Here is a 487,587-nt window from a genome sequence, read left to right as displayed (position 1 = left end):
ATTGAACAAAAAAATCATTTTAAAAATTGTAAAATTAAGTTGGATCTCTTGTTATGCTGCCAGAGAATCGCTCATAATTAAGTCAGGCACCCCTTTTGTTGCTTAGGGCTGTAGGCTGTTTTAACAGTTTATATGTATGGCTTATGCGTGTGCGTAGAAGAGCTTTCTTTTGCTTTTTTTTTTTTTTTTTTTCTTTTCACTTTAAGCGTCTGGCTCTCCTCATTTCATTATTAAAGAGGCAGAGTTTTGGTGTGTTATTGCACAGTAGGGTGATTGTAGATAGCAATTATGTGCTGAGTATTTTAAAAGCTGGACGAAATTATTCTGAATGTTTTCATCATAAAGAACTGATAAATGAGGAGATAAATGTTCAACATGATTTAAACATTACTCGATGTGTGCGTGTATCGAACATTACATGTACCTCATAAATATGTACAACTTTTATGTTTTTATATATCTGAAAAAGCAATTTAAAAAATTGTTAAAGGAAAAGAAAAAAGAGGCAGAGCCCATCAGAGAACTTGATCGCCTGCCAGGCCCGGTTTTTTCTCTTCTTGTCCTTTGTCAGGTCTTTGTTCCGCCCCTGGCTACACTCTCACAGAACCACTTAGTGGTGATTAAAAGGAGGGGACTGGGCGGCGGGGCGGGGCCTCGGGGCGCGGAGCGCGGGCAGCCGCGCGCTGCGCTCGGGTCCAGCTTGGGGACTGCGCTGTCTTAAGTGGCAGCCGGCGGCGGTGGCACGCCCGAGGGCGGAGGACCGGCCAGCGGAATCAACGCCGCCCAGGACGTCAGCGGCTGAGGCTTGGCACCGACTCTAGCTGGGCGGCTGCGGACCACGGACAGACCCACGGACGGACTCACGGACAGCGTTGGTGACCGAAGGACCGAGGGAGGCGCGCGCGGCGGGAGGGGACAGACTTCCGCAGACCTGCGGCCTCCCGCCGACAGCGCCATGGACGGTGCGGACAACGCGACCCTGCTCTTCGCCCCGTCCTCTCTGCTGCCGGACAACTACACTCTGTCGCCTAATGCCAGCAGCCCGAGCCCCGGCACGGACTTCCCCCTCGCACCCACCACCAGCCCTGGCGCCAGCCCCGGCTTCAGTCTGGGGCCAAGTCCGAGCGTTAGCTTCAGCCCGGGCCTTACCCCGACCCCAGAGCCCACGACCAGCAGCTTCGCAGGCGGCGCAGAAAGCCAGGGTCCTTCCCCGTTCCCCCGGCCCTGGGTCCCCCACGAGCCCCCGTTCTGGGACACGCCGCTGAGCCACGGACTGAACGTGTTCGTGGGCGCCGCCCTGTGCATCACCATGCTCGGCCTGGGCTGCACCGTGGACGTGAACCACTTCGGGGCGCATGTCCGCCGGCCGGTGGGCGCGCTGCTGGCCGCGCTCTGCCAGTTCGGCTTCCTGCCGTTGCTGGCCTTCCTGCTGGCCCTCGCCTTCAAGCTGGACGAGGTGGCCGCCGTGGCGGTCCTCCTGTGTGGCTGCTGTCCCGGCGGAAATCTCTCCAATCTCATGTCCCTGCTGGTTGACGGCGACATGAACCTCAGGTAGGGCTCTATTCCTTAAGCATCTTCCTCATCCCGGCCAGCCGCGTTCACAGCCACGGGTTCAAAACGAAGGAGAGAAGAAGTGGAGGGGGTTGGAAAGAGGCATGAAAGGGGAGAAGATGTGGACCCTTGGGCTTTAGAAGTCAGGGTGGGCGCGAAGCCGTTAATGTGGCAGTGGGGACGATCTAGACCCGGACTGCGCTACGGGAAGGTCCTGGGATTTCACCTTTCACCTACAGCGCAGGCCCGTCAGCACTCTGACCACCCTCCCTGAGGGTCGGGCTGCCAGCCCGGGTCTTCAGCCGCTGGAAGACAAAGAGAAGGGGAAGTCTGAAGCTAGGACTCGCCGGAAATGTAAAAGCAAATTAGGGCTATTGGCCCAATAAAGAAAGTAATCTCATATACAGTGCAACGTAATTGAGTTTAATCCAACAAGTAGCATCCAGCAGCTTTACCATGGCTAACATTGCAGGATACTTGGGAGGATTAAAAGGAAAAAAAATGTTCCTTGTCCTCAGAAGCATTCATACGCAACTGGCTTTATAAAGCCCAGCACAACACTCCTGACTTTTCGTTACGGTTTCTACCTCGTGTTCATGTTTCCATTGGACTTAGACATGCCACATTCTCTTGGTACTATTCTCCCCTGAAATAGGTGCTCCCTAGACCTCAACCCAAGAACTTGCAGTCTTTCCTTTCATGCAAGAAACTGACTCTGTTGGGTTTTGGTTTTTGTTTGTTTTTGACTCTAAGCCAATTCTGACTTCTGTTCATTGCCTTTTCTGCAGCATCATTATGACCATCTCCTCTACACTTCTGGCCCTGGTCTTGATGCCCCTCTGCCTGTGGATCTACAGCCGGGCTTGGATCAACACTCCTCTGGTGCAATTACTACCCCTCGGGGCGGTGACCCTCACTCTTTGCAGCACCCTCATTCCTATCGGGCTAGGAGTCTTCATTCGCTACAAATACAACCGTGTGGCTGACTATATTGTGAAGGTAAGGTGCCTCTTCCCTTCTGTACTCACGTGAAGAGTTCTTGGTCTTGATGGGTGACTGAAACTATAGGAAGTTTGGGAAAGAAGGGAAAGGAAGAAAAGGATTTGGCAGGATTTGCATGGATAAGCTTTTAAACAAAGTTAATGTCCAAAAATAACCTCCACCTTTTGGAATTCCTGGAATGATATAGCTCAAATTAAGACATAAAAAATAGTACAAGAGATCTATCAGCACTCATGGGGAGGAAAGAAGTCAGGACAGGGGAGATGATAGTGTAATTAAGTAGCAACATTTCCCACCAACCATACACTACTAAAAATCAAAGCAGATTAAATAAAATTACTTGGATAGAATTTGTGCAGTATTTTTCAAAATTGCTATATTTTCAAAAGTGGAACTTTAATTCTGAGAAACCCTGTAGTAGGCTGCTTTAAAATGTTAAGTCAAAAATAAGTTGACACTAATAAAACTAAAAGTAATTGAAAACTTATATCATGGCAATATAATACAATACATAAAACACTGACTTTAAAGCACAAAATAAAATTGGGTCCTGGGTTATGTAGACTATGTTGCCATTACTAAATTTGTGTGTTTCTTGTTCCCCATTCCATTATATTATATTGTTTCTAAAGCTAGTGAAATGATGGGGAATTTCTATTATTTTGTCCAATAGTGCCAAAGATGCTTTGTTTTTAAAGAACATGTTTTTTTCAAAGTCGAGATTTTCTGATCATTGAATGGAGAAAAATTAAATATTTGTAAATTAAACTTTTTTTGAAAACTCAAAAATAGTAAAGAAAGGAATAAACCATGAACAGGATGTTCATTGTTGGAAGTTAGTAAGATAAAATGTATAATTACAGAGACAAATTCCTTCAAATGAAAAGAGCCATTTCAATGTTTTGATTATATACATTTAAAAAGATATGATTTTTTTTATTGTACACATTATTTTCCATGGATTATAGAGTCCAACTTTTTATTAATATGAAAAATAGAGGGTTCTTTTCTGTATGTAAATCTAGCCTTAAGTAAAAGAAATCCTTCTCCATAATAAACATGTATACATGAATGCAATACATATATGTGAACTTATAAACATGCATATATTTATACATATTTGATATTACACAGCCATAGGTAATCTTGAGATGCATTAAGAACTTAAGTTTAATCATTAAACTAATGCTATTAATACAGTGGCATTTACTATAAAACTTTAGGAATTCTGCCTGGTGCAGTGGTACACTCCTGAAATCCTGGCTACTCAGGAGGCTGAAGCAGGAGAATCACCTGATCGAGGAGGCTATCCTGGGCAACTTAGAGAGGCCCTGTCTTAAAATAAGGAATAAAAAAGGGATGGAGATGTAGTTCAGGGGAAAAGCACTCCTGCAGTTAAAAAGCAAAAACACAAAAAACCAAAACCAACCAAACAAACAAAAACAACTTTAGGAGTTCTAAAATAAAGTACTAATGAACCATTTACACATTAAAAACAGGAGAAATATATTTAAATAATAAATAATCCAGTAAGATTGGCTACCTTTCCATTTAAGGTGAGCCTATCTCTATTAGCACACTAGTAAGACATGTTTTATATAATTCATATATTTTTGCAAACACTTTAAAATGAGCATGGGATTTCAATCTCAATGCGTACCCAAATGATTTAAAATAGTTTAAAGGAATTTGGGGCCAATATTTTCAAAATGAAGAATCAGATTTCCTGTGACACAGTTTGAAACAATACAAGTTTTGATTTGTGAAGTTTGGTTTCTGCTAATTGTACATATGTTGTATGCATACCTTGTATACTAATTATTTCAGCCTTCTATAGAATTCTAGGGTAGAATTTTTAACCAATCTAGATAAAATTTAAATAAAAAATTAAAGAACATGAAGTATATGGCAATCCTAAAGCTTCCAAAAGAGCTTGCTTCTAGATATACAGAGAGCAGAGTCAGACAGTTCCTGGATGGTTATTTCTGCCTCCATTATAGAAAACAAGTTAACTCGAGTCTGAAGGGCAACTAGGAGAGGAATTTTTAGGTTTCTACCATACTAATTACACTGCCTGTTCACTTGAATGAGAGTGTGAAATATACAGTCAGAACATCAGGATGACATATTTTATACAGTCAGTAGTACTATTTCTAAAACATGTCTATTACAATAATTATAAGCATATAATAATTATAAGGATCATTAGACTTACAGATGGGAGGTTTCTTTTCTTTTTTTTTTTTTGCGGTGCTGGGGATTGAACCCAGGGCCTTGTGCTTATGAGGCAAGCACTCTACCAACTGAGCTATATCTCCAGCCCCAAGATGGGAGGTTTCTTATGAACAAATGAGAGGAAGTTACAAAATTGCAAGGAATTCCTGCATCTTATATTTATATTTTTTCTTACATAATCTAATAGTTGATCATTGTTTCAACATTGTTAACAATCTTCTGATATATTTTAAAGGTTTAAAATATCACAAAGTGAATTTTTGTTAATATTAATAGCCTTTTATCTCATGTATAAATGAGAATTAATTTCATTTGGAAAACACGGAATTATGTTCAGGGAAAGTAAACATCACTTGTCCACTGTATACCCCATCTCACTGGGGTATAAGCCTCAATGTTAACCTCTGTTTTCAAGAGCCACATTCATAAATGCACACTCAGAACCAAAACAAAGTTATGTGATGGAGGCTGGGGAGCTGGTAGAAGAGTTAGCTGTCCCTAATAACTGGTTTTAAAACTTCTGAGGCACTATTTTTGAGACCAAGTAGACTGGTCTTAGGTTGCTCCTGAGGGCCTGTCCAAGGCAATGACCAGAGGGTACAGAAGGCAAATTGTCACGCAACATGACAGGCCTCCAATTAGAGCTGTCCAACATGGATCTGATGCCAATGGAAGAGGTGATATACCCATCTTCAGAAAATACTGTTAAAGATCTTATTTTGTGGGGGAGGTCAGACTAGTTGCATATATTTTTCTAAGAACTTAGGATTCTCTGGCCTGAATCCCTCTTCAACAATCTTATTGCTGATGGCTTGTCTGTCCATTCTCTATTACTAGGTTTCGCTGTGGTCTCTGCTAGTGACTCTGGTGGTTCTTTTCATAATGACTGGCACTATGTTAGGACCTGAACTGCTGGCAAGTATCCCTGCAGCTGTTTACGTGGTAGCCATTTTTATGCCTTTGGCAGGCTACGCCTCAGGCTACGGCTTAGCTACTCTCTTCCATCTTCCACCCAACTGCAAGAGGACTGTGTGTCTGGAAACAGGCAGTCAGAATGTGCAGCTCTGTACTGCCATTCTAAAACTGGCCTTTCCACCACGTTTCATAGGAAGCATGTACATGTTTCCCTTGCTTTATGCCCTCTTCCAGTCTGCAGAAGCAGGGATATTTGTTTTAATATATAAAATGTATGGAAGTGAAATACTGCACAAGCGAGATCCTCTAGATGAAGATGAAGACACAGATATTTCTTATAAGAAACTGAAAGAAGAGGAAATGGCAGACACCTCCTATGGCACAGTGAAAGCTGATAATTTAATAATGATGGAACCCGCCCAGACTTCTCTCTAAACATGGACATAAACAGGAGCTTCAGTCTTGCTGAAATATTACTTCATGTTTATGGCCTGTAGTAGTACGTACATATGGTTTACATAAAGGATAACAATTGGTTCACACTGTATGTAACAGTTTTGATCTTCCCGTTGTAAAGTTGCATTGGTGTATTAACCAAGTGTTTTCGTAAATTACAAATCAGTGTTGTAATATAACTTGCACCTGGTCAGCTAAAGTGACATCTTACTTGGTTAATCGTGCTTTTTGGTTTTCACCATCACCAATTTCTATGACTGCTTCACAGAAAACAGGGTCTGGAAATGTAGAATTCTGGTGCACTATTTTACATGAGTAAAAACAAGCTATCTGTAAAGTATAATTGAGTTTAATGTAACTATAAAACAAAAAAAGTGTGTTTTTGACTGTACTCAGAAAAATTCAAAACAGGTTCATGAAACAGTGAAATATAGTATTTTATTGTCAAACCAGTATCAACTCAGAGAAAACTACATTCATGCATTTAATTACTTGATCTGATGTCTATTGGTAATGAAGCACCAACAATTTTATAGTGGATAAGACATTTTCTTTCCAATTGGTCTTCTGCATTTATGTAAACACATTCCAGATCAATTACCTTTGGAGGAATGGTTTTGTTAGGAAATTTTGTAGAGCTACTATCCACCCTGGAGAAGAGCAAACAGGTACCTCCTGGTGACCATGGATGGGGTGGGGATGGGGAACACGTGCTCCAGGGGAGAAAACAATTAGCCTAGATATAGATGCCCTAGGGGGCTTCCTTGTACGTTTACTCAAAGGACTAAGGGTAGAACTCTCCTGGAAACTCTGAAAATTAAACTATAATCCGAGATAATAGACCTAAAGCAGTTTTCAAACCTAGGCATTTTGCTCACTAGTCATAGGGGCACCCCTTGGCCTCGTGTTCCCCGGCGGCACCGACACCTAAGCAATCAGGGTATGAGGAGCACCTGGTTCAGCTAATCCCGGTGATCACTGTCTCATGTTGGAATTCTCGCCTTGGCGCGTTCACTTACAAATCAGTACTTCCATCGGAAAGAAAGCCCTCTTTCGGAATCATCCAAGGGTGTAGACCTCGGCCTGAGGGAAATTTCGTTTGCAGCAGGTCGGGGAGGGGCCCCTTCGGCGGGGACGCAGGGACTAGAGACTGCGGCTGGAAGAGCACAGAGGGCGGCGCAGCGCAGCGCGGCGAGCGGCTGAGGGCCTCTCCGCCTCCTCCCGGCCGCCCCGGCGAGCCGCCTATTTAGGGCGCGGCTGCCGGCTGGAGCTGCTGGGGCCGCGTTTATGGCTGCCTTGGGGGACGAGGTGCTGGATGCTTACATGTACCCGGCGTGCGCCCCCTACTCGTACGCCTACTCCTACCCCTACCCGCCGGCTTCCAAGGGCAAGGGCGCCGCGGGCGGGGATGGCTGGCGGCTCCGTGGCGGAGGCTGTCCTCCCGCCGCCGCTGCCTCGTCATCTTTCCCAGGAGGGTCGGCCTCGTCGCCCTTTCCGGGCCACGGGCAGCTGACGGCCGCCGAGTATTTCGACAGCTACCAGCGGGCGCAGCTCATGGCCCTCCTGTCACAGGTGAGCCAGGGCTTGCGCCAGCGCAGACCCGCCAACCGCGACGTGGCGGTGCAGGTGAATCCGCGCCGCGACGCCTCGGTACAGTGCTCGCTGGGGCGGCGCACGCTGCAGCGCAGGACCCGGGACCCCGGCACTCCTGCCAGCCCCGGCTCCGAGGGCGCGGCGGGAAGCGACCCGTCCTCCCCTCAGCCTACCCGCCGGGGCCCGGAGCAGGGTAGCCCCCGCAGCGGTGCCTTGCGGCCCGTGCGCTTTCCGCGCACCGTCGCCGTGTACTCGCCGGTGGTCTCCCGCCGCCTCACTGCTTTCCTGGAGGGGGCTGAAGCCGTGGCGGACGAGGAGAGCCCCGGGGCAACGAAAGCAGAGCCAGACCCATCACCCGCGAAGCCCCCAGGCCGGGAGGAGGGAGAGGTGTCGGCGAGGAAGGCGTCCCAACGGCGGCGATCCGAGGAGAAGGACGACGATGATGAGGCCCAAGCCCTGGTGGGGGCGACCTGGGATCAGCTCATCGACGGGCCCAGGCTGCCGCCGCGGGAGGCCGGTGACCGCAAGGCGGCCCCGCAGCCCTCGCCAAAGAGTCCAGAGCAGACCCGGGCGGGGAAGACTCCGGACGGCAGGGAGACCACCGCTGCATGCGAGAGGTCGTCACTGCGGAGCGTTGAGCCTGGCAAGGAGCGCCTGCGCTTCCAGGTGAGGCCTGAGGTGGGGGTGGGCCGGCAAAGCCGGCGAGGGCCGAGGGGAGTCTTAAGGGGGAGTCTCAAGGGTGGGGCGGGGCGTCTTTTCTCAGTACCTGGCCAGGGCTGCTCGGGACACGTGGAGACGCCACACTTCCTTAAGCACGGGGCCACGTCAGTGTGCAATTTAGCAGCCTGTGAGGTGTGTTCTTCCCCAACAAGAGAATCAAATCGAGTGTAGCTGATTTATTCCGCGGCGACTGTAAGACACGGGCCCCGCCAAGTTGGCCAGGGAGACGCCTTCCTAACATTCTTACTCTGATCACATTTGCGCTAAAAAGATCTGATGGAGGGCACGTAGTGCACTCTGCACCACGTCTCCGGATGACCGAAGATAGGTACATAAACTGAGAAATCCAAAGGCGAACTTGCTGTGCAAGATTTCCTACGATCCTTCTGTTTCCCCACTACATGTGGCAAAACACTTAACAGTCCACTACTGGGGTCCTAACCCCCAGTCTCCGGATTCTTTTCTCCATTTCCCAAACTAATAGTCTACTGGAAAATGGGGTTTCTGAAATGCTCTTGTAGGAACTTGTCTTGCTTTCATATTCGTTTGGTATTGGGGATTGAACTCGGGGGCACTTTACCACTGAGCTATGTCCCCAGCCCTTTTAAATTTTTACTGAAACAAGTCCTTGTTAAATTGCTTAGGACCTGCTAAATTGCTGAGATTGGCCTTGAACTTGCAGTTTCTACCACCTCAGCCTCCCCAGTCACTGGAATTAGACTGCTGCCAAGTCAGGCTCTTGCCTTTATTTGAAACAAACAAAAACAAAACAACAAAAAAACCCCACCCTATTCGTGGGTGGGGGGTGTATCCTCAAATGATAGATTACTTAAGGCCATGGGTTCAAACCCCATGTGTGCCCTGCCCCCCCCCCAAAAAAAAAAAAAAAAAAAAAAAAAAACCCAAACTCCATCCCTTTCAGAAATCCAGCGATGCCAGGACCTTTTGAACTGTCCCTTGTTGCTGCCTGAGAGATTCTCAACCTGAGCCCTAAAGGGCTGGGTACATGGAGTGCATTTATAACCCAGGGGACCTAAGGAGTTCTTTGGCCTTTTCCATAGTCAATCCAGGACTGTGGGTTTTGGGGGGTGTGGGGTACCTGGAGGAGAGAATCATGCCGGTTGTGAGTCCTAGCTTGGCCATTGCCCACAAGCTGGGTGCAATTTGTGTGTGCTCACCTGTGAAACAGCATTAAGTACTCTCAAGTTGCTCACCTGTGAAACAGCATTAAGTACTCTCCAAAGTTGCTACTAGTTCTAAAGTCCCTTGAAACAGTTACAACTGGGTTCTCACTGGGAGGGAAGAAAGCAAGATTAAGAACAGGGCAATACAAAGTGAACTGTGCTTACAGAGGTATAGCACTGCTCTGTGAAGAAAGTAAATAGCAGTGCAGAGAACTTCCTCTGGGGTGAACACATATTCTTAATCTTTTTCCTTTTAAAAACTTTCAAAACATTTTTTTTATACTGGGAATTGGACCTAGGGTCATTTTACCTCTGAACTACATACTCGGCCCTTTTTAAAAACTTAGTCTCATTAGGTTTGTTTAGGGCTTCTGAATTGCTGAGGCTGAGCTTGAACTTTCGAAGTTGCAATCCTCTATCAGTCTCCTTGAGTCTCTGGGAATACAGGTGTGTGCCATCACATCTGACTTAACCGTACGTGTTCTAAGATCAGACTTTACAGAAGAAAAGCCTATTTAAAGAATTGCAAGCTTCAGACAACTGACTTTTCCCTTGCCCGTTGGAAAGAAAACACCTTAGTTTGGTTCACAAGGTTGGTAAACAAATAATCTGGTATATAAGCCATTCGGGGGCTGTTACTCACTCACTGTATTGTGGAGGCTTATCCAAACCCCACTCTACTTTCCTCTGATTTGGAATGATATTACCAGTTTTTAGTACCAAATAAATCCTTCCCATGTTCTGAAATCGGGTAATTCAGGTGTCATGTTGGTTAAACTTTGGTATTCTGTTTAGTTCTTAGAACAGAAATATGGCTATTATCATTGCAAGGACTGCAACATCCGGTGGGAGAGTGCATATGTGTGGTGTGTACAGGGCACGAACAAGGTAAGAGACACTGCAGGTGGCACCTTCTGCTGGAAGTGTCAAGGGGTTTTTCCTTCAGGTTTATATTCTCTCATCACAGGTTTACTTCAAACAGTTTTGCAGAACTTGTCAGAAGTCTTACAACCCTTACCGAGTGGAGGATATTGCCTGCCAAGTAAGTGGTTTGCACTGTCTGAACTTGGTGGTGGTAGAGACTTATTAACATACATTACATGTATTTCCTAAACAAGGCTAGGTTCCAGCAACTTTAGCTTTTGCTTGCTTTTTGCTTAGGAATTGTAGAGATCATCCTTTATGGGAAGCAGGGCCTGGACTTTAGCTTTCTTCTGCCCCTGCAAAACAGTCATGGTAGCCTCTTTTGTATCTTACTTGCAGTATGGAAGAATGCTTGCCTTATAGCCTACTTGGTCTGATGTAAGAAAAATAGAACAACTTTCTACCAGAGGTGGTAAATGTTACCACCTCTTACCCATGATGCTTCTGAGTAAATGTTACTCATCTTACCCAGATGCTTCTGAGTAAGCACATATTCAAGCCAAAGTATTTAGTATAAGCACAGGAGTTCAGTTTCACTCTTACCTGAGAGCTTAAATGGGGAGTTTAAGAGCATTCTTAGTTGTCCAGATTTGTAGGTTTAACTCACAACACATGGCTTGCTTACTGTTAAGTGCTGCCAAGCTTTTGCTTCCTATTAACATTGTGCTAAGGGACTTTGTCTTTAAAAGAAGTGACTAAACTTGCCTGTTTTTGTGCAGCTAACAGAGCCTTAACTGCCATTATGGCCTAATCAAATGCACTTGTCAAGTTGGATATTGAAGCAGTAACAGCAGTAACACCCTAGGGGTGTAGGTAGGGTGGGTGGAGAGAAACCACGTATGGAAAACCATTTAGAATTAGGGCAGGCATCCTTTCTAAAATAAGGTTCCTTACCCACTCCATTCTTGGTGTTCATTGACAAATTTATCTCCTGCTTATTCTCCACCCTTCAAGTGCAGGAAAAGAGTTTAGTCGTCTCATGAGAAACTTCATGATTGAGAACTGAATTTGATGAACCATGGCACCACTATAGCATCCTAACCCCATACTTGCTGGGGCAGTGGGGTTAGACTGAGACAAAATCAGAGAAAATTAGCAGAGGACCTTGCTTAGAGTGTGGTCAGGAAGAATTTGGACGAGAAAACTCAAGTCCTGGGAACTCGCCAAGGGCTTATCTTCTCTGTGTGCTTCTCACTCTGGTTTCTTAGAGTTGTAAGAGAACTAGATGTTCCTGCCCAGTAAGACTTCGCCACGTGGACCCCAAACGCCCCCACCGTCAAGACTTGTGTGGGAGATGCAAAGGCAAACGTCTGTCCTGCGATAGCACTTTCAGCTTCAAATATATCATTTAGTGAATTAAAAAAAGTTCTGCCGAATGTGTGCAAATGGAACCGGGAAGTGAGCTTTTTCCAGGCCCCTTTCCACCTCTCCCTCCTCAAAATACTTGGTGAAAGGCAGTGTATTTTGATGAAGCCTTCAAATAAAGGTATTGCAAAATGATTTAAAAATTGCATAAAATCTGTCTCAAAATAAAAGTTGAAGAGCTTGCCTTGTGCTACCAGTCTGGGCCTGTCACCTTAACTTTGTATAATGTGTGGATGGCCTATAGTGGGCCAGGCAGAGGTTCCAGCACTCACTGTGGAGGGGTTCGTAGATGTGAGGTCTGCTTAGGTGTGGAGGACTGAAGTTTGTAAGGAAGTTAACTGCAGAAGCAAAGCCTGCCAACCGGTAAAATAAGCATTCTTCCAGGGCAGGTGGAGGCAGAACCACTCTGAGGCAGCTATGAGAGGGAGGTAGCTCAAAGTGAGAACTGTAACTCGGGGGTAGGTGGGAGCTTCAGTGTGGACAAGTGATCTTAGTTTAGGAGGTGAACGGAGGAAACTGAGCAGAGTTTCACGAATTTGAAGCTTGGAACAGGGCAGCTTTGGGAAGCTTCTATAAGAAGGTGAATAATAAATTCGAGTGGCCTTCAGATGGTAAAGCTCTTCAAGTAGTCCTCTTAAAAATTTAGACATAAGCGTTAGCTGTTTTTGAATTTCTTCTAGTTAGAATGGGGATCTAAACACCTAACTGCACCTGATAGCTTCCTTAAAGGATTTCCACAAGAAGACGGTAGGCCCCACTGGCAGATCTCTTCTAGTTGTACACGGCACCGAGTTTAGAGCCGGATGGTGCCTCTAATGAAACTGAAGCTGGGGGCTGTTGGCCTAGTGATTATGGAAACTTCACAGTTGGAACTAGGTGCTTCATTATGTCTCCTTCCAATGTGCTAAACGGCCCGCTTACATTAGCCCTTCTTACCTGAGAAGGGTCATGGAAGTCAATCTAATATCTTGGACACTAGTGTATAACCAAAGGAAATTGAAAGCCTAAAGTGGGTTCGAGGTCACTCTAGAATCCTTTTATCAAGGGGAAAGGCCCACCTTCATCTCTATAAATGTTTAACTGGAGTCCTGGGCCCATTCCCACTGAATTACTACTTGGGTGAAGTGCCCATCGAGCCCCCTAGGTGTTGCTGATGGAATTGAAGCACACATCACTGGTTCAGCCAGCCTTGTGCTGAGTACTGAAAGCCAGGTGGAACGTACATCCTCATGGAATATACCATATGGGGGCATATTTTTAATATAAATGCAAAATGGAGGTTTTGACATGTGACAGCTTCAGTGAAGTGCCTGTAATTAGGGATCTGATGTAGGTGAAGGAAGGCTTGCATAAAGAATCGCTGCTTCAGTTGAAGTTGGTAAGTTGATCAGCGGAGGAGACACCTTTCATGCTAGGGCAGCATGTGCAAAGGCCATGTGGTACAGAAAACCAAAAAGGCCACAGTGGCAGAATATTCTAGGGAATGTGATAGGTTAAACTATCAGGACCAGACTGGGAAGACTTTTTAGGCTCTGCTTAAAAGGACTGTCCTTATCAGGGAGAATCCAATATAAAACTTTAAAGGTATAATAGGAATAGTGGGAACCAATGACAGATTCACTAAAAAAGTCACTCAAGATATATAGGAGATACCTGTCAACAAGGAAACTTGAACCAGAGAGTGACAGCGAAGTTGAGATGTGATAACCGCTCTCTAGGTGTGGGTTAGGCAGTGTTTTTATTCTGTTACTGTTGATCTGGTTGAGAGTAGGTACAGGGTCAGGAAATTCACTTGACTCTTGTGCATGCAAGAGATACAGAATAGGTGCTCAAAAAAACCTTTGCCGAATCAATGAGTGAACTATAGAAATTTACCTACAACAAGTTCTAAGACAAAATCGCTAATCAAGGGGGGGAGTAATCAAATCATTCTTCACATTTAATTCTGTCACTAATTTTCTTATCAGGGCAACAACCTTATTTTACAGTTGAGGAAAGCAAGATTGGTCTGTTTTACTTAGGGTTACTGGGCATTTGCAAAACGAACAAAATGACAAAACTTCCGTTGCAATGACAACACCTAGCAATGAGGAAGCACTGCCAACAGCTTATGCACACGACCCCCAACTTACCAGATGTGAATAGGTTTTAAGCCAGATTGAAAGGCTAGTGGGAAATACTCAAGATGTTATCTCTGTCAGGAGACATGATTACATTTTTTGTTTTTCCTACATTTTCTGGGTAACCATGGATTACTTTGAAAATTAGAAAAAAAAAAAAGCCATAAAAAAAAAAAAAACTGTTGGTTCCAGTACTTACTTTTCTTTCATTTAGGTCCTGCTGGTGTGGTATAGGAGCAACCATCATTCATAGACCTAAACGAAGGGATCTTACGTGGCCCTATGAGTCTTTTCCAAGAGACCATGCAATGATTTTCTCGATTCAGGATAGGTTGTGGATAGTAACCACACCCTCTATTTTACATTACTGAAAGAAAATATTTTCTAAACTGTAAAAAGTCCTTGGCTTTCTATCTTAGAAAGCGCATGAAGAAACTGCCAGATCTCTTTTTGCTGTTATTCACAAACTATTTGAAAATGATAAACTTAATGGACAAAGGGTTGTATGTAGCAAAAACCAGGCTCTAAGTGGAAAAAAGTAGTTAAAAATATTACATACTCGATATATTGTCAGTAGATGCAAACTCCAGGTTCTGAGGATGAGGAACAAGGAAGCGTAGGTTTGAGGAAAATCCAATTCAAAAAGATAATGAATTTGTTTGCATCTTGATTTCTGCATATGTATTTGCTTTTATTAATTATTACTAGATTAGTTACATAGAAAAAAATTTGAAAAGCAAACTTAAGAGGTTCAATTTTTTTTTTTTTTTTTGTGGTATTGGGGATTGAACCCAGGGCCTTGTGCTTGCAAGGCAAGCACTCTACTGACTGAGCTATCTCCCCAGCCTGAGGTTCAAAACTTTTGATCTGGGCAGTTAATTTACTTTTTTTCCCCCTTCTTTTTAAAGGAAAATTATACTTGAGAATTATGCAGATAACATTTGGAAAGTTTTAAAATGACGCACACTATAGTCATTCATGCTTTTTCAAAATACCACACAAACCAACAGCTACAATGCTTTTTATTTTTAACAAAAAGGATGTAAAGAGGGTGAGAAAAATAGGGGAGAGTTAAGATAGGATGTAAAGTGTGATGTGTCTCCAGACACTATCCATCTCTGCCTGCCCCACACCCAAAAGTTATTAAATAATTTAAAGGACACCACTTACAGTACCAGAACAGCATTAAAATAATTGTTTTTATCAGGGTCCAAAAATACAGTGATTATGAATGTGCCGTGACCAGTTACGGAATTTTACAGGCAACAACTAGAGTCAGCAGTCCAACGGCGTGCACAGTGCCTTCAATTAATGCACTTGAGCATAATTACATTTCTGGCAGGGTCCACACCCCCAAGAAAAGGCAAAGCTAAGCATTTCATTTCTACATTCCAAACTCTGGAATCAGAGCCCAGTTTAAAAGAATAGTCACAGTGGATAAGAGATGCATATAAAAAATACAAGGTGTTCCTTTCAAATCAGAGGGGTTGTGGGACTACATTCATCTCTTTTACAAAATGCTATTTAAAAAAGGACAGAGAATCCAGTTCGTGTTATGCTACAGACTTAGGAAGTATATTGCGTGTTTTGGTAGTCTTCAGGCTGCCTTTCATCTCCCCACGTAGCCCCAGGTTCCTTTAGCATGACACGTGAGTCCTGATTAAACATAAAAATGCGCTTGCATCTCTTGGCAGACTTCAGAGCCTGCAGACCATATATTCTTCCATCAATGACCACAGTTTTTCCTCTAGCTTTGTACACCTATTCTTGTATAACAGTGCATGGCACGAATGTACAAGAAAATACTGGTTTTAGTCTATACAGTTTCTATAATTATGGAGTAAAATAAGTTAACTTTTCTAATGAGAATAGCTGACGGGCAGCATACATCTTTATTTTACAGTTTAAAGTCTCTGCAGGCATCTACTTTGGTTAGTTATCAACAATCGTAACATAAGCACTGATCAGAGAACTGAGCAGCATTCCAATAACGTTAACAGATATATTATTTCTTTTCGAAATACTGGGAGGGCCCAGTTTTAAAATATTATTAAAATGTTCTAACATTTACACACTATGAAGAGTTAGATCTAATAAAATAAAATTTCTTCAAAAATAATCTTGCAGTGCTCTTTTAGGCATGCTCTGAGACATTATCACCAGACATCCACACCTTGAAAATATGACTATCACATATCCATACATCCCAACTCACACACACATAATTCCTTACACAGACCATAGAAACAAAACACCCCAAACCCTTATCCCATAAATTGAGGGGAAAAAAAAATCCCAAAAAACAAAAAACAATGGTTTTTGCAAATAAGTCTGTATATCGGTCTGGATGTTCATGTAGGATGATTAAGCATCAACTGTAGGTGATGTCGATGGCTGCTAGAAATCCAAGTAGCTTTGCAGGTCTTCGGCTAAAATGAACCAGCCTTGATTTCAGCCTCATTTCACCTGCTTTCTGATGTCTCAGTATTAGAGGCCATTATTGCAAACATTCTTGGAATTCTTTTCTTTCTCCAGAAAGCAATGTATTTGTATGCATCACTTTTAGCCCTTTTCTTTTCACATAGGTTAAATAATTTAAAAAATTCCTTCTTCATACAGTTATTGTGGGAGGTATTGGCAGCTGTTAGATTTTCTTGTCCTTCAGATACAGTTTGACATTAGTTACATTACAACTGTAGATGCTGCCAGGAAAGTTATCAGTGAATCACAAGGGTTCATAAAAGGTGCTTGGTTAATATTCTTAATCATCAATTTAGTTTCTCTCCAAAATGCTTGAAGTTTCTCAGAATCCAGTGCTCACCATATTTCCAATGGGTTTGGCCTGTGCTAGAAGTTGGTATGACTGCACCATGCGTAGAGACTCTCTTATCTCCAGATTAAGCTCCATCAATTTGTAGTTGGCTTCTGACATGTCCAGGTTGGAGCCTATAACTGCAAAGCTGCCCGTCTGACCAAGGGTCTGGTGATGGAAATAGATGTGTAATAGTGTCTGCACAGGGTCATCCTCACAGCTGCCAAAGATGTCATTGGGCCAGAGAGATCTGAAAATACACATTGGTTTTTTAAGTTCTGAGATGTAAGCAATTGTTAGTTAAGATTAACTACATTTTAAGTTAATACTGACATATCACCACAAAATTCCCTGGTGAATAACCTGTGTCCATAGTACTGGGGACTGAATTCAGGGACACTCTACCACTAAGCCACATCGTCACCCCCTTTAAACTTTTTATTGAGGCAGGGTTTCCCTAAATTGCTGAGGCTGGCTTTGAACTTGCAATCCTCCTTCCTCAGCCTCCTGAGTTGCTGAGATTACAGGTGTGCACTACCATGCCCAATGCCTGGTCCAATGAACTGTTTTAATGTTTGAGCAAATATATTACTCAAAGTATCACCTGAGGGTGAGAGAAATCTGAAATTGGTATCATTTCAGTGATAACTACTGAAAATAAAGGTGTAGTTTCTTTCACGAAGACATGCTATTGAAATATCAAACCGAGAACCAAAACAAACTTGGTAAATTTTTCAGTCCAGTTACACAAAGGCAACTTAAGTTCTTTCACATTTTACCTGAAAGCTTTGACTTGTGCTACAGCTGATATAAATTCCTTATTTTTCAAAGTTTCAATTAGAGAATGAATGGCAGTTTCTATAGTGGTTTGTGCAGCTTTGGAAATGTCAATTTCTTCATTTTCAGAAGCAGCCTCAGCTTCTTTGAGGATACTTTCCAGTTGAGCAAGTTCCTCTGACATGTTGATGACCTAAAACAAATGCACCTTTAGGGATTCATTCCCATAGTAACACAAAGCATTTAACTGGTTGTGAGGAGACACCTGATGATGGAAGCGTTTTTTTCTCATTTGTTAAACTTGGAAGTAAGTTTCAAGTTGTCTGTTCAGTAGGAATAAATAATCTCTGCTACAGAATAGCCTTTAAAAATTATTGACAAAGCAGCAAGGAGCTGTAACTGACAGAATGATTTTAACATGTGATTACATATTACATTTTGGGTAGTAGAAAACATTTATGGGGGAAGATCATGAAAAATTTGACAGTGAAGTTTTTATAAAGTACCCTGGTTAAACTTTTAAAGCATGAACATATATATGTACACACATTTTCAGGGATTTAACAATTAAAAAAAATCATTTCCCCAATAAGAGTTTTTGTATTAGCAGGTAAGGGAAAAAGAGAAGTCACTACCCATGAACCTATACATTAAAAATTTTCAACATTCCAGGTGTTTTTAACATGTTTTTTGTTGTATTCCCAGAACTAGAGAAACATTATATGGACAGGATGTTAGGGTAGTAGTTTCATCATACAATTTGATATTCACTGAAGTCATGTGCTTTACTTGACTTTTGATTACACACAATCTGTTTATACTTCAGAAACCTGTAAGGTCCTGAACCTCTGAAAACCAGTACCTGCTGTCTGATTCACTAATGTGTCCTGATGTAGTACATCATTAAAAAAAAAAATTCCTCAACTGAAGAAAATGATTCAAGGTAAGTGACTTTTTTAATGTTCACTAGCCTAACAAGTGTTATATATAATTTAGTGTTTTCTGGAATCAGTTATTAATGCTTAGGACAACTTAATATTTACCTCTGCTTCATTTTTTATTGTATTTACTTGATTGATAAGTTTACAGTAGGCTTGGAACAGAAGCAGCAATTGAAAATGCAATTTGTATAACCTTCGGCAGAGCTCCAGTTCCTAGAAATAGATAACAGTACATTAAATTTAGGTGGTATTTTTCATGTTTGACTATATAGCATATTTCCAATAAGAAAATTATAAATCATTATGTTAAAATTGTCTTGGCATTTATTTTTCTGCAGTAAGCAAGTTAATATGGTGTAAAGCTGATGACAGATGCTTTGAGGATGGGCATTAAAATAAAAACAAGAATCATTACTGGTTACTAATTCACTTTTCATATAAAGCACATTTTCACATTGGACAAATAGAATGTCAGAAGGAAATATATAGGATGGCTTAAAAAGGATTCACTATAATTTAAAGCTTTACATTCATAATGAAAGAATTTATAAATGCCTAGATTTTTGCCCCCATTGAGATGCAGATCTCAACTGGAGATGTAGATCTCATTACATTTATCCACAAGAGCTTGATAAAGCAAAGTGAAACTGGGTAACTTCTTACTTAGAAGAGTCTGTCTTTAAAATGAAGTCATGTTTTTAAAGAAAACCACTTGGTAATCTCATTGAGAGGAGACTATGAAATTAACATGTGCACTCTGATTTTTTAAATTAAAAAAAATTTAAAGGGAGATATGTTAGTTATAGATGAAGAAAAAGGCAACTGCTAGTTGTACATATCATAAAATCTCATTTTATCAAATCAACATTTCATGGATTAAGGCTATCAAAATTGAAACACACACTACTTTTAAAGTAGTCCATGACAAAACATTGCTAGGTCACAAAAGGACAATGGCAGATGAAAACCAGTTTGTCTGGACAAGGGTAAGTAGTCTATAAATCAAGACAGGTCACTTACTGCTAGAATTTCCATTTGCTAAGCAAGAAGGTGATCGGGTCACAAAAAATACAAAGAAAGAAAAAGACCAAGAATTAGTGTAAGAATCATTTTAATTAGGGTCACAGATGTCCCAGGCAAACCGAAGAACATATTCACACCCCAAAGAAAATTGTTATTTCCAGAATAGAACTTTCTAGACATTTATCACAACAATCCAGGGTGCTTATTTAAAATTCTTTGCCAACTAACTGAAAAATTTAGGCAATGGTTTATTTCTGTGTAGAAAATATAAAGAATCAAATAGAACTAATGTGTTGTTGAGAAACTTGACTACTAGATTCTAGGTTTTTATAGCCTTTCCAAAAAACCCCAAACAAAAACCAACTGTAATAAAACTTCCATTAGTAAAGTGAAAAACGTAGTTAGAAAATAAGCAAATGAATTATTTTTTCAGGAGTGAACTGGCTTATAATCTCACATAATAATCTTACTTAATAAATACTCACCCATGAGGAGATGATCTCTGGAGAGGCTCATTCTAGGCTTCCTACTGTTTAATGTCTAATTAGGTCCTAGGTTCCCTCTATTGGTGCTGAGCCACAGGGCAGAATATCAAAAGCAGATGTGTTTTACATTGCATTCCAAATGTAATTTAGAAAGTTTCAGAAATTGGACCTAACTAGGTTTGAATCAAAGGAGATAATGTATGTAAAACACATAGTGAAAAGTTTTAATTTATGATCTTAAAAATTATTACATTAAAATATCGATAGCAACTTGGAAGTATTCTCATTAAGAATGACTTCTCATTAAAATAGCAGTTATCATTGTGTAAATGTAGCTTCTAAAAGTCATTCTTTAAGCCTGCTTTTATAAATAGTTCCCGCTGAAGGATTGTTTATATAACATTTATTCCTCATGATTTAGAGAGGATTCACTAAGCAAAGGTGAACTTTAGCTCCATTCTGCTTACCATAAATTATTTGGCTAGTCACATTCTGTAAACATTAGCTGAGTACAATCCAATGTCAGGCACTTCAGCTGGAGGTTATATTTGAGGTTTTATTTCATATAATTTATATTAAAATACAAGAGAACTGGCTCAACATGTACATATCTGTAGCCTCTACTTTGAGATATAATGGAAAACAAATCAGAGCCTGTGACCACAATGATAAGAAATAGCATGAATGTCATTCCACAGCTCTGAATTATCAAACATTAGTCTATGCTAAAAGGATGACCCTATATATTTATGGTTAAATTGCTGCTTTTAAATACATTGAAATTTGCATGTACATTCTCTTCATTAAGTAATTCAATAAATATTGATCACTTATTTTGCAAAAGATAGCACTGGCACACAGAGAGCAGATTAAGTTGTATAAAAAGGGTCTTGCATCCATAAGGACTTCAAATTAGAGAAAATCATTATTTATCCAGGCAGAAATTCACCCTTAGAAAGGCTAATATGGATGTTTATCATGTTACTTTTAGGTTTGCTTTCCTGACCAGAAAATTTATTTGCAGAATACTAATGCAGAACAATTTTTTATTTTTTTCTTAAAGGCAGATGCAACTAAAAGCCAACCTGGACTGTCCAGATAGCCATCAGGCTTATCTAGGGAATGTTATTAAGCTTCAGTCATAAGCTGGCCGTTCAGTTTTATTAAAGTGAATTTTTCATTACTAAGTCAATATTTCACCGAACATAGCTTTAACAAAGATTGTTCTGATATCCAAAATGAAAAGGTCTACAAATATTCTGTATTTTTAGGAGTAGTGAGGACATTTGATCACACATTGTTTTACCTGATACAGAAATGCAGCAAAAACAAGGGTAAGAGACTGACCTGTGCATCTGTGTTTATCCTATAAGTGTCGTCTTTGGCACCAAATGTCCTCTTACAATTGTCTAACCACTAAAGAAACAAAAAACAGTAAATTTTATTACTGTAAATGCATAATCCGCAGCAGAACTGGTAACATGACAACCTGTCCAAATAAAACAACACATCTGAAGGTAACTCAAGGTTCTAGGCTTGGTGGTGAACGCAGACTTTCATCTCCATTGGAGGCTAATCATTTATATGGGACAAACAAAAGCAGGATACTTTTAACAAGATGGGTGCACCTGTGAGTTTTTTAGTGAAAGCCCAATGAACAGCCTTTTATTCTAGGAACCGACTCTGCTCCCTTTCAGTAAAGAAGATTCTTCATTTTGTAGTTTTATTGGAAATCTTCAAAACCTGTACCTGACCTTTGTCTAATACAAGCTGGGAAATGAAAGGTTTGTTTTCCCTCTGGTCCGTTTAATAAAGGCAACTTAGAATTAACCAAGTCTGCTTACCAGAAGTGTAATTCTCTGAAAGCTGGTGTCAGTTCTAATCAGTGAAACAGAAACCAAAATCCATTTAAATCTTGTTTTTATTTCTTTTTCTTTTCTGTCTTTTTGGATAGTAATGAATAACAAACGTTCTTTCCAAAGAATATTGGATGTAGAAGCCATATGTTTTTCTTTACCTAGGGGCTCTTCTTAAAGTTGATAATAATTTAAAGTACATCTTCTTCGTCAAATAAAAATAACAGCATTGTGGTAGAGCAGAAAAGAATACTGGAGCCATAGAATTTCCAAAGTGAAGTGAAAGCTAAGAGCTTTCAAGTTTAGCTCCTAGGTTTTGAAAATCTGATACTGTCAGCTCTTTGGATGTCCTAGTTTGTGTGTGTGTGTGTGTGTGTGTGTGTGTGTGTGTGTGTGTGTGTGTGATATTAAGCATAATAAAACTAATATATGTAAGATATCATTAGGGCTTTGAAGAAAAACTGGCTACATTAAGTAGACACGGAAAACATTTTAGTATTAGACATTTAAGATTCTCAATTGTCACTTAATGTGCTACCTATAAAAAATTAAAAATAGACATGTCAGTTATTTCAAAGACAATCTCTTTGACCTTATGTTCCTTTTTTCCAGTCATTCAGACTCCACTGGCCCTAAGGCTCTCTGCTTGACAGCATAGCTGAAGAAAAACATGTTAAGCTTTTCTGGTGAGAGATGGCCAGTGACAGTCATCAAAAGCTATCAACAGATTTCTTTATCAGCAAAATTCAGCTACCATCTATCATGGAATTTGTGTATTAATCTTGGTTCGTATAAAATGTTGAAAGGGTCATACACTGAATTATCACTACTGTGGCCCGGTTTGTCCAAGTATACAAATACATTGGAAAAAAATAATCAGTTGAAAATTTAATGATTTATCCTATTTTTATAAATGATTCATACTTATTGCTATAGCATTTTGGGGCATACTATTCACTGTAGTTATTTGATTTTCAACGTGTTAAAAGATAAGCACCAACAATATAGCCCCGGGCTGCACATGGCCCACACGGCACAGGCACACATACAAACGTAGAGTGTGTGAATAGAGAACACACTCCAGTGACCATCTGACTGGTGTTCCTGTCATGTTATTTTCTTACTCAAGGCTTAAATGAAGGTTAAAATTTATAGCAACTGGTAAGGAGGTTCCCTTTCTGGGGGTGTGGAGCTGGAGAGGCATGAGTCGGGGAAGTCATAATTTTGAGATTCTACCATGATTTCCAGAGTAGTCAATGATTTGTGAAGACATTAAAGGCATAACCATATAGGAAAAATTAAAATTTCTGGTCATCAAAAGAGCTCAGTGCAAGTACTAGCCACAGAAGAAGAAAAAAAAAAATCTGCAATGCATTTATCAAAAAACAAAAACAAAAAACCACAAAACTTATGTTCTGAATAAAGAGCTCCTACAAATAACCAGGAAAAGCATAGTTTGCAAAATATATAAATGAAGATATCTACATGAAAGCGTTTAACTTTAGTCATCAGGAAATGCAAGAAAATGAGATATTACCACACCACCACCAGAATGACTAAACATTTTAAAAATTGACAATACCTAGTGATGGCAAAGGTATGAAGCAATGGAAATTCTGTACATACTTCTGATGGGACTGTAAATTGATACAATAACCTCTTTTGGAAAACTGCCTGGTAGAATCTACTAAGGTCAAACACATGTATGACCTAGCAATTCCACTTTTAGCAGATAGGTGAACATTCATATGCAAAAGATCTGTGTAAGAAAGTACACAGCAGTACTATTTGTAATATGATCAGATCTTGCCTGATAATTTCCTGATGCTGAAAGCCCTTGCCTTTTCTCCTGTCATTATTCTTTCTAAATATAAGATGGCTTTCCCCTTACAAAAAGAGCCTCAATATAAGTATTTGCTTTCCCTGAAATAATCCCCCATTCCAAAATTTAATTGTCCAAAGTCCAAGGTCATGTCCCCATTCTACAAAGTTTTTCTGTTGGCCCAAAATAACCTTTCTTTGAAAATCATAGTGTATAATAGTTTTCTTTAGACCTATCTGTCCTTAGGAAGACTTTCATTAACAACATTTTTATTTGTAGCCATAACTTACGTGACAGACACTTTCCTTACTAATTATGGCTTATCTGAAAAACTTGGTACCAGAAGTGTGTTGGATTTTGGAATAGTTGCAATACAATGAGACATTTGGGAATGTGACTCAAGCGTAAATGTCAAATTCATTTCTGTTTCATATGTAGCTTATGCACACAGCCTAAAGGTAATTTTGTATAATACTTTTCATAATTTTCTGCATGAAACAAAGTTTGCGTATGCTGAACTATCAGAAAGCAAGGGTGTTATTCTCAGCCACCACACAGAGAACCTGTGGTGGTTTGGTATCAACAGACTCTCAACTTATATGCTTCTGATAATCACTTACAATGTTTTGACTGTGACCCGTCACAGGTCTGGTGTGCAATTTTCCATTGTGGCAACATGTTTTAGTGCTCAAAAACTTTCAGATTTTGAAGCATTTTGAATTTCAGACTTTTGGATTAGGGGTGCTCAACCTATATTAATGTATAGTATGTGTGCTTTATGTTCCTATCTAGACAATCTAAAACAATAACCAAGTTTTATACTTCATTTTTCATAGGTCTTTACACATGACATGCATTTAACACTTACTGATGAAAGAACTGTCTATTTTAGAAAAAAGTCTCTACTGTGTACAGTTTGTCTGAAAAAGACATTTTTTTCTTCTTTTCTGCATTTGCCAGTAGAAAATATACTGGGTTTACTCTCAGGCGACTGAGCTACTCTGTTTTTCAATGCCAGACTGGAAGTGAAGTAGTACCATTTCTTAGCGGGTGTTATCTGTAATCCACGACATGCTTGTTTCCCCCTTTGTTGGCCCAGGGACACACATACATCATGGGAAAAGATCACAGTTTTGTCAGAGGTTGCAGATTTCCTGGATCACAAGACCATAACACTGAGAAATAGTTTCTATTTCCCCACCTGTAATGTTGACAGCAGCTGTGTGGTTTCCACGCAGCTTTTTAGAAACCTATTGGGTTTTCAATGTGCAGGCTCTTAGAGGGTCAGTTTTCAAAAGCCCAAATCAGGAATTCACTGTGCAGAGAGGAGAGCGTTCACAGGAGCACCTCCCATTCCCAGCACTGACAGGCCCATACTAAGAGGTCGTCTTTCCTGTCTGGGCAAATCCTGTCAGGTGAACACTTCCAGTAGCACAAGCAAATGGATTTTTTTTTTTTTTTTTTTTTTTTTTTGACATGTTAAAAGGAGACTGACCTGCTCAGCTGCTTCTCTTTTGGCATTGTATGTATCCAGGTGTTCTTGCAACTCCAGAACACTGAACTTGAGTGTCTCTAGCAAACCACATGACATTAGCTGTCAAATCAGAAACACAGCAAACCAGGTTATCATTCCCAATCAGTCACAAGACTGTCAACTTTTGGGTCATGGACTATCGGGTGGGTGTTAGATACTCCCTTACTACACTGTCTCTGTCTAAGGGACACTGAAACAGGAGTGCAGTGGGACTGGAGGGCTGGCAAGAAATGGCATGACAGACCAGTACACATCTCAAAGGCGCCAACCTTGAAGGACTTTAACCCTTATTCCTTTACCTGTGTTGTTATATAATCATAAGTGGGCTTGGCAACAGGTCAGGGCAAGACCAGGGGGCTCTGGATATTCCACTTGGGAAGGTCTGGCCGCTTACTACCTGTTTCTATTCCAGAATCCAGAGAGCACACATCTCTAGGGTGGGACACTCTTCAGCTTATTTTTTTGTAGTGCTGGGAATTGAACCCAGGGCTCAGCACATGCTAGGCAAGTGCTCAGCCACTGAGAGGCACCCCCAGCCCTGGGGCAGGACTCTCCAGCGCTCCCATGAGGACTCTGGGGAGAGGCGAAGGTAGACAGGGGTGGGAACCAGGGACTCGCAGAGCACTGCATCTAATACACTGGAACCGTGCATTGCCAGATATTTATAATTGTTGAAAATATGAACTTTGACACTTTAAAATTTCAAATTACATTTGAAAAAGAATGATAACTCAATGAGACTATTTAAATAGGCTACATAATAAGCCTGCATATAAAAACTTACAGTTTCAGCATCCACAAAGACTGTCGGGCATTCTGAACACATCATCATCACTTCCAGAGAACTTTTAAATTTGGTACCAATGCGCTGCAGACTCTCACCAAGAAAGCCGACTGCGTCATTAGTTAGTTCTCCAAATTTTCTTTGAATTGTCTATGGCAAAAAGCACAAGAAAAAAGTTTAATATTTTTGTTAAGAGGCCTTTTTTCACTTTAAAGCAGTATAATTTATAATTAGGGCAAACTTCTATTTTAAAATGATTGTAGTGATGTATAGAATTCTAGTACTGATTTACAAATCCATGTTTTATATATTTTTTAAATTGTAAACAAATGAGGTCCATCTTGTTTCTCTGTACATGAAGTAGAGGCATACCATTTGTGTAATCATACATTTACATAGGGTAATGGCGTTTGATTCATTCTGTTATTTTTTCCTCCCCCCCACCCCTCTTTTCCATCTATACAGTCCCTCCTTCCTCTATTCTTGTGTTTTATATATTTCTTCAGGAAATATATTAACTTCTAAAAATGATCAAAGACTTACAAAGTGGAATAACTGAAAATTAATGACACATGCTATCCATTCCCCTGTTCCTGAGACAGCTACATTCTAAGGACAATCCTAAGCCTTCACATGTCTGAGGAATTAGCTCTTCTAAAGTCAAGTTCTACCTCAAAGAAACTTTTGGTAAATGTAGCTTATGAGCCTTGGCTTTGGGCTGCCATATCACTTAACTTTAATTAAAGTTATAAAATGCATTAAGGGTAGTATCTTTTTAGAAGTCAAGAATATTTATTCACGTAAAACAACCCAAGAATTACCCAAGGTAATGAATTAAGACTGTATTAAGAGTTGTATAGTTATCATGCAGATAGTTAATGTGTACTATTGGGTGGCATTAGGATTTAAAAAAAAAAAAGTAAGATGCAGTTTTAGGCATTGGGAAATAATGCCACTGTTAAGGAAATAATATATATAGAAAACCAAGCAGCAAAGCAGTGAGTACATAATTAAATAGATGCTCCTGTTAATGGGCACTTAAGAACATCTGGATGGGGAAGCTGGAGTGGCTGGGAAAACTTCAGAGATGGGGCTGGGGATGTGGCTCAGTGGTAGAGCATCTGCCTGGCATGCATGAGGCCCTGGATTTGATGCCCAGCCCTGGGGCAGGGTGAGTAAGAAAACTGCAGGGATGCGGTCCTTCCAAGGGTCTTCCAAGATGAGCCAAGTTTGTGGAGATAGTGAGGGCAGATGGTAGATAGTTCAGAGGACAATGACAACTAGTGGCATTTCTCTCTGCCTTACTTTCCCTCTCACAGAAAGCTAAAAATCTATACACGTTCCATAGTGGTGGTGTACGTATTCTTAGGAAAAGCCTTTTAGCAGAGTGCCCTGCATGCAGTGAGTCTGCAATAAATGAAGGCAACCTTAATAGCTAAAATTGGCAAGCTCCCCACGGTGATGAAAGTTACAATTCATTTAACATTGATCAGATGCTTTGTGATACTGACTGCAAGCTCCTTGAAGGCAGGGGCTATGCTTTCATTTCTCTGGTGTCTGTGATGGCACACGGCATACTGCAGAAACTGCTCAGATGCTGTGTTGAAGTTTTTTTTTTTTTTTTGACTGCCTAAGGGGACATATCTATACTAATAATTATGTAATATACCAGCAGTACTATAATATCACCCTACCAGTCTAACTAATAACCACTAGCTTACAAAAAAAAATTTTTTAAAGTCAAAGACAGTGGAAGAAATCTGACCTAACTTTCCTACGTATATACATGAATATGCCACAGTGAATCTCACCATCATGTACTTCCACAAGACACGACTTACAAAAGACCCCCAAAACTATAAATAAATAGAGAGATCAGTAGAGGAGAGGGAAGGAAACGGGGGGGGGGGGGGGAGGAAGGAAGGGCAAGGGGAAGGAAGGGGGAATGAATGAGAACAAAGTATACTCCTTGTTTTTATAATCATGTCAAAATGAATCCTATTTGTATAACTAGAAAAGAACCAATTAAAAAAACAAGTCCAGCAGGAACATTAAAATTTGAGAAATTGATTTTAGAAAAAACTGTATCAGGTAAGTACAATTCTGAAACAAACCTCACTCACCTGAAACAATCTAGAAAACACATGAAAAGTAAACACTGCACAGGACCCATCCATGTCAGAGAGCATCTGATTGACATGGCAGCGCCAGGCTTCTTCTTCGTCATCATATGCCACTGGCTGAAAAGCTGCTATTATGGCAGAAAGAAAGGGTGATGGTAGAGGTGATGTCTGAGCTTCTGGAAAACCATCTTGCTCTTCTTCATCCTGACTGCTGACACAAATATCATGGTGGTCAAAAACTGCCTTGGAAAATACAACCATCCAAACTTTATAAGAAAGCATAAATAAATTCAAGTTTTTCTCTGCTTAGCATTTTTGGAATTAAAACTCTTAATTATAAGTGGTTACTGTAAAATAACAAGTTTTATAAATGCTTCTGCTATGGATTAATATCAGTAACTTCTATGAATAATACATATAAGAATGATTTCATTTGGGAACTTTTGATTTGAGTAGCCCCAAATGATGATGATCAATCTTCATAACAACTTCATTACTATTATCTTTATTTTACTAATGAGGAAATGGTCCCGTGAGGTTACTGGATAGGAAATGACAGAGCCAGAATTTGAATCCAGGACCACTGGTTCAAAGCCAGTACCATTAGTCACAGCACATACTGCTAAGCTCAGTGATTCCATGAACACATGCTATGTGCCTATCAGTGTGACAGATGAGAGATTTGAAAGAAACAAGACCTGGCCATTTCCTTTGAGGAATTTATAATCCCACAGTCAGATCATATTTACAAAAATAGAATGATGAAAAAAGATGAAGTGTTTTGAGTTAGACATTCCATAAAGTAACTTGGGATATAAAATTACATGATTCATTATGAGATAGATTGATCCATAAGCTTTTACAGAAATATAGAGCAATTCATATAAAAGACAAAGATCTGAGTCTCTGGAGAAAAATGCCAAAGTAAAGCAGACAACTGTTTTTATACCTCAAAAAAGGCTAATTTTACAAATGCCACAGAGGTGAGTGATTTTAACAAAAGGTACCCCCATAAGCTAGAGTAGATACACCTCTGCTAGGTGGGGGTGCACCATTCTGTTTCGGTGTAGTTCTTGGCCAAAGTAACTGACTGGTTTGGCCTTTTAAAAGCCTGAAAGTGTTTGAGTATTTACCTTAATATCATTTCAGTTGTCTCTGACCTTGTACTTGATTGTGTAGTTGCATGGACTACTGCTCTATCCTACTCAGTAGTATGAAGAAGGCGTCACCAAGATTTATTATATATCATATATTTATAACTCAATTATTTATTATTTTATTTATTTGTTATTAATACCTGGATATATACTTTCAAATACAGGTAAGCATTCTAGATATGTTGAGAATAAAAACAAAAACAAAACAACTTCCCATGTTTTATATGTTAAAACCCTATTATCATAGGAGGTATCAAAGTATGATGATAAAAGTATAATAATAAAACTGAAGCCTCTGATGATTATTAAATACTAATTTTGTGTAACAATAACTACCAAGGAGATTCAAATTGTTGAAAGAGAAACAAATGCACTGATAGAAGGCATGACGTTAGATACCTTTAGAGGTATTTTGAGTGATAAATATTCATAAAATTGAAATAGTAGATATTAGACTATATCACAATTGCTAATCATCATAGAATTTTTTGGTATAAAACCTTCATAATAGCCACCAGAGTTTCCTTTAAAAACCATTGGTAACTGAGGAGGCTAATTCAGGAGAATTCCAAGTTTGAGGTCAGTCAGAGAAACTTCAGTGAGACCCTGTCTCCAAAAAAAGGAGCTGGGAATGTGTCTTGGTAGTAGGGCATCCTGGGTTTAAGCTCTAGTACTGTCAACAAAACCAAACCAAACAAAATACACGACCTCTATAGGTAAGGTAATAGTTGATTACTTGGCCCATGAGTGAAGAAAACAGTCCTATTTGGGAATTCTTCATACTTTCTGATAATAAATTTTGAATACAGGGAAGATCAACATTTAAAAAGGACAATTTAGCATCTTATAGTACTAAGAAATTATCATTTCTGCTTATTATAGGATACCAAACTTTACACTTTTACCACCAATAAAGAGAATATGGAATAACTTTTTGGATATATTTATTTTGGCATCACTGGAGTTCATTCCAGTATTGATTTTAACACTTGGCCACTTGGCATTCTGCCAAAATAGGTATTTGGTGTGCTTCCCTAAATGCACAATGCCACTTACTATGTTTTGGGAATGGCCTACTTGTTTTTCTTTATGTGAATGTCAACAGAAAAAAACAAAACAAAACACAAGTAAGCCATTTTATCTTTAAAAATGAAAATAGTATGATACAGGCAAAAACTACAGAGAAATCAAAGTAAATAAACACTAATGGAGAGGCATTTCGGGGAGGAGATGGAGAAGATGCCACTTTATCACAGTGTCTGTGATTCTGTCCTCTCACCTGGACAGTCCAGAGAAATCTGCTTCCTCTTCTTCACATCTTTCATCCAGCTCTTTCAAGGCCAAGGTAACGTCCTCTTCGCAGATGGACTCCGGGCAGCTTTCGGGAGCCAGAGGCTCTGGCATTTCAGATTCTTCTAAATCAAGAATTCCTTGACATACAAGAGAGTCCTGTTGTATAATATATGACCCTTCATCTTCAAAGGCTGTAACATGTTCCTCCTTTAATACTGAGCTTGTATCCTGTAAAATGGTCACATTTTTAGTGGACTTAACAACGTTAAAAAAAAGAACTTTATGAACATAATAAATGACTATTGCCATTCAAGTACATTTTATCAAGTAGTCTTTGTTATATGGTCTAATTTTGAGAGGTTTTGTATTGCCATTCAAGTACATTTTATCAAGTAGTCTTTGTTATATGGTCTAATTTTGAGAGGTTTTGAATTCTGATTATATAAAATTGTTTTTTTAAAAAATGGTCCTAGGCCAGGTGTGATGGTGCAGCAGGAGGATCACAAGTTCAAGGTCAGCCTCAATAATTTAAATGGTCTAGGTTTTCTCTTTTTTTTTGAGCCCAGGCTTTGTGATTGTTAGGCAAGTACTCTATCACTGAGTTATAACCACAGCTCTAAAATTTTTTGAAATTATGTTATATAGCTTATTGCCTTAAAAAAACATAAAGGAGTCCCCTCGACCTCCCCTACTTTCTTTTCTTATGTATAGCATTTGGGTGTTTACTTGGAAAATATCCTTTGGTGAAATGTCTTCTCTTACTCTCTTTCTTTTGGGGGGAGGGGCGGTACCAGGGACTGAACTCGGAGATACTCCACACCTAAGCCACATCCCCAGCCTTATTTTGTATTTTATTTAGAGACAGGGTCTCACTGAGTTGCTTGGTGCCTTGCTTTTGCTGAGGCTGGTCTTGAACTCATGATCCTCCTGCCTTAGCTTCCTGAGGCGATGGGATTATAGGCGTGTGCTACTGTGCCCGGCAACTTATTCTAATTCTATGCAAGTAAAATCTTTTATTATTACAGTAAACTCTCTCTTATTTGAACTACTATTCCTTTAATTATATGAACACAGTGAATTCTGACTATCGGCAGGGGAAATGATTAAAGAGAGATAACCCACTGGTCCTGTGGGGACTGCCCATTCAGGACCAGGCATTGACCAATCAGAAGAATGCTGAACCTAACAACTATGGTGGCCTTCCTGGGAGAAATGAGCTGAATACTTGTAACGGGGGGAGGAGGGGAAGCTATTTGCAGGATACACAATAACACTCAGTTCCACTCTGAGTACTTGTAAAACTTCATCATCAAGTTAGACTCTAGAAAAGATTAGGAAGTTTTAAATTGCTGTACTTTCAAACTTCAATTAATTGCAAACTCATTTATCAATAAAAATGATGGAATTCTTCTAACCCTATGTAAATAATAACATTAGTAAATATATGTTATAAAGTATACTATAAGTTTTCTCTTTGTAATATTACTGAAACAATGTTGCTGTGACTGGCATGAGGTAGAATCTTAACAGACATTCGTTGCATAAATGAACTATCACCACTAAAAAAAAAGTAAAATACTTCCAAAGTATATATATCACATGGTACCAACACCATTTTTTTTTTTAAATTTTTTCTTAGTTGTAGATGGACACAGTACCTTTGTTTTATTTATTTATTTTTATGTGGTGATGAGGATTGAACCCAGTGCTTCACATGTGCTAGGCAAGTGTGCTCCCACTGAGCTACAACCCCAACCTCTCAACACGTTTTTAATTTGCATGAATCAGTTGAATCAGTTTGAATGTAAGTAGTAATAGTCTCCCAGTTTTAGTAAGAAAGATTAGCTTCTTTTAGTTTTGGACTTAAGTTGCTTTAGCTGTATACTAATAATTTATCTTTTTTTCATAGATAAAAAATTTAGAATTTTCCTTTCAAAATATGAAAAGCAAGTAAAAGTCAGAGACCCTGACTCCAGACTAGCCTGGCCTTAGTTTTTTCACCTGCAGAATTCATCTATAAAATGAAAGATTTCTACCAGATTCTGGGCAACTGCTCTGGTATAAATTAATTCCTGACCACAAGTAATTTATGATCTAATGAGCATCAGCTAATTCACAAATAACAACAGCATATATTAGCATGTAGTAAATGTATGGTGAATACCATTAGCAACATACAAATGACAACTGGGACTCAAAACATGGTGGACTAGGGAACACGGGTTTGGATGTAGCCATGCATGGGCAAAGTCTTTACAGAACAACACTTAAAGTAACAGTAAAATCTTAATCATCTCAATAGTTATATTCAATATACTCTGTAGTTTCCATTTGAAAAATTTTTAAAAAAGATTTGGCCACTGAAGGCATTAGTTGTTGGGAAAGATAATTTATGAGACAGTATTAGAGATACTTCTACACCTCCAACTTTTATTGATACTAATCTTTCTTCTCTTTTTTTTTTTTTTTTTGTACTGGGGAAGTCTAACACTGAGCTATACCCCAGTCCTTTTTTAATTAATTAACTAATTTATTTTTATTATTTTGAGACAGGGTCTCAGTAAGTTGATGAGGCTGGCCTAGAACTTGTAATCTTCCTGCCTAAGCCAGAGTTGCAAGGTTTATATCCCCATACCCAGCCTTCTTTCATTAATTTGAACATATATTATTGCAAACCAAATGATGCCCAAAGCCCTTACTATTCATTAATTCACACCTGTATTTGGTTAGCATTTGTTCTCAAATTGTAATTTCAAGACAATATTTTATCAATAATTACTATAATATAAATAGAAACATTCTAATAACACCTAGGTTTTATGAAGAAAGTGCTTTTGGGCTAATGGGAATGGATTTCATTTTATTTATGAAGATTATGAGAATCAAATTTCCTTGGTCTTCACCTTACTAGACAATGACATACACATATGCTTTGTAACAGTCAAAGATTCATTTCCTATGAGGAATTATTTCTGTGTACATGAATTGGATTCTAATCTGTTATAACCCTCTAAGCTTTTTCATGAAGAACTCAATGCCTTCCAGAGATCAGAGTGTAATTTGTATATATTTCTGAGAAGGGACAAATAACTCTGAAGTAGGAATATTCTCTTAACTCATAAAGTATTTCACCTATTGAAATTTATATATTTATATATTTTAATAAGTTGCTTTAAAAATAATTATAATTTTAATATCTTTATATTAATATATTTGATATACTTTTTTTTTAACAAGAGACAATTTTGGGTCATTGGACACTATTAGGCCATGAAGGAAAATCAAATTAGACCAATACAGCCAACAAATGCAATGTAATGTTGTATTACTTCCTGTGGGTGATAATTTTAACATCAGAACAATTTCTCAATGAAATAGTGTGGTCTTAGAATAATACTCCCTTCATTCTTACTGTCACAAAGTGTGTAGTGATAATGAACTTGCCACCATTAAAGGAAATAAACAACAGGAGCAATACCACACCACCACCCAGTAAAAGAAACAATGGTCCCAGGAACTTTATAGTGCTTAGCAAGTAGGTCCACTAAGATGGATGGATAGATGAATGCTGGATTTGAAAGAACATAATGGTTGCAATAAATATGAAGTATTTCTAGGAGGTAATTTCTTTACTATGACAGTAACTGTTTCATAACCCAGAATAAAAGATTTTCCCCTTTTTCAAATGAAATTAAAATACCTAGCCACTGACCATACTGCTTTGGTTGAAAAGGTGTTTCTAATACCAATCCTTTTTCACTGTTTCTAATGAGCAAATCTGTCGACCTTTTAACATGCAATGATCCAATCTAGATGCAATAGGTTAGATTAATAACTAATTGTACTGCTCACCAAACAAACCTCCGGACAGTGGGAGGAAAGTCCTCTGAAGTGCACCTCTCACCCTGTCAGTCTCTCCTGCAAGTATTTTTTCATGTTCATGCGCTGTCTCAGTTCGGGCCCTCCTCCAGCTCATGCTCTTCCAGCCTACCTTCTTAACTTTTTCTAATCTGCCCTCCACACCTCTATCATAGAGACTTCACAAGGACACAATGAAGACTACAACTCTCCCCTGATGACAGGGGCCTAACTGCAAGCTCCATGTGACAGGTGTATAACCTACATTCCATTTTCCAAGGTGGGGTGGTGGGGGTTGGGGAGCCAAGATTAAAGAGTAGGCAGTCAGATCGTGTCCTGCTTAGACACCTCTCCTGGTTACCACCCGTGGTCTGCTGCTCACCCTGGACTCCTGCTCCCCTGCCCCGTTACTGCATTCCAGCCCCACTAGACAGCTCTTTGTTCTCTACATGTCCCAGAGTCTTTTAAACTGCTGCTTCCTCTGCCTGGAACATTCTTCCTCCAAATCTTCATAGACTGGCTCCTTATTATTTAGCCTTCACCTCAAATGCTTCCTCCCTCACCTCAAACCACATTACTATTATATTTTCATAGTACAATTAATAGGATGGACACTTTCTGATATTTTCTTTTACCTATTTATTACCTGCCATTCCTATGACTAAGCTCCATAACTCACTCCAGTACCTGTTGTCTGTTTTACACATTGTGCCTGGAACAGGGTCTGACTTGAGGTAGGGACTCAGTGGATGCTGGTTAGATCAAGGAAGAAAAGCTCATATATGCTCTATACCTCCATCAATGTACCTGGCACAGTGCTTGTCATATACCATATTGTATAGCTCGGATTCGGAATGTTCCCCAACAGCCACGTGGTAAAGGCTTGCTCCCAGGGGGGCAAAATATTGGGAAGTAGTGGGACCTCTGAGGTGGGGCCTCATGGGAGGTCTCAAGTCACTGGGGATATGTCCTGAGGAGATACTGGGACCCTGGTTGCCTCCCCCTTCCTCTTCCTTTCCAATTTGTTCCAGGCCATGAGGTGAACAGCTTTGCTCTGCCACATGCTTCTGCTAAATGTGCCCCTGCAGGCCCAAAGCAACAGGACCAATTGGTCATGGAATGAAACCTCTAAAACTGAGCCAAAATAAACCTTTCTTCTTTTTAAGTTGATTATCTCAGGCAGTCATAACACAGATATTTCTTTAAAGAAATGAAAATTCACACAATTTCCTATTATCTCAAAATAAAGTCTAAGTCTTTTGAATGACCCATGGGACCCAGCATGTCTTAGACTCGATCCTCCTCTTCCATTTTATTCTCGGCACTTACTGAGCTTCTTGCAGTTACATAAGCACACACCATGCTATCTCACACTGCCATGTCTTCCACATGGTGTCCCTCTGCCTGAAAGTCCTAGTTGCCCTGAAGTCTGTCCTTTACCACTAATATTCCCAAGGTTCAGCTGATCACTTTCCTGAGTTTTCACGTAGGCTTGGACCTGAATTACTTGAATGATTGTTTCTCATGTGGAAATGTAATTAACAAAATACAAAAACCAAAAACTTTGTCTCCCTTAACACAGATAGACAGCAAACTCCCTGAGAACAATTCTTGCTTTTTATAGCTCCTAGCTAACTACTAGGCATGTAGTGAAATTAATAAATATTCTATTAACTGAATTAACTAAACCTTAGCCATAGTAGTATAAGTGTTTTGAAGACTGCTAGTAAGGAAGCCAAAATGCCTTTATTCCAAAATACATCTGCTTACTATTAAGGAGAATTCAAATATGTAAAATAAATAGTCTACTAAGAACATGAGACTTCACCTTACTTAAATAATAAGATCTAGTAGCTAGATTAGTCTAGATCCAGTAACTACATTAAAGTAGTTAACACTGACAAAAATATAGCAGTTTTTAATACCTACCAAGGCATCAAAGCACATACCACAGAGCTATAGCAATTACATTTTAAAAAGCAATCTATAATAGTCTTTAAAAATAAAAACACTCAGAAAACTAATACTTACTTATTTTTGGTCAGTCAATAGCTTGGAATCTGGCTTACTTCTCACAGGCCTTTCCAAAAAACATAATACTAGTGGCTCCAAAGTCTTTTTAAGAGATTTCCTTTAACCAACTGCGAACACAGCTGGCCTGAGGTCCTGATCCCAATCACAGCACCAATCATATGAACCCAACACAAAGCAAAAAGGGAAGGAAAAGCAAAAGCCGTCCTTCAAAGAAAACGCAGTGCCACAAATGATGCCGGCCACTCCCCGAGAGGTGCCTGCCCAGGAACCGAGTCACACACGGCAACACAAAACGCTCATTGAAACACTGGAGATTATTTTTAACCTGTGGGTTATTTCCATTACCTCTTGACTTTTTAAAAAAAATCGGATTTGACCATTTTGTTTAAAACAACCCAACAGGTTAGAAATACTGGGAATGAATCAAATAATTAGCACATCAGATGAAGACTCTTTGGAAAGAAAAGCAAGGGATGGAACAGTGCTGGGAGAACCTAGATCGGCCATGCGCCAGCCCCCACCTCAGGCAGCTGGCTACTAGCATTATCTAGACAAGTCTCCAAGCTGGGGGTCTCGTCTCGGATCTGAAGTACTTCTTCCGTGGTGTTGCTGCCAGTGGAATCCTGAGACTGAAGGAGTGAGTCGGGATGGTCCGGCACCGTTTCCTCGACGGCAGAGTCATTGTTTAACTGTCAGGAGAGAAAGGGAAATGAGGGATCCATGTATGAGACCGAGACAGCTGTGAAAGCCACGGGAAGCATTCTACATCACAATATTTTAGAGGCTAAGTTACAAAGGGCTTCTGGAGCTTCCTAGTTATCTTTTTTCCATCTAATCTGTACAAGAATGGCTATTAATGCAAGCAGCTGATTCCCCAGCAGAAAACCAGGTATGTGTTACTATGTCTTGCTAAACAAAATGGAAGAGCTCTATGAAACTATGTTAGCCTTGAGATGAAATTCATGTTTTCATGGTCATGTTTTCTATTTTAGTTGGTTTGAGGATTTGTGAAGGCGAGAGCTCTTGGATCTCCCTGTGGCTCCAGTGCTAGGCACAAAGGAGTTCTCAAGAAGCAGTCTTGAAGAAGGGGCAGAGACCCATGTCTGAACTTGCTCTTATATAAGCAAAAATCAATACCACACAATTTCAATAAGATGGGGAAAAAAAACTGGGAAAAAATGCAAAGTTGTTATTATGGCAAGCCATATTTAGTGGTTTAATTTTTTGAAAAACAATAATTACTAATTTAAAAAAGAAGATATGCATGCTTTTTCCTTTAAGCTGGGTAATGGTTTTCTTAGGGTCAATGTTCAACATAAGAAACATCAAGTTTATGATACAGAGTACACAGAGTAGTACCTATATATGAGTGAAAATTAATATTTTTTTCTATGAGGAGGAAGCATCTTTTTAATTTTTTTTTGTGGGGTCGGGGGTAGTACTAGGGATTGAACCCAGGGTACTTTACCACTGAGCTACACCCCCAGCCCTTTTTATTTTGAGGCAAGTTCTCACTAAGTTGTCCAGGCTGGCCTCAAATTTGTAATCCTCTTGCCTCAGCCCCCCAGTTACTGGGATTACTGGCATGTGACATTCTGTCTGGCTGAGAGCTTTTATTAAGCACTTACTATATGCCAGGAGACTTTCCTCTTCATAAATACCTGCGAGGCAGATACTATTAGGGGTTCCATTTTAAAGGCATTGTTAGGCAACCTAAACAGAGTCACATGGTATTTTAGTACAGCCACCCCCTACCCCAAGCCTATAGTTTCAGTCACACAGAGGCAAAGCCACAGTTTATGTAATTTAAGCCACAATTACACAAAGGCAAAGCCAACCTTCGAGTCTCTGGGTTACCTCATTCAGTCAGTCCTGAGGTCAGGAACACTCCTTTAAATGAAAAAAAACAGTCCTTGGAAGACCAAGTCTCAGGAGCCATGGCTAAGTGCATGGGCACTAGAGACAAACTGGCTGGTTCAAATCCACTCACTAGCTTCATCCTTGGGCAAGTCACTTAATCTGCAGTTCTGCAATAGCCTGCTTTCCTCACGTGGCTGAGGTGAGCTATGGAGACTAGTGCTTGTGAGACACCTTGCACAGAACTGGCTGTCACCCAGCAAGTGATAGCTCTTGCTGTTGCTGTTGGCAACAGTTGTTTATCATTTAACCCTTAAATGGGGGTGGTAGTAAAAGACATTGGGGCAAGAGTGAGGTGTCAAAACAGGAAGCTGATCACAAACTGACAACTTTACATTTAGTCTAAATCCAGCCACATGCAACATTACTGCAGGGCTGTGACCAGACAGGGTGGAGCAAATGAGTCTCCATTAAAGGGAGGTGTAGTTTGTTTTAGCATGGAAAAGTCCTTCACATAAAAATTGGATAACCACCGCTGACACTGGGCTCCTGTGGTTGCTTCCTATCACACACACCATGGTGGCTAATCCTCTACTGCCATCTTCAATTTCTGACCCTACTTGGGGTCAGAAGAGCAAATTTAGCTCTTCTTGCACCCCCACATTTCTGAATAAACAGATGACTCTTGCATCTTTTATTTTCCCATTTTTCACTCTCTAAATCTGTCATCTGACCCTTGGGATATGAATGAGAAGTTCCACATAAATGACTTAATCTTGAAAGTATCTTAAGTTGTGCTCCGTTTTGCACACTACTCTAGGAAAGAAGAGCAGGTGTGGTGTTTACACTGATACCAGAAATAGGTATTGTTTAAGAGGAGAGCCCCTACAAGTACCAGAGCAACTCATGACCAGGAAAGAAAGCAAGGTGAGGTATGTTCATTGCTCACACGTGTGCGCTGAAAGTTTAGTTCTGTCATGAGGAATACTCTTTCAACGCTAACATTTTGCATTTTCATTTCAGTGTGTGCATTTTGCCCATAATGACATGAAAATTGGAGACCAGAAAACAATAATTTCCAAGCTGGAAGTTGAGTCAAACAAGACCATTTTCACTGCAAGGAAAGTTAACTGTATACCATCTGTGTGCGTGAGAGAATCTGGCTCGCCGTGAGAGCTGCCTCCTCTTCTGAGGACTCATCTGTGTCCTCCTGGTTTGTCAGGTTCAGGCTGGGAGTGCTGCTGGAACACTGGTACTCCTGGAGGGATGGTGTGTCCCCTTTGTCAATACTGTCCAGCGAGCGCCGACGCACTCCCCAATTGAAATTGTCCATGCTTTCACCCTGGAAAAGGAAGACATGATTGCTAAGACCTCAAACATAGGTTTCTAAATGCCGTAAATGTAAGACACCAGGAAAACATGTACCAAGATGAAGAATACTGAATGCATCACCCAAAGCAGAGTTTCAATCAGCCCTTCAATTTCTTTTAACTTAAACACATCATGAAATCTAAAATCATTTCATTGATAACCTGTTGTCACTAAATAATTTTATTGATGCTCTATCTCATATTCCTGGGGGATCCAACTAAATCTACTTTCTAGGCCATTTCTATTCTAATACACAAACATGAATGAGACCACAGGAAGGACAAGTATATCACAGATGACAACGAAGAAACAGTCCACCACACCAGGCTGCCACTTACCTGCAGCTCCTGGTTAGCAAAAAGGAAAACACACAGAATTAGAAAGAACGAAGACAAACATTTAAATATACGCTACACTTTTGGGGAAAACTCTTGCACTTTCACAAACCCAAAGACTGATTCAAGCTCTGGATTAAGCTTTTTGCAGGAAGCCATAATGTGATTCAAACTATTTTTTAAATGCAAAATATATTGTGAAAAAGTCAGAGACAGACACAACAACATTTCTATGATACACTTTGGCAACACAAACTTTAAGGAAATCTTCAAGATTTACAGATTTAATACTTGGCACAATGCAAAAACTGACTTAAAATACCCACATTCAGTTGACAACATACAGGGTCACAATTATTTTAATCTGTAGGACAGTTCTCGTTAAATGCAATGGACATTTTTTACTATAAAATTTTTTAAATCAAGAATCATAGCCATCAAAACGTAACCACTGCTAATTTCAAAAGGTCAAGAGGAAATATGACATATTTCAATTTCATCCCATATATAGATTGACATAAACTATGCTTCTGTTATCTAGGCTGGTCCTCCTTTCCATAAGGATATAATTCTTGCAATCTTCCTTGGGCCCTGATATGACAAATTATACTGAGTTGATCAGGAATATATGATTTATTTGTTTCCCTTTACATGGGAGGGAACGTCTAGTATAGAGGGTTTCAAAAATTTTTTTTTTTTAATAAAGCAGAGAAATTTTAGATGGAAACCAATTGTGCAAAACTGATAGAGAAAACCTGAGCTGATCAGGTTGCAGGTATCCAGGAGCTCTGCCCATTTAGCCCTTGGATCCTTCCTGGCTGTTTCTTAAGTTATCTTAGAACCCTAGGCCTCTGCAGGGCAGAGTTTGAAAACTACCTTTCTAAAATATATCATTTCATATGATATTATATAGCAAATCACATAACAATGGCAACAGTCCTTAAAATACATCTGGTGATGAATTGATGAATGAGCATGCACTGTGACTTTCAAAGTTGAAGGGTATGTTAGAAGTTGCATTCATAATGAGACTTCTTATTTCCTATTACCATGTTTTTAAGCAAGACTATAGTTGTGTTTTAGAAAATATGTATTTGATTTGGCTTAATTGTGAGGTGTGAATCAGCACCCCCACATCTTCCCCCAGATTCCTGGGATTTGAATTAAAGACAAAATGACAATAAGCATCTTCGATCCATTCTGAGTAAGGTTCTACTAAAAGCCACATTCATTACTACTGACATTTTAGAGCACTGGATGAACTTGAAAGCATTTACAGTGCTCTTTAAAGAAAAAAGGCAAACAAAAAAATAATAACCTTACCATTACAAAAATGTCAAGAGCCTGCCTTTAGAAATTTAAATTCTGAACTGGGGGAGGGGGAGCTGCAGAAGAATTTAGAAGCCAGACAGGGCCCTGGGGAAGGGCAGCAGGCCTATTGATCCCACCCCACTTTCTTTTCTGGCTGTGTAAGCCTATTCTCTTTCCTACAATATGTTTTAAAAATGAGTATAAAATCACTTTAGGGTGTGACCTGCCCCCCCCCCCCTTTTTTCCAGAGGAGTGGGGAACAGGAAGGAACAAAAGGGCACAGAATAGAAAACATAGGCGCAAGAAATAGAAAGAATAGAAAGAAAGAAATAGAAAGAATAGAAAACAGAGAGCAAGAATGTATATCCTTGAAACTTTTATTTTAAAAGTGTATCTATGTATATACTTTGATATAATGTAAAATACATGAACTGTGCATTAATATAAAAAAACATTAAAGTCACTGCCCTACCAAGTGCTCAATGTCCTTGGGGTCCTCTGGACCCGCCTGGCTGTGTCAGTGGGAATAGGCAAATGGGGAAACATTATTGCACAGGAGCTCCCCACCTGCTGTGAAGGCATTTGTATGACTCCCAGGCACTGTGGTCATGTCCTCATATCTGCAGGGCTGGCTGCAGCATACTGAGGATGGGAACCCCATCTCCCTAAATGGGCCCATCAACAACTGACAATGTGACACAGCACAGGCCAATACATTTCCTTCTTCCACGTCACCTATTAGAACCACGGGAAACATCTTCTCATGAGAGTTGATAACACAAACCAGCTATCTGAGTGAATTTCAATTTTTAGGAAAAAATATCCAAACATGGTGTAGACACTTGCTATTAAGGCTTACTCATCTTCTTGCATTATAGATACTTGGGACAATTTTAGAATATACAGTTTTTTGACATAAACTTTGGGTTTTTTTCTAAGAGACTATGGTTTCGGGAACTGACTATAGGGTTTAATAGCCTAAGACAACTGGGCAATCCTACCGTATCTGCCATAGTGATCATTTCAGAAATTGGCATGTGTCTCAACTTGGGTCAATTGCATTGGCAATATGACAAGTTTGCATGTAGTAAAGCAACCTTTTCACTATTCTGAGGCCATTTTGGGAAGCAATCCTTACTTCCTCTGACACTGTTGTATGGAGATATAAGGTCACAGACAGCAATAAAAACCATCTTGCTACTGTCAGAGGTCAAGCTGACCTGTACAAAGGGCAGAGTGCAGAGATGCAGCTGGAGACCTTATGGAGTCATACTAAATTCAAGCTGTAACTACAGAGTAGCTCAGTTGTGTGGGCTGATAAATCTACTTTTTTGTCTTTGATTTTCCACTTAGAAAACATCAAAATGGACATAGCTATCAATACAACTGGATGCAATCAATTTAGGGGAGAAAGCCCTTTGGGTATCAAATGAAAAGAGATGTGGGGAAGAGTTACCTAAGTCATCAAGAAGAAAGAGGTTAGGAATGCCATGGGGCGAATCTGTTATTTGCCATGGAGAAGAGTTCTCAAAAACCAAACCTTCCTGATGTCAGTTTCATGGCAAATGCCACCCTCTTTAAAATTATGTTTGATCAATTTTAATTTTTAACTATTTCCCTGCAAATTAATTTGTATATCTTATGCAAAACATTTAAGCCTGAGCATGTCCTAAAATAATTTTGCAGAAATTCATGTTTCTAGTTTGCATGTTTAAAGATGAAAAATTGAACGTTCCATGTTTATTTCAGACTTATTCTGCTACTGACTAGTTGAAGTAACCACATTTAGTTCCTAATTTAGATTTTTGACCTTTGTGACCTTACACTGAGATAAGGAAAGATGCCATGGCCCAATCCTGATACAATCGTAACTATTCTATAAATGTCATAGACAGCCCGCATTCTTACCTCTGCATCTTCCAATTCAACATCTAAAAAGTCAAAATCCTTAAAAACACCAAACTGTTGTTCACTGCTGTTATCTTCAACAGCTACTTCTTCCTCTTGAATTATGTCTTCTGTTGTAGAAATAAGGCTAGTCTGTTGGTCACCGACTTCCAAGTCCTCATTAGAAGAAAATATAACCTGAGGCCCAGAGAGAAAAAAAAAAAAGGAAAGAAAAAAAAGTCCATCCATCAGTTTTATCACTCTGCATATGAGATATCAGTTCCCAGAGCCACTGCAGAATTCAGTCTAAGTTGATCTTTGTGGCTAACTAGTTGAAAACCTAGTTAGCATAGCTGCCAGGTATCACGAGAGGTGAGAATTATTTTCTTTCTTAGTTAATGCTATAACTAAGGAAAGGCAAGCAAGGAGACAGAACCATTTCCATGGAAACAGCACGACTTTGACAACCTTCACTCATGCATTCATGACTACTCACGGATGGATTCTTTGGGAGGCCAGATTCTGGGCCACAGAGCGAAAGCACGTTCATTAGCTTCTCTCGTGTTCTTCGCTAAAGAGAAGAAATTTAAATGTTAGTATTGCCGAAGGAAGAAGACAAACTCTCAGGTTTTCAAACATGTAACAAGATTGGTTCTTGTAACCTATGAATCTCCAGTCCAGATGTCCCTGATGTACCTGAGATAACTGTGGTCTTTTCCAACTGACAGGAACCAAGGCATTAGAATTGGAACCGGAGGAGGTGGAGGAGGTACTTCTGGTGACAGCGATCACTTTTGGTTTCCCATTCCTTCCGGCTGCACTGTGCTGATCACCATACTTATTTCCAATGATTGGTGTCTACACAGAAACAAAATGCCGGTTGACACAAATACTTCAACATTAAAGAAACACGCAAGAGTTAATAGTGTACCTATGATGACATTTTCTACAAGTGTCCAAAGAACAACATAAGGAGAAAGTTACCTAGTGGGAGGTAGATGTTGGGAAAATCAAAGACCGTAATATTGTCTTTACATTTTTGAAAATTATAAATTCATATCTGAGATTACAGAGAGCTTTTTGCTATTTTAAATATAATCTGCTTTAACAACTACTACCTCCCATTGTTTCTTTCCCCTTTGGTAATAAAATATATCCTTCCTGCACAAAAAAAAAAAAAAAAAAAAAAAATATATATATATATATATAGTTAATTATATTTCAATAATGTTCTTTTTTTTTGGAGGAGGGTACTGGGGATTGAACCCTGAGGTTCTTCACCACTAAGCTATATCCCCAGCCCTTTTTATTTTTTGAGACAGGGTCTTGCTAAGTAGCTGAGGGCCTTTCTAAATTGCTAAGGCTGGCCTTGAACTTGCAATCTTCCTGCTTCAGCCTCTTGAGTTGCGGGGATTCCAGGGGTGCATCATTGTGCTGAGGTCTCCTGCAACACTTGATCAATAATTCCTTTCTTGACAAATTCCTTTCTGGCTTCCAAAAGACCATTGCAATGGCATCAAGGCCACAAGTGGGCTCAGGAGGGGAAATGGGGCCAGGGGGCGGGGCATTTCCAACAAAGCTCAAAATTGAGACTTGTATTAATATAACAAAGTCAGACTCCAGGTTTCCCTCTGAACTGGGGCCCTGCTTCTGTCCAGCCTTAACACATTTGGCTTCTCAGGTTTCTTTCTATTTCAGCCCTGTTTTCTTTTTTAGTTTTCCTTCCATGGTTTCAGCTGTCCACTTACACAACACTGAAAATCCTTAAATTGTTACTTCCACCCAAGTTTTCCTCTAAAACTTTAGATCCCAAAATCTAGTTATCCACTAGGCACTTCATTAGTATGTTTTTTAGTCATTTCAGAGTCAACATGTCTAAAACCAAACTCATTATTCTCTCCTTCTCTGCTAGAATCTGTTCTTATGTTACCATTCTCTCTCTCAATGGTACCAATATTCATTCAGCTGTTAGGGTTGCTCACCAAATCCTGATACCTTTTCCTCACCTAGCTAGCATCTTCTCCCTTCTCTTCAAATTCTATCAGATACGTCTTTGGTCTTTTTAAAATTTTTGTTTCCTTTTATTTATTTATTTTTTTTAACAGTACTGTGTATTGAACCCAGGGCTTAGCAATGCTAGGCAAGCACTCTGCCAATAAGATACATCCCCAGCCCTCTGTGGTGTTTTTGTAAACCACTCTTTCCTTCTTATGCTGTTGCTCTGGGACAGTCCCATCCCATATTTTATTTTGCCTGAATTATCCTAACAGATTCCTTACCAATTTTCCTCCCTTCCTCCCATGTCTATTTTCCATCCTGTTGCTCACGCAAGTAATCTTCCTGAAATGCAAATACTAATATTTCCTAGACCAGTTCAAAATCCTTTCAGAGTCTTGCTGCTGTGCTATGGCAAGCACACTTCCTGTGAAGTCCCTGTGCCCCCAGATGATCTTTCAGCACACTCTCCCTCAATTCTCGCCCAAGCTAGCTTGTACTAGTGGGAAGCTTCTGCAGCACAATGCTTTCTCAAATTTATAAGCATCCATTCACACAGGTTCCTTTTTCTTGGATTTAACTTCCTCTCCCTGAACTGCCACAGAGGACTGTCCAGGCTTACATATCTTTTGGAACTCAGCTCAGACTCCTCCCTGAAACCACCCTCTCAGGTGCACACTATATGTTCTTGTAGCACTGTCAATTTCCATTCAGGTGAGCACTTATCAGTGTTTTTGTCTGTTTCCTCAACACTATAAGCTTCTAGGCCTTCTCCCCACTCTGTTTTTCACAGCAACTAGCAGAGGACCCAACACTGAGGATGAGCTCAATGTTTGGGAATGAGAGACCGAATAAAGGAACAAATGAAAATCCCTAACCAGAGCACCTTAATTTCTGAGCATCTTACCTCAGAGATATCAAAATGAAAATCTAAGGTCTTCCCAGGCAACTCCTTGGAGACATTATTAAAAATTTTGGTGAAGGATATTTCAGGAGAGCCTATATCTCCTACATATGTCTTGGGGATGTCGTTGGGTACCACAAGACTTGCAGAGCGTGACACTACCAGCTTTAATATGTTGAGTGCTTCCTTCCAATAAGGACTCTGGTTTAAAAAAGTTAACATATAAAAGTTACACATGCATGTTTAACCAAGAACAAAAATTAGTATATACTGTAGACTATGAACGTATTCTTTCCACCAAACCACCTGTAAAAATGACTCATTTTTCCTATGAGATTCTTAGCAGAAGGGCTGGGTTACAAAAAGAAAGAAAACACAACTTATTATTGGTTCTGTCAGGCTCAGCAGACATCAAACACCTAATCAGGCTACCAAATTGGAATATCCTTCTTCCAATAATGCTTTATAGACATGAATTTGGAAAGTAATCTGGCATTAGGGGTAAACAAAGGGATAGGATATATGTGAATTTTCTAGATGAGTGAAGTTAATGGTTTTTAAACTAAACATTTTGTGTTTGGTAGTTAAGTATTTCCTTTTTACAATTCTGCTGTAGTGAATGCAAATGCAATGCAGAATAAATATAAAATATGCATCTGTGAAGGCTTTTTTTTTTTGTGGTGCTGGGGATTGAACCAAGGGCCTTTTTCTGTGAAGACTCTTAAAACACTTGTTCGCTTGATGAGTTGTATTCAGAATACTGATCTGCTCAAAATGGATTTCTTTACAGACAATTCAAGGGTAAAAATCAGGGCCTATCAGGTTGACTTGTCACCATTTACATTTAAACCAAATGTGATTTTCTGCTTTCTACATATCTGGTACTTTTGAATCAGACAAAAAAAAAAAAAAAAAAGCCATTCTAAAATATGACTCTAAAAGAGGACTTCTGTTTCTACAAGTTATATTTGTTCATTATGTAGAATTTGGTTAACAAATGGAAGGGTAACAAAGAAATAGCTATGAGTCACGATTCTAAAGGTCACAGCTTCCGTTTGTGTATGTACATTTCTTCCTGTCATGACTGGAATGTAGACCCCTACAAGTGATGGTTAAAATCAAAAGGTAGGAGTCATGCCAGTCCTACCTCTCACATTCTGCTTTTTATCATGAGAACATTTTCCATACAGTAAATATTCCTAAAAACATGATATATATTCCCTACTTCTGGACATTCAGGGCATTTCTGAGTGTTTATGATTGTAAGTGGTTTTGAGTTGAACAATACCACAGATAAGTTTTGTGGTCACTCACCTGTACATATTTGCCAATAATCTTTATGATCTCCAGATTGAACTGCTTGGCTGGGGCTGCAGACAGGTCAATATGACTCAATAGACTATAGATAATCTGTAGTAATGATTGTTGCATACTGGACAATCCTTTCTCTAACAGCTACAAATAATATTGAAAAATAGACTTTAATCAGTTTGAACAAAAACTCAGTTTTTACATTTATAATGCTGGAAAACGCAGTAGATCTAACCCATGAGTTTATGGTTAGATTATCGGAAACTCAGAGACTAGTAAAGTAAAAGGTAAGTCTTATTTATTTCCCCTTGCTTCAAAAAGGAGAACTTGATAATTATTTTTCATCTTAATAATAGTATCTTATTTCCTTAACTAATTTGGCTAAGTATCATTTATTTTAGGTGAGGAAAAAAAACCACTACACCACCATCATCAAAGATAATGGAATACTCACAAACCACTCACACAGCCATCTATTAGCTACGTGATCTTGCACAGGATTATTATACCTCTGAGCTGTGATTTTTTTAAAGTGTAAAATACCAATAGTACATACTTCATAGGGTTTGTAGAGCTGAGTAAATTAAAGATACATTATTTTAAATACATGTAATAGTTTTAGTACTGTTCTTGGTAATAATGATCATTAATAAATAACACAAGGATAACTTCCATGAATAACAGTAATATTTGGTGCAAAAGAATTCTCTTCATGGAGTGGAAGAATATCCATATGTGATGCCCTGTGTAAGTTCCAGACATTGGAATCCCAAGGAGGACTTTCCAGAAGCTCTGGTACTACCTTAATGGTGAGCTTCATGGTGGAACAAATGGAAGCTAGTATGAGGCACTTAAAATTCAAAGCTGATGAAGGTGGTCAGGCCTGGTTGTGTTGACTTTCATCCTAAAGGTCCAGATAAAAGATAGATCTAGGGACATGCATTCCATGAGGCTGACAGCTCCCATTGTTAGCTTACTTAGATATAAAGCTGATGGTAACAAACCAATCGAAACTAACATTTAAAAAATTCATATCAGTCCTGATATATTTTATGATACTCATTATCAGTGACTTAGGTCAAACAGTGTTATGAGCAATAGTCATAATTCATAATATGAATAATTTCTTCCTGGTTTCTTTTATGCCTAATTTCATGAGGCCCAAAATGGAGGACTTACTTTATTATAAGCTGACAAATATTCTTTAGCAATTATGAATTTCTTCCATTTGTTGTTCTCTTTGTGGCTATTTATATAGTAAGATACTTTTTGGGGCATAAATTATTATTTCAGATGCATCAAAAAATAAAGGATAACTTTCTATGTAGTTCTAGGGCTACTTTTTAATAATTCTATTTTTTATTCGTCATATTCCTATTGATAAGAAAATGTATCATGAAAATAAAAACTTACCTAGCAGAAATACTTTTGCATGTTATCCTAGAAAGGATGTCAAAGTCAAGAACTAATTTTGTAGAAACAAAAATCATAACCATTTTCTAGGCTCAAGATCAGTAAAAACCTATTTTCTATTTTAAAAGGAGACTTTCAATTTAGAGTTTTAAGGACATTGAATAAAGAAATAGACATTGAAAATGAAAAAAATAAAAGCCTTCATTTATATTTGAAAGTAACTATTTTCTCCTTAAAAAAAAAGAAGATATATATATTTACTCGTGACGACACTCTGAAGATTAGTACCACAGTATTGCTTCTAGAAATAAATCCATTTGAAATTTTGCCACAGAGCAGTTGAACAGTTTAAAATTTGTAAATTTACCTCTGCAAGATAAGTCACAAGATTAAACGTAGTATCTGAAAAGGAGTCATGCAGGTATCTGCATACTACATTGATCCAGTTAGAACAATCTCTGGAATATGTATGTGTACTATACAAGCTCATCATGTGGGCCAGGTTGACCAGTGTAGGGCATTTTTCTTCTGCACAAACCTGGAAAACAAATATAATTATTTCATTCACCTAAAATAAGATTACAAATTTATACTTGATTTTATGCCAAGGTATTTACTTAATGAAATAATTTAGATGTGCATTTTAAAGTTTTAATGCATTGTATTTCTATGCATAGAAGAGGAAAAAAGAACAAGGCATTCTTAAGAGAATAACAACTGATAAAATGGAAAGAAGATTAATACATCACAGACAATTCTATAGGTACTACATAGTATAGCTTTCTTCTGTTTGATGCTTTGTAAAACAGTCTTTGGTAAAAAACAATCCACAAGGTGGAACACCTTATACATGGTTCATAACTGTTTTGACAAACCCATATGCAGTTCTGGGACTAAACAGGCAGACGCAACATGGGGATTCTCAGGGATTCACAGTTGTTGTGTCAGACAGGAGACACTTTAGTCTCCACTATGTACAAGGCATCTCCGTAGAGAGGCCAATTGCAGAAAGCCTCAGAACATGTGTAGTCAAAGGATTTCAATGCAGTGCTGATATAACTGAATCCTTCATTTCCACTGCATAACAGTCTGTAGGCTGGACCTCAATTTGCTCCTCAGGAAATCACCTAAGCCCTAAGAACCTTGGCCAACCTTTTAGAGGCCACTCCATAATGTCCTGACTTCTCAGAGTTGGCTTGACCCAATACCATGGTGTCTGAATCAACAAATGTCTGGGGGATCTTTTGGACCTTAGTCTGTTTGTTCTTTGGGTTATTGGTGAGGGTGATCCTTAGCCACTTATGGTGCACACCTAAATAATCTAGTATTGGAAAAGGAACTCACTAGACTTACGTCCCTAACTATCATAAAAATCTAGCCTCATTGTAATGCCTGCTTTTCATTTTCCTCTTTTCACTTTTCTCATGAATCTTTTCATCTTAATAATATTTTCAAAATTGCCTAGAACATTTAGTGAGCAAATTATAGCATTACCTTTTAAAAATACATATATTTATCTTTCAAATGAATAGAACTGACTTTTACTTTGATAATTTAGAAGACATTTACTAGACTCGGAGGGCCTCATGTTCATTATACAGATATCACTGGACAGACCTGAGATAAAAACATGTAAGATTGTGCAAGCACTATTAACACAGTACCATGGCAGTTATTTTATAAAACCATTAAAGCAGCTGATCTCACGCATTAATTAGTCTTTTACCCATAAAACCAAGAAGAGGAAGATAAAAGAAAAAATTTTGTTGATGTTTCTTATTTGTGTTTCAACATATTATTTTTTAAAAAATCATGTAATTTTATAACTTTAAGAATTTGCTTGGGCTGGGGATATAGCTCAGTTGGTAGAGTGTTTGCCTCGCAAGCAAGCACAAGGCCCTGGGTTCAATCCCCAGTACTGCAAAAAAAAAAAAAAAAAAGAATTTGCTTAAATTCTTTAAAATGCAAAAAAGGCTTCCCAAAGAAAAAAAATTCATACTGAATATTTGTATTCTTAAAGAATATCATTTCTAAAGGATTGTTTTTAAAAACATTTTTGAAAAAAATGACAATTCTTGGAACATATGCTATACAATTTTGTTTGCTGTGCAAATGACTTAAGATTTTGAAATTTTTGAATCACCAGGTTAAAATAAGATCCTAGGAGAATGCTTTATAACAAACTTTTTTAGCACACTACCTTTACCATAATAAAAGGAACAAATATTTGTCTTAAGTGCTGCCTCATTTTGAAATTCTGGGCTCTCCACAGGCACAAACAGTAGAAAGATTGATATTTGCATAATGAGGAAGCACATAATGGCAGAAAATTACTCTCAACAGTTATAAGTGAGAGAATAATTAAGGAATCAATTTAATTCACATCCTGCAGGTTGCTAAAAGCACACAGAGAGGGAATCTGCATGCTGCCCAACAGGAAGAAAGCAGACTTAAAAATAGAGGGCCATATTTGATTTCTTACGAACAAAAAGATAGTTGAGGATTTCCTTGATGTGGTCACACCATCTGCAGCTTAAAGCTCAAAGGGCTGTGCCATTCTTCAGGCTGGCTCCTTGGTGAACCAGCATTCAGCAGGTAGCTATTCAACACATCCTAGCAGCTGCTCTTAAATATGTTTACTTATCTACTATGGTATTTGTGCCTTTTATTTTCTTGAAATATCAGGTTAAGTCAATATACTTTTTTTTTAAATACATTTTCTTTGTAAGTACTCATATAGGGAAAAAATCCTGGTTTACAACATTTTTCTAATGATGTACATAAGAACATCAAAATAAGTTATAAGACATTTTATATTTTGTATTACTTTTCAACTTTATTGGCACAAATACTACACATGTAATTGGTGTCTTTTAGGCAAATAATCATTTTCAAAGGGCAATATTTTATTTCATCATAGTTCTTCACTTAATGATGTTCTATTGGATTTTTTTTTTTTTATTAGGTAAAATCAAGAACAGGGGACAATTTTTAGCTTATTTCTTCCCATTACCATTTTTACTTATGAAACTAAGATATGTTTCCATTAACTAAAATAATGGCTCTTCTTTTTAACTACAAGTGCTTATGCAAGAATTTCTCCATACCTAATTTATCTAGAAACTTAATTAGGGATGAACTCAACAGCATATTTTATGAAATATTTTCTTGTCACTTATTAAGTATTATCTAGCAACATAGTACAAAGAGTCTACTCCAGTTGCTGCTAATGGATTTTCTCAGCACCTTGGCACTCAGGGATAAATTTATTTCAATCAGGGCCATGGAAAGGTGTTTTATTCGGCTCTCTGTGACTTTGTTCTTTCCATTTAGTGGGCTACTTGTTAATTGAATCTCAGCTTTTAAAAATATTGCTTGTATAAAATCTCTTCCTGGAAATTTTATTTGCTGGTTTCCTTCTGTTCAAAACTGTTTCCGCCCCCCACCCCAACCCCCAACCCAGTGCTTTGGAGAGTTTTATTTAGGTTGTTATTCACCTACCAATTTTCAATCCCAGTGCATCTAATTTTCTGTTGTTATATATACTTCTCATAAACTTATCTAATTCCTTGGAGCTGTTTATATTTTTAGTGGGAAAGGTCTTTCCCTGCCCAAGACTCAGTGAATGACAAAAAAAAAAAAAAAAAAAAAAATGTATGTAAGAAGAAGGCCAGCTACAAGCTATTTGAGAGTTCCTTATTGTTCTTAATGGAGGAAATTATTAAAAATATAAAATGTCAATATCATAAGCTTCTAAAATTAAGAGTATGTTACTTTAAAACATGAGTTAACATATATTTTAAAAAATAGCAACACTACTGTTTTCAGAACTTAGACAATGGAAGGAAAGAGCCAAACATGCAAGAAAAAAAGAGTGAATGGCACAGAGAGGGAAGATGAATAGAAAGAGTGTTCACAGGAAAATAGCCAAACAGAAAAGGAGAGAGAGCTTTCAGAATCTCAAACTACATTATGTTCTCTTTTTCCCTGGGGCTTCTGCACATGATAGAATTTCTTCTGCCTAGAGAACTTAAACCCTTGGCCTCACTCCTGGCCTCACATCTGGGGTCTTTTTTCATTCCTCCTTTTCAGCCTTCGATGTGAGCTCATCTAGGACTTCCTCTAGGAAGGCGTACGCTGTATGTTCTGCTGGAATGTTCTGCCCTCCCATTGACTGGATACTTACTGGACTCTGGGGACCGCCTACTTCTTGACTGCATATCTCACTCTCCACAAGACCAGTGTTCAAACACTGTGCTCATGATGTATGACCAGCACCTAACCCAGCTCTCAGTCAATATTTGGTAGTGAATGAATGAGTGAGCGAGTGAGAAACTGACAGAGAGGTAAAGGAGAAGGTAGGGAAAAGGAGCAGAAAAAGACTCAGACTCAGAGGAGTGTTACTCTAATTAAATAGTTTTATTCACTGTTATTTGAGCAATTGCAACTTATATTACTATGTAACTCTTTTATATGCACAGACAGAATAAACATTTAGATGCAGAATTCACACAGGCAGTAACAGTAAGAGGACGTTTAAGAGATTCCCCTCTTAAGATAAACTAGATAGCAATGTCCCTACAGTGTTGTCTTTTGGCATAACATTTGCTTACCTTTGCTATTCGACTAGCTGTTTCTTTGCAAAACTGAGTTGGGCTGTCAAAATGCTGGATTAAGTGAGGCAATAAGCAAAGGATGTTAAGAGGAAAGCCTATCAAAACAAAACAAAAAAGCAAACAATAACCAATTTTATTGCACATTATTTTAAAAGTTAAAGGTATCTTTAAAATGGTTTTAGAAACCATTTTCTTTTCATTTTCTGATATACTCAATCTTCTAATTTTTTTCTTTTACCAAATAGTTTATAATCTAACATATTAAAAAAAACTATCACTGTTTGCAGAAAAGCAGAAATTAGTAGACTTCAAAAACAAATGATTAGTTTACATTTCAACCACATTAAAATGCAATTATACTAACATTGGTGCAGTTATATTTAACATCACCTGACAATTGGGAGGGATCCACCAATGTGTGTTTGGAGACAGAAATGAGTTTACTGAGGAGGTGCACGGTCATTTCTTGGGTAGAAACTGAGGTAAAACCCTTAAGGAAGAGCTGCTGAAGGCCTGGGAAATTGTTCCACTTCAATTTGCTTTGTACATTTTCGATCTTGTCTCGACTCTCCGATTTATCCAAAGGCAAATGGATAAGCAGTTTGTTGAGAAGCCTGAGAGCCAGGAGGTATTCATATTCATAATCTGATTCTAATAAAGATGCTGCTATCCAAAAAATGGTGGCCATCAAGTTGGCAGGCTCAGTAGTGGACTGCACATCATACATTCCTTTCTCTCGTAGAGAGGAAAGGCTTCTAGTCCTTGCTAAGCTACTGCTATGGTTTATTCGTCCATCCATTATATCCAGTGTGTTACTCCGCCGCCGGTCACCTCTTCGGTCACCAATTAAACTTAATCTCAAAGAGTTACTTCTTGCATTACTGTTATATCCCAAATAACTGCTACTATTGATGGGACTTGTGCTTAAATTGAGTTGTCCAGTGCTTTTCCTGTTAGCTGCATACTTGTTTCCCATTATAGGATCATGGTATGAGGTTCTTAACAGAGAGAGAGAAGAAAAAAGAAAGAAAAAAGTGAATTCATCTGCAGTCACTTTTGCTACATTAATTTCACTCTTGAAAACCGAAAAGCAGTGTTACCAGAAAATCATGTTTTGGTGTATCTGACTTTAATCAAATTTCAGTTTTGCTTCCACATTAAAATAAAATGTACAACAGTGCCTTTTCTATGGTGGCTATTTCCTCTCAGAGGGAATGAGGCTGGATTTTCTGAGAAGATTCTGCCTTAGTAATCACTGAGAACCCTCAGCTCTGGGATTTAGTTATGTATTATATCCAAAGTAGACCGAATTTGTCTTACCCTCAAACCTGACGGTCTTGATGTCCCTATTCCTTTGAATGGCATTTTTTTTTTTCTTTTTTAAGAGAACTAAACTCAAAAATTCATTTATGACTTCTCCTGCTTCCTCCTATCCAATTGTTATTAATTAAAATAATCTTTTCTGAATGCCTTTGACATGTGCCAGCAGCATGCAAAAGGTTAGGAATATTTTTAAAAACCCTATTGTGGGGAATAGATACGTAAATCGACAAAGTTATACTCAGTCAATTGCTATTATTAAAATATTAAAATATAAAGATAGCACTGTGAGAATCCAAAGGATAAAATACCTAGCACTGCTCTAGGGGAGTTAGAAAAACTTAGCTAGGTGATACTTGGGATGAGACTAAAGGATTAATTTGGGGTTTGCATGGCAGAGAAATGGGAGGATGGGTTATTCCTGGGAGCACATCTGGGTGTCCCTAAGGGTCACTCAGGGAGCAATAGGACCCTAAGTGTGGCAGGAATGGGGCCTGTCAAGGGAGCCTGACTGACACAGCAGCAAGAGATGTGACCAGGACATGAGAAGAAAAGAATTGACCGAATTAGCTCTGGCACTTTTCAGAAGTCCTCACTGTCTGAGGCCCGTTTTCCCACTGGTAACCTGTCTGATTTGGAGGGGGCAGGGATTATTTTCACTTTCAATATTAGAATAATATAAGGTAAAGATGATGAGAATTTAGTGATTGGAATTCTGTATTCAATAGGTTTCCTGGTTTAAATTCTTACTGAGAAAGGGCAGAAAGAAGATCATAATGCTTCATGGTTTCAGCCAAAGTATCAATTGCAGACTCCAAGGTGAGAAGAAGCTCAATGACAAATCCCTAGGGGAAAAGGGCAGATTTTAATTAATTATGCTCTGGAAAGAAGAAATTGCAATAGATTTCCCAATGAAATCTAAACATAGAACAAACTGCATTAATATTACAAAATCATTACATTCCTAAGCAACACAATCTTGCTGCCTGATGAAAGCTCATCAAACTAATGGTATTAATTGATTATAATGGCAGTACAATTTACACAGAATTGCTCAGGTCAGAAGTCTAGGGGTTATCTTTGTTTCTTTCTTCCAAATCTAAATATCTAAATTGAATCCATCAGCAAGTCTTGAAAACATCACTTTTAAAACAGATCTCAGTCTAACTGCTTTTCTCTACCTCCAAAGCTTCCCTTAATCTAACCTACTGCCACTTCAGCCTGGACTCCCCCGGTAACTGTCTTCTCCTGTTTCCATTCTCGTCCTCCCCAAGGACTCCACCCAGATGCCCAAGTGAGTTTTTTCAAAAGCAAATCACATCCAGTGTCTTACTTCTCTTAAAACCTTTTGAATGTTTTCCCATCAATTCAGAGTGAAGCCAAATCTCTCACTAAGGCTTACTAGGCCTAATGAGATCTGGACCTGCCTATCTCATCACTAGCCTGTCACCCCCTCAATATATATCAGCCTCACTGGTCTTCATGATGGTCCTAAAAAAAAAAAACCCAGAAAACCCAAAACCCCAACCACCCTCTTTCCTCTGCCTCAGTGTCTTTGTACATGCTAATCCTATCTTCCTCTGCCTGAAGTGTTCTTTCCTCAGATCATCCCTAGATCCAGTACATACCAGTATATATTTGATACTCACCTCTCAGATTATTATATATAAAACAACTCCCTCTAAACCATGGCACTTTAACCCTTTACCTTATTATTTTCACAGCATTTATCACTAAGTAAAATTGTGTTATATGTTATTGGCTGATTAAAGGCTTGTGTCCCCCAAGAGAATATGAGCTCCAGAATGCTGGGAACTTTGTTTTGTTCAGCACTATATCTCCAATGGATAGAAAAGTGCTAATAAAATCAGCAGTTGGAACAAATTTAAGTTTCTCTAGTGTAAAATTTTGCTGACATCATTAAAAATGAAATTTGATGTTTCATTTTATATTTAAATTTAACTTCCTCTTTTATCTTATGGTCATCCTGAGATAATAATATCCAGGTATGTGTGTGTATGTGTGTAGTGTGCAAAACTTTCTGAGAGGCACTAGACTCTATGATCTAAATAGTAGGTTATTAAATACTACTTACAAACTTAAGTTTGCTTACTTCTTCACCTGCTTGTTAATGGGATGTTAATAATTATGATCACTGTCTAGCTCTAGCTGTTGTGATCTATATTTGGCAGCGAGTCCTTGACCCCAGTTGCTCCTCACTAACTGCAGGGAAAATGTAATGAAATACCTGTGCATCTTCTCCTGGATCCCCTACAGTTTCTACAAGTCTGGAGAGAACATCAGAAAGTGTAGTTGCAGACAGTGGCTGCTTCAGGGCCCTGAAAATTTGAAAGGATCTCCCAGCATAGTGTCGAGAAGAACAAGAAAGCGCTGTTTGCAGAGCAACTTCACTAAGGTGATGTTCCAGATGAATTCCTTCTGCAAAGAATAAGGACAAGGGTGGGTGGCTCTTATTTTACAGAATACAGGGAGTTGTAACCAGAGAGTGTCCACATTAAAGCCAGAACCCCGCACGCTCCCAGACCAGTCTCACAGGCAGCTACATCGTGTAAGTCAATGTATACTCTTTGATAAACCTCCACTTGCGTTTTGGTGGCCCCTCAGTCAGATCTCCAGGGGAGCAATTCTTGGGACCAGGGTTTCTCAAACTCAGTCACAACTGAAATTTTGGGCCAACTAACTGACTTTTTTTTAAAAAATTTTTTTTAAAGTTGTGTATGGACATATGTCTTTATTTTGTTTATGTGGTGCTGAGGATCGAACCCAGTGTCCCATGCGTGTAAGGGAAGTGCTCTGCCAATGAGCTATAACCCCAGCCCCAACTAACTGACTTTTGAAAGAGCTTTTCTGGGCACTGTATGATGTTTAGCAATGTCTCTGGCCTTAACCCACCAGACATTGATAGCAGACCCGTGGCCCCACCCCGCAATCAAGACAATATCTTCAGACATTGTCATATGTTCTGACAAGCAAACCCCTAGGTGACAATCACTGCTACAGACACATATACTTTTATTATGATTGTCAAATGTGTTAAATCTGAGATTGTAGAAGTCTCACCAGTACCACGAGGAATTTTTAAGTTTATGACCTTTATGATTCACAACTGAATCATGATTTTGTGACACCATCACACACAAAACTAAGCCCCAAATTTCAGAGACATAGTTCTTTTTTCCTTTTTGGGGGGGTGCTGGGGATCGAACCCAGGGTCTTATGCTTACAAGGCAAGCACTCTACCGACTGAGCTATCTCCCTCTTTTTTTCTTTTTAAGTAGTGAATTAATTTTTCTTCAACTCAAGCAGATCTGTTAACATTCACTAGTTAAAAAAAAAATCTTTCTAAAATTTTTAAAATTTTTAAACTATTAATTTGGAATTAAGTATTATCAAAATTTCAACATCATATCAAAATATCTCATTAAAACTGAATTATCATGTAAAATATTTATTAAAAAATACCTGCGCTTGATTGCTTGAAAACAGAAACCACGTGTTTCAAAAATGTAGTTAACTGTTCAGCACTCTTTATGCTAGGATTCTTGGCAGAAACATCCTCATGGTTCCACAGGGGCCCTCTTTTTCTGAAAACAGAACAGATTAATTCGGTTGTTTTTAACTTATATCAACAGATTGATACTTGCTTAAACTGTATCTTTTCAATTAGAAAGGATAGTAGTAAACAAATCAAATAGCAGGTGACAGCCTATCCATTATACATGTACGTGGACATGGAATGTTCTACATCAAGTAGGGAAAGAGCTAATTTCAATGTCTACCATCACTACACTCAAATTCTCTGAGAGGTAGTAGCAAGAGATAACAAATTTCACCTATTGAGAAGAGAGTACTGGTTACTGTCTATGTGTTATAGCTCAAGACATAATTTATGAAGCTGAGACTGTACCTAGATTATAATATAAAGAAAATAATTTACAGGTTAAATGCAGTAAAAATAACTGTGCTAGTAAAACTACAGAGGAAGCTTAAGTCAGAATATTGTCCTGTTGGTTCTTTCTTTAAAAAGAAAGTTCATTTCTTTAAAATGTTCTTTGTAGGTGGAAAGTTTGAGGCCAGCCTCAGCAACTTAGCAAGATCCTATCCCCTGCGCCCCCTCCCCCAAAAAAAAAGGATGAATGTAGCCCTGCTCCTGGATAGAATCCCCAGTATCTCAAAAATAAATTAATAAAAACATCTTTGCTATTACATAAGTTAAGTTCCTTATAAGACTAGGGCCCAAAGTGCCTTGAAAACCTTTCATGTGGGCACACTGAGTCCAGTCCCTTCTGTCTCTTTATTCTGTTCACTGATAAGGGACTGATTTTACCCACATATTTATTAAATTATTCCTTTCATTCCCCCAACTTAGCTTAATGATGTGAGCATGTATGAGTGTGTGTGTGTGTGTGTGTGTGGGGGGGGGGGTCTTTGGGAACTGAACCCAGGGCCTTGCACACACCATACAAGCCCTCTACCACTGAGTCACCTCCAGTCCTAGTTCAGTGATTTTAAATGTAATCTATAACCACAGGCCTGGATTTCATGACCTTCCAGTTTGAATGCACCCAAGCTTTCTAGCATTGTTTAGAAACTTTATTTTCTCAGATTACAGTCAGAATGGATTATTTGTCATTTCTAAACATACTTTGTTTCTCATGCTCCTTTGATCTGGCTCTCACTGTGGGACATCATGACCTTTTTCTATTAACCTTCTCAGAGAGCCTTGCATAGAGAAGAAAATAAACAAATATTTGATGACTGGCTAATGATAATGTACCTAATGAAAGTAGGATATTATATACACAAATAATATGGTACTCTTTGGGCAATTAGTAAGGCGGCATGACTCAGTTATCTTGGGTATAACTGCAGGTATGCAGAAGACCAATCTTTAGATGCATCACAATTTTCAAAATACTGTGCAATACAAACCTGTGTTTTTCGAATCATGGCATTTCAGAAAATAAAAATGCAGCTTATGGTGGCCGACAAAAGACTGACTCAACACAAACACTGCTGGGATGGAAAGAGCTGCAGGTTACCTTGAGGTAATGAACTCCATGAGGGTTTTGACCTTTCCGTCCTGCTCCACTGAGATGTCCACCTCGTTGAGGAGCGTGGTGTGCAGGTGTGAAACGGCAGCGCTGCTATTTCCTAAGCTGACACTAGAAGAGGTAGAACTTGAGCTAAGCCCTGAGTCGGTCATGGGGGAGGGCTGGTAATCAGGTACAAAATCGCTAATGCCTGCTGGAAGAGAAAGCGCAACATGAGGACCCCAAGAGAATACCCACCCAGGAAAGAGGCTGCAAACACTTCCGGGATGGACCATCGGGTGTCACTACAGGAGACTCTACAGGACACAGGAGGAAACCATCAGTGCTGACTGACATCACCCAGCACTCCTCAGAAGCACCAAGCTGCACCCTGTCAGCTTGGAGGTAAACAAACACTTTTCACAGCTTGTTACTAAAATTCAGCAATCTGGATTTACTGTGTGGCCCTCTGCTGCCATCTGCTGAAAAAAGTTGAAGGTGGCAATGTCCTAATATGTTGGTACACTGTTTTCAATGTTTTTATTAAACCAGTCACATTTCCATAGGGTGAACTGATTTTTAATTTCTTATGGAAGGATTCTATATTTTCTGCTTCACTTTACCTTTAAAAAGCTACATTAAGGACGATGTGTAAAATTTATATTTAGTCAATCATTAAAATCAATAGTGGCAAAAATTATTTACTAATGCTTTATTTTTTAAAATGGCAAAAGGAGTCTTAAATACAAAGAGCAGAAGTTGGATGCAGTGGCATACACCTGTAAACCCAGTGACCGGAGAGGTTGGGGCAGGAGGATCACAAGTTCAAGGCCAGCCTCAGCAACTTAGTAAGACCCTTAGCAATTTAGGGAGACTCTGTCTTAAAAATAAAAAAGGCTGGGGACGTAGCTCAGTGGTTAAGTGTGCCAGTACCAAAATAAGTAAATAAATAAAATAAATTAAAAACCCAAATAACAAACTATGTAATTTTGTATAAAGGTGCTTTAGCATAAATAAGAGAAGCTTTATTCCATTTTTCTTTCAACCATAATCTTAAAAAGCTCATGTTTCCTAATAATCATTTTGCTATGAACTATATGATTTTAAGTAAATAAATAAAGGTTTTAACTGAGTATCTTTAAAATTTATTAACCCTATATTTGACACCTGATGAGACAGAAAAGAGATGGTAATTTCTATTTCTGAAAGTAAATACTTTCAGGCTGAGCCTGCAGCTCAGTGATATAGCACTGACTTAGAATGTGTGAAGCCCTGAGTTCAATCCCCAGCACTGCACACACACAAAAATCTAGATCATGTTACTCGTCTGGTGATACTGATGGGTGGAAGAAGTAAGTTGGGACTATTAGGAAGGAAGATAGCATAACTTTTAAAGTAAAACAAATGTGGATAGTGAAATAAGTTTGATATTAAAGTCTCCTTAATTTGGACCTCACTAACTTTGTCAGTGTCCAGATCTTGTAAGAAGGGAATCTCATGTAACATCATCTTTTTCATGGCTAGTATTCAATGAATTCAGCACTCTTCAACTTACATATCCGAAACTTAACATTTGTGTGATAAAGATTCTTAAGAGCAATACAGATCAAATATTTTAATATATTCTTCAGATGATGAGCAAAGAATGTAAAATGATAACTTCAAATAATATAACCATGTTTTAAAAGTTTACTCTAGTATTTCAACTTTTATTTAGTTGACTTTCTCTATCATGAGAGTCCGAACTAATTAAACATATTTCTCCATTAAAGGTGTAGGTTTAAGGTAAATACCTGTGAAAGTATAATCTAAGTGTGCAATTTGTTTGACTGTAAGCACCCTGGGCTCATTAAACTCCTTGTTCCTGAGAAGGACAGAAGCAACAGTTCGGATGTTGCTGTTGGGTCCCATCACTATTAATAAGTGCAGAAGCAGGCGTTTACAATGTTCATACACCTCAGGGTGGCAGTGGTCAAACCCTGGAAGAGAGGAGAAAATCATCAATTAGGAGGAATAATGAGGGTGCTTGCTCCTAAACTCTGAAGAAATGCAGAAATTACAGTCATCCCTGGCTCCACTACTTCTTTCCGTCTGACTGTCCGGGGAGGGACTCGAACCCTGGTCCTTGTGGATGCTAGGCGAGCGCGCTCCAAGAGGAGCCATCTCTTCAGCTTCTCCACTACTTCTTGAATACCAAAATCTATAGATGCTCAAGTACCTCGTATAAAACAGCACCCTTCTACTATATATGCTAAATCATCCCTAGGTTACATATAATACCTAAAACAATGTAAATGCTATGTAAGTTGTTGTTACATTGTATTGATTAGGAATAACAAGAAAAAAATTTGTGCATGTTCAATACAGATATAGATTTTTTTTATCAAGATATTTTCAAACCACCATTGGTTGAATCCACAGATTTGGAAACTATGAACACCAGGTGCCCACTGTATATAAAAGATTTCATGGAATATGATGTATTACATAGTTTAAAAAAAAATTGGTCTAGAGTTATATGCCTGTTTTTATAAGAGTCTACTGTCAGGGGAATGAGGGGAGGGGTGGGGTGGTGGGGATGGGAAGGATGGTAGATTGAGACAGACATCATTACCCTATATACATGTATGGAAAAAAAAAAAAGAATGTAATGTCTCTAAACACCAGTCTAGGTAACCAAAGTATTACAAAAACTTATAACTATGTAATAAGTCAGTTTACTTTTATATTCTGTTAATATTAAACCAAATATATAATAAATAGTAATAACTAAAAACATATTGTTTCTTTTATTGGAATAAAGAAGCACCATATTAGATTATTTAAAAAAATTTTTTTAGTTGTAGGTGGACACCTTTATTTTTATTTATTTTTATGTGGTGCTGAGGATTGAATCCAGTGCCTCACACATGCTAGGCAAGAACTCTTATCACTAAGCCGTAACCCCAGCCCCCATATTAGATTTTATATTACTTTTTTTGTGCAAGACAGGAACTCTATTGAAGACCTTTTAGGAAAATGAGTAACCAAATTGACACTCTAACCAAATTCACTTGAACTAGGAATTGGCCTAGAGTCCTGTATAGTCTTGCAGTTAAGCTACTGAGGGTTTTCTGTATGTGGACACTGTGCTAGACTTTAGAAACCTGTACTGATTTGTCCCTCCTCCTCATAACCACGATCACTACTACCACTACTAACCGGCTAATGCTATTAAACAGACGTTCACCCTGAATGACACAACTTTAGTGAAATGTAACAATTTACAAAACACCATATTATGATTCCATTTCTGTAAAGTGATATCTGACCTTTATGTTTTAAAAGTCTGAACTAAAATATTGATAATGGTTATCTTGGGAGATGGGATTATATATTAATTTGTTTTGTGGTGTCTGCTTTCCTATATTTTTCAAATGTCACAACGAACCCTGACTTCTTAAAATAAAAATGCTATTTTATTAAAAAAAAAAAAAACAAAAAACAAAGACCAAAAAACAAAATAAAGTTGAATTATGTACATCATTTTTGTATGAATCCTTACATAAAATAATATGGAATCTGAGAAGTTCCCACTTAGAACTAATCTATATTGTTAGAAGGGGAATGTGACCCTTCATAATGGAGGTAGTGTTTAAAGGGGGGCAGAGCAATGAGAGGCTTTTGGGTATTAGAGATCTTGAATGTCTTGGTCTTTATGTCCTTCAGATTATGAAAATTTTATGGACACTTTTCTGGTTGTTCTGCACAGTGTATTCCAATAAAATCTTTGAAATGTCAAAAAAAAAAAAAAAAAGAGCCTACTGTCCTATAGCACTAGGGAGACACATTTTTAAATGCTTCATGTCTAAAATTTAGTGATCTCTTACTGTTACACAATACTATATATAAGTGAAATTTTTAAAAAGACAGGCATTTTGGTGGGAACACGCAGAACATTAATAGAAAGTAAATGTCTGAACACCAAAGAATGATTATATTACTAAGTGTTCTTCAAGGTGTAAGAAGACAGCCACCTGACTTGCTCCAGGAAGCCAATCCTGTAAGCCCACAAAGGGCACGTGGAGTTTCAGGGTGTAACAATCAGATTGCCTACCAGTTCAATTCTATTGGGAAATACTTAAGGGTCTATTTCCATATTCCATCTACTCTGAAAGTTTTTAATCCCAGGGGTAAATTAATTCTGCTGTTTGATAGCCACAGAAACTTCCCTGGTGGGTTGTATGTGTGTGTGTGTGTGTGTGTGGAGTACAAAAGGCCATAAGAGGAAAAAGAAGAGGGACCGGGTGGGCTTGCATTCTGGCCCAGAGGCAGAGCACTTGCCTAGCATGCATGAGTCCCTGCTCCATCCCAACATCGCAAGAAAGCAAAACCAAGAATAGCAACAGTAGACACGTTTGTGGTTAGAAATCGGGCTATTGGTAACTCCCCACTGGATCCAGAGAATCACAGTGAAGAGAGTCCCATAAAAAATATGCTAAAAACAAAAACGAGAGACAACTAAGCACTTTCTTAAAAATAGCCTGTACATAATCACAAAAACATACACTGAAGGAATCAGACATGAGGCTTTATTACCTATAAAAATCGCATGAAGAAGAAGATGGAGGTAGCTTCCCCATTCCACCTTCACACTGTGGTCGATGATCAGATCCGTCAGAAGGATCACCGCTATGTTACACCTGAGGCAGATGAGAGTGCGATTAGCCTTTGCCCGGATCTGAGGAAACCTAGGGAAAATTCTGTACAAATGACTCAAAGACTTTGATATTGGCTTTCATGGAAAAATACAACTTCTCAAGGAAAAAAGAAGAAAAACCAATGCAGCTGAAGAAACAATAAGCAAGAGCTTTAGATCAAAACCTAAGGGCTCAGGCTCCTTGAAGTCAAGGGTCACACTCCCCTTGTCCCTCAGCCTCGAGACCTAGCACATCACTTGCCACAGAGTAGGTGTTCAATACGTGTTTGGTGCATTCACGAATTCTCAAAGAAGGCAGCAATTGACTGCAATTTTACTCAGTAGAATTCAGTCTAATTCAATTCAAAATAAGAGTGCCCACTACAAGAAAGTCACTTTTTTTGTCAGATGTAGTAACTGGGTCCCAGAAAGGTCAAGTAACTATGCCAGACACCCAGAAAAGCAGCAGCAGAATGAGATCGAATATTAATTTTATAGAGTGAAAAGACTGAGGTTTTTGGCTATGTCTTAAAATCTAAACACGGTGGTCTAATTTGTTGCAGCATCTCAGTTAAGAAGACTGCTTCCATCCATTGTGTCATGAGACAGCATAAAGAAGGCTCAAAGTGTTCAGCAGCAACGTGGCTCATAGGAAGTAGGAATGAGCTCTAGTCCACCTGTGAAGAGGTAATCCAGGTGACGACGTTTCAGGCACGTAATCCACCAGTGGTGACCAGCAGCCTCCAGCTGGTGGGAAGGGCAGTGGCTCTCCTTGGTTATGCTCCATCACCTTCAGTCGCCAATTAGAATAAAGTGGCATTGAATCACCTATCAAGATAAAATCGTCTCATTTTCTACACCATCTAATTCCTGGCAATATAAGCAAACTCTAGCAAGACACCAACTATTTATAGCATCAGCGTGTGATAAAAAATAATTTCCCACTATTTTCACATAGGTATGTTAGGAAGACCTGGGCACAAATATTGGAGTAGGCAAATCGGAGCGAGAGGGAGAGACAGAGAGATAGCTAAGAAATATCAATCAGGTTCCATCCTTTATATTAAAGCAAAATGACATTAACACTTCCTTACGATTCCCTAATTGATAGCCAAACCAGGAGATAACCTTATAGGTGAAACTGCCTTCTAACATGGGCCTTTTGGAAAGTTATTCAGGTCTCAATTTCCTGAGACAGGACCAACACAAACCCATCTCTTAAAACTCTGCTCCACGATGGTGGGGCTGCAGGCTCAGTAAAAAATGACGTCAGGGAACGTGAATTCTGTGTGACGTGGGTAAGTCACTTAACCTCTCTGGACCTCAGTTCCATCGTGCACAAAATAAGGAGATTGGATCAGATCATCTCCAAGGTCCCTTCCTCCCTTGAAAGTTTGTGCTTCTGTTCTAATGTTACCGTGAGATTTGGGCAGATTATTTACATACAAGTGCAAAGGGATAACCTCTGTAGTAAAATGCAAATTCACACAGGGAAAAGCAAACACCTGTTAAAAAACCAGGCTGTGCCCAGTGTTTGTTCTATGATGCTTCTTGAGAACCAATTCATGTTCCTTTTGAATCATCTATAGGGAACCTGTGTTTCTTGTTTTTAATTTCCCCCACTTAATGTTGCTTATTTAAAATTATTCCTCAAAATCAAGAAGACATTTCAGATTACGTTGGAACACCACTAGTGGCAGTTAAATATTCTTTTAAAATAATTTATTGGAAAACTATATTAATATAATATAGTAATAGACCTCATCATTATAGTTATATAAGGAACATTTGGAATGGATTACTTTTTTCTTCTTCATAAGATCCTCCAGAGCTGCTACTGTATCGAGACTCTAGTCTGTGGTGCTGACGGTTTAAATGGCTGTTCAGTCCACTGTAGATGTCCAGGTGCACGTAGCTATGGGAACAATCAGGGAAGTTAGTTGCCGCTCATGAAAAAGTGGTATTCGTACTTCAATGTTTTACTGCTTATGTTTAAACACACAACACACACACATTATGCAAAATACCACCAAGAGTTTACTAAGATATATATTAATTTCCACCTTATAATTCAAAAGCTTAAACTTTTAGTCAATTATTCCTACCTAAACATCCAGAATAGATATTCTGATGAAACTGATTTATATAAAAAAGAGTAAATAGTCATTTAGAAAAGTCTCAAAATGTAAGGGACACAAAAGGTGACTTACTGGATTCCACCTTTTCATCCATTACAGCATATCAAAAATCTTAGCCTGTCAGCATCTTTAACATGAAGACAGACAGTCAATGTGAAATTCTTCCAATATAGAAACATATTTCTTAGTTAGAAGTTTTGTTTTTTTCCCCCTCTGCAGTGTTGGGGATCAAACCCAGGGCCTCATGCATGCTAGGTAAGCCACATCCCCAGCCCTCTTCATTAGAATTTTAAAACAACAAAATACATATTCCAGGAGGGCACAGTGGCACATGCCTATAATCTCAGTGATTGGGAGGCTGAGGCAGGAGGATCACTAGTTTGAGGCCAGCCTCAGCAACTCAGTGAGGCCCTAGGTAACTTATCGAGTACCTGTGTCAAAAAAATAAAAAGGGCTAGGGATGTAGCTCAGTGGCAAAGCACTACCAAAAAACAAAACAGAACAAAACAAAAGCCCCACATATTCCAATGGAGATTTTCATTTATTCTAATGACAATCAGTATCTGTCAAACTGAAAGGCTAATGAAGAACAGAGAGGTACTCACCTCTCTTCTAGGTTCTCCTTTATGGGCTTATTATCAGGGTTGCCATCTGTGGGAGCTACCATTGTATTGCTACTGGAAGTAGTTCCTATTAATAAAAAATAAAATAGTACCTGTCAATTTAAGAGAACAAAAAAGGACAAAAGATTTCAGTCAAAACTCCACTGAAGTGAAAGCAAAGGGATTTTAAAAAAGGAATGCACTTATAATGATCAAGAGGGAAAGGAGGTAATAGCAACAATTTTAGGGATGCTGGAAAACAAAAGCACAGAAGTAATTAAGAACTATGAAGGTGGCAGGGTGTGGACTAAGAAGTTTTTACACTGTTGTATCTCCAAGAGGCTCAGGAATGAGTAGCACTGAGCAGCTGGAAATCGGGGTTCAAAGCAGTGCTAAAAATAGAAAAATGGTTGAAAACCTACTTTAGAACTAGACTCCTAAATCTATCTCTCTGTCTCTTGCAGTTGGGTGGCTGTCTCTACCCACTTCTGGAAGAAGTCTCTTCTGGTGAGAGGAAGTCAGATTTCTGAACTAGGGTACCCCTTGCATCGAGGAAGGAGGAAGCACCTTACTGAGAATAGGGGATGAATTGAAAATCCACATACTAAAATCTGAGATTGCGTCTCCTGCTCTGCATCCTTCCTCAGGCTCAAGGCCTCTGTAAATATGTGTATATATAAATATATAAAATCCATCCATCACATACACACCCTCTCCTGTAGGCAAGGGAGTAATTCAAGAGAAAAGGCCTACATTGAGATTACCGAAATCATCACTTAAAAGGGACGCAGTCAACTAGTCCCACATAAACATACAGAACTTGACAATTTTTAAAATACTTTCCTTATAAAAAGACAGATCTGGAACTGGCAGGTTTTAAGCAAAGCTTTTATGAAGACAAAACAAATAGCAATATAAGAACTTCTACTGGGTGAAGAAATCTTATAACTTTATCAGGCTCAGAAAAAGTACCATCATGAAATTTGAATAGGATACTGCTAAAAAAAGAAATCCTAACTAAAAAAAAAAAATACTCTTTGGAATTAAAATCACATTAGCAGATATGAAAAATTCAATGGAAGTGTTATTAGAAATCAATTAGATTGCAGAAAAAAGGCTAAGAAATAAAAAGATGAAAAATAAATTCTGAAGATGTAATTTTGAATATTTCTAATTATACACTCTTACTGACAAAGTGAAAGCATTCAATATAAACTGCAGAAGACTTTCACAAAGAAATTTTACTTACAATAGCCTAGAGAGCATATTGATTTTCACTGAAAGTTATTCTCTCAGGATATGTAGTTTCTTCAACTCAAAATAATGTAATCTGGTCAGCAGTTAAGGTGGCAGGTATGTTAATCAGCTTGATTTAATTATCCCACTTTGTATTCATAAATCCTAACATAATTTTCTACTCCCTATATATAACTTGTCAATTTACAACAAAAATTTACCAACTCTCACCACATTATGATATATGATTCACATTTGCTTTTGCTTTCTCAATAACGTTGTTTAAAGACACAGATGCTTGCTAAAACTAACCATTAGGTAAAGCAACTCTTCCTGACACAAAGCAATCAGTTTTAAGTGCAGCCTCACCTGAGGTGACAGAAGGGATTTTGTAGCTGGAAGTGATGCGGTAGTAGGGGGGGTTATCCATGTGGGTGACACCTGAGCTGACCGGGTCTGTCAGCTGAAGTTCGCTCACCAGCTCCTCTAGTAGCTGCATCGTTTTGTCCCTACCTAAATAAACGATGACTTTCTTCACCTGTCACAAAAGAAATGGTTCAGAAAAGAGAACACAAAATATTTATCTCATAAATTTGTCTTGAGACAAATTTTATCAGAATAAGTTCGACTTTAAGTGGAAGGTAAACAAGCACAATCAAAATGTGCCTGGCGGCTGATTGGTAATGAGACACGGATTAGCTTTATCAGCAACGGTTCTCAGCATCAGATCAAATTGAGATGAACGAAAACATATATATATATTTTTTAAATTTATTTTTATTGTAAACAAATGGGATACATGTTGTGTCTGTTTGTACATGGAGTAACAGCATACCATTTGCATATTCATACATTTACATAGAGTAATGATGTTTGATTCATTTCGCTATTTTTTTCCTCCCCCCCACCCCTCCCACCTCTCTTTTCCCTCTATACAGTCCCTCCTTCCTCCATACGAAAACATATTGTTTTGACAGTTTCCACAACATTACATAGTCCCTTTACTTGTTTCTTCTTTTTAAAATAAAAATAATTAATTAATTAATTTATTAATGCTTTTCTATAAGTTTCTTTTTAAGAGAAAAAGCTTTTGGTTAACATCAGTCTCCAAACCTAGGATTTACCTTTTATTCTGTGTTATTTTTATGCCTTTCTTGTTCTCTATGTGGAAATTAGCAATAAAGAATAGTCTTTAAGAGCAAGAGCAAGGAACGATGACGAGAACCCAGGCTAAGCTATCCTAAATGGAGTGTGGATCCACCACTTGCTAGCTGTCACCTGGAAAGTTACTCTGTTTTCTCATTTGCAAAATGGGGATAGTTACAGCAACTACCTCATAAAGCTGTTAGGATTAAATGAGTTAAGATTTGTAAAGCACTTTAAAATGGCTAGCACATGAGTGTAGTAAGTGGAAAAAACAAACTTTTTCAGTACTATTATATATTTTAATAATATGTATTACTAAAACAGCTTGTAAGATCAACCTATTCTTCCTATTTTAATCCTTTCTATTCAAAATGTGGTCCCGACAGCATAGGTATCATCAGCTGGAACTTGCTAGAAATGAAGACTCTCAGGTCCCACCCCCACCTTCAGAACCAAGATCCACAGGTGATTTATATACACTCACACATGTGCAGAGCCATGTTTTAGACAACCCCTGGTCAAATCTTAAAATACACTTTATAGCCTGCTGCAGTGGTGCATGCCTGTAATCCCAACAGCTTGGGAGGCGAAAGCAGGAGGATTGAGAGTTCAAAGCCAGCCTCAGCAAAAGTGAGGCACTAAGTAACCCAGTGAGACCCTGTCTCTAAATAAATACAAAATGGGGCTGGAGATGTGGCTCAGTGGTCAAGTGACCCTGAGTTCAATCCCTGGTACCCTACCACCCCCACTAAAAAAAATACGATATTACATCATAACAAAAATCTGGAGTTTTGGGGATGGGGTTACTGGAGAGCAAACCCAGGGATGCTTTACCTTGCACCACATCTCCAGTTCTTTTTATTTTGAGACAGGGTCTCACTGAGCGGCCGTGGGTCTAAATTGTTGAGGCTGGCCTCTAACGTGTGATCTCCTGTCTCAGGTTCTGCAGTTGCTGGGATTATAGGACTGAGCCTCTGTGTGTGGCCACGCTGAAAATACTACAATGGTTACCCAGTGATAACTGACCTCACAGAGAGCTCTTTAACCATCCAACTGACTGCGAATTCTTCTGTTCTTAGGTTCAGTCTCCTCTGACCATGGTTTGTGCATTCCTGTCCCTATGCCTTGTTTCTCCTGTCTGAAGATCTGAGCTGGCACTCGTACCCTGATCCTATCAAGTCAAGTCCCATCCCCACTGCTCCCCTCTCTTCTGCACAAAGCTCCCCCTGTATATCTAAAAGCATTGTTTCCAAGGCATGTCACAGGCTAATGTTCTCTGAGAAGCACTGAGACAGGTAGGTGTATGTGCCCCACAGTGCCTCTCTGACCACATCTCCCACAGACCTCCCACATGCTGCTGGCTCTTATGCCATGCTGACCCTTTGCTGCCTGTTCCCTCACTAGGCTTTCCCACCACAGTTGTGATTTGGAACACCAGCTCTACTAAATGTCACAGCTAGATGACTACGTGGCTTTGAGGAAATGACAGTTCTCTCTGCCTTTTAAAATTCCTTTGTAAAACTGCAATCATCAATTTATTCTGAGAAGTGAATGAAATAATGTAGATGAAGTGCATTTACCATGTCTGGCCCATAAGAGTGCTTAAGAAATAGTATTAAGAAACTATTACTATTAGCATTAAAAATGACTCCTTTTAAATTCCTGGTAAATGGCTGGTCCCTAAATTTCATCTCATGTTTTTTACTTCTAGTCCCAAATCACTCACTCACTCACTCATTCATCCGATTACTGAGAACCCGCTCTGTGCCAAGCACCATTCGAAGCACTAGGAATACAGCAATGATCCAAACACAGATCGACGCTCAATCTGTTTGGCTGAAGCAAATGGGTAAAATATATCATTTGTGTGGTCATGGCTAAGTATCAGGAAGATCAACGAAGCGGGATAAAGAAAAAGAGTGTGTGTGTGTGAGGACCATCGGTAGTTTAAAAGAGGATGGGCAAAGGTCTCAGGAACACTGGCACCCTAGGGAAGACCAGGAGGAGGTACAGGAAGGAGAAGGAAAGTGACTGCCAAGGCTCCGAGGTGGGAATGCCTGGTGCGGGCGCAGGCGGCAATGGGGTACAGAGTGGGGAACGCGAGGGAGAACTACAGATGTGGTCAAAGATAGGTTGTGCCTGGAGAGCAATGTTTTCAAGCATGGTCGGAAAATGCTGGCTGAAGCCAGGTCACCAAATGGTTTGTTTGAAGCAGGATCTGGGAGAACCCAGGGAGCAGCCTCCTGCAGATCACACTCGTGGGAGATGTCACCGCACGGCTGATGTGCAGTGCATACAACAGGAAAGTATGCAAGCGTGCAAGCTCCATTCACCCTCACTGAGAGTTTCACAGTGCCCTGGGGCAGATTTAAGTGTTGCTTTCCCCACAGAGGCAAATACTTGATATCCTTCATGTTACCCACTCTTCCTTTTCTCCCTACTCCCAGGCTTCCAGCAGCGGATGGCACTGAGCTCCATCTCTCACCTGCTCTAACAGCACAATGCCAGCTGCTGCCTAACAGAAATACCAACCTCCCCAATCTGCTGGTCTCCACTGCAATATCACTTTCTTTCAAGTATCGTCTCTTGTCCAGACAGCTGTGTTTCCTTATTATTCACTCTTGGTACTCTGCAATTTTCCTTTGTAGCCCTTATCACAACCATACCTTAACTTACTGATATATTAACTAAATAAATTAGGTGTAGCTTCAAAGAATAAAATCTGTATCACCCATCAGGTTGGAATGCCCAGTACCTAGAAGAGTGCTTGCCTGTACTTATACTAGATAATATCGGTTGAACAAATCAATGAATAAGGCCATCTGTGAGTCTCTGTTGGCTCTTGCCTGCCTCTGTGGGGTGACTGCTATCCATATTCTAGCATAATCACATCAGATAGATACGTACCTAAAAAGCTAAAGGAACTTGAATACTTACGTAAGGCAAGAGGCTTGGTTCACTGTTCACCCCACAGATGCTGATCAAAAAGTGCAAAATTATTTTTAGGTTCTTCGGCCAGCCGTCTGCAAGCGTGGTCCACACGTTCTCCACCTCTGACCAGGCCAGCTCATCGCCATACTAGGGGGCAGCACACACAAGAGATACTTTAGAAACAACCATTTAGTAAAAACCAAACTGGTCACACCATGAAACATGAGCAAATAGCATTTTCACAGACAGCTCTGATCCTTTTCACACTGTAGAGAACGATTACCTTTTTCAATGTCTAACCATCGTTAGTACTAATAAATATAGAAATTAAAGAAGTCTAATGAGAAGTTTTTTATAGAGGAGGATTCACAATGCACTCTGGTGTGGTTATCAGGTGGTCTTGTCTCTGCATCTGTTTCTAATTGTGCTTCCTCTCCCCAGCGGTCGCCTGAGCAGCAACTGAAGACACAAAACCCACCTTACCTTTGCTGTCATGTACATGAGGTTGTTGAGAACCATCGCAGTGGCTTGTGGGGATCCCCAGCCTTCTCCCCGTAACCAGCGCCTGCTGGTCACCATAAGTTCTCGGTCTTTTAATGAATCATCTTCATCGTCATCGTGTCGCCTTGCTGTGGGCAGAGGTTTTAAATCCACCAACTCGATGTTGTTCACCCAGGGTAAGAGATAGTGCAACATCACCTGCCGCCCAGCAGGGTGAGCTGTCTGAATCCTCTGGCTTATCTCTAATGAAAAGCAAACCAAAGGAGAGAACTGATGTAATTTCAGTTTCCTTTCACCTATAATTAGTTTTAACAGCTACTTAAAGACTAGGGAGCCAGATTTTATTTTTTGAGTAATTCTCCTTTTAATAAATTTCACTTCAGGGATGTCATAAAACTGACAGCTGACAATAAATCAGATACTTGCTTTGTATATAAAATACTTTTGGCAGTTAAATGAAATGTCTGCACACTGTTGGTGGGATTGCAAAATGGTGCATTCTGTATGGAAAGCAGGATGGAGAAATCTTAAAAAATTGATACCACCCAGCAATCCTACTTCCAAGCACATATCCAAAAGAACTGAAAGCAGAGACTCAAATAGATATTTGTACAGCCACGTTCATAGAAATCTACTCATAACAGACAAGAGGGGGAAGCAAACCAAGAGCCAACTGACAGGTGAATGAATGGATAAGCAATGTGATGAACACAAAGTGGAATACTATGCAGCCTTAAAAGAAGAAAGTTCTATCACATGCTACCATGTGGTGGAACCCTGAAAAAATGGTAAGTGAAATAAGCCATTCACAAACATAAAAATATTGTATGCTTCTACCTATATCATATATCTAAAGTAGTTAAAATTCATAAAAATGTTAAGTAGCATGGATGACTCCTAGGGGTTGAGAGGAAAGGAAAAGGGGGGATTGCTGTCTAGTGGCTCTAGAGAATACTGTTTCTTCAAGATGAAAGTTCTAGAGATGTGCTTCACACAAAATGTACGTGGACTTAACACTTCTGGGCTGTATATTTAACATGATTAAGATGACATTAAAAAAACAAACCAAATGAATAAAGGTAAATGCCAGAATAAAAAGTCTATATATATACATGGATTACTTCAAAAGAACTCATTAAGAAAAAAAAAAAAAAAAAAAAAAAAAAAAAAAAAAAAAAAGAACTCATTAAGAATCTACTGGGGAGGCTCCTATGATGCATTACTCTTACATCCCTTTCCTCTAACACTCAAAACAAAACTGTGATGGGCAGAGACTCATGAACTTGGCAGTCAGACCATTATCTAGTGGCAGAGAGTCAAACACAGATCGATTCCAAAGCCCACTAGCCTTGATTTGCTATTTAATTTCCACAGATGACTGTAAATAAAAATCTTTCTCTTCTACCCCTTTCCCCACTTGGCCTTATATTTATTTACTCATCAGGAGGAGTGAATATGGAAGCGGAGTGGGTTAGAACTTGACTCTGGATGGCATGACCCAGGGTTTGAATTTCCCAGTTGCACCACACATATCACTTGACCTAGGATCATCCCTAGCTTGGATGTTAATCTGTGGAGTTTTCCTAATAATATATTACTCACTTCAGTCTGAGGATCTTGCTAGAGGTGATGGGAATAATTCTACAAATTTCCAGAAAAACATCACGGAGACAAAACACATGTTGAAACCCTGTGATGTTAACCTCACTACAGGAGAATGTTTTTATTATGTTAAAAATCAAACACTGCATTTACTGGCACAGCCAGAACCTGTTGGGGCACAGAAATTTATGTATAACAATGTTTCCCCAAGTTCTAAGCACAAAGCACCTCCCACAGTAGCTACTAGATATGGACTAGCTTATTTTATCTATGGCAAGCCCTGGTACCCCCCTAAAGGCAAGCCCTTAGAGAAGGTAGATATAGATCTCCCCCTGTCTCCTACAGGGTGGTTTAATCCAGATGATGGTGTTGTTTATGTGTGGTGGGGTAAAAGAATAAGGTTTCACAACATTCCTTCCTTCCTACAAAGAATATGTCACCCCTATAATAAACGTTGGTACATAATAACCATTGGGACCGCTGCCCTTCTGTAGCCCTTAACTCAGCAATTTAGATATTAACCAGAAGGACCTAGTAGAGATGGTCACATGACATTATTTGTCTATCGCTTTACCGCAAAAGTAATAAGAATAATCTTAGGTCACATAGAGTTTAGATATTAAGGAAATAAACATTGTATTAGCTCATTTACATAGTTAGATATTCTTAAAATAATTGTGATTAAGTAAGGATAATCTGTAAGGTTACTGTTTTCTCATAATCTTTCGGTAAAAACAATTTCTGCCTATGCTTTCGAAACTTCTTTGATTTTATTAGTCACAAGCCTGTTATCAAAGCCTGAAGAAAAATGTATATAAACCCAGCCTTCCCCAGAATAAAGTGAGATTGATTGCACCAGAACTAGAGTCTGTGTCTTTCATTCTCCATCCATCGCCGACGCTGTCTCCCCGCGCCCCGTTTACCAGTGTGGAAGCCATGGACTCCTGCTAGGGCTGGACCCCGGCAGCTGAGCACGTGGGAATGGCAGATATGAATAGTCAAGGCCAGGCACAGTGTGTGGGAGGGGAGAGGAGTGGTGTGAAGGTGAGAGAGGACGCAAAGAGCTGGGAGCTGATGATATTTAAAGTATACTGCGCTGGTCCTGGAGACAGGAAGGAGGAGGACCTACACACTTTAAAGTGGGTACAGTTTATGTTGATATCTGTATCTCTTCAGAAAAATCCCTAATGAATGCTGCTTTCATCTTGCCTTGGGAACAAGTAAAAATCATACCAAGTAGGGATCAGTTAGCCATGGAATTCATTCAGGCTTAGGAAAAAGAAATTTTAAGCAAAGGAGTTAAAATTAGCAGACGTCAAGGTCAAGAGCATCTGCAGGAAGAACTGAGGGAGACACTCAGTGATGAGGAGACTAAACTGGGGCATGATCTACACCCGGGCCAATGGACATCTACCCTGCTCATGAGCTCTCAAGAGACCCAGCGAGATGACTGTTCTCTGTGCAGGAGCCTCCCTTAGAGGACCAGCAGCAGCAGCAGCAGAAATGGCATTGTGGAGACCACTCATTGATGGCCATTTACATCCGTCTTGGAAGTGCTGACAGGGGTGTGGAGGTTTTGAGAAAGGAGGGGGCATGATTGCTGCCACCTACCGGTGCAAACCAACAGGTAGGCTGCTTTTCGGAACCGAATGTGAGTTGGTGTTTCCCCACTCAGGTGGATTGGGAATGGGAGACAGACTAGACCTGCTGAGGAGCTGAGTGCTGTGGGAAGATGCCAATGCCTGTTCTGATCTGATGTCAAATGTGATCTACTTAAAAGTTTGGAACAACAGCTTTCAAGAAATGACAGCAAGAATAAATAACCAGTTCACCAATCATACCTGAGAATATGGCCAGAGTGAGCTCAGGATACGCCCTTGCTAATTCCTCAGACAACTGATAATATGAAACAGAATAGAGATGTGGCAGGGGAGACAGCTGGCTGAGCACTCCATCTGTTCTCTGAACCTCCAATTTGTGAGCATAGCGAAACATCTTGGGTTCCAGAATCTACAGGAATATAAATCCATCAGCTGAAGTTAATATTTTAAGGGTCCTCTAAAGTTCAGCTACACTTAAAAAGAAAATATCCCAAGAAATATTTCAGTTTAAAAATGACATGGTTATATATATGATAAAGTATGTTCATTTCTAATGCCAGGATGTGTGCGAAAGACAAAAACTGTTCAAAGGGATTTACATTCCTTGGGTTTAATTCTAATGATGTAGGTTAGTAGCCTAGTCAGAAAATAAATTCAGCAACTTAATGGACAATTACCACTTTTCCAGTCCAAAATATAATCGTACAAACTATGTGTAAATGGAAACACACGCTTTAAACAGATCTTGGTTAATCACAGATTAAATATGACATATAAAACTCCTTTTGACATTATACTACATGAAGAGCTGTCCTGTTAATTTTCCTCTTAATTAATTAAGGCATTAGGGTATAATTCCTAAGATGGTCCTACCAGCATCAGTACTACATGAAAGCATTAGGGGGAAAAAAATCAGCATCTACTCAATCCTATTTTCAGTCTATGGTTAAGATCAAAGAACCTTGCCCTACGATCAGTTAGTTAAATACCCAATAGTAATGATATATATTCAATTGAATAAAGGAAGGTTATATGAGGATATCACAAGAGCTAATTGTTCACATTTATTCTTGTCCACTAAATAGAAATTGTTTCAGTCACATGCTAGGGTTGTAGCTCAGTGGTAGAGCACTGGCTTGCCTAACACATGTGAGGCACTGGGTTGATCCTCAGCACCACATAAAAAAATAAATAAAGGTAATGTGTCCTTCTACACCTAAAAACAAAAACAAAAACAAAACCTGAAAAAAAAAGTTTCAGTCAACATTTGTATCTTCAGACACACTTAGGCTAATATAAACTTCTGAATAGTTTGTATTATTTATAGATTTAAATACCTATATGATCTCTGTCTTCTACTTGTCATCAGAATTTGTTATCACACTTCACTATTGAAAATAAAGCTATAAAGCTAAATATTAGTATGCTTTAAAGGCAAGAATAAATGATTAGGCTTCATTAAATCCTGAGGAAAAAAAATTTTAATTAACGAACTGTTTACAAACCTGTAACAGTTGCATAGCAACTTCATAGATACTTCTAGAAGAATCAGCTGCTTTAAACAGTATCAGATTTAGGAGCATCACTGTGTCACACTGATAATCCCTAGGGATAAATTTCACATGTTAGGTAAATAACAAGGTTTGAAGTCTTTCACCCCCGTGAATAAAAAGGACATACAAAAGGCAAAAGCTGCATGATCTTCTAAGCTAGGGGGTGGGGGTGGGGGGGTTGTAAGGGAATAGGTAAAACAGATTCATGGTACCCCATTATTCTTATTGGTTAAGTTCACTAGGATTTAAAGAAAGAAAATACAGATTTCTTAGTATTTCTGAATACAAAGGGAAATATTTTCTTAAAGAACAAAACAAAACAAAAAACTAAAGCATGAGACAGTGTCTAAAATACCTGTTCTGGAAGACATTAGCGATGGCTTTAAAGCAGCCAGCTGCCACCCTCTTGGAACCTGTGTAGCAACGATCCACAGCCCAGTACATCAGGTTGCTCTGATCAGGGTTCAGCTCCAGCAACAATGTGACTGCTTCACAGCCCAACTGATGAACCTGAAATAAGTTCACAAAATTGTCAGGGAGGGAGAAAGTTATTTATATTTAATTTCCTATTTCTCCACCTTTAAAAACAAATTTATTTTGGTACTTTAGAGTTGAACCCAGAGGTACTTTACCACCAAGTTACATCTCCAGCCTTCCCAGCCCTTCTTATTTTTTAATTTTGAGACAGGATCTTGCCAAGTTGCTTAGGACCTCACTAAGTTGCTGAAGCTGGCCTCAAAATGTGATCCTCTTGCCTCAGCCTCCTGGGTCGCTGGGATTACAGGTTGTGCCACTGTGCCTGGCTCTTTCTCTCTACATTTTTACTAAACTATTTATAGTGCATACATTTATTACATTTAATCACAAAACTCCGTCTCCTTTTGTTCAATTCCTTCTCAGTTTACTCAGCCAAAATGGATGATGACATGAATTACACTTGGCCTCAGATTCTCTTATGTAAGATTCTTAGTATGATTCTCTCTTTTCACAGCCCCAAAGGCAGTTGATGGACATGAATGATGATAAATGTTTTCAGAAAAATGAGTTGTTAACCTCTTTCATTATTTTTATCAAGCTTTATTTTATTTGTGATAATTCAATAGAAAAAATTATTCTGAGGGGAAAAACACAAGTCCTATTTTAAATTCTGCAGTCTGTCAACACAGCAGCAATCATCAGTTTATATTAGAGTAGCCCTCACAATAAATAAATACAGCTACCACAGAATATATTATAAAGTTATGTTGCTAATTTTACTTTGAAATATGAAATATTGTAAGCTTTATGTAAAAAGTGGTAACACCTTAATACAAACAAAATACAAATAACAGCCTTTATATGGTTGTAAGATTTAGCTTATAAATTATTCAAATTGAAGTGAAACAATTACTAGGTCATTGTTAATGACTCAGTCTGTTAAGAATATGGGTTTCTGTAAAGGAAAAGCACCTGCAGATATTTAATCAATATGAGATATATACCTATTTTGCAGAAACAAAATGCTGCTTAGAGATTCTCTCAAACATTTTTTTTGTTTTTGTGCTCAAATGTATTTTCTGTTGATTTATGGAATGTTCTGTATAAAGTTTATCATTGCACTGTTGGGTTAGGTACATTTTTTAAAAAATATGGACTTACTGAAGTATATGCGACTATGCTAAAAATAGTACCTTTGTTATTAGAACTTTGATTGCAAAAAAAACATCTAGTCTGTTTGTGTACAATATGAGACAAAGGGGACAAGGAGTGTGAAGGGCAAGAAAGTGATTAACAGGAGACCGGGAAAGGGCAAAAAAGAAAATTAATCATTGCAAATAATCTCTTTCTTTCATGGAGCTCAATGCATTCTAGATTAGCACTTTATAGACTCGAAACCCTACGAAAGATATACACACTGCTATGTTAATCCTATAATATGAAAGTGAAATGAAAGTTATTCTAATGAGAAATAAATATGAATTGGAACTTTCTGAGATTATGACAACCTATTTAATTTTACATATGCTTTTTGCCTCTAATTCCATTCTATCTTATTAAAAGATGACTGATTTTCAGTGGGCCATACCTTAATTCTGAAAGACAATTTATTATGAAATTTTAAGGGAATTGTCACAATTACCTTTTTGTCCAGAGAGTCCAAAATGTTATCCAGCCATTTGTACAAATAGCCATCTGATGAAAGTCCTACATTATCTGCAACAGGGCCACAACATAGTACAGCAGACATAGCCTTCAAACAATAATATCAGAATTACACTTAAAGATTTTAAGAGGGTCAGTGTTGGCTGCTTAATGAGAAGAGGCAAGATACTTTTACTCATGTTTATCTAGCTACACTATCTTTTTTTCTTTGCAAAGAAAAGTATAATAATATTTTTAAAAACTAAGAAGTTAATTATGAGTAAATATCATCATACTGAATTAGACTGGAGGGGAAGATGAAAAGATCAAGGAAAGTACTTAAGCACTTGGAGGCAGTATTCAGTTTTTTAAGACAATGTTGAATAAGTTTGATAGACTCTGAAACGTTTTTGCATTGTATTTTATGTACTTATATAAAGGTACAGTTTAAGTGTTTCAATATGGCAGACAAACAACGTTATCGCAATATTCTCAACATTCTTAACCCATTTACAAAATGGGGTATGGAAAGACATAAAAATATTAAACTCTGCTCTTAAAAAAGAAATTGGGGTTCTAAGTAAATACCTTTAATGCACAGTATTGATGTCTATTAATTTGCATATTCCTATCACTGTATCTGTCCAAGGGTGTAAACATGATGCTAAAAGGACCTGCCCAGTGACTGAACAGCATAAACAGACTGTGACGAAGGCTCTGTTGAGGAAAAATACTTCTTCTCTGGTGCACTGTAAATAAAAACACAGATGGAAAAATTCTTTTTACTTTAACATACACGGCAAGTCCCTATTGAGTATGTAAGGCTATAAAACAGAAAACAAGTTTTCACTGAAACTTGCCTTAAAGTGCCACAGTAACAGAGGTCAGTTACATAAATGCAACCACAGACACTGTCGTGGCAGGCAGAATGGCACGGGGTGCTGGCATGAAGCGGGCAGTCAGGACCTGCTCCTCCGTCAACACAAACACACCTTGGGATCCTGGTTAACTAGGAGGGCTTTTGATTAGTTATTTTAAACTTTCTTTATTTTTTAATAAATCTTTTAGTTGTAGGTGAAAACAATACCTTTATTTTTATGTGGTGATGAGGACTGAACCCAGGGCTTCACGCATGCTAGGAAAGCGCGCCACCACTGAGCCATGACCCCAGCCCTATTTTAGACTTTCTATTTGTTTTTCTTCGAAGCTGAAAAGCCGTCTTTAAAAAGGAAACTTATAGGGAGCTGGGGATATAGCTCAGTTGATAGAGGCAAGCCCAAGGCCCTGGGTTCATCCTCAGCACCATAAAAAAAAAAAAAAAAAAAAAAAAAAATGGAACCTTAACGTACAAAACAGGTAACAGGGGAGCTAATCTGTTTGAAGTAAGGTGTGAGGCCCAGCATCCAAATCCCTGCTGCCTTCTGCTGATGGCAGCCAGAGAGCCACAGGCATCACTTGAAAGTGAATGGGTTAGATATCTTTTCCACTTTGAGGTCCTATCCTCGAGTTCTCTGCATCAATCCTGTTGAAGAACTTCAACAGTACCTCCATAAACCAAGGTGGACATTGTAGAAAAGTGCAGAGTAACAGACTAAATCATACCTTTATATCAGTGAGTTTCAGGAGGGAAAATTTGAAGAAAAATACTCTTTTCCATTCAAAAACATTATTTTCCTTCCAAAGATCAAAATAGGGCTCCTTCACTTGAAATTAATATACCTAACTATGTGCTTGTGACCCTGTTATAAAATATAGCCCATGCTCTTTAAAAGCCAGCTATTTAAAATCAACTATTGAAATAACAAAATAACCTTAATTTTTGAGAGACAAAAGGTCTATTTATGCTGTATTCAGAAGAATTATAGTCACATTTTTTATGTCTTATACTTGTGAAGACTTTATGACTTTTAAAAATGCAATTGTGTATATCAAACTCCAGAGCACGTCTCGGCGCCTGCTCAGTAACAGACACACATTAAATGCATCCAGCATTGCTGAATCCTTGCTATACTTCCCATCGATTATCCTTTCTCCTATTATTCAAAACTGTCTTGTTAAATTTATTTAAAATTATCATTTGGAGCATTATGCTCTTTGTTCACTGCATCTAGAACAAATTTGTCCATGGAGCTTATTCTAATTGATTTCTTCAGAATTTTGTTTCTGTGTCTTGACCATGAAAATCTATGCTGGATTGCTTTTTTAATTTCCAATCACTGGTACTAATTTAGAGATAAAACAATTTCTTGACATCCATGTTATGTTGTCATTTTTCCAGTATTTTTACAAGTTGCTTTTCAACTTGATTATAAAACCTCAAGGGAGGAGAATAAATAATGGTCTCTTAATACTCAATAATGCTTTAAGAAACTAAAAACAATACCTGGAACATTCTGAATGATATTCGCCACTAAGGCACTAAAATGGCATCGTATATCCTTCAGTGTGTCAGAGTCTTTTTCATTTTCTGCTTCCAGGAGTTGTCTGGTTAAATCTACATACTCTAATAGAGTGTTGTTGAGGAAATGTGTTTCATTATCAAGGCCACCACTTGCACTGAAAATATTGAAGAAAAAAAATGATGATCAAAATGTGACTCTATTACGTAACTTAAAACAAAATCCCTAGTAATCAAAATTAGAAAAATACATATTAAACTTTGCATGGTCATGGCAAGTACAAAAATTAAATGAACATTAACTTATATATAAAAAACAGATGGTGCTTTGTAATCAAAGAACTGCTATTTCAATTTGTATTATTCAATTCCATATGTAACTTTAATCGACTATTATGAGTGCTAAATGCTACCTGTATCTATTAAAATATACAGTTTTTTTTTTGTTGTTGTTTGTTTTTTTGCGGTACTGGGGATCGAACTCAGGGCCTTGTGCTTTTAAGGCAAGCACTCTACCAGCTGAGCTATCTCCCCAGCCCCAATAAACAGTTTTTGATAGGGAGATAAGGAGGCTTATGGGAGGGAAAGGATGAGTGTAGAAAAAGCAGAAAGAAGAAAGACTAGTTCTATGTATTTGCATAATATCCATGCATATTCATATTATGCCTTGGACGTAGTCAAATATCTATTAGGTACTTACTCCCTGCAACCTTCTAGGATAGGTTATTACAGAGGATGCAAAAATCTGAAGAGAATTCAAATAAGACTCTGGTAGAGTGCTGAGTTTCAAACCTTTTTAGATCTATGGAGTTGCCTCAAGAATCTCTGCAATGAGATTCTCTTTGAGTCAAGGGATTCGTGCCTAGAAACTGTGGTCTGGTTTGAGGGACAACTGGTTAAAGTCGTTAAAGTCAAGTCTTAAACTCCTGCCTGGGGATATGGCTCAGTTGGTAGAGTGCTTGCCTAGCATGCACAAAGCCCTGGGTTCAATTTCCAGCACCAAAACAAACAAACAAACAAAAAAAAACTCCTGCCTTTTTCTATCAGTCATCAGACATGTATATAACATCTATTCCAGAGTGTTTTATTACTATATATGAAATGACCTAGTAAATGATAAGCACTATATAAACTAATAGCTCTTACATTTATGTTTATTAAGGTCAGCTTTCCATGCTTTACTTGAAAAGTACTTCTAATACAAATTATTCAATCATTTATTCATTTATTCATTTATGGTGGTACTAGGTACTGAACCCAGGTACCTCTGAGCTACCTCCTCAGACTTTATTTTTTATTTTAAGATAGTGTCTCCTTGGGGCTGGGGTTGTGGCTCAGTGGTAGAGCACTTGCCTAACGTGTGAGGCACGGGTTAGATCTCCAGCACCACATATAAATAAATAAAATAAAGGCCCCAAAACAAAAGAGAGTGTCTCCCTAAGTTGCTGAGGTGGCTTTGAATTTGCAGTCCTCCAGCCTGAGCCTTCTGAGTTACTAGGATTACAGGCATGAGTCACTATAACAGCTTATTTATTTCTATAATACATATTATTTTAAAAGCAAAAATTATTATTATTATTATTATTTTGCTTTTGCTAGTTGTGAGTAGCATAATACAAACATCTTGAACCCATGAGAACAAGAATAAGGACTTGCAATGTTACTGCAGTATTTTTAAAGTATCAGTTTACAATAATAAATAATCATACAAATTCATGACCAAATTTTTCTCCTCTATAAAATGGATGTTCTTTAAATTCTGGGACATGATGTAAATGATGGAAAACATAGTTACTAGTGGATGGGAAAGCACTTTAGTAGACTACAACCTGCACCAAGACAAAACATTCACTCATTTAACAAATATTCACTGCCACTGTAAGCACCAGGCACAGGGGATCCACTGGGTAAACTAAGATCCCAAAACTCTGACTCTCAGAATTCAACTTTTCCTTATCCAATAAATAAAATCTACAACAGTGATGTCTTCTATTAATTTCCTTATTTAAACAAAATAACCGAAATATACAATAGTGCTCAAAAAGTAGGTGTTCAAATAGCTTTTGCAGTTCCAAAATACCAAAATTTTGCAGTTCTTCAAAACAGAATCATGATTTGCTATCACCATTAAAGAAAGCTTTAATGGAAAGTTTCTTAATTTACTCATGTTACATAAAAAGGAACCCAAAAAGAAAAGATTCAGATACATATTAGGTTTTTCTTTTTGCCTCAAGCCCACAAATTTCAATTTTACTTTTCCTAACTTCTATTGTTTTTTTTTTATTTATTTATTTTTACCTCTTCATTTGCTTTTCATGTATTAAGAATGAAAACTAAAGCACAGGTTTAAAATTTCTTTCATTAAAGTCCTATTTTGAAAGCAATCACCAGAAATATTTGATACTAAATATGAAAGGCATTAATGTACAGAAAGAAATAATTAGGAGGAACACTAATGTAACAATTCTACACTCAGTTACTACCTGTGTTCAATTATAAACACATTTCTTCAATTTCTTTTCAGTTACCATTTTGTAGGCATAGAAAGATCCATTATTTTCTCCTTCAATGGTCAGGAAGCACGAGTGCCCTCCAAAGGAATGTTATTTTTTAAGACACTTTTGAGGGAATTTTCCTCAAGGGACTGTTCTTGGTGTCAAGAAGCCTTTAATCTAGCAATAACTCCAGGTTTTATGGTTTTATATAAATGATGGAAAACATAGTTATAAATTATTTTTTAGATTTCATTTTTCCCAGCAGAATAGATACAAAATAACTGGAATAAATTTGCAAACCTTATGATATTTAGCCTTTGAACATATGGTTTTTTTCAAGCCCAGAAGAAATAAATCTTCAAGATAAGGTAAGAAAATAGGGAAGCCTGTCAATATTGCTGCCCCCTTGCTTAGAAAACAAGGTTCCAATAAATATCAAAATCATGGAAACATTATCACCAATTTTTGGCCAGTGATTCAGTTATGTTTTTAGATTTTCCAATATATTTTTTGACCACTGATGAATGTACGAGATGCCTCTTTGTTAATTAATGTGATGCAGAAAGGTTTTGTTACTGTTTTTCTGTTTTTATACATTTCATGAGAAATAATCATTCCAAAGTTTTGAAAATCAAAATCCAATACTGACCTGTGACTAATGACACCAGCATCTGCCAGCAGTTCAAATATTCGTACCAGCTGTACTCGTAAAATGTCTCGACGCCTGCGCCGTTTCATATTCTATTCCACAGACACAAAGGTATTAATTAGAAAAACCTTCAGGGAAGGGCACAGAAAACCCTGGTGTGAGTTGGAAAGAATAATGCAAATGCCAGAGATAGATTCTGGGCTCATCAAAATTATTTTGCTTGTGCAGTATAGATTGTGAACATCAAAGAGGTATGTGAAGCTGGGGAAAATAAAATTCTCCAACTACTTTTAGGTGATTTGTTGATCTGACAATTACATAAGAATTGCAGGGATTAGTAAACTGTTGTCACTGAATCATAAAGACACTCCAAAAAGATGACAGCAGGGCAGGGAAAACTTAATCCTAAAGGGGACTCATAAAATCCACAGATTTTATGTATTCTAAAGTTGTCCATTCATTAATTTTGATACAAAAAGTAAATACAAACAAAAACAAAAGAAAAACTTCTTTGTTCATTATGAAATGAATAAATACATTTGTATTACTAGAGCCAAGAACTAATGGTTAGAATAATAGCAGTAACATGTCTACTGGATTCTGCTTCTAACAGGAATTAACAGAGTAGTGAGATATAGACCTTCTGTATCAGTTTCTACTCTAGCTCATTATCTCCCTCAAGATGTAATTTCCATAATACAGAGCAATTAAAAACATATTAGTCTTTCACTTTCATGTTCATGGTACTCTTTTATGCCTTCCATAGCAGGTCAATTTGCTGATGACCTATTCATTACCTTTATTGTTTCTATGGGGTCTTCCTAAAGTTTACAGCAATTCATTTTAAGTGGGATGTTTTCTTAACAGTCCTGCAGGAATTCTACAAAGTTTCAATTGGCCTGTTTTCATTTTGTCTCTGTAGAGATACTGAAGCTCAGACTCAAACCATAACTCATGTTCAAGGAACACCACTGTACTTATCTAATGACTTATCTAATGACTTGGTATTAGGACTCTTCCCCCTAAACTCAGAAGTGTTCCAATTCCACTTCCATCAAATAAATCATCACACATTGTAACCAAAATTATCACTCTGATACAAAAACCTTACCAATGACAAAATGGGGATACTATCCATATTCTACAGGATGTAAGTAAAGGTGGGAGTGAGGAATTACCAATGATGTTTCAAAATCTCTAATAGAACAGCTGTTGTCACCTGTTTTAATTCCTCAGGGGACCTCCAACATTAACAGCAGTGATTTTTAACATCACACACATCTACGGTGCTTTACGAAAATAGATTTCTGGGCCCTACTCCAAGAATCTTATCCAATAGGCCCAGGGGTCTAATTTTGAGCAAGCTCTCCAGGTAATTCTCAGATGCCACTGGCACATAGGAACTACCAGTCTACTGGATACAGCTAGAAGCAGGAGACTTTCATGAGAGAGTCCCTATTTTACCATCCAATCTAATGACCACTTTTACCTTTAATCTAATCATACAGAAAAATGCAAAAGTTCCAAATTTGTATGTAAAATATGCAAATTCTATTTTTCTGCCCAGAATGCCTTTCCCTTGCTTGTCAACTGGGGAACATGCTTCAAAATTCACTCCAATATCAGCACTTCCTCTCTAATACCTTCCCTTACAGAGTCCAAGGCTCTCTTCTCTGTAGTCTTAAAACCCCTTACCTATGACTTCATCAGCATATGTAACAAAGTGTTGTAATTATGGTTTACTGTGCCACTAGACCTCTAATTTCTGAAAGCCATACAATTTGATGCAGATCTGAATGTTTGGGATTCCAGAACCAGGATTTTCAAACTAGGACTCAGGGGCCAAATCAGGCCCATGGCTGCCTGTTACTGTAAATAAAGTTTTATTGGGAGATAGCCACACCTAGCTACTATTGACAGTCCATGAATGTTTAAAATTACAAAGTAGCTGACATGAGACAGCGTAGCCAGCAAAGCTGAAAACATTCACTATCTGCTCATTTAAAGAAAAAGTTCAACTCCAGTCAATACCCTACTTCCTGCTTAATCTATAGCAATTCTCGTCTGTTTTACACAGGGGGGAACAGTTTGTATCTGAAAAAAAAAAAAAAAAATTAAAAATACATGAGACAGCTGGAGTTGGGCGTGATGACACACACCTGTAACCCCAGCAACTTGGGAGGCTGAAGAAGGAGGATACTAAGTTCATGACCAGCCTAAGCAACTTAGTGAGGCCCTGACTCAAAATAAAAAATAAAAAGGACTTGTGGTGTAACTTAGTGGTAGAGTACACTAAGTTCAATCCCTAGCATCACAAAAAATAAAATAAAACAAAAATACTAAACAATCTTTTACTTCTTCATTTCTAACCTTTGGTATAATATATAGGATATAGCAGAAAAATAAGTGTTTGCCAAAAAAATATTTAATGATAGAAAACTATGTAACATAGCTTACCTCTGGCCTTCTTTCGAGTGCCTCTTTAATTATTGGGTGTAATTCCTCTATTAGTTCCCTAGGAAAAAAATTATTTGCAGTCTATTAATAGTTAAGCAGAATCTGACAAAGCAAATATGTAAATATTAATGTGATGTAAACAAGTGTTAACCCTTATCCCACTGTTTCTACACTTTTATTTTTTAAATTTTGATTATAAAGTAACCCATTATTTTATAGAACATTTGGAAACTACAAAAAATGGTACAGGACATTTGTTTTACCTTACAGGGGGTATTTACCACCAATATTTTTGTTCATTTACTTTGCATCCCTTATTTTTGAAACACTGTTACATATAAAAGAGCATCTTTTTTTCCTTAACACTGGTAGTTACTTTCACATGCCATAATTAATTCATAATATTCTATCGTATATGGGGTGGGATACCATAATTTTCCTTACCATTGTCACTGATTACTGAATCATTTGTCTTTCTGTTATCACAAATACTGGCTCAGTGACCAATGTCAATATGAATCATTGTTTTCATTTCTGGTTATTTCTTTATGACTAATCTTATACATTAAACCAATGGGTATGAGGATATGAACTTCATGAAAATGATAATTTCATCATTTATATAAAGAAAACTGTTGATATTCCGAGTATTTGTCTTAAAATTGTTTCTATCTATAGGAATTTGATAATCTTTAAAATTGAGAGAACTTTTATGTTCCATTTATTTTCAGTTAGCACAACAGTATATTTATTTTCCTAACAATCTTCTAAAACTTCATTTATGATGAATGCTATCCCACTATACATACGTTACAATTTATTAACCTATTTTCTTGTACATGTTATCTTGAAGAGGAAAAAAAAAAAAATCTTTTATCAATCCAGATTCTGAAAAGAATACTTAGGGCTCCACAGGAAACAAAAAAGCAGAATGTCAGAAGAACATGAAGAATTTGCTTTATTAATATCAAAAATATAAAAAATGATGTATAATACACATGTAAATATTTCTTTGAAAGATTCCATTCTTTTGAATAACATGAGGAAAACTGGGGTTTTAACCAGTAGATCAAGATTATTCATTAACAGAATTACTAGATAAATAAACTGAGTAGGAAAATATTAAAGATTTACATGGCATTTTAGCACTTTTAGAATATATTAAGTGAGAGGGTTGTTGTTTAGTGGTAGAGTGCTTGCCTAGAATGTGTTCAATCCCTAGTACTCAAAAAAAAAAAAAAATTATACATAGATATGCTTTATTTCCATATAATCCTGTGAGATGGGTGTAGCTCAGGGGCAGAACATGCACAAGACCCTGGATTCAACCTCCAGCACCAGGAGGAAAAAGGAGGAAGAATTCTGTGAAGAAAATAGGTTTACCTTAATTTGCTCGATAAAAATAAGGAAATACTCAATTAACTGAATAATTGTTAATTGGCTAGTTAACTGGTAAACGTCAGGGTTGCTATGCAACTATCCTTGAGTACTCTGCTTAACTCTACCACACCTCTTATAAGTAGCCTGAGTCTTACTTGACCACATAGAGAAACAAGAAGATCATTACCTGAAAGCTCCTGGGTTGGTCCTGCCAAGACCTAGAACAAGGGATTCTGTGATTTCCATGCTCTCAGAGCGCATCATCGGAACTATGTGCTTAAACAAGGATGAAGGGGATGGGATGCCAATAATCTGGGGAAAAAACATTATAGTTATAGCAGCCATAAATGATTCCATGTCCAACTAAATAATTTGACATTTCAAATTCAAAATTAGGTCGAGTACATAAGACAGATAATACTTCTACATGAATGTTGCTTCAAAATTCACCTGTGTTATATGCAACCTAAAAGCATTACATGACTTGACCAGGGGCTTACTGTAGGTTACTTACTTAGAACTTGTTTGTTGGACTCTTAATTTCTTAGAGATTCACCAACATATAATCATATAATAGGGTGACTCCTTCCATCAGATCTTTTGATCCATGAATAGGAGTAAGTAAAATGATGTCTAAAATAGTCATCAGTGTTAAAGTCAGACATCCAGACTTAAGTTTTCTTCAAGTACACCACATTTTGTGTCATACAATAAAAACTGTACAATTGCTCTTTACTGAATATTCATTGTATCACTACATGATTTAAGAAAATTTTAGAAAGGCATTAAATTATTTAAATTACTTTTTTGAGCACTGAGAAATGTGAGAACTCTAGGAACTAGAAGAAAGGAAAACAGGTATTATGTCATCCTTAAAAACATTATGATGAATTTAATGAGGACAGGCCCTTCTCCTCAATGAAAAACTATCTGTATTATTGATTCCTACAAGAAAACCACAAAAATAGTAATGGGTTTCCTTGAAGTATTTTCATTTTCAATATTCCTTCCATAATACCATTCAGAGTCCATGGTGGATCTGAAAAACTTACTTTGGAATCAATTCCATAGCCACTATCAGGGGTGGACGCCAGCGTCTCGGGAGGAGAACATCTCACAGAGCCTGCAGATGCTGAAGAGGACGCGGATGTTGCTGCACTGCAGCAAAGAATCAGATAGTTTCTCCACAGGCCAATGTACGAGTCACTGCTTGTGGTAGTATTTACTTTCTTAGCATTGATGGGGCTACTAAGGAAAACGACAAAAAACAGGTAGATATAAATCAGTCAACATGTTTTTAAATGTTTTAAAGTTTTTTCAAGTTTTTTTTTTTTTTAAACTAAAGTTAAATCTCTATCGAGTTAAGGGGACAGTCTGCATCAAGTTTTTGATTACCAGTACTGAATTTTTGTGAAATAAGATATATACGAATAAATGTGTGACATATATTATGTATCAAGCTCAGTACTATTAAAAAAAACAAATAATTTGGTGAATCTGGATCCACAAAAAGGAGGAAGGAGTTAAAGGATATACCCTTCACAACTTTCTTCTCTCTAAGTTATCAATATAGCATATATATACGAACAAAAGAGAGAGAGAGATCAATACAGCATGGCCACTTTACTTAAGGGACTTCCAATTTGTACAACTTTCAAAATGCATTATGAAAGCTGACAGCTGATACATTTTAAAATTTATACTAGAAAAACAACTTACTTTATATCCACCTGGGGGGACAACAACTGCAACCTTGTATATGCAAACATCCAAGCATAGCTCACAGCTGTTGAGCAGTGTTTAGGAAGGTTTTCTTGCTTTAAAAAACTGGAGAGACTTATAATCCATGGGTCTTGGCCTTGGGTCACATGTGCAAATATCCATATGTGCGATGGACTAATCACATCAAACTGGTGGCTAATAGGAGAAGAGTTCCACTCTGCTAATGTTTGTAAATCTATTGAGCTAGGGCAATACAGCAAAGTAGTCTACGGAGGGGAAAAAAAAATTGGTTATTGCACATTTCAAAACTTTCAAAGTTTTGCCATGTGAATTGCTTTAAGTGGCCTATTGATGGTTGCTAGAATAGAGGACAATAAATATAAATTCTGGGGTGGGTTTAAGGCAGTGGTGAATTCCTAGAACTGGATATGCATACATTAGTTTTTCTGGAGAGAGATTCTATAGCTTTCATTATTCTCCAATAGGTCTATATACTAAAAAGGTTATGAACCACTACTTAAGTAATTCAAATATGCATAACCAACTTTGGGGGGCATACTAAAGCTGCTAGAACTAAAAAATGAGCCATTAACTTTGATGTTGACGTGCCCTGTCTATGCATGAGTAGAACAGACCAGAACATGGGCTTTTCCCCAGAGGTGCATGTTCTTAAATACTTGTTCAATGAAAAGATTTAAGATTTACCTTCAGAGCATTATGCTCAGTAAGCTCTGCTTTGGGCACTAGAAGCAAGTCACCTATTACTGTTTGTTAGCATAATTCATGGTTAATAATCTAAAATGAAAAATTTTAGATTGTATTTTTAATCTTCTCTTCCTTAGGCTTATAAAACGTTATTATTAGCTCTCTTGGTTGTTTACAATTCATGACTTACTAGAGTCAGTTGTTACACAGAAAGCATACAAAAGACAGGACGAAAAGAATATAGAGTCTGAAAGTTATTCCTATGTCAACGCTGGAATCTTGATAAACGACCATTGCATATGTTTTCTTTGTAATGTGTTTGCTGACAAAAGTGCTTTTTTCCATTCTAAGAAACCAAATTACATATGACATTGGCATAGATTATACTATGTATTTAATCCAGTACACATAAACTCACATAATAAAGCCAACAAAAAATATTCACTGAAGAAGAAAAGTACAAGTTTTTGCTTTGAATTTCAACATTTTTTTCATATGATTTTAACCATGATGTCTATGTCTAGAATATCATATGCTATAATAAGTAGCAAATAGCAGTCCACAGTAACACTAAATTTAAGGGAAACTTTAGATTGGAAATATTAGAACTTTACCAAGATAAAATTAGTTTAATCTCTACAGGGATAAGAACTAACCATAGGATAAACAGGTGTCAGGGTTTTCTTTTGTTTTGTTTTTTTTGCGGTGCTGGGGATTTGAACCCAGGGCCTTGTGCTTGCAAGGCAAGCACTCTACTAACTGAGCTATATCCCCAGTCCTAAATAGGTGTCAGTTTAAAAAATATTTTGTCTTTTAAAGCACTTTACATGCTTTAAAAACTTTCTAATGCATTACATTTATTTATTTATTTTTGTTTGTTTAAATTTTTAGCACCAGGAATTGAACCCAGGGGCATGTAACCACTGAGTCACATCCCAGTCGATTTATTTTTCATTTTGAGACAGGGACTCACTAAGTTGCTTAGGATCTCACTAAATTGTTGACGTTGGCTGTGAACTTACAATCCTCCTGCCTTCGCCTCCCAATTCACTGGGATTATAGGCGTGCACCACTGTATCTAGCTTGCATTACATTTACTAAGGAAATTCATTTACGTATGTATGTACACATTTAAGTATATGTGTATGTCCCAAAATAATACTGAGAAGTGTGAAATCATCACTTACCTGATCAGCCCCAGTGAGATGAATGAAGCTCTCTAGAATGGATGGGCTCAGCCTGTCCATCACATCTATGGCTAATTCATCATCACCCTATAAAAAAAGGACACCGTAATGTCTAAAAACAATTAGGAGTATTTAAGAGAAATAGCCAAAGCTAAATAAGTACTGAAAAATTCACTTCAGCGCTCTTTATTATGAAAGAAATTGAGGTTAGGTGGGTTAGTTTAGAACCTCTCCTAAAAGACTTTCTTATAAGGCGACACACCTATATCATAGTAACAGAAATGAGATAAAAATGACAACAGGATCATTTTAAGTACATGAATCAGATAACTAAATGAAATACCTACATCTTACCTTAGGTATTTCCAAAAGTGCAAACAAAGCCCGTATTTCTCTAAGGACACTGACGGCTAATCTCCTAGTGGCAGGTCGACTGCTACACAGGATAACGAGTGCAAAACCTTCAACCACATGGAACACGGTGGAATATGGGGTCCTTTCCGGAGGAGGGGGATGAGAGGCTCCATTAGCTACACCATGCTTGAAAAACAAACACAAGTTAAAAGTAAGGTAAAAAAGGTCTATGTTCAGACACTCCAAAAGCACAATAAATAAAAAGTAAAGCAAGACATTGAAATTAGGTCTATAGGTCTGCCTCAGCTCAAGCAATTTAAAATCGTACTTCATTTATAAAACTGTAATAGTGTGCAATGAGAAGAAAGTATCTTCATATGAATTATGTACCTAGCTTCTATCACTCGTTGACTAACCTGTAACCTTGGAACAAACACTTAACTACTCTCAGTCTAATGTCCCCATGTGTAAAACTGAGAAGAGTCTACATCTTTCCTACTACAAGGTGGACGAGCAGCACAGCATCACTTGGAGCCTGTTAGAAACAGAGATTCTTAGGCTCCCGGTGAGTCCTATGCTTATTAAAAGTTGGGAAGCTGGGTTGGCTTAGATGGTGCCGCTCTAAAATTCCAAGGTCCCATGATTTACACATTATCAGAAACCAACAATTTAAGCATCGTTTATCGTTAAGGAACACAGACACTAAATGTGAAGCAGAGATTGGTGTCTGATAAATTAGTCAAATGATCCAAATGGAAGAGAACGAAAATTTTTTATTGTGTATGTTTAGAAAATATTGGGAACAATCTAAATGACAGCTAGAATGAGTTCTACTTTCTATGCTTACTAAAACCTAATTGTTATCAAAGGGAGAAGGGGAAAAAAGGTGAGAAACACAAACACTTTATATTTAACACATTCACTACTGGAAAGTTCAGGGCAAGAGATAATGAACACATGAACAGTGGGTAAAACTCATAAATTTTTGTGCTCGAGAATGTAAACCTATATTGGTCATTTGGTCATTTTGGTCATTATTGGTCATTTACTACTGATCACCTAACAAAGGGACAGTACAAGAGAATCTGGTACCTGTGAGTCCTGGTTTTTGTTGTGCATTTGGGCTGCTTGTTTCCACTGATTTATTAATTGTACCAACATCTTTACAGCATTATCAAGAAGCGTGGGGTGAACATCAGTCACTTCACGAACAATAAAATAAACAAATCCTGAAAGAACATCCTCCCTCCAATCTGGAAAATCAAGCATTAGCGCCTGCAGAGTATTGAAAGCCAGAGCACGGAGTTCTTCATCCATGTGAATTGTGAGCCTACCAAGAACAAATTCCATTAGCAAACTCAAAACCTATCATACAGTCTTATCATCTAAACTCAAAGCTAAGACACTAAAACACATGTCCTCCTTCTTGGTTTGTAAGAAGTGCTAAGACAGAAGCCAATGTTCACTTTTTGTGTGATACTCCTCCTTATGCTAACCTATATTCACTTATTTAAATTCATGTATGAGTCTATTCACATCAGTTGGTATTTTCAGTATAATTCAAAATGACATCTCTGATCCTAATTCAAATGCTGTACTTAAAAAAAGAATACAGATGACATGTCAGAAATGCATTTAAAATTTCATCAAATACCTTCTTATGTTATTTTTTCAAAATACCATGTTATGGTATAATCAATAAAAAATTATATCCAGTCACATAATATCTTAGCATTATCTCACATTTATTTAGTCCTTTAACATCAAGGGAAAGGACATGACTTATCTCAATCATTTCTTACATGCAGTTGAGGTTACTTTGCTATATAAGGTAGCTGATTATGAAAAAGAAAATACAAAAATCAAGATGGAATCAATTTAATAGCAATAATTGTTGAAGGTGAGAATGAGAGTTGCATTATAAATGGTAACTGCCTAGAAGAAAAAACAAACAAACAAACAAACAAACAGGTTGACTCCATACCTAGGACCCTAAAGAGAGTTTAAATCTAAATAAATTAGAGAAGAAACTATATTAAATTACTTTTTAAAAAAATCAAGATAATACAGGGCCTTAAATATAATTTCAGTTATAGGATTTTAACCAAACATTAAAAAAGAGAATGATAAATAAGAAAACCATCAAAAGAAGCTGCCATAGTGAAGATAACCAATGTCTATTACCAGATGAACAGGAGTTTCAAATTTGGGGCTGCAGAGAATTATTTTGGTGACTGACAATTAAAGACAAATGTATTAGGTAGAAATAGCCTAAAAGAATATGACAAAAAGTGATATTAAGTTGGAGTGATGGAACACGCCTGTAATCCCAGTGCCTCTGGCAGATGAGGCAGGAGGATTGCAAATTCGAGGCCAGACTCAGCAACTTAGCAAGACCCTGTTTCGAAATAAAAAATAAAAATGGCTGGGGATGTGGCTCAGTGGCTAAGCACCTCTGGGTTAAATCCCCAGTACCAAAGCAAAGTTAATATTAAAAATACACCCCAGTGCCAGGTGTAATGGCACACACCTATAATCCCAGCAGCTCAGGAGGCTGAGGCAGGAGGATCGTGACTTCAAAGACAGCCTCAGCAATTTAGAAAGACCCTGTCTCTAAATAAAATAGAAAAAGGGCTGGAGAATGTGGTTCAGTGGTTAAGCACAGCATCCCTGGGTTTTTTCACTATTAAAACAAACAAACAAACAAGAACAACAACAAAAAGATACCACAACTATAAATGTATAGGAAACTGAGAAGAGGGGGGGTCATGCACAATGACAGGAGGGAAGCTGTGTGGTTTAGAAGAAAGGAAAGCCTACAGTCTTTACCCTGCTGAACTCAGTTCTGGTCTTCACCAAGCTAACCTTCTGCTGAGGAGGAGGCTGAAGAGAAAAGGTATTCCAGCCTCACAGATCTGGGCAAGAGGCAGGAAGCAGCAGTGGCAGTTAAGTCAGCACATCACAAGGAAACGGTCAGAACAAGGCTCTCTAGCCCAGTGTGCTACTTCCAGGAGTGGCTGGCCAAGAGAGACACTGTCTAGGGGAGAGTGACAGTGCCCCGTGCTACTGACTTAATGGTTATTTCAACATCCCTCAAATCCATGAATATGTTACTGTCGATCCATCACACACCTATCTGTGTGACTCAGGACACAGATTCATGAGTTAACTACTCCTGGTGTAAAGCAGATAACAATGAGACCCGGCTAATTAAAGGTAGGGACACTAATTAACTTTATCTCCTTTATTTTAAGTCAAGATTTGCTTAACATTCCAATTCCAAATGATAGGGGTAGAGTACAAAAAAGAACGGACCCTAGGGTCCTCCTTTCCACTGAGCCAATTAATTAGGAAACTAATCATCAAGAAAAAAAGCAAACAGCAAAGCAAACTGTCAGTCACTGTCCGGATGCTGGTTTCTTTCCTGGGCTCCCCATCACTGCCCCTTACAGGTAGTTTCATTCTGGTGGAGGATACGGGAAGTCCGTTGTGGTGATCATCCTTCACAAAGACTCAAGTGAATTAAGCAGAGGTGGGAGGAGTTAAGAGCAGAATTGAACAGGAGCGGTTCACTGCTCTTCCAAGGAAGAAGGTAATAAATAATATCTCTAATTTCTAATGTTGGCATGAAGTTATAACTCTGTAACATAATTCACACCAAAAATTAAGAGGCAGAGCAGGAAAAGGAAATTAGGGAAAGGTGCCAAGTTTCTCTACTCACCAGAGACAAAGACCATTCTATCTGTGACCCCAACCTTCAACAGCTGACAGGGTGGTGCGTGACTGTGTGAAACACCAGGTATTCCCAAGAAGGGGGCAATCTATTCACTGTTTATTTGTTGTAGATTTAATCTGAGTCTCAGTGGTGAGTGCCCAGCAACCAGTACGTATCTTTCAACACAGTTGAGCATCCCAGCTCTATTACAGCCAGTGTACTTGACTTTGCATAGAGGGCAGGGGCTGGCAAACAATGGCTCAAGGGCCAAATCCAGACAGACAGATGCCCATTCCCACAGTCATGCCCACCCCTTTAGAGATCATCATTGGCTGCTGTTGTTCTACAATGGTAGAGATGAGCATCTGTGACAGAGACCGTATGATCTGCAAACCCTAAGATGTTTATTATCTGGTCTGTCACAGAAAAAATGTACCCACCCCTTATCTAGGGAGTCCCTAAGGGCACCAACAAGGAAGTTTTTGAATAGGCCACCACTGCAACTCAGAATTAGTTTTGGGAACTAATATTTAAGTTTGGTCGTCATGACATTTCCTCATTTTGTAGAGCCATGTCATGGCCAAAAGAAAGAAAAGAAATAAAAACTTAAATGCTATAGGCTCTGTCACAGGAGAAGACAAGGGAGAAAGGAAAAGCCTGATCACCACCCAGGACACTAAGAAATGACTGTGGGAGTAAACACAGTAATTAATCCCTAACTGGGTGTCATAACATACTGATAGTGCCCACATGTTAGGGGATAATTGTCATATAAATCCAAGGAATTGTTATCAGATAGAAAGGCTGAGAAATGGGATCTGTATGGAAATCCAGAACTTTAGAATTAAAACTGAATGGGGAGAATGTGTTTAAAAAATAATAAAAGACACAATGGGAATTTAGAAAGTAAATCAAATAAAGGACTAAAAATGTCTTCATTGCTGGTTTGCAGTGTTAAAAACAGAAGTGTACCACAAATTTAAAGGGATAGTAAAGACATAAAAATCAGCAAAGCAGATAATAATTCTCATTTACCTTGCTAACAATTCAATGAGGTCAGTTCTGCTCATACCGTCAGGAATCAACCTTGGAATTGCAGCGATGCAAGTTCTAAACAAATCAATTTTAGGTTTTCTTTCCCCCCTGAAAAACATATCACAAAGGATATGAATAAGAAGTACATCATATATGCTAGACAATGAAATCAAATTTGCAAAAATTATTACAGTAGGTGGGAGCCCACCCCCAAGCTTAATGTACTTAGTATGAAAAGGATGTGTACAAATCCAGTGGCAGACAAAAGAATACAGAGGTAATTCCAGAAAAAAACAGCTAAGCAAAAAAGTTTTCATTAATTACAAAAGAAGCACAGCAACTTTATTAAATAATAAATATGTAAACAAATTATAATATTTTAAGTAAGATTCAAATCATTTATTAATTTAGCCTTCTAATAAACATTTATTGAATAATAATAATTAATATTTTAATTAGTAGTATTGATATTATTGAATATCTATTATTTGGGGCCTATAAAATTACCAATAAAATTTTTTTCATTTAATATTACATACCAATGAGGGTTTCAGAATCAGACATTCTTATATATCTCTATTGGTATTATTTGTTTTTGTCCTTTTGTGATACACAAATATACATGTTTAATTTTTAAATGTGCCTCTTTTTTTTTTTTTTGGTACTGGGGATTGAATCCAAGGGTGCTTTATCACTGAGCTATGTCACAAGCCCCGCCAGCCCCCTTTTTTTTGAGACACAGTCTTGCTATGTTGTTGAGGCTGGCCTCAAACTTGCGATCCTCCTGTCAGTCTTTCACTGCTGGGATTATAGGCATATATCACTACGCCTGACTAAAATGTGCCAACTTTTGAAACTTCTGGTCTCTCCAGAGCAGAGGTTTAACACAGTTTAATTCTGTATTTTCTTTCTTCCTATCCTTTCTTTTCATGGAGTGCTGGGGACTGAATCTAGGTCCTGGGCATTCTAAGCAAACACTCTCCCACTAAGCTACAACCCCAATCCTTCCACATCATCCTCTTACAGTTATTTGAGGGTTTTAGTTATTAATTTTAAATATCTAACCTCATTTTTAAAATTTTAGCCTATATTTCAAGGTAATGTTTTTAATATATTTTATCAAAACTGTCCTCCATTTGGCCTAACAAAATAATTCTTATGAAGAAAAGAATTAGGATATTTGAAGTGTTTTGGGTCAGTATTTGTTACAGTGGCAATGGATTCAATGGATTCAATGTAAGTTCTAGAGATGTTTACATGTTTGGTCCATTCTTTGCATGGTTCCAAAATGCATGAATTTCAGTTATCATAATTTAGTTAAATAACACACATGATTTAAATTTCAGCTGCTCTACATTAACTAATGGCACAAAATTTGCTATTGGCTTGTTAGTCCATAAGGCACTGTGTAAATGGCAGATGCACACCATGATCAGTGACTGACCACACTACTCATTGAAGGCTGTTGGCACCTGGTCAGGGTGCACCTGCCATCCAGTGCATACGCCATCAGCCACACGTGCAGTGGTGTTGCTTGCTTGTTTCCCAGTGATAAAGCCATGTGATGATATTTTACAAAAATGGAGAATCACAGGAGAAAACTGGCCAACAAAGATGAAGATGCAGCAAAGAAAGGAAGAAATATCATTGTGTAGTTTAATTATAATTTTTCATTGTCTTGGCATTTGTTTTTAAATACAAGTTTAACTTTCTCATTCAAGGTGCAGGGCTCAGTTACCCTTGACCCAGTTTCTAATTCTACACACAGCCCTCATTCCCTACCAGTTATTTGATGTGACAGATCCAAGTATCTGCCACTTCCCCATGGGACGACTAAATACAACCTGGCTGACTGGCTCTACTGACACCAGCACCCAGTGCAGACTGTGCAGATACACCACTGTGGCCATTTCTCAGTCACAGCATCACCTCTTGGATCTTGTGACTGCTTGCTTTAAACACCTGTTAAAACACCTTGTAGGAAACCTGTTTGTGTAACATTCTGGACCCACAGGTCCCTTTCCCTTTCTCTCTCCCTACATACTCCCTGACCTGTGTGTGCATGGCCTCCAGGCGTGCTGTGTACATACTCCCCTCCCCACTCCCTACAGGACCTGTAAGTAATAAAATCTTTATTTCCATCTTGTGTCTCTCCTCATCACTGAAAGACCCTAAATTAAAATGCACTAGAAGTGAAATTCAAATTGAATGTTAATGGAATTACAGAAGAAATAGCTTATAAGGGAATATTGATACTGCACCACTTCAGATACTAAAAGAAAGTCAGAGGAATGGAATAAAAGCAAACTTACTGACGTACATGAGGAAAATGATTCTGATGATAAGAAGGAAGATGTCTCAGAGAAAGTAATACAGACAAAAACCTGACATTAAGGAAGCTCAGAGAAATTAAAATACAGCAGCATAAAATAACTGTATATCAAATAGAAAGTTCAAATACCCAACTTTATTGCAACTATAATGCATGTTACATAAAATTTAAATATGTATATTTGGATCACAAAAGCACAATTATAGTTATATCCAACTGTAATGCAAATAATATACATAAAATTTCCCTTATAGAGAATATGCAAATGCTTTCTAGAAAACAAAAGAAGTTGCTGCCATAAAACATGGCCTCCTGAAGAGGAAGTCCCTAACAATAAGGAAGAAAGTCACTGGGATGACAAATAATTACAAGTATGGGAATGGGGTAGAATAAGAGTTTCTAAAAGAAACTACTCAGACACTATTTCCCTCTGTGCCTTTTCTCAGTCACAGCATCACCTCTTGGATCTCGTGACTGCTTGCTTTAAACACTTGCTAAGACACCTTGTAGGAAACCTGTTTGTCTCCTGTTCGGTCTGGGAGACAAAAACATCCAAGTTCCAATTCTCAGATTTCTTTCTTTCTTTCTTTTTTAAAATCAGGACTCTGGAAGTAAGAGCATTTGTTTCTGACTTAATAAACTAATCATGCCCACACACATTTGGGATAACTAGAACTTATTATCTTCCACTGAATAAATGTAAGGCCTTGTCGTTGATAACTGAACTGGGACCCAGAGTACCTTCTGTTATCTGTACTAGTTTAACATTAAGTTAAAGAATAAAACTGAGCACGTGGAAGAAGTTACTGTGTTTAAAAGTGCAGCAGATGGCAATTGGGAAGAACTCTAAAGAGAAAGTAAGGAAATAGGTAAGCAACAATGAACCATCTGTACTCTTTTATGCAAAGTGAAACAGCAATGAAAGTAAATCATTTACTACATACGTAATCATATCTTCAGGCTCCTTATTAGACATCTGCACACTAGTCATACACATTGGTCTCCCAACTTCTTTGTCCAAGTGTCGGAGAATGCTATCTAATGCTTTTCTTACTTGAGGATAGTAAACTGACATTCCTAGGGGAGAAAACCTCATGGTTACAATACATGAAAAATTACAAAAACACTTCTTAGTTACTTTGGGTAATAAAAACCCATTGATCTTAAGTCTTTTTTTCTTTTTTTGTGGTACTGGGCATTGAACCCAGGGCCTCACATATGTTAGGCCAGCATTCTACCACTGAGTCACATCCCCAGTCTTTTTATAATTATTATTATTATTTGATCCTTTGTTCACAAATGGGGTACAACTTTCATTTCTCTGGTTGTAAAAGTAAAGTCACACTGTTTGTGTAGTCATACATGTGGAAGGAGACAAACATCATTACCCTAACCCCAGTCCTTTCTACAATTTCACTTTGAGTCAGGGTCTCACCAACTTGAGCAGGCTGGCTTCAAACTTGCAATCCTCTATCCTGTTTCTGGAGTCACTGGAATTACAGGCATGTACCACCAAGCCTGACCCTATCAATCTTTAAATGACATTAGCTTACTGTTATCACAAAGAAGGAGTTTACTAAGAGAAATGCAAATCAAAACCACCCTAAGATTCCATCTCACCCCAATTAGAATGGCGATTATCAAGAATACAAGCAACAACAGGTGTTGGCGAGGATGTGGGGAGAAAGGTACCCTCATACATTGCTGGTGGGGCTGCAAATTAGTGCAGCCACTCTGGAAAGCAGTGTGGAGATTCCTTAGAAAACTTGGAATGGAACCACCATTTGACCCAGCTATCCCACTCCTTGGCCTATACCCAAAGGACTTAAAATCAGCATACTATAGAGATACAGTCACATCAATGTTCATAGCTGCTCAATTCACAATAGCCAGATTGTGGAACCAACCTAGATGCCCTTCAATTGATGAATGGATAAAGAAACTGTGGTATATATATATACAACGGAATATTACTCAGCCATAAAGAATGATAAAATTATGGCATTTGCAGGCAAATGGATGAAATTGGAGAATATCATGCTAAGTGAGATAAGCCAATCTCAAAAAACCAAAGGACGAATGATATCGCTAATAAAGTGGATGATGACACATAATGGGGGGAGGGAGAGGTTAGTGTTAGGGTTAGAGTTAGGGTTAGGGAGGGGGACAAGAATGGAGGAAGGAAGGACTGTATAGAGGGAAAAGAGGGGTGGGAGGGGTGGGGGGAAGGGAAAAAATAACAGAATGAATCAAACAACATTACCCTATGTAAATTTATGATTACACAAATGGTATGCCTTTACGCCATGTACAAACAGAGAAACAACATGTATCCCATTTGTTTACAATTAAAAAAAGAAGGAGTTTAAATTGTGAAATATTCTTCTCCCTGATCAGCTTTAGTATTTTGGAATAAGTGGAGAAACTATATAAAAATTATAGAGAGAATACAAATTACTTAGAGGAAAGGATAAAATTGAGTGAACAGCATCCTGTGAGAAATTAGATTTAATAGGAAGACTCTTGACATGAAGACATACAAACATTATCAAAAATGTATTCATTTGATACTACTGTCTATACTAAAATAACCTTATTTGGCAAGTATATACTTTAGATTTGATCAGAGAATTTTAGAAAGAATATTAAACAATATTACAAAGTGATTTATTTATTCCAGTTGACACTAACCTATGACTTTTGCCTCTTCATCTGTCAGAGTTTTATTGAGAAAAATTTTCTTCACACGAAGAGTATTTCCTGAGGGAAGAATAACCCCTGTTGTGGGCATTGGGGGTTCACCATCTTTCTGCTGCAAACTGTCAGCAATTACAAGGAAGACTCTGAGGCCTATGTTCATTCTCTTCAGGGGAAAAAAGTTTCAAAAGGAAGAAATTAGTGCCATATATTAACTTCTTTCATGTCAGAAATACCTTATCAAATAACACTGGGGGAGATGGGAAGAAGACGACAGAAGGGAAACTAACCTGTCCAACTTCTTAAACCAATCTAGGCAACAGAGTTTTGTTTTAGTATCAAATTCCCAAATCCCATCCATTCACTTCTGTGTTCAAGTGTCTCTCCTGTTCTCTAAGCTTATTCCAAACCTCTTCCTTTTTCCTCAGTTCACCTTCATTTCTTCACTCCATCATCTCTCCATTCTAAGCAAATGACTTTTCTTTTAATTCGCAGGGGAAAAACAACTTTTCTCAACCTCTCTGTACAACTTATCTACTCAGAATTGTACCTCTTCTTCCTTTCCTTTGCTCTTGTTAAGTGAAGGGGATGATGGCCTTCCTAGTGTTTTAAATCCTATTTGCTTTTTGCATTTTCTGGAACATTCTTCCATCAATGATCTCTTTTCATTTGTTGCATCTTCATCACTTTCCTTTCAACCGAACATGCCCGTCTAACTCTATCCAATTATCTTCATGCAACTGATATTCCCCACACTGCTTCTCTGAAGCAGTGCTCACTCATCAGGGATACGCTCCCATCTGTCACACTCCCTTCCTTTGCTCTTTTGTGCCACAGTTGGTGGTGGCATCACTACCTGCATGTCAGACTCCTAAGCTGCCCCCTCCCATCATTATGTATTTTCTCCCAAAGAATGTTCATGTTCTTAACACAGATTCAAATACCACCCATCCCAGACCACCAACAAATCTCATGTTTCTCTCTGAACTCAAACCCTCAGACCCATGTGAGCTCTCTTCTCACATGTCCAAAAGATGCCCCAGATTAGAACTGATATTCCCCCCAAACTCGATTGCTTTTCAATATTGCATTTTTCAGTGAATGGCCTGCATGGCCTCTGTCTATGTCCCTACCACCTCAGCCCAAGACATGCACCAGTGCTCTCTAAAGCAGAGTACGTGCCTCGTAGTGACTGGGCTAGGTAGTTCATTAGAATACAGGAAGAAAACAAAACTACTATATATATATTTTTAGTCGTCTAAATAAAATGAAGATATTAAGTTTCACTCATCATTAGACATGGCAGGGCGATGATGCCTTCCCTTAGTCTACATATCAGATAGTCAAGCTTCACTTGGTTACCGGAGAGCTGTGGAGGAAGCAGGAAGCTCTGCAGTGCAGCAAGGGGGCAGTGGTCACCTCACCTGTACATTCTTTGAGCATATCGCAATTCATATGTATTTGAATAAATGAGTTAAGGGATAATTTTATGTGATTTTTAACTAAGCCAGCTTTCACAAGCTTAGAAAGATTCCAGAAAAGGAAATAAGAGGTTGAAGATAATCCTAATAAAGTAATCCAGAATGATAACAATAATCCATAAAATAAACCAACAGAATTAAAACTTTTCCTAGTCCTAGTAAGAACTTTGGTGAGGAAAAGATTTTACTTTCAGAAATCAACTTCAATCAAGAGAATATTTTTTTAAATGAATGTTCAAGAAAATGTCCTCTGTTCTATGATTTTTGTTGCTGGAAGCCATGTCAAATATGTTATCTACAAAAACACTCCTGTCTACCCACTTTAAATATTAGCTTATTTAAAAACCCTACAAGTGAAAAGCTTCAATAACTTTCAAACCCACTTGTTACCACATAGACATATGTCTTAGAAGTCAATCATGAGGACCAACAGTAATTTAAAATAAATAAGACCAAAGGTAACACATATTTTGCCTTTTTATGTTTTCAAATGTCATTAGCCTTATATAGGAAATTAGGTTATAAATATTTTGAAACAATATGAAAATTTAATGCCTTAGGTATAAAATTAGCAGAGGTAGAATATAATATTTATTATATTTTATTACTATTTTTTTATTGTAAGCTCCCTCTGGGTAAAAGGATTCTTGTCTTTCTATAACACCTGGAACAGTGCCTGGCACATTTTAGGTCCTCAATAAATGCTGAATGGCTGACATTTATTAATGAGCACCTTGAATAGAAATCATTCAAAGTGAAAAAAAAAAAGAAAAAAAAAAAAAAAAAAAAAACCCTAAGTTCATGTGAGAACTGCTCAAAGCCACATGAGCTGCATATCTTGGAGAATTTACTCCTTCTGTTATTTCCTACTATGCTTAGCATGACCATTAAATCATTCAGCAGGGCTCAGAAAGATGAAATAACTTGTCCTGAATCATATCTGCAGTTAGAAGTAGAGTTTCAATTTAAACCTAAAAGCTTTGATTCCAGAAACTTTGCTCAAACAAAATAAGTAAATAGTACAGGGTAGTATATTACTAATATATATATATATATATATATATTACCTCTGGATTAATGGTGAAAGTTTTAGTAGATTTTCCAACACTGAGAAGATCAAATATTATTTCTTTCATTGCAAAATCCAAACGTTCCTATTAAAACACACACATACACACAAATCAATTCGTAAGTCCTTGTAACTTGCTAATATATATTAAGTCCCATCTAAAAATCATACATATAATGGCAATGATACAGGTTTGTGCCCTTAAAAAGTCCATACATCTAAGTGAACAGAAGAAAAATACATATGAATTAAGGTTAAAATATGACTTATCACTTATAATCGAAGTGAAAGAATTGGTAGAATGACGATGAAAGGAAGCCCTAGACAACAGGTGTGCAGCAGTCTTGAGGAGGTAATCTTACCTGTTTCTCCAGGGCTGAGGTTCTCAAAAAGAATAAGACAAAAATATTTGATTGTCTCACTCAACACACATTTAATCCTTATCTAATAAACCTCCTTTTATCGCAGCAGCTACAAAGCTAAAATTATATTTCCCAGGATGCCTCACAAAAACAGGCTTCAGTATGTGACATAAACCTGTCAGGTGGTATACTAATGTGAGTCTGGGGTCATGAGGAAGAAAAAGTGGTTGGGGGTGGAAAGAAAGGAGAATCTATTTGACCAGTGGAGACCATGGCATGATACTTATCCTATGTGGCAACTTCTTTTTTTTTTTTTTGGTATCAGTGATTGAATCCAGGGGTGCTTAACCACTGAGTCACATCCCCAGCCCATTTTATTCTTTATTTTGAGACAGGGTCTCACTAAGTTGCTCAGAAGCTTGATAAGTTGCTGAGGCTGGCTTTGAACTTGTGATTCCCCCCTGCCTCAGCCTCCTGACTTGATGGGATTACATGACCTCACCCGGTGTGACTTCCATATTTAACAGTTTTTTGATTCTGATAGGGGCAGCAACTTCTGATAGTCCAATTCTATAGCTTCAAGTCATTCAGAAGAAAATTTGTTGCTTGAGTCCTGCTAGTGATTCTGTAAGCTATGTGTCTTCCTTAAAAGATTCCGTGGGTTTAACTAGCTATAGTAGATTCTGTATCTGTACTGGAGAACCTGGGTTAAAACAGATTATGGAAATAATTTTTGGAGAAATCTTTCAGGATACTCAGGAATATTTAGTGAATGGATCAACTTATTAGACACTTTCTAGACCTTTCCTAAATTAAAAGTGCTTAAATTTGTGCTTCTTCCTGTCCTTCTCCACGTGTGTAGACTAATGATTTCAACCTATTTTGTCACCACCCCTCGAAAAACTTAACATTTATTTTACTATTCAATAAGTAATCTTATGTTTCATCATCAATATTAATCAATGTTTTGATGGCATGTTTTTAGAAGTATAAAAAAAATTTTGAACTCCAACTTATGACAAGAGATTACTCACCTGAGCAATGAACTGAATAATCTTTACAAATATGTTGAGAGGTGTGTCACGAGGAACCACACTTCGGGAGCCTTTCGGAAAAAGTGCTGACACTATGCTCATGAGACGACTATGGGAAGAGAAGATTTCAACATTAATTAATTTCAACAAGACCATGATGTTAGCAGCATATTAGCAAAAAGTTCTTCTACTCTTTCTGTCAACTTATATTCCTCCCCCAAATATTTAACTAAAATTCCGTTGGTGTGGTTCTTTTTTAAATAAGACTTTCTTTTATTAATTCATTTATTTTGGTGCTGGGGATTAATGTGAGGGCCTGGTACATGCTAAGCACGAGTTGCTTGGCCAAGCCATGTGCCCCAGTCCCAACACTTCATCTTAAATGAATTTTAAGACAAAGGTACTCACCTTTGAGTTACAGTGTTGCTTTCACATTTTATTCTAATTACATAAACCCACAACAATCTATACAAGGATTCCAGTGCAACTCGAGACATTTTAGGATCTTTATTCTGTTTAAAAACAAGAGAGAATAAGAATACACTTATCAAAACATTTGCAATAATTAAGATCATTTCTCTGCCAACAATTAAAAGCCTCCAACTCCCATGATTAAACTCAGTCTAAAAGAGGTTTAAATATTTAGTATGTGATAAGTACAGATGGCTCAAAACTAACCATAAATAAGGCAATGGTAAACCCTTCTTTATACTATCAAAATAAGATACCAAAATAAAGAATTCTCTCACTATATCTAAGACTCCAAAGTTATACACAAATTACTTAATAGTTCATACTACAAAACCAACATGACAGAAAAATTATTCCTATTTAGAGTAATTCATTTGCAGCCCATATGTATTTAAAGTTTAAAAAACAAATGGTATTATAGTCATTTGCATATATGAAATAATGCCAATATTAATGAGTCCATATTCTTATAAGAGAAACTATGGACCAGCGAGTTAAGAGCAAGATTCTGAAATTAAAAACACCTGGAATCAAATCCAATCCCATCCCTAGACACTGTTAAGTTGCCCTATATCACAATTCCTTCATCTCTGAAATGAAGAAAATATCACATCTACCTCACGGATTAAGAAAGTTAGTATCTATAAGTCACCTGGAACAGTACCTGTTAGATGTTCATTAAGCAATAGGTGTTATACCTCCAACTTTATTTGAAATCAGAACATTATTATTTAAATTATTATTATTATTATTTGGAATCACAAAATTATTCCATTTCAGCCACAATTTGATGGGCAAACTTTCTTTCTAGATGTTGATAAAAAAGTAAAATTCTCAAATGACCACAGTCACATAATGAGATTTAGTTGTGAATTTTGAAAATATAGCTAATCATCTTCATTAAGAGAAACTCTTTAAACAACTGTTAATTGTTTGTAGAATTCATTCATCAAGATGCTGCAAATCTACATTTTTATACATTTGGTTGAGGTTTTCTTATTGTTAAACAATTATTTTATATATGGCAACTAAGAAAGGGTTTTTAAAATAACTTAAGGCATTCTCCTTGATTTTCTTGATATAGTTCAATAAGCATCTACACCATATGATTAAAAGCAATGTGAAAAGGTAACTGGGAGTGTTTTGATAAAAGACTCCCTAGAAAACATAATTGCTTGCACCTCTATCTACATGAAGATTGACAAAATTAGAAATGGAAATCGATTACTCTTCTGGTCAACATTAACCCCCCTCTCCTTTGCCAGATCAATAATGATCCCAAATTTCAAGTACACTCCCTGAAGTAGTTTTCTAGTTGTTACTAAAGTAAGTGCATATAATATACACATGTTACTAATAAACAACCAAGCTTTTTATAGTAATGTCTTTAACAGAACATAACTTTCTTTTTTATCACTTAAATCCCAGATATCAAATATCAAAATATGAGTTCAGCAAGGAGTTAAGAAGGTAGGGAAAGATGAGTAGGCAGAGTACAGAAGATATTTTGGGCAGTGAATAAACTGTGTTTAATATTCTCATGGTGGATACATGTCATACATTTGTCAAAACCCACAGAACAACCTAGACCAACAGTGAACCCTAATGTAAAACTACCATCTTTGGGTGATAAGATATACTGGTGTAGGTTCATCAGTGGTAACATTTGTACTACTCTGGTGGGGGATGTTGATAATGGGGGAGGTATACAGGTGTAGGATAGAGAGACTATGGGAAATCTCTGTACCCTCCTTTTGATCTTGCTGTGAACCTAAAATACTCTAAAAATATCAAATTTTTTTTTAAAAAACTAGTTCAGCTAGTTTTTATGTACATGCCAAGTTAAACTTACATTAAATTATATTTTCAAAATGTCAATGAAAATTATACATTAAACATATTTGTCCTAATTCATATAATAACTGTGCTCATATAAAAGATAAATATAAAAATATTTGGACTATTTGAAGTGATGAGATATCTGGCATAAAAAACTCAAGTTTCAAACTTTCAAGATGGACTATCAAGCTAGCACCAGTACAACATGAAAAAAGCAAGATGAAAAGTGATTAAAAAAAAACAATTACTGATGACTTTTCAGTTGCCACAATGCTGCTGTATATGTTCAAATTTAAAAAAAGATCCTAAATTGATCTGAGCCTTAGAGGAAGCTATGTAATTTCCTAGTCACAATTTTGGTCTAACTTTAATAATCAGATTATCACATAAATAAAAATCAAATAACATTAATATATAAAAAAGTTTTGATAAGTCAGTTAAGTATGATCTTTGTGGCAATCATTTAATGTTTCTTCCCTTTTTTCTACTCTGGGCTTAAAAATAAAAAAAAAATAATAATAATTTGTTGAAAACTCAAACCCACAGGATATAAGTTTTTTTAAAAAAATCATTTTACTGTCTCCTTAATTGCAATGGAAAATGGTATCTAATACTTACTTTCACTTATAATAGCTATATAATATGAATTAAACAATATTTTTAAATGGTAAAGTTTGGTGCAAGATCAGCATTCAGTATCATTTCTTTCTCTTAAATCCAACTTCCTGGGGTTACATTAATCATAAACTTTCTGAAGAATGCTCTGCTGTGGGCTACTCTTTCTTTACCAGTAACAGAAGCAGGTTTGAACAAATAAATTAGACATGCAATGCAACAATGGGTCAAGGAGAAACAAATGCCACACTTAAAGAAAATAAAGCAATATTTTACTTTGTAACGTCAACACAACTCACCTGGAGTGTTTCTATTTGTTTTCTGATACTGTTGTTAGATGGCATCTAAATAAAGCAATGTGAGACAGCAAACATAAACATGAGATGCAGCACATGCATGTTAGATGAAAATAAGCACAAAACAAGACGGCTCTTCACCAAGGTCTCTATTTAGAAGAAATTTGAAACTTCCAAGATGGTGGCCAGAAACAAAGGGAAAACACTCCACCATTTGGGCACCATGGGATACACCTACAACACTCAAACTAAGAGCAAATATTTAAATTTTTAACTGCCTAATTTTTCCCTCTTAAAACACTACATGTGAGCTCAAACAACTTCAAAAAAATTTTTTTAAGAAAATAAGAATAGATTATTTTTATCTGTGATCTACACTTATTATCCCTTTATCTCCCTACTAAATTCTTCAGAAACTTGAAAATCACTTTTCACTTAAGCACCTAAACTGATAAAATAGAATATGGGAATGGGAAACTACCAAATACTCTTTAGGACATAAATGAGAAATTTAACTCTTTAATGAAAATAAAATGACACTCTTACATGTTATTTCTGGGCATATAGGAATCAAGCCCATTTTTCATGGTCACCAACTAAAAAAATTGGTATAGCAATATCTTAAAAGTGCCTTGAAAATTCACCATATTTATTTTGTGACCCTAGAGATAATGTTTTTTGAAAATCCCAGAATTATAGTCAAAACATTTTCTTAAAATATTCAGTATGGCAACATTCTTCCTAGTACATTTGCAGATAATATGGTGGAACAGAGAGAGCAAAAGTTATGTAATGATAGACAAATCTGGATGCAAAGCTCTTTCACTGGCTTCCTAAACATGGATTACTTATATTCTATTCAGTAAAAATTAAATGAGATAATGAGTCTAGCATCCAGTAAAAATTAACAAAAATTAGTCCTAAGAAGTGGGTCTAGGCAATGGAAAACTGTTGTAGATGTTTTCTAAATCAAGAGATTATTTGAATCAAATAAAAGTAATTGATCACCTTTATCAATTTAGGTAAGGCCTTTATCTAGGAACAATTTTCCAATATATAAGCAAAATAAATGATAACTGTTACAACCAATAACCACCATAATTTTTCCTGAAATGCTCAAAACTCCTTACCTCAACTATGCAAACAGCCACAGTATCTAAAACTTAATGTCGTAAAATTTCTGCTGAATAGAGCCTTAATGTAAGCTAAGGGTTAATGGCCAAGACAATTATATTCCAAATATTCATGCTAAGTGGCTCTTATCTCCTTTAGTCTGGCAGATTAATATTGCACCATTAATGAAAATGGACAATATGCCAGAAATATTTAACAGGAGGTAAGGGTTTAAAGAAAACAGAGCAATTCAAACGAAAGCCTTAAGACAAAAAAAGTTAAGGTACTGCGAAAGTATTGCAAATATGTTAGGTGGAAACGTATATATATTAAAAAAAATTCCAACAAGCAACAGAAAAGTATGAATTGTCATGAAACAAAGCAACCTTCCAGAAACAAATTAAATGCATGTCTTAAAAATATTTTTTAAGTATGAAAACTCATACTACCCAGAAAATTATCCATTCCCTTAAATACCTATATCTATATGAATTATCAAAATAAGGACAGAAACAAAAGTGATGCAATTAATTAAATAAAATTTCTTTCCTGGTTGAAAGACATAAAGAGTTAAATCAGCTAGACTGATTCAGTCCTGATAATTTTCATAAGTAAAGCAAAGAAAGAATACCAATTTTTATCCAAATATGAATAATAGCAAATAACACCTAGGAGGAGACAAAAGTGTTCTTCAAAGACACATATTCAGTATGCCTTGCTAAGAAATCAAAGCAGTTCTGAAAATGATACATACAAGTATGAAAACAATATACAGAATTATAACCAGTGAGTCTTTCCAGAAGTATGAAAGCAGTAGTCTAGTTCTCACAATACCACCATGGGCTGCAAGGACAGAGATAGGTCATTTAATATACCTGTGCCTCAGTTTCACTATCATTAAAGTTTAAGGTTTTTAGTCTCAAGTCTAACTTGAGGAATAACAAGAAAAGGACATGTCATGTCTGCAATGCTGCTGTAACTTTTCAGCAAATATTCATAGTCTCATCTATCAAAAGAGTATCCACATTGAGCATTCACATGACACGAGGTGAGTAATCCCTCCTCTCTGTCAGATATTAGCTATGTTCCTATCCAAAGAAGAAAAGAGGGTCCTGCTAGCAGAGCAGGGAAGAAGAAAATCCTATCTCTTACAGATATTATCAATACTACGAGAGACTGAACCTGGATATTCCAAATAGTGTTGGCAGTAAGTATTCCTTCATTAAAATAACAATTGTTTTAGGAACTTTTACATTCATGTGAACCCAAGACTACACTTTTAAATTTGACCAGTTATACTTAATGCATTTTTGGTGATATTTTATTATCAAAGCTCTTTTCATATTACTCAGACTTGAGCCAACATTACTGCAATTTTCTCAAAAGACAAGCGGGGGCGGTGGAGGGGCGGAAGACAAATCAGGTAGAGTGAAGCACACCTGTAATTCCAGCTTTGAAGGCTCGGGCAGGAGGACTGCATGTTCGAATTCAGCCTCAGCAACTTAGCAAGGCCCTAAGCAACTTAAGGAGACCCTAACTAAAAATTAAAAAATAAAAAGGGTTGCGGATGTAGCTCTGTGGATAAAGTACCTCTGGGTTCAATCCCCAGTACTAAATAAATAAATGAATAAACAAACAAAAGACAAAATAAATACATGGAAGGTTTTGTGATATTAAGTAACACTTTCATAAATTTTTCCCCCATACTAGTGCTAAAACCAAACCCATGGACACTCAACCATTGAGTTATATTCTTATCCTTTTTATTTTTGATTTTGAAACAGGGTCTGGCTAAGTTGCACTGAGGTTACAGGTGTGTATCATCTCACCTGGCAATACCTTGTAATTCTTAAGAAATTTATTTATTAACCAATATTGCTAGATCTAAGATAGTATAAACAATGATCCATGAAACTATACAATTTTGCCTAAGACAAACTAAATTTTCCATCAAAAATTCTTGCATTTCTATATGTGATTCCCAAAAGGAGAAATAAAGTACACAAGAATGGAATGTGGCAAAGTATTACTCAAATGGATCAACAAAAATGAAGGTTTTGTCCATCTACAACTAAAAAACATTTTTTTAAATGAAGGTTTTGTTATATACTGTTTAATGTATGTCTGAAAATGGATACATTTTAGTCCCCCTATTCACAGGTCAGAAATGTAATTACATCTTACCTTTAAATGTGACAAACAGTTCTGTAGGAAAATATGCCAGTTATTTAAAAAAAACTGTTTCTGACTGACACATAAAAGGCAGGTAATTAGTGGATATAAAGCCTACAGGAGATAGGAAAAGAGCAAATTAACATTTTTCATGAAAACAGTCATTGGACTTGTAAATGATTATTTCATTTATTCTGACAAACAAACAAGTAAACTAAAATAACTTATGAGGTCTTCCCATTTGTAATAAGAAATATAATCTCATAGAATAATCTCGCAAAGAATGATAAAGGATACATTTTCTATAAGAACAATTTTTTTGTTTAGAGTTTTCATTAGTGCATTATAGTTATGCATAATAGTGGGAAGAACATTTCTTGAACTACCATCTCGCAGAGTTTGAACATGCTCATATTTCTCCCTGTCCACTGTCCAGTATAGTGGTTATGAACACAGGCCCTAGGATCAAAGGAGAGACTGGCATTCAAGTCCTGGCTTTCTCTTTACCAACCTCTGGCTACATTAAGCACTAAACATGTAAAGTGGGAGATGATAAGCACAAATATTCTACACTGCCATGAGGCTTTAAGGAAGACAAAGAATGCAAGGGACTCAGCTCAAGGCCTGGCACAATCAATGCTTATTATTGCTAGATCTCTAGTTTACCTAGTCAAATATGTACCCAGTTTTCCACACTTTTTCCAAGCTATAGAAAAGTAACATGAAGTAGAAGGTTAAATGGAAAAAATGTTTTTAATCTAAGAAAAGAAGAGATGTAGTTAGACAGAGAATGGCTCCTTAAAAAAAAAAAAAAAAAAAATCTGACCTTTGGAATACAATCTATGATAATGTAAAATAAAGGAATTTATGGTTAAATATAAGATTACATTTGATTTCTCCCATAATGTAATACAAAATTTATAAGACTTGTCAAGATATGTAAATATCTAGGAGAAAGTTTGAATAACCTACAAGATGTAGAGGTAATAAGATAAAATTAAGAATAGAAAATACATATGTAACATTTTCCCTAGTGTTGCACTTCAGGAATTTTATAATTTCAGATTTTATAATTCTCTTTAATCTTTCCTGTATTCATAAATCAACTGCCAAAACTCCCAATTAAACATGTAAAGCTTTGCAATATTTCTAAATACCAATGAATGCTTCTTCCTGGAGCTCAGTTCAAAAGTAGTCTGATAAAGCATCTCCACAAAATTTTTCAAACAGGGAACATTCACTTCATTTTTAACAGCCTAGGTGGAGAGAGGTAATGCAAACAGAAAAGAAAGTAGTTAGAAACATTAAACTATGCAAGGATTACAAGAACTTTCTGTAAAGTTTGAAAGTAGTTAATAATTCACCAAGATCTGCACTGAGGAAATATAATATGCCAGATGACCAAGTGTTAAGTAAATAAGATAAACCCAGGCCCTGCCCTGTGTGAACAAGCATAGAATACAAACAAGCAAATAGGCAGAGAGCACGTGGCCTAAAGTCCCCAGGAGAGCAAGATGGCTAGGCACTGGAGCACTAAGGGGGCCACTAGACAAACCCCACATGGAAGCAGCCTCTAAGCTGAGACCAGAAAGTCTTCCCTACCACACTGCATCAGCCTCCTACGTGACACCCCTGGCCTCACCTCCCACTGCTCTGCCCCTGTGCACTGGGACCAGCTGCACTAGCTTCCATGTGTCCCTGGAACTCCTCAAAGTGTGATCTTGCCTTAGGACACCCACGCTTGTTCCTTCTGTCTGAGATGCTCTTCCCTCAGATAGAGTGAGTCTTCCTCATTCCTTTAGTTTTGCCTCAACCTTCACCACCTCTTTCAAAGGTGATGGTCTTTCCTAATCATGATCCTTAAAATTTCAACTCCCCTAAGCCTTTGGCAATCTTCCCCCTGCAGTCCCATGCAGTTTACTGTTCTTCCTAGTCCTTGCCATAGTCTGTAAACTACGCGTTTTACATCCCACTTTACTTTGTTTCCTGTGCTGAGACTAAGCTCCGCAATAGGAGAGAGTTTTTCCTATCTTGTTCTTTGTTGTGCTCCCTGGATATAGAGGAGGGTCCTGACACCAAAAAACATTCAATATATAATGCATGAATAAAGGGAGGCCAGCCAGGGAGAGAATTTAGCATTACTAGAGAGGCAAAATGTCTAGCAGAAGAAACTGCTGTGCAGAGGCCTGGCATTATGGACTCAAACGTATCTCTGCAAAATTCCTCTGTGGAAGCCCTTACCTCACATACCTCAGAAGGTACCCTTATTTGGAAAAAGGTCACTGCAGATCTGATTAGTTAAATTAGGATTAGGGTGGCCCTAATCCAACATGACTACAGAGTCCTTTACAAAAGGGAACATAAGGACTCAGACATGCCCGCAAGAAAAAAAAATCATGTGGAAATGAAAGCAGAGATAGGGGTGTTGCCCCTACAAGCTCAGGAACACCAAGGATATTCAGCAAACCACAAGAAACAAGGCAAGAGGCTGGGAACAAATTCTTCCACACAGTCCTGGGAAGAAACCGAGCTGTTGACACTCTCAGATCTCAGACTTCTAGCCTCCACTGCTGCAAAACAACTGTTGGGTAGCTTCACTGTTAGGCCACCCAGCCTGTGGTATGTAATCACGGCAGCCCTAGTGAACTGATGAACCTGGCACGTGGCATAAGGAATCAGGCAGCACAGTGAGAGTGGACCGCTGCCCAGATGTTGTCTCCCCACAACCTGCTCCTTTAGGTGAAATTACCTTAAAAACTAAAACCTAACTTCACTTAGAGTCCTAGAAAAAAAGAATACTTAAACAAAGGGGGATGTGCAAACAAAAATCTGGGTTGGATACATGGTAATTCAAACCATCTCTAGGAAACAAAAAAAAGTACATTTGCTAATGATCATAGAGGGAGAACTGACAGGGCTTCATAAACAGTAGCCCATTTTCTTTTTAATAAATGGGCCTAATGTATCTAAAAACTGGGATGAGAGGATGAGGGGACTGACTCAAACTACTTGCAAACCTCTAAACAAACCTTCAGGACTTCTGTTATTCTCCATTTTAAAAAAAGAAAACTAAATATTTAATTACAAGTAAATACTCAAGACAGGTTAAAAAAAAAACCGTGCCAACCACTTTGTCCTTAATATTTTAAATTCTTGACTTTTCTTACAATTCTCTGTTCACCTTTTCTAAATATGGCTCCAAAGGCAGTACATAAATACTGCAAACCAGTTCACACAAACATATAGGTCACAAGTCAGTAAACCTGTGTTGAAAAATCAAAGTCAACACAGTTCAGTTTCTCAACATGAAAATGTTTCTTCATTTAAAAAAAAAAATTAGAATAAAATCTGAATAAAAGAGAGTATTTAAACCCTATTTCCAGCCAACATAGACTAAGAGGGGCTGAATTCACTCTACCATCTGAAACCACAAAAAAAAAAAAAAAAAAAAAAAACACAAATAAAACATATGGAAGGATACACAAAACATGGACACCAACCAACAAAATAGAGTGTCCTAAGGAACAACTGAGAAATGAGAGGAGTCCTCTGACAGCTCCTACTTACTACCTTGCAAGAGTCTGCAGGGAGGAAATGAAGTACAGGGTTGTACGGTTCTCACAGGACATATGAAAGCCATAAAAAATAAAACTACTTACAGCAGCTACAGGGATAAGAATCTCCACAAATAAACCAGCAAGTGCATGTTTTATATCTTTGTCTTTTACTTCTAAGAAATACTGAGCACATTCCTTGAAGGGAAAAAAGGTATATTTAGATTAGCAAAAGAGGTTAATGAATTTGTAATATCACAATTTTGTGAGACACTCTCCTATTATACCAAGAAACTAAGGTTAAAAAAAGAAAGTTAATCCACACTTGTGAGAATTTAGCTCTTGGAATAAGAAGTAATGGTGCCTTAATTTAGGTATATTTTGTTTCTTCAGGAGAGTCATGAAGAACAAGAACCACCACAGTCAGGCTAATTCTAATTACTACCACTAAGAAGGTATATCACCTGCATAAACTGAAATGATGCTTCAAAATCTTCTACAGGATACATTTTCACCCGGAAAAATTTCATTCCCATTATTAAGCTGATGACACTTTGTACCACATGTGGGCTTTGCTCCTTCTGTCGCAGTTCTTTCAATTCTGTCACGAACTTCTTCCTGACTGCCTGAAACCTTTAATATACATGGAGACATAATTTGATGTGAATTAAAAACACTAATTTTCCACATGGTATTTAAGGGTGAAATCCAAAGTTGTGTTGCTCAAATACCACCTCCTTTCTCTGCCCTCATCAAAAGCACACAGAGGAAAAGGAAACTGTTACATTATACTTGCTGTTGGTTTATTTTTAAAACTAGGAGTTCTTGAAGGGTAAAGATAGGATTTCTTTATTCCTATGATGTCATCAGTACAGCACCATTACCATCAATTAATAATGAAATAAGACCAAACAACCAGTCCGTAAAACATTGCTATATAAATATGAGGTTATCTCCAATTTTTAAGGCTCTTTTATAGGTTTATGATGATGGTTACAAAGACAGCAGATTGGGAACTACAAATCTATTTGAAAGACATAAACCAACACAATTTTAAAATATTAATTATCATTTAAAATTAATATCTTACTACACCACAGAAAAACTGAAGAGGAGAGAGAGGGCACGGGTCTCCTAATATGAGTAAGCTACAAAATCAAAAGGGTTTTGAAATGTGAGCACAATCCTGGATTCAAATCACAATTATTAAAACTAGAAACTAATTCTTTAAAAAGACACTTAATAGTTTATTAATCAATAATACTTTATTATCCTGCTCTATATATTATGAATCAACGAAAGATTTTACTGTTAATATTACTCATTTCTGACAGTTAAAATAATTAAAATAAGTCATGCTTTCTTGTGATAACAGTGAGGGAAAAAGAAAATCATGGATTAACAAAATATGGACATGTTAGGAAGTGTAACATCTATTTTGATTTGAATCTTGGAGAATATCATTTTACAAGAAAATTTCTAGCATTAAGAAAATATAAAGTAGATAAAATTATTCCATTAAAATAATATTAGAACCCATTTATTTTACTAAATTTATCAAAATATTATTAATCACCACAATCCAAGAAAACTGGGATAAGATTCAAATATACCTCAAGCATTTTTCTGTCTCCCCTCCCTTTCCTATTCCCACTTCATCCACCAGCTGTGAGCCTTAAGCACAACATGGATATGTCCACATTTTGTCCCATGCTCACTGTATGCCCAAGAAGCCACCTAAACATGGCTCTAAAGTGATGATTCTCTTATATTAGCCTAGTAAGGCTGATATCATTTTATAATTTTACTGGTCATTTAGACTTATTATCCAAGCTATAATGCACTGTTCTCCTTGATTGAAACTTGCTAATGTATTGTTTAGAACTTCTGATCTATATTCCTGAGATGGAAATTCATCTTTGATTTTAAAAAAATCATGATTACTATGCCTTAAAGAGAAATATAACATGGCTCACATCCATGATTTGTGTCCATATTCCTGAATTAGGGGTTCATTACTGAGTAAACATATATGACATAGTAAGGTGTTATTGTCTATGTCTTAAATCATTTAAAATATTCAAACTACATTCTAAGCTCTAAAGCATGGGTCATATAAGGGCCCTTAGTGTAAAAAATATACCAAATAAGGCATTACTTTAAAAATATTTTTAAAAAAGAAAAGTATATTACTTAAAATTAAAATGCTATTAAATATGCTATTAATTAACTATTCCCACATTAAAATAATTGCGCTTGCCTTCTTGGAATTTAGAAAGATTGTTATTTGGTGATTTTAGGGCCAAAAAGTCTTTCAAAAGCCTTCAAGAAAATATGAACCGATACTTCCTTACAAATTTCTCTTAGCAACAAAAGGAAATCCAAAATCTTCCGGAAATTCAGAGCAACCACAAGGTGCTAAAGATACTTTACTGCTTATTAAAATGGGGTTTCATTACAACTCAATGAATGTAACTCCAACTGAATAACACTTTCAATGGTGTAATCCAATCACTTTTTTTTTTTTTTTTTTTTGAGGGTGGTGGTGAGGGATGGCAGAGGGTATTTTCTATCTAATCAAAACTCTGGTTACCATTTTTTTTCCCCTTTTTGTGGTGCTGGGGGTAAACCCAGGGCCTTGTGCATGCTAAGCAAGCATTCTATTATAGAGCTCCATCCCCAGGCCCCCTGTTCAATATTAACACAAATAAGATAATTAGAAGATATTGTATTGTGATCTCAGAAATAAAAGCACTCAACTGGAAAGTATTAAGTAATTATTAGCTCTGTAAAGTTTTAAAACAAAGATTTCAAAAAACACTTCTCATAAAAATTATTAAAAATACGGAATAAGGTAAATGTCCTGACTATTCTTGGCAGTTTCTGACTTACTTGATTCAGACATTTATGGAAACCCCCAAATAAAGTAAAACAAGTAGTGAAATGAGGAAAGGGTGCTACTCAAAGGAGCCTGTAGGGAAGAGAGAAGAGTAATAAAAGGATAAAAAGTGGAGAGGGCTTCTTGATAATTTGATGGCAAAAATGGTGGGTCTCTAACTATCAGTCTATTGTATCAGTTAGGAATGAAACATTCTGAAGTGCAAAGCAAGTTGAAATCAATGATTTATAAAACTTACTTTGATTGGGCAAGAACCCCTATCACCTCTGCGTATAAATCTGCAATGATGTGCACATTCCCAGTGTTGGTTCCTGAATATCTGAAATAGCAATAAAACAAACAATATTTCATTAAATGTTTCTAAACTTTATCTTAACAAATTTTAAAATTCCTTATCAGAGTATTATATTTTTTTGAATATTCATTCATAGTATGATAGCACACAAATTTTCTTGTCTAGGTTTTAATTTGCCATGAAATCTAAACTTCTGATTCTTATAAATCTAATCTACAGTGTTAAGAATTATTTTTACAAAATCTGTCCTATAAGCCTTTTGTGTCAATTCAAAAGAAATGAGAAAAGTATTGCTTTAAACTCTAAAATAAGAATTCATATTATCTTCAAAGAGTCCCAACTTGGACTTTGGAGAAAAGCAACAATTCCAAGTTGCTATTTTACTTACCCTTCCTTATGTTTAAAGTGCTTAAAAGCCAAGTTTAGAACTTCATGAACTAAGGGATCAGGTACAGGATGAACAGGAATCTAGAATTAAAAAAAAAAAAAAAAAATCATGTAAGGAAAAGTTACCTTATGAATGAGACTTTTGTGATTATTCCCATCACTTAAATTAAATCAACCACTTTATTCCTACAACAATAAACATATGAAGAAATGCTTAATTTCGTCAGTAATAAAGAGAATGAAAGCACATAAGCATATCATTTTATACCTATTCAATGGAGAAAAAACAAGTCTGACAAGACCAAATAGTAGAGATAATGCAAATTATCTCTAAAGATAAATTGGTTTTTATCTTTTTAAAAATTGTCTAAAAAAAAATTATTTCCTGGGACTCAAGTTGTGGCTCAGTGGTAGAGCGCTTGCCTAGCATGTATGAGGCACTGGGTTCGATTCTCACACCACATGTAAACGAACAAACAAACAAAAAGAAATTTATTTCCTAAAGACCGCATATGAATTTTCCTTTCTGAAGGTGTTTACTCTGAAGCAGGTATGAAGTCTCCTCCTGGTTCAATTGCCACTGGAGATAGGAAGTGAGCATGAAGATGTAACTGTCCCAACAAGCCTTAGTAAATAATCCATACCTTCCTCTGACTTCCCCCATGTACTTACCTTCCCATAATTCACTGCTTCTAGAAGCTCAAACCTTTTCTGTCTTTCCTTCCCCACCTACACAAGCCCTTGGGTTTTCTTCAGGGTCTTCATTTCTTTTCTATGAGGGCCTCCACACATATATGTAATAAACCTTTTTACCTGTAATCTGTCTTCTATCAAATTAATCTGTAAGGCACCAATCATTAAAACCTAAGAGGGTAGAGCAAAAACTATCTTTTCCCTTTCTTCTATACTAGCAAATTACATGCATGCCTAAGAAAAACAATGATATACAGCTACAGTTCGAGGATTAAATTAATAATGTACTTTTGAGTGAAAAAATAAGTATTCAATGAAAATAAACAGTATGATACCATTTTTTAGAAAGTTCAGAAACAAAGAAAATTCATATATTATTTAAACATATATAAAACATTTTTTAAAGTTAAGGGGATAATTAACACAAAAAATCAGTCAAATAGTAAGGGATAAGAAAAGGGAGTGAACTAGGAAAAACTCATATAATTAGGCTTAAATTGTGGTAAAATTCTAGGTCTCAGGCAGTAGGCGCATAGGTAGGTAACCATCACATGTAAAACACACACACACAGGCCACAATAAAGAGACCAAAGACAATGGAGTGTCTTAAAGCAGAATCATGATTTATCTAATTCTGCAGACCTGGGGTCCAATGTAAGAAAATACAGCAGTTTCATTTTCTTAAAAACTCTGACAGTATAGATGGTAGAATTCTATCAATATGATGAAATTATAATACAGACAGCAAATAAAAACAAGAAAGCTATAAACTAGACCAGGAGAGAACAGCAGAGAACTGTAATTACTCAGAGATGGCCAAAATGTTTCCTAAGGGCCTAAGGAAGGATTTAAAATGGTAATTTATTTCTCACTAAGGCAACTTGGGAGTTTATCAAGAGGCAGCTGAATTTAGTCCTGAATAATGATCAGGAACCAGCAAAATGTGATTGTGAGAGAGACACTAGATAAGAGTAACCATGATTAAATTATCATAAGGGCAAGAAATTCAAGAAATAACTATTCATTTACGTTTATTATCTCAACGAGAAGGTGACCAACTTGATACATCACTGAGGGGAACACGGGCGCCACTTCTACATCACTGTCAAGTAAGGGAGCAGCAGCTGATGTGATTTTACTCCATGAGCAAAGAGTATGCCCTTGTCTTGGCTAAATGGCTCAGTATTTATTGCTGACCAGAAGGGGATCAGAAAGAGCATTCGTCTCACATTTCCTGGAAACTGAGACTGTCCCGAAGGCCTAGACCTGGAATACAATGTGAAGAAAATGCACTCTGAGGTACGTCCCTAACCACCGATCAGAGGGCTGAGTGAGGAAGCAGCTATAGCACAGACCCCACCTTCCTGGTCTCAGAAAACCTTTGTAAAGTATCCTGATGACTCAGGAAAGAAAGGAGGTGTGTTCATCAATAAGTAGAAGGTGAGTGTTTAAAATCTCATGGTAATAATGGGTCAAAATCTGAATTTATTCTACACAGTCAATTGTGGAGACTCTGGAAAAATCATTTAATTTTTGTATCACATTGGTAAGCTAAACTAATCCCAGAATTTCCCTAGCAATTAGGGTTATTTAATGAGGACTTTTATGACTGATCTCAAAATTACAAGAAGTTTTTGAATCTTTTATAGGCAGATGCATCCCATCATTATAAAGTATTACAATCATATCTTAGTGATGTAGAAATTTCAGAATGCCAGCTGGTCAATGAAGCAAAGACATGAAAATCTTTTAGTTGTTACCTGGTACCTCTTTTAGATCACATGATATAGCTCATATTAAGAGCAAACTTAAAAGCATCCCCAAAGAGTTCCCTTACAGTCACACCAAGTTATCCACTTTATTGTAAATAAACTACGATGAAACTTTATAGAATAAACAAAAACACATTTTCTTCATTCTAATGATAGTAGTGGAGAAAGACAATGATTTTGGAATTAGTAAAACCACAGTTTTTCTTTTTACTAGCTATATAACCTGAGAAAGTTTCTACCTCCTCTAAAATGTAGACAGTAGCTTAAATCCCCATACTTAATGGCCCTGGAAGAATGCAAATTCTGGTGCATTACAATAGGACATTACTCCTTGTCCTGTTATCCCTTTCCAACTTTCTCTAAAAGTGACCAGGCCAAAATTCTTACCCTTTGGAAATTTAGATAGGTGAAGGGAATGAGGGAAGGAAACACTGAAGGCCAGGCCAGGTGGGAGGATGGTAGGAATCAAAACCCATGGAGGCAGGAAGGCAGATGGTATAAGGCTTATATTCGCCTAGCCTGATTTTCTTGGATTGGACAAACAAAATAAGATCCAGGGTAACAAGAGAGTACTAGAATCACTGGTCCTCTCAGTTTCGGTCAGCCATGCCATTACTCCACCACTTCACCTAGTGGCAAAGTCAAACTTGAGCCAGGAAGAGAATGCATTTGAAGGAGCAGCCTAAGCCCAGGATGGTGGTGCTGGCCTGTTATCCCAGTGACTCAGGAGGCTGAGGAAAGAGGTTTGTGAGTTTGAGTCCAGACTCAGCTACTTAGTAAGACCCTGTCTCAAAAAATGAAGTGCTGAGGAAGTCATTGCCTGTCCCTATTTGTTACAGTTCAGACCCTATGATTTCTTCTAGTAGCTACAAATCAATATTAAAAAGATAATCTAGCTGGGGTTGTGGCTCAGTGGTGGAGCACTTGCCTAGCATGTATGAGGCACTGGGTTTGATTCTCAGCACCACACATAAATAAATGACTAAAATAAAGGTTGATCAACGCCTAAAAATACGTATAAAAAAAAAAAAAAAAAAAAAAAAAAAAAAAAAAAAAGACAAGGTAGGGGGCTAGTGAACCGAGATCTAGCAACTGGAGCAGTATGGCCAAGCCTTGTGGGGTGCACCTGAGTGGGAAGGCCTGAAAACAGATGGATGTCTTCAGACAAAATCTTTTCCAGGAGGCTGAGGAATTCCTCTACAGATTCTTACCACAGAAAATCATATACCTGAGTCGGCTTTTCCACGAGGACTCCCTCAATGTGGCTGACCTGACCTCCCTCTGGGCACCCCAGGACATCCCCATCCCAGACCCCCCACCCAAGGATGATGAATGGAAACAGATAAGCAGGAGAAGAAAGAGTCCCCAAGTGTGGCTTTCTCCCTGGGAATGAGATGGTCCTGGACCTGCTTGCTCTAGTTAAGCCAGAAGTTTGGACTCTCAAAGAGAAATGTATTCTGGTGATCACTTGGATCCAGCACCTGATCCCAAAGATTGAAGATGGAAATGATTTTGGGGTGGCAATCCAGGAAAAGGTGCTGCTCATTCCACTATCCTCCTACCCCCATGCCCTCCCCTCCCTTTACTCACCAAGATTGTCGTTTTTTTGCTTTTGTTTTTATAGAAAACTGTTGTAGAAGGAAAATAAATGACCTAAACTGTGTGATTTAAAAAATAAAAACAAGATGAGTCTGACATTATGCCCCTATGTACATATATGACTACATGACCGGTGTGATTCTACATCATGTAAAACCAGAGCATTGAGAAATCATACTCCATTTTTGTATGATGTGTCAAAGCACATTCTACTATCATGTATAAGTAATTAGAACAAATAAAAAGACAGTCTAAATAAAAACTGAACAAAGATTTAAGAAAAAGAAAGAAAAGAAAAGAAAAGAAAAGAAAAGAAAAGAAAAGAAATGAGCGAGCAGCCTGACTCCTAGGATTTATTCTGAAATTCATGTTAAGTTAGCCTTAGACATTTTAGTGACCTTAAAATAAGGCAACATGAAATCTACATTTCATGTGATTTACTTTTTTGTACCTCATTTACTGTGCTGTGGTTTACCATATTAATTCCCTCATAGGGATGTTTTGGTATGCTCTTAGGACACACCAAGGTAACTTAAATGTATGACTTCTTCCCAAGTACATACGTGTACATGTACACACACACATTTTTCCCTCCCTCCCTCCCTCCTTCTTTCCTACCTTCCTTCCTTCTTCCCTCCCTCCCACCCTCTCTCCCTCCCTCCCTCCCTCCTTCTTTCCTACCTTCCTTCCTTCTTCCCTCCCTCCCACCCTCTCTCCCTACCTCCCTCCCCTCCTTTTTTTTTTTTTTTTTTGTGGTGCTGGGGATCACTGAGCTACACCTGAAGTCTAACAGTGACAGCCAGGAACAACATTTGGTCATGCAGTGTGCTCTTTATTATGACCCTACTATTACCACCATCAGCATTTTTCACATGGCTGTGTGTCAGAAACTTCACCTTTTTATATACATTATTTATATCACAACAGCCTTAAAGGTAGATATTTGCCCTCTATGGATGTGGGAAATGAATTTCTGAGGTTGTTATTTCTCTAGAATACTCTGTACACCCCAATTTTTGACATAGAAAAACACAGTTTAAAAAATAAAACAAAAGAGCAAAGAAAATTTTTTATCTTAAATTGTTACTAGAAAAGAATGGCAGAGAAACAGAAATGAAAGAAGAACTATATCTATATTTTTGGAAGAAAAAATGCACAACCTCTGAAACTTTACTCACAGAATGGACATTATCAGTTGGCATAGATATTCCTGAAGTCTCTATTTCTCCCCTTATTTTCAATAGTGATAAAAAACATTTCATACTGAATTAAAAAAAAAAAAAAAAACAGGAAAGAATCTCATTTCAGTTCAGAAAGAAAAAATTATGACTTCTTGGACTAGTATTTCCACCTTTAGCATCAAGACTTTTTCACATCTTGTGAATGGTGTGATTTCAGAAGCAGCAGCTTCAATTCTCCTTGAATTATCAGGGAGGGTGTATTTAGTGGACATTAGAGAATACTCAAGGTTTGTTCTGAGGCTATTTCTGCTATACTTCCCAAAATTTAATACTCTTGTCATGACAGGAAAGTAAAACACAACAAAATCAGGTTAAGACAGGGATGCTGGGAGTCAGCAAGACTCATTCATTAGCCAAATGTCCAGGTCTCAACAAAAAGGACACTGAATGAATTCACATCTCAGTAGAATGACAAATCACACCCTGTCCTGGGCCTGCAGGGCAGCTCACCAATATCTTAAACACTCTTGTTAAATCTGCAAAAGGTAAGGATCTACTCCAAAGACATAGAAGACATCATTACCTTCTGATCTGTAACAATGGTACTGGTTAAACATAGCCAAGACCTCAAAGTGGCTCAAAAGCTAGGTTTCCCAACCTTTTTGTTTATTTCAAAGAATACATTTATCATTAAAATTCAACATAAGAAGAAAATAGCCTTGAACTTTCAAAATGCTATATTTCTGTTTAAACATGCTTTAATCATATTCTAAAGCCTGAAATTGTGGTCAGCCATTACCCTAAAATTATTCTTTTATGAAACAATAAATTTTCTATCATTTTAAGTGAATTTTGTTCCTGTGATGAATCACAATATTAAAATTCATTGTACTTAAATAAACTATTCTTTTATCTAACTTACAATTAACACTTTAATTTTAAAAGATACTGCCTATTGTGATCTAATTTCATATCACTAATTTTACTAATAAGACTTTTTAAATTTGTATTAATAAAGAGAAAATAATAGGAGTAAAAAAATGAACTATTTTATGATCTTTAGAAAATCACTACAACTAAAAACATTTCTTCATCTGTAAAATGCAAATAAGATATAATATTTATTGGGCACTTTCCATGTATCAGGGTTATCATATTAAGTTCTTATAATTCTATAAAAATGATACCATGATCATTCTTTTTTATAGAGGAGGAAGGAGTAAGTGGATAATAACTTGGCTAAAGGTTCACAGCAAGGAAGAGAGACTGTTGGCATCTTAATTCTTACCATAGTCTGCTCCCAGCATTCAAAATAATGATCAGTTGGCATTACAGATATAGAGCACATTTTGCACAATTAAGTTCTGAACATATGGGCATTACTGAAGACATAACAGGTTATCCAAGGAATGGATTACTTAGACTCTATCAGATCAAGAACTACCTACAAGAAAGAAATACAATACTGAAACCATCATTTATCAATACTTCAATACCCTGGGAACTATCTGCCTTATCAAAATAAAACAAAGTCACATTTTCATATGGGTATACTATGCAGAAGAAAAGTAATTAAGAGTCCGAGCTGGCACTGTAGCTCACTGGTAGAGTACCTGCCTAGTGTACAGGAGGCCTTGGGTTTAATCACCAGCAACACATAAAAAAATACAAACCTTATTAAGTTTAAGATAGAGTACATTGTAAGTTGATCTAGTAAACCCTACAGCATTTTGACAGAAGAAAACTGGGTTAGTTTGCCATGATATTTTAGAAAGTTCTATTGATTTTTACTTCATTTTCTAGTTTTATTAATTTTGGAAAAAGGAAAAGGACTTGCCTTTTACTAGGGTGAGGGAGTCTTTATATATGATTTTTGAGAAATAAATTCTACCTATGTTTTCAGTGATACCTTTTTTTCTTTGAGAGGTACATTTGAATCAAGGTATGAAGATAGTGGAAAAGAGAGGAAAGGGTAACTGGAAAGGGTACTGCTGGTTTGAACAATATGGTGACAGAGCCAAAGACGAAGATTGCTATCAGAGTTGCTGTATTTGTGTTTCATGCTTTGAGTCCATGGAAACCATCATTCAGAAGTGATTTTGTGCAGTTCGCTTGAAAAAACTAGCCTGCTGAAACAAAATGTTCTTAAGACCCTGATATTTTTTCCTATTAGAAAAGTTATCTGGGGAAAAAAAAAAAAGAAAAGTTATCTGGGGGCTGGGACTGTGACTCAGTGGTAGAGCGCTTGCCTGGCTTGTGTGAGGCACTGAGTTCAATTCTCAGCATCACATATAAATAAATGAATAAAATAAAGGTCTATCAGCATCTAATAAAAAAGAAAAAGAAAAGCTTTCTGGCTTATTCTAGAAGAGGATGAGGATTACAAAGGGCATAGTGAGGGGAGTGGACAAGGAGGAGGAAAGGGAAAGAAGAAAACACCTCTACATGTTGCCTGTGATTTGAAGCTCAGAAGCCACTGTAATTAGGCACAAGTTCCTGATGAGAAGAGAGACTGACTGCTAGGAGAATGTCATGAGAAATCAAATAGAAAAGCACTGTGGAGCTGGAACTCAGAGGGCCTGATGTCTGGGTCGGGAGTCTGCAATTTCTCAGACTGGAAGGAGAACCCTATACTATTTAACTAAGCAAAAAATTGTATGTGGCTGCTACCCAAACATTCACATGACCTACATTTAGCTCACAAGAGATGCTAGGGATCGACCACAAGGAGCAGCAGTCAAATCCTCTCCTGGTCACCAGTCCTCCCACCCTAGTTATTTCAGTCTCAGGGTCTTAGCACCCCAGCTACACTGAAAGATCACTGAAATCAAATCTAACTTCTCATCACAAGGAACAGAGGAAATTCGTTTCCTACATCTACTAAAACACCTTTATAGAAGGTACAAATTAAAGAGATTTTTACCTTGGATTAATTCGTGTATCTCTTTTTTATACTTAAGATATTATTATTTTCAGATTTCAAAGTACCAAATACCTGTCTTTTCACATACATTGTAAAAACAAAATCAAAGTAGAAATGATTATATGATCTGATTAGCATATTGACTATATAAAAAACAGACTATCAATTAGCTTTTATATTTGACATTTGCTATATTGTCCAATATTCCATTTTACATAATAATAAAATCTCCTTATCTGAACATATTGTATGCAAAATATGAGTTTTGTTTTTTTAGTTATCTAACTTTTTTCTAAACCATACAATGTTCAGGGCTGGAAATACACGGATCATTCTTGAATGATACATAACTCTTTTAGAGACTGTAAACTTTAAAACAAAACTCAAAATCAGTACACATATTTACAAGTAAACTTGTACTGATTTTGAATAGGAAATATAAAATGATACCTGACATCATGTATTTATATCTTCACTATCTCATTCAGAAGTAAGTTCACAGGTTCGATCCTAAAACAATGTTGGTGCACACAGGTATTCTAATGTTCACTGAATGAACTTTACTCTGAGGTATTCTTGTCTGAAACCACATGCACTTGACAATTCAGTCTTACTTTATGAAGTCACCCCCTTTTCTGAACTATAATTGCTCAATTATTCCAGGTTGGAATGCAAGTGAGAGGGTTCAGGAAGAGAAATCAAGTGGAAATAAAAAGGACCTGTAGTAACTTAACAACAAGTAGACTACAGTTACAGCTAAAGCCCATATTTAACATAATTTCCACTCAGCTCCATCTTGCTAACAAAATTTCATGTCCTGGATGGTATACGAAGGTAAAAAGGACAGAAAGTAGAGATAGGTACGGGGCCGAAAGCCCCAGGGAATTCAAAGACATATAATTAAGCTAAAGGGATTTGGTTTATGTGGGCCAGAACGTTAGACATAACATCCTAAATAAGGAAACAAACACAAAGACGTGGTAAGAATGAGAAATACGGACTTTGCAGACACAGAGGAGCTCACCTGCTTTAGAACTTCAACTAAAACTAAACAAAAAATGAAATCTACTGCTAAGTCCCGCCTTTCCAGAAGGTAATCTCTTTCACGTTGCTGTTCATCCCTGAAACAAGAACCCAAAATTAGTACTACATTAAGACACTGAGTGTTAAAATAGCTCTTGGCCAATAGTTCATGTTGCTTACTGTGTTCCCACTATGTGCAGTGTGGTACAGTAATTGCTAGTAGAAGTATTTTTTTTAATAACATAATCTGTGCATGATATGTTCTTTCTTTTTATGCATTGGGTGTTGAAACATATCACTATTATATCTATCAAAAATCAAACAATCTTGAAGTATTAGTAAGAGAAAGAAAAGTCCTTTAAACTTCATTTAGAAAACCTGCTACCATTGTGCCATATTTGATGGTGATTTTTTTTATTAAGAAGTGAAACAAAAGTAACAGATTTTCTAGATGAAAATATGTTAAAGTAACCTCACAAATCTAACCTGAAAACTTCCAAGTTCAATGCCCTAAACCATGGACAATCACCTGAGCACAGCAGATGTTATATGTAACCCAAGATCTCAGTGGGAGATCTGAAGGTGGAGAAGACAAGTTCTAGCACCTAAGCAACAAGAGAGTCTTGGTGTGATAAGTCAGTTTCTGATTCTTTGTGTATCACAATTGTTTCCCTTCCAAAACCAATGGACCTTCTCTGAATGGTTTCTTAACTTTTATGATGATTAAGATTCCTTACTCAACTACTGGCATGGCACTCCTTACTCCAATGATGGGACCTGCTCTTACTTTGCAATTGAAGCAAGAACCCTCCTTTCTCCTTCCTACCACCTTCATAACAAAAATAATTCGTGCTCTTTGCTTAGAAACCAAACAATAACAATCTTATAACAACCCTATACTTTTCTTCGTTGAAAGTGTTTTGGTACCAGGCAAAACAGTGGAAAATTCACCACTTACCCCTTAGATTTTGTGCTAGATCGAGGCCTATACTCATAAGACTCATCTTCAGTTCCATTCTGGCGTCTATACCAGTCAAACAAGGTGCGAAGTAAGGAAGGGAGACAGTGCTCTGCTACTGAGCTCATAGAGCTTATCAACTGAAACACAAAACATAATTGGATTCAGCATTGAGCAAATCACACTCCTAAATCTATTAGCAATTATTTCTGTTCTAAAAAAAAAAAAAAAAAAAAGAGTCCACTAAGTTTCACCCACTATTAAACTTTATTCAGTTGGCACAGTGACTTTCAACCTTTCCTGCCACCATCTGCCACACACCCATGTAAAAACAAGCCCATCGGTAACATCCCTGATTATATACACAGATAAGTCTAGGAGAAATGTTAGGAACAAGGTGAAGAGACCCTACTATTTCTTTCTGCCCTGGCAAATTCCCTTGTGTTTATGTGAACAAGACTCTAAAAGGTTGCCACTACATGCACGCAGACATGCTGGAACAAGAGGACTGCACTGTTACCACTGAGGAGAAGACTCCTATTTTCTATGTATTACTTTGAAACAGAAGAGAGAATTAGAATCACTCTGATATCCCCAAGTCCACATGTTAGAAGCCTGTTGGAAACAAGCTTACAAAGCTGATAACATATAAGTGGTCAGCATAAAGGTAAGTGCCCTAGGTGGAGGGGTGCCGCACAGAGGCAGAGTGCTTGCCTAGCATGCAGGAGGCATGGGTTCAAGTCCCACAAAAAGAAAAAGAAAGAAAAAATGGTAAGTGTAGTGTGATGAACAACTGTTACTGAATTGCAGGTAGCCTTGAAAATGCCTGAGCTCTAGGTGAACATCATAAATTCCTTTCATTAATAAACCCAACCTGACCCAACCTGCCTGGACCAGTCACTCATTGTCTTGATCACCCCAAGCAAAACTTTCTCTCTTCATAAGAATTTCTGCATCTGATTCAACTCACTGCTCATATAATTATTATTTTAAAATCAGCAGGCAGTCAAACGTGCTTCACTTTGCTGACTCATTTGAAAAATAAAAATATGGGCTGCAGAAATGTTCAAGGTCTCTTTCAGATCTGTGATTATAGGAAGAGCCCATTAATGAAGATGTCTCTATATGTTAAACATTTCATTATTCGGCATACAATGCCAAAATATACTCCATGGGGAAAACAGAAAAGAAGGCAGTATGTTATCTGATTCTATAGGATATTCTTTTTTATTATTTCCATCCTGTCTTCTATCATCTTTTATTATAAATTAACCATAATTTGACAGGTAAATAGTTTCTAATATAGGTAATTGAAGAAAAAAAGATTCCATTTAGCCATGTTTTAAAATCTTTTACATTTTATTAAAGATAAATAGTATGGCTCAAAGGAAATATGTTTTAATATCTAAGGAAGGGACAATATAACATTATTTGATTCTATAACTATATACTAAAAATACATCACACATAGGATTTTACTATGAGGAATAAAGACAAGCTATGAGACATGATCATTCCATTTTTAAATATCATACAACAAATTTAAAATTTCCTTAAACTGATATTTAATGGGATTACAAATTAAGTATACATTGATTAATGAGGTAGATTCAGGGTGTGAATAATCTAAATAACTTCTACAGTAGTATAAGATTTGAAAAACACTGCCTTAGTCGATCTTATTTTAACAAAGGACTTATCTCCCTATTAATGGTTTCTTTGTCCATCAGTGTCTTCTTATTAAGTGTATGCCTCAGAGAGCTGACCCCTACAGAGCCCCTACAAATACAGGTGCAGTATTGTAAATACAGCACTCTTGGTGATTCTGATTCAGCACAACTGGAGTGAGATCCAAGAACACAGTATTTTAGTAACTCTCTACCAAAAAACCCTAACCAGTCTAATATGGACATTGACTTCTATTTCTTAGATATATTATTTTGAGTAAAGTGGTCCAGGAATACTAAATGGCAACAGATAGCTAATCCAGATTATTTTGGTTATTCCAAGTAATCAACATGTAATAAACTAATTATAATAAAACAGCACTTAAGGAACATTTAATCTCAAGAAGAAGAATTAACAGTAGAGCAATATCACATGAGTTTTTAAATGCTGGTAACCTACATACAGGTTCTGAACACTCCAGAACGGTTACAATGTAAAATATTATTATGTAAAAAACACAGAATTGGCACCTAAGAGTGAGGAGTGTAATCAGAAACTTTCTGAGAAAAAATTTCAAAGGGAACATTAAAGAGATTAACAATGAAAAGTAAAAAGTTTAATGCTAAGTGAAGTGAAACCAATAAAGTTCATGACTTATTCTGTGTTAAATAACAATAAATCTACCAATTCCAGAAGAATCTAATGTATAAGGAGATACAGGGTCACTAAAATAATAAAGGAACTTCTTATTCAGACCAGACCACTAGGAAAGATGTCTTCCTTCCAGGAAAGAGTATCCTCTAAAATCGACACACCTGGTCAAACTGCAGGTCTTCACCCCTCTGAAGAGATCTGGACAACAGCTTCTCCTACAATTAAAAAAATAAATTAAAAAGTATAAATGAAAAATACCAGAAATCTTCCATGTGATAGACACTTCAGATGAGCAACCTGGTTCTGTTTTATTTCATTTGTAATCAGGCTATTTTAGAGGAAGGGGAGCCTCACCCGCCTCTGATCACAGGACGAAGAATCAGACACTCCCATGAAGGTGGCTCGCAGTCACACTAGAGAGAGTGGCTGTTGTCACATGATTACTTTTTGTGACAAATTCAAGTTCAGCAATTCTTAGATGATAAGCTGAAGTTCAACATAGGTCCTTCCAAGTTCAAAAGCCTCAGCAGGTGTTCATCAATTCATTCACCATATTCACCGAGCAGCAGCCTTCACCACCAAGGGGGTGAAAGGTCTTAGGGTCTCTGTGCCTCAGCTTTCTCATCTGAAAAGGCCAGTGACTATCTAATGCTGTTATCAGCAATACACCAGTTTTAAGGGGGGAAAATGGGGCAGGGGTTCCATGTTTTTCTATTCATTATAATAATTTAAGGAAAAATGGAATGAACCACTCCTAGAAACTATGAAAAACTAGCTGGTAGACTACCTGGAACCACACTTTAGAAAAGTAGTTTGCTTCCTTGAAATTTCCCCTCATTATTATATTATTTAGATGTACACCTGCTGCCAAGATGATTCTTAATTTATAACTTCCTGGTTTCAGTGACAATCAGGAACACCATAAGCCTTGAATCTTTACAATTTTTTGGAACAATGAAAGTAAACTAAGACCAGTCTGTCATGTACCAAGTACGGACTCTGTGCTGTACACATGCCTTTTACAGTTGGTTTTGTACTTTTTCTGCAGTGCTGGGGATGGAATCCAGGGCCTTTCACATGCTAGGTAAGCACTGTACCTCTGAGGCTACTTGCCCAGCTTCTTCATCATTCCTAATTTGATATTAGATATGTGATATAACTGTTATATCAATTTCAAAAATAACCTTATCTTGAATTTATTTGCCAATATTCCTACTGCTTTTCTAGTTCATTAAATGAGACTTTTTAAAAAAAATTAATTTTCACTTTTGCTTTTTTGAACTTCATGATTGGTCTTTTTCTAACTCAGTAATTTTCTAATTAGTCTACAAAGACTAAAATAAATCTGTTAAGATGCCATAACTGTTTTTGTTAATGTATATGAATTTCCAATGTTAATTTTACATATTTAGAATCATGTCATTGGTACATAAAAACTTGACTTTGCTAGTTCAATATTTTTAAAAAATTTGACAACCTAAAATGTAAGGTAAAAGGTGTATTTTAGAAGTTTGTTAACCAGTTAATTAATAAAAATGCTATATGATATTTCTCTCCTGGGTGGGGGTTGTGACAGCTGTGTCTACATTTTGTGAATTATATGCTTTAACACACAAAGAACTGTGATTTTCTCTTCCATTCTGTCTTGCTTCATTTCTACTGTGTACAATATTTATATGATATGCCCTGATTTTTAAGAACTAAGCATTTCTACATGTTGGGGATATAATGGTAAGCAAAGCAACAGAGTCGGCCTGCCATTAGCTTTAGAAGGAAAGACGGCGTCCAGGAACATGGCTGGGTGGTAGAGTACACACCTAGCATGTGTGAGGTCCTGGGACCCATCCCCAGCACCACAAAAAACAGATAAATAAAGACAGACATTAACTGAATAACCATACCAATATATAAAAACAAACTAGGGAAGTGATGTCAATAAAAAAAAATTAGCATGCTCTGAGATTACCATCTGATGATATATCTACCTGAGATGGTTAGTTTTTAGGTGTCAACTAGGCTGGACGAACAGATCTCCAGAGCTCTTAGAACATTATTTCTAGGTCTGCCTGTGAGGCTGCTCCCAGAGGAGACCTGCACTTTAATCAGTAGAATTGAGGAAGGAAGAATAGCCTTTACCTAACATGGAAGGATACCATCCAATCAGCAGAGGGCCAACTGAATTTAGAAATATATAAATTTATGAAGTTTCCCTAAGTAGTAGTATTCAAATCGCCTCATTTTTGACCATCGTTTATTTTTTTTTAAATCACAAATGTATTTGTCACTGAAATATAAAAATTCCCAATCTGTCAGAGAATCAGGTTTCTACCTAATTTAAATGGGGTCAGAAAAACACCAGAATCCATGGCACTTTAATTTGCCAGTCTGGGTGACACAGCAAGACTCCATTTCAAACAAAAAAGCAAATAAAAATGTCTAAAGGTTTGAAAAATAATGAGTTTTTAAAGGAACTTTAATATCATAATGTGTGCTGGATACCCAAGAAGGGGCTGGGAGACACAGGAAGGGGTTTCTCTCCAACCTAGTTGATGTATCAATTATCACAGTGAAAGGGGATCGAATCGAAAAAACATTAGTGGCCAAACAGAAGAATAAAAGAGAATGATAATCTTTTTAGAAACACACAGTTGCCTTATATTTAACATTTTTTAAATTTCTCAACAAACCCACAATTCCTCAAAGCTTTCTGAAGAGTTGACATCCAACTAAAGCAGTTGAACTGTTTTTACCATAATTAATAAGTCAGAAATGATTTTTGAATATAAAAGGACACTCACATTATCAATACAAAAGCATGAAATAAATGTACTGCATTAAATATAAATTACTAACCAAGGACTTTGCTCAGACAGATAAACAATAATCCCCTCTTATCTGTGAGGGATGAGTTCCAAGACCCCAGGTGGATGCCTTTAACCATGGAGAGTACCAACCACTAAATATGCTATATTTATACATATACACATGTACTATGTATAGACTAAGTTTATACTATAGTATATACACTATATTTTTTCCTATTACAAAGATTAATGTATATATTTGGCACAGTAGAAGACTAATAATAAAAAGAGAACAATTATAACAATATATCATAATAACAGCTACATAAAATTTATGAATTATTTCTTAAATTTTCCATTTAATCTCTTTGGATCACAGTTGACCTTCAGTAACTGAAATCACAGGGTGGACCATTGTACTGTCTTTCAATATGTGAGTATTTTAAAAAGATAAGCCTTTCAAAAATGTTTATAGCCTAAGCAATCCACTATCACAAATAGCTAAAAATTAAATGAATTAGTATCTATATTCATACATATGTAAATGTCAATACTTTGTACAAAATTGTTAATGGTAGCAATTTTTTCATAATAGCCCCAAATTGGGGTACTTCCAGAACTTCTAGTTAGTCAATAGACTGGCTAAATTAAAAAAAAAAAAAAAAAAAAAAAAAGTCATGGTACTTTCACTTATTGAAATATTCAACTGTTGGAAAGAATGAGACAGGGCTGAGCATGTAGCTCAGTGGCACAGTATTTGCCTAGCATGGGTGAGGCTCTGGGTTCAATCCCCAGTATTATGAAACAACAAAGAGAGAGGGGGAGGGAGGGAGGGAGGAAAGGAAGGAAAAGAAAAGTTAAAAGCAAAAATGAGACAAATTTATATGGCTAATATAGAATCACCACCAATATAAGGAAAAAACATTTAGGTATAGAAAAAAATATATATATATATATATCACCCATACATTTGTGTGTGTTTCTTTTAAAGGTGGCAGGTGCTACAGAGATGGATAAATAATAGACATGAACAAACTGCAGACTAAAAACTGTTGACAGTGTTCAGCTTGATTCATAGCAGAAGAGACATTTTTATTACATAACCTTTAAAACTATTTCTACTTTTCATAATATAAAAATTAATAATGATTCTAAGATCCATAATTCTTTATGCTCTAATTTGATTCTACAACTTCTATATATGTGCAGATTACTAACAGCACCAAGACCCTCCTGAGGAAAGATGGAGAATTTACTGAAAAGATTTTGATGGCATGATAACAGTAAACCCGAAATATGTCAAAAATTTCCAATTAAAGATGAGAGACTGAACACACACACAGCCAACATTCTCTCCTAAATCTCTGCTAAGACGATAACAAAATCACTCTCACAGGAGTTAAAAGGACAAAGAGAATGGGAGATGAGGTAAAAAGCCACAGGACAGTGGGGATTCTTGAGTAGGCACGAGGGAAGGTCAGAGGCCTGCTCATGCAGGTAGCAGTCACTCACCCAAATTATTGACTGAGTGCGTGTACAGTATGCCAGGCACTGTTCAGTTCTGAAGATCCAGCCCTGCGCAAGATGGAAAACTCCCTGCCCTTGTGGGGCTGAGAGTCCAATGCGAGAGCAAAGGGAATATATGCTATCTTAGACAGACTTAGGATGGGAAGGTGGAATGGGGACTAAGACTTGAGATGACCAAGAAGAAAATGATACTGGAACACCACCACAGGGAAGCAAGCCTTCCACGCCCTTCAGGGAGTGAAGAGAACACAGCCCAGGGGATGCTTTGTGACTCCCAGGAAGCTCAGGAATTAGAAAACCTGGGTACTCTGAAAGGACAGCTAAAGTAAAGATAAAAATAAGAGAGTTCATTAAAAGACTGTTTTTAAAAGATTGTATAAGAAAGATTAAGACTCTTCCTTCTTTCCCTTCTACCTGCTTAGCAAGGTAACCAACTCTTCCCTTGCCCACAGAGGAACGGCCTTTCTTTGGAAAGGGCAAGATAGAGACATGCTGACTAGGGGATGTGACAGATGAAGGCGAGGTATCATACCAAAGATGGAGGTCAAGTAAAATTTTGTATAACAAATATCAAAACCCCACTAATCTTCTGCTTCTGGTTCCCCATTTACACTAGCAGCCAAAGGCAATCTCTCCCAGTCAGGGTCCTGCAAGAACCTCTGGAGCACCCTGATTAGACCCAAGAAAAAGATCTGACATTGATAGTCCAGATGATTACATATCAAAGACCACAGACAAAAGGCTCTTCCACGTACAATGGGTTTTCAATCAACTGTTTAGTGCCCCATTCTTAAAACATAACATGTTAAAATAAACATGTAAAATAAACACGAGAGGGGGAAACAAAACTAATAATAAAATGTAGTTTGGAGCAAAAAAGATCAGACAGAAAAAAAAACACTTTTAAATATATATATTACACACATATATACATATTTATACATATATATGCAATATTATTCAATATTCTTCAAAAAACAATGGAAACTGCAGAGTTTTTAAAGTGCTGGGCTTAAACCACATACATAAGGTCCAAATCAGGGGATGTATGGTTAAAACTTTTTTTTCTATCTTCTAGTCACTGGCAATCTAAAAGATAAACATGTGCGCTTGGTTATGCCTGGCTCATTACCCAAGACTGATCCATCTCCTTTCAAAAAGGAAGAAAGAAACCTAACGTACTGGATTGCACAGTTTGCAAGCTACATTTTCAGTCAATGATTGCCCTTCCTGACTCTTCCTCCTAAAATGAAAATGAAATCATGACTAAAAATCAAGCTCAGCTAATCTTCAACTCTTCTAGCCTCCTTAACCTCCTTTTTTTAAATTACGGTTTCTAACTTGGGAATGAAAAAAATGATAGTGGCAGATTAAGTTCTTTCAACAAAAGCCACTGACATTTGTGCTTCCAGATGATTCCATAACCTACTGTCCCAACAGACCATGACTCTTGCCAGCATCCTTATGCTGTTTTCTTTAAAGTGACTCTGTAAAGTTTGAGAACTCAGTCATGCACAGTTATTTATTGCCTCAGAGTAGAAAATACATTTTAAAATAAATGAAATCACAAAAGCATTTGAAGCTATAATATAAACTGTTGCAATATTACATTAAATGTATCTTCATTATCTTGATGCTCTGGATTGCCAACCTACCCAGACCTGGAGATAAACGAAAACAGAGCTGGCAGAGCTCTAACCTAGATGAGAAGGAATGACTTACACCTAAGTGTAATGGGTAAGGTTCTGTAAGACAGGATGAGGATCTGGGGAGTTTCCTGGTATGTCAGCAAGAGTAAGCAAGGATGACTCTTCTATGGGAGGCGAGCGGGTAGAAACGCTGATGCTCTGTGGAATCTGCACCACTATTCACCACCAGTTTATAATATCATCTTAAGAGTACATAGCTGGTATCTCTGAAATTATGTTTAATGAATAAATAAAATATAATCTGCATTGGACTATTCTGAAGGAAGTTTAAGAAGCTCTGTTAGAATAATGCATCCTGTTTAATTAGAAGAACAAGGGGCACATATCAGAGCAATATTACTTAATGCTAAATTCAACTTAAAACACAAACCCCTACCAAACAACTTTTCCAAGACCCTACCACCATGGGTAGTGTTATAGATACAGATAGGCCACCTGGTTCCTGACATCAGGCAACTCATATCAAAGGAGACAGACAGGTGCTATGATTTAGATAAGAGGCACCCCCCAAAAGCTCATGTGTGAGATAATGCAAGAACATTCCTTCAAAGGTGAAATGATTAGATTACAAGAGGTATAACCTAATCAACAGCTTAATCCACTAATATGGATTAACTAGATGGTAACTATAGGCAGATAGGGTGTGGCTGGAGGAAGTGGGTCACTGGAGACATGTCTTCCAGGTTTATAGTTTGCCCCTGGTGAGCACAGCTCCCTCTGCTTCCTAGTGGCCATGTCCTGAGCTGCTTTCCTCCACTATACCCTTGGGCTGTTCTGCTTCATCTAGGGCCCAGAGCTATGGAGTCAGCCATCTATGAACTGAGACCACTAAAACGGTGAACCAAATAATCTTTTCCTCCTCTAAAATTGTTCTTGTCAGGTCTTTGGTCACAGTGGTTTAAAAAAGTTGACTAGAACACAAGGTAAGCAATTAACCATAAGACCCCACAGTCAAGATCTGTATGAACACACAAAGACATAGTAAGTTCAAATTGCTATTTGGTAATTACAGATGCATAATATTTATACTTTACAGATGTAATAGGTAAAACAGATTTATTTGGTTTGAGGTAGGAGAACTGTGTTGGAGGGAACAAATGGGAAGTTTGGAAGGATGAGTAGAGTTTTAAAAAACAGGAGTTAAAAACATTTTTGATTGGGAAAATAATAAAAACAGACACCAGGACAAAAGAACATATAGAAGATATTTTAAGTATCATAGCATGTCAAGACAGAAGACTCATCACCCTGACTCAGACAAGACATTGGAGCACCTGAGATGACCTAAGGATGCTAGAACCTATTCCACAGCAATGACAAGTGAGTCACCAGAAGTGGAAAGCGGTGTTTGTGTTGTAGACAAAGAAAAGCCCAGTGAGTGAAAAAGAAACCGACACAGTGACAGACTACTTCATGACTGGCTAGAAGCCCCTGCACGCAGTGCCCTCACCTGGCAGAGCCCCAGCCTGAACCAGACCCTGACAGGGCACTGGAAGGGAAAGAAAGGGCTTTAAATTGCCATTTTATAGACACTGTCACATTGGGTAAGCTCAGCCATATTTTCCTTTAATACTTTCATGCTCAAGACCTTTACATTTGGAAATTAAAAATTCCTTTAGGAATATATAATATTTGAGAACTCTTAGGACCATGCCACATGGCACTGCTATCAAATATTTTATAAAATTGGCAGTGATTTTAAAATGCACTGTGCAAGTTGAAAATTGCTAAAGCAGGGTGATGGGTATTGGGCATTTCTTAGGCTATAAATCTCTACTTTTATGTATTGTTGAAATTTCCCATTAGTTTTTAATGTATTTTTCAAAAAAGTGGTTCCTTTCTCATTGTTTAAATAAAGTAGTGTAGCAATTTATCACAATTCAGAGACAATTGAAAGAGAAAATCAACATTTTGTAGATTAAGCACATATGTAATTAAAACTTATCATCATGAATTCATGTCTGCAAGCTTTTGTAATCCTAATTTCTAAACCAGAACTTTATACTATGCACAAACCGTAAAAATACATAGATTGGTATAAAGATAATCATTAATTTGTTATGCAGAAAGCAATCATGGGATGATTTAAATTGAATATGATGTCCACAGTTTTGAAATATACATTTGGCTGATGATTTTTTAACCTATTATTATGTATTAAATCTCAGAACACATTACTTCATAAATGCTTTCTTCAGAGTAGTTTCTTCTACTTAAGTCTCAGAAAGAAACACAATCAGTAATTTTAAGTCCTTCTACACTAAGAATATTAAGAGCATTTAAAAACACTTCTTTCACCTTCCCTCTCTCCTTAGGTCATCGCCTCTCCTCTATTCCTTCCTCTGAGGAAGCACACAGCTTGTATTAGTACACCTAACTTCCACTTGGCCACTTAATGGCTTTGGACTTCAGACAGCAACAAGCCCTCCACTTGTGTGACGAATAACACAGTTTCAGCTCGTATGTCCTCCATCTTTACCTCCATTACCATGAACCCGCTTCTAGCCTGTACTGTGATGCTGGCACACCATATACCCACTCCCTTTAAACCCAGAGTAACCTAAACTACCACCTGTATTTTCAAAGTTCCATGAGCAAAGGTGTATCCTTAAGTTCAGCCTGTTCTCTTAGTGATCAGACTACTTTACTTCCAAATCCAATTGCCTCTTTCATTGCACTAGGCCACCCTGTAATATTTGGCTGATATTTCTATTCTATAGTCTATTTCCCTTGATATCAGCACCCACTCTTTTGGCTTTGATAGAGATAATGATGAAATCTGTAATTTCTAGTCTCTACCTCTGTGAGTTCTGAAGAAGAATTTCCAACCACCAATCAACTAATTTCACATTGTTAGAGCTCCAGTGAATCAAGTTCAATGCATCTAATTGAAAGGTTACCTTACTCCTCTTTTCAAACCTAAGAATATTCCCATGTGCTTTACCCAAGGAAATGCATTCCATCTTTACTAATAACTGCAAAGCATCTTTAACTGTCAAATTTCACTTAAAATGTCACTCTTATTTAATTACTTGTCAACTCCTATTTGATTACTTGTCAAGTTCTATTGATTCTACTTGTCATTTCTCTCATTTTCTTCTGTAACTACTTCTGTTTATGCCTTAGTTCAAAAATCTTTTCATTCCAAACTGAATTGTATACACTAGCTAGTCTGCCCTCACTCTCTGCTCTTATTTTCTAACCATATGTCACCTATCATAGTAGTACTGTTCAGAATCTGAACAAAATATTTCCTTCCTCCTTACCATAGACCATTATCACAGAGTCCCTCACATTCCCTAGGTATGCCTTGTGTACTGTAAGCATAAAAATATGATGACTGGTTTATTATAAGTTTGGCTTAGTCACATTCTTAGTCACAAGAACTTGTAGAATATCCTAGAGTTCCTTTATTTGCTGTTATGTTTTTATCTGGCTTCATAATTCCCACTCGTCATTTTTGTTTCTTTGAGATTTGTGGTAATTTATCAAAATGGATTCTAAAATCATTGGAGCTTTCTGGATCGCCACTCCATTACTTAAACATTTTTTTCCAGTATATTATTTGCTTCAGAAATTTTGTATTATAATGGTTAATGCAAAAGTCAAGAAAAATTTTCAGATTTATAGGTCAGCTCTACTCACCAAGGGTTCAGCCATTACAACTTCAATTTTCTTTTCAGCTTGAACAGCAAATTCTGCAAATAGGCTCTTGATGACATATTCACCAGGCTTGACATCCGGGTCAATTGTAATGTTTGACATGATGAGATTCTTTCTTCCCCAAGTGGAATGAAAGTTGGAAGAAGCACAGTACTTATTCACTTTGCTGACTGGTGCTGAAGCTACAAGTAAAAGAAACCAAAGAACCCTACATTAATCATCAGCTCAATGAGGCCTTCCACAACCACATTACTTAATATGCATCCTGTTCCTCACCCCTCCAGATCCCCAATCTCCATTAGCATGCTCCATTTTTCTCTATCACACTTGCTACCTTCTAACAGATTGCCTAAGGTATCTTCAACGTAGTAATGTATCATGTTTACTATGTACTGTTTCTCTTTCCACGTTAATGTGAGTACCAATAAAAGTAGGGATTCTCTTTTGAGTTTTTGTCCATGGATGAATCCCAGGTACCTACAACAATGCCTGGCATATACTAAGTGCATAATAAATAGTTACTGAATGAATGGATGGATTCTCATCAGGTAATCAAGTATAACAAAGGAAATAAAATAGATATGAGTAATTGAAATATGAATGGTATTAGGGAATAACTTTGGAAAGCATGCTCTAGAAGGCCTCACTGAAGAAGCTACATGTGAACGTAGGCCCAAAGATGGAAAAGAGGCACTTAGCCAAAGCACCAGAAACACAAGTACAAGACTGGATATGCTTGCTTGAGAGGCAAAAAGATACGAGAGGAAGCAGGGTGGAGGGGGATGTGAGAGGAGGTCAGAATCATTAGTCAGGATGCTAGTCAGAGGACCCTGCAGGGCTCTGTAAAGGAATTAGATCTTGCCAAGCACAGGAGCACACGCCTGTAATCTCAGTGACTCTAGAGTCTGAGGCAGGAGGATTCCAAGTTCAAAGCCACCCTCAGCAACTTAGCGAGGCCCTGTCTCAAAATAAAAACTAAAAGAGGGCTGGGGATGTGGCTCAGTGGTTAAGTGTACCTGAGTTCAATTCCCAGTACAAAAAAAAAGTGTGTGTGCGTGTGTGTGTGTGTGTGTGTGTATAAGATTTTATTTTTAAATGAACTTAAAATTCAGTGGGAAAGTGTAAAACATTAACATGGAGAGGGACAGGATATGACTTCTATAAAGATCTCCCTGGTACCTGTGGAGGATAGTTTGAAGAGGGCAAACACACATTTGGGGGTGCCATATAAAAATCCAAGAGAGATGATCATGGCTTGGCCTAATAAGATGGTGATGGCCTAGGACAGAATGAAAAGAATCTCAGACTTGTCATGTGTTAGTGCATTAAAGATGGAAGTGAGGGAAAAGAGTTAATGACTCGAAGGATCCTTATTTTACTTGCTCAAAGGGTGGTGGTGCTGTGTACTCAGATGGGGATTGATGTGGTGTCTGGAAAACAGGAAGTAGCACCAGGGCTAGTGGACTAAGAGCACACATTGCTGATGGCTTCGCCTTTCTATTTTCTTGACTGCTGGGGTAGCCTACCAGTCTATAATTTATCCAATCACTTCCCTCCTCCAGCCTGGTATACTGACTCCTCCATCTTCTTGCTTTAGCTTATATGACCCCTTTGGATTAAGCACACCTATGTTCATGGAAATTCATGTTTGTACTTCTCTACTTCAACCTGATCTTCAGTGACTGTTTTTTTCCACTTAAGTATGCCCTATAAGTAACCCCATCCTTGAAAAGGGAGCAGAACACAATCACCACCAAACATAATATGTGAAAATACAAAGACCTGTAGAAAGTCTAAAAATTACTGCCAACTGTTAATATTGTAGCTAAAAATAAGTATCTTTGTATCAGACCAAGTTAAAATACATTATGTATTGTATTCTAGAATGAAAATTGTATAATAAAAACAATGCAAAACAAGAATTCACAGTCATTCAAACACAGTGCACATTATTTCAAACAATGACCTGTTTGTCTATTCTGTGTCATGGTCCAACATTGTGTATTATTAAAGAGGGAATCTGTTAACAAATGTCATTGTGGAAAAAAAAGCGGCCCTTAAAATTTTTTTAAAAAATTATTTTGGGTCATTAAGAATATTAAAAATGACATCCCCAAACCTCTCCTTTATTGTCTTCTACTTCCTTAAAAATTATACATAAGCAAATACTCCTAGGTATTAACTGTATACTTTAAGAAATTTGACAAACAGAACCAAAAGTTTTAGGAAAAACTTTGTGTAACCTTCCCAGACAAAAATATTTCAAATTTGAAAACCCAAAATTTTATGAAAAACAAATGTGCTAATCAAATAAGATAAAGTGATCTAATTCAATTATATTTCTTGGTGGGTGTTTAATAAATGTTTACTTGTAATATTTATTACTATAAGAAAGTAACAATGAACAGATTAGTTGATTAAAATTTCAGGTCATAAAACAATCTAATCTCAGGAACACAGGACTATAATTATTTTTATAACCTAATTAACAGAACATTCTGTAAACATCTGAAGTGATGGTTCAAAAAAAATACTGAATAGCATGGGAAAGTGTTCAAAGTACAGTGTTAACCGAAAAAGACAATGAGGATGCATACAAAACCAAAATAAAATTAGAAGGCAGGAAAACATTTGCAGAATATAATAAACACAGTTAACCACGTTTACCTCCAACCACAAAGCTCTAATGAAAAAGGCCAATACCCTTCAACGGAAAACACGATAAAAATTATGAACAAACAAGCTACAAAAAAATAATTAATTAGTTACTTAATTAATTAAAAATAAAAATAATGGAGGCCAACAAACACAAAAGCCTTTAAGTTCACTAATTTTCTAAAATCAAATAAGAATTAGATGATGTCCTTCTTCTACCAAAGTTTTTCCCTCCAATTTGCATCTCATTATATCATTCATCTTGGGTAAGTATATGTGAATTTTCTTCACATTCTGCTAATATTCAGGATGCCCACTCTAAGCAGGAAGGAGAAAGCAAGTTTCCACATAACAACATCAACTTGATGACACTCAACTGCTTGAATTGAATATTTATAATGTTAAATAGTAGTATTTCTCTGCATGTTATTATATAATTCTGAAAATTCTGTCAGCTTATGAGGGAATAAGACATAAATATGAAAATATGGTTCTTAAGAACACAATTCAGGCTTTAAATTACAAATAGTAAAAACCTAACATTATAATCAAGCTTCTTAGAATATAAATCTATTAACTCTAACTACTAATAATAGGAATAAAGTGAGACCTAAAGGTTTAAAATTTCAAAATTTCTATTTGTCTTACATCAAGTGTAACTAAAAATTAACTATTAATATTTTTAGATGGCTTACTCTCTATATATAGCACTGTGCTTATTTGACATTTAATAAAACAATTATCTCATGTTCATAGAAATCCTGTGTTTTTACAATATAAAATTTAAATTTGGTCAAGAAGAGACAAGTAAGAAGCAACATAATCCTTAAAATGATATGCTTGGGGTCATTATCGCAATGGATTTCAGGTTTTTTTCCCTTCTTTCTGCCTCTATTACGTTATTACGCACAACATTCCAAACAGTAACATCCTTCAAAATGCATGAGATTCTCAACAAGTAGGGTGTTTTAGGATCTCTACAAGCTGATATGATTTTTAAAAACCTTGGTGGAGTCTGTGAAAGCTGCCTCTCGCTCCCTTACTCCCAAGAAGAGGTTTTGAGGGATAAAAACCAGCACATAGTAGTCACAAGAAACACACACACGTGTGTGTGTATACACATATTATATGCAAATATTTATGCATAAATTTATACAATCAATACAGAAATGCAATAAAGTGCCATACAAATTGCTTGTTATAACAATTATTACTTGCATGGCCTAACAATACAAATTTCGATGACACGTATAAAAAAAAAGGTGTAAGGTAAACGGCCTTAGAATAAGAACAAAAGCCAAAAATGTTTATATGGAAAGGAAAATGACCCAGAATAGCCAACACAATATTGATGGAGGAGAATAAAGTCATAGGACTCACGCCGCCTGACTTTAAGACTAATTATAAAGCCACAGTAATTAAGACATTGTACTGTTGGCAAAAGAAGAGACAAACAGATCAATGGAACAGAACAGACAGCCCATAAAATAAACCCACACAAATAGAGTCAACTGATCTTTGACAAAGGAGCAAAGGCAGTTCAACGAAGAATGACTTTTCAACAGATGGTACTGAAACAACTAGACTTCCACACACATAGAAAACAAAATCAAATAAAAGAATCTAGACATACAACTTTCACCTTCCACAAAAATTCACTGAAAATAGATCATATATTCAAACGTAAAATGCAAAAACTATAAAACTCATAGAAGGTAGGAAAAAATCTAGGTGATTCTGAATTTGGTGGTAAACTTTTTACATAAACAACAAAACCCAAGGGCCATGAAAGAAAAAAATGAGTAAGTTGGAATTTACTAAAATAAAACCTTCAGCTCTGCAAAAGACAATTTTAAGAGATGAAAAGACAAGGCACATACTAGAACAAAACTTTTACAAAAGACTTATCTAAGAACTGCTATCTAAACTGCAGGGCTGGGGCTATAACTCAGTGGTAGAGTGCTTGTCTAGCATGTGTGAGGCACTGGGTTTGATCCTCAGCACACATAAAAATAAATAAAGGTATTGTGTCCATCTACAACAAAAAATATTTTTTAAAAAATACATGAAGAACTCTTAACACTCAACAATAAGAAAAACTCAATTTAAAAATGGGCACATGTTGGGCTGGGGGGCTCAGTGGCAGAGAACTTGCCTGGCATGTGTGACGTCTTGGGTTCGATTCTCAGCACCGCATATAAATAAGTAAAATAAAGATCCATTGTCAACTAAAAAAAATATTTTTAAAAAATGGGCACATGCTCTGAGCAGGCATAGAAGACATACAGATTAAAAGATATATATATTAAAAAGAAAAAACCCTCAACCTCAAATGTATTCATGGAATTGCAAATAATGAAAATCACTATAAGAGCTGGGGATATAGCTCAGGTGGTAGAGTGCTTGCCTTGCAAGCACAAGGCCTTGGGTTCAATCCCCAGCACCGCAAAAAAAGAAAAAAAAAAAAAAAAAAGAAAAAGAAAATCACTACATACCTATTAAAATGGCTAAATACCAAAACACTTACACTAAATCCTGGTAAAGATGTAAAGTAACAGGAACTCTTATTCACTGATGGTGGGAATACAAAATGGTACAGTCACTTTGTAGACAGTTCAGTGATTTCTTATAAAATTACATATACTCTTACCAAATGATCCAGCAATCCTACTCTTTGGTCTTTACGTAAAGAAAGTGAAAACTTAGGTCCACATAAAATCCTACTCACGGATGTTTTTAGCAACTTTACTCATAATTGCCAAAACAAGGAAGCAATCATAGGGTCTTCAGAAGGTGGGTGGATACATCCAGACAAGGGAGTATCATTCAGCACTAAAAAGAAATTAGCTCTCAAGCCATGAAAAGATGGAGGAGCCAGACACAGTAACCTCTAATCCCAGTGACTTGGAAGGCTGAGCCAGGAGAATCGCAAGTTCAAGACTAGTCTGGGCAACTTAGCATCTGTCTCAACATTAAAAAGTACAAAAGGCTGAGGATGTAGTTCAGTGATAGAGCATCCCTGAGAAGGAAAGAAGGATGAAAAGAAGGCAGGCAGGCATCAATCTAGAATGCATGTCACTAAATGAAAGAAGGCAATGTGACAGTCTACTTACTATATGAGTTCAACAATCACGGTTTAGATATAAGGTGCCCCCCAAAAGCCTATGCATGAAACAATGCAAGGTTTAGAGAGAAATGATTGGGTTTTGAGAGCCTTAACCCAATCAGTGAATTAATCCCCTGAAAGGGATTAACTGAGTGATGACTGTAGGCAGATAGGATGTGGCTGGAAAAGAGGGGTCAATGGGAGCATGTCTTTGGGGTATATATTTTGAAAACTGAACTTAGTTTCTCTGTTTCCTGGTGCCATGTTCCCAGTTGCTTCCCTTCCTCTGCCATATTCTTCTGCCATGATGTTCTGCCTCACCTTGGGCCCCAAAGAATGGCCATCTATCAACTTAGACCTCTGAAACTGGGAGCGCCCAAATAAACTTTTCCTTCTCTAACTGTTCTTGTTAGGTCTTTCAGTGACAGCAGCAGAACAGCTGACCAAAACACCAACTATATGAAAAAACTACAAAAAACTATGGAGACAATAAAAAATCTGTGGTTGCCAACTTGTGGGGAGGAAGAGATGAACAGAAGGAACACAGTATTTGTAGGGCAGTGAAAAACCACATTGTTTGATACTATGATTGTCATTACTCATCTGTCAAAATCTATAAAATGTGTAACACAAAGAGTAAATCCTAATGTAAACTATGGACTACGTATATTAACAGTATTTCATCAGTGGTAACAAATATACCCCAATATAACAGGGAAAGTTAGGAGGAGGAGTATATAGGAACTTTTGTACTTTCTACTCAACTTTTCTGTAAGCCTAAAACTGCCCGAAAAGTCCATTAATTTAAAAAACAAAAAGAAAGAAAAGAATAGCAAGCCTATCTATCCCTGTCAACCAGAACTAAAAGTTCCTGGGTAGAGTCAAAGCAACAAAATCCTCAAGCTACAGCTTAAACAAGAATACCTGGTACAAGCTCAAAGACAAGAAAAAGTTTATAAGTCAATTAAAAATATAATTTTTAAAAAATATATAATTTCAGTCACACGTCTGTAATCCCAATGACTCGGGAGGCTGAGGCAGGAGGATTGCAAGTTCTAGGCCAGTCTTGGCAACTTAGTGAGATCCCTTCTCGAAATAAATAAATACATAAAAAGGGAAATGTGGCTCTGTGGTAGAGTGCCCCTGGGTTCAAGCCCCAGCATTGGGGGGAAGGGGAGTCAAAAGTGCCCATCAGTTTATATGGTAGACAGATTAAAAGAGAGACAAAGAAAGCAAAATCAGTATGTCAGATGAGGTCAGTTGGATTGGTATATTTTTCAACAAACTATCCAGAGGAAAACTGTACTTTGGAAAGCACTTGCATGTAAAGAGGAAAAGACAATGTGTGTGCTGTGTGCATTGAGTGGCACAATATGAAAACATCACCTGACTTCAAGTGCACAAACAGCTCATTGACAGCAGAAAATGGGCTGTAAGGTAAGGTATACTTCAAAATTCCTTCAGGTTAGTAAGAAGCAAAACAAGCAGTGTTTATTCCTGATGGAAACAAAAGATCATTTAATATACAAAACACTTTAATCAAGTATGATCTCATTTCATCCCAATAAATCTTATTTACCTCTGTTGGTAAGTGGCTGTTTAAAAAGCGTCCCAATTTGTAACATTTGCCAATTTCCACCATGTACCTATTCCTGCCACAGCTGATTTGAAGTCACAGTGGTTGAACAACCAGTGGATAAAAGTCTTGGTAGAAAATAGATCAAAAAGAGCACTTTATCAGGGCTGGGGTTATAGCTCAGTGGTAGAGTACGTGCCTTGCACGTGTGAGGTACTGGGTTCGATCCTCAGCACCACATAAAAATAAATAGATATTGTGTACATAAACAACTAAAAAATATTTTTTAAAAAAAGAACACTCATAGTAATTATCCATATATGATGAGGAAACTAACTGCATGTTAATATCACTGTCACCTTGGAGTAGAGGGGCAGAAATATGAACTCAGGTACTGTTGTTTGTTTTGTTTTGCTTTGCTTTGTTTTGGTTGGTTTTGCTTTGCTTTGTTTTCATTGAGGAGTTTTGAGGATTGGACCCAGGGGCGCTTTACCACTAAGTTAAGTCCTCAGTCCTTTTTACTTTGAGGCAGGGTCTAAGTTGCTTAGGCTGGCCTCAATCTTGTGATCCTCCTGCCTCAGCCTCCTGAATCATTGGATTACAGGCCTATGCCACCATACCAGCTCAGATACTGGTTTCTAGAAACTTGCACTCAGCAACTGATTTCCTCCAGAACTGCCAAATTCCAATGAATGTTTTTCTCCTTTCAAGGTTCAGTTTCTTAATATACTATTTCCTTAGAGTAAATACTCGCAAAGTCAAATATTTTGGTGGTAACTTCTAACTTATTTGCATTAAAACAGACGAAACAGAAACTGCTTCCATACTTTGATTAGACAAATATTTACCTGTATTTCTTTTAACTCTTGTTAGTTTTTACTTATTCAATTTAAATCTGTTATCAAACTGGAGTTTATTTGAGCTAGTGATATAAAGATTTTATTTATTTTCCCCAATATTTAACCAATTCCTTTGGGTTGATTTACTGAAATTTTATCACTGATTTTACTATCATGAACTAAATCCATACTCAAATATACTTTCTGGGCTTTCTATTCGCCTCATTAACAGTCTGTTTCTGCATTAGTACCACATTTGCTATTTTTTAATAGGTTTTATCACCTATTGACACAAAATAATAGTCCTGTTTATGGAATATCTTTGGCTACTGTCATTCACTTATTTTTCCAAGTTCATGCATACCTCCACATATTAATCTAAACAAAACTGCATCTAATGTTAAGACTCCTTGGGTAGAAGCTGGCACACACTCTGCTGACCCATCTTTTGGGTACCAAAAGAAAAATGTGTCCTTTCCTTCACAGAACATCTATCTAAATCTTAGTAATTCTTTCCCAAGTACTTTGCTTCTGCTTTGTGTGAATGAAATCATTTCCCCTCACTATTCAGTTCAATGTTTTTGCTTCTGGTTCGATTGAAATGGATAGAAAAATTTAAACTTTTGTTTGTTCTTTGAACAGTTGTTTCTAAAATATTTATTTATCCCAATCTAAACTCCTCCAACTGAAAGTGATTTCTAAACACAGGAGTCCTATGACATCTTTGGCACATGTGCAATACTTTTTACTTGATGCACACTACAGAAATATCACTATAAAGCTAAAAAAAAAAAAAAAACAAAAAGGACCTATCTTCTAAATAATCTATTATTCACTCAGTCAGAGAATCCCTGAGATCATTATTTTCTTAAATATTTCTGTTAATCTTTGGAAGCTCAGCTTAAAAACCATTCTAAATACCCAGAGATGATGTGGCATTTTTAAAATGTGCATGGACCTGCGAGTCAGAAGACAAGGATCCTAGACTTGGCTACTTATTATCCTTATAATCTTGCTGAAGTTATTTCACCCCTTTTGTTTCTAAGTAGCAAATGAACACAGCTGAATTACATGTCAGTGACAGGTATGTATCAGAAACAAGAAAGTTGTTTTCATTGCTGTTCTCTATTCTTTCCCCCATAAAAAGATTCTCTGCCAGTGGAAAAAAGCAATGTGAGAGACTTCTCTCCTGCAGCTGGAGCACAGGATAGCCCTGGGGTGAGAATCTGCATACCAGAATCCAAGAAAACCTCAGCCAGCAAACACAACTGGGTCCAGGGTCTAGGGAAGGTTCGTAATCACAAATGGATCTGCATCCATTTTCTCTGACTCCCAAAAAGCTTTTTAGCAGAGTCTAAAAAGCTGGCCTGGGTCCCCCTGAGGCTGTGGCGATGGGAGGATATCTCAACAGGCCGCTAGGCCACAGAGGCTGAGACTGATTTCCCTTCCATCCTTCTTTGGGTTACTGCTTATACTGTATCAGTGTGACCCACAATTACCTGGTAAACAAAGAAATAGAACTGCACACCTAATGGTATCTAGCAGTCACAGACGAGGAAAACAAATGCAACGTTTAGTTAAAATCAGCAGCAAATATCAGGAGAGGTGCTATGGTTTGGAGGTTGAACATTCCCAAAAGGTCCAAGTGTTAAAGTCTTGGTCCCCATGGTGGTGCTGCTGAAAGGTGCTGTGGACATTTAGGAAGAGGGGCCTTATGTCCTTAGGTCACTGGGGAAGTAACCCAAAAAGGACCATTTCTCGTTTTTTGGATCCCTGCCATTGCCAACACTCCCACCAAACACCTAAAAGCAATGGGTCTGCCCAATCATGAACTAGAACCTCTAAAGCCACAGGCCAAAATAAACCTTTTCTCTCTATAAGTTGATTAGCTCAGACATTTTGTAATGGTGACAGAAAGCTGAACACAAAAAACTGGTACTGGGAATAGAGTGGTCTGTGCCATTACTATATACCTAATGATACAGAAAAGCCACTGAAATTGGTTTATGGGAAAAATAAAAGAGTTTAGAGGAGGAAGCCAGAAAAAATCCTCACATGTTGAATGGAACTTAACAGGCAATTCTGATGGGGAGGGCTCAGAAGCCCAAAATGCTGATAGAAATACAAATGGTAAATGTTGCACTTATGATTTCAGATGAAACTGAGGACTCTGAGAAATGAACTAGTGGCTCTCCTTGTCACAACATGGTAAGGAATTTGTCTGCATTTTGTCCATACCCTGATACTTGTGGCAGATTGAGCTTACAAGTGATGAACTCATTTACCTGCCAGCATAGCATTCAGGTTATCACACAGGTATTACTGGCTGCTTTTAGTCAGTTTTGCAGAGAGAATCAGAAGCAAAACGGAACAAAAAAGATTTGGAAAACTTATAGGTTGGTCAGAAATGTAGCATGTGTAAAGGTGTGGCCAAGAAGGGTACAGTTACTAATGCCAAGATAAAGAAGCCAGTGCTTTGCACCAGGGCAGTAAGAAAGATGCATCCCCAAAATAAGCAAGTTGATTGCCATCAGAGGCACAGAGATGCAGAAATGCAAATTTGTTCCAGAGACTTTCCTGGGCAGAATCGTTACACAATACACCTCCACATCCCCCTGTGCACTCTTGTTTAGCTGGCAAGATGTTTCAAGGCTCCTGCAGCCACGGTTCAAGTAGGCCCAGGAACAGCCTGTGCAGGCAGCAGAGCTGGGCATCAGTCACGTGTCACTGGTTCTGTAGGTGTGCAGAATGCAAGAGTTGCAGGGTCATGGCAGCTTCACAGAGATTTCAAAGGAAAGACTTTGAAGTCACATAGTGTGCTACAGGGCTGAGGTCCTCTGGCAGGGTGAGGCCTGAAGTTGCAAAGAAGGCCCCCAAAAGATAGAGGTGTCGTGTCAGCAAAGGAAGAGGCAGCAGCTTGCAAACCTGCCTGAAATAGGTCACAAAGGCCCCATGGTGGGGGGGGGGGGGGCTGTCCAAGCCCCTGGAAGCCTACCTCTGCCACCTCTGCCTCTATGTACTCCAGATTCTGCACACGAGGCTTTAGCATTTAATGTGTGCTCTGGTGGAATTCAGACTTGCTTTGGGCTGATCCAACCTTATTATTTTCCCATTTCTCCTGTTTGAAATAGGAATGTTTACCTGTACCATTCTCACCACCGAATCTTGGGAGTGTATAAATTCCCTTTATATTTTTCACAGGAGGTTGGTTATGGTTACATTTGACTTGAGTTTCAGAGGTAACTTTGGACTTAAACTTTTCAGCAAAGCTGGAACAATCCGGAGACACGCAGATGGACTGAACACATTTTACACTGTAACAAGGATATAAATTTTGGGGTCTAGAACGCCATAGTTCAGATGTTAAATGTTTTATAAGGTCCAGGTGTTAAAGGTTTGGTCTCCATTGTGGCACTGAAAAGTACTGAGACTTTTTAGGAGTTGTCATCTTGTAGAGGTCTTTAGGTCATCGGGGTTTGTTAGACTCCAATCTCTTCCTCTTTTGCTTCCTGTTTATGAGGTAAGCACTTGGGGTCTGCCACATGTTTCCTGCAATTGCCACCTAGTACCCCCATCAGTGGCCTAAAACAAAAATTATGGGTCTACTCAGTCATGGACTAGAATCTCTAAAATCATCAGCCAAAATAAGACTTTTCTCTTCATAAGCTGATTATGTCAGGTCTTTTGTTATAGTGATAAAAAGCTAAAATAGACTTCAAAAACACAAATCTATTTAAATTAAAATGGAAACTAAACAAAGATCCTCATTCTTATTATTTCACATGATAGAGGATATGAGAATGTAAGTAAATGCAATAATATATGAAATTTAAATCGTTAGAGATATTAAAAAGAGATTTACCATACCAACTACTAATTATCACCTAGAAATGAAGACGGATAATGGGCTTCCATTCAAATACAAAATATGTTGGGATAAATTCATTAAGAAAAGCATAGGACTTACATGGAGGAAACTACAAGGATTTCTTAAAAGACAAAGAAGATCTGAATACATGGAAAGACATTTGTAGATGGGAAGACTTACAAGTGTCAATTCTCACAAAATTAATGTTAATTAGCATGATTCAAATTAAAATTTTGATACAGTATTGTTTAGGCTGCACAAAAATATATTAGAGTATACCTAAAGAGATAAACGACAAAGAAATGCCACAAAAATTATATTTTAAAAACACAAAGAATAACTTTCTAAATCAGAGGGAGTTGTAAACTATAATCAGAAAAAAGCTGTAATCAAAATATCATGTATATACTGTATTCAAAATTAAAAGTCCAGAAGGACATATAGTTGCAAATTAATTTTTAAAAGTCTTATGCAAAAAAAAAAAAAATAGGAGCTTTCATATAATCCAGGGGAGAAGAAAAAACCTTTCGGTCAAGATAGAAAACTCAAAATTATTTTTTAAATTTTTTATTTGTTCTTTTTAGTTTTACATGATGGTAGAATGTATTCAAAATTCTTTTAATAAAATGAATGCATTTAACTAAATCAAAAGTCATAAACACTTAGGGTGACACCATAAATGAGAAAAGGTAAAACTGGGCAAGTATTTATAATGTAATGATGGAATATATAAAACATTCAATGAGTTCTTGCAAAAGTAACATGAAAAAGATATAAATATGCAATTCACATAAAAATATAAAAAGACAACATATGAAGAAATGCTCAAACATACTAGCACTCAGAAAATGCAAACTAATCTAGTGTTATGACTTAAATATGAGGTGTCCCCAAAATCTCATGTTTGAGGCAATGCAAGAACTTTCATTTGAAATGATAAGATGATGAGAAGAAACACATAATCAGCTGATTAATCCACTGATGGATTAACTGGGCTGTTAAGGGTACACAAATAAGGTATAGCTGGAGGAAGTAGGTGACTGGGGTGTGGCTTTGGGGTTGATGTTTTGTCCCTGGTGAGTAGGACTCGCTTTGCTTCCTGGTACAATGTCTTGAGCTGCTTTTCTTCACCACACCCTTCGCCATGATGTTCTGCCTCACGTCCAGCTCAGAACTATGGAGTTGGTCATCTATGGACTAAGACCTCTGAAACCATGAGCCAATCTCTTCCTCCTTTATATTGTTTCTGCCAGGTCTTTTAGTCGCAGCAATGCAAAGTTCACTACAGCACTTAGAAATGGGAGTTCATATCTATCATACTGGTGAATATTAAAGAGAATAGTTATATATTCCTTAAGTAAATTCAGGGAAATGAAACAACAAATTGCTGATGGAAATGTAATGCCCACCCAAATAGATTCCAGTAGAGAAGTGTTCTGAACAAAAGCTTGAGTATTCTGGCCCCTACTGCAGGGAATAAATTTTTTTGATGTTCAGGCTCTCCATGCAACCTTTCTGATTAGAATTTAGCTTTGGATGAGCTTATGCTAAAAGGACAGCAAAAAATTGTGGGCCAGCTATAGCATTAACGTCCACTTGGCGAATTTCTTATTGTAAATTAGTAAATTGGCAAACCTCTAAAAACCTATCTGTCATATTGTTTATGATGATTCCACTCTCTAAAAAGAATTCATATTACTCTCAGCATTCTGGCAAAGCCAAGCTTTCTGACTTGATCCTAAATTTTGCTGGCCATCCCTGGCAATACCTTAAATCACAAAATCTCTGGAGTGGGGCCCCAGTATCTGCACACTCCTAGAAACTCCCAAAAGTGGTTCTAATGAGGACCACTGCCTCACACTACTCTCTTAAAGTAGAACAGGGGCTGGGGTTGTGGCTCAGTGGTAGAGTGCTTGCCTAGTACATGTGAGGCACTGGGTTCGAGTCTCAGCACCACATATAAATAAAATAAAAGTCCATCAGCAACTAAAATATATGTGTGTGTGTGTGTGTGTGTGTGTGTGTGTGTACATATGTTTAAGAAAAAGCAGAACAGTTGGCACAATTTAATCATTTTATTTAAAATTAATTTTGAGCATTAAAAGTTTCAAAAGTTCTATAGATAAGGAAACCTATTTATATAATACCACAAATACCCATTGAACAGTTCAGGGAAATTTTTAAAAGTCAAATATGATTCTCTCAACTCATACTAGAAACTTTGAAGGACTATTTTTTCTCTCAGGGCTTCAATCACTTTGCTTCACTCACCATCCATGCCTCAAATCCCTTATCTTGGTGCCATATCAATCCTGGCTTTCATTATCCATGATTTCAAAGAGTGAGATTTCAACAATATAAACTTTAAAGCCATTATTAATTCCTCCCTCTGACTTTTATCCTACATCTAGTCTGGTTATTAAATCCCATTGCTACTTTAAGTAATCCGTAACTCTTTTTTTCTGTCTAGCTGAATTTTAAGTTCAGCACCTATGAAGACTCGATGTCCTCTCCTAAAAAAATGTTCCTTTACAGTTCTCCCTCCATCTTAGCAGATGAAATAACTTCACGTAGCAGGCACCAACTACTCTCCATTCCAAACACAGTAGGTCTCATACATCCAACCTGGCACTCCTGCATAAAAACACACCAATAACTTTAGCTGCAAAATATTACTAAAGCTGTTTTATTGAAAGTATCCTTTTCTTTTCTCCATAGGCCTCCAATAATAAAAATGACTTACATTCTTCCAAAATTGGTGTAAAACATTTTTTAAAAAAAAGTATTCACTTAATGTATCTCATGTTAAGTCTGTATGTTGTAACACTGTTACTATACCACATGTGAATGGATAGTAACATATCACTGTCCTGAGGCATCACAGCCAAGACTTGGAAGAATAATCAAAAAGGCCCACCTATCCTGCAAAAGAACAGCAAACTGATCAATATGCTAAAGGGATTGCAAATACAGTTACTTCCAGAAAAGAAGCATGAGTTTGACCAGCAGTGAACTGGTCCAGAACCCACTGATTTAATAACTAGGACCTAGCCACTGGCTGTGCCTAGAAAAGGAACAATATCTGTCAGAAATCACACTGACTATACTAATCAGTATGGAGGGAAAATCAGAAGAGCCGCTGGCTGTAAATGCCAGGGCAGCCATAAAAATGTGTAATGGCTGAGTAACGGTACAGTCAGAAGTCAAGAGAGTAATGGCAGAATTTGGCATCTTTAGTGTAAGGGCAACAGGTTTCCAGCAAAGAGTGACAGAATGGGATTTTTTTCTTGTTGTTTTAATTTTAATTTTTAAAAAGCACCTCATTTTCTTCAAGATGAAAGCAGGCTTCATATTTGGAAGAAATGAAATACCAAAGAGTTTGGTAAGGCAAAGGTCATGAAGGAAGGAATATCAGTAAATAGAAGCTCTCCCACAAGCATGGTGCCTAAAGACTAGAAATCAAGAACAAAGTCTAATCCAAATCTGTAGTGAGTCTGGGCTGATGCCAAGTTGCCTAGACTAGTAAACGGGGTTCTCCCAAACTCTCCACCTCAGCATCAGTCAGGACCCAGGGCCTGATTAAGACTGAGTCTGTGTACACAACACAGTACAATTCAGAAAAGGCCACGACCTCAGGTTTATGAATGGATGCTAGAAACTTAACATAGGTATTATTCTAAATTCTCAGTACCCTGTGAACTTGTGACTGTTCACAATTTTTTCATCCTTGTTTTGAATCTCATTCTTAAACTACATGCTTGTATTTAAATATTTATCAGTTGAAAATGTTTAAGCAAATCATGAAACCAAATACTTAGTGAGCTAGATATCAGCTACACTTCTCATAACACATAATGCTTAGTGTTGAAGATGAAATGTATTCTTCGTCAAATGAGGTAAATCTAGGATGAATTTTATAGTACGTGAATTATAATGAAGCCAGTTTTAAAAACAACAATAATAATAGTTTTCATCAGATTATCATGATGATTACATGAGATTTAATGAATGTTTATGTGCATATAATGTGAGTTTAACACTCACATATAGTACCACAAAACTAGGCCCACAAGTCCTTCCATAATGATAAGATATTATTTCAATCAAATAACACACAAATTTTTACTGAAATTTAGATGAAAGTATAATGTATTAGGAAGGGGGTAGGTTCACTATTTACAACTCGGGGAAAATCACTTGAGTATTAAAAACTACTTAGAACTTTTCTCATTGTGCAAAAATCCAAGTAATCTATATAAATTTAGTTCTTCCATATTATTTTAATTTATAAAACTGGTTTACATAAGTCAACTTTTCTATTATATGTCTGTGGTAAAAACAATCCTTTGAAATATTAGCTGTCATAAAATTATGTAAGAAGATAAATTCTAGAAATTACTAGGGTTTACAAGAGGCATTTGGTAGATAGAGAGTGCATGTTTCTGGGGCCTTCGTTAACACTGCAGATAATAATTGGACAGACCTCAGTACTAGATCTTGCTTTGTCTTATCAATTTTAGGGAACTAAGCCAATCTTTTAAATGATAACATCCTCAATACACAGCTGGTTTAACAGAATGTTCCTGATTCCGTTTTTAAAAGAAGTAATGCCCAAAACTGTTGGCACAAAGACAAAATCCTGAATTTAGGCCATATGAATGTCACTTCATTGTTGTTACTGAAAGAAATAAGCTCAACTATAATCAAACTTCAGCAGCACAGCATCAACATTCTGCCAGCTAAGCAGGCCCTGAAACCAGAGGGCCTCTGGCGAGAAATATAAAAAGTGCCATTTAACATTAATGCAAACCATGCAAATGTATACTATAAATAAGAAACATAAAAATTAATGATAAACAATTATAATTAATATACACTGCTGCTGAGGTATGTTCAACAACAAAAAACCCTAGATTTTTTCTTTCTTTTTCCTTTTTTTCTTCAAGAAGGTTAGGGGCAACATTTGAAATATGTAATTTAATGAAGAAATTATTTTCTATTTCTTTTTTTATAAATGCTGTTAACAAAACAGGCCTTTCTCTTCCCTAGAAAGTCACTAAAATAAATGTTATTATTATTATTTTTTAATCACTAAGGTATCATTTTGTGCATTCCTGCTTCAGGAATTACTCCCCGAGAGACATAACTACTCTAATATTAATAATCAAACAGTTGAAGAGAGATCATCTATTTAGCCTCCCACTTTCTTTCCTTTTATTAATTCTTTCCAACAAAAATGACTACATCCCTACCTGATCTCTAAGTTGCCCACACACTTCCCAGAGCTTAAGTGAGAATTAAGTAAAGGAAGAAGAACAAAGACAATCATTCCATACCCTGGAGTAGCAGAGAAAGACATGCACAGGGTGGTCAGGACAATGACACAATGGTGTTCAAAGTGAAGCACAGAAGAGAGGAAGCATCAACCATCTGGCTGGCTCCAAGGACAGGTCCTGAGCCATGCATAAGAATTCCTTGTAAAGCAGTCGGGGGTCGGGGTACATTCCAGGCAAGGGGAGCAAAGTTGGCACAGCGTGTTCTCAGAATAGGGTCAGCATGCTAGATGAGGAAAGGCTTCATTCTGCAGGGATAGAATGACTGTGAAGTAAGCAGGGACAGCACGGGGGCAGGTATCTAACGGAACTCAGCAGTGACGGGAAGACACAAACAGGACATGAAAGGATGTGATGGCAGGAGTCCAGGTGACCCTGAAGACACAGGCCTTAAGTAAGGCAGTGGCTGTGGCAACAGAAATCAGGAAATGACAAAGGAAACTTCAGAAGGTAGAATGGCAAGTCCTGGGTGAAGGCTGAAAGGGGCAGCGTGAAAGACGAGTAGGATGGACCCCTGGTTTCTGGCTCAGGGAGACCGGATATCAGCACTCTCTACCAGCGTGGGAAACATCCTATCACTCAGAACCAAACATGAAAAACTCCCTTCCCCTCCAAGTCTCCTCTGACACGGGTACTTAATGATTCCTTCTGTCTCTCTACTCCCTCTTTTCATGTGTGACAGTTGTCCGTTATGTCATAATGCAAGGGCATCATCTCCCACTGAACTTCCTTACTGTATCTTTTCTCTCTGAACAAGTTCACAGAGAGCAAAAATCCATCTTAGACTTCTTTCTATCTGCCACAGCACAGACCAAAAAAACGATTCAGAAGTCTTGGTGTTGTGAAAGCATCCCTGGAAAGACAGCTAACTACTCCCCCTTCTGTGGTTTCATGGTTTAATTGCACCCTTCCCCTAATTCAGTAGGGCTAAGTGAAGATAAAATAGACATTCACAGATGCTGATGAAATATTCTATTTTCCAGGGCCATGGCAGACATGGCTTGGGCCTTACTGGACACTGACACTAACAATTTATTTTCAATATTAACATTGCTTTAGAACCATAAAAACACCTTCAAGAGATATGTACTATGAATGCCCAAGGGCAATGGGTTGGATACCCATAAACTGAATCATCATACCATTAACAGCTAAAAGCAAAGGTTTTTTACAAACATCTGGTTTTGGTTCACTCTCGAATATAGGGAGTATGCTTACTGAGATTTTGCTATGACTGATTACAGGGTTCAGGCAATGACACACAGAAATATTTAAATGGTCACAAAATAGTAACTACAGAGTACACAAATACCTAAGCAAACTAAGTTTTTATGAGACAAGCTGCTGTGATATACTGTTCTATAAGAATCTGTTAATTATAGCTTCATTCTCACCATACACCATCTTACTATTAAAAAAAAAAAACATCAACAGTAAATGGTGAAGATGGGGGAAGGAGGGAGAAGCAGCAGACGGGGGCATAGAAAGATTAGTAACTACAGTTTAGTTCATCTTAGAAAAAAATCTATGTTACTAGTTTCTTTTAAATTAGTAAAAGTATTTCACTTAGTCAATAGTCATTATGCTTTCAATATTTTAACTATAATACTCACTTAGAAACTTTCCTAAAACTAATATAATTTTCTGCCATCTGGTATGACAATATCTTCACATGAAGGAATTACTTAAAGATCAAAAATGAAAGAAACACAGATTATAGATGCAGTATTTTGGGCACAATGAAAATCTTCTCCAATTGTATCAAGTCTTTATCTTCAGAGGGTTTTCTTGATGTTGGTATTTGGTCTTTTATATTATGTGCTTATAAAACAAAACTACACTAAATAAATATTTTCATAAGCAGTTAAACTGGGAAAATTTAAATTCAATCTCTCATGTTTTATTCATTAGTTTGCACTGTCCCAGCAGCACAGTTGGGAGTAAGAACAACTGGGTTCTACTTCTAGTTCTATGCTACCACATGACCTTGGAAAAGTCATAGTTTTTCTATGAATTTTCTTTGGGCAAAACAAATAGGGTAACAGAATCTGAATCTGCTTAATTAATTAGTTTGATATCATATTACTATGTTAATTTTGGCATATTATAATGATGATAATTTTGTGGTAATAAATAATTTTTATAAGTGTTTTGAGATCCTCAGAGAGAAAAAGTACCATTGGAAATCTTGAACAAAAATCAATATTTCTGCCAAACCTACATACAAAAAAGGGAGTAGGGCAGGATAAGAGCTCAATGGCATTAGTTTTACTGACTTAACTAAACTTTGAAATATATCAACCTGAATGTTCTTTATAAGAAAATTAACTACATGTGAAAATTACTAATTATAACTTCAAATGTAAGAATAAAGGAAAGTTATTACCATTATATCAAGTTGCCTGATGCCTTAAGATAGCTGATGTTGCTTCCAACATTCATTTTGTGCTACCAGAACTGTGGAATAGTACTGGCATCTGATAACCCTGCAGAAATTCAAGTCTATTTGTCATCTTCTTTTCCCCTCATTTTTGACCAATTATGAGAAACTTTCAAGAATAACACAAATCCAACGAAATCCAAAGCTGGCAAAATTTTTTTTTGAAGAAAATTTAACTACCATGTTGCAACTGCCCAAAGTGTGCATGTCTGGATTTTCTTTTCATCTGTCTTGCTGATGGCCTTTCAAGAACATACTCTTCATGCTATTTTCAACAGCTTTTATCCTATGTGGATAAGTCTAGAGAGCATGCAAGGAATGGCAATGGTAATCATACCTCAGCAGTCCTCCCATTTGGGAATATATACTTACAACTGCTGCTCCAGGACTTTAACAAGGACTTTATGCTTATTTCAAAAAACACAGAATCCTGTAGACTCAACATTGTGTCTCAACCGGCTGCAATAGCAGCAGCAGTAGCAGCAGCAGCAGCAGCACAAGCAGGAGCGGCAGCAGCAGCAGCAGCAGCGGCGGCGGCAGCGGCGGCAGCAACGGTTGTGTTGATCTCTCTCTCCAAGCTGCTGTCCCCTCTCTTCTCACAGGCAGCAGAGTTTTGGCCCACAGTGCCTTGGCTTCATTACCATGCAGTCTCGCAGTGACGCACAACTATAGTGGAAGCGCTGCTGAATGCAGATGAACTATCCAGTTGAATAAAAGCTTCTGAGTTTATTATAAGTGCCCTGAAGGACGCCCTCACCTTTCTTTATGCAGACCTACACACGGCCAAAATGATCTCCTCTGTTCCTGTTCCTGATATCAGTTCTGAGGAGCAGTGCCTCTGGCTGCTCTGTGTCATCACCAGTGCTAGTGGACAGGCAAGCAGGGAAGCTCTGCCCTTGGATGCCAACTTTTCTCATTAGCTAAGGGCCTTAGAAATAAAATTTCAAAACTAAATAAGGATCTAGCACAAGATTTTTAAATCTTTTCCTTGAATTACTGGCACCTCCCCCAACCCCAATCACCCCCCCCAAAAAAAAAAAAAAAAACAGTGGTATTTCTCCCACTCCAATGTCAGTTTCCTCTAGGTGATGTTAGTAGTAAGTTCTCTCCACTCCTCTCCACACCAGGCAGTAAGCAGCGGTTTTCACAGCATGCTCATGATGATACACAATCCACTGTCTCATTCACCCCAACGGAGATAACACTGGCTAATGCAATGAAAAGATGATGTCACTGACACTGGCTGAGCCTCCAACAGCCTCTAAAACTGCTCAGCTCAGGACAAAGTTTTTTTCTGCCGTATGCAACTTATTCAAGAGAGATAACTCTATTATAATGATGGGATTGTTTGAAAACATAGGGTCTTCTATTCTTAATATTATTAACACCTAATTCCCCTGAAAACCTTATGGTCAAATTGTCAGTGAACTGTAAAAAATCCTCTGGGTCAAATAAAAGGCAAATCTGTAAGACTTTATTCCACAGAAACTGCTTTAAACTGAAAACAGGCACTTTTAAAAGCCTAAGTGCTTTTAGAAACAGAAAAATTTCACAACCAAAACAAATAGTAGTTTTTGTCAAAATCCAAAGAAAAATGTTTTGCCCTATTAGTTTACTGTCACTTTGGAGGTCCGTGGGGCATTTGTTTTAGAGTTGTTGTTTTCCCCAAGTGTGATAATGCATTTGTATTAATCCAGGGGTACTACTGTATTCTTCACATAACACCAAAAGTAAGTAAATGCAATGATCAAAGTCATAAATGAATAAATTTATTCATAGTCAAATGGGTAGGCACTACATGGAGAAGCTAAACTAACATTCTTCTAAAAACAATAAGGAGAAAAAGATAGTCACATTCATGAAGACAGATTCAGTGGCAGTGGTATGGGAAAGCTGTTTTGTTTTGTTTTGTTTTTCAGAGGAGTCCAAAAAATCTGGTATAAGACTGACCATTCCTGAACAGACCTAAGTACATTCAAACCCCAATGCCACAACACTGTTGTGTGGGGTATGCCTTCTTCATCAGAGGCCTTCAGGACCTGTTTAGACTGGGGTTTCTCCTAGGATAAGGGAACACAAATGCCTTTAGACACTGAACAAATAAAGGGCATCCCAAAGCCTGAACACATTACCTATTATATTCCATTTTGTACATTAACCATGTACGCCAACATGCAAAAAGCTCCAAGCTTTCCAGAAACTAGTTTACTTTGTCTTTGTCTCTCTCTCTCTCTCTCTCTCTCTCTCTCTCTCTCTCATGATGGGGGATTGAACCCAGGACCTTGTGCTTGCAAGGCAAGCACTCAACCAACTGAGCTCTCCACCCCACCCCCACCCCGCCTCTTTACTTTATCTTTCTAATTAATATATTCCCCAAAGTGATTTGACAACACAACCCTCTTTTCATCAATGTATTATCAGATTCAGGGAACAAGGTGATCCAGGCCCAACACACGATGACATTAAACTGAACCATGTCAGCAAATAAGACAAGTGAGCAGGCAGATGCCCAGACACTTACCCATCCTCCTCACAGCCCTATTTGGCTAAGCCTGTCTTACAGAAGTCTTAAACGCTACAATGTCCCACAAAAGCAACTACGGTTCATTCCTAGTAAACCGTTATAAACTATAACAAGTCTATTTGCCAAACAAGCCAGAGTATGGTAATATTGGGGCCAGGGTGTTAAATAATGGGTGATTTTCTCACAACTTTTGTGGTTGGTTTGTTTGTTTGTTTGTTTGTTTTTTGAGCCAGACCATGTGTGAGTGTCTGCCCCGTGGCAGGGGTCGGGTTAGCTTGGGTTGGGCCAGGGCAGAGGGCACTAGGGAAGCAGCATGGCAGGTCATGTGTCCAGGGCCAGCCATCTTCCCACCTGGACCTCATAACCTGGGACTTCTCTCCCATACCATCCTTCTCCTGGGGAAGGGACACAGGGCCACTTGGAATGGGTCTCAAGCTGGCACTGGGAAGTGGGTTGGGGCTCCCAGAGAGGGCCTGCAGCAGGACCCACGGCCTGCCCAGTGCTCACGGCTCATCCTGGGGAAAGCGTCTAATGGGGCAACTGCGGGCCCTTTCCTCCCACCCCGCCCCAGGTTGATTGTTCAGCAAGTGCTTCAAGAACTTTGCCAGTATCATGGGTAAGTGGGTCAGGTGCGAGGGAAGAGGTGTGGGGTAGGGGTGGACAGGTACAGGGGACCGATGTAGAGACAGGTTAGGGAGAAGCGTGAGGAGCACACGTTCAGGGGAATGGGTGTGAGAGGACAGGTGGGGCAACAGGTACAGAAGTGGGCAGGTGTGGGGGACAGGTGCAGGACAGTTTCTTTGGATAACAAATACATAATAAAAATTAATTTCAGGGTTTATTTTGGAAGTTTTACTTGACCTAAGAAGTTCAGTAAACAGTGCAGGTGGGAAGGGCATTTTCCAACTACATGTAGACTAATTCAATAGGCTCATATGGACAGAGGCTGGTTTCTCTGAACTTTATTCTGAAATGTAAAGAACAAAATAAATAGTATTGTTGCAACTACTAGTTACAAACATCAAAGCAAAGGTTAATGGAATAGGTATTTCCTTTGTAACTCTTCTCGACTTCTATTATCCAAATCGCTAAAGTATTAACTGGAAAAACCACACACACATCCAATAATCCTTTTTGAAGACCATGGAAGAGTCCCATTGTGTTCTAATTTCTTTCTCAATCCCTCGATTATTAATCCTGCCCTAAAATTAAATAATGATAAAGCCGTTATTCTTCAAATGACTATTCTGTCCTTAAAGTGTCAATTAATCACAGAAATCAAGACACAGCCTACAGCTTATTGCAAATTTATCAAAAGACCAGAGATGCCAACTTCCATTTTATTCTTTCTAAAAATTCAGCATTCTCTGAATTGTATGTGCATATACATTTTTGGTGTTATCATGAAAAGAAAGCCACAGAAATTGTTTCTTGATGGCAGATCCTTGGCAGAAAAATCTAATTTGGATAATATCCTTCAACTATACTCTTCCTTGCCTACTAGATTCTAATATATTAAAGAAGACTGTTTAAATGATGCTTTAGAATATTATTAACAAAGTCATAATTTCAGTATTAGCAGTCCTTTTATTGAGGTCCTTTTGGCATGGGCTAGATACCATAGGGAAGATTGGGTACAAGTAAGGACCATGACAATTCTCATGATCTTCATGGGTTAGAAAGTAGATTTCTCTCTTTCTTTTAATCAATTTTTATTTAATTCTATGCCCTTCTGGCATTTTGAGGATTCATGAAATTAGTCACTTGCTTTACTTTTTTGGGGGGTACCAGGGATTGAACTCAGGGGCACTCAACCACTGAGGCACATCCCCAGTCCTATTTTGTATTTTATTTAGAGACAGGGTCTCATTCAGTTGCTTAGTGCCTCACAGTTGGTGAGGCTGGCTTTGAACTTCCTCCTGCCTCAGCCTCCTAAGCTGCTGGGATTACAGGCTTATGCCAACACACCTGGCTTGCTTTACATTTTTAAGTAGAAGGTATACAGAGGTATATTTCCATGCACCAAAACAATGGTATATGGGAATTTTCAACATACCTTCTGGGATCTGAGGAAAAGGTTCCTTAATATATAATATAATTTGCTTTTAACTGAAAACATCAGACAATTCATTAGAATTTAGTGTCTGGTTACTCAAAATAAAATTAGATTACTAGTTCATTCTTAGGAAAAGAATACAAATATATGAATGATTCCTCATATTAAGAAGTTTTAAAATATCTCAAAAATTATTAAACTGATGTCCAAAAAAGCATATATGGAAACAAATTAATTTGGTAAGTTTCTTTGTACAAAATGTCAAAAACTCCATCAATTCTAGAGCTTTCTACAGCATCTATGGATTTTATCTATTTAAAAAGGCCTCATTTTTTCTGGACTTCGGGAAAGAAGTTGAAACCAAAATAAATAAATAAAGCAAAAGGAAAGAGGTTGAAAGGCTTTAGGTAGAAGAAAAGATGATCTTGAGTCTGCTACATGATCACCACCACACACAAAATGCAAATAAGAAAAAAAGTTGCAAAAAAAAAAAAATCACTTCAACAGTTTTCTTTGACATTTCATTAAATAACACAACACAGTGTTTCATGGTAACTACTGTACCATTAGCTAACATCTACTTCTTAGTGTACTTTTATTTACTTGCTTTTTTCTATATTGCCCAATTTTCTTCCTTACTAAAAGGAAACAGGGCTCCTTGGAGAATCAGCTGACTCTATGGCTGGAGCAGAAAATACACAAAATGAGCCTAGAATATCTTAGAATAGCAGAAAGAAGGGAGGACTCGAGAAGCAAAACAATGTGATATGTCAGAGAGACACAGGGGTCAACTCAAAGAGCTCTCAATGGCCAAAGCTGCAAAAATTTGAGCAACCAAATAAACAAGACAGTTTTGGAATGTAACCCTAGGCATAAAATAAATATTCATAAATCAAAATTCATTATTATGAGTTGACTGTCCTCACCAAATCTCATACTGAAATTTAATTGCCACTGTAAGATATTCAGATGGAAGAATTTTAATCTGACTGGGATATTTGGAGGCAGGACATTCGGGAGGTAATAAGATCAAATGAAGCTGTAAGAGATAGGTTCTCATCCAGTGGGGCTGGGGCCTCATGAAAGAAGAGAGACCTAAGCTAGGAGTCTATATGATGCCTATAACTACCCTGGGAGTCTGCAGAATCTATGCCACATGCCAAGGCCCCATCCTCAGAACTGTGAGCCAAATCAACCTTCATTCTTCATGAAGTCTATGATATTCAGTGATAATATGCAACGAACTAAGACACAAATATAAATAAATGACTGGATAAATAAATAGGGGGAAAGAGAATAGTCTAACATTATATAGAAAAGAACCCAGAAGACCCGACTGCTATCATCTGAAAGGCTGCCTTACCAGGTTGGACTTTGGCTGACATCTGAGAACTCAGGTTCTGAGAGGGTCCCACCACCCCCAGGCCTAATAAAAGCAGCTCACTAGGCCTCAGTTGTTTGTACATGTAATATGGTTTAGGCTGAACACCTGCTTTCCTGCTGGGAATCTAAAATTTGGATAAATGCCAGGCAGGGGATGCCTACATGATCAGGCAGATAAAAACCCTGGGCACCGAGTCTCTAATGAACTTCCTGAGTTGGCAATACTCCACCTGTGGTGTTACAGCTTGGTGACAGTGAAACAGAAAGCAGGGGAGAAACGGATAATTTTATCATGGGGAAATCCATCATGACCTCAGCCAGAATATCAAGGGTAATACCGCCAGTGATAGTATTTAACAATACGCAGTCTTGATATAATGGGATGACAATGGCACTTTACCAGCATTTTTCCTCCCCAAAACCTATAAGCCCAGTCTAACCATGAGAACATCTAAATTAAAGGACAGTCTACAAAATACCCACTCAAAATTCCTCAACACTATCAAAATCATTAACAACAATGAAATTCTAAGAAACTTACTATTTAACGAACCTAAGGAGACACAGCAAGTAAACATAAAGTGAAATCTTGGATTAGATCTTGGAACAGAAAAAGAATAAAAGATAAAAACCAAGGAAATCCAACCAAAGCATGAGTTCTTATCACTATAAATGTATCAATAATTGTTCATTACCTGGGAATAATGTAACACAATAATGTAAAATGGTAATGATGCCAGAAAGCGAGTGTGGTATATAAATTTTGTGTACTATCCTTATAATTTTTCTATAAGTCACAAAGTATTCAAAAAACATGTTTACACATAAGACACACTTTATATAAAATATATAAAATTTCATTCTAGAGTTCTGTTTCTGGTCTGAGGGAGTAACTGGAATAGGACTCACTCTCCTACTATAATTACAACACTATACAACATACACAATCAAGGTTTTTAGACACAGACAACAGATAGAGGGCCACATAATCCCTGAGGGATGGGAAACAAACAAGAACACAGCAAACATCTCAACGTTCAGCCCAGAGGCACTTCAGGACCACAATGCTGGGAGAGGATCCTATGAAAATCCATAAACCACAGAAGTTCCCACTGAATAGTCACAGCACTCTGTAGATATTCCAGAAGGGTTCTGTCTTAAAATAGGGTTAAAGACTACTTCAACACTCCTTAAAGAAGGTCCAAAACAATTCTCTAAAACAACCTTCAAAGAATCGAACTGATTTGCAAATACTGCCTTCCAGAAAAAAAGGACAACGTTCTTTAAGAGAATATAACAAAATCCACCAGTCAACAATGTCATATTCACAATGTCCAACATGTAATTTAAAATATTTGATGTGTCAAGAAGTAGGAGAATGTGATCCATAAAATTAGTCAGTAGATCTAGAAATGACAGAGATGATAGAATTAGACAAATTCTTTAAAAGACAATTATAAACAGGTTTAAGGATTTAGAGGAAAAAACAAATACGATGAGAAAAACAAGCCTTTAAAAAAAGATCAAATAGAACTTTCAGAGAAAACAAATTAGGACAGTCCCTCCCTTATTCACATTAATGTGTTCTAAGACCCCTAACTGAATGCCTGATACTACAGATAGCACCAAACTCCATATACACTACAGATTTTCCTATACAAACATATCTATAATAAAGCTTAATTTGTATTTATATTAGGTTCAGTAAGATTAACAATTATAATATGCCGTAAAAATTTATGTAAATGTGGTCTCTCACTCAAAATATATTATTGTACTCACGTTTCTTCTTGTGATGATGTGAGATGATATGATGTGAACATGATGAGATGAATGACATGGGCATTATAACATAGCATTAGGCTATGTCAGGTTGTCTATCTACAGGTTATCTGAATATAAGCACTGTAAATAGCACAACAGATAATCTGAAAACTGAGGTGGCTTCTAACAACTAATAGGTGGGTAGCATATACAGCATGGATACGCTGAACAAAGGAAGGGTTCACATTCTGGGCAGGATGGCTTAGGACATAGCCAGATTTCAACATGCCACTCAGAATGGCATGTAATTGCAAATTTATGAAGTTTTTAATTCTGGAATTTTCCACTTCATATTTTCAGACCATAATTGACTGTGGGTAACTGAAACTGCAGAAAGTGAAACCATGGACAAGGGGAAACTAATGTATCTAACACATGAATTCACTGGGTGGGACCAACAGAAGATTAGACTCTACCAAAAAAAATCGGTAAACTTGAAGAAATGGATACAGAAACTCTTCAAAGTGAACTGCAGATAGCAAAACATAATAGTGTTACAATTATAAATAGCAAGATGAACAGCATCTCAGTGACTCATAGAATAATATAAACATGTCTAACACATATGGAACTGAAATCTTAGAAGGAATGAACAGAAAATATTACTAGAAAAAATAAGCACAATTTTTCTAAAATTGATTGACTATAAACCCACAGATCCAAAAATCTCAAGCAAAAATACATGCATATGCATTCACACACAGACACACACACACACACACACACACACACACACACACACGTACAACACATGACAAGGCACATAATAAACTGTAGAAGCTACTAACAAAGAAAAAATCTTTAAAAGTCATCAAAGAAAATGATTAATTATGTATAGGGGAACAAAAAAATGAACAAAGACATCTTGTCTGAAACTATATGAAGCAGAAGTTGGAGCAACATCACTGAAAAGCTTAAAACATAAAACTACTGACCTACAATTCTATATCCACTGAAAATATCTTTCAAAAATAACAAGCAAAATGAAAACTTTTATGAGACAGACAATATCTGAAAAAATTTGTCAAGACAATAGACTTGCACTACAAAAAATGTTAAAGAAGCTCTCGAAGTGGAAAGAAAATCATAAAAGATCAATCCACAGAATCAAGTGAAGAGGGCCAGAAATGGTAAATACGTGGGTAGAGAGAAAGCTTTTCATTTCTCATTTTACATGTTGAGTTAACTGGTGGGCGGGGGATGGAGCTCAGAGGTTGAGCACTTCCCTAACATGTGCAAGGCCCTCAGGTGCAATCCCCAGCACACACACACACAAAGTTTACTATTTAAAGTAAAAGTGGTCAACAACATACTGTTGAGTTTTATAATATATGTACTAATAAAACACCTGGCTGCAACAGCACAAAGGATGGAGGGGATGCAGGTTCTTACATGTAAAATGTTGTACAATAATTGCAAAGTAGGCTGCGATGAGTTGCAATTCATTTTGTGAACTCCAAAGCAACTGATTTTGAAAGAGCGAGATAATAACCCAATAGTAGAATGAATTAGAATATTAGAAAATACACAATCCAAAAGAAGGGGGGAAAGGGAGTGGCTAACAACAGATGGAACAAACAGGAAACACAGAAAGACAGACTGAAACCAACCATGTCAATAATTAAATATAGATGGTCTAAACACTAACAGACAGATAGTGAATACAACAAATCCTTATGCCCTTGACAAGGTTAGAATTTAATGGTAGAGATAAAAAGTGTGTATGTGTGAGTGCATGTGCATGCACATGCATATGTATATGAAAGAGAGATTCCACATACAAATGTGCAAGTATAAAATTGCAAAACTGTAAGTGCTATGAAGGCAACGAAGGGAATATTACTGACAGAGAATAAGATGGGGTGGTCAGGAGGGAAGGTCAGTTGGGGAACAGTATCAAATCTAGATCTGTTCAACAGCAGATTGTCTGAGGAATGAACCTTTATACTTATCCCCCCACCCCCACAAAAAAAGCTCTGGCTGGCCAGAGCACCAGAGTCTTACCCATTTGGCTCTTCTCAGTGCCTAAAGAGATTCCCAAAGAAACCCTGAAACATCTAAGGACTCCAAGAACCACAGAAGTAGACAATAGGAAGCCAGACAATATTTTGAGTAGGAAAGAAGTCAGAAAGACCACCCGATTGGTTAGGTGGAGAAAAGATTAAAGAACACAAGAGAAGTGGATGGGCTATTTAAATTGCTGAGATGAGTGACAATGACTAAAGTAACTAAAAATACAGTATACTGCTAACAATAAGGAAAAGGACAAAAAGGGGGGTGGATAAGGACACATCCAATTTTCCCCACTAGATCTTCCCTGGTGTATTTTGTATTTGATACCTAATAGGATCAGAAAAATAAGTAAAGTTGAAGTTTTCAAAAGTGATCCTCAGGCTTAGGAGGGTGGAAAGTTGGTAATGCTGAACGTGGATTAGCCAAGTGTAGGTCACAGCAAGGAGAGTTGGGGCTATGTAAATCTAAAGTACTAAGGGACACCAGGACTAGAGGTAGGAGGACAGAGACAGCAGGGAGCAGGTACACACCAATCCCTCAGGGCTCGGGAAAAGTGAATTAATTATCTTCAAGTACTTGTTAGCCAACAATAACTACAAATTCATGGATTCAGCTGAACTGAAGGAAAATAAAATAAAAAAAACAAAGAGATAATTTAAATTCAGCTCTATGAAAGGCAAACAAAGTAAACTACTGAGTTATGAAGGGAATCTGTTATAAAACAACTGGAGTAGAATTCTGAATAGAAAGGTTTCAGGTCATGTCCAAAATTAACTACTTATATTAGAAGGATAAATTAAGTTCCTAATCATAGCTGAGTGACTTTCTTTGTGTGTATGGGGTGGGGGCAGTGTACTGAGGACTGAACCTAGGGGCACTTTACCACTGAGCTACAACCTCAGCCCTTTTTACTTTTTGTTTTTTATTTTCACTAAGTTGTTAAAGTTGGCTTCAAACTTTGAATTCTCCTGCCTTGGCTTCCTGAATCAGTGGGATTACAGGTGTGGGACCCCATGCCTGGATATGAATGGAGTTCTAATAAAGATAAGTTTGATACAAATACCACAGGTTATATCAGTGCTCACAAGTTAGCAAACTAAAACCACTAGAAAAGTATTTTCAACTATCTCTATCATTTTGGGAGCAGATACCTATACAGCAGCAATTATATGACCTGTGTATTGCCTGTGGAAGGCACAATTACCCTTATGCTCCTGACACTGGTATTTATTAACAGCCCAATGTGTTCCCAGCTTTGGTTTTAGTTCTTTTTTTTTTTTTAATCTTTAACACATTAAAACAAAAATTGCTTCCTGTAGTATGAATGAAACAGTCCCGACCCTATAATCATACTTTCTTCTTTGCCTTCACAACCTATACCAATTTTCTCTCATTTGACGCAAGGCTAAGACATTTCTTGAACGAATTTTTTTAAACATATTTAAAATTCATTCTCAAGGTCCTAAAAACTCTAGGCAAAAACTTTCAATTGCCTGAAACAGTTGGAGATAATTTTAAGATTTGTATTTTAGAAAATCTCCTAGTTACTTGATTTGTATTTTTATAACACACAATGCACATATTTACTGCCCCCAAAGAAACTAGATTAATACTCACATACATTCACTGTCAATATAATTTACGCAGATGTTTTGGGCAGTAAAGGGATCCACATTGCAATTGACCGATTCTACTGAGAAAGAACAAATAAAATTCTATGAACCATGAAGGTGAACACAGAATTTACTATCCACAGTAGGACTGTTCTGAGAACAAAGAGGGCATGTTAGCAACTGTGCCAGACAGAGCAGAGCCCTGTAAAGACCTAAGGCCCTTGGAGACCCAAGGCAGCCTTATCCAGAAGGTGCTCCTCGCAAAGCCAGGGCTCCACACCCCAGCAGCACTGGCCTTCCTCAACTGTCTGTAGCAAGCTCCATTTTCAACCAACTGGAGGCCTTCATCACCAGAGCTACTTTTGATATCATTCTTGATTCAAAACAACCAGTTAAATCAAGAAGATTGTAATAAAACATAAAAGAGTCTAAACTGAGAGCGGAAGAGCCACCAAACTGCAGAGGCAATCCACTAAAGAGACAAAAGCTAAACTTAGGAAGTAGAGTATTAAAGGGTTAGAAAGAAAAGATGAAGCGACTGCTCAGTACCACTAAATGGGCAAGCCCAAGACAGAAAAATATGTTCATCCATGGCCAGCTTTAACTACAATTTACACTATTAAAAGTAATTTGGAGGGGCTGGGGCTGTAGCTCAGTGGTAGAGCGCTTGCATAGCATGTGTGAGGCACTGGGTTCGATCCTCAGCACCACATAAACAAATAAAATAAAGGTATTGTGTCCATCTACAAAAATTTTTTTAAATTTAAAAAAAATTTTTTTTAAGTAATTTGAAGAGCTTAACTTCATTAGGCTTAATGCTCTTCATTGTCCCACTCCTAAACCTTGCACATCAAGAATCCACTTTTTTTTTTGCTGGGCATGGTAGCATACATCTGCAATCCCAGCAGCTTGGGAGGCTGAGACAGATTATGAATTCAAGGCCAGTCTCAGCAATTTAGTGATGCCTGAAGCAACTCAGTGAGACCATGTCTCAAAATAAAATATAAAAAAGGGCTGGCAATGTAGCTCAGTGGTTAAGCAACCCTGGGTTCAATCCCTGGTCTCTCCCGCCCACAAAAAAAAAGAATCCATTTCCTCATAGGATCCCCCAGGTGATTCTTAAGCACATTGTTTAAGAAGAAATATTTCAAAATATACTAATACAGAAATAACATTATCTTGCTTACCTCATCTTTGGTGCATCTGAATGCACTTAAAAATAGAGAATGGAAAAATTCAGAAGCCTAAGAAATAAAGAGAATTTTTTTGTATTCCTTACAAAAAACTTTCCAGAGTTTTTTTAAAAAGTTTCTTCATCAAGTAAACTAAAAATACATAACATTTCTTATACTTTCTCTTGAGAACAGTGTAAGAGGTCTTCAGAGGACTTAGCCTAAACTTAAATCACTCTTTAGAAACAAACATCCATCAAAAGTCTAAGAAGAATTTAGATAAGGCATCTATAATTTACATTTATAATATTTAAAACTCTTGAACTACTGTTTATCTTTAATAGTTTAAATAAATCAGTGATGGATAAATATTAATAGACAAATGAACTGATCCTCATCTTGACCACCAACTGTCTACAAAGGACCACCTAAAATTGTTTAGGTCACCTCATAAATTAGCTAACTCTTTTAAACAAAGAAATGACTAGGCTCATAAATTTTATGATTGAAAAATGATAAAGTATACATTTTAAACAAAGAAATGACTAGGTTCAATAAATTTTATGATTAAAAAATGACAAAGTATGTATTCTAGTCACATATATGGTAGATGGATGCAAGGCAAGCTATAGCTTAGTGGACAATGAGTTCCATTGTGGAAAGAGCCATAAAACAAAATGATTAATAAAAGCCACCAACCACTTCAGAACTCCACTCCAGGAGACCGAGGTTATAAAGGAAATGTGGTAAGCCAACTGTTGTTATCATTAAAGAATAAACCATCTGGCCTTCCAAAAACAGTCACAGTAGCACAGAGGGAAAACATTTTTTTTAACTGGAGGGATGTTACCATCACTTTTTACCTTCTAAATTTTATGAGACAACTGAAGGCTGGGAAGATAAACGACACAGTTGGATCCCATTTCAAATTAATATTTATCAAATACTACAGGTAAAACACTTTTCTAACGGATAGAGGAAAAAAAATAAATACTGGACCTTTTCTTCAATGCTTCTATTCTCTATCCCCCAGGTAAGTTTCTTATATGTAGCTCTCTAATGTAAGCAGCATTCTTTTCTAAATTCCATCTTAGGTCTTTGAAAACTTTGTCCTCCAGGCCAAACTCGGCCCATGGCCTGTATTTGTAAAGCAAGTCATATTTGGAAACAGTCAAGCACATTCTTTCATCAATCATCTATGGTTGCTTTTGCTCTCCAAAGCTAGAGTCAAGTATTGTGATAGAGACTTGTGGCCCCAGAGACTAAAATACTTACCATTCAGTCCTTCATAGAAAAAGTTTACTGACCTGTTCCAGGTCCTCATTTGCTCAAGTTGTGAGGCCTTTCTATTTCTTCTCCTTTTTTTCTTTTGAAACTAAGAGAAGGCTGTAGTGTCCCAGGAACCACTGCCTACTGAGCCATGTGCTGATGGTTTTGAAGGCAAAGTCAGCGGGTTAAACATGGCAGCCGATAGCAGCTCTTACTAACAAGTAAAAACTTGCTCTTGTCACATAAAGGACAAGAACCATAGGACACAATTTTTCTTCAATAAACATTTACTAACTACTTATTAACTGTCTATAACTAGACTAAGTTCTGGGACTACCCACATACTTCAGACCAACTCAGTCCTCAAAGAACTCACAAGTTGGTTAAAAACCAAAACAAAACAAAACAAAAAAACTCCTTTGTGTTTCATAGAATGACTGACATTAGAGGGCAATGAGTTTGAATCCTGACAGAGAAAATCAACTGGGGTGAAAGGGTGAGAGGGAAACTATTATCCCCAAGGGCAGTCATACAAGAGATTTTTCCCCTGCTGAATTCCAGTTTCAGGAAGTCACCAGAATTGGAAGCTATAACTATCTACAGCTGCCTCAACCCAAAGACCATTATTTGTACCTGGGTGGAGTTAACCCTTGGACTTTATATTGCTTCCTGAATTCTCTTTATAGCAATCTTTATTTTTATTTAACCTTTCTAGTATATTCTTTTAGTCACATTTTAAACTTAATTTTATTCATCTTAAACTACTTCACTATTCTTTTAGCCATATCTTTAGCACCTGATTTTTTCCTTTTGAGAAGGGGTCTCACCGTTGGCCCATGTTAGCCAGGTCTCAAGCAATCCTGCTGCCTAAGCTTCCCAAGCAGGACTACAGGCATGCGCCCCCACACCTGGCAATAGCTTCTGACATGAATATTTTTATTGTCTTGTTCCTCTTCATATACTTTTACTGTATATTTTCCCAAATGTTTTAACTAATATTGGTTTATTTATTTTATAGTTATATATTTTTCATTCCTGTTTAAAATCATTTTACCTTAAATTCACTATTTCCTTCTTTTTGTTTCTTAGGTACGGAAGAAGCAAGGGTGACCATCAAAACAGTCATCCACCAGGAAGGTGTGGTAACTAAGTCTCAGAGTGGAGCTGGGTCCTACCTAGCATATGCCCCACCCCAGAGGGTCCTGAGTAAAAGCAGAAGGACTGAAGCATCAGGGAGGAGACCTGGCGCAGAGGCTAAAGATCAACTGACGTGAGGAACTGTAACACAGCCGTGCATTGCTTAACCACAGGGACACATTCTGAGAAACACTATTAGGCGATTTTGTCCTTGGGCAAACATCACAGAGTGTACTTACACAAACCAAGACGGCTGCGACATCATTAGTTGATATGATCTCATGGGACCACCACCATTTGTGCAGTCAGCCATTAACTACAACATTGTCAAGTGGTGCATGACGATATTTTAACAGCCAGTGTCACCATGCCAGTACACACTGGTTAAATGCCAGATCTGGGACTCAGAAATGACAAAGTAAATGGGACAGAGAACCTATACCCTGTCCCTTCAAACAGGAGACAACTGCGTCCTTACTTCCATTAAGTTCTTTCTAAAAGCCAAAGAAATAAAGACCCTGTTCCTGACTCCAACCATAGCTAAGTGACTCAATTTTTAAAAAATATATATCCATGTAACCTGAGGAGACAGTCTAAAAAGAATATTTTTTGTAAAGTGTAGGCTAACTACAAAACAGCCAAGAGAAACTACTAAAGTAATACTGCTGCACTAACTTCTGAAAACTTTTCTACCTGAATCATACGATCATTTGGCATAGCTATTCTGAAGGGAATACATGGTGGACAGAGAAGGAAGCACAAGGAAGGAAGGGCCCTGCTACTCAAGCCCCAGGAACTCTCACGTGAGCTGCATAATAAAACTTTGGAATTAGGCACAGGAATAAGACCTAGATTCAAATTCATAGAATATTGTCTATGATGGAATGCTCCAAGGATTTTTTTTTTTTTTTTTTTTTTTTTGAGGTGGGGAGATACTGGAGATTGGACCCAAGGACACTTCGTCACTGAGCTACATCTCCAGTCCCTTTTGTTTTTAACTTGGAGACACAATCTCACTAAGTTGCTTAGGACCTCACTAAATTGCTGAGATTGGCCTTGAACTTATGATCCTCCTGTCTCAACCTCCCAAATCCCTGGGTTTATAGGTACGTGCCAGGTCTAGGATAAATTTTTAAAGTAATTCCTCTGCCTCCAAATCAAAAACCCAAATGTTTTCTAGTAATTTCAGCCCCCATTTATTAAACAATTGTGTCCATTTTGTTAACATTTTTTTCTAACCTTAAAAACAATGTTAGAAAGAAGATATTACTGATAGGTGATGTTAACCAGCCTAGAGAGACTGAGCAGCCTGTTCCAGGAATACAGCAGCCAATCACAGGCAGAGCTCAGCTTGTCCTGAACTAAAGCCCCACTCTGCTCCATTTCCTAGCACTTCACTGTCATTCTCCCATCACACCTGTAGGTCGTCCCAAAATCCTTCCTTTATCATGAGAATTCTCACCAGATCCAAAGAATAGATGTATACAACCACCCAGCAAGTGACTTAATCCACTAGTGACTTATGGCCTGAGAAGTACTCCAGAACTCCTCTTTTAAGGGAACCTGTTTTACGTCATGACTCTGAAAGCCCAACACATCCCAAGTTCCTTTTCTATGGGAAAGAAGAACTCCTTACTTACACAGGGAGGATATGGTACCATCTGGGTTGGGCTAAAAGTTCCAGAGCAGACTGGTCATTATTTGGAACTCAGATTCTTCTTTCTTCATTGACATTGCCCTGACCAACAATGTTTCTACCACATCAGAATTCAAATGATTCTCCATCTCCTTTATTTTGCCAACACATTGGACATCTCAAGTGTCAGAAGGAGCCCTCACCTCAATTTTCTCCTAGGCCCTCTCTACATCCCTATTAATGGTCTGGTCTTCAATGAACACTTAAGTCACTCATCCATCTGATCATCTTCTAACAAGAAAATAGCCTGCCATGCTCTTCCTGTACCCAATGCTAGGGGTATCAAACAAAAAACTTGTTATTCTGGATCTAGGCAACTTAACCACTGAAAGCAATGGTTCTGCAGAAACAAAACTAAAAAGACCACTTATTAAGAAAATCCAGTTAGTAACTGAGTATTTCCCTTTCATTAATAGTCAACCATAGATAGCAGCTTTTAAAATATAAAAAAGCATTTGGAAATTTCAAATAAGTGCTACATTTTGGTTCCTCCCTGGAATTAAGATTACACCTAAAGATTCAAAAGTAACAAATAACATTGCAATGAGCTAGAACAGGAAAAAACTCAAATAATTTCCTTAAGCTTCCATGAATTTCTAAAATCTTAAATAACAATTTGTGTCACAGGGTTGCCTAAGAAGATTTAGGTGGGCAATATTCACATTTACCCAGTATTTTTGAGTAACTATTATGTCCCAAGCCCTGGAATACATGGAGCAAAGCAATTCTATGCTTACTTACATTCTAATTTGGCAAGGGAAAGGGCACAGATATGCACTAAATAGGTAGACAAATGAAATCATTTTACTTACTGTTAAAAAAAAAAAAAAGGTAACAATATCTAGACTATAGAAGTGTTCCGGTTTCTTCCATTTCAAATGTTGTATATACTTTACTCATTTCAATGTATCACTAGCTCTGTTCTTGGTGGGTTATAAGAGTCGGTGTTATATTTTTGTCACATTGATGCTTACACTTGACTCCAATGAATAAAAACAAAATTAAGATTGATTCTATCAGAATAAAAATAACCCTATTCTGGAGATACAAGGATTCTGCAGCTGTCACAACAGAAGTCTGCTGAAACACAGACTGCCTGATTTTTAGGCTCTGACTCAACCTATCATTCACTGTTCTTCAGTCGTCAGAAAACACTGAAACACGTTCTGAAATCAGTAAAGGGAATTTTCTTCCCACCAAGTTTTAAGTTTGAAAATAAATATTATATGTTCCAATTCTACTAATACTTATCAATGAAATTGCGTTTTTTGTTGTCCTGTGGTGTTGTACATCAAACCCAGGGCCCCATGCACGCTAGGCAAGTGGCTCTATCACTGAATTACACCTCCAGCCCCTGAAATCATGCTTTGATCGCACAATTAGCACTCCACACAAAAACTGTAAGTTTATTTAAGCCTCTCACAAATAAGATAAGGTTATAGGACATGCTATGTGGTCATTCTGATACCTTTTTCTTATTAAGGAAGTAGGTAAGGCAGATAAATGATTTACTTCTTTAACAATATTGCAATATTATACACTATATACAGTAGACTGCCTTTAGTCCAAAGTCCAACTGTTAGCTAATCATTTATTTAATTTTTTATTTTTAGTTGTAGATATACAAAATACCTTTATTTTATTTATTTATTTATTTATTTATTTATTTATTTTGCGGTGCTGGGGATTGAACCCAGGGCCTTGTGCTTGTATATACTTATTTTTAATGTGGTGCTGAGGACCAAACCGTACCTCACACATGCTAGGCAAGTGCTCTACCACTGAGCCACAGCCCCTTCTAATTTAAAAGATCCACTCAAGTAGAAACCAGAAGAGAAAGATCAAGAGGTCCATTAAGGTTTTATTTTAACATCAAATGTAAAATTCATGTTTAATTTATAGCCTTGGATAGAATACCTGGCATCGTCCTTTAAGGTGGATTTGCTAATTACACCATTGTCTCTCTTGCCTAAAACAAAACCCATATACATCAACTATGATTTCAAGATGCAAAAGGTATCCAAGGGCAAAATCCTTCCAAACTTGCACACTTCACTGGCCTACAATTAATTCAAACACAAATTTATTTTAGTTCTTTATAGAGTCTGACCAAAGCACACAACTTTGTTTACACTAAAACAAGCCTCTCTTTTTAATCTCATATTTTACCAAATTATATAATATGTAATTAAGTTACATAATCACAATAGCAAGTATAATTGGCATAAACAGGTTAGATTAAAAATACAACCAACTCTCAGAAAGCCCACAAGTTGGCCTGTTGGGAGCAGAAATGGTAGCAAGGGAATTCAACAGTCTCCTGCAAGCATTTGCTAGTCTGTTTTTACAGAGAAAACAAATGATATTGATAAACCAGTGAAGTGCTTGAGAATGTTTATAAAAATGTTTGAATATTAGGCTACTTGACATTTAAAGCAACTTCAAAAATGAAAACATTTATCAAAAGCAAAGAAAAAAAATTCTTCAGAATATTGACCCACTGCTAATACATCAATTCTATACATATTTTTGTTAAAGAACTCATGATCAACCATAAGTGATTCTACAGTTAAACGCACATGGTAGGTTTGTTTTCTAAACTGGACTTGTTCTCAAATGATCCTCTTACAGAAGTATAATTGTCTGTCTATAGTACAATCTTAACTAATATCCCTTAGAAAAATCTTTTAAAATATTGAACAATTAAAGAAATTAGAAATAAACAGATTCCAGTACAAAGGTATGAGATTACAAGCCAGTTTTTCTCTAAAATAGCCTCCTTTTTTTTTTCTTTTGCATTGTTTACCTGAAATCCCTCCATACCTTTAATTTCTCCTTTTATTAAATGAACAAAACTAGAACACTCCTTAGGTGAACTAAACCAGTCATATTTTCATGACTTCTTGCTAAACTACTGCATATATCTATCCCAGAACCACCAGTACATATAGGTTCCTGCTTCTCTGTATAAAAGAACCTTCTTGGTTACTGGGGGGCTCATGTGACTTCTACTCTATACAATACGTATGTATTATCAAATGTTGAGATTTGACAGAAGGACTTTCATCAGTAAACTGAAATGTAAGGATCATACTCTTTTTTTTTTTTTTGAGGTAGGGGCGAGTACCAGAGATGGAACTCGGGGGCACTTGGCCACTGAGTCACATCCCCAGCCCTATTTTGTATTTTATTTAGCAACAAGGTCTCACTGAGTTGCTTAGTGCCTCACTTTTGCTGAGGCTGGCTTTGAACTTGTGATCCTCCTGAGCCACTGGGATTATCGGCATGTGCCACCATGCCCGGTTTGGACTAGGCGTTTTAAAACCAAACCTCTGTACATAAATTACCTAAGAAATTCTTTAACTTTCAGAGTCATTCCCAAATTTGAATTTGACTTTTGAAGAGAAAAATTGGGTAAGGGTACTCCACAAAGAACCTGCAGCCTCAGAAATTTCAACAGACATCAGATTCTTCAGTATTCCTGTTATTTTGCTTAGTTTTGACCTTGATTTGTAAAAAGACATGTTATAAAAAAAAAAACCTAATCATCAAATTAAACCCTTATTTGCAAATTAATATAAATTACAAAGTCTCATTATATTTTGTAACATGTATCCCAAAGAGTGTAAGATAGTTTTAAAAAATAGTAGACTGATAAAAAATATAAAAGTAAGGAGCCACATAAATGGCATATTCATTTAAACAAAGTCCAGTCATATAGACTATGTTACAATAGCAGCAACCACAACAAAAGCTGAATGATTCACGCCTGAAAGTGAAAGAAAAAGTAACTATTTAGTAACTTCGTAACTGTACATATTAATACATTCATAGTTTTGCTTACACGTGTACACACAGCTGAACACAAAACTATGCTTACTGATCCACAGACTTTAATTGAAATTTAAGGGGTACCAACCCATCAATGGCTTCACCCTCATTTCACCCACCCAGATGAGTGGAGAGTATAAAAACAGATGACATCTAATAGCAGCACATTGTAGAAAGCAATATATATTTCTTTGTAAAACTTAAAAGCTCCTTTATTCTTTTACATAATTGACATTTTCAAAGCAGAAATTGAGGTTTGTATTAAAGACAACTCTGCCACAAAACAGTGTTAGGGAGAATGTAAAGTAATAGGGACTCTCATATCTAGCCCTGAGGAGCTTAAATTTTGAGAAATGGTTTTTGGTTTTTGTTTTGTTTTGTTTTTAATATTTTTTAGTAGTAGGTGGACACAATACTTTTATTTATTTATTTTTTTAATGTGGTGCTGAGGATTGAACCCAGTGCCTCACACATGCTAGACAAACACTCTACCACTGAGACGTGACTTCAGCCCATGAGAAATGTTTTAAAGGTAACATGGCATCTTCTATCCAAATTAAACATTCATAGAAATTTATACTAAGAGCAATCATCTAAAGGTATAAAATGATATATAATTGAATAATAGTTATAATTATTTTTAATAGCTAAAAATTAGTCATTCTAAATGCTCATAAATGAAAGATCAGTTGGACAAATCATTGTGTCATACAATGAAATACACTTCAAATAAGACAGAAAGATGTTTATGATGTACTAAATGAAAAAAGCATGTATCAGAACCATTGGGACAATAAATCTCATTTAGATTCTACTAGTAAAAATGTGTATATGCATGTTTAAAAATATATGCATGTTAAAATATGCACATGTTTAAACTGCATTTTTAAATATGCACAGAAAACAGCTATAACATATATCAAACTTGCAGATGGTTTACAAAACCCTCTTCTACTAAATATTACATTAATTTATATAAATAGCTATTTACTCCCTAACATATAAAAACTCACAAGAATATTTTAATACAAACTGTTTTAATCAGAAATTTTAAAACAAAATAATTTTTTTCCATTTGTTAGTTAACTATGCCCAGAATTGATTTTTGTAACAAAAGTACTACAACACAAAATAATCATCTTACATTCAAAGACGTTTCCCCCCTAAGGCTAGGGATGGAATCCAGGTCCTTGTGCAAGTTAGGCAAGTGCTCTACCACTGAGTCACACCCTTTGCCCCTCAACAATTTTTTAATACTCAACCCAAATAGTCACTATCCTTAGAACTAAACAGTAGGAACTACCTTTTAAACAAAATTAAATTTTTTCTATGATGATAGTTAAAACTCAGTATCTTAGTTTTTACTTACATATCCTAAAGGTTTTAATAATATTTTTAGTAATATTTCATCATCGAAATATTTTCTAAAGATCAAAACTATCAACTTTATTAATGGTTTTATCTTAATTTATAGCATAAAAATTTCTCTCTCTAAACTCAAAGCAAAAATTTTAATATTGAAAAATTCAGGCCAACCATATAGCTACTTTATTAAACATTTTTAATGTTTAAACATGATTTTTTAATTTTTTTTTTTTTTTTTTTTTTTTTATTTGTAGATGGACACAATACCTTTTATTTATTTATTTTTATGTGGTGCTGAGGATGGAACCCAGTGCCTCACACTTGCTAGGCAAGTGCTCCACCACTGAGCTACAACCCCAGCCCCTAAATATGATTTTTAAAATAAAGATTCAGGCTCACTAGAATTCACCCTTGTAAAATAATTTTACTTTCCTAAAATCCTGAGAGGACAGAAAGCAGTGCATTTTTATCTTACCTAGTTGCTGATGTTGGCATCTGTCATAATGACTGTGACAGAAACTGCGTCCATCTTGCTCCTGTATTTTCTTCTCTGATGAAAGCGAACTGAGACGTCTCATCTTTAGTAATTTTGGGGAACTTTCCTGAACCCCATCTCTAGTATCCAAAACTATGTCTCCAGAAAGAATGGGAGGAACAACTCTCTTTAAAAAATCCATTTTAAGATTCTTCTACATTACTAGACCCTGTCACAGGCACACAGAAAGGTGCCTGTATTAACTTCCTTGATGAGAAGTTCAGTGACACAATTTGTGTCAAAGAGCAAAGAAATGTCATGTGAATTTAGGCGGTGCTAAAACTCAGCAGGTCAAGTGCCAGCTGTTGGGAAGCTGATTTTTAGGACATTGACTGTTCATGCTGATAACAAACCAAACAGACTATGAAACTGCACTTCCTATACACACACACACACACTTGTATGATGGGTGTTAACATCAATACTGAGACCACAAAGTCTTTCTCATCCATTCACTTTAACATTTAGACTTTGAAAACCTTCATTGTGATAATGTAAAAACAAATTTACTGTAGTCTGAGGTGTATCTTCTAAATAATCTTTCAGTTGAAGTATAAAACAGTTACTTGTATCGAAAACATAATTCTTATCATGTGAAAATCCATGCCTAGAGCTTGGGTACAACTTTTACAATACATGAAAAAGAATCACCGACAACTTTACAGGGTACTTTTAAATGCACACTCAAAAACAACTCTCCTCATTAAGATCAAACAGACTTATCAGTAGTAGTAGTAGTAGAAATCCTGGCATGAATTACCAAAAAATAACTGATAATTTCAAACAGATGGCTCCAAGAACATAAATTTGAATAATTTAAAGTCTAAATATTTAAATCCAATAAACAAAGTAACCAATAACATATACTTTCAAAATAATTGAGTTATTCTAAATATTTTAAAATAGCATGCTGATTCTACTGCCTTAGTGGAATCCAGAACTATGACAAAACAGATCAGTAACAGGGTGCCTGTAAAAGACTTTGAAAACCTGAAGTCAATATCTATATCTATCCCTTCCTTTGCCTGCCCTCTGGTGGGGGTGCCAAGAGAACAAGAAGGAAATAAAGAAACAAAGGGAACAGAGACAGAGGGAACGCCCTAAGTAATCATAACTTCCAAAGACAAACATTTTAATAATAACTTGAAAAATCATATTCACTTAGTGAAACCACATTCACAATCTCATTCTTCCAATATTTAACATGAAGTAAAGTATTTACCTCATATTTCTAAAGACGAAGCAAAAATGGGGTAAAGGAAAAAAAAACAGTTGTAATAGAAAAACAAGTCAATGTCTGGTTCTGAATTAGTCTTTCATCCTATTCTTCCACCACATTACTTATGAGGTTGACCATTCCTTACTTTATTCACTTAAAAGATGTTATCTGAAGTTCCTTTACAATAAATCATCAAAACAGCAGGAAGTCTCAGACAATATTTAAAAGATTCAAGCAAATTCTGCACTGGTAAGAAGAGGTAAAAAACAAGGCAGCAGTCAATTAAAAGAAACTTCTCGCCCTAAAGCAGGACTCTTAACAGGAAAAAAACACGAACTTTTTAAAAATGCTTCTCAGAAGCACATTCTCCCTTAACCTTTGAGCCTAAAAGGATCACAATTAATATACAATCAACACATTTTCCACAAAATGGGGGGAAAAAAAAAAAAAAAACTGGTGGGAACCACAAACTAAGCCTCAGTGTGCCTGAAAGTTATCACTGTGTTTTCCAAACGCACTCCCTTGCTCCATCTTTCTCTCTGAACAGGACTTCATGTTCCATACAGCCTAGGTTTGTTGTTTGCCTCAGGTTCCCATGCAGGTCTTATCTATGGAGCCCAGAAACACAGTGGTATACAACACATGCTAACGTCAGAGAGAAAGCCACCTTCGTGTTGTTCATGATACACAGCACAACCAGCTCTGTGGCTGTCAACCTCAGTGTTCTCAACTGCACTTTCAACTGCTGAAAGGAAGGGGTTGAGGTACAGGGGGAAGCATTAGGTATCATACAGCAGACCACAAGACTTTTCTCTTACTTCCTTCCTTCAACAGATATTTGCTGAGCAGCTCTTTTGATGATCTGTGCAAGATAACCAAGGCACTGAGACGCGTGTCCATCTCCAGGAAGGAAAATCAAGTCTCACACCTATAATACGGCCTGTGGGCTGACCCAAACTTTGTTGGGCCTTCACTGTAGTTCTGTCTTCTCTGTCCTATATCACCCTCCTCTCCACAGGTGTTGAACCCTAACATCCTGGAAGCTGCGCTCTTTTTCAGTACCAGCTTCCTGAGAACCCAACCTGAGACACAGAGCCAGGGGTAAAGCAGGGCATTCCACAGACAAAACTGCACCCACTGCTAGCTGAATCTCTGAGTAGGAAATGACAAAATCTTGTTTACAGTTGTTATTTCTAAGTATTTTAGGTAATTATCATACCTTTGAACTTACTATAGTTCTGATGTTGAATGACCCCCAAAGATCAATGTGTTAAAGGACTGACCCCAACTTAGGCACTGTTGGGAAATAGAAGAACATTTGACAAGTGGGGCCTCATGGAAGGAAATTAAGTCATTGGGGGTTTCTTCTTGAAGACAATTGTAGGACTCCAGTCCCTCCTCTCTTCTGCTTCCTCACCATGAAGTGAGTGGTTTGACTCCACCACACACTCCCACCATAATATGTTGCCTCACCACAGGCCCAAAACAAGGAGCCAATCATTTATGGATACAACTCCCCAACCTATGAGCCAAAACAAACCTTTTTCTCTTACTAATGTAATTATCTCAGGTATTTCATTACAGTGATGAAACCTGACTAACACAGGTTTCAAGAGGATTTAGGAATTATAATTGAAACTGGAAGTTATAATACAACATTCAAAAATCTTTTCAGACCCTAGTCACTATTTGACTTTTAGAATACTTAGTAAAATCTTACCGTGTCACTGAAGACAATAATTTCTTGGTGGTAACGTGGATCATCTAATTCTGACTGTGTGACTTGAGCAGTTTTGAGAATAAAGTATTTAGATGTGAATCATCCAAGACTCAAATGAATGGCTTCAGCTCTAAAGAAAAAGAAAATACAATATTTACACATCAGCTATGTTTGAAATAAGTGCATATTTGTGTTACTCACACACATTCTTATGTATTAGTTACCTGGAGCTGCAGGCATTCTCTTTCAATAACATGGCATTATATTTTTTCTCACTTTTTACTATGGAAAATTCCAAACTAGTGCAACATTATTGAGAATGGTGTCATGAACCCTTCCCCCATTATTCCAAGCTTCAACAATTAACTCAGAAAATCATGTTTCATTTATATCTTTATTCATATCTTCATACACCCCACTGAATTGTCCTGAAGCAAATTTCAAACACATGTAGATAATTCAGTATATATCAAAGATGAAGATTTACTTTTCCAACATAAGCCAATCCCATTATAATATCTATAATATATTAATAATTATTATTTTATAACATCAACTACCAGTCAGTGGTTAAATTTCCCCAGTGTCTTTCCCTCATCCCCAGCTGCCCACACTGGGGATTGAACCAGGGATGCTCTACCACTGAGCAACATCCTCAGCCCCTTAGCGGGATCTTGCTCGGTGGCCCAGGTCGATCTCAAACTTGGTGATCGTCTTGCTCAGCCTGAGTCACACCAGGATTATAAATGTCTTTTTAACAGCTTCTCGTCCAAACCTAAAGGAAACCCATACAGACAACTGTAACTGTGTCCCTTCAATCTCTTCTAATCTATAGTTTTCTTCCTCCCTTTTTTCTTTGTAATAAGCATTGCTTACTAGCTAATGACTGAATTCGTACACCAATACCTGAACTCAATAATATGTTTAATATGTTATTGTTCTATTGACTAAAATAAATATATATTTGCAAAAAAAAAAACCTGTTGTTGCTTTTTGTTTGTTTGTTTGCAAGACTACTATTTATCTCTCTTACAATGTTTGGGATGTCCCTTTTTTAAAATCTATATTTATAATAACTCTGAGGGGATCATGGACTGTGAACTCCTATAAAGACCTGCAACTATTCTGATGGCTGGTAAAAATAAAATCAATAACAGGAATTGTTCTTTACAATTTATAACAATGCATATGTATTCATACACATTCACGTTTTACTACCATTACAGGTCTTGACATTTTTCAATAGTTACATAGGTCAATTTTAAATCTAGCAATGAAACTCAAATTAGTCCATCCTTCTTTCCTTCTCTCTTTTCTTCCTTCCTTCTGTACTGAGGACTGAACTCAGGGACACTCTACCACTGAACTATCCCCGGAAAGCCCTTTTTATTTTAAGACAGAGACTCCCTATGTTGAGGCTGCCCTTGAACTTGTGATCCTCCTGCCTCAGCCTCTGTGTTGCTGGAATTACAGGAAGATGCTACCATGCCTGGCTGAAGATTGATTTTCTTTTCTTTTTTTTTTTCTTTTCAGTAATGGGTATGGAATCCATGGTTTCTCACATGGTAGGCAAGTGCTTGTCCAGCCCTCGAAGAACCCTCATTTAAATCATAACCAGTTCCTTTTTTTTTTTTTTTTGGTAACAGAAAAGGTTAGGTCTCTGAAGTATTAACTTTGTACTTAAAAATCTTAATCTCAAATTCCTTCAGTCCAGTTATAAAATGTAATAGTCCATGTAAACAGAGGAATGGTCAACCAAATCATGACTAAGGTCAAACTTTCACAGTCAAAAATCTGGTAAATAGAGCAAACAACAAATTCATTTGTCTTGTTCATAATCCATATCATTCAGACTTACTGGAATCTTCTGCTGCCCCACCAAATATTTCTGAATCTATTAACAGTATGCTGTCTACAATCATGCCCTAATTCTTGATAGTTGTCTTCGGTTCATGGACCATTTTTCCCCTTTGAGTCAAATAAAGCTCGTGTTTTGCAGGAACAGTCAAGTACTGGACAACATTTAATGAGATTTAAACTATTTTTCTCTCTTTGGGGACAAGTCAGAAAACCTGTCACTGCTAGAGTAGCAAACAGTTTTAGGAATGCTGCAATAATTCCAACTGGGGAGGACTTGTACCACCATGTTCAACTTCTTCATTTTACTTCACTTTTGAATAACCTTCTGCTCAGACAATGCCACAATTCCAATGCCACACTTTTTGCGTGTTTACTGGTCCTGTAACCACACTTCCATGTAATTGTATCAGTGTAAGAAATTCCCAGTATTTGGTCAGAATTTTGTTTCTTTTATTTTTTTTTTTTAATTGGTGCATTACAATTATACATAATTGTGGGTTCATTGTTACATATTTCTATATGCATACAATATAACAATATAATTTGTCCAATATCATTCCCCAGCACTTTCTCCTTCTCTCCCTCTTCCCACCTCCTAGTCCCTTTCCTCTATTCTACTGATCTCCCTTGGATTTTCTTTTCCTTTTTCCTGACTTCCACATATGAGAGAAAACATAGATCCTTGACTTTCTAAGTCTGGCTTATTTCACTTAACATAATGGTCTCTGGTTCTATCTGTTTTCTTACAAATGATAATTTCATTTTTCCTTATGGCTGAATAAAACTTCATTGTGTATATATGCCATGTATTTTCTGTATCCATTTATCTGTTGATGGACAACACCTAGGCTGGTTCCATAGTTTGCTATTGTGAATGGTGTGGCTACAAACACAAGTATGATGACTTTAATTCTTTAGGATAAATATCAAGGAGTGGTATAGCTGGGTCATATGGTAGTTCCATGACTAGTCTTTTGAGAACCTCCATACTGATTTCCATAGTGGTCGTACCAATTTACAGTTAACACCACCAAGTGTTCCTTTTTCTCTGCATTCTCTCAGAAGTTTTCACTACTTCTTCAGTAGACATGCAATCTTCTTATTTACAGCTTCTGAAAAAATAAATGTCTTTCGGGTACATGAAAAATATTTATTACTTCTCTGGCTCTATAGTTTATGGTAATTTCTAGCAGGGCTAGGTTTTTAAGAGTTTTTATTTGTTTTAAGGGCTGTTTTTGTTTGTTTGGTTGGTTCTGGTCAGCTTTCTTGCATACCACTTTTTCATCTTGTCTACATACACATTATTTAACAAGGAATTTTCATTTTCATTTCACTTGACTGATTTGGAGAACATTTTATCTATAAGAAGAGTAATTGTTACCATCATTTTTATAATACTACTTTTGAGATAGTGAAGGCCAGAGAGGTGAGGTTAGGTTAGGTTAGGTTAGGTTAACTGTATATGGTCTGCTGTACACATGACCAATGCTGTGATTTCTAATTTAAGAAGAGTAAGGTCAAATAAACAAGGAGGTCAGTTGGTATTTGACAATACTAAAAAGAAGACTGTAAACAGCCAAATAACAGATGATTTGAAGGGCAAGACTTTTCACCTGCAGTGGGAATAACAATCTAGACACTTCCATGTGTAATAAATATAAAGAACAGCAGCTCAGCTCTGGTGCCTGGGAGAACCTAAGGGCAAATGAGGCCCTCCAGGGACAGCCTTGCTTCTTTAGTTCAAAAAGTAAAAGAGAAAGTTGAATGGATGTTCAGATAACACATTAACCTCATTTCCTTTTTGAAAAGAATTTTTTAAACAAACAGTAATGCCACAAATTTAATTATCTTTATTTTTCTAAGACATCTGGTGCATGTACCTCTGATATAACAGAATGAATAATAAATATCTAAAGAGGCAGCAAAAGTTAAGAGTGAATGAATCTCAGTGGTGTTCATTAAAGTGTTCTTGATGCCAGTCTGTATGCTTGGAATACATAATCTGAAGAGGAGAGCAAGGAAGTTATGATGCCTAGCACAAGGTAGGTTGAGCTTAGCAATAAAGCATGACTCAATTATATTGTACTTAATACACAGTTTCTTAAAGGGCTGGGGTCCCTGCTCAGAGTTTTTAGGCAAAGGCTGTCAGAAATGCTACCATTCCTGTAGCATGTTATAGAAAGGACTACCCCACTGGGTAAAGAGATGGGGGAAAGTTACATCAAAGATTCCAGCTCAAAGTTCTAAATTTGACTTCAAATGTATTTTATATTATACTTTCAATACCAGAATATGTGGTGACCTAAAAATTCATCATATTCTCAACCAAAGAGAGAAACTACATTGCAAGATATCCATAAAGGCCAATTCCTGCTCTTCTATTAAATTAATGTGGGACTCTTAGGAAGTTGCTTAAAATGATGCAGAAAATTAAAATTATGTAAATATTCTGACAGACTTTGAGAATAAGGATGCTATGGTTTTCACATGTATTTAAAATAATCGGAGCTCCTGTATGTGATAACAAAATAATATTGGAAAACAGAAAAGGTAGTAATTTTTTAATCCACTGAAGATTATATAAAACCTGAAGAGGGCTGGGGAGATAGCTCAGTCGGTAGAGTGCTTGCCTTGCAAGCACAGGCCCTGGGTTCAATCCCCAGCACCACAAAAAAAAAAAAAAAAACCTAAAGAATCCACTCATGAGTAATCAAGCATCAATACCAAGCCATTATTTAAATATCTTTTAACTATGACTGGCAAAAATCATTAAATCCATGATCATTCCTATAATTACCAAAGAACAACATGATTTTTATAATTTTTTTAAGTTTTATAATTTTTAAATGGATTTATATTTTTAAGCTTCTCTCAGTCATTCTTTTTAACTAGTATGGAAACAATAATGTAATCACAGATTACATGACCTGCTAAAAATGCTGTATAATGATATTGAGATAGAATAATTGGGCTTCACTGCAAAAATCCAAATCTTTTGCTGATAAAGCAATGTTCTCTGCAGGTAAATTTGTCAACATTTTGTTGATTTCACACTTTCAGTCAGAACAGCAGTTACTGTCATACAACTTGATCTAGGGGAAATGATCAGCAAATTTTCCATTCACAATTTTAAGGGAAAGTTTTCCATAAAGATTTCATTACTGAATTAAATGAAAATAACACCAGAGTACAAATTTTCCTACACACTAGTGAATGAATATGTATCATTAAAATAATTTCTTATTACATTTTTATGCTGGCACAGGGGGAAAAAAATGGAATTTGACCAAAAATGATCATATACATGTTCTCCACTCTACATACTCATCTAGACTTAAACACCAAAAGGAAATTTCTGGAGAAATGTAGAAGTAGCCCAGTAAAACATCAATGTGGAATGCACCACTAGTCCATGCATTTGGAATATACCTGTATCCCTAACTTCTAAAAATTCATTACTCTAACTATTCCTCACATAAATTTATAGAAATCATACATTCAACCAATATTTATTGGACAGAACTATCTCCCAAGAACCAGCAACAAAAGAGTGAATAAAACAAAAATCCCTAGCCTTGGAGTTTACATTCTAGTGGGAGTTCAAGCATTTTGTGGCTATTTCTTTGCAAATCTAAAAAAAATGAAGACTTGTCCTTCCAAAATGCACACTGACCTAATTTTATAGTTATGAGCCTTTGTAATCTAACTATAAGTTATGGATTAGAAGTCCCTGATTAAAATCTTCCTTTACTTCCTAATTCTGTTTACAGGAGAAAGTTTCATAATTTTACTATTCATCATGAAGAGCAGTACTTCTTTTTTGCTCTTTTAAGTACTTGAAGCCCTCAAATTCAATTTGAATTCTTATTTATTCCATTTGTACCTCTCATGAATTTCCAGAGTATCAGATCACCTTTTATCAGATTATCCTTTATCAATCTTAGGCTTTCCAGAATAATTGATCCTAACCTCTTCTGTAGCTTCACATAAGTGACTTTCTGATTTCATTTATTCTCTGGACCCCCTTAAGTTAAAATACCCCTCTCCCCACCCAAACCTACAGTTTAGTCTTTGCAAAAGTCTTCCCCAGAGTCTCTGCAAGAAGATATGCTCAAGAAAAACACACAATAAAAGCTTAACCATTTATCAGAAACAATCAATTAACCAAAAATTTTCAGTTCTTGCTTTTCACAAAGAGAACATGTAACCCATTAAAAAAAAAATCTTTTCTTTAAAAATGCAACATCAGGACTGGGGCTGTAGCTCAGTGGTAGAGTGCTTGTCTCACACGTGCAAGTCACTGTGTTCGATCCTCAGCACCACATAAAAATGAATAAATAAAGATATTGTGTCCATCGACAACTAAAAAAATTTTTAAAAATAAAATAAAATAAAAATGCGACATCAAAAACACTTTCAAGCATCATTATCATCTCTAATCAATCTATTATGCCTTTTATATCTATAGTTTAAAAAATTATATAATGGAAATTGCTCTACCTAGTTATGGTTCTGTTTCATCAAGATAAAAAACAAAATTCTTGCAAATTTGATAGGCACATTTTATGTTTTTATAGAACTTGCAATAAAAGGGTTATCAGGTTCATAAAATTTTTAAGTTAGAGAAGCAGGGGAAATAGCTGCTCAAGATCCTGAGGTAGGTACAGACCACAGGTTAGTCTCCCACGTTTGTCTTTCCTCTTTTCGTCTGTTTACTGCATTCAGCAAGCTCAGAGACTTGTAGAGACTTCTGCAAGAGAAACTATGAATGCATTCATTCCCACTGATGGTTTAGATGCCCTATTTCTCCCAAATTTATTGCTCCAAAACAACTTCTCTAAACTTAAGGATGATGATTTGTCATCTGCACTATTACAATGTGTATTAAAAGACCTCAAAATGTTTGATTTTTTTACTCCATAATGCCACTTCCAAAGCCATTTCTAGAAAGATAATCAAAAATGCCCATACAAACTTATTTGCAAAGATTTGTTTACTGTACTATTATTCCTATGAACAGAATATTGCAGCATAAGGCGAAGAATAAAAACAAAGAACCAGTTGGAAGAAAAATCATAATATATTTTAAGATGGAATGTTATCGATTTAGAAAAAGCTATCCTGGTGCAGTGGCACAAGCCTGTAATTCCAGCAATTCAGGAGGCTGAGACAGGATTCCAAGTTCAAGGCCAGGATCAGAAACTCACCGAGGCCCTAAGCAACTCAGTGAGATCCTGTCTCAAAGAAAATAAAATTAAATTAAAAATTTAAAAATTTACACTTTTTTTTAGTAGTAGATTGACACAATACCTTTATTTATTTATTTTTTTATGCAGTGCTGAGATCAAACCCAGTACCTCATAAGTGCTAGGAAAGCTCTCTACCACTGATCTATGACTCCAACCCCTCAAAATAAAAAAAATTTATAAAGAGCTGGGGATGTGGCTCAGTGGTTAAGCACTGCTGGATTCAATCCCTTGTACAAAAAATTAATTGACTAATTGGGGGGAGGGTTTGCAGGGGTTGAACCTGGGGGCAGTTTACCACTGAGCCAAATCCCCATCCCTTTTTATTTATCTTTTGAAACTGGTCTCACTAAGTCTCTGAGGCTGGCTTCAAACTCACAGTCTTCTGATCCTCCTACCTCAGCCTCCCAAGTTGTTGGGATTATAGGTGTAGGTCACCACTCAGCTAAAAATAAATTTAAGAAGATAATTCTTGACAAATATACCATAATATTCTTGACTAGTGTTGACTAATATTTTTAAAATGGGCAAATAGTGTTTTTTGACACAATACCTTTATTTTAAATTAAAAAAGAATATCTTTCTTTTATTTATTTTTATGTGGTGCTGAGGATCAAACCCAGTGCCTCACATGTGTTGGACAAAAGCTCTACCACAACTCAGTCCTACTATGAGATAATATTCACCATACACTTTTAAGAAGAGCAAAAGTAAAACAATATATATAGTGTCTTCCCAACTGTTAAGAGATAAAATTACATTTCAAAGCAAAGAACAGCCTGTAACCTAGTGGCTTAGGAGGCTGAGGCAGGAGAATTGCCAAAGCCAGCCTCAACTTAGTGAGACCCTGCCTCAAATAATTCTTTTTTTTTTTTTTTTTTTTAAAGCGGGGCTGGGGATGTGGCTCAGTGGTTAAATGCCTCTGGATTTAATCCCTGGTACAAAAAAAAAAAAAAAAAAATACCAAAAAAGAGCAAAGAATAAATCCTGAAGCAGAGACTCACATTGTCAAGGTACTCAATCTCTCTCCACCTCCATTTCCTCATCTATGCAATAAAGATAAAAGAATCTCTTAGGGCTATGGCAAGAATTAAGTGTAAAAGATAAAAAGTACTTAAACAGTATTTAAAATAGAGCAGGCACACTCAATGATATCATTTATTAACGTATCACATATGCTGATGGGCAAAACTTGCAATGATTTCCCAAGAAAGTAATAAAAATTCTAATACCTAAAGACTGCCACTAATTGTTCAAATTAATATCTGGGTTAATTTTTTTAGGTCTTTTAATACACATTAAACATCTTATACAATTGGAATTATATTGAATAATTTCTAGTGGTTAACATTTTTTGTCAAGGCATCTTCATTTAATCATTCCACTAACACTGAGCATTGGGTTCAGTTCTTCACTGCTGTACAATGAAGATATTGCAGCAAGTATCTTGATGGGCAGTCTTTGTACACACTTTGATTTTTTTCCCCCCTCAAGAAAAAGTATTGAAACAGAACTGCTATCTTAAGTGATAGGAAATGCACTTGGCTTTTCCCCACTACTGACCTGTATGGAATGCAGATACACAGCAGCAGTTCCAAAATGTGAGTTTCTACCTAGTGGATACTCTAAAAGCTATTAATTGCCTTTTTCTCCATGCCTGTTGTCTTGTTTTTTGGTACAACAACTTGCTTCCAATTTAAAGGATCTCATTTTTCCTATATATCCCTATATATTGCCCTAAGAGCCCATATACAATTTTAGTGTTCCACTTCAGTACATTCTTCAAAAAGGTTCTTGAAGATTCTACTTTATCTGTCTCAAAATGGGATTCCTTGTCTGTTAGAAATATGTGCTGAAATATTTACAGATGAAATGTTATAACAGAGGAAATGCATCAAAATAACTGGAAGCTATGGAAAAGGAGTAGGTATGAAGGTAATGAGAACTTGATTTGGCAGGGAGGGGTACTAGGGATTGAACCCAGGGACTCTTTACCCTGAGTCACATCCCCAGTCCTTTTTATTTTTTATCTTGAAACAAGATCTTGCTAAGTTGTTGAGGCTGGACTGAGAACTTTCGATTCTCCTGCCTCAGCCTCCAGAGTCACTGAGATTATGGGTATGTGCCACCATACCTATCATAAATATTTTTAAACTAGTCTGAGTGTGCGGAAATAGTTTTTAAAATATATCTTCAAAAGTAGATCTAATGATTAAAAGAACTTTTATAAAGCAATTATGGTTTACTTCTACCATAGATATTACAAGAATAATAATTTAGTCATTATAAAAAAAAAAACAAGACCTAAAATATTTAAGCCAAAATCAAAAGTGAAGTAAACAACTATAATATTTAGAATCTTGATTATACTTGCCAGTAATTCCCACAGATAAAAACATACTACAATGCATTTTTCTAAACCATGGCTTCAGCATACCATGCTGATTCTCCAAAACAATATTAGTATTTATATTGTGCTTTACAAGAATACAATTATGCCTCTGTATGTGCCCACATGAATATTTGATAAGTAGTTTTATTATGTACAAGTATTAAATAATCCAAATTCTCTTGGTCCCTAAATCTCATCTTGGTACCAGTTAGGCACACCATAAACTATATTTACAGATTAACAGAGCCACCAAACTGTTTTATTTGTACCCAGAGGCATGTGAGCCAGACTGGTCTAGCAAAATATAATAATAATAATAATAACAAAACCAACAATAAACCTACCTCTCTGCACATCTTTTCTTTAGATGTACTATGGGAAGCTATCACTGATTTCTGTATAGAAAACACTTTAACTGGAAGGCAGGCTGTCATAGCAAGAGGTTAAACAGCATTTCTGGGGGGCGAAGGAGCAATGTCCTCTGGTTACCTTGCCCGTAAATGGTAATCACTATTCACTGTAATAATATTCTAAAATTCAAGCTAAATTATTGGCTTTTGGTTTCAACAGTACTATTTTTTTCCTGTCTAATTAATGATATCATTATTAATGAGCAAAACATAGTCCCAGAACAAAACAAAAATAACAGTGAGAGGACAAACAACCGGAAACTGTCACAACCCAACCATGGACCTAGCTGGCATGGTCTCCTCTGCTGTAGTCTTAATAGTTTCCTCCAGAAAGCTTTTTTTCTTTCTTTTTTTTTACGATGACATCACAGCTTTTCCCTATATACATTAACTTGCAATTAACCATTATAGTTTAATTGAAGTAGGGAAAGAATTAAAAAGAAGTCTACTTAAAATTCCTATTTTCCATCACAATAAAACCTTTCATGAGAATAACAATAAGGTATGAGAAGGACAATAGGGTCAGTTCCTATATTTTTTATATAACATAAGAATAACCAATGATACAATAAAAGATAAGTTTTTCCTAACAACCTGAAAATTATAACTTTCACTTCCTTTCCATAAGTTTGACCTAAGACTTCCAATATTTCAAGTTTCTAAATTAAAATTATTTGGAAAATAATTTAGAATTTCACCAAAATTAATATAATTTCTGATTTTTAAACGTAGACAATGTTTATAAACATTCGTGGTACTTCAAAAAATAATGCATTTTAACAGGAGACAATCCTAAAATTTGAGTTCTAGGTTACATTTCTTACCTTCCCTTGAATTTCGAAATGTTCATTACTACTAACCAAGATGAAACATACTTCTAAAAAGCTTCATGGAGAAGAAGTTAAAAGAAAAAAAAGGGTAAGACTGCACTGGCAGAGAAGAAAAGCAGCAAGAAAGGGAATGATGGGGTGGTATGGGATGGTAAGTCTCTCCAGAGGTTTTTCATTGAATTGTTAAATTCAAAACATCTTTGAACCAGTTAATGATGGGGCATTTCCACAGGGGGAGGGGACGGCAGGGGAGGGGGAACGTGAGCTTAACATTCACAGTGAGAGTCAATTGAGCACCTGGAATCTGCATTAAATGACACTTAGATACATTCACCCTGGAGGCGTTTGCAGGCAATCTGGAAGAGAAATCCGTGCAATAGGTTTCAGGTACTTGAATTAAACCCATTTCAACCACAGCCAGGTGTCAAGGAGACATTCATCAGTGAGAGTGAAAGAAGGGACAGGAAAGATACCACTGGAGAAGTGGTTACCAAAGACTAACTGGAGCCACAATCTATAACTGCACAAACGGCTTCTTTCCTCTCTTTGAGGAGCCAGCTAGCTGTTCTTTTTTAAAATGCCCTTTAAGTAACATATTCAGGTTTAATAAACGAGGCTGTTTCACTGTGAGCCTCTAGTCCTAACTCCCAAAGTGACAGGCTCCAGAGCTGGTGCTACCATGTACCCTGTGAGTTATACAACAGCTCCTGGCTCCGCCCCAAAAAGTGCTTATCTTGCTATTGCCTCCTCCCCTCTTTATGAAAGAAAGTGTTGTGCTGGGCAGGATTTACACAGATTGACAGTTCCTCTCGCTCTAGAAATCTGTAAAGGATAATAAGCAATTTATTCAAATCCACATTCTCTGTACAGAAAACAAGACATTTCAAAGTCAGTAACAAAACAACATTCCAAATCAGTTTGGTCACGATGGATGACCATATAGAACATGCCACAAAGCTTAATCCTCATACCAGCACACATCCAACAACTCTGAAGGAATTGCATACAAAAGTCAGTAAGTCTTCTCCCACCCCACACCACCTCACAAATAGGCTTTATTCTTCACAGTGGTTAATTCAGCCTAAGAAAGTTACAAACACAGGAGGGTAAAATTCAGAATTGGTTTGCTGCTGCCCTAGGGATCCAAATTAACTAAGTACTCAATAATAACAAAACAACCACTAATTACTGAGAGCCTACTATGTGTGACCAACAAAGTTAGGTGCTTTACATATATTACTTCATTTTAACCCAAACAAATCCATGAATTTTGCAAATGTTCAGTTTTACAGATATGGAAACTGACAAAATTAGGAAATGAACTGAGAAATACTGCACATCAGGATTTATTTATGTAGTTTATTTATGTATTTGATATAGGGGATTTAACCCAGAGGCACTCTACCACTTAGCTTTTTTTTTTTTTTTTTTTAAATTTTGAGACAGGGTCTCACTAAATTGCTTGGGCCTCACTAAATTGCTTGGGCCTCACTAAGCTATTGAAGCTGGCCTCAAACCTGTGATCTTCCTGCCTCAGCCTCTAGAGTTGCTTGGATTACAGGTGTGGGCCATGGTGTGGCACTCGGTGTGAATTATTTTTTGTTTTAAAAGAATAAGCTCTTATATGGGAGGTATATGAGGTTAAATAATCAAAATGCAATTATAATTTCAATGTTCTTACATCAATTGTGAACCTCAGAACAAAAGATAAAGATCTCTCAAAATAATTAAACAACATGATTTTTAAAAACTATTTCATGAGAAGTAAAGCATAAATTTACCTTATTTAAGTAAAGATAGGAGGAAAAGAGAAATACTATGACCAACAAATCAGAGATTATTTTAAAATTAATTCAATCCTTTTCTAGTAATGTCTACTGAAAGTTTAATGAACAACTTTATAAAGGAAAGTGACAGTCCCCTGTTTCAGCCAAGATTCTTAAAATAATCTTCAGGCTAAAACAAGTGCTTCCCAAAGACCAACGCTAACAGTTTAAACACTGTGATAATTCAATCAGCTGTAAAATTCCATGTCAGCAGTTGCTACATTATATATTATAAGGAAGACCTGACAAGAAGATACAAGAAATCAACTGAAAATGAAGATTCTCTCCTTTCCAATCACCCCTTTTCTTCCAAGTCCCTACATGCCCCTTTCACTTTGTTCCTGCTCTACATTGAGAGAATATTTGGTCCCTGGCTCAGTTTAATGGAGTTCAAGGTCATCAGAATAAACCTTCCAAAAGTTGACTCTGGACCAATATTGCAATCCTGGTTATGCTCCTCTTCTCATTAAGAGCTTTAATACACATTTAAAGCACATTAAGGCTAGATGCAAATGTTACCTGGAAGATTCATCAGAGGAAAGCAAAAACTAGATTTTGAAAGCTTCGTAGAAACCTGATGCCAAATACAGAATAATAGATGAGGAGAGCCCAGCTGTACTCCAGGCACTGCTCTAGACAGTGAGGCCCACAGCTACGGAGAGGACACAACCCACAACCTTGAGGAATGCGTGGTGTGTTGTGACTCACCCGCTCCAACACCAGCCCTCCTAAACTGTCCTAGAACAAGGAGGTAGAAAGTTCCAATATGGCACAAATATAGCTATCACAAAAAAACAAAAGCTTAGCTTTTAATATATCCAGCTTCTGAATTAATGCCATGATTATACTTGAAGCTTTAATTCTTATGTGGGACTTAAAATGGAGAGGAAACAAGACTTGCAGAGGGCAAGTGAGGAACTGAGTCATTTCTCCCACCTCCCCAGGTTTTTCACCATCACTACTGGTTACATAAATCCTATGTGGAATGCAGTATTTCACTTATGACATCTTTATCTCTTAAGCCTTTCATAAAGCTGTCAAACCAAGAGCTACATGGAATATTTTTGGTTTTATAGACTCTCCATTTTAAAAATAAAAACCCTCATCACTCCAAACTAAATATATTATGATTGACGATCACAGTACCAAAAATTCGATTCTTACCTATAAACACCCAGTTAATGTTTCAAAAAGAAACTAAGATCCAGTGTCCTAATTTAAACAAGCTCGTTTAAAAATTCTATTAGGATTATATTTCAAAATAATACAATCAGAATACTTCTTACTAGTTAATGTAGTTGAAACATTGAAAATGTGAAATGTACCTTTAGGAAATTAAGGATGTAGTCTGTACTATACTTCAGATGACAAAAATCCCATTCAGTATGGCACCAAAATTATTACAATCACTCAACCCTTATATTATATCCATAGGGATTAAGAGACAAAGGCAGTCATTTACTTCAAGAGGTGATCCAAAGAAACAAGGTGAGATTAACAACTGAAAATTCATATGTAAAATAAATCTGTAAAAGAATCCATTATAATTTCAGAGAAATGACCTTGCATGGAGGCAACACAATGTATATTATATAGTGATATAGCGCTAAGACATTATAAGTTGGAGAATGTGAACTAAATTCATTTATAGGAAGAAAGGGAGACAGGAAAAGAGTTAAGGAAAGGAGGAATGGAAAAAGAGGGAAACCTATGAAGACTTAAAAAAAAAAAAATGAGTACCTGAAATCATTTTTCAAGCTATGGGACAGTGAATAACAGTGCTCTTTTCTTCACAAAAGAAACCCGTTGACTGGCCCTGATGTACAAACAAAATCGGACTCTTACACTGACCTAGTAAGATACACAAGAAGTAATCCAAGTGGACCATAAGATGTTTCAGATAAAAGCAGAAGTACATTTAAATATGCTACATATTCATGACTTCATTGGCCATTCTCTGCTACCATGGAAATCAAATATTTAATGTTCTACATATGCCATTACTCCCATTAAGTCATAAGAACTCTGATACTGCCATAGAAACATACTTTCATCAAACCAGTATAGAGAATATAAATATTATGTGATGTGCACTGAACTATGAAGATTGCTTCAAAGGGCAAGTAAGATTTTTCTATCTCTGAATGAGGTCACTCTCTAAAGGTTCTATTCATGATATCTATAAAACTGTGCTTAAGACTTACCTTTCTTATAAGAGATTTCCATGACTGATCTCCCTAATCTCATACAACTCAACAAATTTCTATTGAGTCCCTATCCATTATGAAAAGAAAAATATACAATTCTTTAAGCTCCAAATAAATATGTGAGTTTCTATATAATAAAAACTATGATGAATCAAAGAATTGACATATCAATAAAGGAAAATAGGATATGTGGGTTAAAAAAAATCAATCTGAGAGAAGGGATCTAAAAGGGATTAAGGGAACAGTCAGGAGCTATGCAGAGTCTTTAGGAGACAACAAAAAAACAGGGAGGAGGTAGAGGGTTCTAGCAACATGAAGCTGGGAGACTGCAGATGAGCTAAGAAAAGAGGTAGGAAATTACCAGTCTCGTTGGCTTGCTAAAGGGAAGTAGTCTCAGGAGAGCAGACCTTGAAGCCTAAAGAAAATGATACCTCTTCAGTTCCAGGTGGGACCTCACTCTTCCCCAATGAAGGAGCCACCAAGAGTTTGAAATAGGAAGCCTTATATGAACAGACCCATCATTTCTAAAAGTTTTCTCATGAAGCAGTTTGGATGAGGAACAGGGACCAGAACAAAGTGGGACCAGATTTTTTAAATGTCAGTAGTCCAGAGATATCTTTCTGAAGTAAGGCAGTGGACACTGAAAACACAATGGGAACAAGCATGGCCCCAAAGTAGGACCAAAAGAAAAAATAGAACTGAACAAATACACAGTCACCTTTCACAGTTGCTACCTGACCCACAGCTCCTGACCAACTTCTGCACACAAGTGCACACATACACACATACACACACCCCACACCCCGCCCCCAGCAGACTCCACCTCCCATGGTCAGAGAAATCAGATGACATTTCACACCCCTCCACCCCTTCTCCCTAAAAGCCCACCAAACCAGTCTTCACTTCTCGGAAGTTCAACTCCTTTCCTGCCTTAGCACCCTTCCTCACTGCTTCCTCTGTCTGGAAAATGGCATCCTGGTATTTTTTAGCAGGTTAACCCTTACTGTCCTTGAAACTTCAGTTCAAATATCGTTTAAACTGTCATAAAGGCAATCTATAACCTTTCCAATCTAAAAAGGTGTCTCAATCCTTAAATCTCTTGAAATATTTGATCACATATGGAGACCTGAGTTTTTTAATAGGGACGCCCCAGTTAGAACATTCCCTGAGAGCTAAGACTATGGCTATTGGTTACCTAGTGCTTAGCCCAGTATGTGAAATCTGGTAAATATTCAACAAATACTTGTTTGAATTTATAATAAACAAAGCACAAAAGGTCACTTCAACTTCTCAATTAGGAAAATGGTCATGCCATTATGTGATAAATGGAAGACAGGAACATCAGACTGTGAACAAAGTCAACTTCTATCGCCTGAAGTACTAGCAAGATGGGTCCAAGCTATGTACATGAACTCATCAAATACCGAATGGTCACTTAGCTGAAGGATAAATATAGCATTAATAGAAAAGAATGAGAAAACAATAAAGCAAGCTGAAAGGATTGGAAAACACATCTATTTAACTGTCAGGAAGAAGAAAACAGAAAAGGTTGATATTTGAAATGTATGTAGGGCTTACAAAATAGAAAACTCCAACAAACCTAGAGAAATGGGGCTAAAGAAATGGACAGCTTCCGGGCACCAGTGGCAAACACCTGTAATCCCAGAGCTCAGGAGGCAGAGGCAGTAGAATCTCAAGTTCAAAGCGAGCTTCAGCAATTTAGCAAGGTCCTCTGCAACTTAGCAAGACCCTGTCTCAAAATTTAAAAACATATATATAAAGGTCTGGGGATAGGGCTTAGTGGTTTAAGTGTCTCTGGGTTCAAATCCTGGTTAAAAAAAAAAAAAAAAAAAAAAGAAGAAAGAAAGGAAGGAAGGAAGGGAGGAAGGAAGGAAGGAAGGAAGGAAGGAAGGAAGGAAGGAAAGAAGGAAAGAAAAAAGAAATGGACATCTGACAGAAAAGAAATGCAAATGCCTCTTGACCATATAAAAAGACATTCAATTTCACATGATGACAGATGGAAATTAGCCTACGATGAAATCATTTGACAAAACACTCAAAAGTTTGACAACATATTTTCCTGACAAAGTTAAATATAAACAAATAGGCACCCACATTACTGATGAGAACACAAAGAGGGACAATTCTTAAGATGAATATAGCAATATCTAGTACAATTGCAAAATCATTTACCCTTTGACCCTGCTCTGAACTAACAATCAGCTACCCATGTTGGCTACCCTACAGAGAGGCCCAAGGAATTTTGGGCAACAGCCAGAAAGGACCTGAAACCTGCCAAAAATCACATGAATGAGTTGGAAAGTGGCCCAGAATGCTCCTTGGGTCCCCTCCAATTGAGCCTTAGGATAAAGATGGCCCCAGAAACACCTCAATTGCAGCTTTATGAGCAACTCTGGGTTAGAGGCACTCGACTAAGCTGTGCCCCAAGAAATGGACCAACAACAGCACCTTTGGATTATAATACTTACTGTGTCAAGCCATTATTCGGTAATTTGTTAGACAGCAATAGATTACTAAGACATGCACAGTACTTTGACTAAACATTCCTAGGGGAATAAGCCCTATGTCTAAAAATATATATATATATATATTATTTTTTTTTTGCAAATTCGATTCCTAAGTAAATATCCAAGAAGAAAAATAAGTGTATTATGTCCACCAAAAGTTATAAACAAAAGTTTTTGTGCTAACTTGATTCATTATAGCTCTCAAACTGGAAGCATCTCCAATATCTATCTACTGCAGAATGGTGCAGATCAATGGTAATATTTTCACAATGGAATAATGTACATCAATGAAAAAAACCTACTGTTTCAGACAACAGGGTAGAATCTCACAGACACAATATTAAGCAAAAAAATGTCAGACAGACAACTTTTGTCAGTACCACCAGGCGAGACTAACAAATGACTAATTATTAATGTTCTAATTACATTATTCCTTATGTCATTAGAACCAGGATTCTTAGCCTGTCATAATCCCAGGGACTCAGAAGGCTGAGGAAGGAGAATGGCAAGATAGAGGTCAGCCTGGATCACTTAGTGAGACCCTCCCTGTCTCAAAATAAAGAAATATGAAGAGCTGGAGATATAGCTCGTGGTACAGCAGCCCTGGGTTCAATCCACAGTACCATACATACACACACACACAAATTTAAAACTCTACTTCACAAAGCCTAGTGATTTAGAAGCACTAAAGCAAGGGTCTGCCACTTAGTTTCTTAAATAAAGTACTATTAGAATTCCACTACACCTGCTCATTTATATTTTGTCTATGACTGATAACCCATTACATCGGCAGTTGAGTAGTTTAACAGAGGACAGTATTTGGCCCACAAAGTCTAAAATACATACTAACTATTCCCTTACAGAAAAAAAATTGCCAAACCCTGACCTAATTGCCATTGGTGCTCAATACAAGGAGAGAGAAGATAACTGAATGTTGTGGGCACCAGATAAGACTCCTGCTGAGACACACACAGACTGGCAAAAGAAATTGGACCTGAACATGATCAGGTCCAGCTACTGTACCAATTACTAGGAGATAGAAAGACAGATGAGTATATTAAATTACTTCACAGGAACGTAATCAGGAACATCCCTTTAAACGAAAGGGGGAGGGGGAGAGAGGAGGAAGAAACTTGAGAAAAATCAACCAACTACAATGGAAGGGAGGGGCTTATACATACCCTGACCCAATCAAACCAACTGTTTTTAAAATATACAAGGAGAATCAATCAATATTAAGTGGACATTTGTAACACTGGAATTCACTCTTTTTTAATACTGATAATGGTATTATGGTTATATTTTCTAAAAGAGTCAAGGAAATATATGAAATACAAATAAATTATATGATATCTAGGATTTACTTTAAAATAATACAGACACGAAAAGAAAGTTGGTGGGATATATGGGCAATTTGGCTATGGCTGAACCTGGGTGATGAGCACATAGGGATTCCTTACATTAGTCTGTGTTTTCGTTGTCATTGTTAAATCTTTGGTATTTTGTGCAATATTGGGGATTGAAACCAGAGGTTGTTCTAGCACTGACCTACCTCCACTGCTTTTTGCTTTTTTATTTGAGACAAAAGTCTTTCTAAATTGCTGAGGCTGATCTAGAACTTTCGATTTTCCTGCTCAGCCTCCCGAACTGCATGTGCCACTGCACCGGGCTATTAGCTTATTTTTGCACGTTTTAAATTTAAATTTAAAATAATAAGGCAAAATTTTTTTCAGACATTAAAAAAAAAATCCTGAAGTAAAAAGAAGACCCTCTTTTCAATACCTTAGGAATGAACCTGTTCCGAGTAATAATTAGGTCAGAGGTAGTAAATGCTGAGGAGTGAGGGGTACACGGAACATGGGGGCTTGCAGTCCTGGAGAACCAGTGGCAATCTACCCATTGATTTCAGTCCCTGCAAAAAATTCTCCTAACCTTCTTTCAGAAGGTATCTGTATTTTTTTAAAAGGATCTGTTTTAGTTAGCTTTTCCATCACCATGACTAAAATACCCAACAAGAACAACTGAGAGAAGGGAAATTGTATTTGGGCTTATGGTTTAGGTTTCAATCCACGGATGGCCAGCTCCGCTGCTCAAGGTGGCCAGAGGTGAGGCAGCACATCATGACAGCAGAACCCAAAAGAAAAAAAGCTGCTCAGCTCATGCCAGGTCATGAAGTGGTGGGGCAGAGGGAACAGGGAAGATGCACTGGGCTCGCCCCCAGTGACCAACATCCTCCAGCCACACCCCACCTACCTCCCACCTGTCTGGCTACCACCCAGTCAGTCCGTTCAAACTAGGATGGACTTACCAGGTTACAACTCTCACAATCTAATCATTTACCTCTGAATATTCCTGCATTAACAGGAGCTTTTGGGAGATACCTCATATCCAAACTCTAACAGGATCCCGGCACCAGAACCACTGATCTAAGATGCAGTAACCCTGAACCATTACTAAAGTGGAAATAATGAACACCAGACAGAAAAGGAAGCAAGATGAGAACCACTAATATAGTATAATACAAGTATGAACTGAAAGACTACTGGGTTCGATTCTCAGCACCACATATAAATAAATGATAAAGGTCCATCAACAACTAAAAACATATTAAAAAAAAAAAAAAAGACATCAACTTCAAAACAGAAGGGGTAAGTGAAAACATTTTAATAGTGGGATCTTATTCTTTTCCCATAATTTAATGAAAATAGAACAAAGTGTCTCTATCAGGAGACAGAAGAACACGTATCCTAAAAAAAAAAAAAAAAAAAAAATTTGTTCATTAACTTCATAAAGTGTTAAGTGTAGGAAAGCACCAAAACACTTACAAATAATTTAGTCTAATTCATTCATTTCATAGATGAGAAAACTGAGGTCTGGTAAGGCTAATTCATTTGTACTCAAGAACACTCTATGGTTAATGATGAGAACTAGAGTTAAAATGTACTCCATTCTTCACTCTACCTACCCACCTTTCATCCTCATCTAACGCCACAGTTCTCATCTGGTGACTTCTTTACTATACTAAATGTCACTATGTATTTTCATTCACACATAGCAGGCACTTGGCAAATATGCATTGATTGGCTCAAACTTCAATCGTTTGATTTTAAGGTCTTCCATTTCAGCTCAGTTTTCCTCCCCTACCATCAAACCCCTAAATGTGTGTTCTGAGCAAACCTCAGAGATGCCCAGAAAATGGGTTAGCTATCATTTATGCTTCCAGAAAAACGTTAAAATATGAAAAGGCTCAGATAATGCCACGCAACAAAAAGAGCTGGCATTATGCACCTCTCTTATTTTCTCCATAAATACGGATGTAATTTGCAATCACCAGGAGGTAAGAGGATCTTCTTGATTCAATGGGCTCAAAATATAAATAGATAGGAAAAGACAGTAATAGGATATACTTCTTCAGCCTTACAATAAGGGATTACAGAGAACATATAAAGTACATAAAGTACACAAAGTACACACGCATAAAGCTGTTCACATATTTTATATTTATTCTTTATAAATATTACATTATATTGTACCCAGAATGTAATGTGTTAAGAATCTTTTGAAGCCTCCAAAAACCTAATGCTACTACTATTTTTAGATGTGATTTAGAAAAACTTAACAAAAAGAAAAAAAGTGTTAAGTATTAGCTTGTATGTAAAGAGAAGGCCCAGAAAAGGAAGGAAGCAGTCCAAACAATTGGTTTATAAATTTCCACTATTCTTTAAAAAAAAAAAAAAAGTACATATACTTACCACTTAGAAATGGCTATTGAGGCACAGATTTTGTATAAAAGACACAAAATTTGGAAAGGATCCATCTAGAAGCTTCTTCAATCTGTAGCTTGTACTTTACAGGCACTCAAGTGGGCACCTGGGGCAAAGCAGCAGTGATCCTCCATGTATGAAGCGGAATATGGAATGTTGAAGGCTGGAAGACCTAAAACAGAAGGAGGAAATACGATTGGTTATTAGTAATAGTCATGCCTGAAACCAAAGTTAACTTTTTAGCAGTTGCCATATAACATATCACTAATGAAATTAATATTATGTAATTGAGAATTTAGTCAAGAAAAACTTACAAAAAATATTCAAGAACAAGAAACTTTTTTTTTTTTTTTTTTTTTAATATCTCAGGGCTAGGGCCATAGGTCAGTGGTAGAGCACATGCCTAGCATACATGAGGCCCTGGGTTCAATCACCAGCAAAAAGTAAAATTAAAATATCTGAACTCCACAGATAAACTATCTGAAGAAAAGAGAAGACACTGAGAATTCATCTTTCAAGAGTTTTAAATGTTTTTCACCACCTATCTTTTTGAGCAGATTACAAACTCCCTCACTATCTTAAAGAAAATGTGAGTCAGAATTACCTGCTTCTTGATGACACAAAGGTCATGATAGTGCCTACACAGCCTGTCTCTGAAAGGGTCCCCCGGAGACAGGCACTCTCCATTGCTGGTGGCTGTTATCAATGTCATCAACAAGGTGACTAATACATTGACTCTTTGACCCAGAAATCCTCTTCCTGGGAAACCATCTTACAAATAAAACTGGATACTTGCAGAATGACAGTTGTACAGCAAGATTATTATGATATTACTTGAAAAGCGAAATTTAGAAAACCACCCAAGAGGATTGGTAAAAATCACCTATTTGTAAAAGGAGATTCCATGCAGCTGTAAAATGAGTGAGGAATATTATCACACTATATTAAATAAGCAACATATGAATAACATGCTGTATTCTGTTTTAAAAAAGTTATTGTCTGCATTTAAGAAAAGGGGAAGAGAAAGAAAGAAGTACACAAAAGCACTATAATGATAACATAAGAAATTGGTCAAATGGTTCCCTAGAAAGTACAATAAGGAAAGCCAGGCACAGGGGCACACACCTGTAATCCCAGCACCTTGGGAGGCTGAAGAAGGAGGATGGTGAGTTCAAAGTCAGCCTCAGCAAAAAGCAAGGCACTAAACAACTCAGTCAGACCCTCTCTCTATACAAAATAGAGCTGGGTATTTGGCTCAGTAGTCAAGTGCCCCTGAGTTCAATCCCCGGTACTCCCCCCAAAAAGTAGACAATAAGAAAACAGGGATGAGAGTTAGGATATGTCTTTTGACTTCTGAAACGTGAATGTTCAAACAAAATTAAATTGTTCTATAATTCCCAAAATTAATTTATTCTTTCATCCCTCTTTCATAAAAATATGAGTTCAGATATATAAATAGACATAGGTATATAGATTACACTGATTTATATCAGTAGAATGAGGTCACTTTCCTGAAAAATCAAATGAAAGTTATTTCCTTAGTCTTCAAAAGGACCCTGTTCTCTGCCACTGGTAGCAATCCAACATACACTGACTGAAGCTGATGGCTATAATCAAAAAGACAGATAACAAATGTTAGCAAGTATGTGGGTGGAGCCTCAGACTCTGCTGGTGGGGATGTAAAATGGTACAGCTGCTTCGAGGAAGTCTGGCCATTCCTCAAAGGTTAACATGACACAGCAATTCCACTCCCAGGTATATGCCAAAGAGAAATGAGCATACATCCACACAAAAATATGTAAATAAATGTTCAGAGTAGAATTAGTTCCAATAGTCAAATGATAGAAACAACCTAACCATCATCAGTCAATGAATGGATAAATAAAATGTGGCATATCCACCCAATGGAATATTTTCTGCTACAAAAAGAAATAAAGTACTGATATATGTTACAATATGGATGCTTTTAAAAACATTATGTTATTGGTGAATGAACCCATTCACAGAAGCCCATATTTTACAAGACTGCATTTATATATAATGCCCAGAATAGACAAATCTATAGAGTGAAAATAGATTACTGGTCACGTAGAGCCAAAAGAGAAAAATGGGGAATGACTACTAATTAGTATAGGGTTTCTTTTAGGATGAAAACATTCTAAAAGTCAATTGGGGTGATAGTATACAACTCTGTGAATACATAACCACCTCCAATTCTATACTTTAAATTGGTTATTTGGCTGGGTACAGTGGTACCTGCTTATAATCCCAGAGATTCAGGAGGCTGAGGCAGGAGGACTGCAAATTCAAGGTCAATCTCAGCAACTTAACCAGATCCTGTCTCAAAACTAAAAATAAAAAGGACCAGGAAAGCAGTTCAGTGGTAAAGCACTCCTGGGTTTAAAAAAAAAAAATTTTTTTTTAATTAGTAGTGGTATAAAAAGTATATCAATAAAACTACTTCTTTTTAAAAAAAAACTATTGTCTATAACTTCTTCACTACTAACCAATATTTGACATATTATTCCTTATTATCTTGCAACTCTGGGAAAAGCATTGGAAAAGCATATATTTTTAAAAATAAAAATATATTCTTGCTAAACCATAAACAAGTCACAACTTCTGAATTTCAATTTCTTTGGGGAAGTAGGAGTGAGTTCTCTCTGACACACCATCACGTTTTTCTCCCAACAGAGAAGCATGTCTGCACAGGGAGTAAATTGTGTTTGTTCCAAAATCTGTTTATGTCAGTTGAATTTACTATAATTATGCAATTTAGTTACATATGCATCAAAAATGAGTATAACAAGATATACTTTATAAAAATTTAATCTTATGATCTAATAGACAAGTCCTTCTAAAAACCTTCTACAGAAACAAACTTGACTATACAGATTGGTGAACTATCAACATTTATACAGTTAATCATAAAATATTTAAGGTATGTATCTTTCCTCTTCTTTTTAAACAAAATTTCTGTTTAAACAACCCAAATGCCAGTATATTATACAATCAATATTTTGTAAAAGAGCTTTTACTCTCTCTATGTAAATTATTTGTATGAAAGACAAACAAAATTATATTACATTATTCTACACACACTCAGTGATGATGGATCTCCTCAGTTTCCTCTTACAGAGGCTGAAATTTTTCTACTCAAATTCTGGGTCCCATAATCTCCTCAGATGCCCTCATCTCCTAAACAGGAAGAGGTGGCCCCATGTTGACCCTTCAAATTCAATGAAAGGTCACTGAAGTCCCTTCTTCCTGTGCACTTACGCTCCATATGTGAAGACAATTTTCAACACAGATCTCTAAAAAATCCTCCCTTTTCAAACCTAAACCTATATATTTAGTTGTCCATTACATTATGAAAAAAAAAAAAAAAACACGACAGGAAAAAGTCTCTCGCTTACACTCATGTTCCTCCATAGAAGCTCCATTTCCTCTCGTGACCACATCTGTGCCTCTTCTTCCTAACTTAACTGAGTCCTCAAATACCAGTCATTGCACTCTGACTCCAGCTACTGTATGAAAATACCCTTCTTAATGATCCCAAGAAAACTGTTAGGGTCACGCTAACTGGTGTCTGACCTCTCTTCTCTCAGTACTCTGATGCATCTCAGATTTTGATTTCCAGTGCACAACGATGATCGCAACAGTTCCTGGTGTGGCAAATTCATGCTCTTGATGTCTACAGACTAAAGTCCAAAAACTCACTGTCCTGGGAGTCAAGATTCTGAAGGAAGAGATTAAACCATTTAGCCCATCTCCCAAACATTACCTGGCCTGCAGGCTGAGCTCTTTGCTCTGTGCAAATCATCCCTTCACCCAGATCCATAGCCCACTTTCTGCCACCTGGATTGCCCTCGCTCCAAGTCTGTGCAATGGAATTCCTCTGAACTCATTTTCAAAGTAGAAAATCACTTACCTACTCAAGGGCCTCAGGTTTTCAACAGTATAATGAGAATACCTTTGAGGCTGTTTTATGAAGATTATAAAGTGTTATAAATACCACGAGTACTGTTAAGTGTAAACTTAGAACAATAGCTGGCAGATATCACTCAGCAAATGCTATTACTGTTGTTCATTCAACACAATGAGTGCCCAATAAATATTTTTTAATTGACAAAACAATAGAAAATGTCTTTTCCAGCCACACAGTGCTCTCTGCTCTACAAGCAACCATTCTGAAACATCAAAGCTAAGACAATGTAAATTTCTGATCAAGTTTTCATCTTATGAGAGCTCTCACGTAGATTCATGATACAAGAACAGCAACCCACTTGTTTTAGTCAGCTTTTCCTTCTGCTGCTATGACCAAAAGACCTGACGAGAACCATTTTAGAGGAGGAAAGGTTTATCTGGTGCTCACAGTTTCAGAGGTCTCAGTCCAAAGACTGCCAACTCCATTGCTCTGGGTCCAAGTGAGGCAGAACATCATGGCAGAAGGGGATGGAGAAAGAAAGCAGCCAGGTCATGGCAATCAGAAAACAGAGCTCTGCTCGCCAGGGACAAAATATATACCCCAAAGGTATGCCCCCAGTGACTTACCTTCTCCAGCCACACTCTACCTGCCTACAATTACCACCCAGTTAATCCATTCAAGTGCATTAATGCACTGATTAGGTTAAGACTCTCATAACCCAATCATTCCACCTATAAATTTTCTTGCACTGTCTCACATATGAGCTTTTGGGGGACACCTCATATAAAAACCACAACACCACTATTTCATGATTCATATTAGTTTATTGATTCACTAACCCAAAAAGGGGGTAGGGGATCTTACCAAAACAATAGTTTTACCACTTACTTTTTTTTTAACTGTTTATTTTTTTTAAAATATGTTATACATGTAACATATAATTTGCCATCCTAACCATTTTTAAGTGCAAAGTAAGTACACTCAAATTGTCATACAACCATTACCATCAGCCACTCTGGAACTCTTCATCTTGCAAAACTGAACCTCTGTATCCATTATGCAGTAACTCCCCTCTCCTACCCCGGCCTCTGCAACCCTTCTGCTTTCTCCAGGGTAACTACTGGAGGTATCTCATTAAATTGGAATCCACATTTGTCCTTCTGTGACTGACTTATTTTACTAAGCTAAAGTTCTCAAGGTTCATCTGTTGTTCTGCTTTTTCAATCATACCTTCAAAAGCACACAAAGACAAGATTTAAACATCCTCCAGCCGAGATGTATTATATGACACTATACTGGAGATGCAGGTGACTCAAGTTACAAAAGGAAAAGGAAAAGGAAAAGGAGTAAGATGCATTTATTATCAGGTATTCCTGCTAGGTGTATTTCACATACCACTTAAGTCCACATCTTCTAACAAGCTAGATTATTAAGACTCCCAATTGACAAAAGAGAAAATGGAGGTTCAGAAGAGAACTACTATCAAGTAGGCCACACATCACTACCCTATTTCCATTTTTTTTTCACCACAAAGCTTATGGCTACCTCACATATGCTCATTTGTATTTATCTATTTAGCTCCTTATTGCCTCTCTTCTTAGCTAGAATGTAAGCATTCAAGGTCACTGACCTCTGACCAGCCCAGCCATCAACAGGTAGACAGTGGAGGGGCAGGGTGCACACGGCTTATACCCAAGCTTCATCTAAGCTCTGGCTGTTGGGAGACTCATCCATGTGCATGTTTCTTAGATGCTCAGAAAGTGGAAGGCTTTGTTACTACAATAACAAAACAAAACAAAACAAAAAACACAGGTTGGTTTTTTTTTGCTTTTTGCAGTGGGGAGTCAGGGGCAGTGGAGGACAAGGGTGGAGGATAAAATTCCAACTGAGAAGTCCAGTGGTTCAAGAAGTCTGGTCTCTAGGAAGCCCAAATCTATTACTAAATCTTCATCCTCTATAAATTTTTGTTGTTTTTAATCAAATTTTACCTGCGGAATTCTTTACTAAACATGAATTTGTAATGGGAGAAGAAACACAAGGTTGTAAAACATGATTTATTTACACATTAAATATATTCTCCCAGTAATATTAGTTATACTTACAGAAATACATATTTCTTCCCTCTGCTTCAGATTGAGAATAAATATTCCCACCACTATATAGTGATCATTTTCTCTCTTAAAATTAGCTAAAATTCTGTTACATTTCAAGAAATTATTAAAAACTAAATATATTTAATTTCTCAAGCTATATTTTTCATAATGGAAATGACAGTCACTACCTACACAATTAGAAGAATTTAAAATATGATGAAGAGAAGAAATGAGGCTTTTTCTAAGGTTTTCACTCCCTTTAAGTCCCCACTCGCAGCAAAAGTCTACATTCCCCATTAACTTATTGTTTTCATAAAATAATTTCTTCAGATCACAGTATGAAAAATGTCAGTCATAAAAGAAGTTCTGTGTTCACAAAATAATTTTATCTTCACTGATGTAACAAGAAGTCAGTGGTTTCCTTTTGGTGGTAAACAATGGGCCTTGGGAAACACATTCCCCGTTAAATGTCTTTTGCATTTTTCAGACACAATTGGTTCAACTTCCTAATAATCACCATTTACCAGAAATGTGAAAGATAAACATCTATCATGATACACAATAAGACTAAGCAAGCCAAAAGGAGAAAAATAAGTGAAATCTACCAAGGCTCCCTGAGGCAGGGGGGCACACAAAACTTCCAACTCCACCCCAGCCATCTCCAAACTACTTTTTAAAGTGGAGAACAGCAGCGTCAAGGTGACCAAACACTCACCTTTTTCTCCCTTCCTAAACCACACACACATCAGCAAACAGGCTAGATCATACTTTTCTACCTTAAGGAAGGAACCGCCCCCCACCTTGGTCCCAAACCGCCCCTTGCCAATGCTGCATTCTCTGCTTCCTGATATGAACCCTCCAGATGACAGACTCTAGCATTTCACTCACTGCCTGCTTCTCAGTCTTTCTTCTATCCAAGGTTTTCTACCTCTACAGTCCCGAGGACCGCTAGTCAATACTTCCACGCCTCATGACATCTAACGGCCCATGTTCAGTTCTCATCTTCCTCCACTCAAAAGCAGCATGCCTGTCCCATGTTTTGAAATACCTTCCTCAATTAGATTACAAAATGCCTCGTGTTCTGGTTTTCTTCCTCTTCCTCATGAGCTGCTCTTCCTCTCTGTCTTTCCAAGCTTAATGTTAGGGAACCCAGTGTCAGTTCCCAACCTCCTGTCCACTGAGATTTACCCTTAGGTGGTCTTATCCCGTCCCAAGGGATCAAGTTCAAACTTGAGTTTTATCAGCAGATGATAGTATCTCCATCCCAGAGGTCAGGGCTCTCTGTAGTCAGCTGTCCAGAAGACATCGAAAAGGTCTCAAACGCAACTCTGTGTGTGTGTGTGTGTGTGTGTGTTTCTAAAGAAAACCTTTTTTAATGGACAAACTGGGCACAAATTGAAATGTTTCTGGTCCATCTTGAGATCTGAATATAAATGAATACAACTTTTCTAGAGGGCAGCTTGTGGAAAAATACCCTGCAGGTTGATATTCCTTATCCAAAATGCTTAGGACCACAGGTATTTCAGATATTTGAATTTTTTGGATTCTGGAATATTTTCATAGACCTTACAAGTTGAGCGATACTAATCTGAACATCTAAAACTTTTTTATTAAAATCTTTTTTATTTTTACAGACTGCATTTTGATTCATTGTACACAAATTGGGGTACAACTTTTCATTTCTATGGTTGTACACAATGTAGATTCATACCATTCATGTAATCATACATACACATAGGGTAGTACTGTCTGTTTCATTCTACTATCTTTCTGTCCCCTACCCCCTCCCACCCCTTTTTCCTCTATACCATCCAAAGTTCCTTCATTCTTCTCCCCACCCCCCGCCCACCGCAACTCCCCATTATATATAGTCATGCACTCATCAGATAAAACATTCGGCCTTTGGTTTTTTGGACTTGGCCTATTTCACTTAGCATGATATTTTCCAACTTCATCCATTTACCAGCAAATGCCATAATTTCATCCTTCTTTATGGCTGAATAATATTCCATTGTGTATATATACCACAGTTTCTTTATCCATTCATCAATTGAAGGGCATCTAGGTTGGTTCCACAATCTAGCTATTTCAAACTCAACTCTTGATGTACTAAACTCTTTGCCTACCCCCACCAATGCACCTGAGTAAATAACGCCAGCGTTCTTCTAATTGCTAAGGCCAAATATCTGGTGAGCACACTTATTTTCTTGTACCCCAAAAACCAATCCATCAGCAAGTTCTGTCAACCTTGTCTTTAAAATACTGTAAGTCTCAAATCTGACCACTTTTCTCCATATCCTCATCTGCCACTGCAGTCAGAGCCATCTTTGTCTACGGCTCAAAGCTGGTTCTTAAACGATGGCCCTGTATCCACTACATCCTCCATTCTCCACATAGTAACCAGGGCAATCTTTTTAGAATATCAATGCAGTCACTCCATCCATGCTAAAAATTCTCTACTCATTTTATACTGTAAATACGGGAGCAACAAAAAAATCCATGATCTCTCTGCCCTTTCCTTTCCCCCATTTTGTTCACACCAGCTTTCCTGTTGGTCACAATAAACATTTTTTGATTAAATAAATGCTGCCCATGATAATAAACAAGCACTAAAAAAAACTGGCAAAGTCTTGCAAACATTTTATTCAATAAATAGTAACAATATCATAAAATTTCCATTTTACTGCCTCTTGAGGGGTTTGGAGTGGTACAGAAAGAAAGGAAGGGAGGTGACCTTGCCTGCTGCCTTCAACACATAAATCCAAAGCATTTTTGTATCTTTTCTTATATCCATGTTGACACGTAACCTAATATCTCCAGAAAATAACAGAATTTAAATTGCTTGCTTTCTTCCTATGAAATACCTGGATCAACCTATATGTAAACCAGCTTAAACGGAGGTACAATACTCAGCTAATAACCTAAGATGACTTTGCTCTAATATCCCTAGATGACTTAAATCAATAAAAGAGAATTTGAGCATCATTAGAAATTTCGAATTTCCACAAAAACATTTTAAGGTAGGCACAAGAGAAAAGAGAAGGAACCTGCCTGCAACAGTCTGAGAACCTCCTGCCGGTCCAGGCCATGAAAGTGAGCCCCAAGAGAAAATGGTCCATGCGCAACCCGTCCGCCCATCAAATTCATTAACGTTAAATCAACTGAGCAGAGTCCTCTGTCCTTTGAGAGAAAGGAAAGAGGAAATATAAGCTCTATCACAGCCAAACCATGAAAGAGCTGCTGCTATTTATCTGCACTAAATAATGCGCTTAGAATTAAAAAAAAAAAAGAAAAGAAAATCACCAATCTTGTGCAGAGAATTGGCAGATTATAAGGAACAGGTGAATTTTTCTGAATTCCAATAATAATAACTTTAGCAAACTTTCCAACAAAGGCATGAAAGGCAAAAAATCTGTTGCTTTTCTAAAATAGTTGCTCATTTTTTGAAGTGATGGAGGGGTGGTCAGGCTTACCAAGGAGTGTTTACAAATCAGGGTTAAAGACACTAAACTCTCTCTCAAAAAAACACAAATTAATAGTATTATCCACTTTCCCTCTCTTCCTCAGCATTACGGAGGATTGTACTTTTCCCGCCTGAAATTAGGCATAGTTAGGTGACTTGTGTCAACTAAAGAAATATGAGTAGAACTGATTTATAAACTTCCAGCAGAAGAAGGGTTTAACTGTTGGTCTCTGCAATCAGTGTGGCAGGCGTCTGTGCTGAGGTGTAATGCTAAGCTTCCGTGGAAAGGCAAATTGCCTGACAGACATGGACTTAATAAGAAAAGTAAATCTTTTGTGTTTTAAGTTGCTGAGAGTTAGGGAATTGTTTTCGTTGCAGCACATGCAAACCTAGCTTGACTAGCATGTTGGTTACAGATGCTTCATTAACTATGACAGGGTTACATCCTGAGAAATTCCATGGTAAGTTGAAAATATCATAAGTCAAAAATGCATTTAGTACACCTAACTTATCAAACATCCGAGCATTATGTACCTTAAACACGTTCAAAATGCTCACACGAGCCTACAGTTGGATAAAATCTTCTAACACCAAGCCCGTTTTATAATAAAATATTGAATATCTCACGTAATTTATTTAACCTATATGCAACAAACATCAGCATCATAGTACACTGTAGCATATCAACTATTTGCCCTCATGATTGTGTGACTGACTGGAAGCTGCAGCTCAATGCCACTGCCTAGCATCATAAACGTATCATATCCCTAGCCATGGAAAAGACCAAAATTTCTAAGGTGAAGTATGGTTTCTAAAGAGCACACATCACTTTCACACCATCATAAAGTTGAAATATGGTAAATCAAAGCATTATGAGTCAGGGATCATTTGTACCAGGAATAATAAGTGGAATCTGACATTAAAATATAGCATTATTTACACTAGCAACCCCCCAAAATGAAAATACTTAGGTATAAGTTTAATAAAATACCTATAATTAAATATTTACTTAGAAATTTAACAAAATATGTATTGAAGAAGACTACAGAACTCTGATGAAACAACCTAGGAAGAACTATATAGGTATTCTACTTTCATGGATAGAAAAACTCCACATTGTCAGGATGTCAGTTCTTCCCAACTTGATCTCTATATTCAGTGTAAACCCAATCAAGATTCTAGCAAGTGCTGGGCATAGTGGTACACGCCTGTAATCCCAGTGGCTCAGGAGGCTGAGGCAAGAGTACGATGAGTTCAAAGTCAGCCTCAGCAATTTAGCAAGGCCCTAAGCAACTCAGCAAGACTGCCTCTCTAAATAAAAGATGAAAAGGGATGGGGATGTGGCTCAGTGGTTAAGTACCCCTGAGTTCAATCCCTGGTACCAAGAAAACAAAAACAAAAAAAGATTCCAGCAAGTTAGTTTGTGGATTTTGACAAACTGATCCTGAACTTTAGAGTCAAAAGACCCAGAATTAGCCTTCATGATATTGATGGGGAAGAACAAAGTTGGAATACTGATGCTACCCAGGCCAATGTTTACTGTAAAGCTATTGTAATCAAGGTAGAGTGTGGCATTGGCAAAGGCATAAATAGGTAAACAGTACACAACAGCCCAGAAATGTGCCCACTTTAATATGGTTAAGTGATCTAAAAGAGGCAAAGCAATACAATGGAGAAAAGATAAACTTTTCAACAAATGATCCTAAAATAATTGGACATTCATGTGCAAAAAAATAAATTTAGACACAGAACTTACATCCTCAACAAAAATTAACTCAGGGTACTGGGGTTATAACTCGGTGGTAGAGTGCTTGCCTAGCATGTGCGAGGCACTGGATTTGAGTCTCAGCACCACATAGGAATAATGAGTAAAATAAAGGTCTATCAACATCTAAAAAAAATTTTTTTAAAAATTAAAAAGGTTCAAAGATCTGAGCAGTCATGTCATCACAGATGATATAAGGATGGCTAATATACTTATGGAAAAAAAGTTCCATGACATATGGCATCAGGGAAATTTAAGTTAAAATGATGATCAGACACCACTGCATACCTATTATAACTAAAACCTCTACACACACACCCTTGGTTCAGCTTCTCTGGAGAATCTTCACCAATACAAGCTGGGTTAGTATCTAAAAGAAGTGTTGCAGTTATTGAGTCAATAAGTGTATTTACTAAGAATGCTTTAAAAAAGTTTGTGAACAAATCTATAGAAATAGAATGTAAATTAGTGGGGGAGAGGATGACTACTAATGGGTAAGGAATTGCTTTGGGGGTGATAAAAATGTTCTAAAATTAGTGGTGAGATGGTTGTACAATTCTGTGAATAGGCTAAAATCCATTAGATGGAAAACTTCAAAAGGGGGAATTTTATGGTACATGTGAATTATGCTTCAATAAAATTGTTATATGAGAAAGAAAGAAAAGGAAAAAAAGCAAGCCTGCCAGTCTGAGGAAACCAAGGAGAATCGTAAATGACAAGGGAAAAATGCCAATTCATAAGTTAATTAACCTTTAATTGTTCAAAGTCATTAAGTTATAGAGAGAACTTCAAAGAATCTTTGAGAATGGAATAACAAAGAAAGTCAACAAATTAGTTGCATATGCCTGCTTCAAAAAGAAATCCAAGGCTACAAAGCAGCTAAGTAGAAACTGTGACATCTGAGAGGACTACTCTAAGCTACATTAAAGAGAAAGGTCTCACTTAACAGTGACATGTGAAACCAGACCACAGGACTAAAATCTTTTACTTGAGAAAACAAATTGTTTTAAAAATCCTATACTTAGTCTAATCATAGGAATCATTACAAACAAGGAAAGGTTTTACTATATTAACCACAATTGCACTATTTGCAAAAGATTAAAAAGCTTATTATAAAATTCTCAACATCTTCCACTCCATTATATAGTATGAAATCATGTGATTTACACTCAATATAAGAAAATAGTTTTTTAAAAGAGCTCATTACGAATAGTGCTTCTCTCTCTCTTTCTCCATAAAGGAGGAATAAGGTGGGGGGGGGGGGGGGGCGGGCAGAGGCAAAGAGTAAAAGATCCAGGAAGTTAGAAGCACAGTGAGAAATTCGGTGTGGCTACAGAAAAATGTGCATTTGCGGGGAATGGCAAGAGAAAAGGTCTGATTTTGCTGGAAACAAATCAGAAAAGTAAGGGGTTCACACACACTAAACAGCAGCATCATTGCAGAGTTTTAGAAAAATGCACCCAAATAGCAGGCACCTGGAAGAAGGAATGGAGAGGGCAGAAGGGACCTAGGTTAGAGACCACAAAGGCCTGTCCTAAGGCAGTGATGATGAGAGTCAGGGAGGAAAACCGGTTGAGAGGCATTTAGACCATCAAAATCAAGTACCCAGTGTGAAGCAGGTACTCAGTGTTTGGGAGCAGATTAAACACCATGTTGGTTAAAAAGAGAGATGACTCAAGGATTTCTACAAGTCTTGAGCCAAGTACAATGTCAAAAATAAAACCTGGATCTACTGAAAAGACATAAGTTCATTAAAAATTGTGGAGGAGACAGCTAGTAGAGAAGATGTGGAATGTTCCCTACACAAAGAGAGGTGATGGATGTGCCGATTACCTTGATCTGATCACTGCACATTTATACAGATACTGAAATGCCACACGCACCCCATAAATATGTACAATTACTATGTAACAATTAAAAACTTATTTTTAAAAACCTGTGGAGGAATGTTTCAAATAAAGTAAGGACACCAGGATGTGCCAGCAAAGGCGGACACTTGTGTTTCCCCATGATGGCCCCTGTGGTTAGGAGGCACAGCCCTCTTCCCTAACAAGGGTCTGCACTGCCCTGGTACTCACTGGTCTAATTCTAACAGATGACAGTGGAAGACTCAAGAAGTGGTTTCAAAACAGGTCTGCAAATTCTTCGAGAGGCCTCCTGCCAAGGAGTGGACCTATGACCCCTCCCCATGCCCTGCAAGCCTTAGAGATGCCTTCATAAACAGAAAGCTGCACAGGGGAGGTCCAGTTCTGAGCCGTGCCAGGGAAGACCCTCTGGGGACTGAGGGCCACCTCAGGAGTCCCACTACCCCAGGCCACCCTGTGGAAACCACATGATGAGCACACTTAAAGAGAGAAGTCCCCTGCGGCTTGATTATTCCCAGGCCAGGGCCAGATCCGTGAGAGAAGACCTCCCTCCCAAGCCACTGTCCTGCGTGTAGCTTCCAGAGAGAAGCCATGTGAGAAACGCCTGGCTGAGCCTGGGCCACCCCCGTGTGTATGAACAAAGTGAGTGATTGTTTTTGTTTAAAGCCACTGTTTTGAGTGGCTTTTCACACGGCAATATTGATATCAAGGACAGCCCAACTACTTCTTCTGAAAAAAGCAGAACTCTCCCCTGATCCTACAATGGGGTGGGAGACTGGGGAGAGGAGATGAGTTAAGGGGAGGGGGAGAAAGAAAAACAGACACAGAAAAGGAAGGCCAGAAGAGATGGTGGGAATACGAGGCAGGAAGAGAGGGAGGGAGACTGATGTCAATATATTCACCCCCAAAAAAGTTCCAGGGCAAGAGCTGGATAATAATATCCTTGCATTTGTAACTCACATGTGAGGACTTAAAAGCAAACTAATTAAATCTCACAAGGCAGTATTTGTTGGAGATAATTTTTAAGTGGATGATTTAAAAACATTCGTTTCTTAAAGCCTATTTTGGGGAAAATCTTAAAAAGAACTCTCACTCTTGATATATCTTTCTCACCTAAAACAAAACTTTGTACTACAATAAACAGAATTGCCAGTGTGAAGAGGGTAGACAAGGTAGAATACTGCTTTAAAACTTATTTTATTCAAATCTGCAATATTCTGTCCAGATTAAAAACAATTCAGAATCATTAGCAATGTGGATTTTACCAAAGATCATCTCACTGACTTGAGTTAAAGAAAATGAAACGAGACGATTCAATTCACAGAAGTCTTGAAGAATCCTGAGAGCGTTTTGATAAGACTGCCTCAGCTGGCTCTAACCCAAGGTATCTTCACACACCAAATTTTAAGCCTGGTTGCCATCAAAACAAAAGGAGGACATTGTTGAAAAAGAACAATAATATGTGTATTGCTATTTCAAAGACAATGCCACAATCTCAACTTAAATCAGTCTTCCCATTAAAATTTACTTCTAAATTCTACACTACCAAAAATGGACAACAAAGGACCTATTGTAACAAGGTTTCATGGTGAAAAAAAAATGCATATATTTTAAAACAGCACAGAGGAAGCCCACTACAAGTGAATGTGAATTAGCAAGCATAATTTTATGACCTGATATCCATTCTCCCTCCTTTAGTAACAGAACCCACAAGTTTTAGCTATGGTCATGGCTACCCATTCAAAAATTACATTTCCCAGCTTTCCTTGTAATTGGCTGTAGCACTGCAGTCAAAGTTCTGGCCAAGGAAACATGAGAAGTGAAGTTGGCCACTCTAGGGGCTGGGAATGTAGCTCAGTGGTAAAGCACTTGTCTAGCACATGTGAAGGACTGGGTTCAATCCTCAGCACCACGTAAAAATAAATAAATAAAAATAAATGTATTATGTCCATCTACAACAACAACAACAATTTTTTTTTAAAAAAAGTTGGCCATCCTGGGAAGGGGTATATGTGTGCATAGATCTGTTTCCTCCTGACTGAACACTAGAACTGCCCAAGACACTGAAGACACATGTTGACTACATCAGAGGCAGCCCACCAGTCCAGGCCCACTCACCTACCCAGTACATATGGGAAACAGATGCATGTCTTGCATAAGCCACACACGTACATAAAAAATATGAACATCAGCTATGTTTCAGGCTCTGTTCCTAGGCAGCTGAGATTCGTCAATGCACATAACAGATAAAGAATCCTGCCGTCATGAAGCCAGCATGCTAACAGCAGGTAACAGTAAATGACAGATACAATAAGTAAATTATGGAGTACAGAAAGGTGAGAGACACTATGAAAAGCTAGAAAAGAAGCAGGTGGGCAAGTGTCAGGGACAGTAGGAACTGTGACAGATCTTTTTGAAAAGCGGGTATTTTGGCAGAGCATGGTGGTACATACCTGTAATCCCAGCACTTGGAAGGCTCAGGCAGGAGGATTACAAGTTCAAAGCCAGTCTCAGCAATTTAGCAAGGCCCTCAGCAACTTAGTGAGTCCCTGTCTCAAAATGACTATCTCCAAATCAACAGGTGAATTACAACTCCAACAGAAAGTATGTGGAACATAGCCTTTGAATCACCTCTTTAATCACCTGTTTCTGCTAATGGGCAGAATCACAGCCACTGGGACAGGAGTCCCCTGTGTTTTTCCCTTACTAGCAAAATAATAAACCTTCTTTTTCCTTTTTCTCAAAAAAAAAAAAAAAAAAAAAGAAAGAAAGAAAGAAAGAAGAAGGGGGTGGTATGGCTCAATGGTTAAGTACCCCTGGGTTCAAACCCTAGTACCCCCAAAAAAAACAGGGTGGGGATGGAGCAGAAGGTATTTTAGGAAGGGTAATAACATTCCAACTATGGGAAAGAGCCAATGAAGGTGCTGAGTGAGAACACACCTGGTGACAACTAAACAGTTTTAACAGATGAGCAAGGAAATGATAGGAAAAAAGGTCAGAGAGGTTGTAAGGATCAGCTCAGGTAGGGCCTCCAGACATACTGCATGAAGGGGAAAGCCTCCACCAGCTTTGCTGAAGGGTAACATGACCTGCCATCCATTTTAAAGGGCCACTTTGGCTACTGTGCTGAGAACTGAGTGGGAAGGGTAGAAGCAGAGGCAAGGAGACCTTTACTTAGAAGGCTATTTGTAACTGAAGTGTTACCAAAACTCTTGTCTTTCAGCATGAGAAATAGCTCTTGGATTCAGTTAACTTAGCTCTGTTAGCTCTGTTCCCAGGAAACTATACAGGCAGAACATCAGCTGTGTTACTAGGCAACACTGCTTAGGGTAAAAATGACCCATTGGTAAATTGCAAAGAGGCTAAGAGGAAGTCTGAACACCTGGTAAGCAGCCATAACTTTAGGCCTGCCCTACTGTAAAGATGCCCGTGATTGAGCTTGTAGCCAGTAGGGATCCTGGAAGCTATGCTCAGGGGCTGTCATATGATAATGGCTTCTGATACAACCAGAGGAACAGGGACTCCTAAGCCATCCATGCGGCTGTTCTTGAGGACTGCTTTGTGTGTCTACTACAAAGAACCTTGTGAGAGAGGGGACCAAGAGTGCCCCAGCAGGGAAGCCATTTCCTGTCCCAGATCCTCCCAAGTCACTCTCATGTCAAGTGTGGACTATGGCAATCCAGAAGCCTGGTCGGCTGAGCCCTCAAGAAGCTCCCTAGGTAAGCAGTGCTCTATGGCAGTAACACAGGCAAGCAATGAGAGTGGCTCGGATAAGGATGCAAGCAGAGGAAAGTAAAAAGATTATAGAATTTCAAGGAGGAGGCTACAGGAGTTTCTTAATGAACAGAATGTGAGATGTGAGAGAATGATTGGGAAAACAGCAAATTTTTGGCCTGAGCAACAAAAAAAGATGAACAAAAAAAATTGTGGGGAGGCAGAGTTAAGAGCTATAAGTGTTCAATTTTTGACAATTTTTAGTTGAGGGTCATTCATCATTTTGCTTTCTCCTCTTGACCAAAGATGGCTTCAGCAGCTACAAGGAGCATGAGCTAACAAGACAACATCCAAAAGGAGCATACCTCCATAAATTCAAGAACACCAGATTCCAAGAAGGCTTCTCTTATGTGTCACCATGCCTAAGCCTAATAACTTGAGGCTGAGCAACAGTAACAGTAGCCTCTTGGGGCTGAGGAAGAGCCCAGGAAGCACGTGAGCAGTCAATACCTGAGCAAAGTTCAGCTTCATTAGCAAGGAAAGAGGAATGACTAATAGGTGCAGCATCTGTCAAAGAGGCCAAGGGTGTCAAAGAGATGTTCAGATCATCTACAATAAAAGAAATAAGATCAGCAATAAAGTAGAGGTACAAAATAAGATAGGGAATCAGGTAATAAATGAGTAAGTGGAATGGCATACCCTCTGTTCCATGGGAAAAAGAGACAAATTCTGTGAAATTCCACAGCAACCAAGAAAAGATCATTTTTAAATAATGTGTGAGGAAAAAAACAAGAATCAGAAATTGGATTTAAAAAAAAAAAAAAAAATCACAAGCTCTCCATCGTGGAAGACCGGTCAGTGTCTCAAGAATCTCCAAAGTGAAGTAATTTTGGCCTCGACTTTTATGTACAAATGACCAAACAAGCAACAAGGCAGAACACGACATTTATTTGAAGGTGTCCTTTAGCAAAACTAGGATGCAGACCAATAAAGTTTGACATGAGGTACACAAGAAGCAGTGGAAAGGATCCAAGAGTGGAATGAAAAAGAAATCCCAGGATGGCAGCTGGGAAGCAGGAATAGACAATAATTCATCCTATTAAATCAGAAAACTGGTGAACTCCATGAAAGGAAGAAAGGAACCAATGCTGTTCAAAAGCCAGAATAATTAAGAAGCTGGCTTAATGACAAAAATGCAGTTTCTTTTCTCAATTAAAAAAAAAAAAAGATAAGCAACAGAATACTCCAACAGAATGCTGGAGTCTGTCCCCAGTCTTTCTTCCCTTACTCCTTGTTAAGGAACTCATTTTTTTGTTTTTGTTTTTGTTTTGTTTGTTTGTTGCTTTGTTTTGTTTAGGTCCCATGCACATTCAAAAGACTCACTGCTAGGTGTAAGGATTGAAGTTAACTGAGACCTTCCAGTCATTACTTCATTCAAGTTGGCTCAAGACAGAGTCACACTAGTCTCTGGACAGCCCCAGGTCACAGCTGAGAAAGGCAGAGATTGAGGTCAAGCAATTGCTGCCTACCATGGAAGTTCTCTAATGGACCATCCTGAGTCCAGGTATGCCCCTGGTACCAGCAGACTGAGTATAATCACAGGCTGACAGCCTCACCTGTCTGATCCTGCTCCCTCCTTCACGTTTATACAGCTGTAATTCTGTCTGGACACCTGCTTCCCAGAGAATGCAACCTGCAACTATTAATACTGTGAGAAGGGCTGGGGATGTAGGTCAGTGGCAAAGTGCTTGACTGGCATGCACAAGGTCCTGGATTCAATCACCAGTACTGCAAAGGCAAACAAACTATGTGAAACTTCCTCAACCAAATCATTGTTCCATGATTGCCTTTGCTTTGGTGATATGTGGAGAAGTATTTCAGGGCAGAGAGTCAGGCTATCTGCAACTTTATCCCAAAAAATTTACCAAAGTAAAAGCAACTCTAGAGCTACAACTAGACATAGAGACCTAGATGTAGAGATGAGACACAGAAAGGAATAGGCCAATACAGCAAAATGGTTCTAACTGATGAACTTAGGTAAAACTTAGACAAGAGTTCATGTTACCATTTTCACAACCTTTTTGTAAATTCTAAAGTTCTCAAAAACATGTTGAAGATCCAGACACAGCAGCACCTACTCGGTCCTTACTTTCTGCCTTTTAGAACAAAAGCAAGAAAAAGATGCTTGGAGTCACAGCAGCCAGCAGCAGCGAAAGAAAGGTCAGGAAAATCAGATGTCACTTACAGTTCAATATTCTGTTAAATGCACAAAAAATAACCAAAATGACACAGAAGGGGGCCCTGGGCTCAATCCCTAGCACCGCAAACAAACAAACAAACAAAAAACACAACTGATGGATTGCAGGAAGAGATTCCATTTGACCTTGAACATCTTCCTTTTATGGCATGGGGTCAGGACACTGGACAAGTTGGAAAGGAAATGCAACTATAGCGCTCCCTGCAGTGACTATTTATAAGATAATGAAAAGACTTCAGATCAACCTTAAATTAAAGCATGGGAGACTTAATTAAAGCTACAGAACAGGGTGAATGTTTATAACCTTGTGGGTATAAAAGATAGGGCTGTGAAAAGTTGGGGGATGATAGACAAAGATTTCAATTTTGAATCTCATCATAAGACTAGAAATCTTTGAGCATATTCCATTTGACTCACTGATAGCAGTAATAAGTTCACATTACTATTATTCTCACAACTTTTCTGTAAGTTTTGAAGTTTTTCAAATCCATGTTGAAAAAAGAGGAAGATCCAGAAGCAGCAGCATCCACCCTATCCCCTACATCTTGCCTTTTAGCACCTAAGCAAGAAAAAGATGCTTGAAGCCACAGCAGCCAGGAGGAATAAAAGGAAGGTCAGGAAAATCAGTTCAATCACCCACAGTTCAATATTCCATTTGACTCATTCTTAACAGCCTTCTCTGAGATATAATTTGTATAACATAAAACTCACCAAATTATTCATCATTTTAAATTGGATTATCTGTTATTGAGTAGTGAGAGTCATTTACATAGTCTAGATCTGAGTCCCTTATTAGATATGATTTGCAGAGAGTTTCACACATTTTTGTGGAATGTCTTTCACTATCTTGACAGTGCCCTTTGAAGCACCAATGTTTTTAATGTTGTCAAATCCCATTTACTTGTTTAATGTGTTGTTGATTGTGCTTTTGGTCTTATTCAGGAAGGTTTTGACTGACTCAAGGTCATTGAGATTTACTTAGTCTTCTAAAATTTTTGTAATTTAAATTTAGGTCTATCATCCATTTTGGGCTAACTTTTGTGTATGATATGAGGAAGGGGTTCATATTTACTCTTTCAACATAGAAATCCAGTTGTCTCAGCACTATTTGTTCAAAAGACTACTCTTTCCCTCAATAAAATATCTGGGCACCCTTATCAAGAGAGGGAAAAAAAATTTAGGGGCCATAAATGCAAAGACTATTTCTATTATTCTATTATTTTTAGACTTTAAATAATTATTATTTAATTGTTCTACATTTACTGACACTTTTCTTTTTTTCCCCTTATTCAGATTCATTCATCCCTCAATGGACACCCAGGTGATCCGAGACAACAGAATGTAGATGTCTCTTTGAAAAACTGATTTTGTTTTCTCTGGAAATATATACATACCCTCGCAATGGAATTGTGGATCACACAGAAGGTAGCTCTATTCTTTTAGATTTCCAAGGAACCTCTATGTTTTCCACAATGGCTGCCCTACTTTACATTCCCCCAACAGTGTATAAGAGTTTCCTTTCTCTGCATTTGATATTGTCTTTTTGATAAGTCACTCTAATCAGATCTCTCCTTTCTAACTGTGTTTTGGCATTCCCATTATTCAAAGTATTTGCTTGAATACCTGCTGTCATTTCTTTGAAATATAGACCTAAGAGTAGAATATCTGGGATGTGTGGTAAGTCCATGTTTGAGTGTCTGAGGAACCAAACTGTTCCCCACAGCAGCCGACCATTCCGCATTCCCACAGCAATGCATGAGGGCTTCAATTTCTCCATATCCTCACTGACACGTTATTTTCTGTTTTCTGACTCATTTTTGAAATGTTACCTCCAGAACAGAACAGTACACTCAATTGCAAATAGCACTGTACCATATCAATAGCAGAGGCCTAACATCCGCCCTCTTCTGAGCCTCCTCCTCTTGTTCGTCCAGACTGACTGTGTGAAGCTTTCTGGTCATCACATTATATTCTATGTCCATGCTGAGTTTATTACAGTAATTAAAATACCAAAGTTGTTTGTATTCAACCACATCTCCTTCACCCCTGTAACTGTGCAGCTGGTTTCTGAACCCATGTATAGGACTTCACATCAAGTCCTATTAAAATATCATGTTAGCCTTGGCCCATCATTTCAGTAAGAACTGTTATTTTAAACAAGTTAACTCTAAAAGAATCCATATCATCCAAAAATTTGATACACATAGCATGACTGTTTTGCGATATTTATTTATATCATCACAAAAAATGAAAAATGAAGTTCAACGTGCCACTAGAAATTTCTCTCCAGTTGTTACCAATTCATTACCTATTAATTTTTGGAGGCATTACTCAACTAATCACATTTTCACCTTATTGTATGGTCCATCATCCAGCCAACATGTCAACACAGAAAACCTGACTGAAATCCAGTTATACTGTATCTTCTATGTTCTTTTGACTCATAGCCTAATAATTTTTCTTAAAAGAAAGTAAGGCTAGCCTCTAACATTGGTTGTCTTTATTTGGCCCATGAAATACTTTCATTTAAAAACATAATCATATTAATGTTTTTAAGCACATAAACATGACTGATTAGATGATAGTAGGTTTCAAAACATATACTGAGATTTTTACACTAACATTAAAATGCAACAATAAAAAAGCAATATGTATTACTCAAGGCAACCAGGAAATCAAGATATTTCACCGTGCCCTACTTGAGACAAATATGTCATTAATTTACTATAAAAATTCATAACTTTTTAAATTCTGAAAGTCTTTACTTATCCATAAAAAGTTCAATGGGAAAAGGAATGTTTCCCCATATGTTTACAAAAATTAATATATAACTGGTAAAACTTTGTGTTTCTCAAAATATGAATTATTTTATTGAAGCCAATTTCCCTAGCTCCTTTAAGAGCATTTTCCTAGCTTAATTATCCCTTTTACAAAGTCTTCAGAGACTATTTAGTCTAAAAAGATCTGTCTACTTCACCGTTCATGATACCTACTATTGTCTCTGCCACTCACCCCAACACTCAGTCATCTGGGGCTAACTATTCCTTGCTTGTTAAAGGCTTGATAATTTACTAATTTTTTTTTTTTTTTTTTGAATTCTTGGTGCACTTTCTCGGTGCAATTATTTTATTTTATTTTTTTAAATTTATTTTTATTGTAAACAAATGGGATACATGTTGTTTCTGTTTGTACATGGAGTAACAGCATACCATTTGTGTAATCATACATTTACATAGGATAATGATGTTTGATTCATTCTATTATTTTTTTCCTTTCCCCCTACCCCTTCCACCCCTATTTTCCCTCTATAAAGTCCCTCCTTCCTCCATTCTTGACCCCCCTCCAACCCCACATTATGTGTCATCATCCGCTTATCAGTGAGATCATTCATCTTTTGGATTTTTGAGATTGGCTTATCTCACTTAGCATGATATTCTCCAGTTTCATCCATTTGCCTGCAAATGCCATATACAACGGGAAATTCTTCCCATTCTTTTCTAAGTTTCTCACATCTATCACATTGCTTATGAAAGGGTATCACTCAAATACTTACAGTAATTCATATCACACCTATAAAGAATTAGAATTAAGGTGAAAATTGTCAGAAAACTTTGGCAGACACATAAGGCTGTCTGGTTCATCTGGGTGATGAGTGGAAGGCAGGATCAAGCAGAAGTGTCCCCAAATAAGACAACACTGCATATTTCAACAGAGCAAGAAAGACAGAAAAGAAATGAAGATGTGGGAGGTGAAAGAAAATGTGTAAGGGTATGAGACTCTGGGGCTAAAGTGAAGAAAAGATGAAGGACATCTTTTTTTTCTGAAAAGAGAAAAGTGGGAGTGTTGAAGTAAACAAGGGTTAAATTGATCAGGTTAAGAGAGAAAGAAAATGCTTATTTATCTCCTAATATGTACTAAGTAAGCACTAAATCACATTTCCATAGCTTCTATAACAAATTACCATCAACCTAGTAGCTTAAAACAATACAAATTTATCGTACAGTTCTAGAGGTCAGAAGTTCAAAATGGATCTCATGGGGCTATCAATCAAGGTGTTGGCAAAGCTGAATTCTTTACTGGAAGCTCCAAGGAGAATCCATTCTCCTGCCTGTGCCAGTATATACTGGCTACTCCAATTCCTGGGCTTACGAGCCCCTTACATTTTCAAAGTCATCAATGGCCTGTTCATTCCTTCTCATGACACACTTTCACTGGTTCTGACTCCTTTGCCTCCAGCTCCCATTTTTAAGGACCCTACTGACATTCCACAATAAACAACCTATTTTGAGGTCAGACGATAAGCAACTTAAATTCTACCTGATACCATATACCATATTTCTTTTTTGCCAGGTAATGTAACACTCAGAGAAGTCCCAGGGATTAGGATGTGGACATCTTGGAGAGCTAGTATTCTGTTATGTGCTTCATTTACAATGGGGGGGGGGGGGGGGTTGCGGGATTTGCAATGATTTCTACATGTCTCACATTTAGTTTTGCATCAAAATTTGCTACACCCAGGAATAAAATCCAAAGTACGCAATGAAAGAAAACAAACTTTAATTATTTTCAAATAGATACCAAAGTTCTGACAACTCTGACTACATCACCTCTGGCATAAAAACACAGTTCTTAAAGAAAATCCACCTTTTACACTATTCTCCAGGGAGAGCTGGTGTTAAGCAACAACAAGACTCAGGTCTTGTTAATTAAGGAAAGAATTATGTTGACTGAATTTAATGAGTGTTTCCAGAATGATAGCAGCTATACCTGTATTTTTTTTTAAAGGAGCAATATGATTTCAGAAATTGGGAGTTTTAAGACAATTTAAATACACAGAAGAAAACATCATACCACACCTATATTTCTACTACTTAATCATCAAAATGTATTAAATTCAAAGGGGAACGTATGTACCCCTCAAAGATAGGGTGATTAAGCCACTGGAGTAAAAATGAAATTTCATAACTTCATATGTATTTGTTATCTTAGATTTAAAATTTGAACTTCACTAAAATTGTAGACCCACAGCTACCATCCAACTCAACAGTGAAAAGCTGGAAGTTTTCCTCAAAGATCAGGAACATTTACCACTTCTAGTCAACAACTAGAAGTCCTCGCCAGGGCAATCAGGCAAGAAAAAGAAATAAAGGTATCTGAATCAGAATAGCAGAAATAAAACTGTCTCAGTTTGTAGATAACATGATCTTATATTCTCACACAGAGAAAACCCTAAAGATTCCACCAAAAATAGTTGAAGTAATGATGAATGAATTCAATGGAATCATGGGATACAAAGTCAATATACAAAAATCAGTTGTGCATCTATACACTAACAATGAACTATCTGAAAAAGAAATTAAGAAAACAATCCCAATTATAATAAGATAAAAAAGCATAAAATACTTAGGAACAAATTTAACCAAGGTAAAAGACCTCCTTTAGCATACAAACTACACTGATGGAAAAAATTCAAAATAGCACAAATAAATGGAAAACTAGTTCACATTCATAGATCAGAAGAACTAACATTGCTAAAATACCCACACTACCTAAAGTAATATATAGAATCAATACAATCCCTATCAAAATCCCAATGGCATTCTGCAGATAGAGAAAAAAACAACTCTAAAATTCATATGGAACCACTAAGACACCAAATAGTCAAAAGAATTCTGAGAAAAAATTAAATTGGAAGCATCACTTAAAATTATATTACAAAGCTACCATAATTGAAACAGTATCATAAAATTGCAAAACAGACACATAGTCCAGTGGTACAGAATAGAGATCCCTGAAATAAATCCAAACATATATGGTCAACTCATTTCTGAAGAGGATGCCAAAAGACACAATGAGTTAAGGACAGTCTCTTCAATAAATGTGCTGGGAAAACTGGATTTGTACATGCAGAATAATGAAACTGGATCTTATCTTACAGCATACACAAAAGTCAACTTAACAGTAGAAAAAAAAGACCCAATCATAAGACTCCTAGAAGAAAACATAAGGGGAAAGCTCCTTGACATTGATATTAGCAATAATTTCTTGGACATTACACCAAAAGCTCACACTACAAAAGCAAAAATAAATGACACTACATCAGACTAAAACCTTCTGCAGGGCAAAGGAACAGCTGACAACATAAAAAGGCAACCCTCAAATTTGGAAAAAATATCTGCAAATCACATATCAGATAAGGAAGGGGTTCATATCCAAAATATAGATACAAGAGCTGAGATACAAGATATGAGATAGAAGATATAGATACATAACCTGGTTTTAAAATGGGCAAATGATTTTAACAGACATTTCTCCAAAGATGATGTAAAAATGGCCAACAGATATACAGAAAGGTGTTCAACATTACTGCTGACCAGGGAAATGCAAATTAAAACCACAATGAGACACTGTGCACACCTGTTAGGACAGCTATTATCAGAAAGACAAGAGCAGAAGTGTTGATGAGGGTGTGGAGAGAAGGGAACACTTGCACACTGATGGTGCACAAGTAATGTAGATTAGTACATGCATTCCAGAAAACAGTACAGAGACTCCTAAAGAAATTAAAAATAGAACCACCATATGACCCAGCAATCCCTCTTCTGGGCATATACCCAAAGAAAATGAAATCATCACCTCATAAAGATATCTGGATTCCCATGTTCACTGCAGTATTTTTCCCAATAGCCAAGACATAAAAACAACTTAGGTGTCCATCAATGGACAACTGGATAAAGAAACTGTGGGGTAGGTATGTATATGATAGAACAGTATTCAGTTTTTAAGAGGGAGATCTTGCCAATTGCCATAGCAAGGATGGATCTGGTAAATGAAATATACCAGAAACAGTCGGGAAAATACTAAATGATTTCACTTACACATAGAATCTTTTGTAAAAAGATCAAATAAGACTGGGGTGTAACTCAGTGGTGGAGCACATTCCTTGCACATATGTGGCACCGGGTTCAATCCTAAGCACCACACTAAAAAATTTATAAAATTAAAGGCATCGTGTCCATCTACAACTAAAAACATTAAAAAAAGAAAGATCAAATATAAAATATCATTTAGGGGGATAAACAAAAGTAGTCAAAGCAGCAAATATGTAGGTGAACAAGTGCAAAGAGCTAATGAACAACATGAAAATAATAATTAATAATAGTATACTCTATTCAATATTTTTGCTAAATGAGTAAATTATAGGTGCTTTTGCCACAGGGGAAGAAAATGGTTAGGTGAGAAGATGAATATGTTACTTTGTTCATAAATTTGGTAACCATTTTACCATATATATGGTATGTATCTTAAAATATCATGTTGTATATATGAATACTCCACCAGTGTAACTCCTCATCATATACAACCACAAGAATGGGAAGCTATATTCCATGTATGTATTATATGTCAAAATACATTCTACTGTCATGTATAATTAAAAAGAACAAATTAAAAAAGAAAATATGTTGTATATACATAATAGAAACACAATGAGACACACATATACATACTAAAGTTTATTTTAAACAAAGTTTCTTCACAAAAATATAAATAAAAATATTATAAGTTCTACAATAGGAAAAAATTTAACAACAATAAAAGGAATGTATGATTAAAATTCTAAACAATATTTATTGAAAATATACTAAAGGTTTGGTATGCCAGGAATATTAACTATAAGACGTGGTCTAAGTTATACCAACACAAATATAGAAAATAGCATCTACAGAGATAATTCTACCTCAAATGAAACAGATGACCATAGACATAGTTTATATATTCATAAAATACCCACAGGTACATGTGGCTATTTTACATGCAACCTCATCATTCTTTAAAGCCTTTAATTTCTGCTCATTGAATTATATTAGTTTCTGTAATTGAACAAACAAAATACCAATGCATACAAGAGTACATGCACAGGGTTTCTAATGGTTCTTACAAGAATTAGTGTATTAAGTCATCCAAAAGGGGGCTGGGGATACTGCTCAGTGGTAGAGCAGGTGCTTGGCATGCACAAGGCTCTGGCTTCCATCCCCAGCAGACACACACACACACACACACACACACACACACACACACAGAGAAAGAGAGAAAGAAAAAGAACTAAAGAAGGAAGAAAAACAGGTATTCTCTGTCACTTAAATTAGTTAAAAGGACAGAATTTTATGAGGTTCATTATTCAGGGAAAGTTAAACATCCACAAGGTAATTATACCATTGTGACACACCATCCTCTGCTATACAAAAGCATCATTTACTTGTAAGAGTCCAGACCTAGAAACAACTGAGCACTCTAAGCAATAAAAACCTATATAGCAAGGTTCTAATAGTACAATTTCATGCATATCCCAGATAGACCCCACAATGAGCTATCATTTTTATCCACTATTCAGCAAGTATGGTTACATGCTCTATTCTCATAGCACACCAAAAGCATCAAATTAGAAAGAGAATGACCACCCTGAATGTGCTGATCTCATCTGATTTTGAAAGCTAAGCAGGCTCAGACATGGTTAGTACTTGGATGGGAGACAGGAGACTAATACAGGCAGGTGTAATGAGAACAAAGTCACAACAGCTACCAGTAAAGTAATATGTGAATCAACTCTAAAACACAAATGTAACTTAGAAAGGAATGGTTTCCCCCAAGAAACAAAATATGAGGCACGGTGGTGTACACCTGAAATCCCAGCAACTCAGGAGGCTAAGGCAGGAGGATCAGAAGTTCAAGGCCAGCCTCAGCAACTTAGGGAGGCCCTAAGCAACTTAGCAAGACCCTGTCTCAAAATAAAAAGGGCTGGGAATGTAGCTCAGTGATTAAGCATCCCCGAATTCAGTTCCTGGGACCAAAAATAAATAAATAAAAGAAACAAAAGATGGTGTTTTCTATATTGCTGTCTGAGAACTTGAATGGCTGAAGTTTCTTCTCCTAATAAACTGTTGTAAGTTCACTGACATTCTAGATACACAGATGGAACCTTAAACTAATTTTTTTACCAGTATAATGACAGCATGATCCATATTAAGTTTTAAAATGGAAAATGAAACCATAAACTAAACTTGTCTTTTCAGCATTCTTTGGTATTGACCTAAATTAGTTCGCCTACAAAGACTACAATGAAATAAGGAAGCATACCAAAAAGCAATATAAGGGCTGGGGCTGGGGCTCAGAGGTAGAGTGCTTGCCTTGCACACATGAGGCACTGGGTTCAATCCTCAGCACTAAATAAAAAACAAAGATATTGTGTCCATCTACAACTAAAAATTTTTTTTTAAAAAAATGCAATATAGAATAAAACAAAATTACTCCTGAGAAGTTAAAATATCATGTTGAAATCTATTCACACAACAAAGAATACATGTGAATATACTTTTAAACTCCCCCCACAAAAAAAAAAAAAAAAAAAAAAAAAAAACACTTTAACCTCTCTGCAGTATGGATGCTCTGAAATAGAGATGCACCTTGCAATTGCTGTCATTCAACAACAGGATGCAGTTGGTGAAAATCTTCTGTTGATACCTCCTAGAAAGATCAAGAAAGCACCAGCATCAAAGAGTTTTAGGTTTGATCAAAAATGGTCACTCAAAATAATCTTAAAAAGACAAATACATGCCCAAAAAGCTAAGACTACAATCAATGGAAAAAATTAAAGATTCTCAAAAAATAAACTGCTGCCTGCTACCTTAAAAGAGAGTACATAAAGTATTTATCACCTTACTTATTAAGTAGTCAATAAATTTATTATTATTATGCAATGGAAAATAAGGACTAGAAAAGATGATGGAAATGTATAATCATAGAGATCAGGCAATCAATAACCACTTATTAAGTGCCTATCAGGTCACCTTCAAGGTACACAAGTGATACAAATTCATCATGATCAACCTATGAAGCACTATTTTGATCAAATAAATACAAGGATATGACCCAATAAGATGCAAAAATCACATTACATTAACCAATGATTAGGACTTACTTTTAATTTTTTTATGAATTACTGCCCTTTCCAGGGATGGTGGCACATACTTATAATCCCAGAGACTCAGGAGGCCGTGACAGGATTGCAAGTTCAAGAGCAGCCTCAGCAATTTAACAAGACTCTGTCTCAAAATAAGAAATAAAAAATAAAGGGCTGGAAATGTAGCTTAGTGATATAGTGCCCCTGGGTTAAATCCTCAGGATGAAAAAGTGAAATAAATTTACTGCCCATTAAGTTGAGCCTGCAGAATGTGAAACATAAATTGTTTACTTGAAGAGAGTTGCCAAATGATTAAATAAGCATAAAGAAGTGTCACGATAAGTCTAATGATTTTCCCTGAGTAAAAAGTCTCTTTTCCCATTATTCTTCAGGCTTGGGTAAAATGAGGATTTAGATGAATTTCCTCTTAAAGAAAATCCTTGAGTTAGCAGTGTAACTCAGTGGTGAACACTTGCTTAGCCTGCACAAGACCCTAGGATCCATCTCCAGTACTGAAAAGAAAATCTTTCTAGACTTGGAGCTATACACATGAAAGCACCCACTTGGATTTGTTTCTAGGAGTTACACACATGGAGAGGGACCAAATTACACAGGGATGTACATTTATCAACATGTTAGTTTTCTTCCATGTAAAATGTCCAGAATAGGCAAATATACAAAGATAGAATGTAGATCAATGGTTACCTGGGTCTGGAGAGAGAAGCAGTAATGGAATTATGAAAAAGTTATAAAACTGACTGTGGGAATGCAGCATAACTCTGGAATATACTAAAACCACTAAACTGTACATTTCGAATAGGTGAATTGTATGGTGTGTGAACTATATTTCCATGAAGCTGTTATTTAAAAAATGTTAACTCTTTACAAAACTTGGCAAATTGAAATCGCTGTATTACAGTCAAACTCCATATGATGAACTCTGCAGGTATTTTTCCTGGCCTGTATGACCCCATTACTCACAATCCCACGTATTCCCTTTCACAATTCATTTATTTCCCCTACTAGATCAAGTTGGGGGAGGAAGGAAAGGGGGTTCACTATGTATAAGTTAAAAATACTTCAAGCTACATTTTTAAGAAAAATGACTTTTCAAAATAATGATTTTCATAATAAAAAACCTCCTGGTAAAGGAATCTACTGCAGCATTTATACTTAACCTATTTAGTCCCAAGTTATCAATTCTGTATTTCAAAAATGAAACAGATATATTAAATAGGTTGAAAATCATAATCTAGAGCTCATATTTCCTTTATATGTATATACATGTACTTTACATGTATGATACTTTTTTCAACTGTTTTAATCTATTATTTTCTCAAAAGAATAGATTTTGAAAAACATTATTATCATTATTTCTAAGTGGCGATAGGCAATACATTTTTTGCTCAATTTAAATTTTCATAGGTGTTCCATATCTGAGATGATGGAACAAAATGGGTTTAACAAATGTGTTACCCTGCAAAATATGAATTATATGCTGGGATACAACAGTGTTCTTTGAAGTGAATAAATTCTATAAAGAATAAGGAAAGATATATCTGCTTTCATTATTTCAGAAATATTTTGCCCCACTGAACAGCAATCAACAATAAATATCAGTGCTCCCAGGTTTAATTCAACAGGTTCTGTGGACCTTAATGCACCTCCTGTGGAAGATCAGGTCAGTCTGTTAAGATATCTTGGAAAAGGCTAGGAGAGCAGTAAATAAACGGGTGAATAATAGACTTAATCCTCAAGCCTACTTTGGTATACACAGTAGGCACAATTCTCAAAAATTTGCTAATGAATAGAGATTTTCCATCTGATCAGGCCACCTGGCAGCTTGCAGCTGGGTTTTCTAATTAGGAACCTTTAGAAAACCTTTTTCTCCACTCAGCTTAAGGAAGCACCTAGAACAATAGACTCTTCTCACCTACATCACTAGCCTCAACTGTAATTCCCTTATTATAAGAAGGAACCCAAAATTAAAAGTAAAACCTCCTTCTGTGATTTGGTCATGAATAAACGTGTATTTCTCCTTGAGAGTGTGATGGCAGTCTCAAAGTAATGTTCTCTCTAGAAGTGAGAATAAAGAAATAAGGAGACATTATACTAAGCATCTACACCAAAACTCTTGGGGTAAAGGCAGGTAACATGTTCTGGCTCACTGGTGTTGATCAATTTTGAAAAGTCTGAAGTCTATGTTTTGAGCATAAACATGCTGGTGACGGCCTTGTATCCTAACAAACCGTTAAAGAAACCAGAATTACAGAACATAGGGAAATTAATATAAAATAAGTGTATAAAAATGATTAGCTTTCTCTATTCCCAATAAACACAACTTACTAATTATAATTTTAACTAACAAATAGTTTAAGACAGTCCTAAAGATAAAGGGACAAAAACTGCAAGAATAAACAGCAACATTAGCAATAGTTACAATGTGACACGAACAGTGTTATGTGACACTTTTAATTTCTATATCATATATTTTCAATGTGTGACACTAAAGTGATAAGGAAATTTTTTTTAAACACACATACCTACTGTCCCCCAAATAAAACTAAATATTTGAACTTCTTTGTAGTTCATTGTTTATAGAATATTGGTGGGCTAATAAAACTGTTCAAGTACTTTAGGTTACAGTAATAAAATGACAGCTCCAACTTCTGTTAATGATTTTTACCAAACTGCATAACCTCATGAAGGAAATAAACATGTAACATACTATAACCAGCTGACAGACCATGGCATGGACTATAAGAGGATTTTACAGGAGTAAAAGGAAAGAGCAATTACTTCTGATTAGGAGAACAGAGGAAGACTTGCAAAGGTGACATTTGCACTGGGCCAGCTGGATGAGCCAGGTAACAATAGTTGACATTGAGAACATACGCTCTGTTCCCCCACTCCCAAATATCTTAGCGATAAAATTAGTTGAAGTAGGGGCAGAGGAGATACCTCAGCTGTTGGGCCTGGGTTAGATCCCCAGGGGGACAAAAAGAAAAAGAAAAATTCATGATAAAATACTAGTTCCAGTAGAGTACATACAACCAGTCCACCCTCAAAAATACTGCACAAAACTTTTTAAATATATTATAAAATCTGCTGAAGTCACGTCACCTGGGTTTCTTCTATCATTCAAGTGTTCCTTCATTTGGGCATGAATCCAGTATCTCTTTTCAACTTGTGTGTGTGTGTCACGTTTAACCATGAGACACTCCCCAGGCCTTTTTATTTATTTATTTTGAGACAGTCTCATCAAGTTGCTTAGGGCCTCACTAAATTACTGAGGCTGGCCTGGAACTTGCAAGCCTCCTGCCTCAGCCTCACAGGCTGCTGGATTACAGGTGCGCACCACCATGCCTGGCCTGTATCACTCTTACTCTGCACCTGTTAGTGCCCTGAGATGCTCACTTTTTCCTATGGATAGTAATTTTGGTTCTTCCCGTGAAACTCTATACATTTGGAGAAAGACTGCCATCTATTTCTACTTTATCTCCCCATCATACTCCTTAAAGACAAGGCTACTTAACAGATGTTGTGAGATTCAACCTAGTTTTAATAACTGTGATCACAAATGATCACCATCACAAAAGATGTCCATACAACACATATTGTAAAATTAAATCACAATCGCACACACAAAATACAGAGCAACTAGATTTATTTTCCATTGACACTGAGCAAACCGCTGTTCTTTTGTTGTAACTTGTCAGAAATGTAATTTTTAAAAAAATTTTATCAACAGTCTTCATGGGACATTATCTTTTTCTATGACAATGTCCTAGGACAACAGATTTATTGGGCACTAGAAAAGTACAGTGATGCAGTGGATCTGCACAGAAATGGTGGACAGTCCCACCTCCCAAGAATCTCAAAGCACAGTCCATAATGTATATAAATGAAACAGTGTGCTTAAAACAATATAAGCACACTGGAAAAAAAAAAAAAATGTTGTCCAGCAACTGCAGCCTACCTATTCAAAGATATTCTTTTTAAACATTTTCTTTTTATGTGCACTTTTAAAGGTTCAGAAACTCTCTCCTCTACTGTTTAAATAAGTTGGTAAATAAACACAGATGGAAGTTTTCAAACTTGTTTGAACTACCTACATTCTATAATGAGATGGAAAGGAAGATTATGCCTAAAAGCTCACCTGATACCTCTCCCAGAAGAGAATAGATTAAAAAAAAAAAAAAAAAAAAGAGGAGGAAGAGTAAGATGTAATAATGCCAGGCACCATCAAGATAACTATAAAAATGGTTTTTGCATCTTATTTCCTAACTTATGTGTAAAGAATAATCTTTCAAACATTTTTATCTGAAATTGGCCTTTAGTTTCCCAAATATAGTTTCTAGGTTTTGTGTTGTTACTGCTGAGCCTGGGAACTTATAATGTTCTTCACCACTCAGAAGTTACTAGACAGTCAGTTAATCAACACACACTTTTAAAAGTCAGTACTGCTTTAAAACAACAAGAGGAGGCCAGGTGATCCATCAAAAATCCATCCTTCCTAAAGAAGTAATTTTTCAAAATACTGTAACAAGCAGTGGGAAAAAAAGAATGGAATGTTATATTTGATAATGAGTAGCAAAAAAAAAAGAAAAAGAAAAAGAAAAACACAAGACCATCACAGAATAACACACCCAATGCTACTTTGTTTATATGGCTGTAACTTTCACATGCAGGTACTCTACAAAGCACTACACAAGAAACTGTCAAAAAAGAAATGCTTATAAAAAACATTCTTTTCTAAATAAAGACTTAGACAAGGGATGTGCTGTTTCTATTACTTCTTTAGCAAGTATTGACAGGTATAGCACAGTGATAATGCTCAAAATGAAAAGGTCTCTTAGACTTTGCCTGTAGTAAAAGTTGCTCCTGCTCCATATAATACCTACAAGTTCAGTAGTAGAAATCAATTTTACAGATGCTATCGTCTAGGTAGAACGGCATTTTATAAAACCAACTTTATTGCCATCGAAAGTATTTTTTCTTAATCCTGTAGACCCTGACAACCTATTTCTGGAAGGGATGGTGGGGGTCCTTTCCCCTATCCTTCCAAAACAGCCTCAGCCAGGCAGGTCAATAAATAATTTGCACAGTTTAAAAGGTAAGTCAAATTTAGCTCTACCTTGAGTTCTTACCCCTCAAAACAGCACATCCCAAGCCCGTGTTTTTTTCTTCTAGCCCGGGAGAGGTTAATGGTCCCATATAATTGCAAATTCACATGAAATGCGATGTTGGGTGGCGAGAAACGAAACTAGGATGGTAGTAAAGACCGTCAGCAGCCAAGAACCATTTCCCCCTAGAAATCAGCCTCTCAAGGATACTGAAAGGAGTCTATGCCCAAAGAACCTGCCGCCCGGAAGCAACAACTTCCATCAAACGGCAAAGAAAAGTTGTACGGACGAGCTCAGCGCCCGAACAGCCTGAGCTGGTAATGAGACTAAGAGTAGCAAAGATACTCAGCAGGCCCGGCCCGCCTGCGGGCGGTGGCTGCCGCTGAGTGCATGGGGCCGACCCCAGCTCCGACTGGCTCCAGGTCTGGGGGTGCGCCGTCGGCCTCGGACCGCTTGGGCACAGAGCCCGCGTCCGCACCCCTCCCCACAACCGCGGGTAGTGGGCGAAAAGACCAAAGCAAAGGAACAGGCGGACAATGCCCGGCCAGGCTGGCGACCTCCGCGCGCTCCACTGGTCCCCGCCGCCCCTTTCCTCCCGGAGCCGCCAGTCGCTGTGTTAAGTTTGCTCCCAAGCCCTCCCTTTACAGCCTGGGCGGCGGAGCCCAGGCTGCCGACCTCCCTGCACCTCCCAGCCGCCGCCTTCCTCCCAGCCGGGCGGTTCCCTTGAGTCCGCGAGGAGGCGGTGTGCGAGCAGAGCAGGGCGCGCAATAAGGAGGCGCGCGAGGGAAGCAGGCGCGCCAGGGGCGCAGGGCGCGCGGCGCGCGAGGGCAAGGGGGCGCGCGGGAGAGCCGGGAGCGCGAGGGGTAGCCGGGCGCGCGAGAAACCAGGCGCGCGAGGCGGCGGCGGTGGCGCGCGCCGAGTGGAGCGGGCGCGCGGGTGGAGTCGGGCACTGGAAGAGGAGGCGCGCGGGAGAGCCCGGCGCACGGCGCTCCCCAAGGACCCGCCGTAGCTCCGACGGGTTTTCGGTTGATTCCGGGGCTGCGCCGCGGCACAGTGTCGGTTAGGAGTCTCCGCCCGGGCGCGAAGCTTGCCAGCCATCCTGGCCCGCCTCCCCTCGGCTCCCACCAGGAAGGGCAGCCGGGAGAGGGCCGGCGACCTCATCTCCCGCCTGGGCTGTAGTCGCCGGTCGGCGAGCATCCCGGCGCCTGCCCCCGGGCTAGAAGAGAAAGTGAAATGAAGCGCCTTTACCCAGGCAACACCTACCCGTCCCCAGTCCAAGTGCAGCTGCCTCGCTCCTCAGGCGCCGCCGGTCCCCGCCCTCGGACCCCAGGCTCCGTTCCCTTGACAATGGCGCGTCCCCTTTAAGGAATAATCCGATCGGAACCGATCTGTGGTTAAACCTCCCTCCGACTCTGATTTTAACCGGATTTCTCTCTCCCAGAGCCCGACGGGCGCCCGGCGGTGCTGCGAGCTCTACCCACCCCTTCCCTACCCCGCCCACCTCCTCGTCTTCCTGATTGGCGAGAAACACTACAACAGGAACAGCAGTCCTCACCTTCCACTGGCCAGTCCAGCCGCCGCTCAGGATTACCCCCACCTCCACCCCGCCCCCTTTCCCCGGTTGGCCCTACCTCTAATCACTCTCTGTCCTCTCCTCTAACGTTGCTTTGGAGAACTGGCAGTCAAGGCTCACCTTCCCGCCTCCGGAAAGCGAACTTTATTTTTATTGGTAAAAGGACATCTTCCTGTGCACCTGATTGGGCAAGTAAGGGGCTAGTCTGCACGCCCCTTACCCATTATCGCTCTCCCTTTACGGATTTGAGAAAGACAGTCGCAAAGTCTTTCCTACTTTGCCTTTTTCTAAGCGCCTTTGCCTTTAAATGTTGGTAGGGGTCGAGGACAAACAGCCTGTATTGAGGGAAACGGGAAAGGGAGAAGAGAAAAATTCAAAACCTTCAGAAGAGTAACACATCAGAGCTGGGATCCTAAGGAACCTAACGCTGTGTTCTAGTGAATGGAGTGGTTGCACTGAGTTAGATATACCTGAAATTCTAGTGCTAACTCCTGAAGTTTTCACTGACTATCCACTCTACCTTTGATTCCTCCGGCATTTTGCCACCCGGAAGAGCTTTAATAAAGGTATCTGCAGCAAATCTGGAGGTTTCCTTGTTTGTCTAGCAGTCGTTCATTTAGAAAAGTATTTTAAGTCCTTTCCATTGGAAGTTCTGTTTAAGTCACGTCCTTTGTGTCATTGTGGTTTACGCGAGAGCTAAATTACTTTTTAGGAAAGATTAAACAGATTGTGCTCTTTGTGCCAACCTCAAAGTGTAGGACCTTGTTCCTCTTGCTAGAACTGCAGGAAGGACACCCCAGGTTGAAACCAAGCGGGCACACCAGAAGGACTAAGCACCTCTCAAGAGAAAAACCTCTCTCCCAGGTGAAGAGGGAGTTTGGCACTAGAAGCTTGGCCCTGCAGAAGAACCTCACACATTGAAAAGAGGAGAGATTATGTGGCAGTAGTGGGGTCTGCATTAGGAGAGCCCCAGTTTCCCACCCAAGCTGTAAGAACCGGAAGAATTGTTTCCACGAAAATTGAGTAGAATTATGACTTTGGTGCCCATCTCAGAATGTTAAAGGAAAACAGTTGCGCCTTCCTTCTTTGCCACTGGACTTTGAAAGACTTCTGACCTCAGGGGCATTAGTCTTTTTGCCGTGATAACCCAGTGCCAAGAAAGCGGCCCTCCTCAGCAGTATCCTAGAAGTGGGTCCAGTTCCAGAGAAGGGGAAATAAATATAGGTAGTTGATAGAACTTTTCCATGAACTCACGTGAAAAAGTTTGTGGACATATATATAAATAAATAAGAGTAGGATAGAAAACGGATGTTGTCCAGTAATTTAGATGTCACTGGTGGGGGCAAGAGACAAGGAACTTGCTGGCTTACAATTGATATGAACTTTATATATGTGTCTATTTTATTTATATATATATATACACATATATATATAAATATAAATACATATTTTTTCAGCCTATTCCTATTACATATACAGTGAGTTGTCCCTCCCCTCCATTTCCTCAAGGAAATTAGTTCTCCCAAGCATTCCCAAATCCTTGGTGTTTAAAATCCCTTATACAAAATCGCATAGTAATTGCATATAACCTAGCACGCATCCTCTCACACACTTTGAATAATCTCTAGGTTACTTATTATATCTAAAATGCAAATATTATGCAAATAATTGTTGTACTGTATTAGTGAATAATTACAAGGGATAGGGGTGTATATACATATTCAGAACATATAAAACCATAGAAAGACTAACTACATAGCATAGCTCAGCAACATTTCAACTTCACCCACCCCCACATACATCAAAACATTCAGTCCAAGGCTGGTTGACCACCAGAAAATGAAACTTGCAGGTTTCACATCTGGAGGGTTGACTGCACGTATGTGTGTTATGTATATTATACATATTTGAAATTCTAGTCTTATTTACTGCACTCAAGGGGTTTTTGTTTTGTTTTTGAATTTTTGGATTTTCGTTTATTTTTTGGTTTTTGTGGTACCAGGGGTTGAACGCATGGTTTGGGACATGCTTAAGCATGTGCTCTACCCCTGAGCCACACCCATGACCCTTATTCTTACCTCTCAAGCTTTGAGACTGCTTCTAGGTTCTAATCTAAAATCTGCATTAGAATATAGTAAGAATAAGAATATTATAATAGTATGATCTTCCAAAAATAAAGACATCCAGTATTACAGGTATACACACACCTGCTGCTTTTGTTTAGATCTAGGTGATGTTTTCAAGTTTTTTTCTAAAACACCTGCTTTATGACGTCCAGCTTGTTGTTACTCTGTTTTGTACTAGCACACTAGGCTTATAATTCCAGAAAGCAGTTAAAAGTGACTTCTAGACTCTCTTATACTTAACAAGCTATGCAGAGATCATTACCTATAAATAAATATAATTTATGTTATTCTCTAGGTATTTTGCACTTGTCCACAATACACTTATTTATCATGTTTTAGTTCACACACCCAGCCACCTGGTACTAATACTACAGTAGTATTCCACAGTGGGGAAAATTTTAGAAAATCTGCAAACCTGAAATTTACAATGTTGCAAGTCATTCTTAAGAATGTTCAGGATTAGTGGACACAACCTCAATTCCAACCCTGTGGACTTTACAATCTGCACTTTTCCCATTCAAAGGGACTTTATCTCCCCACTTTAGACTCCCATTTCTAAACCAGATCCCCATGCTTTAAATAGAATTATTCCTCCAATGTGCCAATGTGATTAAAGCTTTTTAAATCTTTGTATAGAGATCTCTGTTAAAGTCTTTTAAAGGGCAAAATATGTTAAGATCATTATATGTATTTGTATGTATCACTATGTATATACATACTTGTCCCTCAAGTAACTCCATAGTTTAGCCAATAATTATTTTTCCTCAGAGTAATTGTTACCATTTCTATTGCAAATTCTTTTCTGTTCACCATACATTTATATAGTAACTATTATGTGCTGAGTTAAGAATATGCAAAGTGATGAATATGTTTCCATTCTCCAGAGTATAATCAATCTCCACCCAGAAGCCGTGAAATTTTACTTTTTTTTTTCCTTCAAAACTCATGATTGAGGCTGGGGTGTAGCTCAGTGGTAAAGTGCTCTCCTGGCATGCATGAAGCCCTGGGTTCGAGCCCCAGTTCTAAAAAGGAAGAGACAAAGACAAAAAACAAAACAAAAAACCCTCATGGTTGAATATCATCTGTTAACCAGAGATTTTCTACCATAAAATTAAGAAAAATCCAGTTAAAAACTAACAACCAAAATCACTCCTCCTGGTCCCTTCCTTACTAATCTTATCAAGAATGCGTCAAAATATGAGAAAATAGCTGGCCACAGTGGCACACACCTGTACTCCCAACAGCTCCAGAGGCTGAGGCAGGAGGATTGCGAATTTAAAGTTGCAACTTAGAGAGGCCCTAAGCAACTTAATGAGACCCTGTCTTTAAATAAAATATATTTTTAAAAAGGGCTGGGGATGTGGCTCAGTGGTTCAGTGCCCCTGTGTCCGATCCCTTTGTACAAAAAAAAAAAAAAAAAAAAAATATATATATATATATAATATATATATGTATACACACACACACACACACATATATATACACACATATATACTTAGGCTTATGAATTTATTTTCTCATATACACACATGTATATAATTTGATTATATAAAGAAACTTCAGAAGGTTGTGAAGGAGGAAGAGAGGGAGGGAGGAAAAGAAGATTAATGGGTAGGAATGCAGTTGGATAGGAGGAATAACTTCAACATTCTATAGAGTAATACAATAACTATGGTTGACAATAAATTTAATATTTCCAAATTGCTAGAAGAGAGGATTTTGAGTGTTCCCAAGACAAAGAAATGATAGATGTCTCAGATGATAGGTATAGCCTGATCATTACACATTGTGTACAAGTATTGAAATGTCACACTATACCTTGTAAGTATGTGCAGTTTCTGTTTGTAAATTAAAAATAAAATTATATTAAAGAAAAAAAGAAGCATCAGGAAAAACGTCCTTGGTTTTCAACAAGAGACCCAAGTTTTCCACATCCTACATTTAAATGTGTTTCTTTATAAGGCATGGTGGTACACCTCGGTAATCCCAACTACTCCAGAGGTAGGAAGATAACAAATTCCAGGCCAGCCTGGGCAACTTTGAGACCCTGTCTCAAAATAAAATAAAAAGGACTGGGGAAGAAGCTCAATGATAGAGTGCTTGCCTAGCTTTGAGTTGAATGCCCAGTAAAGCAAAAAACAAACAGAAGAGTTTCTTTGTAAAATAATAACTGATATTCATTGAGAATATTGCCGAAATAGCTTCAATCATCGTTAAAAAAAAAAAAATGTGTTCAGTATATTTCACTTACTGAAGCAGAAAGAAGATATTAATACAGTTTTAGAAAAATTTCCAATTCTCTTCTGCTTAAAATAGTTAAGGAATCTCTCTAGGCACATACTGAATATACTATCAACACCTCTCCAAAATATACAAGTCTCTTTATAATCTTTATAATATGATTCCAGTTTACGTCTGAAATTTATTCTCTGATCACTTCCTCTTTTGACACTTAAAAATGTCTTTTTTAGTCAGCTTAAATTACTATGACCAAAAGACCCAACAAGAACAACTTAGAGGAAGAAAAGGTCATTTTGGGCTCACAGTTTCAGAGGCTCAGTCCAGGGTCAGCCTACTCCATAGCTCCAGGTCTGAGATGAGGCAGAACATCTTGGTGGAAGGGTGCAGTAGAGGAAGGCATCTCAGTTCATGACAGTCATGAAGCAAAGAGAGCTCCACTCACCAGGGACAAAATACAAACCCCAAAGACATGCCCTCAGTGACCTACTTCCTCTAGCCACACCCTACCTGCCTATAGTTACCACCCAGTTAATCTACTTGAGTAGATTAATTCACTGATCGAGTTACAGCTCTTATAATCTAATTATTCCACCTCTGAACATTCTTGTATTTTGTTTCACAAATGAACTTTTGGGGGACATCACATATTCAAATCACATCATATCTGTTCTATCACATCAACTATTGTGTTCTTCTAAGTCTCAATTCCTTTAGACATGTGGTGCCCTTTATGTGGAATAGTCGTCTGTTCTTGGCTCATCCAAAGGATTCCTATCGTTCCATCAAATGGATGAATGGATGGACAAATAAAAGTGTTTTTCTTTATGAGATCCCCCCGACTGCTCTCCTTTCCTTGACTTAAGTTATTCTTTGTGGTACTTCACTCTCACATACATACTGTTCTGATTATAGGTAGCACATTGAAGACAAAACTTAAATATTTTTGCCTCTTGAACTAACCTGATTTGGTCTGAAAGAGCAAAGGCCATGCTTATGCATCTTTGCATGTACATCACTTAGTATGATGACTGACATAACTGAAGGCTGTCAGTGAATGCATGCTGAACTGAGGTTAAGAGCAAAATGCAAACAAAAGCATTAACCTACAGGAGAGGATCACAGGTTCAACACCAGTATCAGTGATTTAGCAAGACTCTGCCTCAAAATAAAAAACAAAAAGGACTGAGGATGTAGCTTAGTGGTAAAGCATCCCTGGGTTCAATTCCTAGTACCAAAAAAAAGTTAGCCTACAATGTGAAAATCTAATTACCAGAATAGATTCTGGCAAGAGCATTCTAATAGCTTAGTATTGCTTAATATTTTATTTTAAATCTTTATTTATTTATTTATTTTTTTTTTTTTTGAGACTAGGTGTGTGCTATGTTGCCCAGGCTCTTCCCCAAACTCCTGAGCTCAAGCGATCCTCTTACCTGAGTTTCCTGAGTAGCTGGGACTACAGGTACAGGCCAGGTACAGGCCACCATGCCCAACTTGCAAATATGCCTTCTCAATTAATCTAGTTCACTGGTTCCCAGACCTTTTTATTTCATGGACTGGTAAAATTTCCAGGAATTTTTGGAAGCAGACATAAATTTATCAGCATTTTGTTTTGCAGAGTAGAAGTATGAAAATAAATATAAATATAAATAAACCTTCTATCCATTCCTCTCACTATTTTACAGAATAAGAATGGAGGGGTACTGGGGATTGAACTCAGCCACCTCCCAGCCCTAATTTGTATTTTATTTAGAGACAGGGTCTCACTGAGTTGCTTAGCACCTTGCCTTTGCTGAGGCTGGCTTTGAACTCGTGATCCTCGTGCCTCAGCCTCTGAAGCTGCTGGGATTACAGGTGTGAGTCACCATGCCCGACCCAGATTAAGAATATTTTAAAACCAAAAATTGGGAAGGTTAAAACTCCAGAATGAAAGACCTTTGAATTGAATAAATATTACATTGTAAAGGGTTTAACAGCCCTCCAACTGAGTCTAGAATACTCTGTACTTCACATTTCTTGTTCAAATGCTTCTTTACGCCTATTTAGAAATTAGAATATTTCTAACATTTCTTCCGTGATATCAATGGAAAGAAAAAAACTCCAAGTTTTTGTGAATTTTCACTCCTCCCAAGATCAAATACTCACAGGTCATCACTAATTTTCTTGCTAGCTTCCTGCTAGAATGTATGTAGAGAAACCAATATTGCTTCTGGAGGCTCTTGCAAAATGCCTCTTGAACTTCTTTATGTATCCACAAGTCTTCATAAGATATCTCCTCTCCTTTTGGGACATGTACTGCTTCTAGTCCTTAGGAGTTTCCACCATTGTTTATCAAAGAGGCAAATAATTAAAATTTCAGTTCTCTTCAAAAAAAATTTATCCATATAGTACATATATACAATTACATAGGTGAAGTTCTGCTATCTACCAATAACTACCACAGTGTTTATCCTATGTCACAGTTATGCTAATGATAATTTAAGCCACATTAAAACATATGGAGGAATGTTTGTTATATAAATGCAAAGCATGTTTGTAATAATGCAAAATAGTCAGATATAAGTTCTTTATGATGAGATAGTTCATAACGGCTAAGTATCCTATAGAAGAGATTTTCTGAGGTCATGGTAAAAGTCTAGATGCATTCTATCTCTTTCTAAACTGTATTAAATAACTGATTTCTTATTCCATGGGATATATGAATAATGTATATGAGAACACTTCCATTAATAAAATATTACATTTATTTTGAACTACTTCAATTTCTATACCTATTTAGGTTGTTTACATATTGTATATTTTATTATCTTTTGTAGTAATTGAGATACCTTTATCAATAAAATCTTAACTTTATCCAAAGTATTTTATTGCTGGCATGTTAGTATTTTAACATTTTTCTTTCTTTTCGTTATCACAGGGGAACTTTCATTCTAAAGAAATCCACTCTGTGAAAATGTTTATTTAAAGAAGAAATTAATTAAGGGTTAAATTTTAAACTATTATTTCACTTAGATATTTTCACTCACAATTTTTCAGAAGTAAAATGAAATATATAAAGAAAGACACCTATAGTCAGCTTAATTCCTTTTGTCTGTGCTGTCCCTAAAAGTACCTTTGAATTCAGCATCTAAAAACATATACAGTGTTACTTTTCAGACATGAGTTTAAATGAAATTATTTAAAAGAATAAATAGTTTGCCACTGCTTTGATGGTTATCTAGTATTATGGTAAAATCACTTTAAAACTATCTTGAGGTAGACTGAGACAGACATTATTACCCTATATACATGTGTGATTACACTACTGGTGTAATTCAGCACCATGTATAGCCAGAGAATTGAGAAGTTAGGCTCCATTTGTGTACAATGTATCAAAATGCATTCTACTGTCACATAAAACCAATTAGAACAAATGACAAAAATGTTTTAAAAAACTATTTTGAAATCTTACTAGATTATAATGTGTATGAATTTGTTACTAGAAAGGGGTATGTTTGTTTTAAAAGAAGACAGCTGTTTTCAGTCTGCTCCCAGTTTATGAGTGGAAGGAAAGTAAAAGGAAAAAAGTAGGCACTCTATTTAATTTATTGCTACCACCTATCAACTCATTGTCTCTTTTGGAAAGGAATTTGTGAATTATTCAAAGAACCAGGAAATCTGATTGGGGGAAAACAGTTTCATGATCATAACCTGACTGATCTCCTTTAGGGGACTTCTGTCTGTTGGTAGAGAAGAAAAACAAAGGACAAAGAAATTCCGTTTTAATTAATCCTACCAACTAAGCAAAACAAATAGACTGCTTGTTTCAGCAACTGAAGCAAAACAGTTGACAATTGAGAAAAGCCACCTGCAGGTGCTTTTGAACACAAACTGTCCCAGAGTTCAGAAATACGATTGTCTAACACATAGGTCGGAAAACTTTTTCTGCACAAGACCAAAAAGTAAATGTTTTTGACTTTGCAGGCTACATGGTCTTTGTTGCAACCACTTAACTCCGCGGCTATAGCACAAAAATGATCAAAAATGATATATAAACTAACATGTAGGGTTAGAGTATAATAAAACTTTATTTGTAGACACGGAAGTTGAATTTCATTTCATTTGCACCTGTCAAGATGTATTATTCCTTTGATTTTTTTTCAACCATTTAAAAAACATAAAAACCATTCTTAGTTTACCAGTCATACAAAAACAGGACCAGATTTGGCCCATGAACTGTAGTATGCTGCCCCTAATTTGACACAAATATAATTCATTACAAAAAAAAAAAAAAAAACCAAAAAACAAAAAGCTGGTAGAGGTAAAAAGCAACAACAAAAACAACAACAACAACAACAACAAAAACTACGTGTTAAATACTGTACTAGAACTGGAAGTATGATGGCTAACAAGATGGACATGATCCCTGTCCTCATGGAGCTTATGGTATAGCGATCACACAAATAACGGATTAGAAACTATAATAAATGGCAATGCAAGAGAAGTACAGGTGTTGAGACTATGAATTGAAATCTAGACCAGGGGGTCAGGGAAGATGTTCCTGAGGAAGGATTCTTTAACAAGGACTTAAAAATGTGTACCAATGGACATGGCGCAGTGGAGGATGTCAAGCATGACATCTAACATGTTCGGTCCCTTGATGGTACCCACAGGCCTGCTTGCCTGGGAGGTACAAAGAGGAGAGGAGAGTAGCAAACAAAGGAGATGGAGGAACAGGTAAAAGCAAAAGCATTCAGGGCCTAATGTCTTTTTCATCAAAGTAGTAAGTAGAAAGCCACTGGAAACTTGAAATCAAGGCCAACACATGGTCAGATTTGCATTTTCAAAAGATCACTAGCTACAGTATAGAGAATGAATTAGTGAGGGACCGGAGTGGTGACTACAATGGTCAAAGGTTTCTAGGCCCTAGACCCCAGACCCTGGACTTTGGGTCAGACGTTTCTATTTTATCCATGTCACCTACTGTTCCTAATGCTTTACATGTACCAATGCACCAAAATTTCATAACAATCCCATAGGTAGCCATTAGTATCCACCCGTTACAGAGGAGGAAACGAAATAACACACTGCCTCTCAACTTCTTCCCTCTGTACAGTCCTGGTTGGCTCTAGTCTTCAGAATTAGGGGCAATAATTGCAGGAGAAAGGTAAGAGTGAGGTGGAAAGGGGGTCAGAAAGAAATGAAAGTATATTTCTGTGTTAGTCAATTTTTTTTTTTTTAATCTCTGTAACAAAAATACCTGAAAAGAACAACTTAGAGGAGGAACGTTTGTTTGGGGCTCACAATTTCAGAGATTCAGTTCATGGTCAGCCAACTCCATTACTCTTCCATATCATAATGGAAGGACTTGTAGAGGAAATCTACTTAGCTTATGGCAGCCAGGAAGCAGAGAGAGACACTGGAGGAACCAGTGGGAACATAATCCCAAAGGACATTTCCCCAGTGACTCACCTTCTCCTGTCACCCTCCTCCAGTGCTACAATTACCACCCAATAGTTCATTCAAGTTACTAATCCATGATATAGTATAATCCATGGATGAGGCTACAAGTCTCATAACCTAATCAATTCACTTCTGGACATTCCTACATTGCCTAATGCATGAGCTTTTAAAGGGCCATCTCGTATCCAAACTACAACAATTCTATCCATAGACTTGATTCAGACCCTGGTAAGAGATTATATTGTTTACTGGAAATAAGGAACTAATTTAATGAGGTATAAGCAGAAGCCCTTGTTAAGAGCACTCATTGCTACAAAAATATACCCAATGCAATATTTAGGACATCTTTATCCTAAAAGGTACCCTCTGTTTATCTGAAATTCAACTTTAACTGGGTATCTTGTATTTTATCTGACAACCATAAGAAAACAAACACATTCCCTCCCATAAATCCCTAGATGCCAGCAGGAGATACTTGGTCTCTTAAGATAAGAAAATCATCATGATTTTCTAAAATGTCTCTGGAGGATTTTGGTAAACCACCAGGGGATGGAAGATTTTATTTTCACCTTTGCCTCCAGGCTCATTCTTTGTCCCTCAAGAATCACATCTGAGACACTTTCACAATAGAGAAAACCAGCAAATGTAGAGAGACATTGTGAGTGTGGTAGATTGTCTGGAGAACCAAGGGTCAGGAAGTTGTCCCACTAGGCACAGTTTCCAAAATAGCTCAGTATTTGTCATACAGTCAGTTCTCCAGCTCTGTGAGTTCCACATTCAAGGAGTCAACCAACGGTGGACCTAAAACATTTTTTTTAAATTGTACCTTAATGAACATGTTCAGTTTTTTTTTTATTATTATTCGCTAAATAATACAGTCTAACAACTATTTACATAGCATTTACATTGTAGATTGTATTATAATGATAACCTACAAATGATTTAAAGTACAGGGGAATATGTGTGTCGGGTTACCATGCTATTTAATTCATTTAATTAATTCAGTGCCAGGAATGAAACCCAGGGCCTCTGGCATGCTAGGCATGCACTCTACCACTGAGCTATACCCCCAGTTAACGACACTATTTTATGTAAGGGACTTGAACATACCCAGATTTTGGCACCCTCAGGGGGTCCTGGAACCAATTCCTCTGGGAGACCAAGGTATGACTATACCTTATATACTCTTTCTTCTAGAGTCCTTTCAGTCACCTATGACCAATAGTTTCTCATGGCCCTCTGCCATGACCTCTGGGTCATGCTCACTCGCTGTTGACCTGCCCTTTCCCCTCCTTTGTCTTCTTCTCAACATTCTCTCAGTAGCCAAGAATTTCTCTTCTCCAACAGAGTAAATTCCCAAACTAAGCAGTTTTGACTCCCTCTCAAAAGGTTGGTCACCAGCTGACATCAAAGACCTCAATCACTTACTGAGGCATTCTTCCAAACAAAAATAATTTGAAACCCTTCCTAAGAAGAATTCTAATGCCAACAATTAAAACAGAAATAATTTTTAGACAGAAGTAATTTTTATTAAATTGATGCGATGGCATCAATTTTTGCTGGCATGCCAGCCACAAAAGGGTAGCTCTTGCTGGTAGACCCTGGGCCCATTTTTACTAGATAAATCATCATACACTTAAGGGAATGTTAGATTTGCTTTTTGCCTTATACACAGGGACATTATCAGAAAAAATCTTAATGTATAGCATTTTGAATTTTATTACTGATTCAAGAAAGACCTACTTGTCTATTTTTCTGCTTTTAAGCCTAAGCCAACATTAAAGCTTATTCTTTTTACAAGGTAAAGAAACAGGTTTTAGTAAACATGCCATAGTTCATTACAGCTAAAAACAATACTGGTTATTTATTTATTTTGGTACTAAGGATTGAACCCAGGGGCATTCTATCACTGAGCTACATCTCCAGCCCTTTTTTCTTTTCTTTCTTTTTTGAAATAGGGCCTTTTTAAGTTGTTGAGGGCTGAGATTGGCCTTGAACTTGTGATCCTCCTGCCTCAGCCTCCAAGTCGCTAGGATTACAGGTCTGCACTACTGTGCCCGGCACATTAACTGATCTTAAAAAAAAAATAAAAATAAAAAATAAAAACAAGGAGAAATGAAAGAGCAGAAGATAAGAAAAAGTTGGGCTCTGTGGGACCAGAGCCTTGGCTCAGACCCTAATCCATTGTCTTTTCCAAAGTTTATCTTATACATTTAGCTTTACTCATATTTCCAGGTAACTCTTAGATACTGTGAAAACCTCAAAAAGATACACATATAATCTTGCTAGCCAAAAGGATAATCATAATAATACAACCAAGATTTTTGAATAAATATTTCTGTGAGGTTATCAGTAGTAAAGTGAAAAAGAGAATTTGGTCAATAATTTTTATTCACATACTCTTTTGGGGGGGTGGGGGGGTGGGTACTGGGAATTAAACCCAATAGTGCTTTACCAGTGAGCTACATCCCCAGCCCTTTTCACTTTTTCTTTTGAGGCAGGGTCACTAAATTTCTTAAGGCCTTGCTAATTTGCTGAGGCTGGTCTCAAACTTGCAATCCTCCTGCCTCAGCCTCCTAAGTCACTGGGATTATAGGTGTGTGCCACCACACCTGGCTCAGATACTCTTATAAACAGCTTTGTCATAATTATCTCAAAACTATTAATAATAGATTCATCTGTTGAATAGTGCTTCTTTTTTCTTTGAACTACTCAAATAAGAACCTTAAGTTTTTAGGCCCTTTCTGCAAGTGTAAATCTGTCCTGAATTTTAGTGGTGGATAATTGACATTGGGACACTATGTTCATGTGTGTATTTATGAATATCCCCTATGTTAATTATGTAAATGATAAGCAGATTTATAATCTAGTAGCCATCCTAGTAATATTATAATGGAGATGAAAAGACTCAGGTTCAAGTGGAAAAACGTGTAATTGATTTATCACTTTTTCCATATGTTTACCTCATCAGAAATTGTTTTATCTTCCAACATAGTAAATATTTTATAAAACAAATGAAAACATAAGATCTTCTTTTAGTAAACTATCCCTTAACATAGGGGTAAAAGACATAATGACTGATCAATCTTCTAAATTGTCCTTCAAAGAGATACCTTGCCTATAGGGAGCTATATTTTCAATCAATTGGTGAAGCAATGTAAATCTTTATCTGTAAGGGTTTTTCCCCCCTCTAAGAATCCTCAGCTTTGCATGCCCAGGTATGTTGGCAGGTCATATTTTCCACAGATGCATTTCACAAACCATATGTAGATATCTGATGGCTCTTGTGAAGTCCCACTCAACACAATTTAGTATTTTGGATCTATTTATAGAAGTCCTGCTAATGTGAACATTTTTAGCCTGTACGATGTCAGCGTGGTAATTTCCATGCAAGTAAGAAAACAATTTGTTCTAGCCTCCAAAATGGTACTGATATCAAAAGTGTCCTTCACTTGTGACTCAATAACTTCTAGCAAAAGCAGTGAAGATGGTGGCAATAGCAATAAATGCCACTAAAGTGGCAATGCCGAAGGAAAAGCGTTGACTCTGGCCACCGTAACGGAGGCAGAAATCGATACTGACTGCAAGGGAAAAGGTATCCGGACTTCTGCTAATCTCTTCCTCCTGACGTGGAGATACCGCCAGCCTCAGAGAACCTGGGTTGGTGTGGTTGTTTATTGTTGTCATTGTTATTTAGTGGCAATCACATTGCAGACCCCAATCTATTTTTCTAGTATCATCTCCTACTGTTTTCTGGTAATTTAATCAAATCCGTTATCTGCTCTTCCTCAAGTTTTTTCAAGGCCCTTACCTGCATCAGAGAAAAATTCTCAAAAGAGTGGGGCCTGAGAAAGTTAACAGAGAATTCAAGAGAGTAATATTGAATTGTGATGTGCTGAGAGCAGCTGGGGAGAGCGAAGTCTGGCTGTAGCCCGCATGCTTGGCCCTAAGAAATCTATAAATGGATGTAAGGAAGGTGAGAATAAGACATATAACAGAGTCCTCTCAGCTTATTCGGTACCACAGATGGAAAGGCTAAGTGGGGGCATAAACTCTCGTCCATGTGTGGGGACTATGTACAGTGTCCTTAAGGAATGCGGAAATAACAGAAGTCTCAAGAGCTCTGGACACTCACCGTAAAGCCAACACCTAATGAACCCTAGGAGAAATCCAAAGTCACCATAATGGGGCAGAATGGCTCCCAACACTATAAGACACGTCTGAAAGGGATAGAATGTGCCATTGTATCTAAGAGGATGAGAATATCCATCAGAATGGGGATGATTACCTGCCTAGGCAGAGAAATAGGAAAGTCACAGAATACTGCTAGAGGCCTTCCTCCAAGCCCTTGGGGAGAAAGGATGCCTTGACTCAAGTATCAGTCTGTTAATTTCAGCAACAGAAATACTATTATTGCATGTGTTCTTATCTGTGCTAACGTACAACTTCTTTAAAATACCATGTAGTGCTGCATTGGTTGAGGTTTTTTTTTGCAAATGGCAGAAGCCAAGCCTGACTAACTTATACAAGAAGTAGAACTTCTTAACCCAGAACACAGAGAAACATTTCAAGAAAGGGCAAAACTGCTGAGCCTCTGCAGGACCTGGAACAGTGGGGTGGCTGCCCCAGCCTCTCTCTGTAGTACAATGGTTCCAGTCTCTGGATAAGTCTGTTTCATTGACCTCAACCTTTCTCTGCCTACCTAGCCTCAGATAACTGTGGCAGAACATGGGCAGGCATCATTACTCCACTTGGGGACCAAGTTCACATCATTCTCTTCATGTAAACAGACCAGATCAGATTGAATCCTAGGCCTAAATTGCAAATGATGGACTCAGGGTACAACTCAATGGTAGAGTGTTTACCTGGCATGGATAAAGTAAATTCCCAGCACTGCAAAAAAACATTTTTTTAAATTAATTTGATTTAAGTAAACAAATAAATAAATAGTGAATTTCTGTGAAAGAAACTGATTGGCCCCACTTAAATAAGGAGTTCAGTGCTCATTTATTTCCCTGTGGGCTGGGGTGCAATGTCACAATAGAAAAACAGGGATCTAGGCTGGGCATGGTGGCACATGCCTGTAATCCCAGCAGCTCTGGAGCCTGAGGCAGGAAGATCGAGAATTCAAAGCCAGTCTCAGCAATAGCGAGGTGCTAAGCAACTCAGTGACCCTGTCTCTAAATAAAATACAAAAAAATAAGGCTGGGTGTGGCTCGGTGGTTGAGTGCACCTGAGTTCAATCCCTGGTACTTCCTAACCCTGCAAAAAAAAAAAAAAGAAAAAATAGAAAAACAGGGATGCCACAAGCTACAGTTATAGGAGGAAGGAAAGAGAGACCTAAAGAAAGCCGTTATTCCTAGAGGAAATAAACCCACATTCATCCCCAAAGCTATCTACAAGCATGGACTATTATTATCCCCATTTTACAGATGAGGAAATTAAAGGATTCAGAGCTTAAGTAACTTGCTCAAGGTTACAGAGCTATTCCATGGCAGACTTAAGATCTGAAGTCAAGTCTGTCTGAGTCTTAATCACTGTGCTGTGGTATATCTCCAATCCCTACTTACCAAGCACACTTATTATTTGATATGACTTCTTATAAGGTCTGCCTACACGAATGCACTAATTATACAGACTTTATGTATTCCAATTCCCATGTTGAGTATAGTTCCTCTGGTAAACTAATAAGTTGGCTTTCTGGCTCATATACTATTATTACATGTTCCAGTAAAGTCAGCTTGGTCCTAAGAAGTGGGTCTGTTGTTCATGTGCTGACAAAATTGGATTCCAGACCCGATAAGGTTAAGACAGAGACACACAATGATGCTCAAGATGATTGTTTATTCCACCATTCAAGTGATGCTCACTCCTAGGAAGTTCTATAAAAGATGGTTGCTGAACTTTCTAACATGACAATCCTCTTGAAATCAAAATGAAACATGTTCATTTTCATTTCAACATGAAACATCTTGATTTCTACAAGGATTGGGTCTTTTTCTCTATTAGGTCCTAAAAAAAAATTTTTTTTTTTTAAGCTAGGTTTATGTTTGTAAGCTTGGGAGTTTTTATTTTCCATCCATACACTGATTCTTGGTAGTTACTGTGAATGTAGTTAACAACAGAGGAATGAGATCTTTGCCCCTAGAGTGTTTTTGTTGTTGTTTTTTGTTTGTTTGTTCCTGGGGATTAAACCCAGGGGCACTTTACCACTGCACCACATTCCCAGTCCTTTTTTATTTTTTATTTTGAGACAGAATCTTGCTAAGTTGCTTAGGACCTTGCTAAGTTGCTGAGGCTTGCTTTGAACATGTGAACCTCTTGGCTTAGCCTCCAGAATAACTGGGAGCAACCCGGCCACCAGGTTATTTAGTGTCAAAACTGGCTTAGAATTTAAGGCAAATAGAATTCTCCTAACAAGTTTTGGGATAAGAATTCAAATAAAGGGGAAAGAAAAGAGCATGGTGAAGAGATCTGTGGACTCCCCCACTATACACACACACACACACACACACACACACATACATATACACACAGAGACAAGGAAAGAGGTAATAGAGGAGTAGAATCCTGGGTTGTTTAAAAAAATAACTCAGAGATAAACCAGGCATTGTGGCACATGCCTATAATCCCAGCCACTAGGAAGGCTGAGGCAGGAAGCTCACAAGTTCAAGGTCAGCCTGGGCAATTTAAGAAGATCCTGTCTCAGAATAAAAAAATAAAAAGGGCTAGGGATTTCAATGGTAGAAAGTCCCTGGGTTCAATCCCCAGGACTTTAAAAAAAAAGAGAAGGAGAGAGAGAGAGAGAGAGAGAGAGAGAGAACCCCATAGATTTCATGAATGCTTATTAATACATTAATCATGAGAGCAATATCTTCATCTCACATCCCACTGGAAAAAAGAAGTACATTGTGACATAAATAACCCAAGTCAAAGCAGAATAAAGAATAACTAGAATCAGCAACAACCTAAGTATTATATGATTATGAACTTTCTGACATATCAGTGGAGTTTACTGTCTCATTTTAATCAATTTAATCAATCCACAAATATATACATGCACACATACATACCTTATTCTTCTTCATTTTTTTTTTCATACTGCGCATTGAATCCAGGGTGCTTTAACACTGAGCTACATCTCCAATTGCCCACCTCCACTTTTTAATTTTTAAATGTTGAGACAGTTTTGTTAAGTTGCTTAGGGCCTCACTAGGTTGCCCAGACTGGCCTTGAACTTGCAGTCCTCCTGCCTCCATCTCCCGTGTCATTGGGATTACAGGCATGTACCACCACTCCTGGTAAGAGGAGAAGGAAACATGTGGATGCAGGGACTAAAGGTGGATTGAAATAGTCGATGGGCTAAACAGACAGGATCTAATGCACATGTGGAAAGGTTGACTTGGACGGGAGCACCGATGGTGGATGCAGGGTAACAGGGGAAAGTCAGTCGTGTGACTGCCGGTGCTAGCAGACTGATAGATTTAGTGAAGGGAAAATGAGGTGGCTTTCTTCCAATTGCTTCCATTTTCTCCTTGAAGAAGGGAAGTCATTATTTAAAAGTGAGAGGTATGGTAGCGATGCTTAAAGTTGAAGAAAGATGAGAACCTATGAAATAATTATTGTAGAGAGTGGAAAAGACCAGGGACTGTAACAAGATTGTTAAACAAGTAAGGATGGATTTGAAATTTATGTTTAAAACATTTTTGAAGTAAGATCAGTCAGCAGGGCTAGGGATATGGCTCAGCAGTAAGAGCACTTGCCTAATAGGCCTGAGGCTCTGAGTTCAATTCCTAACACTGCAAAAAATAAAAATAAAAACAAGATTGATCAGCATAGTTGCATATTGTTCTCTAGCAATGTTCAACTGCTCAGTGCTGATATGAAACACATGATGAATTATATTCAACCCAGAATTAGGCTAGGTTTTTCTAATGAGTAAGATGGAAAGTGAGAAGCACAGACAGTTAAGGGTGTGTGTGAGTAATGATTGATTACAATAAACCATGTAAGGAAAAAAGACAGCATGAGTGGAAAGATGGACAGTGAAGAAGTGATGGGTCACTAGATTGGCTGCCCCAAAGAGGTTGGCTGGGACCTGGTGCAATGGCACATGCCTATAATCCATAATCTCAATCCCAGTGGCTATGGAGCCTGAGGCAGGAGGATAGCCGAGTTTGAGGCCAGCCTCAAAGGTTTAGCCATTCCCTAAGCAACTTAGTGAGACCCTATCTCAAAATAAAGAGGGGGCTGGGGATATAGCTCAGCTGGTAGAGTGTTTGCCTTGCAAGCACAAGGCACTGAGCTCAATCCCCAGTGCCGCCAAAGAAAAAAAAGAAAGAAAGAAAGAAAGAAGCCTGGGGATGTAGCTCAGTGGTAAAGTGCCTCTGGGTACAATCCCCAGTACCAAAGGGGTTGGTTGGGGGTGATGATGATGGTAGAGCTAGAAAGAGATGATTGGATAGAAAAGAATGGAATTCTAGAACTCAATGTTTTTGAAGGTGATAATGATAAAATCCTCTAAGGAATATGATTATGATAGTGTTTTACTGAAATGGAGTGAAAGAAAATAATGTTAGAAATAAGATTAGCTGGGTGTAGTGGCACTCATCTGTAATGCCAGCAACTCAGGAATCTAAGACAGGAGAATTGCAAGTTCAAGGTCAGCCTTAGCAACTTAGCTCAGTGGTAAAGTGCTCCTGGGTTCAATCTCCAGTACTGCCCCCACCCCCAAGAAAGAAAGATAGATTAGGGGACTGAGAGGCTAGGGTCTTTACAAGGATAATTTTTGTGGATGCTGAAGTCACCAAACATAGGAACACGGGGTAGTGGTGGAGAGAGAAGACTAGATGCTAAAATCTTTGTTGAGTAGGAAAACATTAACAAGAGAATGGTCAATGACTCAATAAAGAGAGGTAGGGGTCTGAGTGGAAGGAAGTGATAGTGTGCTTCAGAGAAGCTGAGAGTTTTTTTGTTTGTTTATTCCTTTGTGTGTTTTTTTTATTTGTTTGTTTTTAGGGAGAAAGAACAATAAAAATATTCAAAAGCAGCAATGGAGAAACAAAGACATCCCTGTAGGTGCTGTGTAAGTGAGGTATGGGGGACACTTGGCTACTGCTTGGGAGAGTGGAGAGAATGAGGACCCACAGATTCTGTAGCACACAGTGGAGAGTCTTTGGTCAGGGAGGAATGGAAAGTGATTCAGACCAATTGATATTCTTAACTCTGTGAATGATAATGACTGAGGGGGCTTGGACTTGTGTTTGCTGTAAGTATATAAGACAGTTGGCCTAAAGGGATTAATTATGTGGTCACTTAGGGGAAAGTGGGCTTCACTCCTCCTTATAGCCTCTGCTTTGTGCCTGATATCTTCTCACTTCATGGGAGAGAGGCAGGTGGTATAGTGCCCATCGCTAGCCATGTGGCCCTCCCTTCAGGAGGTGGTATGACAGAAGGCAAAGGCCTGATTTTACCTGTGCCAATGGGGTTCTCAAGGATTTTTTAAAATCCTTTCAAGTCTTTCTACACATAGTTCCATTTAACCACCAAGAATACATTTGTGGCTGGGTGTGGTGGCGCACGCCTGTAATCCCAGCAGCTAGGGAGGCTGAGGCAGGAGGATCACAAGCTCAAAGCCAGCCTCAGCAATGGCAAGGTGCTAAGCAACTCAGTAGGACCCTGTCTCTAAATAAAATACAAAATAGGTCTGGGGATGTGGCTCAGTGTTCAACTGCCCCTGAGTTCAATTCCCACTACCAAAAAAAAAAAAAAAAGAATACATTTGCTTGGAAAATTCTTGCCTTCAGTGTGCAAAGGCATATGCTGTAACTCCCTGGCACATCTGCCAGTGGTTTAATTAACTCTACCTGTTTACCCTAAGAATCCCTCAGTTGACATAAAATAAGTGTCAACCTAGAGCTGGCATCGGCCTTTTCTGGAGTATTCCAATGAAAATTGATGTGCTATAATGACTCTGTCCCTAAGGACCTAAGTCATCAAAAAAAGGAAAGTCTGGTAATTGATGTTCCTTAAATTCCTTAAATTCCATGATTTAAAAAAATAACAGGTATGAAAACAATAACTGCTTAGTATAGGATTTTCTTTTTGACAGTTGTGATTATAATTCCCATGCATTAACATTCACATTTAGTCTTGATATAGTTTTAAAATATAAAGCAGCTCAGTACAAATGAAATTAGCGGCAGTTTCAAAATAGAAAACAAAAAGGAGAGAAAACTTACAGGCTACTAAGTGTTTATCCAACAATGAGCTGTGCTGGATAAACAGTGGGAGGACTACAGTTCAAAGAATTGAAACTCATGTCCCAACAAGCTCAACGCTATTGAAAGAGCCTGAGTAAGAGCCTTTTACCCCTGCCCCCGCGTCCTAACATAAATTCATGACACAGAATGATGCTCGAGACAATGGCTGTTTTATTTTAGCATTTCAAGCCCAAGGTGTTAATGCTTATTACTGGAGTTTGGAATGCCCACATGGTTGCACTTGAAAACTGATCAGACATGTCTGGGTCCTGTCAGGACACAGCATAAGGTTAATGCAGGTGGTGGAAACAGACAGTCAGTTTCAAAATACACAATTATTACCATGATTTTGAGTAAGTCCTAAGGAAAGCTGAATTCGAAGTATAGTGGGAAGACAGCTGAAAAATAAGAGTGGATTAAAAGGACTCGAACTAGAAAAGTTCGTTTAAACTTTACTTGTAAAGTTTAAAACGGACGACTCCGGCTTGCCCAGTCTCTCCCATTTTGTAACCCCACCTCCACTCCACCTATGTGGGTCGCACAGACATGACTCCCCTGGAGAAAAGTCTTCTCTCCATGTTTTTTTCCTCCTCAAGTCCTTTCCCAAAACTGCTGCCAAAATCAACTTCCTCTGTTGCCATTCTAACAATGTCACTCCCTTCCTAAAATTCCCTTTAATGGCCTCTGCTGGTCTTTGTGAGAGAGGCAGGCTTCTTGCCCTGCCTTAAGGACAAACAGGATTCCTGCTCAGATTTATTTAAAGTTGCTGCCTATTTTTCTAAATCAACATGTCATTTCCCTCTCTAGGTAGACCAATTACGTTTCTGCTTATTTTCTTTATGCTCATTAACGTTTAGGTTGTAAATATTTTATTCAGTTTTGGTCAATAAGAGCTTCTCATTTTACCTCTATCCTCCCCTCTCATTCTTACCCCAGAATAATACTAAAAATCTCTGGAGCTATTTGCCTTATTCAAATTTCTCCTGAAATCTGATTATTTTTGAAGAACTACAAAAGTAATCATTATATTGAATATTTCTAATAAAAATTAAACATCAAGAAAAAAATACTCCTAAAGGATAAAAATAATACTGTGGAATTTCCCTAAGGAGTGAAATGACTTTTCAGAATGAGTCACAGGAAAAAATATATCATGGGCATCTTCTAGGGAAAGGTTCTATAGATTCTGAAGCAGCTGCAATGCTTTATTTTTCTTCTGTTTGTTCTTTCTTTTCTTTCTTTCTTTCTTTCTTTCTTTCTTTCTTTCTTCTTCTTTTTTTTTAAGCCTAGAATTGAATTCAAATTTCAGCTTAGTTATTCGCAGATTCTGAAAATATTTTTGCAGTCTAATCTCTTCCAGTATCATCTTCTTGCTTGTAAAGAGGTAATAACAAGATCTATATGAGCTCTCTGACAATTCAACACCATTTGTAAAGTAAGTACAATACAAATTTAAGAGATTATGATTACTTACTTTAAATGTTCCCTTTGAGCATATCCCAGATTTCCTCCTTTCCTATGCATTTTGATCTGGAGGCAAATCTGGTAGTGTAGTTACAGACTTAGCATCTAAATGGGAAAATGTGCTAACTTTCTCAGGGATATTGAATATTATTGCTGATAATTTCTTCTATCAGTAGGGTCATTCCTTGGTAATCTGCAGGGGATTGGTTCCAGGACCCCCAATGGAAACCAGAACCCATGAATACGCAAGTCCCTTATATAAAATAGCACAGTATTCATTATACACATCTTCCTGAATACTTTAAATCAACTCTAGATTACTTATAGTGCTTAGTGAAATGTAAATGCTATGTAAATATTTTCTGTACTGAATTACTTAGGAAAAATGATGAAAAAAGCAAATATGTATTCAGTACAAATGTGATTTTTTAAAATATATTTTCTATCTGCATTTGGTTGAATCCTCAAATGTAGAACCTGCACATATAGAGGGTCAACTCTATTCTTCCAGGATTGTTTTCTTACTTTCGCTTATTTTTTTGACCAAAAAATGGAATCATCCTGTATGTGTTCGATATCTCACTTTTTTGTCTTTGTAGTATTTCATTGACATCTTTCTGAATCAATCCATGTGGTAATTGTGACTCTTTCTGTGGCAAGAATTTGGCACCAATTCAAACCATATTCATTTAAAAATGGATTTCTTTTTCACTCATATAACTGCAAGGTCCAGAAGTGAATCTACCCCAGTGCTGCTGGATGCAAGTACTCCAAAGACAGTTTTAAGAAAACTTTGTCTCTCTCTTCCAGTCTCTGCTCTCCTCTGCAGTGGCTTCCTTCCCAGCAGGTACCAGCAGCTGAGCAACCCTGGGGGAAGAAGCGAATCTCTTTTCCTGATATACCACCAACCCAGAATAGAGAGTCATCAGCCCAGCTTGAGTTGTGGGCCCATAGCTAGAACTGGGTGATAGAAATCAACCTCAACCTCACCACATGGAAAGTGAGCAACACTTGTTTCACAAAGGAAAATCAGGGTATTGCCACTAAAAGAAGGAAGAAAGAAGGCTGGATAGATGCAACAATAAATGTTTGCTATGGTACATATAGATCTGCTCATGGTGTGTGATAGTTGTTTATTTTTTTAAATTTGGCAGTTTATTTTCTGCTCAAGTTGTCTGATTTTTTTTATTGTAAGCACTTTCAGTGTTCAACTGATTCAGTGTGTAACACAATATATCACAGTATCATTATATTATTTCTAATCTTTTATGACTTCTTATTAATTTGGTAGTGCTTCACGTGGAAGTAAATGTACTGTTTGTGATGGGTTGAACTGTACGCCTCAAAAAACGCATATTGAAATTCTAACCCCTACAACCCAGAGTGTGACCTTATTTGTAAATAGTGTCATTACAGAATTAATTGCGTTAAAATTAGGCAATTAGGGTGGGCCCTAATCTAATATGCCTAGTGTCCTAAAAGAAAGAGAAGAAAGAGCAGGAGGAAGAGGCTGAGGAGAAGGAGGAAGAGAAGGAATTTAGATAAGAAATAGAATCTATGAGTACAGAGAAAGACAATGTGAAGACATCCAGGAAGAAGGTGGCCAAGTGACTACGGCAAAGCATGTACAAGCCAAGGAACACAAGCATTGCTGGCAAACATCAGATGTGACTCAAGGAGGAGTTCTCTCCTTGAGTCAGGAGAGAGATGGTGGCCCTGCTGACATCTTGATTTTGGACTTTCAGCCTCCAGAACTGCGAGACAATAAATTTCTGTTGTTTTAAGTCATCCAACATTTGGTACTTTGTTTTCATCCCTAGGACACAAATAAACTGTGCTTTCCTCTCCTAGAGGACCATACTTCCAGTGGCAGTGAAATGCAGACAAAAACAACGAGACCATTACTGCATATTGAAAAGATTGGCAAAAATCAGAAAGCTGTATGAATTCCAAGAGTTGCTGGGCTTGTGGGGACATACATAGGAAGCCTCATGCACTGTTGGTGGAAGCACGGCCTGGTGCAGTCATCCTGATCAATATAGCAGTGCTTTGTCCAGTTAAGGATACACAGAGCCATACTCCTTCTGGTAGAAGTCCCAAAGACTTCTCTCATCGAGTATGTTCAAGGATGTTGGTTGTATTGCAAACTGTGGTAAGATGTTCTAAGTAGACTGTGTATTCATGCCTGGGTGGGCTCAAAGGTAAAATGTGGAGGATACACAGCACAGAGCACATACAGCTGTGCAAAACAACAGATTGTATACGTACAACATGCATGGCTTCTGAGAACACAGTCCCGAATTAAGAGAAAGAAAGAACTTCCGTGGATTTGAAACACCAGCACGAATGAGCAGCTGTCTTTGAGGAATATCATATTCCACAAATATTCAGATTCCCCAAACATGAAGATATAACAACAGAAAACTAGAAAATAATACTGTGTTAGAAGACAAAAGGACAGGTTCATATAGGAAGTGATTGTCACTGTCAATTGTTGCAGAGATATAAAAGTATGTTGCGAAAATTATCCATTTAATTTAGCAACTAGGTCACAAGTGACCTTCAGGGAAGAAGCTCAGAGAAGAGGTGAACTAAAAGATAATAGTCTGGACAGGGGCTCTAGCTCACTGGTAGAGTGGTTGTCTAGTAGGTGTGAGGTTTTGAGTTTGATCCTAACCACCAGACACATGCGCATATGCACACACATGCACACACACACACACACACACACACAGAGACAACAATTTGAAGAGTAAATGGATAAATGGGAAGTGAGACATTGGAGGTATGGAAGATAGACTGCATTTTCTGGAAAAACATAATCATTTGTTTGACAGACTACCCTGATATCAAGTTATAGTTCTACATGTCAGAGACTCTAGTGGGTTTAAAATGTGTCTACGAGGCCTTTGATATATTTCCCTTCAAGAAGTGGAACTTCATTCCTCTGCCCTTGAGTGTGGAGTGGACTTAGTGACTTGCTTCTGACAAATAAATACGGAGGAAGTGACAGTGTGTGACCTTCAATACTAGGTCATAAAGGGCCCTACAACTTCCTCCTCTGTCTCTTGGATCTTTCATACCAGAGCAGCCCTGTGGAGAAGGATTTAGGCCCTGCCAGCAACCCTGGAAATAAGCTGCCTTGGCAGTGGGTTCTCCAGGCTCAGGTGAAGTCTTCAGATGAATGTGACAGACTACATTTTGACACACCTCATAAGAGACCCCAAGCCAAAACCCCAGAGCTAACCCACTTCAAAATTCCCAACCCTAAAAAATTGTGAGATAATAAATACATGTCATTTTAAGCTGCTACATGTTGGGATAATTTATTATATGGCTATAGATTATTAATACAGGAACTATCCACATAGTGAACAATTCGAATTCTTATATGGCTAATACTACGATTTTGGATATGTTGGGAAAAGGTATATAAGATTTATCAAAAATCTCTCATGTCTCTTTATCTAAGTTTGCCTGTAATCTAAGTCTGAGAAGTTTACAGGTGTTTAGAAGAAAATGATATTTGAATGTAGGTGGTGAGCAGTTTTACTTTTTTTTTTCACATGGTTGTATGGAATATGCTGTTATATGATGACTTTATAAAGTAATGATCTCTAGGAAAGGTAAAGTCCCTTCTCTGTCTTCTAAACTTAAAACTATTCAAGTTTTATTGATTTACAGTTTCATGTTCAGCATTTGTCATTTAAATTTGGGGAAACATTTGAAAGAAAATACCCTTCCCACTCCATCAAAATTTTCTCCCCCCATTATTCTCTATATCAGTTGACGGTTCCATCATCCAATACTGTTACCTAACCCGGAAGTCATTCTTTTTCTTAGCCATCCTACTTAGTTGGTAATTATGTCCTTTTGATTATGTATTTTTATTATTTCTTAAATCTGTTTGCCTGTCTTCAACACTTTAACCACTTTAGTTCAGACCTTTTTCCCTCTTTGGATTACAAAAACAGCCCTATTAAGGGAGCTTGCTTCCTTCCCTTTAATTTAATCTGTTACCTACACGGAGGTTAGTGCTTTTTCTAAAATTTAAATCTGATCTTATTTACCTCGTTTAAATCCACCTATTGCCTTTAAGATAAAATATAAAATCCTTGTAATGACATAGGAAGTCTTTCATGGGATGACCTCTGTGTACTGTGTAGCTCTTGTCACTTGCTCTCTACCACTTTATTCTGTATCTATAACAGTGACATTATTTTTAGGATGACTGAAGCACCCACTCTCTCACCTGTTGGTGCACATGCTGCACTTTTTCAGGCCCTCGAAATAGCTTCTCCCAGAAAGCCTGTCCTGTCATGTTTTCCTATAATGACTTAGTCTCCCCCAATCACATTATTGGTTAAACATCCCCAAGCCCAAATTCTGAAATCTCAAATGTTCCAAAATCCAAGACTTCAGTTCCAAACTTCATTATGGATTTTGGATTGAAGATTAGGGATGCTCAACATTTATTACATTATAAATTATACACTTAAGTAGTTAAGCTTATGGGTTCCAAAGCCAGGTGGTATAGATTTGAATGCCGGTATCACTGGTTACTAGCTATATGACATTGATTGTGTTTCTGAACTTCTGTGCTTTGATCCCCTTGTTTGTACAGATATTTTAACAGTATCTACTTCTTATTTTGAGAACTAAATGAAACAACATATATAAAATTCTTAGTCCTTGGCACAAAGTAAGTGCTTGACACATATTAGATATTATCTCCACCAAAGAACTTAGCTTTTTATAGGCAGAGTGTATTAGTTTTGGAGGAGCTCTGTGTGTGTGTGTGTGTCAGTTTTTGCTGCATTTTAGTTTTTAACCTCTTCGCTTCTTATTCAGTTCCTGGCATTTGGTATATACTCATTAATGGCTATGATTCATTTATTCATTTAATCTTTTAACAAATATTAGTTGAGCACCTGTCCAGCATTAAGGATCTGTCAGTGAAAAAATACTATCCTGCCCTCACAATGCTCACCCAGAGATATAAAAGGAGTAAGTAAAGCAATAAATTGGGTGGTGGTGCTATGGAAGAAGAACAGGAAATGCTAGTGATGAATAGTAGTTGAGGATGGGAGAAAAGGAAGAAAGAAGTTGCAATTTTTTTTTTTCTTGTTGTTGTTGCAGCAGTACTGGGGATGGAACCCAGGGCCTTAGTGAGAAGTCGAAATTTTTTTTTTTTTTTTTTTATTTCTAACAAATGGGATTCATGTTGTTTCTGTTTGTACATAGAGTAACAGCATACCATTTGTGTAATCATACATTTACATAAGGTAATAGTTTATGTCTCATTCTGTTATTTTTTTCCCTTCCCGCCACCCCTCCCACCCCTCTTTTCCCTCTATACAGTCCCTCCTTCCTCCATTCTTGCCCCCCCACCCCACAAGAATTCAGGGTGGTATTGGTTACTTTTGATGACCTTCATGGTGGATTGTACTGGCCCCATTTCTTCCACTTGTATCTGTACCTTTTGTGAAATTTAGCACTTCCTTCCCTCAGTGAACAGGGCATAGTAACACATCTTTTTTTTTTTTTTCCTTTCCTGTGTGGTGCTGGGGATTGAACCCAGGGACTTGTGCCTGAGGCAAGCACTCTACCAACTAAGCTATATCCCCAGCCCTGTACCTTATCTTCTTCTTCTTTTTTTTCCCCTCATCCCTCCCACCCCTCTTATCCTTCTATACAGTCCCTCCTTCCTCCATTCTTGCCCCCCACCCCCCATTATGTGTCATCATCCGCTTATCAGCGAGATCATTCGTCCTTTGGTTTTCTGAGATTGGCTTATCTCACTTAGCATGATATTCTCCAATTTCATCCATTTGCCTGCAAATGCCATAATTTTATTATTCTTTGTTGGGGGCTGTGTTATGTTGGCGGCGCCGGGATGGCGCCTGATTACATCGGCAGCGAGGAGGTTAATTGACATAAGCACACTCAGGTGATTTTCTCGTCCACGCACACAATGTATGTGCCTGTGTTCTCGAGCACTAATTGCCTGCTCGGAGCGTCTGGCCTAATCTTTGCGTAAGAGGCGTGGCCCTGCTCTCCGCCTCCTGGAGGTGATATAAGCGTAGGCGGAGCGAGACAGAGACACAGCAGCCATTAGCAGGAAAACAGCAGAAGAAGACACACGCGGCAGCAGCGAGTAGGGGCAGCGGCGGAAAGCAGATCGCGGAACGGAGAACTGAGACGCATCACTAGGGCACCTTGGGTGGGCGTACCCTTAGTTCACAGGATGCAGGACTTTAAGGTGTAGCAAGTCTCTTCCTCTAAGCTCTAAGCAAAGCTTGTCTTTCTAAGTTTCTCTCTTAAGCAAAGTTTCTTTCTCTCTGATAAGCGGGGTCTCTCTCTCTCTCCTCTCAAAGCAAGTAACAAGCAAGAAACAAAGTCTCTCTCTCTCTCTCTCCTCTCAAAGCAAGTAAACCTCATTTCCTCTATCCTCTATAAACAAGCAAGAAAGCAGTGCACTAAAGAGAAAGATAGAAGTGCCTCAGTTTCCACTCCACCACCCATAAGACCCGTGCAAGTTGTTGCTGCAAGCGGTGACAAATATCCATGGATTTTGGAACCGCAAAGAGCCAGCGACAATTCTTTATAGCTGAGTAATATTGCATTGTATATATATACCACAGTTTCTTTATCCATTCATCAATTGAAGGACATCTAGGTTGGTTCCACAATCTGGCTATTGTGAATTGAGCAGCTGTGAACATTGATGTGACTGTATCTCTGTAGTATGCTGTAGTAGTCCTTTGGGTATAGGCCGAGGAGTGGGATAGCTGGGTCAAATGGTGGGTCCATTCCAAGTTTTCTAAGGAATCTCCACACTGCTTTCCAGAGTGGCTGCACTAATTTGCAGCCCCACCAGCGATGTATGAGTGTACCTTTTTCCCCACTTCCTCTCCAACACCTATTGTTGCTTGTATTCTTGATAATTGCCATTCTAATTGGGGTGAGATGGAATCTTAGTGTAGTTTTGATTTGCATTTCTCTTATTACTAAAGATGGTGAACATTTTTTCATATGTTTGTTGATTGCTTGTAGATTTTGAGAAGTCGAAATTTTTAAACGGGATGATCAAAAAAGGTTTATTGGGAAGATGAACTTTCATTAAAAGTGGAACGAGATGAGAGATCGTATCATACAGATATTTGAGGGCACTTAGATATCCTACCCAGAGGAAAAAATAATTACATGAGACCTAGGATGGGTGCCTGCTTGGCATGTTGGAAAATATAAGAGCAGGTGGGCACAGTGGAGCATGCCTGTAACGACAGCTACTTGGGAGATGAAGACTGGAGGATCACAAGCTGAAGGCCAGTCTGGGCAACTTATCAAGACCCTGTCTCAAAATAAAAAGTGAAAAAGGTGGGGAATGTAGCTCAGTGGTAAAACATCCCTAGTTCAATTCCCAGTAACCCCTCCCCCTGCCTAAAAAATAAAAAATGAAAAAGTTAGGAGCCTTCTGTCATAATCATCTCTTTAGACAAGAGAAGATTATGGTGATGAGGACCACGGTGGTGACAGCAGATCTAATAAGAAGGAATCAGATTATGGATATGCTTTTTCGTTAGTGCTGGGGATTGAACCCAGAGTCTCGTGCATGCCAGGCAAAGATTCTACCACATTCCAACCGGTGGATATACTTTGAAAATGGAGCCAAAGTTTTCCAAGACAGTTTATGTAGAGCATGAGAGAAAGAAAAGGGGCAAGGATACCTCCAAGGATTTTTGTTTAATAAACTGGAAAGAGGAATTGCCTTCAAATGGATAGAGAGGACTGAAAAAAAGAGGTTCATTTTTTTCTCTTGTGGGATTGGAGACCAGGAATTTGGTTTGGGGAATATAAAGTTTGAGATGCAAATTAGGCCTGTCTATGAATCTGGAGTACCAGAGAAAGGTCTGGAATGGAAAACTAAATTTGAGAATTATCAGATGGTACTCAAAACCATGAAACTGTATGAGATTACTAAGAAAATGACTACAGAGATGTTCATGGTCTGAGTCAAAGGGTACCCCAATATTTCAAACTCAAAGAAATGAGGAGGAACCAGCAAGAGTCAGAGTGGTCAGTAAGACAGAAAAAAAAAAGTGAAAAATTGGGATTTTTTTGGAACCAAGTGAAGAAAATGTTTAAGGAAGAAGTGAAAACTGTGCCAAATGCTTTAGAATAAGCCAAATAATACAAGGATTGAGAATTTAAGAATTGATTTAGCAACATAGAGCTCATGGATTCTTTTACAAGGCATTTGCTGTAGAAGGCTGAAGATAAAAGCATGTTTGGAGTAGGCCCAAGAGAGACCAGGAGAAGAGGACTTGGACACAGGAAGGGTAGACAATTTAATCAAGGACTTTTTTTTTTTTTTCTTCGTACCAGGGATTGAACCCAGGGGCACTTAGCCACTGAGCTACATACTCAGTCCTTTTTTTGTATTTTATTTAAAGACAGGGTCTCTCTGAGTTGCTTAGGGCCTTGCTAAATTGTTGCTGGCTTTGAACTCATGATTCTTCTGTTCAGCCTCCTGAGCTGCTGGGATTACAGGCATGTGTCATCACACCTGGTCTTCTTCATGTACTTTTAAAATAGAAGTAAGTATATGGGAATGTGGGGGTCAAGAGAAGTTTGGAAGTTGTTATTATTAAGGGTGAGAGAATTGTAGCACATTTGTAAGATGCCGGGAATTTTCCAACAGTGAAGAGAAATCAAGGATAGGGGAGAAAGTAGATAGAACCTTGAGTAGGCGGGAGAGGATGGAATCTACCTCACAGGCTGATCTTGGATAGGAGCACACACAGAAGAGCCATGATAACAAGAGGGACAGAACACATGGACACAGATGCAGGTAAATGAAGGTGAACAGGTAGATATGGATATCTACGGAAGGCCCTTTCACAAAATAACACAAGACTTCATCAGTTACACACCATGACTTGTCATGTAACTAAATATCTTGTTAAAGAGCTTGATAAGATGTTACTATTGATGTAAACAAGGGGGAAAGTCTCTTTACTTGCAAGAATCAGGTAAACAAATAATTATGTTGTAATGTTATCATAAAGCCATATGAAAATACTAGACAAATTAATACTGAGTAAAAAACAAAATTTTCAGAATACTGGCCAAGACTAGTTTCCTATAGTTAATATTCTAGGGAAGTGGGTTTTCAAAATTCTGAGAAAAGATTATAAGAATGTGAAAATCCTCATTTCCCTCAAAGACAAAGAAGTCAATACTATATTTGTCTTTTGGTCAATTTGAGGCTGATGTAGAGAAACTGGCCTCAAGCTATTAATATTTTTCTAGGCTGAATCTTTACATCTAGCCTCTTTATGGCAGACATCAAACTTGCTTCCCTATCAGAAAGTACTTGGCTGGTGAGTCAGTTTTATAAACACTTCTTTTTTTTCAGGTAATATTTTTTCTTAAGGGGAACTCATGAAAAATTATTTAAATATTTATAGTTGTCTTGAATTTTTAAACACTTGGTGGGTATTGTTAAATTATATACATATTTTTTTAAACTTTCAGAGAACAAAAATTTAGGACCCACTCTCTTAGAAGTTATTATTATGAAATGAATTATTCACTTTGTGGTTCTAATCTCATAAAAAAAAATAGTTTCAAAACTGAGATTGACGAGTAGAACCCAGCTGCAAAAATTCAAAATCAGCCCATGCAGCTGCACGCTGGTTCCTGTAATTCATCTAACAGCTTTTAGTGGGTTCTATAAGTGACATTAGAAAAGACACAGCAGATGTGCATGATGGCTCCTGAAATCTAAAGTGGGACAGATGGTTCTCTGGTTGATTGACAGCTTGAGGAACATTGCAGCTAGGGTCACCTCCTGTGGAGTGTTTTTTTTTTTTTTCTTCCCTGCTTCTGCCTAAAAATGAAACTGTCATACAAGAAAGAAAAGCAGAGGATGGCTATTCAGAGTCTTTCTTTTCAAATATTCATTGTAGAGAAAAGATTCTCCTCAATAGAGAGTCATCTAGATGTGGAAGAAATTCTCCTCTAACATTTGACAAAGAGTTGACTGTATAATTATAACAAAGTAGACAGATTCATGTTTGACTACAATACTCAGGGTACTAGAGATAGAACTGGGATAAAAGAAAAAAAAGAAACATTGTAATTCACTGAATAGTATTGATTAGAACAGGAATATTTCATCATTGGAAGCCTTATGTGTCCTTTAAAATAAATTTCTTGTTTTAAATTTTAATTAGAGAGCTGGACAAACTATTTGCAGTTTTCAACAGGAGTAGTTCGAAATTAACAGCCTGGATTACATCACTTGTGTGTTTCCTTTTCTCTCTCTCTCTCTCTCTATATATATATTTTTTCAAATTCCTTTCTAGTATTTCAAATCTTCAGCAAAAATAAAAAGTAACTCATTTACTGCATACAAACTAATGCTGGATCCTGTGCTTGGTATTTTTTTTCAACTTTATATGATTTGCAAACTTAGAGATTAGATTTTTTTATTCTTGGATTCATTTTAATATTGATAAATGAACCCCATAATTTTCTTGATGTTTTTCTTCATCTCTTTTACTGAAGAAAGGAAATCAAGCACAAAATCTCCAGGAAGAGAATATGTCCCAGCATAAATTCTAATGTATTCTAGGATTCCGGGATTTTTTTTTTTTTTTTCCCTTGAGTGTAAGAGTAGGATTTATTCAAGTATGAACAGAAACAGAACTTTCACAAGGTGACAGTGGACCCAACAGGGGTTGCAGCTTGAGTGTGCTAGTCTAGGGGTTTATACAGCACTTGGGTCAATGCTATTGGTCCAAATTTATGCTAATCAGGGTTTGAAAAAAAGTACTACCACTATTATTTAGTCTTTGAGTCTGAACTTCCATTCAGGTTTGCCCCACTTCCATTTTCTCACTGCTGCCTGTAATCCCAGCTTCCTAGCAGGTTGAGGTTGGTGGATCATGGGGTTTGGGGGTTTGGGGCAGCCACACTGTGAATGGCTCCAGGGTTTTTGAAGCTCCCTTACATCACATTTAGGAGAAACTCACAGCGGCAGAGGCAGGATTTCTCTATAGAAAGGACTCACGAATGGCAATGTGCTTGCAAGGAAGAGCTGGGGTAATTGTCTAGAAAGATAATTTGTATAAAACAATGCTTATTTGGAATGAACCACAAAGCCTATCAGGGAATTTACGTCCCTTGGGAAGCCTGCCTTTTGGAGGATCTTTAAGAAGTGCTCCATTTTGATTAAACTGAAAACTATCGTGGGTCTTACATGGAATAAATTTAGACTTCTTCCAATGTGGACATCAATATCCCAGTTGTTTATCTCCTTCCATTATCAACCAGAGTGACTTCAGCTCTTGTAAAATCTTGAAATTCTCACTCCAATAGTTGGGGAATAATCAAACTGTAGAACTAGAACTAATCAGCCGCTCAGAACCCCAGGAACCCAACATTGTTAACTTCCCTTTTACTTCCTTCTGTTTTAATGATGACAAAGTCTTTTGTGGCCATGGGGTAAACCCATTGAATATGTAATATTTACAACCCACCATCTAGTAAACATCATATCCTTCCAATTCTCCCACATACATAGCCCCACGAACACCGTTCTTTGACATCTCTGTGACTGCCAGGTCTTTGATACCCTTACCTTTATCTGTAATTATTATCACTTCTTCCCTCCCAACATTCATTCCATCACCCATAATTACAATCATTCTTTTGCACATGTCCCTAGCTGCCTTGTCTTTCCCAGATGTATGAACTGGACTGCATTCTCTACCTTTCTTTAGCTTCTTCCTCTTTGTTCCTCAATGGTCAGCCCTTCTCCTAGTTATGCTGATCTGTTCGCCTATGCACTATTCCATCCCTCTCTCTGCTCAGAAATTCTAGGTTAGGTATGCCCCAGCCTTTTTAATATCATGGCACACACAGAAAAATGCCAATATCTGTTTAGTTCACTAGAAAAAATTGAATAAGGTTGAGGTATCTATACAGGCCTTGGTAAATAAATCACCAAATAAATACATAGCAACTAAAAATTTAAAATACAAGAGAAAATATAATAAATGCTGACTTTTCTTGAAAAAATATTGAATTGCATAAAACTTCCAAGCAATATATTTTAAAATATGGGCTTGCTTCTCAATATATTACTTTTTAATATTAGGTTTAAATCTGAAATAGCTATAAAACTTTCCTAACCAAGACTTTTTAATGATGATCTTTTTGAATTCTCAGTAGTCCCCATCAAGAGAAATTTTGAATGCAATAATCACCTAATATTTACAATTATAATTGACAAGCGGTTATAAACTCTAATAGTTTTTAAATTTTTTCTCATTGCAAAAATATAACAAAAATATCATGTTAATCCAGGTGAGTTTTGAATCAAATTGAACTATTTTATTTCAAGAGTGTCAAAATAATGATGGAGAGGTCTGGGGGTATAGCTCAGTTGGTAAAGTGCTTGCCTTACATGCACAAAACCCTGGGTTCACTCCCCGGCTCCACAAAAAAAAAAAAAAAAAAAAAAAAAAAAAAGATGGAGTTATAATACTCATTGTTACAGCTGACCTGGGACACATGAAGGACAGACACATCAAGGAACAAGATGTGTGTAAACAGTGTGAAGACTGACATTTGAGGTTGCTCCCTGGGCTACTCCCTGTAGCTGCACTTACTGGGAGGCCCTGTCCTGACTTCTCACATTCCCCACACCAGGATACTTTAGGATCAGGCTGTGTGTCCAGGGCATCTAGAACATGAACATCAGCAGCTGCTTCATAGGCTTCTTTCTCACAAACAGCAGCAATGTGCTCTTAGTCTGAATTTTCTGAGATTTAGGATGGAGAAGGAAGAGCTAAATGTTGCCCATCATTCTTATGACTTGTAGAGAGTACAGGGGCATGCCATTATATTTGTTCTCTTCTAGCTACCCTCAGAAGAGTCCAAAGAAGTTGTTCAAGATGCAGGCATAGAAGATCTTCCTACAGTCCACCCCAAAGGTGATCAGTGAATGACTCAATACCTGTGACATACCCATATTCATGGGAATTCCAGTTGAGAAATCTGCTTTATGCTCTTAATCATCGCCTATCTCTCCCACATTTCCAGACCTTCTCATTACTGGTTTGTAACATTTACCAATTGTAATTAAGCCTCTACGAAATTATAAAACAAAAACTAACCTTCACCTATTTCTTATTTTCCCCTCCAGATACCACTCTAAGTCTGCTTTCTCTAAAGAGCTAAACTTCTGGAAGAGATTATTCTACTTATTCTACACTTTTCTCCACATCATCCCCATCACTCTTTTTAACTCATTGTAATCTAGATTTTTAATGAACTACACTTGCAAAGGTTGTAAATAACTCCTTATTGCTGTATCTAGTAGATAGTTCACAGTTCTTATGAGCATGTGATGTGATTGATCATATCTCCTTGTTGGAACATTCTCTCCATTGATGTGTATGCCATTCATTTTAAACACTAAATATATATTGGAAACTGAGTAGTTTATGGTGAACTAATAAGGCATAATCTCTACCCTAGTGGAACATGGGTGGAAATACATTGAATAATAATTGTGATTATAGAAGTTCAAGTTCATTTGGAAAAAAAGTCACTTTTTTTCTTGATACTGAAATCAAGAAGGCATTTATTATTTTGTTTTGATTTATATGAACTAAAGAGTACTCTAAATTATTCTTTTATAGTTCCTTTTAAAAAAGTAATGTTGAACAAGTGGAACTATCTTGTGATGCCCTTTTTATTTTCTCTTTTGAGGCAGGGTCTCTCTAAGTTGTTCAGAGCCTTGCTAAGTTGCTAAGGCTGGCCTGGAACTTGTGATCCTCCTGCCCATATCCCAAGATTACAGTGTACACTGCCACACTCAGCAGAAGAGTGTTAACTTAATCCCAAAAGATTGATTTCTGGTGATCTCTTGGTTCAAGATTAGAGCACTAAGGGTCTGAATTGATGAATAAATCCCACATTTTCTTTTTCTATCAAATATGAATCAACTTCCAGGAAGACTTTGGATCTTACCAAATTCATAGCAAAATTCTTTGTCATATTGCCCAAATTATCAAAGAACTCAAAAACATTTAAATGCCAGCACAAATGCAAAATGACAGTTCATCTCAAATTATAATTTTATTTTGAAAAATGACAAAATGACAGTATATCCTGAATGCTTTAATTTGTTCCCCCAGAAAGACCTCCATACCCATTTAACACCAGAAACTCAATTTATTGATTGACTAATTACTGAGAAATTTATGACTAATAGGAAATATATTCATTAATTTACAATGTACCATGCATTACACCTGACTCTGCAAACATACAGAATAGGATAAATCTGGATTCTGGAATCTTATAATCTTGTCAGAAAGCAAAGAAAAAGCAGAATTTGCATTAGCAAAACAGCTTTCCCAGAAAGTCTTCTAATTTTTTCTTTATTTACAGGAAAAAGAACATGCAAATTTTATTACATGCCTAAGACATGGGAGTACTAAACTCCTGCCTTTTAGTTTTCTTATAGTTATTTCCTCTCTTATAAACTATATATTTAATTAATTAATTTAAGAAATATTTGTCAATTTCATACCATATGACAATCACTTTGATGCCACACAAATATGGTCCTGCTCTCAAGGACCTTTATGTTAGTGAGGTGTGAGGTAAGGAGGGAGGGAGAGCAAGAGGGGGAGGGAAAGAGGGAGAGGGGGAGGGAAAGAGGGAGAGGGGGAGGGAAAGAAGGAGAGAGAGAGAGAGAGAGAGAGAGAGAGAGAGAGAGAGAGAAAGAGAAAATACAATTATTTTAGGTCATGATTAATGCTATGAAAACAATGAATAAGGGAACATGGAGAGTGACCTGGGTACCACTTTAACTGGGTGATCAAGGAAGGCCTCTCTGATGTGGTTACATCAACTGAAAACTGAGACAAGAACCAGTGCAAACACCTGAAGAACAGCTTTCTAGAAGAGGAAATAGAATTTAGCACATTCTAGAAACAATGAATATTAATTACTAATATTGATTATCTTGGGGAGATAATTGGGAGAATAAAGACTCACAAAGTCCCTGTCCCAAAAATGTTATGTAACAGAGACAGAAGTAAGAAAAAGGGTGACAATAGAACTCAGAAGTGCAGTGACAGAAGTATGTACAAGGTAAAACTGAGGAAGGGTGATTAATTCTCTGGAGTGTGTTTCAGGGAAGACGTCACAAAAAAGGGACGATAAAGCAGGATTCTGAAACACCAAAGCAACTCACAAGGCAGGTTTGTATAGGCAATGTACAGGGAACAGTGGATTTGTAGAAAGCAGACTGTTGAGACTCCAGAGGCACAAGGGCAAGCCATGATTCTATGCATCACGGGAGCTATCAAAAGGCTCTCAAGAAGGAAACACTGAGTTGGATTTGTGTTTTAGATGACTGAGTCTTTTAAATATGTCTGCAGGATCATAAATCTGGGGCACATCTAGAATGAAAAAGATGAAATGAGGATGGGGCAAAGGGACTCTGAAATGAAATGAGAAATCTGACAAGAGTTGATGAACTGAATAGAACTGGAAGTGTTCACTGGTGCATCAGCAATAATTTTTAGTACATGGTTCAGAGTAAGCACTCAATAAACATTTGTGGAATGAATGAAAGAAAATGAATGGGGGTGGCTGGGCGAGCTGTCTGATGAACAGATGTCACAAGCCCCACATTCGAACGTTGTCTCCCATTAATAGAGACTGAGCTCCAACGACTTTTCGGATGTTGTTTTCATCCTAACAGTCGTATGTAGTAGGTACTATTTCGATTCAGAAGAGCAAAATCTGAGGCTCAGCGAGGTAATATATCCTGTCTGAGGTTCTACAAGTCAGAAACTAGACTCAAGAGGGTCTGACAGATGACCCTCTGCGTGCGCTTAAAACTTACTTTATACTTCCTAGCCTGGAGGCTTAAAGAGTGAAATAGATTATGTAAAGCCTAAAAGCAGGGAAATTTAAGATGGTAACTCGCAACGAGGGCGCAAACGGGGGTTCTAGAAAGTCAGTCTGTAAAGGTAGATGAGAGAGTGGCGTCACAAGGACACAAGACTAGCGCCAAGATCCAGCTAGTCCGCGGCTCGCGGCTCCTGGCCCGCACCGTCCCCAGCGCAGCCGCAATGCAGCTCGCTAGCGCCGCGGCCCGTGAGTAAGAAGACCAGTGACGAGCAGAGAGGGCGGGGCCAACAGACGCAGGCGTCTATTCACAGGCTGGTCGGCGACGACCTCAGGGAGGTCTTGCGTCATTTCCTCTCGTAGGTAAACAGTGCTTCCGGGTCGCGGTATCTGGGTGACTTCTAGGCGGTCGCGTCGCAGTCCGCCCCCTCCCCCAGCTGCGGTCCCGCGCTCTTATCTCTCTCCCTGCCCCCTCTAGGGTCCTCTCCGGGCCTCGGCCCCCTGATCGCTTGGGCTCTTCGCGCCGTCGCCTGCCGCTGCCTTCGGGAGGTGGGTGAGGTGTTGCATAAAGTCCCATTTTTGCTCCCGCATCCTCCCACTCACCACTTTCGCGCGGCCATCCGCTACTTTGCACCTTCCGCCATTTTCCTGCTTCTGAGGCTGAACTGATTGCGTTTTGGGTCCTGCGCTCCTGAGTGCTGGTGACCGCGGGAGGCGAGGAACTGTTCCTGGGGGTGGGGAACGTCGTAGGGAAGGGTGTGTGTTGGAGCTCTGCTCTGTCAGCGGTGGCAAGTGGGAGCGGGGTGGATGGAGTGCGGGCATCCGCCGGTGAGGCTCCAGTTCAGCTCTTTGTTTGGAATTAACGAGCTTAAAATGGTTTTGTCTGGCGTCTTCGTCAGCCCTGACCCTCTGTAGGAAGGATGCTGTTGGGGAAAACGAGAGGATATAATTTCTTGTACGGTTTTAGAATACACGTAGTTTATTCAGAAAGCTTCTGCCATCCAGAATCTCAGTGTATTCTTTTTTTCCTTGTCCCTGTCTAAGCGGTTGGCATGTAGTAGGCCTTCGGTGGCGAGTTATTAATTAAATGAGTCATCGAAGGATCCAGTTGTAATCAGTGTGTGCCTTTTCTTGTTTTTATGTGAAATGTTTTAAAAATGAGACTAATCATGATCGTCTGTTAATATTTTGTAAAACATACAGTTATCTGATCTTCTGGTCTTTTATATCCCGAGGTATGGGTTAAAAAGAGGCCCCAAACAAAAATATAAAAACGTATGTTCTTGGAATGTTGTGTATTTTTTAAATCTCATGTATTCGTCTAAGTTATCTGAAGAATTTTTGAAGGGGAGCAAAGATTGGAGGACATGGAATTTGCATTAGGATGTGACGTCTTATTTTTTTGGGGGGAGGGGCATACTTCTTTCATGTTTCCTCATGATTATTTCATTTTTAAAATGAAATCCCAGAAATAATTTGAGATTTTTCTTTTATGTGGGGAATTTGGCTAATAATTGGGTATAGATTTCTGAAAGGACCAAAATATCGACTAATATGAAATAAGCTAACTTCAGGAGGAGAAGCATCTGTTGTATTCTTTTTATATTTTTCAGCTGATAAATACTTAGAAAGCATTTGTTTTTCAACTAAGGGACCAAACTTGAATCCATATTAATTAGTAGATTTATGATTTCTTTGTTTAACTATTTTTGTTATGTCAGGAACTTAGGATGTAGTAATGCTTAGTAAATAGTTGTTGTTTGATTACCATATAGACCAGTAATTTTACTGTATCATACATTATATGTATTTATTTTGATCTATGTGGCAGTTTCTAATATTTAACATTAATGTCTTTGATACAGGAAAGATGAATGGGAGAGCTGATTTTCAAGAGCCGAATGCAGAAGTTCCAAGACCAATTCCCCGTAACTATCATATTAAGTATTTATAATTAGAAGCACTTTCTATGTAAAGAATATCTCCATTGCCTGATTAACGGTAGCAGCTGGGCTGACTTCATGGGCCTTTTACCTGTGTCACACAGGGCACCATGCTTGATTTAATGCTGTAGTTGCCATCTTGAAATTCTTAATTTGAACAGGAGTCCCACATTATCATTTTGCACTGATTCCCCCACGTTATGAAGCCAATCCTGACTAGTAGATAGTAGTGCTTACTTTTTTGAAGTTAAAGTTTGTTTTAAAAGTTTACAGGCCACCTGTTTTCATTACTTCACTTAAGAAAAATACTAGGTGCCATTAATATTCAGACTAAGCTAATTTTTCAGACTTAGTTTTATTATGGGTATTTTATTATTTTTCCAATTTTCCTTGGTAAAAAAGATATAGGGGCCGATTACATTCCAACAGAGGAAGAAAGAAGAGTCTTTGCAGAATGCAACGATGAAAGCTTCTGGTTCAGATGTAAGTTCAATTTTCTAATCAACATAATATTTTTTGTGTGCTGGGAATTGAATTCAGGCCTTACACATGCTAGACAACACTCTACCACTGAGCTATATCCCCAGACCTCAACATGGCTTGGTCCAAAATTCCCATCTGCAATTTTGAACTGAATTTGTGTTTGAAATTTAATACTTTCGTGTAGAACAGAAAGACATAGTGTTGTTTCTAAAACCAGTTGATAAGGAAATAAAAGAAATGTGCACATTTTAAAGTAAGTAAAATTTTTTTCAAAATCATGAGGTAATTTCGTTAATAGTAATAGCATTTATTGAGTGTGTTTAGATTATATAAAAGCAATTTAATAGGATTGATAACTATAAACCCTCACAGAGAAGGAATTGAGGTTTAGAGATGTTAAATAAGTTAGCTAATGTTACCTAACTGGTGAACTTGGAAGTCAGGTCTGTCTGAATCAGAAGCTCATGATTTTAACTCTTATACTTTAGCCATCACATGATAAAAACTGGTTAGTTTCACTTTTTTTTTTTTTTTTTACTATGAAATATTACTACCAACTTTTGATTTCTGACAAGAGACCTTATATATCAAGATTTTCATTTTTAAATACAGAGAATATTGTAAGTGATGCATAAAATACAGTCTTACTTTTGAACAAAACCCTGGGTTTCTTGCTTTATCTGGAGACTAGTTCTTAGCAATTACTATTCTAACAAAAAGGCAGAATGGATTATAAGGGGAATGGAAGGGACAACTTAAGCAATCAAGGATATACCTTTTCAGCCTGATATGTATGCTTATAATATACAGGGTACTTGATTAGAAGTTTTATGAACATAGTCTTTTTCCTGTTTTATGATGTAGTTGAGACCAAAGTTAACACATGAAACACATAAAGTTATGTGTATAACTGGACTAGGGACTTTTAAGTAGAGATAAATTTTATTATAATGAGCCAAGGCAGAGTCTGCGATAACTTTATCTCTGTTAGAGCTATTGAGAATAGAAAATAAAATAACAATGAGGAGTTGAAAGGTTTGATTCATTATACATTTTAGGTTCTTAGGCACAGAGAGAATGATATTGTTTTTTTAAGAAACCTTAGCAGTGTATTGGATGGGTTAGAAGGATAAGTTTGTCTTGGTGAAATCTTTTATGAACTTTTGTAGTAACATAGGCATATAGTCATTGAAGAGTTATGGTTGAGTACATTTTTGTTCAGCCTGGAGAAAATGGGCAGGCAATAAATTCTTTTAAAGAATGCATAACAGGAATTTTAAAAAGATTGACTACAGGAGAAAGAAGGAAAAGAGTCAGTAACTTCAAGATAACCAGCTTAGGAAACTTAATATTGATGATATTACGAATTAAAAGGTATAGTTGGACCAAATTTCCATGTTTGTGGGAGAAAATAAGTTTATGGACATTTTAAGTTTTCAGTTCAACAGGTTATTTTCAAGTCTTGATGACTCAGGATTTAAGAAGATGACAAGTCTGATAGTGTTTGAGGTTATTGTAGAGTAGCCAAAAAGTTGCCATGTAGCAATTGACTTTTTTTTTTTTTGTTCCGCTATTAAACTCAGGGATGCTTCACCACTAGACCACATCCACAGCCCTTTTATTTTTTCTTTTGAGACAATCTTCACTAAGTTGCTGTCTGTCTTTGAACTTATGATCCTTCTGCTTCAGTCTCCTGAGTTTCTGGAATTACAGGCGTGTGCCATTTTGCCTGGCACAGTTGACTCTTAGATAACCTAGGTGTACACCAAACGTTGAATATATATAAAATTTTGGATGTAGCCAGATGGTGTGAAATTCAACATGTAATTATTAAGCGGAATTGATATTTGCATATTAGGAAATTTTGTACTTAGTGTTCATATTTTCAAATAAGTTATTCTCTGCATTCTAATCATATTTTCATAAATGAGCAATGGATTTCCTGATACTTTGGAGAGAGTGGATTAGAAAAAAAGTGAAAAAAGTGTATTGGAATATGTAGAAAAATACTGATAATTTTTATACCTTTTTGAGATCTTTCATATATTTGTCCTGGTTTGATCTAGGGACTGTTGTCTTTAAGGTAACTTTGTTTCTTCTCTGATCTATTTTCTGTTAATCTCAAAAGTGTAACTGAAGGTGTATTTCTTGTTACTTAAAAATTGTGGCTCTTTGCATTTTTGTCCCTCTGACCATAAAACAGTGTCTCTGAGTCCAAAACACATGTAGTAACACAATCTGTACATAAAAAGTCAGTTTATTGCATATTACATTACAGTAGTTCTTACCTTTGGAAGGCCTATGAATTCCTATTTGTATTAGTTACAGATTGTGTGAATAATATTTCATACATGTATATAACTGGTTTTCAAATAAGGCAGTATAATTAGTGAAAGGGTAGACTCTGGGACCCACCTGTCTGAATTAAAATCTAGTTCCACACATAGTTAATTGAACTTGGCAAGTTCCTGTCTATCTCCCTGTTTCCTTATCTGTAAAATAGGGATGATAACTGCCTATCTCATATAATTGTGGAGATTAATTCATTTACTTAATTCAATTTAATTTTAAAATTGTGACTATCTTTACTAAATGGCTGTTGATGACTAATGAAACAAAAGTTTATATTGAAAATAGGTGTGAATCCCAGCAACCTGGGAGGCTGAGACAGGAAGATCTTAAGTTCGAGGACAGCTGGGGCAACAGAGTGAGACCTTGTCTCAAGAAGAAAACAATGCTGAATTTACAATATCATTTTGCTTTTGTGAGAGAAGAGTTCAGAGAATTTTAGGAATTCTTGTATTGGAGATGGGGCTGTGGTCATAATGTACAGTTAAGTTTTGGTCAGGAGTGTTATTGATTTATCTAAAGAAACATTATTTAACAGACTCTGAAATAGGAGTCACTCGTACAATGGAAAAAAAAACCTCTGACCTGGGAGCCCAAAGACTTGGATTCTGAATTCAGCTGTACCATAAACTACCCATCTTTGTAACTTAGAGCGTATAACTTGTTCTTTCTGGTCTCAGTCTACTAGGATTAGAATGAAGACTAGATAACCTCTATCTTACCTTTCAGGTTTATCTTTTTTGTAAATGTAAAATAGAATACATGAGTTCAGAAGAGCTCTTAGGCCTAATTCATTATCCTTTTATAGCATGAGAAGAAGTTAAGAAATGTATGCAGACATGGTAATGGAAAGATAGTACTAGAATCTCAACTTGACTGTTATTCTGTGCATTAAATGGGGAAATCATTGTCCATTGTAGAGATGGCTAACTAACTCATCACCTTTTATTCTTACATAATTCTTTAGTGCTACGTGTTGCAATCCTTGAACCAAGCTGAACTGATGCTGTAATTAAAGGGATTTGTCCTTTGAAAAACTTTAAATGATAATACATGAAGGCATTCTAACCAGCCAACATTAAAGAAACCATTTTTCCAGCAAAGGTAAAATCTTTTAGTAAGTAGAATAGTAAGGAGTCAAACCATAGGGTTTCTGCAAACTGTCTAATGACAAAAACTAATGCCTTATTCCAAAGTTGTGGGTTTTAAATCATAAAATTTCTCTTAATAATTCAAGTATAGTAATTTGAAAGTAAATAATTAATTACTTTAGTTCTTAAATTGTCCATATAGTTTAGAAAAGAGTTGGGGAAACTTCAGCCCATGGACCAAATCTGGTTTTGCACACAATGAGCTAAAAATTGTTTTTACATTTTTAAATGTTTGAGGAAAAAGGAAAGGAAGAAAACTATTTTATTACATACGCAAATTACATGAAATTGATATTTTCGTATCCATAAAGTTTTATTGGAACACAGCTGTATGTTCATTTATGTATTGTCTCTGGGTGCTCTTGCCTTAAAACAGCTGTTGAGGAGATGGGACAAAGACGGAGTGACCCACAAAACCCAAAACATTTATTATCTGGCTCTTTATAGAGCACATTTGCTTATCCTTGGTCTGGACTAGGAGTGTCCACCGTGGCACCTGTCAGCCATATGTAACTATTTTAAATTTAGCATATAGTTTACAGTGAAAGGAATGAGAGCAGAATCAGGAAAAGGAGCCTGGAGTGAAGTCCAGAGGAAGCTAGGTTCAAGCTTCTAAGATCTTTACCTAGTGGGGTTACACACTAAGCATGTGCTTAATTTCTCCACCAGCTAGTAATACATGTTAAATGTTGTCTATTAGGGACACTCATTAGACTCAAAGCTAGGGTGTTTTGGGGGTGCTGATGGCATAGGCATCTGCACCCTAGCAGGTACCAAAGTTCCAAATGTCTAGACAAAGTGATACTCAACATGAACAAACAGGTTAGGTACAGTGAGCCATTTATCTGTTTAGGTAAATTAGGTAAAGTTTATATCAATGTAGGGAACTCTTGCATTCAAGTTCCCAAAGTTGCTTTGCCAGGTTGGTCAGCCAAGGATCAACTCCAGCTGCCATTGAGAAAATTCTGTTATTGGTTGTGTAGAGAACAGTGATTCATAGCTGGGGTTTTTGTTTTGTTTTGTATAGTGCTAGGGATTGAACCCTGAGCCTGGCACATGCAAGGCAAGCACTACCACTGAACTACATCCCAAGCCTGGGAGGTTTTTTTTTTTTTTTTTTTGTGGTGCTGGGGATTGAACCCAGGGCCTTTTGCATGCCAGGCAAGCACTCTGCCAACTGAGCTATATATCCCCAGCCCTGCTGTTTTTAAAAGTTATGAGTTTCTTTGAAATTATAATGAACACTTAGGATTTCACTGTCAATCAGTTGTCATATTATAGACAGAATATTTCCATATGGCAAAACTACATTTAAGGTTTTTTTTTTTTAAAGGCATATTTAAAATGTATACTTGCTTATTCTTGCCCCAGCCTCTATGTGATTATGATCAAATATATTTGTATTTTGGTTCACAACAATGTAATACAGAGTTTAAAAGCTTGAGATCTGGTTCAGACAGATTCATTAGAATCTGAGACCTGTCATTGAACTAGCTGTATGGCTTGGTGCAAGTGTCTTAACATCTCTAAGCTTCATTTTTCCTTATCTTTAAAAGAGTGATATTACCTACCTTATAAACATAAGATAAAAAGTAAATGAAATAATGTATGTAAGGCACTTAACATGCTGCATGGAATTTTGTCAGTCCTCAGTAGTGACTTTTCTTTGTAATTGATTTCTAGCCTATTGTCCTTTTTGTGCCCCCAACCCCAACTTCAGATGGAATTCTTCAGAAGGAATACTACTTTTGTCTTAGTTGGTTATATTAGTGAATTCCTAGCTATTTAGAATCTGTATCTAAATGGTTCTTGAATTAATATTTAAATGTTTTGTAATGCTCTTAAACTTAAAATGCTTCTTTAATGTTTTCACCAAAGATGAAATAATCTCTTTTAAAGATCTTAATGTGCAGTCTGCTTCCTATGATTTTACCGATACTCATCCTCTAATGAATTCAAGATACAATTTTCTTTGGTTGATATTGACAGTTTTTTTTTTCTCCTATAGCTGTGCCTTTGGCTGCAACAAGTATGTTGATTACTCAAGGATTGATTAGTAAAGGTAAGTACTTAGACTTTGGATTTATTTAGCATTTTGGATATCATGTTTGTTTTGTGTTATTTTCCTGATTTTAAATAAGATGATAATATATGTTAGTTATTATCATTGATGAATTTCTTCAGTTTCAGAAGGGTTTTGTCTCCATGGACCTGCTGACTTGATTATTTTGATTTGGTGTTAAGCATGTAGCTTAACAACTTGTAAGAAGAAGAAGGTAACTAAAAACTTGTGGATGGTTTGCAGGTAGAGCAGCATATTTGGTCAGGTGGCTCAGCAGTATCATTCTTATTTTTCAGCAGTATCATTCTTACTTAAGAGATTGATAGAAATGCAAATTCACGGGCCCCGTTTACTGAGTCAGAATCTGTGAAGTGGGTTCCTTGAATCTATGTTTTAAGAAACTCAGGGTGATTGTTATGTACCAGTTTAACATACAAGGAAACCAAATTGTTTTGGCTTAAATATTACAGCATATTCCTGTGGAACTGAATTTTAGATTAGCATTAAATGTTTCAGTCTCTGCATCTTAAAATTTAGTGGTGCAAGCATTAGCGTTGTTCATGACTTTTTTATTTTGTGACCTATCAGCCTGGTGTACCCTGTATCTGGGAAAGTATCCCAGAAAATAGTCATGACTTTGGGATGGCCTCCATATATTCTACAGATCTGTTCTTTTAAATTAACTAGCTCCTTTAAAAATGTGACTTTGATAAGACATTTTAGCCTTTTCACAATAGCAGAATAAAGTGTGTAGATAGTCTTGACTCCAAAATAATACTTTTGAAGGGAAGTGGGAGGATTTTGGGAGGAAAATTTTATTTAAAGAACTTCCAAGGAATCTCATTATAATGTGCTGTAAGACAGGAATCTTGAGCTTGGAAACAACTCCAAAACAAACTAAATTATTTCATAGATGAGGTTGGATCTATATTGTGAAAAAATAAAACAAAAACATTAATCACATTACTTTGAAGGGAAAACTGGCATAAGGAGAAACAATTAACAATGGAGAAATTATATTGTCTGTTATTGTCCTGCCTGTTTTGTAGTAATCCAGTGTCATTTGGTAATGATTGAAGCTAGACGTGAGGGACTTATACACAATAAATATAAGAGCTGCCAGTAGTTCATTTGAAGAAAGAAATATGTTATTATACACTAAAACAATTAGAATAAAATTTAAATATTAAGATACTAAATTGTGAGATTCAGAAGGATGTTCAATCTCTGTAGGGCTGCTATAATCAAGAACACTTTCTGAAAGAAGTGAATTTCAGAGGATGAGTAGGAGTTAGATTAAAAGAGAAGGAATATTATATTAGGAAGAAGGGAACTGATGATTAGAACAATAAGCTTGACTTGGAGCTGTCAAGAGACTGACATGGATAGAGGCAGAATCGTGCAGGAAGGAGTGAAAACTCCATTGAATGACTAAGAACCAAGAAAAGTTACAGTTTGGATTAGGACATGAAAAAGGAAAGGTTCAGAGGTTTGGTGTTCACATGGAGTTAAAGACTTTGGACAACTGGAAAATAAGATAGAAATGGTAAAATTTAGAAAAAGAATTCAGACTCTCAAGGCATTTTGTGTTTTATCCAGATGTTTGGCATTTTGTATATGCTTTTGTCCATGGTGTGTCATACTTCTCGTGTTCTTGGCTGCACCCTAATTGTGATCTATTATAAAAGAAAGAACATTAAAAAAGTAAAATCTCTCCTACACATTTCTGACTTTTCCCAACTGCCTTGAATTTGAAGTACTATAAATGAGGGCTTCACTGTTTACTTCTTTTGACCCATTCGTCTGTATCATTGATTATTCATATATGTTGTTATGTTTTGTCTTATTTGTGGTGTTAGGGATTGAACCCAGTAGCATTCTACCTTTGAGCTATTCCCCAACCATTCTAATTTCAGTTTTGAGACAAGATCTTCCAGACTGACTTGAACTTGCAGTCTTATGCTTCAGCCTTCTGAGTAGCTGGGATTATGGATGTGTGCCACCATGCTCAGCTAACACAACCTCCTTATTCCTTAAATTTGATGGGCAGTTTTTGTTCTTATCCTATTTCATACAACTTTCACCAGTTCTTAAAACGTTCTTTTCAACTCACTACCATGATAGTGCACATTAATGCTTTTTCTTCTATCTAAGGCAACTCCTCAACTTTTTCATATGAATTTTGAGTGTCTAATAGGAATTACACACTATTTATTGTATATAGCACTACAACAAAAAATTAATACCTTTTGGTGCTTGTATTTTCTTATATAGGTTTCTCTTCCTTGTCTTAAAAATGTTGGTGTTCTTTCGAGTTCTACTTTGACTTTTAGTTATTGGTCTATGAACTTTTTTTGATGGGGTGGGTGCTAGAAATTGAACCCAGGACCTCATGCATATGTAGCTCTTAATTTATCACTGAACTATATTCCCATCCCAAGTCTATACTTACACCTCACAAAATATGAGCTTCAATGACCATTTCTTGCATCTAAAACCCCATGATTATTTCTAGCCTTTGTATCTGTTACATTATGTTCTAGTTATCTTCTTGGATGACCCTTTTAAATGGCCCTCAAACTGAATTTGTTTTTCTCAAAACCAGTTCCTCCCCACAACCACATGTCTGAATGGCATCACTGACATCCAGGAGTCCAGGACATTATTCTTAACTTCTGTCTCTTAACTGCCTTGTCCTATTAATGTCTTGTATTCCAACTAATTCATTTCTCTGTCAACTGTGTAGTTCCATCTGTACCACCACTATAATTAATGCAGCCGTATGTTGCAAAGACTATTGTGTACCTTGAACAAGTCTGTTTGCCTCTGTCCTTGCTACTTCCCCTTAGGAAAATGGGCTGCCTTTAGCACCTGTCAGAGGGCTAGATAATGTACATAATAGATAACTCAAATATTCGATTGGATAAGTAGCAAGCCTCATGCTGTATTGTTTGTCTAAATTTCCTCTCTAGACTGTAAGCTCCTTAAGTGCAAAGAAAGTGTCTTATTTACTGTTACATCTTTTCTTCCTAGTACACTGTTCCTGTTTATAATAGTCTGTGGTCTGTAACTAGTTGGGGACAAAATGAGGGATAACTTATAAATGTATAAATGCAGATACTCTTAACGATTCTGCTTTTTCTCCTCTTTATGATCCTGGTGGTATAAATGAAGGAACCCAGGCTAACATTATGGATTAGTTATGTTTTTGTACTTTATAATTACACAAAATCTTGTATTTTATACATTGTTGGTTCTTAAAACATTAATTGTTAGATTTATCAGTGGTATGCTGAGACTGCTTTGTACTGGTTCCTGAAAACTGAAACTTGCAAGCCAAAGACCTTTTTATAGAAATTAATAGACATTAAGATCTGGGCTTTTTATATGGAGAACTGGTTTACCAGTATAACACTGGATTCTTCTATATTGTTGGATGTTACAGATTTATTATTCTCATTGCTATATAGTTTTCTGCGTGTGAATGTACCATAGTTTATCCATTCTCCTCCACATTGGCAATTAGGTAGTTTTCAATTTTGACTACAATAAGTTCTGCCGTGAATGAAGTAGCTTGGTAGTCATTTTGGTGGGTCATAGATTATGAATATATTTATTTAGCTTTAGTAGATACTGTGAAACTATTTGACACAGTTTATATTTCTGCCTTTTCACCAACACTAGCTGTTTTTGTGTCTCCTGTATTTCAGCCATTATGATGAGCAGTGATAACTGATTGCAGTGTGATTTTAATTTGCATCTCCTTCTAAAGAAGTCTTGAGGACCTTTTCTCACTTTATTGAAACTCTATTGAGTTTGTCCTTTGATAAGTGCTTTTTGTGGCCTTTGTAAGATATTTATCTATTCCAAGGACAAAAAGATGTTTTCTTATGCAAGATTTTTTTTTATCTTTCATTTTAATTTTCAAGCCATCCATAATTGTTTTTGAATATAGTATGAGGTAGGATCCAGGTACATTTCCCCCTATACAGATATGTAATTGATACTGTACTATGTTTTGAAGGGATGGTTTTTTGTTTATTACAGTCTTGCCTTTATCATAAATCATGTGACTATGTGTGGGTCCATTTCTGGTGTCTAATAGTGTCGGTCAGTTTACTTATTCATTGTACTTAACCAGACTGTTTGAATTACTATAGCTTTATCACAGGTTTTTATATCTGGTGATAGCGGTTCTCAAGTTTCTTCACTTTCTATACTATCACCTTGGCCCTTAGCATTTGCACATGGTGTCTTTTAAAATATGGTTGTTTCTGTGGGTTCATAGAAGCGTTTTATTTATCGTATCAAGTGATCTTTATATTCTCCTAATAAATTTGAGTCTTTCTGGATTTTTTCATAGTTCTGTTGTTTCTGAATTCACTTGATTCTCTTAAATAGTGTAGAGTTCTTTAGGTACATAAAAATGCTAATGTTGGCAGCTAAAATTTAAAGGCATTCTGAACTGGTTTTTTTTCCTTCTTCAACAATGTTTCTCAAAAATACTTTACTCCTTATTCTTTAGGAATCCTTTCAAGTCATCCCAAATATGGTTCCATCCCTAAACTTATATGTAAGTATGATCAACACTATTTTTTGTAGTTTTTTTACCTATATAAAATCATTAATTTTTATCAAATGTTTTGACTTACTCATTATTTATGAGATTATGTGCTGTGACAACTCAGTGTGTTTAAGCTTTTCATGAATGAGCTACTTTGATATTTTGTTAACATAAAAAAAATCATAAATTACTTGAAATGCTTTTTATAAAGTATTACAACTATTAATTCAAAATTACTTTGTAAATATACAATATTTAAAAAACAAATTATTCATCTGCCCATGGGGAAAGTTGTACAGATACTCTGATCACATATTTAGAATTAAACTTATTTTAAAAAATCTTAATTTGCATTTTGCAATATGGCTAATAAGAAGCTAAATTGCTTTTTAAAAAACATATCTGAGGCATTTCATAAATCTTTTCAGATTACCCTCTCTTTTATATTGGAAATAGCTACATGATGTAGTGTTTGCCACATTTAGGTTATACTTTAGAATGCATTATTTTAAGGGATTTGTTGCATGTAATTTTATTTTTAAAGCCATCTTGTGAAATTGGCCAGGCAAATAATATGATATCCATTTTATAGGAAAATAAATGAACTCTGCTGTTTGATTCCTTATCCATTCCTCTTTCCAACATACTTTTACCACATTTCCTACTTATATTTAATAATTATAGTATGTTAGAGTTGATTTATAACAACTTTATTTTGGCTTATTTTTTTTAGGGAAAGTGAATTACATCTGTAGGATCTGTGAACTTTTGAGTATAATTTAATCCAGTCCTTTTACCATTATTTCAGGAGGTTTCAGACTTTCTAAACCAAAGACATATATTTAGAACCATGCTTTTTTTAGAAAAGATTTTTTTTTTTTTGCCAAAAAAAAGATTTATTCAGTCACATATTTTGTTTGATGTTGCAATTAAGTTGCTTGCATCATGGGATACTTTGCTGGAAAGCTCTCTTATGTGAAAACTTGCCAAGAGAAATTCAAGAATCTGGAAAATTCCCCTCTTGGAGAAGCTTTACGGTCAGGACAAGCACGACGATCTTTACCATCTGGGTAGGCCAGATTCTTATTTTCACTTAAGGTTTTAATTGTTAAGGAAAAAAATAACTTGACAGTATTATAATTCAGTGCATGAAGCTTTACCTAACTGAAGGACCGTTGTAAACTTGCCATTTGCTATAGACTAAAGGTAATTTGCTTTAAAAGAGATGGAGCCATTATTTTAGAGTTTAATTATATTGGGCGTACATGTCCCAGAATAAAGGATTTTATTTTGGTTCAGTTTGTCACTTACCTTCGCTTCATCGTACTGTGAATTTTTCTTTTGAATTTCCAAATTTTATCAATCTCATCTCTTAACATTTCATCTTTTCTTTTTAATACATCTGTTGTTTAAAACAGTGGTAAAGTGACTAATTTTCTCTGAGATATATAATATGATGTTTGTTTTGATAGTGTGGCATCATACTGAATCAGTTAATTCTTGATTAAATAATTTCAAAAGTGATTTTGATTATTTAATCAAAAGATTAAGTAATTTGATAGTGTGGCATCATACTAAGAATCATAGTTAATTCTTGATTAAATAATTTCAAAAGTGAACTGAATAGATTTCTGATGTAAATCAGTACAAGTATTTTAGAGAGCATATGTTGGATTTCATAACATTTGGAATCCTTTGAGTTTTTTTTAACCAAATTCTGTAAATTGGGCCAAAATGAAAAATAAAAAATAAATAAAAATTGTAGGCACAAAGTTGTTTACAATTTTAAATAGAGAAAAACTGGAGTTGACTTAGTTCCCAGTGAAGGAGAATGGTTTAAGTTATATCTTTAATGGGCTTTGTGAAGGTACTTAAAACTATGAAGTCTGTGAAGCTTTGTGATGAAATGCTTTTGATAAACTGAAATGGTAAAGTGTTATACTGTGTGTAGTTCAAATAGTCTTTTTATTTATTTATTTATTTTTTGGTATTACTGGAAATTGAACCCAGGGCTCCATGCATGCTAAGCAAGCACTCTTCCTCTGAACTATATCACCAGCCCTTTTTATTTTGAGACAGGGTCTCATTAGGTTGCCCTGGTTGGCCTTGAACTTTGAATCTTCCTACTTTGCACCCCCCTCCCCAATAGCGGGATTTAGAGGTGTATATAACCCCACCTGGCTATAAAATTCTCTCTTTAAAGAGACATATGTACTTGTAAAAACATTAGAAGTAGGTAGTAATAATGGTTGTGGTATATAATTGTTTTTCCTTTTCATTCTGAACTTGCTGTAATTTGTTCATATTACTTGTAATTAAAATACAAGTAAACAATTTTACAAAACTCAAGTGTTAAAAATTTCAAACTTTTAAATCTAGTCAAGTGATATTTAACCTGCTACTGGTTTTCTTCAGACTATGGTTTAGTTTTTGTATGGTGTAATATGGATAAATTAATTTGTCTGGATATGTTGATAAATAAGTAATAAAGTAATTAAGTAGATTGATGGGTGAATTTTCATATCATACATGGCAGGCATTGTAAATCTCTTGATACAGTGTGTTACCTGTGTTACCTATATCTGCTTTAGCAAATTAGTGTTTCTATGGATTCCTAATTGTGGAAGTAACTTCCCAGTTAATGTGAGAAGTGGACATGTTAATTGAAATTAGAACTGAGGTACTTTTTATTTCTAAGAATTTTAAAACATTAAAATAATCTATAAAACTTGATATTTAGGAAATCAGATATGTTTTCTGTTTTCCTTGTGGTAATTTTTAAGTTAAGTGGATTAAGACTCTTTAATGCTTTTTTGTGTGTATGTGTGACAAAAACAAACATTTCCTTTTTGCGTGTGTGGTGCTGGGTATTGAACTGAGGGCCTTGTGCATGCCAAACATTTCCTTTTGCTACTTATAAATACCTTTGTTTAGCCAGGCATGGTGGTACACTCTTGTAATTCCAGCAACATGGGAGGCTGAAATAGGAGGATCACAAATTTGAGGCCAGCCTTAGTGACAAAGTGAGGACTTGAACAACTTAGTGAGAACCTGTCTCAAAATTTAAAAAAGGCGGGGTCTGGGGATATAGCTCAGTTGGTGAAGTGCTTATTTTGCATGCATAAGGTCCTGGGTTCAGTTCCCAGTACCACCCAAAAAAAAAAAAAAAAAAAAATTAAGAAAAGGCAATGGCTAGGGAATGTAGCTCAGTGGTAAAGCACGTGAGTTCATTCTCCAATACCATAAGTAAGTTAAAATTATGATTATTTTAGAAATTTGAAGTTTTTTCAAACCTTTATGCTTCAGGTATAGGTAAATAACTTATTTTTCTTATATAATGTGATATTCTTTTACAGGCATTATTCTCAAAAGTCAAAATATGACTCAAATGTGAGTGGTCAGTCCTCTTTTGTGACATCCCCAGCAGCAGACAACATTGAAAAAGAGATGTTGCCTCATTATGAGCCAATTCCGTTCAGTGCTTCTATGAATGAATCCTCTCCCACTGGTATTACTGATCATATTGCCCAAGGTAGAAACTTCTCTTGAAATGAATTTCAGCATTTTATGGTCCAACGTATGTATAAACTTTATTTGATGACCTTTTCTGCTGGATATCACCTGTACATTCCACCATCAGCCATCAACCTAAACTCATCCATCAGTCTAATTCAGCATGTTTGTTCCTTTTGTTCATTTGTTTTTTCATTCATTCAACATTCCTGGAGGACCAGTAGGTATCAGGGCTTCTTGCTAGGTACGGAAGACATAAAGATAAAACTTGGTTCTTGTTCTTAAGAAACTCTCAAGTCTGTTAGAAGATAGAAATATAAGGATAAATTACTAATGGGCTCCAGTAATATTCATACAAGTTTAGTACCATAGCGAAAGAGTGATAAATTGTGCATCAGGAAGTAGAGGCTTCATGAAGGCTAAGGTTGTATTTGATGGGATAATCTTAAAGGCTTTCAGCTTTCTTTAAGAAAAATAATACCTGCATTATAGAGCTGTTGTCAAGTGAGAAGACTCACGAGAACATGCATTGTGAAGTTTTTGTAAATACTAGTTTTGAGGATCACACATGTAAGTAAAAGTGGATTAAGGCCTGGATTTGAATTATTATTGACGTTTGCAAGCTATGTGACGTCATTAGTCATAAGAAGTAACTAATTTATAATCCCTTGAGTTTCTTGATCTTTTGAACAGTCAGATAAGGCCTCTCTCAACTATTGAAATTAGATGAAATAATCAGAGGCAGTGCCTTGAAGGTAATAATATATTTAGTTCCTTCTTTCAATCATGTCTGCAGTGTAAGGTGGGGGTAAATTAGGAGGCATAGGTCTGTAATTCCTTGCCTAAAATCTAAAAAGTTTTGAAAACCAAGCCCCCCCATCCCCCAAATAAAATCTGTCCTGAGGGTCAGGGATATAACTCAGTGTTAGAGCAATTGCATAGCACTTGTGAAAACCTGGGCTTGATCCCCAGTACCACAAAAAATAAAATCTGACTTGAACTCATTTGGTGGCAAACCCTGACCTAAACTGACATAAGAAATATAAATAGAACCTTTACTTATTTACCTAAAATGAATTTTTCTATATTTTATTGTAGAACCAGTAATGGTTTTGCTTATTATTCATTTCTGTCCCATAATTCTGAAGGGGTGGATTTTAAGTGATATAGAATATATACTATGGTATTTTCAAAAAAATCTGGGAAACTGAATTGCAAAACCTGTCTAACTCCAAGGGTTTGGATAAGGGATTGTAGACCTCTGTTCAGTACACTTTAAAGGCAACTTTGAAGTGAATTTAGTTAAGTCAACAACTGGGGAGCAAATAAAGCTAAAGAAGCAATTGGGGAATTTTTTGTTTGCTTGTTTAAGATAGGAGAGATTTGAATCTATATGTAGGTTAAAGGGAGGAAAGGGATGTAGAAGAAAGAAGTTGATTGTATATTAGGGAAGGTTTGAGAAGATGCAGAATGTGATTTAGGAAAGTGAATATAAAGTATCTACTAAACATGTGTCACTGTGTAATTAAAATTAAATTTAAAATTCAGTTTCTCAGTAGTTTTGATAGATTTCAGTTGATCAGTGTTAGTATATCCCATATTGGAAAGTGCCATTGTAGAACATTCTCACTGAAGGAAGTTTTATTATTTTGTTAGTACTACCTTAGAATCAGACAGGGGAAGAAGACTGATTATTAATATCTCGTAGAAATGAAAGAACAGGAGAGATCGGAAGTTTGAATGATCAAAGAGACTCAAGTTTGTATGAGTTATTGAATCTCTTAATTTTCATCTTTTCCTCTGTCCCTCTCCTGAATGGTTTCAAGCAAAGACATCATCAAATTAGAATGGGAAAGGAGATGAGCAGATTTAGAGAATGGTTAAAGTGACCCACCATCTTATCTCCAAAGGCAGCTATCTTTGTCCCTCACTGTAAATCATTTTTCCAATCTCAAATTCATTTTCTTGTCATGCACCAGCTCTTCTCTTGTAATGATTTACATCCTTCCTACTGTTTGCATTAGAAAATTCCATATTACATAATTTGTTTTTCACATAAAACATAAAAATCCTTTTGCTATCAATCCACAGATGATAGCAAGACTCATGTTTTAATATTATTTTATGCCTTTATGGCAGCCATCCATCTATCCATTGCTCTGCTTTCTGTCTCCTTTTTCTAGATCATACTTGCCACTTTTTCAAAAACTGCTCTCCACATGGACCCTTGTTTGCTTCCTTTGCTTTATTCCAAATGTTATCCTCCCTTACCAGGCTAGGGTACCCTCTCCTTTTGTTTAAGTCCTATTTATTCCCTTAGTTCTGCTTCCTTTTACCAGGAGTTCCTGGTAAAAAGAGCTATTAATCCCTTCAAAGCAGAAATCACTCTATCATAGCTATTAGACAATTATCATAGGTAATTTATTATAGTTATATTTAAAGCAGTGCTGTTTTACGATTTATTATTCCTTCCAGCTCTTCATAACCTTCCCAAATTAGTAAATCATGTTCTCTGTACAATGTAGGGTTATTTTCATTTGGCTTTATAAGTGGGGAAATTTTTTCCTAATCTGATTATGTTTGATTTGTCACAGAATTTTAGAACAATAAAATATTGTTCATTTGGATAAGAAAAAATATTAGACCTGGAAGGAACTCTAGAAAGCATCTAGTTAATTGCCTTATTTCACAGTTGGAAAAACCAAGATACAGAGAAGCTTAGTGATTTGCCCAAGGACATTGACTGATTGTCAGCAGAGTGAGGATTAGAACCCAGGGTTCCTGAAATACATAGCTCCTTCAGAACTTAAAAAATAATTTTGGTAAAAGGAAATTAGTTCAATGATTATCACTAATACAATGCAAAGTGTTTTAAAAACCCAATGAAAGAGTATAATGTTTTTCTTTACATTCTTTTCATCCAGAAAATTCTCAGTTTTCTACCATGGTATATTAGAACTAATTAGAAAAGCTTAAATCCTCTGCTCTGGATCACTACAGTATACATTTATCAAAAAATTAGGGTTGAAAACAATATTTAACATATAATTATATTACTTGGAAAATTCTGATTATTTGCTTGGACCTTATTGAGTTCTAAATAAGTACTGTCTATAAAAATTGAATTTAAAAATCTGTTTAACTAATATGTTGTTAAAATGATATGCCCAATCTGTATGTCTCATTGAAAAATACTCCTTCTGCTGTAGTTTGTAAGACTTTGTAAGTAGTTTTTCACTGAAAGTTAATGGTAGCATCAGTAAATTTCTTAGAAAATGTTTATATGGCCTTGCTATTTATACATTTTATAAATTGTTTAGTGTTTGGTCTTGTCAATCAGTATTAAAGGGGAATACTTCATTATTTTCCATCAATATTTGACTCTTTAATAATATATACTGTTCACACTTTGACTTCATTTGGGAGAGATAAAGAATGAATGCAGATTTCCAGGCTGAATAGTTGGCACTTCTCCCACCTCAGTAGAACAGAGGGAAAACTGTGCCCACTCTTAAACTATTTCTTATACTTTTTAGTAGTTATTTTCAAGTACTTTTGTTTAAGTACATAAAGATGGTAAATTAATTTTTTAAAATTGGAGTTGTTTGTACATAGACTCTGGTTTTTAGAATATTATGGAAATGTTAAAAAAACTACACTGTGTCAAGTATTGTTCAGTTGTCACCAGTAGAATATTTAAAAATTCTATATACAATATGAATGACTTTTCAGTTTAAAATACTGACATTTTAACCAGTTTGTACTATTACTCATTCTTTTTCCAGTCTTGATTTAGATTTTAAAACTTTTGATGTTGATTTAAATTTTAGAAATGAAAGCTTAAATGCAGAAGGGGGTAGATTTTAGTTTTGTGACTACCTTGGGGAAAGTACAGTACCTTTGGAATGGTGGTAATAATTTGATTGTTTATTTTATTCTATTTTGATTGTAGATAAGAAGCATTTGTAAAAAATTAGTTGCTTTGGGTTTATCCAAATTCTTTTATCACTGTTTATTAACTGTTTGTTGTTTTAGGACCTGAACCCAACATTGAAGAAAGTCCCAAAAGAAAAAATGTTACATATGAGGAATTAAGGAATAAAAACAGAGAGTCATATGAAGTAACTTTAGCACAAAAGACTGACCCCTCAGTCAGGCCTATGCAGGAAAGAATGCCAAAAAAAGAAGGTATGATAGTTTAGTCTGAACCACGTACCTTTTTAGGATTGGAAAATGAAGTATTAGTTTAAAACATTAATTATATTCATATGCAATTTAATTCTTCTAGCAGTTAACTGAAATAAATTTTTTGGGGGGTACCGGGGATCCCCATTTTTATTTTGTATTTTATTTAGAGACAGGTTCTCACTGAGTTGCTTAGTGCCTCACTGTTGCTGAGGCTGGCTTTGAACTCAGGATCCTCCTGCTTTAGCCTCCTGAGCTGCTGGGATTATAGGCATGTGCCATTTCACATGGCCTCTAAAGTAAATTTTTGTATAGTTATTTCACAGTTATCAGTTCTTCCATTTTTAAGGTTTTTCAAACTGCTATTTTGTGTTAGGAAATAATGAAGTCCAAACAGTAAGATTTGAGACAAACTAGTTTTATGATAACCATGTAGAAATTATACAACCATTTTACTTTGCCCTCTTACGATGTCATCTTGGAAATGGTTATCTTTTTCCTAATGATGCATTTCTTGCATAACCAGATTTGGTCACCTGAGGTTGATGATTGGACTGTAATGCTACTTTTGGCAGAACCACAGAATCATGACTGAGTAATGAGATTACTTTTCTTGTATGTTTTATCTTTATAATAGTCAATTTTTAAATCAAAATTTCTGTCATTTTGAAACAACCATATAGTACCCAAAGTAAATTTTCTGACACAGCTGTTTACCTCTAAAGGAAAAGGGAATTATGAATAGGTTTTATAGGCATTTCTGAATAGAATTTTATGATTTCTCTTTAGGAATTTCAGAGAATGAGTTATTGTTCCAAGATTTTCTATTTACTATTTTAAAAATGAAGGGGTCGCTGGGGATGTAGCTGAATGGTAGAGCATTTGCCTGACATGCACAAGACCCTGGGTTTAATCCCCAGCACTGATGCCTTCTGGAGAGCCATATGCCATAAAGCATTCAAAATTACGTAAAAATCCTTTGTATGGGGTTACTAGGGCTCTAAACCAGGGCCACATGCATTAGGCAAGCACTCTGCCCCTGGGTTATATCCCTAGTCTCAAGATAATTTTCTCATTTCTCATTGTTAATGGTTACTTCATTTAGAATTGCTTTTGTAACAATCATGTTGAATAATAATCAAATGATAATTTTGATGTAAAAATATTAGTTTTGTAATAGGTTTGTAATCTATAATGCTTATGATGTTTGTCATTAAGGAATGTTTAGCAAAAACTATGCATCTAGTGAGCTTTTCTCTGTACTACGTGAAGACGTATTGGTACTTTGTTCTGTTAATTTGAGGATTTAGACTGTAAGCTCCTTGAGGGTAGGAAGTAGTATTTTTCTCATTTTTGTAATCTTTTATTTGCATAGCATAGAACCTTGCACTCATGTATCAGTAATGAAGTATTTTGGTTGGGCATTATGTACTAATAGAGGTTAAGAAAAGAAAAATGTTGGATCTTTAGCAATTGCTGACTTTTAACATTTGTGGTTTTAACTGAACAGTCTTAAACTTATTTCACGTGACACAGTAATGTAAAACTATGAACTTTTTTCTTTATAAGTGAAAATCTTTTGTGCTTTATGTAATTCAAAGACCTATTATGAAACCTATTAGTTTTTATGATTTTTCTGTATTAATCTTGAATCTAGATAGAAAATTTAACAGTAGTACCATGTAAATTCACAGGGTCTTGGAAGTATCACGAAAAGTTTTTGGCTTCAGTTTATATGGATTATATTTATTGGTACTTAAATAATTAGAAATTAAGACAAATTTTAAGAATACAGGCACATATTCTATAAGCTGTCAGAGAAACATTACCACACATCATGTAGCTTCTAGAAAACTCCACCATGTACTCACGAGGATTGAGAGCAAGAAAAAAGGCAAAATGTGAGGAAAGGGGGATATAATATCTTAGTATAAAAATGAAAATGTTTTGACGTGTATTTCCTTGAAGGGTTCACATTATGATAATTGCTTTACATTGTTATGATTACTTGGGCTCTCTGAACAATTCACAGATGGAGCCTATGTAGAAAAGAAGCTTAAAAATAGAAAACACAGGAGCATGTTTCACATTTTAACTTTATGTAAACTTCAGGAATATTGGAAACAGTTTCCTTCTTGTAGTGTGGTAGCTCATGTGAGAGAAGAATAACCATAACTTGAAGACTTGACCATTTGTTTATATTTTTTTGAAAAATAAAATTCAAGTTTATTATTTTTATTTCTTGTAACTTTTGTTTGTATATGCTATAATATATGTCACCTTTACTAAGGTGTGGTAAAGTTGTAAAGGCACCCAGGCTTTTAACTTAAACTGTCCTACTTCAGATTTTTATTCTACCTGTTAAGGTGTGTACCTTGGGCAAGTTACTAATCTGTTTTCTTGGCCTTAAAGTGGCAATTGTGTTTACTTTGTAAGATTGTTATAAGGATCAAGTATTTATATAAAGTTCTTGATACAATGCATTTGTAGCTATGAACAACCACCCCTAGTTCACAGAAGTCTAGCTAGCCCCTTTTATAAAGACTCTCATATGCTTTTATTCAAATGAGGGCAAAACAATTTTCAAAACAATAATAACGACAAACAAGAGAGTGTCCTTTATTTATTACTGTGTGGAATCATCAATTATTTGTGCTTTTTTCCTAGTCAAAGTAAACAAATATGGAGATACTTGGGATGAGTGAAAAATTACATCATTGGACCTACTGAAGGAGTTTCAATATCCAGCTTCATCTAGGTGGTCATGAATACCTGCATGCTTTTGAGCTCAGCAGCAGTCTTCATAAACATATTTAAAACTAAATCCTGGGTTTTTGTGGTTGACTTATGATATTTTGTAAAACACGGATTCTGGTGTTAATATTGTGTAAATGTAATCACGATCGGGAATGCTATGAATGATGGTTATTATACCATGCTTGTATACAGTTTGTGAAATTGCTTATAAGTTACAGAGCAAAGATACTCCAAACTGTCAAGAGACTGATGCTCAAGAATCATCGTATATAAAGATTAGTGATAATATGCATGTTGGATTGGGGTGGGTGGGGGGAGCAAGCATTTTATGTGTTCAGCTTTACATCATCAAATTATTAAAAAGCCTTTCTCTAGTATTTGCTCTATTAATGTTTATGGTAAATAAAATATAAAGAAACATGCAACATCTCTCCATTTTATGGTTTTATTTGCAGTTAATTTCTCTTCTAAGTACAATTATAAGGGTTTTTTTGTAGGAATACAAAATAATGTATGAATATTTAATAAGATGAATTTCATCCATGTAGATAAAATCAGTATGTAGTAAATAGATAAATGCCTTTAAAAAGGCAAGACCTGTAGCTTTCCATCATTAACAAAATACCTGAAATAATCAGAGAGAGCTTATTTTGGCTCATAGTTTAGGAGGCTCCAGTTCATAGTTTATTGAACTTGTGGTTTGGGTCTGTGGTGAGGCAGTACATCCTGGCAGAGCAAAACGACTTACATTGAAAGTAAGGGAGCAAAGAGAAAAGAAGAGGCCATTATCTCACAAGGCCCTTCAAGCCCACACCCCCAGTGAACTTAGAACTTCCCACAAGGCCTCACTTCCCAAAGGTTTTGCACCACTTTGGTGATCAAGCACTTAACACAAGGCCCTTATGGAACATTAAAGATCCATACTATAGTAATCATGTTCTCAAAGTTTGTAAATACCATAGGAATAAACATTAAGTATGATTTTATAATCGAACCAATGTTTGTTTCTGGTTCAGGTGAATTGAAATTGTCATGCCAGAAACATGTTCCACCTACCATGCTACAGATCATCCCAGGATTTGGTATCTTAAGAGTTATAAATACCTTAGGTTTTGGGGGTTGAGGGACGTCAGGAATTAAGAATACAGCAGAGTACTGTCTCTGGGTCTCAAATTTGCAGTCATATGCTAGATGGAGCTGAAACTGAACTACCAGAGCAGCTGGTCCTTTATTTAGCATCTAGTTTTGAGATTTTTCCATGACTGGATTAGCTTGGGCTTACTCATAGCATGGTTTACTTGGCATCGTGGTCATTATGCTAGGTCAAGAGCATCTAGGAAATTTGTCCAAAGCTGTATTGTCTTTTGTGCAGTCTATCCTCCAAAGTCATGTAGTAGCATCATTTCATTACAATCCTGTCAAAGGATGGGCATACAGATTCCCCACTTCATCACATTTTAAAATGAACATATGGGTTAGATTTGCAATAAATCTTTTCAATGTATCATTTGGCCTTAGTAATTCACATCTCTCATGGGCAAAATAAACTCGTGCCTTTCCCCAAGACCTCCAATTTGTATCCCATTATACCAGCCTGAAGTTGGGCAGCTCATCTAATCAGGTTCAGGTTGTGGATGTAGTTGTTTGGGTAAAGCTGCTTCCAATTCTCAGTCTGAAGACTTTTTGACTTAAGTGATAGGTTATCTGCTTTGTTCACCCCAAATACAGTTAACATGATAGGCCATAACATCACTATTCTAGACATTGCCACTGAACCAGGGTAAAATGGAATTCATGTACCAGTCTCTTGTCCATAGCAATCTGAAGTCCAGTTACCATTCTTCTATGCTCCCCAGGGTTATTCTGGGTTCTTGATCCTGTCCTCTGAATCTATTTTCCATAAAGTTTGCTCATGTTTGCAGTAGTGTGCTCAGCCTACTCCCTGTTCAGAAGTCTGAGGATTCAAAGGCCTCATACCATCTGTGCAAGCTGGTACAATCCCTTTTTTCAACCTGTGAACTTATGTGTCTGTGATTGATTCCATTATGCAAAATCATGAATAGCATCTGTTAGAAACAGTCCTTTCCTATGTTGGCCTCTTTGTGACATTGATGAACAACATCTTAAGATTATAAAAAGTCTTGGACAGGATATACAAGGCATGCCTTTAAGACAGAGGGTCATTTGTGTGTCTGAAATGTCTTAATAGGCACCGTCATCTTTCTAAGATGTTGAACGAAAGAATCTTCATGCTTCTCTTTGTGTTTGGTCTTTGCCTGAAGCCATTTCTGAGTATGGTGTTTGACAGAAAGAATGGTTCTGAGGTTTGTATTCTCTCCAATTCCATTTGGAAATTGAATTATTTGTTCTTTATATCGTTTCTCTTCTCATTTTAATTTAGACAGCTGGAAAAAGCCCATGACACCTGGCCGAATGCTGCCTGGAAATCTTCATTAGCTCATCAAATTCACTAGACATGTTTTCTGTTTTCCCATGATATCACAGGTAACCATTTTTGCTAACTACTGATTTTCTCTTTAACCTTCCAACTGCCCCCCACCCCCCCCCCCCCCTCGGTGCTGGGGATTAAACCCAAGGCCCTATGCGTATGAGGCAAACACTCTACCAACTGAGCTATAGCCCCAGCCCTTTCCTTCTCTTTAATTCTTCATTGACAACCCCCTAACACCTTTCCTGAAGTCCTTTAGGGAGTTATTACCATCTCTTCAATATCCATCTTCCACTTGATCCTCAAATGAATGCCAGATGTTTAAAGTTTTTGTTACATTAGACCAAGTTTTAGAATAAGATTTGATATAAAAGCAGAACTGCTGTGAGTGAGTGAGAGTGGGAATTTATTGTAGGAATTAGACCTGAGGCCAGTGTGAGGCTGATGGAGCAATCTGTATCTAGTACTGAGTGGTCTTACTGTCATCATGAGACAAAAATGGAAACACAGGCCTCTTTATACCTAAACCTTTTTTTTTTTTTTTTCTTCTCAGTGCTAGGGATTGAACCTAGGGCCTTGTGCATGCAAGGCAAGCACTAAACCAACTGAGCTATATCCCCAGCCCTATACCTGAATTTCTAATAGGCATACCTTCATTTTAGCTTTAGATGCAGTGAATCATGCTGACAAGTCAGAGATCAAGAATATAGGTACAGGAGTTAGGTCGCCTGCACTGTGGAGGTAGCAGGCGGGCACCCAACCTGCCTGCCTTGCGGAGCAAGGCAGCCAGCAGCCAGCCCGCCAAACACCAGGCCAAGCACAGACGCTATCACTGAGCGACCCCGCCTGACCACCACACCGAGGTCTGTTGCCATTGCCGAGCAAACTGGCAGACCAGCCAGCCTGCCTGCATCGTGAAGCTAGCCAGAGGCTTCTTTACAGGCTGGTGCAGGCATTTTGAATTATTCCTGAGGGCGTGGCCGTCATCATTGGAAGGACAGCTCTCTTCCTGAGACACCTACAGGAGGCTAGAGGACCTTTGACAAGACCCAGGAGCCAAGAAGAGGAGGTTTTGAGAGATTTGGGACTAACTCCGAGCAACTGGGTGAGTCTCTCACACTGGTCAGGTTCCCCAGATGGGGCAGTAGTCCCCAAACACAGGGAACTTCGTGGAGTAGGGTGGCCCAGTGAGACCCCCCTGCTGGAGCCGAGTACCCAGTCAACCGGGAGCATTGCAGAGGAGGGCCACACAGCGAGAGCTTCAACACAGAGTGAGGGTCCAAGGCCCAGGCAGTAGCTCCGGTCCCCTGGGAACATAGCAGAGGAGGGCTGCTCAGAGAGGGAGTCCCTCACAGGGACAGGCTCCCCAGCCCAGGCAGTAGATCAAGACCCCTGGGAATATCCGAGAGGAGGGCTTCCCAGTCCAGGTGGTAGTTCTGGACCGAAGAGAACTGCTCCGAGGAGAGCTGCCCAGGGAAACTTCCCACCAAGAGAGTCTTCCCCACTGGGTGAGGCTTTCCCACCAGGGCAGAAGAACCAGAGACACAGGCCCAGATTAGACATGCCCCAATCTGCAGTCTCATCCCCCTTTGGCTGACCATCAGTCAACAAGTGGAGGTGCGTTTGCCCACTGACAGGGAATATACCCCACCTGAAGGCCACCACCCATAGAGGGGCAACTTCCTAGTGGAGCACCGCATTATCAAGTTCCTCCAAGACTTCAGACTACTGAAGGCTAAGAGGTGAGTCATTGGAAATCTGCAGAGACAATATTAGTCAATGGAGGAAATCTACAATATTCCAGAGTTTCTCTACTAGAGGGGTAGATAGCTGAGCAAAATGAGAAAACAAGGGAAGAAAATGTCCCAAACAAACGTAGATGGTATAGCAGTAAAATCCAATGACAGTATGGCAGAAGAAATGTCAGAAAGGGAGTTCAGAATGTACATAATTAAAGTGATCAGGGAAGCAAACGATGAGATGAAAGAGCAAATGCAGGCATTGAATGATGAGATGAAAGAGCAAATGCAGGCATCGAATGATCACACCAATCGACAGTTAAAAGAGCAATTATAGGAAGCAAAAGATCATTTCAATAAAGAGTTAGAGATATTGAAAAAAAAAAACAAACAAATCCTTGAAATGAAGGAAACAATAAACCAAATTAAAAACTCCATAGAAAGTACAACCAATAGGATAGAACATCTGGAAGACAGAACCTCAGATATTGAAGACAAAATATTTAATCTTGAATACAAAGTTGACCAAACAGAGAAGATGGTAAGAAATCATGAACAGAATCTGCAAGAATTATGGGATATCATGAAAAGGTCAAATTAAGAATTATTGGGATTGAGGAAGGCTTAGAGAAACAAACCAAAGGAATGAACAATCTATTCAATGAAATATTATCAGAAAATTCCCCAAATCTGAAGAATGAAATGGAAAATCAAGTACAAGAGGCTTATAAGACTCCAAATACACAAAATTACAACAGACCCACACCAACGCACATTATAATGAAAATATCTAACATACAAAATAAAGACAGAATTTTAAAGGCTGTGAGAGAAAAGAATCAAATTACATTCAGGGGGAAACCAATACGGATATCAGCAGATTTTTCAATCCAGACCCTAAAAGCTAGAAGGGCCTGGAACAACATTTTTCAAGCTCTGAAAACAAAGGCCAACCAAGAATCTTATACCCAATAAAACTTACCTTCAGATTTGATGATGAAATAAAATCCTTCCATGATAAACAAAAGCTAAAGGAATTTACAAAAAGAAAGCCGGCATTACGGAACATTCTCAGTAAAATATTTCATGAGGAAGAGATGAAAAACAACGATGCAAATCAGCAAAGGGAGGAACTACCCTAAAGGAACAGCCAAATAAAGGAGAAATCAAGTCTTGTCAAAATAATAATAATAATAATAAGCCAAATGATTGGGAATACAAATCATATCTCAATAATAACCCTGAATGTTAATGGCCTGAACTCATCAATCAAAAGACATAGACTGGCAGATTGGATTAAAAAGAAAGATCCAACAATTTGCTGCCTACAAGAGACTCATCTCATAGAAAGAGATTTCCACACATACCATGCACATGGACACAGCAAAAAAGCCAGAGTATCCATCCTCATATCAGATACTGTGGACTTCAAGCCAAAGTTAGTCAGAAGGGATAAAGAAGGACATTACATACTGCTTAAGGGAAGCATAAATGAGCAAGACATAAGAATCATAAATATCTATGCCCCAAACAGTGGCTCATCCATGTACATCGAACAAATCCTTCTTAATTCCAGAAATCAAATAGACTACAACACAATAATACTAGGTGATTTTAACACATCTCTCTCACCACTGGACAGATCCTCCAAACAAAAATTGAACAAAGAAACCATAGATCTCAATAACACAATCAATAATTTAGGCTTAACGGACATTTATAGAATATACCATCCAATGAAGAGCCAATACGCTTTCTTCTCAGCAGCACATGGATCCTTCTCTAAAATAGACCATATTCTATGCCACAAAGCTAATGTTAGCAAGTACAAGAAGATAGAGATACTACCTTGTATTCTATCAGATCATAAAGGATTGAAATTAGAAATAAATGACAGTAAAAACCAGAAACTACTCCAACATCTGGAGATTAAATAATACGCTATTGTATGATGAATGGATAACAGAAGACATCAGGAAGGAAATTAAAAAATTCTTAGTGGTAAATGAGAACAAAGAAACATCATATCAAAATCTCTGGGACACTATGAAAGCAGTACTTAGAGGAAAATTTATTTCATGGACTGCATTCAATCAAAGAAGAAAAAATCAGCAAATTAATGACCTAACACTACAGCTCAAAGTCCTAGAAAAAAAGAACGGAGCAACACCAAAAGTAGAAGAAGACAGGAAATGGTTAAAATCAGAGCTGAAACCAATGAAATTGAAATAAACAGTAGGAAAAAATTGAAAAAATAAACAGTTGGTTCTTTGAAAAAAATAAAATTAATAAACCCTTAGCCACACTAACAAAGAGGAGAGAGAAAATCCAAATTACTAGAATTCAGAATGAACGAGGAAATATCACAACAGACAGGATTGAAATACAAAACATAATTAGAAGCTATTTTGAAAATCTATACTCCAACAAAATAGAATATCTTGAAGACATCAACAGGTTTCTAGAGACATATGAATTACCTAAACTGAATGAGGAGGACACACACAATTTAAATAGATCAATTTCAAGCGATGAAATAGAAGAAGTCATCAAAAGCCTACCAACAAAGAAAAGTCCGGGACCAGATGGGTTCTCAGCCGAGTTCTGCAAAACCTTTAAAGAAGAGCTCATTCCAATATTTCTCAAAGTATTTCATGAAATAGAAGAGGAGGGAACCATCCCAAACTTATTTCTATGAAGCTAATATCAGCCTGTTACCTAAACCAGACAGAGACACATTGAGGAAAAAAATTTCAGACCAATATCCTTAATGAACATTAATGCAAAAATTCTCAACAAAATCTTAGCAAACCACATACAAAAATATATTAAAAAGATAGTGTACCACGATCAAGTGGGTTTTATCCCAGGGATGCAAGGTTGGTTCAACATTTGGAAATCAATAAATGTAATTCACCATATCAACAGACTTAGAGTCAAAAACACATGATTATTTCGATAGATGCAGAAAAAGCATTTGATAAAATACAGCATCCCTTCATGCTCAAAACACTAGAAAAAATAGGGATAGTGGGAACATTCCTTAACATTGTAAAAGCCATCTATGCAAAGCCCATGGCCAGTATCATTCTAAATGGTGAAAAACTGAAAGCACTCCCCCTAAAAACTGGAAGAAGGCAGGGATGCCCTCTTTCGTCACTTCTATTCAACATTGTCCTCAAAACTCTAGCCAGAGCAATTAGATAGACCAAGGAAATTAAAGGGATACGAATAGGAAAAGAACTCAAACTACCCCTATTTGCTGATGATATGATTATATATTTAGAGAAACCAGGAAATTCCACCAGAAAACTTTTAGAACTCATAAGTGAATTCAGTAAAGTAGCAGGATATAAGATCAATGCTCACAAATCCAAATGCATTTTTATACATAAGTGATGAATCTTCAGAAAGAGAAGTTAGGAAAACTACCCCATACACAATAGTCTCGAAAAAAATAAAATACTTGTGAATCAATCTAACAAAAGAGGTGAAAGACCTCTACAATGAGAACTACAGAATACTAAAGAAAGAAATTTTTAAAAACCTTAGAAGTTGGAAATATCTCCCATGTTCTTGGATAGGCCAAACTAATATTGTCAAAATGGCCATACTACCAAAAATGCTATACAGATTCAATGCAATTCCAATTAAAATCCCAATGACATATCTCACAGAAATAGAGCAAGGAATCATGAAATTCATTTGGAAGAATAAGAAACCTAGCATAGCTAAAGCAATCCTTAGGAGGAAGAGTGAAGCAGAGGGTATCACAATACCAGACCTTCAACTATACCACAAAGCAATAGTAAGAAAAACAGCATAGTATTGGCACCAAAATAGACAGGTAGATCAATGGTACACAGAGTAGAGGACTCAGACACAAACCCAAATAAATACAATTTTCTCATACTAGACAAAGGTGCCAAAAATATGCAATGGAGAAAAGATAGCCTCTTCAACAAATGGTGCTGAGAAAACTGGAAATCCATATGCAACAGAATGAAACTAAACCCCTATCTCTCACCCTGCACAAAACTCAACTCAAAATGGATCAAGGACCTTGGAATCAGACCAGAGACCCTGCATTTTATAGAAGAAAAAGTAGGTCCAAATCTTCAACATGTCGGCTTAGGATCAGACTTCCTTACCAGGACACTCCCATTGCACAAGAAATAAAAGCAAGAATCAATAAATGGGATAGATTCAAACTAAAAAGCTTTCTCTCAGCAAAGGAAACTATCAGCAATGGGAAGAGAGAGCCTACAGAGTGGGAGAAAATCTTTGCCACTCATACTTCAGATAGACCACTAATTTCCAGAATCTATAAAGAACTCAAAAACTGTACACAAAGAATACAAATAACCCAATCAACAAATGGGCTAAGGATATGAACAGACACTTCACAGAAGAAGATCTACAAGCAATCAATAAACATATGAAAAAATGTTCACCATCTTTAGTAATAAGAGAAATGCAAATCAAAACTACCTTAAGATTCCATCTCACCCCAATTAGAATGGCGATTATCAAGAATACAAGCAACAATAGGTGTTGGATAGCATGTGGGGGAAAAGGTACACTCATACATTGTTGGTGGGGCTGCAAATTAGTGCAGCCACTCTGGAAAGCAGTGTAGAGGTTCCTTAGAAAACTTGGAATGGACCTACTGTTTGACCCACCTATCCCACTGCTCGGCCTATACCCAAACGACTTAAAATCAGCATACTACAGAGATATAGTCACATCAATGTTCACAGCTGCTCAATTCACAATAGCCAGACTGTGGAACCAACCTAGATGTCCTTCAATTGATGAATGGATAAAGAAACTGTGGTATATATGTACAATGGAATATTACTCAGCCATAAAGAATGATAAAATTATGGCATTTGCAGGCAAATGGATGAAATTGGAGAATATCATGCTAAGTGAGATAAGCCAATCTCAGAAAACCAAAGGACGAATGATCTCGCTGATAAGCGGATGATGACACATAATGGGGGGTGGGGGGCAAGAATGGAGGAAGGAGGGACTGTATAGAAGGATAAGAGGGGTGGGAGGGATGAGGGGAAAAAAAAGAAGAAGAAGATAAGGTGCAGGGCTGGGGATATAGCTTAGTTGGTAGAGTGCTTGCCTCAGGCACAAGTCCCTGGGTTCAATCCCCAGCACCACACAGGAAAGGGGAAAAAAAAAAAAAAAAAAAAAAAAAAGATGTGTTACTATGCCCTGTTCACTGAGGGAAGGAAGTGCTAAATTTCACAAAAGGTACAGATACAAGTGGAAGAAATGGGGCCAGTACAATCCACCATGAAGGTCATCAAAAGTAACCAATACCACCCTGAATTCTTGTGGCATTAATTTTATCTTATCTCACACAGATTGCATTGCACTTTTTATTTGCACATCTTCTTTTCTCTTCTTCTTCAATGTCAGGGGATATCTTACATATCAATGAATCCCTATGTCTTTTAGCATGTTGCTTTGCATATGTAGTTACTTAAAAATATTTGTTGAATTAATAACGTCAGTTCTGGGTTTCTAAATCTTTATTAATTTTTCCATATTTTTATTGGTGCATTAGATTTGTACATAATGGTGGAATTTGTTGTTACATATTTAAATGTACACTTAATGTAACAATATAATTTGGCCAATATTGTTCCCTACTATTTCTCCTTCCCCTTCTCTCTTCCCTTCTCCTGGTCTACTACTCCCTTTCAATTTTCATGAGCTCTGTCCCTCTACCTTTTTTTGAGGGTGGGTACCAGGGATTGAACTGAAGGACACTCAACCACTGAGTCACACCCCTAGCCCTATTTTGTATTTTATTTAGAGACAGGGTCTCACTGAGTTGCTTAGCACCTTGCTTTTGCTAAGTCTGGCTTTGAGCTCTTGATCCTCCTGCCTCAGCCTCCTGAGCTGCTGGGATTACAGGTGTGTGCACCACTGTGCCTGGCTTCCTCTACCTTTCTTGGCCTTTTTCCTCTCTAGCTTCCATACGTGACAAAATATACAACCCTTGACTTTCTGAGTTTGGCTTACTTCACTTAACAGTGTTCTCAAGGTCCATTCATTTTCTTACAAATGACTTAATTTCATTCTTTATGGCTGAATATAACTCCATTGTGTGTGTGTGTGTGTGTGTGTGTATCACATTTTATTTATCCATTTATCCATTGATGGACACGTAGGCACTTAGGCTGGTTCCATAGTTTGGCTATTGTGAATTGTGAATTATAAACATGGGAATGCATATATCACTATAGTATGATGATTTTAATTCTTTAGGGTAAATACTGAGAAGTAGTTTTGAAGCAGACCCAGGCACCTCCACCCAAAAGACCCTTGCCATAATTAAGCTTCTCATCTTGTCAGATCAGTGAGATGCCTATAGAGGCTTTTATGGTTAGTAGTTTCCTCTTTCTTGTAAATGCCAGGTTTGTACACGAAAGGTATGACAGTCTGCAAGTTTGTTGTACAAAAATATATTATCTCTGTTTTCTTGGTAAAAATGTGTGAAACCTGTGTCTGGTCTAGAGGATGGAACAGAAAGCACTTGTCATGTGAACCTCCAAGTCCCCCCACCCACTACACTGTGTATAAAGTTCAAAGAATTTCTAAATCTTTGTTCAGAGGAAGAATTCTTAGGTGAGAGTCACCTCTGAACCCTGCAGTCAATAAAAGTACTTCTGGAAAATTCCTCAGCTTGTCCAGCATCTTTTGTCCCACTTCAGTATAGTTGGATCATATGGTGGTTCCATTCCTAGTCTTTTTAAAGTAACGTCCATACTGATTTCCATAGTGGTTGTATAAATTTACAATCCCACCAACAGTGTAAAAGTGCTCTTTTTCTCCACATTCTTTCCAGCATTTATTATTGTTTATGCTTTTGATGGCTGCCATTCTGACTGGAGTGAGATGATATCTCAGTGTAGTTTTGATTTACATTTCCCTAATTGCTAACAATGTTGTATATTTTTCATATATTTGTTGGCCATTTGCATTTGTTGTTTAGAGAAATGATAAATTTATTTACCCATTCATTAATTGGGTTGTTTTTTAGTGCTAAGTTTTTTGAGTTCTTCGCATATTCTAGATCATCTTTTGTCAGAAAAGTAGCTAGCAACAATTTTTTCCCATTCTGTAGGATTCTTCCTTCACATTCTTAGTTGTTTACTTTGCTGTGCAGAAGCTTTTAAATTTGATGCCATCCCATTTATTAACACTTGGCATTATTACCTGACCTTTAGATTTCTACTGAGAAAGTCGTTGCCTGTGCCTATATGTTGGGATTGTTGACCCTATGTTTTCTTCTAGGAGTTGCATAGTTTCTGGTCTAATTCCTAGAGGTTTGATCCATTTTGAGTTGACTTTGGTGCAGAGTGAGAGGTAAGGATGTAGTCTCATTCTACATGGATATCCAGTTTTCCTAGCATTATTTATGAAAAAGGCTGCACCTCTGGCATCTTTGTCAAGATGTCTGTAGATGTGTGGGCTTGTCTCTGTGTCTTCTATTCTGTAGTCTTAGTCAATGTGTCTGTTTATATACCAGTACTATGCAGTTTTTGTTACGATAGCTTTGTAGTACAATTTGAAGTCAGATATTGTGATGCCTTTAACATTGCTTTTTTTGCTTAGAGTTGCTTTTTCTATTCTGGGTCTTTTTTTTTTTTCTTTCTTCCAAATGAACTTTAGGACTGTTTTTCTAGTTCTGTGAAGAATGTCACTGATATTTTAATGGTGATTTCCTTGAATCTTTATATTGTTTTTGATAGTATGACCTTTTTAACAATATTAATTCTGCCTATCTATGAACATGAGAGGTTTTTCCATTCTTGTATCTTCTTCAATTTCTTTCCTCAATATTTTATAGTTTTCATTGTAGAGGTCTTTTACCTCCTTGGTTAGATTTATTCCTATGCATTTAATTTAATTTAATTTTTGAGGCTATTGTGAGTGAGATTGTTTTCCTCATTTTTTTCTCAGCATAGTCATTATTGGTATAGATATTTGTATGTTGATTTTGTAACATGCCACTTAGCTCTAGCAGTCTTTGGATCTTCTAAGTTTATGATCATATTACTGCAAACACTGATAATTTGACCTTTCTTTCCTATTTTTATTCCTTTTATTTCCTTCTCTTGCTTAATTAGTCTTGCTAGAATAGAATTGGTGAGAGTAGATATCCTTAACTTGTTCCAGATTTTAAAGAAAATGTTTCAGTTTTTCCCCATTAATTATAAAGTTGGCTTTGGGTTTGTCATATATAATCTTTATAATGTTGAAGAAGGTTTCTTCTATCCCTAGTTTCTTCAGTGTTTTTATCATGAATAGGTGCTGAATTTTATCAAAGGCTTTCTCTGTATCTATTGAGATGACTGTGATTTTTGTCCTTAATTCTATTTATGTGATGAATTACACTTACTGATTTGCATGTCAAATGATTCTTACATCCCTGAGATGAAACCAACTTGGTCATGATATAAAATCTTCCTAATATGTTTCTGAATGCAATTTGCTAATATTAAAGATTTTTACATCTAAATTCATCAGAGATATTGGTCTATAGTTTTCTTTCCTTCCTTAATGTGCTCTTATCTGCTTTGGTATAAGTGTGATATTGGTTTCATAGAATAAACTTGGAAGCATTCCATTTCTTTTTATTCCCATGGAATATTTTGAGGAGCATTAGTATTAGTTCTTTGAAGGTCTGGTAGAATTCAGATAAGAATTCATCTGATCCTGAACTTTTCTTTCTTGAAAGTCTTTTTATTGCTGCTTTTATCTCATTGCTAGTTATTGGTCTGTTTAGATTTTTGGTGTCCTTTTGATGCAATTTTGGCAGGTTGTATGTGTTTAGAAATGTATCCATTTCTTCTAGGTTTTCCAACTTATTGTAGTATAAGTTTTTTTAAAATCGTCCCTAATACTCCTCTGTGATGCCTGTGGTGATTTTTCCTTTTTCATCTCTAATTTTATTAATTTGGGTCTTCTCTTGTTCCCTTTTGGTTAGTTTGGCTAAGGGCCTATTAATTTTTCTTATCTTTTCAAAGAACCAATTCTTCATTGTTGATCTTTTGTAATGTTTTCATTCTCAATTTTGTTGATTTCATCTCTAATCTTAATTATTTCCTTCCATTACTGTTTTTGGTTTTGGTTTGTTCTTGATTTTTGAGGGCCTTGAGATGCATTGTTAGGTTGTTTATTTGGGATCTTTCTGACTTCCTTATGTAGGTAGGCACTCATAGCTATAAACTTTCCCCTTAGGTATTGTGTAGATGGACACAATACCTTTATTTTATTTATTTATTTTGATGTGGTACTGAGAATCGAACCCAGTGCCTCATGAATGCTAGGCAAGTGCTGTACCACTGAGCTACAATCCCAGTCCACTATTCTATTTTTTTTTTTTTTTTTTTTTTGGTACTGGAGATTGAACCCAGGGGCACTCAACCACTGAATCACATCCCCAGTTCTTTTTATATTTTATTTAGAGATAGGGTCTCACCAAGTTGCCTAATTAGGGCTTTGCTAAGTTGCTGAGGCTGACTTTGAACTCGATATCCTCCTGCCTCAGCCTCCTGAGCTGCTGAGATTATAGGCATTTGTCACTACATCCAGCTCCCAGCCCACTATTCTTGTTTGATTCTAAGAATTTAAAAATTTCTCCCCTGATTTTTTCTATCACACATTCATTATTTGAAAGCATGTTGTTCAATATCCATGTGTTTATATAGTTTCTGCAGGGTTTTTTTTTTTCTGTTAATTTCTAATTTCATTCAAATATGATCTGATAAGATACTAGAAATTACATCAATTTTTCTTTTTTGGTATTTGCTTAGAGTTGCTTTCTGGCCTAAAATATGGTTTATTTTGGAGAAAATTCCATGAGCTGCTGAGTAAAAAGTGAATTCAGCTGTTGTTGGATGAAATATTCTATAGATGTCTGTTAAGTCATTTGATTTGTAATATTTTTCAGATCCAAAGGGTCTTTACTGAATTTATGTCTGGATGACCTATCTATTGGTGAGAGATGGGTTGAAGTCACTCATATTACTGTGTTGGGGTCTATCTCGTCTTTAATTTGATTAGTGTCTGTTTTATATAATTAGGTACACCAATTTTGGGGGCATAAATATATTCTATTGTTGTAACTTCTTGTTGAATTGTTACCTTTATCAGTATGAAGAGACCTTTTGTTTCTTCGGATTAATTTTGGCTTGAAGTCTGCTTTGTTAGTTATGAGGGTATCTATTCCTGCTTATTTTGGGGCTCCATTTGCATGGTTTATCAATTTCCATTCTTTCGCTCTCAGTCTCTGGCCGTCTTAGCCTGTAAGGTAAGCCCCTTGTAAACAACATATAGTTGGGTCTTTTTTTTTTTTTTTTAATTAATTCTGCCAGGCTATGTCTTTTAATTAGAGAGTTATTGACCATTATGTTCAGTGTTATTATAGAGAAATTTATTAATTCCTGTCATTTTGATTTATTTATATAATGTTTAATGTGGTTCTATTTCTGATTTGTTTAGCTACTCTTTAAATGAGATTTGTTCGCCTGTGAGATCTGAGGTTGGGTTTGTTTTGTTTTTTGGTACTAGGGATTAAACCTAGGGGCACTTAACCACTAAGCTACATCCCCAGACTTTTTTACTGTTTATTTTCAACAGGGTCTTGTTAAGTTGCTTATGGCCTAAGTTGCTGAGGCTGTTCTTGAACTTGTACCCCTCCGTCCTCAGGCTCTTGAGTTGCTGGGATTACAGGTGTGCACCACCACACCAGCTGTGGTTGGTTTTGCATTTCTTCTGTGTAAAGTATTTCTTTAGATATTTTCTGTAGTGTCAGCTTAGTAGTCACGAATTCTTTTAGTTTCTGTTATCTTTGAAGGTTTTTATTTCTTGTTTAATTCTGAAATGTAGCTTTGCTGGATATAGCAATTTTGGTTGACGGTCATTTTCTTTCAGGACTTGGAACGCATCATTCCAAATCCTCCTGCCTTTTGTGCTGAGTAATTTGAAGTAATTCTAATTGGCTTGTCTCTGAATGTGACCTGATGTTTTTCTCTTGAGGCTTTTAAAATTCTATCCTTGTTCTGTTTGGTATTTAATTATAATGTGTTGATCTTGTCTATTTAGGGTCCTGAATGCCTCTTGTATCTGGATGTCCATCTCATTCTCACAGTTTGGAAATTTTTCTATTGTTATTTCCCTGAAGAGGTTATCTATTCCATTAGCCTACATCTCATAACCCTCTTCAATCACAATGATTCTTATTGGTTTCTTAATGTTGTCCCAGAGTTCTTGTATATTTTGGTATATATTTAGTTCTTTTCTTTAAGAAATTGAATTTAATGTTCAAGGCTGCCACTTTGTCTTCCAGTTCTGAGAGTCTCTTTTCAGCATGGTCTACTTTACTAGAGAGACTTTCATTTCAACATTTTGTTTGATTTATTGTGTCTTTCATTTCCAAGATTTCTGTTTGGTTCTTTTTCAATATCTTCTTATTGAATTTCTCATTCATAACCTATACTGACTTCCATAATTTGTTCACTTGTTTCTCTGTGCTCTCTTGGAATACATTAATCATTTTTATAATCATTATTTTAAACTGTTATCTGATATTTCATTAATTTCAATATCTTTGGAGTCAGTTGCTAGTGAATTAAACTTTAGGAGGTGTTATGTACCTTGTTTCTTTATATTTCTTATATTGGGTTTTATGCATTTGTTGGGATGTATTTCTCTTCCACTTTTATAGGTGGCCCATTTTAGAGCACAGCCTTCTCTTACTAACATGTCCTAGAGTGATCTGGATTATGACCCCTCATAGGTGTAGTATCCACAAGCTTTGTGTTAATTTCTCTGTTTTTGCTGTAGGGATTGTCCATGAGTGGAACTTAGGGACTTGTTATTAGTTTGGGTGTTTTTTTTCCCCCTCTTCTATTCTTTGTGTTAAAGTATAACTGAAGTTTGAGTGTGGTTAATCTGTGTGTGGAGCAAGGTGCCCTGACCTTTGGTTGGGTTTAGGTTAGCAGCAATCTCTATCCTGTGCATCTGTAGTGTCTGTATAGATTGCTAGCACCTCACAGAAAAGCGGAAACAATAGCAACAACTGATGCAACAATATATAGCATTATAATAAATACCTGTTGCCTACTATGACATCTTCAACAATTATTACCACAAAAACAGGAATGGTGGGGTCAGCATTTGCTAACAATGAAAACAATAAATAATCATGAACTGGACAGTAAAAGACAGGTGGCAGTAATATCATTAACGGTACTAATGACTATAACAACTGAATAGTGGGGGCAGGAGTTATATAAACTAAAGCTCTAAAAGATGGTAAAAACAAAGTTCATTAAGAGAAAAGAAAATGTAATAGAATGGTAGAAAAAAGTTTAGACTGTCAAAATGTGAACAGAGAGAAAGAAGAAGGGATGTAGCAAGTGATGGCTATAAAAAAGGAAGAGAAAGAAAACAAAGCAAAGAGAGAGAGAAAGAGGGAACAAGAGAATTTGGCTGTTAGTTGGAGAAGAAAGGAGAGAAAGAAAACAAAAATAAACCAACAACTCTAATCCTCAAATGATAAGGAAAGAATAACTATAATAAAAAAATGTTTAAAATGAGAAAAATTGTCAAAATACACTCTACTTGTCATGTATATCTAAGAAAGAACAAATAGAAAATGAGAAAGAAGAAACAAATATATATTTTTAAAAAGGAAAAAATGATTTTTAATGAAAAATGAAAGAATTGTCATTGAGGGGGTTAAAACAGTTAATAAAATTATATGATTACTGCCTTACTGTCCTTTCTGTTCCTTCTTGGACCATCTATCTGTATCTTTCTCTCTCTCTCTCTCTCTCTCTCTCTCTCTCTGAGAGAGAAAGAGAGTGGGGGGGAAGAGAGGGAGGACTGGGGGTTGTTAATCCCTTCCTCTTTTTATGGTACTCACTGAGCTGCCAGCTGGAGTGGCCTACAACTAAAGCTGGTTGAAATATCTTTCGACTTCTCTTCCCACCAATATAAGGTAGGATGAAATGGGAAGTATTGTCAATTGGAGTTTTGTCCAGATTGATGTACTTCCAGGTTGGGGTTGCTGCAGACATTTAAGGGGGACGTTTCAGTGGCTGGGGTTTTGGTGTAATCAGGCTGGGGTTTTGTTTGGTGGTATCTGCTCTGGGGAGATTAGCTCAACACACCCCTAGGACTAGGCAGATGCTAATCTCTGCTGGGGGTCTGCATCTCAGGAGTCCCCTAAGAGTTCTACATTTGGGACAGAAGGAGCCAAATTCACCACACACTCTGCTGCCCATGAATATGGCCTTCCCAGGCTTAGTCATGAGTGTGTTCACGGCTGTCTGTTCAGTTTCCTGACCCTCTTTGGCTGGTTATATGACCTATCAGACTCAAGGGGAAAGTGAGTTACATTCCCCTCTGTTTTTCTGACTTGAATTCCTCTGGGTACAATCTTCTCTGTGCCTATTTCAATCACATTCTGCTAGAAACACCCTCGGCTGCATGATAGGTACTTGCTGGGGCAGAATGGCAATGTTTCTGTCAACTCCTGGGCTTCTACAGCACAGAGCTACAGCATGGCCTCCTCAAGATGGCCCTGCCTCATCTTTCCGCATGCCACTTGAGAAATACAGAGCACTTTTCAAACACCAGTTCTCTGTGCAGACTCTGGATCAGCTAAGTTCAGTCTGCTTTTCTGATCTACAGGTTTTTCCATGCCAAATTTGTTATCTTTCTCTGTGTTATCCCTCCCCTCTGTAATTAACCAGTATGGCTGCTGCTAAAATCAGCTTGGCTCCAATGTACTCTTTCTTGTTCTTTGTTTAATGCACCCAAATTTCTGAGTGACTAAGAGATTTTGATTGTCCAATATTGAATTTCAGTGAATTTCCTTTTTTACCCACCTTGCTGAGAAGCAGTGCGAATGCTGCCTGAATGCAGTCTTCCTCTAATCCACCATTTTATATCTTTCCTTGGGCTTCTAAATCTTAAGGAATGTGGTGAGGCCCTGATTTCAAAGCCTTATTCAGGGAGATTCTGTTTTTATATTTATTTTGATAATTGATTTTCTTTATCATTACTGATATTTTCTGGGTTCTTCTTATTCCTAACCCCATTTAACCCCATTCTTTCCCCATTGTTTATGTGTTTGTTTGTACCACGGATTGAACACAGGAATGCTATAACCACTAAGCCACATCCCCAGCCCCAAAACCGTTGTTTGAGGCTTGTATCTTATAATACAAAATTCTCTCCTACATGACATTTGTTCAGTCAACAAAAATTGTTGAGCACTTAACATGAACATCATACATTCAGAAACCAAAAGGGGAAATAATGTTTTCTGATGTAGATGAGACAATACTTATCTGTTGAATCAGGGACTTTGGACTGAAAAGAACAGATATTTGGGCTGAAAACAGCACTATGAAATTGAAAAGAGGTTAAGTATATTATGTGGTATGCTGAAGTAAGCAGTTGCATACGCATGAAATGGGGAGACAACTTAACAGAAGCTGTCATGTATAAAAGCCTGGCTTGAGCCACAATTATGACAATGACATATTCTTAGACTGCATTCCTACTACTAATAGTAGTAGTAACAGCTAACATCCATTCAGTGGTTACTCTGAGCCATACACTGTTCTAAGCATTTTAGGAGTATCAGCTCATTTAATTCTCACAAATAACCTGTCAAGTAAGTCTAATGTTATTTCCATTTCAAGTGAGGAAACTGAGGCCCAGAGCAGATACATAATAACCCAAGGTCAAGTAGTAAGTAACTATGTGGAGCCTGGATTTGAAGCTTATGCTAATCCTGCTCTCCTGGACTGATGACTTCATTTCTGGAGCCTTCATGTATGAGGACATCACAGACCAAAGGTCTCCTGAGCCCAGGTGGTAGCTGAGGTAGAAATCCACTCTGATGGTTGGACAAACTGGGGGCCTTTAGAAGAGTTTAAGAGAGAAACATGCTTTCCAAGTATCTAAAAACTACTATGTGAAAGAGAAATGAGAATTATATTTTGTAGCCACAGGGAAATTACAGGTTTAGGCTTACAAACATTTACCAAATGCCTATATCTGCAAGAACTCTGGGAATTCAGAGATAAGGAAAAACAAAACAAAAACAGAAACCACTTCTTGGAGAAGTTTTCAGTCTAGAAGTGGTGAGAGGCAAAGCTGCCTTTCCATAAGACTTTTCGAAGACTCCAGCGACTAGATGCCAACTCTAAATATCTATAAAATCAAATTTTATAGTTGAAATTTGGAGATATTTTCTGTTGATTAATAGGTTGTATTATGTGGATATCAAGAAAATCACTTGATATTTGTGTTACACTTTGTTATAGTTTGGATCTGGAGAGTCCCCCAAAGGCTTATATGCTGACAGCTTGGTCCTTCATGCAGCAATGTTCAGAGGTGGAGCTCTTGGGAAGTGATTGGATCATGAAGACTGACCTCATCAGTGGACTAATCCATAGCTGATGACATTATTAGGAAGTGGTGATAACTTTTGGAGGTGGGGTCTTGTTGGAAGAAGTAGGTCACTGGGGGCACACTTTGAAGGGTATATCTTGTCCCTGGTGCTTCCCCTGCCTGCTCACTCTCTGCTGGTGGGCTCATATGAGGTAAACAGCTCTGTTCTGCCACATTCTCCCCAAAATGACATTCTGCCTCACCACAGGCTCATAGCAATGGGACAAAGCAACCATGGACTGAAACCTCTGAAAAAGCTAACCAAAGTAAACCTTTCCTCCTTTATTTTCTCAGGTATTTTGTCACAGAGATAGAAAACTAACTAGCAGACTTAATCAAGCCAGCAAGATAAATTTTATTACTTTCAAAATGTTAACAGGAAATAGACAAATCATCAATTTGAAAGCAAGGGAAGAGAATGTCTTTGTTTAAGTGAGAGTTTAAAAAATATATAAGCATTATATGCAGTACATAATATTTTTATATATCTATAATATATAAATCTTCCTGGAAATTCTGATTATTTTCATAAGAGAAACAGACACAAAAGGATTATTCCATTACTTTAATTGTGAAATAATACACTTTTTATAGAATATAGTTTAATTCCAACAATAACTTTTGAACTCCAGGATCACACAAACTGAAGCAAGATTTAGAAACAGATTATCACCTTAGCGAAGAGTGGGTGGAATGTTTGACCAGTGCCTCGAAATTTAAAAGTATCACTGAAAGTTTCCTTTGAAGTAATCCACTTGTAAATCAAGACAAAAATGCACTTCTAAGATTGGAGAGCCACAAGGATGCAATAGATTAAGTCATTTTGATATTTTCTGGTTACATATGGATCCTTCCTATTTGTGTCATTCTCCTCTGTTAGGAACGTTTCACTGTGTTTTCTAGACAAACTACAAATGTGTGAGACAGGCTTGTTGATTTCAGATATCAAATTTGTCTCTTCTTATGGTTACATACAAGAAGAAAAGCAGATTGTTACATTGTAAATTTCATTAATCAAAGTCAAAACACAGATAGTTCCCAAGAACAATAGGCTTTTCAACTACAAGGGGGTAAAAGAGTACAGCCATCCTGTTTTTCATGTGCAGGGCAGTATTCAATAAACTATATGAGACAGTCAACATTTTATATAAAATAGACTTTGTGCTAGATGGTTTTGCCTAACTATAGGCTGATCTAAGTGTTCTAAGCAGTTAGGCTAGGCTAAGCTGTAATGCTTGGTAGGTTAGGTATATAAAGTACATTTTGACTGATGAAACTTTCACCTTAATGATAGGTTTACCAGGATATAATTCCATTGTAAAGTTGAGTATCATCTCCAATGGAATATTTTCCATTTTACTCACTCTAGAATATCAGACCATATCATCATAGGGAAAATCTGCTAATAAAGTTGGTTAAATATCCAACTGTGACTATGTAGTCTTGTATTTTTTTTCTTTCATGCAAGTTTATTTATAATTTTCTTCTGCTATTCTTTGCCAAGTTTTTTTTTTCCATCATGAAAGTTCTACTTTCATATGCTTATGATCAGCTTGGTGATGTGTTGGTGAAACACAAGCAGCAGATATATCCCCCAAGTCACTTGCTTTCTGCAATGAATAGAGGTATGAATGGAACAATCGACACTTCTTGGATGACCTTCCAGTTTTCTCCATATTGATTTTCCTTCACACAAGATAGATCACTATGGTAAACTGCTTCAATGAATTCCTTATCTACTTTAGGAAAAGCAGAAAGTCCAAGCAATAAACCCAATTTGAGAACTATGAAGATGTCAACAGTAAATAATAATGAATTCTTTCTCAGTACAGCAAGACTGATTTTTTTTTTTTTTTTCCGCATGGTACTACTGGGGATTGAACCCAGGGCCTCCCATGTGCTAGGCATGTCCTCTACCACTGTGCCAAACCCCCGCACCCACCGCCAAGACTGAGTTTAAAAAATGACTTGCTGTGCTTAGCAATATGAAAAGGTTCTGATTCCTTGGAAATAATGTTCTGGGATACAGAAAATAACTGGGCCTAATTCTGGATTTTTTTCCAATAGCAGATATAACAAAGAGTCACTAATTGCTAGTTGTGAGAACCAAAAATTAAACTGCATTCAAAAACCTCGAATGGGGCTAAGGTGTTGCTCAGTGGTACAGCATTTGCCTAGTATGTCTGAAGCCCTGGGCAATGGGGGGTGCAGGGGAATGCCAGGATATTGGCTCTGCATTCTGATTCATAGAAATAGAATTTTATTGCCTGAGAAACAGAATATGTAAATTAAAGAGAAAGCTCAGTCAAGTCATTCCATTCCATATAGTTAATGTTCACATTAGAATAAAAAAATTCCACATATATTTTACTTTTCAAATAAAATATTTTACAAATATTAACTTCTGATGAGGTTTCCCTTTTTACTTCCATGCTATAGGCTTTAAGATATCTTAAGTGAAACACAAGTGTGTACACACACACACACACACCATATATATATATGTATATATATGATGTCAGTACATATCTAGAGCATTTTCCTGAGTAAGTGCAAAGATCCAGGAGAAATTTTTGTATGGGGCTTAGCCAACATGACCTTTTTTTTTTTTTTTAATGCAACAAACCTGATTGGAGAATAGAAATCCAACTCCTGGAGTTACATTGACTCTGAACTCCCTAAAATTCAAAGAGTTCATCATTCTATGAGTTAATCCCTCCAGTTTTTCTCCCTATGAACGAGCTGCTTGGGAGAAGGAGAATGGTTCGGGAAGATGAGCTTATTCTTTCAGGCCACTAGTAGTCCATAAAAGAACCCTGTTAATGAGTGATCACAAATGAGTACCCATTAGCAAAGCAGATAACCTAAAGATGATAGGTGTTTTTAAAACCCAATGGCACTGATGAGCCACCAGTTACTTCCATCATAGTTGATTCATATTGTGACCCTTTTGAATGAAATCTTAGCTCTATGTCTTGGGAAGCATTTTTTTTTTTTTTTTTTTTTTGTACCAGGGATTGAACTCAGGGGCACTTAACCACTGAGCTGTATCCCTAGCACTTTTTTGTATTTTATTTAGAGATAGGGTCTCACTGAGTTGATGAGGCTGGTTTTGAACTTGCAATCCCTCCTGCCTCAGTCTCCTGAGCCAGTGGGATTACAGGCAGGCGTTTGCTACTGCTCCCGGCATTGGGAAGTACTTCTAGTGCTTATAAAAGACAGTCTAGCCAGGTGTGGTGGTGCACACCTGTAATCCCAGCGGCTCAGGAGGCTGAAGCAGGAGGATCATGAGTTCAAAGCCAGCCTCAGCAAAAGCAAGGCACTAAGCAACTCAGTGAGACCCTGTCTCTAAATAAAATACCAAATAGGGCTGGGGATGTGGCTCAGTGGTCCCCCTGAATTTCATCCCTGGTTACACCCGTCCCCGACCCCACCCCCCAAAAGACACAATCTTTCTCATTCTGTACTTCTATCTCCATATACGTGAATTTTCTTTGGGTCATGACTCTCCAACTTACTCCTCATTCAATCCTATCCTCTACTAGAGAACTTAAAACATTGAATAAAAGCAGAGTGAAAGAAGCAATGGAGGCTAATCAGAGAAGTCTCTCAATTCCTTTACTTAGCTGTAAGCCAGGCAGAGTGTAATATCACTGCTGCTGCTGTTGTATGTTTGTCTGGTATGTGAGGGCTCCCAACATGTTCTTAGCAGAAAAATATGTCATGCTCAATTCAGTTGAGAGCCTTCCACAGAAAGCATTTCAAAAGAGTAAGAGAATCACAAGGTTTCTATTCCACTAGAAGTATATTATTTTAAAGTACTCTTTAAATTTTAAATGTGTATAAATTCAGAGGTTTAGAAAACTCAAAAGCCATAGATAGTTTAGGAAGCCGAAGGCTGTGAACCTCCCTTTTCACTTAATCCATGCCTTATTTTGCATTCCTCACAGGTAAGCAGGCAATGCCTAGAAGAGAAGCAAAACAGGTAGTGGTTTGTAATTTGACAACAGAAGCTCTAGTCTTAACACAATGTTGTTCAGAGAAATCGTGTGTTCTAAAATTCACTAGCCCAATTTCTTTAGGAATAACACTCGTTTCTTAGTTTAAGATTCCCCATATTTTATTCAAATAAAGCCAAGAACAAACTTTATGTTGAAACAGATGGTTGTTTTTGTGGTTAGAGTCACACAGAGAGAGGTTGAACAGCTTGACTCTTTGAACTTGAGTAATTTCTACCAATAACATTAAATAATCATAAAGTAAGCCAGACACCGTGGCACATATCTATAGTTCCAGCACTGAGGAGGCTCAGGTGGGAGAAACATGTGAGTCCAGGAGTTTGAGGTCAGTCTGAGCAACACAGTAAGACCTCATCTAAATTTAAAAAAAAAAAAAAAAATCATAAAATACATGATGCATCTATGTAGGATTTAATATAAACCTATGGAGTTAGGTTTGGACACACATGCACACACATAATTTTCTTAAATTAAAAAATTGCAATGATGTTTCCAGAATTCCTTGTTTATAATTTGCCTGATTTGAATCAGTTTTCTTAGTACCTAACACAATACCAAGGAAAATGCACGGCTTTGTTCTAGAAAAATACCCACACTTGAGGAATAGATGTCCTTGAGGCCCTTCCCAGTGTTAGTTTTGAAATCTTCCAAATTCAATTCTATCAACATTTACTGAACACCGACTACCATGAGGAATTTGCGACAGGAAGACCATTTAAGCAGAACAGGATGAGGTGATTTCTACCTGATAGAAAGATCAACCTGGCCTAGTGGGAAGGGTCACTCAGAAGGCAGCAACACCCTAAGGTGCTATTGCAAGTCCCCAGAGGGATGAATGACGACCTCCACCCTCCTCCCTTTATCACTTATTTCACCCCATTGCTTTGAGAATTAAGTAGAAATCCTTACTGTGGCTTAAAATCCTTCAGGGAGTGACCCTTACTTGTTTTACCCTGCAGTTTGTCTTCTACCATTTCCCAATAGTTCTTTATACTTCAGGATGTATTCATGGATTTATTAAAGAGTTAATCAATCAGGTTTCCTCCTTTGAGCAGACCATTCCTGGTCTTGCATTTTCCTTTTCTTTTTTTCAATTTTTTTTTTTAGTTGTAGATGGACATAATACCTTTATTTTATTTACTTATATGTAGTGCTGAGGATCAAACCCAGTGCCTCACACATGCGAGGTGAGCACTGTACCGCTGAGCCACAACCCTAGCCTAGAATTTCCTTTTTCAAACTTGCTAATACTCCTACTGGTCTAAGATTCAAGTCAAGCATCATCATCTCCTTTAAGAAGGGCCCTTTCCTTAAACTTCTCAACCTTATCTTAGGTAGGGGCTCTGCTCTCCTTCTCCCTTACTGGAAAATCAAGTAGCTTTGTGAATTATTGCTTCTAGATGTCCTGATAATGGCCCATCACAAGGGGCTTAGCAATTGGTTGCCAGCCACTAATGCAAGCCCAGAGTGTAGCTGCTGTGACTTCAAGAGGGCAGGCAAAATGGAGCTATAGAACAAAGAGCTTAAAGCAACCCTGGAGACCATTTACTCCAACCACCTTCTTCTAAAATGCAGAATGATGGAGATTGGAAAATGTAGATTTCAATCTTGTGTTTATAATTATTATGGAACCTAAAGTTGGGTAATAGCAAAAGAAAATCCTGAAATTGAAGAGGAGGAGGGAACAGTCAACGAAACTTTCTCCTTTGCATGTATTGATTTTATAAAACTTTTCCGAAAGAAGCCAGAATCCTGTGGTCAATTGCTCTTCAGAAAGCTGACCCTAAAACTTAAATTTGCAAGGATAGACTGAAGTTGGAGTTGTCTGTAAATATAAAGTTAATGTCTCTCAGGCAACTTTGCTGCTAAAATGGAAAAAGTAAGAGTTTGAAAACAAATGGGATGAGCCTAGAGTCCCACCCTTGCCTACGTCTAACTAGGTCACGTCAGAAAATCTCTGCATCCCTTCGTTGTATGTCCGTGCACCTCTCTGGGTTGCATGTGGCTCATTAGGAAGAGACAGTGTTTAAGGTACCAGTATAGAACTAGGGAAGGTGGCTTTCCAAAGTAGTGCAAATGGAAAAAGAACTTGGGTGCCCTGATTTCTAGTCCAATGTTGTTTTCACTGTATCATGCAGCCTCTCAAATATAGAATCCACTGTGATGAGTGAGGAGTCTTCAGAGAAATGTGTCCTTAACACTAATCCTATAACACTATAATAGAATAGCACTTGAGTCATGAATAACCATTTATATTTCTTACAACATCCCATGGAAATGATTCTGATCATCATTTTATACAGATGAGGAAACTAAAGATTAGAGAGTTTAAAAAGTGTATTCAATGTCATATGGCTTAGGATGTGGTAGAAGTGGTTTTCAACTCAAGATCTCCAACAGCAGAGGTCATACTATGAACTCCACTGTCAAACTGCTTATATCCTCCAGGGAAGACCACAGTATGTATTACATACCTAATAACATGTTAAAAGCTCTCAGAAGCCCTTTGGTAAGAAAGACCATTTAAATTTTGTGTAACCCTGTGATGGTAGAAGCCATTCTGCTCATCAAGGTATTCTTCAGAGACTTGCACAATGTCCTGGACTTAATAGGTACTCATTAAATATTGTTAAGCAAATGAAGTAGGTAGCTAATTAAATGATTATCAGAGTTGAGTAGTAACAACTCAAAACTTGAAGGTTAAAGAGGTTTCATAAATGAAGGGATTTAAGAAATGTTTAATGTTATAAATAGTGAGTGACCTTTCATTTAATTACTTATAATCATCTTCATTATAGTCTCTTAATCAAGCAGATTACAAACCTGTTATGCTCTGGACCAAAACCAGCCCCACGCAGCTGATCTTCAAAGGAATGGAATTTACTCTGGCATATTCCTATGTATGAGGCCTTTCCAAGGCCAAATCCCAAGATGCCAGCAACTGTAAAAGCAAAAACATAGATAACTGAAAAGTTCAGAATCTTTTCCATTAATTATCTTTTTGAAATTTAAAAAATTAAATCTAGTCTTTTTTTTTTTTTTAAAGTACTGATGTTGAACCCAGGGGTGCTTCACCCCTGAGCTACATCCCAGCCCAGCCCTTTTCATTTTTTGTTTTGAGACAGGGTCTCACTAAGTTGCTTAGGGCTTCACTAAGATTCTCCCATCTAAGCCTCCAAAATCACTGGGATTACAGGTGTGTGCTACCTCACCCAATGTTAAGACTAGTCATTTTTATTTAAAAGTACAATGAAAAACCAAAACCTCTGAGAATGAAGCCCCTATCAAAGAGCAGGACTGGGAACTGGAGACTTTCTGATCTCTTCTTTGAACAGAATGACCAGGATAGAGCCAGTGAAGATATTATCTCAGAGATGGGCAGTGAAGAGGGTGGCAGCTGTCAAACAGATGGCTAAGGCCACCAAGAAGGTGGGGTCTGCACTGTGGCTATTGGGAGTCTTTAGGTCACAGGTAGGAAAGCTTTACTTTCTTTAAGGTCTTGGAATAGTTGGGTGCAACCTCTAGAAGGGACATCATGAGGGAGGGAAACCTTCTATGAAGGAAATTGTTGGGAGCAGTGATTTGAATCACTATCTCTGATTGTCCTACCGCAAGAACTGTGCCTGAGCTGGGAGCTTCCTGTGCAAAGGTGCAGGTCAAGACTGCCCAGTTGCCATGGTGATGCCCTGCTTAAAGGAGGCTCTGTGCTAGGCATGGGACTATCAGTCTTCACCCTAAGTTCAGACACCAGCCGCCAGGGATAGAGAATTATGAGCACAAGTTGATAGTTATAATTGGTCACATAGTACTTTGACCTTCAATCCTGCATGCATTGAAAAAACTTTCTCATAGAAAATCTTTTTGACAATAAAACCTATTTAATAAACATGCTGAGCTAGCTCTGGGTCATTCATCCTCCATCAGAGGGTGATGTCCCACCTAACTCCAGCTTTTTCTGTATGTCTTTGTCTGTCTTTTCTCAATCCCCCATTGCCCCTCGCCAGTTTCTGAATTAATGGCCATGCTGGTCACAGCAGGAAATCTTGAACCCGTCCTTCTGGCAGAGAATGAGATTCAAGACTGTAAACTGATGGCACCCTCTCTGTACATAGAAGGTCCATGTGTGGAAGAAGAGACCCCAAGTGTGTGGCAAATTTATTTATCAAATCCCTGACTTATTACTCATTTTTAAAATGTTCATTATAGATTAAAAGATTAGCCAGCCCAAAGGAAGAAAATAAAAACCCCAGTGGACTTATCATCCAGATACTCTGCTGTTGATAATTTTGTTAAAGTTGGTCCTCCATATCCGGGTCACACATCCTCAATCAACCACAACAAATCAAAATACTTGAAAGTTTGCATCTGTACCGAACAACTACAAACTTTCTTCTTTCAGTATTCCCTAAGTCACACAGTATAACAACTATTTACATAGTATTTACATTGTACTAGGAATTTTTCAAATCATCTGTAGATGATTTAAAGAATACAGGAGGCTGTGCACAGGTGATATGCAAATATTATGCCATTTTTATAAGGCAGTTGAGCATCCCTGGATTTTGGTATCCTGGAGGGGTCCATCTCCATCAGATCTCAAGGAACAACTGTATATATCTTGCCAGTCCCTCTTACGTTCATGCTTTAAAGAGGACTATCTGGGGAGAAGTCCCTACTTCTAAACTGTATATCAGAAAATGTTGAATAAACTACAAATGCAAAGCAGTAGAAAATACAGACTGATTGTTCAGAGAGTCAATGCAGGAAAGTTGGTTAAGATGGACATTCCTTTTTCCAGTTGTTACAAAAATCACCTTTTTTTCTCAAATGAATCTGTTTTTACTTTAATGACTTACGTGCAACTTTAGGCAATGATCCAAGTCTTGGATTAGCTGCTAAATAACCTAAGGAGTAATATATAAATAAATCAATATTTTATTTCACAACTTCCTTAAATTTGTAAAGAAAACTTCAAAATTTAAGATACAAATTTTCTTAAATGTATACATATTCTTAATTTAAAGAAAGAATTTTAGAATAATTATGATTCATCACTTGACTGAATTTAACTCTCAGATAGCCATTTTAGGCAAATAGCAAATATTAGCTTTAACATATAAAAAAGGAATATGAAACAAAGACTGATTTTTAAACTGAGTTCAAAAAATGACTCATTACCCTTTTCTCTCTTAAAGTAACTCAATATAGGAAGTTTCAGTTTAGAGATTCACTCTGTATGTGTGTGTGTATGTGTGTGTGTGTGTGTGTGTGTGTGTGTGTGTATGTGCATGTGTATTTATTTATGTAAATTTTTTTCTTTAATTGACATGGGGCATTCTACCACTGAATTGCATCCCCAGTCCTTTTTATTTTTTTAATTTTTGAGACAGGGTCTTCCTAAGTTGCTCAGGTTGGCCTTGAATTTGTGATCCTCCTGCCTCAGCCTCCCAAGTACTGGGATTATAGGCATGTGCTACTGTGCCCTGCTATATCACTATTTTTGAATGAAAATATTATAATTCATGGTGGGAAGGATAGTAAACCCCTAAAGATGTTCACTCCATAATCTTTAGAAACTATAAATATGTTATATTGCATAAAAATTTAGGTAGAAAATCAAATTAAGTTTGCTAATCAGATAACTTTAAAATAGGGAGATGGTTCTGGATGATCCAGGTAACTTCAACATAATCACAACAATCCTTGAATGTGGAAGAGGACATTGGAGAGAACCAGAGATGGCAGTGAGAGAAAATCTTGGCTCATTGTTGCTGACTTTGTTGAAGTCATAGGAGGGGGCTATGAGCAAAAGAATGAGGAAAGGGAAAGGAAGGCTGGAAATTTCCAGAAGAAATACAAGTGGACCAATGTCGTGATTTTAATCCAGTGAGACCCATTTTGGACTTCTGGCCTCCAGAACTGTAAGTTTATAAACTTATTGTTTTTAAGTCATGGTGTCTGTGGTAATTTGTTACAATAACTATAGAAAACTAATATATAATTCTGAAAAAATATATTTGCACAGATGCAAGAGATGACAGATCTGGGTAATTTAATATTTGTAAAACATCATTCTATAGATGTCCTGGCTGCATTTTTTTCTGTATCTGAAATAGCCTGATGAAGGCTTGTGACTGATTGATGAATACTTTCCTACAAAAAGACTATCTTCAAGTTATAAAAATGAAATCATATTTAATACACGACTTTTATGGCAAGAAAGATACCAATTAAAGTGGAGTTCTCTTGGATACATGACACAGGTGATCTCTGAGATCCACAAAAGAACCAGGACATCTTCCTTCATATTTATCATAAAGAAATATTCCTTTTTAAATCTTGGTAATCAGAGGCATCCAATAAATTGGACTTCAATAAGGTCAGAGGCCTTGTTACCTGGGGACTAAGCAATGTGTAAGAATTCTCTGTCCAGGTGGAGACAAAGAAGAGAATGAGGAAAGAGGAATGGAGAGGAAAACTTGCAGAGACAAGCAGAGAGAGGTTGCTGCGGGGAGAGACAAGGTGGCTTCCAGTCCTCTTGGTCTCTTGTATGAATCAGATAGGGTACCCTCCTTCGTTGATTTAGTCTCTTGCTGGGACAAATGGCTTAGTGGACAGAACTTCGGTGGATTTCCACTCCACTCACCTCCTCCCTGGAGCACCTGTCTGTAGTGAACCGTCTACCTAGTCACAGACAGAGGTCCTGGGAGGCACAGGGACTCTGGTATAGCAAAAGGCACTGTTTTAGCTTCCTATGACTGCTATGACAAATTACCACAAATGCAGTAGCTTAAAGCAAGTTTATTAGCATTCTTGAGGTGAGAAGTCTCAAATTGGTCTCACTCGGTAAAAGATAAAGTTGGAGGGGCACTCTTTAAATGGGCTGCTTTCTTGCTGAGGATTCTAGGGTTTCTGGCATTTCCAGATCCTACAGACTTCCCACATTCCTTAGCTCATGGCCCCTTCCTCGATGGTCAAAGCCTTGTAATGTTGATTCCTTATGCTGCCCTCTCTTTGGATCTGTCTTCTTATCCCCTTTGTCATTTTAAAAGAACTTTAAATTTTTTAATTTTTTTTTTCTTTTGGTAATGGGGATCAAACTCAGAGTTTTACACATGCTAGGCAAGCACCTCACCACTGAGCTATGTTCAGCCCTTTGCATTTTGAGATAGGATTTCGCTAAGTTGCCAGGCTGGCCTTGAACTTGTGATCCTCCTGTGTCAGCCTTCTGAGTAGCTGGGATTATAGTTGTGTGCCATTGTGCCTGGTTTAAAGATCCCTTTGGTCACATTGGACCCCCTGGGTTATCTAGGATAATCTCCCTATTTTAACAGCTCTTCAACAACCTTAATTATACCTGCCACTTTAATTTTCCTTTGCCAGGTAATCTAACATATTCACTCATTCCAGAGTTGAGGACCTCTTCTGTAGGGACAGGGACGTAAGCTAAAAAGAGGCAAAGGCATGCATTAAAAAATCCTGCACCAAAAAAATACATGCCCAGTGCTGAAGAGCTGCCAGAAGGATCACAGAAAACTTGACTCTCTGAAGTCAAGCAATTAAACAAATATTGAATCTTACCTTGGTGGACTAGTCCCTGGGTGACAAGCATGCTTACAAGAGAGAAAGGCAGAGCTGTAAAACAAAAATGCCCTTCAATATTGGTATCTTAAAACATGGCACCTTACCTAGAGTTCAGGGGGAATTGCTCAGAGCTTTTTCTTTTACCTTCGTTGACTGTAAGTTTTATTTATTTTTTTGGTTATTTTACTTATTCAACAAATATTTATTAATTATTACATGGACACTTCTCTTGGGGTCTTACCTGATCATTCAACCTGTTTTATGCCATTAGTTTGACTAAATATAAAACCCATTTTACTCCACCGCTCATGTTATAGTCCTAATCTGAAGTGTCCACCAAAGGCTCATGTGTCGAAGGTGTGATCCTCAGCTGGTGGGCATGTTGAGAATTGTTGGAGACTTTAGGAAGCAGTGTTTAGTTCAAGGAAGCATCATTGGGAATGTATCCTTGAGAATGTATGTTGTCCTTGACCCCTTTCCTTCTCTATCTTTGCCTTGCAGCTGCTGTGAATTAAGCAACCATGTTCTGCCATGCCCTATTTACCATGATGCTCTGGCTCACCACAGGCCCAGAAACAAAGGAATCAAGTGGCTAGAGGCTGATACCATGAGCCAAAATAAATATTTCCTCCTTTAAGTTGATTTATCTCAGGTATTTTGCCACAGTGATTAAAAACCAATGAATACATCTCACATCCATATTTACTGAATGCTCAACATGTACAAGATTTTGATCATTACATTTGACATGGGCATCTTAGTGTGTAGGTACACTTAGTTCTTGAACTGGGGAATTGGATATATATATATGTATACACACACACACAATATACATATGTATTTTCAATCCTACATAAATGTTAGAAAGCAGTATATAATAAACTGCATAACTTTCATCTATATTCATTATTATTATTATTATTTTACCAAATTTGCTTTATCTCTATTTTTCCTTCTTTCTAAATCACTTGAAATTTGTAAACATCATGACTTCATCACTGAATATTTTAGAAGATATCTTCTAAGAACAAGAATATTTCCCTACAGTCACAATACCATTAGTGTACTCCAGAGTAGTTAATATACAATCTACATTCAAATATCTCCAAATGGTCCAATAATGTCTTTCATATCTGCTAGCTTTTTCCAATACAGAAAATCAAGGATCTTATTTTGTTCTCTAATCTGCTTCAATCTTTCATTGAGGACAGTTCCTTGTCTTTTTTTAGCCTTAATGACATTTTTGTCCCCCAATTTGGAGGTTTGCCTTAAGATCAAAATGGAAGATCACAAGATGACTCCATTTATGTTAAACATGTACAATGTTCAGCTATACTTTTTTGAACAGGCAATTAGTTTGGCAAAGGCAGTTTCTAGTTCAGTCAAAATGTTCCAAATGACTTCTCTCAAATGCAGAAAGCAGTGATAAACATTCAGCTCTTCCTGGCAACCATGGAAATTCAAACAGTAACCAATTTTTCCATCCATAACTAGTTGCCTGGTGGTAGGCAAATGGGTCATACTGAAGTGTTAATCTACTAGGGCTCAATTAAGTGATTTACTCACAGGTTGTCAGAAAAGACATGAATTTTTAGAAGCACAATCAGTAATCATGGCAATGCATAATGAATATCAACTCCTGCGGAGTGTTAGCTCCAAAACTGGTGATGCTGAATTTGAATGATTTATGAAATCAAAATGAACATTGTGAAGTAAAAATTATCCCTGTGTCAGCAATGTTGCACCACACTGATGCTCTGTCTATAAGCTCTATTATGCCACTCTCAAACAACAAATCATGAATTTTTTAAATTGGAAGAAACTTTAATGCACAGCCTGAATTCACACCCTTATCTTATGTAAGGCAAGCCCCGAAAGAGGAAGCAACTCAGCAGAAAAGGCTATTCAGGGACAATATAAGAGGAGTATCATGGAACATTGCCACTTTTCTTTCACTTGACAAATATTTAGGAGAAATTTTCTATATGAGAAGCATTGTGCTAGGCTCTGGGATGAAGTCCCAGATGAACCTGATATTATTTCTGATTCTGTGAAGCTTGGACTCTAGTGGAGGTTAGGAAGGTCTACTCTTTGGTCATCAAGACATTCTAAACAATAATCTTGGTATGTGTTCTTGCTCACATGAAGGAAGTTAGATGAGCAGCAGGTTTTGCTAAGTGAGGCAAAGTGCTCCATAATCTGATATTATCTCTGTCCTAAAAATGTTTTCCAGATGGATCTAACCCCAAATATCCCTGAATATCCAAGTTCTTTAGGGATTTATGTAAACATTGCTCAAAAATAAATCATTACTGCAGTTTAATAGGATATGGAGGCAGATGACTGCAGCAAATACAATGTTAATAAAGATTGAGAGGGGGGCAATTACCTCTCTTCCAGAAACTTTCTTCTTGACATTCTCGAATAATCTTGGCAATCTCTCCTCTGTGGATGTGCAGTTTTGATTTTGGACAAAACAACAGGCTCTGTAAGGAAAGTTATATAGTGAGTTAACTGAGATCATCAGAAAAACATCTACTTGGTTTTCTCTGGAAGAGGTGGTTTCTTCTCTTGTTACTCGGCTTGTGTTCTGTGTTCGGCTGGCTGCACCTGTATAGAGCAATGTCCAATTTCCATAAGCTTCCCAGCTGGACCCTCTGGATGAACTCAGGCAAAGAAAGAATCCCAGTTGGAGAGACGGGGTGATTCACTGACTTGAGTACATGAAGTGGCTATCTGGTCAAGCTGAATTACTGCCAAGGCCACGTGTCCTCTCAACTACATGCTTCTGCCCTTAGGCTTGACTATACCTAAAGTGCTACTCCCTCTCTCTCTTCACCTACCTGGTCTTAAGACACCGCTCAGTGTTGCTTCCTCAGTGAAGAGATGGATTTGCTGATTTTGCCACTATTCTCTTTTAGGCTCTTTGTAGTAGGTATCAATGTGGATGATGATCACCATTTCTTGAGTACTTGCTCATGGGCCAGGCACATGACCTGCGAGATGCCATATTAACAGAGTGGAGGAACCCTGTGGCATCTATGCTTTCAGAGAGCTACAAGCAGTGCAAGCTGGCATCCTCCCTCTTCTTTCTCTACAACTCTCCTTGGCATAGTACAATTGTATGAATCACAACAACCAGTATCCATGGTAATGCACAATGGGAGAAGCAATTGTGAATCATCAGTCTTTACTTACCTGCATTTCTTAGCACACATGCTCCTCAGCAAGCACTCCTCTTTTCCCAGTGTAAATCAGATGGTCCCTGATGGCACGGCAGTGATATACATTCAGTAGAAGACATACTTTGAATTTTGATCTTGTCCTTGTATTGCTAGCAATACACAATACAATGTTTTCGTGTGATGCTGGGCAGCAGCATGTAGCTGTGGCCACCTTTTCCCTGGGTGATAGTGAGGATGAAAATCTCATGCTTTACTCTGTGTCGTGTCCCTAAGTTAGGATGCTCAGTGGGATAGATGTTTACCAATGCATTTCTGACTTCAGATATTTTCAACTTATGACAAGATTATTGAGATGTAATCCATCGTAAGTCAAGGAATATCCCACTGTTCTTGTCCTGGCTATGACTGCAGCAGAAAGAAGAAAAATGTTCTCCCAAAATGCACATAAACACACACACCAATCGAAGTTGTTCTGAGTCCTGCAGTCAAGACTAGAGTTCATGCTGAGTCTCCTGGAGGGAACTCTGGTGATGCCTTCCTGCACAGTCATAAATGTTTTATGGCTCTCTGTTTCACAGAGGCAGTTCAGGTGTCCAACTTCTGCTTGTGACTTGTTATCATTAGTCTGTCTGCCTCTCCTATACTTCTTCTTCTTCGTTTTTTTTTTTAATTAGAGCATGATAGTTACACATAGTAGTTGGGCTCATTTTGACAAAATCATACGTGAAAGGAATTTGATTTCAATCCCCATTTTCTTCTCCATAAACAATTTTAGCTTGAAATGTTGACCCTGGAGAACATGAACTCTATTTACCCATCAAATACTTGCTCGTTTTCTTTTCTTTCTTTTTAAAACTTAAAATTTTGATTGATTGATTGATTGATTGATTGTGGTATTTTGGGGATTGGACCCAGGGGCACTTCACCACTGAGCTTCATTCCCATCCCTTTTTAGTTTTTATTTTTAAATTACTTTTTATTATTAATTTACTTTTTATTTTTAAATTTTGCTAAATTGCCCAGGCTGGCCTTGAACTTGCAATCCTCCTGTCTTAGTCTGCTGAGTAGCTGGATTACAGGTGTATACATTGGCACCAGCACATTTTTTTTGAGTCAGGGTCTCACTGCATCTTTCAGGCTATTCTTGAACTCCTAGGCTCAAGTATCTCTGGTTCATTTATTTGATTCTGAAACACATAACATCCATTCTTAACAAGTTGGAAAGAGCATGCTCATGTTAACATTTGGGTTCTCAATCTGATGGCTAATTAGTAATTAAGAATTCTGCTATCCTAAAAGCAACATCTGTCAGCAACATATGATTATCCTTAGTAAGAAAAATATGAAAATAAGCAAAATGTACCCTCTGTTAGAGACAATCAAGAGTTTTGCTCTGCTACAGGAAAACTTGTCAGTCACTAACAGCCTCCATTAAGAGTTAGTTAAGATGGATCCTAAATAGAAAAGAGTAAAGAAAGGCTTTTGTAAGTACAACTTCTAAAGGCTTCTTCTCAAGGCTGCCAAAACCCACACATTCCTTCTGTGTTCCCTGTACCCATCCAACAAGGAGTCAGACTGAAAAGAACAAGATGACAGGTCAAGGGTGAGGTTTAGCAAAAGTTCTGAATGATATTCTTCTTCAGATGGCAGACCCCCCCCCCCAAAAAAAAAATTTAAAAACATACTTGCTTGCTCAGTGGTGGCAAGTGGGGACCTTTTTCTTGGCTCCCATGAGTGGACACTGAAGCCATAGTGACTTTGTCTTTGCCTCTCTTCTTGTTGAGTCCTTTGCTCACTCCTTGACCAAATGGCTAAGGAAAGTAGAAAAGAATCACTGTGTTTTGATGGAACGTTTGTATATATCAAACTTACACCCCTGATCTAATGGCACTTATTTGGAAAAATTATTTTCATTTTGTCACTAGTCTTAACTATCTGCAAACTCAATTTCTAATGTCAACCCCTCGCACTACGCATACCCACCTAACTCACTAATGGTGACAGATCAGATTTACAGTGAAATGTCACACTGCATGTGAAGTGTTTTCCTACTTATAAACTGTGTCCCAAAACACAGTCTCAGTCCACTACAAGGTCATTAACTGCACAAACACTTACCAAGTGTCTATTATGCACCAAGTCTGAGGATACAAAGTATAAGATAAAAAAACTGCTGAAGGAATCACAGTCTAAAGGGGAAGGCAGATAAGTGGATAGCTGCACCACATGAGAAGCGCTCCTTCTCCTAGAGGCAGGGTGCTAAGGAAGGAGAGTGAGAAAAGCATATTCTATCTGCTAGGCCTAAAGGCACTAGTGAGACTGACTTGTGAGAATTCAAGAGGATGTCTAGTGGGTGGATGGACTCTAGGGGCAGGAGGACCAGTTTGGAAGGTAACGCAATAATCCAGGCAAGGAACTGCAGAGACCAGAAATAAGACCCCAATAGGAAGAATAGGGATGATAAATTGGGGTTGGGAAATGTTGGATTGGGTGACTGTGGGGGCTAACAGTGGGATTAATTCATAGGGATTAAAATATTTGAGGACTGGAGTTTGGAGTTCCAGATGATGCATAGGCTTGAGAGATAAATTTGGGAACTGCCATTACAGAGATGAGAGTTAAAGCAAGGACCCTGAATAAATTTGACTAAAAAAAATACTGGAGAATGTGAACATTGCGCCCAAGGGAGTATCGACAAGGAAAAAACAAACAAGAGCAGGTCAAGGAAATGACTAAGAAGGAAAAACTGATGCAGAGGGCAGAAAATTTCTGAAGTAGGGAATGAAATGATCAAGTGATTACATAGCTCAGGAGATTAGATTTTGGGTTTGGCAAAGATGGACACACTCCAGGTATGTCATAAGTCTCCTCCCCGTCCCCTCAGAGGCCACTGCATTCTGCAACCCTGGCCTCCAAGACTACCACTGACTTCCCTGCAAAATGATCATCTTATCATACACAGTTCTGATTCCTGCATTAATTACTAAACCACAAGGTGTCTGAACAAAGGGGCCCCTACTTGCCCCAAATTTCACTTTAGGTGCCCAGTGTTACCGTACAGCACAGTGTCCTGTAGTGTTAAGTCCTGGAGTCAGACCTGAATTCTAATCCTGACTCTACCCTCTGCTAGCCCTGTACTTTGAGGCAAGTCAGTGTATCTATGCCTCAGCTTTGTCACCTGTTAGTGGATATAATGGGCACAGCAGTCTTGAGGGGCTGTTGCAAAAATGAAGGTCAAGGAATGAAGCGTATAAAGCCCCAGCTCAAGACTCAGCACACAGTGGGTGTGTGAGCAGCTGTGGCCCTGGGCATCTTATGTCTTGAGGACCCCTAGGAATTCTTTACTGATCTTAGATTGTTTTTGCTCAGTCGGGTATTAGGTGTGCAAAACTAGCACACCTCCAGCTTTGGAGGTTAGGTCCCCCTTGAGCCCAGTTTCCCATGGGTCCACATCTAAGTACGGCTTCTGAGGGATTGCCTTCCAGGTGCAGCTCCCAACACCCACACCCAGGTCCCACCTGCTTCTTCAGTGGTAGGGAAGGGGACAAGGATGCTGACAGGTGGTCATAGGCAACGGGGGTGGGGTGGTAGGATGGAAGAGGGGGGTGCCACCCAGAAGTGACATATTTTGGAATCTGCCGCTTGCTCCAGCGGGAGACCACCGGCACAACCCCAAGTCCCCTATTCCCGCCCAGGGCCGTGCGCCCCTCCACCCTGAGGGTAAGTGGCGCAGGGACCAGAGGCAGGAGGGGAGAGGTTGGAAAGCGGCCAAAGCCAGCCATGCAATCTTCAAAGGGCTGCCGCGTCCATGCTCCGGTCCCGAAGACCCCAGGAGGAAAGCGGGCATACTTCCGGTGGTCACCTCCTCCCCGGGTGGGGGCTCACCTGTGGGGGTGGGGTCGCCTCCCAGGCCGCATCCCCGGCTCAGATCGCCTCCCGGGGCGGCTGCGGCCCCCGCCTGGCCCCCTCCTCACCTCCCTACCCGCCCGCCACCCCGCTGAGCCCGAGGTCCCCTCTCCCTGGCGCCGCGGCCCTCACCTTTCTTGCTCAGCTCCCTCTCCTTCCTTCCTTCCTTCCTTCCTTCCTTCCTTCTTGCTTCTCTTGCTCCGCCCCCTCACCTCGCAGCTTATCACTCGCTTGAGTCACCGCGACAAGTGCATCCCCACCCCCACTTGCAGCCTTTCAATGGAGAGAGGCTGAACCCCAGCTTTTGCTACGACTCCCGACACCCCACCCCACGCCGCCACGCTCCCAAGCCCTGTTCCCACACCTAGCAGATTCCACGTCCTTAATGTCTATCAGATGCGTCTCTTCTCTCCAATAACAGCAGCGACCATTGCCCCGACACCCTCCCTGGGCCAGGCGCAAAGCCATTCACCTGCATCATTTCTACAGCCCTTGTGGGTGAGCACCATTATCCTCACTCTACGGACTAGTCAGTTAGGCTGTGCAAGGCCACACAGGAGGCTGGAGTTACACCCAGGCCAGCTTGGTCCCTAGCCTTTTCTGTCCATGGACTTGTCCCTCCTCTGCCACCTGCTACTCCCAACTTTTGACCTGTCCCAGGAAGCCACCTCCTGGGCGAATGTCTTTACGACTGTTCCCTGGGTTGAGGAACTGGGACTCTGGGAGATGTTGTGTTGGAGAGAGATTGTGAATGAAGGCCCTCATCATTTCTCACCTTTACTTCCTGTCCTAATTGGTCTTCATGCCTCCAGCCTCAGCCCTGGCCCAGAGCTTACCTCCCTTTTATACGTCTCACCCACCCACCACCCAGGGCTCCTTCCTGTTCTTCATGTTCTCTCAGCTCTTTTCCACCCAAGCCCTGGCGTGGAGGCCTCTCCCTGCCTGGATCCTTTCCCTATGGGGCCTGCCCTTTCCTACTCATGATTCCTGTTGTTCTTTAGCAAAACCTTCCTCGACACCCAGCCCTACCAAAATCAAACTCCTTCTTCTCTTTGATAGCACAGGGTGCTATTGTTTTCTTTTATAGCACATTTCACAGTCATTATTATATATTTATTATGTGTACTGTTGTATAAAGCCTTCCTTCTTCCTTCAAGAAGAGCAGAACAGGGGCTGGGGAGATAGCGCATTTGGTAAAGTGCTTGCCTTGCAAGCATAAGGCCCTGGGTTTGATCCCCAGCACCGCAAAAAAAAAAAAAAAAAAAAAGCAGAACAAGATGGACTCTCTTTTGTTCACCATTGAGTCCTTAGCATCTCAGATATAGGGAGGACTCAATAAATACTTGCTGGATAAATGATCTGGGTTCATAGATTGTGAAGATCCTGCTATTTTAGAAGATTTGTGTCCCTCCAGTAGATTTCCTCAGACCACATCCTTCCATGTGATTCAGTGAGTTCTTTCTCTCAGTAGTGTGCTTTCTGTTCTCTTCATTCCTTTTCCTCTCAAGTCAAAGGGTGTATAATTCTGCTAATTTTATATTGTGTAACCAGAAGTCAGAAATATCACTCGCTTGAGTCACCGCGACAAGTGACATTAGGTGTACAAAGCTAGCATACCCTTCAGCTTTGGAAGTTAGGTCCCCTTTGAGCCCAGTTTTCCATGGGTCCACATCTAAGTAAGGCTTCTGAGGGATTACCTTCCATGTACAGCTCCCAACACCCACACCCAGGTCTCACCAGCTTCTTCAGTGGTGGGAAAGGGGACAAGAATGCTCACAAGTGGTCATAGGCAGCAGGATGGGTGCAGGGTGGTAGGATGAAGAGGAGGGGATGCTACCCAGCCCTACCAAAATCAAACTCCTTTCTTAAATGACTTGGCCATTTTCTGGTCTGAGGGATCAGCTTTGTAATTGGTTTTATGGTATATGAACAGTCCTCCGTGACATTGAAGTCTACCTTGAAATAAATACTTGAAGAGGCATTTGTCCTTCAAATTCTTCCTGTAGTACAATTCATGCTGCACCCCCCTCTACTTTCTGCCAGAATGTTCTCCTAGATTACCTTAAATAACTAGAAGTTAACATATGCAATGTGCATGGATTATGAGTTCCTCCGTTGGTACATGTTGGGCAAATCTGATGTGTCCATGTATTGTTTTAGGCATGTTCAGAGATAAAAAAGAAAAGACATGGTTCCTTCCTACAAAGGATTTATTGCTTTCCAAAGAAAAGAAAATAATATAGACTTGGTCCTAGAAATTTGTTACACTGAATAGAGACTTTGTTAGTTTTTGCTTCAACACCCTACAGGACTTTAGGATCATGACTGCAAAGCTGTTTATTACCAATTAATGATATAAACCCGTGAATAGTTTAGAAAGTGCCAAACTGATTATGGCAGGCTGTGGCTTCAACTCTGTTTCCTTACATTGCCCTCAGGCAACATCCAAATTTATTAGCAGGGCTCTGTGTGATTAAGCTCTTGCCTGCCTCTTCAACACATATATCTTAGTCCCTCCCAAGGGCCTTATTGAGTGACTGCTTTTCTCCCCTTTCATGCTTTTGCATGAACTGTGACTCAGCCTGAATCAGCCTTCCTGTTTCTCCATTCCTCTGTCATTCGCTCTTGAAGACTGGACCATGGCGTGACCTTCTCTTGGAAACCCTGTCAGACCCAAGTTTAATTCCCACCTTCTGCATTCCCATTGTACTTTGCAATGGGTACCTGGTCTGTCTGAATATATGTCTCTATATGCATCTACATGTATACAATGTAAGAATCATAACATGTATTAAACACTATGTGCCAAGCACTTATATTGGTCTATTTTATGTTGTTTTAACAGAATACCTGGTAATGGATAATATATAAAGAAGAGAGCCTTATTTATCTCATAGTTTTGAAGGCACAGAATAAAATACATGGTCCTTTATTTTATGATGTTTATAGTCTCCATTAGGCATTCCTCCTTTTTTTCCTTCCTCTCTTCCCTCCTTCTTTCCTTAACAAAATAGTTTCAGAGCCTTTTTGTTGTTGTTGTGCTGGGAATCAAACCCAGGGCCTTGCACATGCCAGGCAAGCACTCTATGAGCTAATTCCGATCCCCAGTTGCAGGGTCTTGTAAATAATACTAAAAATGCAAACTATTATCCCAACTTCACAAATTAGAAAAAGGGGCATGGAAAAGTTAAGTGTTATGGTTTGGATGTGAGGTGTGCCCCGAAAGCTCACCTGTGAAACAATGCCAGAAGGTTCAGAGGAGAAATGATTGGGTTGTAAGAGTCTTAACCCAATCAGTGATTTAATCCCCTGATAGGGATTAACTGAGTGGTAATAGAAGTGGTAAGGTGTGGCTGGAGGAGATTGGAATTGAGGTGTGACTTTGGGGTACATATTTTGTATCTGGAGAGTGGAGACTCTCTCTCTCAGCTTCCTGAGCTGCTTCCCTCTGGCACACTCCTCTGCCATGATGTTCAGCCTCACCTTGAACCCTGAGGAATGGAGCCAACTATCTATGGATTGAGACCTCTGAAACCATGAGCCCTCAAATAAAATATTCTCCTACAATTGTGTTGGTCAGATCCTTTTAGTTACAGCAGCAGAAAAGCTGACTAAAACATTAAGTTACAAGGTCAAGGTCACAGCTAGGAAGTGGCAGTTCCAGGTTCTGACACAGTGGCCTGGTTCTCTACAATATATAGTGTGTCCAGCCTCCTCGTTGGGCAGAGGAGGAACATAGACTGATACATAACAAGAGACGGGTATAGGTGCCTGGGTAGCAGGGGAGGCAGAGGGGCCCAGTTAAGCAGCTTGGGGACAGGAGATGCTGCTGTACATAGTGGCCCACTGAATTGCAAGGCCCAGTGGGGGAGGGGTGGGGTGAACTGAAACAAAACACATCTGGGAATCTACCCAGCCTCACCCACAACCGCCTCTTTCCTGCTTGGTAAAAGGGTCTCTGGCGAGTTTCCTGTAGGGGTGTTTTCAGGGTGTGTCTGTGCAGAAGGAGCATCGTGGACATCCATGGAGTGGCAAGAGCCACCTTGTCCCCCTGCCATCCTTTTTCCTTCCTGGCTCTCCACTTGCCATCTGCCTAGTTCTGCCAGAGGCTCTGTGAATCACAGGATCTCGTGAGTCACTCGTTCCCTCTCTGAGGAATAAATAACGTTAAATTTCACAAAAGCAGTGCAGTCGGGTTTCAATGAGGTGTCACACAAAGATGGAGCACAGTTCTGCTTCCCCTGATGAATTGGCACTGCCGTCAGGAGAGGCACATTGCCAGTGCTGAACTTGTAGTTTTGGACCATCAACCTGGAGCTCTGGTTGCTGGAGTTTCATCTGGATTTGATGTGCAGATGGCCAGACTCTGCGAGAGGCACAGCAGGCCCCAAAGATCATAACTGGGGCCCAAGTGGGGAAAGTCTGAAATATGAAATGAGTGTACATTGATTTGCTGTGTCTCCAGTCTTCCTTGAGACAGGCCTATCCTTTATTTCACTCACAATTTCTGAAAATAGACATCCTGAAAGTAAATTTACTACTTTAATATTCCAGAACTGCTTTCCATAGCTTCTGACATGCAAAACCTTTGAATGCAAAAACCAGAATGTTCCTGGTGTAGCGGAGAGGATATGTGGTCAAGCAGATGCTAATAATATCTTGTGGCAGGTTTTTTACCACATCCCAAGTGTACATTGTCATCATGTCCTTGTGTCTGTCCCAAGCCTCACTCTAGAGCAACTTCCCCCCACCTAGCCAGGGTGATGGTAGAAGAAAAGCAATTTGATTTTTCTGGTGAAAATAAGTCATAGATTTAGCTCCTTGCAGACATAATTTCATCTTAGAAGAGAAGCTTATTAATCAAGATCTAATTGATTGAAGATTAGGGTGAGACTTGCTTTTAAAGAAAAATTTTCTTGAATTTCTTTGTCTGATTCACTTTCCTTGGCTTTAAGAGGATGTTCTTCAGTATCCTGCAGCTCATGTGGGAAGGGTTGCTGGGGTTTTAGTTGTAAGTGCTCCAAGAAGTTTGACACTAAATTTCCTCTTCGGAGTACCTCCCTTCACACTGTCCTTCAGGCACCTACACTCTGTCCTGGCAAGGTCACACTTACTCTGCAGGTCTCACTGAAAGCAATCATCGAGCCTAGGATTTAAGGCATGGGCTCTGGAGAGACCGCATTGGCTCCAGTTGCCCTGCTCTCTGCCAAATATGAATAACTGCTTGGGACAGTGCTTGTTGCCTGGGCAGGGAGAGCTCTTAAGTTACTCCAGGGAAACCCACCCTCCTTCTGAAGCCCTTGGGTCAGAGGTCCTTCCTGTGTCTGTGTTTTAGTGCCCTCTTTATTTGCCCCCACCCTAGGATATGGAATGCATGGAGGAAAGCAGGGACTGTCCTTGTCAAATTCACATTTGTGACTGAAAATCCACATCAATGTGTTCATATAAATTTTTTATACTCTTGTGGTAGCCTCAGGCAACAATAGGTATTCTCCCTTCTCTATTCCAAGGGTGTGCTTACCTCCAGGGTGGTTAATGACTTTGGCACTGCAGGAGTCAACAGAGTTCAGCAATGAAGTATGAAATGGGCATCTGGAACAGCACCCCTATGTAACCTCTTATTGAAAAGGGCCCCAATGGGAGAAGAAGAAGGGGTCCCACCTGGAGGGAAGATTCTGAAAGCTTTTGGAGAGACTGGGAAGTGGGTAGAGGTGTGCAGGTCCTGGAGTAGTGGAAACCAACCCTTTCCTCCCTTCCACAGATGGTCTGTGTTAGGACCTCATGTCGGAAAACTGCATGGTGCCCAGAGAGAGCAAGGGCATTAAGCCTTTGCTTCCCAGCCTTTGAAAGACCTAAGGCTGGGGGCTTGCTTTCAAGAGACCATGCAGATTTTGACAATGAACATATCAACAATGTCCAGAAGGAATCAGAGGGCCTTCTAGAATGTTCTAGACTGTGTCAGATTCCCTAGATTCTCTCCCCCCTTCCCTAGGGAGAAGGGTTACTGTCTCTTTGCTGCCCCCACAAAATTCTTGAGATAGAATTTTCTGAGTGGATGGGGACTCTGAACAAATGTCATTTAATTCAGACTCATAGAAGGACATGACCTTTCTTAAATAGTAATAAAGTGAGTGAAAATTCATAGCTGCAACATGTCCATGCTCGTACCTAAGGTAGGTGCATAGAATATTTGGTGAGTTGAAATTTATCCAGTCTATTTCAATAATGCCACAGAAACATTTTTTTTATTTATCTACCTTGAACAAAGGCTTTTCAAGGCTATTTCCTGAGCATTTAAAACACATTCAAATGAGTTGTCTTGGAACAAAGATTCAAAAGACTTTGATGACTGTAAGTTAGCAGGAACATTGTGTTTATGACTCACCAGTCTTATATTGTTGGTTGCTGGGGCAACTAAGCCTTGCTGTTGGATGCTTTGACTGTGGATAGATTGGGGTCTCCAACCAGAATTTGGATCAGAAAGCCCCACCTAATGTGATAAAGCTGTGAAGATAAAAACATCAAATTCTTACTTTTCATATTGATGTTCATTTTTCACAAAGCTGCCTGTTTCTACATGGAATGAAAATTGTTTAGGCTGTTATTTGTCTAGACTCAATTACTTATGATTATTCATACAGCAATTGCTCACATGAATTAAATCCAGAGATAATTGAAAAATGTTTGTCATCAGTTTCTGCTCATCCCTGGTCTTTTAGAGACTATTTTTGCTTCTGTTTCAGTTGAGGTCCCACCATGTGGCCCATCCTGTCTCAGCATCTCGAGTAGCTGGGATTACAGGTGCATGTCACTCCCTGTCCCTGACTCCTCACAGACTTCTTTCTAGGCTGCTATCCCAGTCTACAGATTTGCCTAATTTCCCCCACCAAAACTCCCAAGAATTAATCCTTGACTTCTTTTAGTGTTCTTTTATTTAGATGATGATTTTGCTCTTCATAGACTTTATTTTTAGAACAGTTTTAGGTACACAGAAAAAAATGAGCACAGCCTCCCTCACCACCAGCATGCCTCACCAGAGCAGTGCACTTGTAAAACTGATGAACCCACACCGACAGATCATTATCACCCAGAGACCATTGTTGACATTAGAATTCACTCTTGGTATCACCCCTTCTGTGGGTTTTGACAAATGTATAAAAACATGCATCTACCATTATGGTATCACACAGAAGAGTTTCGCTGCCCTGAAAGTCCTCTGTGCTCTTATTTATCCCATCCTGTCTCTCCCCACTTGGCAACAATTGATCTTTTCACTGTAACCATGGTTGTCTTTTTTTTTTTAGAATGTCACAGTTGCAAACTTACCGTATAGAATGATTTCTTTTGCTTAATAATATGCATTGAAGTTTCTTGTGTGTGTGTGTGTGTATGTGTGTGTGTGTGTGTGTGTGTGTGTGAGAGAGAGAGAGAGAGAGAGAGAGAGAGAGGAGAGAGCTGAATAATCCCTTGTTTCGTGTTTTGCTGGACCACAGTTACTTATTCTTTCTCCTACTGAAAAACACCTTGTTTGCTTCTACTTTTTTTCCCCCACAATTATAAGTAAAGTTGCTATAAATATCTGTGTGCAGTTTTTGTGTGGATATAAGATTTCAATTCCTCTGGGTAAAGACCAAGGAGCTGGATTGCATGGTAAGAGTGTGTTTAATTTCGTAAAAAAAATCACCAAACTGTCTTCCAAAGTGGTTGCGCCATTTTGCATTTCCACCAGCTGTGAATGAGAGTTCCTGTTCCTTCGTGTTCTCACCAGAATTTGATGTTGTCAGTGTTCTGGATTTTGTCCATTCTAATGGTGTAATAGTATCTCATTGTTTCTATGTGTAATTCCCTGATTATGTATGTGGTTGAGCATCTTTTCATGTGATTATTTGCCATTTGTATGTCTTCTTTGGAGACGTGACTCTTAGGGTCTGTGGTCCATTTCAGGCAGATGGTGCTGGAGATTGAACCCTGGGCTTTATGCTTGCGAGGCATGCACTTTACCATCTAACTACACCCAATCCCCTTTGGTCTATTTTTAATTGGGTTGTTTTATTGTTGAGTTTTTAAAGTTTTTGTATTTTTTCACAGTTCTTTATCAGATATGTGTTTTGTAAATATTTTCTTCCAAACTATGGCTTGTTCTTTCATTCCCTTGATAGTATCTTTTACAGGGAAGATATTTTAAATTTTACTGATGTTCAGCTTATGATTTCTTTCATGGATTTTTTCCTTTGGTAGTTGTAAATATACTTTCTTTTTCTTCTAAGTATGAGTATCTAAAAGATAGGTAGTAAGTGGAAGAAGTAGAGACAAGCTGAACCATGACAGGCACATCTGAAGGGGAGACATACTGTTGGATGACTTACCTGGACTTGCAAATCAGGATTATAAAAACTGACTTATAAGAGTAAAAGTGATTGAAATGACCCAACCATCAGATGCAACATACTGTCCTAGATGAAATCTTAGTTTGAATGGGTTTAAATAGCTACAAAACCTATTTGGGGAACAATTATGGAAGCTAGAATATGTCTTGAGTCATAGATGATATTAAAGCACAGTAAGATTATTATTATGGCTCCTTAGGCATGGTAGTGAAACCAGTTTCTCCACTTCTGATGGCAAGTGGGGTCTGCATAAGCTGCAGGCCTCTGCAGCTGAGAATGCCCATTTTAGTGTTAGCAGCTAGTCAAGGCAGGGGATGCCTGCCAGTGTCAGCTCTGCGGGTCACAGAAAGCAAAGCCAGATTCTTCGCTACGTGGAGTGGCATGCTGCAGCTCTTTTTGGCAGGCTGTGCTCTCTAGAGTTGCACCAGAGCCCCGCAGCTCACTGTCACTTTCTTTCTGAATTCTTGTCTCACAAATTTGAAGAATGAAATCGATGAACAACAACGTAGGGCGAGAGTGAAAGCAGTAGGATTTATTCAGGTGTGAGAAAAAGGAACAGAACTCTCACAGGGCGAGACGGAGCCCCATAGCAGGTTGCTGCTTGATCATGTTAGTCTAGGAGTTTATATAGCTCTTGAATCAATGCTATTGGTCCATCTTTATGCTAATTAGGTCTTGAAAAATATCAATGCTATTGATTAGCCTTGCAGTCTGAACTTTCATGCAATCTCCATGGGGGTCTGACCCCACTTCCATTTTCTCCCCACTCATTGACCTGGCCAAGGTGAGGTGACTGGTCAATGGACCCTGGCTCTCTTCAGTCCTGACTTACTGTGCCTCAGGCCTGCACTGGTTTGGTGACTGTGCTCACCTCCTATACTCCAGTCCACCCATGCTTCCTCTCTGAAGCTCCACTGCCACTTTTTTTGTGGGTAGGGAGGATTAGTGGGCTGGCTACACAGCTCAGTGACTGGAAGAGCCATATTGACCAAGACAAGGGCTTTTTAGGCTGCTCTTATTGTTTTGAGTTGCATGCTGAAGAGTTTAGGGGTGGGACATCATTATGTCTGTGATTTACTTTAAATACTTCAGGATAAAAAAACAAAGTGAATGTAGAATAAAATCTGGAAGAACAGAATTACATCTCATGTTGGATCCTTACTGGTTGACCCACTTAACCCAAAAGTCTGCTTTCTTCTAGTGCATGGGTAAAGAGACAATAAGCACATGAAATCTGAATTATGCTTGTCCATTTACTAACTGTGTGATCTTGGGTATGGTACTTTTGTTATGACTCAGTTTCCTTAACTGTGTAAGGTAGGTATAATATTACTAAATCTACCACATGGGATAATTGTGAGGATAAATAAGTCAATATGCATAAAACCACTGAAACAGTTTCCAATATGTAGTAATGTAAGTGCCAGCTATAATTGTTATTGTTTTTGTTAAGGTGCATGATCCTAGGAAGTGTGGGATAAAATCAGTGTAGCTTCTTGGATTTTCTGGAATGTTGATAGTAACCATGATAGTGTCCTTAGGACCCATTTTTAAGTTCTTCCTTATGCTGTCCTGAGAACTGTTCCAACTCCCATTTTAGGGACTGGTAAGCAGCAGTAAAATTAAACACACACAAAAACACACACACAACAACAACTTTCTCTGAATGGATACAATGTGGTTTTGTGGTTTTGGGTTAAAAATTAAAAATCCAGTTTAGCTGGGTACCTTTTATCTCAGATAATTGGGAGAATGAGGCAGGAGGTTTCCAAGTATGAGGCCAGTCCAGGCAATTTAGCAAGAACTTGTCTCAAAATAAAAAACAAAAAGGACTGGGGTATAGTTCAGTGGTAGAGTTCCCATGGGTTCAGTAAACAGTGCTGCAGAATAGAATAGAACAGAACAGAATAGAATATCCAAAGTGTTAAGTGGAATCAAGCAATAGATACTCGAGGGTAATCCCCGGCCTAGAATCTTCTGGTGGGAAGATTTAACTTCATTATTAGGAATACTGGACTAGAATTAATCGTCTTCTTAAAAATTAACAAATAATATGTATTTATAAATATATCTCTTGAAACAAACAGATACATGATGATTTAGTCACAGTTTCTTTGTCACTAACAATATAGAAAGAGAAAGTATGATTTTGTAGCTATGTCTCATGTTTTCAGTTGAAGAAGTGCTATACTTCAATTAACATTTCAAATGGCTTTATTTCTTAAAGTCTTAAGTCATTTTTCAATTTTGGCTCTTTGGTTCAGATTAATAACATATTTCTCTCTTTTAATGATAACATAGGGATTTTTGATCTTTAGTAACTATGAGAATTTTCTGACCTGTTACAACAGTATTTTTTTTATTGTAGATTGATTCTTAAAAAACCCAAAATCTTTCAGGTAAGAAGGTGTGATCAGGTGCCATGGCACACGATTGCAATCCCAATGACTCAGGAGGCTGAGGCAGAAGGACCTTGTTTGAGGCCAACCTCTGCAACTTAGTAAGATCCTACTTCAAAATAAAAACTGAAAAGGACTGGGAATGTAGCTCACTGGTAAAGCACGTCTGAGTTTAATCCCTGGTACCACTCCCCTTCCCCTCCAAAAACGATTAAATGGGTGTGTATCGGAATAAAAACTAAATATTAAAAGTTAAAGTTTATAGTCCTAAAAGATTATGAAAATCATTCTTCTTGTCAGGTCTGCAGTATCAAAATAATAGCTTCAGAAATTAGAACATATTTGTTATGATGCTTTCACATAATTTCATAAAGGCAAAACATTATTTAAAATACACATAAATAATTTTTAAAAACCTGACATTGAGTGCTAAGTACTATGCTATGTGCTTTACATGAAATATTCACTTACCTCTCACAAGCAGCCAGGAGTCTGCTCATGTCTGAGTTTCCTGTGAAGGAACCAAAACATACACAGGTCAAAAGACTTGACCAAGATCACACTGGTAGCTTGGATAAAGGTGAGACTGATATTTACCAAGCACTTACTGGGTTTCAGGCTCAGTTCTGAGTGTGGGGGTGGGGATCCATATCAATATCCATATCAATGAAACATCAAAACCCTGCTGTGAATATTATGAAATTCAGACACAGCTGAGTTTCATGTCAGAATCAAACACTCCTTCTTCCATGATTAGGCAACATTCTAGCCTGTCTACCTAGACATTTAGCCCTATAGACAGGTTTGGTTTTCTCCAAACTGATCATCAGTCCCCGAAGAGTGGAAGTTTGACTCTAAATCCATACTCTTCCAGGAGAAAAAGCAGTCTTTTTGAAGCAGCAGTTAACTTAAAATAAACAAAACAGACAAACAGAAAGATAGACAGACAGACACACACGAACACACAATTTTCTGCATATCTTTTCAAAGCATTGTTCATTTTAGGCAAACTTTATACGCAAGAGGTCATAGCTTTTATAATTCAGGACTGCCAGACAAACAGGACTATTACTTTGTTGCTGTTGTAGATATTTACAATGATTTCCATACATTCCAATTAAAAAAGTACACTATGGTGCATTTCCATGATAAAATGACCTGAATTTGTGAGTGGGGCCTGTAGCTTATTAGGTATGACTTTTGCTTCCTTAGCAACCACATTGCCATCTTGCCTGTGTGTCTTCGTCTCTGTAATGGCCCGTCCTCCCTGGGGAGCCCAAGGCGAACACACAGTAGCATCTGGCTCCACTCATTGTCATCACGTGCACATCCAACCCGCTGGTCATGGCGCAGAGTTGCTACTTGTTCAGTTACTCAGGCAAGTAGTTCTCAATAAGGAAAATTTTAACAGTCTGTTTTTTCCCATAGGCAGTGTCTGTACCTATCAAAATTTTCCACAGTTTAAAACACAGCACTAGCTTTTCATAATTGAAAAATATCATGATACACAAGTAAATGGAATATCTTCAGCAGTAACCATAGATACATGACATCAAAGTCATTATAATTATTATACTATATATTTTTTGCGGAAACATTCCTTATTTTAATATTCAAACCCCGTGGTTCTGGATATTCATATGTGTGCTCCATTTTAAAGCCTTTATGCATAATTGCATTATAGGAAGTGAAAGGATCTTGAAATAAAAGTTCTGGCTTCTCTGAGATTCTGAGGTAATACTCATTTCTTCTATCATTCATTGAGAAAAAGATGCAATATGATTCATAGTAATGCAGGATTGCTCTTAAAAAACAGAAACCAGGAGGTTTATACCAGGAGGTATAAATAATTCAACACAGCTATGTGGAAAATTACCTAGTACTCTTGAATTTCATGAGAATAAAAAGCTAATTCTCCTTAAACAGAGAGACTTAGGCAGTGTAGAACCTGGATTTAGATTGCTGGGAAATTTCTTTGGGAGGTATAAAATCATGAAAGTTACAGTGAAAATTGATAAAGCCTTCATTTTACATCCTTTACAGAAATCATTTCTGTCTCCCTGAACACCTCGTTTTCTTACCTCCACCCTGTCATCTTGGCTGTGAAGTAGACATGTATATTGTTTTTGATTCTTATCAGTGGAGGGTTTCTTTTCTGCTGTATCTTATCACAACAGTCAATTTGTCCGCTAGCTAAAAACAGACCATTGGATGGATGAAGCTTTGGACTGAGAAAACACAGAGATTCCAGTTCTGGTTTTGGGTGATCTGTTTAGATTCTTGTTATGGAACACAATGTATAATCCTTCTGGATCTCAATTTCATCATCTGTGAAAAAGGAGAGCAGCTGAACAGAATATCATGAAGTTTTACTTCTGGAGCAAACTTCTATCTTATCCATTTTTACTCTGGTAACTATGAAGTAAAGTCGTAGCTGGAAGAGGCTATTAACATCAAATTCATAAAACAAAATTGTAACTTAAGTTCCTTGAAGAGTAGTCCAGTTGCTCATTGGGCAACACTGTTGCAAGTGGAGAGAGAGTGTCACTCCTGAGGTTTCCTTTCATTTGAAGGAACAGCTGGGGCTCTGACACTCCTGGCATCTCTCTGCAATTTTACTCCTTTTTGGGGATACAATGACTTTTCTAATTGGTGAATTTAAGAGGAACCTGGTAGTGTGGCTGACCCTTCCCTGTTGGATCCTCTTGGATTGGGATATGAGGTGTTCCTAAAAGTTCCTGTGTTAATGAAGGAAGTGAAATTATTAGATTATGGGGTTTGATAGGTTAATGATTTGAAATAATTACTGGGTGGTAACTGTAGGTTGGAGGAAGTAGGTCACTGGGGGCATGACTTTGGGGTTTATACTTTGTCCCAGGTGCCTCTGTCACTTTCTGCTTCCTGGCTGCCATGAACTGAGTAGCTTTCTTCTGCTGCATCCTTCTGCCATGATGTTCTGCCTCACCTTGGACCCAGAACAATGGAGGTGGCTGACCATAAACTGAACCTCTGAAATCTTGAACTCAACCTTTTCTTTTATGTTGTTCTGATTTGGTATTTTGTCCACAGCAATGAAAACCTAACTGATATACATGAAGAGATCTTGTGTCCCCCTCCTCTATTTTTCCATGTTGTAGATTTATAGAGTCAGGGTCTCTGTCATCTTCCTTGGATAAATTTGTCTGGTTCTGTGTTTTAATTTTAGGAAATTCAGTTGGCTCTTAAATCTAAGCCACATTCTGCAATATTAGCTTTCTTAGAAGTAAACATGATATTCCAATGTCCATGTGCCTACATTTTTGGTCTATTACTCACCTGGTTCAGAATTCAAATGAGGTACTATTTTTTTTTTGGGTTCCCCAAAGTCTCAATGAAACGTACTAAATTATTTGAATAAATGACTTTGACCATGAACTTTCTACTGGAATTCATACAGGTTTTCTGTGAGTCTCTGTTGTCTCTAATAAGGTCTTGAAAACATCACTGCAAATTTTGGCATTCAAAATGCCAAAGATCATTATCTTGGTCTATGGTTATTTGGCTGCATAGCATTCGTGGTGATAAAATGGAAGGCAAATATTTAAGCAGTCACTGAATACCTTAAATGTTGTATCTATTTTACTACAGCGCTAAATCAAGATGGGAAAAAAGAAGTCCTTATTCCCTCAATCTGGATGTTGACTTAAATTAGATTATCTAGTCCACCTCATTATAATTCATTTTCTCTCTTGAATCTTGAAAGAAGTCCTTGAGAAGTCACGAAAACTATATAACTTAATAAATATTGGAGAATGATATTAGTTCATTTTCTGCTGTTATAATGAAATATTTGAGGCTTGAATACCTTATACAGAAAATAACTACCTATTTTTGTGTTTTGAGACAGGGTCTGGCTATGTTGCTCAGGTTAGACCTTGAGTCCTAACACAAGCAATCCTTCTGCTTCAGTCTCCTGAGTAATTGGTACTACAGGTGTGAGCCACTGCACATGGCTGAAGAGAGCTTTGTTTAGTTCATAGTTTTGGAGACTGAAAGTTCAAGCTCAGGCAGGCCAAATCTGATCTCTTGCTTGGGTCTCCTGGGCTATACCACAACGTGACTGATGGCATCATGGCTAGAGTGCATGTGAGACAGGAGACCAGAGAGCAATTCAGGGGTCAAACTCACTGTTCCATAAAACTCACTCTTGTGGGACTAAGCGAGGTTCCATGATAAGAACTTAAATCTCTTCTGAAAGCAGTACCTGCAAAGACCTCACCACCTCCCACTCAGCCCCACCTCCTAAATGGTGTACACTGAGGACCAAGATTCCAATACATGAGCCCTGGGGGGAAGAAACCACATCGAAGTCATAGCTAGTGTCTAGTAAATATGGTACCTGGACTTCTCTGGGTACTGGGAAACGAGCAGACAGAATCCATTTCTTCAAGGAGTTTTTAGTATTCTTGTGGGAGGAGATGCACAATGACCAAACAGATGATCAAATAAACAAATAAATGAATAAAGTAAGTAAAAGTAAATAAATAAGTGTGATGATGAGGTGTAGTGGCACAGTATCTGGAGCCAGGCAGCCTGGAGTCAAAGCTTGGCTCCATAATTTGCAACATGTGTGGGCCTTGGGAAAGTTCTTAACCTCTCCATGCCTCAGTTTCCTCACCACTAAATGGGTTAATAAAAGTGTTGAGGCTTGTCATAAAGATGAATATTAAATATCCTGTAGAACAGTGTTTGATACAAAGTAAGACCAACAGAAGAAAGAGAGAAAAGAAGTATTGGGTGGTATGTTAGTCAGCTTTCTGTCATTGTGACAAAATACCTAAGAAAATCAACCTAAAGGAGGAAAGATTTATCTTGGCTCACAGTTTTTTGTTTTGTTTTTTTTAAATTTTTTTTTAGTTGTCCTGGATTTTTTATTTTATTTACTTATATGTGGTGCTGAGTATTGAACCCAAGGCCTCACACATGCCAGGCAAGTGCGCTACCACTGAGCCACAGCTCCAGCCCTTGGCTCACAGTTTTAGAGGTTTCAGTCCCATGGTCGCTGGGCACCATTGTTTCTGGGCCATGGCGAAGAACATGAGGGAGGAGAGTGTTGGTAAAGCAAAGCTGCCCATGGCAGCCAGGAAACAAACAGAAAGAATGGGCCAGGACAAGATGTACCCTTCGAGGACATTTCCCCAGTAACCCACCTCTTCCACCTAACAAAGTTTCTATCACCTCCCAAGAGTGCCACTGCTGGTGACCAATCCATTAGCACTTGGCCTCTGGGGGATATTTTAGATCCAAACCATAACAAGTGAGCTTGTGATTGTTGGTGCAAGAGAAGATGTTGATGGAAAAGTGACATTTGAGTAAAGACCTAATGGAACTGAGGGAGTCAGTCACTCAATTTGCTCAGGGAAAGAGTTCCAGGCAGGGGACTCCAGATTGCTTTCATCTTCCCCTACTCAATGTCTAGTTCTTCTTCTCCACTGTCCAGCTATGGCCCAGACCACCATGAGATATTTTATCTGTGAGCTCACAGAAGTGGAAACCACAAAGAGGTGACCTCCTTCCATGGCCTTTGTCACAGACCACTGTTGTGGCTACTCCCTACCTAATGTCCAGCTTGCTTTGACTTACTTGCACCAGGCTGGTCAGTGGCTTTTCATAACTTTTATTTCTCTGCCCTCCCTTGATTGTGTAAAGCCTAACTTCATAATAAATTACTCCATAATGCTCATAGTGCTCTTACTTCCCTGACTGAACTCTACGGGTGCAGAAGGGAAATATAATTATGTCCATCTTATTATATTTCCAGAGACATTTTGTCATTCCTTACAGATTGCACACCAGACACCTTCCTGGCTGGCTGTCCTTGAATATAATCAATATATATCAATATAATCATATAGCACTGAATATAATGTCCTTGATTTTTCCGGTAGGGAAAGCACAAAAGAACTCTTATTGGAAAAACCTTAATGAATCAATCTAAAACTCCCTTTCAGTGAGACATACAGCTAGAGCTACAGAGGAAAGGCCAACATTCCCCTCTCATATTTTGCAGAGAACTAAAAATCCTCTTCCATCCCTCAGGCCTGGATGAGGGATGTCATCCTCCTGGCTTCTTCCTGTTCTTGGTTTGAGCCTTTCCCCTTCATCACATAGCACGAAGCTGGAGGGGACCAGGAGGACTAAATTCAGTCATGACATTGCCAAGTTCACTCATTCGTAGTATCATGATACCATGGAAATCATAATGGCCTGAGAATCAGTATCTGCTTTCTGATTCTCGTGGTCAAGAATCTTCTGTGGGACGTGGGGGAAAATCATTAGCTTCCCTGGGCTTCAGTTTCTTTGTAATTTGTTTTATAATAGCAATGTTATTAGAATAGGTTATAGGTCTTCTGCCTATATTCATTGCTTTTGTAAAGGTCTTTCAAGGATTCTGGGAGGTATTTCAGTGGTAGAGTACATGCTTAGTATGTATGGGGTCTAGGGTTCGAATCCTCAGCACAGCAAAAGCAAAACCAAAAAACACTTCTTTTTCAAATCTGCATTTCATTCTTTTCAATTGGATTTGAATTTTACAGAGTATGGTACATCCATCCCAGAGGCTTTTGAAGGTCATGTGGCTTTGTGTGGTGTTTCATCACATATGGAGGCACCCCGAGAAAACAGCCAGCATTCTAGAACTCAGAAGGGTTGATGGTTGCTTCCTTTCTCTTTTCTTTGCTTTCAGCACACAGCGACCTCTTCCAGTTTATTGCACCCTCATATATTATCATAACTTATTTCTGGAAATATTCTCTCATTTTAGTTAGATTAACTCTCATAAAACAAATTGACTTTAAAAAGTTTCCTGCATAAAAACCGTGAAAACAACACATGCACACCTCTGGCACACATTGCAACAATAAAAATAACAGCAGACAGTTTTACTCCGAGGACCAGCTGTCCACATCCAAGGGGAAAAATAGTAAGACTCAAATCAGATCTGGTGAAAAGTCTGACAAAAACATTCAAAATTATGAAGAAGATGGTTTATAATTTGCACTTACTTCTACTATCATTAATGAGGAACCTCACCTTCAGAGCCTTGAAATATTAACTAATGAATTATCATGCCATTGCAATTGGCAAGGCATTTAAAAATAGTATTAATCTTAAAGTTGATTTAAAGTTGATTTTAGAGAGATGGAGGGTTGTCCCTAAAGGCTAGGAAGGGAAGGGGGAGGAGAAATGGGGAGGTTGGGTACCAAAATACAGTTAGTTGGAGGAATAAGTTTTAATGTCATAATTTGTAACAATTTATTATAAAGAACTAGGAGAAAGGCTACTGTAGTTTGGATCTGAAATGTCCCCCAAAGGTTTGTGCATTGAATGCTTGGTCCCCAGTTGTTGGTACCCATTGGGAGGTGTTGGAGACTTCAGGAGGTGGGTCTAGAGGAAGTAGGTCACTGAAGCTGTGACTCTGAAGGGTATATCTTATCCCTGGATTCTTTCTCTTTCTGCTTCTGAATACCATGAGGTGAGCAGTTTTATTCCACCACATCCTTCCACCATGATGTTCTGCCTCACCACAAGCCCAGAATCAACAGAGTCAAGTAACCATGGACTGAAACCTTGAAACCGTGAGCCAAAATTAATCTCTATTCTGTTAAGCATTTTTCTTACGTATTTGTCACAGCAACACATAGCTGACTAATACACATTGCTGAAATAGAGAATCTGAAGATTTATTCAGATTCAGGGAAGAATTTTGTTAAGGTATTGAATATATGAAGTTTTATTTTTCAGTCTATACATCTGAATTTATTTTTGTTCAGAAACAAAAACACTCCTTGCTTTGCTCATTGATTGATTGTTTATAGTATACTATTTTAAAATGTACTTTGTGCAAAAATAGTCATATTTAATGCTTTAAGTTATTTTAAAATATTGAAAAAGAGAGACAGAAGGAATAGAATGTAAATGTGGGCCAAACTGTACTGCAGTAATGGTCCCCTAAACTACATTGACTTAGTTTAGTTTTTACTCACACTGCACATTTAATGCTTGGCAGATAGGACTCTGCTCATTGAAAATTTTCAGGGATGGTATTAAAGTAATGCCCCCCGTATCTCAATCCTGGGAGTCTGTGAATATTGCTATTTTACATGGCAAAAGTTCCTTACTGGTGTGATTAAGTTAAGGATCTTGTGATGGGGAGACTGCCTTGGATTACCCAGGTAGGCCAATGTCATCACAAAGATTAATATAAGAGGGAAGCAAGGCAAGGGCAATGGAAGAAGTGGCCACAGAAGGAAGATTTGGGATTGACGTGAGGAAGAGGCCACAAGCCAAGCCAGTCTCTAGGAACTAAAAAACACAGGAAATAAATTCTTCCCTGAAGCCTCTAGAAGGAACGAGCCTTGTTGTCACCTTGACTTTAGTTCAGGGAGAAGGATTTTGAACTCCTGACCTCCAGAACCATAAGACCATCAATTTGTGGTGTTTTGTTGAGGCATGTGATAGGAAAGAATACAGAAAACTGCTTTTCATCTTAACAAAACTTTGCTGATCCCTAAGGCAGAAAAAGGGGGATGGTAAATTACATGAGGGCTCTTTGAGCTTCCTTCAACTAGAAGCCACATATACTGCTCAAATTTCATTGGTCAAAGAAAATCTGGTGGTTGCATGGGACTTCAAAGGAGGCAAGGCGTACAGTGCTACCATGTGTCTCCAAGGACGGGGAGCTAGAGTGTTGGTCAGTTTACCTAGGAGACTGATGTAGAGTGAGGGCACAATGACAAAGAATAGTAATAGGAAAACCAAGGAAAACTCAGCAGGTGACTAGGGGCACACAGTCAAGATAAAAAAATTTTGAAATTTCTCACAAGTAGATTTGAGCAGGTACAGGTGAATGAGGCTGTGGTTATCAACATTTCATTCCATCCCAAGTATAGGAAGATTCCACCTCTCCTAGGCTCCATGGAGCAAGAAGAGACCACCCAACCTTGACACAGGAGAAGTGACCCTGAAGATCAGGACTGTGAATTCTGCTTTTGACTGGCTGCTGTTCCTAGCATCTCTTGTTGACTGGTTTCCTTCTGGGTTTGGCTATGGAAGGCACTGGGAGAAAACTGGTTGGTGGGAAGAACCAGGACAGGAACTATATCTCCTCTTGATTCTTGCTCCTGCTAGGTCAGCATGTTTTTAAATTCCATGTTCTCTAGATGACCCTGACTCCCGAGCTCCAGTACCTCCCCTTCTTTCTTTGTCCCACCAGTGTAGAGATGGGAATAATTTTGTGCTTTTGCTAAGACATGATTTGCTTTCCTGACTGGTTTTTAAGCCTCTTCCATCCACTATGTTAAAATTCCAATTGTTTTCTGGTTTCCTGGTCAGACTCTGACTGAAACACTGAGTAACAGAATCTGACAGGCACATAACCCACAAAGGCAACTCTGGACAAGGCAATGTCCTTGTGGTTTTAAGTAGTAGGTGGGAAAGAATTCTAGTGAAACTCCACAAGTCAGCAGGACTCAAGGCATCGCGAATAGAGCAAGGGGATTGCCATATAAAAGAAGGGATGTCTCATGGAATATGTGTACTCTATAATTCTTTGTTTGGGGGGCTTTCTTGTGCATTATAGGATGTTTAGCAGTATTGGAAGCATTCATAAAGATATTGTTTATCTAAAATTCAAGTTTAACTGGGTGTCTTGCATTTTTATTGGTTGAATCTGGCAAACTTCATAGAGAATGAGCTCATGTTGAAAGCTGGCTTCAATGCTACATTGTAAAGAATAAATATGGGAGCAAGCAGAGCCAGAAATTGGGAAATTGGGCATTGGAATCAGTTCTGCTTGGCATTGTTATAATAGGCTATAGTTATTGATTGTAATTATGAAATATGGATCAGTCCAGTCAGAGGAGCTGTGGGAATGAAGACTCATAAATCTGCTTGTGTATGAGTGAGTGTGTATGTGCATAAATGTGAGTTACTCAAACTTACCTGAAATAATGACCTAAATCCAGCAGTTGCTAGACAAGTGTTCTTAATTATTTGGGATTGTAAATATGGCAAACTACCTGTGGTTTTTAAGGACAACAGTGAAAGACAAAAGTAGTTTCTAACAATCAAAAGTCCAAACTTGGTGATCTGTCTAAACTAGAGGTTTTCACCTGGAGGCAACTGTGTCTCTCAGAGAGTATTTTGCAAGGTCTAGAGACATTTTTGATCATCACAAATGAAGGAAGGTGCTACTAGCATTTCATGAGTGGAGATTACCTACACCATAAAGTTCCAAGTTTTCAATTCTGAAAATATTTTGATAAAATTGATACAGGTGCATTAAAATAGGTTGAAATCACAATATAGAATTCATATATCTTTTATATATATATATATATATATATACACTTTCATATAGATAAGGAAATATCTATTTTTTTCAAACACTCTAATTATTCATTGATTAATTTTCTCAAAATAATAGAACTCTAAAAACATAATAGTTTATATTCGTTGCTCAATTTGAGTTTTTATAGGTGTCCCACATCTGGGATGGTGGGACTTAAAGTGTTTTAAATGTTCTACAGTGCACAGAACAGTCCCCTAAACAAAAATTTTTCCAGTACACAACATGGGTAGTGCTGTTCTTGAGAAACCCTGGTGTAAACACATCTGGAAAGGGAGTAGTCAGTGCATGTCCTGTACAAGCAAGAGCAAAATGTGTCATTTGGAGAGAAACAAGATAATTCCATGAGGACAGATCCAAACTGAAATGGAAGCAACTGGTACCACACAGATTTCCTGTTTGTTATCCCATATCTGGGATTTAACCACCTACGCAGGTCGGCAGTCAGTTGTCACTGTGTGTGGTGCATGCATGGTATCTCATATCCCTGTGTAGATTTAATCACTATTCCTAAATATTGTAACTAGAACATTATCTCTTCAGAGAGACTTATTTCTTCATGAATCAAGAGATGGATATATGGATGGCAAATGACTCAAGTTCAAGGAGTTCACTGTGTGAAGCTGTAAGCTAAAACAAGCAAGGAGTTACCAAAGACAAGGTTGAAACCCAAGGAAGTTTTCAGTCCCCAGCAAAGATAATCAAAGCTCTGTCCATTCCAGGGCACAGAAAACCAACTGAGACTTAAAACCAAAAGGTTTGAAAACAAAGAGGCTATGTTGGCTCATATGATCAAGACTGTTCCAGGCAGCTCACAGGACTAGAGAAAGAGAGGCTCCAAGGCCCATTTCCATTGACCAAGAACCCCCAGAGCTTGCTGTTCTAGTCATGCATTTCTCATTTCTGGTTTCATTTTGCTGACAGATTTTCTCCACCTAGGCATGGCAGCTGGTAGCCTAAATGACACATCCTCCCAACTTAGAGCTTCTCTTTTCCATTATCCATACATCAGATTGCAGAATGATCTGTTTGGCTGCACTTGACTCATTACTCATGGGCCACTCACTGTGTCCAGGGAAAAGGGTTCTATGTTTGGTGGGGCCTGCGTTGTGGGCCTACTCTTGTAATCAGGGGTGAGTTACATGTTCAAATAATAGAAGGGGAAATGAGAATCACCTTCTTGGGACCGCATCCCTTGGATTGCTGTAGTTCTGACACTTTGTGAATGCCACAACTGGCCCCTGAGTACTAGAAGGAGTCAGATTTCTGAAGACTTTCATCCCTGGTTTTGCCAGGCTACCTTGTAGAAACCACTCAGAATTGTTTGGCTAAGGCACTGACCCTCTTCAGGTGGAAAAACTGAAATAGAGAACCACAGAAATTGGAAATTGAATCACATGGCAGGAACTCAATGATTTCTGTTGAGTGCTTAATGACACTTCAGATCATGTATGTGGGTAGTGGACTAAACAGACTTTCTCTGCAGGCTCCCATTGGTTGATGGCCTCCCCATCATTTCACAGTTTCTGGGGTCCAAGAGACTGAATCCCATGCTAGCAGTATCGATTCTTAGCTGAATGGTCCACTGAACAGAATTCTGAAAGTCCCACCTTCCTTATTGGTAGTGAGTCAATGATCCCAATCTCTCAGGGAGTCTAGGAAGATTAAATGAGACTATGGACTGGTCTACATATAGCAGGTGCTCCAAAATGCAAATTCCCTTCTTTTCTCCTCACAGTTTTTTTCTGCTTTCAGCAAAAACTAAGCATACTGGATTTCTTTAGGTTTGGCAACATACAGCCGCACTTGTGGGAAAATTTTTGCACATCAAAAACAGTTAACATATTTGTAAATGTCTAATAAACTGAACTTTAAGACACCACAAATAATAATATGGTAAGTCAGTTAAGCTAATTATAGCTCAGTTTTTCTGCTCCTGAACAAAATGACTTTAAATCTGAAAGGAAACTTAAAATAAATATTAGCTATATTGGATATATTTACATTAACCTCACCCACCCTTCCAAGGTCAACTCTATTTTTTTCCTCCGATGTTTCAAATATCTATAAGACAACTTTCTTTGGTAGTTGAACTACTGGTGGGGTATAAATGCTTTGCCAAATGCTAACTCACAGGACTACCTGACAAGGTTGTTAAGAAGAAAGAACCTAGAATTTCACTAGAGCTATGGCATTGGAATAAATATTCTGGGAAAAACATTTTGAGGACTGACTGTAATCCTAAAGATTTCTTAGTAATGATAATTTCTATCAGCACAAGCAAGAATGAAGATTTGCACTTCAGAGTAAATGGATAATGTGTCCTAGAAACCCAGAATTTTGAGCTTTTTAAAGTCTTCCTTGCATTTGGCACATCTCAGGGGCAAAACACAAACAGCCCTTAATGAAGAGTTCATGTGTAAGATGTGAGAGACAAGGGCTTTAATTTTCTATTGCAGCTGAGTAAATCTTTGTCCAGTGTGTTGGTTGGCAGACACAAAATGAATCTGTACAATTGAATTATGGCTTGACAGGTTTTATCTTCCTATGGAAGATAAAACATTAATTCACATTGTTGATTTTTGTTATTGTCTCAATTACTTTACACATAGCACATACTGTGTTTATGGAAGTAGTTGAATTTATGAAATCTATTTCTTCTTTTATTTATCTCCCTACTTCAAAAGTTGCCCCAATAAAAATACAATAATTTGCATAATAACTGTTGTGAAAGGACACTGATTTGAATCTAACCAACATTGCTTAAGAGTATCACCCAAGATGAAAGAAAATATTCAAAAGAATGCATAAATGAGCTTAATTATTTATCTGGATAAGTGTCATAGGAGAAATGATGCTATACTGGGATTGGAAATCAGGGACACTTTACCCCTAAGCTCTATCCCCAGTCCTTTTCTTTTTTGTACTGGGGATCGAACCCAGGCATGCTTAACCACTGAGCCACATCCTCAGCCCCAGCCCTTTTATATTCTGAGACAGGGTTTTGATAAATTGCTTGGGGACCTTGCCCAGGTTGACCTCAAACGTGTGGCCCTCCTGCCTCAGCCTCCTGAGTCACGGGAATCACAGGAGTGTGCCACTATGTCTATGCATAATTCTTTGTCACCTTATTTTCAGCCATGGTTGATTCTTCTTCCCGAGGAAAGATTTCCATTCTTTCTGAACCAAAAACTGTTATGAAGATCAAACAAGATACATGTTGGCACAGAGCAAGTGTTCAATATATGTTGCTGCTTTCGGCCCCCTCAGTAACGACGATCATCATTCCTGATGCCAGAGTGAGCAGTCCTCCAAGTTCTCAAATTTCAGAGCCTACCTGAACCACTGGGGGCCTTGTGAAATATACCACTGCCTGGTACCTGGTCCCTCCTTCGGAACTATAGAATCAGAATCACCAGCATGCGGCCTGGGGCATCTGTATGCCTAAGGGGCTTGAGTGGACACCAAGCATCAAAACAGCTGATCCTGACACCAGAGTCATTGAGTCAGAACCTAAACAACTTCTAGGTTGGTTTCTTTGGTCCCCAAGTGTTGAATAAACTCTGCATTCATTCTAAAGAGAAATTTGAAGTTGGAAAGAAACAGTTTTTGTTCTGAACTCCAGAGCAATGAGTGACTTGCTGGGGACCACCTGACCATGATTGTGCAGTGTTTGTTACTGGGCCTGTGTGCCTCCAGGGCTGGCTTTGAGCATTAAGTCCTCCTTGACTTCATGTAGTAGAGGTATTTGCTTTGGAATTGGATTTTCATCCCCTCACTGCTTATACACGTCATGATGGCTCTGGCCTGAATATGTCACACTGATCCTGTAGTTTGAGACTGTACTTTGTACCAAAATAGCTTTCCAAGGCTAATGACTGGCTATTTCTCACTTTTATTACCTGATATAATTATCCTTTGCCCAGTATTCTGTGTGGATATATGATTCATGCCTCTGTTATTCACAGCTGGCCTGAATGCGCTTTGAAGGGAGTATTATGAGCAAAGATCGTTGATCAAGTACCGTACAATCCCATTTAACTATTTTAGTATCTCAGGAGCATGAGAGGGTTAGGGACATGCCTGTCGAAGGGACTGTCTATTTATAGCTTTCAGTCACATTGTTTTTTTCAGGGGTATAAAGTTGTCCCATATTTCAATTATAGGGACAGAATTTTTAAATGCCCACCCACTTATTTTAGAATTGCATTATGTAAGCCTTGGATGAAAGGTGATCATGTGTGATTAACAGTGATGTTTTTGAAGTTGAATTCCTAAAATTAACTGGGTATCTTAAGATTAGATGTAACCAATATGTCTCTTTTCAATGACCTGAATTAATGAATCCCAACTGCTATGGTCTGAATGTGGCTTGTCTCCCAAGAGCTCACAGTTGATCCTCACACCAGTGGTGTTCTAAGAGATGGGGCCAGGTGGGAGGTGGTTAGGTCCCTGGGGGACCTGCCCTCAACAGAGATTAAGGTAGTGGTCCTGGGACATTGGTTAGGTTCCGTAAGAGTAAGCTGCTATGAAAGAATGAACCTGACTCCTGAGCTGCTCTCTGGCTTCCTGTCTGTCCATGTGATCTCTCCCTCTCTCCTTTACCTACACTCCAGCGATGATGCCATTCACCTTGAGGCCCTCACCAGAAGTTGAACGAATGGGGTTGCATGATATTGAACTGTTAACCTCCAAAACTCTGAGCAGAATAAACTTGTTTCCTTTATATACTACCCAACCTTAGGTAATTTGTTACAGCAATGGAAAATGGACTCATACATAACCTGTAATGGAAATTTTTGTTACTGAAAATTAGTCCTTCTCAAGCTGTCTGAGATTTCTGAATGATTCTCAGAATGTACATCATATGTCTTCTTATCTTGCCCTCTTGCTGGGGTCTTGTCATTGACTGACCTTCAAGGGATTCTTTCCTATTGTGTGAAGCCGTCCTCTATTACTAACTGGTCACCACTGTGCATAGGTGAAGGGGACACAGCTTATACTCCTGTCCCTTAATTTCTTATACCTCTAAGGTTTTATTTGCTGGTTTTTTTTTTTTTTTTTTTTTTTTTTTTTTTTTGGCACTGGGGATTGAACCCAGGGGCTCTTTACCACTTTGCCCCAGTCCTTTTTATTTTTAATTTCTAGACATAGTCTTGCTAATTTGCCGAGGGCTTCACAAAATTGCTGAAGCTGGACTCAAACTTGCAATTCTCCTGCCTCAGCCTTCCAAATTGCTGGGATTATAGGCATGTACCACCATACCTGGACTTCTATACCTCTAAGTTTTAAGGGTGGTTTCTAGAAAATTTGAGAATGACAAAAAGGATGCAAAACAAAGAGAAAGACCAGACCAGTACTCAATTTCTTTACCAAGTCCAAGTCCCTGCTTAGCATCTTTTCCAGGTTGTAACTTGCTTCCTCCTGGAAGGTTCTAATGCTCAGGGTTTGGTCTTTTGCCTACTTACCTTAGACAACCTCTCTCCTGAGTAATTGGGAGTTAAATATGTTTATTTCTTCAGGGAAAATAATGCATGAGAGAATGACCTGGCCCCAGGACCTCAGCAAGATAATAATACAATGATTGTCTTGTCATGTTAGCACATTTCCCAAAAGGTAAAAGTTATTCAGACTCAAGTAAAACTTTATATGAAACATCAGGTTGAGTTGTTCCAAGCTCAATCTAGATAATTCCATCTCTTTTCATCAGGAATTCCTACATGGGTAGGGTCTGGTCTTCCCTGAAGCCATCCTGTTATAGAGAAACATTCATAATGCTTTTCTGAGTGTGAATATAAAAATGCTCTCCCTGTAAAGCCACAACCCAGAGGTCCCTTTGTGGCATGTTGATATGTGAGTGTCCTCTCCTTGTTCCCTCCTTATGCATTCTTTCCAAGGCTGCAGATCTGGTTGGACAAGGGAGTCCCAGAGGGCAGTCCCTAGGGGTCAGCCTCTTGGAACATAGAACAGAACAGAAAAGGACTTGGAGATGTTGGGACAAATGGAGACAAGCCACTACAAGTACTTGGGGTGAGAGTGTTTAGGGAGATTCTGATTCCCTCTGGGAACTCTCGAGCACTGTCACTCAACCAAGACCTTGATTTTCCTAAAGACTGTACTCATGACTGCAACCTGGCTCTGTGTGTGTGGCGGGGGGTGTCTCTGAAATTGGGGACATGGCCTGGGGAGGAAGGGAAGGAGGACCTTCTGGGGCTGAGGAATTAGAACTCACGTGATGATTCTGAGTGCTCAAGGCCATGAATTTTCAAACCTGTCCTGCTTGAGCATCTCAGGGACTCACTGGTAATTGGGAAAGGGGTCTTGAAGTCTGGATGATCATCATTTTGATTATGTAAGGGCAGTTTTGGTGTGACATATAGAATGCGTAGGATCATTCTTCCTAGAGGAAACATCAGGCCAGGACTGCCCCTAATTTGGGGGAGGCCAGACATAAGTACAAACAAAAGACCATTTGGACGTGTCTGAGTATTCAGAAGTTAGAAATCAAGCTACACCCATAGGCTGGCCCTCATTTCCAACATGACTACTGGGCTCTCTAGCAGATTTTCCTGGGAACCTGGAAGCTGAGGAGATCACACTCTCCCACTTAGACCCCGCCAGCTGGCAGCCGGAGTGTTAGCACAACTCTGTTGTGAAAGGCAGGACAGATGGGGGTCTGGGCTCAGGCTCCTGTGAGTGAATTCACCTGCCTTTGACCTGAGATAGGGGCTGACCTGGGCCCATCTCCCCAGGGAGTTCTCAGTTCTCATCAAAGCAGAAGAATTCTACTGTTACATTGCTTTGGAAAACCCCACAGATAAGTTCCTTTACCCCTACCCCTGGGGGAGTCACTGTTTATATGACAGAATACAGTAAAGGGTCTGACAGACAATAAGAAAACCTGCTTACCTTTGTTTAACTCAACAGTTTTCAAATGGGGCCCTTGGTTAGGGAACCTTCCCTTTATCCCCATAAGACTTAGAACTATCACTGGGCACCAGAGTTCTCCAGCTCACCTAAGGAATTGCTCCTTCTGGAAGAGTTTTGAACCTCAGATGCAGAGAGCTGAATGAGTAATACTCCTCAGTTCATAGCACATAACTATCACTGGTTCATCAAAGTACCTTTCTCATACCTTCATTTATTTAGAGATTATTTACCCTTTAGGCACACTTTAAGGCTCCCAATACTTTCAGGGTCCCATGAAAATGATTCAGTTCTTTTAAATTGAAAGTAAAATATACTTTAAGGTCAAATATATTTAGCACATAGTATTAATATATTTGTCTTTATACCATGTTTTTAGAAAATGTTATTTTAAAACAAACTTAATGGATGAAAAAACCCACAAAGGCAAAAGGAACTAGGGCCCATTGAAATGAGAACACAGCTCTGCTTCAATTCATTCCCTTTATTCTATATCCTACTCCCCTTGTCCCCAATCAGCAACCTTTTAATATATATGGTTATTTCTATTTGAATGTCTTTGAAAAATGTAGATTGTTGATTTGTGTAATGTAATTTCATTTACGTAATTATGTTTTATATTTGCATTAGTTTCCCATTATTGTGACAAAAATCTGAGATAATGAACTTATAAAGAGGAAAGTTCATTTCAGCTCACAGTTTTGGAGGTTTTAGTTATGACCAGTGACTCCACTGCTTTGTGTCTGTGGCATCATGGTATGTAACACATGGTGAAGCACACTCTTCATCTCATGGCTGAGACGTGAATAACAGGAAGAGGAAGGGGCTAGGGTTCCAGCATCCCCTTTGAACGCATACCCCCAGTGACCTAAGGCCTTCCATTAACCCCACATCTTAAAGGTGTCCAACACTTCCCAATAGCCTCAAGCTGAGGACCATGCTTCCAACACACAGGTCTTTGGGAGACATTTAAGATGGAGATAATAACAATACTATTTCATTTCTTGTTTATTCATTGAGCATCGTGTTTTAAAATAGATTGATGCTGCAGTAAGTGTATCCAAATCCTCGCTGCTACCTGCTACAAAATACTGTGCCTGCACATGTCTACCCGTTTGCTCTCCCAGTGATGCATAATCAAGACTCCAACTCCCTGCTGCCACCATGCCATAATGATCTTCTGGGTCCATTTCCCTCCTGGACCTTTCCGGGAATGTCCCCAGGATATGAGCTTAGCAGTGGAACTTCTGAGTCAGAGGGCACCTGCCCACTTAATCTGGCTAAATAATGCCAAAAGGCTCTCTGCAGGAAATGTTGTTTTTGTGGTTTTCTTTTCTTTTTTTGCACTAGTCATGTCAGGGTTTTGCTATCAGCTATGTAAGCTTCATAAAGTAAATTGGATAGTTCTCTTTTTCTGGAACATTTTATTTTGCACTGGAAATAGTTGTTCTCTGAAAGTGTCTGAGTATGGGTAGCATGACTGTACAGTGCCAGGTTCACTTATATAGGCAATTCTCTGAGAATGTTTTCAATTTCTTCCTGGGCTATTGGCTCTAATAAATTTTAATGGTTCTCAATCTAATGCTGGCACCTACATGGGAATAATAGGGCCCATGAGACATAAAGATATATGCTTTTGTTGCTTATTACTTTGTGATTTGCCATAATACTTAAGGAGGATTCTCTGGGTACATGGATGCTCGGTACCACTGTTGACAGTCTTGAAGTTACTGCCCCCTGTCCCAATTCAAACAATAGGAGTTCATTCTCTTTATGCCATAAATATGCCCTAGGTAATGAATGAGATTTCTTTTTAATGATCTCAAAGTTTTGCTTTTACATTGATGATGATGTCATGGACTGTTTGGCATTATGTGTGCATGCCCCCTTCCTCGCCCCCCTGCCACACACACATCCTCAATGATTTTTCTTTCTTGAAGAAGAAATTGCCAAGGCTGGTAAATTAGTACTTATAAATCATGTGATGCTTTTGGAACCTGAATGATTCTGATTACCCAGAGAATATTTCTTTTTATTTCTTAATAATAGTCACTCCGAAATTGCACTTGTGTCATAAAGCTGCTCTTTCCTGAATCCTGTTTCAGGAACTATAGCTTTGTGAGTGTTGGGTCAAGTATTTGGGCAGCATTTGGGAGCTGTGATTAGCCCTGTCTGACAGATGGCAATGAAATAGAGACCGAAGACCCACAGCTTCAAGGAACCAAGTTCTAATGACAAGAATGATCCTAGAAGTGAATTTTCCTTAGTGTTAGCCCCGCTAATACCCTGATTTCACTGCTATGATACTCAGAGTAGAGACCTCAGTCATGCAAGGCCAGACCTCACCTACACAACTGTGATTTCATTAATGGGTATTGTTTTAAGCCACTAAATTTGCAATTTTTTATGCAGCAATAGAAAATTTGTAAAAACAAATAAATCAATGACTGTATTAACCACATCCTGGAGGCAGAACAGAGAAGAAATAAAGAGATTTGGTTCTGTCTCTACTTGGTCCACATGAGTACAGACAAGAAAAGGAGCCTCCTCCCAGGTTCTCCCTGGTAAATGGAGGAATGTGCCCAACTGCCTCCCTCATAAGATTGCTGGGGGATTTGAATGAGATATAAGCATAAGATAGGAAGAACAGAATCATTATTCCAATATGCATTCTAGACTCATGGAGGATTCTTCATGGGGAGTCTTCCACATAAAATATAGGTATTTCAATGAGAAATTTCTTATAAAGTCCAAAGATATACAGAGAGAACTTATGTATTGAAATAAATAATGAAGCACTGAGCCAGTCATCAAGGACTACAGTAACCCAATAAGCATAGGTTCAATGTACATTCTGAGTCTGGGACTTCTAACCCTTCTTTTGCAGGGTTAGATCAAATCCTTGTCAATATGAATAAAGACAATGGTAACAGTGAATGAAGTCAAATGTATCAGTCAGAATTCAGCCAGGAGAACAGAAACCACATTGGATATTACAATAGAGAGAGTATAATGTAGGGAATTGGAGTTGGAATGACAGAGAAAAAGGGAACACTGGTTATGAACAGAGATAAAAACAACCCCAAGTAGCTACTGCTACCCGGAACTGCAGGAACAGCAGCAGCAAGAAGCTGGGATGATTGAAATCTAAAATTCTGGAGAAGGATCCCTCTTGGAGGTGGGGTGCAGATTCTTGAGGAGGAAGCCATGTTCGATGGTGCTGGCACCACTGAGGTGGTAAAAGGAAACTAGTTCTGGGCATGTGTACAAAAGCTCGAGTCTGGAACAACTGCTGCTCCTGGCCTTGCAGATTTCCTCATCCTCTATTGGCAGAGCCCAATGTGAGCACAAACAGTCCAAAGGAAAAAAATTTGTTTGCAGAGTCCAGTCACAGCATCACATACTGGTTTATAAAAACAAGGGCTTGGAATTGAGAAACAATACTCTAATGACCAGCACAGGTGGTTTTCAATCCTGGCCATAAAAGCCCATGCTCATTTGTAGGGCTTTAAGATGGTGACAGGAGGAAGGTGGGAAAGCTGGCTTATAATCAACTTCCCTTTTGCTTGAAGGAAAGATGCAAGATCTCAAGTCATCTGAAAGGGGCACTTCTCCAGTGTGGACCACAGGAGTATGTAGTGAGAATACAGAGTACCTGTTAGTACACAGAGTTGGGCCGCTGGACTCATCCTTTATTTCTCCAGCAAGGGTACCTGGATCCTAGAGGAGCACAGAAGAATGAAGGCCAAGAAGTGTATGAAACCACAGGATAAGCAAGGTGTATCTTCTTGGACTGCCAATTTTCCTGAAAGTTTCTTCAGAAAATTATTTCCAAATTTAAAAAGATGTACTGTGGAATGGTGTGTACAATTTAAAGAGTATCTCAGTGGGTTGGAGGTGTAACTCAGAGCTAGAGTACTTGTCTAGCATGTGTAAGGCCCTGGATTTATTATTTCCCCCCAAATGAATATAATATCTAAAATATCAAAGCAAATGTGGATTTCCAATTTGCCATTTCAACAACCTCCTGTTCTTCCAGAGTTTTTGGAAAGGTCTAGGAAGTATTCCTAGTCACATGACATGTCACCTGAATTTTTTTTTTTTTTTTTAATTTTGGTACTGGGGAATTAACCCAGGGGCCATTTACCACTGAGTCACATCCCTAGACCTTTTTTTGGTAGTGGTGATTGAACCCAGGGCACTTTACCACTGAGCTACATCCCAGTCCTTTTTAAAAAAATATATATATATAATTTTTTTTAGTTGTAGATGATAACAATATCTTTATTTTATTTATTTATATTTAGGTGGTTCTGAGGATTGAACTCAGGGCCTCACACATGCTAGATGTGCACTCTACCACTGAGCCACAACCCCAGTCTCATCCCCAGACCTTTTTATATATGTATTTATTTTTTATTTTGAGACTGGTTCTCACTAAGTTACTTAGGGCCTCACTAAATTGCTGAAACTGGCTTTGAACTTGAGATCCCATTTCAGCTTCCTGAGCCACTGGGATTACAGGTGTGTGCCATTGTCCTTGGCCTGGATTTTTTTAATGCTTAAGGAAGAGTCTTTTTTTTTTTTTTGAAATAACTATTTATAGGAGCTTGCTATATAAAATTACAAATATTAAATTGATATTTTAAGTCTTTATGTTAAATTCAGAAATCTTGTTAGATGTTTTATAAAGCTAACAACAAGAACAATCACCTTTACTTTTTCTCAGCAGCATGTAAAGTAATTCAATTTGAACAGATTAAATTCCCCTAAACATCAGTCCCACTTACAAATTTAATTAAGCTCTCCTAAACATTTTAAACTGCATTATACATATATCATATTTAATTTTCTTAAGTGCTTCAAATGCCTTACAAGGCAAATTTATGACCTAACAAGCAAAACCTTTCCAAATGGTCAGATAACTCTTGTACACTCAATAAATTAAATTTATATAGTTATCCTTTTGTCCTCTCAAATATTTCAGTTCTGGTTAAATATTTGTTCAAAGTTTCTTATGCTTTTCAACTTAAAATCACAAGTCAATACCCAATGACACCTTTGAAATTGAAATCACAAGGCTAAGCCATCAGATTCTTCCTCCTCCTCCTCCTCCTTGGTCTCCTTCTTCTGATGCTGGGATTGAATATGGGGATGTTCTACCACTGAGCTATACCCCAGCCATTTTTCTTTTGAGACAAGGTCTCTGTTGGTAAGCTTTTCATTGCTATGTCCGAAATACCTGACAAGAATAGGAAAGATTTATTTTGGTTTATGTTTTCAGAGGATTCAGTCCATGGTCAGCCAACTCGTATGCTGTGGGCCTGAGGTGAGGCAGAACATCATGGTGGAAGGACATGGTGGCAGAAAGCTGCTCAGCTCATGACAGCCAGGAAGCAGAGAAAGAGAGAGTGAGGAAGGAGCCAGAGGCAAGAAATAGCTCCCCAGGACGATCCCCCAGTGACATACTTCTTCCAATCATGGCCCATCTGCCTACAGTTACTACTCAGTGGTCCATTCAAATTATTAATCTATTAAATGGATTAATCCACTGATGAGATTAGAGTCATCATGACCCAATCAGTTCCTAAAAGCCCCACCTCTGGATCACTGCATTACTTTTAACATATGAACTGTTGGGGGACATTATATATTCATCCCACTCCTGGCCCTCAAAAGTTCATGTTTACCTCATGAGACAAAATTGAGGTCATCTCCAAAAGTATCCAGATGCGTAAGTTGGGCTGCTGGACTCAGCCTTTGCTTCTCCAACAAGGGTACTTGGATTCTAGAGGGGTACAGAAGAATGAATGCCAAGAAGTGTGTGAAACCACAGGATAAGCAAGGTGTATCTTCTTGGACTGCCAATTTTCCTGAAAGTTTCTTCAGAAAATTATTTCCAAATTTAAAAAGATGTACTGTGGAATGGTGTGTACAATTTAAAGAGTATTTCAGTGGGTTGGAGGTGTAACTCAGAGCTAGAGTACTTGTCTAGCATGTGTAAGGCCCTGGATTTATTATTTCCCCCCAAATGATTATAATATCTAAGATATCAAAGCAAATGTGGATTTCCAATTTACCATTTCAACAACCTCCTATTCTTTCAGAGTCCTTGAAAAGGTCTAAGGTCTTAACAGCTCCAGCATTGCTCAAAAAGTCCAAGTCAAAAATCTCCTCAGACTGGAGTCAAACTCATTAACTGTGAGCCCTGCAAAGATCAAAGCCAGTTATTACATACTGCAATATACAATTGCACAAAGAAAACAGTCCCATTCGAAAAGGGAGGAAAGAAACACAGGAATGAAAGAATGTTATCAAAACAGGACTGAAACTCAGCAGGGCAAACATGAAATCCTATATCTCTGTGTCCAGCATCTGGCATCTGGGAGACATGGTAACAAGATGTAGGCCCCAGAGGACTTGGGCAACTCTGCTCTTATGCCCTCCTTGGCTATGGTCCTCGTGGCCTCTCTCTTGGGCTTGCCCTGCTCTCTGCCTGCAGTTTTCTCAGCAGACATTCCATATTTCTTACACTTCTAACTTCTTGGATTCTCCTTTGCAGCTTTGCTTTACTCTCAGCTTCATGCATCACCCTCTCAGGGGCTGCCTTCAAGGATTCCAGTCATTATACACATTGCCTGGCCTCCCAGGCCTTCATCTGAAATCTGGGTGGAAGCCTCCATGACCCTGTAGCTCCAGCATCCCACATTCTTGCAGAACCAGCACCATGGTAATGATGCCCAGGTCTGCTGCCAACTCAAGCAGTATCCTGGCTCCTTTGGACCTTGGCTGCAGCAGCCTTTTAGTGTCTGGATGGCTGACACTAAAATGAAGTGAAATGAATCCTGGGGAAATACCTAGTCAACCCTGTGTGAGCAGGGGGTCCCAAGTGTTCTCTTCAAAGCAACGTGTTTCAAAGAAGTTTTCATTTGCCCCAGCAAAGGGTGGGGTCTTCCGGTTTCTGAGATACCCTCAAGGCATTTCCTTGTGTGTCTTTGTGCAAAATCTTTTTCTCCTTAATGGCACTAATCTCTTTGGCAACCACACCTTCCTTGGCCCCAATTTTATATGCCCTTTTTTTTTTGGCCAAACTACAAGTTTTCCAAACCTTTCTGCTCAGCAATTTGTTCCTGACCCTCACAGTAAATCTGGGCAAATCTGCCATCAATACCCATGCCGCTTCCTGAATGTTGTGCTGCCTTGAAATTTCCTCTGTCAGATTAACTGGTCCATCACCTTTAAATTTAGTCTCACAGAAAGTCTCAGGACATGGACAAAATGTAACAAGTTAATTGCCAGAAAGTCACGTGAATCACCTATAATCCAATTCCTCACAGTGTCTTCATTTCCACCTGAAACCTCATGAGCAGTCTCTGCTGCCTGCATTACGATGGGCCAAAATAAACTTTTCATCCTCTAAGTTTTTTGTGCCAGTTATTTGGTCACAGCAAAGAAAAGCTGACTAATAACCTTGCTAAGTTGCTCAGGTTGGCTTCAAATCCTGCCTCAGCCCCCCGAGTAGCTGGGATTATAGGCGTGTTCCACAATATCTAGCAGATTTTCTAATCTGCCATATTCTCTAGACTTCAGATTTTCCTAATGATTGCAAAGATGATTCCTAAAGTAAATGTAAAGGCATTTATTTTTTGACTTTGATTTGCTTCTTCGGTTCTATTCAATTCTAATCTTTTCCAGAGTTAGAAAGGCATTTACCCAATTACAGGGAACAATTGTATCATCTCTGGTGTGTCAAGAGGGCAAGGATAAACACTCAAGACCATTACATCTTTGGAATCTAGACCAGGGTCCAATAGTGGACTCCATGTTCCCTGTATCATGGAGATCATGTTGAACCATTTTTACAACATTTGTGAAAATTCAGTTTTGCAAGTCCTTTCTGGGTAACAAATAACAGTTATTTGCTGATGGATTCCTTTCTATATTTGTTCATTTTCTCTGCTGGTCTGCTTGTCATTTTAATGTCTTCTGTCTGAGTCTGGTCATAATTTAAAGACACTCTCACTGGTTATCTTCTGATCTTCCAGCAGAGCATTATATCTGCTAGTAGCAGGATAACAGATGTGGGTCCATGTGGGAGAAGACCGCCAATCCCTCTCTCTGGATAGTATTTGGAGGCAAAAAAAACAAATTTGTACTCAATGCAAATGAACTAATGATGCCTTTGCACGAGGAGTGTTCCTTGCTGTCCTCACTCCTGAAGGGATGTAAAGTTTGTGCTAACCAGATAGGGGTGAGGAGGGGAGAAGAGAATGTGGTACTTGGGCTCTTGACATATCTCTGGAAGGGGAAAACAGATTTGGATTTGAATCTTGCCTCCACAAATTAAGACAACATGACTATAGGAGAGTTGTCTTAATGTTGCCAGTCCCACTTACTCAACTTTAAAGTACCCAGCTCATGGGATAATTGTCCTAAGGTTTGAGATTATTATGTATATGGTACATAATGCACTACGATTGCCTGTTTATTGATTCACTTGTATAGTCTCTGAATTGCTCGGTGCGCAGTCTCTAGCACAGAGCACAGGGCCTGGAACCAGGGCTTGTTGCATGGCTTATTCTTTCTATCCATGAAAATATCTGGACCACTGTTCTGCTGGAACTGTTGGTGTTGGATGCTGCTTGTACCCAAATGACTTGTGTGAGGTCATCTATAGAGAACGGGTGTCCTATGGATGCTGTGGAGATTGTTTTGCATAATGTATGCTTATGCTCTTGGATATAAGGGTGAAGCTTCAGTTGCATATGTGGAGTAGGTGGTACCTGAGGCTGAGATAATTCATCAACCAGGCCTCGATTCCAGAATTGGATGGGGGACATATTGGGAAACTCCTTTTCTAATGGATTTTGCCACAGAGATGTGAAGATGACTAAGGGAGGGGTTGTGGGAAGGAGGTTTTGTATGACACCCTCCATGTGGGCACAGGTCCCAACCAAGAAAAATGTCCCAAGCCTTTGGAAACATATATAGTGTTCTCAGATCAAATTAGAGTAAGACAGAGCTGGGACTCACAGAAAGTAGCCACCTCAAGTGAGAAACCCAGTAAGCTGACCAGAGATTCTCAACTGCTTCACTATTGATATTTTGAACTAGATGTTTCTTTGTCGCAGGGGACCATCCTGGTCACTGTGGGAGGGTTAGTATCATTAGCACTGTAGGTACTCTAGCAGGGAGGAATGTAATGCTCTCCTCTCTAGACCAGTAGAACCTCCCCAGTTGTAACAATCAGGGAAACATTGCCAAATGTTCCCTAGAAGGACTGAGGTTAAGAAGAGCTGAACTAAACTGTTTCTTATGTTTTCTATAGTTAATTCCCTATATGCTTTTCGGCATTTTGTAAAGTCTTTTTGAAAATTCTATAATGTCTCAACTGTGCCAGGGGTAAGGATATTTATCTTGGAGATAAATATATATATAAACCAGGTCTTTAAACGAATAGAAGGCAGAACTTAGAAGTTACTGCAGTTGGGGTGATAGTAGAAGTCAAAGTGACAGAATCCTAAGGGGAAATGAAATTCACCATTTGCCCACCTGTGGATATCATCTTTGAAGAGCAGGGTCATGCTAAGAAGGGTTGGTGGTTATGTTACGCTTATGTTATTCTTAGGTTGTTCTTCCCATGAGTTTTTGGATTTTCTCTCCCCAACACGAGATTGTTACACATCTAAGAAGTTCTGAATAAATGTCATCCTCTGTATTGAGCCATAATTGGAACTGAGTTTTATAGCTTTAAACTGTGAAGATAAACACAAGTGGTTTAAAGTTTAACGTGACTGAGAACCTAAGAAACAAATATACGAAGCACTTTATGATCTTTCCAGCTACATCAAAAATTAAGAGAGAATGACAGTGCAGTTTTGCAGGGGCCAAGCATCTGGAAATGTTTTCCCCTTGTTTTCATGGGCACCATGGTTGACTCACACGGGACTCTCCCTCCTGGCATCTTTTACACCGAGTACTAGTCGCAACTTGTTGGCACAGATAAGATTTATGCATCTTTCAGTTTCCCATGTTTTCCTTCTCATGTCTTTTGAAACAATCCATCCAGGTTTCCAAAGGCAATCCAACAAACGGAACAACACAACAGGGTTGCCTGCAAGTGCAAAGATTTGGAAAACTTCCCATTATAGGTATCCCTGGGCAAGTGACAACTCAATAAATGTGTGTTCCTGGGGCTAATTTTCATTTTTAAAGCATGAGTTATTATAGGATAGGTAGGATTGTTGCTAGGAAACAGTTTGCATATTTAGTACAAGAAACATTATTAAATGATGCAAGGGATTGAACTAGACATTGGATAGGGTTGGGGAAGTTGATCAGGCAAGATCAGTTTCAGGAACATTCTCATTTTGTAAGGGAGCGAAATCAGGCATGAATGTAACTATGATACAGTTTAATATTCTGTAGAAGGCCTCGGGCTATAGAAGGGAGTAGAAAGAAATCTATTTCTGGTCCAGAAGGATATGGATGGTTTTGGGGAGGAGAAGGCATTTGAGCTGAGTTCTAAAGCATGTGTAGAATTTTGACAAATGGAAGTAGCTGAAAGTGGAAGGAAGAAAACTGTAGCAGGGAGAAAAAGAATAGCATAATAAGAGTAACAGAGATGGGTCTGTTCTGGGATTTAAGTGTGGCCAAGGTTTAAGGTATGTTCTAAGCAATAGTGGAAGATAAAGCTGGAAAGACACAAAATCATATTCAATAAGTCAATATCCATTTAATCAATAAATTAAAGGTAGGCTGTAGTCACATTACAGGAAGTTTGAATGCCAACTTATAGAGTTTGGACTTTGGGGCTGTAAGCTATATGAGGCAGTGGGCATTGAAAAAATTTTTTAATCAGAAAAGGGACATCAGCTTGTATTTTAGGAAGATTAATTTTGTTAAAAAAAAAAAGGTAGTGAAGATTCCAGAAGAGTTCCTAAAACATGATAAATGCACCACTGGTGGGATGTAGAATGCCTGTAGATGGGCAGCTGACACTCAGGGTACCTACTGCTCACTCCTGGTGCTTCTGCCATTCTGATTTGCTAAATATTACAAATATAACCTCTAGGCATATAGACACATTCCTATTTATTTTTTATTTATTTATTTTTCTTTCTTTTTATTATGATTATTCAATTGCATTAATTATGCAAATTAATATTTTGCTGACATTTACATACATGCATATTTTGTGCTTTGACTGCATCTGTCCTCCCTACTATCCTTCTTGTCCTCCTCTCTCCCCTCATCTCCTGTGCTCCTCCCCTTCCCTAATAGAAACAGACACATTTAAAAATGTTAAGTGTTATATTCAAAGGTAAACTTAAAAACTACTGTACAGTATAAATTAAAAAAAAAATTTTAGTTGTAGGTGGACACAATACCTTTATTTTGTTTTTTCAAGTGGTGCTGAGGATCAAATCCAGTGCTTCACACATGCTAGGCAAGCTCTTTACTACTGAGCCACAAACCCAGCCCCTCTTGTATAGAATTTTACTTTTAAAATACATTTATTTAAGAAAAAAAAGTGAGTTAATTTAAGAAAAAATTATCAGAATAGGTGAGTAAGCAAAATCCCTGGAGTTGTAAATGACTGAAATTTGGGAAACACTGAGCCAGAGAAGGATATTAAAAGAACAGTCATTGACCTACTCTGTGCAGTCTGCTAGATCATGACTATGGCCCTGTAGTGGGACAAGTTTGCAGTATTCAGCTCACCCAGTGTTGACATTTTTAGCCTTTTAAAAATTTGTTCTTTTTAGAATATATGACAGTAGAGTGTATTTTGACATATTATACACACATGGAGTATAACTTCCCATTCTTGTGGTTGTGCATGATATGGAGTTACACTGGTTGTGCATTCACATATGAGCATAGAAAAGTTGCATCTGATTCATTCCACTGTCTTTCCTATTCTCTATCACCCTCCCTGCTCTTCATTCCCCTTTGTCTAATCCATGAATTTCTATTCTTCCCTTCCCACCCTTATTGTGTGTTAGCATCTGTATGTCCGATAAAATCTTCAGCCTTTGGTATTTTTGGAATTGTTATTTTTAAAAAAAAAAAATTGGTTCTTTTTAGTTATACATGATGGTAGAGTGCATTTTGATATGCTTATACAAGCATGGAATACATCTTATTCTACTTAGGACCCCAGTCTTCTGGATGTACATGATGGTGAGATTCACTATGGTTATTTGTATATGTACATAGGAAGCTATGTCAGATTCATTCCACTGTCTTGCCTTTTCCTATTCCCCCTCTCTTCCCTTCATTCCTCTTTGTCTAATTCACTGAACTTCTATTTCCCCCACCCCCTGCTTATTGTGGGCTAGCATCCACATATCAGAGAAAACATTTGACCTTTGGCTTTTTGGGGATTGGTTTATTTCACTTAGCATGATAGTCTCCAGATCCATCCATTTACTGGCAAATGTCATAAAGTCATTCTTCTTTTGGCTGAGTAATACTCCATTGTGTATATATACCGCAATTTCTTTATCCATTCATCTGTTGAAGGGCACCTAGGTTGGCTCCATAGCTTAGCTTCAGAGGCATCTAAGAAGCTCTCTTTCAGTTCAAGGGATTTTAGGCATCAGGGAGCAAAGTGGATGCACTTAAAAGTGGCTCAAAGGAGCCCTGAAACATCAGGGCAGGTCTTTGACTTTGGGAAAGCAAATATCATAATCTTTTAGAGTGAACTTGTGGGAGGGGAGGTAGCTAAAAGGAATGGTCTTTAGTCTCTTCTGTCTGAGAGTGACTGTTCACCCAGGAAACTGTTGTAGTCCAGTATGTTCATCAGCTTTTTGTTGATGTGACAAAATAACTGAGAAAAACAACTTAAATGGAAAGATTTATTTTGGCTCATCATTTCAGAGGTTTCAGGCCATTGTCAGCTGCTTTGTGCCTGAAGTGAGACAGATCATCATGGTGGAAGGGTGTTGGAGAGGAAAAGTCACTGTAGTAGGGAAGAAGACAGAGAAAATAAGGGGCTAGGAACAGGATACAGTCCCAGGACATAACCCCAGTGATCCGCTTCCTCCAGTGAGGCCCCGCCTTCTGTAGTCTCCACCACCTCCCAATAACACCATAGAATTATCACTGAATTAATCCTCTGATGAGGTTAGAGCTGGCATGATCCAATCACCTTCCTGAAGATCCTTTGGGCGTTTGGGGCCATTCCAGATCCAAACTATACCACCCAGTGATGACTGGAGGTCATATATGTGCACACAAGAAGCCCATAACTGGTTGCCTCTGGGGGCAGAAAAAACAAGAAATAAAGGACAGTAAAAGGAAGTAGATTTCTTTCATATATACCCATTTGTATCTTTAAATTTTTAATAATATGTATGCATTTTGTGGTCAAAATATACATTTAAAAAAATTTAACTTAAAGTATGACAGATTCATATCTAAAAGTTTACTAAGCCTATAATACTACTTTTGTTAATATTTTAAGCATTTCCTTCTAGCCTGGTCTCTACTTATTTGATAAAGTTGAGATCATACTTGTAAACTGTTTTGTATGTTCTTGGACTATTCATGGTAATTTCATGGACATTTTCTCACATTATTCTATATTCCCTCAAAAAAGTATTCTTTCCATTTGGAGAATATACCAAAATTTAATCGTTTCTAATATTGGACTTTTAGGTTGTACCTGATTTTCTGGACAGATAATAAAGTTGTTAGAAATGAACTTTTCATGAATATTTCATTATCTTCTTCCTGTTTAGACCACGTGCTGCTATTCAGTATTTGATATATGAATGAATTGTTCATCTTCTAATTAGATTGCAAACTCCTTGAGAAAATAAGTTATACCTATATAAATTTTTGTTTTTTAAAGGCCACTGAGCAGATCAATAAAGACTACTGAACAGTTCAATTAAAAACAAACATACCACAAACAAATATGTCAATGAACCTCCATAGGCTTGAAGCATGGTTTTGTAAACAAAAGAAGTAACTTCCCCTAATTATAGCCTGGTGTACTACCACTGCAATTGCATAATCATTTCTACTGTCTGGGCATGTATGGAAGGGAAGGGTGATGAGGGACTTAGTGTTTGGAGAGATACCTCTTTGCCTGGATGCTAAAATTCTTATTTTCAGAAATAGATTTTTAAAAGCATAACTCTATTGAGATATAATACACATATTAAATAGATTTACTTTACAGTTTATAATTCAAGTCTTTTAAAAAGTATATCCACAAAGTGAATATACCCTAAACCATCAACTCTAATTCTAGAACATTTTCATGGCTCCAAAAAGAAACCATGTGCCCATTAGCAGTCACTCCTATTTTCTCCCTCAGCACCTCCTAGCAATTTACTTTTTGTTTCCCTGAATTTGCCTATTCAGGCCGTTTCTTGCGCTTTAAGTAGAATCATATACCATATGTGGCCTTTTGTGATGTCTTCTTTTATTTAGTGAGATGTTTTCTAGGTATGTCCTTACTCTAGTATATAGTATCAGGAAATTTTCTTTTCTTTTCTTTTTTTTAAACATATATCTTCTTCATTTGAAAAACAATTTTTAATTAGCTTCTGACAGGCAGAGCAGCAGTGTCTTCCTCCCAGGAAGGTGGCTGATTTCAGCCTGACTGAATGCCCTGGCCCACCACTCTGGCTCTTTCTCCTCCCTGCCTGTCCTTCCTCCCCACCTCCTTCTCTCTTTCTTTTTATGGAAAATAACCATCTGCCAGCTCAGCGTTCTCCAGGGCTTAGCACATCTTAACTATCGAGTCTTTCACCTCTTTCCCATTTTCCGCTCCAGTCCTCATTTTTTTTTCCAGGCTAATTTTTAAAAAACAAAAAAGAACAATCCCTTTTTATAGCACTCAGCTTTCTTGTCTGTATCTGCTGACTGGTCACAGGGAAACTTACTTATTCTGGGGATGACGGTGGAGGAGTTCCTCTTTGGACAATGTTATGTGAAGGACATGTAAGTACTTTTAGTGCAGAAAACCAGAATTTTCTGCAATAACCTTGAAATGTGCATTTACTCAGTCATGTAAACATAGGATGGTCTGTGGAACGGAAAGCTGAGAACATAAAAAAAAACCTGGATTGGTAACTTATATCCTAAGAAGAGATCCAGGCCATTCTTGCATAATATTTCTTCACAGTAGTTTAGGGGCCTCCATTCCTAGAGAGGAAACTCCCCAAGGGCTGGAACCCTGTTCTCTTAACCTTGCCCACAATGCTTTGCAGTGTTGGCCTTATTTTCCTTAGGATGCTCTAAAGGAAGTGTATGAAAAGGGCAGAGGAAGGTCAGATTCAAGGATTTTTGGTTCCTGTGCCAGGCTGTGAAGGATGAACAGGACTTGGGCATTAAGAGCTGGAAAGAGAATCCTAGGAAAAGAAAATATACACAGGAAAGAGTGCAAAGCGTGGAACAGAATCACGAGGAAAGTCAACTATTAATTAACTTTCAATTGACAAGGAGGAATTTAAAAGGGACCACACCAGGTTGTCCAATCTGAGGAAGGAACAACCAACTCAGCCTTCACAAAAGGAAAGGAGTGGAGGTAGAGAAGGAGCCTGTGAAAGTTTTGGGTGTAGCACGTGCATTAGAGACTCAAACAGAAATTAAGACCCCAAGGCCTGAGGTGTTAGGGGTCAAACAACCAGAACTCTGCAAATTTTATACTATCTGAGTATCATCAATTAATTTCTTAAACATACTGGTATATATAACATATGATGTCTTCATAATTTAATCTATTAAAATGGAAAGATATATATTCATTTATTCATCAACTAGTCAACAATTCTTATTAAACACTGCTTTGGACTCTGGGGACACAACAGTGAATAAGTCAGACCAGATTCCTCCCTTTTAACATTTATATTCTAGTGAAGGAAGACAAATAGCCAAAAAAAGAAATAGAAACATGTAATATTAGCAGAAATGAATATAGTGAAACATTAACAAAAAACTATTTATTCAAAATGTACACAAACATGAACAATAATTACTTTCTAGCTAACTAGATTGCCAAGTACTACTAATACACATATTAGAAAATCTAAATATGGGGCAGTCAAAGCCTCTTCACTAGAAGAGGGTTAATTAAAAAGATTTTATTGTATTAAGGTGGGCAATTTTTCAGCATAATATGAAAGTCAACTTGAAAATATCCAGGACACTTCAACACAAAGTATATTTATAATTATTTTCCCGAGAATCACACTAAGAGTCAGAAAATCTTAGTAACAATAGATACTTGTGATTTTTTCTCTTGAAGAGACAAGCCTATTTAGATGCATAAGATACAAAGATACAGAAGATGCTATGCCTATTTCCAAAGAGCTCCAGTCCAGAGGGGCTAATAGATCCATCAGAAAGCTAACAGAAGTCACTGCATGATATTTGTTCCAAGTACTGAGGAGGGAGTGCTGAGTCTCACTTGGAGAGCTGTGTAGGCTTTACCAAGAACTTTTGAACTTGCTTTTAAATGTGTGTGTGTGTGTGTGTGTGTGTGTGTGTGTTGATGGTGGGGTTCTTCTCAGGTAGAAAGAACTGCATTAACAAAGTTGAGGAGAAAGTAGGTATAGGGAAAGGAATTAATATTTATTGACTTTCAAGTGCAATATTTGGTACATGGTACATACTCTGTAAATGTTTGTTAGGTGAATAGGCATCCTTGTTAGGAAAGGACCATTGGAGTTATTTTCCAGATAAGGAAATTGAGGCAAAGAGATTAAATAATTCTTCTAAAGTCAAATCCCTAGAAGCAGTAGTGGAATATGGAACAAGCTTGTGCTCTTCCTCCTGTCCTGCTGTGGACAAAAGTGCTCAAGTATGGCAAAAATATTAGGTGTCCAATATGGTGGGAGAGAAGAAGAGAAAAGAAAAGAGGAAAAAAAAAAGAGGAGAGAGGAAGGGAGAGGAAGTGGTTGTCTTGGTGGAGGGAAAGACCAAAAAGTTCATGTTATAGCCAGGAAGCAAAAGAGAGAATGAATGAGGAAGAGGCTAGGGTCCCACTATCCCCTTGTTGGGGTGCATTATTCAAATTAGTAAAATGATGTCAAAAGTTTGGAACAATACTTGGCACAGAGCCAGTATTAGCTGGTATTGTCAATAGTTGTTCCAAGGGTCTTGTGTATTAGTGTAGAAAGGACCCTGGGGTTTAATTGGCTATGACTTTCCACGTGCCACAGAAGCATGCTGCTGTTATTTATTTTTTTGACTGTTCTTGTCAATATGAAATGCTTATGGCTTTGCATAAACAGACCCTGCAGATTAGTATTTGCTTTTCAAAATTAGAAGAGGCTCTTTGTAGGTGGAAATGCAATGGCATCCCCTTCAGGATAAGAAGGAAGAAGACATCCTGAGGAGAAACTGATTTTGATGTAGTAAAACTCAGAAGCGCAGTGTTCTTAATGGTAAAACCAAATAATTACAATATTGGCAAGGATCTGCCTGTTATTAACTTCATACAGTATTTTAATTGTGTGGGGATGCTCTCTTTTTGGTTCATATCCTTCTTCAAACACTATTCCCCTAAAACACTCTAAAGCACCAAAGTGAAACATCTGGTACCAAATGCAGTACAAGAATAACCTTTCAGCGTGTTGCTGTTTTTAGTGGCAAACATAGGCTATTATTTGAACCTCACTGCCACCTGCTGGTCAAGATTCAGTACACTCCACATCTGTTGACCATAGCGGTCAGCTTCCAACCAAAGGTGGCAAAACGGTCCCTATTTCTTCTTATTAAGAAAGGACAGTGCCGTTTAATTTACACCCAGGGGCAGGTATAGGCTTTGTGGGACTTAAAACTCATTCAATTTTAAGGGCCCTCTTGAAAAAGTACTAAATTACAAGTACAAAGTCAGGTATGAAAGATAATATTTACTTTAGAATAAGGGAAGAAATTACAACAGATCACAAATTTCGAAAGGCTGATAACTACTACCGATACCACACATGATTGAAAAATAAAATATTTTTATAAATTTACAGTCTCACAACCTCTCTAACATTCTTTTCACTCACATTAAAATTTTTTGTCTCTTCATAAAAGATGAATTTGTAATATTTTCTATAGTGAGAATAGGCAGATAATTCAGATTTTCCTCTAACATGTTTCGTCAAAGTTTATTGACAGTCTAGGGGAATTTCTGTCTGCTTCATAATTCATTGATAATGTGTATTTTAACAGTTTTGGTCAAATCTGGGGGAATTTCTATTACTCTTGGATGTACTATAAGATTTCAGGACATTTCCAACACTTTTTTTGGGTACGGTGTCTAATCTTGAATACTGTTCAAATTGATGGTACATATTACCAGTTTGTGTCTCTGACCTTATAGTAGAATACTATGATTTCTATTATCATTTTAGATGGCAGTAGTTCATGTTCAATTAGCAAGAAATTTGAATATTTTCTCAGTGTGTTCACATTATTTACTCTTCTTTTTCATTAATGAGATTATCAAACAAGAACAAATCTATTTATTACTCCCACTGGAAATTTATATTTTTTCTTGATGAATGATCACCTTTGGAATTATCTAAAGTTTTTCAGTTGTAATTTGCTTCTCAAGGTTACACTAATTTACCTTGATTTAATTATCACAGTACCCTCTTGGTTCACATTCCAATGATTTTGTATATGTGAATTTTCTTTAAGTTCTTCAATAAATAAACAAATGCTAGGAAATCAAATGATGTCTATTACTTCTCACCTGATTAACTAATTTTTTTAAAAAGCCTTTCTAAATTGCAGTCAAAAGAACATTTTCCTGTTAATTTCTCCTTCTCAGTTTCCTGAAACTGCCTGCAGCTACTCTAATACCCTTGATCTGGGGGAAATGTGACTACAGGAAGTTGGCCCTGGAAGGAGACGGCTGTCTGAACCAATTGTGGTTAAAATATCTTACTTTTGTAAATTTTAAAAGTATTTTGTAAATATTTTGTAAAGATATTTTGTAAAATATCTTACTTTTGTAAACACATGACCATCTGAGCATATTGCTGGGCTCCTAAAAGTGTCATTAGCTCCATGGGAAACCTGCTTTATCTCGCTGTGCAATGCCACTGTTTCTCAGGAGGTAGGCGCCAGGGCTTAGGGACAACTTGTATTTCTGCTGTTCCTGTCTGTGCAGAAGATTGTTTTAATGTGGATCCTAAGGGTGGAAAGTCAGCTTAAAATAGAGAGCATTCAGAAAAAGGAAAATCTTTTTAATGTACTTAAATGGGCTAATAAGAAACTTTGGTCTAGTTTTGTCCTTGCAATAACTTGACCTTGTGTACATCACTTACTTGTCTGTAAAATAAGAAGACTGGGTATGTGCTGAACTCAATAAACATCTAGACAATTCTAAGATTCCTTTTAAGTCTTAAAGTTCTATAAACTTGACTGACATATAGAGCACACACGGGGCTGTTTCCATGAAGAGAGAACATCAGAACTTAGGAAAAATGAACTTGCAATAATTATCTGCAACAATCGTAATAACTTTTTATATGTGTGCCACTCGGTGGAAACCCTTTGGTTTTTGTAATGGGTTGAATGCTTGCTCCAGTTTCAATCTCTTGTGCCTTATTATTATTATTTTTTGTGGTGACTGGGGATCGAACCCAGGGTCTTGTGCTTGCAAGGCAAGCACTCTACCAACTGAGCTATCTCCCCAGCCCCTCTTGTGTCTTATTAATTGATCTAGACCCTCATGCTCTTCTGTTCCAGTGTACAATTCCCTCAACTATCTGCACCTTGGTGATTATTGATTGAGTACTGTCAGCATATACATATGTATTAGTAGGCAAAAGCATTCCTGTGTCATCGGGTTTTCTTTTTTGTTTTTGAAAATGTGTCACCTTCTAGAAGAAAGTATTATTTTTAAAAATAATTTAAATAAAAAGGTAAAATGTTTTTGCTACCCTCAGCTTTGTATTCCCAAAATACAGAGTTACACTGTGTTTTGGAAAGGGTTGAGCTTATTGCCACTAGGTCATTTTGAGTCAGATTTCTCAAAACAGGTGTTGGGGCCCTGGTTCATTCTTTCCCAGAAGGCCCTGGGCTCTTTATGCACATTCATTTCTCCTTGCTCAGAGACCTGCTTTGCATTTCAGAGATGGAAGGAACAGGGTCAATGTGATAGGCCATTTCTGCCTTCCTTTAGTGTCTCCAGGACAATATACTTCACAGCGAAGAAGGACTGATCTATGGCTTCCCAGGACAAGAAGGTGCCCTGCAGCTTCCATATCCAGCTGGAATGCCCAAGCACCTTCTCTCAATGGGCTTCTTGGCCTTAGTAAGTTGCCTACTATATAGACTAGCCCATGGATAACTGGCTACGTATGCCACATGAAGGGGGAAAGTCCTGGCCCCTAAGGACAGTTACTGGAGTAATGCTTCTGGCTTCTCATGCCACCTTGCCCAAGTCTCCCCCAGGAGGTTCTGGTGGCCTGGGAGGGAGTCGCTGGCAGGCTTCTTTGAGGTCTCTCCCTTCTTTCTGTCTGTGACATCAGCCTGCGGAGAGCATGTGCTCTGTTCTGTAAATGGCCATGAACACAGACAGCACCACAGCAGGACTTGTGGTTTTCCAGGGCTGCCTATGGCTGTGTGGGTGAGTCTGCCTAATTCTTGGATTTAGTTATTAGGAGACCCATTGTTGCTACATATCTAAGCCACATGTTCCCACTTGGCTCTTACCGGTAATTACGCTGTTAATTTTTTAATCTCCATCTGCTTGATTGCTTTGTATTTCTCCGGTGGATCAGAGATTAGATGCCATATATGAGGAGCTAAATTAATCAATTCCAGGTGTCCCTTCCTAATGTGAGTAGACACTCTAGCAACTACTGAGATATAAAAACCACAAATGGGGCAATCAAAGCTCCTTACTCCTTTTCCCACCTGGCTTGAGTTACTCACCCTCTGGTTGAGTCACCACTCAGGACTACTCCTGGATTTAACTACACACAATGGAGCTCACAGTGTGGGCAGGGAAGAGGACTAGGTAGGGAGGTGAGGGAAGGGGAGGAGCACGCAAATTGGAAAGTCTGAGGCAGACTCTGGAGTTGAACTGGTTCTAACTTGCCAGGGAGCAGGGCAGTACATGATCACCTTGCCTCAAATTGCTGTTGAATTCAGTAAGCTCCATGTGAGTACGTGCTATGTGGTAGTTCCACATCTCTTGTCCTGTCCTTGGTCTCCAGGACCCTCTGTTAGCCTGGGTTGGCATGCTTGGGGAATCTTCTGCTTTAGACCAAGTGATTACTCCCTGAACCCCCAATACAATTTCCTTTTTCCTGATGTTGTTCCTTATCTAGAAAGTAGGTTCACCTGGAATAATCCTCCCCTAGCCTCTGCCCTTGGTGATCCTCCCCATCCCTCCCGCAGTCCACCTCCATGCTGGGAGCTTTTGCTCTGTAAGAAGGAGACTTCCTTTGCCATTTAAAAAATGTCTTCATAATCAGCACCTGTTGGATTTCATTTTCTCCCCCAGACTCCCCCTGATTTGACTTTCCATAGTTCCGTCATGGTAGAAATCTGGTATAAAATGATTTTGCAGGCACAAAAGCAATCTCACACTTCTCAAAAGACACACGTATGGATATCTATTTGATGTACTGTCTCTGACATCTTGTTTCAGCTCAGATTATATACTCTTAGAGGGCGGTATATTTGCATCTCTTAAAAGGCTTATTTAATAAAGAATGTTCAATTTGCAAAAGATAATGAACACATTTTCCCCTAATCCTGAAAAACATGTATCAGACTCACGTTTACTATGAGCCTAAAATGCTTTATCCTAAAACTTCATATGTACTTTGCATCCTTCCATGTGGTACACACATTTTGTTTTAACACGGAAATGCGATGAGTCACTTTGTGGTTGTAAGCTTAATGCTCTGAGAAGATGTGCAATGTTGAATCACCAGGGCTGTACACCTTCTGCTGCCCTCCCAGTTTGAGAAGCATGGTTAATAGATGCTCAATAAATATTTATGGCATGAATAAAGGAATGAAAAATCTGATAACAACACTAGAATTTTTGTATTTAGGTAACTCCTTCCAGAAATGTATAGATTGGCTCACAGTCTTCCAAGGGAGCTGACCCCAACTATGATGTAAGTCACATCTCATGTGTGTTTCTTTCACGTCAGACCACTTGGTGCACTCATGCAATCATTTCTTATGTTCTATAATTAGCTTCACTTTACAGGTAGGAAAATGGAGGCTTTGGAAGGTAAATGTGCGCCACAATACACCATGAGTAAATAGACCATCACGGCCTTGCTCCTGGGCAGAATCCTCAGGCCCCTCCCCCCAGAGCCCCTGGCTCCTGTGCCCCTTGCAGCTTCTGTCACAGCTGTGACATACCCTAGTGGTTCTGTTCTGGAGAAACCGAACACATTGACTAACAGGATCTATGGAAGGATCCAACAACCAAATCACGAAGAGCATGGATACAGCTGAACCTTAGAAATAGGAGAGGGATGCCAAGAGCCCCCTTTAATTTAATTCATTAACTAATTAATTAATAATTGATGAGTAGAAACAGTGGTTATGTACCTTATGTCTTGACGCATGCGTAACTTTTGAAACGGTTAACTCAGTCTAATTCAAGACTCTTCTTTATTCTCCGCCCTCTGTCAATGGAGGATTCATTCACACTGTACACAAACCACTTTCCTGAACGGGTGGGAAGCCCGCCACGTCTCCACTGCCTCCCATTGGGCAGCCTCACCATGAAGGAGGCCACGTAGAGTCCTGAGGATGAAAACCACGAGCATGGACAAGGTTCTGCAGGAGGACAACCAGGCCAAGCTTGAAGATCATGAATGATTTGTGGAGTAGATTTTTTTCTGGAGGAATGTCATGATTTTGTATTTTAGACTTAGTGCAATCTACGAAAGAGAAGTAGTAATGACACATGAACATCTGGGTTATAAATTAATGATGTAAAAATATTTAAAATTAAAAGGCATGTTTAGTTCACACCATGTGCTTGGAATCTAATAATATTAATGATGAAGATACAGAAGTACAATAAAATCTGTAGAAAGGATCATGAAAATAAGGTTAAAAAAAGGATAGTCTGTTAATGTAATCATGACCAGGTTCTGGTCAGCGGATGTCAGTAAAGGTAATGTGTACAACTTTAAGGGAATGTGCATAAAGGAGTTAGCCCTGTCCTTCTCCTTCCTTTTCTTATTCTTTCTGGTTTGAATGAAGATGCAAAGTGTGGAGCTGAAGCAGCTAAATTGGACCATGAGGTGGAATCTACCTGTTGAAGATGGTGAACAATGATGTAGAAAGAACCTGAGTTCCTGATGACTGTGGAACCAGTTGACCATTACCTGAAAGATGTATGCCAACATTTACATGTGAGAAATAAAACCTCAATCTTGTTCAAGCCACCATTATTTCAGAAATTCTGTCAAACCTTGGAAAAAATAATTGCAATAAGGTGTTTCCTATTCTTCGCAACCACAATGGATTGTGCTAACACACACAAGGTAGGATAATGATATTTGAAGATGCACAAAGCTAAAACGAAAAACTTCCTATGGACTCTTTCTCAAGAAGCTGCTGGGGTAAACCAATTAAGAGAATGAACTGGGAGTCTGTAAACCTGCAGCCCAACGTGGGAGAGGGGCGCAGCAATTTCTCAGATGAGACTCAAGGGAAAGTGGCTGACAGCAGCCCTGCAGCAACTGGTGCTCCGATTAGAGCAGAGCAGGCTGCAGGAGAAGACCCAGGGGAGGAAGGAACCCACGTACGACCTCATGGGCTGTCTACCATGAGGGTTTGCAGCTCTGGGGGATCAACTGAGGCTGAACCGGTGGTTGTCACAGGCAAGTAAATAAAAAAATAAAGCCACTATAAATTGTTGGGGACACAAACATTATATAAGTGATAAAAGAGCAATATCTGCAAAGCTCATCAGTGGCATAATTTTAATCTAAGAAGCACATTATGGATTTAATAAAATGTATTAAATAACTAAAACAAGTATATTAGGCGGGAGAATGTATATATTACAGTTGTGTGTGTGAGTGTAGGGGAAGTAGTATAAGGCTGGGAGTTTAAATGTCCATCTTCCACAATAAAAAAAAATCAATTAAGTCAAAATTTTGAAATCATCTAGAAAAAATAATATAGATATAAGCACCAAAGAAAAAGGAGCTGATTGTCTCTGAAGTACAGAAATGAAGGATAGGAAAGAGTGGACCAAGGGAAAGAGAATTTTTTCTTACTACCTGACTCTTAAAACTATGTATTATATTACTTTGATAAAAGTAAAAATTCACTTAGTGTCATAGCATAAGATTTTTTTACTATATAATCTCTAAGCTCCTTGGAGAGGTTGAAATGAAATGCAAGAAAAAATAAGGGGAAGAGAAGTACATTGTTAAGAGGAACTAATCTGTAGGACAAAACTCCTGTTCTAAAATAATTTATGTGTCTTCACCTTTATTATCTACTAACAAGAGCAATGTACTCATTCATTTAGTCTCAATCAGCAAATCCCCGTGGAGCGCCTGGTATGTCCCTGCTCTTTGAGAGGCCTACAGAGGTGAACACGGCGGAGGTCCACGCACGGGGGTCCACAGAGTAATGATAGCATCCCTGTTTTCTCAGAGTGTATCTGGGTGTAGACAGCAACACAAATCCTCGCCATAACCGTGCAAAGAAGGTTTTGCAGATGAGGAAATTGAGTCTCAGAAAGGTAAAATATCCTGCTCGATTTTACTGGAAGGCTGGAATCATGATGTGAACCTAGAAGAGATTATTCAACAGCTCATCGCTCCCCGCCCAGCCTTCCTGCCACGTCCAGGGTGGTTGGGGAGGGTGGCGACTTCCCTGCCTCTGGGGCTTGGTGCCTGCCACACACTGGGCTCAGTGTTTTACCTGCAATAGTGGAACTCATTGGATCTGACTCTTATCTAGGGATATTATTTCTTACTTTGGTGCTAAAAAGGCCAGTCACTTTCTTCCCCAAGCTTCCTTGTTTCAAGGGTGCATAGTTTAATCTCCTTCTGTTAGACTTTGAGTCAGGAGCTAGGGAGGCCAAGGAAAAATAAGGAAGCATTCTTTTTGGCAGCATGGTGAGTGTGTTAGGAAATATGTATGTATGTATGTGTGTATATACTCTATATATACCCACACATATATATATGAGGGGAATTATATATATATAATATAATATGTGTGTGTATATGTATGGGAGTATATATAATATAAATATACATGTGTGTGCATATATATATAGGTATTATTAGGGAATAATAATATATACATAGGTATTATTACCTATAATTATATGTATTTTATTATATATATTATGTATATAACCTATAATTTTCTCTTCAGATCATCTATTACCTATATATAACCTATATTATATAATTATATAATTATCATATTATATGATATATAATATATTATATGATATATAATATGATATATATAATAATATATTATATGATATATAATATATAATATTTATAATATATAAATATATATATAATATATAAATATATATAATAAATATATATATTTATAATATATAAATATATATATTTATATATAATATATAAATATATAAATATATAAATATATAATATATATAAATATATAATATATATATTTATATATAATATATAAATATATAAATATATAATATATATAAATATATAATATTTATATATATTATATATATTATATATATTAATAATTATATATATTATAAATAATTATTTATATAATATAATTTATTTAATTATAAATTTATTATATTAATTATTTAATAAATATAATTTATTATTTATATAATAAATAATATATATATTATATATATTAATAAATATATATAATTATATATATTATATATATTATATAATATATATATATATTATATGATATATAATATATTATATGATATATAATATATAATATTTATAATATATAAATATATATATAAATATATATAATAAATATATATATTTATAATATATAAATATATATTTATATATAATATATAAATATATATATATTATATATCATATAATATGATAATTATATAATTATATAATATAGGTTATATATAGGTAATAGATGATCTGAAGAGAAAATTATAGGTTATATACATAATATATATAATAAAATACATATAATTATAGGTAATAATATAACATATTATATAATAATTACCTATAATACATAATAATTAGGGAAATTGACTCGTGTGATTATGGAAGCTGAAAAATCCCATGACAGGTCATCACAAGCTAGAGATTCTGGGATGCTGGTAGCATGGTTCAATCCAAGTCCAAAGGCCTCAGAACTAGGGAAACTAATGTTGTAGCTATCAGTTAAAGCTAGAAGACTTAAGAACCCCAGATGCTGCAGATATAGATCATGGAGTCCAAAGGCCAATAAGCCTGGAGTTCTGATGTTGAAGGACAGGAAAAGAAGAATGTGTCCAGTTCCAGGAGAGAGCAAATCCTTTCCTGTCTTTTTGTTTTGCATCTGGGCCCTCAGTTGATTGGATGGTGCTCACTTACCTTGTGGGCAGATCTTCCCCACTTAGTCCACCTCTGGAAACACCCTCACAGACATAACTAGAAGTAATGCTTTACCAGTTCTCTGGGATTCAAGTCAAGTTGACACCTAATATCAACCATCACAGTGTGCCCTGAGCTGTGCCTTCCAAGGAACATACTGTGAGGAGTATAATTAGTTGACATCCTTTGGCATCTGCTGCAGCATTCATTCAGACTCGGTTTTACCCAGAAATCTCCAGTGAATGGGCACAGAGGGAGTCATTGCTGGGCCATCCCTGCCCCAAGCAGGGGACTCTAATAGGTTCCTGCTCTTCCTGACTCACCTTGGCAGAGGTCACTATGTTCTGAGACTCTTTCTATTCAATCCTCCATTCCCCTCAGATCAGCAACAGGTGGAAGGTGTTCCCTGCCTCTTCCTTCTCCCCAACCCCTTCATTTTTCACAACCGTTTCTCTCGTAAATCTCTTCCACTTCTGATTCTGTCTTGGTGTCTCCTTTTTGGATGATCTAAGTTGATTCACCTTCTCCAGAGCTGGTGACAGAAATGGTAACTGGAAAGGCCAGGTCTAGAGACTAGTGGCTTTGTGGATGGTGGTAGATGTTTCATGATGGTTGAGTTCCTGGCACAGAGGTGGCAGTGGAGTAAGTATATCACCTGGTGCACAGTGCAAGGGGGAACGTCTCAGGTCAGTTTTGCAGTCTGTTTTTTGGCTACTGATTCTGGAATTTAGCCCCAAGCTAGTCAATGACCAGTGGGATCCAAACACAGCTGGTTTATCTCCAAGAATCCATTTGTAATGGTTGCACGATGATCCCCAAGTTCTAGTGTAAAAGAATGTCATGATTTTGTGATTTCATGTGTAATCTCAGGTGAAAATCTGACAGAAGACTCTGGGGAGCTGGATCCTTGCCTGTCTTGATTTCCCTAGGTGGAGCTCACTGAACGAATCCTCATCTGGGCCAGCATGACAATTCTCAGGGAGGGATTAGTTCATACACAAAACTCACTTTTTGCAGAGAAGGGGTACCAGGGATTGAACCCAGGGGCACTCGACCACTGAGCCACATCCCCAGCCCCATTTCATATTTAATTTAGAGACAGGGTCTCACTGAGTTAGTTGCTTAGGGCCTTGTTAAGTTGCTGAGGTTGACTTTGAACTCTTCATTTTCCTGCCTCAGCCTCCCAAGCCACTGGGATTATAGGCGTGTATCACTGCGTCCAGTGAAAAACTCACATTTTTTGACTTTTTTTCTCTTTCTTTCCTGTGCCTAAAGGGACATAAGATGAAAGCTTATGGCAGTCCCTTTAAATTTTATACCTTCTTAACCCCTAGGAGGAAACCAGCTAGAGGAGTATTGGGGAAGGCAAGGTTTCCAGAAGGAATGAACCGTATCATTGCAGTGATTTCACACGTTCACACCTACCAGTCCAAAGTCCGAGTTCCCTTCAGGAGGGTGGCTGCCCTGCTCCTTGCAGTTGAAGCCCTTATTTGCCCTTCCTCTTGTGCTCTGCCTTATTTTTTTCTGCCTTACTTTCACAAGTAGATGATGAAAGAAGGGGAGCAAAGCAGTGGTTTTTAGCTCCCTTCTCTACAAGTGACACATTTCACTCTGGTCCCATTCCATTGGTGAGAACCAATCACAGAAGATCCATGGAGATGCCAAGGGAGAATGTGGTCCTTGGCCAGCAGCTCCTTTCCAGTAACCACTCTACAATGGACAGAGGAAGATGAGCATGATGTTTGGTAGCTGCTCTCTGCTGTGGAGAGCTTCCACTTTCTTCCTAGTCAAGGAAGGAAACCTACCTACGGTAGAGGGAGCTGCACACAGCTGCACTCCATTTCTTCAGTCACAAGTGGAAGTCTGCTGATCTCAGGCCAAGCCTGGGGGTGTCATGAAGGCTGTGACTAAAACAGAGCAAGGACCATCTTCTTAGAGAAGTTTATTATTTCTCTCATTTTGTTGGAGAAATGTAAATATTCTTTTGAATGAACTATATGGCAAAATACCAAAATAAAAATAAAAAACAAAAACACAAATAATGAATGTTCATAGTTTTTAGGTAGAGAGCCAGTGTGAGTGCTACAATAAACAAAACAACCCTGACAGCCTTCAGAAAGGGCATGGAACACATAACCACACCATGGAATTATGTAACAAGCATTAAAATTTACTTTGAAAAAAATCAGTTAAAGCCATATGATAATATTCTTAATGTATTAGGCAAACAAAACAAAAACAAGTAATCAAGGATAATAACTAAGCCCAGCACTGTGGGCTACCTACAATCTCAGCAACTAGGGAGGTTGAGGTGAGAGTATTGCAAGTTCAAGGTCAACCTAGGCAACTTAGTGAAAACCTGTCTCAAAATAAAAAAATTAAAACATGGGTTTAAGATGTAGTACATTGGTAGAGGGTCCCTGGGTTAAATTCCCAGTACCAAAAAGAAAAACAAAACAAAACAAACAAAAAAACAACCAACAAACCAACCAAACAAACAAACAAAAAAAACTAAATAGCTACTAATCAATTATGAATTAAATTCAACGAACTAATAAAAAAAAGAGACTTGCAATAATCACAGTATTGTTCAAAACACTTCCTGTCTCTTTTCTGTAGACATTATCTGTAACAGACACCTGAGATAATCCCTTTTTAAAGGGAAAGGTTTATTGGGACCACAGTTTTGGAGGTTCCATCCCTAGTTGTCTAGTCCCATTGCTTCTGGGCCTGTGCTGAGGCAGCACGTCATGACGTCATGGTGTCATGGCAGGATAAGCCAGGCAGAGCAAAGCTGCTCACCTCAGGGCAGTTGGCCAGGAGCAAAAGAGCAGGAGAAAGGGGCGGGATCCTAACACTTCCTTCAAGGTCATGCTTCCAGTGACCAGAGGACCTCGCACTAATTTTTTCTCTTAAAGGTTTCAACACCTCCCAAGAGGATCACGGTCAGGGACCAAACCTTGAGCACATGAGCCCTTGGAGGACACTTATCCTAATCACAGCATTGCCCTCTGAGTTTGGCTTGGGCACTGGGCTTTCTGTTTGCTTTTGTTTATTGCTTCTCCATGCTGGGATGGAACCCTGGGTCTTGTGCTTGCTAGGCACGTGCTCTATTGCCCAGCTATATCCCACTGTATGCTCAGTGTGAGTAGAAACGAGGTGGTTCTTCCATAAGACCCTCAGGGAGAGGCAGCTCCTTCATCTGGACATGTGATACAAGGAAGAAACAGACCCTGGTCATTGTAAAACATGAATTAGCTTCTCCTAAAGTAGTATGGATGCTTTTTAAAATTAAGCATAATTGTGAGCCTGAAATGATATAATGGGGTTTCTTATTTTACCTCTTTAAAGAAAAGCACTTATTTCTACTTTTTACTAACAGATCAGAAGGTCTTCATTATATCACAAAAATGTTATCTCTTAGTAGAGTTTCTTTTCTTCTAATAAAAAGAAAAGTTGTCTTAATATGTTCTGACTGAATTTGATGTGTTCGTGCTCCAAGAGGGAGTGGAATAGGAGGCAGTGGGCAGTGCCATCAGGGTCTTCCTTTATTTCCAGGTAAAATAAGAATGCAAACGGCAACCCAAGATCAAAGTAGAGATTCCAACAAAAGTGAAAGACCATGGCCTTTGAAATGAAAACCAGGCAGGATGTAAATATGAAAATTAAGGTAGTAGCAGTAGACTTAGTTATAATGGATGCATTCACAGGGCAGATCATACTGAATATTGCTGTTATCTCATCAGCTGTAGAATAACTCCTATCCTACAGGTTGGTTGTAAGTGTTATATAATATTGATAGTTAAATAAAAATGAAACTCAGTGGTGGAGAGCAGGGTAATTAAAATTTCATATGAACATTCTATTTAACTTATGATATTTGGGGATTAAATTGTAACTTTATAGTTAACCTGCTATAGCAACAATAATTTAAACTAAATTTAGAAGCTACATGGGAAAATATCAGGAATCATGACAAATGATATCATAGGCCTGTAACCTCAGCTACTCAGGAGGGTAAGGCAGGAGGATCACAAGTTGGAGGACAGCGTGCACAACTTGGTAAGACCCTCAGCAACTTAGCAGGAACCCGTCTCAAAATAAAATAATAAAAAGGACTGGGGCTGTAGCTAAGTGGCAAAACACCCCTGGGTTCAATCCCCAGTATCCACTTTCTGCCCTTCCCCCAAAAGAAATCATGACAAACTTTCCCACAATGTACCCCCAGAAGACAAACTGGAAAATCAGAAGAAGGGTTGCATACACAATAGAAACATTATTATCTCTTTGAGAAGTGGGTGGGGAAAAATTCCCCCTGGCATTCTGAGTGCTGTTCTTGTCTCTGCAACTGGAAAAAGCCAGAACAAGTTATAGAAAATGGTTAAAATGGTTGAATGATGAAGATGCTATCAATATACTTGCCAAACATGTCCTGAAGACCTACCAAGTGCTTACGTCGGACATTACAGGGGTGCATACCGATGATAATACAAGTTGTCATTTTCTAACTACTGGATGCCTTATAGTACTTTATTTAAACCTCAAAACAACTCTATTTAGTTTTTTTTTTATAGCAGAGATTGACAGCTGCTCACTCCTTTTCTTTGAAGAAAAAGAAAAGGAAAGCTTTTAATTTCTGATGTAGTTCAATTTATTAATTCTTTACTCATTTGGGCTTTTGGAAAACCCATTGTCTAACTCTACATCATGAAGACTGACTCCTATGTTTTCTTTTAATGGTTTCATAGTTTGACATTTTGGGCTCTGATCCATTTGAAGTTGATTATGTATATGGTGTGAGGTAGGGGTTCAACTCTCTTCCTTTGCATAAAGGATACTTATCCTAGAATCAATATTGAAAAGATTATTCTTTCATTCATGTGACTACATTGGTAAGTTTGTATAAAATCATTTGACCCTAGATGAGAGGGTGATTTCTGGACTCTCCATTCTATTCAAAATTGATCTATATAACTCTCCTTGTGGGTGAACGTACAGGTTTGTAAGTGGTCAGGAACTCTGCTCAAAACTGTTATGAACGTATAGCACTAATTGCTTTTAAGTGATTTTGTACTTTTCAGGCATCCCATCATTGTTAAATTTTAGAACAAACTTTCCAAAAGCGATAAGGCTCTTTTAAAAAATTAAAATGAATTGAAATAAATTACTTTAAGGAGGTTCCTTTAAAAGTTCCAGACATCCTGAGATGCAATTTTTGAAATAGAAATAACTGGCTTAGTTCACAAGCTCCATGAATTAGAAACATCTGCCACCTTTTCAGGGATAGACGCTCTCAAATACCATTACACATAAATCGAGGAGGCAGGCCCATTTGAGAAAACATTCTCAATGTTTTTTCTCTCCTGAACAAATGGTGGAACGTCTCTATAAGTCAGAAAATTCTGCAACTGCTAAAGTATCTGGCAGCTCTTCCAGAATGCAATCAACTAATTGGGGGTTTCCTAACCAAGGTGAGAGAAAGCAGCCCAGACGGGCGACTCTCGCCCAAGCCCGCACGCCTCTGGACAGTGTCCTTTGCCAGACCAACACCAAGGTGAGGTTCGCACCGCGTGGCCGCATTAGGCACCCGGTCTGCCTCATCTGCCCCCTTCCCAGCTCGGGCTGCCCCATCTGGGTCCCCAGCCTTCCTCGCTGACTTCTAGTGACGCATCCTCGTAGGACTGGTTCAAACAAGGGCACCACCGATCCGGAGCTGCTCTTGCTCACTCCCTCCTGCACGCAGGCAGCGCTACCTCTGGGGCTGCCTCAATAGTGGGCCCGGCAACCTGCTTTGGGCCCTACGGCTGGGTCCCAGCCGAAGGTCCCGGTACCGTGACTTGTGTCCCTTACAGTCGCGTAGGCAGAGGCGGCGGCGCCCGCAGTCGCGCAGGACGCACAGGTGGCGTCGGGCCCCGGAGGCTGGGTTGGGTGTGATGGGAAAGGGCCCAACAAGCCCGGCCCCACCCCGCCTCGAATCTGCACGCAGGCCAAAAGCGGGCAGTCGTCTCAGGGAGGAGAGGTGGAGCTCGGACGCAGGGCTGAGGGGACGCGGCCGCTGGCGGGGAGCGCAGGGCGCGCGCGACGGCTCGGCCCCGGAGACTTTTCTAGATAGCGCCGCTCGGCTGGGCGTGGCGGCGATGCCCTCCCTGTGGAGAGAAATCCTCCTGGAGACCCTCCTGGGTAAGCCAAGGCCGCCCTCGCCGCGTTTTGGTGGTGCCTGTTCCCCCGGACCTCCCCGGAGCCGCGGCGCTCCGCCCGGTTGGCTGAGCTCGGGCAGGGAGAATAGCGCGTTCCGTGCCCAGAATGGAGATGCTTATCGTCCCCTGGGAACTTTTGATACCGATGGGAATAAAAGACAAGACCCAAAGTGAGGTTCCAAAGCAGAGGATCTGGCGAGGTGCCAGCGGGAGACGGTGCTTCCCGAGCTCCCACGCAGCTCTGGGATTGCAAATTCGCCAAGTGTTGGCCTTGAATTCGCATGGCCAGTACAGCCTCCCGCCATCTCCCACCTCTAACTTCCTACAGTCCAAAACTGAACTCAGATTTCCCAAGGAAAAGGGCATCGGTTTTCCCCAGGGGCTGTAGGTGAGCACTGGGCTGCCTTAAGTCTTGGCCTCCCCGCACAAAGTGGCCTTGCTGGCTGGAGGTTGTACACTTGGGCATTTGGCGAAAAGCATCGGACTAGAGTCTTGTTTGTTCCGTTACCAGTTTTGCAAAAAACACCAAGGGCTTGCTAGTGTAATTCTGTCAGAGCTTATGATTTAAATCAGAGTACCCTGATAAACATTGGGGAAATCGCTAGCACCTCTCTGTTCATTAACAAACAAATATCTTTCTGCCCTGGCGGGGAGCCCTCCAGAGAGCCTGATTTTCAGGGAACTGGGAGTTCTCAGGAGAGCCTCAGACTCTGTTTTTCTGCCTCACCTTGTATCTTCTACGTTGAGAGATGTAGTGGGATCCTCTGATGCTAGGACTCTGTACTTGTTCTCATTCAAGCCTAACAACTCTGCAAGGTGGTTTAAAGTCCTGTGTCTCTGATTAAGAAAGTGAATTTGAGAAGTAACTTGGGAGAAATGTACCACACCTAGTAGTTAGAGAGCAAATGTGGAGACAGATTACTTGGGTTTGAGTACACGCAACTATTTGCTACTGATGCACCTTACATAATTAACCCGAGTCTCAGGGTTTTGTTTGTATGTTGTGTTGTCTCATGTTTGTTTAATTACCTTTTGCATTTGTAAGGGAGAGTAGAAAGAGTTTCCATCTCATTGGACATGAGGTTGTTGTGAAGAATAAGATGATTTATGTCGATCCACAACATAGAGCCTAGTGCGTGGTAGGCACCCACGACGGTTAATGGTCATTATTGGACAAGATCCCACTGTCATTGGCAGAGGTGTGGCTGACTTCAGATGGGGGTCGTCAGCAACCCTGCATTGCCTCTTAAAGGCTAGTTTAAAAGGGTCTACCCGCAAGAAAATGATTGTTGCCTAACTACAGAGCTTAAGGTGTAGTTGGGGTGGGAGGTGGGAGTCCTGCTGTTAACTGCTCTTTTTGATTTTTAAAAAATATTTAACATCATATATGTACATATATTACTACATGACTGAAGTGATCCTACAATATGTATAATCAGAAATATGAGAGATTGCACTCCACTTATGTATGATCTTTCAAAATGAATAAATGCATTCTACTGTCATTTATGACAAATTAGAACAAATTTAAAAATTAAAAAAAAAAAGAAAAGCAGGGCAATGATAAATTCAGATTCAGGATACTGTCTTTCTCTGTGGGGGAATAAAGGAGATGGGATTAGGGAAGAGCCACACAAAGGTTCAAAAGTAATAATCTTTTGTTTTTTCTTAATCTGGGTGGTAGGTACACAGGTATACACTGCATCATGTTTTCTTATACCTTTACAAATACTTTATGAACCAATAAAAAATAGTGCAATTTGAAAAAAAATATTTAACATCATATATGTATGGGTCAACTTATGTAAGGGAATTTCATCAGTCAGGGTCCTGATAGGAAGCCAGAATCAACTCAGATGGTTCAGATAAGAGGACTTAACTTACTAAAGGAAACACCTACAGGAATGTGGCTTGATTAAAGAATGAACAGGGGATATGGGGATGGGCACGACAGCAGGAAATCATTCTTACCCAGGGTCTGACCAGTAGGGAAGGAATTCTGTTACTGGTACCCAATTATGGTATCCAATTAAAGCTGGAGGCAGGTGGTGGGAGTGGAGTTGAGGGCTACTATTGGAAACAATGCCAAAGTCATAACTCACTCTCTTCTGAACTTTTTCTGTAGGATATGTTTCTTGGTCTCTCTACCATGGCTTGGGACCGTTGATCTATTACTTTCCCCTGCAAACACTGGAGCTCACTGGGCTTGAAGTTTTTAGCATAGCCTTTCTTTCTCCAGCACTCCTAACAGTGACTCCTTTCTGGAAGCTGGCTAACAAGAAGTGGATGCTTACCCTGCTTAGGATCATCACTGTAGGTAAGATTTCAAATTTTTTCTTTAAGGTTTTTTTTTTTTAGTTAAAAGTCAAGTGAAATAATGTAGACTGTTCATTGCAGGCTAAATGACTGAATGAAAAAAATATCAAATTTTCTTTCTCTTTCTAACACCATAGAAGAGTTTTAGTAAAATTGGAAGACTAGACTGAGAGTCAATGTGCTTTTACATTTTCTGATATTTCTGCCAGATTGGAAAGGCCTAAAAAAAAAAAAAAAAAAAAAAAATCACTGAAAAGAGGATAAGGATGTGTTGGAGAAAGGTCAACTCTTGAACACAGTGTGTTTTTCTTTCTAACTATAACTCAATATTTAGAAAAGATTGGAAAAGATTGTCTAATAATGCTGCATAAGAAATGCAAAGATTGCTGGCGCACACCTGTAATCCCAGCAGCTTGGGAAGCTGAGACAGAAGGATCGAGAGTTCAAAGCCAGCCTCAGCAACTTAGTGAGACCCTAAACAACTCAGTGAGACCCTGTCTCAAAATAAAATACAAAAAGAACTGGGGATGTGGCTCAGTGGTTAAGCACCCCTGAGTTCAATCCCTGGTATAAAAAAAAAAAAAAAACACAAAAATTATGCACAACATATACCATACATGCAATCAAACAGCAGCACAGGAAAACAATTGGCAACTCTTACTCAAAAATCCAATTTCCCACACACACACACACACACACACACACACACATATATAGTTTCTACAACCAATGATTAAGAAAAAAGACCAACTCACTAGAAAAGAAGCAAAAGATATGCTCAGTCACTGGAAAGGAAGTATAATCAGTTCTTTAAGATATAATAAAATATATATACTATAAATTATGCAATACATATTTATTTATAATGTCTTGTTTGGTCAAGAAAAAAGTTTCACTGTAGAGGATCAAAAGGGTGAGAAAACATGGACTCCTGCATTGCTGTTGGGCATGAAAATTGGCACAACCTCTGTGTTGGGTGCTTTAGCAGTATGTGTTCAGGTTACAAATCTGTGCATAACCTTTTATCCAGGAGTTCCACTTCTAGGAACCATGAGATGAACTCTCATGGTAAACTTACATGATATTTAATCATTGCAGGGATACTTATAATAGCAAGACTGGAAATAACGTGTCATCTCTAAAGAACAGGCTAAATAGATTGGGATTATGAAAGTTGGAATACTATAGAATACTATGCAGCACAACAGAGACACTATTATTTACGTAATGAAGTGGGTTGGTCTTCAAAATATATTTGCAGAAAGGATTGTTTTAAATAGTGCATATTATAGAATGTTAACCTTTGTTTAAAAATGTTTGGATGAAAATATATTTATTACTTGGTCGAACTTGCATTACAGATCTCCAAAAGGATCTTAAAATGGTAGCATTTCAATTGCTACTAGGGTGGAGAATTTGGTACCAAAAGACAGGATTGGAGAGGGAAGTTTGCACTCTATCCCTTTGAATTCTGAATTTGAATACATTACATTGCCAAAAAATAATTAAAAATTTAGGGCTGGGGCTATAGCTCAGCGGCGAAGTGCTTGCCTAGCATGCACTAGGCACTGGGTTCGATTCTCAGCACCACATAAATAGAAATAAATAAATAAAATAAAGGCATAAAACCAGTAACATTAAAAAATAATTAAAAATTTAAACATATACTTGCTCTCATAAAGAACTGAGTTTTTTCCATATTAATAAATATTTAGAAAGCTTGGAGTAGTATTGGTGGTAAAAAAATAAGAACATTAGTTATGGAGAATAGGTTTGCAAAGGAAAAATGCCCTACTTCAGGCTGGGTGGATCCATAGTTGAAAACTTTGGGCTTCTTGTCCTCCTGTTATAACTCAGTAAAGGTGTCTGAGATTTGTGTGTGGCATCTCTTCATGAATCATGCTGTATGGTCCTGTCTAAAAACAGTCATTTGACTTTTTTCAGAAGCAGTACCAGGAATCTCTATGACATTGCTATCTGTTTTTCTGTCATTCCCTGAAGAAGGCAGAATACAGTGCAGTGAGTTCTGTGGTTCCCAATGAAGGTGTAAAACTTTTGTTTTTGAAAACAACTCAGGAAGAATAGTGGGAAAGACTCCTAGAAACTGTACCATTTGTAAAGATAGCATCCAAAGGCATTGAAAGACATGTTGAATTTGTAGATCATGAATTTTTCAGCTCCAGAAGTAATAGCCATGAAGCTTTCCACCCTGAACTGAGTACATAGCAACTGATTCCACCTGCTGTTGGCTTATACAGTATCCTTATGTGAATCACCGTGGTCTCAGCCTTGCAAGATTCATTTTCTCATTCCACTTGAGGTTGGCTTTTTTGGGAGTGATCCTATCAGTGCCCTTCATCGCCCTTGCTCAGTACTGATGGTATGGGCTCACCTACAAAGCCACCAACTGAGTAGTTACTGGGAGTGTTTTTCATTATTAAAGTCCAGTTCTTTCCGGTAACTTCCAGTAACTATCAGGAAAACAATAATAAGTAAGTTTGGGGTGGTTATGGTATTTGACTGTGATGCTTCTGCCTGATATTCCCTTTTCACCTCCTCCCTTCATGAAAACCTGTCACTTTGAGTGGAAGTAGATCTGCATTTAAGAAAGCAGGTAGGGAAAGTCACTTGAGATGAAGAGACCAGTCTCTGCCAGCTGTTGTTCCAGGTGACATCACTGATGGAATATCAGTGATGCTAAACAGAGGCTGCAGTTAGCCATGATTTCCTTTCAAATGCTTCATCAGGAAGGAGGAAACTGTTTTTAGAGTCCTAAAGGATTCTTACATAGCCACAGAGGAGGACTGAGTGTTACATTCAGTCTTACCTCTGGCGCCTCAGATGCTATTTAATTAACCATGAAACTAGTTCTTGCTCATTGACTTAGAATATTTTTGACCATAAATATTTTCACCCACTGGGATGGCCATAATAAACAGACCGACAATAACAGTGTTGGCAAGGATGTGGGGAAATTGGAACCTTCATGTATCGCTGGCAGAAATGTAAGAAATGTAAAATAGTACAGCTGGTTTGGGAACCCGTTTGGCAGGTCCTCAAAATGTTAAACGGAGTTATCATATGACCCATCAGCTCCACTCCTTGGCATGTACCCATGAAAAATGAAAGCATATGTTAACACAGAAACTTGTACAGAAATGTTTATGGTAGCTTTATTCATAAGAGCCCCCAAATGGAAACAACCTAAATGTCCATCATCTGGTGAATGGATAAACAAAGTGCAGTATATCCATGCGATGGAACATTACTTAGCCATAAAAAGGAATGAAGTACTGATACATGCTGCAACATGGATGAACCATGAAAACATTATGCTCCGAGAAAGAAGTCAGACACAAAAGGCCATGTATTATGTGATTCTATTTGTACAAAATGCCCCAAATAAGAAAAATCCAAAGACACAGAAAGTAGATTAGCGATTGCTAGGGGGCTGAGCTTGGGAGAAGAGCGAATGGGGAGTGACTGCTAATGGATATGTTTTTGTTTTTGTTTTTGGTGGGGGATGATGAGAATGTTCTGGACTTAGTGTGATAGTTGCACAGCTTTGTGGATACACTAAAACCTATCGAGTTCTATATTCTAACATGGTGAATTTTATGACGTGAACAATATTTTAATAAAAAAATTTAAAAGATGGGTATATAATTATTTATTAACTATCTTAAGTATAAAGATAGCATCAGACCTGACATTTATCAAATGTGGATCATTGAGTAGCGATGCTTGCTTGCTGGAAATGCTCAGCTTGTCTTACTTTTTTGTAGGCAGCCTAGCCTCCTTCCAGGCTCCAAATGCCAAACTTCGGCTGGTGGTCCTTGCACTTGGTGTGTCTTCTTCGCTGATAGTGCATACCGTGACTTGGTGGTCAGGAAGTGGTTTGCAAAGGTATGATTCGTGTCTTATGCACCTGTAGATATAAGTGCAGTCACTAAAAGGAAACTTGGGGCCAGGAGTTCCAGGTTACAGTTTTTACTTTTCATATGACCTTGTAGAAGCCTCCTTTGCCTCCTCTTCACAAAACTAGAATGGGAACTTGCTACCAATCTCAATAACTTTTTTTTTTTTCTTTTTTGGTATCAGGAATTGAACTGAGGCCTCACAAATGCTAATCACATGCTCTACCACAGAGCTGCACTCCTGGCCTCAATAACATTTTCATTTTTTCGTACTGGGAATTGAGCACAGGGACACTTTACTGCTGAGCAGCATTCCCAGTCTTTTTAATTTTATTTTGTTACAGGGTCTCACTAAGTTACCCAGGTTAGCTTCAGATTTGTGATTTTCCTGCCTCAGTCTCAGGAGTAGCTGGGATTACATGTGTATACCACTATACAGTGCCCCAGTAATGTTTTGAGAATTAAAGAATTATAACAAGTTGCCTCGGTAATGGGCAATATAAAGGCTAAGTCAAGTACATTACCAACAAGACAATTTCAGATACTTATTCTATGAAAAAAATTCATTCACAATGGATGTAGGACACTGAATTACCATTTGAAAGTTTTTAAAAATACTTTTGCACTTGCAGGTACCACAGAATCTGGGGATTTATTTTAGGACAGATTCTTCTTGTCGTCCTCCGCATATGGTACACTTCACTCAACCCAATCTGGAGTTGTCAGATGTCCAACAGAGTGATACTGGCATTAAGTACTATAGCCACACTTGATCGCATCGGCACAGGTAAGTGTATTTCAACGTATTTCAGGATCATCTCTCTTGCAGAGTTTTTCTTTACTATATGAATGTAGTACAAAAGGAAAAGAAAGTTTATAAAAATAGTTTTCTGCACTGTATCTCTATTTCAGTTGCTTTTCCCATTCTGAAATAGTAACTGACAAAGCCATTGGGCTGTTATCTAGCAGAAGACAACCTGTTCCTTGACAGTACAGATAGGGAAAACAAAAAAACATCAGTGGCATGTACTACAGTGTCCATGGGAGACGAGAACCAGCTGTTATACCTGCACTCACATTCCACTGTCTTCCTTCTCCTTCCTCTGGACTGGCCTTCTGGAGTGGTATTTTCCATCCTCCACCTTCACACAGTATATCTGGGGAATATGGGAAAGTTACTGGGATATATGGGAGTGGCAACTACCTGAGTTTTTTTTCCCAAGAATCTGAAATTCCAAATCTGAAGCTTGAAAAGTTAGGAAATCTTGCACATTCAAACCACTTTTCAAACCCCCTGCCTCTTACTGGAGCTGACTTTGCCTGAGATATACAGATACACAGCTTGGGAGTTTACTTCACAGGCCAACTTGAGACTGAAAAGAGAGGAGAGTGTTACTGGATTCTAATTAACTTGCTCTCGTCTTTTTGCACTTTCAGTGAGTCACCTTTCTTTTGTAAATATAAGGAGAAGTCGCCCAGATTAAGGCAGGTGTGGAGAATATTGGCTCAGCATGAACAAAATGTGCTTGTCTAATTCCCCTCTGGCCCCAATCTTGTCATGAAACAGAGGTAACAAAATGGGGGAAATTAAGCAAGTAAATGAGTCATGTGACTTTAGCATTAGAACATTTAGAGCTCAGTCTACTCCTCTAATGTAAGTTTTATATTTCATAAAACACTCATGTGTAAATTCGGCAGCACTTTGCTCAGGTACACCCAGATAATGATCGGGACTTCAGGGGACTGCTTACATTTCCTGACTTGGGTTTCCTTCTCTCTTGCAGGGCATCCATCTCTTCCTCTGTTTTTGTCCTGTGCCCCTATTTCCAGAACTCAGATCTTCACTGACTTCCCCGGGATCTCTGAATGTACCAGATGTGTTTTTTTTCTATATTGTTGTTGTTCAATTTGTAGAGTTATTAGGTCCTGGGGATGGAGTCACACCCACACTGCATTTTACTCAGCAAATTCAGTTTGAATGATTCTCTTTCTCCAAAGACTCAGTTTAGCTGACCCCTCCCACACCATCCCCATCACCAGAGCTGTCAGCCAGCCCCTCCTTCCTTTGATCCCATTCTTATCAGAATCACTTTCTTCTGCCAGCCTCCTGGGCAGACCCTAACACCTCCTTCTATGCTGCAGAGGGCTTCACAGTCACAAAGCCCACTAGACTCTCTGTTCCTGTAAAGGTACTCCTCTGCTGGCCTTTCTTGGGTTGTTACGTTTTTGTGTGTGAAGGCTTTGCTGTGATGCACTGGAATCTCTTGGTGACAGCACCATGAATTATGCCAGTATGACAGAGATAAGGAGTCCACTGCCTAAGCTCCAGTCCCCATCTCTGTTTCTTTTTATTACGTTTGTGATCTTGGACAAGTTAGTTGATCTCTCTGGGCCTATTTTCTAATCCGTAAAAGGAGATTAGTATTAATCTCCTAAAGTTGTTGTAAAGATTGAGTGAGTTACTATAGAAGGCTCGGGAGAGGGTTTGGCACATAGTAATTGCCCAGTCAATGCACACTTATTACTCTGGGCACACACACACCCTGTTGGGAGGAAGCAGCCTAATATACTGCAGTTCACTCCAGTTGGATGACATTTATCCCCTGAACGTGTCATTCACTTTTTCAGTGTATATTTTTGCTCATTCATTACGATGTTGCTAGCTCTCTGCATTTTTACTTGTCGTATTTCAAAATACCTGTTTTCCCTTAAACCATTCCTTATCTAGCCTTCCAGAAATCATCTCTGCCAGAACAGCTGCAGGCGTTCTGCTTTGTATCATAGTAGCGTGTCCGTCTTCCCCTTTCTAGAGAAAGCCTTGTAAAGCCAGACGCCATTTCCTCCTGGTTGAAAGTCTGTTAAGTAGCGAGGGTAAATTTCCATGTAACTGACCCTTTTTCATTTCTTAAAAATCTTCTAGATGGTGACTGCAGCAAGCCAGAGGGGAAGAAGACCGGCGAGGCGGCCAAAGGCATGCCCTCTAGACCCACCGGGCTGCTGGCCGGCGCTGCCTTCGGTAGCCTAGTGTTCCTCACACACTGGGTCTTCGGAGAGGTCTCACTTGTTTCCAGATGGGCAGTGAGTGGTCATCCCCACCCAGGGCCACATCCAAACCCATTTGGGTGAGTTTGAGTTCGGAAGCCAATCAAGAAATTGGCAGTTGTGGCTGTCAGAAGACATTTCTCCTTTGCTAGCCAGCTGTTTCATATCCATTCTCCCTAGATACCAGCAATGGTTCTTGAAATAATCATGAACTCTGGAGATGGGGAGCCAGAGGGTGTTTCCCCTGTACTAAAGGGCTGTGGCAAAGAGGATGAGGGAAACAGAAGGGATGTGCCTGAGAGGATCCCAGAGCTTCTGCCCAGTCACTTCAGGAAATCCTCACACCAGAGTCTCCTGCGTGGCAGGGAAAGGACAGCATTGCTGCCCATTTCCCCCAGACCCTCCTGTTACAGTCACGCACGTGTGGTGGAGAAACCACATCGCCTTGATTATAAAACGCTCTTTCTGCCATTACTCTCCGCCAGACGGACGTAATAGTAACAATTGCCTTACAGAACTGTGAAGATTAAATGCATAATAACACAGATAAAAATCTTAAAATAGTTCTTAGTGTGTATTAAGTACTATTTTTAGCTGTATTATAGCTATTCTTGCTTCTGATTTCCCCCTAATTTAAATTCTTTTTTCCCCTCCTCCAAGTTTTTGCCAGAGTAGAAAAAGAGTAAAATAGTTTGTAGCTATTTTAAGAAACACGTAACTGTCAGTTATTGATCAAACTGACACTGACTCAGGAATGCACCAACTGTACTATTGAGGTTGAGAAAAGAAAGAAGAAAGGCAAACTACATGGAAACTATTGCCAATGCCTTTTTATTTTGGTCTTTGGCAGAGTCATTTAAAATGTCACATGACCAGTATGGACTATAATTTATAAGTGTGAGAAAATTCCAGTATTGTGTTTACCTTGACTATGAAAGACTGCAGATGCCATTTAGCTGAAGTCAGAGTTTTTATTACTTCAGCGTGCCTCATGCATAATAATGTTGTCTCCCAATGGGCTCTCGTTTCCCATTGGCTGTTTCAGACTTGTATTACCTCTTGGATGTACCTGGACATAAGAGATATATATCAGTTTTGTTTTTGAAAGAATGACATATTAAGAGCATCAAATGTCTTCTAGCATTTTCTTTTCTTTTCTTCACAGAGGTGCAGTTCTGCTGAGCCTGGCAAGTGGGTTGATGCTTTCAGCTTGTTCCTGGTTTCCCAGTGCTAGTTTAATTTGGTGGGTTACAGGTATGTGGAATTCACCTGCCCCTTTTTTGGAGATTCCATAATGAAGCTCAATTTTCTTTTATTTTTTACATGTGACAGTTTTGTTCCCCATTCTTCTACCCATCTTTGGGGTCCATGTGTGCTTTTTCAAAGTCCTGGACCATTTCTTCCTAGTCACACCCTTTATGATTCCAGAAGTATTGATGAAGACTGTTGAACTGGCACATGCCACATAATTTTTTTAAAAAATTAAACAATTTAAAAAACAGGATAATTATAATAAATTTAATTTAAACATAAATAAGATCACTCTGGGTTTGATCCTGTATACCACCACATAATATACACTTCACATACTACTTGGTTGGCCACAATAAGAGAAGACAATCATCAGTGTTGGTGGCCCTCTCCCACTCTCCTTTCAGTCCTTGTGAGCACGAGGGAGAATTGCATCATTTTCCTATGATTGAATTATGCCACCCCTCCTCCTTCCCCTTAAATGGCAGAAATGGTTGTACACCAATCATTGTTGGCATTAAGTAAAAATCCACTACGCTTTTAGGGCGCAAATACTATATTTGCTTTCTGTGAGATGTTCTTCTACATATTAATTAAGCAGGCAATTCATAGTGATGCCCTTGAGGCTGTGAGACTGTATCAGTCGTAGAAAACGTGGGATGAAAAGTATCATAAGTAAATTTCTGCACATCACAGTGCCCTCCATCAGCCTTGCATGGAAATGCAAGTGTAATTAACATGGGCTGCTAACTTAATGAGGTTGGCCAGGTCCTCTTCCTCCTGGAGTTGTGTGAGCAAAGTTGCAGTCCCGTTGAGCTGTTTGTACTTGCTGGTGTGTTTTCTGGTAGACATTCCATCTGGACTCTGGAAGTAGGTGTGTGTATAGGAGGAATGTTTATTTTCCTCAGAGAGCTACTACATGGGATTCCTGAGGAAGAGGGCCAGATAACTTTGTTAATACTGAATTTGCAATGAACGTATATAATTTCTTAATCTGTATGCAATTTGGAAAAGGAGAATGAAATGCATCAAAAATTTTTTCAGCATTTAAAGCATACCTTTTCTTATAAAATATAAGCAAAGAGCTTATTGGTTACCAGCTTTGTTTTGAACCTGGGAAAACTAAGGGACACAAAAACATAAAGAATAGAAAAACTGGGAACTTATAGTCTTATCTTTATTTTCCCAGGTAAGTAAGATCAAACCTAATCTAGTTTTGTTGTCTCTCTGTAGTATTAAATAGTAGTATTAAAGACTCCAAAGGCAAATATTTAAGGCTTCTAGTTATAGGTTATTTTAAATATAGGAAACCAGGCCATAATTCATGAGCTGCTTCTCCCTTTCTGATCACATGTTCACCTGAAATAAGTGGGAGATTACATTTAATTATCTGGAGGTGGTGCCCACTTTTCATTGTGATTCATCTTTAAAAACCACATGATAAAGCAGAATATAGTGAAATAAATCATATTTCCCCATCATACATAGTAGTTTCTAATTCAGCTGATGACAGCATGACATTAATTATGATGGTGATCAAAGAATTTCATAAAAACAAAAATACAGGAGCTTTCAAATTCATAGCAATTAAATAACAAAATAATTAATACTTATGTTAGAAAAAAGGCATAGTAGTAGTTAGTGCACTGATAGGACCCCAGTGCACTACCCAGTGTGCATATAATTCTCTTGTATGAAACTCAATCTATTGAAAATTACCATGTCAGTTCTTAGACACATTATTAGAGTACCTATTATCATTAATTCTGCTTGATGTCTTAGATGTAAAGATTTGGGAAGGATTATTTGGAAGGGCTTAGTCCCAAACAAGTTAAAGTATACATACAGTTAAGTGAACAAGGCAGAGTGACTAATGGTGTGTATCATAGACTCCCACTAGTGTACAAAAGGGAAAGGGAATGCGCTTGCCAGTGTACCTCTTCGTATGCATCAGACCCCCTGGAAAGGTGTAGAGAAGTAAATGCTAACTTTGGTTGCCTTCCTTAAGGGAAACTAGTGGGTCAGATGTGTCATTTTCTGTACCATTTCTTCTTGAACTTCAAATTTATAATTTACTTAAAAATATAATTTTAGTTTATTAAAAAATATAAAACCTATTTTAAAATAGAAACTAAATTCAAAATAAAAGCAATAACTGTCAAGGAAAATTTAATGATTCTTTGTAGTAAGACAAATATGATCAAGTCCTTCTAACATCTTTAGACTACAATATCAAGTTAGCGTTCATTCTTTTTAAATGAATATTGAAGCCAGGGGCTAGGGCTCATGCCTATAATCCTAGCAACTTGGGAGACTGAAGCAAGAGGATTTCAAGCTCAATGCCAGCCTCAGCAACTTACCAAGGCCCTGGGCAACTTAGTGAGACCCTGTCTCAAAAGAAAATATAAAAAGGGCTGGGGATATGGCTTAGTGGTAAAGCACCCCTGGGTTCAATCTTTGGCACAAAAAAATAAAAATGATAAATAAGAATGGACATTGGAAACTAGTAAACAGGAAATTTTCGGTCTCACTAATAATTGTGCAGGAGCAATATAAAAGGTCATATCATTTTCATCATAACTTTGGTAAAGAATTTTAGAAAGGCATAACTTTGGCAGCGTTTCAAAGGAGTGGAATTTCAGCAACTTTTCTGGAAGTGGTAAAGCCCGGTACAACCTTCAGGGCAGCAATTGTCCATGAGCAAAAGCTTTAAAATGCTTATGCCCCTTAACACAGGTTGTACTGCTAGGAATTTGTTTTATGGACGTAATCAGAGATGTGGTAAGAGATTTGTTGTCAAAGAATGATGATCATCACACTGTTGTTTTTAACTGTTTGACACTGGATACTTCACAAATGGCTGATAGGAAAATGGTTACATGTGTGGTGGTATATTTATCCAGTGGAGTACTACATATACATAAAAATGTTTTAGAAAAATTAATAACATGAGAAAATAGTCTTCATATAATATCACTTAAAAAGTAGCATTTAATCCTTAATGTGAGGTATAATTCCATTTATGTAAAAATACTTCTCTGGATTCATAGGAAAAGGCTTAAGAGAAATACATGGAAGTATTGGCCATGACCTTCTCAGTCTTAGGTGATCCTAAATTATTTCTTTGTAGTTCTGAATTTTACAAATTTCTATAGCAAATAGACATGATAGTTGTTTGATTTCAAAATGAAAAATCACCATTGTAGGCTATGTTTGAAGTATTTGAACATCTCACTGTAGAGTTAAGCTCCATGAGTTGTAGGGGACCCTGGAATCTGGCTCTCATGGTCATCTGAGTGAAGTTCCTTTTTAAAGTGGGCGTGAACACACAGCCACATGGTATTGCACTGTGATGGTGGCAGTGGCACTTGTTGATGGATGTGAGCCGTGGGACAGTAAGAAGCTATCTGGGGCCACTTTCTGCTCCCCACTCCTGTTCCTGGAGTTACTGCGCTGAGCAGTGAAGTCTGTTGTGAATACATTGAAAGATGGGTCCCAGGTACACAACAGCGATTGAATTGCTTCAAAAATGCCGTTTTTCTGTGGGAAGGACTTGTGTCAATGGTTCCATGGTAGGGTGGACCTGAAGTACTGTTTCAAAGCTCATTTTACAGGAATTGGGTGAGATGTTATATGACCTCACCACTGACTTAACTGACTAATATTTGCTAAGTGCCTGTTGTGGACCCAGCAGGATGCCCAACCACTAACACCTTTTAACTCGGCGACAAAACCTGGGGAAGCCATGAACCATTGTATTGCCATGATAGTTGGATAAGAAACAGACTGCAGAGTTACTACATCGTAAGTCACATCTTTTGATGCTGTGTGGTTGAAAAACCTGTGTATATATTTTAGGATAAAGGACAGCATTTAGATAGCTAGAAATTCCTTTAGAAGATATCTCAACAAAAATGTTCTAGAAATCACACCAACTGTACATGTTTTTGACTTTTCTATATCTGGCTGGTTAAATTTAACGAGCATACTGTTGGTATTGCAGATAATTTTAGTTTTTAATGGTGGTAGGATCACAATACCAATTATCTTTTCCTCCTTTCCTCCCCCTGCTTTTCTGGAAGAAATAGCTTTGAACTGAAACTTACTAGACCTGCATTCCATCTCCAGTGATGCCAGTAACTGTCTGTGTGACCTTGAGCAAATGACATTAACTTTGCTGGAACTGGTTTCTTCTCTGTCCGGGGATTGAAGCAGTACACTCCTAAGGTTCCCGGTCATCCTAGCAGCTTCATTGCCCTCCCGTTGGACTCACGCTTTCCCCTTTTCTCTCACATACAGGGGCAGCTTCAGCAGCTGGTCTCCTTTACCTGCGCACGTGGGCAGCTGCTGTTTCTGGCTGTGTGCTGGCCGTCTTCACGGGGTCCACGTGGCCTCAGGTGCTTAGACACCTGGTTAACTCAGGGACGAGCCCTGGAGAAACCATGACTGTTGCCATGGTAGTTTATCTTCTAGAAATATTTTTCTGCGCATGGTGCACAGCTTTTAAGTTTGTCCCAGGAGGTGTCTACGCTAGAGAAAAATCTGATGTGCTTTTGGGTGAGTGCATTTAAAAGGTCTGGATTACAGGATCTGCTGGAAAATATTCCTGAGAACTTGCCAGAATTTAGCACTTCACATGACTGGTGAAAATAAACAGGGCGATCTTCCTTTCTTACTAAAATAGATTCTCTTGGTAAAAACAAAGAAACAAAACCTAGAAAGATGTCTAAATTTTAAATTAAAGGAAATATCTTAATTCATTAGTGCATTTCAGAAACGTTTATTATTCTGAAGGCCTTTTAAATGAATTGGTTGGGAAAAACATTTACTCTATAATAAAGTATCAACTGTGTAACACTTGTAATTATATGATATATTAGTATTAGGAAAAGGTATGATTAGATGCCCAAGTTGCTTCAGTAGAAGGCTCATAAATATACCTAGGGATTGTGGTTTTTTTTGGGTTATCTTGAATTTTATTTATCATATTTTTAATAACAATAAATATAAACACATGCACGTTTGTGTGTTTAAATTTATCTTAGTGCAAATGGTAAATTCCAAAATCATGGATTAAATGCAATTCCCATTTCTGTGGTTATGAAGTCACATGCAAAATTAAAATCTCATAAGCTTAGCTCAGTTTAATATTTTAAAAATTGTCTCTAGCCAAAATGAAATTACTGATGTATACACAAATTAAATGTTGCTGATCATTTTAAAGTTTAAGGCAAACATATCAAGTTTTTCCACAATAAAATCTTAGAAAATGAGGGGATAAGGATCCAGCTCTTATTTATTTGTGCATTCATTTTTCCATTTGTTCATTTGTTCATTTAAAAAAAAAATGAGTTGATTCATGTACCTACCATGTTCCTAACACAGTGCCAGGTGCTGGGGGTGAAAACTCCTGGGGTCCCTGCCTTCCTGGGACTTTAGTCCAGTGGGGAGACCCTGCAGATAAATGAGATAAATAGTTGTGAATATTCTGTGGGGCAAGTGTTGCATGGGAGGGGTGGATTCTTCTTGTTCTATCGCTATCCTCCTTTGTGCCCCTGATTTATATCCAGTTTCTCTGTACCTCTTCACAGAAGCTTTCCTACCTCAGTAACTAGATGTCTGTCAGTACAGGCTACTTTGGAAGATTCATTGAGCAACATGCTCTCTTTTAGAAATAGCCTTTGAGAATTTGGTATTTCTGGTTAATGCCCCAGCTCCCTCAAGTTAGAGACAGACATTGCTGCATTTGCCCTTCGGTAATCTTGGCTTCCTGAACTTTGTATCTCTCTGGTTTCTTCCAGGTGAGTGTACTCTGTCCTGCTCTGTTTTCCTGCCCAATGCCCTGCTTTCTCTAACTCCAGCTTGCTTGGGGTTCTGCCAGGTGAAGAGAATGAGAAAGTAAGAGCCATTCTGTGCCTACGTCTGTCTCTGTAGAATGTTGTGACTGATTAGCTTTTGGATTCCTGCTTACCATATGGAATTATAGAACACTTCTTATTACAACTTCATACAACTGAGCACTTTTTGGTAAGAGTTATATGATATTTGTGAGGCCACATAAACCAAGGAACATGGATAATGTTCAAAGTCACTTTTAATACAATTGAAAAGAATTTGTACTGTATCTAAAATATCTGTAATCCCCGCAGTTCAGGAGGCTGAGAGGCAGGAGGATTGTGAGTTCAAAGCCAGCCTCCGCAATTTATCAAGGCCCTAAGCAACTTAGTGAGATCCTGTCTCTAAATAAAATATTAAAAAACAGACTGGGGATGTGGCTCAGTGGTTAAGTACCTCTGAGTTCAATCCCCAGTACAAAAAAAAAAAAAAAAAGGAAAAAGAATAAGAACTACATATGCTCCACGGTGCTTCTCAACTTGGTGCATTCAAGGAAACAATTGAACCCCCATTGCTGCTTAGAAAGTCTTTTCTCTTGGGCTCCCCTGTTCTTGCCCAGTCAACAGTCAGCAACAAGCACCATAGCAACCCAGCAACTAGGAAATGGAAAATTCAAGGCCATCACTCATCAGGAAGAAGCTGGATCCTCTCATGTAGAGCTTGATTCCTATAATTCTACCTAATTTCTTAAGATTGCCCCTATTAATTGGAGTACTGCTAGAGTAATTGTTTAGGTACTGAGATAAATTAACTCAGTAACTGAATATCCAGGATATATTCTTTTAAAGGAAATTTTGGCTCCTGGAATTTTCCATTGGAAGGATTTTTCAGATTAACCTTTGATACATTCTTTCTCTTTTATACAGGAACCATGATGTTCATTATTGGACTGAATATGTTATTTGGTCCTAAGAAAAACTTTGACTTTCTTCTTCAAACAAAAAACAGTCCAAAAATACTTTTCAGAAAGAGTGAAAAATACATGACACTTTGTAAGTATGGTTTCTCATTCTTTTAAAAAATGCTTATTATACAAATTTTTAGCCATGAAATTAGCATAATGAAGCCTCATGTACCCTTCACCTAACTTCAACAATTGGCAATATTTTACTAATGATGTTAATAGCTATCTTCTCTCCTTCTTTTAAGTATTTAAAGCAAGTCCCTGATATCATCTCATTTCAACCATAAATACTATTTGCCAGCTTTATTTCACTTCTAACATAGATAAGATGGTTTAACAGGTACAATGTCCAAAATGCTTTTTTATAATAGTTGAGTCTATTTTCTCCATTTCTTGTTCTCTTTTTTAAGGAGATTAAATATGTTAATATTTGGAATGTTGATGAACTAAGACTCAAACATGAAATTCACTGTCCAATATCTGTCTCATTTAAAATGAATTGGATTAAATAAAAATATCAAATGTATGCAACTTACAGATTTAATAATTGTCATGTAGGATACAAAGACATGTGAACAATGGTCTCTATGATCAGGGACTTGATACCTTACTGAAGGAGACAAAATACTATAGTATGAAGAGAAAACAACTATGTAGATTTTCAAAACATCTCTAAAATGTATCTCACAAAGTAATAAGACTTTTATATAAAAACCATATACATTTCATTATAATTTGAAAAGATCATATTTAAATTTAGGGGAGACGAGTTTTTGTGTGTGTGTCCCTGAGGTTTTGTTGTGTCCTTTAAAACCAAGATCTGGGAGGTTTCAAGATGGCAGCCTAGAGGGTGGCTGCATTTCATGTTGCTCCAGGACTCAGGATTCAAAAGAGGAGATATTGAGAGACTTGGGACCAACTCAAAGCAGCCAGGTGAGTCTCTCCCGTTGGGGAGGCGTCCCGGATGGGGCGGTAGTCACGGAACACAGGGAACTTTGTGAAGTAGAGCTGCCGGCGAGACACCCCCTTGCCCCGCTGGAGCAGTGAACTCGGACAACTGGGAGCGTTGTAGAGGAGGCCGCTCAGCACAGCGCTGGGACTCGGAGCAACCACTGGGGCTCCGGCGGCTGCCCAGGGGAGGAGTGGCGAGGAGAGCTGTGTGGACTCAGAACACAGGGGCCTGCCCTGAGGAGGAGGAGGAGGAGGAGCGTGGCCGCTTGGATTCGGAGTGACTGCACCAGAGCTACAGGCGGTTGCCAGAGGAGGAGCTGCATGGCGAGCTGTTTGGACTCAGATCCCTTCTGAACACTGGGGCCTGCCCTGAGGAGTAGGAGGAGGAGGAGGAGGAGTGCGGCGGGTCGTTTGGACTAGCAGTGACTGCATTAGAGCTTCAGGTGGCTGCTCAGAGGAGGAGGTGATTGGTGAGTTGTTTGGACTTAAAGCAACCGCTCCTGAACACAGGGGTGCTGCCTGGAGGAGAAGCGCAGTGGGTTGCTTGGTCTTGAGTGGCCGCACCAGGGCAGCTGCCCAGAGGAGGCGTGCAGCGGGTCACGTGGATTCAGAGCCACTCAGAGCGACTGCTCCTGAACACCCGGGGGGTTACCTGGAGGAGGAGGAGGAACGGGGCGGGTCACTTCGACTCGGAGTGATTGATTGCCCAGGGCTACGGGTGGTTGGTGGGAGGAGGCACACAGTGAGTTTCTTGGACTCCTAGGGACCGCACAGGAATACTGGGCGGCTGTCTGAAGGAAGAGGCGTGCGGTGGGTCTCTGGGACTTAGAGCTATTGTACGGGGCCCCAGGTGGCTGCTCAGAGGAGGGGCCGCATAGCCAGGTGATTAGGTGCAGAGCAGGGTCCCAGGATCTAGGAGGCTTCTGGGTGGAAGAGCCGCACAGAGACACGCTTAGGGGCGGAACGAAGGTTCCAGGACTGCGGGCAGATTCTCTGAGGAGGGGCAGCCTAAGGAGATTCATCTGCGAAGGGTGAGGCTCCCAGGCCCGGGAGGTAGGGCCGGGCCCCTGGGAACTTTGCAGAGGAAGGCAGCCCAGCCCAGGCAGTAGCTGTAAATTGAGGGGAACCTCTAGGAGGGGAACTGACCAGCGAGACCTCCCCACCAGGTGAGTCTTCCCTGCCGGGTGAGGTTTCCCCACAAGGACAGTAAAACCAGAGACACAGGCCCAAACAGGCCTTGCCTCAGCCCGCAGCCTAGTTCCCCTTTGGATGACCATTGGTCAACAAGTGGAGGCACCTCTGCCCACTAACATGGAATATACCCCACCTGGAGGCCACCACTCTTAGAGAGGCAACTTCCTTGTGGAGCACCGCATTATCAACTTCCTCCAAGACTTCAGCCTACTGAAGGCTAAGAGGGGATATATATAGAAATCTTCAAGGACATTGTAAGTCAATAGAGGAAATCTGCAACATCTCAGCGGTCCACTGATACCTGAACAATATGAGAAAACAAGGAAAGAAAATGCCGCAAACAAATCTAGATGTTACATCAATAAAACCCAATGACAGCATGGCAGAAGAAATGACAGAAAAGGAGTTCAGAATGCACATAATTAAAATGATCAGAGAAGCAAACAATGAGATGAAAGAGCAAATGCAGGCATTGAATGATCACACCAATCGACAGTTAAAAGAGCAAATACAGGAAGCAAAAGATCATTTCAATAAAGATTAGAGATATTGAAAAAAAAACCAAACAGAAATCCTTGACATGAAGGAAACAATAAACCAAATTAAGAACTCCATAGAAAGCATATCCAGTAGGATAGAACACCTGGAAGACAGAACCTCAGACATTGAAGACAAAATATTTAACCTTGAAAACAAAGTTGAACAAACAGAGAAGATGGTAAGAAATCATGAACAGACTCTACAAGAACTATGGGATATCATGAAAAGGCCAAATTTAAGAATTATTGGGATTGAGGAAGGCCTAGAGAAACAAACCAAAGGAATGAACAATCTATTCAATGAATTAATATCAGAAAATTTCCCAAATCTGAAGAATGAAATGGAAAATCAAGTTCAAGAGGCTTATAGGACTCCAAATACATAAAATTACAACAGACCCACACCAAGGCACATTATAATGAAAATACCTAACATACAAAATAAAGACAGAATTTTAAAGGCCGCAAGAGAGAGGAATCAAATTACACTCAGGGGTAAACCAATACGGATATCAGATTTTTCAATCCAGACCCTAAAAGCTAGAAGGGCCTGGAACAACATTTTTCAAGCCCTGAAAGAAAATGGAGGCCAACCAAGAATCTTATACCCAGCAAAACTTACCTTCAAATTTGATGATGAAATAAAATCCTTCCATGATAAACAAAAGCTAAAACAATTTACAAAAAGAAAGCCAGCATTACAGAACATTCTCAGCAAAATATTTCATGAGGAAGAGATGAAAAACAAAGAAGCAAATCAGCAAAGGGAGGAATTATCCTAAAGGAATTGTCAAATAAAGGAGGAACCAAGTAGTGTCACATAAATAAATAAATAAAATTGAAAAAATGAACCAAATGACCAGGAAACCAAATCATATCTCTATAATAACCCTGAATGTTAATGGCCTGAATTCATCAATCAAAAGACATAGACTGGCAGATTGGATTAAAAAGAAGGATCCAACAATATGTTGCCTACAATGGACTAACCTCATAGAAAAAGATACCCATAGACTAAAGGTGAAAGGATGGGGAAAACATACCATGCACATGGACTCAGCAAAAAAGCTGGAGTATCCATCCTCATTTCAGATAATGTGGACTTCAAGCCAAAGTGAGTCAGAAGGGATAAAGAAGGTCATTTCATACTGCTTAAGGGAAGCATAAATCAGCAAGATATAACAATCATAAACATCTATGCCCCAAACAGTGGCTCATCCATGTATGTCAAACAAATCCTTCTCAATTTCAGAAACCAAATAGACCATAACACAATAATACTAGGTGATTTTAACACGCCTCTCTCACCACTGGACAGATCTTCCAGACAAAAATTGAACAAAGAAACCATATTTCTCAATAACACAATCAATAATTTAGACTTAACAGACATTTATAGAATATACCATCCAACCAAGAGTGAATACACTTTCTTCTCAGCAGCACATGGATCCTTCTCTAAAATAGACCATATATTATGCCACAAAGCTAATGTTAGCAAATACAAGAAGAGACACTACCTTGTATTCTATCAGATCATAATGGATTGAAGTTAGAAATAAATGAAAGAGTAAAACACAGAAACTATTCCATCAGCTGGAGATTAAACAATATGCTATTAAATGATGAATGGATAACAGAAGATATTAGGAAGGAAATCAAAAAATTCTTAGAGGTAAATGAGAACAAAGAAACATCATATCAAAATCTCTGGGACACTATGAAAGCAGTACTTAGAGGGAAATTTATTTCATGGAGCGCATTTAATAAAAGAAGTAAAACTCAACAAATAAGCGACCTAACACTACAGCTCAAAGCCCTAGAAAAAGAAGAACAGACCAGCACCAAAAGTAGTAGAAGACAGGAAATAGTTAAAGTCAGAGCTGAAATCAATGAAATTGAAACAAAAGAAACAATACAAAAAATTGGCAAAATAAATAGTTGGTTCTTCGAAAAAATAAACAGAATTGATGATAAACCTTTAGCCACACTAACGAAGAGAAGACGAGAGAAAACCCAAATCACGAAAATTCGGAATGAACAAGGGAATATCACAACAAACAGGATTGAAATACAAAACATAATTAGAAGCTATTTTGAAAATCTATACTCCAACAAAATAGAAAATTTCGAAGACATCAACAGGTTTCTAGAGACATATGAATTGCCTAAACTGAACGAGGAGGACATACACAATTTAAATAGACCAATTTCAAGTACTGAAATAGAAGAAGTCATCAAAAGCCTACCAACAAAGAAAAGTCCGGGACCAGATGGGTTCTCAGCTGAGTTCTACAAAACCTTTAAAGAAGAGCTCATTCCAATACTTCTCAAAGTATTCCATAAAATAGAAGAGGAGGAAATCCTCCCAAACTCATTCTATGAAGCCAATATCACACTCATACCTAAACCAGACAGAGACTCATCGAGGAAAGAAAATTTCAGACCAATATCCTTAATGAACATCAACGCAAAAATTCTCAACAAAATTTTAGCAAATCGCATACAAAAACATATTAAAAAAACAGTGCACCATGATCAAGTGGGTTTCATCCCAGGGATGCAAGGTTGGTTCAACATCAGGAAATCAATAAATGTAATTCACCATATCAATAGACTTAAAGTCAAGAATCACATGATTATTTCAATAGATGCAGAAAAAGCATTTGATAAAATACAGCACCCCTTTATGCTCAAAACACTAGAAAAAATAGGGATAGTGGAAACATTCCTTAACATTGTAAAGGCCATTTATGCTAAGCCCATGGCTAATATCATTCTAAATGGTGAAAAACTGAAAGCATTCCCCCTAAAAACTGGAACAAGGCAGGGATGCCCTCTTTCACCACTTCTATTCAACATCGTTCTTGAGACTCTAGCCAGAGCAATTAGACAAACCAAAGAAATTAAAGGGATACGAATTGGAAAAGAAGAACTCAAACTATCCCTGTTCACTGATGACATGATTATATATTTAGCGGAACCTGGAAATTCCACCAGAAAACTCTTAGAAGTCATAAGTGAATTCAGTAAAGTAGCAGGTTACAAGATCAATGCTCATAAATCCAACGCATTTTTATACATAAGCGATGAATCTTCAGAAAGAGAAATTAGGAAAACTACCCCATTCATAATAGCCTCAAAAAAAAAAATACTTGGGAATCAATCTCACAAAAGAGGTGAAAGACCTCTACAATGAGAACTACAGAACACTAAAGAAAGAAATTAAAGAACACCTTAGAAGATGGAAAGATCTTCCATGTTCTTGGATAGGAAGAATTAATATTGTCAAAATGGCCATATTACCTAAAGTGCTATACAAATTCAATGCAATTCCAATTAAAATCCCAATGACGTACCTTACAGAAATAGAGCAAGCAATTATGAAATTCATCTGGAAGAATAAGAAACCAAGAATAGCTAAAGCAATCCTTAGCAGGAAGAGTGAAGCAGGGGGTATCACAATACCAGATCTTCAACTCTATTACAAAGCAATAGTAACAAAAAGGGCATGGTATTGGTACCAAAATAGAAAGGTAGATCAATGGTACAGAATAGAGGACACGGACACAAACCCAAATAAATACAATTTTCTCATACTAGACAAAGGGGCCAAAAATATGCAATGGAGAAAAGATAGCCTCTTCAACAAATGGTGCTGGGAGAATTGGAAATCCATATGCAACAGAATGAAACTACACCCATATCTCTCACCATGCACGAAACTAAACTCAAAATGGATTAAGGACCTTGGAATCAGACCAGAGACCCTGCAGATTATAGAAGAAAAAGTAGGTCCAGATCTTCAACATGTCGGCTTAGGACCAGACTTCCTTAACAGGTCTCCCATAGCACAAGAAATAAAAGCAAGAATCAATAACTGGGATAGATTCAAACTAAAAAGCTTTCTCTCAGCAAAGGAAACTATCAGCAATGCGAAGAAAGAGCCTACAGAGTGGGAGAATATCTTTGCCAATCATACTTCAGATAGAGCACTAATCTCCAGAATCTATAAAGAACTCAAAAATCTCTACTCCAAGAAGTCAAATAATCCAGTCGACAAATGGGCTAAGGAAATGAATAGACACTTCACAGAAGAAGATCTACGAGCAATCAACAAACATATGGAAAAATGTTCAACATCTCTAGTAATAAGAGAAATGCAAATCAAAACCACCCTAAGATTCCATCTCACCCCTATTAGAATGGCGATTATCAAGAATACGAGCAACAACAGGTGTTGGCGAGGATGTGGGGAGAAAGGTACACTCATACATTGCTGGTGGGGTTGCAAATTAGTGCAGCCACTCTGGAAAGCAGTGTGGAGATTCCTTAGAAAACTTGGAATGGACCCTCCATTTGACCCAGCTATCCCACTCCTTGGCCTATACCCAAAGGACTTAAAATCAGCATACTACAGAGATACAGCCACAACAATGTTCATAGGTGCTCAATTCACAATATCCAGAATGTGGAACCAACCTAGATGTCCTTCAATTGATGAATGGATAAAGAAACTGTGGTATATATATATACAATGGAATATTACTCAGCCATAAAGAATGATAAAATTATGGCATTTGCAGGCAAATGGATGAAATTGGAGAATATCATGCTAAGTGAGATAAGCCAATCTCAAAAAGCCAAAGGATGAATGATATCGCTAATAAGTGGATGATGACACAATGGGGGGAGGGAAGGGTTAGTGTTAGGGTTAGAGTTAGGGTTAGGAAGGGGGGCAAGTATGGAGGAAGGAAGGACTGTATAGAGGGAAAAGAGGGGTGGGAGGGGTGGGGGGAAGGGAAAAAATAACAGAATGAATCAAACAACATTACTCTATGTAAATTTATGATTACACAAATGGTATGCCTTATGCCATGTACAAACAGAGAAGCAACATGTATCCCATTTGTTTACAATAAAAAAAATCTATTTTTCTAGTGATTTCTACTATTATGATTCATTTCTATCATCTTTGTCTTTTCACTTTCACAGGTACATTTTTTTCCTTCTTGATTTCTTTTGCATTGATTAGGCTTTCATTTTTTGTTCACACCTCTCCTTCCACCTTCTCTCTCTCCCTCTCTCTCTCTCTCTCTCTCCCCCCCTCCCTCCCTCCCTCCCTCCCTCCTTCCCTTTTTTCTTCCTTCTCTACCCATCCTCCTTCTCCTTCAGAGATAGACCCAGGGGCACTTAACCACTGAGCCACATCCCCAGCCCTTTTTTTTATTTTAAGAAATGTTCTCACTAAGCTGCTCAGGGACTTCCTAAGTTGCTGAGACTGGCCTTGAGTTTGAAATCCTCCTGCCTCAGCCTTCTGAGCTGCTGGGATTACAGGCATGCACCACCATACCTGGCCCCCCTCCTCTTTCTAGTTTAGAAATTATACCTTCAGTTTCTATTTTTCAGTGGTTGGTTGTTTTTGTCTCAGCACCTTGAAAATATTACTGCTTTCTGGTTTGACTTTTGCTGTTGATAATCGTGTAACGGTTGTGTCTTCGGAGATAAGCAGTCTTTTCTCTCTGGCAGCCCTTAACATTTTTTCTCTGTGTTAGTATTCCACAGTTTCACTATGATATATCTAGATGTGGATTTTTTCCCCCCTTCTATCTTGGAAGTCTTTGGGCTTTATGAATCTGAAGAGTCATGTCTTTTATCAATTCTGGAAAATTCTCAGCATTATTTCTGCAAATATTGACTCTTTCCTGTTCTTTGTCCTCATTCCTTTCAACTCCAGTTGGTTATATGTTCAAACTTTTTCTGTGCTCCAGGTCTCGAGACTACTTTGCTTTTTTAGTACCTCTGTTTCTATGCTTCCCTTTATACTAGCTCTCTATTCAGCTTTGTCTAAAATGCTCTTTGTCTTGTTCATAATTTCTGATTTCAGTTACTATAATGATTTTTATTCCTAGAAGTCTATTTGGTTTTCTTTTACCAATTTTCTTTATCGCTTATTTTAATCTCATGTTCCTTAGTCATACTTTTATTTTTTTGATTCTGAACTTATCAGAAGTCTTTGTGGGCTTGATTCTGCAGTGTGTCTTTTCCTGTTGATTCCTGTGTAGATTTGATTTCTTGTAGATTTTATGATTTACTTTAAGTTCTTGGTCCTTGGAACATGTATAGAGAATATTTTTTGAAACTTGAGTTTAAACTGTGGGTTATGTATGTATGTTATGCATGAAAATGAACCCAAGAATGAGACGGTCACACAAACTCCTTAGCCCATAGGTTCAGTAATTTTGTAAAAAAAAAAAATTACTTTTAAAAAAACAAATTTAGTTTCTTTTAGATAATCATTTCTTCTTTCTGTTTAGTTTTGTGGCTGCTTGTTGGTGTGGGGTTGTTGGGATTAGGACTACGTCATAAAACCTATGAGAGGAAATTGGGCAAAGGGGTAAGTAATTAAAAATTTTGAAATTGAATTTTACATGATATGTGTATATACAGATATTTTTAGACTATTTTGATCGAATACTAGACCTGGATCTAATGTCTTTAGAACCGTGGGTCCCATTTCCTTAACCCTTGGATCACAGACTGATGATTTTATAGGCTTATTTTATGAAGTTGTGTTATTGAGATAGGATAAACTAATATATCAGAGGGATACTGCTCATGATTTTGTTGTATGGTGTTATTTTTACCATTAATTATTTACCATGTCTAAACTATGAAATTAGAATTTATTTTATAACTGGTAGATATTTCTGAAGAGAGCAATGTGAAATTCTTTGATTTCGGAAAAATCTTAACAGACAGTTCTTGATTTTGCAGATGATGTGTAGCTTGTGTACTGATGAGAATGGAAGTTTTCTTCTCATTTTTCTCTCTTGCTATCTGTAGTTTTAAATGTTTTTATGTCCCCCCCCTTTTTTTTTGTATAAAAGTGAGTAGAATTGAGAGTAATTTATTGCAATACTGTGCTTGCTACCTACTCATTAAAAGTTCTTTGTATTCGATAATGCAGCCAGACTTACAATTTTGGCTAATATAGAATTGTACAGTTAACTGAATTTAGCAATCTGTTCAACCAGGAAAAATTTGATATTAAATACAAAGCTATACTGAGAGTGGAGACCATGTTTCCTTTCTTCTTTTTTTCATTTCTGTATTCCCAGTACCACTTCACTGAGTGCTTGGAGCATATTCAGAACTCAGTTATTTCTTTTTTTTCTCCCTGCCTTCTTCTCTTTCTTCTGCCTCCTCCCCTCGTCTCTTTTGAGTGCTGGGGATCAAACCCAGAGCCTTGTTCAGTCACTGTTTCTTACTAAGTAGATAATAGTGCATCATCGCTATGTGATCTCTTCCTTGTGACTTTTTAGTTGTTAGTTTTTATTACTGCAACATATGTCTATCAGAAGAGGACACTTGATATCAACCAGAAATTTAAAAAAAAAAATTTTTTTTTTATTACTTGGTGTATGAATTCATTTTGAAAAGAGTTGTTTGAATTGTATTTAATACCTATTCATCATTCATTTATTCATTTGCAAATGTTTATTGAATCTTTTTTCCAAGAAATTATTCTTTAATATTCTTTAACAAACTTCACAGTAAGTATGAATGTGCAACCAGGTTTGATCAGTTCTTTTTGTTTATGAATCTAAGTCATGAATCTAAGTCATAAAATTTAAATAAACATAATGGTTTGGTAATATTTTATAGTACTTTGAATGACAGCATATGCTAAGGGGTGAAAGATATGAGAGGTATAATAATGTCAAGGGCTTCCTATGTACTTTCTTTCCGTGCACTTTAGAACCTTTGATTTCAATAGTAGTGAAGTGACTTGTCCAAGGCCTCACAGTAAATTAATAAGCAAAAAGAAAAATTGAGCTTGCATATTAGAAAGTATATACTTGCTGTAATTTGATGTGCCTGGTGCCAGGGATACAGAGGTAAAGAAGGTGGATGAGGTCCCTCCCCTACCAGCATTTGCATTGAGTATGGAAGAATAGTATTCAGAGGAAAAAATAAAGAAAAGCAATCATTTTAGATTAGGCTGCTCTGAAGAAAATAGGATTATGGAGTCAAGGGTAACAATGGTTAAAGAAGGCTATTCTGAAGAGGTGACATTTAAAAGAAATTTGAAAGTTGAGAGAAAGATGGTTGTTCAGAGAGTTGGTATTTAGGCAGAGGAAATGTGAATAAAGGACTGAGGGAGAACCAACCTGGTGTCTCTGAGGAGCATCAGGGTGAGGCTTTGGTGGAGTGATAGATGACGTTGGAGAGGCTGGTGTGGACTGCATCACACAGGGTCTCAGAGATGCCAGTGAAAAGTTCTGAGTTTGTTTTATTTGACTTGAAACAGAAGTCACAGTGAAATGTCTCCAATAGGAGTGAAGAAAACGATGTGTGTCAACTGGGAAGAATGGAAGATAGGGGGTTGAGAGTGGAGATGGGCAGACGAGTCCGGAGGCTTTTTCAGTTGTCCAGGAGAGAGATGCTGGTAATTTTGACTAGTGTGGGGTTGTGGCATTAGAGAGAAGTGGAAAGATTTAGAGTATGTTTTGAAAGTAGAGCTTAAGGGATTGGCCAATGATTGGGTGTGGCTGGATGGGTAACAGGAAGGAACCATGGATGGCACCTGCATTTCTGACTTGAGCATCTCCATGGAGGGAGATGGCACTTGCTGAGAAGGAAAGAATGAAGGGACAATAGGTTTTGGGGTGGTGAAATCCAGAATTAAGTACAGATGTATGTTGGGTGGAAAGAATAGCTTCATGAATATAATGGTGACTCTGGAAATCTCTGTTGATTCTGTGTTGCACTGGAATGGAAGTTCTTCATTCCATTCTCTTTTCATGACATTCACTACACTCAGTAATCCTTCTGCAAAGATGAAACACTCAGCTCTCGTCTGATAGAGCTTGACACTCTGGCTTCCTCAGTGAAACTGTTCTCTTATGCAAAGACATTTCTATTTCCTTCTCCCAACTTGAACTTGTCTGACTGGGTTTGAGGTGTTTTTTTTTTGTTTGTTTGTCTTTTGGTAGTTGTGTTCATGAGTTTGTTCTAAACCAGCCATTCTCTTCCACGGAAGCCCAGATATAGATCGGGAGCGATCATTTGAGATAGATGGCTGGGACTGGATACTGCATTCTCTGAGTAGCTCATGGATCTCAAAGAAGAGCCATTAAAAGGAGCTTGACCTTGCCAGTGTTGGGAATGGTAATGCCATTTCCAACTTGGTTAGAATAGGCTGCTCACTTTACGAAGAGGGCAAAGGCCTCTAGGTTCTCCTGTGTGCGATTCTTTTCCCCTGCCAGGGTAACTACTATCCTGAGTGTGGTGAGTTTTGTTTTTTTAAAATCATCTCCATGTCTTTCCTTCCTTCCTTCCTTCCTTCCTTCCTTCCTTCCTTCCTTCCTTCTTTCCCTCCCTCTCTCCCTCCCCCCCTCGCTCCTTTCTTTTCTTTCTTTCTTTCTTTCCTTCTTTCTTTCTTTCTTTTTTTCTTTCTTTTTTTCTTTCTTTCTTTCTTTCTTTTTTTCTTTTTTTGTTTTTTTCTTCTTTCCTTTTTTTGAGTAATCTGAGAATTCACTTAACAAATTCTCCTTTCCCTAAATCTATCTGAAATTTTCCCCCCGGCACTGAGGATTGAACCAGTGGCACTTTACCACTGAGCTACCATCCCTGCCCTTTTTATTTTTTTATTTTATTTTGAGATAAGGTCTCATTAAATTGCCCAAGTTGGCTTTGAACTTGTGATCCTCCTGGGTCACTGGGATTACAGTAGTGCCCCATTCCCATGCCTTTCTGTATATTCTTACTACATGAGATAGATCCCTAGGCAATATTGTTTTCATGTTTTTAACTTTTTATCTACCTGACATCTGACATTTATTTTGCAGCTTACTTTTTTACTTAAAATTATTTTATACATGGAAATATATAGCCTATGTTCATTTATTCGAGCTGTGTAGTATGCCATTTTAAGTATGTAATATCATTTTTAAAATGCTGTTTCTTATTGATGGATGTTCAGCTGGTTTCTAATGTTTTTGGAATTTTAAGGAGTGTTTATTTTAAATTCTTTACAGATATTCCTCCTAACTTTAAGCTTAAGCTAGAAGTTCACAGAATATTGATTATAAGAATACCATACAGCAAATATCTTTTTTAGGAATTAAATGTGGGCAAAAGTCTAAGGAGATTCCTTTGCTGAGATGAGAATTTTGGTAGAGAGGCAGAGAAAACTAGTTGCATTGTTCTGTCATGCTAAACTGCCATGAAAACAATTCCTCAGGTACAAGCCTCAGAGTTCTCTGCTGCCATCTGGCCTTTCAGATTTGGATATGACAATGAAGGATGGTCTAATCTAGAAAGATCAGCTCAATTGCTCAACCAGACAGGTAAGTCTTCCTCAGATGAGTTCCAGGTTGTGAGAAACAACTATGGTAGAGGAGGGCTTGCCTGGTCATATGCTAATCTCTTAGAAAGGCTTTTTGCTATGAGGACTAAGTTTCAGGACAAAGTTTCTGTAACCACATCTGTCTTTCACAGCAATTAATTCAGTTGATTCTGAACAACATCTTATACGGGGAATTCTTGCCATGTCCTTGTTGTTAGAGATGCCTCTGCTGGTAGCTCCTGTCACTTGGGGAATGTTGGGGACCATAAAACTGTTGAATTAAAAAGCAGAATGAGTCAAAAGTAAGGCTCGTTTGTGAAGAAAATTGCTTTCAAGGACCCCAGGGCCAATTGTATTTGTTTTTGTGCCTTAGAGTGCTCATGTTTGTATGGTGCATCCTTTAAAATATGTGGGGATTTGATTTTTTAGATCAGTCACATGGAGCATGCAGGAAGGTAAATAAAGGGCTGAAGAGGTCATTCTTAAGGATAAGCAGCCTCCTGAGAAATTTCAGTGTCTACATGAAAAACGGTGTCACTAAAAATTTACCTAATCCTTAGTCCTTATTTAATCTTGTTGACAGGTCCCTGAGACACATCTGGACAGTCTTAAAAAGACCAATAAACTCACCTCTCTGCCCCGTTTGCCCTGGAATAAAATGCTATTGTGCACCCTTTCATTGTTTCGGAACTCAGGTTGGGGATTTGTGAAAAACATTAAGATGATTTGAAATTTGAGGAAAGATGTTAAGAATATTTGAAAACTTAGAAAACTTATGCTTTTACCTTTCCCAGTATTTCCTCAAGGTGTTCCTTGTTTTAATTACATTCTAAACATGGGAGGCTTCCTTTATAGCTCGGGTTGGAACCATGTCCCTTTTGTGACTAACAAGGAATTTCTTTGTTTTGAGTTTTATGAGTAAAGGCAAAAGGTTAAGGGCTAGAATAGAGTTTTGCTAATTGCTTTTTTCATTGCCTTGAGTCCTTTTTCCCCCTCTCTGTGTTTTTGATTTTTCTAAACAGGTGCAGATTTCATAACAATTTTGGAGAGTGATGCTTCTAAGCCCTTTATAGGTAACAATGACTTAACCATGTGGCTAGGAGAGAAGCTGGGCTTCTATACAGACTTTGGTCCAAGCACCAGGGATCACACTTGGGGGTGAGTATACCTTGGGAATTAATCCTGAATATAGTCCTGAAAAGCCAGGCAGCATATGCTTGGAGTGGAAAGTTGGGATTATCATCTCTTTGTCCTATGAATATGCCCCACTGATGCTTCTTAGGGGATAGGGAGGTGCCAAAGATATGCATATTCCTTAATTTTTAAAGTGTTTCCCCATTGCTGGATATTTCCAGTTCTTTACCATTATAAACCACTTGGGGTAGGAGCTGAGGTTATAACGCCAATCCCGTCTAACTTGGATGCTTTCTCAGGAAGCATGTGTTCTAGTTTGGAAAGACAAGAATACAGTTGGAACTCTGTATCGACAGGTTTTTCATTTGTGGAAACTGATCTCAGGTTGAAAATATTTGAAAAAAAAGTGCTAGAATGTTCCAAAAGCCAAAAACTTGAATTTACCATGTACCAAGCTCTGCACTGAGTCCGTGTGAATGAAGTAAAGTGTAGGCTTTGTATTATGTATTAAAAATAATCTAGAGATGATTTCAGGAAGATGCGTGTAGCTTATATACAATACTAGGTCATTTTATATGAGGGACTTGAGCATCCATGGATTTTGGTACTCATGGGGTATCCTGGAACCAGTTCTCCACAGGTGCTGAGTTGTAACTGTAAACATGGACACACAAAAAAATAAACAAGATAACTTGCGATTTTGATAAGTACTATGAAGAAAGCAAGCTATGAGACACAGTGACCAGGTGGATGGTGGCCACGGGAATGGTGGTCCTATAAGTGACATAGTCAGGAAGGTCTCTCTGAAGATACCGTGATGAGGACCCAGGAAGAGCTGAGGAAGCCGCAGGGTAAAGTCTGGAGGCAGGGTGGAACTTGGAGAGCCTTTCAGTGGAGGAGGCCCAGGGGGAGCTGGTAAGAAATGAAGCCAAGGAAGGACACCTGAGCAGAGAGGGCCCCTCTTACCCAGCTGGGACAGGATGGCCACTGGAGATTTTAAACAGGGGAGTGATCTGGTCTGATATACATTTTAAAAGATCCTTCTGGCCATTCTTGGAGGAGCTAGAGTGGGAGCTGGGAGACAGGAGATGGGGTAGAAGCAACAGCACAGGCAGGAGGTGCCAATGGTGATGGAGACAAGGGGCCGAGGCAGGAACAGTTTTGGAATAGAGCTGACAGGACCTGCCATTGGCTTTGAGGTCAGGGCTAGGGAAGAGACAAATCAGAAAGCATCAGGGGTGATGTCTAGGTTTTTGGACTGAATACCTGATGGGAGATGAAGCCAGGAGAGAGTGGATATGTGCCAAGTTGAATATGCTCCAGGACAATCTGGTGATGTGCAGTGTATAACTTGGAGGATCGAGTAGATCGGGCCTGGCTGGAGACGGACCTTAGAGTTTCTAACTGTAGAGCTCCATCTGAGGGACCTTATAAGGGAGTCCCAGAGGCAGTGTGTGCAGCCAGAAGAGAGAAGTGGGCTGAGGCGTGAGCTCTGTGCCTCCTTTTCATATGTAGCTCTTTGACTTTGAGTGAGGTAGATCCCCTTTATATATGTTTATGCAATCATTTTTTTGGAGGGTGTACTAGAGATTGGACTCAGGGGCACTCTGCCACTGAGTCACATCCCCTGCCCTATTTTGTATTTTGTTTAGAGACAGGGTCTCACTGAGTTGCTTAGCACCTCACTTTTGCTGAGGCTGGCTTTGAACTCGAGATCCTGCTTCCTTTGCCTCCAGGGCCACTGGGATTACAGGTGTGTGCCACCGCTGGCTACGGAATTTTTGATGTCTAGTTTTGTAAATTGTTACTTTGTATCCTTGCTGGCAAGGTATATTCTGAATGCATTGCTTAATATTAGATTTTTTTATGCAAATGTATTGTTAGAATAATGATGCAGGTAAGATGGACTTTATATGTTACTAATGCTTCCATTTTCATGTCTCTGTAGTGCTGATTAAAACAGAACTGGTACTGTGCTTTGTGTGACACAGCAAGACATGCTAAATAGTGAGATGTGGTGTACAGACAAGCAGGGTGCCATAGAATTCTGTCACATTATTTCCCTGAATGCCCCTCAGTGGGACGCTTGTAGTGTGACACATCTCTTTTTAATACATCTTCTGCATCCCGTCTGCCTGCTATGGTGGGACTGATGTTGATGTACCTCTTTCTTTTCCTTCCTATACAGGATTATGGTGTTATCAAGATACCCAATTGTGAAATCGGAGCATCACCTTCTTCCGTCACCAGAGGGCGAGATTGCACCAGCTATAACTCTGACTGTTAACATCTCTGACAAATTGGTGGATTTTGTCGTGACACACTTTGGAAACGATGAGTAGGTTTCTTTGGCTTACTATTACACGAATGCCAAGAAATATTATCAACATGTTACTCTGATTCCTATGAAATAATATTTCTTACTTCCTTCTTTTTTCACGTCTCATAGTAATTCCCCCTGACTGCTGGTTGCAATAATGAGCTGTAGAAGCATTTGGGATGCAGGCAGGCCTTAGAGCTGTTAGCCCTCAGTTACTGAAATGTGCAGTAATTCTCTCTGCAGATATCATGCTAACGGCATCATCATATTTAATCTTTATTCTGTAGGAGGTCAGTACCATTAGAGCCCCCATGTATAGATAAAGACACTAGGCAAAGAGGTTAGATTGACTTGACCAGCCAGGGTTACACACAGCTAGGAAGTAGTTAGACCCAAACTCAACCCACAGGTGGTTGGAACCATGGGTAATCCAGACTATAAAAAATAAATTCCCTTTTCCTATAGGATTATTGGCACAAATAGGAGTAGTGTTGGGATTTGAGGGTGCTAAATGATGTACCTTTTTTCTTTCATGAATTCACAAACAACTGATAGATAGGCAGAAGAATATGGCAGATGGAGATGAAAATTCCACTTTTAATACTGATAAGTCTGTTTGGACAACAAGGTGTATGTGCCCATATGACCTAGCTAATATGTCCCCTAGCAGTACAGGAAATGGACTCCCCTCAAACAGCAGGCCTACCAGCAGGTGCAAGACCTGCCCTGTTAAGCTCTTCCTTTGGTGGAAAGAACCAGTTAGAAAACTCCCTGTTCACAAACCAAAGGATTCCATAGAGGAAGGGCTTGAGACAAGCATGTCCAGTTAATTCTTCCAAACTTAGCTAGAAAATTCTTCCCTAAAAGTAAAGGATGTGGAGAAAGGCCAGTGGTGGTTTTATAAGTCATTCCCTCAACAAAAAAGCACGGATGGGGAAGGAGTTTTTTTTTCCCTAAAGAACATTCACAACCAATGACTTAGTACTGAATAAATAACTAATAATGCCAACAATATATTGTGAAAGCAAAGATAAAAGTGTAGAGTTTATAATCTGCAATACTAAACATATTCATTTAAAACACAAATGTACAGTGCTATGTGCTTTAACACAAAAATGCCTGCCCTCATGAATGACAACAAATGTCCGTGGAACTTTAAGGCGACATTAGGAAAACAACATCATTCTACTATTAAATTTCACCCAAACGAAACCAATGTGCCTGCAAACTGTTATTTTATTTTTTTTTAATGACCTCAATTTTTCTCACACTAATATGTGTGGATCTGTGAAAGCGTATTTGAATATTTTCCAAAATAAGTCAGAGCACTGGAAATTTACACAAAACATCCAATATGATTAATATACACCATCCGCTATCTGACTCTTGCTTGCCTCTGTAGAGCTAAGAAGGCATTTAGAAGGCACATGCGGTAGATGGTCCACATCTCTTTCCAAAAGCTGTTTGAAGAAATGCCTTCTCTCAGTAATGTTCACGTAGCAAGTACAGACATTCAGAAATCATATTGCCGGCCTTATATTTAACTTCAGTTGGGTTTATCTTTAAAAAATGGGTACTTTTGTATTTAAAGTTTGCAAGGTCTCAACCCAAAAAAACAGTTGAGTCTGCTCTTTTATTCCTTTGATCACCCCCGTTGCCTCCTTTCACACCCCAGAATGTCTCCCCAAATGGAAATAATAGACTCGAAAAACCAGGCCTTGGAATGTTCTTGGAAAAGAAACAGAAAGGATTGTCTTCTCTAACTTTCTGTTAACCACCTACTTGATGCTTTCTGAATACATCATTCCTTTGCTTGTTATCATATGCATCTGATTTAATAAGGACAAAAATGACATAACAACAGTGGCTATTCCCTTTTGAGGAGATGTAACTCCAGGCAGTGAAGCAGTGTAGTTTAATGCTTAGGAGGATGGATTCCAGAGCTTGGAATCAGAGAGTCTGGTTTAAATCCTAATCTGGTTTAAATCTGGTTTAAATCATCACTGGCTGTGTATCCATTAAAGTTCTTTAACTGTGTTGAGTCTTGGTTTCCTCATTTGTAAGTTAGGGGCAATAATAGTACTTAATTTATAGAGTTCTTGTAAGATACGAATAAGATATTTCATGCAAAGTACATGAATCTAGTAAGGGCTTAGTTAATGCTGGCTTTTATTAAACCAAATCAGGCATCTCTAAATGTAAGGCATATTGGGTATCTTTAAAAAGAAATTATTTAGCAAACAAGAATCAAGCTCTGTCATGTACCAAGCACAGGGTCGGAAACAGTCTTTGTCCTTATGAGCCACAAGTCCTGTCGCTCTTCAGAAGTCCTGTCCGTTAACGCTGTGGCCTCCCAACAAGTGACAGAGGAGGTTTGCACTAGGATAATTTGTGAAGCCATCATTATGTATTTGTGCTTGCCTTTGTTTTCTACAATACTTGATACAAAAATTCTTGCCTTGAATAAATATTTAGAGATTTCCTTTTCCAGTGATTGTGACATACAAATGTGAAGATCCTATTAGGAGTGAAAACAGAATGCTTGTGCATGTTATTAGCTGATTCAACAAGAATGTTTAATTTACTGACCATGCAAGTATCTCTTTTACAACCAAGAAATAGGACATAGCAGCTTTTCTTAGAAGTCATTTAGGTAAATACCAAAATGAAAATTGATATTACTTTAGGTAATTAGCCAAGTCACTGGTTAATCACCATTGCCTTTTTCTAAATCTATGACCTGCATCATATACAGAAAAAACAGAACTAGATTTGTACGCCAGTTTGGGTTCTGTTGCAGGGGATCCTTGGTGAATTCCAGTTAATTGTTTCTGAAAATCAGATAAAATCCTCTTTTCCAGCTCATATTGTGGTGTTACTGGGCTGATCAATTATTAACCACAAAAGAAAACATGTAACATGTGTTCTCTCTCTCTCTCTTTCCCTCTTAGCTCCTTCCTCCTTTCCTCATGCACATAGTGTACTTTTTATTTTTACTGTTTTCAGTAGATAAGATTTTTCTCTTGAGAAAGTGTAAAACCAAATTTACAAATTATTTTTCAGCAATATATTGCTAAAATATATTTGAATGTGCACTGACTTTGGAATTTTCTAAACCTGGGTTTGAATTCTACCCACAGAAGGAACAGAATTCCCTGATTCCTGATGAAAGAGCTATTTACCAAGATATCCAAAGGGTCCATGGGAACATGGGAGATACTGAGGCCCTCAGATGCTAGTCACAGTGGGAAATCATTGCTAGCCTTCTAGCTGAAGGGGCAGGCAGAGGAAATCGTGTTCTCAGAGCCTGTGAGATCTAGAACCAGGAAGAGGACCACTTGACATGAAGAATGAGCTACTGCCAGAGGGAATGAGAAAGAAATACCTGGCTTCACTCTTCCCCAACTTTTTATCTGCTAGTGTCTCTGGTTGGACAAGCCTAACCGGAATTGACAAGGGAGCCCAGGAGATGAGATCTTCAAGAGCCAGAGTCACCCAGGACATAGGGAAAGCCAGGGACTGGGTCTGGGCAGGGGAGAAGGAGAATAACTATGGTGTATTATTTGACCTCACTTGAAAATAGGCCTACCACCTGCCTTCAGTGATTATGGGAATTCACTGTCAGGTGCTTGACAAATGGTTATTCTTTTCACTTTTCTATTTCTTGAGATATCTTTAAATAGCTCTCAGCTGTGTACACTTAGTCCTGTCTTCAGATTCTACCTCAATGAGGTTTCTCCAATCCTCTCAGTCCCCAGTGACCTCCCTCTTAATCTTTCTTTGTCATTTACTTCTTAACAATCACTTATTAGCTATGTCTCTATGTAAGTACCTGAGTTAGTCTATTATTTGTTTTTGGATCCATTTCTTGCTCTTCTCAATTGTCCATAGTAATGAACCAAATTTCCCAAAGTCCCTTGCTTTCTGGCTTCTGGTGGGTTTAGCCAATGGCATTAGTGCAAGTTTGGAGGGTAAGAGGTGTAGAGAAACCAGGTTATTTCTCATCTTCTCTCTGCTTTTTCTATTATCCCTGGTAGCAGCTAAATTTCTTCTCTGGCCCTGCTCATTCCCAGATTAGTCCCAGCTCCTTCTGACAACCTCTTCCTTAGTCCATCTCCTACCAGCCAGTGCTGGCTTCTAGACTCTGAATTATTACCTCCTCTTGCTCCTCTGCTGGCTATAGGGATGGTGCTAGTTTCTCTTTGTTGCTAACCTCTGGTTGCCTCACTGACCCCTGTTTGGCTTCCCATAACCTAGGGAATGAATTCCCTAACTTAAATTCATTTTGTTTGAAACACCTGGAGTGTTTCAGTTTTTCTGGCTGCATCATGTAAAATACGATGTCCTGTTTTTCCCCAATAAAGCTTCCCAAAGCTTGATACACCTGCATAATTACCTGTTTTATGTTTTCTATTATTAGTATAATAAAAGCAACATGTCCAGCCAATATTTAAGCAGGAGAGCTGAGGTATTTAATTGAGGGAGCTATGTAGTAGGGTAATAAGCTTGGTGTGCTCTGCTCAATGAATGTTTGAGACAGTATTCCTGTCTCTCTCTCTTTTGTGTGTGTGTGTGTGTGTGTGTGCGCGCGCGTGTGTGTGTGTAATTGATGATTTAATCAAGATTCATTACTTGCTGAATATCTTGTAAATTGAGCTTGGGTTATTTTTTTGTTCTGTATTTGCCCATATTGAAACTCATCTGCTACTTTACCACATCTCCAAGGCCCCGTGAAATATTCCAGTGTAATTTTAGCATTCTGTTAGCTAGTTACTTCATTGTCATTTGCACACCCCACTATATAACTTGGTTTCCTGATAATTTTCTTTTCTTTTTTTATTTCTTTTTTATTTTTACAGATTGCATTTTCTTTTTCAACTTTTCTTTTCTATGGCTGCACATTATATAGATTCACACCATTCGTATAATCATACATGTGCATAGGGTAATGATATCTGTTCCTGTCTCTTTTTATTTGACTACTGGTCCTTTAGTTGTAATGCTGATGACCAGATTTCACGTTACTGCTGTTATTTCTTTTGATGAAAAGTTGAACAAGTGCTGTATTTAGAATAGATATTTAAATCATCTTGACTCCAGATGATTTGTGGAGAAAAATCATGTTGTTCTTAGTCAAAAGTTTGTCAGCCTGTTCAGTTGAAGCACTGTATCTAGGCCTTGTTCATTTGCGTAACTTAAGGCATTTACTCAAACAGGAATTGCTCTAGGTTTTGTACACTGTTTGAAGATATTCTTTGGGAATTTAGTTATCTAATAATTTAAAAAATTATTTTGCAAGTACAGAAAGGAGATACTTTTGTTTTTTGTTTTTTTAGAGATGACCTTGACAGGAAACTACAGGCTATTGCTGTTTCAAAACTCCTGAAAAATTGCTCTAATCAAGTGGTATTTCTGGGCTATATCACTTCAGCACCTGGTTCCAGAGATTACGTACAGCTCACTGAACATGGCAATGTGAAGGTAACATAATCTTAATAGGATTTCAGTTTTATTAAGTAAAATGCTTCTTTTTGTTTCATGCTTGGAAACAAAACCCCACAACACAATACACCAATTTAATATGTGTTTGCTCTGGTTTGGATCTGGAATGTTCTCCAGAAGTTCATATGTTGAAGACAATGAAGCAGTGTCCAGAGGCTGGGCTTCTAGGAAATGATTGGATCATAGCGCTCCAACCTCATCAGTGAATTAATCCATTTGTTGAATTAATCATTTAGATATACTACTTGGAGGAGGCAAAACATAGGCAGGTTGGCCAGGTGCAGTGGCTATGTCCGTAACCCCAGTGGCTTGGGAGGCTGAGGCAGGAGGATTGCAAGTTCAACTTTGCGAGGTTCTGGGAAACTTCTCAAGACCTGTCTCAAAAAAAAAAAAGGGGGGGGGGCTAGGGATGTGGCTCAGAGGTTAAGCACCCCTGGATTCAATCCCCAGTACCAAGGAAAAAAAGAAAAAAAAAAAGAAAGAGAAAAAAACAAAACAACTATAGACAGGTGGGGCATGGTTGAAGGAAGTAGGTCACTGGGGGCTACTATCTTATCCCTGGTTCCTTTCTCTCTCTCTCCCTCCTCCCTCTCTGTCCCTACTTTCTGGCTGCCATGAGCTAAGAAGCTTTTCTCCACTACACTCTTCCACCATGATATTTTGCCTCGTTTCTTGCCCAGAGCAATGGAGCCAGCAGTCCATGGACAGAAACCTTTGCAATTCTGTGCCAAAATGAATTTTTCCTCCTCTGAGTTGTTTTTCTCAGGTATTTGTCACAGTGATGAAAAGCTGACTATCACAGTGTTCTGATTATCTACTACTGCACAGAAAACCACCACAAACATACTAGCTTAAAAAAACAGCACAGGCTTGGTGAGGATAGATCATTTCTGCTTCATGCAGTGTCAGTGAGGAAGCTCAGCTGGAGACTAGAGAATCTCCCTTACAGATGATCTACAGGAGGTAGGTTAGTGCTTTGGGCTTGGGACCTTGGTTCCTGTCCATGGGCTACTTGGATTTTCTCCCTTTATGGTGACTGGGTCTTAGAGTGACAATCCAGGAGAAGCAGGAAGATCCCGAATTGCCTTATATGACAGCTTTTTAAGTCATGGTGTCACTTCTGCTCTTGTCACAAGTCTGATTGCATTCAATTAGAAGAAACAAAACTCACCTCTAAATGGGAGGAATATCAGTTACATCGTAAGGATACTACATGGAAAGGGAGATACTGTCGTAGCCATGTTTAAGAAATGGAATCTGCCACATTGTGAGAGGTAATGATGCTGAGAGTAAAAGATGAAATGAAATGTCAGGTAGAACAGCTAATCATCTAGTCAGTGCCTCATCAAGTTGACAATGAATTAGCCATCACCTTTTCTGGTCTAAAACGCTTGAATTTTCAGTGTGCCAAGATATATTTCTGTCCTGGAGCACTCAGACACAAATCAAAGCCTTGAGAGAATGACACACCAGAATATCAAAGGCACTGACTTAAAATCAGAAATATAATTGTTATATCTAGTTAATCCCCCATGTAGATTTTTTTGATCCTTTGGTTCTTTTCATTTTGTTTCTAACTTCATGTCTTGAGACGGAATCTGCAGAGATAAGTGATTGCTCATTTTGTGTTGATTTACTACTTTAACTCTTCTTAGAGTGTAACACTGGAAAGACAGGTGACAAGGTGTGATGATAGTTTTCTGCATGTGACAGAAAACACAGATGACAGTGGTTTGAATAAGAAAGAAGTGCCTTTCTTTGCATAAAAGTCTCAGTGATAAATCAGTGCTGGCACGGTGCTCCAAGGTGTCTGGAACCTGAGCTCTTCTACCATGGCTCCATTCAACACGGCCCCCCTGCCCATGGCCTCCATTCATGTGGTTCAGCCATGTAAAATGACATCCATATTCCAGTTAGCAGGATAAAGGAAGGGCCAAGAGCATATGCAAGTTACCCTTAAAGGCAAGTTCTAGGAAACTGACCTTTAATACTTCTACTTTCATCTCATTGACTGCAGTTCTGTCATATGGCCATGCTTTGCTGTACAGAGAGTTTGGAGGTATGATATCTTGATGGTCATATACCCAGCTAAAAATGGTATTATTTTGGAAAAAGGGCAGATACTGGGGAAATGAGTTAGTCTCTTCATTCATGGACAGTAGAATCATGATGGATTTCTGATTGTTCTCTTTGGTCAAGGGGTTTATGATAGTGACATTTATTATTCCAGAGAATACATAAGAAAGAACAGTTTTTCCAAGAATGAAGAGTTCGACTTTGAGCTGAGTTTGAGGTAGCTATGGGACTTTAATGGAGATGCCCAATGGATGAGTGGATATATGGATCTGGAATTCAGGAGGGCAATCCAATCTGGAGATAATGGATGAAGGAGTTGCCTCCATATAAGCAATTATTAAATCATGAAAGTGGATGATATTACTTATGAGTTAAAGAAGTACAGAAGGGGGACTGGGGATGTAGAGTGGTAGAGTGCTTGCCTCACATTACAAGGCCCTGAGTTCAATCCCCAGCACCGGAAAAAAAAAAAAAAAAAAAAAAAAAAAAGAGTGCAAAAGGAAAATTGAAGAAAATCCCATTAATTTGTTTTGTGTAGCTTTAACAGAATACCTAATTCTAGGTACTGTGTAAAGAAAAGAGGTTTATTTGACTCATAGTTTTGGAGATTGAAAGTCTAAGATTGGCAGCCCCATCTTTTCGGCCTCTGGCGAGGGCCCCCTTTGCTGTGTCACATCATTTAACATGGGAAGAGGAGGGGGAAGTGGCCACATGCTGAAGGGGTCAAATATGTGGGTGGCCTCAGTTTTAACAAACTGTTCTAATGAGAAGTGAGTCCCTCTGCAGACAGCATCAGCGTTTTCTGAAGGTGGAGTGCTATGACCTAACTACTTCCTATCAGGCCCTACCTCTTAAATAGTCCACCACCTCAACACAGCCACACGGGGACCAAGCTTCCATGACATGGACCCTTGAGGGACACACTCATAACTTCACCAATAAAGGCACATTGAATGTGGTGGGGAAGGGGAGAGAAGACATATTATCTCAAAAAAGAGACTGAGGAGAGCTCAGAAGAGTCCAAGGAAAACCTGGAGAGTGTGGAATTACAGGCTGCATCAATTATTTGTCACAGTGTAATGAACCATCTCCAAATTGTAATGGCTGAAAATACTAAGGTTTGATATTCTCACGATTGTGTAAATTGACTTGGTAGTTTTCTATTCTTTCCTCTTTCCTGGGCTCACTTGTACAATCAGCTGGTGGTTCTACTGTGGCTGGAGGGGCCAAGGTGGCCCCACTCACACAGTGGAGGCCTTGGTTCTGAAGTGTCCTTTCCACATGGTCTCTCTTTGTTATTAGCCTTGCTGGTACTTCATTGACCAACCATGTGACCTGAGGGCAAGTTACTCAACCTTTCTGGGCCTCAATTTCCTCATCTATAAAATGATGGTAGCAATATCCTTGCATCATAGGGTCATATAAGGAAAAATATGCATACACATACATATATCTGTATGGTTATATATATATATAAATATACATATGTATAATATTTATATACGCACATACATATGTATACATATTTTGTGTGTGTCTGGCTGTATATGTGAAATTAAATAAGATAGAAGTACTAGTAACTGGCCTAGAAGGTACAAAAGAATATTGGACAAAGTGGTATTTGGCAAGTCAAAGAAAAAAATCGCATTGTAATGAGGAAGGGCATTCTTACATTGTGTGTGTATGTGTGTGTTTACGGAATATACGTGGTGTTAGGGAAGAGAAACTTTATTTTATTTTTATTTGATCTTCTGATGGTCTCCACTGCTATGCTCAAAAACTGTGTCAAGATTGGCAGTGGATTCTGATGCTGCTTTTTCTATTAGAAAGTTTATTAGTGTGGACAGGAATTTCAATCATAAATTCTTAGATGAAGAGATTTTTCTCCTTAAGAAAGAGTATTTAAATTCTGCAGTCTTAAAAGTTGACAGCATCTTCTAAAAGCCTAATAAAATAAAATAATAGTTACACAGATTCATAGCTTATTATTCCCAGTATACATGGAATGATTGAATTTTTCTCTCTTCCCAAGGCAAAACAGAGCAGCACTTCTTTTATTTATTTGCTTTTTATCATTAAAAACTTTTAATTTTTAAGGTTTATTATACCTTTTTAATGTATACAAAAGGAGTGTCTATGTATGTGTGATATAAATAATAATAATAATTATTATTATTTAACAGACATCCCTGTTAACGGACATCCCTGTGTCCACCACCAGATTTAAAAAGTAGATAATAAATTGTGGTTTTTAAAAGTGATTCTAAAATTTGTTTTTAATTAAATGTTAATAGTAAAATTCAGTGGTGGTTAAAAAGTCAGGTGTATCTTTATTTATAGAATATTTAAAAAGAAGAAAATGATTTCTTCTTTCAGCATAAAAGCTCTATATTTATAGTTTTCCCAGCACATTACAGAAAGAAATATGTTTCTTGTCTCCTTCTTTGATGAAAAATGACCCTGGTTTCAATCTTTCAACATCAAACAGACTCATGATTGCTCCTGAGATGTGTTCACTTCCCTGATTCAATTTGACAAACACAGATTGAGCACCTGCTCCACGCTGGGCCTCATGCTAAGTACCAGGCAGCCAAAAGTGACTCAGAGCCCCTGTGCTCAGGAAGGGAAGGGTGGAGACCTAGGAACGAATAACTGTGGCACTGTGCTGTAGTCGGTGTGCATGAAATAAGACCTAGAGTGGCCAGTGACCCTCAGTCACGCAGGAGGTCAGGGACCATCTTGTAATCGCTGACTTATCTAAGTCCCTCTCGAGACCACCTTCATCTCTCTATTTCCAGTATCTACTACAGAGATAGAGGGCACGTAGTAGATGCTCAAAAAAACACCTACAGAATTAACAAATAATTTGGACTTAAAGGATCTAAGTAGGAGCCAGAAAGAGAAAATAGCATGCATGGAGGCATGTTTATCACTGCAACTCACATGCGTTTGGCTGATTTGGAACACAGCTTTGCTTTCTATGCTTTAAACATTCTTCTCTCTGCTTTTTAATAGGATATCGACAGCACAGATCACGACAGATGGTGTGAATATATTATGTATCGGGGACTGATCAGGTGAGCACAGGTGTTTGTTTGTTTTAATCTATTATTACTTTCATCTTTTGAGTCTTTCCTAAAAGGAAAAACGTTATAGCTACAATTAACTTCCGTTAGTTTTTCTAGACATTGATTTGTTTAGTTACTTTAATATTTTTTCAAGGCATGGCCTAATGATTTAATAAGGAATAAATAGCTAAGCAAATTAAGCTTAGGTATGTAGCAAGAATACTATGTAAACTATTAAGGGAGATAAGGAAGTAACTGTCAACATGTTAGGAGTGGCACCACTTTTTACTTTACGGCATGGTAGGAACAGTGTGGACCATTGTTTTAGTCAGCTTTTTCATTGCTGTGACCAAAATACCTGACAAGAACAATTTTAAGGAGGAAAAGTTTACTTTGGGGCTCACAGTTTCAGGGGTCTCAGTCCGTAGACAGGCAGCTGCATTCCTTGGGGTATGAAGTGAGGCAGAACATCATGGCAGAAGCTGGGAACATGGCATCCAGGAAGCAGAGAGGGTTCTGCTTACCAAGGACAAAATATAAACCCCAAAGTCACGCCCAGGAACCCACCTCCTCCAGCTGCACCTTACCTGCTTTACAGTTACCATCCAGTTAATTCCTATCAGTGGATTAGCACACGGCTGTGTTAAGACCCTCACAACTCAATCATTTTACCTCTAAGCTTATTTGTATTGTCTTATACATGAGCTTTTGGGGGACACCTCACATCTAAACCATAACAACCAGGGCATGAGAAAGTTCCAGACTTGGATTCCAGCTTTGCCTGCTTCTAACATGTAATTTGAGTAAGCGACCTCACTTGGAGTCACCATTATACTGTGGTAAGATATCTCTGGTAAATTATAGTTTTTAAAAAAAGTCATCCATATAAAATGTTATCCAAAGATATATATATCCAAAGATAACATAACATATACATTTATATATTCTTGGAAAATATATATCGGGATATATGTGATCCAAAATAATATAGATGCAAGATCTTAAAATTCAAATAAGTAACTGTCTAACTTAGCTTCGAAAACATTATTTTTAAAAATAAAGCAAAGAGCGGTTTAATACTAAAAAAGAGGACCTAATTATTCATCCACTCATTTATTCTATAAGTATTTGTTAAATTCCAGGTATCGTCCTAGGCAGTGAGGGTCTAATAGGGACAAAACAAAATGTTTGACTATCGTAGAACATACATTTCCATGAAAAGAGACAGGAAAGAAGCAAACAAGGAAGGACAGACCTTGACAAGTGGCCACAAGTAGGATGAAAACAGAAAGAATTAAGTCAGGTAGGAAGGATGGGGGGCTGGGGTTGTGGCTCAGTGGCAGAGTTTGCCTAGCATGTGTGAGGCACTGGGTTCCATCCTCAGCACCACATTAAAAATAAACAAATAAACAAAACAAAGACATCGTGTCCATCTACAACCAAAAAATTAAAAATTGAAAAAAAAAGGATAGGAAGTGCTGTGGGGTCAAGGTGAGTTCCACAGGGTGGGCAGGGTACAATGGGGTGACATTTGGTCTGTGGCTTGAATAACACAAGGAGTCCACCTATGGCATATCCTGGGGAGAGCACTTGGGCAGATAGAACAAGAAAGTGCAAAAGCCTGAGGGGAGCATACTGAGTACTTTTTGGTAAGAGCCAGGCGGCCAGGGTGGTTGGAGTGTGGTAATATGGGGCTTCCCTGGGAGAGGTAGGTGGGAGCAGATCGTGTGGCCAGTGAGTTGATTTGCATGTCCCTCCGCTTATAGGCTTCTTCAGTGGAGAGAACAAGCTGGAGACCTTCCCTGAGCTCATGGGGACTCCCCTGATAGTTTCAGAACTGTTTGAAGATATTTGACCTGAGGCCTCCAACTACCCTCTCAGAAATAGTGTGGGGAACTTTGGTGTGGGCTACTAGGACAGACCTCTCTGGGCCTTAGTTTGTCCTCATACAGAGCAGTTCATCCCGCAGAAGCATCTTAACACTGCCCGCGTGAAGATAGGGACTAACATTGAATCGATCATCTCTCAAGTAACCTGTATCCTGTGATCAGTGGTCCACATTGATGAAGAACAATGGTTGCCTTCGAGGGATGAAGGAATCACAGAGCCAGCTCCTCTGCCAGTGTGGATAGGGCTTGTTCAGTTATGAGTCACAGTGACAACAAACCACTAGCTTATCCTGCTCTGTATCTATCTGCCATTCAACAAGTAGTGACTGAGCATAATTGATGTCAGGCACTAGAGGTGACAGTCAGCTGATAAGGATCCCTGCCCTGCCAAAGGAAGATAGATGGACAATAGCATATAAATAACTGCATGACGTCATATTTTAGAAGGTAGTGAGAGTAGGCAGAAAACTCTGAGCATCCAGAATATGGAGGCATGGAGTGATCATAAGTAGGGTTGGGTAGGTCTAACTGAGAAGATGATGTTTGGGCCAAGATTTGAAAAAGTAGATCATGTGGCTATCTGGGGAATGACCCTTCCAGGCAGAAGGACCAGACAGTGTGAAAGTCCTAAGGTAGGAACTCTGGCTGTACTTGAGGAAAAGTGAAGTTAGTGGGGCCCCAGTGTGTACATGTGCTGGGGAGAGGGGTAGAAGAAGTAAGGGGACAGAGTGGACAGGCAGGGAAAGGAGCAGATCTTGTTAGGGACTGTAGAACCTCATTAAGGACTTTGGATATTAGTAAAATGGTGACCTTTATGGGTACTTTACAACTTCCACCTCACTGAGGTGGGTCCAAGAGGCCCTTGAAATGCTATAAGATTCTTCTGATTATGCCACCGATTCAGAAACGCTGAAAGGGTCAGCACATACTCAGATGACTGCAGGACAGATAGCCTGACTACTGATTTGGTGTTTCCAAAGGATAAGGTAGGGAAGAGCGGGCCAAGGGGTTAATTTTGTAAAGTATTTCATATCTCAGATCGATAACACTATTTTTGATTAAATATGTGTGAAAGTGGTTGTTTTAATGGGGGATATTAGAATGTCTAGAACATAATCTTTGATCTAGACTGAAATGGGTATAATTCCAAGTTGCAAAAGTCATTGGTCACCAAGAAACTGTGGTATTTATAGTAAACCATTCTCATAATAGCTAATTACTGGATATATATATATATATGTACATATATGTATACGTAAACATGTATACACACATATGTATATATATGACTAAAGATTGCTCTGGCTACCATAAAAAAATACCATATAGTGGATGGCTGAAACAAATTCTATTCTCACAGTTTTGAAGACTGCACATCAAGATCAAGGCACCAGGCTACCAGTAGGGTTGGTGACTGGTGAGGGCTTTCCCTCACCAAGGTTGCCTTCTTACCACATGCTCGCATGGCCTTTCCTTGGCATGTGTCTGTGGAGAACTCTCAATCACCTAATTCAAAGTTTTGCTCTTAGTAGGTGCTTAATAAGTACTTACTGGGCAACAATGGGAGATTCCCTGTTTTAGTGGGAGATGGACATTGTAGGGTTCCTTATTTTCAAAGACTTGTAGAGTGTTCATGAAGGCGATGTCTATGAAATAGGTTTGAACTTTGATCGTAGAGATTTGGGAGGTAAAGAACCTGGATTTGTCAGAGTCAGTGACTTAGAATTACAAGTTGCTTCAAGTCCTGAGCTTAGTTGCATTAATCTGGCTGACTGCTCAAACCCACATCTGATGCTTAGCAGCCACTCTTCTCTTGTTCCCCACAGGGGTCAGACTTGCTGCCTCTGCCTGCCCTGGCTCTGAGTTTCTGTTTCTCTTTTGTATGTAGATACAGGCTTTGAATGCTATTCCTCCACCACTCTGGCCAAAGCCCTCAACATTTTTTACCTAAATTATTGCAGTGGCCTCTTAACTGGTCCCGCCGCCTCGACTCTAATACCTATTCTCTACAAAAAGCCATAGCAGATCTTTGCCTCACAGCCCTCTAATGGATTCCCTTCCCTCTCTAAAAATCTGAAGTCCTTACAAAGGTCTGCAAGGAAGAATTTGCATCATCTGCCCTTAACCCCCACCCTGAGCTCATCTGCGTCTGTTACCGGTTATATAACTCTGCTCCTGTCAAGGTGGAGTTGGTTCTCCAAAGTACCAAGCACATTTCTACCTCAGAACTTCTGTTCTGAGGCATTCACTGTTCCCTTTCCCTAAAACACCCTTCCTCTGAAATCTGTATGTCTTACTCCCTTACTTCACTTAATTTTTGATTCAGTGTTATACATCAGAGGGATATACCTGACCATCTTCTATAAAACAGCAATGTCTGCTTTCCCTTGTGGTGCTTATCTGTCACTCCCTGATCCATATGTACTTATTTAATTTGTCTCTCCAACTGTAATAACAGGTCCACGAGAACAAGGATTTCATTTTATTCACTATTTTTCTCCCAGTACCTACAGTGGTGCTGCATGTAATAGAGACTTGGTATGTTTCCTAAATTGAATAAATGAATGATTGAAATTGACACAGTCCTTTTCTTTTTTTTTTTTTTTTTTTTGGAAGAGGCAAAATATAAATTAATTAAAATGAATACTTTGCTACTTGTGGTTCCTCCATTTTTCCATCTGAGAGCTTCAAGAAGAACTATTTGGACAATGTCTATAAAGTGCTTTGAATTTCCTGGAGAACCGAAAGCTCTAAGACAAAACAGGATGTGGAATTTTTTCAAACATATAAAATCTTTGATTTTAGACTTGTAAGTGTGACTGAAAATATGCATGTGGTACTTGGATTTTTAAAGGTAAAAAGAATTTAGGTATATACTCCTGTCATTCTGAAGAAATCCTGTTGTTAACTCAAAACATAATTATATGGGAGGCAATTTGTGTAGACAGAATATTCATTAGTGTAAAAAAATAAAGTAAGGTTGCTAAGCTTATTTAGTTAATTAAAGCTCTGTGCATATTCCTTATTAACCATATCATAGAATCAACATTTTTGTTAATATTTAGAGTAATGAATGAAGTTAATTCTAGATGCGATACACATAGTCAAGTTAGGAATGGAAAATGAATTTATTAAGGAATAAAGATGCTATCTTCTAGATCTCATCAGATTTTTTGAGGGGGCATGCTGAGAATTGACTCTAGGGTCTCCTGCATACTAAGCACATGCTCTATACATCAAATCTTTATGAGATAATAAAGCCTTTACAAACCATTCCTATTTCTGCTACAGGTTGGGTTATGCAAGAATTTCCCATGCTGAACTGAGTGACTCCGAAATTCAGATGGCAAAATTTAGGATCCCCAATGACCCCAGCAATTATACAGACAATCAGAAAGTGGTTGTAGACCACAGAGAAGTTCCCGAGAACATTCATTTCAATCCCAGGTGAGTGAGTTCCTTTACATTGTAGGTTATGGTTATGAGCTACCACAACTAGGAAACTTAACTGTTCCTTCAAAATGAAATAGAAGTTATATTAGGTTCTAGAGGTTTGTTCCAGAGTTGAAATTATGTTTCTTGTTTTCTGGAATGGAGAAACATATTGTGTTCACAACCTTAGGTTTAAAAAAGAATCCCATCATCTTTACCACCACAACCGCCACCATTTAACGTCAACCATGACTGTGAACGTCTGACTCTTTCTGTATCCTGGATCCTGATCTAGGTTCTTTGTGTGTTATCTCAATTTACCCTCACTTAGTACTTGTGTTATGTATATTTTATTGATAAGGAAGCTCAGGCTGAGGAACGTGAAGTAACTTTACTAGTGTTATGTGGCTGGTCAATGATGGAGCTGTTAAGTAGGTAGGAAGCTGTAAGCAGCATGTGTTGCTGTGATTCTCAGCTCTTTGCACACATTAGAGTCTCCTGGAGAGCTTTTTAAAAAATACCATTGCTTGGGTCGCACCCCAGACCAATTCATCAGGACCTACTGGAGTACCTGGGCTTTGGGATTTAAAAAAATTCTTTCCGGTTATTCTGATGTGCAGTTAGGAATGAGAATATGGAGTGTGGAAATTTGCATTGCAGATATTCCACCATGTAAATTATATTGGGTTTTGGTTTACTTCATTTTTAATAGAGGTTTTCCGAGAAACCTATCTGCAGCAGAGTACAACGTGCTCTTTTCTCTGCTGTGGCTGTATAGTGAGAGGAAACTTCCACATAAAGCCAAATACAGAACATGTCCTAGATATTATTATCATTTGACATCTCTACTACTTTTACCTGCTAACAGCTATATAAATTTCTCAGACCTCATTTTGTTGGGGAGGGGAAAAAATCAAGCACGTCTCCATTTTCTTTTTCTTCCTCTCCCCTCCTTACAAAAAGAAAGAAAGAAAAGAAAAAAAAAAACTATACCAAAATGTGGGCAATGAATGAGGAGAGCTCTAACCAGGCGTTGGTTTGCTTCCACTGCCGTGTTTATCTCGCCCTGTGTACATGGGATGTGGTTGTAAAGAGCTTGGGCTTTTTGATCCAGTTGCCCATTCCATGCCTGACACCTGCCATGGAACAGCTGGGTAACTGTTAACCAGTTACTTAACCTCTCTAAGCCTCAAGTCCCTCAGCTGAAAATGGGGTGAAAGCAGTAGTGCCTCCCTCCTCAAGTGACGTGAGGTTTGCATGACATGTTGCACTCTTAGGATGGTACACAGGCGCTCTCGACATGAGCCAGTACCTGCAGTAGCAACAGCAGTATTTGTAGCAGTAACAGCAGAGGTGAAATAGAAAGCTTCCCTCCTTTTGCTGATTGAGATGACGTCTTAAATGAAAGCTAGAAAATGTGGGAGGGAAAATAATTTCCTGTTTCCTTATTCTTTATACATGGGGAGTGTGGAGAAATCCAAGTCCAATGTTTTTGGCTAAACACAACTGCAGACTGAGCCAGACCAACTGTGACCAGAGCTGGATCTGTTTTTCAGTTTAATTATGAAAATGATAAAGACATAAGTAGAAGGCTTGCCTTAATTTAAAAGTTGTGGGGAGAAAGTTTTAAGATTTCCTCTTAGTAGTTTCAAATGTGTGACATATTATTAACTGTAGTCAATGCTTTCAAGAGATCTCTAGGACTTATTCATCGTATGTAATTGAAATTTTGGATCCTTTGAATCAACATCTCCTCCCAACCCAGACCCTGGCAGCCACCCTTACATGCTCTGCTTTTATGAGTTCAGTTTTTTTAGACTGCATGGATAAGTGAAATCATGCAGTATTTGTCTTTCTGTGACTGGATTATTTCGTTTAGCATAATGCCCGTTAAGTTCATTCATGTTGCTGCAGATGACAAGATTTTCTTCTTTTTAAAACCTGAGTAGTATTCCATCATGTGTGTTTCTCTCTGTGTCTGTGAGTACATTTTCTTATTCATTCACCTGCTGACTCCATATCTTGTATATTTTGAATAATCTTACAATGAACATGGGAGTGCAATATTTCTTCAACATCAAAATTCTTGTGGACATATACCAAGATGCAGGATTACTAGATCAGATGGTAGTTTTAGCTTTTCAAGGAACCTCCATACTGTTTTCCATAATGACTGAACCAATTTACATTCCCACGACAGCATATAAGATTTTTTTTTAAGTCAGATGCAGTGGTGAATGCCTGTAATCTCAGCTACTCTGAAGAAAGAGGCAGAATTGCAGGTTCAAGGCCAGCGTGGGCAACCTAGCAAGACCCTGTCTCAAAGTAAAATTTCCAAAAGAACTGAGGTAGCCCAGTGGTAGAGTGTTTGCCTAGAATGTACAAGACCCAGGTTTAATCCCTAGGAAGGGGGGAAAGGTTCTTTTTCTCCTCCATGTTCTTGATAACACTTGTTATAATTTTGTCTTTTTGATAACCACCATTCTAACAGGTGTGAGATGATATCTCTGTAATTTTAATTTTCACTTTCCTGAGTAGTGATGTTAAGCATTTTTTTCCCATATATCTGTTGGCCATTTGGTTATGTTCTTTTGAGAAATGCCTATTCAGGTCCTTTGCTTTCATGCCAGGGTAATGCTGGCCTTGTAAAATGAATTTGTAGGTTTTCCCTCTTCTTCAGTTTTTTTGAAAACTCAGGACTGGCTTCAGTTTTTCTTTAATCATTGCGCAGAATTCATCCCGGAAAGCTGTCAGGTCTTGGGATTTTTTGTTGTTGTTGGAAAGTTTTGAATTAATGATTCAATTTTCTTACTCTCTTACTGAACTAGTGGACTAGTTAGATTTTGTGTTTGTTCATGATTCAGTTCTGGTCGACTTCATGTTTCTATGAATCAATCCATTTCTTATAGGTCATCCAATTTATTGGTGTTTAATTGTTCATAGTCTCTTATGATCCTTTGTGTTTCTGGGTATCAGTTGTAGTGTCTTCTCTTTCATTTATAATTCCCTTTATCTGAGTTTTCTAGGTTTTTCTTAGTAAATGTAGCTAAAGGTTTGAAAACTTTTTACCTTTTCAAAAAGACAATTCTTAGTTTCATTGATCTTTTCTGTACTTTTCCTATCCTCTCATTATTTTTACTGTGATCTTTATTGTTTCCTTTTTTCTTTTGACTTTGAGTTTAGTTTGTTCTTCTATTTATGGATCTTTAAAGTGTAAAGTTAGGTTATTTGAGATCTTTCTCTTTCTTAATGCAGACATTTATTGCTAGCTACTTTTCTCTAAACCTGTTTTTGCTGTATCCCATGTATTTTGGTATGTTGGATTTCTGTTTTTATTTATAACAAGATTAAAAATTTTTTCCTTTTGATTTCTTCTTTAATCCATTGATTATTTATGAGTGTGTTAATTCCCACATACTTGTGACTTGTCCAGTTTTTTTTTCTGCTATTGACTTCTAGTTTCATATTAGAAGATATGGAAAAGATACTTGATACAATCTTCCAGAATTTGTCTAGACTTGTTTTGTAGCCTGAAATAGGTTTTATCTTGCAGAATGTCCCATGTGCACCTGAAAAAAAATGTGTATTCTGCTGCTATGGGGTAGAATATCCTATATATATATATTTGCTTAGTATACTTTATCTATAGTATTGTTTCAGTTTACTGTTTGCTCACTGATTTTCTGTCTGGATGATTAGTCCATTGTTGAAAGTAGAATATTGATCTTGCTTACCACTAGTATAGTCCTGTCTATTTCTCCCTTTTGTTCTATTAATATTTGCTTTACATATTTTGGTTCTTGGATGTTGGGTGCATAAATATATATATATATAATATTGATGAATTGACCCCTGTATTATAATATAATGACTTTCATTGTCTCTTGGGCATTTTCTATTTATAGAGTATTTTATCTAATATAAATATAGCCACCCCTACTCTCTTTTGGTTACCATTTGCATGGAATTTCTTTTGCATTCCTTCACTTTCAGTCTATGTATGTCATTAGAGCTAAAGTGAATCTCTTATAAGCATCATGTAGATGGAACTTTTAAAAAAATTAATACATTTGACTACTCTGTTTTTTTGAATGAAGAATTTGATCCATTTAAACTTAAATCATTTTGATAGATAAGAACTTAGTACTGCCATCTTACAAATTGTTTTTTGACTATTTTATAGTTCCTTTGTTCCCTTCTTTCTCTCTTGCGGTCTTCCTTCATGATTTATCTCCTATAGATGTTTTTCTTTGTAAGGCTTACACGAAACATAAGTTCATTTTAAGCTGATGATAATTTTGTATGCATACAAAAACCTTACACTGTAACTTAACCCCCATGTTTTATACTATTGATGTCACAGTTCGCATCTTTTATATATATCCTGTATTCATTAACAAATTATTGTTGTTATAGTTCTTTTTAATACTTTTGTCTTTTAACTTTTATGCTCAGCATTAAAAGACTCTAGTCTTCAAGTTTACTATCCTTTAACACAGGCCAGTTAGAGGCTGGTCTGGCATTGGAGTGGTCCTGGAGGCTTGGTCTGTGTTTGTCAGTCTTGTGCTGAAGTTCACTGGGGTGATCTCAGTGCTAGAGTCCATGGCAAAGTTGAATGTTCACTACTTCGCTCCTCTTACCCCATATGGAGGGTATCTCTCCCCTACTGTACTGCCCAGGCTTGGGGAAGGATAATGTAGTTCTTACCCTTTTCAATGAGTCTTTTCATATTTCTATGCCACACACAGATGCTATAACTGCTCACCCAAATTTCTTAGTTCTTGTGAAGGTATTTTTGTGCATGGATAATTGTTCAAGCTGAAGTTTTAGTGAGGGGATGAATGTTCTTTCTGTCATCTTGCTGACCTCACTCCTACTTATATCTTTATATCACATAATAATCACAACTTTGTAAATGTATGATACATATATGTATGTGTGTGTGTTCATTCTGTTTGCAAATATGATTTTTCCATCTAAATACTATATTAAGAACTCCCATAATAAAGTATTCTATTTAAAATATTTTTACTGATTACATAATATTCCACCATTGGATATACTACTGAATGTTAGCTAATCAATATAATTGTTTTTATACATTTACTTTTGTATTATTATAAAAGTCTTCCAGTGACTCATTATGTTGTGGGCATATCCTTGATTACTTCCTTAGAATCTATTTCTAGATGTGGAATAGCAGTCAGAGACTCTACAAAATCATACTGTTTGTTATCATTATCACCTTGAGATGGGAAAGTAAATAGCACTTCCATATCCCATTTCATATGGAAAAGTAAATAGCACATTATAAAGGTTATTTGGATATTGTGGTTGCAGATGAAGAAAAGGAAGACAGTGGCTTCACTTGTGCAGATCTTAGCTTCCTTTCCAATACCTTCTGTGTTTCATCAGACCAAACAGATTTGTGATTTGTCAGCAAAATAAAGATTTGACCTGTAGGTCATGTAGAGGATTTAGAAGTTGTTCCCATAGAGACTTCATATGAGCACAAATGAAACACAAATAACATTTCATGCTTCATGACACTTTGCCTGTGAAATGGGTATTATTCACATTCAGGACAAGAGAGAAAATGATTCTTTTTAGCAATGCTAACAGCCAATAATTTTTAGTTGTGCTTTTGGAATGATTCAAATCATGGAAAGAGAACTTTGGAGCTAACATTTTTAGTCTGCCTTTTCCATATGCATGAATCCTTTTTCATTTCTTCATTTGCTAGTTTACAAATTGATCACACTGATTCTATTTCTTAGGTAGATAAGTAAAACCACAATAAATTATGGTTGAAATTGTACAAAAGACCATTCCTTTCTGAAGTTTTTACATGTTGATTATTTCTTTTTTAGATTTGGATCCTACAAAGAAGGGCACTATGAGGAAAACAATCATCATTTTCATATGAATACTCCCAAATACTTTTTATGAACTATTTAACATAAGAAGTCATTGATTGGGCAAATCTAAGGGGGAAAATATGTAAGATAGAACAAATTTACTGAAACTGGGGAAAGACGCACGGAGAAGCTAAATTTTTAAAATCATGGTGTTTATGCAGTGGGAAATTCCATCAATTTCTAAAATACATTGTTTAATAAAAGCATTTCTTTAAATTATTTTTCTTAAATCTTTGATAAAAATAGAAGGGAAAGGAAAGGTGGACATGAAGCAGAGCCGTGTGTTCACAAAGCAGTCAATGAAGGGGTTCACGCAGGAGGAGGGTGAAGCAGATGGGGGTCCCTGAGAGGTGGCACTTGGCAGAGATGGTGTCATAGGCCTGCCAGGCGGTGGCGCTGAAAATGGGCAGGAAGAAGAGGACCGCAATGACCATGAGCAGGCTGATCACACACTTCCTGGCAATCCCACTGGCCACAGGGTGGCTGCTCCTGCCCCGGTAGAGCCTGCATCGCTGCTGCAGGTGAAAGCTGCTGGAGCTCCAGCTTCCTCCGCCTATTCCAGTTCTCTCCTTCAAGAGCCACTTAAGACCAGTAAAATTATATATACACTATCTATATTATTAGTCACATATAGTAAATAACTATGTATAGTGATATAACAGTGTTACTCTTCAAGATAAAATAATTTTAAAATGACACCTTACCACTGCTTAAAGATAGGAAATTGACTTATTGGTTACCTGAAAGGACTACTGAAAAAAAAAAAAAAAAAAAAGAAAGAAAGAAAATAAGCAGCCTTTGATTCTTCTTGGGTCAAAGCAGGGGAAAAACGTTTACAGAGTAAGTCTAATTGTTAGTTGAATAACGTGTGAGTGTGACAGCTACTGACTCGGTGGCACCTCACCCCATCATCATCCCTCCCTGAGCTGTGATAGAATCATCTCTTTCCTCCCATGCTATGTCACTCCCTGGCTAGACATGACACACTGGGTGGCTGTCTCCAGCCAGTCCGCCAGGCTCTCAGGGAATGCGCCTTTATACACAGCAGGATCCCACGGAGTGAATTTTCTTCCTTAGAACAAAACAGGTAGGTACTGGGGAGGTTTCAGCCAATCTGAACGGATCATGGTTTGAATGTTGGCCGTGGAGACACACATGACCTTAGAGCTGCAAGGGACCCTATGCTTCCCATCACCACCCTGTGCTGAGCACTGCACATAGCTCTGGATATAACAGAAACCAACTAATTCGTTTGTTGTGGCCAAGTTCTTGTACTTAATTGACTTAAATGAGTCAATTTAAGGGCTGTATTGCTTACCCATTAATGTTTAACAAATGATCCCAATATCTAGTGGCTAAAAACAACCAGCAGTTAAAATCTGCTAAGATTTGGAAGTGGCTAAGCTAGAGGATTGGAGCGCAGGGTCTCTTGGGGACTTGCAATCAAGTTGTCAGCTGGGACTGATGTCATCCAAGGTACAACTAGGGCTGGAGGATCAATTCGTCACCACCCTTCTGTGAGGCTGGGCCGCACATGGCAACTGGTTTCTCTGAGAGAGTCAGACACAGACAGAAGCCCTATTATCTTTTACAATTTAGACTTGGAGTCACATGCCCTGAACGCCAAGTGTGGGAGTCGGGAAATTCCAAAGACGGCTTGAGTGGGAACTACTGATCATTTACTTGCTATTGAGTTGAGTGTTTTACCAACATTGTCTCCTGACAACACTATTGCAAGGTTGTAATCCAGTTGCAATTGGGATCTCTCCTCCTTTCATCTCTGGATAAGACAGCCAGAATCCCCATTCCATTCTGTCTGAAAGACAGCATCTTCCCCAAGACTTCTGTGACTGGGTAGTGAAGGGCACCTCTCTCACTGACCTTCCTCTGTCATATTTCAGTTGGTATGTGGTCTCATCATTGCATTTTTGACTCTTGGATTCTGTTACTATGCAAGGTAAATGCAAGGAGAGAATGTGTTTCATGCACCTAGCCAGTGCCCGGTGCTCAGTAGGCACTCGGTATTTCCCAGAGTTCTGGGGAGGCAGATCTCTACTGAGGCAGCAAGAGCTCCTTCTTATGACAAGCAAATGGAACTTGGCTGTTGCCTTGGACTTCCTCAAAATAAAGTAAAACAAAACCCTCTGGGTTTTAGTCAGTCTTATTTTACTGCAGTCTTGGAAAGGTAGGAGTGTACATTATAGAAACTCAAAACATCTTCAAATAGAACAATTTGATATTCCCTGGTTTCATGAATCTTTTGTCTCCTTCACCTCATGTAGTACAGCAGATCTCCCTCGTCTGGGGCTTTCCATATCTCCTCCAGATTTCTGTTGATTTCTAATGCAAAATCAGCTTAATTATCTCTTCTTTTTGGTCTTCTATTTATTAATCAGGCTTCTGGGACCTCACCTTCCATCTAAAATGACTCATCAAAATGGGAGATTTTAGTACATCTCTCAGTAAATAATAGAACATGCAGAAAGTCTGAACCATACATTTAAGTGACGTATCTAAAACAGTGCCTGTAAGTAACCTCAAACTGCTTATTCAGGTGCATATAGAACATTTATCAAAACTGACCATATGCTAAGCCAGAAAGTGAGATTCAACAAACATCAAAATTCTGAATTAATACAGATTATATTTTCTGGAGATAATAAGTTAGAAACAAATAACAAAAAGATAACAAGAAAACCCTAGATATTGGAAATAAAATAGGGAACTCTAAGTAATCTATGAGGAAATAAAAAAGAGATCACAATGGAAAATATTTTAAACAAAATGATAATTAAAATACAGCCAGCCCATCAAAAGTTTTGGAATGCAGTTTCATATTTTGAGGAAATGCAGATTAGAAAAGAAGAAAGGTTAAAAAATCAGCTTCCTAAGTACCCAACAGGAAAATCTTGAAAGGGAACAGAAAAATAAAATTAAAAGATAGTAGAATAAAGGAAATAAATGTAAAAGCAGAAATTAATGAAATGAAAACAAATAGTAGATAAAATCAACAAAACCAAGTTTGGTAACTAATAAAATCAATAACTCTTTGGTAGGCCTGATCCAAAAAAAAAAAAAAAAAAAAGAAAGAAAGAAAGAAAGCAAGAAGACTTACATCAGTAATGAAAAAGAAAACTGTGTGGCTGGGACTGGGACTCAGTGGTAGAGTGCTTTCCTTGCATATGCAGAGCACTGGATTCAATCCCCAGCACCACATTAAAAAAAAAATACATATATATATATATGTATACTTATATATAATATATAAATTATAGATGGGCACAATGCCTTTATTTATTTTTATGTGGTGCTGAGGATTAAATCCAGTGCCTCACACATGGTAGGCAAGCGCTCTACCATTGAGCCACAACCTCAGCCCTGGAAATACTTCTTAACTTGTATGAAATCAGCCTAACTTTGGTATCTGTGATGGTTAATTTCCTGTGTCAACTTGACTAGGCCATTAGGTGCCCAGATAGTTGGTTAAACATTTTCCTGGGGGTGTCTGTGAGGGTGTTCTGGATGTGCTTAACATTTGCATGGGTAACTGAGCAAAGCAGATTGCCCTCCCTGATGTGGGTGGGCCTCATCCAACCCACTGGAAGCCTGAATGGAACAAAAAGGCAGAGTGGGAAGGATTCCTTCTTTCTACCTGACTGTCTTTGAGCTAGGACATTGGTCTTCTGCCTTGGGATCTGGACTTGGATGGAACTTACACTGGTGGTTTTCCTAGTTCTTAGGCCTTCAGCTCAGATGAGTATAATACCATCAATTCTTTTAGGTCTCCAACTTGCTGACTGCAGATCATGGGACTTCTCAGCCTCCATGATCATGTGTGCCGATTCCTTATAAATAAACCTCTCTCTTGGGCTGGTGTTGTGGCTCAGTGGTAGAGCATTTGCCCAGCATGTGCTGAGGCACTGGGTTCAATTCTCAGCACCACATATAAATAAATGAATAAAATATTGGTTTATCAACATCTAAAAAATATTTTTTAAAAAACCTCCCTCTCTGTCTCTACACACACACACACACACACACACACACACACACACACACACACACACACACAGAATCAGCTCTGCTTTTCTAGAGAACCCAGAATAATGCATTACCAAAATTGAAAAGTATGTTCAATTAAGTAAATTGTGGATTAATCCCTATAATATATATAGTTATACATTTCCTAAACAAAATATTAGCAAAACAAATCCAGCCTTTTATAAAAAGGGTAATAGTGTATGACCAATTCAGGGTTGTTTCTGGAAAGCAACGTTGGTTTAATACTCCACGTCAACAATGTATGTAAAAATATATTTGAAAAGCATTTAACAAATCTTAACACCCATTTATTATTTTAAAAACTAAAAACTTGTTAGCATATTAGGAATAGAAGAAAACTTTCTTCATATAATAAAGTGTATAGAGGGCTTCTTGGCTTACAATGAGGTTATGTCTTGACAAATCCATCATGAGTTGGAACTAGCATAAGTTGAAGATGTGTTTAATATACCTAACCTACCAAATGAACACCATAACTTAGCCTGGCCTACCTTAAACATGCTTAGAACATTTATATTAGCCTATGATTGGGCAAAATTATCTAACACAAAATCTACTTTATAATAAAGTCCTGAATATCTTATATGCAAATACAGGTGGGCATTTTGTAGAAATGATGGCAGGTAAAAACACAATTCCAAAAAATACTACCTTGTGCATATACTGTAGAGTATCGGTTTGTTTACCCTCATGATAGTGTGGCTTAGTGGGAGCTGTGGCTTACCGCTGCTGTCCAGTGTCGCAAGAGAGTCTCATACCACATATCACTAGCTTGAGAAAAGATCAAATTTCAAAATTTCCAGCCTGTTTTCTGTTAAATGCATATTTTTACAGCATCATGAAATTGAAACTTTATAAGTTGAACTGTCGTTAAGTTGGGGACCATGTGTATACACAAAATCTAATGGTGAACATGCCCTCTGTGAATTTTATTGAGTGTTTTCCTGTTGGGACCAGGCAAGAGGCATGAATGCTTGCTATAACCACTTCTGTTTGATATTGTATTAGAGGTCCAAAGTAGTGCAGTAAGACTGGAAGAAAAAAAAAATGTCATTTTCCACACAACTCAACTGTTTATGTAGAAAACCAAAAATAATTTACAGATAAACTTCTGGAATAGTGGAAGCATAAATCACGTAGAAAACTCCCCTGTTAGGATAAACTGGAACTAAATCAGAATTCAAAAGAACTGTAAGCCTGCTTCAAGTTATTCAAGTCCTTGTTCTTTAAGTGTGACCCAGGTGCCAGCAACACTGACATGACTTGGGGGCTTGTTAAAAATTAAGAGTCTCAGGGCTTGTCCTAGGTCTGCTAAATCAGAACTTGCATTTTAACAAGATTGGCAGGTGATACATAACCACAGTAAAGTTTGAGTGGTCCTAACCTTGGTGGCTCGAGAGATTGCAAGCCCTGATCTGAGATTAAGATGATTCTGGATGACCCATGCCCTCAGACACTGGCAAAAACAAAACAAAACAAAAACAAAAACAAAAAAACCCAAAAAACAAAAACAAACTAAATAACTGAAGACACTATCCTTGTTATGTCATATATAAATGAACACATGTTAAATAATCCCTTGACACTAGTTTAGTGCAAATCAAGGTATATACCCTTAACTAGTTTTAGCAGAAAGTACATGGAGCATTAGTTATGAAAGCCCCTTAACTCAGTGTTCATTATTCCAACACCCCTGACCATTCTGGCCTCATGGATGCTTCTTGTTGTTGAACCTGAGTTAAATGAAAGTCCTAATATTTTGGGTGGCCTGAGGGTATGGCTGACCATAGTTTCTCTGCTTGCTGACGCTTTTGAGCAAACCCATTGCACTGCTTTGGAGAAGAAAGCTAAAACCTATAGTAAGTTGTGGGGCGAAGGGAGCATTTCCTGGGAACTGATGGGGTCTGCTTTGCAAATGACGATAATGTGTCCGAGTTTGAAATTAACAACCTTCTGTGATCTGTGAAGACAGTAAAATATAATATGTTCTTAGCTATCATTTTTAAGGTTTCTGAGGAAACCTATAGATTAGAAATGAAACAAATTCTATAGAAAGTTGGAGTCCTTATTAGTGATAACACCAGATCAAGAATTCTAAAATTGGATCTAGAATGATTAGGAGTCCGACATCTAACTCCTCTTCAATTCCAGTTTGTAGAGGGGGAAAGTGCAGATTCCTCATGTTCACTCTGCTTTGTAGCAGAATAAAACACTATGTAAACATTTCTCTCTGCTTTTTTTTTTTTCCTTTTTGGCCATAACAGAAAGTTTCTAACTATATCTTTATAAACATTTTCTAATATTTCTGACAGTTTCCCATTTTTTTTTTTCTTTTTAAAATTTAGATGGCCAGCAGGATGTTTCATTTGGATTTGGAAATGCATTTCTTTCCTTTTTTTTTTCTAATCCCATTTACTTCTGTCATGTTACTTTTTGCCTCCTACTTTGTTCCAATTTTTAATTTAGACATAATATTTGTACATATTTATGGAGTATATTATAATAACTTGAAACACATGTATTGTGATCAAATGGGGGCGATAAGTACTTCCATATCTTTAAATTCTAATCATTTTTACGCATTAGAAATTTTGTTCTCTTCTAGTCATTTTGAACTATTTCATAGATTGCTTTTACCATGTTGCCCTCTGTGCTATATAAAACTGGAAACTGTATGTTGGTGCCCTGTATTTAACTTTTCCCCGTCTTCTGTCGCCTCTGCCTTCTCAGTCTCTGATGACTACGATTCTACTCTGTTCTCATATAAGATCAACTTTTTAGTTTCCACAAATGTGCACCCATTTTTTAGTGCGCTGTTAGGGAGACAGATCTGATAACTCAGGAATTGCCAACCTAGGATGGGAAGGGTCTGCGGATTGAGGAAGACAGACTCCTATGGGAGAAAATAGAAATATCAGAAAATTTCCCCTTATTTTACACTCGACATACTCTTAACAGTCAGTGTCTTTTCCATTCAGGAGATCAAGCTCTCTGTTCTTTCCTACTTGTTCTTCAATGAATTGCCTTCTTCGTGGAATCTGGCAATTCAAGAGAGATTGTCCTCTTGCTTCCCATTTCTCATTTGTTTTCAAATCGTAGTATGCCTTTTAGATGATCAGATAGATTCCAGGGACAATAAAAGAGAAAAGATAAAGGAAGTGTTTATCCACTGTTTCATGAAGTGGTGATTTATTTCATCTATTTGGTACAGTACAGTAGTAGTCTCTTGTTATCCATGATTTTGCTTTTTTTTTTTTTTTTTTTTGTGGTACTGGGGATCAAACCTAGGGCTCTACCAACTGAGCTATCTCCCTAGCCCTGATTTTGCTTTCTGTGGTTTCAGTTATTTGAGGTCAACAGTGATCAAAAAAATATTAAATGGAATATTCCAGAAATGATTCATAAGTTTAAAATTGAACATTGTTTAATTGGGGTAGTAGGATGAAATCATATACCATCCCATTCTATCTTTCCCAGAAGATGAATCACATTCCTTCATCCAGAGTATCCATGTTGTATATGCTACTTGCCCAATCCTGTAGTCATCTAGGTTATCAAATCAACTGGCATGATATCACAGTGCTGTGTTCAAGTAACACTTACCTTAATAACATTCCCAAAATGTAAAAGTTGTGAGGCAGGCAATTTGGATATGCCAAAGAGAAGCCATAAAGTGCTTTTTTAGGTGAAAATGTGAAAGTACAATAAGATATTTTGAAAGAGAGGCCATATTCACATATTTTTGTGGTATATTGTTACAATTGTTCTATTTTATTATTGTTATTGTTGTTAATCCTTTACTGTGCCTAATTTATAACTTAAACCTTATCATAGATAGGTAAATATAGGGGGAAAAACAGTACATATAGGATTTGGTAATATCTGGGATTTCAGGTATTCACTGAGTGACTTGGAATATATCTCCTGCAGGTAAGGGGAATCATTGTAGCTATTTTGAGTTCCACAGATTTAGGAGTCATTTTGTCATTTTAGCTATAGCTTCCATTAAGCTAATACCAATGAAATATCTTTCTCTGTTTCTTTATTTCTGTTTTTCTCTTAGACAACCTTAATACATATTAAGGAGCTCTAGAAGAGTTAATATGTTGAACTCTCTTTGTCTATGAGCAGCAAATGGTTAAATAATTTCAGACTTAAAAACAGTAAAGAAGCCTTAGAATGGGAACCAATTAATCAAACATTAATTGATAACAACACAACTAATCAGACACCCTCAATAGAATATTATTTTCCACTGCATTCAATTTGTAGGTATATTAGAGAATATGCCCATATCAGAATCCTGAAATTCATAATCACAGGGCTGGAAAGAAACCTAGAGATCGCACAATTTAACTTTCCTATTTTGCAGATGAGAAAACTTAATTGGAGAGCACGAGGTGACTTATGCAAGGACAGTGCTCATAATAGAAAAGATAGAACAAGCATGAAGTTTTCTTGATCCCTAGTTGTTGCTGTTTGGAGCCATAATGTCCCCAGAGGCTCATGTATTGAATGAAGGCTTGGTCCCCAGTGCAGCAATGTTTGGAGGTGAGGTTTTGGGGGAGTGATTGTATCATGTGGGCTCTGGTCTCATTAATGGATTAGTCCACTGATGGATTCATCACTAGTCCATTGATGGACTCTGGGGAGGAGGTGGAAACTGTAGGTGGTGGGACATAGTTGGAGGAAGTAAGTCACTAGGAACCTTCTCTGAAAGGGTGTATCTTGACCCCGGTCCCTTCTTTTCCCTCTCTCTTCCACTTTCCTGGATGCCATGAGGTGAACAGCTTTGCTTTCCCACATGCTCCCACTGTCCCTCACCTCAGGCCAAAAGCAATGGAGCCATTACCTTTGGACTGAAACCTTCTTTATTTCTCATGTGTTTTGTCACAGCAATGGAAAACTCACATACTGGTCCAGCATTCCACCTTCCCTAGGATATTGCCTCTTACATAATTGGTGGGGAAAACATTTCCAAGCTAATTTTTTTCACTTTTCAGAAGAATTGATTTTATTATAAGATTTGTGAGAAACAAATTTACTAAGGACCATCTCTGCTGTCCCAGAAACATGGGAGAAAGAACAGAGAAGAGCAGGGCAGGGGCAAGTGTCCCGGGAAAAATGGTCTCTGATGTCTCTCCCGGTGAGTGGAGGGACCCATTTGACTCTAGGAGGATCCAGATGGCCTCCTTACTGGAATCTGTGTGGTGAAGCCCTAGGCAGTCTGCACACCTTCCTTCTACAGCTGTTTTGTGTAAGTGAGATCCTGTGGGATCTTTTTGAGTTGAGAGATATGTTGATTAGCATGAGTTAATCATCCCATAAGGTATAGCTTTATCTAAACATTACATTGTTTACCATAGATGTTTAGTTATGAATGTGTCAGTTGAAAATGACATTAATAAAAGCATGTGTAAAATAAAATAAAATGCTGACTGCTCCACCTACTTGGTTTTGTCTGTCTTAGCTGTCCACTTTCTTTGGGGTGTACTTACTGTATTTACGGAGTACCTTTGCTTCTGAATCCAAGTGTTGGCGCTCTGTTTCTGAACCCCAGTTGTGTCTTTCAGCTGGTAGGAAGTAAAATGGTAGGAAGTAAAATGCAGCAACATGTCCTTAGAATATAAGTGGAAATCCTAGTCATCCCTTCTATCCCTGGCTGTTGTCTGGTACAGGTTGCAGGCCCACCTTGGGGTTGCCTTCTACAGAGGAAGTTTTCTTCTGCTGAGGCTCCCTGGGAGGACTTGCTTCTTTCTGCCTACCATTCACTGCTGTTCACCCAGGGGCTGGACAGTGGGTGAGTACTCGGACATGCTTGGGGGCCATCCTGGGAGTGGGGTCCTCCCCTTCAGACTGCAGAGGAAATGGCAGGCAGGCTGGCTCTTTTGCCACCCTTCTGTACTGACTGCTTGTCCCCCCTCCACCTGCTGACCCTCAGAGGGTGTGAAGGGCAGACTCACAGGCAACCTTCTTTGGAGATAGAGTGAAACTGGAAGGATCTGAGAAGGATGGGTAAGACCCAACCTCTGGATGTGCAGGCTTGACTTGGGTTGTGCATCCTGCCCCCTGGGTGGCCTGGTGCTGGAGCATCAGATATATAGCCATCACCTCATCAAATTTTCAGTTAACCAAAGATACTTGGGTGCGGTATGGGTTGTAACCCACATCAAACATGATCCTCATTTTTGATCTGGGTCTAGGTGGTTAGGGAGTGGCTTGCTAGAACGACTGTGACTATTCCTTACCCTGGCTCAGCCATGGTTGTCCCATGATTTGGTCTACTGTGGACATCTGCATGGGTCAGTGGTCAGTAATTGACTGATGATACTTAACACTAACATGGAAACGTGACAGGGATGACATACCTTGCATGCAGGAGGTAGTCCACTTAAATAGGAGACACCCCTAGACCATGAAGCACAGAAGAACACACAGGCTCCACATGTCCACCCTTGGGCCTTCATATTTTCCCCACCAGTAGCATTCTGGGGCACGGTACAGGGGAGTGGAACAGAATGTGTCAGCTTCTGCCCAACCATGACCCCGTCATCCAGTTTGAAGCTTGATGTTTTCTCCAGCACCTACCAGGGTGTCCTGCAGCTTCAGATCTCATGCACCATGCCCTTCTCATGGCAGTAGCATGTGGTGTATGTGACCTGCCTGAACATTCTGGGCCTCCTGCCACCACCAGGATGTGGTGCCTCAGCTGTCCCCCACCTGCATTCTCTACCACCGGGTAGATGTTTTCAGTGGTTTTAATAATATGAAAGTGCGGGGGCGCCTAGCACATAAAACTCATGCCAGGGGAATGTGCCTAGCGGATAACAGTCCATGCCAGAGGTTGGAAACTTCCTCTGGAAGATGTTGGCAAGGACTCGTCGTAAGTTGGGCTCTGCTAAGGCTTTCCCTGGAAGACGCTGGCAAGGACTCGTCGTAAGTTGAGTAAAGCTGGAGCCCCTTCCTCAGAGTGTTAATCTCTCTTCCTTTCTTGTTTTTCACCAGAACTCACAATATCACGTGGATTAATCATGTTTAATAAAGTTCTTCAGTTGAAGGATGATGGGAACACAAACAGTTCATATGAGTTAACTCAATTCCAGTAAAATAAAGTTCATTTGTTTACACAAAGCACTAATATTCCTATAGGGAATGGTGGACATTCTGAAGCAATATGTCTTGTGATGTTTTTGTTAACTTTTACAAAACTCCCAGACATCTAGTTGCATATAAGTGATTCTCTTAGCTTCAGTGATCAACATATTTATTACATCTGGTTTCTTCTGCAAGTAATGAGCCTCCCACAGAAATACATTATATTTAGTTCAAAAGAAAAGTTTTAGTTCTTTTAGATGAAGATTTTTTACTCTGAAGATAATAACTTGGTTCTTAATAGTATGATATGATTTAACATAGCATAGACATGTAATTATAGTCATGAAAAATTAATAACAAATTACTAGAAGTTATAATTAATCTTAGCGGTAAGAGATCAAATAGAAGTTAAACTTCAAAGAAAAACAAGTGGTATACATCAACTTGCTTTTGTAAGTTTCGAGTCAAGGATAGTTCATTGTGGGGAAATGTCGAGAAGATGAATGTGCCAGGTGGCGCTAATTGGCTAACTGTGCAGACCTAGCTTCTGTTATCTATTGATAAACTTCTAAGAACTTTCTTCTTCATATGAAGTCATAAATATTTTTAGTGAAAAGTGTAAGGGTATATAAACTGTAAGAAGAATTCAATAAACTTGTCAGCAACCTAACACTGACCTGAGTCTGTGTGGTTGCTGTCCATCGCCGACGCTGCGCCGCCTAATCTCTCGGGGCTTTTACATTTCAGGCCATCAAGGACCCCTGGACTCTGCTGCTTGGGCTGGTCCCCGGCATGAAAGAGTTTGATCCCATTGGGTACTTCACAGTCTCCGTGATATCCGGCTGGAGGTAATGATGGGGAAGCTCTGCTCTACCTTGTCAGGACTTTCACAGCCACCTCTGTTGCCGTCAGGAGATGGTGGACCAGTTTCACCTGGGCAAAGTTGCCCTCCCCACTGCTTCACAAGGGCCTCCTTCAAGGAGGAGCTGACTGGGAGGCTCTGCCATACTGTTAAATAACCTTGCTACTGTCTCTACCATTGTAAGTAATAACAACTAATAATACTAAGAAAAAAAAGAAAAAGAAAAAAAACCCAAAACATCAAAACCATTAAACCACCAAATGAGCTCAACTCCCTGTGAGTTCAACAGGTCACCAAGTAGGAGCTCCTTGTGCTTATGGACAGAAAACCCAGCCACAACCAGGGCCTTATATCAGTGTTATTTGAAATTCCCTCTCAGTCACTCCTTGTGACATCAGAACCAGAAATGGCCCAGTCACCACCGGACATAATCCACAGTGGTTATCACACTTTTTAGCTTCCAGGACCTTTTCCACTTTAATGATATTGGACTCCAGAAGGTTTGTGCTTTTGTGGATTATGGAGACTGATACTTACTTGGTTTGCTGATTGGTTTGTTTGTTTTGGTACTGGGGATTGAACCCAGCAGTGCTTTACCACTGAGCTACATCCCCAGTCCTTTTTATTTCTCATTCCTCACTACTAAGACTGGCCTTGAACGTGTGGTTCTCCTGCCTCATTCTTCTGAGTTACTGAAAATTACAAGTGTGGGCCACCATAACCAGCTATTTACTTGTTTAGAAATTAAAACCTGTAGGATGCTTCAATGACTTATTTATTTTGAATCTGAAAATCTGTAATAACTTTTGACTTTTGAAGCCCTCATTGTAGCTACACTTAGGTATTCAATTCTTTTTTTTTTTTTTTCAACTTGAGATTTCCAGGGTAATTTTAAAGATCAGATACACAGTTCAAATTTGTACCCCATAAAAACTGACATTCCAAATGGCGATTCGGCAGCTAGGGCTTAAGTCCTCAGTCTTTGAAGACACAAGAACTTAAGTTGTGTATGTCTCACACATGACTCATCTACACAGATGGCACCCAGACCTGGACTCACTGCCCCACTTGGATAGAGATTCCTCTTATGTCTCTTTCTCTTTCCTTTCCACTATCCCCTGGACACAAGCCCTATCTCCATCTCTGGAGGAGTTTCCATTCCTAGACACCTCTTGGACTCATTTCTCCCTTCAACTTTGTGAGTTATCTGCAAGTCTGTGGAAAATATGCCTCCCCCATTTTGTGAGATACCCTGACTAGAGGGATCCCAAACCTGCTTGCTGCCTGCCATTGTCCCTGATAGTTCACTTAGTTGGGTGTTTGGATATTTGAATTTGTGCCTCTCTCTGTTCCCTCTCCTCTATCTTTTAATTCTATTCCCTTCTACAGAAGGCCAGGCCTTACCTATAATGGGAGCTAGGATGGAACTAGCTAAGGACACTCATGTCACTCATGTAGCTAAGGACAGTTAGCTCCTCTTCCCACAGCAGGGCTCCATTGTCTAGGTCAAGGTCCACTTTTGTTCAGGGACTGCCGTTCCAGTGACTATTTAAAGGATTAAGTCAATTGCTTGCAAATATTTAGTGTGCAGCTCTATTAGTTGGAAAAAATCGATCAAGCACTCCCAATGTATTTACTTAACACTTACAAACAAGTACTACTTCAAGTCCATGTATTAAATATAGGTAAAGCTTACGTTTTTGTCAATATGATGTCTAAAAAGAAATATAAGTTGAAGTTGTAAAAGTTGCTCCTTGCACTTCTTTTCTCCACCTGTCTTTTCTTGAAACTGCTGAATTAGGCGGTAGATGCTCTGGGAGCCACACATGGGCTGGGTCTGGGTTCAGTAGCAGTGATAAGAGTTGCTGCCATATTTTGAGCACTCACTGTGTGCCAGGAACAGCATCAAGCCTTTTCATAAACTGTTCCATGGAATTTTCACAGGAGTTCCATGTGGTAGGCACTACGGTTCTCATTCTACTGTTGAAGAAACTGAGGCTCCGAAATTCTGACCTTTGATCGCCATTGCTGCTAGCCAGAGGCAGGGCTGCTAGCAAGAGGCAGGGCAGAATCAAAGCTAGGTATCTGACCTGAAGCAGGTCTGAGTCACGGTGCCATGTTGCCTCAGGGACTGACAGAGAACATTGTTGAGTGCTTCCTTTTGCTAAGCTTTGAACACGCTCAGGCAACAAGACAGATGGAGCCTCGGCATCTTGAAGCTGCCATTCCACAGTGCTCTGACATCCTGAGGGCTCTCTCAATCTGACTGAAAGGGGATTTATCTGACTGAATATATTTTAGGATACTTTAAAAAAAAAAAAAAAAAGGTTGCTACATGACATTGGCAGTGAGTTTTTTTTTTTTAAAACCTTAAAATGTAATATTTTGCAGGAATATTTGGAATTCCATTGGTTTTCTGTCTTATGTTATTTATAGCATTATTTCATTGGCAAAGTGCATTTTAAGTTTCAATACTCACTTTACAAGTTAATTTTTGGAATACTATCTTTTCAAGAGCTTGGTTTCCTAAACTCCTTAAGGCAAAAAACTATTAAAGTATGTGGAAATATTTTTAACAAAAAAGCATTGAATTATCTGAAATTTTCATATAATTAATTAGAATACCACATTCTTTGGATATTTTTGTTAATGAAAATTGCTTCTTCAAATACTCTAAGGTAAATGTAGTCATACAAAAGAAATCATTGTTCCAAATTCCTTAGCCAATTAAATAACTCAGTCTTCGGGTGCATTGTTTTCAGTTGGAGTTTGCCTTAATATTTTTTTATTCACAAAGCCCTCACCCTCATCAAAGTAAACAAGAAGTTGACTGTGCTTCTCTAATCTTCACTACTGTCACCTGATGGTAATTGACTTCATCACTAAACAGTAAAGACAGATGTCACAAAAATTAATAATTAAAAACTCTGGTGTTCAAAGACTGCATTTGTTCTCTCATATAATATTGATAAAGCACATTACTCTGTAGTTCTAGAAGGCCTTTTCCATATACAGTTTCTTTTTGATCCTCGAAATCACCTGTCCAGCCAACAGTCTGTCTATCGTTGCATAATAAACTATATCCCAAGATTTTGCAGGTAAGGAATTTGGGCAGAACTTGCTGGACAGTTAATCCTTCTACTGCCACTGCATGGAGCATGGAGCAGGGTCATTTGCTGGCATTTGAGTGACAGACGGACTCGAGGGTCCAAGCTACCTTCTCCGGTATGAAGTGTCTGGATGATTTGGCTGAAAGGCTGGACACAGCGGTTCTCTTTATGGAGTTTGCCTTTATATATGGTGACTCAAGGGCCCAAGGGGATAATAAACGAGAGCTTCCCGAGTAGTGAGGCCTAACCTCGGAAATTGGAACCACATCACTTCTGCTGTATCCTCTTCACCAAAGTAATGGCTAAACTCAAGCTGTGGGGACCAGGACCTCATGTTTTAATGGAAGAGTTGGCGAAAAGTGTGCAGTCATGACACAACTAGATTTCAGGAGGTGGTATTTGCATTTTGTAGATGAGGAAACTGATACTAGATGAATCAATGACTTGCCAGATAGTACAGTTAGTACGTGGGGAAGGTGGGTTACTACCCCAGCACTGCTGATTCCAAGGTCAATGTATTCTTCTTCCCACAGGTATACAGAGCATACATTGCTGGACCTCTTGTTGGACCCAAATAAGAACATAATGTGCTCATGTGGCTTCCTTTTGTTCTTCTGCATTTTTTTTTTTTTTTTTTTTTTTTTTGTACTGGAGATCAAACCCAGGGGTGCTTTACCACTTGAACCACATTCTCAACCCTTTTTTTTTTTTGAGACAGGGTCTCACTAAGTTGCTTTGGGCCTCACTGAGTTGCTTAGGCTGGCCTCAGATTTGGAATCCTCTGCCTCAGCCTCCAGAGTCACTGGGATTATAGGCATGTGCCACTCTGCCCAGCTTGTTCTTCTTCTTTTATTTATTTGTTTCTATTTTTGGCACTGGGGATCTGACCCGGAGGTGCTTTATCACTGAACTACATCCCAGTTCTTTTTATTTTGAGACAGGGTCACTAAACTGCTGAGGGTCTGGCTAAGTTGCTGAGGCTGGCCTTGAACTAGTGTTCCTCCTGTCTCAGCCTCCCAAGTCACTGGAATTACAGGCATGCACTGCTGTGCCTGGCTTGTTCTTCCTCTTTTAAAGTTATTGGGGTGGAGGTTCAAGCACATGTGAGGTTAATGTTATTGGTAAATGTTATCTTGAGTTCTGAGCAAGTAAGGGGCTCACCCATGGAAAAAGCACCATAATACCATCAGTCCTTTGGAATCTAGTTCTAAAATTGAGACATTATCCAATTAAGGCAAGGACATGCTCCAAGGTTATTTACCTGTACATTAAAAATGACTTTTTGAAAAGTACCTCTCAGTACATGACATTTGCTCTATTGCCCAGGGAATAGAAATGGAATAGGAATTTTCATGGGAAATCCTAGGGTTATCTCTGGCAGAAAGCACATTTTCTTTACTAATAACCTATGTTTCCATTTCCCTTTACTTCAAAATATTTCTTCCACTGAAGCAATGTAAAAGTGAACCCTTTCCTTTGTTCTTATTACCGTGGAGCCTACTGCCAAAGTACACTTTAGATTTCAATTTGTCCTCTAAGTCTTTGCAAACACCTTGTGGTCTCTCCTCTTTCAAAGTGCTGAGGTTTGTTTTATTTATTGCATAGAAACCTGCCTCATTTTTCACCAAGTGGCGAAAGCACTAAAGAATACCTTGGAAATCAACATTATACGTGAGCAGGGAGAGATGTCCTTCCAGGTGCTCCTGAACAAAACCATGCCAAACTGCTCCTCGCTTATGCAGAGCCAGAACTTTAAAGTCACAACAAAATTAAAGTTCAGTCAAAGCACCGTTCACTTGGAACAATTTTGCTTTGTGGGTATCAAGTAGCCCGTGAACTTGCAGTGGCTAGAATTTCCATAAAAGGAACAACAACAGGAGTGCTAGATTGCATTTCTTAAAAGTGATGCTAGCTGTTATCATAAAGGGGGGAAAATGAAGGCAGAGGAAAGATTATAGGAATAGAGTCACTGAAATGAAAGGCAGAGTGCCTGAGCACTATGCTGTGCCCATCTGATGTGTCCCCCTGTTATCTCCTTTATTGGCAGTGTTTGAGGTTTAGGGAATGTCTGTGGGTTGCTATCTAGCCTGCCTCTCAAGCAGGAAAGCTAGTGTGCCTCAGGTTAGTGCAATGGTAACATGGGTCTCTTACCTCTACATCTGCATAAGGCAATTCTCTGGATTGCAGGGAAAATACTCATCAGAATTATTATTATATTCCCTTATATATAATATTTCAAATTTCTAGATTGGGGTTATACTTATGCAAAGGAGATCTGTGAGAGGCAGTCAACATCACCTGAGGACCTGTTATAAATGCAAGTTCTTTTTCTTATTTGTTCTTTTTAGATATACATGACAGTAGAGTGTATTTTGATATATTACATACATGAGTATAACATTCTAATTAAGATCCCATTCTGTGGTTGTACATGATGTGGAGTTACACTGGTCGTGTATTCATATATGAGTGCAGGAAAGTGATGTCTGATTCATTCTACTGTCTTTCTTATTCCCATCCCCCTCCCTTCCCTTCATTGCCCTGTGTCTGATAGATGAGCTTCTATCTTCTCCCCTCTGCCGCTGCTTTTTGTGTGTTAGCATCTGCAGATCAGAGAGAACATTTGTTTTTTGGGAACTGTCTTATGTCACTTAGCATGATAGTCTCCATCCTAGAAATGCAAATTCTTGAGACCCATCTCAGAGCAACTCCACGTGGCAAACTCTGAAGAAGGGGTTGACGATTTGTACTTTAACAACCTCACTACATGATTTTGATAGCTGCTAAAGTTTGAAGAGCAAATGGACTTCCAATGTATATAACATACTTGCAAATAAACACACAGTTATGAGAGGTGCTCTAGAAAGCTTTTGCTTATGGATTGCTCCAGCAAAAACCTCTGAAGACGATGCTATAGTGGAAACTTGCTGACCCAGGAACCACAAATCCTCCTCTCCCTTTATCTCCTCATTTTGTTAGTTAACCCTGGGATGGGGAGATCATTGAGCCTCTTTTTCTTCCTGGGTGATCATAAGTGAGTTACTAAACCACCTGGAGAATGAAAATGATATGAGATGTCACTATCTCGCAGGCAGTTGTGAGAGCTAAGTGGGCTCATGTACACCCAAAGCACATAGTGAGCCTTGAGCACAAAGCAGGTGTTCCATTCTTTCTTTCCTGTCTAACTGGAGACCACACAGAATCAGCAGTTTAAGTTCTTCCATCTGCTGGGGTAGATATATTAGTCCCCAAACACATCAGTGTGCTATATGTATGGAAGCCAATGAAGCCCCTTCCAGTCTCCCATAACCTGATATATCACACAGTGTGAAACCTTGACAGTAGAGGCAGATGGAGAGAGCAGTGAATAAGGTTGTTCAACATATATTTACCCTTTCCAAAAGCTGCATGTTATTTTCCACTGAAGCTCCAGGCTGCAAGAAGGAGCGGCAAGAAGTAATGGGTGATGCTGTGGATTGTAAGCAGTTCAACATCACACTGTCTCAAGGAACAGTCAGTAAAACCACATTTCTGATTATCCTGGTACAGTAAGTGTTCAGAGTTCTGACTGTGAATGCTTCAGCCTAGCATCTAGTTTAGTGACAAGTGTTGGTCAACAATTTTCACTAAAACACGTGGGACAATGCTCCCAACCTTTGGCCTTTGTAAGAATCTCCTGGGAAGTTCATGCAATGGACACATTTCTGGGCTTCAACCCCAGAGATTTTGATTCTGTAGGTCTGAAGCAAACCTAGGAGTCTATTGTTAATGTTTCCCAGGTGATTCTATTGCAAGTGCTTCATGCAGAAGAGGATTTATATGACCTGAATCATCACAGATGTTGTAGAGCTGATAAGCACTTTAGAATTTGGTATAAGATTTCTTAACCTCCCCCCCGCCCCCCCCCCCCCCCCCCGCTTCATAAGATCCAAGATGATTGCCATTAAGATAAATGTATGACACTTTCTTGTTAACATTTTCAGGTTCAATAAAACCACACACGTTAGAAAGAACTAAAAAATGTCACAAGATGAACAGTAGTAATTCATTGTAGACTGGGGTGTAGATAAGATTGTCAGTGTATTTTACTCAATTCTCTACTGTCGAATTTAACCTACCTCTCAAAAAATCTTGTAAGAATGTAAGGGAAAGAGAATACGTGTTAACACAGGGATGATCTTGAATTTGCTCATGTTTTAAAAATGGTTCATTAGTAATCTTGGACACTAGTAATAGATTTCCTGGTCATAAAAAGCACAACTGAGACACACCAATGTAGCAGAGTCTGCTAGTTGTCCCCCCGATATTTCTGTTCTTCTTGGTCCTATGTAAGAATCTTCAAATTTTACCTGGGCACAGGGACACAATGAAAGAAAGATGACTTTTCCCAGCTTCTTGCACCTAAGCAGGGCCATGGGACTAGATTCTTACCAACAGAATACAAGAGGAAGTGGTATGTGACTTTCAGGTAGTGTTCTTTAAGGGAGGGTCATTTGGGTCCAAAATTGGATTCAAGCTGGGGGACGTGCTACCCTCAGGAGATGAGGATGCCGTCCGGGCCACAGAAGCAGGAGTGGGATGAGACGGGAGGTGGCCTGGCATCACGGGAGTCCACCACAGGGAGAAACATGCTGCTGGGCAGTGTTCCTTGAGGGAAGTCTCTTTGGTCACTAGGCTGCAGAGGGGTACGATAAAAACTCTAAGGAGGATAACAGGTGTGGGCATGCAAATAACAAGGCTGGCACTGGTAAGGAAGTACAGCAGAGAGCTGTGGGGAAGGGGAAGGGAGCTGGAGGGTGGAGGATTGACCTACCTAGGGAGTTTTCTGGATTTGTTGTTTGTGGTGCTAAGGAATCCAGGCACTGACTGAGAGCGACCTCAGAGCGTGATGCTGGAGGAGGGGTAGGTAGATCCAGGTGTAGGCAAAACGACCATGACTTGCGATATGCACTGAGGAAGATTCAGAGCGAGTGCAAAAAAGGAGTCTTTAGCTCCTGTCTTAGTTAGCTTAGGCTGTTATATCAGAAAACCACAGACCCAGTGGGTTAAAGAGCAGGTGTTTATTCTTACAGTTTTGCACTCTGGGAAGTCTAAGATCAAGGTGCTGGCCTGTTTGGTTCCTGGTCAAAGTCTTCTTTCTGTATTGCTGGTAGCCTGCCTTCTCACTACGCGTGATGTGATAGAGACGCAGGAGACACTTCTATCTATAGGGACATTAATCCCATCACGTGGGCCCCACCTCCTCCACCTTGTCTATGTTTAAGTGCCTTTCAAAGGCCCACCTCCCAATGCCATCATGTTGGGGGATAGGGCTTGTTTTGATCGGTTTGGACTGTTGATACATCAAAATACTATATACTGGGGGACTTATAAACAACAAATATATATTTCTCACTGCTCTGGAGGTTGGAAAGCCAAGATCCAGGCATCAGTAGACTCAGTATCTGATAAGGGCTGGCTTCCTGGCTCACAGATGAGGTCCTCTCTCTGTGTCTTCATGTGGTGGGAAAAGCAAGGGAGATCTCAGAGGTCTCTTTTGTAAGGACAATAATCCCCTCTGTGAGGGGAGGGATGACCCCATCACCTACCAAAGATTCTACCCCTTAATATCATCACATTTGGGGTTAAGATTTCAACATATGAATTTTGGGAAGACACAAACATTCAGTATGTAACAACTTCCCAAGCAATTCTAACTCAGAGAGATTTGAAAAAAATATTATATTCATAAAATTGGGGGGGAGCCCTCAAAGATGTGTTATTCAATAGCACAGATCTAGGTGGGCACGGTGACACACACCTGTAATCCCAGTGGCTTGGATGACTGAAGCAGGAGGATTGCAAGTTTAAAGCCAGCCTCAAAACTTAGCAAGACCTGTCTCTGAGTAAAAAAATATAAAAAAGGGCTGAGGACATGTCTCAGTGGTTAAGTGGCCCTGTGTTCAATCCCCAGTATGAGCAAAAAAAAAAAAAAAAAAAAAAAAGAGCGGTTTTTCCCAGAACTCAATGGGAAAAGTTAAAGAGAACCAACGAGGGGAAACATTTTAAGACACATGGTGGATAAATTTAGAAGCTTATGCATTGTGCACAAGTAAACAATAAGAGAATGGGTGGGGAGTGAAACAATAAAGATTTCCAGGAGTGAAGAAAGGAATTTTTTGATTGAATACGATGTTCAGCTCCTGCACAGGATGAAGGAGACAAAATCCACATTGAGATACCACAGTGGCACTTCAGAAATCACAGTCCTTGTTGTCACAGGATTCAGAGAGATTTTAAATTGCTTAAGATTATGGGGTTGGGAGTTATTGCTTCCCGAACTCCTGAAATAACTGCCCCTATATTCTGTCATCAAAGTGTAGAACAGGTAGCCAGTGAATGTATCTTGATCGATGTGCCTCATGAGGAAAATGTCCACGAAATAATAATTTTAGATGCTAGGGAAAGCATCACAAATAACGGAATGCAAAGTAACAGTAAGTGAGATAAGTAACAATTCATGAAAGAAATAACTTTTATATCTGGATCTGCCGTTGATGCACCACAGAAAGTGTACCAGGGAAACCTATTGATTATACAAACTGATTTTATAGAAAACTGGGCAAAGAAAACTCTATCACAGCAGATCTCCAAGGAAGTTAGAGAAGAGTACTTTCAGGTTTTGGAGGGCTGGAGTTAGGCATAAGGTGGTTTTAGGGCAGGGAGTGACAGAATTTGTAAGTCTGGCAAATTGCTGGAACTGACCTTGGTCTTTGGAACAGGTCAGTTCATGTAGAATTACTGTTACTATGGTCACATCTTAGAATATAGAGGTCTGAATGAGCTGCTGTTTATAATTGAAGTTTAGATAGTTTCTGTTGCACATCATGGTTTGATGTAGTTTGTTTGCAATTTATGTCAGTTCATTGCAAATTGTGGGAAAATTTCTTTTCTAATTGTAGTATTTAACACAGTGCCTGGTAGGCACTTGATAAATGTTTGATTGAATGAATTAATAATCATTAAAGGAGATGCAGGAACAAAGCTACTGGTCTCAAATGTCTATATATGAAGGCAATATGGCAGTGGTCTTGATAAAAATGCCGATTCCTCAGGTCTACTCCTTATAGTTTGATCCATTAGGTCAGAATTTGAGGTTAGGTGATTCTGATGCAGGTGTTGTACAGAATTCACTCTTGAGACACACTAGCGTAGTGGCACAGTGGTAAACCAAATGGGCTTGATGTATTAATGTGGGGAAATTAAGACCTACAAGCCTTTGAGACTTGGTGAAATAGGATGGATAATTGAACAAAGGCACCAGAGAGGGGCATCACCTTCAAAATAAGCCCACAGATATAAAGGGAGCAGAATGAATTCATATCCCAAAGTTCATACCTACGTAACAACACATGCATCTCCATGTGGGACACAGTGGTGAGCACTTGGTTGAGAATTAAAGGAAAGAAAAATGGAAGCCATATTTTTATGGGAGGACACTTTAGATTACAGTGCCATGACAGTTTGAGTTATATTAGTTGGTTATTTATATTAATAATAACATGTCTATGTTTGAACACTTTATTATGGTTTTTATTGAGGTAAACGTCACAAAACATCAAATTAACCATTTTCAAGTGAGTATTTAGTATTTTCACAATGCTGTGCAATTACTACCTGTATCTAGTCCAAAAAAATTTTTATAACCTCACCATAAAAAGAAAACTGTACCCATTAAGCAGTTACTCTGCACTCTCTCCGCTCCTCCATTTGTTTTCTCTTTCTTTCTTTCTTTTGTTGAATTGTAAGAGTTCTTTATATATTCTGGATACCAGGCCCTTATCAGATATGATTTGCACTACTGTACTCCCTCTGCCTTTATGGATTTATGTACTCTGAATGTTTCATGTGAATAGAATATACCATCTGTGACTGTATCTGGCTTCTTTTACTTAACCAAGAGTTTCCAAGGTTTACCTGCATTGCAGCATGTGTCAGGACTTCATTTCGTTGGATGTATGCATGACAATTTGTTTTTCCATCCACCTTTTGTTATTCGGGTATTTCCACCTTTTGGCTATTGAGAACAGTGCTACTATTATTCTTGTACAAGCTTTTACTCAAGTATCTGCTTTCAGTTATTAAGGGTATATACCTACGAGTGGAATTGCTGTTTCAAATGGTTTTTTAAGGAACTGCCAAATATTTTCCAGAATGGCGAAACCATTTTACATTCTCACCAGAAATGGGTGGGGGTCTATAACCTCACCAATAGTTGTTATTTTCTGTTTCTTTTTAAAAAACTATAATCATCCTAGTGGGTGTAAAGTGGCATCTCCTTGTGGTCTTGGTTTACCTTTACCTAATAACTAATGCTGTTGAACATCTTTTGATTTGCTTGTTGATCATCTGTGTATCTTCTTTGAAGGAATGTCCTTTTGAGTCCTTTGTCCATTTTAAAATTTGTTTGTTGTTGTTGAATTGTAAACGTTCTTTATGTATTCTGGACACTAGGCTCTTGTCAGATATAATTAGCCAATAATTTCAAGGCCAAGTGCCTAGATTCAAGATTCCTGGGTACCAAAACCTGGAACAGAAATATGAATCAGTAGTTATGAGGGACACCAACTAAGATAACCTAGGTAAGCATTCTTCTTTTGTTGAAAGCACAGTGTCTAAATAACCTTCCACGTGGTCTGCTGCATTTCTATCAGAAGTTAAATGAAGTAATGAGGAAACTGCTTCTGCAAACCTAATTATGATGGTATAGTGAAACAGGATGGGAATTTTGGGAGTAAATAATCACATTCATTAAAGCCAACAAGAGAAACACGGGTCAATTTTTAAAGTTCCTATTGGATTAAGACTCACATCCCAGTCCAATGTGGCTTAAGTGAAAACAAAACAACGTGACTTACATAAGGACTGCCCTTAGGTGCTGTAAAAAGTTCTCAGTTATGACATTTTGACATAGTTTCCTTCTCTGTCTCTTGATTCTATCCTCTGCTGGACTGGCTCTATTCTTAGGCAGGTTTCCCTTCCTGAGTTCAAGATGGTCACAAAGCTCATATCATCATCCTATGCCTGCCACCCCTAACTTTCTGACCTCAACTTTTTCTTTCTTTTTTTTTTTTCATTCCTTTGGCCTCTGTCACATTGACTTCCTTTCTGTTCTTCAAACATGACTAAGATGCTCCTGCCCCAGGGCCTTTGCACTTGCTATTCCTTTGCTTAAGCACCCTTTCCCCTGATATACATATGACTCATGCCCTAATATCTTCTAAGACTCTAGTCACATGAAACCTTCTTACTGAAGATTTCTCAAACACTACTTAAATTATAGCCTTACCCCCTCCCTGGAACTTCCTGTTCTGCTTTATCATTCGTCTTAACCACACTGAAAAAAAAAAAAATATATATATATATGTTTTCCATAGCTCCCATTAGCATATAAACTCCATAAGGGCATGATTTTTTTTTATATTGGGAATTGAACCTGGGGCCCTTTACCTCTGATCTACATCCCCAGGACTTTTTAGAAATTTCAAATTCTGAGACAGGATCTTGCTATTGCTCCTCAACTTTGTGATCCTTGAGCCTCAGCCTCCGAAGCCACTGGGATTACAGGCATGTGCCACTGTGCCAGGAGAGGGCCTGGATTTTTTAATAGCTCTAGAGATACAATTCACATGCCACACAATTTACTTTTTTTTTTTTAATTGTAAACAAAAGGGATACATGTTGTTTCTCTGTTTGTACATGACGTAAAGGCATACCATTTGTGTAATCATAAATTTACAGAGCAATGTTGTTTGATTCATTCTGTTATTTTTTCCATTCCCCGCACCCCTCCCATCCCTCTTTCCCTCTATACAGTGCTTCCTTCCTCCATACTTGCCCCCCTCCCTAACCCTAACTCTAACCCTAACACTAACCCTTCCCTTCCCCCCATTATGTGTCATCCTCCACTTATTAGCAATATCATTCGTCCTTTGGCTTTTTGAGATTGGCTTATCTCACTTAGCATGATATTCTCCAATTTCATCCATTTGCCTGCAAATGCCATAATTTTGTCATTCTTTATGGCTGAGTAATATTCCATTGTATATATATACCACAGTTTCTTTATCCACTCATCAATTGAAGGGCATCTAGGTTGGTTCCACAGTCTGGCTATTGTGAATTGAGCAGCTATGAACATTGATGTGGCTGTATCTCTGCAGTATGCTGATTTTAAATTAAATCCTTTGGGTATAGGCCAAGGAGTGGGATAGCTGGGTCAAATGGAGGGTCCATTCCAAGTTTTCTAAGGAATCTCCACACTGCTTTCCAGAGTGGCTGCACTAATTTGCAGCCCCACCAGCAATGTATGAGTGTACCTTCCTCTCCACATCCTCGCCAACACCTGTTGTTGCTCGTATTCTTGATAATCGCCATTCTAATAGGGGTGAGATGGAATCTTAGGGTGGTTTTGATTTGCATTTCTCTTATTACTAGAGATGTTGAACATTTTTTCATATGTTTGTTGATTGCTTGTAGATCTTCTTCTGTGAAGTGTCTATTCATTTCCTTAGCCCATTTGTCGACTGGATTATTTGATTTCTTGGAGTAGAGTTTTTTGAGTTCTTTATAGATTCTGGAGATTAGTGCTCTATCTGAAGTATGATTGGCAAAGATATTCTCCCACTGTAGGCTCTTTCTTCGCATTGCTGATAGTTTCCTTTGCTGAGAGAAAGCTTTTTAGTTTGAATCTATCCCAGTTATTGATTCTTGCTTTTATTTCTTGTGCTATGGGAGTCCTGTTAAGGAAGTCTGGTCCTAAGCCAACATGTTGAAGATCTGGACCTACTTTTTCTTCTATAATCTGCAGGGTCTCTGGTCTGATTCCAAGGTCCTTAATCCATTTTGAGTTTAGTTTCGTGCATGGTGAGAGATATGGGTTTAGTTTCATTCTGTTGCATATGGATTTCCAATTCTTCCAGCACCATTTGTTGAAGAGGCTGTCTTTTCTCCATTGCATATTTTTGGCCCCTTTGTCTAGTATGAGAAAATTGTATTTATTTGGGTTTGTGTCCGTGTCCTCTATTCTGCACCATTGATCTACCTTTCTATTTTGGTACCAATACCATGCCGTTTTTGTTACTATTGCTTTGTAGTAGAGTTGAAGATCTGGTATTGCAATACCCCCTGTTTCACTCTTCCTGCTAAGGATTGCTTTAGCTATTCTGGGTTTCTTATTCTTCCAAATGAATTTCATAATTGCTTGCTCTATTTCTGTAAGGTACGTCATTGGGATTTTAATTGGAATTGCATTGAATTTGTATAGCACTTTAGGTAGTATGGCCATTTTGACAATATTAATTCTTCCTATCCAAGAATATGGAAGATCTTTCCATCTTCTAAGGTGTTCTTTAATTTCTTTCTTTAGTGTTGTATAGTTCTCATTGCAGAGGTCTTTCACCTCTTTTGTGAGATTGATTCCCAAGTATTTTATTTTTTTTGAGGTTATTGTGAATGGGGTAGTTTTCCTAATTTCTCTTTCGTAAAGATTCATCACTTATGTATAAAAATGCATTGGATTTATGAGCATTGATCTTGTAACCTGCTACTTTACCGAATTCACTTATGACTTCTAAGAGTTTTCTGGTGGAATTTCCGGGTTCCGCTAAATATATAATCATGTCATCAGTGAACAGGGATAGTTTGAGTTCTTCTTTTCCAATTCGTATCCCTTTAATCTCTTTGGTTTGTCTAATTGCTCTGGCTAGAGTCTCAAGAACGATGTTGAATAGAAGTGGTGAAAGAGGGCATCCCTGCCTTGTTCCAGTTTTTAGGGGGAATGCTTTCAGTTTTTCACCATTTAGAATGATATTAGCCATGGGCTTAGCATAAATGGCCTTTACAATGTTAAGGAATGTTCCCACTATCCCTATTTTTTCTAGTGTTTTGAGCATGAAGGGGTGCTGTATTTTATCAAATGCTTTTCTGCATCTATTGAAATAATCATGTGATTCTTGACTTTAAGTCTATTGATATGGTGAATTATGTTTATTGATTTCCTGATGTTGAAACAACCTTGCATCCCTGGGATGAAACCCACTTGATCATGGTGCACTATCTTTTTAATATGTTTTTGTATGCGATTTGCTTA

The 487,587-nt window shown here is 38.0% G+C and overlaps 6 protein-coding genes and 1 long non-coding RNA gene across 20 annotated transcripts; 5 read left to right on the top strand and 2 right to left on the bottom strand.

Moving 5' to 3' along the window:
* Positions 1 to 833: 833 nt before the first annotated feature.
* On the top strand, positions 834 to 6,604 carry SLC10A4 (solute carrier family 10 member 4). Its single transcript, XM_079154529.1, has 3 exons — positions 834 to 1,551; positions 2,340 to 2,550; positions 5,626 to 6,604. The coding sequence occupies exons 1-3, from the start codon at positions 956 to 958 to the stop codon at positions 6,136 to 6,138; spliced, it is 1,320 nt and encodes a 439-aa protein (XP_079010655.1). The 5' UTR covers positions 834 to 955; the 3' UTR covers positions 6,139 to 6,604.
* Positions 6,605 to 7,446: 842 nt separating this feature from the next.
* ZAR1 (zygote arrest 1) lies at positions 7,447 to 11,932 on the top strand (the record flags this gene model as incomplete). Its single annotated transcript, XM_079154003.1, has 4 exons — positions 7,447 to 8,418; positions 10,452 to 10,544; positions 10,624 to 10,698; positions 11,789 to 11,932. 4 exons carry the CDS (start codon positions 7,447 to 7,449, stop codon positions 11,930 to 11,932), a joined length of 1,284 nt encoding a protein of 427 aa, XP_079010129.1.
* A 3,139-nt stretch (positions 11,933 to 15,071) lies between these two features.
* FRYL (FRY like transcription coactivator) lies at positions 15,072 to 244,822 on the bottom strand. Of its 9 annotated transcripts, XM_079153910.1 has the most exons (66): positions 244,604 to 244,822; positions 214,730 to 214,875; positions 209,160 to 209,343; positions 188,109 to 188,238; positions 142,917 to 143,116; positions 133,393 to 133,446; positions 130,910 to 131,049; positions 129,953 to 130,049; positions 120,762 to 120,841; positions 120,317 to 120,397; positions 117,644 to 117,812; positions 117,285 to 117,377; positions 114,783 to 114,881; positions 113,638 to 113,739; positions 110,344 to 110,388; positions 107,528 to 107,631; positions 107,120 to 107,228; positions 105,722 to 105,808; positions 103,168 to 103,339; positions 101,421 to 101,553; positions 98,145 to 98,252; positions 94,487 to 94,724; positions 93,395 to 93,580; positions 93,041 to 93,127; positions 91,146 to 91,414; positions 90,479 to 90,674; positions 89,614 to 89,738; positions 88,047 to 88,104; positions 85,590 to 85,681; positions 82,431 to 82,603; positions 80,636 to 80,796; positions 80,046 to 80,156; positions 78,282 to 78,436; positions 77,879 to 77,978; positions 76,614 to 76,782; positions 73,153 to 73,412; positions 72,676 to 72,816; positions 68,962 to 69,130; positions 67,360 to 67,444; positions 66,419 to 66,531; positions 65,294 to 65,444; positions 64,517 to 64,620; positions 61,732 to 61,917; positions 59,948 to 60,152; positions 58,368 to 58,489; positions 57,133 to 57,323; positions 55,635 to 55,729; positions 53,955 to 54,562; positions 53,562 to 53,659; positions 49,316 to 49,486; positions 47,539 to 47,679; positions 46,228 to 46,425; positions 44,022 to 44,183; positions 43,822 to 43,896; positions 43,347 to 43,523; positions 39,560 to 39,763; positions 37,086 to 37,253; positions 30,659 to 30,900; positions 28,223 to 28,433; positions 26,100 to 26,249; positions 25,277 to 25,375; positions 21,451 to 21,519; positions 19,616 to 19,633; positions 18,698 to 18,808; positions 17,657 to 17,847; positions 15,072 to 17,127 (listed from the first exon to the last, which is right to left on the bottom strand). In XM_079153910.1, the coding sequence occupies exons 5-66, from the start codon at positions 143,034 to 143,036 to the stop codon at positions 16,869 to 16,871; spliced, it is 9,087 nt and encodes a 3,028-aa protein (XP_079010036.1). In that variant the 5' UTR covers positions 143,037 to 143,116; positions 188,109 to 188,238; positions 209,160 to 209,343; positions 214,730 to 214,875; positions 244,604 to 244,822; the 3' UTR covers positions 15,072 to 16,868. The 9 variants fall into 9 exon arrangements, with proteins under 9 accessions (XP_079010036.1, XP_079010035.1, XP_079010037.1 ...); XM_079153909.1 differs by lacking the exon at positions 214,730 to 214,875; XM_079153911.1 differs by lacking the exon at positions 214,730 to 214,875 and having other exon boundaries at positions 28,223 to 28,430.
* LOC306669762 lies at positions 69,553 to 70,219 on the top strand. The gene is made up of 2 exons (XR_013766218.1): positions 69,553 to 69,865; positions 69,942 to 70,219. It is a non-coding gene; the product is annotated as an uncharacterized lncRNA (long non-coding RNA).
* Positions 244,823 to 282,742: 37,920 nt separating the features above from the next.
* OCIAD1 (OCIA domain containing 1) lies at positions 282,743 to 305,825 on the top strand. Of its 4 annotated transcripts, none has more exons than XM_079153503.1 (9): positions 282,746 to 282,939; positions 284,256 to 284,318; positions 284,736 to 284,816; positions 290,325 to 290,378; positions 294,904 to 294,951; positions 295,877 to 296,012; positions 298,299 to 298,474; positions 302,491 to 302,643; positions 305,308 to 305,819. In XM_079153503.1, the coding sequence occupies exons 2-9, from the start codon at positions 284,261 to 284,263 to the stop codon at positions 305,343 to 305,345; spliced, it is 744 nt and encodes a 247-aa protein (XP_079009629.1). In that variant the 5' UTR covers positions 282,746 to 282,939; positions 284,256 to 284,260; the 3' UTR covers positions 305,346 to 305,819. The 4 variants fall into 4 exon arrangements, with proteins under 4 accessions (XP_079009631.1, XP_079009632.1, XP_079009629.1 ...); XM_079153504.1 differs by lacking the exon at positions 282,746 to 282,939 and adding an exon at positions 282,978 to 283,124 and having other exon boundaries at positions 305,308 to 305,820; XM_079153505.1 differs by lacking the exon at positions 302,491 to 302,643 and having other exon boundaries at positions 282,743 to 282,939; positions 305,308 to 305,823.
* A 21,818-nt stretch (positions 305,826 to 327,643) lies between these two features.
* Positions 327,644 to 344,603, bottom strand: OCIAD2 (OCIA domain containing 2). 3 transcript variants are annotated; one of them, XM_079153993.1, is made up of 7 exons: positions 344,559 to 344,603; positions 341,563 to 341,688; positions 339,082 to 339,178; positions 336,690 to 336,743; positions 333,965 to 334,012; positions 331,932 to 332,049; positions 327,644 to 329,054 (listed from the first exon to the last, which is right to left on the bottom strand). In XM_079153993.1, the coding sequence occupies exons 2-7, from the start codon at positions 341,626 to 341,628 to the stop codon at positions 328,973 to 328,975; spliced, it is 465 nt and encodes a 154-aa protein (XP_079010119.1). In that variant the 5' UTR covers positions 341,629 to 341,688; positions 344,559 to 344,603; the 3' UTR covers positions 327,644 to 328,972. The 3 variants fall into 3 exon arrangements, with proteins under 3 accessions (XP_079010119.1, XP_079010118.1, XP_079010120.1); XM_079153992.1 differs by lacking the exon at positions 344,559 to 344,603 and adding an exon at positions 343,916 to 344,014; XM_079153994.1 differs by lacking the exon at positions 344,559 to 344,603 and adding an exon at positions 343,763 to 343,784.
* Positions 344,604 to 404,403: 59,800 nt separating this feature from the next.
* CWH43 (cell wall biogenesis 43 C-terminal homolog) lies at positions 404,404 to 460,547 on the top strand. The gene is made up of 16 exons (XM_079154032.1): positions 404,404 to 404,609; positions 406,752 to 406,943; positions 410,728 to 410,848; positions 411,492 to 411,646; positions 413,780 to 413,981; positions 415,067 to 415,155; positions 419,452 to 419,709; positions 421,914 to 422,039; positions 430,953 to 431,032; positions 434,885 to 434,990; positions 436,012 to 436,147; positions 438,312 to 438,461; positions 443,780 to 443,924; positions 449,037 to 449,098; positions 454,270 to 454,425; positions 460,281 to 460,547. The coding sequence occupies exons 1-16, from the start codon at positions 404,567 to 404,569 to the stop codon at positions 460,357 to 460,359; spliced, it is 2,100 nt and encodes a 699-aa protein (XP_079010158.1). The 5' UTR covers positions 404,404 to 404,566; the 3' UTR covers positions 460,360 to 460,547.
* Positions 460,548 to 487,587: the final 27,040 nt, after the last annotated feature.

The sequence above is a fragment of the Sciurus vulgaris genome, assembly GCF_902686455.1.
Source record: "Sciurus vulgaris genome assembly, chromosome: 9".
Lineage (NCBI taxonomy): Eukaryota > Metazoa > Chordata > Mammalia > Rodentia > Sciuridae > Sciurus > Sciurus vulgaris.
This window is presented reverse-complemented; position numbering and strand designations above follow the sequence as displayed.

Excerpts from the sequence above, each read along its gene's own strand:
- SLC10A4 (XM_079154529.1), top strand. The coding sequence starts at position 956 with ATGGACGGTGCGGACAACGCGACCCTGCTCTTCGCCCCGTCCTCTCTG. Across the intron at positions 1,552-2,339 it reads GACGGCGACATGAACCTCAG|CATCATTATGACCATCTCCT; the intron begins GTAGGGCTCTAT and ends CCTTTTCTGCAG. Across the intron at positions 2,551-5,625 it reads TGGCTGACTATATTGTGAAG|GTTTCGCTGTGGTCTCTGCT; the intron begins GTAAGGTGCCTC and ends CTCTATTACTAG.
- CWH43 (XM_079154032.1), top strand. The coding sequence starts at position 404,567 with ATGCCCTCCCTGTGGAGAGAAATCCTCCTGGAGACCCTCCTGG. Across the intron at positions 406,944-410,727 it reads GCTTAGGATCATCACTGTAG|GCAGCCTAGCCTCCTTCCAG; the intron begins GTAAGATTTCAA and ends ACTTTTTTGTAG. Across the intron at positions 434,991-436,011 it reads TCAATTGCTCAACCAGACAG|GTGCAGATTTCATAACAATT; the intron begins GTAAGTCTTCCT and ends TTTTCTAAACAG.
- OCIAD1 (XM_079153504.1), top strand. The coding sequence starts at position 284,261 with ATGAATGGGAGAGCTGATTTTCAAGAGCCGAATGCAGAAGTTCCAAGA. Across the intron at positions 284,319-284,735 it reads AGTTCCAAGACCAATTCCCC|ATATAGGGGCCGATTACATT; the intron begins GTAACTATCATA and ends TTGGTAAAAAAG. Across the intron at positions 294,952-295,876 it reads TTCCATCCCTAAACTTATAT|TTGCTTGCATCATGGGATAC; the intron begins GTAAGTATGATC and ends GTTGCAATTAAG.
- FRYL (XM_079153910.1), bottom strand. The coding sequence starts at position 143,036 with ATGTCAAACATTACAATTGACCCGGATGTCAAGCCTGGTGAATATGTC. Across the intron at positions 103,340-105,721 it reads CTTTCACCATTAATCCAGAG|AGAATGAACATAGGCCTCAG; the intron begins GTAATATATATA and ends TTTCCCCTGAAG. Across the intron at positions 39,764-43,346 it reads TTGAATTGGAAGATGCAGAG|GGTGAAAGCATGGACAATTT; the intron begins GTAAGAATGCGG and ends TTCCTTTTCCAG.
- OCIAD2 (XM_079153993.1), bottom strand. The coding sequence starts at position 341,628 with ATGGCTTCAGTGTCCACTCATGGGAGCCAAGAAAAAGGTCCCCACTTG. Across the intron at positions 339,179-341,562 it reads TGCCACCACTGAGCAAGCAA|AGCCTGTTGTTTTGTCCAAA; the intron begins GTATGTTTTTAA and ends CTTTCCTTACAG. Across the intron at positions 336,744-339,081 it reads AGAAAGTTTCTGGAAGAGAG|CTCTGCCTTTCTCTCTTGTA; the intron begins GTAATTGCCCCC and ends TTTGTTTTACAG.